The sequence below is a fragment of the Budorcas taxicolor genome, chromosome 23 (genome assembly GCF_023091745.1).
Source record: "Budorcas taxicolor isolate Tak-1 chromosome 23, Takin1.1, whole genome shotgun sequence".
In the NCBI taxonomy this organism is placed as follows: Eukaryota; Metazoa; Chordata; class Mammalia; order Artiodactyla; family Bovidae; genus Budorcas; species Budorcas taxicolor.
In genome coordinates, this window is record NC_068932.1 from 32,230,151 (window position 1) to 32,806,866 (window position 576,716).

A 576,716-nucleotide genomic window follows, 5' to 3' on the forward strand; every position below is an offset into this window, starting at 1 on the left:
TGGCTGCAGTCACCACCTGCAGTGATTTTGGAGCCCCCCAAAATAGTCTGTCATTGTTTCCATAAAGAATTCAAATACGACTAAAATGGATTTTCTTTTGGACCCTGGCAGGGTAGGCGCTGGCATCTCCCACTCATCTCAGGATCATGTATTTTAACACAGAAGACTCGCTATAAATCTCAAGGCTTGATCTGAGGACCTCTTACATCAGCCTCTTATTAAAAAGACAGATTCCAGGCCTCCACTCCAGACCCTATGAACCAGATGCCTTGAGTTTACTCTAGGAATCTGCATTCAACAGATGCTCATATACTCCTAAATACACTAGTGTGAGAAGCTCTGAGACAGTCTAAAATGAGAGAGATCAAGAATCGCCATTAACTATCCACTACTTAATTTCCTTCGGTAGCAAATTCCTAGCATGGGATTACTGAGCTTTAGCTCTGACCTGCTTCAGAGGGCATTTCAAAACCCCTGGGTTATGGAGGGTTGCTTTTCTCCAAACCAAATTCATCGTTGCTGCTTCTGCACTGAACTTGAGATTCTCTCTCTTCTCTGCTAGGACAACTTGGTGTCAACTTGCTACATCTTAAAGATTAAAGTCTAAATTCTTTAAAGTCTGAGTCTATGGACTCCCTTGCTCTAATCACAGGCAGAATTCCATGAATCTTTTTGGCTCAAATGCTTACCAGATGTAAGTAGGCTTGGGTAAGTCAGTTAAATCTGTGCCTGAGTTTTGTCAACTTCAGAAAGAGTTGAACAATATCCCTCTCAGAAGGATGTTGTAAAAGTGTTGTGTGATGACATAACTACTTGGCACAGCGCCCCACACGTAGTAGGAGCTCTGTAAAGAAGTACTGGTAAAGGGCATGTCATTGCATAAGGCAGGGTCTCGAGACCAGGATTCTGGGAACAATATTATATGATATACTCTGTGTCCCCCCTCTCTCCCACTATCACATACAAACTTCTTAAAATGGGTATTCCCACTCTGGATAATTTGAGATTCTCTGGGATTATAGATTGCCTTTCCATAAGAAACCTTCAGGCAGATGACTGCTTGTGTTCCTCTTTGGATCCTCAGATCCAGTACAGTGTTGCACCGGTAAGCATGCAAATTATTATTAATCATAATAAGTATTTTTGTGTTAAGTATGGTCAAAACTAGGAGAAAATGCCAATGATGTTCAGTGTTGGTGAGAATTTAAGAAACAGACATATACTCCTCATAGGAATGTTGATTGATAGCAGTTCTCATATACATCTTTGACTCAGAAATTCCAATTTGGGGGATTTATCCTACAGAAACAAGAGCATATGAGAGCATATGATAAGCTATAACCACAACATTTTTTTAAAGATTTTAAGAATTATTTTTGATGTGGACCATTTTTAAAGTCTCTATTGAGTTTGTTACAAAATTGCTTTATGTTTTGGTTTTTTGGCTGCGAGGCATGTGAGATCTTAGCTCCCAGACCAGGGATTGAACCCGCATCCCCTGCACTAGAAAGTGAAGTCTTAACCACTGGACCACCAGGGAAGTCCCCATAATGCTTTTTTTCTTTTTTTGACAGTCAAAAATTAGATACATCCTCCATGTTCAACAGTAGAGGCCTGGAAGAGTAACATGAAGTGAATCCATATGACTGAGGAGAGAGCAGTCGTTACAAATGATGTTTTAAATGTTCATTTATTGACTCAGAAGGATAGTCACAACTAAGAGAGGAAGCATACTTTAAAACAACATGAACAGTATTCCATCTTTTGTTGTCTTTTTTAAAAGCACATAAAGTTGCATAATAAAGATTATATGCATAAACCAATAAAAACTCCAGGTGATAGGAATTATGGGGTGTCTTTTCTTCTCTTTGCATAATTTTCATATTTTTTTATCTTCATGTCTTTGCAATAAGGAAGACAAGGGAAAGTTTTAATTAAAACAAACCTACAGACTTGTATTTGCAGAGTGACATCACAGTGGATTAAACCGTCTGGATTTCTGCATCAGCAGAACTTCACATTGGTCTGGGCCTACATGTCTCTGCTCTTGGCTTATGCTGTGCTGAGCTCAGTCCCTTCTGTGTCTCCATTGCCCTCAGAGGGAGAGAGAGAGACAGAGATGTGAAGGTCGGGTAATGGTGAGCATCATCTGGAAACCGTTGTCATGGTAACAGCCCTCCCCTGTTTGTCCCAAGTGCTTGATTGGCAAGAGTGGCAAGGCCTGAGGTTAAAACCAGCCTAAGGAGATTTGTAGGGACTGTGGCTGCTGGAGAGGGCACACTGTTGTCCACTTTGCTTCTTCAGCCCTGCCCCTTTCTAGGAGATTCTTAGGCTTGTAAGTTACCAGTGCTGCGGCGGTACATAGGGGAGGTCACATTGTTTCATCCCATGATGCTTTGGAATAGAAGTAATCTGTGCTTGGCTCCTGGAGGTGCAGAGCTTGGTTCCCTATATTAGCACTTTGATTCCCAGATACTTTATCTTATCTCTCTTTCCTGAAAAGATTGTTGAGGGAGGATTCTTTCTTCCTAATATATAGTTTCCTCACTGCTGACCAGCTAGGCCATAAACCAGATATAGGGCCAGCTGTTCACATGCAAGATCAGATATGATTAGCTGTTTCCAGGGTGATGGGGCTGGCTTTTTTCTACCTGCCCTTCCTCCCCTCCCACTTGCCCCTCCCTCCCTTCAGTCTATAAATCTGTGGCCTGATCCTATTTAGAAAAAAAAAAAAATGAAAGGCTGGATTGTAACTTCTACAGGAGGTGAGAAATAGAAAAAGGTGTCTGGCCCACTCAGAATACAATAGAGTGAGCCTGGAGTTTCCCACCTTGAGGGAAAGAGAAAGGAGAGGCAGGCATCCCTGGAGGCTTTCCGGAGTGAGTAAGACTGGATCTGAGCCTCCGTTTCCGTTTTCTTTTTCAATGTTTTATTTGTAGAGGCCTTATAGCATATTTTAAAGTTTTTTTCTTTTTTTTCTTTTAAGCTACGCTAAGTCTTCAGGCTTTTCTCTAGTTGCTGCAAGCGGGGGTGGGGAGGGGGGAGGCCCACTGTCTAGTTGTGATGCGTGGACTTCTCATTGTGGTATCTTCTCTTGTAAAGGCTTTAGAGCACAGGCTCAATAGTTGTGGTGCTCGGGCTTTGTTGAATGTGGGATCTTCCCAGATCGGGGATGGAACCCACATCTCCTGCATTGGCAGGCAGAGACTCCTCATTTTACCAGCTTCTTGTCCTGAAAGTCCAGGAGTCTGATGGATTTGTAATTAACCCAGTACTCCATGCTAGTGGAGCAACAGTTCTTTGGGTCTTGCTTAGAGGTTCCTATCTTGAAGGTCTAGTCCACCAAGTGCCAACCATCCTACAAGTAAGTGTAAGTCAAAATTGTTCTCACCTGCTGGGGTGTGAGCTTCAAACTTTCCTATTATGTTCTCAGTGTATGTAAATAGTTGTGATGAAGTCAAGTAAAAAGAATCTCCAGGTAAGTAAATATTTAAAGAGCTGTAGGGCAGTAGAGTAAAGGTTGACTTTATATAAAGGGGAGATATGTTTCTTAGGTTGCAACAAAAGGCAATTCCTGAATCCAAAGCCTCTCCTTTAGGTAATCACGCACATACTACTCCCCAGAGGCCAAGGATGGGGCACTGGCCTTGGTTTTCTGATGAGAACATGCTGCTTGTTTCTGAAAATGTTTGGGTTGTCCCAAGTGGCGCTAGTGGTAAAGAACCTGCCTGTCAATGCAGGGGACGTAAGAGGCACAGGTTCGATCCCTGGGTTGGGAAGTTCCCCTGGAAAAGGGCAACCCACTCCAGTATTCGTGGCTGGAGAACCCCATGGGCAGAGGAGCCTAGTGGGGTACAGTCCATAGGGGCACAAAGAGTTGGACACGACTAAAGCAACTTAGCAGGCACACATAGCTGATTCACGTTGGTGTACAGCAGATACTGACACTATTTTGTGATGTAATTATCCTCCAATTAAAAATTAATTTGTTAATTTTTTTAAAATGAATGTGTCCTTGCCTTAATTCATCTTTCTCTGGGGATTATACCCACCTTTGACCCATAAGAATGACATGCTCCACTATCTGAGCCAACTGGGGGCTTGGGCAGCACCTGGCTTTTCATCTGGGCACCAGCTCTCTGGTGCACAGCCATCTAAACCCAGCAGGATGTCCCTCTGGCTCCCCACCCTCTTCAGCTTCTGGTCTGGAGAGACCAGAACCCCTCCCACTTCCTGGCATTCCTGCTCTGCTTATGTTAAAACCTCCCAAACAGCTCCCTAGCCACACACTCAGTGTTGTCCTCCCACACTGTGATCCCAGGGAACCAAGGCTGCAAAGCAGAGGACACTGTCCTTAAAGCCTTGGCGAGGGGACAACTGTAAGATGCCCCACCCAGAGTAATGATACTCTTGTCTGAGATTTCTCCACACCCCCCTGTAAGAGGCAGTGTAACAGAAATGTTGAGAGCACAAGTTTTTGGAATAAGACTTAGGCTGGTTGCGATGTTTTGTACTATATGAACCTTCAGTTCAGTCACTCAGTCATGTCCAACTCTTTGTGACCCCATGAACCACAGCATGCCAGGCCTCCCTGTCCATCACCAACTCCCGGAGCTTACCCAAACTCATGTCCATTGAGTCAGTGATGCCATCCAACCATCTCATCCTCTGTCACCTCCTCCTCCTGCCCTCAATCTTTCCCAGCATTAGGGTCTTTTCAAATGAGTCAGCTCTTCGCATTAGGTGGCCAAAGTATTGGAGTTTCAGCTTCAACATCAGTCCTTCCAATGAACACCCAGGACTGATCTTTAGGATGGACTGGTTGGATCTCCTTGCAGTCCAAGGGACTCTCAAGAGTCTTCTCCAACACCACAGTTCAAAAGCATCAATTTTTCAGCACTCAGCTTTCTTTATAGTCCAACTCTCACATCCGTACATGACCACTGGAAAAACCATAGCCTTGACTAGACAGACCTTTATGGACAAAGTAATGTCTCTGCTTTTGAATATGCTATCTAGGTTGGTCATAACTTTCCTTCCAAGGAGTAAGTGGTTTTAATTTCATGGCTGCAATCACCATCTGCAGTGATTTTGGAGCCCCCAAAAATAAAGTCTGACACTGTTTCCCCATCTATTTGCCATGAAGTGATGGGACCAGATGCCATGATCTTAGTTTTCTGAATATTGAGCTTTAAGCCAACTTTCTCACTCTCCTCTTTCACTTTCATCAAGAGGCTCTTTAGTTCTTCTTCACTTTCTGACATAAGGGTGGTGTCATCTGCATATCTGAGATTACTGATATTTCTCCTAGCAATCTTGATTCCAGCTTGTGCTTCATCCAGCCCAGCATTTCTCATGAATATAAGTTAAATAAGCAGGGTGACAATATACAGCCTTGACATTATTCCTTTTCTTATTTGGAACCAGTCTGTTGTTCCATGTCCAGTTCTAACTGTTGCTTCCTGACCTGCATATAGGTGAAGCAATAGATCTTTTTTAAACTTTTTATTTTATATTAGAGCACAATTGATTAACCATGTTGTAATAGTTTCAAGTGTACAGCAAAGTGATTCAGTTAGACATATATAAGTATCTTTTTTTTTCAAAGTTTTTTTCCCCATTTAGGTTGTACATAATATTGAATAGAGTTACCTGTGCTATGGACTTCCCTGGTGGCTCAGCTGGTAAAGAGTCTGCCTACAACGCTTGAGACCTGGGTCCGATCCCTGGGTTGGGAAGATCCCCTGGAGGAGGGAAAGGCTACCCACTCCAGTATTCTAGCCTGGAGAATTCCATGGACTGTATAGTCCATGGGGTCACAAAGTGCCAGACATGACTGAGCGACTTTCACACACACACACAGACACACAGACACACACACACACACACACACACACCTGTGCTATACAGTAGGTCCTTATCGGTTATCCATTTTACACAGAGCAGTGTGTAATAATAGCAGTTTTGTAATAAGGAACTATTGTGTCAGTCAAGAAGATCATGACTTCTGTTGAATGTTATGTAAACTAAAAGAAACACACTAATGCTGCTATAGAACCCAGAGGAACAAATAAAAGATTTCATTGTCTTCAAGAACACCCAGAGCAGGTATAACGTGTTCACTGCTAACATCAGGTAATACCTCTTTTCACTTATATCCTATGGGTATTAAGCCAGAGGATCTTGGGTCTAAATTAGTGTCCAAGAAAAATAGAGCATGAGCCACTTATGTAGTGTTAAAATTCCCAGCAGAAATATTTAAAAATTAAAAGCAAATAAGATTGATTACTTAGTTTATTCAAAATGTTATCAATTCAACACATACTCCATATTTTAAAATTTGAGATTTTATGTTATTTGCTTCATACTAAGTCTCCAAAATTTGGTTGTTTTGTACTTAAGTACATCTTAATGCAGACTTTCTTCATTACAAGTTCTCAGCCGCCACCCGGAGTACTGCTTACAGTGTTGGACAGTTCACGTCTGAACCTTCACTCTGAGCTACCCGTCTAATCAGCTGGGAAATAGAGATGTTTTCTATGGGGCTGTTGGTTCTGGGAATTCAGAGCCGGAGCCTCTCTGAGGACCTTCTCACTGTTCATCTGACTCTTAATTGCTCTTGCCTATAAAGGAGCAAGTTGTCTGTGTCACTGTGTTCCAACCTTGTTGACATGACCCTGAGAATGATAGTTTTATATCATGCAATGAATCCCCTACGTGGGGCCATACAGTCTGTACTGGTGTGCTATGGTTTGCCAGTTGGGAAGCTCTCAAACTTGCAAGGCAATCTGCAGAAAGAGCTGGTGATTGCACAGCTGAAAGACGTGACCTGCTGACAGCCCCCCACCCCCACCCCCCCAGCGCCAGCCCAGCCCGCCTTCAGCTGAGTGAAGCAAGGCTCTGTGTGGGAAGTGAACTCAGCCTCAGGAAGCATGTCCAGGCATGTGGGAAGCCCTTCAGAGGAGGGGGAAGGGAGCCGTTGTTCCACCCTGGGCATCAGGTTCTCCTTCCTGATGGTGGCCATTGAGCTCTCGTTCCTCTAGGCCAGTGGTTCTTGATTCTGTTTGAAACACCAATCAGAGTTCCCAAGACGAATCCATGTATAAACAAACGAGACTGCACAGGGTACATGGAATCAGTTCAGTTCAGTTCAGTCGCTCAGTCGTGTCCGGCTCTTTGCAACCCCATGGACTGCAGCACGCCAGGCCTCCCTGTCCATAACCAACTCCCGGAGCTTACCCAAACTCATGTCCATTGAGTCAGTGATGCCATCCAACCATCTCATCCTCTATCATCCCCTTCCCTTCCTGTCTTCAATTTTTCCCAGCATCAGGGTCTTTTCAAATGAGTCAGCTCTTCGCATCAGGTGGCCAAAGTAGGGTTAGGGTTAGGGTTAGGGTTAGAGTTTCAGCTTCAACATTAGTCCTTCCAATGAACATTCAGGACTGATTTCCTTTAGGATGGACTGGTTGGATCTCCTTGCAGTCCAAGGGACTCCTGAGAGTCTTCTCCAACACCATGGGATGAATACATGGAATGAGTCATCCTTAATCAATGTTCTTGGGCTAAGGACTCAGGACTACCTGAACTCAAAATCTGCCTTTAAGACTCTGCCAGCTCTTAGCCACATGCCTTGAGTGAGTTAACTTGACCTCCCTTAGCCTTCCCTCTTCTGCAAAATGATAATAACTTCTTCATCGGACTGCTGTAAGATGAAATGAGGTATTGCAGATAGTTCAGCCCAGCAGGGCCCCATGGGAAGTGCTCAACAATATTCACAATCATTTCAAAGGCCTTCAGAACGGAGCTGACCTGGGAACCTAAGAGTGCTCCCCTGAAGGTGTACCCTTAGCCTTTTGAAACATCAGATAACCAAGGAAAAGGTAGGTTGGGATTCTGATAATCAGAATAGTCAATTAAGACAACTCTGTCAAGCTGAGGGAACTTTGTCCCTTCCTTTTCACATCTCAGTGGAAGGGAAAACTTTGAAGTCAGCTCTGCCATGTGGGAAGCTAAAGGTCGATCCATCACAGCTTACATTTCACCCAGTTTGTACCATTGCACCCTCTGCTCTGCTGTCCAACTGACTCTTGGGAGGGACATGACATCTCTTTCCTGTCTGATTCATTAGACAGGAGTCAACATGAATAGGTTTAGCCTATAGCTCTAGGGTTCTTCCCACTCCAGTATTCTTGCCTAGAGAATTCCATGGACAGAGGAGCGTGGTGGGCTACAGTCCACAGGGTTGCAAGAGTTGAACATGACTGAGCAACTAAACCACCACCATAGCTCTAGCACTCTGCTTCTCTTTTTTCTTGGGTCATGTTGCCTGACTTCTAAAGTCTTGGATTAGCGGTCGAAACAGCCTCAGATCCTTCCTTTATAAGTGTTTGCCAGGCACCACACGTCTCAGCTACTCCACCCATCCTGTGCTGCCCCTTCTCATCTCCAGCTTCCTTCTTTGCCCTCCCTCGGAATGCCGATGGTAAGCATTGTTGAGCAGCTATTCCGGAATCTGAACCCAGTGAAGTCTTCTAAAGCAGAGGAGCCAGAAATGCAAGATGAGTCATCTATATTCTGAGGGCAGAGGCTTTATTCAAAGGAGAAGTTCCACTTTCCTCTAGAGGGACTTCTTAAAGGTTCGGTGATGTCTGAAATCTGGAAACACCCCAAAGACCTTTAAATAATATTTGGTTCCCTGACTGATTCATGCCTCCCAACCTGCTCTAAAATCTGCCTTGCCACCAAACCTGCTCTCAAAACAAGGTCTCTTTTTCAGGAACAAGCTGTGAACCACCCAGCTTTGCAAAATAGCCTGAAAATATTTTTAAAAAACATGCTTGGCCCCGTCATCATCATCATCTTCTTAGGAAGGTAATGCACCTGCTCTGAGCCTTCTTCTTTTCATCCGTACAAATAACGACCTGGCAGATTTACTGTGAGGGCCAAATGAACTTGTCATGGAGCTTGGCTCCTGGTGGCCCCTGAAGGTGTTGTCCCTCCTTATCCTTCACAGGTTTGCTAAGAGTTAGTCTGCAGGTGTTTTATAAATTGAGAGGAGCTATATAAATGCAGAGTGTAAAGTTGGCCAGCTTAGAAGGTCTGGCTTTCCCCACTTTAAAAATATAGGAAACCTGGTTTCTACTTCCAACGGCCTGCCAGCCCTATCACATGAGGTATCTTGGCTGTTTCCAGACTATGTTACAAAACTCTGGAATGTTGGCTTCTGGTCTTCTCAAACTATTGTAAATGAGATGTGTGGTTCCTTTGTCCCTACAAAAGGGGGAAGAGTGTATACCACTCCCCTCCTGCAGACCAGAGCAGCGAGCGTATCAGAAATACAGCTATTGCGTCAGACTCCTTACCTCGGACACCTCACCCATGAAAGACATAAAACAATGAAGATCTGCACTTTTTAGAGGCAATGGGATGCCTGGATTGGCAAGGGGCTTGGTTTTTATTGACTTCTCAATGCAAATGACTATGTGAAGGGAGGGACATGTGGAGGGTGTTGCAAAGCATTGTTGAACACGTGGGTTTTTGAAGAGAGAGACTGTAGGAAACCAGAGTTGAGCTGGAGACAGTGTGGCCTGCTAGGCAGTGGAAGCCTGGGTTCGGGACTCCCCTCTCCTACTAAACTGATGACTCACCGTAGCTGGCTGCTTCATCTTTTGGGGTCTCAGCTGCCCTGGAGAATAAAGTTATGGTTGTTAGATCAGGGGGTGCCCCTTCCACACCCACACTCATACCCACATGGGTCATCCAGCTAGGATGCCAGCGCTGATTTACATAAAGAAGAGTGAGAGGCAATACTTCCTGCTGGTGTCAAAGCACCCTCCAGGTCTTGGCCCCTTGCTGGTCTTGAGCATCACCTCTCTTCTAGGGCACATCATGAGTTCCACTCTGCGTCAAGTTGTCCTTCCAATTATAGGGTCACCAGAGCCAAAATGACCCTATGCAGAGTTCTTGTTAACAGTCCAGTAGTTGAGCACATGGAAGATGGGGTGGCTGCTTGGAGCAGTGGTGGTCCAAGTGTGTCCCCAAATCAGCAGCCTCCACATCACCTGGAGTTGTTAGTAATGCAGATTCTAGGGCCCTGACCCAGGCCTACTGAGTCAGAAATGCCAGCATGGGCCCAGCGTCAGCATAACATGCTCTCCAGGGAAATATATGGCTCCCTGGAGTTTGGGAACCACCCAGAGCATCGTGCTCTCAGGCAAGTGTGATGTCAGCCAGGGGTTCAGTGGGTTGCTACTTAACACAGGTTTACTTTACCCCAATCAAGTGAGAATCCAGCCCCCAGTTCCCATTGAACTGTATCTTTGTCTAAGCTACCTCTTAGAAGACTTTTTGTTTCAGGTCCTAGCACAGACTTAGGGCTGCGGGGCAAGAAGTGAGTCTGTGGAGTTAATATGCCGACAACCTAGATGAGATTCTGGCTACCTAAGACCTCTTACTGTTAATGAGGACTTGACGACTCCTCCAGGCCGAGTCAGCAGGAAGTGGTGTTGCCTTCTGATTTAGATATTGGCCGCCTGACCAAATTCAGTGAGCAGAAACCTAATGCAGCATTTCCACGAATTTCTGCAGGCCTGATACTCAGAAAGTGTTCAAGTATTTGAGATCTGCTAGTGGTGAAATGAACATTTAGCAACAAAGCAACCCCATGCAAAGGTTCTGCGGTGGTGGTCTGTGGCTCTGGGTCAGGTCTGGCCTTGACTGCTAACTGACTGCATGATGCTGGGTGACTTTTTTCACCTGAAAAGGTCTCATTGGCCTCACCTACAAAATAGAGATTGCTCCCCAGAGTTGCTTGCATGCCCACCCAGCATTTTTGCTTAGTGAAGATGCCTTGCAGTCTCGAAGATTTTGGACTGGAGACTGATGACTAGTGACTCTAAAATGGAAAGAGAGAGGAGGATAGGCTGAACTGTGATGCCTTAGCAACCCTGCTTCTTCAGTGCTCGCCCAGCTGTGGGTGGTGCAGGCTGTACCCATCATTCTGGGTTCTAAATCTGACCCAGCTATGCCTATCTAGATTCTGTCTAGCTTCTAGAGTGACTTGAAAACATTGTAATTCTAGAAGGGTCACCAGCCCATTCCAGAAGAAGGCTTATCTTTAAAAGACAGACCTCTGCTTATCCGAATCTTAAACTGTATCCACTTAGAGTGGTGTCTCAATTTTCTCTCCCCCTAAAATCAAGGAGCATTTCTCCCCTCTTAGAGGAAACTAAGGTTTCCCTCTAAGGTTACTTAGACCTTCCTCTTCCTATCACAATCTCAGGGATTCTGCCCAAAATGAACGTGCAAAGCTTTGTTTACCTCCTCCCCTTCCCCAAGGTATGGGCTTTATAAAAGGTTTTGCTTGTTAAAAGTTAGCTTTCTGAGCTGAGGACTCTCTCTCTCCCTTCCATTCTCTCTCTCTCCTTTTTTTTCTTCCTCTAAAGCCCATTGCATAACAATCTCCTGTTTTAACCTTTTGCCAAATCCTACACTTCTCACTGCCAGAGGTTACTGTGCAAATGTTTAAATAGGTAATGTCTACCTTTGAACCTCTATTGCAATAGGTTCAAAGGTTCCAGGAAAGCTGGTTAGCTACTGTCAGTACGATACACGCTGGCTTCATGTGTGGTCCCAACTCCAGCGCTGAGGAAAAGGCAGAGGCTTTTGAATGTGGTGCTGAACCAGTACAGACAGCTGCGAGGGGCACATTTCTTGGAACCCGGAAGTGAGCAGACTCTTACAAGGTAAACTGCAATAATGCTACCCGCTCTATAGCTTATATGATATGGGATAATAGAGATGGGGGTGATCGGGGAGAAGAAAGTTGGACGTGTGCCTATTCTCAGCCTAAGGCTCTTTTACAAGATGAAACAGCATTTGTTTGCACAGTGATCTTAGTTGACCTGCATGGGAGGCAAAAAAAATCAGCTGCAAAAGGGGAGTGGAGACATGGAAGGAATCTGAACTGCTAGCAGGAGATGGCCTTGGAAGAGAGAGTGGTTGATTTCACTAAGTGTAAATAAAACAGACTTAAAAGCTTTAAGGGTTATAGCCAAAGCAAGATGTAGGTCTCCTTCATCTTCCATTTTGAAATGTCTGTATGATTGGAAAGGCCATCCGACAGCTGCAGCCCCTCCCATTTGGAAGGAAGCAGGGAAAGGAACCCTTAGCAGACTTGCTATCTGATGCTGGGGTCTGTACTAGATGTGTGATATACATTGGCTCATTACTTCCTGTAAGGTAAGGGGGTATCATTCCCATATCACAGGTGAATAACATGCCTCTGGGCTCTTAAAGAGCATGACCTGGGCTGCATAGCTAAGAGGAAGTGGGGCGAGAATCTGAGTCCTGATCAGTAAGCTGCCTGATGCAGAATTCTTAAGTGCTGTGAAAACTGTCCATCGTTCCCTCAAAAATTGGCAGTGTTCCTGGTGTGTGTAGGATTGAATAAGAATGCACCTCCAGGTGCTAGAGCTTTAGAACCACCCAGACTCTTCCAAACTTGAGCGTTTGATCCTGGAGGAAACCATCTTCTCCTGGTTCTAAGCTCTTCATCTGGTTGGTAAAAGAAGAAAGCACCCAGGGAAAAGCCCAGCAGCATTAGAATGGCTGAGACTCAACACCCACTCTGCCATCATCTGCTCTTTGCTGGAGGGAGCTGCCCCTGGGGAGATGAGCTTGGAAACTTAGCAAAGACAAGTGTTCCTCCAGCCAAGAGATGAACCCAAAGATGGAAAGGCGGGGTGCAGGGACACCCTCATCCTAACCTACTTCAGCTTTCTTCCATGTCTAAAGTGGGATCCCATGAGGTCAAGGGACCAGCTCTTATGTTCTCTGAGATTGGGGCACAGATCACTCTGGTTCTTATGGTTGGAAGCTTTGAGGAACTCCTCTGTGTAGAGAGGGAATCCTAATACATCTCTAGTGAAGACTGGAGCTCTTGTTGGATTTACTTTGAGCCTTCTTAAAGGGACTGAGGCTGGGGAAAGTGCTGCTTAATTCTGGGGTGTCTGAGAGGTGGTGGGGAGAGGTGGGGTTGGGAAGGGGTAGGAGAATTCATTTTTTTCTGCCTTCAAATCTGAGAATAGAAACTCCCATGCCCTTCTGCAGCCACAGCCATAGGTGAATCTGATGAGACTACTATGGGTCCTGATGCCCTGAAGACCAGTCCTCAAGACGCTTTCAAGGTGTCTTCACGTTCAAAGCAATTCTTATAATAATTGTTATTGTTTAGTCACTAAGTTATGTCCAACTCATTTGCAACCCCATGGACTATAGCCCACCAGTACCTTCTGTCCATGGGATTTCCCAGGCAAGAATACTAGAGGGAGTTGCCATTTCCTCCTCCAGGGGATCTTCCTAACCTAGGAATCCAACCTGTGTCTCCTGAATTGCAGGCAGATTCTTTACCAGCGAGCCACCAGGGAAGCCCCTTTTACAATAATATCAAGAAGTAGCTTGCCTTTTCACTGTTGTTGTCTCACGAGTGTACAGCGAAGTTTTTCAGAGATGCAGAATCAGTCTGACAGCTAATGGCATATGTGCTTGTGGATTCCTGATTTTACAATTTCTCAGATTTTATCTGGGAGGTGAGGGTGCGGGCGGCAAACATTTTTAATTAAACATTGGAGGTCTGAAGAGGATGTGTCAGAGGAAACAGACTCTCCATGCTGTCCCTGTGGTTCTTGATGTGCTTGTTTGGCTGGCTTTTTCAGCACGGCTCCAGGATCTGAGGCAGGCAAGCGGGGACTGGGCAGAGGCGACAACATGCACGGCAGGCCAGCAGAACTGGCCTCCAGGTGTCCCCATGGTCCTGGGAAGGATGTGGGGGCCGAGGTGCCCTGTGGTTGGACCCCATTGTCCTGGGAATCCAGCAGGGACCCCACTTCTCTGACAGGGGTGGTCTGCGAGGGGCACCTCCATCATCTCCGTCTGGTTCTCCGTCATCAGGTAGGCAGAGCGTGAGTTCTGTGAATGCAGGCTGGCTGCTGTATCAGCCCTCAGGGATTGCCAGTAAAGGCTCTGAAACCCAGCCAGAGGAGCTTTGGCGGCTTTTCTCCTTCTGGTCAGAACACTTCCACTTTCTGTTGTGAAAGAAAAACCAGGAAGTGAAGTCCCCGAGCACGTTAGAAGCCCGCTGTGGCCTGACTCCTGACTCAGGGCAGCTCAGACTCAGGGCTGACCACTTGGAACCAGAGATCCTCAGCCTGCAGGGATGCTCTGAAGCCCTCCTGACCCTGGAGGAGCTGAGGTGAGGGGTGAGGACTTACAGCGATTCATGTGCCAGGACTCACCGGCACTCAGAGCCAGGAGGTTCCATTCGCTGGGAGCACCAAGAGATGTGGTCCCCTCACAGGGTAAGGGGGCAGCTGGAGGTGTATTTGGCAAGGGGTCTTGTGGGTGTGGGGCAGAAGCCTGGGGGAGCATCCTGACCCCCAGCTCTGGGGAGCTTGGAACTTCCTGTGTCCCAAGCACGTGTCGGCACTTGCTTTCTCCCCGGTCTCTGAAGGACTTTTTTAAACCCTTCTCATTAAGAAGGTCAAGGGGGAGGAGGAATGTGGAGCAGGAATTGGTTTTCTTTTCTCCTGCCTCTCTTGGGGAAGGGAACCACAACCCAGACCCTTTTTTGAGGACCTGAGGCTCTGCCTATAGCTCCCCTGGGCTGCGCTGGGAGGGAAGAGAAGGTTGCTACGAGTCATGTTTGACTCTTTGTGACCCCAGGGCATGCTAGGCCCCCTGTCTGTGGAATTTCCCAGGTAAGAATGCTGGAGTCGTTGTCATTTCCTTCTTCAGGGGATCTTCCTGACTCAGGGATCTGGGCTGGAGGGTGCCCTTGATTTTCCTTATGGATTTTGAGACCTTCCAAGGGGAAGAGCTGCTGGATGTGTGACGGATGGAATGAATGCTTTCTGGATGAAGCTGGGTCTATTTTAAAGGGTAGGGCCACAAGTTGGCCTTCAAGGAGTGAGTGTTGGGAAGGGATTTTATGACTGGGGCTTACTCCCTTCTGTGGGTATCTGTCTTTTTGGTGATTTGAAAAGCAGGATTGAATCCAAACTCCGATTTGTAGGTAATTGGTAGTCTTCAAAAGTAATAAAATTAAGCTAAATTTAATTTAATTTAAAAACAAAAGATTGATTCAGTTAAAAATTTTAAAAGGGAGTCATTGGTTTGGGGGATACTGCCCTCTATATTCCAGCATGGGAGTTACTTTATGGTTTTTCCCTCCAACTGATAAATATTTGAGGTTGAACACTGAATAGTCTTGGAAGAGACGTCATACAACATCTTGTAAGTATCACTTATGCAGTTGGCACAAAAAAAGGAACAGAACCAGAAATAAAACAAGAGTCACAAATAATTATAGAACAGACAGACAATAGAGCTAAGTAAAGTAGATTATATGAAATAAGATGCATGTCGGGGTGGCAAAGTCTGACAGAATGCAAGGCAGGCACACCCCAGATAAACATAGTCCAATTCAGTCCCTAGGTCGGGAAGATCTCCTGGAGAAGGAAATGGCAAACCATTCCAGTATTCTTGCATGTAAAATCCCATGGATGGAGGAGCCTCGTAGGCTACAGTCCATGGGGTCACAAAGAGTCAGACACGGCTAAGCAACTTCATTCATTCAATGTAATTTTTTTTTTTTTCCTAAATATTATCCAGACCAAACAGGATGCTTCAGCCAAGTATATTTGTTGAGGTCCTGACCTAAAATAATCTTTTCTTCAAGTCATATTCTAACTCTCTGGGGGCAATGACACCTAAAATAATATCAGTATATCATTGATGCCTAAATGTTAAACGTGCAGTGGGGGCTCCAGATAAAAGAAGTAGGCTGGGGGTTAGGGGAGGAGAAAGTATATAGAAATGAAGCGGGAGAGGGAAGAGGAAGCCAGTTAAGCACCAGATCATCATGGGTACTCTGACATTAACCAAGACAATATTAGGAGATAGGTGGTGAAGAGAGCAGGCTCAGAGAGGTGAAGCCAGTTGTCAGCTGGAATTGAAGCTACAGTCCATGCGATGCTAAAAGACATGTTCCATCCACCTCTGTGTAGAGTTAGCCTTTCTTTGGATTTCCTAAATATTCTCACTTGTAAAAAGATTCTTATATATGGTGACGTAGGTGGTAGGTAGGTAGGTAGGTAGGTAGGTAGATATTGACTTCATGTATCTATTGGAGACTATTTAGGTTGACATTTTTCTAGAATGCAAATAATACAGCTATCATTCATTGACTATTTACTGGGGGGGGGGGGGCAGTGCTGTGTTTACTGTTTTATGGGGCTTTCATCTCTTGATCTTCAAAAACAGTCCTATGAGGTAGGTATGTTTTTTTGTAGATGGGGAAACCAAGATGGAACAAACTGGATACAGTATGAAAAGACTGGAGTGGAATCTGGCTCATTTAGTTCTGAAAGCAAACTCTGCCTCCACCTCTGATGAGTCTAGTTTAGTGCAAGGGCCTAACAGTAAGAAACTAGGAGAAATTTCTTTCTTGAAAATCCTCCCACTTCATGTCCATGGCAGTGGAAAGCAGATCCATCGGTGGTTGCCAGGGATGGGGAGGAAAGAAGAGTAACTGCTTAATGGGGAGAGGATTTCCTTTGGGGATGGCAAAAGTGTTTTGAACCTAGATAGCGGTGGTTGTACAACATTATAAATGTACTAAGTGCCCACTGAATTGTTCACTTTTAAGTGGTTCATTTTATAAAGTTACATGATTGAACCCCACCCCCCTCAAAAAAACAACTCCCACTTCTTGGCAGGTGAATTCCTAAACCAGGATTTGGAGATTTCTCAGAAGTCAGGAATGTGATTTCTGTTTCTGTCTGTCTCATATGCCTGGCCAGCAGATGAAATTACTCCCATTTGAGATATGACCTCAGGTGACCCATGTCTGGAACCATCCTGCCTGGGTGACGTGTTTGCAGCAGCCCTGAGGTCAGCCTTTGCTTTTACTCTCACCGCGCCCTGTTGTAGACATATCCTGGTCTGTTTCCTCCCACGTGTAACTGTGCATCCTGAGATCAGACATGCACGTCTCATTCCTCCCCTGGCACAGGGCCTGGTATTTCCCAGGCTCTTAATTCATGTCATGAAAATAAATAAGAGCTTTGGAGCTCAGAAGGTTAGGCAGCCCTTGGACTGCTGTTGCCAGGCCATGGTACCCACCCTCTGTTGGGGAGCTGGTTGTAGATCTCTGGGTTTCTCCATGGGTCATTCTACTCTAAGAGGTGGAGGTGGCTGTGGGAGGGTGCGGGAGTTTCACAAGGTTGAGGGAGACCACCTGGTCTCCAATTAGAAATCCTCTGTTTGAATGCAAATGAGGGGATTGTAATACATTTGCATATAAATCGAAGGGCAGTTACAGTACAAAGTCCATGATCAACTCTTCACTTTGGGGACATCTCAAAATAGAACATCTGATATTGACAAGGAGTTGGAAGTCGAGTTAAGTGGAAGAGGCAAAAAGGAAGCTTGTCTTCACTGAGGGCATCCTATGTCCCAGACAGTGTACTGGAAGATTTATCCAAAGCAAGGATACTAACCTGCCCCTTCTGGAGTGCAATGGAGGGAAACTGATGCTCAGTGGCATTAAGTAACTGTCAAACTAGGAGAAATCAAACAGGGCCACCTATCTGGTAGATGGTAGTGCTGATACTCAGGTACCTGGAAAGGATAGGGCCTTTACCCCTGGAGCTGAGACTTTGGGGAATAAAGCTTGCTGTTTACACATTGCCTTTTCATACTGTTCATGGAGTTCTCAAAGCAAGAATGCTGAAGTGGTTTCCCATTCCATTCACCAGCAGACCATGTTTTGTCAGAACTCTCCACCATGACCTGTCTGTCTTGGGTGGCGCTACCTGACATGGCTCATAATCTCATTGAGTTAGCCAGGCTGTGGTCCATGTGATCAGTTTGCTTAGTTTCTTGTGATTGTGATTTTCTGTCTGCCCTCTAATGGATGAGGATAAGAGGCTTGTGCAAGCTTCTTGATGGGAGGGATTGGCTGTGGGGAAACTGAGTCCTGTTCTGGTGGGCAAGGACATGTTCAGTTCAGTTCAGTCACTCAGTCATGTCCGACTCTTTGCGACTCCATGAATTGCAGCACACCAGGCCTCCCTGTCCATCACCAACTCCCGGAGTTTACTCAGATTCATGTCCATCGAGTCAGTGATGCCATTCAGCCATCTCATCCTCTGTCATCCTCTTCACCCCCTGCCCCCAATCCCTCCCAGCATCAGAGTCTTTTCCAATGAGTCAACTCTTCGCATGAGGTGGCCAAAGTACTGGAGTTTCAGCTTTAGCATCATTCCTTCCAAAGAATACCCAGGGTTGATCTCCTTTAGGCTGGACTAGTTGGATCTCCCTGAAGTCCAAGGGACTCTCAAGAGTCTTCTCCAACACCACACTTCAAAAGCATCAATTCTTCAGCGCTCAGCTTTCTTCACAGTCCAACTCTCACATCCATACATGACCACTGGAAAAACCATAGCCTTGACTAGACGGACCTTTGGTGGCAATGTAATGTCTCTGCTTTTCAATATGCTATCTAGCTTGGTCATAACTTTTCTTCCAAGGAGTAAGCATCTTTTAATTTCATGGCTGCAATCACCATTTGCAGTGATTTTGGAGCCCCCCAATAATAAAGTCTGACCCTGTTTCCACTGTTTCCCCATCTATTTCCCATGAAGTGATGGGACCAGATGCCATGATCTTTGTTTTCTGAATGTTGAGTTTTAAGCCAACTTTTTCACTCTCCTCTTTCACTTTCATCAAGAGGCTCTTTAGTTCCTCTTCACTTTCTGCCATAAGGGTGATGTCATCTGCATATCTGAGGTTATTGATATTTCTCCAGGCAATCTTAATTCCAGCTTGTGCTTCTTGCAGCCCAGCGTTTCTCATGATGTATTCTGCATAGAAGTTAAATAAGCAGGGGGACAATATACAGCCTTGATGTACTCCTTTTCCTATTTGGAACCAGTCTGTTGTTCCATGTCCAGTTCTAACTGTTGCTTCTTGACCTGCATATAGGTTTCTCAAGAGGCAGGTCAGGTGGTCTGGTATTCCCATCTCTTTCAGAATTTTCCACAGTTTCCTGTGATCCACACAGTCAAAGGCTTTGGCATAGTCAATAAAGCAGAAATAGATGACTTTCTGGAACTCTCTTGCTTTTTCCATGATCCAGCGGATGTTGGCAATTTGATCTCTGGTTCCTCTGCCTTTTCTAAATCCAGCTTGAACATCTGGAAGTTCACAGTTCATGTATTGCTGAAGCCTGGCTTGGAGAATGTTGAGCATTACTTTACTAGTGTCTGAGATAAGTGCAATTATGCGGTAGTTTGAGCATTCTTTGGCATTGCCTTTCTTTGGGATTGAAATGAAAACGGACATTTTCCAGTCCTGTGGCCACTGCTGAGTTTTCCAAATTTGCTGGCAGATTGAGTGCAGCACTTTCACAGCATCTTTCAGGATTTGAAATAGCTCCACTGGAATTCCATCACCTCTACTAGCTTTGTTCTTAGTGATGCTTTCCAAGGCCCAGTTGACTTCACATTCCAGGATGTCTGGCTCTAGGTGCGTGATCACGCAATCATGATTATCTGGGTCATGAAGATCTTTTTTGTACAGTTCTTCTGTGTATTCTTGCCACCTCTTCTTAATATCTTCTGCTTCTGTTAGGTCCATACCATTTCTGTCCTTTATCAAGCCCATCTTTGCATGAAATGTTCCCTTGGTATCTCTAATTTTCTTGAAGACATCTCTAGTCTTTCCCATTCTGTTGTTTTCCCCTATTTCTTTGCATTGATCACTGAGGAAGGCTTTCTTATCTCTTCTTGCTCTTCTTTGGAACTCTGCATTCAGATGCTTATATCTTTCCTTTTCTCCTTTGCTTTTTGCTTCTCTTTTCACATCTATTTGTAAGGGCTCCCCAGACAGCCATTTTGCTTTCTTGTATTTCTTTTCCATGGGGATGGTCTTGATCCCTGTCTCCTGTCAGGAACCTCTGTCCTTATACAGCCTCAGTAAGTCTTTAATCCAATTATCTGCTGCTGGGTGGAGTTGTGTTCCCTCCCTGTGGTGTGGCCTGAGGCCACTTGCACATAGAGTCTGGTGAGCCCTGACCATTGGCCCAACCAGTAGTGCAAAGAGTAATTCTGCAAAGAGGCCTCTTTCCCAACCTCTTGCATCAGCCTGTCTTTATCCTAGCCTGCAGTGACTTAGTCCTAGCACTTTGTCCAGCCTATCTTTGAACAGGCTCTTATCAACTCCAGTAGATTGTACTGGCTCTGCTGACCTCCATGCTCTCATAATTCACTTGGTCAGCAATAAGCTTGGGAGGCCTTTGGAAATGTTTACTGAAACAAGGCTTTCTTTGGGGTTGGGCAGCTGGACTGTGACTTGTAGTAAATCAAAGCTGACTGAGTTGATCTGAAATCCAGTGGGATTTGTCACCGCCTGTCACCAGGTTATGAGTGGCTCAGCAACACTTCTGTACTATTCTCATGGACTGAGGTAAGATGATTTTGGAATTTGACTTAATGAGGGCTTTCCTGGTAAATTCTACCCAACCCAACTGGCCAAGGTTGGCACCCCAGGGCTCTCTGGCGCTCGGGAACTGAATGACTCCTGTGCTGCCGTGTCTATACAAGGCCCCACTGTCTTATTCAGTCACGTGGAAGCCTTTTCTTTTTCCCTCTCAACTAAAGGCAGATTCTCTGGTGCCTCTTCACCATTCCCCTTCATTCACCCTTTCCCTTCATGCTTGTCCTGCTCTTGTGTCTCCAACCATGCCCCATCTCTCACCCAACATCTGGGTATTCCTCCTTCTCTCTTCCCTGGAGGTTTATCCTGCCTAGTGTGGTGACCACTCTTGCCATGGAAGAGTGGATGGAGAGACACAACAGTGGAGAAAGATGGTTTGGTGACAGTTACCCTGGTGGGAATCTTAGTTGGGATCTTAGCAGCCATTGTCTTCCTTTGTGGGGTGGTCATCCTTGATTGACCCTGGACAAAAGGCTATTGGCAATAAAGCCAAGGGATCAAGGACCACACATCCTTGAGGAGCTAGTGCTCCTTGGAGGTAGCTCACCGTCTCCAGTCTACACTGGCTTCTCCTTCAAATTCATTAGCTCATCTTCCACACTGCATCCTTCTATAAGTGCTTTTATTGTTTGATGGACCCATAAGTCCCCAGAGGGCAGGAGCTGTGTCTTCTAAGTGTTTGGCCCCCTGCACATGGCACAGTGCTGAATACACATGGTACATTGCTGGGCATACACCAATGTATACAAACAAGATCTTGGTTTGCCTTATTCAAAGAAAATGATATGTAAATTTAAAGTACAGAGGATAAATCTATCTCTTGCCACACACACACTTTGTCCAGTTCAGCAGATGCTCCCAGAGCCAGGATACATTTCACAGAACATTTGTTTACCACCTGGGGAAGTGGCTTTATCCCCTGATGGACTAGGAACTCTGAATGTACTTTCCCCATTGCTGAACCCACTGCCTGGCATGCAGTAAGTATTTGAATACTTGCAGGATGAGGGAAGCTTGACCTCACTCAGGTCAGGCTGTTGAGTGTTGCCCTTGCTATGGCAGGAAGTCCCAGATGTGACATTTCTGAAGAGGGCTAACTGACTCTGCCCCATCCCTACCTGCACTCCCTGCCCCACTGGGCATAGGCGACCGTCATGTTCAATGCAGAGTTGAATTTTGCAAACTGTTTCCTCCCCTAGACCACCCCCTCAACCCTGCCCTTCTCTGAACTTGTGACAATGATGAGCAAAAGAGGAGGGTGACTCTCTGGCACTCTGGGCTGAGACAGTCTCTGCCTAAGGGTGCTTGCAGCCCAAGTTGTCTGCTGAACCCCAGGAAACATGCAAAACCCAAACCCAAGGACAGAGCAGATTCAACTCCAATACAATAGCTTTTCTTGTGCCATTTGGCAGCAGAGACATCTCATGTGTGTATACATCACAACCCTGAGGATTTGTTTACAGTTAGTGGGCCAGGGGACCTGTCCCAAGGCCAGCCATCCCCTTCTCTCTGCCAGCTGCCCAACAAACTGGAACTGTTGGGTATGGCCTGGGAACGGGGCTAGGAAAAGCAAGGTCTGGGAGACTGGTATATCTGTCCTGTTTTAATTATTTAAGTGCTCACAGAATATTTCCATGGCTGGAAATGACTTCTTCACTGTCCTTGGGGATTTAACAGGGACCCCATTTGGTATTGGTGTCTTCCTGCTTGGCCCCACATGAATAATCCTGTGGAAGGTAAAAAGAGGCCCTTTCCCGTCTGCCTGGGGACATCCCTCCCCACCCAGCCCTGTGCGGTGGAAAAGCCTAGACGCTAGAGCGAGGCAGTGGCCTGAGCACCTGGGCGCTGGTGAGTGGCTGGGAAGTTATCTGAAGTCTTGTAGTCAGGATGTCACGCCAGCCTCTGTTCTCAGCAACTGCTGAGAATGATGCAAGACGCAATTTCGGGTACCCTTTGGCCCCGTGACTCAAACTTCACCTTTGGTTTCTTATCTGCTAAGGGCATTGATCTGGTTACTCTTGGAGCTGCTGTCCAGACTGGTGGGTGATGGGAGCGTGGGGAAGAGGCTGCTAATGGAATGTGGCTTTAGTGATGAGGGAGGTTTAGTTCTAGAAATGAGGATGAGGCTGTCTTCTCAGGCGTAGTCCTGTGAGAGGTCTCCAGCCAAGGTGGTGGAACTTTCTAAGTCAGCTGCCTGAGTTGGAGGAGGGATAATACAGAGTAGTTCACATGTAAGTTGCTTTTTTCTTTAAGCATGACTGTTACAGATTAAATATCTCCTCAAGTGCTATGTTCCCAGTGAGACCTACACTAACCTCCTCAATTAAAACTCACCCCACTGCTGTCCCCTCAATCCTCTTTCCCTACTATCAGTTCACTTCAGTTCAGTTACTCAGTCGTGTCCGACTCTTTGCGACCCCATGAATCCCAGCACGCCAGGCCTCCCTGTCGATCACCATCTCCTGGAGTTCACTCAAACTCACATCCATTGAGTTGGTGATGTCATCCAGCCATCTCATCCTCTGTTGTCCTCTTCTCCTCTTGCCCCCAATCCCTCCCAGCATCAGACTCTTTCCCAATGAGTCAACTCTTTGCATGAGGTGGCCAAAGTACTGGAGTTTCAGCTTTAGCATCATTCCTTCCAAAGAACGCCCTGGGCTGATCTCCTTTAGAATGGACTGGTTGGATCTCCTTGCAGTCAAAGGGACGCACAAGAGTCTTCTCCAACACCACACTTCAAAAGCATAATTCTTCAGCGCTCAGCTTTCTTCACAGTCCAACTCTCACATCCATACATGACCACTGGAAAAACCATAGCCTTGACTAGACGGACCTTTGGTGGCAAAGTAATGTCTCTGCTTTTCAATATGCTATCTAGGTTGGTCATAACTTTTCTTCCAAGGAGTAAGCATCTTTTAATTTCATGGCTGCAATCACCATCTGCAGTGATTTTGGAGCCCCCCAATAATAAAGTCTGACCCTGTTTCCACTGTTTCCCCATCTATTTCCCATGAAGTGATGGGACCAGAGGCCATGATCTTTGTTTTCTGAATGTTGAGCTTTAAGCCAACTTTTTCACTCTCCTCTTTCACTTTCATCAAGAGGCTCTTTAGTTCCTCTTCACTTTCTGTCATAAGGGTGGTGTCATCTGCATATCTGAGGTTATTGATATTTCTCCTGGAAATCTTGATTCCAGCTTGTGCTTCTTCCAGCCCAGCGTTTCTCATGATGTACTCTGCATAGAAGTTAAATAAGCAGGGGGACAATATACAGCCTTGATGTACTCCTTTTCCTATTTGGAACCAGTCTGTTGTTCCATGTCCAGTTCTAACTGTTGCTTCTTGACCTGCATATAGGTTTCTCAAGAGGCAGGTCAGGTGGTCTGGTATTCCCATCTCTTTCAGAATTTTCCACAGTTTCCTGTGATCCACACAGTCAAAGGCTTTGGCATAGTCAATAAGGCAGAAATAGATGTTTTTCTGGAACTCTCTTGCTTTTTCCATGATCCAGCGGATGTTGGCAATTTGATCTCTGGTTCCTCTGCCTTTTCTAAATCCAGCTTGAACATCTGGAAGTTCATGGTTCACGTATTGCTGAAGCCTGGCTTGGAGAAATTCGAGCATTACTTTACTAGCGTGTGAGATGAGTGCAATTGTGCGGTAGTCTGAGCATTCTTTGGCATTGCCTTTCTTTGGGATTGGAATGAAAATGGACCTTTTCCAGTCCTGTGGCAATTGCTGAGTATTCCAAATTTGCTGGCATATTGGATGCAGCACTTTCACAGCATCATCTTTCAGGATTTGAAATCGCTCAACTGGACTTCCATCACCTCCACTAGCTTTGTTCGTAGTGATGCTTTCTAAGGCCCACTTGACTTCACATTCCAAGATGTCTGGCTCTAGGTGAGTGATCACACCATTGTGATTATCTTGGTCTTGAAGATATTTTTTGTACAGTTCTTCTGTGTGTTCTTGCCACCTCTTCTTAATATCTTCTGCTTCTGTTAGGTCCATACCATTTCTGTCCTTTATCAAGCCCATCTTTGCATGAAATGTTCCCTTGGTATCTCTAATTTTCTTGAAGACATCTCTAGTCTTTCCCATTCTGTTGTTTTCCCCTATTTCTTTGCATTGATCACTGAAGAAGGCTTTCTTATCTCTTCTTGCTCTTCTTTGGAACTCTGCATTCAGATGCTTTTATCTTTCCTTTTCTCCTTTGCTTTTTGCTTCTCTTGTTTTCACAGCTATTTGTAAGGGCTCCCCAGACAGCCATTTTGCTTTCTTGCATTTCTTTTCCATGGGGATGGTCTTGATCCCTGTCTCCTGTACAATGTCACGAACCTCTGTCCATAGTTCATCACGCGCTCTATCAGATCTAGGCCCTTAAATCTATTTCTCACTTCCACTGTATAATCATAAGGGATTTGATTTAGGTCATACCTGAATGGTCTAGTGGTTTTCCCTACTTTCTTCAATTTAAGTCTGAGTTTGGCAATTAAGGAGTTCATGATCTGAGCCACAGTCAGCTCCTGGTCTTGTTTTTGTTGACTGTATAGAGCTTCTCCATCTTTGGCTGCAAAGAATATAATCAATCTGATTTCGGTGTTGACCATCTGGTGATGTCCATGTGTAGAGTCTTCTCTTGTGTTGTTGGAAGAGGGTGTTTGCTATGACCAGTGCATTCTCTTGGCAAAACTCTATTAGCCTTTGCCCTGCTTCATTCCATATCCCAAGGCCAAATTTGCCTGTTTCATCAGGTGTTTCTTGACTTCCTACTTTTGCATTCCAGTCCCCTATAGTGAAAAGGACATCTTTTGTGTGTGTTAGTTCTAAAAGGTCTTGTAGGTCTTCATAGAACCGTTCGACTTCAGCTTCTTCAGCGTTACTGGTTGGGGCATAGACTTGGATTACTGTGATATTGCATGGTTTGCCTTGGAAACTAACAGAGATCATTCTGTCGTTTTTGAGACTGCATCCAAGTACTGCATTTCAGACTCTTGTTGGCCATGATGGCTACTCCATTTCTTCTAAGGGATTCCTGCCCACAGTAGTAGATATAATGGTCATCTGAGTTAAATTCACCCATTCCAGTCCATTTTAGTTTGCTGATTCCTAGAATGTCGACGTTCACCCTTGCCATCTCCTGTTTGACCACTTCCAATTTGCCTTGATTCATGGACTTAACATTCTAGGTTCCTATGGAATATTGCTCTTACAGTATCGGACATTGCTTCTATCACCAGTCACATCCACAACTGGGTATTGTTTTTGCTTTGTCTCCATCCCTTCATTCTTTCTAGAGTTATTTCTCCACTGACCTCCAGTAGCATCTTGGGCACCTACAGACCTGGAGAGCTCCTCTTTCAGTATCCTATCATTTTGCCTTTTCATACTGTTCATGGGGTTCTCAAGAACTGACAGAATTTGGTCCACTGGAGAAGGGAATGGCAAACCACTTCCCTACTGTAGTTTTAACTTTTCATTTTATATTTGGGGTATAGCCACTTAACAGTGTTGTGATAGTTTTGGGTGAACAGCAGAGGGACTCTGCCATACATATGCATGCATCTGTTTTCTCCCAGACTACCCTCCCATCCAGGCTGCAATATAACACTGAGGAGAGTTCCATGACCTACTGGGGTTGTATTTTACTGGGGAGTTCAACAGCAAACCTGAACAAGAACTAGATTATAGAATACTGTGGAAGGAAAACTATCTCCCCAGCACCTGGAATGATGCTAATGATATGTGAGCCACCAAGGAGGCCAATGATATGGAGACAAGCCCTTAAATATTTTAGGCTGAATGATTGAATACTCAAACGTTTCTAGAAAATCCATTCATAAAAACTCCTCTTCAGTCTGTCTTTTCCTATGAGGATTATTCTTTCAGGAACACAAAAGCATATACCACGTTGCCCAAGCAGTTTTTCCCTCTGTTGTTGTTCAGTTGCTCCGTCGTGTCCGACTCTTTGTGATCCTATGGATGGCAGCACACCAGGCTTCCCTGTCCTTCACTATCTCCTGGAGCTTGCTCAAACTCATGTCCATTGAGTCAGTGATGCCATCCAACCATCTCATCCTCTGTCATCCCCTTCTCCTCCTGCCTTCAGTCTTTCCCAGCATCAGGGTTTTTTCCCAATGAGTCGACTCTTCTCAGTACTTGGTGATATTTCGTGTGTGTGTGTGTGTGTGTGTGACATCGCTTCAGTTGTGTCTGACTCTTTGTGACCCTATGGACTATAACCCACCAGGCTCCTCTGTCCATGGAATTCTCCAGGCAAGAATACTGGAGTGGATTGCCATGCCCTCCTTTAGGAGATCTTCCCGACCCAGGGATCGAACCCACGTCTCTTATGTCTCCTGCATTGGCAGGCAGGAGTTCTTTACCACTAGTGCCCCCTGGGAAGCCTGGTATTTCACACAGTTCTTTCCTTATCAATATATACAGATCTGCTTTATTTTTCTTAATGTGCTCAGTTGCTTAGTCGTGTCCAACTCTTTGTGACCCCACAGAGTATAGCCCACCAGGCTCCTCTGTCCATGGGATTTTTCCAACAAGAATACCAGAGTGGGTTGCCATTTCCTCCTCCAGAATTCTCTCTAATACCTGCCAATAATTCTGTTGTATGTAAGTGGTATAATTTATCTGGTTATTCTCCTATCAAGGAAGGCTTTTCTGGTGTCTGATATTATCAACAATCCTATAAATTTAATGATGATGACCATAATAGCTAATACCTGAGCCTGTGGGTGAGGCATTGTTCTAGGCACAACACAGGTACATTAACTTCTTTAATCATAAGGATAGTCTTATGAGGGAGACATTAGTAATGCCATTTTATAGACGCAGAGGTACACAGAAGTTATTTACCCTAGGTCACAAAGGTGATCACAAAGATTGGGTGCAACCTGACTCAGAATCCACATTCCTAACCCATGACTCAGCCACTTAAAGTGATGCGCTTTATTGAATTTAGGTCTTTTCTACAAGATAAATTACTAGTCATGTCCTTAGGTCAAAAGGCACATAATTTAAATCATGGTTTCAGACAATAGACACATCCTTAAGGAGACTGCCCCAATTTACATCTCCATGATTGATCCTGCATTTAATACTGCTTCATCACTGCTAATCTGAAGGATGGGGAAATGGGATTTCATTTAGATTTGCATTTTAAAAAACTGTAAGTGAAGTTGAATATCTTTCCCCATTTTAAGTAGCCTGTTTGTTTTGCTTTGAACTTTCTGGTCATTCCCTCTACTCTTTGTTTTACTGGGGTATGTGCTGTTTTTCTTTGACTTCTAAGCATTTCTACTGAGGAAATGAGCTCTTTGCCTACCTGGAATATTTGATACTATTCCCAGTTGCTCTTTGACTTTGTCTTTGATATATTTTCTGCAGGGCAAGTATCTTTTAAAGTTTTGTATAAGCCAACATTTTCCTTGCACAGCTTCTAGGTTTTATGTCTGTCTTGAGTCTTCTCCATGTCAGGATTATAAAAAACAGTTCTCTCATATTTTTTATCCTCCGGTTCTCTCATAGCTTTCAATGTTTTCTATCTCGTCTTTGGTCCATCTTCAATGTATTTTCTAAAATAACTTATTTTTGGTTGTGCTGGGTCTTTGCTGCTGCTCACATGCTTTCTCTAGTTGCAGCCACGGAGGGCTACTCTCTTGTTGAGGTCCGCAAGCTTCTCACTGCGGTGGCATCTCTCGTTCCAGATCGCAGGCTGGGATCGGCAGCGGATAGGCTGAGTAGTTGCCACCCTCGGGCTCAGTAGTTGTAGCACATGGGCTTAGTTGCTTTGCAGCACGTGGAATCCTTCTGTCACGCGAGTGTTCATTCCTCGATTCTTTGTCTCGTCACAACAAAGATTTGGAGTGACGGACATTAAAGCCCCCTCGGCGTGCCACAGCTCTCAGGTCTTGGATAGACCGTGTTATAGCTCTGGGGTCTCGAATGGACTATGTCGTAGCTCTTAGACAAATCAGTGTTACAACTCAGTGTTACAGCTCTGTTTTATTTAGAAGATAGCAGGAAAATCCAACTTCGAGGCGTGAGGGCACGTCGATCTAAAGACACGAGAAGAGCGCCCCAGCGCGTGGAGGAGAGAGAGAGGGAGCTGGCTCTGGCTCTGGCTCTTCTATTTGTATGTTTATCTTTCCCTGGGCCTTTCTTATGTAAACTGGGCCAGCCAGGAGTGTTGTCTGTTTTACCTGAGGTCCTCACTCCGGTCCTGGGACCTTCTTTTGTTTCATTTTTGCGGGCTTTTCCCTTCCTTGACTTGTAGCCGCTGCCATTTTGGACTCCTTTTCCCTGTTCTGCCTACCTGACACTTCCAACCCAGGGATCGAACCCGTGTCCCTGCATTTGCAGGTGGATTCTTATCCACTGTACTACCAGGGAAGTCCTTCCAATGTATTTTTGTTTTAGGGGTAAGACAGAAATCAGCTTTAGGTATTCTGTTTGAATGGCTAGTCAGTTGTTTCAACACATTGACTAGAAGTGAAAAAAAAAAATCTATCTAAATTTGGACTGCAATTTAGTATATGATGATAGCATCCACTGAGGTTATTTCAGGATTATCTTGTTACATAGACTTGTCTATTGATAACCAAGAGAAAATTTCCATAGTAAACAAGTTTGGTAATGTTTACTTCACTGCTACCCACCCAATTCCGGTGATTTTTCAAAAATTTTCTATTTTCTGTAAGTTTTATTTTTTGGGGTGAGCTTTAACTTCTTAGTTTCCCATGAAAATCTTGTTAGTCTTTATTAGGGTTGCATTAAATGTATAGATGTATTTAGGAAGATAGGACCTCTTGACTATTTCAAGTATATCTTTCCATTTTTTTCAAGGTTTCACTTTTTAAATATGGATTTTACACATTTATTCTTTTATACACTATTGGGAATGGCACCTTTTCCATTATTTTCAAAATATAGGAAAGCTATTGATTTTCTGACTAGTGGTTTGGTAACTGGCCACCTTACCGAAGCCTTCCCTGATGGCTCAGCAGACAACAAATCTGCCTGCAATGCAGGAGATGCAAGAGACATGAGTTTGACCCCTGGGTTGGGAAGATCCTTTAGAGGTAGAAATAGCTATCCACTCCAGTATCTTGCCTGGAAAATCCCATGGACAGAGGAACCTGGTGGGCTTATAGTCCAAAGAGTTGGATAAGAATGACTGCGATGAGATGACACCTTATTGACATATCTCATAATTGCCTCTTATTTCTTTAGAGGAATTTTAGGATTCCCCTCTCAGCTACTTTTTTTTAAATTGGGAAATATGACAACAAATTTTATCTTGGATATAACTGATTATTGGTCCTTTTAATTTTTGAATGATTTAAAATAGCATGGGTACCTGGATCCTGGATGAAAGATGAGCAAGAAATATTGATTGTCATAAAATAAAAATAAAAATAATAACAGCATGGTTAGTTGAGGTTTACCCTCTTTAAGAACCAATGCTTTTCTGTATCTGCCTTTAAAAAATTATTATTATTTAAAATATTATTGAAATATAGTTGGTTTACAATGTTGTGTTAGTTTCAGGTATACAGCAAAGTGATTCAGTTATTCCTATGTATGTAAATATATATATTCTTTAATTTACATTCTCTTTCATTATAAGTTATTATAAGATGCTGAGTATAGTTCCCTGTCCTTATTATCAGCTTTTCCTCTGGCTAGATTTGCAAAACAAGTTTGTTGTCTCAAATCATATTATCTTTTATTTTTTAGTAGAAGAAAACTCTATTTGCTACATAAGAGTAAAGGTATAAGAGAAGGTGAAAACTCCTTAGTTCTTGAGGAAAGTAGGTGAAGGATCTTTCAATAGAACACTTATGTGGTTCACATTCATTGCATATTAAGGAAAAGTTTATCACTTCCTCCCAAGTGTACTCATGAGGCTATTGGTTTATAATGTCCTATTGATCTTTTGCCCTTATTTTGAAATTTGTCTATACATATTAACTATTCAGTTAAGGAATGAAATGTTGTTGCTGTTGTTGTTGCTAAATCATGTCTGACGCTTTTGTAACCCTATGGACTGTATCCTACTAGGCTCTTCTGTCCATGAGATTTTCCCAGCAAGAATACTGGAGTGGGTTGCCATTTCCTTCTCCAGGGGATCTTCCCCACCCAGGGGTCAAACCCACATCTCCTGCATTGGCAGGCAGATTCTTTACTGCTGAGCCAGCAGGAAAGACTTTGAGGAATGAAATGAAGCCCTCCTGAACTGAAGGTGGCAGAAAGTTAAGGGAAATAACAGTGAAGGCTGGGTTAGAACTTAAAGCCCAACCAAGAAAGCAGAACTTTCATATACAGCCTGCTAAATAACACACAGGCCCCTCTGGAGTCATTATGAGTTGTGAAGACTTGTGACATAGTCTCTAGGAGACAGTAGGTAATTCAGGATGGAAGAATGTTGATTAATTGGGTATAAGAACTTGGGGACCCTGGACTCTCTTTTAATGAGCTTTCTATCAGCACAGAATGAGCCCATACATACAGGAGAACACAAAAACCAGTTAAACCCAAATGAGTGGGCCACTTTCTAGAAGGCAACTTTTTTTTGTAAATAGCTTATAATTGCAATATATATTCATTACTGCATAGAAAAATAATTAGTTCTTCAAGCTTAAAAGCAAAGATAATTTGTCTTATTGTCCTTTGAATTCCAGAAATCCAGAGTAACAGAATTACATATTTCTAGGCTGGATTTTTTTCCCACTGGACACTGTAGATGACCTCATCTGATAAGATCCATCCTGTAGCTTCCTCTAAACCTGGAGGAATAGCCTGATCCTGACCAGCTTTTGATGTGTTAGAAATATATCCTTTTACCATCCGTTATCCCAAAACCAATATTGTCAAAATATTGATTGGGAATGCATGGCTCAAGATTGTCCAGAGTGATTTTTGATGATCTAAGATTAGAGAGCTTGTGGGTGGGGGAATTTTACTAAGGGAAAAATGAGTCAACTGAGAGTATGTAGAACAGATAATTCTGAACTAGAAAACTGATCATTTATTCAGTAACCAGTTGCTCATTGAAAGTTTCCTCTGTGCCAAGCATGATGCAGGCATTGGAAGCACCACAATGAACAAAACAAAAATCCCCATTCCAGTGAAAGCATCAGTTTAATAGAGGCAATGGACCAAAATGGACCAGGACTGTTTAAGAAAGCTGACAGTGACGTGAAGAAGAGAAACCAGGGTCTATGATAGCGTTTGAGGTCCAATAGGGTGATCCTAGAGAGCCTCTGAGGAAATGACATTGGAGTTGAGATCCTACCTAGAAGCAATACATGACCATTTCAAATTTGTGGGATAGCGTTTCAGGCAAAAAAGAAGAGCAAATGCAGAGACCCTAGGACTGGAGTAGACTTATGCTTGAAAAGCAGAATACATGGCAGAAAAATAAAATATTTTAAATGGAAGGAATAATGAGAAGAAAAATTATTTGTAGACTATAGGGGTAATCTGAAAGACTCATAGCAATAAACATCGTTGACCAAAAACATGAATTTAGAGTAGAAGGGGTCATTTAGGGACTTTATCCAAAGAAAACAAGACTTGAGACATGCTGCCCCAAATCTTCAAAGGAGCAAAACCCAAAGGTGAGTATGGGGTGGTTACAACTTAGGTACCAAGGCTGGTCCTGGGAGCTTGCAAGCAAGTATGAAGGCAGAAGGTGTCCTTCTGCCAGCTTGAAAAGTCAGTATGTCAGGAGCCAGATAAATAATGTTGGCTCTGGCCATCCAAACCACAGAGGAAAGGAGGGCCCTGGAGAGAATCAGGGGAAGGGCTGAGGACAGATGGGCATCAGAGGGGATGGGGCTTAGGCGTGTCAGTGTTACCACATCAAAAAGCAAAGGAAGCTTTCCACTTGGGGGAAGCCTGTGGCTTGTTCGACCATCTGTAGATAACTTCAAACAGGAACTCCTAGCTACAGCATAACACAGCTCTCCTTCCTCTTTTTTTTTTTTTTTTTTTTTTAACTGCTATTGCGCTTCTCCCTATTCCATTCTTTCCCAACTGGGAGTGACGTTAGGGAAGAAGAAATGCTTGCAGGGGTTTCCGTGGAGTGACAGGTCCAGAACTGTAATTCAAGTGACACAGGACACATGACGAGAGAGAGGGTGGCTTTCCCCCTTGTCATTTGAGTACCTCTGGAAGTGTTAGTAGATTCTAAAGTTTAGAATGGCAACCAGTCCAGTACTGGTGTAACCTGAAGGTCTTGCCTTCTTTCAAGCTCTTCAGTTTCTCCCATTTAAGCAGTGAGAGAGTTACATGATATGGTTGCAAATTCTCTCTAGTGCCAGAATCCTCAGTTTCAAAACGTGTCTGTGTTGTACATCAGAGAGGAGACTATCAAGATAGTGAAATGACAACCTATACATTGGGAGAAAATATTTGCAAATTATTTATCTGAAAAGAATCTAGTATCTGTAATATATAAAGAAAGCTTACAACTCAACAACTAAAGGACAAATAATAGCTCAATTTAAAAATAGGCAAATGGCTGAAACAGACATTTCTTCATAGAAGAAATGCAAATGACAAAAAGCAGATGAAAAGTTGCTCAACATCATTAGTCATAAGGGAAGTGCAGATCAAAACCAAAGTGAGATGCCATTTCAGGCCCATTAAAATGGCTATGATTAAAAAGAGAGAGAATAGCAGAAGTTGGTAAGGATGTAAAAAGCTGGAATCCTTTACGTTGCTGGTTGGAATATAAAAATGATACAGCTACTATGGGAAACAGTTTGGTGATTCTTCAAAAAGTAAACAGAAGATTACCATGTGAACCAGCAATTCCACTATTACATATTTACCCCCAAATAATTGAAAATAGATATTCAAACAAGACTTATATACACGTCATAGCACTATTCACCGTATCCAAATGGTGGAAACAACCCAAATATCCACCAGCTGATGAATGGGGCAGCAAAACGTGGTCTATCCATACACTGAAATTTTATTCAGCCATAAGAAGGGATGAAATGTAATACCAATACATGCTAAACTGTAAACATGGATAAACCTTAAAAATATTAAGTGAAAGAAATTGGACACAAAGGTCACATATTATCTGACTCCACTTATATGAAATATTCAAAATCGGTACATGCTGAGTTGGCAAAAAAGTTTATTTGGGTTTTTCCATAACACCTTACTGGAAAACCCAAAGGAACTTCTTGGCCAACCCAATACACAGAAACAGAAAGTACATTAGTGGTTGCCAAGGGTGTGGGGAGGAGAGAACAAGAGTGACAGTTTAATGGGTGCATGGTTTCCGCTGTTTGCTGTGATGAAAATGTATTGGAAATAGCTAGAGATGGTGGTTACACAACCCTGTGAACGTACTGAATGTTACTAAATTGTCCATTTTAAAAGTGGTTTATTCTACGTTATGTGAATTTTACCTCTATTTTAAAAAATATGGGAGCCATAGAGAAAGGAACTGAAATTCTGTGTATAGCCTGTGTGGATACCTGATCGGCAATAGCAAACAAAAGTGAGTAAGCTATTTCAGCTGACGAAATAGATTCATCCTTCAGTGTTTACTGCAAACAAAGCCACTTGCCAGTTGTAGGCAAGGTAGTGAAGTGGTCGAACTCATCCCATTTATGGTCAATAGGACAGGAGTATGTATAAAATGGACGTGAGGTAGCTCCTCTTGGCTGTTCCTGCGCCATCGCAGCCTGGCACTCTCGGCCACTGTCCCTGACCTCGGACGTGGGGTAACTCCTCTTGGCCACCACCCTTCGGGCATGGGGTCCTCCCGGCTTCTGCCCCTGACCTCGGACGTGGGGTAGCTCCTCTCGGCTGTGCTATGTGCGCCGGTGGCAACTGCCCGAGGCCAGGGGCGGCGGCCAGGAGGAGCAACCCCACGTCCAAAGAGCAGTGGCTGCGCGGGCACAGGAGGGCCTAGAGGAGTGATTCCACGTTCAAGGTCAGAAGGGGCGGCGATGAGGAGATGCCCCTCGTCCAAGGTAAGGAACAGTGGCTGTGCTTTGCTGGAGCAGCCATGAAGAGATATTCTACCTCTAAGGTAAGAGAAACTCAAGTAAGACAGTAGGTGTTGCCAGAGGACATCAGAGGGCAGACACACTGAAACCGTACTCACAGAAAACTAGTCAATCTAATCACACTAAGACCACAGCCTCGTCTAACTTAATGAAACTAAGCCATGCCCGTGGGGCCACCCAAATCGGGCAGGTCATGGTGGAGAGGTCTGACAGAATGTGGTCCACTGGTGAAGGGAATGGCAAACCACTTCAGTATTCTTGCCTTGAGAAGCCCATTAACAGTATGAAAAGGCAAAATGATAGGATACTGAAAGAGGAACTCTCCAGGTCAGTAGGTGCCCAGTATGCTACTGGAGATCAGTGGAGAAATAACTCCAGAAAGGATGAAGGGATGCAGCCAAAGTGAAAACAATACCCAGTTGTGGATGTGACTGGTGATAGAAGCTGTAAAGAGCAATATTGCATAGGAACCTAGAATGTTAAGTCCATGAATCCAGGCAAATTGGAAGTGGTCAAACAGGAGATGGCAAGGGTGAACGTCGACATTCTAGGAATCAGCAAACTAAAATGGACTGGAATGGGTGAATTTAACTCAGATGACCATTATATCTACTACTGTGGGCAGGAATCCCTTAGAAGAAATGGAGTAGCCATCATGGCCAACAAAAGAGTCCAAAATGCAGTACTTGGATGCAGTCTCAAAAACGACAGAATGATCTCTGTTCGTTTCCAAGGCAAATCATTCAGTATCACAGTTATCCAAGTCTATGCCCCAACCAGTAACGCTGAAGAAGCTGAAGTCGAACGGTTCTATGAAGACCTACAAGACCTTTTAGAACTAACACCCACAAAAGATGTCCTTTTCATTATAGGGGACTGGAATGCAAAAGTAGGAAGTCAAGAAACACCTGATGAAACAGGCAAATTTGGCCTTGGGATATGGAATGAAGCAGGGCAAAGGCTAATAGAGTTTTGCCAAAAGAACACACTGGTCATAGCAAACACCCTCTTCCAACAACACAAGAGAAGACTCTACACATGGACGTCACCAGATAGTCAACACCGAAATCAGAATTCTTTGCAGCCAAAGATGGAGAAGCTCTATACAGTCAACAAAAACAAGACCAGGAGCTGACTGTGGCTCAGATCATGAACTCCTTAATTGCCAAACTCAGACTTAAATTGAAGAAAGTAGGGAAAACCACTAGACCATTCAGGTATGACCTTAGGATTATACAGTGGAAGTGAGAAATAGATTTAAGGGCCTAGATCTGATAGATAGAGTGCATGATGAACTATGGACTGAGGTTCGTGACATTGTACAGGAGACAGGGATCAAGACCATCCCCATGGAAAAGAATTGCAAGAAAGCAAAATGGCTGTCTGGGGAGCCCTTACAAATAGCTGTGAAAACAAGAGAAGCAAAAAGCAAAGGAGAAAAGGAAAGATAAAAGCATCTGAATGCAGAGTTCCAAAGAAGAGCAAGAAGAGATAAGAAAGCCTTCCTCAGTGATCAATGCAAAGAAATAGGGGAAAACAACAGAATGGGAAAGACTAGAGATGTCTTCAAGAAAATTAGAGATACCAAGGGAACATTTCATGCAAAGATGGGCTTGATAAAGGACAGAAATGGTATGGAACAGAAGCAGAAGATATTAAGAAGAGGTGGCAAGAATACACAGAAGAACTGTACAAAAAAGATCTTCATGACCCAGATAATCACGATTGTGTGATCACTCACCTAGAGCCAGACATCTTGGAATGTGAAGTCAAGTGGGCCTTAGAAAGCATCACTACGAACAAAGCTAGTGGAGGTGATGGAAGTCCAGTTGAGCGATTTCAAATCCTGAAAGATGATGCTGTGAAAGTGCTGCATCCAATATGCCAGCAAATTTGGAAAACTCAGCAGTGGCCACAGGACTGGAAAAGGTCCATTTTCATTCCAATCCCAAAGAAAGGCAATGCCAAAGAATGCTCAAACTGCCGCACAATTGCACTCATCTCACACGCTAGTAAAGTAATGCTCAAATTTCTCCAAGCCAGGCTTCAGCAATACGTGAACCATGAACTTCCAGATGTTCAAGCTGGATTTAGAAAAGGCAGAGGAACCAGAGATCAAATTGCCAACATCCGCTGGATCATGGAAAAAGCAAGAGAGTTCCAGAAAAACATCTATTTCTGCTTTATTGACTATGCCAAAGCCTTTGACTATGTGGATCACAATAAACTGTGGAAAATTCTGAAAGAGATGGGAATACCAGACCACCTGACCTGCCTCTTGAGAAACCTATATGCAGGCCAGGAAGCAACAGTTAGAACTGGACATGGAACAACAGACTGGTTCCAAATAGGAAAAGGAGTACGTCAAGGCTGTATATTGTCACCCTGCTTATTTAACTTCTATGCAGAGTACATCATGAGAAACGCTGGGCTGGAAGAAGCACAAGCTGGAATCAAGATTTCCGGGAGAAATATCAATAATCTCAGATATGCAGATGACACCACCCTTATGGCAGAAAGTGAAGAGGAACTAAAGAGCCTCTTGATGAAAGTGAAAGAGGAGAGTAAAAAAGTTGGCTTAAAGCTCAACATTCAGAAAACGAAGATCATGGCATCCGGTCCCATCACTTCATGGGAAATGGGGAAACAGTGGAAACAGGGTCAGACTTTATTATTGGGGGGCTCCAAAATCACTGCAGATGGTGATTGCAGCCATGAAATTAAAAGATGCTTACTCCTTGGAAGAAAAGTTATGACCAACCTAGATAGCATATTCAAAAGCAGAGACATTACATTGCCAACAAAGTTCCGTCTAGTCAAGGCTATGGTTTTTCCTGTGGTCATGTATGGATGTGAGAGTTGGACTGTGAAGACGGCTGAGCGCCCAAGAATTGATGCTTTTGAAGTGTGGTGTTGGAGAAGACTCTTGAGAGTCCCTTGGACTGCAAGGAGATCCAACCAGTCCATTCTAAAGGAGATCAGCCCAGGGTGTTCTTTGGATGCAATGATTCTAAAGCTGAGACTCCAGTACTTTGGCCACCTCATGCGAAGAGTTGACTCATTGGTAAAGACTCTGATGCTGGGAGGGATTAGGGGCAGAAGAAGAAGGGGACAACAGAGGATGAGATGGCTGGATGGCATTACTGACTCGATGGAAGTGAGTCTGAGTGAACTCTGGAAGTTGGTGATGGACAGGGAGGCCTGGTGTCCTGCGATTCATGCGGTTGCAAAGAGTCAGACACGTTTGAGTGACTGAACTGAACTGAACTGATGTATAAAATGAAGGCTCAAGAATTGGTAGAGCATGATCCAGATTAATTAAACCTAATGTGTATGTATTTCCCCTCCCATACATATACATATGTCCATTCTTCCCTCAACCCCCCCTTTTTAAAAAATATTTATTCATTTATTTAATTTGGCTGTGTTGGGTCTTAGCTGCGTCATTGGGCTTCTCTAGTTCTGGTGAATGGGCTTCAGAGCACTCATTCTCAGTAGTTGCCCTGCAGCATGTGGGATCTTAGTTCCCCCACCAGGGATCAAATCCACGTCCTCTACATTGGAAGGCAGATTCTTATCCACTGGACCACCAGGGAAGTCCCCAGTTACTATGTTTTCATTTATACCATGCCAGACCTGTATTCATTTAACCAGAAGTTAAAATTTAGCTTTCATAAAGATCCAGTGTTCCGGGTTTTCTAGAGAAACAAAAATCTGACCTTCCGATGACCCTGGGTTCACATTACTACACTGTAATCAGCCGGTGTGGACAGCGAGTGCCACTGTTAGACAGGCCAAGGGCTCTTTCTCTCCTCCCTTCATGTTACCTGCCAGGAAGTTCACCCCCCCTCTTCCCCATCCTGCTGCTGCTGCTAAGTCGCGTCAGTCGTGTCCGACTCTGTGCGACCCCAGAGACAGCAGCCCACAAGGCTCCTCTGTCCCTGGGATCCTCCAGGCAAGAACACTGGAGTGGGTTGCCATTTCCTTCTCCAATGCATGAAAGTGAAAAGTGAAAGTGAAGTCGCTCAGTCGTGTCTGACTCTTAGCGACCCCATGGACTGCCCCCCACCAGGCTCCTCCGTCCATGGGACTCTCCAGGCAAGAGTACTGGAGCGGGGTGCCATTGCCTTCTCCTCCCCATCCTACCCTGGCACATTTAACCTTTAATCCTCTTTCAAAATTTTTGTTTACAAAGTCTCCCATTAAATCTCCCATTAAGACATAAATCTGCCTTGCGTAAGATGAGAGCAAATGTCTGAAGGGCAACAACTTGTTCTTGAGGCCAAAAAGGGGGTGCAGGTAAAAATCTCTTCTTTGAGGGTGGGATGAGAGCAGAAGGCAGAACCCCAGATCCTAAGATACCACCAGACTGGTGGCAGAATCCAGGCTGAGGCCGGAGAGGTTGCCAGTGGGCAGAGGTGGGTGAGCACAAAGCAGGTTGCTCCTCACTGCTGCCTTTCTATGCATTTTGCACCTTTTTCTGGGGCGGCCCCCCTTATCAGGCTGGCTTGGATGGCCAGCCTCTGGAGAGACAATGTCCCGCATGGCTGGCTCTTGAATGAGTTTTGCCTCCTGGACTGCCCCTTCATACAAGCCTGGGTAAAGCCAGACTCCAAAAACTCCAGCTCTCAGAATCCTGGCAGACTGTGACAACAGCACCTGTTGTTAGGTAACCTACCACCTGGGGATCTGGCTTTTATTTTTAAGCTTCTTTCTTTTTTTTTCCACCTTAACACAACATGGAAGAAACCAGAGTTGGGACAGTCATCTCAGGCTCTGGAAGTTCCATTTTCCTCCAAACAATGTCAAGAGACTACTCCGAATTCAGATAATAACCAATTAGAGGCAGAAAAAAATGATGAAAAGTGACTCACGGTTTCTTGTGACTGTTCCTGCTCCCGCACAAAATTTCTAGGCTTTATAAAAGCCTCTGTGAGAGTGAGCTGAACTGTTTTTCTTAATGGAGAAGTTTCCAGATGCCTGCTAGTGGCAGCTGCCTCAAAGCTCGAATGGTGACTCTGAGTTTGATCTGATAAAGTTCTTTGTTGGACTTTATTCACTCTCTTGATTTTGAGTCAGAATGTTTGCTCTTGTCTCTTGAGATATTGTTCTGTAGAGCATTATAGTAAATTTTTGTTGTTGTTCAGTCGCTCAGTTGTGTCCAGCTCTTTGCGACGCCATGCACTGCAGCACCCTAGGCTTCCCTGTTCTTCCCTATATCCCAGAGTTTGCTCAAACTCATGTCCATCAAGTTGGCGATGCCATCCAGCCATCTCATCCTCTGTCGTCCCCTTCTCCTCCTGCCCCCAATCCGTCCCAGCATCAGAGTCTTTTCCAATGAGTCAACTCTTCGCATGAGGTGGCCAAAGTACTGGAGTTTCAGCTTCAGCATCAGTCCTTCCAGTGAATATTCAGGATTGATTTCCTTTAGGATTGACTGGTTTGATCTTGCTGTCCAAGGGACTCTCGAGAGTCTTCTCCAGTACCACAGTTCGAGAACATCAGTTCTTCAGTGTTCAACCTTCTTTATGATCCAACTCTCCCATCCACCCATGACTACTGGAGAAACACATACAACATCTGAACATCCTTTGCTGTGACTCATAAACTGCTGGATGAATTCAGCCTCCTTGAACTCTATGGCTAGACTCTGTAAGGAGGAAATGAGTTGTGGTTTTGTCGATTTTAATGGGGAGGCAGCAGTGGGAAATGGTGAATGACCTTGGACAAGAAGTCACTTTACTTTTGGGAGTTTCTATTTTCTTATCTGTAAAATGTGACTTTGTGATATTGGTTGAAATAAATTAGATAATCCATGCAAACAACCCAGCTTGGTGCCTGGCATACAGTTGGTGCTCATATGTTTGCTGCTGTTATTGCCCTAATCAAGTCTGAAAGTTTTGAGGCAAGACCTGGAAGAGATAATGTCAGTGAGAATAAGGTCCTAGGATCTACCCAAATGTTAATGCCTCGTTATAGAGTAGTTTGAAGCTAAAGCTGGCTGGAAGCTACAAGTAAAGTTGAGTTGTGAAGGGAAGATTTTGTTTCTTTTGATTCCTAGAGATCTCTTCCTGGCTTAAATCTTCAATGCCTCCCGGCTACCATGTTTCGGGCCCATTCTCCAGCCACCTTTCTGCAGACCTGGCTAAAGTTGTCTCTGATAAAAATTATTCCTCCAGGTTCCCTGGAGAAAGAGGACTTTGGACCCAGCAAGTTTTCATGCTTTTGATCTCTGAGACTCTCCTGATGGCTCAGAAAATAAAGCGATGAGCAAGGCATATCTGGGCCAGCAGGAAATGTTCTTCACAGGAGAACACATAATTTCTAAGATGGGTGGTATTACCTCTCCAGAGGTTCCGTCTTCTATTTGGCTGATACCAGGGAGAAGCAGTCGTAAGAGTCCTTCATGACCCTCCGTCTGCCTGGAGGGAAAGCTCTCTGGAGCCCCCTCCTTTGACTACCAGCTTATGTTGGATCCAGAGGGCTTCTTCTAGGGTTTGTGAACCAAAAAATAAAGCAGTAGTCATTTCTCAAAATTGTCTGGGAAATGATTAACCTCTTTCCTTTGATCCTTTCCCACTTGTGGGAGGACAGTCAAGTAGCCAGGGTGGAGAACGTATTCTAGTATTTCCGACATTGCTAAGGTAAACAGTGGGAGGAATTCAGCTGCTAGAGTGGTTAACCATCGCTATTTGGAGGGTTAGAAGCTGTGTATGTGTGTGTAACTTCTGTAAGCATAGAGAGCTGTTTGAGCAAAAAAAAAGTACAGCAATTTCCTCTTTTTCTTTCCTTTTTTTTTTACAGGCTTGAATTTCCTGCTGCTTTTCATAAAGATGCTTTTTATCTTTAACTTCTTGTTTTCCCCACTTCCAACCCCGGCACTGATCTGCGTCCTGACCTTCGGAGCTGCCATCTTCCTGTGGTTGGTTAACAGACCTCAGCCCACCTTGCCTCATGTTGATCTGAACAAGCAGTCGGTGGGAATTGAGGTAACATGCCAATTACCTTTGCAGTTTGTCAGCCTTCATGGAACACAAACTGTAACTCAAGACCTTAGGAGAGGTGGTAAAGGAGACTGGGAGTAGTGTGGGAAAGTAAGCCTTTTTGATTAGCAAAAAGAAATAGAAAATCTACAAGTTGAAAGTTCTAGTAATGGTACATTTTTGTTTGTAATGAAATCACAGATTTTACTGGTTTTATGATGCCAAAAATCTAGATGTGGGACTGGCAAACTATAGCATGCAGCAAAAATCCACCTTTATCCATGTGAGCAAGCTAAGAAGATTCTTTATATTTTTCAAAGGATGTGTAAAAAGAATAAAAGAAAGGGCTAGACAGTATGTGTTCCACAAAGCTTAAAGTATTTACTATCTAGCCTGTTGCAGGAACACGTTGCTGACCCACAGTCTAGATGATAGAGTTAGGACTCTGCAGACAAAGAACATTTTCATTGAGAAACACCATGTCTAAGAATGGTTAAAAAAAAAAAAAGTTATTGAAATCAATTCCAGCTTTGAGTTAATAGTCTCTCTTAAAACTGACAGACATTGAACTGGGCTTCTCCCCTCAATTCCTTGACATTTTAGCAAATCGTACCATTTCCTATATCTCTGAACTCTGAGGGATAGCGCTGTGAATTATCTCTCATGATTTTTCATCTTCAACACTTCTCAGAGAAGAAAGCATTAAAGCTAACCCTTTCTGATTTTGTTACAAACTCTGTGCTCCTAGTTGGGAATCTGACTCCAAGTTGCCTCCATTCTCCACCACCCTCCCTTTTATTTGGAAGATTTTCATCAGCATCTTACTGTCCCTATAATCCCGATACTTCAGGCTGCCATGTCTTTTCAATCATCCCTTTCCCCTGAGTCTTTAAGAGCAGACTGTTGATTTCCCCTCGTGAACTTCAACCCACTGAGGTCTGACCTTTATCACTATCATCCCCTCAGACTTCTCTACATCACTCATAATCTAACTTCTAAATTCAGTGATTCACAACAACGTACTACTGTACAGTACAGGGAACTATATTCAGTATTCTGGCATAAACCATAGTGGAAAAGAATATAAAAAAGAATGTATATATGTGCATAACTGAATCATTTTGCTGTGCATCAGAAATTAACACTACATTGTAAATCAAGTATACTTCAATAAAGAATAAATTTTAAAAATAAATTCAATGATTCTTCCTCTCAATTGACTTGACACTTCCTTCTTAAAACTTCTTCCTTTGCATTTCATCATATCCTTCAGTGGGATTTCTTCCTAATTCCAAGATAGTCTTTCTTTGTCACTTAGATTCTTTCCTCTCTTTATCCTAGAGTTTCAGTCTCACCAACTTTTGATTCCTTTGAAGCAAGGATTGGCAAACTTGTTCCATGAAGGCCAGATAGTGAAGAGTTTAGGCTTTGCAGACTACATGGGTTGTGTTGCAACTATTCAACTCTGCTGTTACAGTGAGAAAGCACCAAGAGATATGTAAATGAGGTCAGGGCTGTGTTCCAATAAAACTTTATTTAAAAGTTGGCTAGCCATGTTTGGCCCCAATTATAGTCTGCCAATCCCTGCTTTCAATCCTCACAGCTTTTGAGAAAACCTCCCTCTAATATGATATGAATATGTACCTGAAAGGCTCTGACACCCAAATCTGACCTCTCTTTTGAGTTCCAGTTCATCTCAGTGACACTTGAGTACCTCAGGCTCCACTCATCTTTCTATTGCATGTTTTCTCCCTTACATATCAATGTGCGCACACACACACACACACACACACACACACATACCACTCTTGCATACACACCTACACCGTTTCCTGCTTCGCCTCCTGGTCTATCTCAGTTAAATGCATCTCTTCTTACCCAGTTGCCAAAAGTTGAATCATCTTTCATTCTTCCTCAATGCTGTCTATGTAAGTAGAGAGCAAGATCCCATCTTTCTTTCCTAGAAACAGAACTTTGTTTTTGATGTCTTGACTTAATGTGACATCTGATGGAAATCTTCCCTGATGCTCCAGATTAAGTCAGGTCTTTTGTTAGGGTCTCATGGGTTCTCTTGGACTCTCATAGCCGCTATCTTGGTAGTAACTTGCAGTTTTGAATGCCTGCTTAATTGATGGCAAGGCTTCTCTAACTTCCATGAGGGTTGAATCATACCTCTAGCTCCTATGGCAGCTCCAGGATATCTAGATCAGGACTGGATCCTAAAGTTCCAGAGGACATTTCTAGACACATCCCTAGCTATGCCCTCATTCTCAAATACCCTGTTCTTGAGCTGCCCATCAGAATCTGCAATGTGTTTTCTTGCCTTCTTTTTTTTAAGTTGAAGAGTAGTTGATTTACAATTATTCATTTCAGGTGAACCACATAGTGATTTTTTTTTTTTGCAGATGATATTCCATTATAGGTTATTACACGATACTGGGTGTACTACCCTGGGCTATACAGTAAATCCTTGTTACTTCCTCTGCATCTTTATTCAGGCTATTCCTTCACTCTGTTCTCCTTTCCCTCCATTCTATGAAACCACACGTTTTTGGTAAATGCTTACTGTCTTCAGAGTCTCTATTGAAATATTATTTCTTCTCTGTAGGCTTTCTGTTTGATTCAGGATTGGTTACTTCATTCATCTCCCAAAACATATGTTGTTATTACAGTGTGTACATCCCAGTATTATATTTGCATGTTTCCCCCTTCTCGCCCTACCCCAACTCCCAAAACTCTCATTTATGTGGCAGTCATGGGCAGATCCCATGGGGAAGGGAAAGTGTATCCACTCCAGTATTCTGGGCTGGAGAATTCCATGAACAGTATAGTCCATGGGGTTGCAAAGAGTCAGACAAGACTGAGCGCTTTCACTTTCACTTTCACTTCACTTTCACGGGTGGTACTTTTGTCTTAACCCACTTTGCATCTACAGTATTTGCACAGTGCCTTGAACATAGTATACATTTGATAGATGTTTAAACTTAATACGATTTTTTATAAAAGGGCTTCCCTGGTGGCTCAAATAGTAAAGAATCTGCCTGCAATTTAGGAGACCTGAGTTCAATCCCTGGGTTGGGAAGATCCCCTAGGGGAGAGCATGGCAACCCACTTCAGTATTCTTGCCTGGAGAATTCCGAATTCTGTGTCTTAGGGAGGAGCATGGACAGAGGAGCCTGGCGGGCATGGGGTCACAAAGAATCGGACACAACTTAGCAATTAAGCCCAGCACAGCACATAACTATAATATTGTCTCTCCTGTGTGTGTGTGTGTGTGTATGTGTGTGTGTGTGTATGCGTGTGTGATTGAGTGCATATGCATATACCTAGGGAGGTGGAGGGAAATTACTAAAAATATAACTGCGACAATCTCTGGGTTTCTCTGATATGAAGATACCACAATTTTGAGACTTAAAAAAACTGATTGATTGAATACTAAAAGAGACATCAGTGTGACCTCAATAGTCAGTATTTATGTTCTTTTCAGTTCAATCCATACAGGTTTGGAAAGGGTGGGGAAAGACTCAGGCTTGACCTAAACTCGATCTTGTGTCTTAGGGAGGAGCACGGAGAAGTATTTTCCAGAAGGACAATGACCTACTACACTACTACTTCTCAGATGCCAAGACGCTATATGAAATCTTCCAAAGAGGACTTGCTGTGTCTGGTAAGCCTGGATGTTTCCCCTGGCCTGTAAGACCAAGGTGGGCTCTTGTTCCCTACCTCTCCTTCCCTGTCTCACTTCTAAAACTTCGTTTAAATATGGTGGTCTGAGAAGAATTAAAAATACAGCATGGCAGGGACATTAGCAGAGGATCTGGGTGGGTGCTGGAAGCTGTGTAGCAGGACAGATTGGGCTTGAAATCCAATTTTTCTATTGCTAGCTGTGTGACTGCACAAACCACTTTGCCTGTCTGAATCTGGTTCTCATTTAATACAAGGAGAACTTCCTGGCCAAGTTGTTGTTGAAGAGTTAACAGTAGGAAAATATTTTGGGTGATTCACTAGTACATTTGTTTAGGAGGATGTGTTTCATAAATGTAGCTCCCTGCATTATAGAATCTGAGCTAGAATTAGCATTCAGGCCTCCTGACTTTTTACCTTGACCTTGCCCCTAGTATTGTACTGCTGGCCCTTGCTGCTCTTAGTATCACAGAAGGTAATTGTCTCTTGGACTTTCCTAGAAGCATTATCCCATGACCTTTGGTAGGTTCATTTTCAGTGAATGAAACAAGTACATCAAGGTTCAGTACTTGTATCCGATATCATTGAACACAATGCTGGGTATACTAACTTCCTTTCAAAATCAACAGGCTTATAACTCTCCCTATATTTTAAAAAAATGTTTAATTTATCTATTTGGCTGCATCAGGTCTTAGTTATGGCATATGGCATCTAGTTCCCTGACCAGGAATCAAACCCAGGCCCCCTGCTTTGGAAGGTCGGTATTTAGCCACTGGACCACCAGGGAAGTCCCACTCTCCCTATAACTTTTTTTCTTTAGGGTGATATTCTGTCCAGGTAGAGGTTTACCTATGTGACTTTTTGTCCTCCACTTCCCTTCTGCCTTTTAACTCCGTGAGTCGGTGATGGACAGGGAGGCCTGGCGTGCTGCAGTTCACGGGGTCGCAAAGAGTCGGACACGACTGAGCAACTGAACTGAACTGACGACAATATTTAACAGCCAATTCCTGTTGAGTACTAACTACAGTACTGCATGGATAGCATCTACTTATTTTCTTACACCTCAGGGATTAGTTGTTGCACTGCTGCTGCTACGTTGCTTCAGTCGTGTCCGACTCTGTGCGACCCCATAGATGGCAGCCCACCGGGCTCCCCCATCCCTGGGATTCTCCAGACAAGAGTCCTGGAGTGGGGTGCCATTGCCTTCTCCGATTAGTTGTTATACACCCCCATTTAAATTTTTTATTTGTTGATGACTGTATCAGTCATCAATAAATCAGTCATCAGTGTCATCAGTGTCATCAGTCATCAATGTGCTCGGTCTTCACTGATGCTCACGGGCTTTCTCTAGTTGCAGCGAGAGGGCTTTCTCTTGTTGTGGTGTGCAGGCTTCTCATTGCAGTGGCTCCTCCCGTTGTGCAGCAGGGACTTTAGAGCATATGCAGGCTCAGTAGTTGTGGTGCCCCGGCTTAGTTGTCATGAGGCATGTGGTATCTTCCTGGACCGGGGATCAAACCCCTGTTCCCTGCATTGACAGGTGGATTTTTAACTACTGGACCAACAGGGCAGTCCAACCTCATTTTTTTAAATGAGGAAATAGAGACTCCGAGGTTCAGGAATATTTTGAAAGTGATAGAGCTAGAAAGTGTTGATGCTGATACTGAAATCTAAGTCTCTGTCTAGACTATTTTATTTTACATCAACTCTTAGGTGTTTTGTAAAAGTTGTTGCTCCTCAAGACAGTGAAGTGAAGTCGCTCAGTCGTGTCCGACTCTTTGCGATCCCATAGACTGTAGCCTACCAGGCTCCTCTGACCATGGGATTTTCCAGGCAACCCCTGAGTGGATTGCCATTTCCTTCTCCGGGGATCTTCCCAACCCAGGGCTCGAACCCGGGTCTCCCGCATTGTAGACAGACGCTTTACCGTCTGAGCCACCAGCAGTCAAGACAATGAAAATTTATTGTAAAGAAAGCTTCTATCTGAAGGTTCTAGAGTGGACTGTACTTAGTATTTCTGGCTCCACGTCAGTACTGGTTTAGATTTCCATCCATATAACAAACAAAAACAAACCAACCGCTAGTTTGTTTACTTATTTGACAACTTAAGATAGTATATAGCTAATACAATAGACTTTCCTTTGAGACTTTCCACTTTTTGAAGTTTTCTTCACTGAGCATAGATTGTTATTGGAACTAGATACAAGTCATTCAGCACACAGCATGTGGCACATAGGATACCTTCATTTAGAATTTTTTTTCAATGTTAAAGCTAAACAGATAAATTGGCTTCTCAAGTAAGTAGGCATGAAAAATCCAGCCTATTTCCATAGAAAAAAATGACACATCTGTTTACAACTGGGATGGAATACATCAGCCCTAACCTCTATCTTTATAGGGTTCCCAGATGGCTCTAGTGGCCAAGAACACACCTGTCAGTGCAAGAGACTTAAGAGACATGGGTTTGATCCCTGGGTTAGGAAGATCCCCTGGAGGAGGGCATGGCAACCCACTCCAATATTCTTGCCTGGAAAATGTCCATGGACAGAGAAGCCTGGCAGGCTATGGTCCACAGGGTTGTAAAGAATTGGAAACAACTGAAGCGACTTAACACAAACACACACAACCTCTATCTTTAATCCCTACCCAGTAGATGGTCCATGTTGAGAATCACCTGCACGCATGTGTGCTAAGTTCCTTCAGGCGTGTCTGATTCTGTGTGACCCTATGGACTGTAGCCCACCAGGCTCCTCTCTTCAGGGATTCTTCAGGCGAGAATACTGGAGTGGGTTGCCATGCCCTTCTCTGGGGAGAATTACCTGCAGGTAGTGTTTAAAATATAGATCCTCTGCTCCACTGTATTTTACTGAACTGGAATTCCAGATAGTTGCTGTTCAGTCGCTAAGTCCTGCTCAACTTTTTGCAGCGCCACAGACTGCTTCTCTGTCCTTCTCTATTTCCATGAGTTGGCTCAAATTCATGTACACTGAGTCGGTGATGCCATCCAACCATCTCATCCTCTGTCATCCCCTTCTCCTCCAAATATGAATTTTAAACAGAGCTTTCCAAGGGCTTTGTGTGCTGAAGGTTCAACTCTACCTAGCTTAGGGCCCCAATTTTGCTGAGAAGTTGTTAATGGGTGGATTCTTTATAGATGGCCATGTCTTAGAACAGAAGATCTAAGTTGATTAAATAAATCAAAGGCTAGGCTATTGCCTAGTCAGAACTTTGGCTAATCAAAGTGAAGCTGATTAGGGCACAGAGTTTAAGGAAACCCTAGTTGGTACCCCCTTGGGCCAATTATTTGACTTATTCCTTGACCATGGGCCTCTGCTAGTATTTTTATCCATAGGGAAGTGATAAGGAGATGCAGTAGAGTTTTTCTCTCCCTTATCAGCTCTGCCACTTAATGAGTGAGCTTGAAGTTGTTCAAGTTCATGATTCTTGGTTCCGTGGGGATAATGATAGTTATTGGGAGGACCCAATGAGTTAATGTGACAGCACAGAGTAAGCTAGGGACCATGAGAGGTACGTATCGCTGGGGGTTAATGTTAGTACAAACCAGTCCATCGGTAGAGTGGCACACACTGAAGGCTGGAGCAGTGGCTGTGAGCCCCTAAAGCAGGACTTGCCGGGCTTCAAGGAACATCTCAGTCTGAGACTTGACTTCTTGAGCATTCCATGCAGCTGTTTCAACAGAAAGAAAAAGCACTAATGTTTCCTGTGAATAGTCTCCATGTTCATTAAAAAAAAAAAAATCTCTTTAGTCAATGTGGCTGTCTCTTTCCTGCTTTCTTTCCTTTCTGCTCTGTCAGTTAGTCTGGAAGTTCACTTATTTGCCTCTGAATTCCTAATAACCTTCTCTTTGAATGCTTCCTTTTGGCTAGAACTGAAATCCCCTCAGCAATGTGGCTAGATCCTCTATGTAAAACTTCCTTCCTTTCTGCGCTCCTATTTATAACTCAGTTTCATTCTGGCTTAGATATGGGGGTTTCTCAGCCAGTTAGGGCATTTCCGTAGCCTCATAAGTACCGTAACTTCTGTGACTTCTGTGGCTGAAATGACTATTTCCTCTAGTAAGTGGATGTTCCCAAACTTACTCTAACTTTAAATAAGGCAGAATAGTTTCGATTTTCAGAAGTTTGATTCTTCTATTGTCAAATGTGAGACACAGTTGTAAAAATATTCAAGGCTAATGTACATGTGTGTGTACCCAAGTGCTCCTGTGTATTTCCTTATGAGTCTCAGTGTCTCAGAAGACACTCGCATATAAAGTACGTTACCAACTGATTCATGAAAGTCAATGAAGCTTAACAAATACGGGAAAAGGTCCCATTTTAATAGCTGTGAAAGAAGCTTAGACTAAAGTAATAACTTTTAAAATCTGTTAAACCAGAAAGACATATTAAAAAGTGACTATTTAGTGTCTATGACTTGATATTTGCTGGTGGGAGAAAAGGCAAATTGTCCCAACTGATTCCCCAAGCAATGTGGTGCTGGGTATCAAAAACCTGAGCTGTATAACATGGAACTCTGCTCAATGTCATGTGGCAGCTTGGATGAGAGGCGAGTTTGGGGGAGGATTGGATAGGTGTATATATACATGTGGCTGAGTCCCTTCGCTGTTCACCTAAAGAGTCACAACATCGTTAATCGGCTGTACCCCACTACAAAATAAAAAGTTAAAAAAAAAAACCCTGGGCTTTCTAACCAACTGTCCTCACCCCCAGCTCCTGCCACCCTTCCCAACCCAGTTATTTCATTTAAAATACTCTATTCTAAGGAAATGTTCTAACTTTGAAATGATCAATTTGAAAATATATATTGTAGCATTATTTGAGGTGTCAATTTTGGAAATAATCTCCATGCCCAAAATGAGATCAATTCAGCTATACACTAGAATCCTTCACTACTTGGCCATAATAAGGTCATTAAAATCTCTATAGAGAAGAAATAATAATGGGAATATTTGTATAAAATGGGGAAAGAAATCAGGATACCAAAAATATATGTGGAATGAAAATAACCTTGAAACAATCAAAGGAAGTATCAAAGAAAACACTTAATATCAGTCTTGATAATGGTGTTTATGTGATGAGATTATTGATGACTTGTATTTTTGTCTAAATTTTTATGAGCATTTTTTTTTACTGTGCACGTAGCTAAGTCGCTTCAATCATGTCTGACTCTTTGTGACCCTGTGGACGGTAGCCCACCAGTCTTCTCTGTCCAAGGAATTCTCCAGGCAAGAATACTGGAGTGGGTGGCCAAGCCCCTTTTTATTGTAGGGAAACTCAATCCAAGATTACCCAATACGGCTATTTGTGATCACTTGTAGGTTTTTGCTTGTTCACGTCATGTGGGCTAGTCCGTATTCATGGCTTTCCCCAGATGCCTGTCACCATGGAGGTCACATATTCCAAGATGGAAGCACCCCTGCTTTTCAGCATTTCCTAAACATTGCAGATGCAGTTTTCAGGGCTCTCTCTGTCTTTGAGAACTGAGTACTTATCACTTCTGCATTTCCTTGGCACGTAAGAGAAGCCTGCGTCCTTACTGGATTTATCCTTTGTGTCTTGTCTCTTCCTAACCTCCTTTTACTTTCTCTGGTCCAAAGAATTTGCAACTGGAGCTGATTTTCTCTTAATATTATGTTTTTAGACAATGGGCCTTGCTTGGGATATAGAAAACCAAACCAGCCCTACAGATGGCTGTCCTACAAACAGGTAAGTCAGGCCCATGATTTTGGATACATTCTTTTGCTTATGTGGTATCCTGAGCTAATTTGTTCTCTCTGGAGTCTTGATTGCTCTTTTTTTCTCTCTCTCTCTCTCTACCTCTCTCTTTTGTAGGTGTCTGATCGAGCAGAGTACCTGGGCTCCTGTCTCTTGCATAAAGGACATACACCATCACAAGACAGCTTTGTTGGCATCTTTGCTCAGAATAGGCCAGAGGTAACTGTGTTGAAATTAACTGAAAGAAATGAGTCGGGGCCAAGTCTAAAGACTTTAAGTGAAAGTGAAGTTGCTCAGTTGTGTCCGACTCTTTGCGACCCGTGGACTGTAGCCCACCAAGCTCCTCTGTCCATGGGATTCTTCAGGCAAGAATACTGGAGTGGGTTGCCATTTCCTTCTCCAGGGGATCTTCCCAACCCAGGGATCAAACCCAGGTCTCCCGCATTGCAGGCAGACGCTTTATCCTCTGAGCCATCAGGGACTTTAAACCCTACCCCAAATCCAGCACTCTGACTCTTGATGAAGACTTATGAAAGCAGTTTAAAGACCCAGACTCTTTAAATATTGTCCCAGTTGAAAGGGTTGTAGTGCTGGGCCTCCTTAATCTTGGCTGAATGTCTGGCACTATTTGCAGGTGACTGGGCTTCGCTCGTGTGTTCCCAGTTATGTGTCATTTTAAGCCAGTCTGTCATATGAGGAAAATAAGGAAGCTGTGAGGGGACTGGCAATTAAGAGCTTGAGGATGACGTGGAAAGGGATGAATTGGTATTAGAAATGGAACTTGCACATTGTCCCTGAACTAGTAACCAAGGCATCCACTTCTCCTGAGACCAGCTGCAGCCATCTTTCCACAGTGAGTTGAAAGCAGATTGTAGACATTAAAATGATTGGAATTAAGCTTATCTCCAAGTTTAGGTGAAGTCATTAGACCCAATATCCTCAGAGAAAAACCTTGGTGTGTTTTGGAATAGTTGCATGACATATGCTTACCCAAGCCAGTTGTTTGAAAATCCAAGGTGGGGGCAGGCCTGGCTGCACTTCTGGGTGCATCCATATATTCATCTTCCCTTAACCCAGCCTCAGAGATATCCTTGACTCTAGTTCGGGAACTTAACATCAAACCTGGTATCTTAGTCTATTAGGGCTGCCATGAAAATAATACCGCAGACTGGTGGCTTAAATAGCAGAAATTAATTTTCTCGCAGTCCTGGAGTCTATTCAAGATCTCCAGTTCAAGATCAAGGTGTCAGCAGGTGTGGTGTCTCCTGAGGCCTCCCTTCTTGGCTGTGGACAGCTGCCTTCTTGCTGTGCCCTCACTTGACTTTTTCTCTGCCATCCCCAGTGTGTCTTCCTCTTCTTATAAGGACAGTAGTTATACTGGATGAGGGTCGCATCCTCATGAGCTCTGTGCTGTGCTGTGCTTAGTCTCTCAATCATGTCTGACTCTTTGGGACTCCCTGGACTGTAGCCCGCCAGGCTCCTCTGTTCATGGAATTCTCCAGGCAAGAATACTGGAGTGGGTTGCCATGTCTTCCTCCAGGGGATCTCCCCAAGCCAGGGATCAAACCCAGGTCTCCCACATTGCAAGCGGATTCTTTACCATCTGAGCCACCAGGGAAGCCTAAGAATACTGGAGTGGGTAGCCTATCCCTTCTCCAGGGAATCTTAACCAATCCAGGAATCGAACCAGGGTCTCCTGTATTGCAAGCAGATTCTTTACCAGCTGAGCTTTATGATCTCATTTCGCCTTAATTCTTTTTAAAAGGTGCTATCAATAAAAACAATTGCCTTGGTGTTAGGCCTTTGACATGAATTTAAGGGGGAACATAATTCAGTTCATATTGACATTTAAGACCCACCATTATCAGGTTCTGACCCATCAGCCCAATTCACTTCCTGTCACTCTTTATGCTCTCTGATGTATATGTAGTCATGTCATGCAATCCTGCTTTGTTCATTCACTTCCTTCATCCTTCTCTGTCTCTATTTCCATACCCAAATCCTACCTGTCCTTCAGAGCCCTGCCCAATTTCTGTCACTTTTCCCAAAGTAGTTCCAGATAGCCATACTCCACCCCTGAGAGTGACTCTGTTTCCTTAAGACTCCCTAATGCTTTCCGTAACTTTTATGGATAGAACTTATTACACTCTACCTTTGTTTTTATAGTTGTCTCAGTACCCACCTTATCTCCTTTATTTAATTATATTTTATAGCATCAGCAATGGCAGTCCCTAAAGCATCACACACACAAAAAGAGATTAGAGGGGACTTCCCTGATGGTCCTGTGGTTAAAACTCTGTGCTTCAAATGCTGGGAGTCTGGGTTCCATCCCTGGTCAAGGAACTAGATTTCACATACCACTACTAAAGATTCTTTCTTTTAACACAGAGCCACCAAATAAGCATTTGTTGACTAAATGACTGAATTAACACACTTTGTCGTCAAAGCGTCTGCTAGTCCTTAATTGAACATCTCTCCATACAGTGGGTCATCTCTGAGTTCGCCTGTTACACGTACTCCATGGTAGCTGTGCCCCTGTATGACACCTTGGGAGCAGAGGCTGTCATACACATCATCAACAAGGGTAAACCTTTGCTCTTACATTTTAACTTGATTCTTTCTTGATGCTGAGTAGTTCCTCATTATTGGTTTTTGTTAACAGACCTAGAATGCTGTGATCAGAAAAATGCTCAAGTCTCTCTTGTCCTGTAGCACCTAGGATATAATTTAGAGGGAAGTTACAAAAAGCCCATGAATCAGGGATATACTCAGAAGTGTCAATGAAATGAAAGCATAATTCCAGCTGGCATAATATGACAATATAGTTTGGCAGTGAGCTATTTTCACTGGCCACCCTGGATGAAAGGCCATAGAGTGAGTGAATAAATCACTTAACTGACTGTATCACTATGAAACCACTGGTTTAATTTCCTACTCTTGTAAACTGAAATGAGTATAGTTCACCAGCATGTACCAATGTCCATGGTGAGTCTGTAGACAAAATGACTATTGCTAGAGAAACAAGTCCAAGTTCAATGGGCAAATAAGAGATATACTGGATGTTACCTTCCATCACAGAACTGGTAGATTAAGTGAGTAGATCCATTGGAACTATAGAATTAATCAGAAAGTTTTGATTTATGTAAACAAGTATCAAGGCAATTGCTACCATTAAAAGTCATAAAATGCTTGTCTGCTAAAATCCTACTTGCCCTCTCCTTCCCCTTTTAATCCCTCCTCCCCATGCCTCCAAACAAAACAAATGGACAGGACCACATATATGACCAAGCATGTTGTCTATATTCTTAACCTGAAGGAATATTGTGGCTCCTCTAGAAAATATAAACACTTGGCAGTGTGCAAGGAAACTAAGTGCTTCTGTTTCAATTAAGTTTATTTTATTATCAATGGAATGTTTCAGATTTTATACATTATAAATCTGATTTACAAACATAGTCTCCTTTAGGGATCCAGTAGTTTTGACATTTTCAAAAGTCTTTTCCTCTTTGCGAGAAGATCGGATGCACAGCAACACAAGAGGCTAACCTCTCTCTCTCTTTCTGCTTTCAGCTGACATCACCACGGTAATCTGTGATACACCCCAAAAGGCATTAGTCCTGATCAGTAATGTGGAAAAGGGCCTCACCCCAGGCCTGAAATTGGTCATCCTCATGGATCCCTTTGAGGAAGACCTGAAGAAGAGAGGGGAGAAGTGTGGAGTTGAAATCTTATCCCTGTTTGATGCTGAGGTAGGGGACTGAAGCTCAACTGCCAGCCAGAAGGCTGGTCTCACACTGTGGGCAACTTGCAGGACTTCCATACAAGAAAGCAAGTTGATGTCCTCCAGAGGTGGCAGGGGAGGAGTCAATTACACTCATGCTATTAAGCTATGGGAATCATTTCCCCAAGACAACTCAGAAAGCCTGCCAGTGGGGGAGGAAGGTCTGTGGCCAGCAGACAGACTTCCAAGTAGAGAATTTATAAATACAGAAGTAGTTAGGGGGGTGATCCTGGAACCAGGCTTCCTAGGTTCACCTTCTGGCTCTACATCCATTAGTTATGTGGCCTGGGGCCAGTTGCACCACATCTTCCCTTCCCCCTCCGTCATATGAAGATGAAACCATCCCTACTTCACAGAGATTTCAAGAATTAAATAGAGAGAACATAAAGTGCTCAGGACAGTGATATAATGTGCAGTAAGCCTTGAAATGTCAACTATTCATTTTATTTAAAATGATTTAGCAACGGTCCTGGAAGACTGAACCTTGAGAGTCTGATGGGAAGTTTGGACATTTGGGATCTGCCCTCATAAGCTGGTATTCTAGAGAGAACTTATACTCTACCCTGAGGCTTCCATTGTGCCTGAATGTTGGCTTTGGGGCCTGACCTGGGTTGGAATTTGGGTTGTATTCCCACAGAGGTGTTCACCTGCAAAAGGCAAAGAGGACTGTATTGGTCCTAAGACTGTCTATCTCAACTAAAGTCTTTCTTGCTTTTCTGTTCATGCAGAATTTAGGCAAAGAGAACTTCAGAAAACCCGTGGTAAGTTTTCTTCTGCCTGATCTTGAATCTTGCCATCTTCAACTCTCAAAGCTCACAGTGGACTAAGCTCGTATGCTTCCCCCTTCAGCCTCCTGCACCAGAAGATCTGAGCATCATTTGCTTTACCAGCGGGACCACAGGTCAGTGCCCAGGAAGTTGCCCCAGATGCCCCTAGTTAGCCAAAAACATGGCTTGAGTCACTAACGTCTGGTGGGCTGGTAAATATACTTTACAAGCAGCCCTATCCTGAGGGACTTATAATCTAAGACTTCTGAATATAGTTGCCCACTTAGAAAAACCCAAGCATAAGCAAACACATTTCAATGAACAACCGGGAGCAGTTGACATGCTATGGAATGGAGGGGCCTTAAAGATGGCTTCATAAAGTCAACTTCCTCCCCCAGCCTACCACTCTCTCAATTTAACTCTCTCAATTGAGAGAGCCTACCACTGTCTCAATCACTGGAATGGCTTCACTCAATCAAGATAGCCCAGTGGTAGATCTAAACAGATCAGTCTTTGTCCTCTTTCTCCCCCTCTATGTAGCTACCTAGCTATTAGAACTCTTAATAACTTTTAATTTGAACCATAATAATCTAGAAGTTATAGCCATTCCACTGTGCCCTGTTTATAAAGTGATGGCTAGGTAATCTTGTTACATCTGAAGTCTTCACCATGAAGACAGCACAAGGCAGGGTGGGGGTCACTTGGGGTCTTCTTTTTGTTGCTATCTGTGACTGCGGCTGCGCCCTGTGTGGTAGCACAAGGCTAATAATGCAGAGTAGAGTTTCTGGGGGAACCAGTCATTCATAAGCATAGGCATATACACCATTCATACAAAGACTCAGGGACAGAAGTTCCTGGCTCCATGGAACAGAACCAAACGGGTGTGGCTTCTCATTTCAATGCCAGAGACAACCTATTAGTCACTAACTGGATCTTTCCACCTCTTGTCTCCTACAGGTGATCCCAAAGGAGCCATGTTAACCCATGCAAATGTTGTTTCCAATGCTGCTGGTTTTCTCAAATGTATGGAGGTCAGTGGTCAATTGAAAATGAGGCCCTCATTAAAATGTCAATCTGTTGTAAGATTTTAATCTTAAAGTGAGAGGAGGCAGAGAGGGAAAAAACAGATTGAAGGCCTGAGTGTGGATGAATACCGGTACATCTTTGTCTGGAGTTTTGCCCTTTTATTTATTAAGCTATATATATATGTATATTTTTTTTAATCTGGACCATTTTTAAAGTTTTTATCGAATGTGTTATAGTATTGGCTCTGTTTTATGTTTTGATTTTGGGGGGCTACAAGGTACGTGGGATCTCAGCTCCCTGACCAGGGATAGAACTCACACCCTCTGCACTGGAAGGTAAAGTCTTAAAGTCTGGACCTCTGGGGAAGTCCCATAGAGTTTTGCTCTGTCAGAGTCACTGCAGATCTCCACACTCAGTGCAGTTAGAGCAGCCGTTAGTTACACAGGTCACGTCTGCACAAGTGTATGCGGCAGTCCTAGAAAGAAGAGGTGTTTGGAAGAGCAAATTGACATTAACCCACTGTTGTCTGCTTTCCATTTCCTGATCTCTAGGGTGTTTTTGAGCCCAATCCTGAGGACGTGACTATCTCCTACCTCCCCTTGGCTCATATGTTTGATAGGGTTGTACAGGTAAGATCCTGTATTCCTAGCAGGTGTGTGAAAAGAGGGTCCTGGCTTGCTAGTCCCACATTTATCCAAAGGGCAGCTCTGCAACATTTGCCAGCTACTGTCTAATGTGAGGGCATGGGCAGCAGGGAGTGGTCACGGCTGAGTCCTAATCGTGGCATCACCCCTAACCTGCTGCAGAGTCTTCCTGTGTTGAGTCTGTCTGTATCCCATGGGGTGAATGCTTGCTCCTGCCTTCACACAGGGTGCCTGCAAATCCTTGGAGCTCATAGCCTGGAGTTTACTATCTATCCTGTGCAGGGAGAGGAGGCACTGTTTTTTCTTTTCTTTGGGCTAGAGGTTTTGAAAAGATCTAGGCTTAAAGAAAAGGAAGTTCCCCACCGCGGGGCAAAGAAGGAACCTTTGATCCAGATAAGGTGTCCAGAGTGTGTCAGGGGGAGCTGCTGGCGATGGCACAGGCACTGGGGAAGAGCTGGCCTTCTGTGTGTGGTCACCAAGCTTTTCAGGCTATTCTGAGGCTGGCTTGAGAACCAAAAGCAAAAACACAGATGTCATTAGGGATGGAAAATCCCCTCTCTGATCCCTGCTTAAAAACCTCTTCAACCAGCTTATCTGTTGGTACATGAAATGCTAAAATGGAAGATTCAGTTCCTTGGGTTAAAGTGCTGATATCTGATTAATATAATATTCATTCTAATCAGCGTGTTTTTCACATTTTCAGTCAGTTCAGTTGCTCAGTTGTGTCCGACTCTTTGTGACCCCATGGACTGCAGCACTCCAGGCTTCCCTGTCCATCACTAACTCCTGGAGCTTGCTCAAACTCATGTCCATCGAGTCCATTCATGTCCATCAAACTCATGATACCATCCAACCATCTCATCCTCTGTCAACCTCTTCTCCTCCTGTCTTCAATCTTTCCCAGCATCAGGGTCTTTTCCAAGGAGTCAGTTCTTACATCAGGTGGCCAAAGTATTGGAGCTTCAGTTTCAGCATCAGTCCTTCCAATGAATATTCAGGACTGATTTCTCTTAGGATTGACTGGTTGGATCTCCTTGCAGTCCAAGGTACTCTCAAGAGTCTTCTCCAACACCACAGTTCAAAAGCATCAGTTTGTCAGCTCTCAGCTTTCTTTATAGTCCAACTCTCACATCCACACATGGCTACTGGAAAAATCATAGCTTTGACTAGACGGACCTTTGTTGGCAAAGTAATATCTCTGCTTTTAAATTTGCTGTCTAGGTTGGTCATAGCTTTTCTTCCAAGGAGCAAGCATCTTTTAATTTCATGGCTGCAGTCACCATCTGCAGTGATTTTGGAGCCCCCCAAAATAAACTCTCTCACTCTTTCCATTGTTTCCCCATCTATTTGTCATGAAGTGATGGGACCGGATGCCATAATCTTAGTTTTCTGAATGTTGAGTTTTAAGCCAACTTTTTCACTCTCTTCCTTCACTTTCATCAAGAGGCTCTTTCGTTCTTCTTCACTTTCAGCCGTAAGGGTGGCATCATCTGTGTATCTGAGGCTATTGATATTTCTCCTGGTAATCTTGATTCCAGCTTGTGCTCCATCCAGCTGGCATTTCACAGGGTGTACTCTGCATATAAGTTAAATAAGCAGGGTGACAATATACAGCCATGATGTATGTTCCGTGAATATACATGAAAACTTCCAGAGTTTTCACATTCTATCACTTCTGAAATTGAGATGGTCTTAACCACTGTAGGTGTGTTCTAGTTTGAGTGGCAGTGCTTTTTTCTTAGTGCTATGTGATGAATGGGCTCTTAGAAATGATGCATGCCTTAGACACTCACCCAGAGCTGTGGGTGGAGTAGGGATGGGCCTGCAGCCTCACAATCTGACTTACCTGTCCTGCCACCTCAGCAGAGGTGAGTGTCGTCCTGTCTAGGGAGTAGGGTCTCAGAGTTCTGGGTACATGAAGTGTCAGGGGTGAGGGGATCCAGAGAAAAGTGCCCATTTTTGTTGCTGTTCAGTCACTAAGTAGTGTCTGACTCTTTGAGACCCCATGGACTGCAGCACGCCAGGCCTCCCTGTCCTTCACTCTCTCCCAGAGTTTGCTCAAAATCAAGTCCATTGAGTCGGTGATGCTATCTAGCCATCTCATCCTCTGCCACCCCCTTCTCCTTTTACCTTCAGTCTTTCCAGCACCAGGGTATTTTCCAGTGAGTCAACTCTTCACATCAAAGTGCCCATTGGATGTCCTTAATTTTGTCCCAAACAGACCCGACTCAAAGAGGTTCTTTGGCTCTGATCCCCGTCCTCTGGTTCTGCCTTTAGGCTGTTGTATACTCTTGTGGAGCCAAAGTCGGATTCTTCCAAGGAGACATTCGACTGCTGCCTGATGACATGAAGACCCTGAAGCCCACATTGTTCCCTACAGTGCCTCGACTCCTTAACAAGATCTATGATAAGGTACTTACCTTGCTTCTGCTGGGCTGGCCCTGAACTGTGTGGGGCTTAGGCCTGACTACAGCCCCTAGAGACTCTATGTTGCTAAGAACTGTGCTCCATCTCCACCCTTACCCCCCACCCCCACCAGCATCCTTGTACAGCCACGCTTCCCAATGCAGCCACGAAAAATTGTACAAATGAAACCCCCTTTCCTCTGGATGAGATTACTTGGATGTGATATGGAGAAACAGACTAATTCAGAGACTGGAGGAACCTCTCAAAATTCAGCTGACTTGGAAATTGTTACTCTGATTTCATAACACCTGCTGGTTAGGGTGCTTCTTGCTGAGGTGCTAAGCCCATGGTAAATATTTCACATACATTCCATTATTTCATGCCTACAAAAACCCAGGAAATCACACCAACATTTATTAGCCCTAATTTACAGATGATGAGACTGAACCTTGGAGGTTAAATAACTTGTCCAGAGTCAGGTCTAATAAGGAGATGAGCCAAAATTTCATGGCCTCATGACAGATTTAGCTGTTATTGATCTCTGCTCTATTTTTCACTAAGGTTAGGAAAATGGTGATTTTTCTAATCCAAGCATTTCTCTTGCCTTCATTAGCTGAGAGTCTTCCATGAAGGCACAAATATTTGATTTTTTTCCCCTTTATTTATCAGTCTTGAAAAAAATGAACTGGTACCCCAGTGACCTTCAAAGCTGGTCAGTGAGAAATTTTCTTTGTAATATTATGATACTATATAACATACATACATATGATCCTAAATCAAAAGCCCTAACAGTGGTACACAATCAGCTGTTTCATCAGTACTCCCAGGTAAATTTGTAGATAAATGCTACCTTTTGGGGACATGCTGCGTCAATTGTCAAGGTTGTTGGCTAAGGACAAGGAATTTGGGGGAGCTGGAGCTTTGTCTGTGTGTACAAAGTTCAATTCTTTGTTAGCATGAACTTCCATCAATATTCAGCATACCAGGGCATGAATAAGAGTCACTTTCTTTTGATGTTAAGAGGCACTATCTCTTATTTGTTGATGAATGGCTTTGGTGAGTATCCAATAGGTTTCCCACTAAGAGGAGCTCTCACTCTGCAGGTGCAAAACGAAGCCAAGACACCCTTGAAGAAGTTCTTGTTGAACTTGGCTGTTGCCAGTAAATTCAGTGAAGTGAAAAAGGGTATCATCAGACGTGACAGTCTGTGGGACAAGCTCATCTTTGGAAAGATCCAGGTATGTTGGGCAGATCCTGATGGAGCCAGGTATGTGTCTGGGCTGCCCTCTGCCTCAGCATACTTTGCTTTTCCTTTGATGGTCAAGCGTCTCTTTAACTGCAGACCCTTTGGCACTTTCTGTGTTCACTCAGCCTTTTGAGATCTCTCTCAGACAACTCTGTCACTAAAGGTATTTGGCCGGAATGCAGAAAGTGGATTTTTCCTAGGTTCTAGCTCTTTCATTCTCTTGGGTGGTCTGTTGAGAGTCCTAAGTAAGTTGAAAGGTCCAACAATACAAATTACCTGAGGAAATGTAAAAAAAAAAAAAAAAAAAAAAAAAATTGCAGGTCTGGTTCCCCATGTGGATGGTGGTGACCGTAACAGCCAGCATTTTAAGTTCTTTTCACAATGATGGACCCTAAGTGCTTTGTGAATTAATGAGTTTAATCCTTATGACAGCACTGGGTAAGCAGGCTGTTCTGCCCATTTTGCAGTGCAGGAGACTAAAGCCAAGGGAAGAGTTTTAAACAGGTCTTTTTGTTTCTATTAAACAGGAAAGCCTGGGTGGGAAGGTTCGGTTCCTGATCACCGGAGCTGCCCCCATCTCACCTCCCGTCTTGACATTCCTCCGGGCAGCAATGGGATGTCTGGTAAGCCAAGCACCTTTTTTTTAAAAAATTTTTTATTGGGGTGTAGGTGCTTTACAATGTTGTGTTAGTTTATGCTGTATAGCAAAGTGAATTAATTGTATATATCCATACATCACCTCTTCTTTCCTTCCCATTCAGGTAACAGGCCCCTTTTTTGGATGATAGCTAATTTCACTTTTGCACAAGTAACACTCACTATTCAAATAAAAATGAAAACACAAATGAAAAGTGCCAAAGAGAAAGTCAGCCAGAAACTCAAAGTCAAGAGAAAATATCCTTCCAGTCACTGCTTAATGCATCTGTATACAGAAACCTTGACACAAATAGCATCAGTGTTAACAAAACTTTGCCATTCGAAGCAGTGTGAATGGACTTGGAGGGCATTATGCCAAGTGAAATAAATCAGACAAAGACAAATTCCATGTGACATCACTTATATGTGGAATCTAAAAAATGTAACAGACCAATGAATGTAATAAGAAAGAATCAGGCTCACAGGTACAGAGAACAAACTTCTAGTGGTGGGTAGAGGGCAATTTAGGGGTAGGAGGGTAAGAGGTACAAACGGTTAGGTGCAAAATGAGTTACAAGGATATTATTATATGGGAATATATCTGATGTTTTATAATAACTATAAATAAAGTATAATTTTTAAAAATGGCATCAGTGTTCCAATATACTTGTTAAGCAGTGCTCGCCCTATCCATATTGATCCTAGCCAAATAAACATCATTTTAGTGGTTTTGTAATAGTTTATTGAATGTACCTAAATAACTGGTCTCCTGTTGATGCATATTAAGTTGTTTCAGTCATGTCCAACTCTTGACTCTTAAAGACCCTATGAACTGTAGCCAACCAGCCTCCTCTGTCCATGGGATTCTTTAGGCAAGAATACTGGACTGGACTGTCATGCCCTCCTCCAGGGGATCTTCCCAACCCAGGGACTGAACCTGTGTTTCTTACATTTCCTGCATTGGCAGGTGGATTCTTTACACTTGTGCTACCTAGGAAACCCAGTCTCCTATTGATAGACATCATTTTTTTTTTTGCTGTTATAATCAATGAGGTGATAAGGATATTTGTGCATATTTCTGCAACTATCAATTTAGGATAAATCTTTGCAAGTGGGAATTATTGGGCCAAAGTATATGAGTTTTTCTTACATGTTAATACTCACACTTCATCAGGAGGGTCTTGTCTTTCTTATACATTCCCGCAAATAATGCGCAAGTCTTGAGACCCCACCTTCTTGCTAGTGATGGATGTTTTCAGTCATTTAAATCTTAGCCAAATAGATACTTGAAAAATCTTATTACAACTTTCTTTTATTAACACCAAACATCTTTTGGGGGGCTCTTTTTTTCCCTTGCCTTCATCACACTGAGCATTCACAGATTTATTTAATAATATTTGTGAGGCTTTGTTTGTTTGTCTGCACTATGAGGCATGCAGGATCTTAGTTCCCCAACCAGGGCCTGAACCCAAGACCTCTGCATTGGAAGTGCAGTCTATTCTTTACTGGCACTTGTATTGCTTGTATCTACTTCCTTATAGAAAAAAGAGCAAAGGAGAGTTTGGTTCTCTTTCACCTTGCTTTCTAAGAATTCCTATAGTAATAAAATCAATCTTTGTTGTGTTAGACATGTATTTCCTAGTCTCATCTTTTGCACTGTGTATTGCTAGATAAAAGTTTTCAATGTTTATGCACTAAGTCACCTTTTTTATGTGGTTTTATAAGAGCTTAGACCTTAGGCTTCCTGACCCAACCCTCAATATTGCATAAAACTGTTTTCATCCAGATTTTCTGGTAACCTTGTGGTTTTACCTTTTATCAATGAAGTCTCTGCTCCATCTGGAATTAGATAAAAGGGCTTGAGTACAGATAGTCTCATATTTTCCCCCTAGATGGCTAACTAGTTCATTCTCTTGGCCAACTAGCACAGCATGAATGAAACAAACAACCTTGTCCTCATCAAGTGCCACCTATGTGTATAACTGCCTTCACAATAGATTCTGAACTGACGCCAAGGCCAGAGTTCCTCTTTCTTCCTTTCCTTCCTTTCCCTCAGCTCCTGAAACCCATAGATCAGAAGGCCCTATGCCATATCCCTCCCAGAAATGCCTGCCTCTCTTCCAGCAGCTCTGCCTGGGACAGATCCCACCCCCACTTCAGACTCCACATGTGTTTCCTCCACACCCCCTGTCCAGTCAAGGTTATCCTTTATACCACCAGTCGGTCTGTGCTACAGACCAAATCTGGCCTGTTTCCTCTATTTATAGATAAAGTCTTGGTGGAACACAGCCATACTTATTTATTCATGCTTATTATTGATGCTGTATTGGCAGAGTTAAGTCATTGACATAGAGACCAAATGGCTCATACAGTCAAAAATATTCACTCTCTGGTCCTATATACAGATGTTTGCCAACCCCTGTTCTATACCTTAGCTATTTCCCTTAAAAGATACTTCTCACTTTCTTTAGCTCCTTCAGTAGCATGCCCTTGCCTAGGTTCAAGTCCAGCTGCCATTGGATCGCATGTCACTTAATGAATAACTCTCTTTTCCCCGTCAGCTTGAAATGCCACATTTCCCAAAGTATAGTATGTTTCCATACTTTGGTCAATTTCTGGACCCTTTTGGTTTTTTAGTGACTCCACAGTTGCAAAGACCTAGCAGCTCAGGTTCTCATGAATTCAAGGTTTTAAGACACTAAGTGTGCTCCAGCGCTCAGACACCTTGCTTTCCTCATGTCTGGCCATAGGGCACAGCCAGCTCCTGCTTTATCTTGAGTAACTCTCAAAGCCCTTCTTTGGTTCACACAGGTGTTTGAAGCTTATGGTCAGACAGAATGCACTGCTGGCTGTACAGTTACATTACCTGGGGACTGGAAATCAGGTAGGTTCTGTGTTTACCGGACAGCAGGTGCAATGGCGGGCGAAGAGTTCTAGATAAACTAGGATTTGGGTGTTTAGATAGCCTCAATACTCTGGATGAATGTGGCGGATACTAAATCTAAGGGTTGGTCCAGGCTTTTCTATCTTGACTGTCTGGCGCTGGCGCCAGATGACCTTTCAGTTTTATTCTTCTAGAGTCAATCCATAAATATCCCTCAAACATGGCTGGAGTTATCACCATTTCCCAGTATCCTGGCTGATTCAGTGTGGTGTGTTCTAGGCCACGTTGGAGTCCCCATGGCTTGCAATCATGTGAAGCTGGAAGATGTACCTGATATGAACTACTTTGCCGTGAACAATGAAGGAGAGGTGAGTAGGCTGTGCCCAGCAGTCGTTTTTACATAATCGTGGTGGGGATGTGTGTATCAGAAAAAGCACACAGTTGTGAGCAGGTTTGTGTTTGGTTCTTTTGAGAATTTTTGCAAGGACTTCAATGTCTTGGAGCCTAACTTTGTCCCCCACGATAGAAATTAAAATCTGGTGCTCTTCATTAGTGTCATTGGTATTAGTCAATCAGTTCTGTCTGACTCTTTGCAACCCCATGGACTGTAGCTCGCCAGTCTCCTCTGTCCATGGCATTCTCCAGGCAAGAACACTAGAGTAGGTAGCCATTCCCTGCTCCAGGAGATCTTCAGTCCTGACTCAGGGATTGAACTCGTGTTTCCCACATTGCAGGCAGATTCCCTACCATCTGACCCAGTAGGGAAGCCCAGTGTTCCTCATACTATAGTGGAAAGCATCAGATGAATCAAGGTGGTGGGGGAAAAAAAAGATGACAGGCAGGAGTCGGTGTTTGTAGCAGCCTTCTCTGTTGTCACCATCTCGTCCCAACTTCTGTACAGATCTGCATCAGGGGCCCCAATGTGTTCAAAGGATACCTGAACGACCCCGAGAAGACACAGGAGGCCTTGGACAAGGATGGCTGGCTTCACACAGGAGACATTGGTCGCTGGCTCCCGGTGGGTGTTTCTTCAAAACTTCTGAGTGTCCCTTAACAATGGAATAGACGTGCTCAAAATGAAAGTCGCTCAGTCATGTCCGACTCTTTGCGACCCCATAGACTGTAGCCTGCCAGGCTCCTCTGTCCATGGAATTCTCCAGGCAAGAATACTGGAGTGGGTTGCCATTCCTTTCTCCAGGGGATCATCCCAACCCAGGGATTGAACCCAGGTCTCCTGCATTGCAGGCAGATTCTCTACCACCATCTGTGCTACCAGGAAAGCCCGAGAATACTGGAGTGGGTGCCTTTCTTTCCCTTCTCCAGGGGGTCTTCCTGACCCAGGATTCAAACCAGCGTCTCCTGCATCGCAGGCAGATTCTTTACCAACTGAGAAACCAGAGAAGCCTGGATACCAGGAATGACTTGCTCAAAGACAAAGGAAAATTTGGTGACTTTTCCAAAGAAGTGTAAAAGTGTATTTTGTTGTTGTTTATGTGATTTTTACTTTTCTCGTGGCAGAAACAACTCAAGATAACTCCATGGACCTGTAGTGTTTGCCTTTTATAGGGATACATATTTTTTTCCCCACTTAATATGTAGACACACCAAAATGAGGGTGCAGGATTTCTAAGCTAGGTGTATGCAGAGACTCATACACCTCTCAGTGACCTTTTTTTGCCTCTCAGTGACCTTCACAGCCCCTCTTGGTTCAACCACACTGAGACTTTCTTTAAAGCAGAGCTTGCTGACAAAAAATCAGCAGTAAGTAGTCTCTGCAAACCCCCTCTGTTTTCCTAAGAAGAGAGGAAATTCCTGCATAGTAATGACGGTGCCTTAGAACCCCTGAAGGGAATTTTCAAGAGCTTTCCTCTCTGGAAAGTTTTTGCCTACTATGTGCTGGGGGAGTGGGAACGTAACCAGATTTAAAATCCCCTTCTTGCTCAATATTCTCAAGATTTAAGTGATATTCAAGGAATGTTTGACAACAAAATCTCTAAGAACACTGGTCCTAATGATGTATTTTATAGATTTGGGTATTATGGTAACATGTCTGTGTCTGTACGGTAAGAGTTCTCAGGTCTAATAAGCCCGAAGCATAGGCAATAGATGTGTGTTCACACTAGAATTATCAAGGGCTGAGCTTTATTCATCACTTTCAGATAATGTCTGTTAGGCTGAGCTGGTGGTTAATTTCCGGAGTTGGCCTGTTGACGGTTCCAGGATTGGTTCAGTCTATTGCCCTGTTTTGGATATGATCATGTGGACCGTATTTGCCACTTGTCCCAGTTCTACAATTCAAATTCCTAAAAACCTAAGCTCCTCAAATCAACTAGCCCAGAGATAGAACCTGCAAATGACCTCCAGTGGCTGGTCAGAGAGCTCTCTCTGGCTGTTTCTGTCCTAACAAGTGCAATTACTGACTTGTTTGATTAGCAGTGGCACAGTGGAGCTGTATAGACTGCTCCTGGATTTAAAAGGAATAGAGAAAAAGGAGACAAGGAGGGGAAGATCTAACTCTAAAGTCTTAATAAAAGATAACACCTTCTCTGTTCCCAAGAGTGCTGGAATGAAGTAATTGGAAATTAAGTTACTAGAAATTAAGAGCTGCAAAATTTCTTTATTGGATGAGGCAGCCATGTGCATAATCCCAGCCGGTCCAGGGGACTTATTCTGAGGCTGCCCACTGACTCTTCACAGACACATGCAGTATAGACAGGTTTTGTGAAAGGCTGCATCCCTCCCTTTCCCCAAAGCCAAAAAGAGAAATGAAAGATGGTCCAAAAGTCAATGGAGAGGTCAAGTTTAAAAGGGAAGATTAACAACACAGAAAGGAAGATTACCTCTCATTTCACCTCGCTCTTCACTGACATCACTCAGTAGGCTCAGAAACACTGATGCTGTTGTCTTTCTGTCTGCTACAGAACGGAGCTCTGAAGGTCATCGACCGAAAAAAGAACATTTTCAAGCTGGCCCAAGGGGAATACATTGCTCCAGAGAAGATAGAAACTATCTACATCAGGAGTAGTCTGGTGTCGCAGATTTTTGTACATGGGGAAAGCTTACGGGTAACATTTCTTAACAATAGCCAGTTTTATAAACACTGTGCTTAAACTTGACTTCTCCGAAATACAGGAGGATTGATATGCAGAGGTCAGAGTTGCTTTAAGCTTAATATTGAGCACCATTTCTTTTTGAACAATCACATTTAAATGGAACATTTTTGTAGAGATGTTAAGTGGGAAAATGAGATTAAAGTTCCATGAGGGTTTGAAATATATTTTAAGAAAATAGTAGGATTCAGTTCAGTTCAGTTGCTCAGTCGTGTCCAACTCTTTGTGACTCCATGGACTGCAGCACACCAGGCTTCCCTGTCCTTCACCAGCTTCCAGGGCTTGCTCAAACTCATGTCCATCGAGTCGGTGATGCCATCTAACCATCTCATTCTCTGTCGTCCCCTTCTCCTCCTGCCTTCAATCTTTCCCAGCATCAGGGTCTTTTCCAAGGAGTCAGATCTTCACATCAGGGAGCTTCAGCTTCAGCATCAGTCCTTGCAATGAATATTCAGGACTGATTTCCTTTAGGATGGACTGGTTTGATCTTGCTATCCAAGGGATGCCAGCCCTGAATGTCAGGCTTGGGGAACCATCGCGTATTAGGAAGATGTAACGCTGCCTTCTTTGCCCCGCTAGGGGGCAGTGCTGCGCTAGTTCACATGCCTTTATTTCCTTTCCAGTCATTCCTAGTGGGAGTGGTGGTTCCTGACCCGGATGCACTTCCCTCATTTGCAGCCAAGATTGGGGTAAAAGGCTCTATTGAAGAACTGTGTCAAAACCAAGTAAGTCTCACTCAGGAAAGCCTATGTACACCCATGGGCCTATTGTGGGAGGGGGATTCCCTGTTCTCCCCATCCTTCAACTTGGGCACCCAGGGTTTCTCAGAACCTCCTCGCTGGAAGAACAGACTCTTGCTGTGTCTGTACTGGCTGGTTTTATTAGACTGGAAGATGGGATGTAGAGTTTAAAAACAACTACCAAAATCCTTATTCTTTTTATAGTAAGATGTGCATTGTGAAAAAATTAACTGGAAAATGAGGAATTAAATAATGCCACCCAGAGAAAACCCCTGTTACCATTTAGGGTTCCTTTTTCTTCTCATTATTGTCTTTGAGCAACATTTAGATATCACGTGTTCTTGCTCATACCCCCACATCCTGCTTTTATCCTGATGAATTTAGTTGGTGTTTTGAATTGGTTCCTGCTCAGCCTTTTCTTTAGGCTCTTTTTCAACAGCCAGTCTCTAAGTTATGTTTTATATTCCTAGACTATAAAGAAAGCCATATTAGAAGACATACAGAAAACTGGGACGGAAGGTGGCCTTAAATCCTTTGAACAGGTATGTACTACTCATGTTATCCTGTCCTCTTCAGGCACACTCAGTTCAGTTCAGCTCAGTTCAGTCGCTCAGTCGTGTCCGACTCTCTGCGACCCCATGAATCGCAGCACGCCAAGCCTCCCTGTCCATCACCAACTCCCGGAGTTCACTCAGATTCGCGTTCATAGAGTCAGTGATGCCATCCAGCCATCTCATCCTCTGTTGTCCCCTTCTTCTTCTGCCCCCAATCCCTTCCAGCATCAGAGTCTTTTCCAATGAGTCAACTCTTCGCATGAGGTGGCCAAAGTACTGGAGTTTCAACTTCAGCATCGTTCCTTCCAAAGAAATCCCAGAGTTGATCTCCTTCAGAATGGACTGGTTGGATCTCCTTGCACTAGATAGTGTTAAAGTTTGCATTTATAATTGGGTTAGGAAGTTTGGTTTCCAAGGAACTGACTTCAGTGGTAGTTAACCCATTGACGCCAAATGGCAGTGACCTTTGCGTTCATTTGTGTAGTCCCTCCATGCTGTTCATTATTCATTCTCCTTCTCCACTCAGGTCTTTCCCAAACTATTAGTGTGAGAATGGGTGTATGTTACTGTCCTCCTAACCCTCCCATGTCATCATGCCACTTCTATAAGAGAAAAGATTAAGTTTCCTCGCATAGCATTTATTTTTTATTTGGTTTTGACCAAGCTGGGTCTCTGTTGCTGTGTGTGGGCTTTCTCTAGTTGCGGTAAGTGGGGGCTACTCTCTAGTCATGGTGTATAGACTTTCCATTGTGGAGGTGGCTTCTCTTGTTGTGTGGCACTGGCTTTCGGACACACAGGCTTCGGGAGATGTGGCATGTGGGTTCAGCAGTTGCGGCAAACCGGCTTAGTTGCTGCACCGCATATGGAATCTTCCTAGACCAGGGATGGAACCTGCGTCCTCTGCATTGGCAGGCAGATTCTTAACCACAGGACCACCAGGGAAGTCCCACATAGCATTTAGGAGGGCTCCGCAGAACAGTCCCGATCACTAGTAAGTGTGTGTACGTGTGCATCTCTTCCAGGTCAAATGCATCCATCTACATCCAGAACCATTTTCCATCGAAAATGGACTCTTGACACCAACCTTGAAAGCAAAGCGGGGAGACCTTGCCAAGCACTTTGGAACTCAAATCAAGAGTCTGTATGAGAACAGCCAGGAGTAGGTTAAGGTACTTATAGCTGCAAGGGGCCCGTAAGTATCCTGCCTTGTAGGAATGTGGATTTAAAACTAATCTTACGTTCATTTTCTTTTTGTCTTTCCTTCTGTTGTTTTACCTACTAAATTATAAAACCATAATTTTAGGGCTTTTAAAAAATAGTGAGAGATTTAGCACGTGGAAGTTTAGCCTCGAACTAAATAACTCTTGTCGTTCCCATCTTAAATGTTGCTTAAATGACATCTTAGGTGTTAGGACTGCTTTTTATCAAGATACCTTCCTTCAAGGTCCATCTGTACAGTATCTTTGTTCCTGCCTTGTGAAATCCAGCCTTTATAAGTGATAACTAGTTCAGGGGCCAAAGTGAGCCTTTGGGACTTCTTCCTTGTTTTATAGTTAACCTAACTCATTGGTGGTCTCAATATGGAGTTTCCAATGTTCAAATTAAGAGACTAAGTTCTGAGGAACTTAACATATTTTCTAACTATTCCATAAAACCCCTAAAATTAAGTAGAGTTTTAAGCTATAGCAGTATTAATCGTGTTTATGAGACAGATTTTTTCTGTGTCCTTTGTTCACTGAAGTCTGTGTCCAGAAGGGAAGAATTTGATCCCACTGAGCATTTCCTAAAGTCTCTAGTTTGGGAGAATGTAAAACTGGGCCTGTAACACTGCCCAAAAAGAATGTTCTGAGAGTGTTTTCCACAGTATACCTGGTGACCGAATCTATTCCCAACAGTTTGCTGCTGAGCTGGAAGCTGTCGGTAAAGGAGCTGAAACTCACGTCAAGTGTAGCTTTCCAGTGAATGAAGCAAGCACTGAGTAGCAGCCTCCCGGACTGGGAATGAAGGCATGAAGCCTGCACAGCAGCCATATCTCCTGGGAAGGAATCGACTGATCTTTCCTCCTGACTCCACTTCCTGCTGTACCTTACCCGCCTTCAACACTGATATCGCCTGAAAATATAAGGTGTTAAGAATAAACTATTGCAGACAACTGAATCTGCGGTGTGTATCCTCGTGAATCGTGGAGAATAGTCAGCCTTAGACAAGGGTTCCTTCACAATCATGGAAGCTAGTGGCTCTCAAACTTGGCTATGCACTAGAATTACCTGGGAGTTTAAAAAGATACCAATGCCTGTGTGACACTTATGGATTCTGGTTAACCTGGCCAGAGGTACAGCGTGGGCACTGGGATTTTAAAAGGTCCCTAGGTGATTCTAGAATGCCACCATGTTTGATAGCTACCGAAGGAAATGACCTTGAGGATCAGGCCTGCTATCCCACAGCTGTGAATAGAAAGTAGCAGTCGAAGACTGACTCCAGCTGAGCACAGTTCGTGCTCTTTCTCCTTTGTCATCCATGTAGTCTTGAAGAGTGTTCCTTTCTGGTCTTTCTAGACCCTGAGCCCAGAAGAGCTATCCTGGGATATTGAGATAGAAGAGAAGACAGGAATGAGCTTCCCTGCATGTCCTAGCTCCTGCTGTCTCCTTGACCTCGTTTCCCACTACCCCCTCACTCATTCCAGCTGAACCTACACTGCCTTCCTGTCCTCAGACATGCCAGGCACATTCTAGCCTGTTCTTCTGCCTAAAGTGCAGATGCTCCCAGAGACACGACTTGTCCCCTCATATACTTTAAATGTCACCTCCATCAGATTGTCCCACCCGCTTTCTTCATAATACACGATTCCAACTGACATATGTTTTACTATCCGTCTACCTCCCTAGTCCTCACTGGAGTGGGACAGAGTCCTTTCATTCATTGCTAAATCTCCAAGTGCCCTTCCATCAGTGTTCACAAGCCAGATCCCCATCTGAAGTTCTCTGCCTTGGAAAGAATTACTCTTTGAACAGGTGACTACTGTAATTCTACTCTTGTGTTTAGAAGAGCCTGACTTTAAGCCTCCAAGTCCACCAGCCTAGAACCTACTACTCACATCAGCTTCAGGCTTGGAGAGATTCAAGCGAACATGAGCAGACATGACTAGCTTGAAAGTCTCCTAGTCAGCGGCCAAGATGGTATAATATAGAAAGACCCTGAGTTCACCTCCCATGGGCACACCAAAATCACAACTATCTGCAGAACAACCATTGATGAAAAAAACTGGAACCTACCAAAAAAGATCTTCTACAACTAAAGACACAAAGAAGGAGCCACAGTGAGAATGGGCTGTAAGGGCAGATATGATCAAAGCCCATACCCCTTGGCTGGGCGATCCTCAAACTGGATAATAATTATATAGCAGAGGTTCTCCCACAGGAGAGATAGTCCTGAGCCCCATGTCAGGCTCCCCAGCCCAGGGATCTGGCATCAGAAAGACAAGCCCCAGAAAACTGGGGGAAATACGGGCTTCACTTTTCAAGAGTACACACAAAATTTCATGTACACTGGGACCCAGGGCGAAAGCAGTAATTTGATAGGAGCCTGGGCTACATCTACCTGCTGGTCTTGGAGAGTCTCTCGGAGGGGCAAAAGGCAGCTGCAGCTCACCCTGGGGACACAGACACTGGAGGCAGACGGAATAGGGAACACTCGACCACATGAACACTCCTGCTGGCTGCCATACTGGCTCATCTGCACCAAGCCCCCGCAACCTGAAGGCTCCAGTGCTGGGGTGCCTCAAGCCAAACCACTAACTGGGGAGATACAGCCATACCCATCAGGAGACAGGCTTGGGCCCACAGTCATGTCCTGACATGCCCCTAGGCACAGCCTAGTCCACCATGGGGTCAAAGTCCATCTCCACCCACCAGTGAGGAGATAATAGCTAAAAACTTCCCTAATCTGAGAAAAGAAACAGCCAAGTCCAGAGAGTACATAGAGTCCCATACAGGATTAACTCAAAGAAGAACACACCAAGACACAGTGCCATCAAAATGACAAAAATTCAAGATAAAAAGACAATACTAAAAGCAGCAAGGGAAAAGCAACAAATAATACACAAGGGAACTCCCATACTACAAAGCTACAGTAATCAAAACAGTATGGTACTGCTTCGCAGACAGAGATTAACAGAGCAGGACAGAAAGTCCAGAAATAAACTCATACACAACTATGATCAATTAATCTATGACAAAGGAGGCAAGAATATACAGTGGAGAAAAGACAGTCTTTTCAGTAAGTGGTGATGGGAAAACTGAACAACTTACATGTAAAAGAATAAAATTAGAACATTCTCAATTACCATATACAAAATTAAAGTCAAAATGGATGAAAGACCTAAATGTAGGACTGGATACTATAAAACTCCTTGAGGAAAACATAGAGCAGTCATTGATATAAATCACAGCAATACTGTTTTGAATCCATCTTCTAGAGTAATGGAAAGAAGAACAAAAATAAACAAGTGGGATCGAATTACACTTAAAACCTTTGGCACAGCAAAGGAAACCATAAACAAAACAAAAAGACCATTTGAAAAATGGGAGGAAATATTTGCAAAGGATACAACCTACAAGGGATTAATTTCCAAAATACAGAAACAGCTTAAAATTAACCCAATCAGAAAAAGGGGCAGAAGACCTGAACAGACATTTCTCCATACAGATGGCCAACAGGCACATGAAAAGATGCTCAACATTGCTAATTATCAGAGAAATGGAAATCAAAACTACAATGAGGTATTTCCTCACACAGATCAGAATGGCCACCATCAAAAAGTCTACAAATAATAAATGCTGGAGGTGTGGCAAAAAGGAACCCTCCTACATTGCTGGTGGAAATTGGTATAGCTACAGAAAACACTATGGAGCGTTCTTAAAAAACCAAGTTACCATATGATCCAGCAATCTCACTCCTGGACATGCACCCACACATGTTGAACACTTTAATTTGAAAAGATACATGCATCCCCACGCTCTCAGCACCACTATTTACAACAGCCAAGACAGAGAAGCAACCTAAATGTCCACAAACAGATGAATGGGTACAGATGTGGAATAAACAGTGGAGTATTACCCAGCCATAAGAATGAAATAATGCCATCTGCAGCAACACGGAGGGACCTAGAGATTGTCACACGAAGTGAACTAAGTCAGACAGAGAATGATAAACATTATAGGATATTACTTACATGTGGAATCTAAAAAATGATACAAATGAACTTATTTGCAAAACAGAAATAGACTCACGCACACAGAAAACAAACTTATGGTGACCAAAGAGGAAAAGAGGCAGGGAGGGATAAATGAGAGATACGGGAGATGTTATAGACATACACTAGGGCGTCCCTGCTGGTTCAGCAGTAAAGAATCCACCTATAATGCAAGAGACATAGGTTGGATTCCTGGGTCAGGGAGATCCCCTGGAGAAGGGCATGGCAACCCACTCTAATATTCTGGCATGGAGAATCCCAGACAGTAGAGCCTGGTGGGCTACACTACATAGGGTCACAAGAGTTGGACACAGCACACACAGATACACACTACTGTGTATAAAACAGATAAGTGAGAGCCTACTGTTTGTACACCACAGAGAGCTATATTCAAGATCTTGTCATAACCTATAACGGAAAAGAATCTGAAAAAGAATATATGTGTGAGTGTATATATACCTGGATCATTGCTATACACCTGTAACACTATCAACTATACTTCAATTAAAAAAAAAGTCTACTAGAATACTATGATCTCAATATGCCACTAATTATTTATTTGAGGCAAATATATATGTCTTAAGACTTATGATTAAAGATGTCAATTTTCCAAGAGGCAGTAAAGCAGCAGTTTTTCCATAGGAAATAACACTCCTTTTTAGTCAGCAAAAAGAAAGATGACTGGAGTAAAAACTATGATTTATACAGAACAGCCATTGATCTTTATTTGATTTGACAAAATCATCATTATTAAAAGACGGGTAATAAAATCTGAGCTTACACTGAATCTGACAAGTTAAGTTCTGTAGTATCTGGAATATCAGAAGTTCGGCCGAGGGGGACAGAGGATAAAAGCATCGCATGCAGATGCTCCGGGTAGAGGGGGACCTCTATCTGCACGTCAGGTCCACTGTGTGCAGCGCACACAAAACTCTAGAGAAAATGCAATTGACTCGCTTGGGTGAAGTGTTTTTCCTTTCGGGGAGGGGGAGAGGTGGCAGAGAGGTGCAGGAATTCAAAGGCAAGTGCAGAATGGCTTCTCCATTTCAAAGTGGTAATAAAAATATCTAGATCATGGCACTAGGGCACCTTTGAGGAAAAGAACACCTTAACCAGAGTAGGCTCATTGCATAATTCTTTAGTAATATGTAACAGTTTTCAAGTAATGGAGCAGACTGAGAGGAATTTTACTTCAAAAGCAGCTATCTGTTTTTCTTCTCGCCCTCTGGGGCTTGATCTGTTTCAGCGTCACAGGGGCACTTTTCTACACAGTTTCTAGGGAACCATCCTCTTATTCTTGAAACACCTGAGGGAGAAAATGAAATTGATATGAAATAGACATACCAAAATGACAACTGTGAGACTTGTAAATCCTATTACTTCAAACTGATAAGCTTTTAATCCCCCCCCCCCCCCCCCGATTTTGATAAGCACAACTTGAGGCTAAAATGAACCAACTAAATAAATAAAAATTCAAAATATATACATTCCCAACAAGCTAGAAAATAGGTATTTCCCAAGTTCCATCATCTGGGAAAGGACCTGTATGTTCAGGAGCGCTCCAGTGGAGTTGGAGGGGAACCTGGTGTCCAAGCACACGTGTGCGCCTGGGAGGGAGTCTGACATACCGTGACACTTCATCTGTTCTAGGGGACTATCTCCCTGGAGGTGTGCTTCTTAGATTTGTTTTTTAACAGGTGCACTTCTATATCAAGCTTGCATAACCTATCACATGGGCTAATTTATGATTAACCCAGTGTTTTCAAAAGAGCATCCTAGGTTAATTTTTAAAGAAATAATTCTTAAAAGTAAATTTAAAAAAAAAATCAAAGACAGGGAATGTTTCAATTCACTAGTTTTTATCATAATAGAATGATTCACTCAATGGGTGCATGTATAAGCATAGCAGCTTAGTCACAGGCTCTGAGCCAGACTGCGTGGGCTAGAGTCTTGGCTCTTCCTGCATTTAGTGTGGCCTTGGGCACGCTGCTAAGCCTCCCCACATTTCAGTTCCCTCACCAACAAAATGTCAATGACAGCATGGACCTCAGAGGGCTGCTGGGGATTGAATACCACAAATGAAGCATTTCCACAAGTGTGTGCTGCCTATTTAAGTATGGGATCCAACGTACAGTAATCATTGCAAAGACCCGATAAATACAAGTGCTATGGAGAATACATGGAGCTTCTTTTTGCTGCTTAATGAGTACCTTCCTATAGTTCCCCCAATGCATGTGACTGTTTATAAAAGGTTTTCTTGTAAAATTTGCAGTTACTGCTGGCAGTCTTATCCTTTAAACACTCGCTTTCATGTTCATACCTTCTAAAACAGAATCATCAAGAATTTTGTCTCCATACAACCAGTATCTGAAATATTTAAAAGATTAAAATTAATTTTTCTTTTTAGGCTAGATGCCAATTTCACTATTCAAGAAGAAATTCAGTATTTTCTGTTACTTACCGTAACCCTCTTGTAGCTAAGATGAATTCCCCTTTCTGTAGCCTTATCCGAGGTTCTTCAGTGCAGGGGCTTGTGAAGAATGTTTTGATTCCTCTATTCAAAGGACAGCAGGTACCACTATAATCTTCTATCACTTTATACCGGACCTGTCGTCAGTGAGTAGAACAGTTTAACATTAACTCATGTATGAAGTTTTTTAAGCTTGAATGTAAACCGTTAAAAGTAGACCCAGAATATCAGGCAACAAGTCTTTCCCTTCTGGTTTGCTATCTACCCAGCTCCCTTATAGAAGGTAATTAACTGATGCTTCTAATTCTCAGGCTTTTCTTGCCCTTCATTTGAAGCACATGGCTAATAATAAAATTTTAGAAGCAGTGTTGCCCAATGGAACTTTCTGCAATGGTGGAGATGTTTTATACTTGTGGTATACAGTGTGGTATCCCCTAGCCACAAGTAGATACTGAACACTTTTAATGTGGCTGGTGCAACCAAGGAATTTAAATTTAAATTTTATTTAATTTAAATTTAAATAACCACATGTAGCTTGTGGCCACTGAATTAATTGTTCAGCATCACTTTAAGGACATGTTTCCCACTAGGGAACTACATTGAGGATAATTATCTTTTGACAATATAAATTGACTAAATTCCCTCCAAACCTCCAGTCCAAACTATCTGAATGAAAACAAAAGTAAAATGCATCAAAGTTCAACAAATGTATTAAGAAATATTATTTAATAAAAGCCAACAGTTGGTTTTTTACTTAGAGGCAATTTAAAAAGCTACTTAGAAGTGCTGAGCCTGACAAAGGAAAAGAAATTAGTATCACTGCAAAAGAATTACTTACACTTCTGACTCTTTTATCTGCTTTTTGTTTCAACTGTTCTATCTGTTTGGAAGATATAAAAAGAAAAAATGAAATCTTGTATCTCAACACTGAAACACAGGCTCTCCTCATTTACTGTATCAGAGTGACATGACAAACTCCCAATTTTCCGACATTTCAAATTGCTGTAATTTAAAGGCTACACTTTTTTTTTTTTTTTAAAGCATGGAAAGAAGGCTCTTTGACTAAAAATTGGCACTGAAGTGGGACTTTCTTCTCAATGTTCCCTCTCCAATGTCTTTATCTGTGTATAATCACAGAGCATTCCCTGTGGCCCAGCAATCAAGGAGATGTGCTCTCTGCCCTCTGGGGGCTTCCAGGCTAGTCCCTTAAGATGAAGCAGTCTAGAGACTCACTGAGTCCTCAATAAGACTGCAAAGTTCATCAACAATGAATTTTGATTAAAAGTCGTCATTTTGACTCCTCTTTTCCACTTATTCAGCTACAACTTGCTAAATGACACTACACTAGATATAAGGGGAAATAATCTCTGCTTAGAATCTTGCCAAGTTAAAGACACAAGGATTAAAATTGAGACCTCATGTGCTCATATAACTAGTATATGAGTAGGTACCAAATCCAGATGAGTCTAGATGGGGGCGGGGGGGCTGGAGCTGATCTGAGTAATTTCTGATAAAGAGGAGGTCACATGGCGTAGAAAAAACTGTGGGGGGAGAGTTGTATCAGGGATTTGCTGAGTGGACTAGGCTGATTGGAAAGGCTGATTCCCTCCAGGATATAGGTGGTCTGACAAAACGGGGTCCAGTGAAGGGAAAGGCAAACCACTTCAGCATTCCTGCCTGCCTCAAGAACCCCATGAACAGTATGAAAAGGATATAAGTGAAAGGTAGCTTTTGGCTGGGTTTTATAAATTCAAGGTATGGAATCAGGACTTTATCTCACAGGTATGGTGAGATAAGAGATTTAAATTGAAGGAGGTCGGACACGACTGAGCGACTTCTTCATGATACAAGGAGTGCTTGGGAATTCACTTAGATTCATTTTGACATGCTGAAACAATTCTTATGACTTATTTTACTACAAAATGCCATCGGAGTTAAGGAGAAGTTAAGAGGAAGAAGGTGGGGTGAAAAGAAGACTGTTTGAACAAAACACTCACTGTTAAGCTGTACTGGTGACAGTCTTCTCTAACCGGCCAATCCAGCCCATCTCCTTCAGGGACCCCTGACCATGTGAATACCTGTTTGAAGTTCTTCCATCTACTTCCCATATCATAAGGAAAAACAAAGTCGTCATCTAGTTGATAATATTGAATTCGATCTTTAGCCTGTGGATAACACAGAGGTAAGATGGCAGATACATCTGCCTTAAATGGCTTTTGGCAATAGATAATTGAGAACAGTTATTCCTCAAATTTGCCTCACTTCTAAAAATACTTCCTCCTTGTTATAACATTAGAATACACAGGAGTAATAAACATGTATCACAGTATAGGAAGAACTTGACAAACACCAAACTTGTATAAGATCATCCACAAAATGTGTGACAGGGCTTTTTTAGGAATAAGTCTAAATAAGACTGAATTTAAGCATTCAAAAATGCTTATTAAAAGTTAGTAACTTTATTTCATATACAAAAAATCCTCAATGTTCCTACTTGTTCAGTAGAACAAAAGGATCCAGGTGTAAAGAACAGATGTTAATAAAGAGATTTAAGAGAAAACAAGGGTTTATTCAGGCTGGAAGGAACTTGTAGGAATGGCCAGGAAAGGCGTGACAGGTGAGTCATTTTATGAAAATTGTTGTTTTTTTTAAAGTTAGCAGGTTAAGTGTAAGAGATCTTTCAGTTTTACATACCATTACGTATGTCTGCATACTTATATAGGCATTTATATGCATTTTATGCATATATATATCCAAGTTTCATAAATTATATTCTAGGCATTTAAATTGTCATCTTTTACCTAAGGGGATAAACTGGTTTAGGATTTCTGAATTTCTACTGACACCTAGTGGTATAAAGATACATTGTTTATTCCTACAATGAGTATACAAACCCAGTTGATATTTATTGTGTAATAAAATATGGTAATTTTGACCCATTTTCTTTAACTTAAAGAATCATTCATTTGATTTTTATTGAGCAACATAGTGCCAGGTTTAAAATAACTTCTAGATTTAGTGTGGCACTTTACAGATAGCCTTGGTCATCGGCAAAAGCAGTTAATCTAATGTCAATGTTATGCTAACTAGAGATTATACCTTGAAATATTTTATTATCATCGCATAGTATTTTAGAGAAAAGCTTCTTGCAGTTACTTATAAAGTATACTGATAATAACTCAATTACAAGAATTGTCCAGCTGTAACATGAAAACATGTAAGTCCAGCCCCACCCTGAAAATGAGTAACTTCTTTTCCCTTCTTATAAACAAAAACTTCAGCGTCTTAAAATAGATTAAGAGCCTCAGAGAACAGAGACCTAGAATATTAAAAAAGACAAAGTGCTAAGGATGAGAGCAGTTTACAGAAACAACAGAGGCATGGAGTCTGCCTGAGAGAAGCACACAGTAAAGAGGGAACTCCGTGTACAGTGTGTGTTAAAAATTGACAGAGATGTGCAACAGGCGCCACGGGAAAGGGGAAGAAAAGTACTTCACTCAGTCTAGGGAGAATCAAGGAAGGTTCCTGGGAGGAACTGACAGCTGACCCAAGTCTCGAGGGGCAAGAAATAAGGAGAAAAGAGCTAGAAGATTATTCTAGGCAGAGGGAGCAACATGTGGAAAAACACAGAAGCATAAGATGTGTAAACTATTCGGTATTAGCTGGTATGGAGTAGGAATGGGGTGGAGAGGGGTGGAAATGAACTGGAGAAGCAGGTAAGGGGAAGACATGAAAGGCTTTACTACGCAGAAGCTAAGGAGCTTGGACTTAAACTTGTATATCTGTGGTTCTCAAAGAATGCTTTGTGCATCTCCTTCAGTCCCCAAGACCTTTTCTTGAGGTTGAACAAAGTCAGACAACTTTGATAATAATACTAAGACATTCTTGCCTTCTTTCATGGTGTTGACATTTGCAACAGTGGGTGAAATTGCTGGCACCTTATGTTGGCGTCAAGACAGTGGCACCAAGCTGTTATATTCTTCATTGCTACACACTAAATTCCAACCAAACCAAACCAACAAAAAGCCCAGTTTTACATAAAAATGTCTTGATGAATAAAAATTATTTTTATTAAATCTCAGCCCTCAAGTAGACATCTTTTTAATATTCTGCGTGATGAAACAGGAAATACACATAAAGCATGACAAAATGCTTATCTCAAGGAAAACACCTGTCTGAGTTGTGAGCCAACTAAAGCTGTGCAGCCAGCTTTTTTCATGAAATGCTATTTTTTTGAAAGAATGAGTAATATAACAGACAAACCAAAGTTAGTCAGATTTCAGTATTTAGTGGATGTCTTCTTGAAAATGAACAAAAGTCAGGCTATTACTTCGTATAAACAACTATTTGTTGCTAGTGAAAAATGTAAGGCTTTCTAATGAAAATTAGAATTTGGAAAATTTACATCACCACTATGAGCTTGACAGCTTTCCAATATTTAAAATTTTCCCCATAAAACTGGTAGTGATACAAATGGGTTTACATCTTGAATAATGAACTGTATCAACATTCCAAAAATCTGTGAATCTGTAAACCAGTATGTTCCAGAAGACCAATGCCTGATGCCCTATATAGGTAAAGGATCCGTTCAAAGAGCAAGACAGACTGATGGATTTGAATACAAAAGAATGCAAAAAATTGACTGAATTTTAGATCTTACATGCAACTAACCTCTCAACAACTAGCACTTGTCAAGTTATAATGTATTGTTATTATCAAAGAATGTCCACTGTTATCTAAAAGGCATGGTAAAATACCCTCTTCTACCTACTTATCTGTTTGAGACTGAATTTTCTTCACATACTTCAATCAAAGCAACATATCTCAACAGACTGAACGCAGAACTAGATCTGATAATCCAACTGTCTTCTGTTGAGTCAGATATTAAAGAAATTTGTAAAAACATAAAACCAATGCCACTCTCCCTATTCTGTTTATTTTGGAAATTTTAATTATTTTTCCAGAAATGTTATTTTATTAACATATAGTGGATTTATTATTGCTATTTTTAAATGAAATAATATTCAAAGGTTTTCTCAGTTAGAAAATATGGCAAATGTCAATAGATATAATACCCAATAGTATAATTAACAAAAGCTCTTTGGTGTACTTAACAATTTTTGAGAATGTAAAAGGTCCCGAGGGGCTTCCCTGATGGTTCAGTGGCAGAGAATCTGCCTATCAATGCAGAAGATATGGGTTCCAACCCAGGGTCAGGAAGATCCCCTGGAGAAGGAAATGGCAACCTACTCCAGTATTCTTGCCTGAGAAATCCCACAGACACAGAAGTCTAGAGGGCTACAGTCCATGAGGTCGCAAAGAGCTGGGCACGAATTAGTCGCTAAACAACAAACAACAGAAGGTCCCAAGACCGAAGTTTGAGAGCTGCTGCTAAGTTAAAACTCACCAACTGGCTGCTAGGGGGCTAAATATGTCCTATAGGTGTGTTTTCTTTGGCCCATGAAGATTTTCTGTTTATTTTGCTCTTAATTTGAATTGCTTCTCAATGCTTAAAAACAAAGAAGGTAACATAAAAATCCAGATCTCTGGTTTTTCTTGGAAAAAACAATTACATGATCTCACAATACTAGGTGAGGATTTCTCTGCGGCAACGATGAGCTTGCTCTGCTGGACAGCTCTGGAGCACAGGCTGGCTCCACTCCTCTAGCTTATCTGCCTGGGCCGCAGTGCACTGGGTTTACAACCCCAATAAGCTACAGGGACGGAAAGGCTCTGAGAAGTTTTAAATAGGGAGTGGGGCACACTTTAACATCAGAATCACAATGGACAGTGTGAAGTATGTATTGGAGGTTGTGAGGTTTGTGACAAGCTAAATGTTCTAAGCTCTATCTGATGTATAAAGCGTACATGGCACCTTGGTAGGACAGAAGCTCCCATCTCAATGGACTGCCTTCTCCTCCAGTCTGAGAGAGTACGGCCAAATAGCTTCATGTGTGACTTAGAACAATTCAGTGTGAGATGGTTCTGTGGGAGTTTTATTGAAACAGGAATAAATCAAACGGTTCCTATAATCACCCTTCACGTGGCATGCAAATGACATAAGGAAGCCATTTGGTAGTCAAGCTTTCTTTTGGGGGCATTTACTAGTTAATCTGATCTATTAGTTAATCAGCACTTTATCAAAATTAAGAAAATAATTCTAAAATTTACCTTCTCTTCAATCCATGACTCAATAGAAGTTTTGTTTCTGAGAATTATTTTCATCTAGAAATAGTAAAATTTAAAATGTTACTGGTTCATTTAAGATTATCATCTTAAAAAAAAAAGATTATCATCTTTATACTACCCCTATGAGACAGTTTTTATTGCTCCATTCCATAGATGAAGGTATCAGGACAATAGCGATTAAATAAAAGAGCACGTGATTCATCTGACTCTAAACCATTGGACTATATCTTCACATGACTACATCAATCCACAATCAAATCTGAATCTATGGCTTAAATGAAAGTCATACTTTAAGTACTACCTTCTGAATAAGTTTTCCAGAGTATTAATAAAATATGACATAATACATTCAATAAGCATTAACATATTTTGCCATTAAAATTTTACCACTATTTTTAATAAATCTCAAATGCATGATTAGTCTATTTATTACAAGTAACAGTGACTCATTACAGTCAACCTAGACATTCTGTTTGCCTTAAAAACTTGAGTATATTCAGTCTTGATTCTACTTTTGATTTTCCTAGAAATGACAATTTCATTCATGTAGGTTTTTACACCACATGACTTTAGTTTATTTCTAATATGATTCTTAATTACATGCATCGGGAAAAATCTGTCAAAGAATTTGATTCTAGGCTAGTAAAAAATATGAAATATAACCCAGACCAGGTTATTTTAAAACTAAGAGTTCAAAAAGGGTTGGGTAAGGCATCAGGGCCTGCTAGTGCAGCGTCTCTGATTCTACGAGTTGTGCAGTTCTCTGCCGTCTGGCTGTGCCTTCATGGAGACAGTGTACCACAGTAAGTGACGCTGGACTAGGAGTCCTCACCGTATCCCGAGGACCTAGCACAGTGTCTGGCTCATGGTGGGCCTTCAGTGAATGAATATACGGATGAAACAAATGCCGTGAGTCACAAGAACTATTTTTTGATCCTTTCAGGGTCACATCCTCCTTCTCTGGGCTCTCATAGAACTTTGTACATAAATCTATGATATACACATGGCCCTGATTTAATGGCAGGATCCTCTTCATTCTCATTATTGTAGACTCAGAAATTAGCAGAGTGGTTCATCATAGAGCAGATGTTAAGTGGCACCAATATCAGGGCTGTTATGGAGATTAAATGAGCTAACATATGTAAAAGGCCTAAAATAGTGCTCCATAAATGTCAGCTATGTTAGTATGCTTTTGATGAATATATGCCATTATAAAGTAACATTAATAATTATGTTTACTGAATGCACGAATGGATGATATCGGGTATGTCACTTAACCTTCTTGTGACTCAATGACTCATCTGCAAGGAAGGGAAAATAATACTCCTCTTCAACTTCTTTTGGGGTTGATGTGAACATCAAGAGAGACTGTGAGAAGAGCTTTCTCAAGGATAAAATGCTGTGTAACTCTAACTTAGGATTTTTTATATTAAATCATTACCAAGAAATGCTGGCAAAGTCACTTCGAAATTATCTGACCAGCAGAAGATAAAATTCATCACCTAGGTGGAGAAAGTAACAACAATCTTCATTTCACACGGCATACTTAAATGACGCTTTTTTCTCCTTCTCATTACAAGCAGCCCCAATTACTCGACAGTGTTAGCTTGAGGTAATGGAGGAGCTTACCTGGATAAAAAACAACATCCCAACAGCTATGGTTGTTCCTAAAGCTAATCCCAAGGCAAACAAGGTGGCAGCAAACGCAGCTAATCCAAAAGGAATAATCGGAAGAGGATCTCTCCGGGCTGCACTCATATCAATCTTGACCGTGTTCCACCCAAAGGAGAGCTGCGAACAACAACACCACCCACAAGAAATACTTGGTTGTCGTAATTGGTTAGACTCGACTCTACCACTTAAAACCACTTGATCAAGAAGATCAGCAGATGACAACGTGCTACTGTGGCCAAAGCAAAAGTAACTGTTTTCTGATTCATTCTGTGGCTTGAACTCATAGTGACATGCATGATACCCTCTTTGGTATTGTCCAATGTTTTTTGTTTGTCATCGTTTCCTCAGAAAGCATCAGGCAGACTGCACGTGCACTACTGGGGATGGATGACAGTGGACACAAATCTAAGTTGCAAGCGTGTCTCCCAGCGTCTCCTCACTTTCCTACGTTTACAGTGCTCTTCCATAGTGACAAACATAGCCTAAGATTCAGTGGTTTCTTCCCTCTTGTTCCACAACCAGAGGTTTAAGAACTAGTAACATGTAGGTCAAAACACGTCCAGCTGATGTGTACTGCCTGGCCTGCAAAATGTTTTAAAGTATTCAGAGTTAGGTACCAACATTTAGAAATCTAGTGGTTTAGAAATCAGATTGCACATAGAAAGAAAGTCTGGGTTTTCAGATTTTTCTTGAAAAACCAGATGATCTGGCATTGCCAGGCTGGATTTCCAAACATCAATAAATAGGTGAAGTAAAATACAGGTTGTCCTCTGTGTGAAGGGCATGTGTTTTCCAGGTTCCTATTAGGCCTGGGTCCCTCATTTATCCTCCAGGCATGCTTAAGGACCTGAATTTGTGACCACCAAACTTTATCTCATAACCACGTGCTCACAAATCAACTCAATCAGTTGTACGATATTTAAGAACGTGCACTTGCTTTGTGAGCCATGTTCAGAGCACTGGATTTTAGAAATGAACGAAAGAACTGCAAGTGGCCACAGGATCGAAGGCAAACAGAGGGCACCTGAGTTGTCTTTTACTTCCTACTCTTCTGCTTTTTCCTCTAACTATTCTCTACCATAGTTTATTGAAGTCCAGTAAGTTATACCTAGTGAAACTTCAACTATAGCATATACGGTGAGTTTCCAGATAGCATATACAAATAATCTTTCTTCATCTTAAAAACTGTTTTAAAGCTTTTCAAAAAAGGAATCCCTGTAAAGGTACAACAAAGTTCTATTTCCCCACCTAAACTGCAGAACATCTATTTCCAAAAGGGACTTCTTAAAGAATCTTGATAACTACTATTTATTTAATCTCTCATGATTTGATAACAAACGTTTTCACTTACCCGATTATAAAGCTGCGTATACATTGTCATGACAAAAATAAAGGCAGCGTGAATACAGCCCAGTGGTGCTAAAAGGAGGAACAGCGTGAAGGAAGCGTGATTCTGATAGCCGCAGCAGTTGTTGATCCAAGGGCAGTGATGGTCCATCTTCATCACACATCTAACAGGAAAAATTTATAGAAAACATGAGGCAGAAAATCCTGTCTACTTGAAATAACTTTGGTCTTCAAAAGATCAAGCACACAGGAATCTAGCATTTCCATGCATGAGTCACAGAGGAATAATACTTGATAGGACAGAAAGAAAAATCTTCATGAGTTTTTAAACAACTTTGAACAGTGATGACTTTTAAATTTTAAACAGCCAAAGAAAGGGCAGGCTTTGTAATGGCTTCTGAGGAAAAAAACGTCTGCTACAAGTTTGTTTGTTTAAAGAAATCAGGAGGCCCACTGAAAGGTTCATTATAAAGAAATAAGCATGGTTCCTGATTTTCCTCTTGCTCTTAAATGCAGTGACTGGAGTGGAAAACAAGAGAGACCGAACAAAATTACTTCTAAATCTCCACTGGGGCTGATGGGGCCTGGCAGACGCTTATAACTTCCTTCCTTCATGTTCTTATCTTTTCCATGTGGAGTCTCTGAGCTAAGCAAGCTAACTCTGGAATGTAAGATGTGGTTTAGGAAGTCTTACTGTGTTTCCTTTCCTTGAGGTTGTTAGAAGAAAATTTTCTGGCCTCAAACTAAACTTTATTTGCCCTTCCAATGGTCCCCCTAAACCTCAGAATTAGCATCATAAATTTCTTACTTATCAGTGGATACAGATGTTCATTTACAAAGGTTCTATCAATAGCTTAATTCACATTTTTTACAGTGATTTTGTTTTCTTTCAATTAAGGCTTTTATGTTAAATAATTGTGATAACAGGCACCTGGATTCACTTATTAGATTTTTATAAGTGTAAATGTGACTCAACTAAATAATGGAAAAAGCAGGTCTCCTTTATAATTTAGACTCAGAACAATTCTAAGGCTAGTTAATATGACAGTTGACAATTGACACTGATTTACAAAAACAACTTAAAGTATAATGTTTTATCCTGTTCCTGTCATGGCAAGAAGAAAGAGTGAGATGTTCATTATCAGAATTGACAATTTAAAAGTAAGATTATGGACACATATTTTAACAACACTGTTTATAAAGTAGTCACCTTGCAGGGAATAAAACTAGGATTGATGTGCTAGAAAGAATAACAAAAGGCCAGTAATCAAGTTGATCAGTCTTCAATAAATAGCAAAGACACAGTACCTGTTACACTTTCTGCAGTGATGTGACCGTGGTGCCTTGTATGCTTGGCAGACTTTACAATACTGGAGGTACACGCTATCCTGAGAATTTTTCTTGGCAGTGAAATATAAACAAAATATAAATTTCTGGGTAATTGGAAAAGTGCTATTGCTGTTATCAGAAATTCATTATTTAAACAAATTTTAGCTCAAAAAGAAGGGCTGGAAATGCAAGCTAAAATTCAAATTCTATCTTTTCCCCATCTCCCATAAATGAAAATCAAACTACAGTATTTATTCATAAGGGTTGGCTTGTTATAAGCTGTCCATTGTTTATGAATACTTTATAAACTAGTCAGGGAGGCCTGGCGTGCTGCGATTCATGGGGTCGCAGAGTCAGACACAACTGAGCAACTGAACTGAACTGAACTGAGCATCATAAAGAATCAGACATGACTGAGCGACTGAACTGAACTGAACTGAGCTTCTAAAGTTTTTTTTTCAGTTATGAGGGATGTTAACAGGTTACATGAAAAAAAAAAATCCCAGTGCCAAACCACATTGTGGAATTATGAGGTACACGATATACAGTGCTTCCTAGAAACTTATGACTATGTACTCATTACTACCACTCCTTTTTTTTTTTTTTCATTGAAATTGCTTTGGGAAATACTTTCAAGCAGGTATGAAAAAAATTCTTTGAGCTCTAAATGGCCAGTGATTAGAATAATATGCTTAGTCTCCACCAAAGTAAAAAGTAGGCTATGTTTGATATTATTGGTTGGCAGGTAAGGAAAAAACTAAATATATGATTATCATGAGGGTTCACCATTTTAAGGAACCTTTTTCTTACCGGTTTCCACCCCAGAGGGACGAAGCCAGGACCAACAAACATGGCATTGAAGTAATTATAAAGAATCATGACAGTCCAGTTTATCAACATAATGAAATTCACACTTCCTCCAGTGGTATGTAAGGGCCAATACCACAACACAGAGTCAATCATGGCCATGCTAGAACATATTGCTATAACACCAAGGGCTATAATGGGACCCCAGTGACAAAGTCTCTTTAATTCTTGGAGATTTTCAAACTTGACAACTGAGCAGAATGTACCCATTTTGGTGAGGAAGAATGTCTTCCAGTTTTTAAAGAATTACAGATTTCCTTTTTCTGTGCACACATTTCCTCGTGCCACAAGTCCGTGTGTGTTCCTTAATTGTCATGTCTTCACGCTGTGGGATGTTAACGCAGATTATGACATTTTCACTGACACTTTTTAATCTAGGAGAATCCAGTACCTTGGTTTGAAACTTAATCTAAAGAAAACAAAATGAGAAGGTTGGGTAAGACATTTTACTATCTACTGTATTTGTTAATTTCAATAATCGCCTAAATAGAAGCAGCTCACAAGTACATTACTATGAATGAGTATCTCACCAAATATCAAAGAGAACCATTTTCATCTTATCCAAACTTTAGTCAGTTCTGAATGGCAGGTAAACTGGATCCATGATTCTTAAGTGGTTGTTTTTTTCCCTTTGTTCCCAACTTGTCAGAGGATTATGTCTGTGCAAGCGTTTAGTGAAAGGCTGCAGTTAACAAAAAAATTTAGAGCTGGGATGGAGGGCCTTATAGTTGACCTAATCCAGTTTCCTTCTTCATATAAAAGAAAACGGCTCAGAGAGGCTGAGCGATTAAACCACTTGGGTGAGTGACAGCTGAACCCGACAGAAGCCAAATCATCAAACTTCCTTTACAGAGTTCTGAACTGTCTCCTACCCACTCTTGAATTAAATCCAGTTTGATCCAGACAAGGTCTACAGCATTTGCCTGCGGTTGCCCCTCAAAGGCTAACGTAAGGTCTATTTGTGTTAGAAGTAAAGAAATCGGAGGATGAAAGCTCAAGGAGGGGAGGGGAGGAGCGGGGAGAGGAGGTGAGGAGAGAGATGTGTGTGTGAACTCAGGACCGGAGGCGTAGATGAAAATAAGCACGAATGAGACTATTGGGGGGGCGGGGAGGGAGGGAGCGGGGGGAAGGCGAGGGACCGGGAAGGCAGGACGGCGAGCGCGGGGAAGATCTGTAGAAGGCTATTTAGGACTGGACTGGAATGAGTCAAGCGAAGAAGATCTGAGAACCAGAGCAACAAAGATTTCCACACAAGAGATGCCGCGCTGCCTCGTGCCTCAGTTTCCCTCCCGTGTTATGGAGCAGAGCACTGAGAAATCCTCACGCAGGGGACGAACATCTTGGTAAGGGTGGTTGGTCTCGACTTTCAGGAGATGCTGGCTTCATTCGGGTGGGGCGATGACCGCAAAATCATGTCCCCTCCTTTGACTCCCACCTCGGTCCGGTCCTCAGTGCCCGCTCCTCGGCCATCGCATTTCTGGGGCGGCTCGGGCTCACTCGGAGCAGACTCTCTCCCTCTCGGATAACTCCGTCCTGGGTACCCCAGCCCAACGCAAGTAGAAAGTAAATTCTGTGCGCTAGAAGCTGGTGTGTGTGACCAGCCACGACCCGCGCGTCGCTCCGCCAGCGCCCTCGCAGCTGCTCTCCTGCTCGAGCTCAGTGCGCAGTCTCCGTGACAGCCACTTCCGGGAGGTTCGCCGCATCAACCTTCCGTCGGGAAGCAAGTTCCTCTGGCTTCTAGTTTGGGGAACCGGAACCGCTTTCCAAAACGCGGAGGAAGGAAAAAAATGCTTTTAAATGATTCCTGAGAACACGAATTTTTTTAGGCTTTTAGGGACACTGATTGAAGGGGTTTTCCTTAGAGAACTTCTTAATCTTGGAGCCTAAACGGAAACTGAAACACGCACCCAGCCCAACTTCCGGAGGACGAAGATCGCGACGAACAACCAGGAAGCGGTCGGCCTGGGAGCTGTCCCCGGTTCTCTGCTCCACTCTCTAGGGAACTTTGCGGGTCCTTACACTCTGTTTTTCTTGCCCCGCGTGACCTCAGCTCCGTTCTAGGCTCCGACCCGGGCCGGCCATTCCGGAACCCGCCATGTCGTCCGACTTTGAAGGCTACGAGCAGGACTTCGCGGTGCTCACAGCAGAGATCACCAACAAGATTGCAAGGGTCCCCCGACTCCCACCTGGTAAGGGCGCTTCTTAGGCTGGGCGGGGGTGTCCTGGAAAGTGGGGAGGCTCCGGTGTGGACGATGGAACTCTGCCTGAATGCCTCTTAGGCGCGAGCCTGGAGGATGAAGTAGTGTCGGGGCCTCCGGGGGGAATGGTTGAGTGGGTTGAGGGTAAGGGAAGGATCCAAGCTGGGTTGCGGGGTGCAGAGCCTTTGGAATCTGAAGCTTTTTTGGAGTTCTTATCTGGACTCCACCACCTTTTTACTCGTATAACCGTGGGAACATTTCTCTGAGTCTTCGTTTTGGTTGAGTTTTCTGTTACTTTTGTTTGTGAAATACAGAGATGTGAGAGTATTCAACGAGAATGAATTAACGTACCAAGGTCATGGGTCTACACCATACAGCAACGTTGTTTTGTTAGTAACGATGTTATTACTATAGGCAGAAAAGCAGGGTTGAGAGCGCGTGGTGCCTGGATTCAAATCCCAGCCCTGCCACTTAGAAGTTGTATTTAGGCAAGTTTCTTAACTTCCCGCAACTTTTATTTCTTGGTAAAATGGAAAGAATTGTGCATCTCTCATGTGAAGATTAAATGACTTAACATATGTAAAATCCTTTTTTTTTAATGTTAGCTGCTATAATCATTAATATTTTTCATACTACCAAGCTCATTTTTTTTCTCATCCTTCTTGAGAAACGATGTGTAAAAATTGGTACAGAATAATTTTTCTCACTTTTAAAATCCCACAGCTGTCATTCAGAAGAGGTTTTTTGTTTTAGCACATCTTATCTTAAATGCTGGACTGTCAACTATGTGAAGGTGGGAGCTATCTTTGCTTTCCTTGACATTTACTTAGAAGGAGCTCAGGAAAATGTTTAAGGAAATGAACAGATACATAAATATGATATCATGTAATTTTCATCTGTAGGATATTGTTTTAGGATTTGTTTTCTCTCAATACAGATTTAATTTGAGTATTTAGTTGCAAATAAGATTGCTATTCGGGAACTTAGCTGTGGTAGGGAAATTGAACCATATGCCTTCACTCTGTGGTGTAAAGTTTATCTGTGAACCGGTGGTCAACTTCATTGTTCCACCTTGTCAGTCAGTCCTTGATGCCAGCAATAATTTCTCCTATACCGAAGTTATGATTCCTCTTTTCCTTACCCCACCTCTCCCCAAACTTATGTGTTTATAAATAATTTTCTTCCTTTATTTCTTTATTTTTCTCCTCCCCCTCCCACACCTGTTTTCTATTAATAGGGACATTTGCTTGAAGCCAGGATCTCTGAACTTACACCCCATTCATCTCCTGAAGTCCCAGTTAGTTCTGGAGGAGGTGGAGGATGATGTCTTAAAGAGGTGTATGAGTCCAAGTGAGGGAACAAGAGGAAAGAACCAAGGTAGCATCTACCACGGAGCTCTGCTGCCTGGGAGATTGTTGTGGCAAAAGTGGCCAGTGGCCTCATCACTTCATGATACATCACCTCGCCTCTTCTCTTCAGTTCTGCTTTCCTCCACCGCCCAAGATCATCTTGATTTTTGTTGTCATTATCGTTGGAGCCTACCTTTGACTTCAGGCCCAGAACCTCAGAATATCAGGATTTGTGGTTTTGTGGGATTTTTTTGCTCTGTTTTAATTGTCAGAATTATAGCTTAGCAAACATTTTTTTGTTTGGGCTAATAGCTTTGGTATTGAGAAGCTATGCTATAAAGTAACAAAGTCATTCCTGGGTGCAAAATTGTAACAGCCAATTCCAAGAAAACAGATTTGTTACAATTGTTGTTGTTGTTTTTTTTTCTTACGTTTATATTTTAATGTGACCATTCTTACCACATAGAAACCTTTGAATTAAGTAACTTAAAGACCTTGAATTTCTACAGCTACAATGTAATGTAAGGTCCAAAGAAGCAGCTTCATGGGAATTGAAAGGAGACTATAGCTGGCATTGGAAAAATGCTTACTAACTTGAATAATTAAATGCTAGTAATTCTTAAAAATACTGTGGTTTCCCTCTCAATAATTATTTGTACTTGCTCATTTTATAATCTGTTTCTAGTTGATAAATAGGGAAAGATAAAAAATATTATCTTTGTAGTTATGCATTTCAGATGTATATCTGTGGACAACAGGAATTATGTGCAATCATGCAAAACTAGTATGATTAAAAGTAATTATAATCTCTTCCTGGCATCATTGGTGATTGACCCAGAATTACCCAAGTAAAGGTTAAAAATTGCAGCAAAATTTTCAGCCAAAGCAGTTTAGTCCCTGAAAAATTAACTTACTGAAATGGGATTAGAATAAATTGGATTGATTGCAACTAACTTCATTCTCTGCTGTGCCTGTACAATGTGTTAAAGTGTTACTTCCAAGAGAATAGAAAAGATTAAATATTTTAAAACTTCAAAAAGAAATTTGATTACTCTGTGGACCAAAAGATAGATCAGTCTCTTCTTAAGTAATATTCTTATTGCACTATATTTGAGCTTTGATTTTAATGATTTGTATTCTGGAGTAAAGTCAGGAAAATGGATGAGTGGAAACCATCACTAACACTAATTGTAACATTCCTCTTTCTCTGATGATGAGTTGTAAGTGGGGGAGATACTTTATAGAGGCGGGAATTCCATGCCAACAAGCAGGCTTCCTGAAGGATCTTAAGCAAAAGGTTCCTTTGCAGTTAGTTGCTTATCTCACCGTGTACAGGGAGAAAAATGGTCTGTTGTGAAGCCTATCATTTGGTAGCTGTAGTCAGAAATACTGAGAAAGGCGTTTATGATAACTTGGTGACAGTTCACACGTGGCATCAGATCTGTTTAGAATCCCAGCTCTGCTGCTTATTAGATGTGCAACTTGGGCATGTTGCCTTGCCTGTCTAAGTCTGCCTCCGCCACCTGGAAAATTCAGTGTGTGTGTGTGTGTGTTGGAGGCAGGGTGTGTGTATAATAGTTTCACCCTTCAGTTCAGTCGCTCAGTCATGTCCGACTCTTTGCGACCCCATGAATTGCAGCACGCCAGGCCTCCCTGTCCATCACCAACTCCTGGAGTTCACTCAGATTCACGTCCATCGAGTCAGTGATGCCATCCAGCCATCTCATCCTCGGTCGTCCCCTTCTCCTCCCGCCCCTTATCCCTCCCAGCATCAAAGTCTTTCAGTGAGTCAACTCTTCGCATGGACTGGAGTTTCAGTTTTAGCATCATTACTTCCAAAGAAATCCCAGGACTGATCTCCTTCAGAATGGACTGGTTAGATCTCCTTGCAGTCCAAGGGACTCTCAAGAGTCTTCTCTAACACCACAGTTCAAACGCATCAATTCTTTAGTGCTCAGCTTTCTTCACAGACCAACTCTCATATCCATACATGACCACAGGAAAAACCATAGCCTTGACTAGACGGACCTTAGTCGGCAAAGTAATGTCTCTGCTTTTGAATATGCTATCTAGGTTGGTCGTAACTTTTCTTCCAAGGAGTAAGTGTCATTTAATTTCATGGCTGCAGTCACCATCTGCAGTGATTTTGGAGCCCCCCAAAATAAAGTCTCCCACTGTTTCCATTGTTTCCCCATCTATTTCCCATGAAGTGATGGGACCAGATGCCATGATCTTCGTTTTCTGAATGTTGAGCTTTAAGCCAACTTTTTCACTCTGCTCTTTCACTTTCATCGAGAGACTTTTTAGCTCCTCTTCACTTTCTGCCATAAGGGTGGTGTCATCTGCATATCTGAGGTTATTGATATTTCTCCTGGCAATCTTGATTCCAGCTTGTGCTTCTTCCAGCCCAGCGTTTCTCATGATGTACTCTGCATAGAAGTTAAATAAGCAGGGGGACAATATACAGCCTTGACGTACTCCTTTTCCTATTTGGAACCAGTCTGTTGTTCCATGTCCAGTTCTAACTGTTGCTTGCTGACCTGCATATAGGTTTCTCAAGAGGCAGGTCAGGTGGTCTGGTATTCCCATCTCTTTCAGAATTTTCCTCAGTTTATTGTGATCCACACAGTCAAAGGCTTTGGCATAGTTTCACCCTTACAGTGTTGAAATAAAGCATATGATTTTGTTGTTCAGTTGCTGAGTTGCTACTCTCTGCAACCCATGAAGTGCAGCACACCAGGCTCTTCTGTTCTCCACTATCAACCAGAGTTTGGTCATTGAGTTGGTAATGCTGTCTAACCATCTCATAACTATTAGTAGTTGCCCTTCAGTCTTCCCTGGTAACATGTTGAATCTTCCAACCTGGAGGGCTTGTTTTCCAGTGTCATATCTTTTTGCCTTTTCATACTGTTCAGGGGATTCTTGAGGCAAGAATACTGGAATGGCTTGCTGTTTCCTCCTCCAGTGGACCATGTTTTGTCACAGCTGTTCGCTATGACCCATCCGTCTTGTGTGGCTCTGCATGGCATGGCTCATACCTTCATTGAGTTACACAAGCCCCATTGCCACAACGTAGTTGTGATCCTTGAAGGGGAAAGCATATAATACCTAGCACAATTTTTCCTCCCTTAAGAGAGTGCATGATAAATTAGCAGCTACTGATCCTGCAGTGGTGAAGACAGCAGCTGTAGGGTTAGTCAGCACCTAGCTTCTCAGACTCTGTGATATCAGTTGAACTCTTAAAGAAACATTGACCCTCAATTTTGTTTCCTTTCTGTGCTAGAGTGAATGTCTCTTGATGAGCACCTGCATTTGAAGGGAGATGTGTGATGGGCGCTTTGGGATACAAACTTGGAATTGGACTCTGAACTCAGGATAACAGGGAGGAAGTCAGGGAGAGAAGTGGAAGTGGTGGGGTGAGATGGGTGTCTTTTCTGGAAGGAAATGCTTCAGTCTAGCTAATTGATTATGTCTCATCCCTGGAGGCTTTTGGACACTGTCTAGACATGGCCATGTGTGGAAGAAGCTGTGACATTCATCCATGATTCTCTCTTGCCTTTGCAAAGTGATTGTAATAAGAGAATTCAGAAAAGTCTGCTTTTATTAATGAATACTGTGGTTTGCTTTACATACATGTGGTTCTGGAGCTGTAATATTGATGTGTAACTGTTGAGCACTTGAAATGTAGCTGATGCCCTGTAGTGAAATGACAATGTTTTTAGTATTAATAAATTAAAAAATATTAAAATGAATTTCTCCTTTTTTTTGTTTTTTTTTTACTTTTTGAAATGTGGCTACTAGAAAATTTAAAATTCTGTTATGTGACTTGCATACGTTATATTTTTGTTCTATAAAATTAGAGTTGAAAAGATGGTTCCAGACCTAATTCAGGAACTCAGGTGCAGAGTGAGTTGAAGTAGGGTAAATAGGACTTGAGTTAGGCACACTCACATACCCACATTCTAATCCCTTAAATAATTTAGTTAACCTGAGTAATAGCCTTGGGCTACCCAGGTCCGTCTAGTCAAGGCTATGGTTTTTCCGGTAGTCATGTATGGATGTGAGAGTTGGACTGTGAAGAAGGCTGAGCGCTGAAGAATTGATGCTTTTGAAGTGTGGTGTTGGAGAAGACTCTTGAGGGTCCCTTGGACTGCAAGGAGATCCAACCAGTCCATTCTGAAGGAGATCAGCCCTGGGATTTCTTTGGAAGGAATGATGCTAAAGCTGAAACTCCAGTACTTTGGCCACCTCATGTGAAGAGTTGACTCACTGGAAAAGAGTCTGATGCTGGGAGGGATTGGGGGCAGGAGAAGAAGGGGACGACCAAGGATGAGATGGCTGGATGGCATCAGCGACTCGATGGACGTGAGTCTGAGTGAACTCCGGGAGTTGGTGTTGGACAGGGAGGCCTGGCGTGCTGTGATTCACGGGGTTGCAAAGAGTCGGACACGACTGAGTGACTGAACTGAACTGAACCCAGGTGGCTCAGTGGGTAAAGAATCCACCTGCCTTGCAGGAGATACAGGAGACGCAGGTTCCATCCCTGGTTGGGAAGGTCTCCTGGAGGAGCAGATGGTAATGCACTCCAGTATTCTTGCCAGGAGAATCCCATGGACAGAGGGCCCTGGTGGGCTACAGGCCATGGGGTCACAAAGAGTTGAACATGGCTGAAGCAACTGAGCACGCATGCAGACATGCATGGCAAGTAATAGCTTCATTGATTTTTTAAAAAAATGTTTAATTTTAAAACAGGTTTAGATTTACAGAGAAATCACAAAAATAATACAGAGAATTCCTGTGTAGTCCATGTCCAGTTTCCTCTATTGTTAACTTCTTATATTAATATGATACATTTCTTGCAGCAAGTGAACCTGTGCTGCTACTTATTATTAACTGAAGTCCATACTTTATTCAGATTTCCTTCTTCTTCTTCTTTTTTTTTAATCTAGTGTCTTTTCACTATTCTAGGGTCCAGTCCAGAGTACTACAAATCAATTGTAGTAATCATGACTCCTCAGGTTCCTCTTGGTTGTGACAGTTTCACAGCCCTTTCTTTGTTTTTGAAGACGTTACAGTTTAGAGGAATACTGACCAACTGTTTTATAGAATGTTCCTCAGTTGGGATTTGCCAGATGTTTTTCTCATCATCAGACTAAGGTTATAAGTTTTTGAGAGGAAGACTACAGAGGGAAACCACCGTTTTCATCATATCATGTGAAGAATTCACACTGTAAGGTAACTTAGCAGTCTTGATATTAACTTCGACCACCTGGCTAAGGTAGTATTTGTCAGGTTTCTCTCCTGTAAAGTTACTCTTTTCCCTCTTTTCCTTATTCTTAGAAGGAAATCATATGCATAGCCCACACCTAAGGAGTAGGGGATCATGCTTCATCCCCTTGAAGGCTGAGGATTTATGTAAATTATTTGGAATTCTTCTATATGTTTCTTCTAGAGAGATTTCTCTGTTCTCCTCCACTTGTTAATCCAGTCATTTATATGCACAGACTCATTTATACTTTGTGTTGTATTCCAATACCACTTTATTTTGCTGCTCAGATTATTGCAGCTTTGACCATTGGAATTCCTTCCAGCTGCCTTTTGTGTCATTTTGATATATGCCCATCAGTGGGGTTCTTTTTTCTCTCCTTATTAGCATTTCCTTACTTTCTGATATTATAAGATACTCCAGAATCATCCTGTATTTTTCGTATACCAGTCCTTGAATCAGCAGCAGAGTCCTCTTTCCTGTTATTGAAAAATGGTGTTAGAAACCAAGATCTGGACATTAGGTGCACACATTGGTACTGAGGTTTTATTACTTCTGGACCCATTTAGCTGACACAGCAAAGAAAAATGTGTGTAGGCTAACTCATGTATACATACATACTGATAAAGTTTTGTGTATGAGGCCATCTATATTTATAATAAGCTAAACATGAGTTATATTAATGTCTCCAACTCCAGTCCTTTATTCACACAAATCATTCTAGAATGGGTTTGTCTTAATTATTTTTTTCATAAAGAGAAACTTGCATTCTGATTGGGAGATTTGCCCCAGTCCTCACCGATACAATTTTTCTTTCTCTCGTTTTGTGTGTGTATGTGTGAGAGAGAGAGAAATTTGAATGGAATCTGTACTTTAGTTAATAATTCTATATTGCGTGTCAGTTTCCTATTTGTTTGATGTTTTTTACAACATAACATTTTTTTATATTCTCAGAATTGGATTGGAAGTTTCAAGCCTCATTCAAAAACAACTTTTTAAATCACTGAGATAATAAACTTTCTAGACTTTTAGGAGTAATACTAGATGCCAAAATAAATGGAACTATATCAAAGTTTTGGGTGCATTTAAATTAGAAATCTAGCATCCTATTCATACTTGGTCAAACAAGTAGAACCAAAATGTTAGAAATATTTTAGCTAGACAAACATTCATAAGGTTTCTAAAATATATATAGATTATGTGTACTATATATATATATGTATGTATACAAAAGCTTTTCTACTACGTTTGATAAAGGCTTGAGAAAGAACAACAAAAAATGAGATGGAGAAGTTGGAAAACATAAACTAAATTAAATGGGAGCACTGAATATGAAATAGAGCAGCCATGTTTAAAAACAACTGGACTATGTGATGACCTTTTACAATTTTTCTTCTCTGTGAGTAACAAATATGGTGCTGAATTATAAGACTCGTGGATTCATTCAGTAAACACACAGTGCACACCTACCATGTACAACTGTCTGTGCTAAATAAATACAGAATTAGGACAAAGATGTGTCGAGAGTCGTCCCTGCCTTCAAGGAGCTGGAAATGAGGCTGAAGGGAACCAATTACTAATGACCATCAGGGATGCTAGGGCAGAGCACGGAGGTCTAGGAATTCAGAGGAGATAAGATCATGTCCTGGGAGGTCACCTGGAAGGGTAGTGGGATTCAGCAGATGGAAAAGGGGAAAGACTAAATGAGTTGCAGTGAGTGGATACAGTGGGCACCTGCTGCTTCCGAAGGCCCAGAACCCTCTGTTCTATCTTCTGAGAGCATCTTCTCCATTTTCCTTTGAGAAATTCTCTAAACTCAGTGTTGGTGGAACTGACAGGCTGCCATGCCCTGTCCAGGTCAAGAAGAAAATACCTTACTCAAGGGAGGACAGTCAGTGAATTTTTGCCAGAAATTGAAATTTGGACTCTGCTTCTGCAGAGACTGTCAGTAAATTCCTGCTCCCTTGGTTCCCTGAGCCACCAGGGTACTGTCCTCCCTGAGCTTGGGAACACCTTTTCCATTGATTCTTTGTTCTTTTTCATCAGTTGCTATTTCGAGTCTGTTTGCAGCCCAAAGGACTGCAACATGCCATGCTCTTCTATCCTCCACTGTCTCCTGGAGTTTGCTCAAATGCGTGTCCACTGACTCGGTGATGCTATCTAACCATCTCATCTTCTGCTGCTCCCTTCTCCTTTTGCCTTCAATCTTTCTCAATATCAGGGTCTTTTCTGATGAGTCGGCTTTTTGCATCAGGTGGCCAAAGTATTGGAGCTTCAGCTTTAGCATTAGTCTTTCCAATGACTATTCAGAGTTGGTTTCCTTTAGGATTGACTGGTTTGATCTCCTTGCAGTCCAAGGGACTCTCAAGAGTCTTCTCCAGCACCACAATTCAAAAGCATCAGCTCTTTGGTGCTCTGTCTTCTTTGTGGTCCAACTCTCACGTCCATACAGGACTGCTGGAAAAACCATAGCTTTAACTACATGGTCCTTTGTCGACAAAGTGATGTCTCTGCTTTTTAATATGCTAAGTTTGTTATAGCTTTTCTTCTGAAAAGCAAGCATCTTTTAATTACATGACTGCAGCCACCATCTGCGGTGATTTGGTGCCCAAGAAAAGAAAATATGTCACTGCTTCCACTTTTTCCCCCTCTGTTTGCCATGATGTGATGAGACCCTGTGAGCCACCCTGAATTATTCTAATAAATTCTGTTCTTGGCTTAGGTTAGCCAGAATCAGTTCTGTTGTATTCAGCCAAAGAACCTAAATAGTACCTTGAACAAAGGCTTAGGTCAGGGAATAAAATTGCGCTTGGATAGTAATGGATAGCATGCAGAGCACGTACTAGAGAGCTAGTAGTTGGAAATTCAGTTGGAAAAGTTGCTTGGGTCTGGAATGTGGAGGGCCTTGACTTCCAGGGTCAAACGATTCAACCAGAGCCACATTTCTGGAAGATCAAATGGGGGAAGAGGGATTAAATGGTGAAAGTAAAACCATTGTGGTTGGTAGCATAGCTTCTTTCATAAATTCTTGTACTCACTGCACTATTTATTCATTTTACTACCATGATTTGAGAACTGATTATACATCAGGCTCAGGGCTAGACTGTAGAACTAGGACATGGCTCCTGTCTTCCCAGAGCCTCCAAGGCAGAAGATAAATCAGCCCTGTGAGTGTGAGAGAGAAATCATGAGGATTAGGTAAGAGATCTAGGAACTTTCTATAAGAGCAAGGAGATAATTCTTCTGTTGGGTTAGATAAAACTTCAAAGAGCTGGTGATTTCCGGGGAGAAATAAACGGGCTGATAGACTTGGAATGAGGGTAAGGATAATTTTTCCAAAACTATCTGCTAGAACATGTCTCTCCTAGAATGGAGAGTTGTGGTTGGGTTATAGCTTGATTGTGGTACAGTTTGAAGAAATCACATGTAGGTATTTAGCATTTCACAAATTAGAAGTAATTCCTCTTGCATCAACTTATTTGAGCTAAAAAGAGTCCAAGTAGATGTATTTAGTTTCCAGTTTAGAGAGTATATACCAAGTCTCAGCTAAAAACTCTTTCTTACCCAAGATCCCATAACCATGAGTAGATAATGGTTTGGGGTTTAGAATCAGTAGTTCTGACTTCAAATCTTTCTTCCATTACATTCAGCTCTTAAGGAGAGCACAGTTTTTTAAAGGATGGTAAGATCTTGCTCAGTTTTAGTAATTATTATATGTTACTTTTGGTTTTTTAGTTTGTGGGTTTTTTGTTTTGTTATATATGACCTTTTTTTTAATATGTAATTTTTAAGTTGTCCTCATGAGTACATTATTCCCAATTTATTAAATTAATGAGTTTGCAGATTCCTCATGCCACCTCTAAATCTGTTGTTGACACAGTCTCTTGTAAAGAGCAAAATAATTTTTGTTTTTTCTTAAAAATGTTACAGCATCTCTTCAGTACTCTACAGGATTATGTATTTCCAGATTGCCTAGAATCAGTGTCTTACACTATTTCCTAACCCACCAAAGAAGGATATGGCCATTTGCCTGATATGCTAATTCTTTACTCTGGTTAATCAGAATGGAAAAAAAGATATATAAAAATAGAAGTTTTTAAATATTAAGTATATCTGTAACCTTAGCAATTCCTTGATGTTATTGTTTGTTTCAGATGAGAAGAAGCAGATGGTTGCAAATGTGGAGAAACAGCTCGAAGAAGCGAAAGAACTGGTATGTACAGACTTAGTAACATATTTAAAACACTACCAGAGCCATTTATTCTGATGCCTTCCTCTAAGCCTCATTTATTCATTGTAGAAATGTGAAGCATACCTGCCTAAGTGCTCATGATTAAGAATTCATCAGTGTCTACATTGGAGAGAATTTAATAACTTCTTGGGATTTTATTCCTCTTAATAAAGGTGATTGATTAAATGCCCACTCGAATTTTTATCACTTCATAATACCTGTCATAATAGCTATAAATAGCTAACCCTGGTTAAAGGTCTATTAGGTACCACACATGGGTTAAGCATGTTATTTGCTTTATATTATTTAATGTTCACAAAATCTCTATGAGACAGGAACTGTTTGTCAAAAACTGTTAAGGATTGAGCTTTTCCCTACTTGTTCGCTTACAAGTGACCTTGCCACAATCTCAAGGATGCTGATAGAGACATTAGATTCCTACATCAGAGAAAAAAGGCACTTATTACTCACAGCAAAAGCTGCTGCCAGAATTTCTGCGGGCTTGAGTCAGTTCCCTGAGCCCTAATTGCCAAGGGGTTGTGCCGGGGTCCAGCCCCAGTGGATCCAGGGTAATTTGAAGGGGAGACGGATAGGCAAGGGAAAAACTTATTTAGATAGAAATATAAAAAGAGATTAGTAAGAAATAGTATAGTAGAAAAATTTAGTGGAGAAAGAAGGCTGAATAACGTGGCTTACGGGGAAGGCCAACAAAGTTCCAGACAAGGAGCTTGCACCATCTACGTTGGGCCACCAGCGCCCACTTGAATATCAAAGGGTGCCCCGCCTTAGGCTCCCTTTCGCGCAGGTCTTAGAAGCCAGGGCAAGTAAGTAGATGTGGTGAGCCGCCCCGCTCCAGATGGGAATTCAGCCTGAAATTAGAGTAAAGAGGAGACACGGGGGAAACCAGTCCAGCGACTGGCCCCGGCCTCTATTGTCTAGAAAGGCCTTTTATACCTTTTTGATTGTACATAGAGATCAATGGGTAATACAAAATTATGCAGTGTTAGCAGCCCAGACTCTTATCAAAACCAGGCTTTTCTCTCTGCATACCTAGTTGTATACCCAAGTCTTAGGTAATTTACATCATCTTCCGGCAGAAAGGGCCAATTAACATTTTACAGCCTTTTTTCTGATAAGGGTTTGTCAACCTGAAGACTTATTTCTGTTGATCTTCCCAAAGTCTGGTGCCACTCTCAGAAAGCACTAAATAAAGTTACATTCTTACATAGCAAAGATGCAGCAGTTTATAACAAGTAAAAGGAGTACAGTGATTTATAACAAAAGAAAAGTAATTAACTCAAAAGTCTAGTGTTGCTAACATCAAAACTATTATATATCTTTTCCCATATCCCATTTACATTGATTAACATCCTCCCAGGTGCCTAAAAGATAAAGAATATGGAGGCCTGGCAGTAGTCATTGAGTCAACAGTGAAAACCCTCTACCAATATAATTTTTAACTCTTTAGAAAAGGCTCTGTATCTTTAAGATGCTTTTAAGCTTTGTGCTTCTCGCGGTTGGGGGGCTGTAAGCAATTCACAAGCTGTAAGAGGTCCAGGGGAACCTGTTAGGCAACCTAGAGAGTTATCAGAGGGGGTTTGAGCTGAAACATCCCTTTCAAATGCAGAAGACTAAAGCCCTGAGTTGACTTTTTCCACAGAATATTAGAAAAGTGAAAAAGCAGAGTACAAAGGCCAGCAGATTTTTGGTTTTTGGGGGTACATGCCTGGGAAATACCAGGGGGAACCCCTGAAGCCTGATCACGTCCTTGCGTTTTGTCAGGCTTCCTTCCTCATGACCTTGTCACGGGCGAGATTCCTCACGCTGTCCCCTGGCAGGGCTGATGCATGTTTGCCTAGAAAAATGCCTACACGTCAGTGGATTATCTTATAGGAGAGAAATGCGGGGCCTGGAAAGGATACTGCTTTATAGCAGCCTGTAAGCAAGCCTGGTCTTTGCCCCAAGGCACACATTGTTTCCGACCCCCAGATTGCTCCCTGCCTGGGAAAAGAGTGGTCAGGGCCTTGCATTCTTGGTGTTGCAGCAAGACATGTAGAAGTGTGAGAGATACACAGAGGAACATCATTACTCCCATTTTGTAGATGGGAAAACTGAGGCTTAGAAAGATTGTTTGTGGTCCCACACCCGGTTAGTGCTTCTTTAAGGATTTGGACTTAGGTATGCTAAACCCAGAGCTTTAACTTTTTGATACTAACAAATTCTCAAATCAAGGAACAAAAAGTATTGAAATATATTGTGTCCTAATTTCGGGTTTCAAAGACTGGTATTGCAAATATGATTCGACTTGTTCCTGCATTGTGGTCCTAAATGAGGGTGTTGCTTTTCTCCATACTGGCGGTTACCACTTGGTGTTCCTTCAGTATTGATAAAGTTACTACAGTTTCCCAGAGTGTGTTTCGGTTAACTGGTGTTGCCTGTTCAAACAAGTTTGGAAACTGTAGCTTAAACAGAATTCTCCAATTATAGGTCTTTTTTTGGGTTACTATTGCTTTGGCCAAAAAATTCATTCACGTATTTTCATAAGATGTTATAGAAAAACCTGAATGAATGTTTTAGGCCAACCCAATATTTTTCCAAGCTTCTCTGGTGGCTCAGCTGTAAAGAATCCGCCTGTAATACAATGCAATGTATGAGACGCGGTCCCTGGGTTGGGAAGATCCTCTGGAGAAGGAAATGGCAACCCACTCCAGTATTCTTGCCTGGAGAATCTCATGGACAGAGGAGCCTGGCAGGCTACAGTCCATGGGGTTGCAAAAGAGTTGGACATGACTGAGCAACTAAACATTGACAACAGTGATATTTTTCCATAGAACTTTCTTAGACTCTTCAGTTGCCTTGAGGCACGATGACTGTCTCCAAAGAACTCGAAGGGGTGGCACTCCAAGCTAATTTGCCTGAGTAGCAGGGCCATGCACGGCAGGTCTGCTGCTCAAGACGGGTGGGGGGTTCTGAGGAGTAGGTGGTTATAGCTCCCCATTACACCACATCAATTCTTCGGTGCTCAGCCTTCTTCACAGTCCAACTCTCACATCCATACATGACCACAGGAAAAACCATAGCCTTGACTAGCCGGACCTTAGTCGGCCAAGTAATGTCTCTGCTTTTGAATATACTATCTAGGTTGGTCATTTTCTTCCAAGGAGTAAGCATCTTTTAATTTCATGGCTACAATCACCATCTGCTGTGAAGAAGGCTGAGTGCTGAAGAATTGATGCTTTTGAAGTGTGGTGTTGGAGAAGACTCTTGAGAGTCCCTTGGACTGCAGGGAGATCCAACCAGTCCATTCTGAAGGAGATCAACCCTGGGATTTCTTTGGAAGGAATGACGCTAAAATTGAAACTCCAGTACTTTGGCCACCTCATGAGAAGAGTTGACTCATTGGAAAAGACTCTGATGCTGGGAGGGATTGGGGGCAGGAGGAGAAGGGTACGACTGAGGATGAGATGGCTGGATGGCATCATCGACTCGATGGACGTGAGTCTGAGTGAACTCCGGGAGATGGTGATGAACAGGGAGGCCTGGCGTGCTGCGATTCATGGGGTCGCGAAGAGTCAGACACGACTGAGTGACTGAACTGAACTGATTACACCGCAGACACTTCCTTCCATGTCTGTGAGTGCTCAGGCAGCAAGTTGCAGAGCTGCTGATCCGTCTTGCGTATCTTCAGTTCTTTTCTAGCTGTCAGAACGCCTGTGCATTCCATACCCTCTAACAGTGAAAGTGAAAGTCACTCAGTAGTGTCCGACTCTTTGTGGCCCCACAGACTATACATTCCCTGGAATTGTCCAAGCCAGGATACTGAAGTGGGTAGCCTTGACCTTCTCCAGGGGATCATCCCAACCCAGGGATCAAACCCAGGTCTCCTGCATTGCAGGCGGATTCTTTACCAGCTGAGCCACCAGGGAAGCTGAAGAATACAGAATCTTCCTGACCCAGGAATCTGAGGTCTCCTGCATTGCAGTTAGATTCTTTACCAACTGAGCTATCTGGGAAGCCCACACTCTGTAAGACTTACTTCTAATCTCACTGTCTCTGCAGGAGCAGCTTTATTCTAATCCTCAGCCTCTCATGTTTGCTTCTGTTTTGAAAGTTGTTTTTTGTTTGTGTTTTTCCAAATTCTTTTCTCTTTCCTTTCTTTTTTACAATCAACTGTTTTCCTCCTGCTTCTTGCCCTTCATGTACGAAGACTGAACTTTTACATGCCATAGCTGCCAACCAAGACGCTTCTTCCTTCTGGTTGCTATGCTTACCATACATAGTGCATGCTTAGTCACTCAGTCATGTCCGACTCCTTGCAATCCCTTGGACTGTAGCCTATCAGTCTCCCCTGCCCATGGGATTCTCCAGGCAAGAATACTGGAGTAGGGTGTCATGTCCTTCTCCAGGGGATCTTCCCAATCTTCCCGGGGATCGAACCTAGGTCTCCTGCGTTGCAAGCAGATTCTTTACCACTGAGCCACCAGGGAAGTACAACTGGTCAATTCTTTGGATCGTGGGTTAACTTCTTAGCTTGTTGTTAAGTTCTCAGCAGCAGGGTTTTTGTTTGTCTTTGCCATCAAAATCTGTGTTTCGGTTCATTGGTTTGGCTCTTTTGGAGACATTGATTTACATGATAATGTGAGAAAGCTTCTTCCCTAATAACCAACGTTTCACTGTACCAAGAACTGTAAAACATGGTTATACCCCTGTGGAGCTTATGGTCATCTCCAGTTGTTACTAATATGAAGAGTTTTGTCTTAGATATGTGTTTCTGTTTGTTTAAAATGTCTATGCAGCTGACTTAATTCTGATGGCATCCTTATTAAGGACACACATCATTATATACTGTGTTTTTGATGAGGACCCTAAGAAAAGAACTTCATTATGATTTTATTTGTTAGGATTAGTTGTATTTCTGTTGAACAATTGGCATTAATCTCTTGGACACTGCATGTCTCGTAATCACCATGTATTCCGCTTGACATTGGCCATGTGAATGTTGTGATAATATAAAAACTAGTAGTATTACTCTTGTTTCTGGTTTCAAGTGTTTGTTGTGTGTTTCCCTTTTCTTTGTCTTACCAACTTTTAATTAGTATGTCCTTATAAAATGCCTGAAACAAAACTGTAGTTAACACTCAGATTTTCTCTTACATGTGTTTTTGCAGTTATTTGTCTGGATGCTCCTGCTCGACCTTTCTAAAATTCAGTTCTTAATGATGATTTCAGAGAAGTGTTCTAAATAATTGCATTGCTGAGTAACTGATTTGTTGGTGCTTCATAGTTATGCTGAGACATGGCAATAATTTAAATGGTTACTGCTTAAATCAAGGCTAATGAAAACTTTTTTTTTTATAAAAATTAAAGATTGTGAATTGAAACATTTTTTAAAATTTTGTTTATCTGAATTTTACTATTTTTACTCAGACTCTTAACACCAGAGAAGTAAGAGTTGTATTAGTGCCAAGTGTGTAGTGTTTATGGAAATAATTTATTAGGGCTACTGCTTTAAGAGGCAAAATATCTGACATTTTGGATGTGAGTTTATTAGACATCACCTGAGGCAATTTGTAGTTGGTGGTTTTTATTTTTTAATGCCAAGTGTAAATAAGCTATCTTTGATACCTTACATCATGCTTGCTGTCTTTCTATTTCATCATCAGTAATCACCACTCCTATTATTCACATTAGTTGAGTAATTACCAAGTAAAAGATACTGTTCTAAGCACATTATAGGACTTACCCTGTTTAATCTTTATAGTTGTCTTACAAAAGACATACTATTTTTTAGAAATGAGACATGTGAGACCCAGAGAAGTTAAGAAGCCTGTCCAAGCTTGCATGACTAGTGAGCAGTGGAGCCTGTGATGTGAATGCAGGTGTCTGACTTGAAAGCCTGTTTCCTTAATCATCATACTGTTTCAGTATCGCCTCCCATGAAATGCTCATGTGCTGTATCCAGGTTGTTATAAAGTGCCCTGCTGTGATTTCACTGAGCCTTGTGTAATTTAATATGTTACTATATCCATTTAGCTCCATATCCGCCTGGTTATAAAGTATGAGGTTGGAGGTCACAATCACATATTGGCTGTATCCTAATCAGAAAAGACTTTCCAGGAGAATTTTCACCAAATAACTGAGACTGGGCTGATATTTCATAGAGTAACTGTAGAAATCATGGTTTGGTGTATCTTCTCATAGTCCTAGTGGTTTGAAGTCAGAAGACCAGACCAGTTTGGGTTGGATGATAGGATGCTTCACAGATAGTAAAATCATTATCACGGAGGGTGTTTGGCTTAATGCACATGGTTTTAAAAATTCTTGACAGAGTAAACACTTTGGCACTCCGTGTGTCACTTGGCAAGCCCTCAGTAACTGTTTATTGACCTTAACAAAAATGGAGCACAAAAGTGGTCCCAGTGTTCACTTGACCACAGGCAGTTTGCTCCCTGGGCTTGATTCCTCAAGTTGTAAAATGAGGACTTGGAATTAAATCCTTTCAGCTCTCAACATCAAGTCATGTGAAGAGTAAGCAGATGGTTTAAACCATGGTTTTCTCTCACCCTTCCAGCTGGAACAGATGGATTTGGAAGTCCGAGAGATACCTCCCCAAAGTCGAGGAATGTACAGCAACAGGATGAGAAGCTACAAGCAAGAAATGGGAAAACTCGAGACAGATTTTGTGAGTCAAATTCGATCCTGTATTATTCTTGCCAGTCTTTACAGTGATTGTCACATCTTTTTTTTTTTTAATTGCTTCCCCCACACACCTTCATCAGCATTAAGTGCGTCGTCTTTAGGAGCTTGTGCCAAAGACATGCCACAGCTGCCATTGTTTTGCTTGTAGGGCTTGCTGATGATGGACTTAAAGGTATGTTGGATTCCTGACTCACAAAATAGAGTCAAGTCATATGGTTTTTGAGTTTGGATGGTATTTATTGATATTTAGCATTTATCAGAATTTTGAAATCTAATTTGGGGCCTTTCAGAGTTTGCAGGTTTTAAGCTGCATTGTTCATGGATGAACTTCAGGGACTTGTGAATATCCTGAAATTATATCAGTATATTTGGATGTGTGTTTCTATATGTATGTTTTTCTGAGATAGGCTTCATAGCCTTTATTTCCAGAGTTTTGAAAGGATATATTACACTTCTCCCCTCTAGGAGCTCAATTAATAATTTATATAAGGGGTCCTTTGTATTGAGTGTCTTATAAGAATATTTAGCTTTCTCTTCCTATAAATCTGACTTTCAACTCCACCCACCATTAGCAAATTTAAGAATATAAATTTAAAGATATTGGCATTAAAATTGTTAGTAATTAGAAGGTAATAGGAGCAGAAAGATACAGATGAGCAATTCCACTTCTGGGTATATACTCCAGAAAATTGAAAGCAGGATCTTGAAGAGATAGGTGTTATTGTGGCAATACCCAAAGATGGAAGCAACCTAGATAGAAAGAAAGAAATTAAGTCGCTCAGTCGTGTCCGATGTCCGACTCTTTGTGACCCCATGGACTGTAGCCTACCAGGCTCCTCTGTCCATGGGATTCTCCAGGCAAGAATACTGGAGTGGGTTGCCATTTCCTTCTCCAGGGGATCTTCCTGACCCAGGGATCGAACCCCGTCTCCTGCATTGCAGGCAGACGCTTTACGCTCTGAGCCACCAGGGAAGCCCTGTAGTGTGCATTCACAGGTGAGTGGATGAACACAGCGTGGTGCGTGCATACAGTGGACTATTAAGGCAGCTTAAACATGCAGGACATTCTGACATACGGCAAGGATGAACACTGAGAACATCGTGCTAAGCGAAATAAGCCAGTCACAAAGGACAAATAGATGAGCCACTTAGGGCCACGTGGAGCCACGTTTCCGCTTAGATGAGCCACTTAAAGTAGGAAGTAGATTGCTGGTTACCAAGCGCTGAGGGGAGGGGAACTGGGCAGCTACTGTTTTGTGGCTGTAGAATTTCAGTTTTGTGCATAAAAAGCTGTAGAAATTGGTTGCTCAGCCATGTGAATATATTTCACCGCCTTGAACTATACACTTAACATTGGTGAAGATGGTAAATTTTATATTATATGTATTTTACCACAATTAAAAATTAAAATTAAAAAAAGTGTAGATGAAGAAAGATCTGAGCTTACCATTTTGTGAGTGACAAGAGTCAGGTGTGGGCATGTAAACTGACTGTATTTCTGACCCTGGGGTCCAGATTTATAAAGAAAGTTGAGAATTTATAAGGGCCCTTCTGCCTCTGTTTCCTCCATAGCTGTTTCACTTGTGGAAGCCACATCTCCTAGACCACAGTGTACCTACCCTCCCACTACAAGACCAGTGGTACTGAGTGTCATAAGGATTTTACCTGGAGTCTGGAAGTAGGGTGACTTGCAGTTTTGCATATTTATTTTACATTATCATGGGTAGTTGCCTGAGAAGCTGAGTCGGGGTATGTCAATGACTCTGATGCAATTACTTTTTAAGTTGCATGCCTGTTAATTAAAAAGAAAAATCAGAATCCACAATAGGCCTAAATTCAGGAAAGAAATGCAACTGCCTCGCTTCTATACTTTGTACTAGATAAAACTTTCCCTGCTTGTAAAAGATAGGTTCCCTTAGCAAGAATGTGAGAGATGATGAGAAAATTGGACTGATTTAAGAATCTGATAACTTAAAATTGTACTTAGTTCTAATTAGAGTTAATGTTTTAATATAAGTGATTAAAGTAAAATAAATATGTGTAAGGATTATTTTAGTTTGTTTACCTCATCTTTATTTCCAAAGATTTTCTTCTCTTGGTTTGTAAAACAACTAAGCATATTAGTCTGCTAGCATTGCCATACAGTGTACCCCAAACTGGGTGCCTTAAACAACGAAAATGTATCTTCTTGAGGTTCTGGAGTCTAGAAGTCCAAAATCAAGGTGTCGTAAGGGTTTGTTTCTTATGAGGCCTCTCTCTGTAGCTTGTGGATGGCCTCTTCTCCATGTGTCTTCACAGTCCGTATGTGTTTATGTTCTAATTTCTTCTTCTCATACAGAAACCAGTTGTATTAGATTAAGGCTTGCCCCAATGGCCTCATTTTATTTCATTTAACTCTTTACAGACCCCCATCTCCATGTACAGTCACATTCTGAAGTGTTCAGGGTTAGACCTCAACACATGAAACGGGGCGACACGATTCAACCCATAACAGTAAATTTGGAGAAGGAAATGGCAGCCCACTTCAGTATTCTCGCCTGGAAAATCCCATGAATGGAGGGGCCTGGCGGGCTACAGCCCATGGGGTCGAAAAGAGTCCGGCGCGACTGAGCAACTTCACTGCGCTGCAACACTAAATTTAGTTTTAATCTTTTCTTCTTAATTTTTTTTTCAAAAGTTAAGTTGCTTTTATGGCTTCTAAGTCAGCTAACTCAGTGTTCAGAATTTCTTTCCTAACGACTGTAATCTTGAGTAGAGTCCTTCAGATATTTGGATATCACATAGGTAAACGTTTCTCAGGGGTATTTTCTGTTATAAAGGAAAATGGAATGAGCAACTATGAACTAAACACTTACTCTCTGGGCGATCATTAAGGTTCTTGTGTTTATTTGTATATTTGCCGCACAGTTCCCTTCTACTGCGTCAGGAGACATCCTTCACCACCATCACCACCATCACCGCCTTGTATGTGATTCGGTTTATAAAGTGTTTCACCACGCATTATTCATTTCATTGTATGAAGAGCAGACAGAACAGCTGTGGATTACTATCCCCAGTTTACACACGATAGAACAAAGAGGCTCGACTTGACTGTGGATTTCCTTCCACAAGTCTCTTTTCCGTCCCTTTACTCTTGGCGGTGCTGGGTCTTGTGGGTGCGCACGGGCTTTCTAGCTGCCGCGCGCGAGGGCCCCTCTAGTTGTGGCACGTGGGCGGCTCGCTGCAGTGGCTTCTCATGTCGCGGAGCACAGCCTCTGGATGCGCAGGCTCCGTGGTTGCGGTTTGCAGGCTCTAGAGCACAAGCTCGGTAATTGTGGCACACGGGCTTCGTTGCCCCACTGCATGCGGTGGAATCTTCTTAGACCAGGGATCGAACCCACATCCCCTGCATTGGCAGGCAGGTTCTTAACCCACTGGACCACCAGGGAAGCGCTCAAGAGATCTTTCTCGAGCTCTGTAGTAATCAGGCAGTGTCCTGGGTGCTGGGGAAAAAGCCATGATTAAGAGATCAAGTTCTTGCTCTTATGGAATTTATATTGTAGTGGGGATGATGAGAAGCAAGTAAATACATGTATCTTAGTTTCAGATAGTGTTAAATTCAATAAATAAGGTGAGTTGATAGTGACTGCCAGGGCTGTTGTGACTGTCTTTGCTTGGGTGTTCTCTGCTTGAGTCGGGGAGAGAGAGGCGCGTGTGGTTATAGAGGGAGACAGGGGAATGATCAGCAAGGGCATTGGAGGAGGAGTCAAGACCTTGGCTTTTCCTCTGGCTCGATTGGAAGTGATTCTAGGGCTTTGAGAAGTAAGAGGTCCTTTGCCTCCTGTTTTACAGTTTTGTCCACTTTACCATATTTTGTCACATGAGGTATTTGAATAGAATGTAGAAAATATTTACATAATTCCCTTTTGACTCTTATTTTCTTCTTACATTTAATTCTTTTATTTTTTAATGGAATGAAAAATATCTTCTTAAAGATGTTGGATTACTTTGTTATACTGATATGTCTAGAAGTATTGAACCCCAAGAAAAAGTAGTAGAGATGGTCCTTCCTCTTTTATTTGCAATGTTTATTGCAAATGAAGACGTTCTGTCATGGCCCTTGTAATATCAAGACCTTGGGGGAACATCTATGCCAGTGGGGAAAGGCAGAGGACAACTCAACACTTTTTTCTTCCACCCCATTGCCTGCTTATTTTCTTTTTTCTGGCCCTTCTTCCTCTGCCCATCCTTCAGCTGCCTGGACTCTTCAGGCTTCTTTTCCACTTACCCCACTGTCTCACTACTGTGTTATCACTCCTGTGACTTCAATGACCACAGCTATATTCTCTTGCATTTCTCACTGAGACGTCCCTCCAGCTCTAAATTCATATTCCTTACTATTTACTGGGCACTTCTAATCCGGGGTCCTTTAAACCTTAAATTTGACAATGCTAGTCATTTCAGCATGAGCTTTAATTTTTCCCTCTTTATCTTCTTGCACATCCAGTTGGTCACTGAGAGTTAACAATCCTCCCACTTAAATATTTCCTGCTTTCATCACCACCACTGGAAGCCTTCATGTTTCTCAATCTGGATGGTTGTAGTAGCCTTTTCTTCTTCTATTCTTCTCCCAACCTAAACCGTCCTTCTCTCCACTCTGGAATGATCTTTCTAACACCTTGATCTGAATATGTTACCCTGTTCCACAAAATTCTACAGAGTTCTCATTCCATGCTGAATCAAATTCAGGTCAACTTCTAGGCTTTCTGTTCTGTTCCATTGTTTCTTTGCATGTCTAGTAATTTTATTAGTATGTACTTGATATTGTGGATCTTTGTTAAAAAGCCTGCAATTTGTTGTTTTCCTGTGGAGTAGTGCCTCTCAATTTTTTGTTGTTGTTGTTCTCACCCCACTAAGGAACTTTTTAAGACTTTTTCCTAATCGCTCCTCTCTCCCCAAGGAAATTTTAATACCATGAATATACTGTGTATCTGAATATCTGTTCATGTAATGTGGTCCTTTGTAAGGCCATAAAGTTTTGTAATGTTTAAAATTCTTCATCTTCCCAAGTGGGCTTCCTTAGTAGTTCAGTGGTAAAGAATCCGCTTGCCAATACTGGAGACATGGGTTTGATTTCAGGGTCAGTAAGATCCCCTGGAGAAGGCAATGGCAACCCACTCCGGTATTCTTGCCTGAAAAATTCCATGGACAGAGGACCCTGGAGGGGCTACAGTCCATGGGGTCACAAAAGAGTCAGACGAGACTGACGGACTAAACCATATCTTCCCAAGTACCAGTTTTAGCCTCTGGGCATAATATCACCCCTGTTGACAGTGCGTGTTGTAGAGAATGTTGTCCTTTATTTGGGCAGGCAGATGATTTGCTGATATACCCTTTCAAGGCTTATCGTTAACTTTGTTAGGACGTGTCTAGAGTAGCCTGACTTTGGGGGTATGCCTTTCTTGCATTCCGTTTGAACGACTGGCGTGTTCAGTGCATGTTCCACCCTCTGTTGTTTAGAATTCTGTCCCCTGCTTTGCGTGACCTCCAGAATGTCCATTCTACCCATGTTTCCCTGATACATGTCCTCCTTAAGTCCTCTTGCCTCTACTTATGCAAGTTCATTTTCAGCCAAAGACTTACAGGACACCTTTATAGATCTCTGGAGCGCCTTCTCTCCAACACTCTGCTGAGTTTCACCCATCTCAGCAGTCCCCGCCTCCAGCGCGTGCCTCCTAAGCTCAGAGACACGGCGTGCTCCGCTTGGGCTCCATCTGCCATGCTGTGGGGCTTCTCAGGTGGCTCAGTGGTAAAGAGCCCGCCTGCCAACATGGGAGCTGCAGGAGGCGCAGGTTCGGTCCCTGAGTCGGGAAGACCCCCTGGAGTAGGAAATGGCAACTCACTCCGGTATTCTTGTCTGGGGAATCCCGTGGACAGAGGGGTCTGGTGGGCTACAGTCCACGGGGTCACAAAGAGTCTAATACGACTTAGTGACTGAGCACACACACATATATATTTGCTGCTGCTGCTGCGAAGTCGCTTCAGTCGTGTCCGACTCTGTGCGACCCTGTAGATGGCAGCCCACCAGGCTCCCCCGTCCCTGGGATTCTCCAGGCAAGAACACTGGAGTGGGTTGCCATTTCCTTCTCCAACGCATGAAAGTGAAAAGGGAAAGGGAAGTCGCTCAGCCGTGTCCAACTCTTCGCGACCTCATGGACTGCAGCCCACCAGGCTCCTCTGTCCATGGGATTTTCCAGGCAAGAGTACTGGAATGGGGTGCCATCGCCTTCTCCGAATATATTTGAAAACGACTTAAAAAATTAGAATTCATGTACTTAAGCCATCTTGTAATTTCTCCCTTCATTATTGGTGTGAGGTTAGCTAGGGCACGGTCATATCCAGGAAAATGAACCAGCTGAAAGGAGGAAAAATAGAGTTGAGGATTTTTTCCAAGTTTAAGATTATTGTTTGCTTCTTCAGAAAATAAAATAAAGTGAACAGCAACAAAATCCTTAAGCTTGTACAAACAACAATAAAAAAACTAACATTGTGTAAAATATTTGACCAAGTCTCAGTAAATAGAAAGAGAAAGGAGCAAGTAAGAGATGTACCAGGATGAGAACGCGGAGTGTCCAGTGATGATGAACGCCTTTTCACATCTGATGATGTACTATGATGCTGGCGCCATCTTGTGGTGGCTATGTATAGTTGCATATTTCTTTTTTCTTGTAACAAAGCTAAGTTTCTTTAAGACGTTACACAGAGACTACAGGATTTGGGGTGGAGGATTAGATAGTAAAAGAATGTTAGAAGTAGAGCCTTTCAGCCCCAGCATCAAGTTCACTTCTGTCCCAGGTCAGTGGCGCCCGAGTGCCGTCCTTTTCCTGTTTGGCAGGCTATGTGATGTGATTGTTAGCCCAGCTCCAGGCGCAGTGCTGTCTACATCAGAGAATGGCACTTCTATTGACAGTCTCAGCAGTGAGGCTGAATGGTCCTGGAAACCCAGCTACCTGCAGACTATCGGAGTTGGTCCCTTAGGTCAGGGTTCAAAGGATGTTGTGGAACAGCTTGAAGCTTTTACTGCTACTACCTGTACTCACTCTTTTAACAGGTGACTGGACAACTTGAGTATCTGAGTTTATGAGTGAAGCCAGTAGCCGTATTCTTTTTTTTTTTTTTTTTCAGTCTAAGATAGACTAAAGAAGTATAAACGACAGAGATGAACTTTTAAAAAATTCTGACTTTAGTTGAAAGGTCAAAAACTTGACGCTTCTGTTTCTGTTGTTATGACTATGACTTCCTGAGATATTTTGGGTTTTTTCTGTGGAAGCTGTAAAAAGCCATGAAAGAATGTTTTAGAAATTCAGATCATATCAGTGGTAATATGTTGTAATTCGGATATCAGCTATCCTTCTTGCAGGAATATAAGGGCATTCTGGATAGACATAACAAAGCCAAACTGCACAGAACGATCTCAAGAAAATTTCCTCCACTATGTGTACTTAATAAATAGGATTTCCATTTTAAAATTACATTTTTATTAGATTCTCTATAAAAATAATATCTGTTTATTATGGAGTATTCTGGAAATAATTGAGAGTAGAAAGAAGCAAAAAAAAATCTTAGCCCTATTACCTCAAAAGATTCGTATTTTGCATTTTTATTTGTTTCCTTCTTATCTTCCCCTCTCCTTTGATAATTCATTGCTTTATTTTACATAATGATGATCCTAATATTTAATTCATATTTTCTCATATTTTTTAAAAACACAAGATGCTGACAGTGATAATTTCTGTTTCTCTAAATTCTTAATCATTTTAATGGGTGCATAGTATTTCAGAGTTTCCCTGGTGGCTCAGACAGTAAAGAATCTGCCTGCAATGCAGGAGTTCAGTTCAGTTCAGTCGCTCAGTCGTGTCTGACTCTTTGTGATCCCATGAATCGCAGCACACCAGGCCTCCCTTTCTATTACCAACTCCCGGAGTTCACTCAGACTCACGTCCATTGAGTTGCCGATGCCATCCAGCCATCTCATCTTCTGTCGTCCCCTTCTCCTCCTGCCCCCAATCCCTCCCAGCATCAGAGTCTTTTCCAATGAGTCAGCTCTTCACATGAGGTGGCCAAAGTACTGGATTTCAGCTTTAGCATCATTCCTTCCAGAGAAATCCCAGGGCTGATCTCCTTTAGAATGGACTGGTTGGATCGATCTCCTTACAGTCCAAGGGACTCTCAAGAGTTTTCTCCAACACCACAGTTCAAAAGCATCAATTCTTCAGCACTCAGCCAGACCCGAGTTCAGTTTCTGGGTCGGGAAGATCCCCTGGAGGAGGGCATGGCAGCCCACTCCAGGATTCTTACCTGGGGAATCCCCTAGACAGAGGAGCCTCGTGGGCCACAGTCCACAGAGTCAGACATGACTGAGTGACTTAACACACACACGCATAATATTTCAGTCAGTGATATTAGTTCATCTTTCGTTCAGTCCTTACATTTTTCATTCATTCCCTCCATAATTTATTGTGCTGCAGTGAACAGAACAGGATTATTTCATCAGGGTCATTTCTCAGAAGGCAGATTACTGTGTAAAAGGGTAACAAAAATATTATAGCTCTAATAAAATATTCCTTGGAAATTCATTTTACTGTGACTTGTCAGATCATTTTTCTTGCTGTAATCGTCTCTGTGTTTGAAGGTAAAGAACTAAAACTCACAGGCAGACCAGAGGTAAGTACTTTATGTATATCACTCATTTAAGCCACAATTATATGAAAAATATACTGTTGTGATCTGTTATTACAGGAATTTTACAACTCTAGAATTAAATATAACTGAGATTTCTTTTTCTAAGATACTTTTCCATGGAAGGTATATTCATGCTGGTAAGGCTAACTTAGCATTACTCTCTATATCTGGTCTAAACCTGATCTCATTTTATATTTTCAAAATTTCATGATCAAAAGCTGAAGAATATTTTAGTCCTCTGGATATGACTATGACCCTTTTAAGATAAAAAGTAATGCTGTATTTGTATGTTGTTATTATTTAATTGGTAAGTTGTGTCCGACTCCTGCGACCCCCATGGACTTCATGCAGCCTGCCAGGTTCCTCCACCCATGGGATTTCCTAGTCAAGAATACTGGAGTGGGTTGCCATTTCCTTCTCCAGGGAATCTTCCCAACCAAGGGATCGAACCCACGTCTTCTGCATTGCCGGCCGATTCTTTACTGCTGAGCCTCTGAGGAAGCCCGTGTTTGTGTATACATAGATGAGTTTTCTTGTTTGATGCTATTTTCTGAGAACACTAATTCCTAAAGCCTTGATAGGTGAAGCTGTTAGAAAATCGTCATGCCATTGGCCTTCTTTGTAGGATTCTCGGTCCAGGCTTTGACCTTGGAAATCTGTTCACAGCGTCTCCAATAATTTCAAAGCTGACACAGGAAATGGATCCAAAAGTCTGTTTTTAGCTGTGGTGATGCCTTCTGGGGGCTGCTCTGTGCTTGCCTGTCACCTTGGTCTCCTAATTCAGGATGCTGTAAAGGTTCATGTTCTTGACCCTTCTCCCCATCATGTAAACTTTAATGGAACAGTAGTATGTTTTCAATATTTTATGATTCGTCCTATGTACTGAATTTGAGCTTGGCCTTAATAGGTTTTTCTTCTCTTTGGCAGCCCTGACACATTCTTCCAAAGTGACTGTTTTTAGGATGACTGCCTTGGGCCTCAGACCATTGTCTTTAGCTCCTATAGAGCTTTATGACCTGCAAAAATCACTTCCATATCCACTGTAGTCACTGGCAAAGTTGAAGTGTGTCATGGTATGAACATATCCTGTGTGTGCACTTACACATTCTTGTGTATGTATACATATATTTTAAATTGTTGTCAGATTCCTGAGAAGCTATTACAGTTTTATTGGAAGATTTCTTTTACTATCTACTCATTTTTTAAATCATTGAAATCAAAGTTTTAATGTCATTTTATGGTGGAGGAGCAAGTTTCTGTTATGACTTTTATGTTATTTCTAGTGGTTTGAGTTTTTTAAGCAGATGAAGTGTGTATTTTCTGGATATGGTGTTAAATGTTTTAAAACAGATAAATAATTATAAAGTTTATTGGTTTTAATGCCGTTGTCTCTGCTTATAATCCTTCTTAAAAGACTTAACAAATTATTATCGGCTTTCCTGTTGTTTATTTGTTTTGCCTAGCCACTTTGATATTATCTAGGAAATAAAGAGGAATGATAAAAATAGGTAAGATTTTTGAAAGATGAACTATAAGCTGGTAATAAATTTGGCTTCGTTGTTAGTCACTAGATGGCACTCTTTATTTGCAGAGTGCCTTTTTTTTTTTTAAGTACTGGTAGTAACTGAAATTACTGCCTCATGAATAAAATATTTCTGATGGGATTTGCATTTCTATATTGGCTGAAGACACTGTTGAATGTTTTATTAACCAGCCCAGTGCAACTGTCAGCCTATTAAAGAGATCCAATGGTCCCTGTTTAGATAAATAAACTAAATAAATCCAATTCGTCAAATTGTGTTCCTGGCTGTTTATTTTCCATTCTTTTGATGTACAGTTTATTTTAAGTTAAAGCCACATTGGTTTAAAAATTAATGGGAAAATGTTATTTGGTGTTTGGAACACGAAGAAACTAATTGCCATCGTCAAAAAGCCAGCTCTGTTTTAATCTTAAATTGTTTGCTCATACATAGTAAACTTTTTACTGGTTGCTGGTAAACTGTCCCATGCTCAAAAATAGCCTGATATTCTTCAGATATGTGGTCAGAGACTGTTATCAAGGTTTGTGGAAACCCTCTTGAGTTCCCCTGGGACAAGTGCTATGTAGCTTAAAAGATAAGGCTTTTGCCTGTCTTTGCCTTGGGGTCATGCTCCTTTTTCACATGGGGTATACTGCATTCTTTGGGGCTTCCCTGGTGGCTTAGTGGTAAAGACTCTGCCTGCCAGTGCAGCAGCCACGGATGCCATCCCTGGGCCAGGAAGATCCCGTGGAGACGGAAAGGGCAACCCATTCCAGTAGTCTTGCCTGGAAAATCCCATGGACAGAGGAGAGCCTGGCAGTCCATAGGGTTGCAAAAGAGGCGGACATGACTTATTGACTAAAACAACAACAACAACATGCTATTCCTTGGAAAGAAGAGTAGTTAATTGAGTTTTAAATAGGATATCTTTTATCAGAGCACTAGCCAGACAGTGTCCCAATAAGTGCCAAACTTTGAAGGGGGTGACAGTGATGCCATGATGTTGCTAGGGCAACCAAAGGCCTCAAGGCTGTTGCTCCATACAGATGCCCACACACCTTCAGTGCCCTCTTAAAGCTTATGTTCTAAGGGATCTTGAAGCTCAAAATGTAACTATTGAATTCGACTGACTGAGCTAGAGATTTCAGGCCTGAGGGTTAAAACATATTCAAATAGAGCATGTCATTTTTGTGCTTTGCTACGCTGAAGTTAGTGAGCAGCTGGAAATGACACATCATGATTCCAACTTTGCTTTCTCATTTCTTTTTTCATGAATCTTCAGCTTCTTTTTATGCCATTCTTATTGTCTTTTATCCAGTTCCACATTTGTGAGGTTCAGAACAAAGCTTAAAACAGAATAGGCACTTCTGACTTAACTCATAGCTTTTAGGAGCATGGAGCTGCTTATGATGAAGACAGAACCCGATCTGGTCTCTAGGGTGAAGGTTTTTCAACTGTGTAATAGTGGTTGAGGAGTTTTGCTATGTTACCTAGTTTAAGCTTTCCTGAACAAGAACTTAAAAGGGGGCTAGAAGAGATTTCTTTGCCAGGACTCTTCCTCTTGATTTCAGACCCTTGGAAATCTGCCAGGACATGGACCATGCACATAGACAGTCGCTTTTTGACTTGTTTTGTTTAATGTCCTGTCCTTCATTCCCCCAAATGGAAGATTCATTTTTAAGAATAAAAAACAAGAACAAATGTGGAGTCAAATTGGTCTGACTTTTGTTTTAAGAAGTTCATCAGATTGTGGATTAAAAAGCCTTTGCTAGAAATGCCTCTGAAGTGCTGAAGTGTGGTCAGATTGGGAAACATCATCCAAAAAATGGGACTTTATCTTCAGTGCTTTTTATTAGTTCTTGAGGCAGCTTGTGCCTTCGCAAATTCACAGAAGCTTCCGTAGGTACGAACACGATCACAGAAGATTCAGAAGAAGTGTACAAATTTTCTCCATTTGGTTCTGTTAAATATTGTTTAATTCAAGATATCACTGTCTTAGACTTGAAAATCTACTTTGAAAATGGAGATTTCTGTTAATGGTTGTAAAGAATTTGACCTGTAATTGCATTCTTAAAATGGAGAGAGAGAGTCAGATTTTATGGTTCAGAAAGTCATACGGCCTGGCATTGGTCTTGGTGTGAAATGTTCAATTATAGAAATGAAATGAGTTTCTTAAAAATGTATTCTGTACTTTAAAAAAACAGGGGTGCCCTTAGTTAATTTTGTCTGAGTATTTTCCATGACACCCCTTGATTTTCATAATGAAGCATAGCATATTTGCATATTAAATGATGGATATTTTTTGTTTCATTGTTTTCTTATTTTGATTTTTTCATATAAACCTAGTCTACAAATACATTTCAACTGAAATAATACTAGAGTTGTCTATATATGAACTGTCTAAATATGACAGACTAGAACTGCCATAAATATGGCCATATATAATAATAATTTTTGGAGAGGGCAGTGGCACCCCACTCCAGTACTCTTCCCTGGAGGATCCCATGGATGGAGGAGCCTGGTGGGCTGCAGTCCATGGGGTCATGAAGAGTCGGACATGACTGAGCCACTTCACTTTCACTTTATAGTGAAGCAATCACCATTTTTAGAACCTTGCAGATTTCTTTTTAGCTTCAACGAAATTTAAGTTTTTCTTTTTCTACTCTTTTTTTTTTTTTTTAAGGGCATGGTTCAGCACTATTCATTTCAAATGCTGTCTGATCCAGGGTTCTTATTTGATGGCTTTATTTACCCTTAAAAAATATCATACATGTATTATTGGACATTGGTTAGAAAGGTCCATCTCATAGTTTTCTAACATTGTACGAAGCTGAATTTGGTCACAGACTACTTTGCCAAGAGAGGAAGTGTGATTTAGTGAGAAAAGCCCAAGGAATGCCGACCCAAGGCTTGAGACTTGGCATATTCCTTCTGCGCTTCAGTTTCTGGACCTGCAAGTTTGGGTTGTCATGTCAAGTCTGCTTACCTGATGGGGAAGGGTGGGGGTCAAATAAGATAATAAATGTGCAAATACTTTGAGAACTTCACTGATTTGCAGTCAATGGCTTTGCTGTGCACAGTAGTAATCCTAGAATTAAAGAGTTTAGAGGTTGAAGTAACTCCAAGTCAGAAGAGTCTCTCAGTATCCTAAACCTTCCTTCTCAGTGCTTCAAGACGGACTGCGGGAGCTTACACAAAGGATTGAAACATGAAATCTTCCTTCTTATTCTCAGATATGACCTTGTATGTTGAATTGCTTTTGTATTCTAGCACATTTTGTTCCATGAAAGATGTTTTAGAAATTAATCTATGCAAGCAAGGTTTCTCCTTGACCTTGTGGTCAAGAAGAGTCAGAAGTAGAAGAGTTATGGTATGCTATACTATTTTACACCATTTTATTATATGTATCATATTGCTAGTTAGAGTTATATTTGTACTGAGTTTTTCATCTAGAGTTCAAACTACATGTTGAAGTATTAACTTTAAATTTTCTTCCCATTTCTTCCTTAATTTCTAACAACTGACATTTCCCAGAAACTGTTAGAAGTTACTGTTTTGGCATTGTTATGTCACTGGCCTAATATACCAATACAAAGAAGGAGAAGGGCGAAGGTTCTGTAATATTCGTTAAAGTAGAAGTGTTAGTCACTCAGTCGTATCTAACTCTTTGCAACCCCATGGACTATAGGCCACCAGGCTACTCTGTCCATGAAATTCTTCAGGCAGGAAGACGAGTAGATTGCCATTCCCTTCTCCAGGGGATCTTCACCACCCAGGGACTGAACCACCCAAGTCTCCTGCATTTCAGGTGGATCCTTAACCATCTGAGTCACCCGGGAAGCCCCAGTAGTTAAATACGGTATTAATATCAACAAAGAATTGACTTTAGCATATCTAAAGACAACATAGCTTTATAATTAAATGGCCACATAGCTTTTATACTTTAAAAGTTTCAAATGTTGTCATACACTGAGAATTTGGTTTATAATATGTCCCTAATATACAGTAATACCCAGCTGGAAATAATATGGTGGAAATTGAAATTATTTAAATCAAATTTTTACTAGTAAAACATACTATTAAAATTAACTTCAAACTGAAGAACAAGCAAGGAATCTGAGGAAGAGAACTTTGCAACTTCTTTCTGTTCACTTCATTAGTTTTAATGTTGAAAACTGGTTTTCAACAGTTTGCTGTTGTTTTGGTATAGATTACTAAAAACATATATATTTAGAACTTATCAAGCATTGTTCAAGAGAGTACAAAGAAGGAATACGACATACTCGTCAAGGGGCTCATAGGTGATAATTTTCTTACTTGGGTAAGTGAAATGTTGGAGGTTCTGATGGGAGAGTATGTGAAAGCACGCTTCCAGGGAGAGGCTTCCAACCCAGGTGTCTGTGCAGGAATGAAGTGGGTTTGTGGGGGAAGGCACCCAGGAGGGATACCCACACTGAGACTTGAAGGGAGAAGAGGAATTTGGGAGAAGCAGGGTCTCCTCAGCTTGGAAGAATAACAAACAAAGTGGGGAGGGGGGAGTGTAATGTGGTCGAAGGGAGGAAGGGGAGACCTTGAGGGTTTGATATCCTTCAGGCGTAGCATGTGGGACTAGGGCCTTAGTTACCAAACCTTGCTCCACATTAAAAACAACTGGGGGTCTTTAAGAACTCCTCCCGCCTAGCACCCACTCCTGGACAATTGCAGCTTAATTGGTCTGGGTCCCCACTTGGGCATTAGCCCTTGATAAGCTTGAATGCTTGGCAAAGCCTTGCAGGTTAAGTTGAGGAGCTTGGCCCTTATTCATTTGTGATTAGATGCGATTGAAAGATGACTTTTGCTGGTTAATGCACTTGCTTTATATTTACTGAAGCATTTAAAACAATGATGCTGTTTCTTTAATGGGAGTTGCAGTGCCATTTAACTTGCTTTCATTTTTTTCTCTCAAATCTTCAGTGCTATCTTTTTTAATAATAAAAAAAAAAACTTGGCAAAATTCAGTATCTTACAGTGACAGTTACTCTCATGTCTTTTGCATCAAAAGGCTTTAGTTAATTTCCTCTTGGTTTAAAGTTAGGTACCCCGATAGCCACTATTTGGGGGAAACAAGTGCAATAGCATGAATAATTTTTCTCCCTCAGTGGTAAAACAAATCTTTTAACTTCTCACTTGAGCCTAAAACAACACAGAACCCTCAGCCTTTAATTTCATACTACTAAATAGACTGTGCCTCTGACCTTTTACTTTGGGTCAATGCCAGTAGAACATCTTCATGTGAATTTTTTGTTTATAAGTATGCACTTTGCTTTGGAAATGGGTATAGTCTCTTATAAGAATAGAAATGGTTATGTTCATGAAAGTTATATATATATATATTGTGTGTGTGTGTGTGTGTGTGTGTGTGTGTGTGTAGTTTCTGGATTTAGTAGGAAAAAACTATATATTTTTCCTTTCCTCTGTGATGTTTTACAAGACTGACTATAACTTAATTCTGTACAAGAATTGTCAAGAAATTGCTAGTAATCTCTAATGAGAGAAAAAGAAGTATGGATGTGATGGATAAATAGGGTTCTGTTATGGCCAACATCTTCATTGATCTTAACAGAATTGCTCTTTGCCTCCCCTGTGTCTGTATTTTCTCTTGGCAGTAAGCCGAGTGAATTTGGAACAGAAAGAAAGAGAAAATCTACTTGGTTCCAAATGATGATAGCTGGGCATTGGTGTAGGGAAAATCACTTACAACTTGATAGTAGAATTACTGGAGGATTTCTCTTGTTTAGGGGAGAAAATTGAACTTCCTTTTGTGGCCAGGTTGGACAGTTTCTAATTTAATATAACCCATAGCTTATGATATCAATTTAAACCTTATAATCATCATCTCAATGGTATTTAGAGTTTTTAATTATGAAATAACTTTTATACTATTTCTAAATTGCAGTCAAAAAGGACTCAGAAAAAAAAATACTATGCAGTGCCTTAATTGGTATTTTAAGATCTGTTTTGTTAAAGTAAAATAGATCTTAGGTTTTTCTTTTTTTAAAACATTGTGAATTGATTGAAGAGTCTGGTTTATGGTTATATTATTTTACTATAGACTCTGCAGTCAGAGAGATTGTCTTCATGAAATTTCAAGATGTTTTCATTACAGTATTCACAAATTTACATCTTGTTAGCTAACTATTTTCTCAGGTAGGTTCTAAAGCAATCCATGTGTCAAGAAATATAGATTTGGGTAAGATTTTTGTCAGTGCATTTTATAGCTGAGAGGGCTTTCTGTTTTCCTAGTCTGTTCAGAGACTGTCAAAGTAGCAAAATTACAATTTCTGATTCAAACAGAAGGTGGCCATAGATGGCACTGTGACTCTCACTGATGTTTAAAATATACCATATTGTGGCACTTTTGGAGAGAAATTTCCAAGATCAAATTCAGCTGCAGCAGCCCCTTTGTATTGAGTTTACTTTTCGGTCTGAGGATGAACGATTTTGAACCCAGCAGAACTAGAAATGCTAACTCTATTTTTTACCATTAGTGAGTAGATTACAGGCAGGTGTATTTCTTGAGCCCTCAGTAATGTTTTCCAAAATGGTGTCTCTTAATACTGTCTCTGCAACATGTTTTAACGTAGGTGCAGTGACTAGAGATGCCAATTAAGTACACCCAGGACTCATTCTCATCTCTCAGAAAGGGTTATTGACCCTTGCCACTAAATCAAGGCATTTTGTCTTTTGAATTCTGTCATGGCTGGGGCTAAACAACTGTCACTGGCAAGTGACAAGAGGCATAGACAGCAGGGAAAAGGAAAAGAGAGAAAGTAGGAGTAGGGGGAAATAAAAGTATAAGGAGAGAGGGAGGGAAAGTGCTAGGCATGTACCAGAGGGTGAGGGTGCTGGCGGCAACTGCCTCAGGGGCCAGTCTGTTGAGACTCATGCAGTGATCTGCCTCCCCCCGCCACATCCTGATGCTTTTAGTGTCTTGGAATCTAGGTAGTACTAAGAAATAATCTCAAAGGGCACACCAGGGTCATTAGGTTCACATTTGCCTAAAGTCTTTTCCAGTCCTCCAATTAAAAAATAATAATAATAAGTATTTTACAAATTTATGTTTTGTGTGTGTGTGTGGTGTTTTTTGTTTTTTTGTTTTTTTTGCTAATTATTACTTCCTCAGGTAGATTCTAGGGAAATAAACTTTCCATAGGTCTGGAAATACAGATTTGCATGCAAATCATCACATGCAAATTCCACCCAGCAAGGAATGTTAACTATATTCGTGAACTCCATGTTATATACTTGGGGATCTGATGTATTTCTATCTTGATACTGATATTTTAGTACAGTCAGGATGCTTGCTTTTGGGAACAGAAAATATAAGATCTTGTTTTTTTTTTTTTTTTTTTCATTGAATGCTAGTTTTAATGGCAGTTTTTCTCTTTGGTGTAGAACAGAGGTTCCTACCCTCAGAGCTATGGAAATTTTGGGCTGGATGGTTCTTCGTTGTAGGTGTGAAGAAGGTATCCTGTGCCTTGTAGGATGTTTAGCAACATGTCTGGCCTTTACCCACTCATGATGATCAAAAAAATGTCTCCAGATATTCCAGATGTTCCCACTGAAGCAACATTATCCCTAATTGAGAAGCCCTCAGTCTCGAAAGATCACCAATAGAGATTTTGAGGAAAGGGAAAGAAAGTTAACTGTTGAGAGCCTCTAATAGGCTACATGGACTTCGCTGGGGGCTCAGACTGTAAAGAATCTGCCTGCAATGCAGCAGACCTGGTTTGATCCCCAGGTTGGGAAGCTCCCCTGGAGAAGGGATTGGCTGTAACCTCCAGTATATTCCATGGACAGAGGAGCCTGGCAGGCTACAGTCCATGGAGTCGCAAAGAGTCCTGAGCGACTAAGACTTTCAGTTTCAATAGACTAGAGTTTATAATTCAAGCATTTGAAATTACAAAAACCTAAGACATTTTCCTAAGGTCTTATAATTTGGATCTGGGAATTGAAATCAAATCTGTCTCACTCTAAAGCTGCTAAATCATACAGCTTTATACATTTCTCTTGAAAGAGTCACTAAAGTCTCTGTTAGTTCCAGTGTGTCCAGTTTAAAGAAAACTTGTTTCAACAAGTAACCTACATTTATTTAAAATAGACTGTAAACCAAGAGAATCAGGTGATGTAGTAGGAGTTCACTGGATTAAGCATCAAAGTTCTGGCTTTGGGTGTCAGCTCTGATACTGACTAGCTGGTGCCATTGGGCAAGTCATCATGCCCCGACTTCTTCACCTCTGAAAGCCGGGGGTCAACCTCCACATTCTCTAAGATCTGTGAGCTGTGTCATTTAACGATATTGAAAGTGGGAGTGCTTGGTATTTTAAGACCAGCAAAGGTTTTCACATTCCTTCAGAACTATTCTATATGCAGTTTAGGACAATCGGTTTACTTTGGGACTTTGGGCTCATTTTATCTATTAGTCTCATGTTGATGTGTCTCTCATTTCTACAGTCCCTAGCTGGTTATTCACTGCATTTGGGAAGCCTTTTCTAATTATCTTTGTGTCATAACACATTTTCTTTACTTCCCACTTGCCCTGGCACTTATGTTATTCACCTGTATCAAAGTACACACTTTTTCCATGTCAGAGCTGAAATGGTTTATTGATTTTCACTTACTTATGTTTTATTACTCCAGCCAAATTATAAAATCTTCAAGAGAAAAGACTGGGTCTTCCCACTTTTAAGTTTTCTGAAGTAGTTAATAAATGCTATGCATATAGCATATTCAGTAAGTGGCTACTGAATTAAGTTTAAGAATTGGCAATTTTAAAGCAAAGTTTTCTTAGATAAAACATCTATGATACATAGTGAGTGTGCAAAACATTTAAGTATTCCAACCAGACATCTAGTGTGAATTGTTCTTTAAGCACAATATCTGTTTAACTTTAGTGGAGCAAAATAATAATGTCATGTGTTGCACTATGTTTTTTCTCTGTTCTGATTCCTTTTAAATTTCTCAAACCTGGGAATTAACATGCTTTAAGAATGAAGTTTCTGAAATGCTCCATTGAGTACATCTTTTCAGAAATAGCCATCTGTAGGAAAATATGACATATTCATTGGCAGAGAAGAGCTGATAAATACAATTTGATGTAGTATTTTGGCAAACATTTCAATAACTTTCTGACATTTTCCTGTAGTTCTTATTTGCCTTATCAATAGTTGTAGTGACATATGATTGTCAACTTTGTATATTAAGACCAAACTAATAAATTAAACATGTTATGTTTATATCTGATGAAAGCTGACGTTTTGGAAGGGTGTTAGAATATCCTGACAGGTCCTGTTCATAAGCTTCTTTGGCATAAATATGCAGATGACATCTTTAGATATTGTTTGTACACATGCTGATAGAAAGCCTTGACAACCTAACAAATGCAGATGTCAACCTCACAATTTAACCTTTCTGTGTAGAGAAAGATGTTAGTTTTAAGTTACATGTATCTTTTAACTTTATTTCAAAGTTTTTATTATTTTTTAGCCTGTTATCACTACTGTTTCATGTACAGCTGAAAGCAGCCATTGCAAGAAGGTTTATACTTGCAAGCTTTTCTCCATTATGTTCCTGCTTAAACAATTGCAACTGCATAGACATATTTATTTTTCTAATTCTTCAGGTTATTTTCTGCATTTGTTTCCTATCTCCAGAGTCTTTTTGTAGCATCCTTCTATTTATGGTTACAAAATATTTGGGGTTAATAAGAAAGCCTAAGGAAAACATTATTAATGCCCCTGCCTGCCCCACCCCCACATGCTTTATGTTAAAGCATTTCTTATAAAACTTTGCCTGTCCTAAGATCTAACAGTTTAGAGTGTCATGTAGCACTTTTTAAAAAATTTTGGCTTATAGAGGCTCAAATGGGGACAGCAGTGGCTGGGCTGGAAAGAACATTGAGCATTCTAGTTAGGAGGCCTGGATTTAAATCCAGCCTTAGCCATCAACTTCCTTTGGGAATTTTTGCAGGTCACCTATCGTTTGGAGGCATTCCTTCCTCATCTATAAAATGAGAATAACAATACCCATTTTTACCTGTGTGTGCAAGAATACATCATGAAAATGCTTTGGAAGCTGTATCTTGGAAAACACATGGGAAAGGCATGTTATGAAATCCTTATTAAAGGACTTATATACAGCATCCTTGATTTCTTGTTTACTCTCTCTTTGAAAGAATACTCTTCTGTTAATGTATGGCAAAACCAATACAGTATTATAAAGTAAAATAAAAAATTAATTAATTAAAAAAAAAGAATACTCTTCTGCTTAAATGCTATCTAAAACTAGTTGTGGACACCTTTAAATCCAGGATTGTATAGTCATTGAATGCAGAAACCACTAGCAATACTATCACAGGTCCACATCCACCACACCCCCCCACCCCAATACGTAATCGTTTGTTGTTCAATTTCTAAGTTGTGTCCAACTCCTTGTAACCCCATGGATTGCAGCATGCCAGGTTCCTCTGTCCTTCACTTTCTCCTGGAATTTGCTCAAATTCATGTCTATTGAGTTGGTGATGCTAATCTAACATCTCATGCTCTGCTACCCTCTTCACCTTTCATTTTAAGCTTTCCCAGCATCAGAGCCTTTTCCAGTGAGTTGGCTCTTTGTATCAAGTGGCCAAAGTATTGGAGTTTCAGCTTCAGCATCAGTCCTTCCAGTAAATATTCAGGATTGGTTTCCTTTAGGATTGACTAGTTTGATCTCCTTTCTGTGCTCTCAAGAGTCTTCTCTAGCACCACAATTCATAAAGCATCAATTCTTTTGCACTCAGCCTTCTTTCTGGTCCAACTCTTACATCAGCACATGACTACTGGAAAAACCATCACTTTGGCAATATGGACCTTTGTTGACAAAGTGATATCTCTGCTTAATTATGCTGTTTGGGTTTGTCATAGCTTTCCTTCCAAGGAGCAAGCATCTTTTAGTTCAAGGCTGAAGTCACCATCTGCAGTGATTTTGGAGCCCAAGAAAAAGTAATCTGTCACTGCTCCCACTTTTTCCCCTTTTATTGCCATGAAGTGATGAGACTGGATGCTGTGATCTTAGTTTTTTGAATGTTGAGTTTTAAGCTGGCTTTTCCACTCTCTTTTTTCACCTTCATCAAGAGGCTCTTTAGTTCCTCTTCACTTTCTGCCATTAGAGTGGTATCATCTCCATATCTGAGGTTGTTGATATTTATCTCAGCAATCTGATTCCAGCTTGTGACTCACTCAGCCTGGCATTTTGCACGATGTGTATAAGTTAAATAAGCAGGGTGACAATGTACAGCTTTGAGGTACTCCTTTCCCAATTTTGAAGCAGTCTGTTATTCCATGTTCAGTTCTAACCATTGGTTCTTGACCTGCATACAGGTTTCTCAGAAGACAGGTAAGGTGGTCTGGTATTCCCATCTCTTTAAGAATTTTCCACAGTTTGTTATGATCCACACAAAAACTTTAGTCAATGAAGCAGAAGTAGATATTTTTTGGAATTCCCTTGCTCTCTCCATGCTTCAGTGAATGTTGACAGTTTGATCTCTGGTTCCTCTGCCTTTTGCAAACCCAGCTTGTACATCTGGAATTTCTCAGTTCACATACTGTGAAGCCTAGCTGGAAGGATTTTGAGCATACTACCATGTGAAACGAGCGCGATTGTACAGTAGTTCGACTGCACTCAATAGCTTGGGTCAACTTCAGCTAAATGATCCTTAATGTTCCCTAACATATCACATTAGATTAAAGACTCAGATCTATTATGTCTTAACCTACACACAAGCCTTTCAGTCATATCCTTGATTGTACCACATATTGGTAAATGGACACAATTCAGTGCACTGTTAAAACAGTAATATATCAGAGATAGTATCACTTTTTTTAGGAGATAAAGTAAGCTCAGGATTTGGGAAGTTGTGTAGGCATATATGTCTTTTTTTTAAAAAAGGTTTATTTATTTTATTTTTTGGCTGTGGTGGGTCTTTGTTGTGGTGCGTGGGCTTCTCATTTCAGATGCTTCTCGTGGTGGAGCACGGGCTCCATACGTGCTGGCTTCAGCTGGTGCAGTGTGTAGGCTCAGTAGTTGTGGTACATGGGGAAGTTGTTCTGCAGCATGTGGGATCTCCCCGGACCAGGAATCAAAGCAGTGTCCTTTGCATTGCAAGGCAGATTCTCAATCACTAGACCCCCAGGGAAGTTCAGGCATATATATCTTATAAATGCTCTGCACCTGGGTTGAGAAATACTATGATAGAGTTAAGAAAATTTTTAAGAGGGAGTGTTTCTACAATGTATTATTTCTTTGAGAAGTATAGTAATACAGTTTTCCAAGCTAGTGATTATTTTTTTAATCTGCATTTGAAAGCTATAGTAGTTTATTTATTTTTTGGCCACATTGCAGCTTGTGGGATCTTAGTTCCCCAACCAGGGATCGAACGCATGGCCCTGGAGTTGGAAGTGCAGAATCCTAACCACTAAACTGCCAGTGAATTCCCTAGAGATTCTTTAGAAAGGTAGAATTGGCTGCCTATGAGTATTATTGGTCAGAGTCCTATTGTTAGAGTTAGTGAAAGTGCTGATAGAAAATCAGAGAAGATGAGTGAAAAACTAACGTTGTTGTCATTAAAATGCTTAGAAAGGGAAAGATGAATAAAACTAATTAGTGAGCTATGTGCTCACTCACTCAGTTGTGTCTGACTCTTTGCCACCCCATGGACTATTGCCCGCCAGGCTCCACTGTCCACGGGGATTCTCCAGGCAAGAATCCTGGAGTGGGTTGCCATGCCCTCCTCCAGGGGATCTTCACAACCCAGGGATTGAACCCAGGTCTTCTGCATTGCAGGTGGATTCTTCACTGTCTGAGCCATCATGGAAGCCCAGGAAGCTATAGGTTGTGGTATTAATTCAAGTTATATTATTTTTTATAATTGTGTTAGTGGTTTAAGGTAATAGAATAATAATTTAACATTGGAGAAGGTTGAGATTTTGTATGTAGTCAATGCTGTGTTTGATAGTATTACTAACAGAGATAAACCTAGTGCAAAGTTTATCTTTGCTTATGGATCAAATCCAGATTTCACATCCTAGCATTCATTGTGCTCCTAATTCTCCCCCAGTCTCCAAGCCTTATCATTTTATAAGCTTAAATTGCCTTTGTTTGCTTCCCATAGTCAAATTAACCTGCTATTGTTATGTGCAGTTGATTTCACTTATGCTCACCTAATTGCCTTTATAGATGCTATTCTGTTTGAAATTCTTTTCTCCTGCTAATAACCTGTGCCTTTCAGTGTCTGATTGGAAAATCACTTCAGCTCGTCTTTCTGACTTGATGCCATCTCCTCTACTCCACATATTTTTTGTAATGAATTTACCTAAAAAGAAGAAAAGACTTTTCTCTTTTGTCCAGGTTGTTTAACTTAAAAGTTGGTCTTCATCTCAAAATTTAACTGAAGCCTGTACAAATATTTTGGTAGTGACTAATAGGTGGAGTCCTTTTATTTCCTGCCTATATAGATTTCTTTGGAAGACAAGGTGGTAATTATACAAAGAAATGTTCAAAGAACTATTTGGATGGTAATTTGGTTTATTGGGTCACATTTCATCACGTTATGATAAATAAACAAAGAATACTGTCAAAACACATATTTCCAGTGTAATTCTAACCTGTTTCTGATTGCTCTCTCCTCCATCTCTGTATTATTGTCCTTTTATCTGTACTGCTGCTGCTGCTAAGTCGCTTCAGTTGTGTCCGACTCTGTGCAACCCCAGAGACGGCAGCCCACGAGGCTCCGCTGTCCCTGGGATTCTCCAGGCAAGAACACTGGAGTGGGTTGCCATTTCCTTCTCCATGCATGAAAGTGAAAAGTGAAAGTGAAGTCGCTCAGTTGTGTCCGACTCTTAGCGACCCCATGGACCAGGCTCCTCTGTCCATGGGATTTTCCAGGCAAGAGTACTGGAGTGGGGTGCCATTGCCTTCTCCTGTTGGGTCCTAAATCTTATACTGCCTTATGGTATGCTTTTCTTCTACGTGTAATTAGTCTTGTTTCTCCAGCTACATTGTATACTGTTTTAGAATAAGAAATGTAATCTCTTATGCTGCATGAGAGCCTATAAATTCTAAATAAATTTTTGTGAATTAATGGCCACCCACTCCAGTATTCTTGCCTGGAGAATCCCCATAGACAGAGGAACTTGGTGGGCTACAGTCCATGGGGTCGCAAAGAGTCAGGCGCCACTGAGGGACTAAACAATAGATGAAAATGCATATCATGTCAGATATTCTAAGACAAAATAAGAATAGTTTTCCAGTTAGCTGCTCTTTGTGGTAAGTGAAGAGAGTCAAGTTGGACTTAAACGTACATTACAATGTATTGCTTTCCTATGTTTGGGTAAAATGCCTGTATTCTTCTTATTTAAAATACAGGACTTGGCTATCCCATATCAACCAGAACCAGACCCAAAGACATTAGTTAATAGGAGTCTGAAAGTGTAGTGTTAGTCACTCGTGTGTGCATGCTCCGTCGCTTCAGTTGTGTCCGACTCTTTGTGACCCCATGGACTGTAGGCCACCAGGTTGCTCTGTCCATGGGATTCTCCAGGCAAGAATACTGGAGTGGGTTACCATGCTCTTCTCCACAGGATCTTCCTGACCCAGGGATCAAACCTGGGTCTCTGAGCACTGCAGACAGTTTTTACCATTTGAGCTACCAGGGAAGCCCAATAAGAGTCTTAATCACGTCCTAAAAAAGGTTTCTAGAAAAGGTTAATTTGTTTCTTTAAAATAGTACTTTTTTTATGTTTAATATATCATACCCCAAGCAAAGGTGCTTCCCTGGTAGCTCAGCTGGTAAAGAATCCACCTGCAATGTATGAGACCCTGGTTTGATTCCTGGGTCGAGAAGATCCCCTAGAGAAGGGATAGGCTACCCTCTCCAGTATTCTTGGGCTTTCCTGGTGGCTCATACTGTAAAGAATCTGCCTGCAATGCCGGAGACCTGGGTTCTATCCCTGGGTCGGAAAGATTTCCTGGAGGAGGACATGGCAGCCCACTCCAGGATTCCTGCCTGGAGAATCCCCATGGACAGGGGAGTCTGGTGGGCTGCAGTCCACGGGGCTGCAAAGAGTCGGGCACGACTAAGAGACTAAACACGGCACAGCACCCCAAGTAAACAATATTCTACATTTAAAGTATGAATCGAGGTAATCACAACACAAACTGTAGTTTTATAACCTAAGCAGCTGTATGTGTTTAAAATACCCTGTGGGGTTTTGTTTTTTCCATCTTTCTAAGTTGTTGGAAATTTTCTGAGTTCTTCCTTTGTTTCCGAAAATGTATAACGTTCTCACTACTGAGTGCAAAAGGACCTTTCTGTTCACAAATTGGCACCCATGATTTTAAATTCACAGCATGCATTTTTCAACCTCAACTGCTATTGCCTTCATCCTGTCCATTCAGGCAGCTGGCAGTCACATTCAGAAGTCAGGATTATGGCTCCTCTCTTTCCAATATTGAAGATATTAACTACAGATTAGTAGTAGTTATTGCCTTCTCGAAATTTTCCTCTAAGGATTCTCAAAAGCTTGGAACAGAGGGAAAATTGGAAAATTCGGAAAAGGCAATGACACCCCACTCTAGTACTCTTGCCTGGAGAATCCCATGGATGGAGGAGCCTGGTAGGCTACAGTCTATGGGATTGCTAAGAGTCGGACATGACTGAGTGACCTCACTTTCACTTTTCACTTTCATACATTGGAGAAGGAAATGGCAACCCACTCCAGTGTTCTTGCCTGGAGAATCCCACGGACGGGGGAGCCTGGTGGGCTGCCGTCTATGGGATCGCACAGAGTTGGACACGACTGACGCGACTTAGCAGCAGCAGTAGTTAAAACCAGGAGTGCTCAGTCAAATTCTCTGTGGTATTTAAAACAAAAACAAAAGCAAAACTCAAGTCAAGAACTACCCCTGGGAGACAGTTTCTATAGACCTGAATTGGGCCCCAGGTGATTCCACCGTACATCTTTAAAACAAGAACCATTAGGCTAATATTTCCCAGTCTTCACCACCAGGGAAACCAAATAAAAAACATTTATTAAAGAAGCATTGGTTTCCATATTTTTAAAATTAGCATAGGTAGGGAGATAGAATTTTTAAATATGTGACTGAAGTCAAGGTTTGTTAAATCAGTGTGAGGGAACTGAGTTCATATAATTTTAGCTTAAACAAAGGAACAACCAAACAAAATTCCTGATGTTTTAATCAGGCTGTGTAGTCTTGTACTGGCTAAATATATGATCACCATTAATTTTTCTGAAATATTGAAGGCAGCTCATGAGCCCTTCAATACCTGTCTGGATATCTGGTAGAGAAGGAGAGAAACATGAGTGAGAGATAATGGAGAGTGTGCTGATGCCTAGACACACACAGCCGCACAGCTTAAGAGCGAAGCTAGAGAGTGCCTCTTGGGACACAAAGGAAGCTGGGATTTTTGACTTTCCAGTGGCATCCTCTCTAAATGGAAAAGGAAGAGGAAGAAGGGGCTAATGCTTATTGAGTGCTCATTATGAACCAAAAACTATATTAAGGACAGTTTGTTTTTTATCTCTTCAGAAGCCCTACAAAGTTAGATGTTAAGACTGATTCGGGGATGAAGAGACACACCCTCAGTTAGATATGAGATGGCTTGCCCAAGGTCATTGAGCTGGTCAGTGACTGAGCAAGAATGAAAAACCAAGATTCTTTGATTCTGTATCCGATGTTCTTTTCAGTATACCACTCTGTCTTCTAAATGCACTTCCTGCCATGGTCCCGTTTTTTAGAAGTCATGTGGGACCCTGGCTCATCTCTCTGGTCTTCGTTTATTGTTGGTTCATTATTTGTGAAGTATTAGGGAACCTTATAAACAATACTCTACGAATGCTTGCCAGTTTTAGTTCTTCAGAGCCTCAGATCTGAGTATACTGTAAAAGGAAAGAGCTATTGGGATCCTAAGGCTCAGTGTGTGTGTACTTAGTTGCTCAGTCGTATCTGACTCTTTGTGACCCTGTGTAGCGCGCCAGGCTCCTCTGTCCATAGGGATTCACCAGGCAAGAATACTAGAATGGGTTGCCATGCCCTCCTCCCGGGGATCTTCCTAACCCAGGGATTGAACCCAGCTCTCCTACATTGCAGGCGGATTCTTTACCAACTGAGCCACGAGGGAAGCCCAAATATACTGGAGTGGGTAGCCTATCTCTTCTCCAGCAGATCTTCCCGGCCCAGAAATCGAACTGGGGTCTCCTGCATTGCAGGTGGATTCTTTACCCACTGAGCTATCAGGGAAGCCCAAGTCCCCCAAGGTTATTCTTTAACTTTATTCTTGCATGTAGAACTTTTGCCTCTCTCACAGCTCTGTTTCCTCCTTTGTATGATGAAGTGATTAGACTAGACCAGAAGTTCTTCAAATAGACCAATAGATCAGTAAGTGGGAATCACTTGAGGGCTGGTTGCTGGGCCCACCTGAGAGTTTCTGATTCGGAACACCCAGCAAGAGGCCTGGGGATTTGCATTTCTCTGAGTCCCATGTTGCTGCTGAAGCACCATCATGGGACCACACTTTGAGAGTCACTGGGGGAGATGATCCATAAAGACTCTTCCAGCTCTAAACTTTGTGACTCAGCTCATCAATTTCCTGGACTTCTTGGAAGATAGCTGTATCTTCCACTTTGAAGAGGTATGCCTTGAATCTCTGCTTCATTTAATTGTGTGTGATGCCCTTTCTAGTAATACTGCAGGTCCTTTTCCCTTGGAAATTATTTCTTTCTGCCTCCCCTATTCTTTGTGTACTGCCAAATAGAATGTTTGTTTAACTAGTGTTAGTGCAGAGAATTTCCAGAGCTACCCTTTGGGGAAATTTAAATGAAATTTTAAAGTATCATTAAGAATGCAAACAATAAATTCTCTGATTAGCTGTAGGCATCTTTACATTGGGATGACTAAAAAAGGTTCTAGTTAATTAGAAGTAATTTGTTAGAAACCGGAATCCTCTTTTTTTCTTTCTCAGATTAAAACTCAGTTCCCAGCTGGATGCTTATAAGTGCAGGAAATGTAATTGTCAGATGATTAATTGCAAAAGATAGATAATTAGAGTTCATATGATGTGTCAAATATGGGTAACCTAGAGATTGACTACACGTTGAAAGAGAACAGCTAAAATCTATTGTGCATTGTGCCTGTCTATGGGTGATTAACCTTTACCACCAGAGCTTGAAGAAAGGATTAGGTAAAAAGGGTAGTCGCCTAAACCTTTCCTTTTATTTTATTTTTTCCCCCCATTTTGGGTAAATTCTTTATAATGAAAATTACTAGCAAAGAATTCCCATTATCTGAAATCAGGCTTAGATGATTGAGCTGTTGCTGAATTACCTTTTCTAATGTCAGATAAAGGATTTGGGATTTGTAGCTGTGTTTTAGTACCATATGTATTTTTCAACTCCATTAAACCTATCTTAAATATTTCTTTCCCTAGTTGTAATGAATAGTTTTTATTTTCTAAAAATAGTGACCTTGTCTTATCTCCTTTGAAGTTAGTATCTCTTGTTCCTGGAAATTCAGTGTTTTCACTGTAAGCCAGTGGATTCTAAGATGGAGCAGTTTTGCATTAAAAAAAAAAACAAAACTGTACTTACGATATTTCTTTTAAAAACATCCATCAAAAAAATTAGCGAGTTGGAAAAAAGGTCTTACAGCCTGTCAGTAATTAAGTTAGCCATCTCTATTTTGGCTCACCTGTTGGTTTATTTGAAATTACAATGAAATTAATAAAGACTAGATTTTTCTCCTGTATTTGTAACTGGAACTCTCTCCATCTTCTAAACTTTCTATTTCTACTGAAGAGTTTTTCAGCTCTCAGAAATACTGCTTTACAGATTCAGCTAATGACCCAAATCCAGCTTGTTTGTTGTGTAGGAGTTGTATTAAAATAACTCACTGTATGAGTATTGTCATTAATGATATGCTCATTTTGATAATGGGGCTGCAGATTCTTAGTCTATAGTCCTTGGGGAGATGCTACAATTTTTTTTAACTAAGTATTGTTCTGGCTCCTTTCCTTGATTGGCCCAGAAATAGCAATCAGCTGGGGAGCAGGATGACATGCCTCTTAGCGATCCCTTTGATCTTTGAGATGAGTATCAACATTGTATGCTTCCTAATGGAAGTGTAATTTAATGAAATCTATTGGGTAAACATACTTCAGATGTTCAAAGGAGGTGACAAAATTTTTGCTGGCAGCCAGGACCTGGCGGCTTTCCAGCTTGCCTCTAGCTGCTATGCATATAGCATTGAGAAAGGCACTTAAAATAGGAACATAAAGTATTACTTTCATTGTGTTTCAACCCCCCCTGCCTGCCCTCCCCTACCAATTTCTTTCCCTCAGGATTATTTTTGTGGTATTTCTGGGAGGACCCTTTGACATATAACCTTTCCTAGTATAAAGTAGAATGTGAGATTTGATCTTTTTATATGTTTTTGTTTGTTTGTTTGTTTTATTTTATGACACCAAGAGTAGTATATTAGGTGTATGGCACCAGAGTCAGGAGAAGTTGTAGGCATGAGACTTTAACATAGAACATCCTAGAGGGAAAAAGGCACATATTTCAGTACTGGTTGATTAAATTAAACATCTATTTTTGGGAGGAGATGAGAGAGCACTTTTAACAATCCTTGAGGAAGTGATGGAAATAGACCCAGACATCAGGAGTCAGGGGACCTGACTGATCTCAGCTCTGTCACTTTCTAGCTGTGTCGTTCAGGGACAGTCACTTTCTCTGGGCCTCAGTTTTTGTAGCTGTAAAATGAATAGATTGAGTTAGGTAATTCCAAAGATCATTTTCAACCCTGAGGTTTTATAATTCTTTTTAAAACTGAATATCAGTACCATCCAATAAAAATATTATGGCAGCCACATGTATAATTTTAAATTTCCTAGTAACCACATCTTTTTTAAGAAAGCAGAATGAAAGAGGCAAAATTAATTTTAGTAATGTATTCTATTTAACCCAGTAGATCCAAACAAAATATTATCATTTCAGTATGTAATGTTTTAAAAATTATTAATGGGCTATTTTACTTTCTTTTTTTCTTTCTAAGTCTTCAAAAGCCAGTACATATTTTACGTTAGTGTATTTCAGCTCTGACGGTCCATATTTCAAGTGTTCAGTAATTACATATGGCTGGCTGCTACCGAATTAGACAGCAGCTCTAGATGTTACAATCCAACTATTCCAAACCACATTCCCAGGAGACAGTTGGGCATGAAAGTAAAGGTTCTGAGTCCTCTACCTCATCCACTAAACCAGTGTTTCTCAACTTTGGCTATACCACCCAGGGAACTTGAGAAAGCTGGATCATCTGGATCCATCAGCTTTAGAAAGCTGCTGCCTGGATCATCTTGCCCTAGGTGCAACCAAGGTATAGGGTTTTTTGTTTTAAAGCTTCCCAAATGATTCCAATGTTCAGTCCAGGTTGAGAACTTCTGCACTAGCCATAATGCCCTTAAATTCAGCTGTGTTGTATTTCATAGACTCTCCACCATCAAGGAAGCCTCTGTAACCTCCAGCTTCACCTTCTCTACCCCACTTTCTTGATAATAAGGAGAATATAGGATCCTTAGATAAGACCCAAAATATTGACACTCAGTATTCCATGTCAGGCTGAATGAAACCCAAGCTGGAATCAAGATTGCTGAGAGAAATATCAGTTATCTCAGACATGCAGATGACACACCCTTATGACAGAAAAAGAAGAGAAACTAAAGAGCCTCTTGATGAAGGTAAAAGGGGAGAGTGAAAAAGCTGGCTTAAGACTCATCATACAGAACACTAAGATCATGGCATCTCATCCCGTCAGTTCAGTTCAGTCGCTCAGTCATGTCTGACTCCTGCCGACCCCATTAACTGCAGCACGCCAGGCTTCCCTGTCCATCACCAACTCGCGGAGTTTACTCAAACTTATGTCCATTGAGTTGGTGATGCCATCTAACTATCTCATCCTCTGTCGTCCCCTTCTCCTCCTGCTTTCAGTCTTTCCCAGCAGCAAGGTATTTTCAAATGAGTCAGTTATTCGCGTCAGGTGGCCAAATTATTGGAGTTTCAGCTTCAACATCAGTTGTTCCAATGAACACCCAGGACTGATCTCCTTTAGGATGGACTGGTTGGATCTCCTTGCAGTCCAAGGGACTCTCAAGAGTCTTCTCCAACACCACAGTTCAAAAGCATCAATTCTTTAGCACTCAGCTTTCTTTATAGTCCAACTGTCACATCCATACATGACCACTGGACAAACCATAGCCTTGACTAGACAGACCTTTGTTGACAAAGTAATGTCTCTGCTTTTTAATATGCTGTCTAAGTTGGTCTTAACTTTCCTTCCAAGGAGTAAGTGTTCCATCACTTCATGGCTAATAGATGGGGAAACAATGACAGACTTTATTTCCTTGGGCTCCAAAATCACTGCAGATGGTGACTGCAGCCATGAAATTAAAAGACACTTGCTCCTTGGAAGAAAAGCTATGCAAACTTAGACAGCATACTGGAAAGCAGAGACATTACTTTGCCAACAAAGGTCAGCCTAGTCAAAGCTATGGTTTTTCCAGTAGTTATGTATGGACATGAGTTGGACTATAAAGAAAACAGCACCAAAAAATTGATGCTTTTGAACTGTTGTGTTGGAGAAGACTCTTGAGAGTCCCTTGGACTGCAAAGATATCAAACTAGTCAATCCTAAAGGAAATCAACCCTGAATATTCACTGGAAGGACTGATGCTGAGGCTGAAGCTCCAATACTTTGGCCACCTGATGTGAAGAGCCGATTCATTGGAAAAGACGCTGATGCTGGGAAAGATTGACGGCAGGAGGAGACGGGGACGACAGAGGACAAGATGTTTGAATGGCATCACTGACTCAACAGAAATGAGTTTGAGGAAGCTCCAGGAGATGGTGAAGGACAGGGAAGCCTGATGTGCTGCAGTTCACAGGGTCATAAAGAGTCGTACATGACTGAGCAACTGAACAGCAACAATATATACCATAAATTAAGGGACTAATAGATTTTATTTCTGACATTAAAATGCATTAAAGAGTATGGACATTGAAGGATTTTCAGAACAATAACAAGAACGAAAAATCATGTCAGTTTTAAGAGTAGCATTTGACTATATAAAGACTAAATCTTTGATGAATCCACCTAGTGGGTATGTAATGACATCTCATTGTACTTCTAATATGCATTTCCCTAATGACTATTGGTGTCAAGCATCTCTTTACATGCTTATTAGACACATATATCTTTGGTGAATTGTCTGTTCTTTAACCCATTTTCTAATTAGATTGTCTTCTTATGATTGAGATTTCGTGTATTCTGGATGCTAGTCCTTTATCAGATATGTGGTTTGCAAATGTTTTCTCCAAGTGTGTGGCTTGTCTTTTCATTTTCTTAATGATGTCATTTGAAGTACAAAAGTTTTACATTTTGAGAGTTTAATCTATTAATTTTTTTTAATGGATTGTGCTTTCTGTAATGTATCTCACAAATTTCTTCCCAACAACCCAATGATACAAAACTTTTCTTCTAGAAATTTTAGAGTTTGGTTGTTTCTAGGTCTATGATTATTTTGTTTTATTTTTTCAAAGAAAACACATGTATCTAATGAGCACTAAACTTAGGACTTCTGCTAGGACACTAGAGAATAAGGAACTTATTTATTTATTTATTTTTATACTTTTATTTAAGTTTTTATTTTTACTTTATTTTACTTTACAGTACTGTATTGGTTTTGCCATACATTGACACGAATCCGCCACGGGTGTACATGAGTTCCCGAACATGAACCCCCCTCCCACCTCCCACCCCATATCATCTTTCTGGATTATCCCCGTGTACCAGCCCCAAGCATCCTGTATCCTGCATCGAACATAGACTGGCGATTCGTTTCTTACATGATAGTATACATGTTCCAGTGCCATTCTCCCACATCATCCCACCCTCTCCCTCTCCCTCAGAGTCCAAAAGTCCGCTCTGCACACCTGTGTCTCTTCTGCTGTCTCACATACAGGGTGACCCTGTATGATTATTTTAAATTAGTTTTTTTCATATGGCATGAAGTGAAGTACCTATCTATTTATTCATTTTTATGTATGGATATCCAATTGTTCCAGCACTATTGAAAAGACCTATCTTTTCCCCAATTGAATTCCCTTGCCACTTTTGTGAAAATCAGATAACCATAATGTAAGAGTTTATTTTTAGGTTCTCAATTCTGTTTTAGTGATTTATATGTCTATGTTTATGCTGGTAGCACACTGTTCTGATTACTGTAGTTTTACAGTAAGTTTTGGGGCTTCCCTGATATCTCAGTTTGTAAAGAATCCACCTGCAATGCAGGAGACCCAGGTTTGATTCCTGGGTCAGGAAGATCTGCTGGAGAAGGGACGACAGGCTACCCACTCCAGTATTCTTGGGCTTCCCTTGTGGCTCAGCTGGTAAAGCATCTGCATGCAATACAGGAGACCTGGGTTTGATCCCTGGGTTGGGAAGATCTCCTGAAGAGGGGAAAAGCTACCCAATTTAGTATTCTGGCCTGGAGAATTCCATGGACTGTATAGTCCATGGGGGTCACAAAGAGTCAGACAGTACTGAGCGACTTTCACTTTCACTGTAAGCTTTAAAATCATAGCGTAAATTCTCCAACTTTGGTCTTTTTTTTAAAAAAAACTCTAGGTTCTTGGCATTTCCATTTAACTTTAAGAAAGAGCTTGTCAATTTCTATGAAAAAAATATGCTGAGATTTTTGATGGGGATTCATTGAATAGAATCAGTGTGGATCTGTATGAGGGAAATTGCCATCTTAACAATATTAAGTCTTCCAATCCATTTATTTGTTTGTCCTTTAATTTCTCTCTCCAGCGTTTTATAGTTTTTAGTGTGTGGTTCTTGTACTTCTTTTATGAAGTTTATTTCTAAATATTTTATTATTTCTGATATTGTTGTGAATGAATATTTTTCTTAATTTTATTTTTGGTTTGTTTGTTGTTAGTACAGAGAAATATGTTAGATTTTGGAATATTGATTTTATATCGTGCAACCATACTAAACTTGCCTACTAATTCAAGTAGTTTTCTTTGTAGTTCTTTTGAATTTAATACATAAAAGATATCAACTGTGAATAAAGACAGTTTTGCTTCTTTGCAGTATGTATACCTTTAATGTTAATTGTTTATTTTCCTTTTTGTGCTGTCTAAAACCTGTACTTCTGTATTGACCGGAAGTAGTGAGATTGGATTTCCTTGCTTGTTCACTTTTTGAGGGGACGCATTCATATCTTTTACCATTAGATTGACGTTCAGTCAGTTCAGTTCAGTCACTCAGTCTTGTCTGACTCTGCGACCCCATGGACTGCAGCAGGTCAGGTCTCCCTGTCCATCACCAACTCCCAGAGTTTACTCAAACTTCCAATGAATATTCAGGACTGATTTCCTTTAGGATGGACTGGTTTGATCTCCTTGCAGTCCAAGGGACTTTCAAGAGTCTTCTCCAATACCACAGTTCAAAAGTATCGATTCTTCGGCACTCAACTTTCTTTATAGTCCGTCTCTCACGTCCATACATGACTACTGGAAAAAACCATAGCTTTGACTAGACAGACCTTTGTTGGCAAAGTAATGTCTCTGCTTTTTAATATGTTGTCTAGTTCTAACTGTTGCTTCCTGACCTGCATACAGATTGACGTTAGCTGAGATGTTTTATAAATGTCCTTTATCAGGTAGAGGATTTTTCCTTTTGATCCTAGTTTGTTTTCAGTCTATATGATGGGTGATGGATTTTGTCAAATGCTATTTCTGTGTTTCACACCACCCTTATGGCAGAAAGCAAAGAGAAACTAAAGAGCCTCTTGGTTAAAGTGAAAGAGGAGAGTGAAAAAGCTGACTTAAAACTCGGCATTTAAAAAACTAAGATCATGGCATCTCATCCTACCACTTCATGGCAAATAAATGGGGAAACAATGGAAACAGTGACAGACTTTATTTTCTTGGGCTCCAAAAACATTGCAGATGGTGACTGCAGCCATGAAATTAAGAGATGCTTGCTCCTTGGAAGCAAAGCTTTGACCGACATAGACAGCATATTAAAAAGCAGAGACATTGCTTTGCCGACAAAGGTCCATCTAGTCAAGGCTTTGGTTTTTCCAGTAGTCATGTATGGACGCAAGAGTTGGACTATAAAGAAAGTTGAGCGCCAAACAATTGATGCTTTTGAACTGTGGTGTTGAAGAAGACTCTTGAGAGTCCCTTGGACTGCAAGGAGATCTAACCAGTCCATCCTAAAGGAAACCAGTTCTGAATATTCATTGGACTGATGCTGAAACTTAATAGGTTGGCCACCTAATGCGAAGAACTGACTCATTTGAAAAGACCCTGATGCTGGGAAAGATTGAGGGCAAGAGGAGAAGGGGACGAGAGAGGATGAGATGATTGGATGGCATCACTGACTTGATAGACATAAGTTTGAGCAAGCTCTGGGAGTTGGTGATGGACAGGGAAGCCCGACGTGCTGCAGTTCATGGGGTCACAAAGACTCGGACACGACTGATCAACTGAACTGAACTGATTTCTGTGTGTATTGAGATGATCATGTAATTTTTGTCCTTTATTGTATTGATGTGATTAGTTATTTTAATTGATTTTAGATGTTAAGCCAGTCTTATATTCCTGTTATAAATCCCACTTTATTATATTATATAATCTATTGTATGTGTTGCTAGATTTGGTTTACTAAAATATTGTGTTAAGGATTTTTTCATTTATATTTATGAACAATACCAGTCTATTGTTTTCTGATCAAGTCTTTGTCTAGTTTACATCATAGTAGTACTGGTCTCATAGAATAAGTTGGGAACTGTTTCTTCCTATATTTTCTAAATGTCTTAGTGTAGGTTGTTTATTTCTCCTTAAAATGGTTTTTAAAGTTAATTTTTATTGGAATATAATTGCTTTACAATGTTGTGTTAGTTTCTTGCTGTACAGCAAAGTGAATCAGTTATACATATACATATAGCCACTCTTTTTTACATTTCCTTTCCATATAGGTCACTACAGAGCACTGAGTTGACTTCCCTGTGCTATATAGTTGATTCTTGTTAGTTACCTATTTTATAAATAATAGTGTACATATTGTCAGTCCCAGTCTCCCAGTTCATCTCACCCTTGTTCCTCACCTTGGTAACCTTTTCTTTCTACATCTGTGAATCTATTTCTCCTTTGCAAATAAGTTAATCTCTACGATTTTTCTAGATTCTACATATAAGCCCTGTTATATTTATTCTTCTCTTTCTGACTTACTTAGCTCTGTATGACAGTCCGCAGGTCCATTCACATCTCTGCAAATGGCACTGTTCCATTCTCTTTTATGGGTGAATAATATTCCAGTTGTATGGGTGTACCACATCTTCTTTATCCATTTCTGTTGATGGACATTTAGGTTGCTTCTACACTTCCAGGCTTCCCTGGTGGCTCAGTGGTAAAGAATCTGCCTGCCAGTGTAGGAGATTTGGCTTTGATTCCTGGGTCAGGAAGATGCCCTGGAGAAGCAAATGGCAGTCCACTCCAGTATTCTTACCTGGGAAATCCCATGGACAGAGGATCCTGGTCCATGAAGTCACAAATGAGTCAGAGGACTTAGCGACTAAATAACAGCAATGCCTTGGCTGTTGTAACCAGTGCTGCAATGAATATCAGGGGGCGCACATCTTTTCAAACTGTGGTTTTCTTTGGATATATGTCTGGGAGTGGGATTTCTGCACCATATGGTAGCTCTAGTTTTAGGTTTATTTTGTCTTTTTTTTTTTTGGATCTCCCTTAAGTGTTTGATAGAATTCATCTGGCAGTGAGGGACTAGGCTGCTTTTCCTTGTAAAAAGATTGTTTTACTAATTTAATTATTTTACTTGTCATCAGTCTATTCTAGTTCCATTTCTTTTTGATTCAGCTTTTATAAGTTATGTCTAGCAATTTTCCTATTTCTTTGAAATCCTCTAATTTGTTAGTATAAATTCTTCATAATATTTCCTTATAATCCTTTCAGTTTCTGTAGGGTTTGTGACAGTGTCTCATCTTTCATTTTGGAATTTTATGTCTTCTTCTTTCTTAACCAGTCTAACTAAAAGTTTGTCAAATTTTTTAGACTTCTTTTAAAAAACAAACTTTGGCTTTTTTGATTTTCTTAATTATTTTTCTGTTTTTTTATTTCATTGATTTCTGTTCTGACCTTAATTATTTCCTTTCTTTTACTTTAGGTATCATTTGCTTCTTTCTTTCCAGTTTCTTTAAGTGGCAGGTTAGATAATTGATTTTAGGCCCCTCTTCCTTTTTAAGGAAAATAGTTAAAGCTCTAAATTTCCTTCTACCAGCTTTTTTAAAAAAATGTAAACTCTTGACATTTTCTATATTATATTCCAGATTAATATTGGTAAACTAAAATAAAATTTGAAAATAGACCTGAAAAGCGAATAATGAGAGCCTTTTCACCCCTAATACTGGGTCAAATGCTCTTAAGAACCTAATAATTTTTCAAGATATATGAAATGAACAAACTGGTAGAGGGGTTTCTTTCTCGGTGCAGGGAAGAGGCCTGTTTGTTCTGCCACAGTGCTTTTGCCTTAAAAACATTAGCCAAATAATAGCGATCACCTGCTAATAGTCCATTTCACTGAAGGGAATAATTCAGCAAAGTCTTTTTTCTTTTTCCTTTAACCCCAAAAAAGTTCCTCTTCAACTCTTAATTTTGAAAGTTTTCAAGCATACAGAAGAGTTGGAAGAAGAGTACAGTAATCACCTGTACACGGGTGTGTGCACTGTCACTTCAGTTGTGTCTGACTCTTTGTGACCCTATGGACTGTAGTCCTCCAGGCTCCTCTGCCCATGGGATTCTCCAGGCAAGAATACTGAAGTGGGTCACCATTCCCTCCCCCAGGGGATCTTCCCGATCCAGGTACTGAACCTTCATCTTGAGTCTCCTGCAGTAGCAGACAGGTTCTTTACCACCAGTGCCACCTGGGAAGCCCAGTTACCTCTATACCTTTACTTAAATTTAGGAATAACTGCTAGTACTTTCCTTCATTTGCTTCTCTGTCTCTTTCAAACATACTTTAACTTGTGTGTATTTCTGAAGGAATCAACCATGAACTCCCAAGTTTGTAGCTTGAATAACTTAAGTTTTTCAGTGGAAAAACTGAGTTGGGGAAGATTTGTGAGGAACATACTTTTTATTTCTTTGTTTTGTGGGAGAGTGGCAGTTGTAGGATCAATAATTTAGTCTCAGATGTTTAAAATTTGGGATAGCTATCCCAGTGAAGAACATCCCAGTGGGGAAATTAAGTAGCCAGTTGGATATATCAAGTTTGAGTTCTGAGGTGAAATTGAGTTAGATCTATTTTAAAATTAGCATACAGATATATTTAAACCTTTAGAAATTAATGAAAAGACATAGAAGAGAGTGTCAGAAGAGGATTCTTGACCAAGTTGACATGAATTCTAGCAAGAAGAGAATGGTTTTGGAGAAGGAAATGGCAACCCACTCCAGTTTTCTTGCCTGGAGAATCCCAGGGATGGGGGAGCCTGGTGGGCTGCTGTTTATGGGGTCACACAGAGTCAGACACGACTGAAGCAACTTAGCAGCAGAGAATGGTTTGAATTGAATTAGAAAAAGAGAGCTACTAGTGAGTTAGAAGCAAAGCCAGATCATTTCTACATAAGATACTATTTAAAGGAAGAGGGTCTTTGAGCAAAGTTGATTGAATACTGTTAAGAAGTAACATAAAATGAAGACATAGAATAGTGTCCATTGGACTGTCTGTGTGACACTGTTGACAACTTGACTAGAACCTATATAGGTTGAGAGGCAGGAACTAGGATTCAGCAAGTTATCTTTAAATCTTGGCTTGGTTACTTGCAACCATTGTTATTTAATTATTTATATATGAAGGTCGGGAAGATCCCCTAGAGAAGGGCACAGGAACCCACTGCAGTATTCTTGCCTGGAGAATCCTACGGACAGCGTCCCAAAGAGTCAGACATGACTGAATCGACTTAGCACATAGCCCGCATCATTAAAGTAAAATTGTTACTCCATTAAACAAATTCAGTGTTAAATTCATTTCACTTAAACAGATATTTATTAACTGCCATTTTTCAGTCATTTAAATGATAATGCTGGTTGTGTTCTGGTAAACTGAACAGTACAATTTTTTGGTCACTGAGGTCCTGGCTGTTCTGCTGACAGAGAACTATTTCAGCTAAGAACTTTAGTTTATTCTGAATATTTGGGTAGAGCACTTAAATGTGATCCTGACCACTTACAAATTTTTTTCAGTATTTACATTTCTTTTATTTCCAACCAATACAGCTGCCAGTTGGACCAATGTTTAAAATAAGTTGCCTTAGAATAATAGTAGTAAACTTGTTGGTTATTCTTTCTTCAGCAATAGAAGGAGAGGGGTAGTAAAAGAAAGGAAACATTTGAGTAATGCAGTTGGATTGGTTATATAAAATGATTTATTTTAGAAGCTTTGCCTGGTTTTAAGTTCTGACTCTGATTTTCATTAGCTATTTGAACTTGGGCAAGTTACTTATTTATATATATAGATGTAAGTTTAATATATATACATAAATTGAAAATATATGTGTATACACACAGAGAGCTCTTAGAATAATACCTGATACATAGTAACCTCAAAAAATATATTAACCATTATTTTTTAACACAAATTAGGTTGATTTTTAACTAACTTCTTCTCAGTTCCGAAGTAAAGCATTATTTAATTCAGGCCAAAATCCCCAAAAGAGAATTTCTTTGACATAATACCGTTCTCAGTTGTATAACCACAAGTCTAATGAGTGACATGATCTAATTATTGATCCACTAGAGTGTAGCAGAATTATATTTGCCAGCTTTAGAAAGTAGATCTACATGAATATGTAAATAACTTAAAGTTTATCTCTAATATGGAATGTCATATAAACTAGTGCCAGTTTTATATGTGAAAAAAGGTGAAAGATAATTGATTACCCTCTCCTAAAATTTATGGTTCTTAAAGCAAATCATACTGTCATTTTCAATCTCTTACTGTTTATATTAAGGGATGTGAAATAACGTAATAGATCATACCTCAGTAATTTCCATTATGATAGAGAATAGTCCCTCTTCTTTGGTATGTCCTTCCTCCACTGGCTTATACACTATATATGAATGCTTTTTGTCCAAGCATTCAGAGTAAACTCAAGTTCTTAGCTGTACCCAGTGTTTTTCACTAGCATAGTCAGGTTTAAACTGACCAGAGAATTGCTCTTCCAATTTCATTAGACCATAATTTGCCTTTCCCTCAGGAGGCTGGGTTAAGTTTTTCTTAAAGAACCTTCTAATTCTGAAGTGCTATTATTGTATAATTTATAAAATATTGATGATGTTGAGATTTTTACCCTGCAAAACCGTTAAAGGTGGTTTATTTTGCTTCAAAATGGGTACTTTCCCTCTTACTGGATCTACCCATACAGTTTCCAAGCACACGATAAACTAACCTGCCCACTAACAACTGCAAAAACTACAAATAGATGCAATACTTTTGTAAAATCATTATGGAATATACTGTGGCTATTTAGAGAAGCAAAATGACAGTAATTTACAAATATATTTAAACTAGACAGAAAAGAATAAATAAAGTTTGTGGGATACATTCATCCCAGTTGCCTAATTTTTGAGTTATTCATATGGGACTCAAGTTAAATAAAGATTGAGTAGACCTTGGTTTGCAGTTGGAATTTTAACCACCACGTTTTTTCTCTCATGTGACTTCCAAAGGTACCTTACTATATATTCAGATGAACAATTTTTTTAGAAATGCTGTTGCTTCAAGTCTTAGGTGTTTTATTCAGGTAACCTGTCACTTTAATAAATGTCTTTCCCAAGTGTCTCTATGTGAATTATTCTATTTTCACCATAGGGACTAAAATGTTATCTAGTAGAGTTTTGTCCAAAGAGAATGGGGTGAAGATGGTGGTACAATCAATCATTCATCTGATAGATGTCGGCAAAGGTTTCAAGTAAATGAAGAAATTACCAGGCTTTGGAAAAACTGGCTTTATCTTGTCTCTATACTGTACAGATATTCTAACATTTAGATAAAGGGCGATATTGCATTTTTAAAAAAACATATAAGGAAGAATTCAGGTGTTTTAACTGTTTAATGTTGCTCCCATCAGTGCTAGATAGCATACCTAACTTTATAAAGTCACACATGCTTTTGTTTCTGGGGCTCTTTCCTGTGTTTCTCTTGTCCTTTTTTTTTTTTTTAATATCTATTTTCTTCTTACAAAATATTTTTTGGGCAGCATCAGGTCTTAGTTGCCCATGTGGGATCTTCCATCTTCATTGCAGCGTGCAGGATTTTTTTTTTTTTTTAGTTGTAAGTATGTGGGATCTAGTTCCCTGACCAGAAATCGAACCCATGCACCCTACATTGGGATCTTACGAGTCTTAGCCACTGGACCACCAGGGAAGTCCCTTACTTGCCTTTTTGTAGTACTTGATTCATTCCCATCTTCTTGAAACTAGCTTTCTTGACACCATACCACCTTTGTCTCTTCTTGGCTCTTTCAGTAGATTTTCAGTAAATTTCAGTAGATCTGTCTCCTTCAGTAAATTCTCTTTTTCTGTCTTCGCCTTAATTTCTGTGTTTTTAGGTCATTGTTGTTTTGACTTGTCATCCCAGTATTCTCTCTGGTTAATTTTATGAATTAACCAGAGAGAAGGAAAAGCTATGACAAACCTAGACAGCATATTAAGAAAAGGTATGACAAACTTAAACAGCATATTTAAAAGCAGAGACATCACTTTGCCGACAAAGGTCTGTCTAGTCAAAGCTATGGTTTTTCCGGTAGTCATGTATGGATGTTAACTGGACCATAAAGAAAGCTGAGCACCAAAGAATTGATGCTTTTGATTGTGGTGTTGAAGACTCTTGAGAGTCTCTTGGACTGCAAGATCAAACCAGTCAATCCTAAAGGAAATCAGTCCTGAATATTCATTGGAAGGACTGATGCTAAAGCTGAAGCTCCAGTACTTTGGCCACCTGATGCAGGGAACTGACTTGTTGGAAAAGACCCTGATGCTGGGAAAGATTCAGGGCAGGAGGAGAAGGGAACAACAGACGATGAGATGATTGGATGGCCATCACTGACTTGATGAAAATGAGTTTGAGCAATCTCTGGGAGTTGGTGATGGACAGGGAAGCCTGATGGGCTGCAGTCCATGGGGTCACAAAGAGTTGGACATGACTGAATGACTGAACTGAACTGAATTTTGTGAATGCTCACAGCTTCCACTAATGCCTATATCCTGACGACTTCAAAATCATATCTCTAGCCCAAACTTTCACATTGCACACTGTACCCTTTTTTCAGTTGTCCATTGCACATATCCCAGTCTTATGGATATTCAAATACAGTGTTCTAACCTGAATTCATTAAACTTACTATCTTTTATTCAAAATTGATTTCTTTTCCTGCATTCATTACACTGGCTGATTCATATGTTGGTTATGCTGGTCAATATACCATCTACTCAGTTACACATATGGGAAACCTGGGAGACATTTCAGACTTGTTTCTTTGCCTTAACCTCACATCTAATTGTCACGAGTCCCAGGGATTCTACCTCCAGAATATCTCTCCCCTCCATTCTCACATGCTCTACTAACTGAGGACCACCTGATTTCTCCCTTGATTTCTAATAACAAGCCTGATTTCTGCCTTCTGACCAGTCCTCCTTCCATCTATTTTCCACTTGAAGTCTAGAGGAAACTTCCTACTAAAAAAAACAAAAAAGTAAATCTCATTAGGTTAGACTGATTTTTTGAGACTTTCCAGTACCTGTGGGAAGTCAAATGTTTGTCAGCCAATCAGATCCAGCTAAAAGATTTCTTTTCCTATTCAGAGTTTTTGATGTATTGAAATTGGTTGCCAACATATAAACTAATAATACATAGAGTGATAATAATGTAATAATATCTACTTTAGGTATCATTGTTTATTATAGATTTGTTGTTTGGTCTGAGTACGAGAGGGTCAGTAAAACTTTATGACTGTATTAATAGAATTTCTTCCAAAAACTAGACTTATTTTGTGTCATCATGACTTTCAGTTTTATAACTAATTCAAATGTTTCTGGTCTTTAATGGTAAACCATTTAAATGATTTTAAATCTTTATATTCTCTTTTAAGACAGATTGTAGGTTAAGGCATTTACAAAAAAAAAAAAAAAAACAAAGAAAAATGAAAGAAGTAATAAATGAGATACCACTTCCCAAATTCTTTTCTCTTCTGACCAGTATTTTGACATGGTTTGAGTACTATATTAATAGTGTATTTTTTCAGGAACTGTGTGATTTCATTACTAATTGAAAAAAAGCTTTTCTTTTGGCTAGCTATCCTTTATTTCCCCTGAAATTGAAAATTTTGACATCAAAGTTTACTTTTAAATTGAATAGTAAGATTGTTTTTGTTGGTTGGGAATTATGAGCATCTAATTTTCTGAAATAATGCCTTAAGCAAAAATGTAGGTATTTCTTAAAAGGGATAATGCAGAAGTTTAAAGTAGTGTTGAGAAATTAGTATGGAGGACCTTTAAGGTAGATATTACTTCAGTTTCTGTAATCTATATCCTCCAATTTCTACCAAATTTTCAGTGTCATTTTACAAATAAGAATAATGTAATTAGCCATCTGTGAAGTGGCAAAATATGTATCGGTACATGTTTCCTAAAATTCTTACTTAAAAAAAAATCTACTATATATTTTTTTACTTGTCTTAGATAAATCAGAGATTAGTATTTGCAGTTATATCTGTGACCATCTACTCAACAATTCCTACTAACAAAGAAAGCTTAGTAGATCAGATGGAATTGAATGGTTAACCTTTGTGATAAATGTGCTACAGTAGAAGGATGCCTGCTTACGATTTCTACATGTGATGAATTTCTTATGAATATGACTGTCATCAGGTCATGCATTTTTAATCATTTTTCTAAAAGTAGGACATTATTTGTATACATTTCTTCATTTTCTTCCCAACTCCTGCTTGTGAACAGCATGGTCTTGTCTTTATTAGCATTGGCTTCAGTCCCTGGAATCAAGTGTCCACAGCTGGTCCGAAGAGTGGCTGGTTTCTTCCTATCCATATCTGCGGAGGCCTCCTCTGTGTTGTGTGCCAAGTCGCTTCAGTTGTGACCAACTCTTAGCAACCCTATGGACTGTAGCCCTCCAAACTCCTCTGTCCATGGGGTTCTCTGGGCAAGAATACTGGAGTGGGTTGCCATCCCCTCCTCCAGGTATCAAACCCTTGTCTCTTACATCTCCTGAATTGGTAGGCCGGTTCTTTACGAACAGTGCCACCTGGGACACCCTGGAGGCTTCCTCCATTCCCCCCATAATGAGAACAGCCACGGGTCTCTTTTCTATGATAAAAGGCTTATGGTTTTCTGGACTGTATTTTACTTAGATGTCTGTTTCATCAGCTCTCTGATAGGTTTTTAAAAATTGTGATTTTTGTAGCTTCTCCAGCTTGTTTTGTTTGTTACGGTGAAAGCAACAGTCTCTTGTGATTTTCTGCATTCTCTGGGGAGCAGAATTCTTTATGTAGCAGCACCTTCTCTGCTTCTCTGAACAAACTGTGTCCAGTAGTCTTTCTGCCAGAAGCCAGCTTACACCTTCTCACAGCCACTGTCTCAAATGAGACATACAGATCTTGTGTTTCACAGTGAGTCCCTCGCCTCTATAAAGTGTATTTTAGCGGTGCTTTTTGAGCTCAGCTATGGGTGCATCCTCATGTCATCCTTCAGGCATTCTGTCATCAAGTGGCTCTGCATGATCTCATCTGCTTTGGGACACCTCACCTCGTATTTTGGGATCTATGAATAATATCTGTTTTCTAGTTTTGCTGAGAATGGAAAATGCAGAATATATTTGTTCCTGTTATTCACCCACCTACCCACACCCAGAGTGGGAGGAGAGGGAGAAGTTATGACTTAGAGGGAACCCGTTTCCTTGTGCAGCTCTGTCCTTATTGCAAGGCCCATTTAATCATGCCAGCTAAGTGTTTGTTGTTTCTTTTATGCAGCTATAGAGAAAGAGACTCATAAAGGTTAGATATATTCTCTTCAGTCACACAAAAAATAAATAGTAAAACTAGGATTTGGATCGTAGTTTAACTCATACTGTAAAGTGCTGATAATGAAGCACATTACCTTTGGAGCTTCTTCGTTATAGTACTGTCTGAATTCTTTTCGGAGTTTGGGATGACATCTATAAATATTTTCTCTGATATCACATATATAAGTATTTGCTCTTCTAGAGACAGAGGAAATGGGTGAATGAGAGCCTAAAACCTCAGAGAACACTGAGGGTCAAAGCACAGAAAATCAAGTTCAAATATAAGTATAAAGAGTCAAAGGAAAGAAGACTGAAAAATGAAAGTCAAAATTGAGTCCCAAGGGTAAAGAAGAACTGGAATGGAATGGCAATCTGGTCTTGACAGTCAGAAGTTTGGGTGATAACGGGAGCAGAACTGAAGTGGCTATGTTGGGCATACGTGTGTGGGACCATCATAGAATAAAGAGCTGAGGTAGATAAACCCAGAGTTTTATATGCCAAAAGAATAGACTTGCTGGCATTCTCAATAATTATTGTATTTTCTCAATAGTAATTATTATTATGATCAGAGCAATTATTGTTCTTTAATTCCCAGTATGTGTTTAGCACTCTACTAGTTATTTTGTAAACTTTACCTTGGCCGCTTCACAGGGGCTCAAAAGCTTGCTAGTTAATCATAACTAGAAAAGGACAAACCTGGGATTCAAACTTAGGCTCATCTGATGCCCAAATTGGAGGGCTTTCTAATTTATCATATTGTTTCTTCAAAGGACAAGAAAACAAATTTAAGAGAGTAACAGTAACTAGTCCTAAAACTCAAATAAAAGTTAGTGTATGTACAGAGTGAAGTAAGTCAGAAAAGCAAATATCATGTATTAACACATGTATATGGAATCTAGAAAGATGGTACTGATGAAACTGTTTGCAGGGCAGCAGTAGAAACACAGATATAGAGAACAGACTTGTGGGCACAGTTGGGGAAAGAGAGGGCGGGATGAATTGAGAGAGCGGTATGGAATCATATATATACTACTATGGCCAGTGGGACTTTGGTGCATGATGCAGGGAACTCAAACTGGTGCTCTGTGATGGCCTAGTGAGGTGGGATGGGGTGGGAGGTAGAGGGAAGTCCAAGAGGGAGGGGACATATGTATACCTATGGCTGACTCATGTTGATGTATGGCAGAAACCAACACAATATTATAAAGCAATTATTCTCCAATTAAAAATAAATTTAAAAAATAGTGTGTGTGTGTGTGTGTATATATATATATAATTTAACGTTAAATGTATTCAGAGCAGAAGTAAGAAAGAACAGTAAAAAGAGGGGCCTTCTCAGCTTTACAGATCATAAGATTGGGTACATTTTGGTTCATGGTAGAATCTGGGAGAATCTACTAATGACCATCTCTGAGTATTGTTGAGGTTACCGTTGTTCAATTGCTCAGTCATGTCCAACTCTTTGCAACCCCATGGATTGCAACACACCAGGCTTCCTTGTCCTTCACTATCTCCCAGAGTTTGCTCAAACTCATGTCCATTGAGTTGGTGAGGCCATTCAACCATTTCATCCTCTGTTATCTGCTTCTCCTACCCTCAGTTTTTCCCAGCATCACAGTCTTTTCCAAAGAGTTGACTCTCTGCATTATTTGGCCAAAGTATTGGAGCTTCAGCTTCAGTCCTTCCAATGAATGTTCAGGGTTGATTTCCTTTAAGATTGGCTGGTTTGATCTTCTTGCTGTCCAAGAGACTCTCAAAGTGCTCCAGCACCATGCCTAAAGATAATTCAGGAAAAAATTCTCTGGTGAGCCCCTCAGATGATGAAAGGATTGAAAAACTAGACAGATGAAAAACGGTCCTGGGATCATTTTCTCTGGACAGAAAGTTGTGAAGTTGTGTCTTCCAGTCTGTGAACAACTGTTATGCCAAATATGGTCTGCCCTTGCTTTTGGGATCTACACTATGTGTAAAGAGTAGTGCCATAGATTTAAGTTTAATTTATGGAGCTACTTTCTGACAGTAATCCTTGACTGTTGGTAAATCTCCTTTGTGAAGGTTAAGAAACCTCCTTCCCCAGGTCTTTATCAGATATATTCAGTGTGCGATGACATCAGGGAACATGGCACTAGAGGATCTCTCAAGGTCCCTTTTAGCCCTAAGGTCCTATCATTATCGCATATTTATAGAGTGCCAGAATGGGCTGTGTTCTTTTCAGAGGTGGAATTACATCCTGTCCCTGTCCATGGCTATCACAGTCAAAATTAGACAGATCAGCAATATCTTGGTTGCCAAATCAAGTCAAAGTTTAGTGGGCATGTGTCTTAACTATGTGAGGGTGTGTTCTCTTCAGGAACATTAGAGCATGACTTAAGAGCACGTTAAAAGATCTTTAGTTAGTGCAAAACACCCCAATGAGATTTATATTAGATTCCTCTAGACATTTTTGTAAAATCATAATAATAAATCATTGATTACTGTCTGTTAAGCAATCTAATTTAGAAATATTGTCCTCAAAAATTTATTCAGAATAAAATGAAGGGAAAAAGAGAATTGTTTTAAATGGTAGATAATTTTCCATTATTTTGAGCTGATAACTTTGAGTTTCTCTGACTAGGGATAGTTTAAAGTCCATTCTCATAGCTGAACTATATAAAAGAAGATTATGTTGCTAATTTAAAACTAGCAAAAGTAATCTTGTGTCATTGTAGAAAAAAGCTTAAAGAGAACACCACTGTATATAATAAAAATTAACAGTTTAAATTGTCTAAATTTGAGTAATGATCTCATACTTTTGTTTAACATGAACTATTATCCCTCTGATCAAGGATTTATTCTGGACATTTAGATAATCTCAGACATTAGCTAGTTGTAGAAAACTAGCTCTGTCTCCTTAGCCCACTAATCTTTTCATATTTTTAAATCACTTTAAGCTTTTTATTTGAAACTAATTTCAAACTTTCGGAAAAGTTTAAAGAATAACACAAAGAACATACATACATCCCTTACCTAGATTTGCCTATTAATATTTTGTGTCAATCACTTTATCATTTTTGTATGCTTTCTCTATTGATCTTATCCACTCTACATATGTCTAGTTTTTTCCGAACTGTTTGAAAGTAAGTTGACTACATCTGTTCATGTTTTTAAATTAATGTAATATTATAACTTTCTTCAAAGTAAAAATAATTTTTCTCAGATAGTCTGTCATTTACCAAAATGTGGAGGCAACTTGGAACATTATATTTTACCTTGCTTTTAACCAGTTTTCTATTTTAGCTACCATTCTTGAAGTCCTTTTCATGTCTTGTATCTGGATTCTGCTATTTTTTCAGATTGTCTTTTTATAAAATCTGAAGTCTTGCCATAAGTACCTGTTGATACAACATAAAAAGTTACAGCTTTGTCGTGTAACATATTACAAAATTTTGTAAAGTGTGAAGTTCTTGTTACATAATTTCAGTTGAAGAAAAATCATTTGCAAATATAAATATCTGCATTTGAGTAAGTTGAGCTAATTAGATTTCTACTTAGTAAAATGACGCGGGTTCAGTTGAAGTGTTTGGCCTGTGATTTGTTCATTCTCTCCGTCCGCTCTCTGTGGACTCACAGAACTGCATTTGCATGTTCACTCACTTGCTTCACAACCGTGTCTGACGCCACAAGTCTAAGCCTGAATTTTCCTGAGAGGGTAACTCCAGCAGAAGCTCCAGAATGAAGGTGCAGCTTATAGAAAAGGAAATGAGATTGAACTCAAAAATATTAAGGGAGGGGATTAAATTATTTCTATACTGATGGGCAAACTGATGCCATTTTTAAGTTGTGAAAATTTTATTACTTTACTTTTACTGATATAGTTTATCATCTTTGATGTCTAAGATTAGCCAATTTAGAATAGATCAACTCTGAATATTTTCCCAAATAGTCTGAGATCTGGAAGAGATTGAGTGTAACAGTGATGAGGTCAGTTCTCTAGTTTTCAATTACTCTTTATGAATGTTGAAGACACAGAGCCAGAATGAATTTAGGCTCAGGGAGAATGATGGTTTTACTACTCAGATTGACTGTTCTGTGGGCAGAGGCATCATCTACATTCCCCAGAGGATTACAGAGCAGAGAATAAACTAAAAAATGCAACACGATGTCAACTTTTTCATGTAGCCGATGAATTTTGACTTGGAATTTTGTTAGAAAACCCTGTTCTCCTCTGATAACTTGTAATTCCTGTCTGTTAGTATTTTTTTCTTGTATGTTTATTAGTATTAAGTATACTTCATGCTTGCCTCATGTTAAACCACCTTCTGAAACCAGATAGAATTAGTTCTAAGAATATTTTTCTTTCTGTAGCACCCACACACAGGATATGTGATCTATAGTAATTCTTATTCATTTGAAATACGGAGATTTGTTTGTGTCAGTAGAGAATAGGTTTGTTGTTTTAAATTGCCGGATTTTGTTTTTGTTGACATGTTCCCCAATACAAGTTGTATGGCTGACAAAAAATCTATTTGTATGACAGTTCAATCTAGATAAGTGTCCTCTGTTGTCTAATGGTACAATTTGGGGGTCTCAGAGATAAAAGCATACTGAATGCCCGGCTTGTAGCAGAGCTTCTTCATGCAGAAAGCAGAAATAATCCATATTCCTCAGGTCCACAAATCAGACAAACAAAGGAGAAATATGTGTGTACATCATCTCATTTGAAAGGGTGGTCTTTTAGCTTCTACATAATGAGAAATGGGAATACCTAACTTAGGAGAACAATACAATAGCCAATATGAGATGTGCCTACATTTGAAATGAAAGAGAAATGTGATCTTGACTTATACAGTTGGAGAGAGTTCTAATACTTAGACTTTTCCCATAGTTATTGGCTTTTGTTGAATGAATTAGCTTTCTGTTTTAACATGCCTACTCTGAAATAAGTTATATCTTTAGACAATGATTCTTTTATAGCTTTGATACTCTGCTATAGATAGGGTTGGGTTGAAAAGGTCTCTTTTACTCCCCAAGATGAGGCACTGAGAATTTGTACCTGTTGACTTACCTTTGCCCAAAACCCTGTCACTCTTTCCATACAAGTATCTGTCAGCTATAATTCATATATAAAGAGAATGGTGAAATACGTGGTAACAACAGTTTCGGGGAAAGAATTGTGACCAGTGCATAAGGTAACAGACATCTTGGAAATATGGCTAAGACATCTTGGAAATGTGGATATTCTGAAAAATAAGAGTTTAATTCAAGGAGCCTGGTGATTGGATTTGGAGAGTAATGGAGAGAGTAGGCAATTTTTTAGGATTTTTATCTGGGTTGACAATGTACATGGTAACACCATACACCAAATTAGGGAAAACAGGAAGAGAAGTATATAGGAGAGAGAATATGCCCTGCTTTGTCTGTGTTAAGTCTGAGATGGCTTTTGATTGTCTATGGCACCAAGTAGAAATTAAATTTATGCAGAAAACATGTCTTTGCCAGCCTCTAGTTTGTGATTAGAACAATGGATGTAGATGAGATCAAACAGATGAATGAGAATAGGGCGAAGGCTGGAAACCCAGAGCAGACTGAGAGTAGTTATGATGAAGGAGGCTGAGAAGGAGAGACCAGGGCAGGAGGAATTTCAAGGGCGCGTGGTGGTGTAACTGCTAATGGGAAAGTGGGCAGCCATGTCGGATGCTATCCAGAGGGCTAATAAAAAAAGAACTGAAAAGTGGCCATTGAAGCCAAAGTTGGCAACAAAGTGACTTACGGTGCTCACTTACTTGTGCAACACAGTAAGTGAAGTGTAGTATTGGCTCATGAGCCAAAGTATAAAATAAATATCCACGAATACTGATATCAACTAATGATTAGATAGACAGATCTCATGCAGGAGAATGCCAGATAACTTACGTAGATACTCCTTCCTCAAGGAGGTGGAGCATAGCTCCCCACTCCTCAAATGTCGACTGTGCAGAGTGCATACTGTACAAGAAGGGGTGGAAGAGTAGCTTTACAGTGGAGAAACATAATGCTTCCTTACCAGCTGATCAAGACGAACCTCAACAGTGATGCCATGCTGATAATCTGGACCCTTGATATGATGTTGAGGAAAAGAACATTTTGCCTCTGTGGTTTTCCACCCCAAAACTTAAAACCCCAGTCTGGTCGTAAGAAAAAAGCTCAGAGTAACGCCATTTGAGGGACATTCTGTGAAAGTCCAGTGCTCTTCAAAAATGTCAAGGCCATCAAAAACTAGGAAAGCCCAAGAAATGGTCATAGCCAAGAGGAGCCTAAGGAGACATGACACCTAAACGTAATATAGGATATTAGATGGTGTCCTGGAACAGAAAAAGAACATTAGCTACGAAGGAGGTTGATAAAAGTATAGACCTCAGTTTGTAATAATGAATAATAATGAACGGATGAGTCATTCATTGTGGCAAATGTGCCACACTAATGGAATATGTTATGTTACTAGTAAGGGGAACCAGGTGTAGGTTGTATGGGAACTCTCTGCACTGTCTTTGCAACTTTTCTAGAAATCTATATGCTAAACGAGTTATTTTAAAATGGTTTTGTCAACTAGAAAGTGATTGGTGTTCACAGGAACTCCCGCAGTGTGATAGGAAAACATCAGTTTGTTGGAAGTAAGTGGCTGCACCTTGAATAACTATAGGTAGTGTTTGTAGAGAATACTCTTTCAAAAAGCTTAGCTAGGAAAGGCAGGATGAAGAGCAATTAGGCATTAGCTGGGGAGAGTAGCGCAGGTTGAAATGACATTTTAAAATATTTAAAGTTGGCTATATATTACTGTATGTGAAATAGATGACCAGTGCAAATTCAGTGCTTGAAGCAGGGCACCCAAAGCTGGTGCTCTGGGACAACTCAGACGGATGTGGGGGGGGGAGGTAAGAGGGGGTTCAGGATGGTGGGACACATGTCTGATTCATGTCAGTGTATGGCAAAAACCACCACCATATTGTAAAGTAATTAGCCTCCAATTAAAATAAATAAATAACATTTTTTTAAAAGGCAGAATAACAAACTCTTACCTTAAAAAAAAATTTACAGTTGGGATACACTTAAAAATGTTTGCATTCTTAAAATTACAAGAATAGGGAAGAACCAGTAAAGAGTGACACACTGAAGATAGAGGAGAAAGAATATTACTTGATAAAGTAAAGCCCCTCAGTATGCAGAATTACTATTTGACTGAAAATGGAGAATCTTTTAGATTCACAACATGTTTATGAATCAGATATGAATATTTATATTTACTTAGACACTACTGAGCAACTGAACTGAACTGAACTGAATCCTATTTTATATGTTTGGGTCACCTTGGTATAGAAGTAATCTTCAAAATATTTCCATGGAGAATTTGGGCTAGAAGAGTTTTACTGCCTACATATCACAGCTATATTGGCTATATTTATAAAGCATTAAAAGATATATCATACACCTTTGAATTGTGAGCACTATAAAGTCACTATAACATGGTAGATTCTTTGGTAGATTCTTCACATCAGGTGGCCAAAGGATTGGAGTTTCAGCTTCAGCATCAGTCTTTCCAATGAATATTTAGGACTGATTTCCTTTAAGATTGATTGGTTTTATCTCCTTGCAGTCCAAGGGACTCTCAAGAGTCTTCTCCAGCACCACAATTTGAAAGCATCAGTTCTTCAGTGCTCAGCCTTCTTTATGGTCCAACTCTCACATCCATACATGACTACTGGAAAACCCATAGCTTTGACTATGGTGTCAGCAAAGTGATGTCTCTGCTTTTGAATACACTGTCTAGGTTTGTCATAGATTTTCTTCCAAAGAGCAAGCATCTTTTGATTTCATGGCTGCAGTCACCATCTGCAGTGATTTTGGAACCCAAGAAGAGAAAATCTGCCACTATTTCCACTGTTTCTCCATCTATTTGCCATGAAGTGATGGGACCAGATGCCATTATCTTAGATTTTTGGATGTTGAGCTTTTAAGCCAGCTTTTTCACTCTCCTCTTTCACCATCATCAAGAAGCTCATTAGTTCCTCTGCACTTTCTGCCATTAGGATGGTGGCATCAGAAGATTCTTAACACATCTTAATAACTGGTGTGGCTCCTCTCCTGCCATGTGGGTAGATTATTGCTGTTTTATGGTGTAGCCTTTGAAGATTAATCCTGAAACATGTCTAAGTTACACTCATAGGTATGGTTGTGACTCACTGTCTGAGATCAAACACTTTGTTCTGTCAAATAAAACAGTCTGCATTAAGCATGTGTCACCCTTGGACTTTTGAATTTATTGATGTCAATATTCCAGGTGTTGACACAAAGTATAAGTAAAGATGTGCTTGTCTGTCTGTTTTGGAGGAGCGTGACAAGAAACAAAATCTACAGACTAATCAGCTTTGTAGTTGATGATACATTCATAGAACTAGGTGAATGGAACAGCCAACCTTGCGCTGGGGAATGGGTGATAAGACACCCACAGCCTATCTTGGTGGTCTGGTAAAGTGAAAGGAGGGTGGGCAGTGGGAAATGAATTCTGTCATTGTTCTGCCTGTTTTCTCACAGGTTTGTGGCCTTGAGTAGATCGCTCATCTGGCTTCAGTCAGTCAGTCAGTTTAGTCACCCTGTAGTGTCTGACTCTTTGCAACCCCATGGACTGCAGCACACCAAGCCTCCCTGTCCATCGCCAACTCTTGGAGTTTACTCAAACTCATGTCCGTTGGTCAGTGATGCCATCCAACCATCTCATCCTCTGTCGTCCGCTTCTCCTCCTGCCTTGAATCTTTCCCAGCATCAGGGTCTTTTCAGATGACTCAGTTCTTCTCATCAGGTGGCCCAAGTATTGGAGTTTCAGCTTCAGCATCATTCCTTCCAGTGAATATTCAGGACTGATTTCCTTCAGGATGGACTGGTTGGATCTCCTTGCAGTTCAAGGGACTCTCAAGAGTCTTCTCCAACACCACAGTTCAAAAGCATCAATTCTTCAGCACTCAGCTTTCTTTATAGTCCAGCTTTCACATCCATACATGACTACTGGAAAAACCATATCTTTGACTAGACGGACTTTTGTTGGCAAAGTAATGTCTCTGCTTTTTAATATGCTGTCTAGATTGGTTATAACTTTTCTTCCAAGGAGAAAGCATCTTTTAATTTCATGGCTTGCAGTTACCATCTGCAGTGATTTTGGAGCCCCCCCCAAAATAGTCTGTCACTGTTTCCACTGTTTCTCCATCTATTTGCCATGAAGTGATGGGATGAGATGCCATGATCTTAGTTTTCAGAATGTTGAGTTTTAAGCCAACTTTTTTTACTCTCCTCTTTCACTTTTGTCAAGAGGCTCTTTAGTTCTTCGCTTTCTGCCATAAGGGTGGTGTTATCTGCATATCTGAGGTTATTGATATTTCTCCTGGCAATCTTCTTTCCAGCTTGTGCTTCATCCAGGTCAGCATTTGTCATAATGTACTCTGCATACATATAAGTTAAATAAGCAGGTGACAACATACAGCCTTGATGCACTGCTTTCCCTATTAGGAACCAGTCTGTTGTTTCATGTCCAGTTCTGACTGCTGCTTCCTGACCTGTATACAGATTTCTCAAGAGACAGGTCAGGTGGTCTGGTATTCCCATCTCTTTAAGGACTTTCCACAGTTTGTTGTTATAGTCAAAGGCTTTGGCATAGTCAATAAAGCAGAAGTAGATATTTTTCTGGAACTCTCTTGCTTTTTTGATGATCCAGCAGATGTTGGCAATTTGATCTCTGGTTCCTCTGCCTTTTCTAAAACCAGCTTGAACATCTAGAAGTTCATGGTTCATGTTTTGTTGAAGCCTGGCTTGGAGAATTTTGAGCATTACTCTACTAGCGTGTGCCCTGGAGAAGGAAATGGCAACCCACTCCAGTATTCTTGCCTGGAGAATCCCATGGATGGAGGAACCTGATGGGCTACAGTCCACGGGGTCGCAAAGAGTCGGACACGACTGAGCGACTTCACTTTCACTTTCACTTACTAGCGTGTGAGATGAGTGCAGTTGTGCAGTAGTTTGAGCATTTTTGGCATTGCCTTTCTTTGGGATTGAAATAAAAACCCTTTTCCAGTCCTGTGGCCACTGCTGAGTTTTCCAGATTTGCTGGCATATTGGGTGCAGCATTTTCACAGCATCATCTTTGAGGATTTAAAATAGCTCAACTGGAATTCCATCACCTCCACTAGCTTTGTTCATAGTGATGCTCCTAAGGCCCACTTGACTTCACATTCCAGAGTATCTGGTCTAGGTTGGTGATCACACCACTGTGATTATCTGGGTCGTGAAGATCTTTTTTGTACAGTTCATCTGACTTAGAACCCCTCATCTCTACATTTGCAGGCCGATCTAGTTGATGCGCCGTGTCACTGGTCAACTATCACACTCTGCCATTTATGTGATAACCTCTGTGTCAGTTACACAGACTCCTCAAGATCATTTGTTCCTGCATGTCCGATCACTTGGCATAATGCCTGTGGATGGATCTGTAACGAATGGATCCCTTTTGTTTACTAATGCTTGGCAGATTACGTGTGTGCATGTGCACGCTCAGTTGCTCAATCGTGTCTGCCTTTGCGATCCATGAGCTGTAGCCCACCAGGCTCCTCATGCATGGTATTTTCCAGGCATAAATACTCAAGTGGGTTGCCATTTCCTCTTCCAGGGGATCTGCTTGACACAAGGATCAGACCTGCGTCTCCTGCATTGGCAGGCGGATTCTTTATCATTGTGCCCCCTGGTAGATTACATAGGAAGCCTAGATTCAAATTAATTATAAATGTCTTCATATTTTATTTCAGTAGTTCTTTTAAAACTGCAAATAAAAGCACCTGTTACATAGCATTCATTTATCAGAATATCATTTTCCAGTGGGAGTATATTGGATATTTATTTGATTATTTCAAGTATAGTCTGCATAGTTATTTTATATTCAGAAAGACTTTAAGGAGCTAGACTTCCTCTACTGCATACCTACACTATTCCAGATGTTGACAACAGCATCTGGGCATTCTATCATGAGCGGATTTTCTGAATGAAGTAACTTAATTATTGATTGACAGACTAACATGATAGAAGACACAGACACACTGTGTTCAATAGCAGTGTCAACGCTGTAAACTATAAACATATGCCAGCAAGTGGGGCCATGATTCTAACTAACTCAAGTTGCATTTTGAAACACTAGTGTGAAACTTAAATTTCAGACATAAGTTTAGAAATGCTGGAGGAGGAAATGAAGAAGTGCAGTTACATGATTTCTGGGCTCTCTGTTTTGCAGATCCTTAAATGATGTAGCAGCAATATGGTCAGAGTTCCTAGTGTAAATAAAAGTCTCTTCTAGAACTGTGAAACATAAATAGAGTCGCTCCATCTGGATTGCATATGGGTTTGTGTGAGTCTATAAGTGTATATATATAGATATAACTTCATCATATGCAAATAAATACTCATGATAACAAAGCTAAATTTTAAAAATAATTAAGAGAAAATATGATATGATTTATCTTATTTGCAGTCAAAACACAAATGTCAATTTCAAATATGTAAAGTGTTTTGAAAGTACAAGCAAAAATAGTAAATGAGGATGATTATAATAGGAAGACATTTTTTAATCTTGGAAATATTTTTTTTCTCTTATTACATACTCAAGAACAATGAGTCATTTCCGTGTTCACACGGTAACCTGCCTTTCCAACTGCTGGAAGCAGAGTGTGTTAGTATTTTCTCCCTGGTGGCTTGCATATGGTCCGTTGGCCATGAGTTTATGATAGACAGAAAGTGTGCTTCCCCTTTATTAACACTACAGTATTGGTGACGTGTAGCATGTGCACTTTCCAGCAAATGAGCTTGACCTTTAACTCTAAACAGTCCCTTGAGCAAGAGCAAGCCATGTCTAGTGGCATGATTACTTAGAAGAGACAGATTGGAAGTTAGTTTCTCTGATAACATTAAAGAAATGCAATAAAGTTTTTATTACTGGAAGTTTTCCAACAATTGTGGCACCATAAAATAGATAGTTGGGCAAAATAATGCAGTAGTAGAATTATAATTACCGGATTAAATAATATGACTTTTTTAAAGCAAATTTTGGTATATATTGGCAAATCACTTTTAAGGAAGATTGCACTGATCTAGACCTTCAGTCATGTATGTGTGTTGGTTTTATTGCATCCTTTCCAATATTATGAACATATATTTAGTTAAATGTCCTTTGTAATGTTATCACATTCAAGGTATTATGGTAGGTTTCCATTTGTTTATAATATTTAAATCCTCCCAGAAGCCCTGGGAAATAAATATTGTTAACAGTTTTTTAGAGATTGAGGAAACTGATGCTCAGAAAACTTCATTTGGCCAAGATCACATACTGAAATATCATTTCTGTTCTTTTCATTCACTGCCCCGTGCTTTGTCATCTTAACAATTTTCCAAGGATGAAACATTTGCCTAACAGTTGACTTTACCTTTATCTGTATCACTTAGTATGGTATCTTTAAGAGCATTATTATTATAATTTATTTTCGTTATTTTTTATTTTTGGCCACACTGTGTAGTTTGTGGGATCTTAGTTCCCTGATCAGGGGTTGAACCTGCACACTCGTTAGTGAAAGCACTGGACAAGGGAATCCCCAGTATCGTATGTTTTAATCTTAAATTAATTTTTTTTTTTTTGGCTAAAAATTAGTACCGAATGGAGAACTGTGTAATAAACAGAATTTCACAAATTTCTTTCTATTGTTTCCTCCAAAATTTAAGTTTCCTGCCCTGGATTGATGAGCCTTTTTAAGTCCTGAGTGGAGTGAGGATGAAAGGCTGAAATTGCCAGTGGAGAAATAGAAGGGAGGTTAAAAATGCAATGCCTTGTGCCAAAGATAGATGCATTTTAGAAAATGCCATCTGGGCATTATGGAAGTATGATGTTATTTAATTAGAACCAGATAAAATTAGGTAAGAAATGAGTGCCAGCAATTATATGACTAGCTAATAAATATAATTTCATGTTATTCTATATCTATCCCAAAGTGTTAATTGTAACAGGAGCAGTTAAATTCTTTAGAGCAGTTAAATTCTTTGGCTATGAAAGCATAACAATTTTTAATAGGTGTATCACCTGGTAACCTGGGGCATTATTAAACATAGGGAAACTGAAAGACATGGTAGAAGCAATGGAAAAGTCTGGCCAGACTGGGTAATTTGTTTTAGACCTATGCAGAAATCTATTAACCGGTTCTTCTATAGACCAATTTGATTAGGAAGTAGGACAAGCTGTTCTTTCATTACTTACCAAATCCATAGTACACTTTGTATCAATTATTTGGCTGTCTGCAGCACATAGATTAGAATAAAGGGCTTTCTTAGTGTTTGTGAATGTTGTGGATTGCTGATTAGTAATTAAAGTACTGAATGAAGAAAATCAGGCCAAAATTGAATGGAACTGAGAAAGTCTTAATTCCCTAATACAGATGTTAGAAACAGATTGTCTTGAGCGGCCCGTTCAACTCAGTAACATTTTACATAACCATGGAGTGTTTACCTCCCATGTTAAACTCACGTCCAATGCCTTAGAGATTGTTTCCTCTCCCATGCCTTGTGATGTAGCTGTTTGGGTATTAATTTAGTGAAATATCCTGTCTGCCAGGTGTGGGAACTAGCTGATTTTATTGTAATACCAGATCATTACTTAATTCATATGCAACAGAGCACAGCACATGGAAAGCATTATAAATCTATTTACAATGTGGCTGGTCTGATGATAACATTGTATTAAATTCCCAGGTGAGGCAATTTAAGCAATTGCTTTGCCATGTGCACGCCATGGAAATTAAATTCTCATATACGCTCTAGTAATAAACCAACTTCATTGTTATGCTTATGCTAGTGGTGAGTGCTAGAAATCCTCATTCTGGTTACGTATACCCTGTTTCTAGTGTAGATTCATCCAGGAGGCGGTACCACAGATCACAGTTCTTAATTAGTTTAAGCTAAGTTAATTCATTTTGTTTCTAGTTTAGCAGTGCCTGTCCAGGAACACATTCAGTTCAGTTGGGAAATGTTAAGGTCAAGTAGATAGATTGTTTCAAGCCAAATTTCCAGAGAGAACTGAGCAAGTGTATCTGTTTGAACTTGGCTTTAAGAAAATCAGCCAATCAGTATGCAAACGTTGTGTTCATCAAGTAAAAAAAAACTGCTTGGCATCTGAAATTCTTGCTTTAACCGAAGACTCACTTTTGTCATCAGTTTAAAATAACCCATTAACATTTTGTGCATCTAATATCTTAGGGATAGCAATCAGTTGTTGATTTGTTGTATTTTTTAGGGTTCACATATGGTCTGTAGATATCTCTGTCCACCCAACTATATAAGTTAGAAGGAATAAACTTTACACAAACACTATAAGTGAGGTATGCCCTTGTATTTAACACACTGTGTGTGTGTGTGTGTGTGTGTGTGTGTGTGTGTGTGGCACATATTGTCAATTGAAGCTTTTCAACCCTTACGGTACAGACCTGAAATTGCAGTAGATTACAAACTGCAGAGAGCTTCTGTCTTCTCCAGAAGCCACATATAAAGCACCAGCAGACAGTAGTAACTGACAACTAAGACTAAAAATGTTGACAATTTCTTGATTTGCCTGGTTAGCTTATGTATAGAAGTCATTAACTATTTATAAAATGCATTATGAATTGGGTTCCTTCAAACTGTAGCTGAATGTGTGACATTTCCAGCTCAAATTCTCATGCTTGCATTTGGCTAAAGTACAGATTTTATACAGTTGATAATAAAGTAAAAAATAGTTGATCAAGATACAGTAGGTGTTTCAGTTTCATTAACTTTGAATCTTCCAATTTAAAGTATGGCATAGTACTTAGTAATGTAAAATACTAACAAAAAAATTCCACAAAAGGTAAAACAATTTATTGATATTTAGGAGGAAAATTTCATAAAATAAGGATTTTCTCATTCAGACGAATTGGCCTTTTTGGGTGTTCAGTTATTTTAGTGATGATCCTGCAGGCTAAATTACAGTTTATTAAATTAAGCTTACTTAAAATTTCAAACCACAAAAAATTAGGAGAAAAGACCAATGGCAGGAATTTAAAAACAATTCTTAATAAAGCAAAGTGAATTTAAAAACGTTTTGTTCAAAGTGATACTTAAGTGTAAAGAATTCAGTTTTCAGCATCAGCTGTGTCATTTTCATGAGGAACTATTTCTGATATTTGAAATAAGTTGTCTTTTCATTCTGTAACAGCAGTCAGTCCTATCAGAGAACATTTTATAAACTCAGCATATCATGTGCTTAATTACATCCAGAGAGTCATCCCAATGACCAGTTTGTACTATCCCAGCGGAAAAGAGTGCCATTTACAGGGCCCTCCCTTCAACTATGGATAAATCTTGAGTGCTCCTCTGTTGCTGAGCCTGTGCACTCTTAATTGCTGGTTTTTAAAAGCAATGGATGCTAACCGAAACAAGATTAATTATTTAGGCAACCATGTTTGTAATTTTCTTCTTTTGAAGTACAGAAAATCAAAATAAAAATATAGTGTAATTGAACAATCTATGCCGATTTGTTGGTATTTTGGTAAAAAAGGGAAAAACAAAAACAATCTCCATATAATATTTTTGCATAGTGTGGAATGTTTTAGTCCCCCATAGTGATGAAATTAATAATTAAAAAGGCAGCTCTGATACCACAGCCTGTTAAAAGGTTCTCATTTCCTTTATAAAAGTACAAAATACTTTGACTAGATAGTTTGAAACTATTGTAGCAAGGAGCCCCAAATAGGCAAAAGGAAAGGTTTGGCTTGAATGAAATATTGTGCTAGGGCCACATAGCGTACTGTCCTTATAATTTAGCATTTTTCAATACTTTACAGAGTGAGTAGAAATAGCTAATTAATAGTAGCTTCAGTAAATACAATAAGGGAAGCCAACCGAATATCCGCTGTTTGTGGCAGTGAGAAGCCTGCCATATTCAAAAAGGAATGAGTCGGGTCACTCCTGAATTGTTAAGACAGCTGATATAGATGTCATTACTGACCCCAGGCTAATGACCTACCTTTCCTGTTTTGTCCTTTCTGCAGCATTGTTGGTTTCATTTATCTACTTACAGACTTAATACATTTGCCAAGGTATGATACACACATTTGTAGCAAGGAAGTGAGGCTTGGGGCAGAGACCTAGAATAGGAGGGGATACCACCATCTCCTTTGTAACATTTTGCAACTTTTATATATTTCTATTTCCTGTGTGTGTCTATTCAGAGGGTAGTAAAATGAGGAAATTTTGTGCAGTAGAATGACTACTGAGCTATAGTTAGGACCACAAGGTTCTAGTCTCAATTTAACCAAAGCTACCTTTAGAATTCCACAAGACTAGATTTTGTTTTCCCTAAAAAATAAAGGGATGTCTAGGTTAATTTATTTTTATTTACACTCTATTCAGTCATTTTTTAACAGGATTCTGCCAGAGAGTTAAGCCTTAATGCCCTGAGACTTATATGTAATGAACTAAACTCTCTCTCATGCCCCATCTTTGGGAGAATTGAGAATAGTCACAAATAATTTTCTGTGTTTTGGGGTTAAGATAGGGACCCCCAGTGAAAAAGGCAAACTTTAAAATGATTTAAAATCTATTAGTTTTCCTTGTCGAAAGTTCTTTTAAGTTCCAATATAGTAGGATTTTATGTTTAAAATACTATGATCTCTATGTGGCAAAGCTCTGCTACTCATTCACTGGTTTAAAAATCTAATTAAAAATCTTGTTGACTTCTGCTCACAGATTATGGATAGTCCTTTTAAACTACAGTAATTTTTCATATCACAGTTGAACAGGTAAGAAATTCTAGGTCCTACACTGTAGACCCCAAATAGGAAAAGATTACTATTTCCCAGCTGCCATTTTTTAATTGACTGATTTTGCTCAGTTAGTTCAGATGCAGAAAAGGCAATAAAGTGAGTTGTACATCCATATTTGGGTCTGAAATAGTGATGCTGAAGTAGGATCTGAGGATGGCACTCTAGCTTCACAACTAATTTTCAGAGCTTTTTAGCTTTTCCAAATTGTGCACGTTTAGATAATTCATGAATTGCTTGCAGACATGTCCCTCTGACTTTACTGGTAAAGGTAGACTTCTTGTAAAACAAAATTTCAGTGTGTGAAAAATCAATTCATAGCTCACTTGTCTTTATTTACTGGAATTGTTAAAAGTTGACTCATAGCCTACCTGCCTTTGTTTACTGGGATTGGGAAATTTAAGTTGTTTTACCAGATACACGTACACACACTATGTTTCCTTAGGCCATTTTTATATAGGACTAGGAGACATTTAAATTATAGTTTGGAAATAGGATGGGCTTTTAAATTCCATCTCTTTCTGATGAGTAACATCACAATAATGAAGGAAATGGGGATATGCTCTTTTCCAGGCATCCCAGTATATAGCTGGAGATATAATATTATCCTAGAATTAGAGATTTTAAAAGACCTATATTGTAGAGTCCATTTCCTGCCACAGTGTTAAAGACCCAATATACTCTTGTTTTAACTGCATCTGGTGAGAGTAGCAGATATACAGCAAAATAGCTGTATTTCTTTCATCTTCGTGGTCTGATCTGAATGACTGCGTGGAATAACATATCAGTTCTGATCCGTTTGTCAGTATTAATAGAGGCCTCCACAATGCCGAGTTTTCATCCATTACTGGCATTTGAAAAAACTTATAATTTACATTAAACTCCTCAAGTTCAAGAACTTTGCACAACTTTGGTTTGCAGATTTGAGCAAATAGGTTTCCATTAGGGGGCTCTCGAGGTTTGAGATGATCAGTCTTGATACCAATAATGCTTGGAAGCCTTTACTTTCTAACGTTCATCTTGCTCTCTCCCTTTCTGTTTTGTTTTATAGAAAAGGTCACGGATCGCCTACAGTGACGAAGTACGGAATGAGCTCCTAGGGGATGATGGGAATTCCTCAGAGAACCAGGTAGAATGCTAATCAGGAAGGCCCGGTGGGTGGCTGGAGGGTGAAGGAGGTCACTGGCACACTGGGCTCTCAAGCTGCTCTGTAACGGTATTAGCAACAACTCATGTGGAAGCGATACTGTTTAATGCAAAGCTGGAGTCTTAATCAACTTCAAAATGTTTCTTGGAGATCTTACATTTAACCCTTTACCTTGTGATCACTGTCTGCTATCTTTTAAAAAAATCTTTTCTTCTCTTTTCTTTATTATTTAGTACTTAAGGAATAACTTGAAACACACTGTTTGTGGACAAAGCCAAGGTCCTCACCTCCAACACATGTGAAAGGAATAAAAAAAGTACATAATGCAGCTTTGATAATAATGCAGTATAATTAAATCAACACTTGCAGCAAAACAAATGAAAGTAAGCTTTCAAAATTCGACTGGGCAGCTCAGGCTCCTATTGTGTACCTTCTTAAAAATACATTCACCAGAATGCAAATTGGAAGCACCAGTGTGGAGCTTGGATACTCACATAGAGGTTCTGCCCTTGTCAGGTAATGATAATGATGATGATAATAGTTCTAGGAGTAGTAATGGGAAAAGTATTTTTGCAGTTTAAGATCTGCATAGGCAAAAAAATAAGACACGGTTTCTTCTTCAAGAGGCCTTGCAACTTGGCTGTCAGCTCTCATTGCATCACACAGTAGTGTCATGAGTCTAATTAGTGTCCCACTTCTTTCTTTGAATTAATACTGCCGATTTCATTAATTCATGTAGATAATATATATGACTTTAAAAAATGTTTCAAGAACCTCAGAGTAGAGATGATGTTAAAAAAAAGTCTCAAACAGCCCCAGTGACTGATTCTCTTTGACACTTTTAAAGAAAATAAATGATAGGGAACTTCAGAAGCAAGACCTGAACATGTTTATTAACGTTACTTTGGCAAGTCTAGTAGAAGCCTCTATTCTAAATAAAAATGAACATAAATCATTCATTGGGCAAACCAACATTTTAATAAGCTGCTAAAACATAATATATTGATATGCATTATAAAAATTGCATAATAGTGTTTACCCCTGCAAATAGCGTGTAAATCTATATATGCTGAAACTATAATACTATCCACTAAATGTGAATATTGTAAACAGGGTTGTTGCTCATGTGATGAAAAGGCACCCATCTGCCCACCCCTAGAAAGGAAGAAGAATCACTGAGCAGTCCTCTGTTTGTTTTTGGAAAGATCTCAGTCCCTCCACTAGTTGGATGTTATCAGCTTCAGTTCAGACATGTAAACATGTTAAGATTTGACCTGGGATTTCAGCTTCCCTGATTGAAATGTGAGAATAGCTAAGGGAAAAAAAAAAAAAAAGGAGCACATCAAACACAAAAGCATGATGTGATAAAGGAGTTTTACTCGAAATAGATTAAATAATGTGAGGGTGAGAGCAAAAAATTTTTTTCCCTATTTTAAGTGAGATTTAGATTGCTCATACCTCTTGAGTGAATTAATCATAGTTTTATTTTCTATCTTTACTGCAAAAAAAAGCAGTCTTTAAAAAAAAAAAGTGAATGTGTTAAAAAAAAAAAGTGAATCTCCATGTCAGTTCTTTAAAGAGTTCTTTAAACAGTTCTTTACCTCATTTGAAACTACTGCCTAATATAGAGGAAATAGAAGAGAAGAGGGTGTTTCTGTCTAACTCAAACTCCTTTATTGTAATGGATGCTGTAGTACTGTGACAGGGATCTTTTTTTTTTTAAAGCATGTTCTCTTAATGGACATTTTATGTGCCTAGAACATTTGCCTTACGAACATATAAGGAGGACTTTTTTTTTTAACGCCTAAAGAAAAATATTCCACAAAAATAGATTGAGTTCATATTCTCTGAATTTTTCAAATTATATTCCTGTCACTATAAAGTGATAACTCAGAGATTTCCCCTGGACTTGTATAAATCAAGCTTACAAATTCTGAAAGTGCTTGGAAAGCCTGAAGTTTAGTTGTAAGGAGCTGTCACTTCAATAAATAGAATGTGATGAATTATAGTCATGAGACTGTGGAACTGTTAGATTATTACTTATGTGAACTTTTCAGTCTAAAATTTGAATCAGATCTGAAAGTTCAAAGAGACGACATGTAACTTTTAGGATATTTTGTTACCAGCGTAGCACAATTTCCATATCATAATGAAGCCTTTATGTTTTGTTTTGAGGCTCTTTGTCATAATATAGGAATTAAAAACCCTAAAACTATATAACACATCCTTAACTTGGAATGGTCACTTGAGAATAACTATCCTGCCACAGTATTCATTCAGACTATGAAATCAAAACAGAAACTTTAAAGGAAGAAAAGATTTGGCTTTTCATTTTAATTTTTGCAGCTCCGTGGCTGAGAAGACAGCTTTTTCTGGCTAGGATCACCTCGCCAGTAAATTAGAGAAGCTCACCTAGTAAATTAGAGAAGAAAATATTTTCTGCACACGGATATGTTTATTTTCAGCCTAATTATTGAGAAATTGATTTTTCAGAACTTCATGGCCATGTCGTAGTTATGGTAAATTTTTAACAATACAGGGAAAACTGAGAGGTTAAAAAATGAAACCAAAGGTGGCAAGATTTGTTTAACTAAAATTGGGAAATCTCAGTTTTTTTAAAGTATAGGTCAGAAAAAAGGATAAATAATAGCAAAGGTTGTAAATAGACAAATGAACTAAGTGCTGTCTATTTAGTTATTTTCAGTGTAATATCCACATCTTCCCTATAGGGACTTCTTTGTAGATTTAGACAAACATGAATACCTTAGTTCTTATTTCTCAGTCTGCCAGTTTATAATGCATTTTTTAAGCATCTCAAACTTGGCCGTTGATACACATAATTATGATCTTCCAATTAACTGTACAGTATATTAATTTACTCTTATACATGTAAACATTTTGCCATGATTAGAATTGTTATAATTTCAAAAATTAAGAATTTTCAAATGTACACATTTTTATTAATTTTAAATTAATTGCTTTGTATAAATTCATTTCTGTTACATCCATTTCATTCAATCAAGTATAGCTCATCCTTGATTTACAGAGAAGAGGCAGAATTACCTGTTTGGCACATTCAAATATTGTTGGGTCTTTCCATGAACTGTTAGTTGTCTTGGGCATTATCATTCTGTTCTTTTAACAAATCAAATTTTCCATTGCATATGACAGCATCTTAATATTTTCAAAGAGCTTGTTCTTGAAATGTAGTGATGCTATATTTAGAGTGGAAACTTTAATAATTGTTAACTCGATTTCGTTTCATGAAAACGATTCTTTAGGAAAGGAAAAAAAAAATTCATACAGAAATAAATCCCCTTCACAGTAGAGTATGATAATGGGACAAATGTTCCAAGCTCTACTTCTGAAACCCAATAGTGTCTCAGTTTCCATATGCAAAATTATATTGATCAGTGAATAAACCTGAGTAAATGAAATTTGAGTAAGTCCCAGATAGAAGGTTCAAAATATATATATATAAAGAGTAGGGTATGTCTAAACGTGAGGAAATTTTTGTGGTAAAGCAATATTCAGCAGATATGATTTGCTTAATTTTTTAATGCGATGTTCTCTTAAGTTCTGATTTGGGCTTGCTGTGTATAAAGTGTGTCAAACTTCAGCTACAGACCAGGGGGTGAAGTCGGTCAATTTAATTCCCCAAGATCTAAAGAAGGTCGGTATCATTTCATATAGCCCTGGCAGAGCAGATCATTACCAGGCACAAATCTGTTCGTTACGTGCTGAGGGTTTATAGCAAAATAAATAGACTGTCATCATAAGTTCAGAAAATTGTGTGTTCGACCCACGATAATGTGTAAAGGGCGTTTAATAGAGTTCAGCATTTATTCGTTATCTGTATGCGGACAGAGACGGCAGTCGCGTTATCAGCTTAAAAAAAAAAATTCGGTAGTTCTGGTGGTCACGTGATGCCCCTCACACACACACACACACACACACACACACACACACACACACACACACATACACACACACACACACAGGCGCGCACGCACGAACCCTCACATGCTCTGCAGTGCAGTTTTGATTTTAGTCACAGCAGAAGGCTTAACCACAAGAGATTCCACTGGTTCAAACCAGCGTAAACCAGATTTTTTCAGCCCACAAAGGAACAGATTACCTCTTGTATCAAATTCTGCGGGGGCGGGGGGGTGGGCAGAAATCTTTGTTTCAAAAAAGATGTTGATTATCATAACTCAACATGGTGGCATGGAACACTTTCATGTCGCCTATGACGGAGCTAGAAACTCGATAAAATGCGAATCGAAAAAATACGAAATCAGTACTTTCAGCCTAGTCTAAGCATTGTTAATTTTCAAAAATAGGCCATCTTTTGTTTACTTGAGTGAAAACTCTCAGGCTAACTTAAAAAAAAAGAAGAAGGAAAAAAAGATAAAGATTAAAACCCCTCCCATTACCTAGCTTAGCTACAAATCCGGTGTAAAGCTTGGGTGCAGCCATGCAGCACAAACAAGATAGAACGTTTTTTGTTTGGAATCTATTGAAAAAACAAATGGGTAGCATTTTTAAACACTCATTGATTATGGCAGGGTGGCATGCCCAAATGGTCTCCATTGCTGAAGAGTAGTTTTAAACTTTGGCCCTTTAAGTATCATAGTCAACTGAAGAATGGTGCCCCCAGAAAGAAAAAAAAAAATAGACGTTCGATCAATCCCAGATCAGCTTTTTCTGAGAATTAATGTTTGCCCTTTTTCTCCCATGATGTTCCGATAGCAAAGAGAAAGATTCCGATATATGATAGGCCAGGTATTTTAGTTTAGAATTTTGCTTCTTCTAGGGAAGCATTGTAACTTTTCCCGTGAAATGATGAGATGATTGACTTATACACTCAGTGGTTGCTGAGATAATGATTGTGTTAATCACAAGTAATAACTTCATATGTATTTTTGAAAGCTAGAAAAAGTTTCTTTTTCACTAAATGCAGTGTGAGACCTTATGTAATCGATTCTGTACCCTTTTTCTAAGATTCATAACTGGTTTGAAATCTTATTCATTTGTACTTGAGATATTTTTCAAATAACAAATGAAATAACAGGCTAAGCTGGAATGCATATGGTTTTCCTTGAATTGGAGACAAAAATAGCTTTAAGCTTTGAGAAATCTGGGCTATGGTAAACATGATACTTTTAGAAAGACTTATAGTGAGCAGTTCATGGCACATTTCTCCCAAAGCAATAGTTTAATTTATTGGCCTGCTTATGTCAAGTGTTATAACAGATGTTACAGATATTTGGATGCTTAAAAATTATCAGTTGTAGACCTGAATTGCTGATGATGCAAGTTTCAGACCTAGAATATCGTTTATAGTCTCATACAACATTGGTTTCGTTCTATTCATTGTAGAAACTGGAAAACACCTCAACTCTCCAATATTTGTGGGTTAGAATACAATACTATCACATACACACAGGGAACCAGACATATGGTTATATCCATTTTCTAGTTTCTAAGGAGTAAAACAACTTGTTTTATCTGTAAAATTTAAGACAATTAAATATTCTACAGAGAAGAATCAAAGTGTTATCACAAGAGAGTTTACTAACAGGTAAAGAGTGGCTTGAGGTATGACTTTGGTGAAAACAAATTGCAGTACAAATGAAGTTAGAGAGTTCATTGCTTTGAAATGACCTGGTTTACAAGATGAAGAAACTGATAAGTGAAGAAACTTCCAAAATTAAAATTAAAACTCCTTATGGTTACAGTAGCCTCTTCAGCAAAACGAAACCTTGGAAATCAACTCTGATATACACAGTATTGCTAAGGATGGTGAAAGATTTTCTGATTTTATGTCCTAAATATTATCTCTCCTGGCATGCTTTATTCCCAATTAAAATAATCTTACTTCCAAAGGTGATCCTGTTACTAGAATGGGTACAAGTATGACATTAACATACCAGTTTGTTGTTTTAAAATACTTACTGGGACAAAAGCATGAGCTATTAATCATTTTCATTTGGAGGTAAAAATCTGAAAGCAGTTGTCAAGATTCAAAATAGAGAAACATCCTGAAAACTTGTATATACAAAACCTCTTCAGTGGTACATTCTTAGAAGAGAGGAACAGTAAACTTGTTTTCTTTCTTTATAATATAGACTTCTATGAAGTCGTTCCCCTTTATTTCATGATGGTGTCTTAGATGTACTTTAAAAGAGAATTTCACACTATTCTCTTTGTTTAATGTGACAGTGTGAGAAAGTGATCTTTATTCGTTCAAAAAACTCTGCATGTAGTCTATGTTTAGGTTCTTTTAATGTGTTTGTCTGTGATTTTTAAATGCTAAACATGTAAACAGATAAATTGTCAATGTTAATTCTGTATCCTGTCACACAACTGATCTTTCTTTCCTGCCATTTCTTTCCTTTTTATCTTTTTTTTTTTTTTTGCATTCATGTTGCAGTTGATAAAATTACGTGAAGAGGTGAGTACTTCCTAGCTTGCTTCTTTTTTTTTTTTTAATTCTGCTTTTCCCTATAAAATTGAGTATCTCAATCTGAAGGAAAACCATTGGGTTCATTTTTCCAGGAAAATCTGCACATATTAAAAGCCTTGATTATATTGCTAGAAATGTTCTCTGCTATCTTTAAAAAAAAAAAAAAACAAGCATACCCTAATCGTGCTTATCACAGTGATCATTGTTGTTTTCTAGCTTTGGAAGAAAATTCATATTTTAAAGACCAAAAAAGGGAGGAAAAAGAAAGGAATAGCTTGAAGCTATACCCAAGTGTAGTTTTCATGTAGACTGACTTCAGTTTTGTTTTGTTTGCATTGGTTTCTCAAAGAAGTCAACAGGATTAATTTTTTTTATGACATTCTGAATTTACTGAAAACTGTTTTTAAACTAACTCCTTTCCTTCAACCAAAATTCTTAGTTCAACATTAGATACCATGAGGCTATTATCCTTTTGGGGAAACACACGTATGTTATAAATACTCTACTAGTCTATGTACACAGATACCTAAGAATAGCCAAGCCTCTTCTCATTGTTAAACACTTTCTTTTTTGTAGGAAATAGCACCCAAGTGAGTTCTTATTTTTCTGAGTTTGCTAGCCTGCTTCATAATACAGCTCCAGACTTTTTGTGTGTGTGGCCCAGCAGATGTTTATAACAATGTTGATAATTTTATCCCTGTATGCATGAGGGATGCCAAATGATTCTAAATATTTTTTAAAATTAGACCATACTTATCAAATATGCGCTGCTACTCTTTTCAGAAATAGTCATAGTTTTTACTTAGTGAGATTGAATTTAGTTACTTTTACATTAGGACGTAAAATAATGACCTGTATTACAATTTAAAAATTGTCTAATTGCTTATAATAAGCAGAGTACTATGAATTATTTTCAACTTTAGGTTGGCCATGTTGTTTGAGATTTTTCCTGGAAGTTTTTGGTTTTTTTTTAATTGGTATGTCATCATTCTCTAGGTGATACGAATGCTAATTTAGATGTTTGTAGAGAGTGGTTTTCAACAAGTCTTCTGATTTAAGATGCATTTATGATGTCTTCTTAGTAAAAGTAATAATGATATATAAAATGAAGGGTGAAAATACACAAAACCCTCACCCTCCAACCTTTTTGTGTTTTTTAAAATCTTCCTTGCATGGAAGCAGATGTATATATTAAATGAATATTATAAATCATAGTTTTGATGTATAAGATTATTCTTGAGGTGAGTGATATGTCAACATTATTCTTCTGCAAGACAGTCTTCATGTATGTATTTGCATATGCTCAGGCTTAGGTGAAGAATTTGAATTTTCAAATATTAATGCAACCAACTATAGACTATGAAGAAACGACATGAAGCTCTTGGCCTTGAATTTAGTAATGAATATAATTAATAAACCCTTGTGCCTTAGTACCATCAGCATCGTTGACAGATTTAGTTTTAAGCTGAATTGTGTGGACTTAGAAATCTTAATTCTGTAAGCTGAACACATCACATCTGCATTTCTTTTAAAATACCTTTCATCATCATTTTATGGCTTTTAATTCCTTTGCTGTGCCTATAGCAACAGTTTTATCAGTTATGCTTCTGGAATGCATGTTACCAACACTATAACCGGAAATGGAATTGTACTTGGAAGAATTAGATCACTCAGCTAACAGAATAATATACTCTGAAATATTCTCTTAACAGTCTTTGATATATATGCAGCATTGATATTTATAGAATAGGTTACAGTGATGACACTATTGGTATATGGTCTGCTTCAAAGTCATTGTTTCTCAGGCAGGATGCTCAGAGTGATTAAACACTGATTTCCTCCTTGTATCTGTCCTAAGAGGACAAACACTCCTCTGCTTCAAAATAGAATGTTTCATCCTATTTGGAAACAAAGTGTGCCCCATCCAGACCTCAAGATGCTCTTTTTGGGGGCTCTCTTTTTGGGATCCGTTCTGGAAAGAGAACATGCTTGGAATCGGGCTGATAATGCACAGGGAGCTGAACCGGTGTTGGCTGTGCCGAGCTCTCTGTTTGAATCCTGCGTCTCCAGCTCTCCACGTTGCACAGCTCCTCACACAAGTTGAGCTGTGTCTGAAGCTCCAGCACAGCTTCACTTACCTGCTTTGAAAAGGGCTGAGAAGAGGGTGAGAGAATGAGTTTGGGATGGAGTGTGGGGGCAAGTTGAAAGCATCAGCTGCTACTGTACTGTATTTCCTTTCATTTTCAGAGACCAGGGCAATGTACAACTAAGGGAACAATGTAAATAGCACAGCTGTTACAAGAACTTGATTTTAGCTTGACTTAAGTGAAGAGGTTCCAAAATACAAAGTGAGATCCTGCTGGAAAGCTGCTGGTAAACTGATAGTCCTCTTGTGTGCAGATTTGCTCTGATAAAATTGAACTGTCCTGCAGAAGAGTTACTGACATTATTTAGGAATAGACTTTTTTTTTTAATAAAAAAGTTCTCTTAGCAGTTTTGCTTTCCATTACAAAGCCATATACTGGATAAACTAATTTGGCTCCCATTCATGGAATCTCAGAAATCATTCTATGTTTAAATACTCTGTTTCCTACGTTTTTATTATTGTATAATTAAACTCTCCATTTTCAGTATTGAACTTTGATTTCTCTAAATCTGCAATAGCTAAATATTTTCTTTTAGTTTAGGGATTTCACCCAATATGAAAATGAACCAAAATCTTTGATCTGAATTCTTGACTAAAATTCACATTTATTCTTGATGCCACAATGCTGATATCTTTCTAGAGAATCACCGATTTAAAAAATCAAGTCCTTTGTTAAGTTGGAAAACAATATTCAAAGAAGGGAAGAGCAATTCCCCCTCCCAAAACCTTTATGTAGTGAAAATTAGGAATAAGAAAGCTTTTCTTATTCCTAATTTTTGACAAGCTGAGTAAAGTGTTAAATTTGTTTAAAAATAGTCATTAATGCCAAACACATAAAGCTCCCCTTGCTTTTCCTTTTCTCAATTACAGACTTTACTGATTTTACATTTTTATGATATATGCTTTCCTTCCTCCCTTTTATTTATTTAGTGCTTTTTTTTTTTTTTGGCAGAGGGAGGGGCAGTTTTTCTCTTAATTTCTCCACTGTGTAGTAGGCGACTCTATTAATTACTATAGACTGTTGTTGCAGCTTTCCTGACCTTCACATCAGGTCCTATCTCTCTGTTCTAAATGCATTGTTTTAATGATTCTTCCCCCCACTCTCTCCAGCACTCCCCCCAAAAAATTTTTTTCAAGGAAAGCTTTGATGTGGCTTTAGCTGCCTCCAACGTCTGGCCGCATCTCAGATGTGTCACCTATGCCGGGAGGGAATAAGGAAATCACGTTTTGAATGGTAATGATAACATACTAATCACTTCCTTTCTTTGAAGATGGAAGCGAGATATTCTGTCAGCATCCCTGGCTGCTAGAGCTTGGAGGCACTGGTCTAGGTGTATTAGCTTAAGTGTGCATGTCAATACAGCTTGCATCTCCAAGATCCATGGGGGCTCATTAGAGCAAGGTGGATCGTTTCGCTCGACAGCCACTCAGATAATATGTGTGGCACCTCCTTTTTTTTTTATGGTTAGAAAGCATTTCTTCAATTTTAAATGACATCTGTCAACAACACAAACTTGGAGTTATGGTTGCATTTTTTTTCTTTCTTTTTGACCAGATACCAAAACTGATTTGAGGGGGTAAAGTACTAATTCATACAAATACATGCATGCACGTACACAAACCCAAATATATAGTTACACGTATTTTGGTGTTTTAAAGTATCCAGACATACATGCATCAGTATACACATATGGACACACACACACACACACGGACACACACTCCCAAGGGCATGCACATACTGCTATCCATTCACAGCCATGATTAGCTTATAAATGTATTTGTCAGTCTGAATATGATCTAGTGTATGATTGTTATGCTAAAAAGATCAGCCTCAATGTAGAAAAGAAAGTTTAGAAGCTGAGGATTTGGGGAAAATCTTCCAATTTCCTCCATCAGACAGAATATAGAATAATGTATATTATTATTATCATTTTAGTTCTTAGTCTAAAACACTGTTGGAAATTCACTTACAGTATAGTGCCATATATCTGCGAATAAATCCACAATTTTGTACATCTGTGTGCATAGGGAAACATGTGTCTCTTGTTTCTTAGTGGTTGCCCTGAGTGGTCTTAGAACTAGAATTGCTGTTTAGTATTCTGTTTTAGTAGCATATGTTGTTCTATATGGCATCTTGCTGCACATCAAAAATTAAAGGACATTCTTTAAGAATAAAATTTTCGTTTGAAAATTCTTTAGGAATCAAAGGAACTAGTGAGTTATTTTTTTTTCATGATTGCATTTTATAAAAAATAAATACAAAATAGGGATCATCGATCCATGCAAATAACTCATAAAGCTACTTCTGCTGCAACAGGAGAGATCCAGTTGGTTCTGGTCTTCGTATATTTCTCAGTGTTTTGGAGTAAGATTCACTGTGGCCACGTACAACGTGAGTCTGCCTTCTAAAACAAAACAAAACAAAAACTGGATGGTCCATACAGAATTGACTGATTGAAAATCGGTTCATTGTAGTGGTTTGTATAAAGGAAGATTTGCTAAAAATTATCTATAATGGATTGTGATCCGCCCTCCCCCCCAAAATGTTAGGGCATACAACAGCATTATTTTTTTTAAGGCAAAAAAAAGAACATTGTAGACGGTCGTCTGATTTTTTTCCCTTTTTCTTTTTCAGAGGGCACATCTGCTCGATAACACAGAGAGGCTGGAAAGGTCATCTCGGAGACTAGAGGCTGGATACCAAATAGCAGTGGAAACCGGTAAGAATTCTGAGAGTGAGCAAATTGTCTTGCTTATGCACAGCAGTCTTCACAACACATGACATTTCAGGGAAACTTCAAAGGAGTAGCAGAGACAGCAGCCCGAGATGTGGTTTACATATTGGGGAGACAATTGGGAGCTTATTTGCGCTTATCTTTTTTCAAGTTAAAAGGCATGACATCTACTGAAAACAGTTCCTGAGGTTTAAAAGTATACATCTGAAAAGAGATGGAATACTTTGTCTAAATTCTACATTTGTCTTAATATGCGGTTACATGTTGTCAGTTTACCCACCCGCAATGATTGCTAGCACACAGTGCTGTCTCCAGTTGTTTGCTTCTTTGCGATTATTCACATATGTAAAAATTAGCATTTTAATCAGTCTAAATGATGTGAACTAGGGGCAAAGAATTACCAACACCAAGTTTACTGTACTTGTTTGTCCTGGTGGAAATGATTAGGAAGTCATTAGGAAATGATTCCTAATGGCCCTGTTTTGTTTTCATTGTTGTTTCAAATCATGAGCAGTGCCTGTAATCAGATATGGAGAAAAAGAAAGTCATGATAATGGTACTATAAGTGTTAGTTAATACTGTCAAAACTTTTGGTTTGAATTAACACTAGTTATTAATTTCAGAAAACAGCTCTAATTTGGCTTCTAGGATGAGTTTACTTATAATAGACATGCTTTTACATTATTAATGTTTCACGTAATGAATGTTTATTTTTACCTACTAAGTAAATATCCATTAACCTCTTTATACTTAGCAATCTCTTATTATTCAGCTATTTTGCAAAGTATAGGACCTATTTTATGTATTTTTGGGTAGCTCTTGCCCAGTATATGAACAACAAAAATAGGTGGTTGACATTTCCATTAATTTTTTTTAAAGTTTAGTGTTACCAAAAAAATATTCATTTTGTAAAAGCATGTATAGTGAAGATGATTCCAAATGATTTCTTTTATGAATGACCAGTGTTCTCTCTTGCCCCTAATTCATGGCTATGTTATATTGGCTTACTTACATGATGAATTCTAAGAAATCAGATAGAATGAACACAAATGACATTGGTATTGTAGTAACGGCGAGAAAACTGAAGAAAACCATCAACCCTACCAGATTTTTGAATAGTATGGGCAGCCCTTCTTTCTGAGGTTCCTGATAGATTGGCTCTCTGCCCTGATTGGAATAAAAGCCAGTTTTTGTTTATTCTTTTAGTCCTTGGGCTTACTTTAAGAAGTGACTGGACTGTCTTTGCAAAGAATGCTAATAATGAGAAGTGCCCTGAACATGCAGTCAAAGGGCCAGCCTTGGGTTCAAGCTCTTGTTTGTGTGACCTTAAGCAAGTCATGGGCTTCCCAGGTGGCTCAGTGGCAGAGAATCTGCCTGCCAAGGCAGGAGAGCCAGGGGATGTGATTACAATTCCTGGGTTGGGAAGATCTCCTGGAGGAGGAAATGGCGATCCCAACCAGTATTCTTGCTTCAAATATCCCACGGACAGAGGAGCCTGGCGCACTACAGTCCATGGGGTTGCAAAGGGTCATACACGACTGAGCAGCTAAGCACAAGCAAATCACATAACTTCTCTGAGTCTGTTTCTTCTTCAATAAAAGGGAAATTATATTGCCTGTCTCAGAATATTCCTAAGAAATGATGGCATAAGTTAAAATGTGTTATAACAGTAAAACACTATATAAATATAACTATTATTAGTAATGTGTGGTCATTTGATGATATATAGGCATTTACCTTTCATAGAAAAAAAGTTATTTGATCAAAATTTGTATTAAAGGGGTTTCTAAAAAGGAGAATGTGTCGCTATACCTGTTGAACATTAAAGGACCTTCTTTGTCAAAGCATCCTATTGGTGAGCCTCTTTCCAGATGGGACTGGGTTGGGTTGGGGATGTTCTTGCTATGACACTGATCACAGGGCTTGATTTGGCTGATTGGACTGCCTTTTCTCTCCCACAACACCTTTCATGTAGCTCCCCCCCAAAGCTGAAGAATGTTGTCAAAGAAGTCATAGATACTGGAGGGTCATGCATTGATCAAGGTTAAAAGATTGAAATTTGACAGTTAACTCCTTTTGGTGAGTGCTGTAACATTAAAATATCAATATAGCCACCATGGAAAATGCCACTTTAAGATTGTCCTACAAACCAACCTCAGTGCCCTTGGATTTTTTAGTAGAATACAGTGGTAAATTAACTGTTTGTGTCTGTGTGTGTGTGTGTGTGTGTGTGTGTGTAAAAGTTGCTTAGTTGTATCTGACTCTTTGTGACTGCCATGGACTGTAGCCCACCAGGCTCCTCTGTCCATGGTATTCTCTAGGCAAGAATACTGGAATGGGTAGCCAATTCCCTACTCCAGGACTGCCTGACCCAGATTCTTTGTTGTCTGAGGGTTCCCTTCATTATAGGCAGATTCCTAATTGTCTAAGCCACCAGGGAAGTCCCAAATTAACTATAAACTTTTATAAAAGTAGACATTTACATGTTATATAATATATATATATAAACTTGGGAACTTCTTACAGACTGTAAAACCAAGTCTAGGAGGAGGGATAAGGGTGGGCTTTGTGGAGTTAAACATATATGTGGCACACACCTAGACAGAAGTCATCATGATAATTCATTTCCTTGGATGAATGTGAAAGTGGATGAAGAAATGAGAAAGGAGGCACAAAACATTTTTCCTCCCCTTCTTACTGTCTTGTGGGAAGTGGGGAAAGTAATTATGGTGGTTTCCATGATGCTTCTACATTTGTTGCTTCACTGCCAACCCTCAGCTTGGTCATGTCCAGTCAGTCAGCAGCTCTGTGTTTTGATTGTTTTGTAAATTTACTATGCTGATCATTTTACAGAATGAGTTGAAGAATAGTGTCTTTCAAAAGGGAAAACTTTTAGCATTTATTGGTTTCTTCTTCTAAAAGACTATGAAATGCAACAAGGCATAGTTATGGAAGAGCTATGATGACTTTAAAACAGTACAGAAGAGCTTAGTGATCTGCAAGTATTGGTCTGAGAATTGGTCCTAGACCACAAGAGTTTTCATCAGTCCACAGTAAAATGAGGGGGGAAAAGTAAAAATTAGTGATTTTCTTACAAACAAATGTTATTAAATTACTACATATTTTCTCAGATCATGTTTTTCCTATTTGGGGTGATAAAGGATAGTTTTATGATGTGATAGAAATAGTAGGTAGAAGTTATATATATCTATATATATATTTTTTTTTCTCTACCTGGAAAATGAACAAAATTGGCAACTCCGTTGGGCCCTTTGAAATTTTTAGAATCAAGGTTAGGATTCTTTAGCAGCTGAGCTATCAGGGAAGCCCTGCTTAATCACAACATCTAGGAATTATTGTCTAATGTACTGTATTGGAAAAAGTGACAACAATCCCATTCTCTGGCCCCGTTGTTAATCAGCTGTGTGACTTTGAAGAATTCTTAGCTTCTATGTACATGTTCTTTTACTTGCCAAATGGAAACCTGATATCAGATTCGATATATCCTATATGTATATCTTATATTCCATAAGGTTATTATAAAGTTGAAATGAGGTCATATATGTTCAAGTGCTTAGAAAGCAAATGGGGCTCTGGAAAAGTCATTTTTATGTTATCATCAGCATAAGTGGTTATCTCTGAAAATTGTTGGCAGAAGATTTCAGCAAAAATCTATAAACTTTTCTTGAAAACCTTTATTGGCAAATATCATTTTGTATATATGTGTGTGTGTGGAATAGAATAGAAAGCGTATTATTTTGACCTCTAGAAACTTCCTAGTAAATAATAAAATCCATCTCCTAAAATTCTTGAGTCATTTGTGACATTTTTAAAAATTATTTTGTCAAATTGGCAGTTACTACTTCTTTAATAATAGCTTCTGAACAGAGGACTCATGTCCTGAATGTACTTGGTCTGAGCAAAAGTACATGATTATATCTAAGTACCATTTACACCTTGATATTTATTGAGTTTAGTACCAAACAAGTTTCTTTCATGGCTTTCTTTCTATTTGAGAAAATTGGTGAGGTAACAAGTTACTTGAACAGAAATGAAAGAGAAGAAGAAATGAAGAAACAGAGGAAATGAGAGAGAGGAGAGAATGTATGACCCTGAACTAAAGAGCGGATGCTTGGACATCTGAAGCTCAGACTGACATCAACAGGGACAATTATCAGATTCATTAGAAAACTTCCTCAGGAGTGACTGTCAAAGACCAAACACTATGGTGGTTGTATGAGCCATTGGCATGATCCAGTTTAACATTTCTTATAAGTTCTTGTCCCAGCATCTGAATAAAAAGTGGCTCTTCCTTTTTTCATCTACTATTAATAGTTAAGTATGACTCTTAGTTATAAAGATACCTATTTTATTTGAGGTCAGGGCATTAGTATTTAAAACTATAGGTCACCTGCCATTAATGGTGAAATTATGATTATTTTTTCTTTAAATTAAATTAAGTACCCTAGAATTACAATAGACACACCATTCATGGAAGCTGTAGAATTAAGAAGTAGGCTGAAAGAGAAATTATACAAGGGCAGAAATGCAAGGTTCACTCTCTTCTTTCAATATGTAAACACATAGTTTAACACATTTTCCCAGCCTGTACCCTAAATGGCAGTGCATCTCTGGAACCAGGTATACTCTTCATATCTTTGAAGACTGATCTGCACCATTTACCAGCCTTGCTCCTGCCGTCCAGTACCCAGGCCTAAAGGTCTGCACCCCTTCTCTCAGTAGACACTTCAAGCCACCTGGCTCTGATGTCGCATTTGGTCAGTGATCTCTCTATAACAGGATGCTGTTCTTCCAGCCTTCCTGCTTTGAAGGTGGTCCATCCTTCCCCAAGGGCCCTGCAGGTTCCCCACCCTGGACTAGTAACTGGGCATATGTAGAAATAATACATTTGTTTATTGAACACTCAATATGAGCCACATGCTTTTCTCAGTACTGTGTATTTATTAGCTCTTTAATCATTACCGCAACTCTATGCAGTAAATAGAGTTTCCTCACTTTACAGATGAGGAAACAAGATCCAGAGAGATTAAGTTATTTGCCCACACTTCCTAATCAAGTTAGGAAATAGTACAACCAGGCTATCTGATTCCATGTCTTCACCAGTAAACCACACTGAAAAATGAATGGGTCCCACAGACCTAAATTTTCAATGTGACCTATTGTGGTCAGAATATGTCATGTTCTCACATCTGTTAAGTTCCTTTTTACATAATCCATTCAAAAACTTAACTATTGAGTACTGTGTAGTATGCGCTTGGATACAGTAGTAAATAAGACTGCAGTGTCCTGTTCCCAGGTCGCTAAACAGGAAGGCGCAGGGAGCAGGATGGAACAGACATTTTTAAAAATTAATAACTAAATGGACAAGATCATTTCTGATGGTGGCAAAGTGAAAAGCAGGGTGTGAAAGAATAGCTAGTGAAGTCTATCTTAGGTTAGCTAGTCATGAAAGACCTCCCAGAGAAGTGCCTTCTTAGCTGAGTCTTGGACTGCACAAAGATGCCACCAGCAAGCAGATTTGGAGCCAGTGATTCCAAGAAGACAATGTCAGCACAATGGCTCTGAAATGAGAAGGTGTTTGAGATATTCAGGCAACAGAAAGAAGAGTAGTATGGCTGGAGCAAAGTGAGCGTTGGGTGAGGTAAGTTAGAGCCGCATAGGGTGCAGATTCTTTGGGGCTCCAAGGCCTGGAAAGGTGTCTGAATTTGCCTTATAGAGTGTGATGCCATTGGAGAGCTCTCAGCGGGCAAATGGCCTGATCAGAATTAGAGAGGACAAGGATTGTAAGGGTGCAGTGGCAGGGGAATGGGTACAAGGAGGCATTTCAGAGGCGTATTATAATAATCCAAGATTTGGCCCTTTTACTAGTTTAAATGAATGGAGAGATGGTGAAGATGCAGGAGAAATTATAAGCCTTATTAAAGGGCATTCAGGAGCAAGGAGCTTGGAAATTGTCATTTATTTCCAGGTTCTTCCTTAAGGATATCCCCCAAACAAATGGGAACTTATTAGTCCGTGTACCTGGTAGGGCTTTACACAATGCCAGTCCAACAGACTGGTGGTAATGGACACTTGTGATTATAAGTCTGAGCTTAAAACCAAGTTTATGATAATATTTTATCTGAGGAATAAAAATTATGATACCTATTTTCTAGAGTTTGTAAGAGGCATAAATGTAGAGAGATTTTGTGAATTGCCTCACAAAAGTGTGCTTTTTTATTTTCCTAGAAATCTTCAGTTCAGGTAGGTTTTGAGTATAAACATATGTCGTCACTTTGCTTCATTTTGTGTCAGTCTAACGAGGAAATGGGTTCGTTTCAAAAGAGGGCCTTGGGACTGGCAGCATCCATATCCTCTGGGTGTTAGTTGATAATGTAGCATCTTGAGTCTGCTCAGATCTACTGGATCAGAATCTGCATTTAAACACAGTCAGCAGTGATACCTGTACACATTAAAGTTGAGTTAGAAGTCCAGTTTTCAGTGTTAGTTTTTAGTCTGTGTCTGTTTAAACTGGGTAGGTCACCTCATTGAATCTCATTTCCTTGTGTATATATGTATTACTACACTCATGTTCAAAAATTCAGGCAAGTAGCTTGTATTGTTAATACCTATACTCATGAAATACAGGTAATAAATATGATTGTATCTGTTAATATTGTTGATATTAGATGTGAAGGTTGATTGTCTTATAGAGGAGCTGTAATAATTATATATCTTACTTTAGTTAGAAAAATGTGCATAGGCAATACTTGGCAATTAGAATAGCCAGTAACCTATCCAGTAACATAAAAGGGACTACATTATACCACTTTGTTTTTCTCAAAGTACATTTTCCCCTATATTGAACACCACTTAACATTCTTTTTTTTAAATGGCATATTTATCACAACTTCTTGTGTATCTTGTTTTATTAGGGAAGTGCAAAGGTGAATTTTCTGAGGAAGGATAATACCAATTTTATGTACTTATAAGTTAGGTTCATAAAGGAAATGTCTACCCAAGTCTTGTATGTTGTAGGATTAATACAGAAAATTCCTCCATTTCTATCTAAGAATTTCCTTAGCAGTCCCATTTCCTTCCTATAAAGATTTTCTCTCTCTCTCATTTGTGTGTGTGTGTGTGTGATTGTGTGTGCACGCATGATTGTGTGTGCACACGTGTGATTGTGTGTGCGTGTGTGTGTATGTGTATAAAAGGAGTCCTGTCATCTAGTTAAGGAATATATTCATCACCTCACACATTTATCTTTGTTTTTTCCCCTCTTTGGTGAAAACATTTAAGTTCTACTCTGTTAGCAAATTTCCATTATACAATACAGTGTTATCAACTCTGGTCATTGTGTTTTACAGTAGATCCTCAGACCTTATTCATCTGGAAGTTTGTACGCTTTTACCAAAGTTTTTACCCTGATGTGTACTTTTTTGATTAAAAAATACGGACTTTACTTCAATTTTACTATTTCAATACTGTGTTGCTGCTGCTGCTGCTAAGTCGCTTCAGTCGTGTCCGACTCTGTGCGACCCCATAGACGGCAGCCCACTAGGCTCCCTCGTCCCTGGGATTCTCTAGGCAAGAATACTAGAGTGGGTTGCCATTTGCTTCTCCAATGCATGAAAGTGAAAAGTGAAAGTGAAGTTGCTCAGTAGTGCCGAACTGTTAGCGACCCCATGGACTGCAGCCTACCTAGCTCCTCTGTCCATGGGATTTTCCAGGCAAGAGTACTGGAGTGGGTTGCCATTGCCTTCTCCAAATACTGTGTTATAGTTACCTAATTTTAAACTGCAGATACTCTTCATTTTAGGAATGTAACTCCACAGGCCTATTTTACATATGTTCAGGTTATTTTTGCCTTAAATGATTACCTCATCAAAATCTTCATTCATTTGACCAAATAGAGTTAATCAGAGAAACATACAGAATACTTTTTCTTTTGAAAAACAAATCTTAAAATAACAGCATTTTTATGACAGTTAGATAATTTATGTACACGACCGTTTATTTTTCTACTTTGTGTCTTTTTTCAAGAGTTCATACAGGAAAAACAATCAATAGTGGTATCAGCTTACATTAAAAAAAAATCAAACATGTTTCATGTTCGGTACTTATTTAAGGAATCTGAACAAATAAATGCATTTAAGATATGAAGTGCCTTCCTTTATATCTTTAATTGTCTCAAAATCTTGGCTGAACTATTGACAGAATTTACCGGAGCCTTTCATGAAGTTATATGAGGATTATAGAGCATGATACTCTAACGTATGGCTCTTGATAAAATATTATTTTAATCAACTCACTAAAGCAGAGGTACTACTTTGCCAACAAAGGTTCATCTAGTCAAGGCTATGGTTTTTCCAGGGGTCATGTATGGATGTGAGAGTTGGACTGTGAAGAAAGCTGAGCCTCAAAGAATTGATGCTTTTGAACTGTGGTGTTGGAGAAGACTCTTGAGAGTCCCTTGGACTGCAAGAAGATCCAACCAGTCCATCCTAAAGGAGATCAGTCCTGGGTGTTCATTGGAAGGACTGATGCTGAGGCTGAAACTCCAATACTTTGGCCACCTCATGCGAAGAGTTGACTCATTGGAAAAGACCCTGATGCTGGGAGGGATTGGGAGCAGGAGGAGAAGGGGACGACAGAGGATGAGATGGCTGGATGGCATCACTGACATGATGCACATGAGTTTGGGTGAACTCTGGGAGTTGGTGATGGACAGGGAGGCCTGGCGTGCTGCGATTCATGGGGTTGCAAAGAGTTGGACACGATTGAGCAACTGAACTGAACTGAACTGATGGAACTACTTAGAAATTTTCGTCAGGTTGGGAGTATATATTGAGACCAGGTTTTTATCAAACCAAAAATCAGTCATTTTCTTTATTTTTTCAAGAGTTTCTTCCATATCTACTGACATTTTCTTATTCTTCTACCTCCTCCTCTTCATTATTATTAATCATTTTTTCTCCTCATCTTCTCTTTTCTCCTGTTTCCCCCTCATCTTCTTCAAGAAGTATTTTGAGTGTTTACTATGCTGCTGCTGCTGCTAAGTCGCTTCAGTCGTGTCCGACTCTGTGCGACCCCATAGATGGCAGCTATGGGGATCCCCGTCCCTGGGATTCTCCAGGCAAGAACACTGAAGTGGGTTGCCATTTCCTTCTCCAACACATGAAAGTGAAAAGTGAAAGTGAAGTCGCTCAGTCATGTCCGACTCTTAGCGACCCCATGGACTGCAGCCTACCAGGCTCCTCCGTCCATGGGATTTTCCAGGCAAGAGTACTGGAGTGGGTTGCCATTGCCTTCTCCGGTTTGCTGTGCTAGGTACAGTGTAATAATTTGATTCAGGAATATCAATCCTTGAATGTATTATGATCTGCAGAATAGGTTAAAACAATGCATGATAGTAAAATATAATGCCTAAAACTGCTTTCAAAATTAGAAGCCAGCTTGGAACTGAGCTAACATCTCAAGAAACAAAAAAACGTTGTTGGTTCACTCCCACACTTATTTGCTGATAAGTCATTTATAAGATTTCTTGGGACATAGACACAAAATGTGTTAACTGTTTATTTCTTGCTCTTAGAACTGTTGTGAGTCAGTACAAAAACAAATTTCTGATTCTGTACTGTTAGTGAGAGTGGTGCAATATTATATGAAAGAAGGCAAATGTTGTATTTCATTTTATTCAACAAGCTTTCATTGAATTCTACTGAATGTCAAGCACTTCAGAGATGCCAAGCTAGAAAGACAAGATAGCCCCGTCTTAGTTCATCTGAGTCGAGAATGTTCTGTCTTTAAACACCAATACAGATTTCTAAGGTTAAGCAATTTTGTTCAACACAGATTGGAATTCAGAAAGGCACTATCATGTCCAAACCAGTGCAGAAATAACAAGTTAACATTTGGTGTTGTTCTCTAACATAGGAAGAGAAAACGGGATTATTAGCAAACGTGGGATTATACAGTTGGCTTGATATTAACCATCTCTTTTATCCAGCCATATATATTTTAGAGAAAAGATTTTTCTTTAGAAATATTAAACTTTCTGACAGAAAAAGTTATCTCTAGAAAATGTTTTTCTGTTCATCATTTTGAGTGATAGACTAAGTGGTTGTACTTTCAGAACCTTAAAGCTATCTCTGCTAGAATAGGTATTTTTTTAAATGCTGAGAAGAACTACTTGACCACATCCAATGGTTATTTTTAAAGTCTACCCAGTGGTAAAAGAATCATTTTAATGTGTAGTTATCACTTACTTTATAATTACAACCCTATTAAAGTCTTACCTCTCAGAAAGCTGTAGTTCTGCTCTGAAAAGAACAGAGGAGGTTGTCATTTGGGGTGAAGCTCTTAAAGTGTATTTTCAAGTTGTGCTTAAATTTACTTTGTGAGATTCCCTAAGATACTGGTGTGCTCCATAGTGGTAAGAAAAGGATGTCATTTAAACCCTATTTGGAGAACCTTCTCCTTAGGTGGTCCAAGGGCATTCATAGGGTTCATTTTTAATCCATTAAAAAGTATTATACTCATTTTTAAAGGTTTCTTACCCCATAAAGCCTATCACTTTTCCAGTTGGTTTGTAAGATACACGTGAAGCCATTCTTATTCTGTTGCATCTCTGTGAGTTGAGAAAAGAATGACGACCAAAGCAGGTCGCTAAAACGCCAATTTACTTTCAAATATTACAGTGAAGGATGGTTAAGCTTATGACCTTGTTGCACTGTGCTTATATAACTTTCCTTGGGATTTTTTTTTTTTAATCAGGTTTATTTTCCCTTTGAGTCTGACTTCTAGTGCCCAGAAGTTTTCTTTTCAGCGGTGTTTATATATTTAACAGAATTTTCTGAGGTGGGTGCTACAGAAATTTCACAGCATGGGTTCACATTGGACTAAGACTTTGTATACGACTTATATCAAGTGGAAAACTTGATGGGCATAAGCTTTAAAAATGGCTTTTTTTGTGTGCTCTGTATTTGAAGCTTTCGTCTGTATTTCCTGTTGGGCTACAGTGTTTTCCAACGTTGCCATAAGAGAACAAAGTCAACATTAAAAAATAATTTTTTTATTGAAGAATATGTTTTTCCAAGTAAAGTCGTTATCAAAGAGACTGTCATGGTGGGTCATCATTCATGTGTGGCACTGTGTTGCCCTTTTGCATCTTGAGATATAAATTCTAAGTCATAGTTAAATAAATATCTATTTATTTAGAGATAGAAATAAACCACCCTAAAGCCAGACAAGGAAAAAAAAAACTTTTTGAAGACTATTCCTTTTGGAGGAAAAATAAGCTTCTTGTTGGCTAATCCTAACATTGTCCTCCACGTGTGGTAATCACATCACAATCAATTATCTAATGTCTTGTACTGCATTAAAAGGTTATTTTTATCTACATAAAATACACCTTTTAAGTTGAGGTCTTTGTCTTGATTTCCATTTTCAGTGCTATTAGTGACACATGGCACTTGAAGCGATCACGGTGGAACCCTCACAAATGTTCCTTCCAAAAATATTAAGCCCTAAGAAATTAGTTAGCGTTCGTTAGACCTGGACTGGGCTAAGGTGATCTCTGAAATAGCAAGGAAAATGCTGCCTTAAATTAATAGTATTAGTAAGATATGCATTTGGGAGTCAGGTAGGGAAGGTAATCAACCCACCTTAAAGGAAAAATAGATTTTATATAATTCAAGAAGGAATTTAGATCCTGACCCAATCCTTGGCATTTAGAATATAAAGTTCCTTTATAAGCTGGCATATGTTGGCAAAATATCTGTCTGGAAAATACATAGTTATAAATCCCCATAATAAACATAATTAGTGTTTTCAAAGCAGGGTGGAGGAAGGAAATAAGTCTATTTCATAGTATCAGGCAAAGTCTCAGAATAGATGAGCCGTATAGAATAAAGACAAGGTGAGCTATGGAAGTGGGTAAGCCATGAGCAAAGTAGGAAAGTCATTGGGATGAGTACGTGGCTTATGAGAATACTAGAGTGTGTCATATGGCATATCTAACATTCATCTTAGTTATTAAGTATACTTGAAAGTGATAACATTTATTTTAAAAACATTTCCCTCAAATTTTTTCATTATTTCAGAATAACCTCTTTAATTCATCTGTCCATTTTCATAGTTAAATGTGTAATTATTTTACACAACACATTGTAGAGGTTTTTAATGCTTTCACCCTTGCATTATGTGCTGAAAATAATAATACTAATATCAGGAATAATGTATAAGCTGCTTTGAAATTTTTAAACAACTTTTGTACGTCTTTTTACATCCATTACATCATTGTATCGATCAATACATTAACTTATCCAAAATGGGATTGCTTGTTTAAATTAAGTAGACTGATCCCCTGAACACCACCCTAAATGCCATCAATTTTCATGAACCAGAATGGCTATTAAATTTTATTTGATTTAGCATTTTCCTCTTCCTCATTAGTACGTCTGTGAATTAGGTATAATGTTCACTGCTCTGTGCAAACCTGTTGGTGATTAGAATGTGTTATTTAAACAAACAAAACTCTGTCATAACTGGGCTATACAAATTTAAAGGATTTACCAATTTTTCTCACCGGTGAAATGAGTAGGACTTCTACAGTATCATCCAAATTTTTCATGTAGCTGAGTTAAAGAGATTGACTGGAGTGACTTTGTTAATATAAAAAGAAAACATTTTGTTTTTTCCAACACTGTGACTCTAAAAGGTAAGCATGAAGATGGACTAGATATTTTCTTGCCTCACTGGTATTGCCAGCTGTGAATTTTCTTACTGTAATGAATCCCCTCATTTTTATTGCTGTGTGCAGGGTACAGTGCTTCATTTTTCTTCCTACTTGGATTTTGTGTAGAATGCACACCCCATATAGTTCTTTAAATTCACACTGTTGTGCAAACAAGTCAGTCTTTCTATTCTCTCCTTTGTTAACTGTCAGTGTTGTGGAGCCACAGTTCTTTCATGCCCTCCGTGAGTTGCTGAACTCTACTTAAATTAGACACCATAAGATTATCAGCAGGTTACAAAGGTGGAGTGGCTCTTTCTCTTTGGCTTTTTTGTGTAACATTGTCTTGATCTGGAAGATACTAACAAATTTGAAATAGTGAAATAATCATCTCACACCCACCCCTTGTAAATTGGAACTTTGTGTCTACCATGTAAAGAGTAGGAGGAACAGGTGTATAATTTTTGCTGTCCTTTGAGGATTCAAAAAAAGTTACCTGTGTAAAATGCATAGGGATTATATTTTTAATCCAAGCACCGAGTTGGATCACCTGTCTTCCTCCTGCAGTGAAACAAAATGAAATGTTCATGGAGCTTTGTAACTAGAGAGACCCAGGTTCAAGCCTTAGTTCTACCACTTAATAACTGGGAAACCTTGGGCAAGTTCCTTGGCCTTTCCATGTCTTCATTTTCTAACATATAAAAGTGTTTGCAGGTCTTCTCTGTGGAGGTTGTTTTAAGATTTACATAAAGTAAACTGTATAAAAGATTCAACACATGTTTTCTATCATAGGTGCTCAATAAAAGTTAGTTTCCATTATTATACTACTTTACATAGTAACAGTAGCTGCTATTGACACATAAACCTCAAATTCCCCAGTGGCTTTATGTACGTGCATGCTAACTTGCTTCATGTCCAACTCCTTGTGACCCTATGTACTGTAGCCCACCAAGTTCCTCTGTCCATGGGATTTTCTCACAATACTGGAGTGGGTTGTCATTTCCTTCTCCAGGGGATCTCCCTGGCCCAGGGATCGAACCTGCATCTCCTGTGGCTCCCACACTGCAGGTGGATTCTTTACTGCTGAGCCATAGGGGGAACTTGATGTGGTGGAGATTATCTCCACTCTGGGAATAGTCTGGGGCAGTTGCTCCTCATGAGCAGGCGACCTCCCATGTGGCAAGTCAGAATTCCAGTTCTCTTCCACTTGGCAGCTTTGTCCTGCACCCAGCCTTAGAGGCCTTTACATTTTGCCAGTGGCCAAGGCAAAGAGAATAGAGAAGGCATACCTACTTTAAAACACCATAGGAGGGAGGTGACATACTTTGATGCTGCATATATTCCACTGGCAAGAACTAGTAGAATGATGTTACCAAATACAAGAGGGCTAAGAAATAGACTTCCAACCAGACAACCACTTTCTCATCACAACATATAATAAAGAAGTGTGCTAAGTCACTTCAGTCATGTCCAACTCTGTGACCCTATGGACTGTAGCCCCATCAGGCTCCTCTGTCCATGGGATTCTCCAAGCAAGAATATTGGAGTGGGTTGCTGTTTCCTTCTGTAGGGGATCTTTCTGACCCAATGATCAAACCCACACCTCATATCTCCATTGGCAGGTGGGTTCTTTACCACTAGCACCACCTGGGAATCCAACCGGACAACTACTTTGTCATCACAGTTTATAGTAAAGAAGAGAAAAAACAAATATTCATGGGTAATTTATCCTCCTCTGCCATGCAGTTTATTCTTTGCCCACTTCACTGCCCCATAATCAGTTAAAACCCTGAGTTGTAACAGTATAATGGGATGAGATGGAAGAATAGCTGGCTTTTGGGTCAGGTCAATACTATAATCTAGTATTTGTGTCAAATGAAACTTTCTTATTTATATAGACACAGTAAAGAGTCAATATTGTTTGCTTTCTTTTCTACCAAGCATTTATCTTCGTTCACTTCTCAAATTTATATTCCTTAGATCTGTAACAAAAGATAATTCTGCTGTGTGTGTTGTCATCTAAGTGTTGACAATAGATATAAGTCAGCAAATTTATTTATCCCATTTCTCAAGTATGTGCTTAAAGAGCATTGCAAACTGTCGCAACCCAGAGAAACCTAGAGACAGGATAACTATATATAATGTGATATTCTGGATGGGGTCCTGAAACATTTGATAAAATGCCTAAGGGTGTTATACAAAAACTAAGGAAATATGAACCAAGTATGGACTTTAGTAAATAGTAATCGTCAGTATTGGTTCATTAACTGTGACAAATGTACCACAGTAATATAAGATGTTAATTATGGGGGAAACTGGGTATTAAGTATGTAAGAGCTCTAAATTTTCTGTAATCTAAAACTGTTCTAAAAGAAAGGTTTTTTTAAACAAGTACACTGAAGTCACAGTGGTCTTCATGTTTATTGACTACCCATAGTGTAATATGTCATTGTTGCAGACCTGGCCTCAGCCTAACTTTTATATGACTGCTGCCAGTAATTTGGCCTTTGCAGTAACTGTTAATAATAGGACCTGTGTCTAATCATCTTGCCCAGGTTTTGGCACTAGTCAATGCTTTAGAAATGTTTCTTCTCTCTTCCTGCCTTGATGTTTCTAGTAAGTCTGGAGAGGAAAGTATGAATTTCTTTTAGGCTACTGCAAAGGTCAGGTTACTGAATTACTCAGTTTCATGACTCTTAAGAAACACTAGGTATATATGAGGACATGGTCTCAATGTCCATGTGATTTACCCTCCTTGTGCCATCTTCAAGATGTGTAAGAATGCAGAAACCATTTTACTTATTAGGACAATAGCCAATATATTTTTTCGTTGTGTAGTCTAAGAAAATACAACAGGCTGCACCATGATAATGAAAATGGTTCCTATTTTTTCCTCTTCTGAAGTTTCTAAAACGTTGTTTAGTTGCTAAGTCATGTCCAACTCTTTGCAACCCCATGGCCTGTAGGCCACGGGGAATGTTGCTGTTTAATTAAACAATTAAATATATTTATAAATATAAAACATATATGTTTTATACATAAACATATATATGTTATAAACATATATAAAACATAAATATAAAACAATATGTTTAAAAGTGACTAAAATCTATTCTTGAAAAATTATGTCACATTATAGTCTCTCAAATATTATACATTTACAGAGAGAAAAAGATTCCTTATATCAATAGCATGAAGAGGTGAAACACTTGTAAAAACAGTTTTTGCTTATTTTTATTTCTTCTTATTTAACTGCCCAAATTGTGTAATACTAGGATTTATATCTAAAGGTCACGGTCTCTGAAAATTCTGTAGTAACAGACTTTTAAATCTCTACATATGTATTTTTGGTCTATTTCTTAGGATTATTCTGGTGTCATAACGATGATTTTTTTGATTTATCCAAACACAATTGTACCCATTTCAGCAATATTTATATGTGAAAGGAAGTGGAAGTTCGAATCCAGATTCGTTGACCCTTGAGATAGTATATTGACCTTAGTAGGTATTAACTTTTCAGATCAATAAGAGCTGTTATTGACCTCAAAGAAAAGTCAATATCTGCTTGTTAATTTTCAGCTTGAAAATGTTATACATTTTGTTCTTCATTATTACCCTACTTATATCAGGTTTTTGTTTTTGTTTTTTTTTAAAAAAAGGTCTTTTTCTGCCAAGAAAGCATCATGTCAAAATATTTCTGTTTTAGTATTTAAGGAGATAATCACTGGATATGGTCATCATTTTAGGGTTTTTTTTGTTTTGTTTTGTTTTTTGTTTTTTAATGGTTAATTTTAATTTTTTGTAAAATTACAACTGTCTGAGAGTCATGCTGTTCAGAATAGTGATTGTGTTTTATTTAATATAGTTTTTAACACTTGAGAAACAAGTTCAAATAGTCTATAGCTCATGGCAAGAATATTCTGACATGTATATATGAGAAATGAAAAGAAAGTTAAATTGGAAATAAGTGCTCTGAAAAACAATTAATTAATAATGTTTTTTACCTTTCCATGTATAAATGTAAAAGATCAGTGGAGGTGAATGTTCAGTATGTACTTTTTATGTGGATAAACATTAAAAGCTTTCAGGTAAGGACTTGTGTGGGTTTGAATTTTAAAGGCCTGAACTTCTAAAGTTTTATTAAGTGTTTAGGTTATAAGTATTGGTATAGAAGTGGCTTTTCACATCATCATTGTTTTGTATATTAACATGGAAATGTCAAGTTTTGCATAACTTGAAATGTCTTAGGATTGCCTACTGCTGAAATTCAAATGTCAGAACAATACGTCTGCACATATATGACTCTGATATTTCAGCTCTAAAAACCTCATAAATGATTCAGCATCACTTTGGCCTTGTTACGATATAACTTTAAAAACAGGTAGAACGATTTAAATCTGGTTTAGAAGGTGCTAGTCTCATTCAGTCCAGGCCTAAAGCACTAAGTTCTCAATCCATTAATGGTCATTAGTCCTTTTTAAAAACTACGTTACCATTTTGGTTAAGAATTTGAATTTTAATAAGGATTCTTTCTGTATTTTGCACAGTTGCAAAAATGCTAAAATATTTTTTAGCTTATATTTTAAGCTAAAGATTGGCTTATATCTTACCCCAATTTGTGATATTAGTTAATTGTCATGGAGTCCTCAATATGAAAAAGTAAATAAAAACCTCTCTTTTTTTTCAGGAGGTGAATGGTTTCTAGGTCATAAATGATAAATAAAGACTAAATGATCTGTAGAAATTGACCCTGTACTATTAATTTACTCTTCCAAAGTTTATATGACATCTGTACATTTAAAATTGTAAACTTTAGAGCTGGAATGAGCCTTAGATGACAAACCTGATTCTGCCATTCTAGGCAGAAAACTGTATTTTGATGTCCAGTTCCTATGTATTGCTACTTGGTTTAATATTTTTTATTTAAACATCTCAAATATTGTTGACTACTACTGGTATACTAATAATTTGGGATAAAATTCCTTTACTACCCCTGTATTTTTACATTATTTCCTTTCTAATGGAAAGAAAGTCTTTCCCCAGGGGAACTTTATCACTTGAAGATGCTTGTTTTCATACATGTTCCTAATCGATCTACTTCCTTTCCTAGGATATTAAGTTATGACAATTAAAATAGGCCAGTATTTTAATATGATAAAATTGATATGTTTGGTATCTTACCATTCTAGAAATAAAAAACACCATTAGAGTCATAACATGGAGTGTGTACCTTGGCATGTTTCATTTTTTCTCTGCTAGGAGATTAGTGGAAAATAAGCTCTGTAAATTAAATTTTATTGCAAAATTATCTTCCGATGTTCAGCAGTGAAGATAATATAGAGTGATAAGGCTGGAGTGGATTTTGCATAAGGCAATTACAGCATGAAGGCTACAAATCTGAATGAAAATTTGCTCAAGTTTTCCTATAACCTGTAGAAAACTTCATTTTGAAATGTTTAAAATTGTCTCATTTTATGCAGGTAATATTATACTTAAGGTATATTGCAGTTTGAAAGCAGCATTACTGAATGGTTTTAGTGACCATTATCAGTGAGAGGTACAAAAAAAATACATATTTTCTCATACTTGGAAAATTATCACTTCAAAAAGTCTCTCTGCTACTGGACTTTCTTCTCTAAAGCTTGCTTTATCCAGTGAAACCATTTCTCTTTTTAAATAACTATTTCCCAAAATTAGGATTAAAGTGTCTACTTGTGTATTTCACTCTCACCTTGGCACATGTAAGGAGGGACTTCTATTCCACATCTTCATTGTATAATTATATAGCTGGCCCTCGTAGCTTTATTTACACCTCAGTTCCTGAGTTTGGCCTTTACAGAGTAATTACAAACAGATAAGAACAAAGACATTGTTCTTGAATTGTGTAGACAATTGGTTTGAAAGGGCCTTCTACAAGTAAACTTGAAGAAGAAAATGTGAGTGTCTGCATATGCACAAACATATATGTGCCCCCACCCACCCTGCAAACTCCAGTTCATATGTGTCTTCTGGCCTTGTGTTCTCCTTCTCCACAAATCCATCAGGGCTCATTTGGTGGGTGTCTGATACGAACAAATTAGTGTCACAAGGTACCAGAGTGATGGAGACAGATTACAGTTGTGTCAGCACTGAGACTCCATCCCAAGGAATTGAACATCCAATAGCATTATACATCAGAAATTATTAAAGGGATATTCATTATGTGATGTATATAGAGAATCCTGTCATCCTTAAGAAAGAAAGCAATCCCTTTAATAAATAGTAGCCTAAAAAGGAAAAAAAAACAAAACACAGTTTTCCAGAAGAAGTTACTTTTTACTTCATCCAGGGAGCTTGGAAAAGATAATGTTATTGATTGGGCACACAAAAATACTTATCAAATACTTATCATAGACTTACCATTTAACCATTACTGTAGGCATTTCATCCAGCTAAACTGACTCTAATGCCATCATGAATGAAGACTGTGGAGGTTTCTCAAGATGAAAACAGCCCGTTAAGAAGTGATCTGAACCAGTTTTGAGAAGCAGAGCCTGAGACCTGGTCTGTGAAACTTTGGCTAGGAAAAAGTTCCCTCAGCGCTGGGCATATACCAGCTCCACAGGCCCCAACTTTATTAGTGTGGAGATAAGCTGATTAGGTCTTGTCAATCAAAGGTGCCCATATCTCAATTGAGAGACACACACTCTCTCAATTTTTCTCTAAGCATTGAAGCAGGCAACAAAGAGAGAGATGTGTGGTATGCATCCCTACGGTTGTCGCCATGCAGGGTGCAAGGGTCCTGTGATGATGTGATGACTGTATTAAAGAGTACATCAATTTGTTTTAAAGTGTTTTGATTTTTTATGGTGGCATTAAGAGAGAGAACATTGTGGTTGCAGCTTTACTAGAAAGCAAAGAGTTCTAGAAGAAGAAAAAAAAAAGTGTCTCTTTGAAGCCTACCAGGGCTTTGAATCTTGCTGTGCCAATGGGCGCTTAAGTGCTCCTGTAACTGGCAACCTCAGATCCACCATCAGCTTAGGAACTACCTTCCTCTCCAAATTATTCATTTAGAGGAATAGGAGGAAATGTTTAAATTGACCTAAGTGATATTAATGTTTATCAACCCCAAGGTTTTATTTATTTTTTTCTAGAGGATTTAAGATTTTGGGTGAACACACGACCTGTAATGATGATAGTGACGTACCTTGATTTGGTTGTAAAGGAAGAAATGCTGTTAAATGTTCCCCAAGCACAGATTGGGAGCATTGCTCCATTGACTTGTTTTAAACACAGTAATGAATCCCTTGCTTTACATACCTGGAAGATAAATCGGACTAATGAATATAAGCCTGTCAAAATCGAATTTGGTAGAGCTTCAGCTTGAGACCTCATCTAGTCAGTATTAAGAAAAAGGTAGAGCGATGGTGTAGGGGGAAAACCTGGCCTTTTGTTCTTCACATCTAAAGTTTGTTCACGGCAGGCCCCTTTCGCACTTCAAATGCAACAACAGAAATAAGCCCTTCCTGTTCTTCCCTCATCCTACACACACACACACACACACACACACACACACACACACACACACACTCTCACCCAGTGCTGCTCTCCTGCATGGCCACACACACACACACACACACACGCACGCACACACTCACCCAGTGCTGCTCTCCTGCATGGCCACGTTGCCACCGAGGATTATCTCTTCATCAGCTATTCTTCCCATCACTCCATCCATCTCCCACTGACCAATCAGGCAGCCCTCTTATGAAAGACCAGTGCTTGTTTCAATAAAAAAAAAAAAAAAAATGTGAATTCCATACACACAGACCCACAGCCATTCTAGATGTTGCTTGTCACAGAACAGAAAGGCATTTGTGCTCCCCAGACTTGAATATCTTTACTTGGATATCTTTACTAGGCGTCCTATGAGAAAAACAAATATTTTAGGAGATGAAGGCAGGGCTACTAATAGTATCTGAAATGGAGAAGGTATTTCATTCTATACAGCTCTGATTAGACAGAGTGCACTCAGTGATAAGTGTGAGTACCACACACGTGAGTGTGAACAAGCTTGTAGGTACTTAGAAAGATGTGTTTAGCTTTTAAGACATGTGAGATAGGAAAAACTGGTTTGTCACAGGTTCTCTACTGACCCAGATAAGAGTAATTGCGGTGATGATTCTGTTCCAAAGACTGTGATCAAGACGTATCTTCTCAGTTGGTTAGACCAAGGTCAGTGATGCTTAGAAATAGGTGTACTTTAACATATACAGATTTTCATATACTCATATGTATATATTCATACATATACTCAGAATATTTTCAGGAAGACATTGTATTAACTAGATTTAATAGCAATAAGGTCTCTGGAATACTCACTGTTTGTTTTTTTTTTTCCCCTAAGAAAAAGTTTACATGCAACTTTCCAGAAATATCTTTTTTAAAAAAATACATATTGATGCATTCACCTATTGGCTATGTGTATCTTTCTCTTGTGGGAGGAACCTGGTTAAGCATTTTCTTATTGCTCAGCTTTGTAGCTTAATGTTACTTTTTCAGAGAAGACTCTCCTGACCTCTCCATTGAAAGATTTACCTTCCTTTTGTTTGAGGCCCTCCTTCATAGCACTGACCCTAATTTACAAGGATTATCCATAACTCATTTTTCACTTGTCTTCTCCAGAAGAATATAAGCTTCTTGAGGGGCATTTTGTTACATGATTGAAAGAAAATGAGCATCTCTATTCTTTTATTACAAAGGAAAGTGCTTATTTCTGGAAGTTTCCCACTAACCTTTAGCAGTATAAGAACTATAGCCTTTTCCCAGACCACTCTTAAGGAGATAGATTGTGGCTATGTGACATTTAAGGATTTGCCTTTGTCTCTCACTGGGCTGAAATTCTTAATACATTCAGGTAGTTCTGCCAAAAATGCCATTGTGTTTGTGGGTTTTTTTCTTTACTAATATTACATTTTCTCAGCAAAGTGATAGTTAAGAAAAGTCTACTCCACTTAAGCTAGTCTACCATGCAGCAGTATACTCATTAATAAGCATTTGGTGGTAGCATTTTAAGCCAATAATGAGTATGGATTCGCTTTTAACTTATTTGCATACTTTAGTGTTGAGCTTTGTTTTTCTCCACTATTTACCAAGAATGATTTCATAAGTTTACTTTGGTAGTTGTTTTTAGGCTGTGAAATTGATGGTGGAAATTAGGTTGCAGTGTAATAATGTTGCCTTACAATGAATTCAGGTATAATGTTTCACCGAAATCCATGGGAAGAAATGGTTGAATTTAAGGGCATTTGCTTTAGTAGCTTTGACTTGTGTAAACCTCAGTTTTCCACTTAATTATATGCTGAGTAAAGCATATAACCATTTCTCTTTTGCTGCTTTTAAGGCTATAACAAATATTTAAATTAGCCAACATTGAACTGTCAGCCTCTTCAGTTCAGAGCAATGATTTCAGAAAATTAATTTTTTTTTATTTAGAAGTTTAACTCAAAAGAGAATAAGATATTTTGGCATGATTCTCTGATCACTGATAACTGAAAAATGTTATTTGAATAACATTGGTAATTCCACTCTGAAATAGGTCATGCTTAGAATCAGCATTTGAAAAAGCCTCCTCCAAAAAACAGTCCTCAAAGCGAGAATTTAGGGATCCCTTAGAAATATATAGAAGAAGAGTACAGGCTAGAGACTGCTGGCTCTTATTCCCCTATCAGAAATATTGTCCACCAATAAAGAAATAATTTTTTTGAGTTGCTTCAGTGTTTCACCTCCTCACAAATTAAAAAAAAAAAACAAAACTATTATCAATCTCTTTATGACATATCAGAATTTACCAATGCCACTAGACACCCTTAGCCCCAGAAACACTACTTTTTTATCTCATCAATGTAGAAGGAGTATTTTGAGTCACTTGATGAACTCTTCTCAGGGAAAAAAAAATTTTTTTAAATAAGCAATGTCAGATGCTTCTACTTCTCAAATGACCTTTCAAGTAATTGTCATACAGAATATTCCTGAATTACAGCTAGTTTATCACAAGTAAACAGACATAACTTCTGACACTGGAGGTTTAAAGAATCATCATTAAACTACCAGAATTCAAAAGCAATGATGTTTTATTATTTAAAAATAATCCTTTTTTTTTGTATTCTTTCTTTAGGCATTAATACTTGTTCAAGAATTAGAGAACCATGATCTTCTGTTTCTTTATGTTTTCCTTTCAGTTCTGTTTTGCAAGTGTGTATTTTCAGAGACAAATATGAAATATATTTAGGATAATTCAGTAAATACTACCTCCGTTTGATTTTCTTTTAGCTTGTTACATTTTGTTAAGTAACAAATACTAGATAATTTCCAGAAATGGAAGGATTTAGAAGGCAGTTTTATCTTTGTGTATGTGTATGTATGTGTGTGCGTGTGTATATATAACTATATAAAATAGACTTTCTTTTATAGCAACATCTAAGTATCTCTTGATTCAGATAGTTTTATCATAGCAATCGCATGTTGTAGGGAGCTCTTTTGTACCATTAATAACAACTAAAACAAATCATCTTTTTAAGGGAGAGAAAAAGAGAGAAGAGGGAAAAGGTGGAATTTGAAAGGGGGGGGGGGGGTGGAAATCTGTTCCTATTCCTTCCCTGAGGCTGAACTGTTTATCAGTCTATCCTCATTCGATAAAAGTGAATTTTATAATAAAATTTTCCCTAATCGGGCACTGTCACTGGAGGTGTCTTATCGCTGAGAGGAAAATGACACCGATCCTATCGGAAAACAGAAACGATGTCACCATGTTCCCAATCACGGCTCTTCAGCCCCCATATCTACCTTCTCCACAAACACCAAGCAGTGCTTTTTTCATAAGAACATCAAAACCCAGCAAAGTCATTAAAATTGCACCCGCGTAGAGTTGCAGGGACCAGCCGCACTAGCGCAAAATGGGATGTGGGAAAACAGACTCTCTAAATGTGCTAATTCCATTGTCACGTGTTTACGGCTTAATTTTAATCAGTTAAAAAAGCCACGCATTGCAATAAATTGGCATTATCTTCTGTGACACCAGAAGACACAGTTGGTTCAAGGATTTAGAGGGTCACTGGCAACAGTATATAGTATTACAGACAAAGTATTTTTACGCTTGAACTACGGTAGCTAAGGTACAATCCCCAGTTAAGGCTGCAGACAAAGACTATAACCGACATTGCACTAGGTTCAGCTCACAGACCACCTTCGTCCTTGGATGGACTTTGTATGCAAAACAAAGAATTTCAAGAATTTTTAACAGAGTAATTTATTCATCATATAAAGAAATTTTAAAATAGCCTTTCAGTGCTGTAGCTTCATTGCATTCTTGGCAGCCGACCAATTGGTCTTTCCTTAGGTCCTCTCAGTAGACTTGTTTTCCAGTCCTGATGTTTCATTGACTGTGTTTACATTGACCGTTCGACTTGGGAGCCTAAACAAAGATACATTAACACGCTTGAGGAAATGCAAACAGAAAATAGTGTCATTGACCACTGTTGAAGGCCAACAATGAAAGACTGTCTCTAATGGTCTTAATTTATTAACGTCAAATTAGCACCCATGTATTTTTACACAGTTACGTTCAGAAATTACTGAAGTAGAAACTACTGGCAAACTTAATTTTAATTTGTTCCAGGGCGTTGTTCTTTGGATATACATATCTCTATTTCAAAGCAGAAAAATCCCTTGGACATGGACTGACTATTCTGCATAAGAATATCTGGGAGTAATTTTTAGACAAAAAGATTTTGTTTTCCATGGCAAAGTATAAGATATCACTTCAGTTCTCTGATATTTCAGCTTTGTAAATTGCCAATACATTTATTAATACAACATGGTTTTAAAACATTAGGCATCATCAAGTTTATTTTAAACAGTGATTAAAATGTCTACAGAAATGTTGGGAATTGTCAAACCTCTATGGTTTGTGAAATAATTGTGGGTGAAAAAAAATCTCAATTTCACCTTGAAACTAGTTTTTTTTTTTTAATTGACATATCTGACCTTGAGGGAGGAAAAAATAAATCAAGTGCAGGCACAACTTTTATGGAGTGAAAGAGCTTTGGAATTAAATCATTTGGCAGTGACTGCAAAAAATAAACATTTGTGTGGCTTTTGTTTTAATTTTGTTTAGCACTTTATTGATTTCTTTATACCAGAAGCAATAGAAATAAAAGATGAAGTAATAGTGAACCAAACAAATAATTTTTCAGTGCATTGTGCTTATCTTCACTGTTTAGTTTTCTATAGTCAGTGTCAAATTGATCAGACCTCTGCTGTGTGATTGAAGTTCATTTTTAAAAAAACAAAAAACAAACCTCACATTGTGCGTTAAAATGGTTAAGTTGTAGTGTCACTGAAACAGTTTTTCTGATTGTACTCACTTTGCCACAGAGGCTGGCTGAGTTACTCTACTTCTTCCATGTTTAAACAGCTTGAGTAAATTTACAGGGTCACTTTTTTTTTTCTTTTTAATAATAGAGAAAAGGAATGAGTGCAAATTTTGAGCACAGTTCTTTTCTCTGCTGGGATTAGCAGCCTGCCTTGCGTGAAGGGAGGGAAAAGTTGGGAGTATGTGTAAAGAATTTTCCTGTAGGATAGCTCTTGGTTTTTTAAAGGAGACACTCACAAAAAGTAACAGGGAGATGATTTAGGTACAGTGGAATGCTGGGTTTTGTCACATCTAAAAAAATAGTTTTATTGATTTTGCTCAGACTTTATGAGTAAAGACTGTGCGTCTTTTGTCAAAATTTTTTTCTTTCCTTGTCTTTTTTATTTATTTTTTTCTTTTGAGAAGAATTAATTTACATTTTTGAATATGTATGTGTGTGTGTGTGTATATATATATATATATGATATGTATTTTCCTTATTGTGCATTAATGTTAAAAAGGTTGAAGGAGATGATTGTTATGTGCTGCCTTGAAGGGAACAGCACCTTCTCTGTAGCTGCTGGAAATCCATAGGATGTGTTGATTAAAGATTTATGGATGGCAATGTATTTATCAAGTTCATTCATGATGTAGCAGAACAGAGTTTATTCAGCCTCCCATCACCTGTACCGTAAAATAATAGGCCTCTGTTTAATTAGCCTAATACAATTGTTAAATTGAAATAATGTTTCTGATTTAAAACATGTAATGCATGTACTTAGGGTCCTTTTAGGGAAAGATTATTTTAAAAGAGATTACAAATCACAGTGTCGTATGCTATGCTGATAGGAAGCAACTATTGAAATATTAACTCAGCCACAAAACACCATGTTTCTTTAGATTTTTGGCAGTGGAGCAAATAGAAAAATTTCAGACTTGTTTAAAAAAATGTAATGCTTCATGTTGAATGAAAAAATTTTTTTATCTGTATGTTTAACTTATTTTCAGCTTAGTTTCACAAATAACAGTGAACATCATGATGTAATAGAAACAGAATTCTTTTATGTGTAGCTCTCATTTTTAAAACCATATTATATTTTTTAACTCTACTTACAACTACAAAATTGAGTACTTTCCCACATCAGTTAACGTTGTATTATACTTTTCTACACATAGGCTGCGCCATTGAGCCACTAGTCAAAGAAATATTTCTTGAACTGCCTGTAGTGCGTGGACATGGAACATAGAGCAAATGGTAATGAAAAAGACCAGCTATTAGCTTTTTAAATGTTTGTTACTATAATTAATATAGGAAAAAGGCATATTTTGATATAACTAACATTTTTGGAATAAGATATTTTCTAATAATTTTAGATTTAATGCTTTTAAAAAATAGTTATTCTTTCAAGTTTTAATTACTCAGTATTTTCTACAGATATTAGTAAGTATATAAGAAAAACATAAATCTAGAAGAAATACAATTTTTAATTTAGATGCATGATATCATTTTAGTGTTTTTTAATTGACTGAGGACTATCTCAGATTTATTGTAATTTAAAAGGTAAACACTTTTAAATAACTTTGAAGTGTCAGGTAATAATTAACATAAATATGTCCCTGGAAATTTTACATTGAAATCTAACTAAGTTTCGTATCTATATAAGAAATGTGTGAAGTCCACACATGTGGTGTTTCTCTTCTAATGGAAGAGAAATTGTTCAGTAAATCTAAGTAAGAACAGTTAACAAACTGTTATGCATTATGAATAAATACTGCCTTTTCCTTTTAATTTTCATTCATATTGAGACTAACTGGCATATGAAAAACTGTAGTAATATCTCTATTGATTTTTGTTCTTTGATTCTAAAATATATTAAAATAATAGATTTCAAATAGTATTTGAAACTATACTACATTTCAACCTCAATGTTTCTAAAATTTTAAGTATAACCTAATATTTTTGTTACAAATATGAGAAAACTAACTTTTATATATAGTTTACATATATATAACTAAATCTGATGTCATCTTTTGATCTTTAAGTTTTGTGGCTCTGCAGATTCTGAAAGCAGAGTGCTCAGGGACGATTTCTTTGCATAAATTCATTCACTTTGTGTAAATCTTCGTTTTCTTAATGACCTTGAGAAAAGTAAGCTATTGTTCTCTGTTAATGCAGAAATCTGGGATTGAAAATTGAAGCAATTAATATTATAATTAATTGATGGCAAAAGTTCTGGAAATGTCATTGTGGTTGGCAAATGCAACTCCTACTTGCATCCCGAGTTCCCAAGGCTTTGCATGGTCCTACTCATAAACACTTCCCTAGATACCCTGTTAATTCATATGTGAATCTTCAAGGGAAAGTTTCTGGAAAGTATGTTCAGCAGCCAGTTACTTGTTCGGGAAGTCTTTGTTTATAAATTGTTTATAAACAATTTTTGTTTACACTGAGGCTGACTCGCTGCCAGTTTGGCCACAGTATCTCGGTTTATCATAAAAAAAAACCTTACTTGGATCAAATAAAAATCCTTTCTATGTAGTACAACATATGTTTGTAAAACACCATATTTATAGCTTATAATATGATTTATTTTATAAAATGTGGTTTTCTTAGGAATATAACTTTTTACCAGTTCATGAATTCATAAATGAATGTCAGCTCTATTTTTCATTACCAAGAATAATATGATGTGAAAATGTATTATTGCTTCCATTTATATCATCTTAATTTTACTAAGAAAAGTAAGTCTGATATTAACCACATTAGAATTAACAGCATGATTTGAAATTTACAGCATCAGATTAACATGTATTTCATTTCTTAGTTTATTTTTTGTAGTTAAATGTTGTTTTCTGATGGTGAATAGAGTAAAATACCCTGATGCTGGGAGAGATTTGAAGGCAGGAGGAGAAGGGAGTGGTAGAGGATGAGATGACTGGATGGCATCACCGACTCAATGAACATGAGTTTGAGCAAGCTCTGGGAGATAGTGAAGGACAGGGAAGCCTGGCGTGCTGAAGTCCATGGGGTTACAAAGAGTCAGATACAACTCAGTGACTGAACAAAAACCACAACAGTAGGTATGAAAGCAAAAGTAGTATAATTGTGGAAAGATGATTCTTCTTGTAACTCAGACTGTGTTCTGGGAATCCGCCAAATTGGATAATTGATATTGTTAATCTGTTACTTGTCAAATACCTCTATGGTATGATTTGAGATACCCAGTAAGTGCTGTATTGGTGATTTGTCCAAATCCAGGACTAACACAGTTATTCCAAAGTGTATAGTATTGTATTATAGAACATGTCTCTCTGTTAATGACTAGATTACCTGGGTCTTTCTGGAAAAGAGGGCTGTTTTATTAATAAATGAAGATGAGTACTAAGGATTAGCACTTAGATAGGCACACATCTATGCCCCCAGAACTAGATTGACCTTTATTTAGGTATTACTGCATTTTAAAATGGCTAGATTGACTTTCACTATCTGGCGGTTATGTTTGTTACCATCTCACTTAAAATAAGGCTGTGTTGTGTACCCAAAATTCATCATGGAGCCCAAGGTGGTATTTCATAGCTATTTTAGAGCAGCTGAAACTGAAGTATCAAGGGAAATATGCTATACACATTAAGCTGCTATGGCAGAAGGGGAGGAGAGGTATGTGGTCTCAAATATAAGCACCATATTACAAGTCTCAGAAGGAATTACACAGACCAGGGTGTGGTGGAGATTTTCATATTAGCAGCTCTGTACTCCAGGTATGGAGCCAAGAGAGTTGTTTACTAAACAATGGGAGATAATTCTCCTTTGAGAGGTTGGAGATTTCTAAATAACATCCCTTGTATGTGCTTGGTGGCTGAAGTCATGTCCGACTCTTTGCGACCCCATGAGCTGTAGCCTACCAGGCTCCTCCGTCCATGGGATTTTCTAGGCAAGAGTGCTGGAGTGGGTTGCCATTTCCTTCAGGGGATCTTCCCAACCTGGTCTTCTGCATTGTAGGCAGACGCTTCACTGTCTGAGCCACCAGGGACGTCGATCCTGTAGCATTACCCAACAGCTAAAAATTACCAGGTACGTAAATGGCAACCCACTCCAGTACTCTTGCCTGGAGAATCCCATGGATGGAGGAGCCTGGTGGGCTATAGTCCATGGGGTCGCAAAGAGTGGGACACGACTGAGCGACGTCACTTCACTTCACTTTAAATGCCATATTTTACTTACTTATATTGTTTATTCAGTTTAGGGATTATCAAGGCTTCATGCTTTCCCTCCTGCTTCCTATAACTCTCCTTTGACCACCTCTTCTCTGTGCTTCTCTTCCATGGAGCAGGCGTACTCAAGAGTGGAAACTCACGTAGATTCATTAGATGCCTTCTAGAAATGAGAAGGGAAGCAACCATTTGTTGAATGCCTTTTCTGACCCGAGCACACGCTTCATTCAGTCTTCACAATAATCTTAGAAGGTTTTGTTACAAACAAGAAAACTGAGGTCCAGAGGAGTTAAGCTCCCAGCCTAAGTGAAGGACCATCTGAAGTCTTTACCTTTTTTTTCATCTTCCTATGCTAAAGATAGTGTTTCATTCTCCTAGCTGACTTCTAGTATAGAAAACAGACTTGAAAGGTAGGCTGGAACATCTCTTGGGTTCATGATTTGAAGGCAGAGGTTAGCATTTTGCCCTCTCCACAGAGCTAACCCCCATAGCAGTGTTATCTATAATGCTGCTGGCTAATATCTGTACCTTGGTGAGTATGAGCGCTGACTAGCCAAGAGGGTATCCAGGGAAAACTTCGGAAGGTGGTGGTAATGTGATGTTGCTATGAGTGCACTTCTGAATGTGGGTAAAAAACCAAATCAGTACCACCTGGGTGCTTACTAACAGCACAGCTTCCTGCATCTGGATGTTAATTGACTGGATCAGAATCTCTGGAGGTGTGGCCCAGGCATCTTCACTTCTGAGAAGTAACTTCTGGTGTTTCTGAAGCATCGTAACTTCTGAGGCTTATTGCTTTCTTGTATGAAGCATGTATGAACCTGAGAGAGCCTATGCTTTGAAACTCCATGAGCTTCTCTGCAAAGTCTGCTTTTCTCTGGAGAATTGTCTTTTCTCTGCAAAGTGTCCATGTAGTACCACCAATTGCCTGCATTTTGGTGCTGAAACACTCAAAGACATAATTAAGGGAATTTCTTCTTTAAAAGCTTGCTTTAAAGGCTTACTGCCCAGTATCTCGTACCATTATATGGCTTGTTTATTTGTTGGTCCTTCTTCAAATATGAAGTGAAATGTTGCCCTGGACAGCATCATAGTAAAATATAAAAATTATCTTCTGTGAAAAATGAAGTCAGGGCATACATCTGGGAATCCAGCAGACTCTCAACTGCCTGTGTACAAAAATGTTTTTTAAGTTTGAAAACAGATAGCTGCCTGAAGGTCGCATATTTAAGGTCAGTTTCCCTGTTTCCTTCATTTTTGCCCTGTGGCAAAGCAAGGAAAGACTTCCAATGGAAGAAAAAGAAAAGAAAACCCAATACTGGCACTCCCAATAGTAAGGGGACAATAAAGAGTGAGCCTGGAATTTCTAATCATTTGGATATTGGAATATTCTAATTTTCAGTTGGATAAATTAGCATGCAATATATTTCAGGTTGAAAGTTCCATGAACGTTGACCATATTTTGGGACATAAGCCAAAAAGTGTAGTACCTTTAATGAAAGAAAATATTTAAAGTGTTTAAAATTCAAAGTGAAGCATTGTTTGCATAACAACCCGGGTGTCTCTGTGCAGGTTATTTCTCTGAAGAGGGTAAAATGCCAGCTGAATTTTTATCTATTTTCTCACCAACTTCTGGTGTCAATAAAGGAAGTCAGCACATTTTGTCTCTTTGAAGTTATTGTCTGCCTTTGAATTTTTTCATGTTCCTCCTTCCTGGTTTCTGCTGAAAGAACCAAGGTATAAGAATTAATAAATAATAGACTAATAATAACAGTTCTGGTAAACATTTATTGAGCAGTTATTATGTGCCAGGTGCCATGTTAAAGAGTTTACGTAGATTATTTCCTTCAATTCTGAAACAGCCCTATAAGTAGTATTATCCTTCCTTTACAAATGAGAAAATCAGCAACCAATGCAGCTAATATCAATATTTATCAAGCATTTTCTGTGTGCTAGGTACTGCCCTGCGCTATTCCCTGTTATCTTAATCTTCAAAACATTCTGTCGGTGATAGATGGGCATTTATTTTTATTTCACACATGAGGAGACTGAAGTTGAAAGATGAAGCGGCTTATTCAAAATGACATTAACTGGCAGATATTAGAGTTTGCATGGCCTCTTGATTACTCATTCTACTTGATATTTGTCCTAAGCTACATGTAAACTATCTTCCCATCTTATTTATTCTTTCCATGTTTATACTCCGAAGAAAATACTAGTAATGTCTCATGTATCCAGTGACCCATGTCAAGGAAATGTACTCTTTTCTAGGGGACAACACTAACCTTGGAAAGATATCTCAGGATGCCTTAAAAAGAAAAAAAACCCACAACAAAAATGCATTATTTGGTAATGGTTGAGAACATGTGTTTGAATCAGGCTTTGGTTTAAGTCCTGCTTTACTAGCTGTGTAACTTTGGAAAACTGATCTCTCTGGCTCAGTTTCATCATCAGTAAGATGAAAATAACGATAGCATTTTGTGTACCTAGTTAGTGCTCAGTGAAAGGTATCAGGGGTGGGTGGTGTTGATGTTATTCCTCCATTTAAGTCGTTTTAAAAGTTCATTTTTGCAGTTCTTTAGTTGTTTGCTTATTTTATTTCTCAACCCTCAGCAGAAGGGTTAAATGAAAGAAAGAAGGCTAGACACCATAAAATAAGAGAATTACTGTTAAAGAAAGAGTCATAAAACTGTCTTTAAACAATCGAATAATGGTTGCTTGTAATAATAAGTTTAAGTCAATTTAGAAAATGGAAATATTCTCTATTCTTTGTTCAAGGAGACAATGAAGTGTATTTTAGAAATTTCTCATTAATTAATCAAATAAATGTTTGTTGCTTGAAGTTAAATCAGTTTTAATTATCTGGAAAGTTTTCTTTCCTCAAATACCCTGTTTCACTACAGTGCTAGATAAATTAGTTGTTACCCAAAGTCTGTGGTGCTTTAAGTTTATTAGGGGTGACAGACCCAAAATGCTACAGGGTTCACACATGCAAACCACGTAACATAGTGAGTTGAGCTTGTCACAACTGATCTTGAGGGAGCATGTCCCCACCTAAAACCATTTGGTGTTTAAAAACATCGTGCTGGCCAAAGAGATGTGCCTGGAGCCAGCATTCAGCTCAAAGTTCATGACCCCCTGGAACAGATTGCGTTCATGGCCACTCAACTGGCTGTGTGTATGTTCACCTTGGAATCTGCTCCACTACCTGAAAAGTCTGAGTACCTTAGGAGTCAAGACTAAGCCTAAGACCTCTTTATGTCCCGCTTTCTTTCCTGCCCAGTACCTGCATTTGGTGGCTATGCAACTCTTGCTGATGACACCGGGAGTGTTTACTAGGGGTGGGGGTGGTGGTGGAGGGGGGGTTACATATGCATGAGCTCCACCAAACAACGTCCATGAAGTTGTTTCATTGGTACACATAAAAAGACAATGATGTTCATATGTTTAGTGAAGATTTTTCAAGAAACAAAAAGGTAACACTAGAGCCCAAAGGAGATTGTGTCTCCTGTGCTGTTTCCTCCTAACTGGGAGGCAGCACAATAAAAGTGAAAGACCATGGAATCAAAAAGAGATCCAGATTTTCATTCCCGCTTCATCATGTGCTGTCCTTGAGGACAGATTTGGGATAATTATTCATTCTCTGCTTCCTCCTGCTTCTAAAGATCTTGGTATTTTCCAGCAAGCTCGGTAAGAAGTGCATTAAAAATGTATGTTAGTTGAGGTGGATCCAAGATCTAGTTGTGAAACGACCTTCAGAACATACCTGTCATATTGCCTAAACGAGTGAAGCAGTAATTCTTATTCCAGTAAACCCTACAACTCCTTCACTGTTTTCCCCCTTATTTTAAATGAAGTAGAACTAATGCCAGCATCTACCTTACTTTTGGTTTTGTACTTAAACAATGTTCCCCCAGAGCTTCAGGATATGATAAATTGTTGAAGTGTTGAATTTGTGTGTGTGTGTGTCTGTGTGTCTGTGTGTGTGTAACCTTTCATTTTCATCAATCTCTTCAGGTTCCTAGGGAATACTAGAGTTGTTTTTTTTAATACTAAAGTTTTAATTCCACTTTATATGAGTTACTTAAATTACAGTACTCATTGTATTCTCTGAATCATCGGTTCCCAGGTATCTGAGTTTAAAAAATCAAATAAATCAAGTGACGAGTACTGTTTTAGGCACTGGAAAGAGCATGAATCTAATAGGCAAGACAGAAAATAAAATTGGTGAGCATAGTGTAGAAAGATGCATTGGGTGAAGGAAGGCTTCAGTGTCCTGGTCTAATTTTGGAGATTCCCAGGTGAGCAAAGGAAAACACCAGATGAATTTGACTTGGCTGGCAGTAAACTGTCTTGCTAAATTATTTGTGTGGCGTTCCCCAGTCTTAAACCCCAATATTTGCATTTTCTCCTTGAAAAGATTTTGCTCAACCGTTTCATTTTAAGAGATAAAATAATCACGTACCTGATGCGTCAGGTGGCTGTTCCATGTTTACCCAGCCAGTTAGGGGCAGAGGAAAGATCTAGATTCCATAGCACTGTTGTACTTTGCTTCACTAACATGCAGTTTCCATGACCACAGGGACCTTGTATGGTTTGCGCACCACTGTATATCTCTTTGGTGCTAATAGTAGGCACTAAATAAATATCTGTAGAATGAATGATTGATTTCTCTCGAGATTTCACAGCCTAAAAATCTTTTTGCTTTCCTTCACCTAATGATGTCTTTCCCTTGGCACAGAAAACTGATGAAAGTTGGGTCGTGTTCCTGTGGCTTATTTTCACTTTCCGGTTTACTGATAGATCTAACTTATGGATCTTTTCATTATAATCTTTGTAGATGTTTTCATAAATGTACAAATCAAGACATTCTTCATGTGCATTTAAATATCACTGATGCTTGCCTTCTCTTTACAAGAGTGCATTTTGACAACAGACAGAGGTACAGCAGTTTTCTGCTTCCTGCAATAAACGATTGTTTGTATCCATCATGTTTTCAAGACTGTTTGGTTCATCTTTGTCCATGATGTGTGTGCCCTCCAGGGAAACATACTGGCTTCATTTTATAGTTCAGTTGAATTAATGCCATCTTCATTTAAATTAGAAAATTTTAAAGTAATTACAGAACTAAATTACCTTTCCGTTTATGAAATTAATGTTTAAGATATAACTTGAAGGATAGCACTCTGTTAGTCTCATGATTATTTATGAAGATACAGTCATAAAATCATTTCATTGCTTTGTTTACTTTCTAGGCAGCCCTGGAACTATTTAAGGCCATTCTGCTTGATAAACTTCACAGTTTTACCACTTAGATTGTTCTGTTCAATTAATACTGTTACATAATTTTCAATGATGTCTTCTTTAAGTGAATTTTTACACTTACCTGTTTATTGTACAGCAAAGGTTAAACCTCTCAGAGTATTCATGATGATTTTCCTCTGTTCATTCTATATATTTATCTTTTGCCTGTCCCCATCCTGTTTCCTCTGAAAAGACCAGAACTTCCCATTTCTACTCATTAACAGCTCTTTCTTACCTGTATTATATATGCATATTATTTTAGCATACATTTAATTTCCCAACCATTTCTGAGTAGCTAGTAGGTATGGTGCACTGACCTGACATTCAGGTGACACTCATATTTAATAGGCTCAGAACTGTGCCATTTTCAAAATATAAACTTTGGGATGTAAAGAAAATAAAATCTATTTCAAAGTGGGACTTTGGAATAAATATCAAACTCTCAAGAGTATTTTGAGGTGGGGTGTTGATTATTGTTACCTGTAATAGTAAAAATTTAATAATGCATTACGTTCATAATCAGAAGACTTAATAAGATGTTTCCTGGTAACTACATATAGAAATCCCTTGTCCTATCAGATCAATTCAGTTCAGTCACTCAGTCGTGTCTGACTCTTTGCAACCCCATCGACTGCAGCACGCCAGGCCTCCCTGTCCATCACCGACTCCTGGAGTTCACTCAGACTCATATCCATTGAGTCGGTGATGTCACCCAAACATCTCATCCTCTGTCGTCCCCTTGTCCTCCAGCCTTCAATCTTTCCCAGCATCAGGGTCTTTTCAAATGAGTCAGCTCTTCACATGAGATGGCCAAAGGATTGGAGTTTCAGCTTCAACATCAGTCCTTCCAATGAATATTTAGGACTGATTTCCTTCAGGATGGACAGGTTGGATCTCCTTGCAGTCCAAGGGACGCTCAGGAGTCTTCTCCAACACCACACTTAAAAAGCATCAATTCTTTGGCGCTCAGCTTTTTTCACAGTCCAACTCTCACATCCATACATGACTACTGGAAAAGCCATAGCTTTGACTAGATGGACCTTTGTTGACAAAGTAATGTCTCTGCTTTTTAATATGCTGTCTAGGTTGGTCATAACTTTTCTTCCAAGGAGTATGCGTCTTTTAATTTCATGGCTGCAGTCACCATCTGCAGTCATTTTGGAGCTCCCCAAAATAGAGTCAGCCACTGTTTCCACTGTTTCCCCATCTATTTCCCATGAAGTGATGGGACCAGATGTCATGATCTTCATTTTCTGAATGTTGAGCTTTAAGCCAACTTTTTCACTCTCCTCTTTCACTTTCATCAAGAGGCTCTTTAGTTCTTCTTCGCTTTCTGCCATAAGGGTGGTGTCATCTGCATATCTGAGGTTATTGCTATTTCTCCCAGCTATCTTGGTTCCAGCTTATGCATCATCCAGCCCAGCATTTCTCATGATGTACTCTGCATATAAGTTAAATAAGCAGGGTGACAATATACAGCCTTGACATACTCCTTTTGCTATTTGGAACCAGTCTGTTGTTCCATGTCCAGTTCTAACTGTTGCTTCCTGACCTGCATACAGATTCCTCAGGAGGCAGGTCAGGTGGTCTGGTATTCCCATCTCTTTAAGGATTTTCCAGAGTTTGTTGTGATCCACACAGTCAAAGGCTTTGGCATAGTCAATAAAGCAGAAGTAGATGTTTTTCTGGAACTCTCTTGCCTTTTCGATGATCCAACAGATGTTAGCAATTTGATCTCTGGTTCCTCTGCCTTTTCTAAAACCAGCTTGAACATCTGGAAGTTCATGGTTCACGTTGTGCTAAAGCCTAGCTTGGAGAATGTTGAGTATTACTTTACTAGCATGTGAGATGAATGCAATCATGTGGTAGTTTGAGCATTCTTTGGCATTGCCTTTCTTTGGTATTGGAATGAAAACTGACCTTTTCCTGTGGCCCATGGCCACTGCTGAGTTTTCCAAATTTGCTGGTGTGTTGAGTGCAGCACTTTCACAGCATCATCTTTTAGGATTTGAAATAGCTCAACTGGAATTGCATCACCTCTACTGGCTGTGTTCATAGTGATGCTTCCTAAGGCCGATTTGACTTCACATTCCAGGATGTCTGGCTGTAGGTGAGTGATCATACCATTGTGATTATCTGGGTTGTGAAAATCTTTCTTGTATAGTTCTTCTGTGTATTCTTGTCCTCTATCTTAGTGCATAATATGTATAGGGAATGAACTGTACATATCTGGGAGGTATTTTTCAAATATTTTAGATCACGACATAGTAAGAAATACCTTTCACATCACCACACATATTACACACATATACACATAACATAGCTGAAATGAATATTTCATAAAAAGATACTTATCTTTTTAAGTATGAGTAATGTACACTCTTAACTCTGTATAGACAGAGAAGCCTGGTGAGCTGTAGTCCATGGGGTCGCAAGAGTTGGACACAACGTAACAACTAAGCCACCACCAATGCGCACTAATATTTTCTTAATCTTTTTTTTTTTTTAAAGAAATTTCAGTCTTGATTTCTAAATTGATTTTATAGTCCATCTACAAAGTCACAGTCCACAGTTTGTGTTGGGGGTACACAGATAAATCTTCTTTAGTCCTAATTTACAGCTTGTATATTCTAATAAGAAACATAATGCATGTAGACAAAGAAACTCTTATTGAGGTATATAACATGTAAGTGCTATAAGATAATATTTCCTGAATATCCAACATTTATGAACCGCAGCCACAACATTCATCTCATCTATGTACCGCCATACAGTTTTATTTATTTAACATTTTTCTATCGATCAACTTTAAGAAGATGGAAGTTTTTTTATTACCTAGCCTTGTCCTATGTGAAATCATGAGATAGATGCTCCAGTTTCTTGTAATACCTAAATACGTAAGTAATTGTATAAATACTAAAGTAAAAAAAGATTTTATGTACCACTGGCAGACCCCCCCACTCTTTGGTAAATGGTTAAAAACAAAGCATGTTACAGGGGTTTGGGAAGTTAAGTCTGGATTTACAGAGAGGGTAGCACTTGGGGGTGGGCCTTGAAGATGGGAGAGGTCACAAAGGAGAACATCTGCTGTGGATGGAGCACTGTGAACAAATGCACAGTGAATACAATGTTGTCTGGGGAATAACAAAGTAGAAAGTTTAGCTACAGGCATTGAACACAGGTGGGGATTTGCAGGAGGTAAGGAAGGAAAGGCAGTGAGAACTTATGGGACCATGAATGCCAAAGAGGTGGGTCTTAATGTCATGGGCAGTTAAAAGCTATTAAAGGTATTTGAACAATGGGGTGATATAATGAAACCTATACTTAGGGAACATTATCCCAGCAATAGTGTGGGAAAGAAACTGAAAAGAAAGGACTGATTTGAATTATAATTTAATTTAAAAAATTGTATTTTTAAGTCAGACATAGATCTTATGTCTTTGATTAGATTAAATAAACACCCTTCCAGCCAGTCAAGAATTGCAGGAGGGTACAAGACAGGGAAGAAAACACCACCAGACCACCAGACCCACTCACTGTTTGACTTTCAGCAAATCATTTACTCATTCTCTATTTCTATTCTTTTTTTTCAAATGGTATGAATAATGCCTATCCTTTCTCATAGATCTGCTGAGAAAAGCAAATGAAGAAAGTGTGAAAACCTTATGCAAATAAATGTAAATTAGCTTTCTTATTGTATTTGAAGTTTTTGAGCCAAACAGGTGAGCTGATAATGATTATGGTTTAGGATAATTATGATTTAGGAGATGAGTCTGACCAGTGGCACATCACGCAACTCAGAAGAGAAAGAATGGTGAGGAAGAGCATTTAGGACAGTGTGGCAGCAGGCCATAGAAGTCTTAATTAAGCTTGAACTAGAGTTGTAGAATTAGGAATGAAGAAAAGAGGGCAGATGCAAGAGGCATCACTGAGGAAGACTGAACCAAGGCTCAGCCATTGGGCTGTAAGGACAGGCAGTGGGGAGCATGGAGTGAAGAGGGGGGAGGGGAGAGAAATTCTTGGTGGTTCCAGGTTTCCTTCTGAGTAAAAGGTGTGCCACTAACAGTAAAGGAACATTGAAAGAAGGAATAGGTTTGGTGGGGGTGGGGGGTGGGGGAAGACCCGAGTTTCAGGTATCAACAAGATGCTCAAGTTATACTGTTGAGCAGGCAGTTGGAATTTGAAGATTAAAGCTTGAGAATGAGGTTATAGCTGGATATATAGAATATAGACATAAATTGTCCTTGAAGTGATGATAATTTAAGCCTGTGTATTTCAAACTTTTAGCCTTTTAAGTGCTACTTAAAAGCTTTTTGCCATTCTTGGGACCAATACTTGTAATCTTACTTGATATTTCAAAATCTATTTAAAATTAACTCACTTTTTAAAAGCATAGCCCATTCTAATTTATAATAATATCTATGAAATCTCTGAGTTTGATGTGATAAATATAGGTTTTTAAAATACCAATTAAAATACACAATTAACTATATTTAATGATTATAAGATGCACATCTTTTCACAGTTTAACATTTCTGAAAGTAGGATGTTTTACCATTGATGGCATCATGCAATCCCTTGGCCAGCCAGTGGTGGGGATATACTTCTCAGTGTCAGCATATAAATCAACTTGGTTGTTATTCCTAGTGGTGTGAGTCAAAAACTGCAGTCCCTCAATATTTCAGTCAGCAAACCACTTAAAAATCTTTAGAGAAATGAATATGGGCTTTAACTATTGTCTGAAAACCTCACTCTCTGGTACAAATAAGAAAGCACTAACATGGAGACTGGCAGAATGCGTATCAAGCACTGTGGAAGAGAGTTCCATTCGAAGTAGTTGAAGACACATGAGAAATGTCTCAGCCCCCATGCTCCTGATGGCCCCTAGGATATCCATGACTCTGAGCTGAAAAGTGGTTCGGAAGAGTTAAACATGATTGTGAGAAAACTTTAGGAAAATCTTCACCTGTTTGTTTTGCTTATATTGCCTCAGTGTGCGCACAAGAGTAATGTATTTTTTAAAAAAATCTCTCCATGTGAGAAATCTAAAAGATCCTTTTGGATGAGTATAAGATTAAAATGTTAAGTGATAAGAAAGCATTGTATTGTAATTTAATTGGCGGCCATTTTCAAAGTCATATATTTTAAATGGTGCATCTTACAGTGGACGCTGTCCAAGGTTAGATTAAACAAAGTATCCAAATAAAAAAAGTGGCAGCTCATGTTCCACTTAAAGTCATCTCATAAATACTGCTTTATAGAAGCACATTTAAGCCAGGGGGATACAGAAGATCACCAAGATAATATTTATACAGAAGAAAAGAGCCTTAGAATACTGAGGAAAGTCTGCATTCCCTGGGAGAAAGAGGAGTCTGGGTGTGGAACTAGAGAGGGTTAGTGGATGACTCTAGGCAGTGCAGCGTCATGGAAGCCTGAGGAGAGTTGTTTTTTGTTGTTCAAAAAAGAGAACTAGCTTAGAATAATTCAGTACCTCAGAAGACCTGGAGAGTATTCTGAAAGATAGAAAATGGTGGCTTTGAGGAGTAAGAGAACATGAATAGTGGAAAGTTGATCCTAGACTTCTCTTTTTAAGAAAGAGTAAGTAGAGAAATAAAAAGGTGATGATGGTAAAGGATCAGAATTAAAAATTTCCCCCCTTATACTCTAGAGCCCTGAGCATGTTTTGGGAACAAGAGGTAGGAACTTATAGAGTCAGAGTGATACCAACATGAAGCCAAGTAACTGCCCATCTCAGGACCTAGAAGATGTGCAAGGAGATGGAATCAATAGTGCATATTGAAGATATAACCTTAGAAAACAGAAATGCTTCCTCAGAAGCAGGAATGAAGGAAGAGGGAGGTAGAGTGGATTTTGAATAACATCAATTTTGAAAGGAGAAAACTTCAGAAGGAGTGCCATGATTCCAAACAAGAACCCCATTAACTCCCTGAAGGTGAAGAACAGGGTCAAGGGCTTAGAAGGAGGTGGAAAAGGCTCAAAACAGTTGTTGTAGGAAATGTCAAGAGGACTCAGCACGAGCTGAGTCAGAAGTAGCTGAATTGCCGTGAGCACCCAGCTGAGGTCTGGAGGCATGCATTTGTATTGGGTTCACCAGTGTGGTTTCACAGGTCTCCCCAGGATTGCTTGGCAGAGCAGGAGTAGGAGCCAAGAAAGCAAACAGTGGAAAGTCAATGCCTGTTGAGAACTGGCCGAGTAGGAATGACAGGAGAACAAAGAGTAGCGATTGTAGGGGAGTAGCGGGTACAAAGTTGAAATGGCTCACCGTGGGAGGTAGGCCAGACGGGGAGGCAATGGGAGGCCAAGTCAGGGTGATGGACAGAAGGAAAGGGGGGCCCTTGGGTGATTGACACTCCCAGTGTACACAGAGAACCAGGAGGCAAGAGGAGGAAGGTGTGAATCCAGCTGGCTGAATGGAGATTTTGAGAACTTCAAGAGACTTTAAAAATACAGGACTTAGGATAATTATGCCCCAGAATTATAGATGTATATGTCTTCTTAAAGGGCAGTATATAGCCTAGTGCTTAATAGCAGTAGATTTCTGTTTAAATCCAAGCCCAACTAGCATTTACGCACTCATTGTGTGACTGCTTTTTCCTTCCCCACGTCCACTCTGCTTTGTTGCTTGGATGACAGACTCTGTGTGGACCACACCAGTAAGCTCCCTTGCCCTCTGGGTTCCAATTAGGTTCACCCAGTGGGAAGCACTGGCAGGACACAGAACACAGGTTGGCGTATGGATTCTCCCAGCTCTCTTCCTGTGATTACACTGAACTGGTTGTGTCTGTCTGCAAGGCTGTTTCTTTCACAGTCCCTGCCCTCCCATCTTCAAGCCTAGCGGTGGCAACTTGCTCACTGTTAGCTTGCCCCAGGCTAATGTGCCCAGCCTTGTGGGTTTCCACACATTTTAAATAGTTTCTTTCTTAAAGATTTCTTAAATTACCCAATTTGATGATGTGGTCTATTTTTCTATTGGGACTCTGATAAAATCACCTTGGGCAAGTTACTTAGGCGTTCGGCCTCACTTTTCTAATCTGCAAGGTTGACATAATAATAGTACCTATGTCGTAGGTTTAGTAGAAGGATTAGACATGATACTGTAAAATCCTTACACAAAGCAAGGTGTATAATAAGCCCTTAATAAATGATGATGATGATGCAGGAGAGACTCTGGAATTTCCATTTATCCAGGTATAGATTTATGGAGATCTATAGATCAGGGAAAGAATGTTTATATTAGCAAGTCACATTTTCTGATGTGTCCCTGTCAGTGGCAGAATTGAAGAGACAAATTGGATGGAGAAGGAGAAACTAGCCATCTAATAGTGCCTTAGTCCCTCTTAGTCCCTCCTCCCAAAGTCATTTTAAATTCAATGGTTATTGTTTAGGTCAGTTGCGTTCGACTCTTTTGTGATCCTCTGGACTGTAACCAACCAGACACCTCTGTTCATGGAATTTCCCAGGCAAGAATACTGGAGTGGGTTGCCATTTCCTTCTCCAGGGGATCTTCCCAAGCCAGAGATTGAACTCATGTTCTCCTGCATTGGCAGGTAGATTCTTTACCACTGAGCCACCAGGGAAGCCCCTTCAGTTGATGATATCACATCTTAGTTGGTAGGAAGAAGAAATAGGCAAAATACTCACCATTACAATGGGAATATCTTTAACATACAATCTAAGTAAAAAATAGTGTGCTTGCTGCAAGTGCAACTTCAAGGCAGTTTCCCTGACCGTTTCCTCATTGACACACCTCTCACCCCTGTTAAGTGTGGAAATTGTGGAGCCATCACTGGTCCTCTTGATGGTGGAGCCTTCTTTGGTTTTCTTGATTATATGGCTGATTGAAACCTTTGAATACATGGCTGTGCCTTTTAGGTAGCACAGAAGTGTAGTGGTTTTTAAAACTCTGGGTTTCAGAACGACTTTGGTGGAGGAGCAGCTCTGAAACTCTTACCTTCTTTCACTTGTTAGGACTTAACCAGGCAGTGCTTAGAGTTGGTTAAGTGTTCTGAATCATTAATTCATGATAGCAGTGCTAGCTCATAGTTGATTAGAGCCTCATAATTTGAAAACGTTTTTAGTCACTTTTCAAAAGTGGAGACATTGTCGTTTTGGAAATATAAATCCACCGTGAGGCAAACCACCAGGAGGCCACCATTGTGCTCCAGACATTGATGGACATCAGTGAGTATATCTTATCTGTAAGAACTTCCGGGAAAATAAAGTCTTCAAACCTCCAGCAGTGACTCACTCAAGTTAACCACTGACCATGATACTCAGGAAGGGAGGCATTTTTGCTGAATGTACTCGGACATATACACCTGTATTCACTGGAGCACTTCTGTAAACTTCACAGATCACTTAAGTAGTCACATGTCGTGTCCTGTATACATGTAGGCACCTTATAGAGATAAAGCTGAAAAGGGGGCACAGTAAAAGAGTAAGCCGTGATCAAGAGCAGGCTTCCCAGGCTCAGCTGGTGCTTTTGTGATTCTCTTGTGCCCTTTTGACCCTGGGTGCTCCTGAGGACAGAGAGGATACCTGTGGCCATGCTCACCTGGGCGCCATGTGGAGTTTTAAACCAGGGGAAACAACTTCAGTTTGCTTACGTCTTGTTATTCATTCTCCCGGGCCCCTAAATTTTGCTTTTTGAAAACTCAAATCCGGAGGCTGCTTCTGCATGGGATGTATTTATGTGTCTGTCTGCTTTATCAGGAATGTGGTTGCATTCAGGTCTGTTGTCCCGAGCGCCTTTGTTGGTAACTGCATTCCATGCAGTTTGGTCTTTCAGCCTCACGTATTTACTGACTATTCAAATGCCTTGTGGTATTCACACACAGATTATGTAAACTAAAAAAAAAAACATTATTAAGGCGGTGGCTGCTGTGAATGGATTATTACAATTTGCCTATCATGGTAATGGCACCTGTTAGAGGTGTGATACAAAAGGCAGTGACAGGCAGTGTAATTTAGTAATTGTGGCCATTGTACTGTATGGCTGATCAGTTCACCAGGCAAGTACAAAGGAAGCAGTGTTATAGCAGAGCAGGGGTGGGTACGCTTAATAGAGAGAGCTAGTTGTGTGCTGAAAGAGACTTTTGGTGGAGGGCTAACTCCCAGGGGGCAACTTCGAATGAGTTGAAAAGAATGAACAAAAGTACAAAAATGGTACAGGTTTTCCTATTTCAGCTCTTAAAGTGACAGACGAGTCATGTTGGTGCACGTTGCCAGCACTTTCTCCTACTGCTGAAGTAGCTTTTTTTCCCCCAATACTCCAAGTTGCCTGGTTCATATGGCAGTCACATATAATATACCCTTTTCTTCTCTTATGTGTAAAACATTCTGTGTCAAAGTTCAGATCAAACTAGCATAGGGGGCAAACGCACTGATGTTTGAGAAAACTGTTTACAGTCTGCAGAAGAGTGTATAACTGCAGATTCAGAAAAGATATAAACTCGTATATCCTCTTCCTGTTAATTTTCCTGTTCTCCTTAGTATTATTGTAATATCATGGGTGATTTTGGTACTAATCTGTAAATTCTAGTATGCTGCCAGTCAGTGTGAATTCAGGCTGAACTTAGGCATCTGAATGGGTTACAGAAATTAAGAGGAAGAATTTATAAAGCATATTTTCCCCCTTACCTCAAGAACTCATGAAGTCAAGCCATTTCTTGAGGCTCTACTGAGAAATACTTGAGAAGGGAGTGAGGGGAAGCACAATAAAAGGGACCAAATATACCAAAGATGATTTTTGTATACGTGTGATGTCAGGAGGGTATACCTGTGATGTCAGGCAGAGTATAGAATGTGCCTCGAAAACAGCAATTTTCTGCACCTGTCTCTTGTTTACTGTTCCCATTCAAATTGTGGCTATCAACAAACTGAGCTTTTTTTTCAGACTGGATATTGAATACTCTTTATGGGTCAGGCAATGTACCAAACTCTTTATAAGCATTTCTTCATTTCATCTTTGCACTGCTCTATGAAGTATGGGTAGCATTACTGTCCCTACTCAACAGATAAGGAAATAGAGCCTCGGCAGGTTCCATAACCTCCTTCTATGCAGTGAGTTGGGATGATGTATTCACATTGTCTCCATGTTTATATGTGTTTTTATATTTCTTTAGAGGGAGAGTGATGTATGTAGAAAAATAGTACACTTAGTTCTGAGTATCTGTGTTATATTTGTAATGATGTTTGACAGGGTTTTGAAAATATAATTTTGAAAAATTAGTCATAAGATTCCAGAATCTTATCAAGGAATAAAGTTTCAGCATTTTGTCTCACAAATCATTTTAATAGCACAAGCTATATGAACTAGGTCCTTTATTTAAAGTGAATCAACTTGTAGAATATATAATGCTACTGGGAGCCAGCCCGGTTTTAATAAAGGGCCACACAGAAGAAAATGTAGGCTGCAAAATGTCCAGTCACATCTCTTAACTTGTGTAAATACTGTTGCAGACAGTGCTAGACATGTGTGAACGGGTGAGGTATGCCCCTGTTCTGAATGCCTCGTGCAGGGCTTTGGCCATCAGCCCGATGAAACGGGCTTGCCACTGAAGTGGGTGCCAACCGAATAGATGCAGCTGCATGATATTTAAAACATGATTTTGTCCTTCTGCTGCGTAGAGCAGCTGTTACAGCTTGTTACTTTTCTTTGTACCAGTTTTGACATCTGAACAGTTTTAGCTGGAGAAGAATGTCATTTTCATGAAAGAACTTCCTGTACAATAAAGTTAGCATTTATAGTCATCCTAACATGCGATGATTTGATAGGCTTGAATATTCTAATAGACAGAAGTTTCCTTTTTCCGCTTCCTAGAAATCATTCCCAAGTTTGCAGAGCCAGGGGGGAATGATAGAGGAGGCTTATTTCTGGCATCACGTCATACAAAGAAGCAGCAAAGTTATGGATTTGGGGGAGGAGAGGGACTGTGTCACTCTTGCTTCTGCCCTTCTCGGCTTCTGCGTCATAATTCAGTAACTATGGAAAGCATTAGCATATTGACACAGTGCATGTAAATAGTATTCCACAACGGTAATCTCAAGCAGAGAAAGCCTTGAAGGTTTTGGACAGAAAGAAGTGGAATCAGAGATCAATATCCTCTAGTTTAAAGATTGTACTTAGGTCTGATAAAACCACCTGGGTTTCCTCAGCTGCTGAGGTCAAGGATGTGGCCGCAAACCCGTGTGCTCATCAGACTATTGGAGTCAAGTCCTCTGTTTGTATACAGGGTATAAATGGGGATGTGGATAAACACTGCCCTCTCCAACCACATAATTACGTCGATTGCTGAAGAAACCCAAAAATGTACCAAAATATCACAGGGAAGCTATTTCTAACACGACTTTGCTCTTTATGGCTAAGTGGCCGCCACTGTTTTGTTTTGTTTTGTTTTTTTCCTTCTAAATTATGTGTTCTTGTTTCAAGCATTTAGATGATGCAAAACAGATTTTTGTGGCAGCCTTCTTTTTCACAGCCAAAAAAGCATTCAAGGAAGTGCTATACTCCTCCAAAGTTGCTATTTATTCTGGACCTTTTGTGTTATCGGTGTAAACCCATTTCATTTTAAAAGGAAAAATCACCTACTTTGGCTTTTTTTTTTTTTTTTAGAACTGTTAATAATGCCGATAAAACATCTAACAATGATGGGGAGTGGAAGTCTTTAAATGATTAGTTAGAAAGAAATACAAATAAATGAACATAATAGGTGCAAAAAGTAATAACTTTTCTCTTTATGGTTTTCCAGCAATGCTCAGAATAAGCAGATTCCTTCCAACAGAGACTTACTAATTCTTCATCCATAAAATAAATGATAGCTTTGTGATTGCTTGTGACCGGTAATCTCAAAAACAAGTAATAGTTTTATTATCAGTCTTTTAACATCCACTTCCTTATCTCTGTCCCCTTCTCCATTTTTTTTTTTCTTTTCTCTGTCTCTGCTTGTCTTCTCTGGATCCCTCCTCCTCACTCCTCCGCTCACCAACCTCCTTAGAAACAACTGTGGTTAGCAGAGTCGGAAGTCAAAACAGTCACTCTCATAGCCATGGTAAAAAAGACCAAAGTAAACAAATTCACAATTTCTCATTTCCAACATCTCCATTTTGCACATCCTACTATTATGGCACTTAGTTTTAGGGTAACCACTGGTGATTTAGTTCTCTAAAAATGGCCAGTGGTTTTTTAGCAGCAAACATGTTTTATTCTTTCATGAACCTTGAAATTTAAACTCAGAAATTCCACATCCATAAACTTGTTCTGGCACCATCCATTTATATATGTAGGTTCCTATTTCCATTTGTTTGTCTGACTTTCTTAGGCATCAGAGTTAGGATCTGAATAGGGTATCATTGTTTCAGTGGGCCCTTATGCCCACTGATAATATCCATTTTAATAGGTATTAAAATCAGTTGTTGTAAGAATGCTTCAATTACACATAATTTGTCAGAAATGATTACTTTTCTGTTTCTAGTGTTTTTAAAAGCATATTCAAAGTTCCTTAGCAGATCCCCTGGAGAAGGAAATGTCAGTCCACTGCAGTACTCTTGCCTGGATAATCCCATGGACAGAGGAGCCTTATAGGCTACAGTCCATGGGGTCACAAAGAGTCAGACACAACTGATCGAATTCACTTTCACTTTAGCTCTATAAATGTTCTGAGTGAATACCCTTTTCTCCAAAATTCATGTACCTATCATCACAATAGTCTTGTGAAAACCTCAGTTAAGTTCAGTTCAGTTCAGTTGCTCAGTCGTGTCCAACTCTTCGCAACCCTGTGAACCTCAGCACTCCAGGCCTCCTTGTCCATCACCAACTCCTGGAGTTCACCCAAAACCATGTCCATTAAGTCGGTGATGCCATCCAACTATCTCATCCTCTGTCGTCCCCTTCTCCTCCTGCCCTCAATCTTTCCCAGCATCAGGGTCTCTTCACATCAGGTGGCCAAAGTACTGGAGCTTCAGCTTCAACATCAGTCTTTCCAATGAATACCCAGGACTGATCTTCAGAATGGACTGGTTGGATCTCCTTGCAGTCCAAGGGACTCTCAAGAGTCTTCTCCAACACCACAGTTCAAAAGCATCATTCTGCAGCGCTCAGCTTTCTTTATAGTCCAACTCTCACATCCATACATCACCACTGGAAAAACCATAACCTTGACTAAACGAACCTTTGTTGACAAAGTAATGTCTCTGCATTTTAATATGCTGTCTAGGTTGCTCATAGCTTTCCTTCCAAGGAGTAAGCCTCTTTTAATTTCGTGGCTGCAGTCACCATCTGCAGTGATTTTGGAGTCCAGAAAAATAAAGTCAGCCACTGTTGCCCCATCTATTTGCCAGGAAGGGATGAGACCAGTTGCCATGATCTTAGTTTTCTGAATGTTGAGGTTTAAGCCAACTTTTTCACTCTCTTCTTTGACTTTCTCAGGGGAGTATAACATATGTTCTCAAGAATCTGTAACGTAGGAGAAAGAAGTTAAACAATATGAGACTAGAAACTGAAATGGAGACTGGCACAGAGAATGAATAAGAGTGTGACTAAGGAAAAGGAATTGGAAAGAGTATCAAGGGAAAAGGACCTAGTTCTGTTTGTTACACATTAATGACGAAAAAGAAAGAAAGCTAATAAACTTTGATGAAGGAGAACAGTCAAGTGGTATGTTAAATGGAATTCTCTGAAATCCGATATCAAAAGACACTTCTGCAGAAAATGTTGAAAATTTAATACTATTAAGTTACACTTCTTAAGGAACTGAATGTAATGAGCACTATCTAGGCCTAGTCCCGTAATTTGGATGGATTAATTAGTAAATACACAAATACAGCTGTTCTCAGAATTAGATTCCAGCTGGCAGAACTGAAATTTTAAAAGTGTACTACAAAAAAAGTAGTAGGATTTTTTGAAGGTTATATTTCCCTCAATGTCAGGGAGGAAAGTGATTTTTAGATTTGCCTTACTCCCCTCCCTCCAAATTCCTAAACTGTTTTAAGTGCCTCTGATGCTTTCTTACATTCTTAATGCACTGTTTTAAGAAGGGTGGCTGTGTGTATGTGTGTTTTTCCCCTTAAATTGCCCTTTATTGGTTTTAGTAAAATAAGGTTTAGAAGTCACGTCTTTCCCACTGAAATTAAATTAAAAACTACTGCAGCTCTGATGTCATGAAAGAAAAATGAGGTGGATTTAGACAGGAAAATTGTGTAAAGAAAATGTTACGGGGCTTTTAAAGGAGCTTGTACAGTGTCTTCTAACTTCAACTAAGCTGTGATTGTGTGTTCAGTGTGTGTGTCTGCATTGAACTTTTTTTTATGTAAAGAAAAAGTAGACAAGCAACAGAAACATATATATATATATATATATATATGGCCTGGAGCAAAAAGCAATAAATATAGTTTGTTTTCTCAGCTCCTCTAAAAACGTTGTAATTTCAAGTATATCATTATGAAGTTTTTTTTTCCTTTTGAAAAAAATGACTAATTTCTCTAGCAAATATGTATTAAAAGTAGCACATGTAATAAGCTGCAGAGTATTACTTCAGGTTAGTGTATACATAGGATGTACTATTTGTTGAATGTTTGAAGTCATTCAGTGAAAGACTGAAATTGTTATGTTGTAACATGTTTGATAATTGTTTATTAAATTCTGAGCTACTTTGATGTTTTCCTTTGAAAAAAAAAATGAAAATACCCTTTTATAAACTGAAAGAAGAAAGAAGGATGAAGTGACGTTTCACTTAACTTCATCCATCTTAAAGGCAGGCTCTTTCCTGAGTCTTAGAACTGTGGGTAGGAAGTAGTGGTGAGTAGTAATGCATGAACGGTAAGTTTTATGAGCTCTGCCAGTCCATATGCCTCACACAGGCTGTCATTTGTGTAGGGCTTTAATGCATTGTAATACGTATTCAGCACGTCCTCTTAACTGACAGCATTAACTTCCATGCACGTCATCACTGTGTAATGAATTTGTTCAATCACATTGCGCCTTTATTTCAGGCTTTGTCCAGCTTTCTTACCTCCCCTAACACCTTCAATCATGCTCAGAACCCAGTTCCTGGCAGAGTGGGAGGTATTTATTTCAGTCAGAAGCATCCAGGTAGCTTTCTATAATCACTTTGCCTATAGATTTCAATTCTTTCCTTCCTCATCTTTTCTTTTCTTCAAAGTTTTATATTGCAAAGGCAAATGTCAAAGATTTCTGCTTCTCAGAAAACTGTTTCATATGCTTAATTGTGTCTGAGAACTGATTTGCCATCATAAAATTATAAACTGTTTCTTCTCAAGAAGTGCGGGGTGGGGGGAGGAGGAGAAATGAATTGCAGAGAATAGCATCCAACTTATCTGAAAATAACAGTAGAGACTTGCTAATGTTTGTCGAGCACTCACAAGATGTAGACACCATTCTTAGTGCTTTACATGTTGTCAGGTCCTCATAACAACCCTCTAAAGTTGGTTTCGTTTTTGTGCCTGTTAAATGGCAGCCCACTCCAGCACTCTTGCCTGGAAAATCCCATGGACGGAGGAGCCTAGTAGGCTGCAGTCCATGGGGTCTCGAAGAGTCGGACATGACTGGGCGACTTCACTTTCACTTTTCACTTTCATGCCTTGGAGAAGGAAATGGCAACCCACTCCAGTGTTCTTGCCTGGAGAATCCCAGGGATGGGGGAGCCTGGTGGGCTGCCATCTCTGGGGTCACAGAGAGTTGGACACGACTGAAGTGACTTAGCTGCAGGAGCGGCATAGTCAGAGACTATAGGTAACTTGGGCTTCCAACGTGGCTCAGTGAGCAAAGAATCCACCTGCTATACAGAAGGCACAAGTTCGATTGCTGGGTTGGGAAGATCCCTGGAGGAGAAAATGGCAACCCACTCCAGTATTCTTGCCTGGGCAATTACATGGACAGAAGAGCCTTGTGGGCTACAGTCCACGTGGTCTCAAGGAGTCAGACGTGACTGAGCACGCACACGTGGGTAACCTACTGAAAGTTCGCTACTGGATAACAGTAGAGCGGAGATTTCAACCAATATTCTGACATCAAAATTCTTGATCCTGAAAGAATCTGAATTCTTGACCAGGAAATTATTACCACACACACAAGTATTAAGTCAGAAGAGGAAAAAAATTATATTGTGAAAGCCTGCATTTATTTCATGAGAATTGCAATGTTCATTTCCTTAAAGATGCTGATTTATAGCTTTCTTCCTTTTTATAGATTTAATGTGTATAGGGATTTAAGGGCCAAACCTTAATGTTAGGGTGCTATTTAAGTGTAGATTTCTAGTTTTCATGACACAATATTTTTGTACTCAGAATAGGAGCTCAGTTACTGAACATAGCCCACTTTTCCACCCAGTTGTTTTTCTCCTAATCTCTATTAGGGGTATCTGAGTCCTACCCTTGTTTCTTGATATTTAGCAAGAGACTAAAGTTGTTGACCACTCAAAAGGTTATACATAAGAGATTTGATGTCAATATTTTGTTACTCAGGGATGATAATGAAAATGTATGTTTAGTGAGTCAGAGAAAATTATAAAGAGGAAAGTAGAGTATTGGATGCATACATTCACACACACACATATAGAGTGGGAATCTATTTCTCTCTCTATGTGTTTATATGAAATACACATTTTTATATGTATATATAAAATTTATTTCATCAGATTATTTTTTATTTATTTCATTAGACCAGAGATTGGGAATAAGAACAGAAGTTCTTATTCCGGGATAATTAGTATACAGAAAGGTAGCCAATTCTAGAAGGAATTATCTTCAAGGACTTCCCTGGTGGTCCAGTGACTCAGACTTTACATTCCCAATGCAGGGGGCTCTCATTCAGCCCCTAGTCAGGGAACTGGATCCCACATGTCACAACTAACAGTTTGCATGCCCCAACTAAAGATCCCACATGCCGCAACTAAGACGTGACACAGCCAGATATAAATAAATAATTTTTTTTAAAAAGAATTAGCTTCACCTAAGGTATCTCTTGGCAGAAAGTGAAGAGGAACTAAAAAGCCTCTTGATGAAAGTAAAAGAGGAGAGTGAAAAGGTTGGCTTAAAGCTCAACATTCAGAAAACGAAGATCATGGCATCCGGTCCCATCACTCCATGGGAAATAGATGGGGAAACAGTGGAAACAGTGTCAGACTTTGTTTTTCTGGGCTCCAAAATCACTGCAGATGGTGATTGCAGCCATGAAATTAAAAGATGCTTACTCCTTGGAAGAAAAGTTATGACCAACCTAGACAGCATATTCAAAAGCAGAGACATTACTTTGCCGACTAAGGTCCATCTAGTCAAGGCTATGGTTTTTCCAGTGGTCATGTATGGATGTGAGAGTTGGACTGTGAAGAAGGCTGAGCGCCGAAGAATTGATTCTTTTGAACTGTGGTGTTGGAGAAGACTCTTGAGAGTCTCTTGGACTGCAAGGAGATCCAAGCAGTCCATTCTGAAGGAGATCAACCCTGGGATTTCTTTGGAAGGAATGATGCTAAAGCTGAAACTCCAGTACTTTGGCCACCTCATGAGAAGAGTTGACTCATTGGAAAAGACTCTGATGCTGGGAGGGATTGGGGGCAGGAGGAGAAGGGGACAACAGAGGATGAGATGGCTGGATGGCATCACTGACCCGATAGACGTGAGTCTGAGTGAACTCCGGGAGTTGGTGATGGACAGGGAGGCCTGGCGTGCTGCGATTCATGGGGTCGCAAAGAGTCGGACACAACTGAGCGACTGAACTGAACTAAATTGAACTGAAGGTATCTCTGTTCTGGGCTGTAATGGTAGAAGCTGAGCATGTAAAGCATAGGCATTCAGCTTCCTATTTGCTCTCAGAATTAACTTATAAGAGATATTGTCTAAAGCAATATATTTCTTAGGATATGAAATGTACCCTCTCAGAGCTTTAACCAACTCTTGCTGGCAAGGTAAAATCCAGAAATCTCAGTCTGGTCTTTAACACCCTCTAGCTCATTCTGCCATGGAGAAGGCAGTGGCCCCCCACTCCAGTACACTTGCCTGGAAAATCCCATGGACGGAGGAGCCTGGAAGGCTGCCGTCCACGGGGTCGCTAAGTGTCGGACATGACTGAGCAACTTCACTTTCACTTTTCACTTTCATGCATTGGAGAAGGAAATGGAAACCCGCTCTAGTGTTCTTGCCTGGAGAATCCCAGGGACGGGGGAGCCTGGTGGGCTGCTGTCTATGGGGTCATACAGAGTCAGACACGACTGAAGTGACTTAGCAGCAGCTCATTCTGCCATATCTTTCATCATCTATGCCCCAAGTGTACCTGATTATCTGATTATCCTGCAAATTACTTGGCATGGTGGGCAGAATGGACTCCTAAAGATGTCCGTGACCGAATCCCTAGAACCTGAGACTAGTTTACAATACATGGTAAAAGAGATTTTGCAGATGTAATTAAGGTTATATAGCTTAAGATATAAGAGCACCAAAGAACTGATGCTTTGGAACTGTGGTGTTGGAAAAGACTCCTGAGGGTCACTTGGACTGCAAGGAGATCAAACCAGTCAATCCTAAAGGAAATCAATCCTGAATGTTCATTGGAAGCACTGATGCTGAAGCTGAAGCTTGAATACTTTGGCCACTTGATGTGAAGAACTGACTCATTGGAAAAAAACTCTAATACTGGGAAAGATTGAAGGCAGGAGGAGAAGGGGACAACAGAGGATGAGATGGTTGGATGGTATCACCGACTCAATGGACATGAATTTGAGCAAGCTCTGGGAGTTGTTGATGGACAGGGAAGCCTGGCATGCTGCAGTCCATGGGGTCACAAAGAATCAGACATGACTGAGCAACTGAACTGAACTGAACTGACTGAGCTTAAGATAGGGAGAGTTTCCTAAACTTGGTGAACCCAGTCTAACCACATCAGCTCTTTTAAGCAAAGAATGTATTCTGGCTGGAGAAAAAGATTCAGCCAGAGGAGAAGTTGGAGAGATTTGAAATGTAAGAACTCAGTGTACCTTTTCTGGTTTAAAGGCAGAAGAGGCAATGTGATGAAGAATACAGACAGTGTAAGGGGCTAAGAGGGGTCTGTGTCTGACAGCCAATAGAATAATAGGGACCTCAGTCCTACAACCACGGGGAACTGAGTTTGGTCAACAAACTGAAAGAGTTTGGAGATGGGTTCATCTCCAGAACCTCCAGAAATAGCTGCAGCCTTGGCAACACCTTGATTTTGACCTTGTAGGACCCAGAGCCAAGGAAGCAGTCATGCCTGCCTGAACTTCTCACCTTTGGAACTGTGACATAATAATTTGTGTTGTTTTAAGCCATAAGTTTGAGGTCATCTGTTCCAGCAGCAAATGCACTTTCTCCATCCTTTCTAATTATCAACAGCTGCTCATCTTCCAAGGCTTAAACTCGAATGACATTTCTTCCATTAACACTTCCGTGAAAGTTTCAGTGAGAAAAATCACTTCTCTCTCCATCTGTTGACACCATTGAGTTTCTGCCTTTGCAGTGGCAATCCTTCATTAGGCTTTTGTGATGCATTGAGCTGTTTGTATTCATCTCTCTCCTACTAAATCATAGCCCTTGGAATCTCTCTATGCTTTTGTTTATATCCACTCATGATTTGACATAATACTTTGAACACAGTAGGTACCCAATTCCATAAATTCTGAATGTCATCCTCAGAAAACCTGTAAGTGATTATACATGATGCCCATATTAATGTGCTCAATCTGCATATTATAGAAAAATGTAGGGGAAAAAAACAGATACTGTTCTTACCTTCATGGAGTTTAGAGTCCGGTGGAGGAAAGGAAGATATTAATGATAGAATCTTTCTAAGAAAGCTAAAATTAAGCTCATGTTAAGTGCCATGAAGTAAAAGGATATAGTGCTGTGATACAGTGACTTTATAATCAAGTGTTTATCAAATGAAAGACTATTCAGTTTTAAGGACAAAGTTCATTGTAGTCATTTCACATAGGTTAGAATAGAGACAGCCATCTTATACCATGAGAGAGGATGATCTTCTTTCTCATTTTCTTTTATCTATCTATCTATGTTATTTATTTATTTATTTTGGGCTGTGCTGGGTCTTGGTTGCTTTGCATGGGCTTTCTTTGGTTGCAGCGAGCAGGGGCTACTGTCTAGCTGTGGTGCATGGGCTTGTCATTGCGGTGGCTTCTCTTGTTGCGGAGTACAGGCTCTAGGGCATGAGGGCTTCCGTTGTTGAAGCCTGTGGGCTCAGGAGTTGCAGCTCCTGGGCTCTAGAGCACAGGCGCGATAGCTGTGGCGCATGGGCTTAGTTGCTCCATGGCAACTGGCATCTTCCCAGATCAGAGATCAAGCCTGTGTCTCCTGCATTGGCAGGTGAATTCTTTACCACTGAGCCACCAGGGAAGCCCCTTCCTCATGTTCTTAAAGGATGCTTTTATGAAGTGAAATTAAGCTGCCCTCTTAAGAGCTTAGGTCAGACCAGGAGTTTTCAACCCTGGCTCAGCATTACAATCAGCTGAGGAGCCTTTAAAATTACTGATTAAAAAAAAAAAAACAATTACTAATGCTTGTCCCATCCCCCACCAGGCCAATTGAATCAGAATCTCTAAGCTGGGGGATAAGTGACAATATTTTTAAAGCTCCACAGATACTTCAGAAGCCAGTGAGGACTGAGAATCACTGTTTTAGTATTTTTGATGCATTTTCAGATGTCCTGGTCAAAGATAGACAGGTTGTGCAGTGGAGGCAATGACGTTGCCTTCCTTAGAGAGGGTTCTGCAGTCAGGGTAGGGGAAGCCTCCTCCAGGTGGATTGGTGTCAATATATATGTATATATATATTATGTATGGATATATACACACACACCTACCTATATGTTTGTGTATGTATATGTGTATATATATGTGTATACACACATACATATATACTGATATCAACCCATATAGAAAATTTAAGAAAAATGGAAAAGCACACAGAGGAAAATAAAAATAACTCATAATCCCACCAACCACTCTAAATGTTTTTTGGCAAATATTCAAGAATCACAGGCTGGTGAATGCCTGTATGTGTGAACATGTTTATGTAGGATCTGTGATCAGCCTTTTATAAACCTGGTCACATCCCACCGTGCATTGTTATCATCCTCTGTAAGCAATTAAGTTTGTAGACCATGAAATAAATAAATATATATATATAACCCTTAAAAAAATTAATACAGTACAAAAAAATTTCCATACCATCAAATACTCTGCTGAGAAAAAAAAATTAATGGCTGTCTACTACTTCATACTTATCACTCATTTATTTATCCAGATTCTTACTGGTTACTATGTCTTGAATTTTTTTTAACTATTCTAAAAATTGCAATAGATATACTTGTTCATGATTCTTTCCATAAGTTTCTGGCTGTTTCTTAGTGATAAATTCCTAAGAGTGGAATTGCTGTGCCAAAGAACATAAATATATTCAAGATTTTTTTTATATGTAATACCAAATTGTTCACCAATAAACTGTACATAATAGGTTAATAATTTGCCCTTCCCAAAACCATCAGTTATACTGAGCAAAAAGATGCACTTGTGGTCTTCTTTGCATTTATTTATCACTATTATATGATCAACATTTTCTCTTATGTTTATTAATCTTTATAATTCTTTTGCTTAGTTTTGCTTTGAAAGTTAATTTTTTCTCTTGATAATGTTTGTGTTTTTCATCTTCATTTATAGAAGAACTCTTCTAGTAACTGTTCTGTGTGTGTCTTATTTGTGGCACACTTTTTTCAAGCTTTCGAGTAGGTTTTTTTCCTACTGTTCTTGAAGTACTGAATTTTTAAATTTGATGTGGTAATATTTATCATTTTTTATTTTTTCCTTTTGAATTTATGTTCAGAAAAGCCTTCCCTGCTGTAAGACTCAAAACAAACTCATACTTTCCTTCTATTAATGATTCCTTTATGGTTCATTTATTTTATTTATTGGCTTGCTATCCAGTTCTCATTCTTTGAAGCTAACTTGAATTGGAAGTTCAAGAATGAGTCATTTGGAAGATCTGGACTCTACCACTTACTGTCTGTTATCTGTGAGATTTGATCGAGCCTCTGTGGGCCTGTTTCTTTGTCTGTAAATATTAGAAGTAAAACCCAGTGCATGAGGACTAAATGAGGTGACATATAAAATTTTAAGCACAGGGCCTGGCACATGGCACATACCACATGCTAAAAACATACCCAACACACATACACAAACAGAAAACCCCACCAATTTCCTCTAGTTGCTTTCTGCAGGGAAACATCATCAGACTAGCATTTGGAGATTCAAGACTCAGTCGGGTTTCCCGCAGTGCATTGAGACCTCTTGATTTGGGGCTCTCTCCAGTTTAACCCTTTTCTCTTAGATTTCTCAAATTATCTGAAGTGTTATGGTCCTATTGTCATTATGCAACTAGCGTAGGTACTGTTTATTGAGAGACCTCTTCTTAATCATTGTTTTCTTTTTGTTTAGTCTTCAAATGTATCTTTCTATCCTCTTTAGCCTTTGACTGACATTTCTGTGAAGCATTTTGTGATGTGCATTTAGAACACCATGTAAAAATAAACCGCATTGTGTTATTTAAATATTTAGAGGCCTTTGTAGCCTTGCAGGCTATTTTTACAATGACCTTTAAAGCCATCTGCAAAGAAGACAAAAGTAATGGGGGCGGGAAAGTATAACCTTTCAACATTTCCTTCATTAGCAGTGTTCTCTACCTTGGATGTAGTGCCTTGCTTTGATAGCTCATAAGGTTGGATACATCAAAGACCCAAATAATGGAGAACAATGGAGAACAATTTCTAAAAGCTTATTTTGTATTATTGCTGCCACCATTAGGTGTCAGATGGAAAAGATCCCTTTCTTTTAATAACTTGGACTTATGATTGACTTTCTATGTACCATAGACCCTCTGGATAATGCTGGTATGTGAAGAAAGACCCGCTACGTAGTCCAACATGATTTGGCCTCATCCAGTTTGCTCAGACTTTGCTTTTATGAAATATTATTTTTGAGAGAAGAGAATCAATCTACATTATATCTGCTTTAGTCATAACAAGAAGACAGATTATAGTAAGATTCCGCCCAATCCTTCATTCACTGCTCCATTTACCATTTCTTCAGAACACATGAGTTACTCTTTGACACTTCTAGGTCTGGACCTAAGGAAAGAGCCTCTCTTCCAGAGAAAAGTTTCTTGAGAAACCAGAGTGAGCAAGATAAGACGGCTTTGGAAACCCAAGGTTTGAATGCCTGGAAAGGCCTAAAGCAAGAAGCACCTAGTAGGGTGGACTTTAGGGGTAAGAGAGGCCGGAGCAAAAGGAGAAGCAGACCCCCAAGGAAGGGTCTGATTGGGCTGGGACCATATTCGGCTGGAGAAAGCAGGCAGCCAGAGTGTACATCTCAGTGGACTGGCAGGTTAGACTGACTTGCTTTATCTTAAAATGGAATCAGGTCTTAGAGAAGATACTACACTTGGATCTTATAGTTCTGCTAGGGTATATATATAAAATATTAGTTTCATATTAGGGAAAGCAGGATATGATGAATGCCAGTGAATGGACGGCCAGTAAACATTGGAGGAGAAGGCCTTGGTGGGGGTCTTTCAGTATCAGAGACTTAGATCTCTGCTCAGAAAGAGTAACATCCCAGCACAGGGCCTGGTACCTAGAGGGCAGCTCAATAAGTATTTTAAAAATAAATTGTGCTGTGTGTTATGCATTCATTATCTCATTATGATAGGGAAGTAGATACTGTTATTACCTTATTTTATAGAATCAAAAATTAAGGTTTAGAGAAATTAAGAATCATGTCTGAGGTCACACAGCTGGTGTATGGTGAAGGAGATTTTAAATCCAGGGCTATCTGATTCAGAGCCCTAGTTTTTAACCACAACAACTGCAAAACATTTCTGAGAAAGAAAATGCTTTGAAAACAATATGTGATAGAGAGATGAATGGCCCTCTCTCCCTTAAGATGTCCTTCAAATATGTTATTGTGATGGCAGAAGGAACTTGGCAGGCATGATGGTTAGTCATTTTGAGATGGGAAGATAATTTTTGATTATCTAGGTTGTCCCAGTGGAATCATTAGGGTCCTTTTCAAAGGAGCAAGAGTGTCAGAGTTGGAGAAGGAAATGTGATGATAGAAGCAGAGGTCAAACAAAGATTTGAAGATACTATGCTGCTCACTTTGAGGGTGGAGGAAGGGACCACAAGCCAAGGAATGTTCGTACCTATAGGAGCTGGAAAAAACAAGGAAACACATTTTCCCCTAGATGCTCTAGAAGGAGCACAGCTCTGTCAACACCCCAATTTCAGTACAGTAAGATCCATTTCAGACTTCTGACCTCTAAATTCTGAGAAAAAGTATTATATCCTTTTAAACCATTGAAAAGTGAAAAAGCAGTGTTAGTCACTCAGTCGTGTCTGAATCTGTGACCTCATGGACTGTAGCCTGCCAGGCTCCTCTGTCCATTGGATTCTCCAGGCAAGAATAATGGAGTGGGTAGCCATTCCCATCTCCAGGGGATCCTCCTGACCCAGGGATCAAACCCGAGTCTCCTGCATTGCAGACAGATTCTTTACCATCTGAGCCACCAGGGAAGCCATTTAAGTTTTAGCTAACTTGTTATAGCAGCAATAGGAAGCTAATACTAATTGCTTCCAAAGGAGGATTCGTTTAGCAATGAAATAACACAATGAATCAACAGAGAAATTGAAAACAAATCCAATGGGGAGGATGTTGCAACAATTCAACCCTCAGGTGACCTGAGACCGTGTCCTTTCTTCCTCTTTTATCTCCTTCTTAAAACAGATTGTATCTTTTGGGTTGACCAGTCACAGTTGGGACTGGTGATTTTTCCACTCATTTTTTTCTTATTTTATTAGCAGCCTCACTTGAAAACAAATGAGGGGAATTTTTCTTTGGGGAATTGTGGAGTTGGGGGATTAATTAATTTTATTATTAAGAGGGGGAAATGATGATTTGCTTTATCTCTTTATTGTCATTCTCAGCCAGAGTGATGCTTTGCAACCTTAGAGCACGTCATCCTCTGATCAGAACATCCAGTAGCTTGTTGCACATTTGACATAAAATCCACTCTTCGTTGTATATGGTCCACACAGCCTCCCATTATTTGGCAGCTTATCCCTCCAACCATAATTCCTACCACCCTTCTTTATCCATTCCTCTGAAATGTCTAGCATTTTCTTGCCACAGTCTTTGTTCTTGCTATTTCTTTTACTGAGAAGCCCTGCTCCCGGATTTTACCCGTGGCTCACACTTGCTTTGCTCATGTGTGTCGTCCCCAGAAAGCTCTTTTCTGAGCACCCTGTCCAAAATACTGTCTCTTTCATTCTCACCTTACCTTGCACTTATCACTACCTGACTTTGTAGCCTGTGTTTATTCGTTTATTATGTTGTTGTTGTTGTTTACCATCAGAAGGTAAAGTTCATGAGACCAGGTCTGTTTTGTTCTCTGCTGTGTCCCTAGGTCCTAGATCAGGTTCAAAGGTGAATGTTCAAACAATCAAGAATGAATGAGTGAATCTTTACTACTATGTAAAATGAATACTGGGTATGCATTACCTTAAGACACTTAGACGCAGTCATTCATTGAGAGCATGGGATGTGTATGCACAGATACTTCAGCTGCTGTGTGCAGTTCCTTGGGCTAAGTCTTCTGAATAGTTACGAATGAATCAAGTGCAGTTCTTTGCTTGTCCTCAAGGCATTTACAGTGTAAGAAAGGTGACAAATTTCAATAAATATTTGGCTGACAAGTCTAACTTGTGGGACTCTGAGTACTTTCATCATGTCGCAAGGATAGTTCTGGGGAGTGTCAAAGAAGGAAGCATTAATCTCCAGTTGCTGGGATCAGGGAAGCCTTCCCAGGGAAGAGGTGAAGTTTGGCCTCACTTTTGGGCAGTGGGTAGTATTTGGAAAGGGGAACTTAAGGAAAAAGGCATTCTGGGTGAAGGAAACTGCTTAAACAAAGATACAGAGTCAGGAAAGTCTACGCTGCTTTTCTAAAGGAAAATATTGACCAACAAGAAGTCAGAGTCAATAATACCCCAATGACAGTAAATATTGATGTTCAGTAAAACCAGTTGGCATGTCTGCCATGCATAAACAATCTTGCTTATACTCAGAACATTCTGTACTAAAATTCTCAGTCAAAAATTATTTACTGTAGTTTTCTTTTTTTAAAAATTGAAGTATAGTTGATTTACAATGTTATCTTAATTTCTTCTGTACAGCAAAGTGTCTCTAATTTTTTTATGTTTCAATATTTGTTTCTATAGGGGAACTTAGATAAATGTGTCTGGTCTAATTTATTTGGTACCAATCAGGTGCTCCAGGCTTTGTTGGCACTCTTTATTTCTTATTTCTCTGATATTTGGACATTCTCAGCCCTCATTCCATGCCTCATCCTAGGAGGTAGGTCTGTCCTGTTTGTGTTCATAAGCTTGACTGACCAGCGTGACCCTTGACCTTTGAGCTGATGAGCAGTAGGAATTCACCAGTTATTCTGTCATGAAACAAGGATTCTCTGTATCAAATATCATCAGTAAGGCGAGAAAAGAGAAGTGGCATGTGCTGTTAGGTATCATTATCAGTTAATGAGAACGGGCCACATTTTAGCGTTCTTAGGAGTAATTTTTCTCAAGGGCTTTGGGAAATTGAATAAGTAAATACATTTGAAATTGAACTTAGATTTTGATAGAGCATGAGTGAACATTACTAGAGCCCTTTGGTGGTCTGGATCTATTCACATAGAGGCATAGAAACAAAGACAATGCATTTCCATAAATCCTTAAGTAAACCACATTCTTCTGACTGCTGGAGTTAAAGGCCATGAAGAAATTTGAAGAGCTGAAAAATGCAGGCATTGTCTCATGTGACAATCACTCTAACTAGACAACTTCATGTACTGTATTTTTTTAATATGAGCATTTATAAAGGTAGCATGAGCAATGGCATGTCAAAAATGAAAATTAAATGATTAACTCTAACATATTCTTTTCCTAATTAAAAGTCATTATACTGGGGACTGGGTCTTATTCACCCTTCAACCTCACCCTTGCCCAGTCTAGGACTGTTCATTGAATGCATGAAACTTTTTTTTGCTCAAATCTTTTGCTTTAGGCAGGTCCACAAATGGCAAGAGGCATACCATGAATAGTGCTGAAAATGAGCAACTGATATGCAAAAGTTTGGCAAAATTCAACTATAGTAACACAAGACTTAAAGAATAACAGTTCAGAAGCAGTTCAAAAAAAATTAAGGAAGATGGAGACTTACCAAAACTTTCTCCCAGATAGATCCTTAATCCAGAAATGTTTATCTTTAATTTTAAACCTTTTAAACCTTCAAATAGTCTTGCTATCTTTGGATAACAAATTTTGAAATGCCTGAAATAAATATGAAACTAATTGATTTTATCTTTAATATAGAAATATTGAGGCTAATGGATTTGTAAGACATTCTGATGGACTTAAAATTAAAAGTCTTTATTATCAGGTGGCCTTTAGGAAGTAGCTATACTGTCTGTTTATAAGGGATACATGTGCTGGAAATTGTGGTCAGGATGTCAAACAGTAAAACCGCAGAGTTCAAGCTAGTTCACATCAATGTTTATGTGAATTTTATAAACATTTATTTGGGTGATTTTTTCCTGATAGACTAAGCTTTAGAGGAGCACCTTTATGGAACCATATCAACGGTCAATATTTTTAAAAATCATTGGTCCCATAGATCTGCTTGACAGTATTGTCCATATAGTCTGCTAAACACATGTGCTGCTTAAATTTTTAAAAACCTATTACATGACTGAAACATTCTTTATGTCAACCAAATAGTTATTACAAGTCAGGAGTGTATATTGTTAATAGTATTTTATTCTTAATTGGTTAAATAAAATGTGGAGACTCAAGGAGTGGATTCTCTTTGGGCTTCTGGTAATTAATTATGATATATTTTTCCCAAGTTGCATTCCCTTGCTGGTGGTGCTACTCAGTCACACCAGGGGGAAAAGTGACTTGTTTAAGCTGATTTGGACCTTGTGGTATTTAATTGCGAGCAAAAGTGTAATAGGCTAAACGCAAATGAATGTAGACACTGATTAACTGGGACCTTGTTGACAACATAATGAGATTAAGAGCCCTTTTCCTAATATCACAAAGGCTTTGAAGGAACAGTTTTCTCTCTGAGGTCTTGGGATCCTAAAGGTATGGAGCTGCTCTTGCCCTTGATGTATAGCAGAGGTGTGGAGGGTCTTCTGTAATTTTTCAGTAACATTCATTGTCTTTTTTTTTCCTCAGTATAAATAATCCTTATTTTATTTTGTTTTGATTTTTATTCAGTTTGGTTTGGTTTTTTAACAGCAACAGTACTTTTCTTAACTGTCAAGATTTGTCTCTTTCAGATTTTTTTCCCCTAGGAACTCAGTGCTATTTTACTTGAACTGACTTTATTCATACTTTAGCTCTCAAAATATATTCTAGGAATTTCCAAAATCCCTTCTTCTTACATGAAATGCTCATAGATTTCTTAGACAGTCAAAAGGGACATTACATGTTCAGACCAGCTCAGTAAATACCAAAGAAGAATGGCTTCCTATCACACACTACCTCCACCTCCTCCCCCACCTCCAACCACACCCCCGCATGCCCAGCTGTGGCTTCCAGTTACGTACGTGTAAGGGAGAAAAACAGATACTGTTGGCATTTAGCAATACCCGATACCAACGGCAAAACCTTGAGCTGATCCTCCTTGAGAAACAATTTAGTCAAGTCCTTCTGGCTCACAATTTGCTGGTAGCATTTCCTGTTGCCCATTGAGCTGCACATTTTGGATTGGGGGCTGTCAGTGCCAGATAAAGATGCTTTAGAAATAAACTCTTTTGGGGGGTTCTGGGAGCTAACCAAGGGTTCAAGGATAAGAGTAAACTAGTATAGAGTGGAGGTCAGACCCTTTCATCTCTTTATGCATAGTGGGTGCTCTAGGACCAGACTGTCTAGGTTTGAATTCCAGCATTGCCTCTACCAACTAACTGTGTTGTTTGGCTAAGTTATCCAATCTCTTTATGCCTCATTTTCATCACCTGTAAAATGAGGCTCTTAACAACTTCATGAGTTATTTATTAATAGAAGATACATCTAAACAGTTGTACATGTAAAGGGTTAAAACTAATACTGGTAAAGAGTACAACACCTAACCCAATTTCAGTAAACTGTGATTAAGTCTTTGTTTTTCTATCCCATTCTGTCTCTCCCTCTCCTCACTTTATCTTCCTCTCCTATTTTTGCTTTCTCGTGTTTCTAGAAAGATTCTAAGGTACTGCTGCTGCTGCTGCTCAGTTGCTTCAGTCGTGTCTGACTCTGTGCGACCCCCTAGACGGCAGCCCATCAGGCTGCTCCGTCCCTGGGATTCTCCAGGCAAGAACATGGAGTGGGTTGCCATTTCCTTCTCCAATGCATGAAAATGAAAAGTGAAAGTGAGGTCGCTCAGTCGTGTCTGACTGTTAGCAACCCCATGGACTGCAGCCCACCAGGCTCCTCCATCCATGGGATTTTCCAGGCAAGAGTACTGGAGTGGGATGCCATAGCCTTTTCCACTAAGGTGTACTAGGATGAAAGAAAAACGGGACAGAGAAAATAATAACAACTAGCTTAAAGTTAGTCAGAAATGCATACTGTAGGCCCTGTTCACTAATTGGAAATGGTTATAAGTTAACCTCTGAACTTCCTATTGACGAAAGAGAAGTCTGGTCAGTTGTAAAAGTCAAAGTAACCAAAAGATTAAAACATACTGATGGGTTTGGAAGCACACAGGTTTCCTTAGCCCCTAGTTTTTCATGTCATTCTTATGGATACTCACAGCAGGGATGCTGTGCAATGTGGTGGACAACGTCTTCAACATCATCTTTCATATTTGTTTCTCAAGTTCAAACAATTATGGGACTTGGGCAGGATTCCTTGAATTATTTCATCACAAGCCCTTTCTTTACAGAGCATCTTGCTCAACTAGCATTCCACCAGATGCAGTATTTCTACAAGTAGGAATTGCTTGTGATTATTAACATGGTAAATTGAAAGATTCGATTAGAGAGAAAATTCAGCATTCTGGTTAAAAGGGCTGCATGGTGTGTATATATGTTTGCCTGATCACAGTCCATGAACATGCTGTTGAGAGTTCTTTGAAACTTTCAAATCATTTGAGACTCCTATACACTACTGATTATTTTTACATTTCAGTCTAGTTCTATATGTCACCTCTTTCTTATGGACTTACTTGGGGATATTCCTGTATACCAGGCTATTTCTAGAACACCAAGGAGTGAACTTGAAAATAAATACTGTATGAAAGTTAAAGACTGAATAAAGAGCTTATAAAATATCAAATTTCTGATTCTTGCTATTTAATTTATGATCTGATGACCTTGCCTAATTAATGGTACATTTTTTTAGTATACACTGGTGATCACCAAGTACAGTTTTACCCTTTTAGATAAATGAGGTATTCCTCTCAATTAAAATAGGGTAGTATATAATGTGTCAAAATGGACACTGTTCTCAAGTAAAGTGAGTTCACCATATAGGAGTTGAGGTTATCTGTTAAATATATAACTGTGTACATCAGTTTGTCTGGATATTATACCTCTCTTGTGATGAGCCTCTTCTGAATATTTGTGCAGAGGATAATGGTCCAAAAATCAACAAAAATTCCTTTTGGTGTCCATTATAACTTTTCTCCCCTAGAGCTGGGTTATTTTTGATTTCGGTTGTATTTCTGACCCCTGCAAATTTGCCCAACTGCCTTTCCAAGCTGGCTTTCCACCATACTCAGGTGCCACCCTCCAAGGTCGTTGTTCCACCCCTCCCAGTCTGCCCAGGAGGGTGACAAACCCAGACCCCGCTCGTGGGGGTGACAGAGACAGAACAATTGGTACAGTGTCTCCTTCCCCTGCTTCGCCCCCTGACATGTTTATCCAGGGGAGGCTGGGCCATAGTGTACGCTAGGAACTGTATGAAAAAGGAAAGAAATAGGCAGGAGGGTAAACAAGTAAGCTGAGAGGTAGAAGAAGGAAGATTTGGTTCCTCCACTTTTCCAGGCAGAAGAAAAAGGACAAGATCACAGCTTTCCTTACTCTTTTTTCCACTACCACCTGCTTCTGAGCCAGTAGCCACACATGCTGCTTTTAGCTGAGAGGATTTGCCTGCCTCCAGAGACAGCCTATGGGCTTCTTCAGTGGCTCAGTGGTAAAGAATCCACCTGCCAATGCAGGAGATGTAAGAGACACAGTTTCAATCCCTGGGTTGGGAAGATCCTCTGGAGGAGAACATGGCAACTCACTCCAGTATCTTGCCAGGAAAAGCCCATGGACAGAGGAGCCTGGTCTACAGTCCATGGGGTCACAAAGAATCAGACATGACTGAGCATCTGAGCACAGAGACAGTCTGTAGATAGTAGATGCTGGCCCTTCCATCTTTCTGCATTAGGAATCTTTAACTCAAATATCTGGGGCCATTGAGAAGGGGGTAAAGACAGATGAGGTAAAAACAATCGGTTTTCTCATTGCAACTGAGGGTGATACCTACTTAGTTTTGTCCAGCCTGTGTTTGCAGTCCCACCCAATTCTTTTTTCTACAATAGTGTTTATTTAGAAGGGCCTGACAGGTAAAGGAGAGGAGTGAAGTAAGTCAGGCGTAGGACAAAGGGACACATGGTGGAGTCTGGCGTATAGCCTGTCCCTCAAAGGGGTAGCTGGGATGGAGAGTGAATCTGAAGTTACTAGATGCTCCAACTTTTCGAGCAAAGCTAGATATTCAGATGTCCTCATGGAAGTTCCTAATTTTTAAAACACTGTGGGGCAAACAAAACCTGTCCATGGGCCATATACAATCTTCAGCTCATTGTGTGCTGCTCTGATCTAAATCTTACCTACTGGCTTGAGTTTCTCCTCCTTCACCAAGTCTTTCTGCTTGCATCACCCCATAGGGGCTGCAGTGATCAGAAAGCTTGGCTGGGGCTGGAAGATACACTTCTAAGCTCACTCAGATAACTATTGGTTTATAAACTAATCTTGGAATTGACATATCATCCCTTCTGCAGTAGTCTGCCAGTCTCATAGAGCAACCGGGATACAGTGTGGGAGGGACTACGTGGGGTGTGTATGCCAAGGAAGGGAAATCTCTGGGGGCCATCTTGGAGACTGGCTCCCCCAGCACTCTACTGTAAAATCTTTCTGTAACACAAATACTCACCCCATACCATCCTCTGAACAGTTTCAGTTTAACCCCTGTTAGAATTTCTTATAGAAGCCATCCTGCCTATAGAATTAGCCAAGTCTTTCATATCATTATTATTCAGTTACATATCTATTTAACCAACTGTTTAGTTTTTTATAAGAAAGTACACCCAGTCCTCCAGATGTAATCAGTAAAGCATCATGTGTATAAATAAAACACTTAAAGGGTTCTTGAGGAAGCAGTGTAAGTGATTTGCCAAAGAAAAGTGATACACACAGCTATGGGCTACTTGGATCGTAGTTTTTAAGTTTGTTGGTATTTGTTCTTTTCTATATGTAGGTCATTGAAATAACCACTTAAAACCACATATAGACGTGCTGGCAAATATATTGAATCAATGGTATAATTATTTATTTCAAGAAGGGGAAATGGGCCTTTTATATAATGACCTTACAGTAAGTGTCATTTTTATATGTGCCTGTCATTTTCTTCTTATTCTGGGGTCAGAGCCTACCACAGAGATTTTAATATTTGAAAACTATTCTATTCACTGGAATCTCAGCATTTAAAATAATGATTTTCTTAAGATGCCTCATTCTGATGCACTATATCTGACCTTTCTTGGTCAGAAAAACAAAATCTTCAACACTTCTTGTTCCTTATTATACTCTTTCCATATTCCTCAAAATTGATGTTCAGTAATTAGGATGTATTTTTACTCCTTTAGCATTTTAATTAGCATTTGCCTGTGAGTGTAGCTATCATGAGACTTAGCAGATTTTTCAGTCACTATACCTTCAGTCAAGTACTTGGACTTTTGAAATCATTTTAACTAGGTTAACCAGTAAAAATGAGATTAGTAGTAAAAATCTATAGAAAGAATTCTCATCAAGAAAAAAAAAATCGGTGAAATATATGAAGGAATGATGCTAAAGCTGAAACTCCAGTACTTTGGCCTCCTCATGCGAAGAGCTGACTCATTGGAAAAGACTCTGATGCTGAGGGGGATTGGGTGCAGGAGGAGAAGGGGACGACAGAGGATGAGATGGCTGGATGGCATCACGGACTCGATGGACGTGAGTCTGAGTGAACTCCGGGAGTTGCTGATGGACAGGGAGGCCTGGCGTGCTGTGATTCATGGGGTCGCAAAGAGTCGGACACAACTGAGTGACTGAACTGAACTGAACTGAACTGAACTCTGCTTAAAATCATCTTCAGTGTTCTAGGGGAGTCAGAAAAAGTGCATACATTTTTTTCAAGTTTTTTCAAGATCGTCCTCTTAGGACTGCTCTGTGGCTAAGCCTGTAGAAAACAGAGGCAGCCCCAGGAGAGTCCTTAAGCACTTCGAAGAGGCCAGGGTTTAATGATTACTGTTGATGCTCTGAGTAAAAGCCCCAAATCAATCATCTTTTCAGCCTCACAGTCTCATTCTCCTTTTGGAAGCATCTTCCAGACCAAGACACCAAGCAAAACATGACACAAAGTCAAAGAATCTTTGACATCTTTGACTTGGAAAGGATCTTTGAAGTTGTCCAATCAATTTTTATCTTCTACCCAAATTTCTTAGATAATTGACTCTAATATTACAACCTATGCACAAAGTAGTTTTGATTAAAAGGAATCATTAAATTTGTGTTTACATTTCCTTTGCTTTGCTAGCTTCTTTCCTAGCACTTACACAAAATGCCTATTTTAAAAAGTTTTCTCTCTAAAGTTTAGGATGTATGTGGACTGTCTGGACTGTCCAATCAGGAAAATGAATTGGAAGAGACTGTGAGGTGTTGTCAGGCTGGCTGTGCTACTTTCTCAATGTGACTGACTCTCACCTCCTCCTAGATTTGCTTATGCTAACTGTAAAGAAATCTATAACTGCTTCTCACCCCAGCCATTTGTAATAAAAGTTGTCCCAGCATGGTGACATTGACAGCTATCACTTTCAACAAGAAACAATACTGGAATAGTATTACTTGTTTTGGCTAAAGTCCAGTAGTTCAAGGAATGACTTATAGAAGAAATTTCTTACCAGATACAAGTAGAACAGAAAAAAAAAATGTGTATCACCTGAGCTTTATAGTCCACTGTCTATTGCCATTGGTTTTCACTGTTTTATTATCATACGATAGAGGAAATGGCAACCCACTCCAGTATTCTTGTCTGGAAAATTCCATGGACAGAGGAGCCTGGTAGGTTACAGTCCTTAGGGTCACGAAGACACAACTGAGGGACTAATTTTTTCTTTTATAGAGCAAATAAACTGTTATTTGAGTTTGCTCTTACAGGGCAAGCAAACTTGTCAAAGGGTTAGCAATTCTGATTGACTGACCATGCTTCCATTGTGTAAATTCCCTGGAAATTATATTTTTTCATAATTATTATAATTATAATAGCAAATTTTCTTGGTCATTTATATACATTCTACATGCATATGACCTTTTTTGGTCCATGTTGTAAAAAAGTGAGTATGAGATTTTATGGAAAACTTTTTGAGTTACTTAAAGGTAATCAAGGTCACGTGATTAGAAAATATTTAAATTTTAATGTCAGTACCCTAAACTGATATCCTAAGAGTATAAAAATCAAATCTAGAAAGCAAAGAAAAAAAGAGTTATGCTTATTTTAAAATCTGACAAAATGGTCATCTTTGGTTAAGTCTATATACAGAAAAAGGTAAATATCATTAAAGAGTTATTCTTGAGGAGTACAAACCTCTGGATTCACAAATTCCATTTTTTTTAAAAGCCATTTTATGAAGTTTGAAAACTGAGATCAGATTTTTATGTAATTCTAAATGTGTCCCCTGGAGCAGGAAATGGCAACCCACTCCAGTGTTCTTGCCTGGGAAATTCCGTGGACAGAGGAGCCTGGAGGGCTACAGGCTATGGGGTCGCAAAGAGTTTGTGACAGCTGAGCGACTGAGCGCTAAATGTGTCTATTTTCATATTCTGTTACTAGGACCTGAGCTGGTTAGAGAGAAATGTGTTTCTAGATAAGCCTAGAGAGGTACACCTGGTTTTATTGAGGATTAATAGAAAAGGAGACAATAGGTCTTCAGTCTAAGTTAAACTGTGGTTGTCATTAAATAAATTTGATCTTATAACCCGAAATGATTTTTCCCTCCTTTTCACTAGTTATACTAAGATGGCAAGTGCCTTTTTAAAGAGATATTTTGTAGATAATAATCTATAAAATGTGGATTACATATGTGTGATTTTGTTACCTAGAATATATAAATAAAATAGTCAATTAAGCATTTTCTTGTACTAACAATAGGATAAACAAAACCAATAATAGAAACATAGGCTTGCATGTCTGGGCTCTTAGTCAGTTCATATTTTTTGTCATTTATTTTGCATCTAACCTGCATATTTCACAGATGTGGCTATGACATAGGAAACATCTTGTTTTCTTTTTTCTGTTTTACATATAATGGTCATATTTAAAACTGGTGATAATTTTTCTTAATATTTATTCAATAGAATGTATAAACATGACTGTATCTTTCTGTTAAAGGACACAGTCAGTCATTTTGGAAGATTTCCCACATGGGGCAGTGAAGAAAATATTTTAATAGTGGGATATACAGTAGTCTTGTGATGGTTGAAAAAAGTTGGTCTTTTTGTTTTGTTTTGTTTTTATATATATTAAAAGTTTCTTTTTGCATTTGTTTTTTTCTACACTTTGGTTCCTAGACTTTTTATTGGGAGAATACACAAAGAATGTGTCCTATTTCCTCCTTACTTCTTATGTTGTATGCCTGTCTTTACAAAATTCATTTTACAAAGATGTCTGAAAACACACAAGTACTTCTTATGGTATATTTCTCGTGCCTCCTACCTTTTCAGTGTCCGTAGGTAGCATTTATTCTCTCTTGTTCTATTTTTCTCTACTCCTTCTGCCTTTTTCTCTTCTTGTCTCCCTTGTTTTGCAGACTCTTCACTGTCTAACTTGAAATTGATTAGAATGCATTAATTTTTAAATAAGTGTCACATATCCTTAACTGAGCACTAAAAGGTTGAGAAGGCTTCATGGTGTAGAATCTGATCCAAAACTAAGTGAGAAGAATTTTAAAAACAAGGGCTGCCCTTCATTAGCCCTCGTGCCATCTCCTGACAGGCTCAGCGCACCACGATGCCACACCAGGCCAGGGCGAGCCCCATTGCTGTGCACCATTTACCCTCTGTCAGCAGCTTCAGTCGGAGCTGGGGCGGTACTGTGCACGCAAGTCTGTCATGCGTCAGCCTCAATTAAGCTCATATTGCTTGCTTGGGAAACGCCGCAGCCTCCTGTTAACCATCTTTTTTGTTGTTTCATTTTCTTCTTCCATTTTTTCCCCCTTTCCACTCTCTCTAGAAGCCCACGTTGCTCCATTTTTTTTTTTTCTTCCTTTTATATTCCCCCTTCAACTCTCTCTAGAAGCCCATGCTTTATTTGGTGAAAGTGCATTCATAGTCTTCCCATTTCTTACAAAGAGAAATCATTTTTAGAACAGTAACTCCTCTCTGTAGGTCCCAGAAAGTTGATTTTACTCACAGAAATGTGCTCAGTTCATACCTGAGTACGGGTAACTTTTTAAACAAGAAGATACTGTTTAAAGGAGGGAATTGTACTGACACTTTGTACTTGTGCCAAGCTTGGTCTCAAGTCCTATGCAGCGGTTTTTTTCTTTAGATTTTTTAAAGAGTACAGGAGCACTAGGCATGCAGCTTTATCAAATGTTAAAGTCCTTCTCTTCTTTCTCCAACCAATTGTTTACCTGTATCCTTGTCATCTAAGGGGGTGGTGGTTTTCTTGTTTTGAGAGTAGAATGAAACCTTACTACACTTGAAGGGGAAAAAAAATGTTGACAGCAGCAGTTTATATTTGGTTCACTATTTTGTGGTTTACCATGAGTTTATGGGAAAAACAAAGGACCACCCAGGGCTTCATCATGCTGGGTAGTTGGCTGCCCAAGCTAGTCTCTTATGAGAAATTATCATCAAGAAGACATTTTTAGAAAATAAAAGAAGTCTTTGCAGGGAATTTTCTTTTCCTTCTCTGAATAACTACAGAGAACTCAAAAGAGCTTCTTTAGTGTGCTTTAGTGGACAGATAGACATTGAGGTACTTGGGCATCTTGAGGATTCGTGGAGGTTTTATGGGCTCGTTCAGATTGTAAAGTCAGGTTAACCCAAGTTGTTGTTGCCAGCTGTTGGTCATGAGGCCCAGTGTGAAAGAAATCACAACAATATAAAATCCCCTGTGGTCTGTGACATCAGAAGAAGTTCACAGTGAGTGGAGAGCAAGGTGAGTTTCTCAGATGGGAATGGAGACAAAAAATAGTATGTGAATGTGTTGTTCTTCTTTCACAGGCACATGACCAGTATGGGCAAGTGGCTTTTAAATGGAATCATATTGATGGGTCAATCCAAGAAAACAGATGGAGTATACAGATAATGGAATTCAGATTTCCAAAATATGTGGCACATGGATCCTTATTAAAATTGTTAACTGAAAAACTTATAAAAATCCATCTAAAATTATCTAAAATTCATATTGGCAATAGGTTAAGAATTTCCAATAAGACTATGTGGCAGTCCCATGATATTGGCTTTCTGGAAGATTTATATAAGCATTAAATGCAAAGTTATTGAACATCTTGAATGAAAAATTGAAAGACTCAATTGTCACAGTAGTTTAGCAAGGAAAAGTTTTTTTTTTTTTTTCTGAGATACTCTAGATTGAGAGATTTCCATTTGTAGAACAGATGGCAGCAGAAAGGCTTTGTAAATTAATATTTAGGAATTCTTTTGCACCCCAGGTCCTGATGGATATTGTCAAGGGAGTCTTCACTTTAACTTTTCCATCCTTCTTTGGATGGGTCACACATTTGTGACCTTTAAGGTTGCTTCTTTATTTAGCAAATATTCTTGAGCCCCTCTTATGTGACAGGTATTTGGTAAGTAGGTGAATTGGTGGTGAACAAAACAGACATCATGGACTTCACAGCCTACTGGTGGAAATAGTTGTTATATCCCTTTTAAATCATATTAAATGGGTTGACAGAAATCCAGAGGCCTATTAAAGCATGTAACTGGAGATCTTGACCCTAGTCTGAGGGTCAGAGAAAATTTTCGTAAATAAGTGACATTTGAAATGTAACCTGAAAGATGAGTAAGAAAAGGCAGAGGGAGCAGAGAAGGGTGGAAGACAGAAGAAAGAAACAAATTTCCACTAGGCAGAAGAAACAAACAAATTCAAAGGTCCCTCGGCAGAAAGGAATAAAGCATACCAAGAGAGACAACCCAGCCAGAGCACAGAGAATGAGGTAGAACGTGGTCAGATGAGCCCAGAGGCAGAGAGGAGAGCTGGATCACATTTAGCCTCTTCAGGGTCATCTCTGATGTTGACCCTTTACCTTAAAAAATACATTTTCCATCTGTAAAATGAGAGGATTAAACATCAAAGTTCTTAACCTAGGAGATTATTGGAAATGCATATTTTTAATAGATGCAGTCACATGTCTTCAGCTACCTGATATTGGGGATGTAAAATGTCTTGTTGTTCAGTCGCTCCAGTCATGTCTGACTTTGTGACCCCATGGGCTGCAACATGCCAGGCTTCTCTGCCCTTCACTATCTCCCAGAGTTTGTTCAAACTCATGTCCATTACGTTGACGATGCCATCCAACCATCTCATCCTCTTGTCCCCTTCTCCTCCTGCCGTCAATCTTTCCCAGCATCAGGGCCCTTTCCAATGAGTCGGCTGTTCACGTTAGTTGGCCAGAGTATTTGGGAAAGGCTTACAGAATAAACATTCTGCCCAAAATACCCATAGTGTCTCCAGTAAGAAACACTGCTGAATAATCACTTGGATGCCTTTCCATTCTAATAGTCTATTATTCTGTAAATAAAGGTAAAATGCATGCCTCTAGAAAACAGTGAAACTAACGGTAGTGATTTTATTGAATGCTCAAACTTTAGAACTTCTGTGCTTAACCACATAAAAATTAAAGGTACCTTAGTTGAGACAGAGGCAGTTTCTCTACCTATGATAAAACTGGACATTAGATAAGTTAAAATATATTATTTGAAGAATTTTAAAGAAAGTAAGGGCAATCTCCAAGGAGGGAAAGAGAGAAACAGTTAGTTGAAACCAGAATAGAGAGCAGTGAACTGTAAGTAAATAAGAAAGCCTAAGATGTCTGGGGACCAGATGCAACCAGCAGCACCACAACTGGGAACTTAAAATGGAGTGCCCATACACACTTGCAAATGCATGTGTATGCACACACATGCACACACAACGTCAAAGAGCTGACACTGAAATTCTTCTATTTAAGCAGGACACTTGAAAGGGTTAAAATAGTCCTGAGTAAGTCATATCTGCTGGCTTCTAACTAAACAATTTTTTTTTTCCTGGAAAAAAGGCATCCCTAAATTAGGTTCTCTGGATTCCTACAGATTAAATTTAACAAAATATGAGCTTATAATTTAAAAAATTACCAAACACACAAAGAAAAAAGACACTACCACAAATAAAAGTCAAAGCGAACAACGTATTTTGACTTCCCAGCGTTTTCAGATATTGACATTCTCAACAGAGAATACAAAATAAGTGTGTGTGTGTGTGTATTTTTACAGAAAGTAACAACAGAGTATTTGAATGATCAAGGAATATGAAACTATTAAAAGGACTCTAAAAAACCATGTAGAACTTTTTGGAATTAAAATCTAGACGAATGAGTTTAAAAGCAGATTAAATGAAGCTAAAGAGACAACAAGTGAATTGGAAAATATATCCAAAGAAATTATGAAGAATTTAGCATAAAGAAAATGAGACAAAGAGCATGAGAGAGATGTTGAGACATGTAGGATCTAATGAGATCTAGAAGCATCAAATCAGAGTTCCAGAAGGAGAAATTAGAGGGGCAATCTTTGAAAAGATAATAGCTGAGAATTTTCAAAGCTGCCTAAAGGTGTAAATCCACAAATAACACAACATATGCCAATTATATAGGACAAATTTCACATTTAGGCACATTCTAGTGAGGCTACAGAACACCAGAGCCAATAAGAAGTAAAAGACATCAGAGATAAAAAGGCACATCACATAAAAACAAATGATAAACGAGATTGAAAGTAGAATCAATATTGTGAAAATGACTATAACTATACTACCAAATGCAATCTACAGATTCAACGCAATCCCTATCAAATTACCAATGGCATTTTTCACAGAACTAGAACAAAAAATTTCACAGTTCATATGGAAACAGAAAGACCCTAAATAGCCAAAGCAGTCTTGAGAAAGAAGAATGGAGCTGGAGGAATCAACCTTCCTGACCTCAGATTATATTACAGAGCTACAGTCATCAAGACAGTATGGTACTGGCACAAAACCAGAAATATAGACCAATGGAACAAGATAGAAAGCCCAGAAATAAACCCATGCACGAATATACCATGGGACAAAGACAGCCTCTTCAATAAATGGTGCTGGGAAAACTGGACAACTACATGTAAAATAATGAAATTAGAACAATTCCTAACACTTCCTAATGATAAACTCAAAATGGATTAAAGACCTAAATGTAAGACCAGAAACTGTAAAACTCTTAGAGGAAAACATAGGCAGAACACTCGATGACATAAATCAAAGCAAGGTCCTCTATGACCCACCTACTAGAGTAATGGAAATAAAAACAAAAGTAAACAGTATTCTTGCCTTGAGAACCCTATGAACAGTATGAAAAGGCAAAAAGATAGGACACTGAAAGATGAACTCCGTAGCTGGGTAAGTGCCCAATATGCTACTGGAGATCAATGGAGAAATAACTACAGAAAGAATGAAGGGATGAAGCCAAAGCAAAAACAACACCCAGTTGTGAATGGGACTGGTGATAGAGGCAAGGTTCGATGCTGTAAAGAGCAATATTGCATAGGAACCTGGAATGTCAGGTCCATGACTCAAGGCAAATTGGAAGTGGTCAAACTGGAAATGAGAAGAGTGAACATCGACATTCTAGGAATCAGCGAACTAAAATGGACTGGAATGGGTGAATTTAACTCAGATGACCATTATATCTACTACTGTGGACAGGAATCCCTTAGAAGAAATGGAGTAGCAATCGTAGTCAACAAAAGAGTCCGAAATGCAGTACTTGGATGCAATCTCAAAAACGACAGAATGATCTCTGTTTGTTTCCAAGGCAAACCATTCAATATCATGGTAATCCAAGTCTATGCCCCAACCAGTAACACTGAAGAAGCTGAAGTTGAACGGTTCTATGAAGACCTACGAGACCTTTTAGAACTAACACCCCAAAAAGATGTCCTTTTCATTATAGGGGACTGGAATGCAAAAGTAGGAAGTCAAGAACTACCTGGAGTAACAGGCAAATTTGGCCTTGGAGTACAGAATTAAGCAGGGCAAAGGCTCATAGAGTTCTGCCAAGAGAATGCACTGGTCATAGCAAACATCCTCTTCCAACAACACAAGAGAAGACTCTACACATGGACATCACCAGATGATTGACACCAAAATCAGATTGATTATATTCTTTGTAGCCAAAGATGGAGAAACTCTATACAGTCAGCTAAAACAAGACCAGGAGCTGACTGTGGCTCAGATCATGAACTCCTTATTGCCAAATTTAGACTGAAATTGAAGAAAGTGGAGAAAACCATTAGACCATTCAGATATGACTTAAATCAAATCCCTTATGACTATACACTGGAAGTGAGAAATAGATTTAAGAGACTAGATCTGATAAGAGTGCCTGATGAACTATGGATGGAGGTTCTTGACATTGTACAGGAGACAGGAATCAAGACCATCCCCAAGAAAAATGCAAAAAAGCAAAATGGCTGTCTGAGGAGGCCATACAAATAGCTGTGAAAAGAAGGGAGGCAAAAAGCAAAGGAAAAATGGAAAGATATAAGCATCTGAATGCAGAGTTCCAAAGAATAGCATGGAGAGATAGGAGGGCCTTCCTCAGCAGTCAATGCAAGGAAGTGGAGAACAATAGAATGGAAAAGACTAGGGATTTCTTCAAAATTAGAGATACCAAGGGAGCATTTCATGCAAAGATGGGCTCAATAAAGGACAGAAATGGTAAGGACCTAACAGAAGCAGAAGATATTAAGAAGAGGAGACAAGAATACACAGAAGATTGTACAGAAAAGATCTTCACGACCAAGATAATCACGATGGTGTGATCACTCACCTAGAGCCAGACATCCTGGAATGTGAAGTCAAGTGGCCCTTAGGAAGCATCACTATGAACAAAGCTAGTGGAGATGATGGAATTTTAGTTGAGCTATTTCAAATCCTGAAAGATAATGCTGTGAAAGTGCTGCACTCAATATGCCAGCAAATTTGGAAAACTCAGCAATGGCCACAGGACTGGAAAAGGTCAGTTTTCATTCCAATACCAAAGAAAGGCAGTGCCAAAGAATGCTCAAACTACCTCACAGTTGCACTCATTTCACACACTAATAAAGTAATGCTTAAAATTCTCCAAGCCAGGCTTCAGCAATACATGAACTGTGAAATTCCAGATGTTCAAGCTGGTTTAAGAAAAGGCAGAGGAACCAGAGATCAAATTGCCAACATCCACTGGATCATCAAAAAAACAAGAGAGTTCCAGAAAAACATCTATTTCTGCTTTATTGACTACACCAAAACCTTTGATTGTGTGGATCACAATAAACTGTGGAAAATTCTTCAAGAGATGGGAATACCAGACCACCTAACCTCTTGAGAAATCTGTATGCAGGCCAGGAAGCAACAGTTAGAACTGGACATGGAACAACAGACTGGTTCCAAGTAGGAAAAGGAGTACATCAAGGCTGCATATTGGCACCCTGCTTATTTAACTTACATGCAGAGTACATCATGAGAAACACTATGCTGGAAGAAGCACAAGCTGGAATCAAGATTGCTGGGAGAAATATCAATAACCTCAGATATGCAGATGACACCACCCTTATGGCAGAAAGTGAAGAACTAAAGAGCCTCTTGATGAAAGTGAAAGAGGAGAGTGAAAAAGTTGGCTTAAAACTCAACATTCAGAAAACTAAGATTATGGCATCCTGTCCCATCACTTCATGGCAAATAGATGGGGAAACAGTGGCTGACTTTATTTTTCTGGACTCCAAAATCACTGCAGATGGTGACTGCAGCCATGAAATTAAAAGACGCTTACTCCTTGGAAGAAAAGTTATGACCAACCTAGATAGCATATTCAAAAGCAGAGACATTACTTTGTCAACAAAGGTTCGTTTAGTCAAGGCTATGGTTTTTCCAGTGGTCATGTATGGATGTGAGAGTTGGACTATCAAGAGGGCTGAGCACCAAAGAATTGATGCTTTTAACGTGTGGTGTTGGAGAAGACTCTTGAGAGTCCCTTTGACTGCAAGGAGATCCAACCAGTCCATCCTAAAGGAGATCAGTCCTGGGTATTCATTGGAAGGACTGATGCTGAAGCTGAAACTCAAGTACTTTGGCCACCTGATGTGAAGAGCTGACTCATTTGAAACAATCCTGATGCTAGGAAAGATTGAGGGCAGGAGGAGAAGGGGACGACAGAGGATGAGATGGTTGGATGGCATCACTGACTCGATGGATATGGGTTTGGGTGGACTCTGGCAGTTGGTGATGGACAGAGAAGCCTGGCATGCTGCAGTTTATGAGGTCACAAAGAGTCGGATATGACTGAGTGACTGAACTGAACTGAAACAGTGCAACCTGATTAAATTTAAAAGCTTTTGCACAGCCAAGGAAACTATAAGCAAGGTGAAAATATAACCCTCAGAATATGAGAAAATAATAGGAAATGAAACAACTGACAAAGGATTAATTTCCAAAATATAAAAGCAGCTCATACAACTCAATGCCAGAAAGACAAACATCCCAATCAAAAAGTGGAAAAAAGACATAAACATACATTGCTCCAAAGAAGACATACAGATGGCTAACAAACACATGAAAAGATGCTCAACATTGCTCACTATTCAGTTCAGTTCAGTACAGTCGCTCAGTCATGTCCGACTCTTTGCGACCCCATGAATCACAGCATGCCAGGACTCCCTGTCCGTCGCCAACCCCCAGAGTTCGCTCAAACTCACGTCTGTCAAGTCGGTGATGCCTTCCAGCCATCTCATCCTCTGTTGTCCACTTCTCCTGCCCCCAGTCCCTCCCAACATCAGAGTCTTTTCCAATGAGTCAACTCTTCGCATGAGGTGGCCAAAGTACTGGAGTTTCAGCTTTAGCATCATTCCTTCTAAAGAGCACCCAGGACTGATTTCCTTTAAATGGACTGGTTTGATCTTATTAGAGAAATGCAAATCAAAACTACAATGAGATATCACCTCACACTGGTCAGAATGGCCATCTTCAAAAAGTCTACAAATGATAAATGCTGGAGAGGATGTGGAGAAAAGGGAACGCTCTTGCCTTGTTAGTGGGAATGTAAATTGATAAAGCCACTATCGAAGATGGTATGGAGATTTCTTAAAAAACTAGGAATAAAACCAACATATGACCCAGTAATCCCACTGCGAGGCATATACCCTGAGGAAACCAAAATTGAAAAATACACATGTATCCCATTGTTCATTGCAGCACTATTTACAATAGCTGCTACAATAGTTAGGACATGGAAGCAACCTAGATGTCCAGTGACAGATGAATGGATGAAGAAGTGTGGTACATATACAATGGAATATTACTCAGCCATAAAAAGGAATGCATTTGAGTCAGTTCTGACGAGGTAGATGGAGCTAGAACCTCTTATACCGAGTGAAGTGAGTCAGAAAGAGAAAGAGAAATATCATATTCTAACACACATATAAGGAATCTACAAAAATGATACTGAAGAATTTATTTACAGGGCAGCAATGGAGAAAGAGACATAGAGAATAGACTTATGGACATGGGGAGAGTGGAGGAAGGGGTGGGATATATGGGAAGAGTAACATGGAAACTTACATTATCATATGTAAAATAGATAGCCAACGCGAATTTGCTGTATGGCTCAGGAAATTCAGACAGGGGCTCTGTATCAACCTAGAGGGTTGGGATGGGAGGGAGTTTCAAAAGGGAGGAGATGTATGTATACCGAGGATGAGATGGCTGGATGGCATCACTGACTCAATGGACGCAACTCTGAGTGAACTCCAAGAGTTGGTGATGGACAGGAGGCCTGATGTGCTGCGATTCATGGGGTTGCAAAGAGTCGGACACGACTGAGCGACTGAACTGAACTGAACTGATGGCTGATTCATGTTCAGGTTTGACAGAAAACAACAAAATTCTGTAAAGCCATTATCCTTTCATAAATAAATAAACAACAAAAAAAAATTCTTTCAGAAAGCAGGAAAATGACTGCAGAAGAAAGATGTAAGGTTTAAGATGGAAAAACAAGGAATCATTAAATCTAAATGTGAATCTAAACAAGTCTTGTAAGATTTACACTTACAATTTAAATCTAAAAAATAGTAACTGTTTAATCGGCCGCGGAAGGTCATTTAGGAAAAAAAAAGAGTAAAATCTTGCTATTTTACCTGTTTTACCATTTGGAAAGTTAGGAGGGGTGTGATCAGATTTAAAGTTATCTGAGAGCTTGTAATTATCAAGAAAGGAATGAAAAAATACTCATTACCTTTAGAATTTGTTACATACAAATGATAAAATTTCAAATATATCCATTAAAAGACTAAAGAGAGAATTGTCTGGATTCCAAAAAGTGTACTAAAACCACTTGTATTTCTATATAACAGCAAAAAAGAGAGAGAATAAAACAAATAAAAAGTCAAGATACCATTTACAATTAGATGTGTCTGAGGATAAATATAACAAAACATATATAAGACTTAACTGTTCTATATACCAGCTGTGATCCTAAGCAAGGTAACTGCTCTGAAGTTCAGTTTATTATCTATAATATGGCAGTAACAGTTGTACTTCCTTAGTAGAATGATGAAAATTGAATGGTAAAAGTTGCATTTAACAGTGTGCCTAGCTTGCAGTACAACTCCCAGTAAGTATTAGGCAGTCCCTTGTGGCTCAGCTGGTACGGAATCTGCCTGCAGTGCAGGAGACCTGGGTTTGATCCCTGGGTTAAGAAGATCCCCTGGAGAAGGGAACAGCTACCCACTCCAGTATTCTGACCTGGAGAATTCCATGGACTGTATAGTCCGTAAGGTCACAAAGAGTTGGACACGACTGAGGAACTTTGACTTTGACTTTCATTATCACCATCATTATTGTTAGGCACAGGCTAAAAGTCATGGTGAAGCAATGGTCCAAACACTCAAAGAGTCTAATAAGAATGCTACTGTAATAGACAAATAATCATTACATGATATATAAATTGTAAGTGTCAAAAGGTGATATCAGCAAACTCTTAAGAAAGAGCGAGAAGTTTGGTCTATGGACAGGAGGATGGGTCCTCGGAGTCTTTCTGAAGATGGTTTTTGAGCTGCACCTAAAAATATGAGTAATTAGAATGTTTACCATGGGTACGGCATGGGGGCCAAAGGCACATTGTATATACATTCTTGAGTCTGCCTTGACTGAATATTATTGGGGCCTCCAAGGAGAACAGCACAGAGATGGCAAAGCATGTTGGGTAATGGGTACTAGATCAGGTTTACTGGAAAGACAGGTTAGTGGAAGTATGCTGAAATTACAGAAGTGAGTTTTGTTAGCACAGCCCATTGTGACACTGACCCCAATATTAATTAGCTGCCAGATACCAAATAATTGTCTGGGAGAATCTCTAAGGAAAGATAAATACATCCTCTGGAATAATGTCTGGCAAATTAAGAAACAGGGTTTGGTTTTTGTTTTTAAAGCAGTAATATATATAGCGTAGGGAGTTTAGAAAATTGTCATGTTGCTAATTTCAGGTTTTGTGTTTTTTTTTTTTTAATCTACCTGATTGAATGGATACGTGTATGCACAGTCTGAGCCAATTCATTGCATCTGGAGTAAAATTGTTCTTTTGGGAGAAACAGTGGAGGGGGGCTTACCGAGAGGAAATATGTGGAAATAGGGCAGCTATGCTAATGACAATTGTTCCTCTAACCCGCGTGCCTGTACAAGCCCAGAGAGCTCAACACTTCAGCTTGGAAAGTGGGGGGCGCCTCCCAGTGTGTCAGAAAACGTGGGCCCCTGTGCTCACGGAACTCACAGGCTCATTTTAGGAACTGTCCTGACACTCCAGTAGCTCTTTTTTGAATCATTTTCTGCTTTCACCTGAGAGGCTCCCAAGCTGCAGACCTAGCCTGTTGCTGCTTTAATGTTGTTTCTACAGAATATGCATACCGTGTTGGTGTCTTATTTCTAAGCCATACCTGATTTTTACAGAGGTTTCCTCTTTAATGTTTTGCTCAGATGCACATAATCCTCATTCTGCTCGTGACTAGACACAGCTGGGGGAAGGATGTCCGCTAGATGAGATTTTAATTTGCTTCCTTCCTCCTGAATAAGACTCGGGATAAAATGTACGAGGATCATTCTTACCTTTTTCCTGACAGTAGAAATGGTTTGTTTGCCAACTAATGAGTGGTGGGATCAGGTAGGAAGGGTGGGAGTCAGAAGTGAAAGAAGAGACGCCACCCAGGGAAGGACATAGTCAAAAGGACCTTCTGCAGAGGGAATAGGGATGTCCAGGTGTTTGGGAAGGTCTCGACACCCTGGGTTGTAGTGTTCGTTTTAAAACCAGTCAGCAACAACCTGGAAGTGTTCCCAGGGCTCTGAAGACTCCCCACTAAAGTATTTCTGGCAAGAGTATGAAGTCCAAGCACACTGTGTTTTTAGGCCTGTTACGTAGCTGCATGTAATATTAACAGCGTTGTGTTGTTCCGTTCACTTAATTATTATTGGAATTGAATAGAATTTGTATTTCGTTATTGGAATATTATCTTAGCCTTTGAGCTCTTACTATGACTTTTCAGAGGTGAAGCCACTTGACCCAGTAAGCATTTTATTTTTCACTTATGTGCAATACATTGTACCAGCCCCTGTGTGCTCAGTGATATCCAGCTTCTATGGCCTCATGGACTACAGCCACCAGGCCCCCCTACCTATTGAATTTTCCAGGCAAGAATCCTGGAGTACGGTTCCATTTCCTACTCCAGAGGATCTTCGCAACCCAGGGATTGAAGCTGTGTCTCTTGAGTCCCTTGCATTGGCAAGTAGATTCTTTGTCACTAGCACCACCTGGGAAGCCCATAGCTCCAACAAGCATTTTCTTCTTCATTTATGTGCAGTACATTGTACCAGGTGCTGTGGAGACAGAAAGAAGAGAGACACAGCCCTGCTCTGGGGGAGTTTATAGTCTAGTGAAGACTCTGTTTAAAGAGTAGCTCAGGGGAAAGCTTGCTTACCAGGCTGACAGCTACAGCAGAGATGCAAACTACTGATGGCTGGCCTCTGAGGAGGAAGAAATGGATTCAGTTCGGGAAACTTCTGGGTTGGGGGTCAGTTTTAAACTAGGCTTTAAGGAAGAAGAGGATTCTGATAGGTTGAGAAGAGTGAGGGAACGCTTTGTAAATGGAATTTTGAGCCATGCCCACGAGCTAGGAGGATCCAGAAATACTTAGGAAGAGATCATGTCCTGGGCATGAAGTCCCTTGAAAGTGAGATTAGCAACATACGTAGGCAGTGCAGTGTAATGGGCCAGGGACGATGGCAGAAGCCTTTGATTGTAGGCCAGAACTTGATTCCATGTAGGGCACTGTGCTTTTGCCCCCTTCTTCGGACAGAGAATTCAGAGACCTCGTTGGCTGCTGTTTTCTGGCCGAAGCTGAAATTTGTTGGAAAATGACCTATTCTTTTCCATCCTCTTGTTTTGGCAGTTTCCAATAACTGCCATCTCTTCCAAAACTCACTTACAATGTCTAAATAGATACTACATTTAATACATGCTTATATATATATAAGGACTTGCGGCACTATTTTCCAAGTGTGTTTGCCTGTGGAAGGGGGTATTCCACTAGCCGAGGGCTTTGTGGCCAAGTGTCTGTGTGCACTGCCGTGTTCTACACCCCTGTCTAGAAGACTCAGATTATACCTTAGCATCTGCATGGTTCTGAGAAGTAAAAACGCCTTGTAACTTTGCATAGCAAAGATCCTCTTCATCTTATTGACATCTCTCTAAACAAGACTGGAGAAATACTGAGTTAAGGTACCTGTCATAAACAGTTTTTATGTTTCTCATAGACCCCACAACATCCTTAAGAAATAGCCATTGTTGTCTCCATTTTTTCCAGGGAGAACTGAAGGTTAAGTATTTTTTCCATTTTTCACAGACCAAGGAAAGAGCCAAAACATGAATCCACATTCTTGTAATCTGGGAACTGTCCCCTCTCGTGCAGCCTCTAGACTCATGTATCCTAACCTAATGGCTTGAGCCCATCTTTAAGGGCTTTTTGTTAAAGATGTGTTTCTTTCTGCTGGACTGTTTCAGTGATGGCTTATAGCCGTAAATCCTTAATCATCTACTGTGTATAATCTGTCATGACTCACACTCTTTTGGATGGAACTGACCACTCCAGGCTTCCTGGTAACATTATACTTTTTTGCTCGCTTGTCTCCATCACTGACTCTACGCTCCTAAATTTTTGGTGCACTTAGTGGGTCCAGCATTGAGCACAGTTCTTGGCCTGTAGTACAGCACAGTGCTTGTTAACTGGATGAGGGCCTGAAGAACGTTTCTCAGGTATGGGAGTCAAGAGAGGAACCTCGATGCTCATTCTGACTCTGGTTCTGATCATGAATCAGATGAGATCAGAAATCCGCAGCATCAGCTCGCTAAGAAACACACAAGGTGATATTTTCTGTATGTAAGTAGTCAGTCATCTAGTAGAGAAGTATACAGTTGTCCTAGGAACGTGTGAGCACAAAAGGGGACAACACTGTGTAGTCACACAGTCTGTCTACCTGAAAGCCCAGCCGGAACCTGGACCCTGTGCTGCCCAAGGGACCTCAGAATATAGTTGTTTCTATAGGTTTTAACAGTAGTGAGAGTGAAGCACCCCTAGTGAAGCAAGGTCTGACCTTGGCTTCAGGCCTTCTCTGCCTTTTCCTTACTCCTACAGTTTTTAGCTTTGGCTTGGGCAGGTTTTAATGCAGACCAAGAGTGCTATTTTTAATGTATGAAATCTTGTATTTATAGAACAAAAAGAACCTTTTTTTTAAAAAAAAGAAAGAGTTGTAATGAAGTCAGGTGTAGGAGCCAAGGCTATAAACAGTCACATACATATTTCTTTATAATGGATTAAGGGAAAATCAGGAAATAAATGCAGACTGGCAGTGTTTTAGAAGAAAATAAGATTTGAATGATAAAGTTATAAATTCATATAATTTAGATTTCTACCCAAAGTCAATTGTTCATGTAATCTTTGTCCTTTTTAGCATTTGGTGTAGCAAATCTATTTGAAACATCCTAAAACTTTTTGGTCAAAATAGCTCTAATTCCTAATGCTAATTGGAAAATATGAATTTAAAAATCTGAAATACAAGTGAGGCGGTAGATTAGTAGAAAGTTTAAACTATAAATAAGAATAGTCTGTAAGTAAGTTTTCAAAATTCCAATTATGGGTATTCAAGTGCATTTACACAAGCTGGGTTTGTTATTTCTGGAGTTAATAAGCAATTTCACAATGTACTATATATCACTTTTAAAGACATGATAAATTGTCCCTAATGGTATTGTGTGTATAAACTAGAGCTATTTCTGCCTTGTATATAATTCTTAGGATTGGGTGGTACACCTGAAAAGGCTTGGATTTTAATGGGGCCTTTTTAGCACTTTTGCACCTCGTATGTTCAGGATTATGTTTGATTGATGACTTTAAATGTGCTGGCATGAGAGATATGTAGATCTTAATGCTCTTAAACCATTTGTTTTCCAATCTCTGTAAAAGGCTCCTCTGTTTTGGGGTAACACTTTATCCTTCTTAAGTAAACAGAAATAGGTTTCTGGGATTTTGCTTTTTAGCATTGTAAATCCAGCAGGAAAGAGACAGGCTAGAGGCTTTTAAGAGAGATCTAAAAACACCATGTTCCCATTTTATTAGAGGAGTCCGAAAAAGTCAAAGAGTGTGTGTGTGTGTGTGTGTGTGTGTGTGTGTAGATACATTTTTCTTTCTCCTAAACAATTTTAAAATAACTCCCTTCCTCCCTTTCTTTTTTCTTACCCCCTCCCTCTCTCTCCCTGTCTCTCCCTGTCTCTCTCTCTCTCTAACTGTCTTTCTATACCAGAACTCCCTGAATCATTTCTTTCCTTTGGACTGCTTGATGCCCCATGCATTATCCTTAGACCCCTAGCTAAAAACTCTCTTTGGATCCCATCATCTGAAACAGCTACAGGGTTGGCTACCGTGTGGTCAAGGGGATGTTCTTCCCAATAGGTCTTAGAATAAGAGACCAGAGCTATCCACTGAATCCTGCTTCCCAAAAGGCACTGGAAATTAGTCCCCAAGCCTGAAGGGTGTCTTATAATCCACTCCTGCAGGATTCTTCTGACTGGGACATCTTCAGTGCTTCAGGAGGGCCTCAAAAAAAAAAAAAAAAAAAAGGCTCGTGAAGTTTCCCTGTTTCTGATTAACAGTCTAGGCACTGTTCAGGGAAAGGGGGAAAATTGCTTCTGCTGAAAGAACAGATTGTTTTAAGATTTTAAGAACCGATTATAAACAAGTTGCTCAGGGAGGAGTGAACTGAGCTGGTCAGAGGCAGTCTCTGCTGCCAGGCAGCGGCCCCCATCGCAACAGCAGATCTCTGCACCGGCCTTCAGCCCCGGCTCCCAGCTGTCCGTCATCTTTCAAGAAAAGAGACCAGCATGGTACTGACAAACACATTTTCACTTCCATCTAAGATATGAACTTAGGGGCTCCAGAGTTGAAAGACTAGTGCATTTACCCATACTTATAATATGTTGCTAATTAGCAGTCAGTGTCCTTGTGATCTTTTCCTTTGTCGTCCTCTTGAGGCATCCCATTTCTTTCATTTCCTTCCTCTCCATCATCAGCAGCACTAAATGGAATATGGATTATTTTGGCAGCAGGGCATTTTGAGCCCCCTGATTAGTCTAGAATGAAATGTGAAGGGAAAAAAAATGTATGAAATGAGCCATTGTGTCTCCTTGTTCTCAAGATGTTATTTTGAAATCTTCATGGTTGGTGATGTATTTGCCGATGATTCGTTTCACCTAGAGACATCTAGGATTCCTATGAAGGTTTCTTTTTTCCCCCTTCAGTATACTTACTCCTTTTTATATTTTTAGAAATAAAACAGTTCTTATTAGGGTCAATCTTTGTAAATGAAGCATGAATATGATAGCAGAAAAGGTAAAAATTCCAGACATAATCTTAGGGTAATAAAGTGACTCAGAGTCTTCTAGCCTTTTTTGCTTTTGCTTTTTTGACTGCGCATGGCAGCGTGTGGGATCTTAGTTCCCGTACCAAGGATTGAACCCTAGCCCTCTGCAACAGAAGCACAGAGTCTTAACCACTGGACCGCCAGGGAAATCCCCACTCCTAGCCTTTTGTCACAAGTTTGCTGCTGTTGCTTTAAGTCTTTGAGTAAGCAAATAATCCCAAAGTTATTTTTCACTTAAATTCTTGAAATTGTTTATTGTAATGGGTATTTTATACTAAAATAAGAACTAAATGCATATGTTTGACTTGGGTGTATGAATAACCTTGGTATAAGAAAGAAAGTCGCTAAGTCGTGTCTGACTCTTTGTGACCCCATAGACTGTAGCCCGCCAGGCTCCTCTGTCCATGGGATTCTCCAGGCAAGAATACTGGAGTGGGTTGCCATTTCCTTCAGACACCCATATTTGTATGTGTGCAAGTATGAGTATAAAAGATGGTTGAAAGCATGTCAGCAGCAGCTGCCTTTACACAGGGAAGTGCCATTGGTGGAAGTATCATGTGTGATACAAAGGAAATGCCTGTGTGTGTTTGTATGAGAAACATAGATTGATAGAGCCAGAAAAGATCTTCTAGGCACCTGGTTCAACTCTAGCAACTTACTAATATAAGTGAGAAAATTGAGTCCTGGTGAAGGGACATACACATGTGATAGTCAAAAGGAGCTTGGACTAAGGTGTTCTAGCTGGTGGTCCACTACTCTTAATGTGCATTGGAGATATATTGTGGCCTTTGTTTTTAGTACCATGCATTGCCACTGGTAAAGAATCCACCTGCAATGTGGGAGACCTGGGTTCCATCCCTGGGTTGGGAAGGTCCCCTGGAGGGGGACATGGCAACTCACTCCAGTATTCTTGCCTAGAAAATCCCCATGGACAGAGGAGCCTGGCGGGCTACGGTCCATGGGGTTGCAAGGAGTCAGACACGATTGAATGACAAAGAACAATACCCCCATATAAAGAGATGAAGGCATAATGCTTTTTGGCCTACCCAATAATGATATTATTAACTGTAATAATATTTAAAAATGTACACAAGTAGAACCACAAAATCTTCATCATAACTTTTCCTTTCCAAGGTATTTTGTCTATTGAGACAGTTACAGCGTGTGTATGCATAGTGCTAAGTGGCTTCAGTTGTGTTTGATTCTTTGCAACCCTATGGACTGTAGCCCTCCAGAAGCCTCTGTCCATGAGATTCTGGGGTGGGTTGCCATTTCCTCCAGGGGATCTTCCCGATTCAGGAATTGAACCCTCTTCTCTTATGTCTCCTGCATTTGCAAGTGGGTTCTTTACCACTAGTGCCACCTGGGAAGTGATAGTGTGTAAGCACTTACAAATTTGTTGCAAATGCAGCTAGCTGAAATACTCATCCACTAATAACCAATTAATTAAAATTATCTAATGTTAATTACTCAGGCTTCCCTGGTGGCTCAGCAGTAAAGAATCTGCCTGAAATGCAAGAGACACAGGAGATTAGGGCTCCATCCCTGGGTCGGGAAGATCCCCTGAAGAAGGGCATGACAACCCACTCCAGTAATCCTGCCTGGAAAATCCCATGGACAGAAGAGCCTGGTGGGCTACAGTCCCTGGGTTGCAAAGAGTTGAACATGACTGAAGTGGCTGACAACAATGTTAATTACTCAATATTGCCTGGCAGATAATTGGTTCTCATTAAATATATGTTGATTCACTCTTTCCTGTTCAGTTCTATCTTGAACCAGTTTCTCAAACAGTAAGCGTTGAGTCAGTCATCTGGGGTGATATTTTTTAAAAAGAAATTCCTGCTACCTAGTCCCTATTCAGAATCTCTGGGGTTAGGCCTTGACATTTTTTATTTTTAACAAACTGAGCAGATAATTCTATGCACACAAGAGTCTGAGAACCATTGCCTAAAGTTAAGATACTGAAATCATAATTGGTTATAATATCTTCAGTTGATCAGCCTAATTGAGAAACTAGAGATATAGGAATGTAATCACCAGACCTTTTTAAAGCAATTATGTAAGTTCTATAAGCCCTAATCCTTATAAAACAATTGTTTTGGGTATTTTTAAATTATAGCACAATTTCATCATTATTACAAGTTATTCAAGCAAGATCGAAGTGTATAATGTAAAAAGTTAAAAGGCCCCCCTTTTCTCCTTACCATCCATCTTTCCCATTCCAATGCCCCAAGAATAACCATTATGAACAGTTAGTACAGATGCTTTGAGTTTTTTCACTGTATTTATCTATATGTAAGTTTTTATTTGTGTGTGTGTATATATATATATATACACACACATATACATATACATGTAATACATGCTTATTTATATCCTGGAGAAGGGACAGGCTGCCTACTCCAGTACTCATGGGCTCATCTGGTGGCTCAGACAGTAAAGAATACACCTGCAATGTGGGAGACCTGGGTTCAATCCCTAGGTTAGGAAGATCCCTTGGAGGAGGACATGGCAACCTACTCCATTATTCTTGCCTCGAGAATCCTCATGGACAGGGGAGCCTGGCAGGCTACAGTCTACGGGGTCGCAGAGTCGAACACAACTGAGCAACTAAGCACAGTACACATTTATATTTGTTTATTCATGCATTAAACAGATATTTGAACATCTGTTGTGTTCTAGGAACTAGGACTGAAAAAGCAACAGTGACCAAACAGATGAAGTCCCCTTTCCCGTGAAATCCATATTCTAATGGAACCCAGATTCTAACAGGGAGACAGTCAATAAATTAAAATGTATGTAAAATGTAATATATGCATGCCATGAAGAAAAATAAAGTAATCTAAAGGGATAGAGAATTCCAGGTGGTTCTACTTTAGGTATGATGGTCAGGACAAGCGTCTCTGAGATGACTTTTAAGCAGAGACTGGAATGAGGTGAAAGAATGAGCTCTGTTCATATCTTAGAGAAGAGGAGGTGAAGTTCTTCCTAGATTACGTGTGTAAACTCACACTTTTTTCTTTTAACAAAAGTATATTATTCATAGTGTCCTGTACCTTGCTTTTTCCATTCAATAATGATTTATGTGCACACTTCCAATGTCTATATTATGAATTTAGATTATTCTTTTTAGTGACTGCTTATTATTCCATAATACATATCTGCCATATTTCAACCATGCAAGTATTGTTGGACATTTTCTCTTTACATTTTACCTTTGCAAACTATACTGCATGAAATTCTGTGGCTCATCATCTTAATATTTAGGTATTAAAGGATTAATATTATAGTTCTATTGCAGAGTGAGATTATTTTAAGTATTCGGATCATATCAGACAAATACAAAATGACTCTTCTAGGATAAAGGAGCCAGACCTTGGGGTACAAAAGTACATAATATTCCTTTCACATGTAGAGGTAAGAGTCACTTAATCATTTTTAGTTTTAAATTGGACCATCAAAGAATCCTAAATCATGTCTTTATCATAAAAGACCATATTTTTTACTCCTAGCCATTTTTTTAAAAGTTGTTCAGCCAGCTGCCCAGGCAGCTGGCTCTCATTCCTAGGATTGCGGTCCATTTGGGTTGGTTTCTTTTTACAGTGTCTGTTTCCTTAGTACCTGTTCATACATTTATTCTTCAGTGCTGCTGCCTTTATGTTGTTCATTGATTGTATTTGGTCTAAACTGTATTTTGTCTTTTAAATGTAAGATTTTCATATTAAAATGTTTTTCTTAATTATAAAATAAAATTATATCACCCAAAATACCTGTTTAATATTTTGAGGTGTATCCTTTCAGGTTTTTTTTTTTTTTCCCAATGCACATATATTTTTAGATCCAAGTTTTCATTTTGGGTTACTGAATTCCAAAACTCTCTTTAATACACATGACTGTCTCAAAACTCACACTGAGAAGAAACCTATTAACTCTCTCCTGTCACCTTTCTATTGCTGGTTACCCACTTTATTGCCAATAACCCGGAAGATTGTTTTCTACATTTTCAGTTGAATAGACTTATGCTCTGCAGATTGATTACGAAGTAAATGGCTTCTGGGCTGATAGGTGATGTCACCACAACACTCAAAACCCCTGTATACTTGCCCAGTGACTATTGTCACAGCTTCATGTCAGTCCTACCTGTGGGGAGCATTGGAACCCATGATTCACATTAGTTTTCAAGGACAGGGTGCCAGAAAGTTCTCATATGCCCCTCCTTCTTACTACCAGGCCCTGAAGGAGCTTGCTTTATATTTTCATGAAAAAAAAAAAGATTTCTTCCCACACTACTTCTTTAATCTCCTTCATTCTTCCCATCCCTGTTTCACCACCATTAAGCTTTGGGGAGGAGAGCTGGCTTTTAACTGGCTTATATGTGTTTTCTCCCCTACCTTGGAATTAAGAAGAAACAGAATCTCTGAAAAGTAAGAGCTAACTCATCTTCTCACCGGTTAGGCTTCTTTCAGAAGAAGCATCTTGTCTTTGGGCTCCTCTATAGCCCATGATGGACCAATGTAACAGGGGAATGAATGTTTCTTTCATGCAGACGTTGTTTGAATATGAGCTTGTCTTGTTTAGTCACTTAAGTCGTGTCTGACTGTTTGCGACCCCATGGACTGCAGCATGCCAAGCTTCCCTGCCCTCCTCTATCTCCTGGAGTTTGTTCAAGTTCATGTCCATTGAGTCAGTGATGCTATCTAACCATCTCATCCTCTGCCACCTTCTTCTTCTTTTGCTTTCAATCTTTCCCTGCTAGAGGCTCTCTAGCAGCAGTTTAGTGATTAAAATGTCTTTGTTTGCTCCTTAGTTTTCAAGCATGACTTAAGTAGCATTGAATTAAGCTTTCTGAGTTCCAAATGACTAGAATTAGTACCTTTGCTGTGTTTTTTGTTTGTTTGTTTAGCAAACTGGTTAATTCACCAAACAATTTGGTGGTTTAGATGCAGATAAATCTATTCAGTGTGCTCCATCCTCATATGATCCAAATATCCCAAATTTACTATATGCAATTCATGTGTTCTTCTGTGTAGTACAGTGTACAGCTATGTGACCACTGGGTTTTTTTAATGAAGATAAATTTTTCCAATGTTTTTTCTAAAATACTGTCTTATACTATTAAAACTGAGTGTAGGGGTGAAAGGACCACAGTACATTAAAGAAGCATGCTAATTGTGCCTAAAGGTGTTTGTTTTTTCTTGAAATGCCCATTTAGTTCCCAATTGATCAAAAGATAAAGGTTCCAGAGAGTCTTTCTTCTGACAGCCTTGATTATGTAAGGGTTCCCTTCTAGAGATTCTTGTTGTTTTATAAACACATGCATATGTATAATATATTCTGCCCAATACTCCCACTTTCTGATCTGCACAGTACAACAGAGCCTCCCATGGAGTCAGAGAACAAAGAAAATCTTCACTCTGAAATTTTTTCCTGAAGCCAAATATGTCCTCAGCTTCAGAAAGAAAATTCCTAGCAAGAATTGAGGCACCTCTGTGGCCCTCTGAGGGAAATTTTAGGCACCATTGGTGTGCTCCCTAGGAAAATAGTATGCTTGGGGATGCTGGAAGTTGGGTTGATTTCCTATTATGGATTCAGGTTTTGTTCCAGACATTTTGCCTACGTCATTGCAATTAATTCTCCCAGTGACCCTGTATTGTAGGTATTACTGCTCCATATCACACGAGGAAATTGAAGCTCAGAGAATCTGAATAACTTGCTATCACTTTATAGCTATCAAGTGATGGAGTCAGGATTTGAACCTCTGTTCATCTGACTCCAGTGCCCTGATATTTCTATTCTGCAGAACACAGACTAGCTTTAGTAGCTGGTGGATAGAAAACCACTCTACCCCATTCAAAGTAGCTGAATTATCTTTTTCATCCTATAATCAATCCCTATGAAATTCTGTTCACTGTAGGTTTATGGCATCCACTTCCTCACATAATAACCAGAAAACAAAAGGTAATGCAAATATTTGTAACTGCAGTGTGAGGAAGCATATGGAAAAGATCATACTGCTGTGCTACTTTCTAGTAAATTAGAGAACTCAAATTCATAAGAGCATCGTATAGAGAAAAGTGTACTGTTTTTTCACCTTGTTGTTCGTTTTTAATGAGATAAAATTCACACAACGTAATTAACCATTTTAAAGTGTAGAAATCTGAAGCATTTAGTACATTCCCAGTGTTAGGCAGCCACCACCTCTGTCTAGTTCCAAAACTTCCTCATCACCCCAGAAGGAAACCCCATATTATTAAGCAGTCGTTTCCCTTCCCATGTTCCACCTGGCCTCCAGCAACCAACAGTCTTCTTCCACTCTCCATGGATTCATTTGTTCTGGCAATTTCATATAAATGGAATATAGTATGTCAGCCTTTCATGGTTGGCTTCTTTTACTTAGTATGTTTATGAGTTTCCTCTACACTGGAGCATATATCTCACTTAATTTTATTTTATAGCTGAGAATATTGATGTTTGAGTGAGGGTTCTGGGTCTTGCTCTGCTACTAACTCTCTGAAAACTTTACACAAGCCTCTTCTTTTGTCTAGCCTTATTGTGCTCATGTCTTAAGATGGAGATGGCATCCTCTATGGAACATGAGTTTTGCACAAGCTCTGGAACAAAAGGCCTTCCTGCTCAAAAGAAACGTGGGGAAGAGTGCATGCTGCTTCTCCCTTGTGGAGGGTATGATGCACATGTCCTAAAGATTCTGGAATGTGCTTTATACTCTTTAGCCCAGCGGTTACCAACCTGTGACCAGAGAACCTTTTATCTTGCTTACTGTATGTTTATTTATATCTTCTGGAAGCCAGTCTAGTTTCTAAGACACTGTAACCTATGAACCACTCATTGATGCCACCTTGCAGTGTGCCACTTGGCCAGTCAAGTCCATGTTGATCTTGCCTCTAGGTTACTGGCCTAGAGGTATTCTTCTGTCGTGGGAGGTTTGAGCCTCTGTTGAGGCATTTGGTTGTTTCAGTATAAGAGTCAATGATAAGAAACCTTCTGCCATGCATTGCACATTCGTTCACAACACCGACATCCTGATCTGCACAAACTCTCCAAGTCCTGCTGGTCATTTATATAGGTGCAAACACTGTCTGTATTTCTCTAAACCTAATTTTCTGTATAAACACAAAATACTTTCTGCATGGTTTTAGCATCCACTAATTTTTCCCCGTATACAACAGTTATGTAAAATCTGACTATGTTTTAAAAGAGCCATTCACCATTGAGGGGCAGGTAGAGTTATAGGACAGAAACAAATTAACCTAGAGGTCCTGGTGGCTTAATACAACAAAGGGTCCATCAAGCATTGGCAGGGAGCACTGTTCACAGCTAATCAGAGGTCCAGTCTGACTCCACCACTGGTGGTGTCACCAGCCACCTCAGCCTGGGGTGAACGGGGTTTGCTCGCCAGCTCTTCAATGCTATGGCCCAAAAGGGAGGCACATTCCTTCTGATTATAGCACAGTGGCCAGAACTAGGACACAGTCTCCCCTAAACACAAGAAGGCTAGGGAACAAGGACCAGATGGATACTTTGGCAATACGGTGTCCATGGTAATGCCACTTGTAGCTTTGAGTCAGCATTAGAATGCTCATGTATTGGTTTGCCTATCTAGCTGTCACATTTTTGTTAATTTTACACGTAGGTACAAGCATATGCCTACATCCACATCTGCTAGTTTAGCAATGCCTGCACATTGACGTGGAGAAACATATCTTATTATAAGCTACTTTCCTGTACCTATTCTTTATATTACAGTTAGGGTGTTATATTCTTTTTTTGTTTTGTTTTGTTATGTGTGTCCATAGATTATATTAGCTCTGAATTTCATCTCCAGATGGGAAAGGGGCATTGGAAAATATATTTGTTATGAAAAGGAGGTCTGGGACTCTCCTGGTGGTCCAGTGGTTAAAACTTTCTCCTTTCAGTGCAGGGGGTGCAGGTTCAATCCCCGGATGGGGAACTGAGATCTCACATGCTGCACGGTGCAGACAAAAAATGGGAAAAAAGAGAAAGAGTTCTGATGGAGATAAGAGCTACTTTTCTAGGTGTTGAGGATCATCCAGAGCATAGAGTAGGTCATGAAGAATTATAGGGCCTTACATCACAGTAGTAAGAAGCGTGTAATGCTCGTGGGGTCATGCTCAGTCACTCAGTAATGTCCTACTCTTTGCAATCCCACGGATTGCAGGCTCCTCTATCCATGGGATTTTCCAGGCAAGAATATTAGAGTGGGTTGCCATTTCCTCCTCCAAGGGATCTTCCCAACCCAGGGAATCAAGCCTGTATCTCCTGCATCACAGGCAGGTTCTTTACCGCTGATCCACCGGGGAAGCCTTAAGAAGCATGTGAGCTAACATTTACTGTGCCCTCTCTGTGCCGGAGACTTTGCCAAGCGCTATGAGTAAATTCCCTGCTTTGAGTCCCACCAGAAGCCTATGAGGATCCTCTGAGTTGCTTCTTTAACAGACGAGATTTACTTTCCTCATTTAGGCATATGAGGAAGGTTGTGGGTCCCTTGCTTTCTATTCACCCCATGTCAGTGTGGGTGACATGTCAGAAGTGGGACCCCACATAGCTACTAAGAAAGGATAATTGCTCTTAAAACACTGTAAAGAGATAGCAGGCAAAGCTCAAGGGTTGGGACAGCACAACAGGACACCTGAATGGCCCAGAGGAAAGTCAGAGAACAGAGAGAAGGAAAACAGTCCTAAGAAAAAGGCTGTTGCCCCAGAAAGCAATATCCCCCCTTTCAGAGAGGACTGGGATCCTGTAAATGTGTCAGTGAGAGAGTACCCCAGGTTCTTTAGCCAACTTTAGTCCACGCCTCTCCTATCTTATCCCTGTTTCTGTGGCTCCCATTGTTTTTATGATTGCATGGGCATAATAGCTTACCACTAGCAGTTCAATCAGCTAATTTGTTTGAATAGCATTATCAAGATGGTTCTAGGCCAAAATAAAAATTGAAATGTCAAGACCCATCTGGGAGTGATACCATCAGTTAACAAAAGAGAAAAAGAACCATAATTAACTTACAATTAGAAAGTAAAGGCTCTTGCAGGCTTCCTTTCATCAGTATTATATCCAGATACCTTTTTTTTTTTTCACCCAGTGATGGGGTTTTCTTCCCTTTCACCCCTAAGTATGTATGTAGGAAGGGCTAAATTAAAATTTTAGCTACACCTTTACTTTCACTACTCAGCCTTTATTTTCTTCTGTCTTTATTCTATAAGAAATATTCTTCGGTGGTTTACACATTCGGAATTGATTTTCTGGAGTAGTGTAACGTTTTCCTTGCCCATGGCAAGACCACATTGGTTCAAGGCTAAGAAAGCAGGCTGGTCCTACAGAGACCCTCTGGGTGACTCCTCTTTTGAGATCCCGATCGTCCATTTTTTTGGTCAGTGTTTCTAGCAGCAGTGTGTGTTGCCCTGAAGGCACCTCTCATGTGGTGTTGACTACACTACGCTGTGCTGTTTAATTCCTGCTCTGGACTGTGCCTCGAGTTTTAAGTCACTTGACAGTACAGACGGTTTCTTTCTTTCCCCAAAGTTTATCAATAGCGTACCATTCCCTCCCAATAACTCCACACACAAACAGACATACACACACACATACATACAACTACAAACAAATTTCATGTTTTACGTCTTTTAAAAACAAGATGTGATCTGCCTGACCAGCTGGAGAATCTCCTGCTTTTTCAGATTTATGTTCCTGTGACCAGATAGCTTGTCAAGCTACTGTCTTAATCATTCAACTTCTCCATTAGACAGCTATTTAAAGACCTTTCATGTAATTAACTTTTTTGACCCTCCATCTTCCACATTCTTTTCTTTATTGTAAACTTTCGTATGACTTTTTTATATGCTATGTGTTCCAAAAGGTATTTAAGCCTTCTTCCTCTGTTTTGTCTGCTTTTCATTAAGTTTGCCATCAGCTTGCCCTCCGTGCCCATTGCCTCCCTCCCAGTCTGACTGCTTGTTTCTCTGAAAGGGGTGAACCCTGTATTGAGTGGTCCAGATCTTCTCTGTGTCTTCTTTGCCCTTTGAAATAGGAAAGCAGAGAAGCTCTTAAGGACATTCACCAGGGTTCTTCCTGCCTTGTCATTATCTTCTAACTGCAAGGTTTAGAAAGCTGGGGCTGGAGGTGTCTTCATTCGTCATATGAGCTAGACACTGTGATAACCATTTGGGGGAATAAAAGATGACACAGATCCTACTTTCAAGCAGCTCTCACTCTGGTAGAGAGGGTAATTTTAGCAAGATAGAGTGCTTAGAAGTTTGAGAAGAATGAGATCTCTTTTGATAGGGGCAAATGCAGAAGGATTCAGGGCAGAATGAGTGGGGCTATAAACACTAAAGATGATTCGGCATATCCCAGGCAGTGAACCCACATGGGTGGAAACTCACAGGTGCCCAGGTTCTATCTGACTAGAGCAGCTGGTTTTGACTCCCTGGGGACATTTGGCTATCACATCAGGGGGAGAAGGGCTGCTCCTGGCATCTCATCAGTAGAGACCAGCCCTGTGGTTCACCATCCTGCAGTGCACAGAACAGAGCCTCCCATCCAAAAGAGAGTTACCTGCTTCAAATGTCAGTAGATGGCAAGGTTGAAAAGCCCTGGAATAGAGCCTAGACTCTTTTTATGCCAGAGGGAACCAGGAAAGAGTATTTAGGCTGCAGTTTTGAAGGGTTCTACATGCTAGCTGAGGGTTTGGCTTTTACTTGGTAAGCACTGAAAGGGTTCTGACTAGACTAGTGGTTTAAGAAGATCAGACGATCAAGATGATTGATGCTTGGAGACAGGGAGACCAGTTTGGGAGGAGGCACTGGTCTGTGTGAGAGGTTATAATGATAACAAGGAAGAGAAGAAACAAATATGAGAGATATTTCAAAGGAAGATTTGAAAAGACCAGATTGAGAAGCCAAATAAAGGAAGATACCAAATGAATTGTTATGTGCCAGTTCTGGGAGGCCCCCTTGATTTGCCTACCCTTCACTGATGGGGAGAGCCGCATAGCAAGAAGATAGGATTTTTATACCTAGTAAGTTTAAGGAGCTGGTGGGACAATCAAGATGAATCTGCAGCATAATGGGAAATAGGGAATAAAAATTGAAATAGTTTAAGGGACAAATTAAACATAGAAATTGGATGATAAAAAAAAATCCTATGGCAGTGAATGAGGATCTCAAAGGAGAGTGAAGAATTTAAGGAGGGCATATGAGATAAGAATCTGCCTGCAATACAGGAGACCCCAGTTCGATTCCTGGGTCGGGAAGATCTGCTGGAAAAGGGAAAGGCCAGCTGGCCTGAAGTATTCCAGGCCAGTATTCTGGCCTGGAGAATTCCATGGACTGTATAGTCCATGGGGTCGCAAAGAGTTGGAGACGACTGAGCGACTTTCACTTTCACTTTTATGAGATACGAACTTGAACAGCCAACACTTATGACCTAAAATAAGAAAGCAGCCCCTAGAAGGGAGAAAGACCTGAAGGCTGGAGAAGCTCACAGTAGGCAGATGGCACAGACTCACTCGTGGATGGTTAACTGTCGAAGTCACGGGTGAGTCTTTCACTGTTTGCTTACTTTTAAATACGATAAATCTTTATGTGGTGGTATTTTGTAGACCAAGAATCTTGAGCTAACCAATTTGTGTATTTGATTTTTTTTTTCAGTATCAGGATTTTGTATGGGGTACACAGTTGTACTTAATATTACTTAATATTCTTATTTGTATATATTGTAATCACTCATTAACTTTTTTCTTCCATTGGACAGTGTGTTGGGGTCAAGGGAGAGCCCCATCTCTTCCAACAGATTATAAACTCCATCAAGGGCAGAGACTATCTTTTTCCTTTGGCAAATAACTGCAGGACACAGTAGGTATAAATTAAATGCTGCTGCTGCTGCTGCTGCTGCTGCTGCTAAGTTGCTTCAGTCATGTCCGACTCTGTGCGACCCCATAGATGGCAGCCCACCAGGCTCCACTGTCCCTGGGATTCTCCAGGCAAGAACACTGGAGTGGGTTGCCATTTCCTTCTCCAATGCATGAAGGTGAAAAGAGAAAGTGAAGTCGCTCAGTCGTGTCTGACTCTTAGCGACCCCATGGACTGCAGCTTACCAGGCTCCTCCGACCATAGGATTTCCCCGGCAAGAGTACTGGAGTGGGGTGCCATTGCCTTCTCCAAATTTAATGCTAGACACCAATTTTTCTCTCTTAAAATAAAGAGAAAACAAACAACCATCACAAAATTAAACAGATCATCAACAACAACAATTAAAAAAAAAAAAAAACCCAGGTCATTCTGATTTACTTTCATGGATATGGTATTTGTGGTGAGTTGTAAACTAAAAGAAACATTTCAGATTTCTTATTTATCAGAAGACTGGTCTATTCTTCCAGAACCTAGAAGCCTCTGTCTGCTTACTACATCTCAGAATAGCTTTAACCAGACAAATACGTTTAATTTAACTTAAATAACAACCTGAAAGCCTTTCGAATAGTTTCAGTAGAAACATTAAGAATTGTTTATACCTCACTTTTATTTGGTTTTGTTTTCTTTTTCTAAAAGCAAAACAATTGTGGGGGCTCAAGAGTTTATAGGTACCGTCTATTTTGGAATGCTATTTACTTTTATGATGTTTATTCTTCACCCACTGAAGGGTGTGAACATTATGGGTTTCACTGAATGGCTACCTAATGCTATTTTTACATTATAGTTTATATATAGTGTCCATTTTTTCGGTGCTTCTTTTAAGGTTCCCTTGTTGCATGTCAGCAGGAAATCCTAATTAGGAGTGCTATGTGAAAGTCTCTTTTTCTTTAGCATTTAACTCTTATGGAAAGAGGAAATTAAAAAGTAATGTAAAATTCTAAATAAGTAATTGCATTTTTATTACTTTGCTGTACATTACATAAAGGTAGATAATATAATTGACCTAAAAAATGTAAGTGAATAAACTTAAATCTGAATGCAAGGATTATGGAGTAAAATGGTAATTGCTTTTTTGCACTGTAAAAATGGTTTACTCAACACACTTGCTTTTGAATTCATCAAATATGCAAGCATGTGGGCAGGGGGGGACCCCTTATAGTTTCTATATATTTGAATCAAAGATGGGATTTGTTTGAATTACCCTTTAGCCTCCATTGTTAAAATCAGAATTAAGTTCTTTGCAATTTTGAGACTGCGAAGTAGAGCTGGTTGCTAGAGAGAGTCTCTCAGTGTATTATGCTGTTTACCTAAGGGTTATATTCAAGAAGCTCTCTGAACAGCTGGGCTGATTATTGAAAATGCCTCATAGTAACTTCCAGCCTAGACTGATCGATATCGGTGCAAAGCTTTACATGGGAGGGAGCTATTTAAACATTGAGAGCCCCGGGGATAAAAGAGAATGAAAAAATAATGCTGGACAAATATGCTGAAATGTTCAAAGGAAGAAAGGAGTATCTTGTCTTGCTATAGAGGGAAAATTCCTAAACAAACAAACTAGAAAATTTGAAAGTTTGTCTTATAATGACATCCTAAAATTTATTTTTCCTTATAACAACATCCTAAATATTTATTTTATCTTATAAAAGTTCCCCCAAATATTTAGTAAGAGATGGAATGTCTTATCAAGTATACAAAGACAATTTTAATTCCTTTATTTCAAAATGTAACCTGTTTTAATAAATTCCATAAGTCACTGTCAGTGATACTATAGGGAAATACTTAACTTTATTATTTAGTAGACTGAGATATCCATATTTTAAACCTTTCTCTTTCTCAGGACCATTGAAAAATCTTATTACTATTGTACTCCAACACCCAAATGTAGGTAGAAAATTCCTGTTTCTTTAATATTTTCTGCTGTAGTGATCTAGAACAGATATAGAAACATTTCCGTTTGTCTTAGTCCTAGCAAAACTAGCTTATTTGTATATCTCCAATTCTGTTTTTAATAGTTTAATATGTTAAATAAAAACTATATTAGATATAGGAGATCTAATCTCCCAAAAACATTTGGCAGAATTATGACAGGATAGAAAAATATCAGTGTTTAAAAGCCTGTCTCTTTCTACAAAATGGGATAACAGAGTAATACTCCCCAAAAGAGGAGGGAACACCACCCAATTTATCTAAGTGTGAATCTGTGTCGAGAAATCCTACATCTTGTTACAGCCATGATTTCTTACTTCTACCCTGCACATAACCAACAGACAGGAAGTTCAGAAACACAAAGGCAATCAATATGAAAACTGTGAAAGTCTCTTAATTAATCAACTCACACAAACTCTCCAAGTAAGAGGATTTTACAAGCATTTCAATTAAGGCTTTCCCTTTCTATTACTAAATTTCATTGACAATTAAAAATGCATAATCAAAGTTGACATGATTATAAAAAGCAAAATATTGTTTAAGTACTGAGCTTTTGGACTTACAGGAGACTTTGATTTTCTGATGCTTATTCTCTTGATGAATCACATAGACAATTGCTAATTGGATAGTTACTCTGTAACAGTGATGTTTTTTAAAATTTCAAAATGAACAGGTCTTTGAACATGTTTATATTTCCCTCACTTGTGCATGCTAAGTCGCTTCAGTCATGTCCGACTCTTTGTGACCCTATGGACTGTAGCCTGCTAGGTTCCTCTGTCCATGGGATTCTCCAGGCAGGAATACTGGAGTGGGTTGCCATGCCCTCCTCCGGGGACCTTCCCAACCCAGGGATCGAACCTGCATCTCCTGTGGCTCCTGCATTGCAGGCGGATTCTTTACTACTGAGCCACCAGGGAAGCCCCCTCCATAAATGAACGTCATCATTTTGGCATATTCATAGCTAAAAGCTACATGACCAACTAATTAATGAAGTTTAACATAATACACATGCAAAAAATACTTCCTTATTCAGAGAAATGTTTAAGAGCTAACATTCTGTGATATTTTAGACTTGAGATCCCTAGAATAGCCCAAAAATATTCCAGAGGCCTGACGGCAATGCTGTTTACCTCTGAATTGACATTGGAATATAAGAAACTTTTTGACATTGAAAATGGATGTACAAAATAAGAGAATTTTTGTGAAAAACAAAGGTGAGTTTAGTTTAATATTTTGTTTTTGCTATTAAAAGAAAGGTTTATTTGAACTCCTCTTTGACTCTCAGCTCTCAGGCCAAAGCCTGAGAAGTTTCCAGAAACTGCACATATTCCCAGTAATGGTTTATGCTACTTTTCTGCTTTGAAGATTAAAACATAGACCAGGAGACAAAGTATCGTCTCCTGATTCTGTGCCTCACTTAGGACAGTAGAAAGGTAATTTAAGTCCTTGGTTCAACTTTTCTCCACCACGAAATCAAATATAACCATTGCCTTCCACCTTCAGCTGACAGTTCTGAAGAGTAACAGTCGAAGGGCCATTTGCAGTTAAAATTGAAAGATGAAATTACTTTTTTACGTGAAGAATTAAATTTATGGAACATGAGACTATCTTTTAAATAGTTTTTATTTTTAAATTCTCATTAAAAAGTTATTATATTAAAAAATCTATTTCTTTTGTGTTTATATTGTAAAAATATTATGGAGATGCTAACGATGTCATTTTAGAATATCTTTTAAGTAGCAATTTCTACCAATGCCATGAAAATATTATCTACCTATGAAGCATGAAATCCTACTGTTTCAGGAATGAAACATGGGAGTTTAAAAAAAATAAGCAGACACTTTCCTGTTTATCAGGAATCATAGCAGTCAGCCTTTGAGTCTGACTGAAATCTTATTTTGCCTGTAGCTTGCTCCTATTGCCACACCACCCCTCCCCCACCACTACCACCTCTGATGGGTAACCAGTGGACGAGCTCCTTTGGGGATCAGGCCTTGCAAAGCCTGGAGGGGGGTAAGGAGGATCTCAGCACTCCGAGAATACACCCACACACACAGAGAAGCTTCTATAGATAAATGTTTTAAGTGGACCAGATTGTTCCACTTCGTGAATGATTTGTTCGCCTCTATTAGTGTGCTGTTAAGGGCTCCAGTGTTGAGTCCCCATAGAAAAATATAGCTAAAGCATTTTAATATTGGCCCATCATTTGGCAACAATTGAATTAGGCAGTCCTTGTTATATTTAAAGAGAATCAGTATTCTTTTGTATCTAAGAGAGTAGCAGCCCTGAGGGTAGTCTGAATACAAAATACAGGGCTCAGTCCGGAAACAGATCTTGGTGTCATTTATTATCTGGGCTCCAGGAGGATGTTGATGAATGCTGTGGTTTAGCATCCAAATTCCTCAGTGCAAAGACCCAAGTCTCAGCCTCTAGTCAACAGTGGATAGTCAGGCACATTCTCATTGGCTGTTTTTGTATAACTTCAAAAGGATAGTAAATATTGCTTTGTTGTCTTGTGACTGTTACAGAAAAAGCAATAGCTTGTTTTCAACGTAATCATTCTAAAAGGATGGGGGGTGGTGGGAAGCAAAAATCACAGATTTTGTCCTGTCTAAAAGCAGTAGCTGAGCAGCCTTGTCGTGCTGTCAGTTGGGCACTTCAGGCTCTCTCTCTGATCATGCTATTCGAAAGTCTTTGCTGCTCTCTTTCTAGTCCTCTTGCTGTCTCTCATGACCCCCCATGTCCCACGTTACCTCCCTACTACCCCATGCCTCCAACACACCAAGCTGGCTGTCAATAAGAGAAAAACCAGAATAGCCACATTCAGTTCTGAAAGGTTGAGGACTCCCACCAGGACTTATGAACTCAGAAACTGGCAGATTTGGAAGAACTTGCAGAAGTCATAGCAAGTGATATCCGTGACCATGTGGACTCAAGAGGGGAGATGCCCTTAGCAAGAAGTAGAGATGGCAGTCCTTGTGGTGTGGACACTGTCCCAGGCAGACTTCCTGATCCTTGCTTGTAATTGCCAAGGGTTCCAACGTTGGTGTCAAAACCCCACCTGCAGAGGGTCTCCCTTAAATGATCTTCTCTGTCTGTTACCTCTAGTATCCCTGTCTCCTCCAGAGGTTCCTTCCTCATTTCCTAATGTCCCTTTTCAGTGGAAACCCTCAATTCCCCAGACTGCCTGCTATATGTTGTGTGCTGTCTAAAGTGCTCACTTTTACAAACCACATTTTGACACATCCCTATGTCAGTTCATTGTGTGAACCACATAGAGTTTTTGGACTATAAGCTAACTCCTGTTCTGGCATCCCTCTGAACACAAATTGACAACATAAAGACAAGTACTATGTTAGCCTTTGTGAATGATAGAGACAGGGTGCCGAGAAGCAGAAATTGATAGTATGGTGTTAAGACACAATAATTCTCCAGTGAGCAAAATCACTCTTTGAGTACCAAGTTAATGTGTATTGCATTTAAAAGATAATGAATGCAGTATTCATAAACTTATATGTGCCTTGTGATTCTTGTGTCAGCAGGGTTTCTGTAGACCTCTATTTATATCAAATCAACTTCAAATATTCCAGAATGTAGATCACATCTGGCCTCATTTTTTGAAGTGTCCCTCTAGGACCATTTCTAAAATAGTAGATTGTTCCAGTTCTTTTTCCTAATGAGAAAAAAAATCCATGTGTTCTGTGATTATTAATAATAATGGCTTTAAATAAATTATTGACGGGTGGCAGTGGAAAGTATTTTCTAGTAGCTGAGGAACTTTTGGGAAAAGAATTCTGATTCCTACTGCAAAATGTCTAAGCAGTGTTCCTCCTGCCTCTCTACTTCATCAGTTCCATCAATTATCTGCCTCCCAAGCAGAATTGTTGTTGTTCAGTCACTAGGTCATGTCCGACTCTCTGCAGCCCCATGAACTGTAGGCTGCCAGGCTCCTCTTCCCCCAGAGTTTGCTCAGATTCACATCCAAGTAGTTACTGAAGGTTAACAAGGGAGAGAGGAGCAAATGTGAAGGATTCATGGTTCAAGATTATAGTAACATTTAATAAAAACTTAAAAGGAGTTGATGCTTCTTGTATTTTTTGACATATGAATCTTAGAGCTTTTTTTATAAATTTGGTATTCAACGTAATTCCAAATATTGGCTCATACACACACACTCATAAGCATACTATCTGTATGCCTATCTCTGTCATTGTATAACTATATAGATATGTAGGCATAGAGGTAGATGTGCCAAATGACTGCCATTCATGAGGCACTGTATGGAGGAGAAGTGAATTGTATGTAAGATTTATTCCCTGCCATAGGGGAGTTGCCTGCAATCTGGTAGGAGAGATGGGCATGAATATAGTCAGTTATTCTTAGTGGCCATACATTGTGAGCACTCCAGGCATAGAGAGAAGACCAAAACCTCCAGCCTTGGGATACATGCCCTCATTGTGGTTCAGATAATGAATTGATCCGAGTCCAGAGGAGGGGAAGACATTGCCAGCAAAGTTGATCATGAAAGGCTTCCAGGCGGTAGTGACGTGGGAACTGCATTTAAATGCATTTTCCCTATGTGTAATTCTCCAAGCATGTTTTCTGTTTAGTTATATTGCATTTTGAGACATATAAGTCAGTGATCATTTATAATTTTTTTAATGTCTTACAATTTTTGTAAGTAAATCTTTAAAAGTTCGGCTTTACTCAAAATAATCCAAGACCATTTACTGTGATTTAAAGTATTCATAAAGCAAGGTGATTATTACTCCTGAGACCATCGTACAAAGCCCTAAAGTGTGTTAGACATAGGCCAGAAACCGCTCTCCTTTGTTATATCTTATGAGCCTGTTAAGTTAAAAAAGGGAAAAAAAAAAACAAAGGCCTATCCTTTTTTGCGATTCCTGTTCTATCTTAGACACTTGGAAAGTAGAATTTTATATACTACAGTCTAAAGGGAGGACCATAGAGAAATTCTGTCTCTCTATTGCATATGCTACTAAAGACTTAGAAAGTCAAGAGAAAAACAGACCAAAATGCTTTGCTTATTAGAGTACATGCATCCATTTTCCCGAAGTTGCGTAACTAACTGAATTAGGAAAGTGCTATAAACATCGCATCGCTGTTGACATTGAACGTTGCATAGCTGGAAAGAAAGGCATGTATATATATTTTTTTCCATTTGCTATTTCAATAATCTAAATCGCAGTGGCAAATGAAAATACAATTGAATCTCAAGTGAATGACCAGAAACACCGTATATTTTATAAAATATGGCAGCATAATGAATAGGAGGTAAAAAAAAAAAAAAGAAAAAAGTCCTGGCTTTCAAGTCCTGATGGTTGTGATGTGATTGAATCATCGTGCATTCTGTTTGATGTCTCGGCTTTGCTATTCAGATACACTGCAAAGCATGTGCATCACCCTCTGCAAAGTGCACCTGGCAACCCAGCGTGGATGTAGTTGGTTTTTCCTGCACCTGCAAGAAACATAGATATTCAGAGTAGAATTTAAGTTGGGGTATTTTAATTCTCCTAATTGTAATAGATTACCCATCCAGGGAAAACGATCAGTCAGGTACAAAAGAAACTGCTTAGGATTTGAAGGAATTTGACAATTTCGTTGTAGTTCCTAGCCTGGCAGGTGGTAATAATGCCTATGCCAGCACTGTCAAAATATGAAAATTAAAGTGACGATGGGTTTTAATGAAATCCATTTGACAAATATAATTAAGGTGTTTTAATATGAAGTCCTGTAATAAAGACTACCGGTGGACTCCCTGAGGTCCTGACTAATTGTGTAGATTGCTTTTAAGCTTTGAATAGTTTTATTGGATAATGAACTGTTAAGAAGTGTTAGATCTTTCTTAAGCAGAATTTGGTTTGAAAAAGAAGAGGAGAGACAGGCCTGAGGTGTGGCATTTTAAACATAATTAGAAGAGAGATTTAAGTTAACATCTTTGATCTTGCTGTCAGTTTTTGATTAGAGCTGTAAATGCTTTAATCAAGTGTAGTGTAGTCATTACATTTCTAACTGTTTTTTAAACTGTGAAATTACTGAGACATTGACATCAATTTTAACACATTCTGAAAATTTGCTGTAGAATTGGGTTTCTCCATCAAATGTTTGCAATTAGAATATCTGATTATACTGACTTACCAACCTTACACACAATGGCAAAATTATACTGGGGCGGGGACGAGTTTCCTTTCTGTAGTAGTTAAACACAGCAACAAAACAATATGATTACTTGATATTTATTTTGCTTTCTAGGAATGTGTTTGCAAGTACTCATCATGTGAAAGTAGTCCATTAAAATACGTGGATGAGGAAGTAACCTCAAACTGTTCATCAAGTGAATTTTATAATATTAAATGTTCTTAACTTCCACTCTCAAAGAACTTTTATTTGCCTAATAGTTCATTATGATCGTCTAATGCCATATTTGGGTTTTTATTCCCGTGCCTGGCACATATAGTAAGCACTTAGTAACTATTTGTTGGAAGAATGAGTGATCAGTTTACAATAGCTGAGTATGTAACCTATTTGAATTATTTTCCCCAAATTAAATAAGGTCTAAAAAAAGTCAACTATAAGGGAAAAGTGAAATCTTCTCCCCCCTTTGCCCACTGTTTTGACCCAGTTACTCATTATAGAGTATAAATGGGTATATCTTTGGTATTTCTGACTAGTATCACTGAAATGATGAGTTAGACCAGTGCTGTGTGGGATTCTCCTTGGTGGAAATCTGACTCCCTAGCATTTCACCCATGATTGCAGGAGTGATAAGGCTATTTTAAGGAGCCATGCCCTAGGGCCATTCATTGACTCTTAATAAGAAGGAGTCTACACTGATTTCATGGTCTTGAACATTCTGCTTGTGTATTAGTGTTACATCGCATATGAAATGAAGAGTTAAGAAGTCTGGATTCTCACCCATGCTCTTCGTGATACACCCTTTAGAAAAATTGCTTTTCTCTAGAGGATCTAATCCAACCCGAGTGGAATAAACGACTTCCACACCTCTGCTGACTCTAGAGTTCCACCGATCAGGGTCTTGTTGTTGTTCAGTTGTCACCGACTCTTTGCAGCCCCTCGGACTACAGCTCGCCAGGCCTCCCTGTCCTTCACCATCTCTGGGAGTTTGCTCAAACTCATGTCCATTGAGTCGGAGATGCTATCCCACCATCTCATCCTCTGTTGCCCCCTTCTCCTCCTGCCTTCAGTCTTTCCCAGCATCAGGGTCTTTTCCTCTCAGTGCCTAACTCTCTAAATAAGTCTCTTCATCACTTTTACCCTTTAGCCTTTTTTGTTTTTCATGTTCTTCCCTTTTACTTTTCTTTACATTCTCCCCCCCCCCCCCCACCACCTTCCCGGATATTCCCACCATTCATTTATACAACCAACCATCCATCCATCCATCCATCCAGGAAGTATTACTATTAAAGATCTATTATGTGCCAGATGCTGTGTAAGGAAAGAAACAACCCCAAGATGCAATAGATGGCCTCTTGGTTGCCTGAGGCCAGATATGGGGAGTGGTTAGACAGGAGAGAATTCTATCTTCTTATCATCCAATCTGATTTATGCCACTGGATGATAATACCTTTATAATATCACCTACTGTGAATACATTAAGGAGTAGCTGGACCAGGTACCTTTCAACATTTTTACCTGCAAATACTGCTAGAAATAAAACCTTTTTCGTAGATTATTTGATGACTCATCATCCCACTGTTTTAAGTACTTATTCATTACAGTTAGTTTCGGGTTAGCATTATGCCCATTGCAAAGCTACTGTGAATAAAACTAGCATCATATTCCCATAGATCTTCAGATTTATCTTCTAAGATTTGAAAAGAGATGTGAGTTCCACGGTAGAGTGTCTGTTACACTTAGGTTGTCGGTGGGCACTCAGTTTTTAAAGCATATCAAAAGGTATCCACGTCACTGTGTGGCAGATGATCAGGTTGGGGACCAGAGGCCTGGGGTGGAAGGCGTGGCATGTGAACTCTTGGAGACCTGTTAAGATGATGAATAGATCGATGGAGAGTATCATGTTTGTATGCTCGTTGATCCAAATCATTTGGCACATTTCTCTGTTTAGAACCTGTACAATGTGTTATGCTTTGTTGAAGTAGTGGTGATTTTCACTTCATTCTGCCCCACTTCAGCATGAGCTGCTATGTGTTGGGAACATGCTTTATTCTTTGTGTTCTTACAGTGCCTGCCATATAATTGGCTCTGAATAATGTTTATTGAATTGAATTCTGATTTTACCTCTGATGTAAAATTTGTCTTCACGGGCAAATTGTTCTAGAAAAGTTGATTTTCATCAGGATTTTCAAGAAAAAAAAAAAGGGTAGAAAAATCCATGAACAAGTAAAAATGACTACAAAACTTTTCATTTACTTCTGTGGGCCTATTGTAAACTACTTAACTCTCCATCCCACCCCCAACTGAAATAAAGGTTCTCCAAAAGGCTGATGGCAATTTTCACTTTTGGAATATTTGTTCAGTGCTTTGAGATCATGATGAAAGACCTGTAGCATGGGGAGGAATTGTTTAGGTGTGATCCCTTCTGAATCCATAGATATAATCAGAGTCAGTCTGCTTATAAAATCATCAACACACTATTTCCCACTGCACGAGGTGTTCTTTTGAAGTCTCTCGTACCAAGCTCTGACCTTATTTCTCAAGATGTATCCACATTTTCTAAATGGGAGTTTTAGGGAAATACAAGACAGCCTCAACGTGCAAAATGTTTTTGAATGTTACTTTCCATTTAACACTTAAGGACATCAATAAAATAAAATATGATATGTGTACTATGTAGTGTTAACTGGCTTCTCATTAAAGTCAAGAGAAAAAGTAGATCCCCCCCCCCCATACATTCTGTACAGATTTGTTTATCATTAGTGCAGAACGTTTAGGATCTTGCATCAACTTTTTGTCACAGAATTCCTATATTACACATCGTCTCTGCTTTGTTTTTAAAGGGAACAATGATATAATCTATGTAGAAATTACTTATCAATTATACACTGGATTGATGTCCTAGCTTCTTATGAAAAAAGTAGAAAGATTTTCCTCCACCATTGGAATCAAGGTTTAAGAGTAAAAATGTGGGAAATGAAAATCAGCTCAAACCATGTTTTCTTCTCATTCTGATTTACTATCTCTCTCTCACTCTCACTAAGAAAGAGAGCTAATGGTTTGTGCCAACTTCTACCTCCATGAAACCAGAGACTTTTTTAAAATTGTCAGAAAGTGAAGGTGAAGTCGCTCAGTTGTGTCCGACTCTTTGCGACCCCATGGACTGTAGCCTATCAGGCTCCTCCGCCCATGGGATTTTCCAGGCAAGAGTGCTGGAGTGGATTGCTATTTGACTGTTTGCGACCCCATGGACTGTAGCCTATCAGGCTCCTCCGCCCATGGGATTTTCCAGGCAAGAGTGCTGGAGTGGATTGCTATTTCCATCTCCAGGGGATCTTCCTGGAAACGAACCCGGGTCTCCCACGTTGCAGGCAGATGCTTTACCATCTGAGCCACCAGGGAAGCCCAAAATTGTCAGAAGATGCTGTTTATTCTAGTCAGTGGCAAGCCCAGGACACAGCATGCTTCTTTGTTGCTGATGACCTCATCTTCAGGTTTCTGAGAACAGTTCTGGTCCCAGGCTCAGTGCATCAGACTCTACAATGAATACCACCCACTATAAATAAATTAAATCATCTTTAAGGTACAACATTGCAGTTCATGAAAATACTGCAGACCAAAAAGAGATACATTTTCCAAGGTACTAAAGAATCAAGAATAATTTTTAATTCATTCTGCCTTATTCTGTTTCAGTTTTAGAAGATCTGTTGTTGTTATTCTTTTGGTAGGAACCTTAAACATTCTCTCTACTCAGCAATCTTTTTTTTTCCTTCAGTATTTTGAACCTCCAACTTAGTAATACAGTTTTTAAATATGACATTTTGTTTTCAAACAGGAGTTAAGGAGTAGATTAAAAATTCCTAATGAACCATTCCTCAGTCTGGGTGAGATGTGTAGTGGGTTTGAGTTTGTCAGTGGGTATAATGTATACCTATTAAATAATTTGTTTAATCATCTCTTAAAACCCTGAGCCTTCTGGTATTACTTGCTGTGTATAACACATCTTTTATTTGTATTTAGATGTTTGGGTACGTGTTTTTGTTAAGGTTTCAGTCACTTTTCCTGCACCTAAAGAGGAGAATGGGATTTGCCAGTGATAAATGGGGAAGTTGACTAGCTAACTAATAAAGATTTGTCTTAATCAAGTATGATTTGTCAGAACAGGAGCGCACTGGGGTCAGGGCGCACGCAATGAATTATACAGCATTCACAGGAGGAAAGGACCCGGCAAGAGACCTCATAAATATGCTGCCATTACCCACTGCTAATTCGTATTCAAAGAGTGCTCTGCACAGCTAGTTTCTAGGTTGCAGAGCTGTTCACTAGCTTCCCGAGCTTTCTGTTTGTGTGAAAAAAGAAGTTTCATTATGTGTTGGCATCATCTGGGTTCTCAAGGTATACCAGTCCCCAAAACTGAGCTGATATCTATAATTTGAAGCATGGCTCATTACATTACATCATATTGCATGTGTGATATTTATTAAGTACCTACTGTGGGCTCTGCAACATGCTGGACATGGAGGGTAGGATGCAGATGCACAAAACAGTCTCTTTTAGAAGATGTTTTGCATGCTTTCTTATGATCCTTTTCACGACTTGTCTCTGTTGATTCAGTACAGCTATAAACATTTGTTCATATGACTGATTGCTGTGATAGGGTAAATAAGTCTCTTTCCTCGTCTTTAATTTGTAAATCTTTTCCGTGATTTGAGAAGGTGGTTATTTTTGTTCTTCACATGGAACATAATTTTCAGTACTGCTCTGTGGCTGGAGCAACATTGAAAGCCAGCTGATTGGTGGTGTTCAGCTGTAGTTGGGAAATGATAGCTTCTTTGGCTCTGAGAAGTCAACATCAGGGACCAGCCCTGTCCTCAGAGTTTCTTTTATGCATAAGTGGTCTATTGCATGTTTTTTAGATCAGATTATAATGATGACGAAATAGCTTGTAGTATCTCAATGTCTAAATTGGGTAGAAAAGATCTTGGCATCATCCTTTTTTATTGGAATAACCACTCTCGTAGTTGATGATCCCAGTCCCTCTTTGATGAAACTGATGTCCCTTTTAAAATAATAATTTAGTAACAGTAATTTTTCAAATTGTTTGAGAGTACACTTTTGTTATATCAAGGGAGGGGAAATGAATAGACTTTGGACTTCCCACGTCCAACGATGGTCCCTCCGAGGAAGGAAGGGTTGAAATAGAAAGTTGGGAAAGCCCACTGTATCCATTCCTACTCTATCGAATGAAAATTGTTAGCAGTTGAGCTATTACTTTGAATATTTCTGGAAGCTTCCTTAGAACACTGGCCTCAGCCAGGAATGGAAAAAGAGCACAGTCCTCTGATTACTGAGCCTTTAGAAATTCCATGTCTCCTAATAGGATGTTTACAGTGGAATGTAGTAGAACATCAAGAATTCTTTAGTAACAGGAATTTCTTTGCTTCAGGTGAGAAAGAACCCCACCAGTTCTGTGAATTATAGATGATATGAAGGAACTTCCCCTGCAGTCCAGTGGTTAAGACTCTGTGCTTCCAATGCAAGGGGCACGGGTTTGATCGCTGGTCAGGAAACCAGGATCCCGCATGCTGTGAGGCATGGCCAAGAAAATGTTAAAATAAGCTTTTTTTAAAAAGATGATATGAAGGGAATCGGTAGTGTGGTCAAGCCAAGGTTTACTTAGAATGATGCCTGAACTTTAGAATAGACAAGTCCTCCGTGAAATCAAAACCTGCCACCTCTGTAAGAAACACCGTAAAGATACAAGGCAATTTAGACAGATGGATGGTGACAAAAAGCCAGAGAGTGAGTTCACTTCTCAGAATGAGTGGTCCTTACACTGACAGTCAGCACTGTCTCAGCAAGTGTGCCGTCACTGCATGTCTCACAAACAACAAAGTGCCCGAAATTCTGGAGAGGAACTGGGAACTCTAGAATTGAGGGTAGAAGAAAGAGTGGGACAGACAGGCCAGATGGCTGGGAAATAGACCCCAGAATGTGAGGCTCTTGGACCCTAGAAGACTCTTCTTGCTTTTCTTTCAAGAGGAAGAAGTCATTTTTTAATTTTTTGAAGTTTGCCTTGTACCTTCATCCTTGTATTTGATTTATGACATTGGAAAATTCATAAAAGTAGGTGCCTTTTTTGTTATGTGTTTATCCAAAGTGTTGCTCCAAATTGCTTGCCCAGAATGCCTGTGATTTTGGCCATTTATGGACTGGTGAAAGCACAGTATATGCCAGTGGCCATAACTATTGGCTTGGGGATCAATCAGATGTGGGTTTTGAATACTAGCCAACCTTGGGCAAATTACCTAACCTCTCTGAGCCTCACATTATCTTTAGGAAGGGTTAGTAATAGTCTGCTTCGTTTGAAGATACAGTGTAGTATCTGTCAAGTGCTTAGCACAGTAGCTGGCATACAGTGAAGCAGTCAGTAAATAATGGCCCAAAATAAAAAAGAAACCTTTCCTGGAGGGAAACATTCATTTCAGTATTTTATACACAGCCTGTAGGCAATAAACTTTTGTTGGATATATATTAAATGAATGAAGTCATTTTTTTTTTTCTAATGGCTTAGAGTTTAAGCCTACCTACATGCCTTTTCCCTCAAAAGAAGTCCCATCTCAACTTGTTAATACTCTACACAGAAGTTTGGTAAAAGACTCAATTTTAGTGGTTCCCTATTGGAGCCTATTGAGATGTAATTAAAAATTCTTCTTAGAATTATGCTAATAAGTTTAGTATACAGCCTTGCCGATGAAGTCTAGTAAATTCTCTGTTGTATTGGAAACAATAGTAGCTTTGTTTTATTCTGCATTTTAGAAACTCCCGATGTCATAGTGCTTGCTAAGAAAGGCAAACAGTAGTAAACTATATTTATAAGAGTTTTACTAAAAGAAGTCTCTAAGTGCACATTTGATTATCTACTATCCTTCTAAGATCAGACTGATATTTCACTTTGCAAAACTGAATAATTCTTTACTGTCCTTCACCTGACATTGACCAGCACTTGACATCTGATGAGCTAGATTATCAAAATCCATATTATTTAGCCTTTTCTTTAATGTCAGAAGAGCAGCATAAATATTAGAAAATCTTTAGCTCCTTCGTACCTTTTATTTATTTATTTATTTTTTAGGAAAACAATAATTTGGGCTCAGTTTGGATCTTTTGTCACCTATACATCTCAAGTTAAAAAAAATACTAAGGTGACTGCCGCAGCTGCTGCTGCTAAGTCGCTTCAGTCATGTCCGACTCTGTGCAACCGCATAGACAGCAGCCCACCAGGCTCCCCCGTCCCTGGGATTCTCCAGGCAAGAACACTGGAGTGGGTTGCCATTTCCTTCTCCAGTGCATGAAAGTGAAAAGTGAAAGTGAAGTTGCTCAGTCGTGTCTGCCTCTTAGCGACCCCGTGGACTGCAGCCCACCAGGCTCCTCCGTCCATGGGATTCTCCAGGCAAGAGTACTGGAGTGGGGTGCCACTGAGGTCACATCACCTTAAAACTCTGCTAGAATATACAATGAAACTATTCATCCTTTTTTGTTATGCTTTTCTCCACCTGTTCACTAACTCCCTTGTTTGAGTTTCATTAATTTCTACCTCTCAAAATGTCAGTGTCTAAAATGCAGAGCCCTCTGCTTTATTCAGGAAATAAACTGTCTCCATCTTTCTGTCTGCTTCATGATACAGTATAAATTCTCCCCCTTAGCTTTTAGAGTTCTCTGTAGATTACTCTGGTGTGTACAATTTGTGTGTGTTTGTGTATGTTTCAGTTAAACTTTATCTACAGAAACAAGCCACAGGCTGGCTGTATTGGCTCCAGGGCCCTAGTTTGCCCATTCCTACTCTAGAATAGTGGTTCTCAAAGTGTAGTCCTCAGGAACCAGCAACATCAGCATCATTCAGGAACTTGTTGGAAATGCAACTTCTTGGGCCCCAGCCCAGACCTGCTGAATTAGAAACTCTCGTTGTGGGGCCCAGGAATCTGTATTTAACAATCTGAATTATTTTTGTTTATTGATTGATCCAAAATCACTGTGGATGATGACAGCAGCCATGAAATTAAAGATGCTTGCTCTTTGGAAGAAAAGCTGTGGCCAACCTAGATAGCATATTAAAAAGCAGAGAATAACTTTGCTGACAAAGATCCATATAGTGAAATCTATGGTTTTTCCAGTAGTCATGTTTGGATGTATGGATGTGAGAGTTGGACAGTAAACAAAGCTGAGCACCAAAGAATTGATGTTTTCGAACTGTGGTGCTGAAGAAGACTCTTGAGAGTCCCTTGGACAACAAGGAGATCAGACCAGTCAATCCTAAAGGAAATCAACCCTGAATATTCATTGGAAGGACTGATGCTGAAGTTGAAACTCGAACGCTTTAGCTACTTGATGTGAAGAGCCGACTTATTGAAAAAGATACTAATGCTAGAAAAGGATGAAGGCAGGAGGAGAAGGGGGTGACAGAGGATGAAATGGTTGGATGGCATCACTGACTCAATGGACATGAGTTTGAGCAAACTCTGGGAGATAGTGAAGGACAGGGAGCCTAGCCTGCTGCAGTCCATGGGGTTGCAAAGAGTCAGACACAACTGAACGACTGAACAACAAATTGATTGATCTGGGCTTCCCAGGTGGCTCAATGGTAAAAAAATCCATCTGCCAAGCAGGAGACATGGGTTTGATCCCTGGGTCGGGAAGATCCACTGGAGAAGGAAATGGCAACCCATTCCAGTAGTCTTCCCTGGAAAATCACATGGACAGAGAAGTCTGGGAGGCTACAGTCCCTGGGGTTGCAAAAGAGTCGGACACAACTTAGTGACTAAACAACAGTAATTGATCTATGTCCCATCTACTTCCACAAAAAGAAGTACTTTACAATAAAAGGTCAGGTAAGTGTATCAAGAGTAAAAAACCTAACCCAGGACAGAGCCAGAAACCAGGAAGTAGAAGGAAGAATTGGGTGGGGGTGGAGGTGGGGGTTGATGTGTAAAGAAATCCTAAAGCAGTGCTGTAATAACTAAGGATTAAACTCACCCAGAGCTTCCTAGGATTCAGGCCAAAAAAGAAAACACATTGAATTACATAGCTTGCATTGTTCAATAGTACAAAATGAATTATTTCCTGAACTGTCACAAAAATTTTTTTTAGTCAGGAAGAGGAGGAAGTGTGTGGTGGTCTTTAAATAAAACAAAGGAATGTGATCAGTCCTGTTCTTAAAATTAGCTTGACTGAAGCAGTGTAGAAATATTCTTTATATTATAATTTCTTAAAGAAATCTTATGAGTACCAAAGTCCCACTGTTAAAGGCGTAAAGTTCTGTATCGGAGCCAGACATATGGTACTAAAGAGTGCTGAAGAATGAAAGCCAGGTCTTAACAAAGAGACCAACTAGAAAATTATTTATGACTTCTAAAAAGTTTCTAGTGTGACTTCTAGAAAATTTTAAGAACATGCATGTCTAGACCTCGCTCCCAGAAATTCTAGTTTAGTCAGCCTAGAATGAGGTCTCTACAGCCCCATTTGTTAAAAGTGCCATGAATGTGTCTAGCCCAGAACCGAAGAAGCACACCCCCTGATGAGAGTCTTGGCCATTGCCCGTCTCCCTCACATTTCAGTCATTTCCCTTGGACTTTAGAAGGAAAGAGTTGGCAGAAAACCCAAGAATGATAGCACTGGCTGAAAGCTGAAAAGTGGGTGTTTTGTGTTGTCAGCTGAAAAAAGACCCCATTGCTGTGGATCCCGGATAGCAGATAGGTCTTCTCGCTTGTGCCAAGCCTGATCAATTGCAGCAATTGCCTGGAGCATTGCAAGGAGAGGGTTACTTGCAAGGCATGTTCAGGGCAATGTGATAGATTGATGACATCTGCCAGGTGTTTGGGATTAAGAGTGGCAGCCAGTATCGCGTATATTTGTTGACTTTGCTCTCAGACTAGATATATGAATAGCAAGAGTGACAGTTTGTTGAAAAATTAAAGACACTGACTTACTCTATCACACTGAATTTTTATTTCTAAACTATTTCTTTTTTAAAAAAAAAAATTTATTGGGATATGGTTGATGTACAAAATCATTTGAGTTTTAGTTGTAAAACATCATGAGTCATAGTTTTTAAAGGTTATGTTCCATTTATAATTATTACAGAATATTCACTATATTCCCTGTGTTGTACAGTATATCCTTGTAACTTACCTACTTTGTACCTCTTAATCCCCTACTCTGTCTTGTCCCTGGCCCTTCCCTCTCCCCACTGATAATCACTAGTTTTTATCTGTGAGTCTGTCTTTTCTGTTATATTCACTAGCTTGTTTTTATCATGTCTTTAATATCTAAGCCACCTTTAAGGATCCTCTTTTCACTTTCTCAATCTTCCCCTCTAAATTTTCAACATGCTTTGCTGCCTGATATTTCTTGAATGATGATCATCCTTTAAGTCAAAGTTTTGTGTTTCTTAATGCTTAAATTCAGCAGCATTAATATTCAGTGTTCCCTGCTCATACTCATTGTCCTGTGTTTCTTCAGACTCAGTGACTCAGTAACTTTCCGTTTTGCATTTATTCAGTATATCCATGCTTCATTCTCCTACTTAAACCTACCTGTCTGCTTTCAGTGTGCTCAGAAGGGTCAAAATATGAAAAAATACTGCAGAAAACATAAAATTTTAATTTATAAATCAGTGAAAACATTGGTCAAGCTCTTGAGTAAGAGTATAAATTAGATTGTTGTTGTTGTTGTTAACATGTATAAGATGTATAAGACGATAACCCCTTCCAGAGGAATTCTAAATGTTTTATGTGATACAAAAATATTCCTTCCTTACACCATAAAGAAAAATTAAATCAAAATGGGCAGAAGGCCTATATATGAAATTCCCTGGTGGTCCAGTGATTAGAAGTCCACACTTCCCCGACAGGGACCACAGATTCCATCCCTAGTTAGGAAACTAAGATCCTGCAAGCTGTAGGGTACAGCCAAAAAAAAAAAAAAAAGACCTATGTGTAAGAATTAAAACTATAAAACTCTTAGAAGAAAGCATAAGGATAAATCTTCATGGTCTGGATTTGGCGATGGAATTTTAAATATGACACTTAAAAACACAACAAAAGAAAAGATAGATATATTGGACTTATTAACATTGAAAACTTCTGTACGTCAAAATACACTATCAAGAGACTGAGAACACAATCCACAAAATGAAAGAATATATTTATACAGTACATACCTGATAAGGGTCTAGCATCCAGAATATATAAAGAACTCTCACAACTCAACAACAAAAAGACAAACCAATTTTAAAAAGGATAAGAAACTTAAATAGACATTTCTCTGAAAAGATATACAAATGAGCCACAGACACATGAAAGATGCACAGCATCATTAGACGTTCAGTTCAGCTCAGTTCAGTCGCTCAGCCGTGTCCGACTCTGCGACCCCATGAATCACAGCACGCCAGGCCTCCCTGTCCATCACCAACTCCCGGAGTTCACTCAGATTCACGTCCATCGAGTCAGTGATGCCATCCAGCCATCTCATCCTCTGTCGTCCCCTTCTCCTCTTGCCCCCAATCCCTCCCAGCATCAGAGCCTTTTCCAATGAGTCAACTCTTCGCATGAGGTGGCCAAAGTACTGGAGTTTCAGCTTCAGCATCATTCCTTCCAAAGAAATCCCAGGGCTGATCTCCTTCATAGTGGACTGGTTGGATCTCCTTGCAGTCCAAGGAACTCTCAAGAGTCTTCTCCAACACCACAGTTTAAAAGCATCATTTCTTCGGCACTCAGCCTTCTTCACAGTCCAACTCTCCCATCCATACATGACCACAGGAAAAACCATAGCCTTGACTAGACGGACCTTAGTCAGCAAAGTAACGTCTCTGCTTTTGAATATGCTCTCTAGGTTGGTCATAACTTTTCTTCCAAGGAGTAAGCATCTTTTAATTTCATGGCTGCAGTCACCATCTGCAGTGATTTTGGAGCCCAGAAAAATAAAGTCTAACACTGTTTCCACTGTTTCCCCATCTATTTTCCATGAAGTGATGGGACCAGATGCCATGATCTTCGTTTTCTGAATGTTGAGATTTAAGCCAACTTTTTCACACTCCTTTCACTTTCATCAAGAGGCTTTTTAGTTCCTCTTCACTTTCTGCCATAAGGGTGGTGTCATCTGCATATCTGAGGTTATGGATATTTTTCCCGGCAATCTTGATTCCAGCTTGTGCTTCTTCCAGCATAGCGTTTCTCATGATGTACTCTGCATATAAGTTAAATAGGCAGGGGGACAATATACAGCCTTGACGTACTCCTTTTCCTATTTGGAACCAGTCTGTTGTTCCATGTCCAGTTCTAACTGTTGCTTCCTGACCTGCATATAGGTTTCTCAAGAGGCAGGTCAGGTGGTCTGGTATTCCCATCTCTTGAAGAATTTTCCACAGTTTATTGTGATCCACACAGTCATTAGGGAAATGCAAATCAAAACCACAGTAAGATATTACTTCACAGCTACTAGGATGGCTATAAATTTTTTAAATGGAAAATAACAAGGTGGCTAAGGAGAAATGAGAATCTTCCTGCATTGCTGGTAGGAGTGTAAAGTGGATAACCACTGTGAAAAATGAGTTTTGCAGTTCCTCAAAAGGTTAAACACAGAATTACCATATGATCCAGTAATTCCACTCCTAGGCACATACCCAAAAGAACTGATATTTAAATAAGTATTTTTACATGGTTGTTCATAGAAGCACTAATCACAGTAGCCAAGGAGTAGAAACCAAAATATCCGTCAGTGCATGAATGGATAAACAAAATGTAGTGTATCCATATAATGGAACATTAAATTTAAAAAATATTTTTAATACTTCATGAAGGAACTCTACTCCATAAATCTCCAGTACTTTGACCACCTGATGTGAAGAGCTGACTCACTGGAAAAGACCCTGATGCTGGGAAGGATCGAGGGCAGGAGGAGAAGGGGATGACAGAGCATGAGATGGTTGGATGGCATCATTGACTCAGTGGACATGGGTTTGAGCAAACTCTGGGAGATAGTGAAGGACAGGGAGGCCTGGCGTGCTGCAGTCCATGGGGTCACAAAGAGTCAGATACGACTGAGCGACTGAACAGCAACAAAGGCACTACACCTGCCACAACATGAGTGAACTCTGAAAACATTAAGTTTAGTGAAAGAAGCCAGTGCATATTTTCAACTTGGTGTGATTTCAGTAATTTTTAGTACTTAAACCTGAAGATTGCAAGCAATGTGAGTTTTATTTGTCATGTATTTATGTCTGGACATGTACTATTGCCGCATGGCCACATCAGAAGGAGAGAAGTGATTCTATCCTTCAGGCCTTCTTTCCCTTCCAGCTTCAGTTCAAACCAAGAAGAGAGTTAAGACTAAGAAAAAAGACAATGTCAAGAAAAGGGATTCAAGGAAAATAATCCTACTATTCTAGTATTAGCTTGTATTTATGACAGTTGCATTTTTATGATTTTAGCTGTCCCCGTTTCCATTCCAAAACACGTCGGTTTTTAAAGTGTTATCCTATAAATCTCTGTGCATGGGTCTCAAGCCAAGAAAATAGGTTTTACCACATACATGCATTTGTGTGCATGTGAGAGAGACAGAGAGAGAGTGGGGGGTAGGATGGAATGTCAGCTCCTCATCACTTGCTTTTCACAGCATTAACTATCAATTCAAATATATTAAATTTCCCACCTCACCTGATTCATTTGTTAAGCATAACAACTTTCCTTGCCATTGTGGCAAGTGGGGAAAGGGGGTCAGTAAGATGGGCATTTTACCATTCTACCAGAGAATTGGCCTCTTGTTTTTTGAGAACAAAAATAGACTGAAGTCAAAGGTTTGACAAAATGAACACTTCCAGGACGTTTTTGACTCTCTGCATAATTTGTGAACAACAGAAAGCCATTCCAGTCAAGACCATGAGATGACAGCATATTCCTCTGTAACAGCTGGGATTGCTATATGGGAAGAATGTCCAGGAAATGTGGAGACTGTCTCTTGTCCCACTCTTGCCCAAATAATTACAAAGGCCTTTTTCGGGCACTGACATTTTAAATGTGTATTAAAGTATTAAAGTGCTTTATCACCCACATTGTAATGCATTTTGGAAGACACTTTCATTTCATTAAAATTTTTTGACTGCAAAGATCACTGACATAGGAGTTCGGAAAGTTGGTTCACGGTTGCAGCTCTGTCAGTCATTAGCAGTGTGACCTGGATGATCTCCACCCTCGAACTCCTCGCCCTTGTTTGCTCATCTGTGCAATTAATTACTCCCAAGGCTCAATTTCTTCTAAAACTCTGGACTCCTGTTGTGATAAATTTACAGAAGACAACTGTGTTTTCAAGCTCAGTGGCTCCTGTGGACACACATTTTCTGAGCACCTGCATATGTAATCCATTGCCTCTTAAAATGCTGCATACACTGAGAGGTATAAGAAATGACCTCCTCTTGAAAGAAGTTTGGGCTTCCTGGTGGTTTAGACAGTAAAGAATCCCCCTGCAATGTGGGAGACCCAGGTTCAATACCTGGGTTGGGAAGATACCCTGGAGAAGGGCATGGCAACCCACTCCAGTATTCTTGCCTGGAGAATTCCATGGATAGAGGAGCCTGGCAAGCCGCAGTCCAGGGGATCACAAACAGCCGGACACAACTGAGCAACTAATGCTAAAAGAAGTTTACAGTCTCACAGGAAGAAAGAACATACACGTAAGGAATCACTGGCAGATCCTATAGCAGCAAAGCAGGAATAAATGAGGGGATAAACATAAATGAGGGGAAAGGGTCAGGAAGGTAGGTGGCAGCCTCCATATGACCTGGCTCTTACGATGAGCCTGTGCTTATCATTTGATTTGACTCAGTATTGCTCTATATTCCAAATTTCAAAAAAAAACTTGAGGTCCAATTTTTTATATGAAATATACTTGTTTAAAAAAATTTTGTTGTTGTTTTTGTTGCAGACCAGTTCAGAAATGCTTAAAACAGTGTTTCAGAAAAGGAAAACATGTTTGCCAGCCACATAGATCCCGCGGTTCTCCCAATAGTGACTTTTGAATAAGCAGATAATTATCAATAGAATGTTATACATTCAGGGATAGAAATGTGTATAGCTCACAGAAGAATACAGAGAGTGATTAACTCTACCCATAATGATTTCAGAAAGGCTTTCTAATTACTTTCTAGTCACTTGTCAATAGTTTACAGCCCTTTTTGTTTTTTTTAAGAATGATCCATTCATTCACCCCAGAGATCTGGACACTGCTGACCCCGGCTCCCTTGTCTGTTAAGTAAATACATGTTTGGTAAATTCCACAAGTGAGCCTTTGGAATGTGTTTTGACGGTTTTGCCCATTCAGATTTTCTGCTGCTTCATCTCCTGGCTTTAACATTCTTTATTGAATTGTGAAAATGGGATGTCCTCCCTGCTGCTCTGGTCTTATTTCATAGAATAGAACAGATTCAGTCTCATTTCTGAATGGAGCTGTAATTAACATGGTTCCTTTTGTTTAACAACCTCGATTTACATAGTACCTGCTCATTCCAGAGCATCATTATTGGAGACACAGCTTCATTGACTGATGTCTGAGGGCTCTGGGAATAGCATTTGCTAATTATCTGCAGCAAACCAGGTAACTAAGGGGAGGTTCTGCTATGACTTTGATGAAAGTAGTGCTGATGAATTTTTAAATTGCTTAATGATAGATTTGATCATCGTAAAACAAAATAGAATACATACTTATCTGCCAAGTAGATAATGTTAAGTCATCATTGCTGAAATAAAGAAAGAAAGAAAAGAAGGAAAGAAACCTGGGGCCCTGTACATTCTTTTGCTGTGTTCGCTCCTAAGAATGCATAAGTTTACTTTCAGGTTATATAAATATTTAAGTATTTCTGTAGTAATATCATCATCAAAGTGCTTGTAAATATTTTATACTACAGTAAATGCAGGTGTCCTCAGAGGCCAAGTAGGCTACTGCATGAACCAGTGCAGTGGTAGACTTGGGCATTCTGAATATATGATACCACTTAAAATCATTTCAATTTGAATTATTTGTTATTTTTCAACATTGTCTTGGGGGGAGGAGGGTGGAATACTTTTGTGGGTCTGAGTTGTCCCTTATGCTCTAGTTTGCTGAAATGCTCCACAGAGAAAAAGAGGCATTAAGATTTTATAGTCATTGAGTCCTAATATTTTAAAGCTAGAAGGGGCACTAAAGATTATCTATTCCAAGACTGTCATTTGACATTTAAGGAAACTGAGGCCTAGAGAAGGGAAGTGTTTTACCTAAATGAAACTACAAATAAGTGTGTCTGTATTTCTTTCGAGTGGATCGTAAAGACAGGGGAATTTACAGATCCTTCCAAGATGTTATTTCTGTATTCTGTAATATAGTGACATTAGCCACTTGTGGTTAGTGAGCCATTGAAATGTGACTGGTTCTACCAACAAACTGAATTTTAAATTTTATGTAATTTTATGTAATTTTAAAACCCCTATGGGGCCAGCAAGTACCATATTGGACAGAGAAGCTCTAGAATTACAGTTTTCATCCCTGACTTATCACAGTCTACCTTGAATAAATATTCTACTACTTCTCATAAAATTTAAAAGACTGTCAACCATATACTTCTATTTACTTCCTCTCTATCTTTTGTGCTATGGTTTTCTTATATTTTACTTCCTATATATGTTGTTATTATTTTGCTTTACATGTATCTAAATTTTGTGGATGCAAATTTCCATCTAATATCATCTCCCTTCAGCCTGAAGAATTTCCTTGACATTTCTTGTAACTAAATTTTGCTCGATAATATTCTCTTTTTTCAATATGTAAAATTATCATTATTTTACTTTTATGTTTAAGATATTTTTTACTAGATATGGAGTACCAGGATGACTTTGTATCCCCCTAGCACTTTGGGATATTTTTTCACTGTCCTCCCGTTTTGTTTCTGATGAAAATTCAATCCTCCTTCTTCTTAATGCTTTCCAGCATGTTTGGACTCGACTCTCAGAGGGCAAGCACCACAAGAATATGTGGGAATATGAGGTTTCGCTTTCCTAACCAGCCCCTTCTCCACTGCCTCTTTCATGGCAAGATTTGGAGATTGAGCGAGAATTATCAAACCAAGCAATTTGCTTTTGTGTTTAGAACTCTTCCAGATCCCATTTTGTTCTGTAAGCCTACATTTTTCACAGGACGTTTGACTGATTTCCCTTTATTCCTGAAAAGCCTCCCAGCGGGAGGCCTGAACTCAGACCAGGTACTCACTGTAGGTGTGAACGTTGCCACAACCCTTTGCTCACAAATGAGATGCTTCTTTCTCTCTAGAATTCATCACAACTTCTTCGTATATACCAGATATCACCCAGAAAGAATGATAATTATTTTGTGTGAATTTTTCTTATTGCGCTGAGCATGAATATTTGTTATCTTTCTACATCTGAATTGGAAGCAGTTCTTTATATGCCTTAATTGTGAAATAATGAAAGATAATAAAAGACCTGCCTTTTCCACATCCCCACCACCTATCCAGGGATCAAGAATTCAAGAAACTCTTCATGTCTGAGTAACATCGATACTGAGGATAACCCCTTCAGGGCATGATGCCAGAGTCAGTGTCCAGGCAGATATGCTAAATGCCAAAGGATGGTTCATCCAGTCACTCTGTGAGCAGCTCCCTCCCAAGAAAGCTATATGTCAGCTCTCCCAAAGCAATACGTTTTTGCTTTTATTAAACTCAGTAGCTAGAATTTCTTGAGCCATGGCCAAAATTCAGTACTCCAGATTGTTAGGAAAATATTACTTTGTGTTTTGCGTCTGTCAGGTTGGCATTCTGCAATATACATAAGAAAGCACCTGCTTCAAAAATAGCTCTTTAAGGGACTTCTTTGGTGGTCCAGTGGTTAAGACTTCGCCTTCCAGTGCAGAGGGTGCTGGTTCGATCCCTGGTCACAGAGCTGATATCCCACATGCCTCATGGCCAAGAAACCAAACATAAAACAGAAGCAATGTTGTAACAAACTCAATAAAGACTTTAAAATGGTCCACGTTAAAAAAAATTTTTTTTTCATATATCTCTTTTAAGTCTTTCTATTCACTCCACACTCCACAGAAGTCTCCATATACAAAGAACAGCTGGATAGTTGTGAATGCCTTTTACCTGTTGCTAAAATTACTAATGAAGTTTTTGAGTACCAGAAAATCATCTTACCTTCTGAGTTCTTCCAAGAAGTCTTAACTGGCTGTCTTCAAATTTTAAATACTTGGTTGGAAAGTGAAAGGGAAAGTGAAAGTTGCTCAGTCATGTCTGACTCTTTGCAACCCCATGGACTATACGGTCCATGGAATTCTCCAGGCCAGATTACTGGAGTGGGCAGCCTTTTCCTTCTCCAGAGGATCTTCCCAACCCAGGGCTCAAACCCAGGTCTCCTGCATTGCAGGCTGATTCTTTACCAGCCGAGCCACAAGGAAAGCCCAAGAATACTGGAGTGGGTAGCCTATTCCTTCTCCAGGGGATCTTCCCGACCCAGGGGTCGAACTGGGGTCTCCTGCATTGCAGGCGGATTCTTTACCAACTGAGCTATGAGGGAAGCTTTGTTGGAAACCATATCCTTAATAAAGTTTGTAAAAAGAAAGTTATAAATAAGTATACAAAGGAATGATTATTTTCTGCTTTATATAGTTTATAGCATAATGGCTAACATCTTTATTTAATATTTTGTATTTATCAAATAGAACATTTTTGGTGAATTATATTGAATAATGTAATTATATATATTCCATGTTTATATTATAACATGATGTGAACTTCTGTCAGTCCTGCCTTCTGACTGAAAATATTTCATCTCCAAAATACAAATTCAATACGTTTAAAAAATTAAGTTCATTCACATGTCATGATTGTTCAGGTGACATTATTATTTTATGAATGAAGGGAAGTGATTCAGTGGTACAAGCTCCTCAAAATAAGTCTTGCCTTTTGTGATGCCAGTCCAGTCCTTCAGGAAATATTTTGCCAGATTTATAGTTCTCTGGTTCTTCTCCATTCCTTTATGGGGCAACAGAATGTTGAATACCTATGACCCCCATCCCCTGTAAAATGTATTGAAACAGAGAGGAAATGTTAGCCAAAACCTGTTTTGTAGTTTGTGACCCAGTAGATCAAGGATATGATGATTCATTCTGGGTAATTTTGAAAACAAAAGCTCACTTTATAAGTTTGAATGCTATACTCCCACAATGATTCCCAACCCCCTTGTGAAAAGGACAGAAGAAGTGCAGGAAGAAACTTTTCTCTCCAGGAATTCATTCATCATGTTCATACTGACATGCAGAATTCCAGCATGTATTGATAGCATCAGTTTTTATTTTCTTTTATGCTTCCCATTGTTTCTTAATCTCCAGAACATCTTCACAGTCAATAAGTACAGTACTTATAAAATTTATGATTTCTCAAATTATTTCAATAATGGCAGTATGGCAGTTCTCATTCTAAAGGTACTGTACTGCAAAAGTTTAAAGAACTGAAAGCTCTAGACTCAGTATGTCACATCTGCATTGATTTATAGTCTTTCTTGTATTTCTTATTGATATTTTATGTGAGTGCTTTTTTTTTAAGTTATTCAAGAATAAATCTAACAATGTTTTTTTTTTTTTAGTGAAGTAATCCCTCAGTGTCTATTTTGTGCAAGCTAAGTCTATTTTTAAAGTAATTTCCTCTTAATTTATTGTTTTGTTTTGATTGAGGTAGGAGAGCAGATAAGTATGCATAACTTACTTTGCTTGAGCTTTATTTTTCATTGTATAAATACCAGCATTTCTAATATATTTGGCCTAGAATTTTCTTTAGTGGGTCATTCAAATGGAAGGTTGTTGCTGTTCAGACGCCAAGTCGTGTCTGACTCTTCGCCGCCCCACAAACTGCAGCACACCAGACTCCCCTGTCCTTCACTATCTCCTGGATTTTGCTCAGATTCATGTCCACTGAGTCAGTGATGCCATCTAACCATCTTATTCTCTGCCACCTCCTTCTCCTCTTGCCTTCAATCTTTCCCAACATCAGGGCCTTTTCCATTGTATTGCCAGAGTACTGGAGATTCAGCTTCAGCATCAGTCCTTCCAAATGAATATTCATGGTTGATTTCCTTTAGGATTGACTGGTTTAGCAAGTAAGAAATTAAAGAATTCTGTTTTTAACAAATGCATGGTATTTGCCTGTTAAGACCAGAACATATGCACTTTTGCCAATATCTCATCTTTTGTCATATGGGGTTAGTACTTTGGATACTGACATATTTCCCAGGAGGCAAAGAGACTGAGGGAATGACTTGAACATCTCAAAAGACCGGAGTTCTTCACCTCTTGTTCCATTGATTCCTTCAGTAGCAGACTGCAGATCCATTCAGAAGAGTTTTTCCTGCAGTGAACCTGATAGAAACATGGATCTGTCACCTGCATTCCAGTGCTGCCTTCTCTAGTGCCACACAGGATATGCTTTAAGAGCAGGAATAAACCCCAAAACCTTTCATATACTCCAGTTTTCATTTTATCCTCACATTGCTTTATTCCTTCCATGCATTTTTGCTGGAAACATTATCCTGGTGATGAGACACAACAGTAATAAATTATTTCATATTTGTTTGAGATTATATACCTTAAATCACCCCCCCCTTTTTTTTTTTTGCCACACCACACAGAATGCAGGATCTTCGTTCCCCCACCAGGGACCAAACTTGTGCTCTTTGCAATGGCAGTACAGATTCTTTACCACTGGATTGCCAGGGAAGTCCCAATACCTTCCTCTTGAATGAGAGAATATTATATAAATAGTATTTTGCTGAACTAATTATAGTATTGATGGTGTTCATAGATATTAGAGATTTTTAAGTTAAAAGTATATTGAAATTGTTATGTTGATTAAAGAAATTTAATGTAATAGTAATGCCAAATAGTATGACAAAATTGAATAGTATAATCATTTTTGCAAAAAAGAAAAATGCAACTCTAGTTGTTTCCTACTTCTCCATTTTTGGTGTCAACTTCCACTTTTATGATGTCTCCACTGGGACCATATATCCAATTTTACCTTAAGGATACATTGTCTGGAGTCAGTAATAAAAAGCTATTATCAATCTGAGAGGAGAAATACTAGAAATGTAGTAACCTGTGAAGAATTTTCAGTTTTGTATAGGTGTCAAAAATATAATTGAGGTTATTGTATTTAAGCAATTCTTATTTATTTGAGCTTTCTATCATGAACGGAATATGCAGTCCTTTTTTTGATGTGCCGTGAAATATGAACTCTAATGTAACTTTTGTCCTTTAACTGCTAAATCATCACTATTAGCACAGGAGTTCATGAGTTAAAGGGCTTGATCTTGGTTACTGGTCACATCCCAGCATCTGTACCCAGCACGGAGTATATTGAGTGGATTGATTCTCATGTACTATACAATTACATACATTTGTGTGGTACACTATAAATTTCAAAAGATTTTTGGTTATCTCATTTGACTCTTAACAACAATTTTCTGAAGAAAAAAAAAAAAAAACACATTTTTCTTTCCCGATGAATAAAATTACAGTTCAAGTGGATTATGGAAGACCTAGTTTTTAGGAGGATGTCGGAGTCATAATAGTCCATTGTTTTTTGTTTGTTTTTACAGAAACTGCTCACTGAGCTTTATTTTGTGTGTGTGTTTAATTTTTATTGGAGTTGCTTAACAATGTTGTGTTAGTTTCTACTGTACAGCAAAGTGAATCATATATATATATATATATATATATATCCCCCCTCTCTTTTTTGGTTTTCCTTCCCAGTTGGGTCACCACAGAGCACTGAGTAGGGTTCCCTGAGCTGTACAGTAGGTTCTTGTCATTGGGTTTTTATATAACTAATCCTGAGCATTCAATAAATTCAGCACCTGTTATCCTTTTGGTATTTCTGAAGGTTTTTTTTCATTTACAGCCAAAGTCATCTTTCCTAACTCAGGTTTTCTTGTCCATAGAACAAATTGGCCAGGAGATGTTGGAAAACCTCAGTCACGACAGAGAAAAGATACAGAGAGCACGTGAAAGGGTAAGTAGAATTGGGATAATCTTTTCACAAATTCAGTAAAAGAAAAAAACATAAGCCAAAAATACATATAAAAGGTCTTGGGCAGATGCATAGACTATAGCAATTACACTGATGTAAGATCTCCTAGAGAAGGGACTGGCAGCCCACTCCAGTAGTCTTGCCTGGAGAATTCCATGGACAGAGGAGCTTAGCAGGCTTCGGTCCTTGGAGTTGCAGAGCTGGATACCACTGAGCCACTTTCACTTTCAAGCATGTGTAAAAAATGGCTAGGGTGAAGGAGGGTGTAGAGCCTGGGGTAGGGGGCGGGGTAGTGTGTGATGCAGAAAGATTAAGCTGACTGTATGCCTCCATACCGGAATTCCCCCAAGTAGATATTTTATTTAGTGCTGTAGCTAAGAAGAGGCTTCCCTGATGGCTCAGCTAGTAAAGAATCCTCCTGCAATGCAGAAGACACAGGAGACTCAGGTTTAATTCCTAGGTCGGTAAGATCCCCTGGAGGAAGAAAATGGCAACCCATTCCAGTATTCTTGCCTGAAAAACCCCATGGGCAGAGGAGCCTGACTAGGGCTACAGTCCAAAGAGTCACAAAGAGCTGGACAAGACTGAGCGACTAAGCACACGTACACATAGCTAAGAGGATCGTTGATGGAGATTTTAGAGCAGGTCAGCAGGGCTTTCAGAGTGAAAGCAAACATACGATTCTCATCTTCCCTCAGCTCATTTTGTTTCCGTTTTTATCTCTAGGACTGTGTGCATTCTTAAGGTGGTGATATTAATTTATGACCAGGTATCAAACTTTGTCAGCCTGTGAGACATTTGCTTTTATATCCAGTTCAAGTATCCAGTTTAGATCTCCTGGGATTATCTATTACATGTAATTTTCTAAATTCAAGAATTTTTTGAGATTGTGTAGGCATCAAAAATGTATTTTAAAGTATTTAACCTTTTTTTAATGAATTGGATTTTCCATCATGAAGGAAAACCATTGCTTGCTAGTGCACTTTAAAAATAATCTAATTGCCTTAAGTTTCTTTTTATTCTGTGTTAATGCTGCTTTTCTCCTCCTAGCTTCGGGAAACAGATGCTAACTTGGGGAAAAGCTCCAGGGTTCTGACAGGGATGTTGCGAAGGTAAGAGTCAGGTAGGGTCTTCCTTTCTCTCTCCTCCTTTTTTTACAGTATATTTTTCATCTCGTTGCAACCGGGCATTTTCCAGACATGCAAGCTTCTGCTCTTAGTACCTGTGTCAAGACCCTTTTGAAATGACAGATCACTGGTATTAACTCTTGTTTGGACAGGGACACACACACTCTGAGTAACTTGGATTAGATGGTTTGAGCTCAGGGGGTTACCTCAAGCTATGGAAAAAATTAGGGTTGGACATGAAGTATTTTTTCATAGCCTGAGGAAGACCCCATGGCAGCAACAGACTGATTTTATTTTCTGTTTTGATAACCTTCTTGCTGTCGATGCAATGATAGCCTTTGGTTTCAGGAGCATACTTAGTATTAGCTTTGCCCTCTGTTGCTTTATTTAGATTTCTTTTTAAAGCAACTCTCTTTGGGGAAACATTGCTATTTTATGTATACTTAAAAATGACTTTTGAAGCCTGAAGAATATCAGAATAATCTGAATTTACTCATGTGCAAGCAAACAAATGTTTATGTTTTATATGTGTAACTATCCTTTGACTGATAGAAAATACTTGGGAGAGTATGTGAAAATGAATGAATGAATGTGGTTAACAGTCTAGATTCTATATTTTTGGAAGGGAGTGAGAAATGTTTTCATTGTTCTGAAAATTGGAGTCATTTTTGATTTAGGTGTATTCAGCACGAAATTACTACATTTAAAATCTACCAAATAAGAGTATCTTCTAGCATAATCTTCAGTTTGGAACTGTGGATAAAAATGTGAATGAGGAATATTGAGAATCACCTTGGAATAGCTGACTTGGAAATTTAAAGAAGAGGATCTTGTTTATCACTGATGCTTTAGCGGCAGCTATTTGAATATAAGTAAAGTTCTCTCTAATCACATGTCCATAGATAATATGTTGTGTCCAAGCATACTGCTAAAAGTATGTTTGCTGAGTGAGAGATTGATTACATAAAAATCAACCAAAGATATGTCCGCTTAGTCTTCTATTGGCCAGTGTGGTCAATGTAATTTCTCTTATCAGTCTGATCAGGAGCAAGGTTAAGTTCCTGGGGCACTTCTAACCCACAGTGACACAACTCCACACACCCCTCCTTTTCCTCCATCCACAGTCTCAATTCACCATAAACCACCAAGTTCTCTGATTAAAGGTGATACGTAAACGACCTAGAAAAATGCAAAATCCACAGAGAAGTGGCGATTGAAAGGAATGCTTCAATGCCTATAAACAATAAAAAAGGAAAACAAGGGAAAAATTCTCTATTGCTTCCCTGGGAGGGCCCCTGCGATGTGAGCTGTAACGAATATTCTGCATATGTCTCCATTTTGTCAAATCTCATTAAAGAGTCCTCCCGCTTTATGTCAATTGAGCTGTCCAGAAATCATTCATCATTTTTAGTGTAAAAAAAAAAAATCATGTGGTTATTTAAATAATATCATATTAATGTTAAAGTTCAGCTGTCATTTAATGGTATGGCTTAATCAGATGTAGCATTTAGGAAAAATAGTTTATCCGGGCTCTACATAGCTTTCAGGTTGGCAGATTCAAATCAGGATTTATGGGTTTCTAAACCAATGTATTTCTATCCACGTTTCTGCTTGATGTACCTCACCCTTTTGTGCAGGACACTGCAGACAGTTATTTCAACAAATAAAGCATCTCCTCATATTGTGTTTGAATAAATTTGCAAGTCATTTAGAGAGGGTGAAGCACAAACAACTTCTGTAACCTTCGACGGGGCTTTCTTTAGAAAAATCATACTAACAGGGTTACTTCATAAGCCCACAGAAGAAAATTACTCTGCTGAAATCTACTTTGGGTTCTCTTTGTACACAAAGTCAATCACTGACTCATCCCCTTTTGGACTCTGTCTAGAGTGTGAACAGAAATAAAAATCCCCAGATGGACATCACCTTGCTACGTCTGAGCCAAGGAATCTCTAAAGTCCACCTACACATTGGTGACCATGTTTTTCACTAAGCGCAACTGGGATGCTGTTATCAGCCAAGGCATCCAGATACTTTTAATCAATGCTATAACCTGACTGGAGCTTCCCAGTTGGCTTAATAGTAAAGAACCTGCCTGCCAGTGCAGGAGACGTAGGAGACATGGGTTCGGACCATGGGTCAGGAAGATTCCCTGGAGTAGGAAATGGCAACCAGCTCCAGTATTCTTGCCTGGAAAATTCCATGGACAGAGGAGCTTGATGGGCGACATTCCGTGGGGTCGCAAAGAATCAGACATGACTGAGCGACTGACCATGCACGCACAAACTGAGTCCTCAGGAACTAAATGCAGATACTAGTTTTGGTTTAATTTCTAATTACTATCCCACTTGATATACAATTTATATACTTTGGACTTGGGAAAGGGCAAAAATATTTACCAACTTCTTCACTTCATTGTTTTTTATTATTTCCCTGGAAAAGCAGTCTCTAGAGAAATGGAACAAGAGTTTATGTTTCTAATAGAAAATCTTCTATGGACTTCTCTGATTTTGCTCTTCTGTTGTATCCCTCCTATTCAAATGGCATTCATTCCCAGCCCTGGTGAGGTCTTATTTCAGAAACAGAAGTCACAGTCTCTTACCAAAACTACACAGCTACATTGTGTGTCAACAGTTGCTTCTGACTTAAGAAAAGTTATAATATTGAACAATGTGCTCATCTTATGTATAAATGTATACCAGAAATGAATGTCATTGTCCAGGGCAGGTGTTTACCTGCATATAACATTCTACAGGATACCAGACCGCCAACTCAGTGGTCAAAAGTCTGAGCAGACTCTGGGACATCCTGAAGGGACAGGGAAGCCTGGTGTGCTGCAGTCCATGGGGTTGTGAAGAGTCAGACAGACTGAGCAACTGAACAACAAAAATAGGAAACCAAGGAGTTTTTTATCTAAAAGAAAGGTTGTTGATTGTTTTTAATTTTTTTTAACTTTGTTTTTTGTCAGATGAACAGAAATATCATGGCTCCTCATTTGAGTCACTTTGCTAATATTGATTAGTCTATTGTGAGGACAGGTAAAACCAGTGTTTAATCAATGCCAAAGTTTGTATATAAACCCACCTCATTTTCTGTAAGAGTGACCAAAGGTAGATAGGGAAATAAAAATGAGTAAGTGGCGGCAACTACCATTTAATCTTTTATTAACTTCAAATGAGGTTTAAAAAAAAGATGCATCTTCTCCCTCTCTCATACCCTCCCTTCCTTCCCTCTTCCTTTCTTTTTTTCTCTTTATTTACTTCTTCACTAAATATTTCATGCCTGAATACAAGGACTTGTGGCTCCTCAAATGAAACCAGTTCAGTCCTTGCCTTCAGAGTCCTTCAGCCAAGCAGAGAATATGTGCATATAAAGAGATGTAAGAATTCATAAAATTGACTGATTCTCAAGGAAGCTATGGAAGATTCTGTAACTTAATTAATTCTTACTGGGTATTAAAGAGAGTGCAAGGAAAACAAATAACCAATAGAAAATATGTTTTAAATAGCTATACCGCCAGTAAGTTTGAAAAAATAAACAGAAGATGACTCATGGAATCATAACATAGATTTTGAAAGAAACTGAAGTATGTAGAAAACATTGAGACATATCTAGTGGAAAAGCAGCTGATTCAACCTAAATAAATATTCTTCGTGTAACTATGCTGTATCACCAAAAGAAAGAAAGCAAAGGGGAAAAAATGGTCCACTCAAAATTGTATTAGTAAAACTTGATATCAGAATGCAGATATAACTGATTTCCTGGAAAGTAATTTTTCTTCTGTCTTGACATAAGATGAAGAGCTACCTGGGGACAAACTGTTCATTTCCTGACTCTGTAGCCAGAGCTTTAAATAACGTGGTGTTCAGATAATAATGAAAATGGCCATGAAACAAATGACCATTCATGCAGTGACGGGGGTCAAAAAAAAGTGAATTTTTCATTGACTTCTGCAAAATTAGACTATCATAATTGGCTGTCTTAAAGTGCTTCAAGGAACACTGAGAGGCTTAAATGTTGTTCTGCATATATTTGCATGTGTGTGCATGTTTGTGTGTATATTTTTTCCTATATATTTGACTGGAAGGTCTTATTAGATCAAATAGTACCAGCAGTCAGTGAAAACGAAAGTAGACATTTTCAAGATTTTCAGCCAGAAAACAAAGCACATCATGATTCTATTTCTTTTTGCCTCTGAATAGTGAATAATTTATCAGTAATTGTATGTTTATTTCTAAAAGTATCTACAGGATTCATTAGAAATGTTTAAGAGTTGTAATTTGAGATCATTGTTGACATGAGTTAGGAAAATATGTTTTAAGTTTATGTTGGCGCATCGACTGCATATACATGAGGTCGCGAAGAGTCGAACACGACTGAGCCGCTAAGCGCATATGCTGGCAAAAGGCTTATAAAAGGAAATGACATATCTAATATTTTGTAAAGAACCTTTTTATGTATGATATCTTAATATCAAATAATTTTCTCTCTTGCACACTACCAATCTTTGCCACTAGTATTTACACACACATATATACACCATCAGAATGTTTCCTTGAAAAAGTGAATTCTGTTTATCCTTCCATCATGTCTGTAGTAACTTTCTTGAGTATGTAGTTATTGAGAGGTATCTTGTAACTAATCTATTTAAACCAAGCAGATGGGATTAAATGCAGTTGAGATAGCTATCATTATACATTTTTAATTGCAATATAATTGATTTATTATATTAAAGGTATACTACATAGTGATTCAGTATTTTATACATTACAAAATGATCACCACAGATATAGTTACCATGTGTTACCAAACGAAATTATTATATTATTCACTGTATTCTCCATGCTGTATATTACACTTATATGACTTAATTGATTTTATGACTGGAATAACTTAATCCCCTTACTATTTCATATATTTATTTTTGTTAGAACTACTTCTGAGCCCATCTGGGGAATAGTTGTCACCTATCATTGTTATCACATTTTACATTTAGACATGGTCTTGTTTCTTTGGTAGAATGACAGGTAAAAACATCTGGAAAACTTAAATGTATTGTCAGAATGATTCCTAAGGGTAAATATATCAGAAACACCAATGCAGTTTCTATAAGCACTAGAAATACAGTTTTTTATTAAATAAATTTATTCTTAAAGAAATACGCTAAGATTAAATGTTTTTAATCTTCTTTAAAAATTCATACCCACACCCCATTTTGCCCAGGAAACACTTTGTTATGTTTTAATTATTCTTATTATAATGTCTGAATAGTCAACAGTTGAGAGTTTTTAAGTCTTGTTGTCCTTGAGAATTTACTCTCAATTTTTATACACTGAAAAATGCCTTACATTTATATTTTTTACTTTTTCTGGTTTTTGCTTTTCTCTGTTTATGTCATTTCATTTCTTTCTTGGCCTATTTCTACTAGTGATGAACATGGGCCCTGACCTGAAATTAGTATAGCAAAATCTTAACCGCTAAGATATTCTTCAGCTTTTAATCAAGTGCTTATTCTTTCAGAACAAAATGATTCAGATTGCTGCAGATTCTTTAGACTTAACAGATAGAAGTTCTTGCTTAGAATAATGCTACAAAGAGCAAAAAAATTTTTTTAATCGTAGTCACTTTTTGTGTGAGTAAATTTATCACCATACACTTGTCTCACTGCTGTCATCCTCCGACCCCTTCAAGGCTGACGTGAGTGATGCTTTTACCAAACTAAAGAACAGCTTTGGATTTCTTTATATATATATATATATATATATTTTTTTTTTTTCTCTTTAATAACGTTCTTGTAGCTTTAAACATAGAATTTTGGTCCTGTGTTAGACATTTGAATACAGCATCTATCAATGATAACTGTACCAGCAGCTTTAGGTGTATGTCTGACCCTAACCATACTTTACACAAATCAGATTTCATCCTTAAAAACCCTGTGAAGGAAGCATCATATCTCCATTTTACAGATGAGAATAACAATGCTTAGTGAAGAAGACTATCCATAGTCACATACAGAACAAGAATATGAACTTAGCTCTCTCTTTTGAATGCACTACACAAAAGGTTCTTAGAGCCAGTTTTCACTAGTTAGTCATGAAAGTGAAGTCATTCAGTCGTATCTGACTGAGCTGTGGCCTACCAGGCTCCTCCGTCCATGGAATTTTCCAGACAAGAATACTGGAGTGGGTTGCCATTTCCTTCTCTAGGAGATCTTCCTGACCCAGGAATTGAACCCGGGTCTCCCACATTGTAGGCGGATGCTTAACCGTCTGAGCAACCAGGGAAGTGAAATGAAGACTTAAAACAAACTGGTTTTCATTATGCAGATGGTTACTCTTATCTGCTGTCTGTGTCATGATTCCATTTCTCCTGTAAAATAATGGTGGTAGTAAACAATTTCCTTAAAATAGTTGATTGTTACAGCAAATGGAAAAAGAAATCCTTGGCAATCATATGTCAGTTTTCCCACCTTCCCCTCTCACCCCACACTTTACTGGTCTGGAATACTTAGAATTTTAAGAGCCCGTATCCTATACCACACTGCATCTTTTAATAACAAAAACCACTACTACTTATGTGCTCACTGATAGCTTCTAGACTCTTGCTATACATTATCTTATTTCATCTTTGTGACAACTCTGTAAGGCATTACTCCCATTTTAAGAAATAAGTAACTTTGGTTCAGTGTTGTCCAGTTTTATAGAAGTGCTCTGCCTCCAGACCCTGTTTTTCCTACTGTGCTGGACTGTTAACCCTTCTATGGAGAACTAGTAGCCTCACAGAGAGTCAGACAACCATTCTGGGTGGTTCTTGACAACAATCAACAAACCCTTACTAGATCCCCACTCTCTCATACAGACTGAAGGTACTGAGTCTGGGCTGTGTAGACACAGAATCTGCTGTGTACCAGTGAAGTCCTTAGTGAGCTTGTTTTTATAGAGTCCTTTAGAATAGCTTTATTTTTAAGACTAGACTATGTGACATTCATCAGAACCAACAAAAGTATGTGGGGGTGAGCCTAGCATCTTCCTTCAGTTCAGTTCAGTTCAGTCACTCAGTCGTGTCCGACTCTTTGCGACCCCATGAATCGCAGCACGCCAGGCCTCCCTGTCCATCACCAACTCCCAGAGTTCACTCGGACTCACGTCCATCGGGTCAGTGATGCCATCCAGCCATGTCATCCTCTGTCGTCCCCTTCTCGTCCTGCCCCCAATCCCTCCCAGCATCAGAGTCTTTTTCAATGAGTCAACTCTTCGCATGAAGTGGCCAGAGTACTGGAGTTTCAGCTGTAGTATCATTCCTTCCAAAGATTACCCAGGACTGACCTCCTTTAGAAAGGACTGGTTGGATCTCCTTGCAGTCCATGGGACTCTCAAGAGTCTTCTCCAACACCACAGTTCAAAAGCATCAATTCTTCAGCGCTCAGCTTTCTTCACAGTCCAACTCTCACATTCATACATGACCACCGGAAAAACCATAGCCTTGACTAGACGGACCTTTGTTGGCAATGTAATGTCTCTGCTTTTGAATTATGCTATCTAGGTTGGTCATAACTTTCCTTCCAAGGAGCAAATGTCTTTTAATTTCATGGCTGCAATCACTATCTGCAGTGATTTTGGAGCCCAGAAAAATAAAGTCTGACCCTGTTTCCACTGTTTCCGCATCTATTTCCCATGAAATGATGGGACTGGATGCCATGATCTTAGTTGTCTGCATGTTGAGCTTTAAGCCAACTTTTTCACTCTCCTCTTTCACTTTCATTAAGAGGCTTTTTAGTTCCTCTTCACTTTCTGCCATAAGGGTGGTGTCATCTGCATATCTGAGGTCATTGATAATTCTCCCGTCAATCTCGATTCCAGCTTGTGCTTCTTCCAGCCCAGCCATTTCTCATGATGTACTCTGCATATAAGTTAGCATCTTCCTTACCTTTGGTATTAGTAAATTTAAATTTTATTTTTATGTATGATTTTGTATCACCTGGAGCCTTCTCCTCATTGGAGAAAACAATTGCAGTTTTGTTTAATTATTCACAATGACCTTTCTGTGTATTTATCAAGAGGCATATGGTTTAGTGAATAAGAGGTAGGCTCTGGGGTAACAATGTCTCTGCCACTTTCTAGCTATTAACTTTGGGCAAGAATCTCACTCTCTGTACCTCAGGTTCCCTTAATGTAAAATGGCAACGACAATAGTCCATACATGCGAAGTACACACAACAGTGTTTGGTACATAGTAAAGTTTAAATAAATGTTGAAATACTGACGATGATCATCATTGTTGCTTAAAAAAAAAAAAAAAAAGCCTGGGAGCAAAGACTAAAATCAAAATGTCAATTAATAATTTCTTGAGGTTGATGAATTTTAAATGAATGTTTTTAAATTTTCATTTTTTGTTTTCACTCCCAGATTTCCCTAGTAATTTTTAGAAAATTTAAAATGAGTAATAAAAATAAAGCCTCATACTTGCCTTATGTCCCTGTTCTGGTACCACCACCCTCCCCCTCTGCTCAGCAATGCTGCTTGAACTGCCCACAGTAATCAAACACTGCCCAGTGCAGAGCAAGCCTTCCGGCTCCCACACGTGTGCCTAGTTGCTCAGTCAAGTGGGTTGCCATTTCCCTCTCCAGGGGATCTTCCCGACACAGGGATGGAATCCGCGTCTCCTGTGTCTCTTGCATTGCAGGCAGATTCTTTAGCCACTGAGCCCTTGGGGAAGCCCCGTTCAAGCTCAGTCCTTCTCTCTCACTGGACAGTTTAGGGAGGGGAGCCTCCAGGTTGGTCTCTGACTCTTCATCCCCCTGTATGCTCTTCTAGATGCTATCGACCAGTTCATCTTCCAAAGTGCAAACCTAGTACTGTTTTCTTTCCTGCTTAGAAACCTCCCGAGGTTCCCCATTGCCTGCTGACACATGTCCTCCTCAGTCTTACCCCCAGGGTCTTCCAGTGAATGTGTTCTAGTCTTATTTGCTGCTACTCCCTCTGGATATACCTTCTGTCCCTGCTAAAATGAACTATTTCCCATCTCCACAGCCCACCTTAGATTTTCATTAGATTTCATTTCATACTTCCATCTGGCATATTCTCCCTTTGTCACCTGTATTAGTCAGGGATCTGAATGCAACTGAGAGAAGTCCAGATCTAACTGCCTATGAACAAAAGAGGGACATAATTTTGGGGGGGGGGGGCTCCAAAATCACTGCAGATGGTGACTGCAGCCATGAAATTAAAAGATGCTTACTCCTTGAAAGAAAAGCTGTGACCAACCTAGACAGCATATTAAAAAGCAGAGATATTACTTTGCCAACCAGGGTCTGTCTAGTCAAAGCTGTGGGTTTTCCAGTAGTCATGTATGGATGTGAGAGTTGGCCCATAAAGAAAGCTTTTATTTTTATTCTTTTGAACTGTAGTGTTGGAGAAGACTCTTGAGAGTCTCTTGGACTACAAGGAGATCAAACCACTCAACCCTAAAGGAAATCAGTCCTGAATATTCATTGGAAGGACTGATGCTGAAGCTGAAACTCCAATACTTGGGCCACCTGATGCGAAGAACTGACTCATTGGAAAAGACCCTGATGCTGGGAAAGATTGAAGGCAGGAGGAGAAGGGGACAGCAGAGGATGAGATGGCTGGATGGCATCACTGATTCAATGAACATGAATTTGAGTAGGCTCCAGGAGTTGGTGATGACAGGGAAACCTGGTATGTTGCAGTTTATGGGGTCGCAAAGAACTGGACACAATTGAGTGAGTGAACTGAACTGAGTTGTCACATGTAACTAAATAGTTCAAGGGCAGAAGTGACTACAAACAGTGGAATCTAAGGGTTCAACAATCAAAGGGTCATTGCAATCAGGTGTTGCTGTTTCCATCTCTCCTCTCGGCTCCCTTGTGTGTGGTTCCATCCTTCATCAGAGTGCCTCCTCATGAGACAAGGCTTTTGCCACCCCTTTCAGTGACACCTGTTTCATCTAGCTGTTTTTGTTCTCCCTAAAAGTCATAGCATCGAGTTTTACTGGTTCTGGGTGGCTCTGGTTGTGTAAAATCTCATTAATCTGTGATGGGATATTTTAGACCTGGAACCTCAAGCAGGGGATGGGTGCACAAACTGAGAGCATTTCCCTCAGAAAAATCCAGAGCTTTTACTAAAAAGGATAATAGATACTAGGTGGGCAGAAACAACAGATGTCATCTTCAGAATGTTTCAGCTGAACTTTTGTCTATACTCTGGATCTCAGGTGAAAAACCGTTATCTTCATCAAGCCCTGATCAGTTTCCTAGCAAGAAATGATCTCTGTTCTGATTCTTCAGGGTAGTTTTTCCTCTCTCATGAGGTCACAAAATCAGACACGACTTAACGACTAAAAAAACAGCAAGGCGCTAACATCATCTACTTTGCTTTGTGTATATTGTAGTTATTAAGGGCCATGTCTTCATTTTCTTGTAGATCTTTTTTATCCCCTCCCTCATCCCCCAAGGAGTTTTATATGTTTCCCCACGATATTGTGCAGCCAGCTGAAATGAATAGCAGAGGGTATCCAAATAAAAAAAGAAAGCCAGGAATCACTTTAGTACCCCCAAAGCATGGACTTTCAACAAATGCCTGTATAGATACCAGATAGGTAGAAAATGTCCTACCTGAAGGCAAAGCAGGAGACACAATCAGAGGGTCCACAGTGTTGGATAAAATGAGAATAGCCTTTAGTTGAGGTCAACCATAGCTTTCCAGGATGCTGAGACAGGTCCGGATAGACCAGTTTCTGGTGGGAGGCGTGGGGGTGGCAGGGTGAGGCCACAGTTCTTGTGTCAAATCCCTACCCGGAGGAGAATGAGGAGTTTCTATGTGACCAGTTGTCTTCAGGGGTCTCAGTCTAGACTGTAAGCTGCTGGTGGTCACGACCCCCATTGCATTTACATGGGGCCATGCTCCCCCAGCCTGGGCCTGGTCAGTGAATATAGTCTTTGGAAGAATGGTCAAGAATAGTTTCAAAGTTGACATCTAGGTTCTTGGATGTCATTTAGTTGAAACCCTGCAGGTTTTTATCCATTGCACTCTGGCTACCATGTAAACATGTTCTTTCAAAGATAAGATAAGTAACTTCACAATAACAGAATATTTTTGTCCATTATTTAATCACAGTGGAAAAGCATCTTATATTGATATTTTCCTTGGATGTGAGTCACAATTTGACCTAATTCACGAATTACCTTTCTTTTATGATTTTTTTCTTTTTATCCCCAGGAAGCATGCCATTCTTTAATGCAACGTAGAATATGAAGAGTGCATGTCACCTTCACCATCAACGCTTTCTTTGAATGCAGCCTTGAGCTGTTAACTGGAAGCAGGGAGCCCTGGGCCTTCCTTGTAAACAAGTAATGGAGCCCTCAGCTTGCCGCCCCCCCGACCTTGTAAATAGCTATTTATTAACATATACCATCACCAAACAACATTTTTCCAATTCCAGGCCCCCACAACATTACACCACTGTCTGCTCCATTGTAAGCTGAGGGAGGCCTTTGGCCATCTGTTTCATTAGACGCCAGAGGCAGTGAACAATATCTGAACTTTCCCGAAGCGAGTGCCTGGGCTTCCCACTTCACACATCTCCCCCTTCCTCTTCTGCCACCGCCACCACTGCCACCGCCACCACCATATTTTTTTGTTTAAACGCTCACATTGTAAATTAGTGTATTCACACATCACTTTTAAAAGGCTCGCTGTGTTATAAGATGGGACAAAGCGAGCTCAGTAACAGCCCATGCACAGTGCAGGTGGTCGAGCTAGCTGCTCCCCAGATCAAAAGTCAAACAACTGTGAATCTTCTTTTGAAAGTCCAGTTAGGGAGACAAGGCGAGGCTTATCTGCACAAACAAGAACGAGTTATAGATATACATCGCAAATGCAAGAGGACAGAAAGGGGTTTCAGAATCTTGAAGGAGAAGAAAATCTTCTAATGCTGACAATTCTGAGGGTATCTCTAAAATACATAGCTCTTTTTTTTTCCTTTTTTTGTAAAATTAGTCTTTTATTGTGTGGTGATTGGTAATTATTATTTATGCTTTGGTACTGTTCCTAAAGTAGCTAAGATTTTTTTTTTTTCAAGCCACCTTGGGGGCAGGAAATAGCTCCTTTTCATGGTTGTATTTTATTTTTCAGCAGCATTTAAGGACAGACTCCTATTTATACCACACAAGCAGTTTTGTCTGTTGTAAACAAAGTAAGTGGCTGGGAATTGTGCTTTCCCAGAAATGTTTTCCAGGGAAGCCATAATAAGAAACAACTGTGTACATCTTGAGATTTTTTGTCATCTAGGTATTAAGAAAGAATTCTTTGCATTCATGGAAAAAAAAGAAAAAGCACTGTTTATAAAGAAAGATATTCAATATCCAAAAGTGTAATTAAAATATTTCTTAAACTACAAAAGTTGGTCACCTTGCTTGTATTAATTAAGGTAGTTTTCTTTTTCTTCTTTTAAATTATTTCCAACATATTTTGACAAGATAGTAGCTGAAATGATAGGAGGCATTTTCTTTTTTTAACCTCAGTAGCCTACTTAGAAAGTTAGTGGCTTCTTTTGTAAAATTATGTGAAGGACTTTGAAACTAAAGTATGACTATCAATCAATGGGGAAAATGCAAAAATGGTAAATTTTATGAAAAAATTTAAAAGAGGGTTAAACAGGCTTGGAATTATGAAAGAATAGCATAGTTTCTTATAGTTTACATAGCCACTCTATTGTCTATCTTCTGATATCTTAATGATTTTGTGATTTTAAAAAAACCCTCTCAACTTTCTAATTCTCAAATCAGTTAACAGTGTCTGAATCAGGAGAGTCCCCAAGTACTTTCAGAAAAACCATGCTCTTTATCTCAGGGCGTACAAAAGTGGTCCCTATCCTAGGGACGGTTTCACAGGGTCTCTGAACCACTGGAACTTTCTGAAAATTTTTGGATATGTGTGTGTATGCATAATGCTGAGAATTTTCCATAAGATTTTCTGAAGAGTCCCCAACCAACTCCAAACAAGTTGAGAAATGAGACATAGTTACAGAACTGTGTACAAATGTCTTAGCTAAACACTACTTACAGGCTTTGATATTCTGGCTTATTTGAAATGTATTGGTCTACAAGAAACACTTATTTTGAATTTCCCACAAAGTTTAACAAGGAACTTTTCAGGGGTGCTTCCTTTGGGAAATCAGACCATTTATCAAAATTAAATCCTGAAGATAATCTTAACAATTAAAATCTCTATAAGGCCTTATAGTTTGTAAGGCACGTTCATGTACATTATGATTTAATGTAAATTTCAGAGGAAGTCTGTGATTTGGCATCATCATTATTATCCTATGTCATAAATAATTGAGCCCTACAAAAGTGAGTCTTGCCCAAAGTCATTCCATCAAGATGGGGCAGATTTGGACCAATACCCTGGTATTAGCCTCAGAAACCATGTTCTTAGCAGCAACAGCCAGAGCAGCATCTTCTTCAACAGCAGATGTTTACACCGTGTTTACTGTGTCAAAGGGAATCTGGCAGTCATCAGAGATTCAACAAACTCAGAACTCTACTCCTAGGTACCTTAATATTTTTAAGAAATAACAATGTATAGTCACTCATGCTTCATGGTCAGTGAGCGATAAAGGCTGTAGGCTGCAACAAGAAGAAGAAATCCTGGTGTCCACAGTCAGTTAAGATTTTATAGGGGAGATGGCAGGTACCCAGCGTAAAAGTTGCTGCCTAATTCTTAACCCACCCGTGGGGTACGCTGCTTCCCTTTTTATGGCAGCCTCAAAGTAATAACTTCCAGCAGCAGAAATTGAATCAAGGGTAGGAAGGATGGTGTTAGAGAGGTCTTATTTGTCCACAATTGTGTTGAGGGTATATAGGAAGTTAACAACTTGTAACTGCATCTGCTCATAAAATAAATATGACCCAAATCCTTCTTGAGAATTTGTTTTAATTGCAGTAGAGTTTAAGATTTTCTTCAAGTAAATAAGAAAGGCTTGAAGTCACCTCAATAGAAAAAATAATTTCATAATTGCAAACAATTATGAAAAATCTTTTCACATTTTATTTACCCCAATTTTAGAAAGAGACTAAGAACTTTCATACCCATGACTAAAATAATGTGTTTATAAAATTCTATGGTCTTTGGAATTATACTACATATTTACTATAGCTTCTATACTTGCGATTCATGAATAGATGTGAAGAATGTTGGTAGAGTACATGGATTGTTTTATTGTGATCCATTAATTAGTTGATAAGTATATCACTTTAAAACATTGAATTTTTTTTCATATATTCCTGTGAAATCTTTCTCATCAAATGGGTTTATAGAAATCTAGTTAGTAGCAAACTTGCCCAGCCAATGAAGAAAAGCATTCATTTTCTGTTCTGTATATGTGATCTGAAGCCATAGCCTTTAGGTCTTTTAATCTGTCTGTTCAAGGCCAAGCTATTTATATGGATAATTTTTAAAGCTTCTGTATAAAGAAAACAAGAACATTTTATTTATTCACTGGGGTTTTTATGTGCCTTGAAATTGCATAGATAAAGTATTTTCTGGCTCATGGATCTGGAGGAGATAAAAGGTCTCTTATTTTATAAGGCTTTATGTAAGCTTTTCAAATGTACAGTATTCTCATGGCTGGAATTTTTTAAATGAAACATTATTTCACCATTATAATTGGAGTTTAACGTGGGCATCTTTTTCCTTCCCTGAATTGCATGTTAAATTATGTGTTTAAGATTGGTTTTATTGCGTTTTTACCTTCTGGATTTTCAGTAGCTCTCATGTTGGAGGAGAAATGAATTTACCAATCCTCATTTTTAGTAAGGGGCAACTATTTAATGTGCCTCTGAGTGGAAAACCCAAAAATCAGATTTAAGAGGCAAAATGAAAAGTATAACTTGCTTTTGCAGCATGTTGGTCAGGAGGATAAAAAGTTATTTACCTCCACCCTCCTTAAGAATTTTTTCTGAGACTGATAAACTGAAAAGGAAAAGGAGGTATTTTTGAACTCCAGAGTTAACTGGATTCAGACCAGATTCTGGGTGAACATTAGCTGCTGTTAGCTCTGCCATGTCAGGGCCAAGCAACAGCTTTCCCTGGCTGGAGCGTTCCCAAGCTATCACGGCCATCAGACAGGTGGGGAATAAATATTGTAGAATGGTGGGACATTTGAAGAGCAAGCTCCTGATCCCCAGGACTCAATTTGGACAAGCTTCAGTTGGAGCAAACAGGTGTTCCTGGGAGGAACTGTCCTCAGGTGGCTGAGGGGGTGCCATTCTTTCACACACATGAAAAGTTCCCTTTCCCTCTGCCCGCAGGAAAATTAGAATTAACTACAGCTTTTTCTTTTGAAATGGAAAAAGAGAAATAAAAATATGGCACCAGGTTTTGGCTCTGACTGGATTTCCATGGAGCATGTAATCTATGATAAATGATGAGAATTCTAGAAGCAAAGCATCCTTGCAGTTTTCAACATTGGAGATGCTGTAAAAACTGAATGAATTCACCAGTTATTTCATGAGCTCTTGCGATTTTCTCAACACTAAGCTAAGTGCTAGGCATAGAATGTAAGACAAAAACAAAAGGCCCTCTCCTCCAGAGATTTAGCCTAAATTATAGTAGTAGTAATTGGTTTGAACATGAAAGTGAAGCTGATAGTCTCAGGGACACTGTGGACTGAAGGTAGGTGCTGGCATCAGAAGGATTTCTTTTTCTGTAGTGCCATCGCACTGAGGATATGACTAATGATTTGTTTGAGGGGTCATTCTAAGTCAATTTTTTACTATAAAACATAAAATAGATACATTAAAGCAAAAAATTGTTTTAATGCTTCTTCCTTAAAACAAGGTACTCTGTTGATATAAGTGTTTCCTTTTATTCTTTCAGTCATGATCCTTGTATGATGTTAGAATGCTCCTCTAAGGTAATATTGTATCATAAATGTGTTGCTAAAATACATCTTCATAATTATACTTTTCCTAATTGAAAACTTTTTCTAGTGAAAGATTTTAGAAAACCTTTTATTTTGTTAAAAAATAATAATAAGTATCAAGAAACAGGGAGAAAGTAATCCATAGTCACAATCCATATGGACTAGTAATCCATAATCGCACTAATGCAATTTTCAGAATTACATTTTCCCTCTGACACTTTGGGATGTCATTTTCTTTCCCTTGTTCTATAGAATCTTGTTTTCCATTGTCTTCATGTTGTTGCACATTTTTATTTGGTTTGGTTAGTTTTTAAATCCTCTTCTTGGGTCTGCAAATGGTTGGCAGTGTTATGTGATCAGTTCTGTCGAGAGAGAGCCCTCCGTCTCCAGACTGTCTTCATGGGAATGAAATGGGACTTCTTCCTTCCCCTACTCCTTGACTCTGGCATAAAAAGTGTCCAACTGTTGGCTGTACACCTGTTATCTCCTTCCCATCTTTACCCTCTACCACTGCATACAAACACACTTTCCTCATGAAGACCGTGCTTCCCAGGGTTCACCATACCTTGCTTGTCACTACCCAGTATTGATTTATTTATTGTTTACCTAGGACCTGTAGTTTCTTATTGGCTATAGAAAAGAAAGAAGGTGAGGAGTGTGGAAAAGGAGGAATGCCTGCAGTAGTTCACGTGTCTCCTAAGTGGCAGCATCCACTATAAGAAAGACAGATGCTTGGTTTCTAGTTGTAACAGAACTCACATTTTTTATCTAGCAGCAGACTTCGTGGGAGGTGGACTACTGCTTACATTTTTCAATTCATTTTTTACAGCAGTAGAAAATCCTTGCCGATTCTGGCAACTTGTGGAGACAGTCTAGGTGTCATAAATTATCATCATTTTTTTTTCATTCCAGTTTAATGGGCACTTTGATAGGTGCAGCATCCAGAGCCATCAAGCAGGTACCATTTTAAACCAGAACTATGGATGATCTTTAAAATCACCCTAAATAAGAGGGCCATGCAAACCATTTCTATAGCTCAACCCTTGGGTGGTCTTGTTTTAACTGTTACTGTTTAATTATTGATGACTTACTGACATAAGGCATGGAAGCCTTAGGGGGAATGAAATCCCATGAGCCATTTTCCTTAGATGAATCTTCTTTGAGGTTTAAGTGTCCCTCTAAGTAATATAGTGAGGCTGGATTTAGGGGGTCATTCCAAATACTGCCTGGCAAAGCCAGCTGTGGCATCTGTATTCATTGATGGAGTCTGCTGATACATCTGGAAAAAGAGGCATGTCTGCCCCGTGCTTCATCATGACAGCCTCATACAAGCCCACCTACTGTAGGCCAGGCATCCTTATAGCATTCCATACTTCCCGTTTCTCTCCTCTCTCTCTCCAGGGAAAAAGTCTAATCTCCAGCAATAAAAAATGACTTACCTTTAGGAATTGATTTTCCCTCTTAATGCTCCTATCCTGGAAGCTTTTATTAAGAAAATGGAATTCGCTCCATGGGCTTCCCTGTTGGCTCAGCAATAAAGGATCCACTTGCTGATGCAGGAGATAGCGGTTCTATCCCTGGGTCAGGAAGATCCCCTGGAGAAGGAAATGGCAACCCATTCCAGTATTCTTGCCTAGGAAATCCCATGGACAGAGAAGCCTAATGGGCTACAGTCCATGGGGTTACAAAGAGTCAGACATAACTTAGCAACTAAGCAACAATTTACTCCACACTTTGAAAGTTCCTTTGCAAGGAACTTTGCTGAGTTTGTAGGGATGGAGAGTGGCTCTTGCCCTCAGAAAACTCACATCCTAACCGAAGAGGGCTGAGTGTAGAGGAAACACGACTTCCAGATGGATGCTGAGCAGAAACCCCATGTGCAGTTCTGAGTGGAGATCATTGCCAACTTGGAGGAATTAGGATGAGTTTCATGGATGGCAGGGCATTTATAATGGCCCTTGAAGGAAGGGTGAGATTTAGCCAGGCAAAGTTAAGAGATTCCAGACTAAGAAAACAAACAAGAGAGAAGTAGCATCTTGCAAGGCAGACATGGCAGATAATGCAGATCAGCTTTGTTGTCAATTCTGTGATTTTTGCCTTTTGTTTTCTGGGGCTCCTGTTTTAACAATTAGTAGATTACCTTTCAGCATGCTTGTGCAGAAGTGTCATCTCCCTCCCAGCCCACCCTGCCCCCACCACACCCTAGGAAATAAAAGCTTGACTGATTAGAGGCCTGAAAATCCAGACTCCATTTGTTGTCCTCATTATTATTCTCTTATTGAGCACCTACTGTGTCCTCTGGGCAGCATGAGCCTTAAAAGATCAAATTCTTTCATTGTTTTTATGTAGCGCATTGCTGTTTCATTTTTGCAAGTTCTAATTTCCTCTTGAAGATCGTGGGTTTCGTGGGGTTTCTCTAAGCATTCTGAAAGGTGTTACAAATGTTGGTGATTATGTGTGTAGGCAGGATAGACTTCCACCAAAAGGTGGGATTTTCCTTTTGGAACACTGTGCCGTCGAAAGTACCATCCAGAGCCAGTGCTCAGAGCAATTCCTTTAGAGCTTTGCTGTGTCTTCAGTGTTGTGTGAGCTTCCTATAACCTGTTTGTTGTCTCGGCTCTGCTGCCTGTGACATAATCTGAGAATAGGCTGGCCTGGGGGCAGAGGGGAGCTAGAACCTGGAGGATTTTAGGAGGCCACAAATCAGAGAGGCTGGGTGGCCTGGATTCAAATTTCACAACACGGACTGAAACTGGCCTGGGCCTGCTACTATCTCTGCGCCCCGCCCCTACCCTCTTTTTCTTTTTTTCCTGGCAACCATTTTGCTTTAATAGGACTTGAAATTTTTAAGCTAGTTTTACTTTGGGGAAAAAAATGTATTAACCATGTGGCTTGTCAAGGCATCACTTTCTAAAAATTTCTTGATTGAAAGTTCCCTCTCAGCACTGGAGTTCTTTCTAGGTGCACACCTGCCTTGTTAATCACGTTCTCTGGCTTTTAGTATTTCTATTTACAAATGGAAACGCTTAGCAGACAGCCTGGGAAGGAGTGGCTGTCCTCTTCAGCATGACTAAAGCGCTGATGAAATACTTGCAGGTACCTGGCTGCTGCTGCTGCTAAGTCGCTTCAGTCGTTTCCGACTCTTAGCGACCCCATGGACTGCAGCCCACCAGGCTCCTCCGTCCATGGGATTTTCCAGGCAAGAGTACTGGGGTAGGGTGCCATTGCCTTCTCCAGCAGGTACCTGGCAGGGTACTGCAAAATCCCATGGCCTTTCAAATCTATAAGCAGAAGGAAGTATGAGCAGTCAACAAAAATGGTAACTGGTCGGTAGGTGACAGGTAAGCACAGTGTCCTGGCTGGGGACCCAGTCTGTGGATTTACGATTTGTATTTATTACACAAATAGTGTTGCCAGAGCAAAAGAGAACAGTTTTTAAAAGAAAGTGCTCATAACACACCTACAGTGATCTTGTCCTCATTATTTTTTGTCTTTATTTAAACGTTGGTATTTTCCTTTGTGTGACTTCAGTACAATTTTAAGTTCTGCCTTTTCCTTTAACTTAACATGATAGCTTTCACTACTCTACGCAGTGAATTTGGTTTTGTAGTTGATCTTTTCTAATCAAGTTATTACGGCGTTGATAGAGGTTCAGGAAAGCCGAGCAGCATGTGGTTGGCACGCGTTAGTTTTCCAGAAAATTGAAGAGCTGACTCTCATGTGGCTCAGGCTTCCACCGCCTAATGGTTAAGAGCCCTGAACTTTGATAATTGGGTGCTGAGATCTTTGTGTACTGTGCTATGCTATCCACACAGATCACTTGCATATATTAATTTTAAGGTGTTCCATGATAATATTGGTGATAAAGTATATCTATAAACAAAGCAGTCAGGTCACCGTGTGGAGGAGATAAATATGGTGGATTCTAGAAATAGCTCCATTTCCTGCCCAAGTATTCCCTAACAAACAGACTGAAAGGCAATGATTGAAGCTGGGTTAAGAACTCACGCATTGTCTTTGTCAGCTGTTGGTACTTGATAATTTAATCAGCATCAATCCTGACCCCTGCTCAGTGGGGTGTTAACCAGGTGAAGCTTGTCTCTGCCTTGCACAGAGCACTGAGGGATGGCCTGGAATACAGGAGGCCAAGAGGAGGGCTGACAGCAAGGGTGGTTTTGGAGGCGCCTTATTAGCAAAAGAATGAGATGTGAGCTGGGTGCCGTGACAGGAGGTGCTGAACAGCCAGGGGGCAGCATGGGAGCATTTTGCACCTGATGGAGGAGAAATGGAAGAAAGAGGATGAACGCGAGCTTCCCCATCTTTCCTGAGCTCAGGATGATGGATGACTTGTCATCTTTTGTGTTTCCGCTGGGGCAGCTAAATCGGAATCTCTCTACTGAGACCAGGGAGTGAAAACTGGAACTCTATGGGCCATAAGCAGCTTGCAGAGTTGTTGTTTTGTTTTTTTGTTTTTTTTCCCCAGTCTGCACGGTTTTGGTTTGTTTTTAAAATTGAAATATTATCTACATATAATAAAATTCACACATTTCAAGTGTAGATTTGATTAATTTTGGTCACGGGATGCAATTAGGTAACCACCACAATACATCTGGACAGAGACCAGTTCTCGCTCTAAAAAGTCTCCTTCAGGCCCTTTGCACTCAGTTCACTTCCTCCATCCCTGTCCCAAGCAGACCCTGATCTGCTCTCTGCTGTTAGTTTTGCCCTTTCTAGAATTTCACATAAATGGAATTATACAGCACATGATCATTTGTGTAAGACTTCTTTCAGTCAATATAGAGATCTTGAAATTCATCCATGTTGTTGTGTGTATTAGTATTTCATTCCTTTTAATGGCCAAGTAATATTCCATAGTAGAAATGTGCTACAATTTGTTTCTCACTCACCAGTTTATGAACCTGTAGGTTGCTTCCAGTTCAGAGCTATTATAAATAATGGTGCCGTGAACATTTGTGCACACATCGTTTTTTAGGTTTTCATTTTTGTTGAGTAAATACCTAGGGGTGGGACTGCCAGCTCATAAGGTATGTATATATTTTAATTTCATAAATTAAAATGGGGTTTAATTTGGACCTGCCAAACTGGTTCCTAAGTGCCTGAACCTTTTTGTATTCCCATCGCAATGTATGGGAGTTCCAGTTGCTCTGCAGAGTTACTCTTAAAACTTTCAAAATAGCTGCCTGCAATTAAAAGTCAAAACCTTTTAGAGGAGCACATGGTCTCCAGCACACTCTGGTTCCTGTAAACAGTCTCAATTGTTTACATCATCCACCTCTCTCTGGTGATTCGTGACCCCTGCTTTAGAAACTCCTGAGCAGCACCCTGTCCCATCGTATGCGGCAGGTATCATAGCTGAGAACATGTCCATAGAGGAGGTGAATCTGGATTCTCAGGCTTGCCATTTGTAAACTATCTCTTTGAACAAGTTACTTAACTTCTCTCTGCGTGAGTTTCTTCATCTATAAAATGCAGATACCTCTTTTAATGGTTTGTGGTAAAAATGAAATAATACAGAGCATGTCAAGCACAGGGCCAAGCCAAGAGAAAATGTTCAGTAGATGGTACTTAATTTTTTTATAAATTGTTATTTTTTTTTTTACTACACTGTGTCTTCATTGCTGTGTGAGGACTTTCTCTAGTTACAGTGAGCAGGGGCTGCTCTTCTTTGAGATATGTGGGCTTTTCATTGCAGTGGCTTTTCTCGCTGCGGACCACAGGCTCTAGGCTCACGGCTCAGTAGCTGTGGCTTAAAGGCTTCAGAGTTCCAGCTCAGTAGTTGCTCTGAAGCATGTGGATCTTCCCGGACCAGGGGTCAAGCCTATGTCCCCTGCATTGGCAGGTGAATTCTTAACCACTAGGCCATAAGGGAAGTCCCTAGATGATACTTATTAGTACCATGGTCTAATCTAGTGATTCTCAACTGTATGTGTACTGTGCAAAATTTTAAAAAGCACGGACACGTGGGTCCCTCCCATAGCTCTCCTCAAGAATGACCATCTCCTGGGCTGAACTTGACCCTGTGCATTGTTTAAAAGTTCTGTACATAATCAAGTTGAGTAAACCTGGTCTTCAACCCTTGGTTGCCTGAGAAGGCAGTAACAAGAAGCACAGCATTCTAAACTGTTCTATTACCAACTAGCTGTGTGATCTTGGGCAAATCACTTAACCTCTCTGCAGGAGGTTTAGCTAAGATCTGCCCAGCACATTTAGCCTGAAAGAATTATCAGTTTCTTCCTGGTAGATCACAGCTGCAGTTGGAGACAGACAGTTTGATGGTGGTGGAGGTCTGTACCTGCTTCTCGAGTAATATATCAAAGGCAAATCTCAGACAGAACTCTCCCACACCTAGAAACATGTTTTGGTAACTAAGCACAGAAAAGGCCCGCCACCTCTTCTGTGGGCCCACCAAGCTTCTGTCCTCTGTTCTGATAGCAGGGTGCATTGACAGCCGACAAGTTGCCGGATAAGTTCCCTCAAGTTTGACGTGAGAATATTCTAGCAATAGGAGTTGGCTAACCTTCTAGTCAAAGTCAGGTGATAGACTCCTCCTTTAAGTGGATGTGGTTGTTCTTTTAGTCGCTAAGTCATGTCTGACTCTTTGCAACCCCATGGACTGTAGCCCCTCAGGCTTCTCTGTCTGTGGGATTTCCCAGGCAAGAATACTGGAGTGGGTTGCCATTTCCTCCTCCAGGGGATCTTCCCAACCCAGGAATCAAACCATGTCTCCTGCACTGGCAGGTGGATTCTTTACCGCTGAGCCACCTGGGAAGCCCTTACGTGGATGGACCAGGACTAAGTCAGAATCCTGAGTGGAGGACTCCAATCCAGGGGAAGTAGGCAACTGGGGTCACTAGGAGCAGATCCCCTTCCCATGCATGCTGTGCGTGCTGATGGTAATGTTTCTAACCAGTCCATGTAACTTCAAGACCATTTCTAATGTCCTCATTAATAATTATTAGTTATGCTAATTGAGAGTATAAGATGAAGATAGCTGCTATACTTTAAGAGCTGCTTCTGGAATATGGTATTTCATTAGTCTCATAGCTGAGCTAAACAGTGTATTCCCATTAGGCCACTTCAGTCATAAATCCAGTGAGTGTGGATTAAAACCAATGCATGCACATACATCACACTACACACACACACACACACACACACACACACACACACACACACACACATATGTGGAAATATTTTAAAGTTGGGCTTTCCCTGGTGGCTTAATGGTAAAGAATCCGCCTGCTAATGCAGGAAACGCTGGTTCAATCCCTGGCTTGGAAAGATACCCTAGAGGAGGAAATGGCAACCCACTCCAGTATTCTTGCCTGGGAGAATCCTATGGACAGAGGAACCTGGCGGGCTACAGACCGCGGAGCCGCACAGAGTTGCACATGACTTCGTGACTAAACAACAACACATTTTAAAGTTAATTACAGATAACGTGAATTCTCACGTCCCATCCAAGCAGAAGATTCAACAGTTCTGCAAATGATTGGTCCTAATAGCTACTCTGCTTTCCAGCACAACTTGTCATTTTTAAGCCTCCTCTTTCTGGAAACCCCTCTGAATCCCCCAGGCCCCGTTAGTGCCCTTCCCTGACCTGTATCCTCCTAGAACATAAATTGCCTCACAGCAACTTATTTCAGCCCAGGGAACATACATTAAGGATTCCAAACTTTATAAAGTATCATCCTTTTTGACTTACCTGCATTCAACAGCATTATTTCCCAAACTTCAGTGATCAGAGTAGCACATCACAATTTTTTTTGTCTTTCTGTCTAATATCTCCACTGCTATTTTTCTTTAAATTGACACACTTGTTTTTTCAACTTAAATATATTCTTTAGCATTATCCCACAGAGTATTATCCATGGATTAATGGCTCAAGTGTGTTAGTTATGCATTTTTTCACATGTTAAAGTAAATGCATTATTAAATGTTTTAAATAAAATGTTGAGTGTTCAAAAATATTTAAAATTTAAAGTGATCCTCTCTGTGTTGACTAACATCAGCTCCCGCCCCTGTGGTGGTCTGCGCAGTGTACCATGGGACCCCTCACTGTGCTGTATTTGTGCGGTTCCTTCCCATCTCCCCACTTAGACCATAAGCACTCAGACATGGTCTCAAAACATAACAAAGCACCAAAATATGTAGAAGTAAAGTGATGCCTGTTTCTCTACCTCCTAAAACTTTTTTAAATGATTGTTTTCATGTCATTCTAAAGGTGGAGCAAGGTGGAGTTGGGTTATAAAATGATTTTAAATTTACCTGACCTGAGACTCATGGAAAATAAAAAAGAACTTGAAGAGTTTCCAAGTAGAAAAAAGCAAAAAGAAGCTATCAAATTATCATCTCAGTTTCCCAGAGGAAGTACAAAGAGTGAATTCAAAATCCCTGTTGCTCTCTTCCTGAGTCACACCCGTGGAGATGCAGGAGGTCCTTTGGGCCAAGACTCTGTGCACATGCAGCATTTTCTTGGGATCATGTGTGGCCTTCAGTCTCTGCCCCACTGAGGAATTGGGAACCCCTGATTCCAAACACAAAAATGCTTTATCCATTTTAATGTAGGCTATCCCCTGCCTCCCCAATCCCAAGCTACTAGTCCTATGTCGTAGTTGCCCGCTTTATTCTGTCGCACCCAAAAGCGTTTATGCCCCTTGAGGGCAAGGACTGAATCTTTCTGCTTTAGACTTCCTGTGCCTTACTAGTTCCTTGGACAGAAGGGACACTGAAGAAGTATTTGAATGAATGAATGAATGAATGAACAAACAAATGATGAAAGAACAGGTGAGCTGCAACGTTTTGGTTTATGATGAACTTTGCCCATGTAACTCTTTGCATTTTAATAAAGATCTGGAAGCGTTAGTTGCTCAGTCATGTCTGACTCATTATGACCCCATGGACTGTAGCCCACTAGGCTCCTCTGTCCATGGGATTTTCCAGGCAGGAATACTGGAGTGGGTTGCCATTTCTCTTCTCCAAAAGACCTGGAAGGAAACATTTAAGAGAAAACTTTCTAATGTCTGGAAGCATGCTTGTAGATATGAGGGTTAATCTCATTATTTTGAGTAAGTTTTTACTTCTTTAAACAAAGTTTGATGATTCAACCTTAAGAAGTAATGTCTTAATCTCAGCGAACAAATGTTCCAAAATAAATCAGTTGACTTATAAGTTATAAATTAATCTTCCACTGATTTCAGTTACATAGGAAATGTAACACATGAAATGTTTTTGAGGTTTGTCTCTCCATTGGTTTCCAGAAATGAAAAGTTGGGACTTAGAGAAATATTTATCTTAGCATAGTACCTACCTTGAACTTTCCTATATGGTATTTGCTGATATAATTTCAGATTGAAGCATTAGCATTTAATTATGTATTTTGAAAGTTCAAGATTTCTGGTTTGGGGGTTGATGAATTCCTTAAACATTGGTTAGATCCAGATTGAGTAGAAGAAAAGGGACATAAGTACTTATATTAACAACATCTAATTTTCTTAAGCCCTTTAAAAATATACTTTTCAAATGTTTAAGATGAAAAAGATAAGTGATCTTGTTGGTTTATTTGCATTGGTTTTGCTTATTTCCCACAATTGGTGAGGTTGTTTGTTTATAAAAAAGAAAGTGCTGCAACCTCGATCACCCAGTCTCAATTTGGGACATTGCAAACACTCTCTATACATTAAACACACGTTTGCAAGTATGGCGCCAATTTGTTATAGACAGTTCCTCCCTACACTGTTTAGAATTTTTGGCAGGCTTATCCAAGAAAAGCACAGAGCTCAAAGCGGAGGGAAAGACTGTTGAGGGTGCGTTGTGTGCCCACCAAGCAGGCATGTCTCTTCACCCATAGCTCTGGAGTGAACGCCCATGATTGTGAAGCTGGGGAAACTTACTCCTTCAGTAGCCCTTTTATTCCACACATGACACATCCCACTGAGGTTAATGATGGTTACTCAGAAAGCAGAAGAGGCTAAAATTCTGTTTCTAATCATATTTGCTGTCTTCTGAAAAGTTTGATTAAAGTACAAAGTGTTATGCAAGATTCGTTAAGGACCATGTTACTCCACCTAACATTGTACAAAGTGCTCTGTTTGTTCAGAAAGAGCCTCTTTCTACTTGCCTCCAGTGAGTTCTGTTTATTGAGTATTTCATGTCTAGAGAAAAGTGTAAGTTCAGGTAAGTGATTGTGTGTATTCACATGGGCACATTGAGAGAAATTCAGAAGTGTGATCTCAAGATCAATATCTCCATCAGAGCTGTTTATTTTCTTCTATTTTCTGTAAAGTTGGGTATGTTCTTTGCTTATTTGGCTGAAGACTAGGGGCCTCCAATTAACTCCAATTAAATAGACCGAACAATCCTAGCTGGTTCTGAGTACTGCTTTCCATAGTCTTTTTATCAAGCCCATGAGATTTAGGGATGTTTTATAAGTTTTGTAGTATAGACATTTTTCCTGAGCCTGATTTATTAGCATTTGAAGACTAACTTCAGTGAAATAGCTTCGGATATCAGTGTATACTCAGTATTGACAGAAAATAAATAGTTTGCCTATTGAAAATAAGCCACCATAATAATAAAGAAGTGTGAGATTGCTGAAATGTATTTGCTCATCAGTATATTTGTTTTGGTCAAAAATAAAACTATTGGGACTTCTCTGACAGTCCACTGGCTAAAGAGTCTGACCAGGAAAGCCTCTGCACAACCTTCTTCCATTATTTCCTTGGTCAGATACTGTTTCCTTAGTTTTCTTAATTTGGGCCGAGTCTCCAAGAAGGAAAAATAATCATCATTGCTTTGTCTGTATGCAATCTGGAATTTGTTTAAGCAGAGGTCACAGCACCCAGAGACAGTGCTTTTTTCTGCTGAGGAATTGTGTTTTCTTGAGTTTTTACTGAACCGCATGAACAAATCATTAAGTGACACAAGTGAAGGGGAAGAGAAGAGTATTCAAAAATTCTTTGACCTCTGCTACAAGGGTGGCTGACAGAAGACACTAGCTTTAATTGTTTGTTTCTCTGTTGCCAGTTTTTGTTTCAGTGAAACATCCGTGATCTTGAGGCAAAAGGTGATTGGGAAGGCAATATTTTGATTCTAATGGCTATATCTATTTTTCTTTATTCAGAATGATCAAAAATATTTTCACAGGCATAATCAAATAGCATTTACACACAAATCATTCCACAGTTTAGCAGAAAGAGTCATTTTAATTAATACTGCTTAGGAAATGTAATTTAAACCCAAACCTGCAGATCTTTTGCTTGTCTTTTGTTCTTAAATAAAAAAAAGAAGAAGAATATATGATGATATATCCACTTCCAAAAGATATATGAATGAGTTTAAACTGGTTTGCTGGTTTAATTTGTTTATCGCTTTGTTTCCTAACAAGAAGATAAAACAGCCACCTGAAATTGTTTTTATCTGTATTAGTGTATGTGTATCTGTTTTTAACTTTTTCTTTGCCCTGCCAGCATTGATAGCAAACTCTGATTTTTGTCTACTTTCATTCTTTTTAAAATTACATTCAGGGTTGTGTGTATTCCCATTTTACCATAAGATGATTCATTTGCTTTAGAAAGGAAACTTCCAGCAGCATCGTAGATACTTAAGCTGATATATTTAGCAAATAATGTCAGAGAAATTTGAAAGCTGTTCTCTATCACATTGTACTGTCAGTATCTGAGTCCTGGTCCTCTAGAGCAGTGTTCTAGATATTTAAAAATTGAAAATAAAAAAAAAAAAAAAACCAGAAGCCTAGTAAAGACGCAGATGTAGAGAACAAATGTATGGAACCCAGGGCAAAAGGCGGGGAGGAATTGGGAAACTGGGATTGACACATATACACTACTGATACTGTGTATAAAGTAGATAACTAATGAGAACCTACTGTAGAGCACAGGGAACTCTGCTCCATGCTCTGTGGTGACCTACACGGGAGGGAAATCCAAAGAAGGCTGGTATATATATGCGTAGAGCTGTACAGCTGTATCATTTTGCTATACAGTAGAAACTAAAGCGACATTGTAAAGTAACTGTACTCCAATAAAAATTAATCATTAAAACAGAACCCTAGCTATAGCACGATGCCCTAGATGGAGTAGTCACCCCAAGTCAGTGGCCATGTGGTTTATCAAGCCTCGGGATTAGTCTCATATGCTGGTGACTCTTCCAACACTGAACACTGCCTCAGCACACCAGGCATGTCTTCTCCAAGTCCTCTTGTTGCCTTCCTGCTCAAGGAGCATTGTGCCAGTTTTTGCTTACTGTAGCAGGACACCACTAAGTTTATTGAAAACGACAGATATAAATTCTTCATAATGAAACCAAGACAGGAAAAAATAAGTCTAACTTCAGTTTGGTTTTTTTTCCCCCTAAGTTTAATCATTTATTGTGTTCAGTTAGAACAACACAGAACTATTGCTTAGCAACACTGGATTAGGCAGAAAATAATTTAAGCTCCCAAATGAGAAACATTTGTAATCGAATATGCTCTAACACTTGCTTTACCACATGGCTTAACACCCTTTTGCTCACACATGGTTAAACACATGTTTGAACTGGTGTTTTAACACCCGTCTCACACATCTTTACGCCCTTTGTTCACATATGCTTAAACACATGCTCTGACACTCTGTGCTCTCACTGTTGAACACAGGCAGAGTATTGTCTTGGATCGCATTTTCTAAAGTTTCATTGGTTCGGAGCGTTCAGCCAAAGACGCATGTCCAGTAAAGTCACAGCTCTTTCTACAAGATGACGTCTGCTATTGCGTGCCTTCAGTCTGTCTGGAGAAGAGAATCCTCCCAGAGGTGACCGTGGCTACGGCCCTTCATATCTACCACACCCCCAAGTGATGGCCTTTTCGAGTATTTCAGCCCGTGTGTGACCTGTCACAAAAGTGTTGTTTTTCACCCTGGCCTGTCTACTTGTATTTTTCCTAAACTACTATACTCTAAAGTCTTATTCAGAGCCAAATGTAGAATTGAGCTGTTTTTTTTTTTTTTTTTTTTCTCTCTCTCTCTTACATCTTACTTGGCAACTTCAGCAAAGCTGAAAATATATGTACAGAAGTATGGTATTTCTGTTACAGAAATCTGAATATAATTGGGAAAAGTGTGGCCTCACCTTGCTCACATGAGTCTGATTTCTGGGATCCTCTCTCTTCTTTTTGTTTCTGTGACGTCTGCCACCCTCTTAGGCAAGGTGACTGCCTCCTCTTCACTTGGACCTGCTCCACGATGCCATTAGTGGATTCACCAAAGGTCGGCTCTTCTCCGAGAGAGTAGGAGTCTATGTGTGACAGTGGCTTAGAGTGTGGGTTTCTGAGCCAGACTGCTAGAGTTCAAATCAGCTTGTTTCCACATCTGAAAGATGGGAATAACAATACCTACTTTACTCAGTTGTTGTAAGGATTAAATGATACAGTTTTTATAAATCACTCAGTGTCCAGCATGTAGGAAGTGCCCCCAAATTACTATTTAATTACTCTTAATTCAAGTAAAATAATGACAATAACCTAAGTCTAAACAGTGCTCTGAGCTTCTCTGGTGGCTCACTGGTAAAGAATACACCTGCCAATGAAGGAGAAGCAGGTTCAATTTCAGGGTCGGGAAGATCGCCTTGAGAAGAAGGAAATGAGAAGCCACCTCAGTATTCTTGCCTGGAAATTCCATGGACAGAGGAGCTTGGCGGACTATAGTCAATAGGGTTGCAAAAAGTCTGACACAGCTTGGCAAGTAAACAATAACAGCAACAACAAGCCTTGCCTACAGGTTATAAACTCTGTTTTATCCATATCTTTCCACATCCCTATTGAGATGGATGTAAGCATATCCCCCTTCCACAGAGAGGCAAACTAAGAACAAATTCCTTAAGAACTCTGCCAGAAATTGCATAGCCAGCAAGTAGTAAGCTTGGCTGTTGACTCCTAGTCCCTTGACATCTAAAAGCAGTGTTTTCCCTACAATGTTACTAAACCACATCCGGTTAGATGTACACAGAATTACCAGAAATATCTCTTCCCATCCCAGAGCTTACAGAGGAGGAAAGATACTGACAAATGAAAAGTAACTTCCATTTATTGAGAAGTAGTTATGAGTCAGCATGTACTAGGCACTTTTTAGTAAATTGTCTCTCTTCATCTTTAGAGCAACCAATATGACAGCTAAGGAAACTAAGGTCTAAGAAGTATAATGAACATACCCAGAGTCAAGAACTAATAAGTAACAGAACTAGAATTTCAGCACAAGCCTAATTCCAAGTAAAACCAATCCTTTTTAGTCATTACTCGTATTGGCTTTCAACCAACAACAATAAATGAGTTCACAGACAAATAACAGCTATAGTATAAGTCAGTTTTGAATGAAGTATGTTCTTCCCCTAATAATTCCTAATTATGCTGCTGTGTGATTGTTTCTTTCTTTTTTAACATTGTAGAATGGATAAACATAGCAAGAAATAAAAGTTACGGCTGTTGTATGAAAGCATCTGTAAATTAAATCCACATTTAGTCTGCACCCCCCACTTTGATGAAATGCAGGCCTATAAAATGGGCTGCCTGTCTAATCTTCATGGAAATGTTCCTTTATAGGTGGATGCTAACTCGCTTTCAGTTCAGTTCCAGTCACTCAGTCACGTCCAACTCTTTGCGACCCCATGAATCACAACACGCCAGGCCTCCCTGTCCATCACCAACTCCCAGAGTTCACTCAAACTCATGTCTATCAAGTCGGTGATGCCGTACAGCCATCTCATCCTCTGTCATCCCCTTCTCTTCCTGCCCCCAATCCCTCCCAGCATCAGAGTCTTTTCCAGTGAGTCAACTCTTCGCATGAGGTGGCCAAAGTATTGGAGTTTCAGCTTTAGCATCATTCCTTCCAGTGAACACCCAGGACTGATCTCCTTTAGAATGGACTGGTTGGATCTCCTTTCAGTCCAAGGGGCTCTCAAGAGTCTTCTCCAACACCACAGTTCAAAAGCATCAATTCTTCGGCGCTCAGCTTTCTTCACAGTCCAACTCTCACATCCATGCATGACCACTGGAAAAACCATAGCCTTGACTAGACAGACCTTTGTCGGCAAAGTAATTTCTCTGCTTTTTAATATGCTATCTAGGTTGGTCATAACTTTCCTTCCAAGGAGTAAGCGTCCTTTAATTTCATGGCTGCAGTCACCATCTGCAGTGATTTTGGAGCCCCAAAAAATAAAGTCTGACCCTGTTTCCACTGTTTCCCCATCTATTTTCCATGAAGTGATGGGACCAGATGCCATGATCTTCGTTTTCTGAATGTTGAGCTTTAAGCCAACTTTTTCATTCTCCTCTTTCAGTTTCATCAAGAGGCTTTTTAGTTCCTCTTCACCTTCTGCCGTAAGGGTGGTGTCATCTGCATATCTGAGGTTATTGATATTTATCCCAGCAATCTTGATTCCAGCTTGTGTTTCTTTCAGTCCAGCGTTTCTCTTGATGTACTCTACATACAAGTTAAATAAGCAGGGTGACAATATACAGCCTTGATGTACTCCTTTTCCTATTTGGAACCAATCTGTTGTTCCATGTCCAGTTGTAACTATTGTTTCCTGACCTACATATAGATTTCTCAAGAGCTTTAGTTGTGTCCAACTCTTTGTGACCCTATGGACTGTAGCCTGCCAGGCTCCTCTGTCCAAGGGATTCTCCAGGCAAGAGCACTGGAACAGGTTACATTTCCTTCTCCAGGGGATTTTCCTGACCTAGGGATCGAACCCACCTCTCTCTCTTTATGTCTTCTGCATTTGCAGGTGGGTTCTTTACCACTGGTGCAACCTGGGAAGCTCTTTACAGGTAAACTGTGCTAACAGTTATCTGAACATAAGAATCATTTAAATGCTATGGATTTCAGGTCTAAAGGAATTTCAGTGGATGGTAAATTATTTGAAAATAAACTCTATTTCATTAACTGGATTCTTGTTGTTGTTGTTCAGTTGCTAAGTCATGTCTGACTCTTTCCAACCCCATGGACTGCAGCATGCCAGGTTTCCCTGTCCTTCACTATTTCCCAGGGTTTGCTCAAATTCATGTCCATTGAGTCAGTGATGCTATCTAACCATCTTCTCCTCTGATGCCCCCTTCTCCTTTTGCCTTCAATCTTTCCAAGCATCAGGGTCTTTTTCCAGTGAGTCAGTTCTTCACATCAGGGGGCCAGAGTATTGGAGTTTCAGCTTCAGTGTTAGTCCTTCCAATGACTGGATCCTAGAAGGTCAGTGTTTAGGCATAAGGAATGTCAGTGTTGGCATAAAGAATGCCAACCTTGAGTTTGGTGAATTGGAAGGGCAGTTTTCATAGTCACATGTTAATAAACTCAAGGTATCACTTTAAAGATAACTTAAAGGTGACTGCAATCCTTGAGCTAACTTTCCACGTTAAACTAGTTTGGACCCAGATGCAGAGACTAACGATCAGATCATTTAAGCACAGAATAAGACCAGCCGTGAATAGTAACACTTGGATGCCTAACTCATAGATGTGAGCAAGAATTAGTAATTACTTTGAATGGTTTGAAGATCCCAGAGGAAAATTTGGGAAACTCTTCATTCCCTTTTGCCCTGTATACAGAATTCTTAGTACAAATACCTGGCAACATCAAAATACAGGTGCAGATTTGGAATATCTAAAGCCTCACTTTGGTTTCTTTGTTTTTCAACTGAATCTCATTCTATTGAGGTTCAAGATCAAATACTTGCATTTTAGTGTAACATTTGCCAAATTTCCAAACCTCTAAGCACAAAATCTTCAACCCTCCTTTCTTTGCTTGCCTGGAAATCTAGGTAGCACTGAGCCAAGAGTAGGAGTTATGAAGTGAGATTATACTTGATTAGGAACAAAAAAAGTCCTATGTCCAGAAATGCAGATGTGCACAGCAGTCCTAGGGGAATGTTGGTATTTGATCTCCTCGTCTTAAAGGTTCATGTTCCCAAGGTTAAGAGATGCAGAGAGCCAACTTTTATTTGTAACTAATGCTGAAATTACTCTGGAGATTCTAGAAGTATTACGTTACAAATCACTCAGCTTTGGAAATCCTACAACTCGTGAGTTACAAATATCACTGTGTGAGAGAAAGGGGCAATAAGTGAAGGACAGCATTCATAAGCTTAATTTATACCATAGCAGCATGATCATGAATATGCTGTATGAGAGTTTTCTTCTCAGTGAGAAAAAGAAAAGAGCGCCTAGGAAGTCCATGAGTCAAGACCCCAGCTAAAAGAACCAGGAAGTAAAGGCCTCCTTGTCTAGGGGAATCTGAGTGGGGGAGGGGGAGCCACAGTCAACTTGGGCAGCAATATCCTCCTTTTTCTAATATCTAACTTCATGACCTGGATCAGGTTGCTTATTTATTGAGTAAGGCTTCCGTTTGGGTAAAAGGTAAAGTGTAGGTATTTACAAAATAATATCTTTTAACAAGCTTGGCACCAAAGGCCATCTATGAAAGAGATAACATATAACAGTTCACCTCAAGAGGGGAACTTCAGTGGAACCAAATTCAGTATTTAAATCAAGAATAGTTAGAGACATTCATATATCACCCTGTTGCCTGGGTGTTTTCTTTTAACCTTAATGAACTGTTTTCCTGTAATAGGCACTTGGCATTATCTGGTGTTAACTAATTGGGCTTCCTTTTTGGCTTGACCTTTCTTACTTTAAACTGGATGGTGATCTAGTTCTTTGGATTTTCAATGACTTTAAGCCCAATGACAAAGAAAAGATAGATAAATCTGTATCTTGGTTACAGGAGTAAATTATTATAGGCAAAATTATGCCTGTCGCACTTTTCACCATTAGAATCTACTACTGGGTGGGCGTGTGTGTGTGTGTGTGTCACTGTGAGGTTAATCTGCCCTTGCCATGAACATTTTCTTTAATAATTAAATCCACTTAAATCATCACACTTTGAGAAACATTTTTAGAGTGATTCTAAGGCATGACCTTAAAAAGAGAGCCAGAATTTGGAGTACAGTGCATAATTTATATAATTATACGGCTTTCCAGGTGGCACTAGTGGTAAAGAACCCGCCTGCCAGTGCAGGAGACACAAGAGACGTGGGTTCGGTCCCTGAGTCAGGGAGATCCCCTGGAGGAGAGAATGGCAACCCACTCCAGCGTTCTCACCTGCAGAATACCATGGACAGAGGATCCTGGCAGGCTACGGTCTATGGAGGCACAAAGTGTCAGACACGGCTGAGCAACTGAGCACATACATACACGTATATAATTGATGTACAGCATGTAAATGTATGATATATTTTAAGTGAACAGTATATGCATAATATTTCAGAAATAAAACACCCCACACATACCACCTACCTTACACTAATAAATGCAAATTCAGGTTGTACCATTTGAACAGCTACTACTTCACTCATCCTCACTAGTGATATTTTTCAGATCTTGGATTTTGAGAGATGCACTGTAGAATGTAGGAATAATCATCATTTAGGTAACTGAAAAGTAGCTTGCCAAAACTGATACAATGAATGTTGTTCAAGATGTTCTGTCAAAATCCTTTCCAATTAGTGTTGAGGTCTTGAAGGGCCAGACTTGGCTTTTTATTAATCTGTTCAGTTTATTAATGCATTTTTGATATATGCATTGCGTGACTATCTAAAACATCTCATGATATTGCACAATTATGGTGCTTTTAATTTGTTGTACCCAAGTTTATCCTCCAGTCTCATTTAAAATTCAAAATTACTTCATAGTTTCATAACTAATAACTCATTAGGAAGCTGTGCCAGGTACTTAAGGTTACCTCTAAGGCAATGCATATTTAACAATAAACTAGAGAAGTTCTTGACTACTTGACTGTCATTGACCAGTTTAAATATTTAAAGTTATCATCTGACCCTTTGTCTAACCACTTTTAGAAAATGAAACAGTTTGTGTATAAAACATAGGAAAGGGAAGTCCTTTCACATAGTCTTTTCTAAAATGAAAACTAGCTATCCATAATCAAAAACTTGGATAACACTTACATATGTGTGTGTGTATGTATATATATATATATATGATACCATGCTGACCATGTATTATTAGAGATTAAAGGACCCATTTTTTCTTTTTTCTTGTTATTTTTTTGAAAAGACATAGAAATTTAAACATGTCGTTCTACTGTGATCAGATTCAGAGTCGTTGTCAGTCACCTTAATAATTTTACGTTCCTATCTGTCTCTCTGTTATATATTAAAAAAGACAGCATTTGACTTGTTTCAGTTCCTCTCCAAATGATGAGAAATTGAGCATAGTTAAAAATTATAACGGTTCAACTCCTTGCTTATTGAGGTGTGTCCTACCTGCATTATTTAGACCTTGTCTCGAAATCTAATAAGTAGCTAAATGATAATTTAAAATAATCCAGCATAATGCTCTGCTTATAGTGGTGTGATTTAACTAATGTTTATTCAGTATCTGTGTGATAAAAATAGTTCTAGGTTCAGTAGGGATGCAAACCTGGGTGATGTGTAAGATACTTCATATAAGTCAGTGAGATAATTAAGGTCTCTTTTCTGATGCTGTCTTGTTTAGCATTCTTAGATTCAGGAGGATAGCACTTCTATCTAATTTAAAAGAAAAGAGATTTTTTAGAGTGTGTATAGAATCCTTGGGGAAAATGGTAAAATTCTGTTGAATGCTACAGGCCAGCAGAAGAGACCAATCAGACTCTCCTGGGACTGCTCACTGCTGCAGTCCTACACTAAGTGGCACCCAGGATACAGGAACCCCATTCCATAGTCCCTTCCAGAACTTTCTCAGAAGAGCCAAATGCAAGCCCCTTCCCTACACACACACACTCTTAGAGAACTGCCTGTTACCTCCCATGCAAGTTCCTCATTGTTCCCATCCCATTGCCAAGTCTTGCACAGGCATCTGCCTTCCAGAACCTAGGCAATGTCTGAAAACTGGTTGCAAGAGAATCTCAAAAATGTAGTTCTTAGGTTTCTAGCCTTCACAGTCAAAGAAAGCTGTTAGAAGAGATTGGAAAGTGTGTGGAATGAGCCAGTGCTCAGAACCCCTCAGGCACATTCTGAAATAGTGATTCTTCAGCTGTATTCCAAGGAATCCTAAAATTTTGCTTATGTACCTGAAGGTTGCCAGGGAGGAAGAGAAGACCAGACAGGCAGGACTCCTATCTGGAGCAGCTCCACAGTGATCTGGTCATCTGTTGGGGATGTCTATAGTCCTTTGAAAAAATTTTCTCTGAAAAAATAAGGTTTTCCCCCCACCCAAGTTTTGAAACTACTGCTGCCCCCAAATACAGGCAGACCTCAGAGATAATGTAGGTTTGGTTCTAGACCACCACAATAAAGAGACTCACGTGAATTTTTTGGTTTCCCAGTGCATATAAAAATTACGTTTACACTATTCTGCAGTCTCTTCAGTGCGCATTAGCATCAAGTCTTTAAAGAAATGTACATACTTAATTTAAAAATGCTTTATTGCTTGACCTTGCTAACCATCATCGGAGCCTTCAGCAAGTCATAATGGTAACCGCAAAGATCACTAATCACAGTTTTCCTTAACAAATATAAAAATAATGAGAAAGCTTGAAATATCATAGGAATTGCCAAAATGGGACACAGACATGAATGAAGTGAGTAAATGCTGTTGGAAAATGGTACCAATAGACTTTTTTGCCACAAATCTTCAAATTGTAAAAAAAAAAAGACAATATCTGAGAAGCCCCCAAATGAGGTCTACCTGTATGCCTCAGCCTTCTGTCTACTGCTTTTCTTGTTAGGCAGGGCATCACAAATATAGTCTAGCATTTCTTTGCATCACAGTTCTATTTAACAGACCATCCGCACTTTCTTAAACAGTGAAAGTGAAATTGAAAGCCGCTCAGTTGTGTCCGACTCTTTGTGACCCCCATGGTCTAGACAGTCCATGGAATTCTCCAGGCCAGAATACTGGAGTGGGTAGCCTTTTCCTTCTCCAGGGATCTTCCCAACCCAGGGATCAAACCCAGGTCTCCCACATTGCAGGCAGATTCTTTACCAGCTGAGCCACCGGGGAAGCCCTTCTTAGACAATATTTGAAAATAATTACAAATTATACTCTTTTCTCCCGTGTCTCATTAGAAGGGCTGCTCACAGGCCCATTCATATTAGGGTTTTTAATGTAAATTCACCACCGCCTGAGAACATCTCAGAACATCTCAGCAGTGAAGGGCTATTCAGTCCACGTAGCCATAGGGATGAAGAGAATGGACACTTTTAATTACTCCTCGGCTACTTTGTCTCATTGACTTCAAAAACAAAATTAGCAGTAACAGGAGACAGTGGTTCCATGGGTTAAATTAATCAATGTGTGCTAATTAAAGAACCGTTGAGCCTCTGCCATCCTGCCTGTTTTAGTTGGTAGAGAGCTCTTAGTCAGTCTTACCGACTTTGGTCTCTGTACTTTGAATATTTTGTCATTCAAATTGAAGGGAGACAATCTCTGGCTTAAATGGAAGAGAGACAGAGCTATTCGCATAGATTGGCCTTCATGAACGGATTTTTTAAATCATCTTTTTCTTAACAGTACATTCTTGTTGGTTATCTCTTTTAAATATAGCAGTATGTGCACGTCAGACTCAAACCTGGAAGTGTTTCTCTCTCTTCTTTCCCTCCAGGATATCCTCCCTCACCCCCCACCACCCCATACTACTGATACATTTTGCTTTTTTCACTCTAAACTATAATCGTTTGCTTTACAACTGATAAACCCTAAAGAAACCTGGACTTTTGATACCAAGCCACTGCTTCTCCACCTCTCATGGGTTTTCAGAATAGCCTCACTTCACCTCTGCTTTTGTGCAGCATCCATACCCAAACCCTCTCTGCTGCCCCAGAAGCATAAGCTGCCTGCTGCTGCTGCTGCTAAGTCACCTCAGTCGTGGCCAACTCTGTGCGACCCCATAGATGGCAGCCCACCAGGCTCCCCCGTCCCTGGGATTCTCCAGGCAAGAACACTGGAGTGGGTTGCCATTTCCTTCTCCAATAGACCAGCCGCCTAGCATTTCTTTAAAGCGTCAGAAATTTTTATCCTGTACACAAGGCACTGTTTGCTCTGTTGTTCCCACTTGCTTAAAATAGACTTCAGAAGATTTTTGTTTTGCTATCTTTCCTATATTTTCTTATATTTAAAAAATGGTCGGTTTATTGAAGTGTTTGTAATACAAAAAACAGAGAAGAACCTACATATTTTTAAAATATTAATTTTAAAATATTAATTTCATACTTATTGTTGCATATCCTGACGCTTCCAAAAGGTATAAAGGACATATAAAATAAAACTCATTGTCTACTGTACCATTGCTAACATTTGAGAGTGGATTCTCCCTGCCTTTTTTGTGGATATTTTTGGTGGTATTGTTTAGTCACTCAATTGTGTCCAACTCTTTACAACCCAGTGGACAATAGCCCACCAGGCTCCTCTGTCCATGGGATTTTCCCAGGCAGGAATACTGGAGTGGGTTGCCATTTCCTTCTCCAGGGGAAGATCCTGAGGACTATTTTCCTGAAAGTGATAAAAGATCTTCCCAACCCAGGGATTGAACCCGCGTATCTTACATTAGCAGAGAGGTTCTTTACACTGAGCCACCTGGGAAGCCCATACATATTTTACCTACAAACAATTGAATATATTATTGGCATTTTAAGTTTTTGAAACCCATCTGTGGTTTACTGTTACTCCAAATAAAAAAATGTTAAGTTGTCATCCTCATTTGGAAGATGCTGTATTTTAACATAAAGAATATAAAATCTGCCAGAATTATTTGTCTCAGATTTAGCTTATAAAAGTGTGTTTGGTTCACATTTCTGCCTTTTCATTTTTTCTACTGTCAGCTGTAAAACATCAGATTAGAATTAGCTGCTGTAGTACTGGCTGCACTTTATTAAGTGTATGATGGAATTTTTCTACTCTGTTCCCAGCGAAGTTTATTTAGGTAAAAGGTTGATAAAATTCTTTGCCCAAAAGAAAGGTTTTTTTTTCTTTCTTGCCCATGAAGACAATTCTTTCTTCAAGAGGTTAAACATGAAGAGCCATTCTTTCTCATATAAACAGATCTATCCTTCCACTGTGTTAAGCTGGGTTTATAAAATACGTAATCTCACATACAAATTAAAATAGTTCTGTAGTGTGTGAGTAGGGTATGTGTCTTACTTTGGGTTTGCCGACATACAAAAGAATCTAGAAACATTTGTATTTTTTGAAAGACTGGGCCTCTGCCCTACTCTGATATGCAAAATCCATAGTTTATGCTTGGATCTATTTAAATAAGTTGAGTAACAGGTCTAGGTAATCAAGTTACATTGATTATGAGAGTGAATGTGAGCTTGAGAATGTTTGTGTTAATGCCTCATTTTTTTTCAAGTAAGACCCTGTGCATTCCTTACAGAGAGGACTATTTTCCTGAAAGTGATAAAAATGCAAACACTCATCTCTAATGTTTTATGTCATGTCAACTGCCTCTTTGATAGGATTCTTTGTTTTGGTTATTTTCCTTACCGGTGATAAGATAAGATCTAAAGGATATATTCTGCATACTGATCGAAGCATTCCACAGTACTTTTGCCAAAAAAGTCCCTGAATATTCCAAGTAAGAATTAAAGAAAATTTTGCATGACATAGAGTATTTAAAATATTTCCACTATTCAGTGGCCTAGTTTTTGATGGTCGAATGCACCAATAAGTGCTGTTCATCATATTTATACAAAAATTATGTTGTGTGTGTATATATACATATACATTTTGTAGCCTTTCCCAGTTAGCAGTTTAATGTTTCTTACACAGTTTCTCTCATGGAAATGCAAAGGGCAATTCTGAGTTTGTGGGTAGAAATCCAGAGCTAGCAAGTTTGTGCTGTCCCCACGGGTGTCCCTGGTGGCTCAGATGGTAAAAAAAAAAATCTGCTGGCAATCCAGGAGACCTGGGTTCAATCCCTGGGTCAGGAAGATCCCCTGGAGGAAGGAATGAATACCCACTCCAGTATTCTTGCCTGGAGAATCCCATGGACAGAGGAACCTGGCAGGCTATAGTCCATGGGGTCACAAAAAGTTGGACACGACTGAACGATAACAGCTTTCACTTTCATGGTTTCTAAACCATGGGCTTGTTGGCCCTCAAATTTCTCTAGTAAGTTTTATTTGAAATTAACCTTGGAGGAGGGGAACAGGCAGGTAGATGAGAGGATCCCCCATCATTCCTGATCAGACCATATACATCTCATATATGACTCTTGAAAACACTGGACACAGATACCAACACGTAGAAAGTGCTCGGTAACTATAGGCCCATGAGAATGTTCAACCCCTGACTTCAAGCTACCAATTCTCCCACAGTTAACCTCCTTAAGTTTTATTTATTTAGTATTGTGAAGTAAGTTTGGAAATCGCTGGTGGCTTATATAAAAGCATGGAATGACCTATCTTAGTTAGGTCATTAAGCAATACGTGAAGAGAGAGGTCAGTTCCAAGTTGAGGTTCACTCTCAGCTCATGCCATTGCCTGTTGGTTATTTTTTCCAGATCATTGCTTCCCTGGTGGCTCAGACAGTAAAGCGTCTGCTTGCAATGCGAGAGACCCAGGTTTGATTCCTGGGTTGGGGAGATCCCCTGGAGAAGGAAATGGCAATCCACTCCAGCACTCTTGCCTGGAAAATCCCATGGATGGAGGAGCCTGATAGGCTATAGTCCATGGGGTCACAGAGAGTCAGACACGACTGAGCGACTTCACTTTCACTTTCTATGTAACTTCGGAGAAGGCGATGGCACCCCACTCCAGTACTCTTGCCTGGAAAACCCCATGGATGGAGGAGCCAGGTAGGCTGCAGTCCATAGAGTCGAGAAAGTCAGACACAACTGAGCAACTTCACTTTCACTTTTCACTTTCCTGCATTGGAGAAGGAAATGGCAACCCACTCCAGTGTTCTTGCCTGGAGAAACCCAGGGACAGGGGAGCCTGGTGGGCTGCCATCTGTGGGGTCGCACAGAGTTGGCCATGACTAAAGCGACTTAGCAGCAATGTAACTTACCTTGAAGAGTCTTGAGCGCTGCACCTGAGCTCTGTTTCCAGGACTTTCCTCAGCTTTGTTACTCTGTCCTCGTTGTTGTTCTTCTGTGTGTATGAAAACGGGGACCTTGGTTTGGGAATAATATTATACTGTAAATCAAATTCTGCCTCAACAGAACTCTTCCACAATTTTCTGCATTCTTGAACAGGTTACAAAATGTCACAATTCAGTAAGGCCAATTATTAGATTTTCATTTAATGGGCAGTTTTTATGTTCTCAGAGAATCTGAATAGTAATAGCATTTTAAACTACTGCATTCCATTTAAAGACTCACAACGAGTTCTTCTCTCTTTGAGTGTACCTTGTTATATTTTTGGGTATCATTTAAATTCAGGCTCCCAATCTGTAAGAAAAATCAACGAGTTAATGAATAACCTCATTTTTAAAACTTTTCAAATATTTTATCCTAATTAGAAGGCATATCTAGTGACATTAATTTGATGAAATCCCAAATCATCAGATTGTGCAGAATAGCCCTTACCAAGGAGTAATTTAGAACATTTTCAGTTTAACAAATGTACTGGTTTTTAGGACCAGATCATGGCTTTGCTTACTGTGAAAAAAACTTCCTACTGTTAAGGTTTGAGGTCCATGTCAGTATAGGTCAAACTTTGTGCTTTTTTTAATCTCATAGTTATGTTTCTTTACCATGTTTTATTTAACCTATTAAATGAAAAGCTTTCCTGCTATAAATAAGAATCACCCCTGATTTCTAGAGCAAATTCTTGGTAAATCACTCCCACATGCACTGTCCACCAGTTTGGTGAGCTTCAAGGTTACTCCCGGGCCCTACAGTGAGTAAACGGCCAAGCCAAGTCCAAGACCAGTGACCTTCCACACGCAGCTGGTGTGGTTTGTGTAAACCACCTCATATCCTGTGGGGAATAAGCCAGCAAAGTGATGACCGTCTAAGTCAGTTATTCTCTGCCATGTTGTTCGCGGCTCATAGGCTGTCCTCTGGGACAGCAACAGAAAATGCATTCTCCGTAGAGATCATGCCTCCAGTTCGTGAGAAACCCACACAGTAGGCGTCATCTCAGTCCTTACTATCCAGACGCCTATGTGGTTCTCTGTTTTAATCCTTGTCCCTCTTTATCCTCATCAATTCTGGGTCCATTCTCCAGCTGAAGATATTTCTGATGTTTACTCTCATGGAAGTAAAAATCACTCATAAGCCTCGGTTGATCAATCCTCCCAGCTGCCCAGTAAGATAAGTCTAGAGTAGGTAACACAAGCCCCTCACTACTCCTTCAACATTTTAATGAGTCACCGAATTAGTAACCAAACCTAAATCTCCTGGTTCTCAGGCTGCTTCTCTGTTCTTGACCTACCACCAGCCAGAAAGTGGTGGGTATTATGTTATATTCAGCTGGCCAGTCAGTAACTTAAATGTATTTTTGCATATTTCCTTTGATGGGACCAATACAGAAGCAACATGTATCTTTGGTAAAAGCTCACGGACTGTGGAGTTACAAAAATCAAAGTCTTCCTGGAAACGTTCATCTTCTTAATAATTCATCTGCTAGACCCACAACAGGACTCGATATCTGTGGACTAAATTATATAAATCCAACCAAAGGTATAATCCAAAGGGGAAGAAAGAAAAACGAATAAATGAGGGGAGAGGAGAAACTGAGTAGAGAGGCACTTCCCCTCCTAAAGACGCTGTGCTTCATGCAGCACTTGGCTGGTAAAGAAAATCTGGCATCAGGACAGACGTGCCTCACCCCAATTTTCTACTCATCTCACTTCCACCCCTCTACCGCCCCAAACATGAACCAGTTAGCTTCTGCTGCTAACGGAGGCTAGTGTCGGGTCAGGGCATTGTGACCGCACAGCATCTTATTGCGCTCCAAGCAGATGTAACGGATTCAGACCATCAGGATGTGCTCTCCTGTGGTGGTTTTTAAATTTGGAGTGACAGGCATTGAGCACCTGTAAACTTCAGTGGAGCAAAAGGTGCATCTAAGATGAAGAGGCCTCTACAACCAGGCCCAGATTGTGAGGTTCACCTTCTAGTCAACTCAGGAGTTCCAGTGAACACCTATCTCCTGTTCCTGATACAGGACCCATGTCCTACCTCCAGGAGCCTCTTTCCATGTTTCCCTGTCTACCTGACTTCACCTGGAATGGCCCCCACTGCCCATCCCATTCTGAACCTCTGGGTTCGGAGGCTGGGCTCCTGGTCCGCATGGATGACCCCTTCCTCTCAGGCCCCTTTCTCTCTCTGACCGCTGTGCGGCCCTGGCCAGCCCAGGACAGCATTAGTACTCACTCACTACTTAAGCCTCTTAGGAATCCAGAAACCAGGACTTTACTCCTCAGCCTCAGAGCTGACGAACCTTGCGTATGATTTCTTCATCATTATTGTCATGATTGCTGTTGTCATCTTAATTGCCATTTTTTTGAAGAGCACTGAAATGCTAAGTGCTGTATAATCATTATCTCATTTCATTTCACCCTCAGAGCAAACCTGTAAGGGAGGCATTATTATTTTCTTTTACAGATGAGGAAACTGAGGCTTAGCAAAGTTCAGTCACTTGCTCAAAGTCATACAACTATCAAGTCTCAGCCAGGATTGCAGCCAGTCACGTCCATCAGCCTTAAGAGCTCAGCTCTCCTTGTCCGAAACCTGATACCAGCTGGGTTCTCATCCTGCAGTCAGCCTCCAAGGAACCTAAGTAACTACATGTGGTCAAAGTGAAACATCTGTTTTCAGATCAGACTATGCTTCTGTTAGTATGTTTCATTTACAGTATCAGTGATGTTTTCAGTGATAAGCTGAGAGTTTTAAGAAAATATCTAAACCTATTTACCAGCTCCTTTCACCTTAAATGGGGCGGAGGGGGGGGGGGGGGGTGGAAATGCTACAGTAGCCCTGAACAACTCATGTTCATATGCCAAAGTTGGCATATGAAGTGATTTCCCAAGAGGTTACTACCATAAGACCAGAGGCAAAAATGGCAGAAAAAGTCTTTGGCACTCTCCATGTCCCCTGGTGCCCAACTCTTTCCCTCCATTCCTCCCACCCCAGCACTTTTGGTCACTTCTGATGGTCTGATTCTCCTCATTGTGAGCCCATCTGGTTCAATCTGTCCCATAAATGTAATCCCCAGTGCAAACGGCCCATGAGAGACAGTCTCCTGGAAGAGCACTCTGAGGAAGGGAAATCACACAAGACTTCATCTTGGGACATTACCAAGTTTTATAGGAGTAGAAATGGAAACTGTTAATACTGTGATTTGATTTTTTTTTCTTTTTTTTGGTCACACCGGGTGGCATGTGGACTCCCAGATCCCTGACCAGGGATCAAACCTATACCCTCTGCATTGGGATCATGAAGTTTTAACCACTAGACCACTAGTAACAGTTAATATTATTACTATTAATAATAATAGTTATTACTCTGAACTTTTACCTCTGCTTTGGACAGCCCACTGTTTTTCATGCTGTGTTGGATCTCTGACCAAATTCCTCATCATTCTGTGTCTTTCCCCTGCTTCACTTGTCTTCATAGTACATATCACTCCCTGGATTTGCATTATATACTTCTTGGTTTATTAACATCTCTTTACAGTATCTATAGAAAGTAAGCTCCATGAGAGCAGGAATTCTGCTTTGCTTGCTGCTGTAACCCTAGCATCTGCAAGAAGGTTTGGCACATAGTAGCTGCTGAATAAATATTTATCACAGGAAAGGATCAGCCACTTTTCATGTGTCTTCTGAGCAGGGCAGCTTTTACTTTTTAGCCCAGTTTCTGTCCAAAAGAACAAATTGAAGTAGCCATGAAACTTGTGATTTTACTGTAATTATTGCTTGAGAGGAGGTGATTTTTTTTTCTTTAAAAGGCCAATTTCAACTTGACATACAGATAACAGTTAAGTAAAATACTAGCTTAGGTGGTGCTCAGGTGCAGTAAAGTCAGGAAAGTGGTTATCTGAGTGTCAGGCAAACACTGTAAGATCAGAAAACACTGATCTAACAAAATTCACCATTATGTTAGTGGATATCCTTCACGTGAGTAAAAAATTGTATTGATCCACACAATTCATTTGAGCCAGTTTCTTCAACCTCACGTCATGTGCACTGTGTACACGGTTCTCTTAGAATTATCTTTGATGTTGGGAATTCTAAGTAATGTGCATAAAATTAAATCCAAAACACATCCCCATTTGCGTCTAAATGTTTACTCTTTTAAAATGTGCCCATGACTTTAAAGTTTTAAAGATTTACCTGTGATTTTAAAGGATCAAACCCCAGGCATGTATTTTTTTTTGTAATTTTTTTTAACCTTTTGGGTTCCATGATACCTGGTAATTTAGCATGTAATGATGGGGTAGGATCCAGAATATTCAAGAATAAATTGTACCATATTGTTGCTGCTGCAGCTGCTAAGTTGCTTCAGTCGTGTCCAACTCTGTGCGACCCCATAGATGGAAGCCCACCAGGCTCCCCCGTGCCTGGGATTCTCCAGGCAAGAACACTGGAGTGGGTTGCCATTTCCTTCTCCAATGCATGAAAGTGAAAAGTGAAAGGGAAGTCACTCAGTCGTGTCCGACTCTTAGCGACCCCATGGACTGCAGCCCACCAGACTTCTCCATCCATGGGATTTTCCAGGAAAGTGTACTGGAGTGGGGTGCCATTGCCTTCTCCAACCATATTGTTAGTTCTCCCTAATCTTACAAAAATGAACAACTGCAAATTACTGAATTTTTAATTTCCCTTGAAAGTGTAAAGTGAAAGTCACCCAGTCCTGTCCAACTCTTTGCAACCCCATGGACTATACAGTTCATGGAATTCTCCAGGCGCCAGAATACTAGAGTGGGTAGTCTTTCCCTTCTCCAGGGGAACTTTCAAACCCAGGGATCAAACCCAGGTCTCCTACATTGCAGGTGGATTCTTTACCAGCTGAGCCACAATATCTCTTGAATCTCCCAACAAAAAGAAGGAAAATATATACTAATGGCTAATTTAAATGCTAAAAGGGCAGGGAGGGCTTGGCAGATACTTCCCAAGTAAACCAAATTAGCCTACCTATCATTATGATTCTTTTTTAAAACACAGCATTTTATGGAAGATGTTTTCCATGTTTTCGTGGTGCCAGGTTTCAGGGAGCTTCTGTGTGAAAATCTTTGCAAATAAAATTATAAAATTAGAACTAATGAGGGGGTAGATGATTGGACAGGGGGACATAAATAGTGGGGCTGAAACCCTCTTGTTAATAAAAAAATATTGATTTCCATATTTTAAGAAAAAAAGTATCATGCTCTCCATCTAGACCCCTAGACCTATAGTCAGTGAGTCTATGAACTTCTGTTTCCCTGCCAGATACTTGTTCCTGGCTGGAAGACACTTTGTGATATTTGTTTGATGACACACACCTGCTGGGTAGATGAAAAGCTCCTGCTCCTGAGGATGACCTACTTCAAGGGCACAGTAAGCTTCTGAGAACTTTGGCAGGTTGTCCTTAAATCATTTGAGCGCATCTTGATATCACCTGTTGAACCTATCTAAGACGAGTGCTTTTGCAGGCTTGTTGGAGGCAGAGTCGCTAACCCCAGGGAAGAGATTTCAGAGTCAATAATGGCTTTGTGAGTGTCCTGAGACAGGAAAGACACTGTTTGACCCAGCCCACTTCTGGCATGTGAAGTGCCGCCCTCGGCACTCAGGATGGGAATTGGCCCAGGCACCTGGCTCCATGGAGTGGACCATCCGGAAGTGGGGATCTTAGAGGAATCCATGTCAGTGTGGTCCAAGGTACAGAGATGGGAGAAGGAGGGAGAATGAGGGTCCAAGGTGAGGGAAAGGACCGTGAGAGAAATTTGGTTGAAGTGTTTCCCTGGGAGTTCACAGCACAGAGAGAGATTTCTGGCTGAGATTAGGGAAGAGTATGGGATGTTTCAAAACCATGGCGACATTGTCACCAAATACATTCTTTGAAGCCAGCTTGTCTTTACACATTCATCTCCGCAAACATTAATTGAGCACCAGCTACTGTGACGAGGCAGGCCTTAGGCAGTACAAGATACAAATCTAAGTTGTTAATATCTATCTCTTAGCGTGGTGAGAAAACATACCTACACAGGAGTATAATTATAAATTTAAATAGGACATTAGAGGTACACAAGGAGTTCTTTGCTCTGTCGGGCTTCCTGGAGTTGGCGATGCCCAGCCTGAATTCTGCAGAGTGAGAGCAAGTTAACCAAAGAAAACAGAGATTTGGAGGAATTAAAACGATACGTTGTGCTCAGAAACAACAAGCTTTCTCGTTTTACTGAATAGTGAAAAAGGCACAGCAGGATCAGTGGGTACCTTGGAGGGCCTAGAACTTCCTTACCATCTCACCAGCCCCTTGCCACCACTGCCTGAGTAAGTAGACAGCCCTTGCCACACAAATGCAGCTTCAGAGCGAGTTCCCTCCTGCCCCTTGCTGCCCTAAGCACCTCTGTGTGGAAAATCCAGAGATTCCATGAAAGGGGGCCATGGCCCTACTTCTGAGAAGCTTAAGCTGTGAATCATGAGTGAGTTGGGCTATTTTACTTGATTTAGAGTGAGAAGGAATCTTTCTCCATTACTTTTATCTGCATTGTCAAGAGGTGATGATTTGAAATCCTTGGCTCCAAATGCCCGATGCTCTCAGTATTATTTGTGATACGAGTCTCCTTTCAGATCTCTTGCCCTCCTCTTCTGGTTGTATTGCTGTGTAATAAACCAAAATGGAACGGCTTAGAGTAACAGTCATCATCTCTCAAGATTTCTGTGGGTCAGGATTTGAGGAGCAGCCTGGCTGGTTGTTCTGGCTCAGCATCTCCTATGAGGTTGTCTTCAGATGGAGCCCGTAGCTGAAATAGTTGGAAAGAGAGGGTGGAGGAGTAGCTAGAGACTGGCTAGGACTTTCTCCTGTTATCTCTTTTTCAATCTGGAGGTTTCTCCACGTAGACTGTCTTCATGAGCTAGTCTGGGCTTCTTTACTGCATGGCAGCCTCAGGCTTGCCACCTCAGACCCCCAAAGATGAGTTTAAGAGCAAGGCTGCATGACCCTTATTGCCCTGGTCTAGGAAGGTGGCTCAGTGGTAAGGAATCTCCCTGCCAGTTCAGGAGACACAAGAGACATGGATTTGATCCCTGGTTTGGGAAATCCCCTGGAGGAAGCTATGACAACCCACTCCAGTATCTTTGCCTGGAAAATTCCATGGACCAAGGAGCCTGGCGGGCTACAGGCCAGGGGGTCTCAAAGAGTTGGACACGGCTGAATGATTGAGCACGCACTCACTCAGGAAGTCACACAGTGTCACCCCTGCTGCGTTTTATTCCTCAAGACAGTCACAAGGGCCCACCACGTTTCCATGGGAAGGGACGTAGACCCCCACCTCTTGATGCAGGAGTGGCGTGGTTGGGGAAAATCAGTGAGATGGAGATATTTTGTAGCCAATGTTAGAAAATATAATGTGCCACACACCCTTCAAAACATTTCCTTCTGCTCATGCAATCCTTTAAATTACTTAAATATTACCAATAATTTACTTGTCATGCTGTTGCCCAAAAGCTTTCTTGTTCCCTTTCCACACCAAGATCGAAGGCTTCAATGCACACACACGAACCAAAATACTTCCATTGTCTACATGAGAGTCGGTCACTGTAGTGTATGGCACTCCTCTCAAAATGATAACACTTTATAAGCATGTGTCCTGTTGCCCCATCTTCAAAGACACTATACTTCAATTGGGCACTGTTTTTTTTATTTAATTGAAGGATAGTTTATTTACAATGTTGTGTTGGTTTCTTGGGTACAGTGAAGCAATTCAATTATTCTTATATATTTTTATATTATTTTCCATTATGGTTTATTATATCATGTTGAACATAGTTCCTTGTGGTATATAGTAGGACCTTGTTGTTAATCCACTGTATATATAATAGTTTGCATCTGCTAATCCCAAGCTCCCAATCCATCCCTCCCCACCTCCCCCCCCAACCTCGGCACCCGCAAGTTTGCTCTCTGTGTCTGCGTGTCTGTTTCATAAACAGTTCATTTGTGTCGTGGTCTAGATTCCACATATAAGTGATAGCAAACGGCATTTGTCTTTCTCTTTCTGACTTCCCTTAGTATGATAATCTCCAGGACTATCCATGTTGCTGCGAATGGCATCATGTCATTCTTTCTAATCAGGGACAGTTAAATCCAAATATTGTTCGTATCTTTCTCTGAGAGGCTCCTTTTTATGTTACTACAGCAAACTAGAGCCTCAGGAGTGAAGGATTACCAATCTCTCCTTATTTGCCATTCACTGGGTGGACTGATGGCGCTCATGACAGGGTGGGTCAGTAGCATTTTGTGAAGTAACATTAGCCTGTTCTTGGTAGGAAATCTTCTGATGTAAAGTTAAACTATTGATGTAAATTTTACATTTTTAAATAAGTACTATTGCAAGTATGCTATTTTAATGAGGACTTTTAGTTTTTACACATACATAGTGAACAGAAGTTGAGTTCTTCAAATGTTTTCTGTTAAAAATATATGATATATGAGCACTGGGTTAGAAGGGATTTTTCACCCTTGGATAACCTAGAAAAGAATATAGCTCTATTTTAAAATCCCTTCTAGTTCAAGAGTTATCCAAGTAAATAGTGTTGACCAAGGTGTTGAATACACCAGTAATAATCATACTAGCCTTCCATAAAGCGAAGTAATCAGGAATAATGCTAAAAATAAGAAGACAGTCATTTATTTACTCTGTTTGGCATTGTTAGTACTAATAATGCATTTCAACACAGTGGAATTGCTAGATAATGCTTTTGTGACTTTTATGCAGGTTATTGTTATTTAAATGAACAGTCACTGCACTGTAATGAAGAAATGCAAGCTTTCCCAACTCAGTTATCAACCAGGATTCTAGGAAAATGAGAATTTGTGTCTGCCTTCATTCACAGAGCAAACTGGAGGTCACTGTTTTCAATATGAACCTTTTTTTAGTGTTTCAACAGTGAATAATTAGGAGCTGCTGCTTCTGAAATTACCTGTATTCACTGTAGAGAAGGGAAGACTTTTATCTTCCACGATGAAATACATTTTCTCATTCAGATTGCATCATTCTTTTTTTAAATGGCATTTTACACCGCTGAGTCAATCCTGGGTAGCATAAAATAAAAGAAATACATTTTGTGTGCTGCTATAGCCTTGTTTATTCAATTTACTTCCTTAAATTTCAGCTCTGCCTTGCAAAATGATCCAAATGCAAAAATGGGCTTAAAGCAGTTGAACATATAAAGCAATTATCCACGTGGAATACTATTATACAAACACATGTGTTCTTTGCACTTTAATTTAAATTGAATTGATCTTTGATCCTTATAATTTTAAGATCATGGGCGTCTACTGAGTTTTTAACAGCCTTAAGATACAGTTTACATAGTCTACAATTTACATTTGTAGTGTGCGATTCCCATTTAAAGTGTACGATTGAATGGTTTTTAGTATATTCACCAAGTTGTGCAACCATCACTGCAGTCAATTTTAGAACATTTTCATCACCCTAAATCGAAATCTGGTACCCATTAGCAGTCACTCCCCAATTCCCACTAGCCCCTCACAACCACTAATCAACTTTCTGTCTCTATGAATTTGCCTATTCTGGACATTTCATATAAATGAAATCATGTAACATGTGATCTTTTGTTCCTGGCTTCTTTCACTTAGCAGAAGGTTTTCAAGTTTCATCTGTTGTAGCCTGTATTAGTCCTTCGTATCTTTTTGTTGCCTTCTAATATTCTCCTGTATGGATGTTACAGACTTTATTTATCCATTTATTAGTTGGTGAACTTTTAGATTGTTTCTACTTCTTTTGGCTGTTGTAACTAACACTGCTGTAAACAATCACATCAAGTTTTTGTTTGGACATATGTTTTCATTTCTGCTGGCTGCGTACTTACGAGTAGAACTGCTGGGTCATATGGTAACTCTATGTTTAACTTTTGAAAAAGTGCCAAACTGTTCTCTAAAGTAACTGGACCATTTTATATTTCCACCAGCAATGTATCGGGGTTCCAATTTCTTCACATCCTCGCCAACACTTGTTATTGTCTGTCTTTTTTATTATAATTATCCCAGTGGATGTGAGATACTGTCTCTTTGTGGTTTTGATTTGCATTTCCCAGTGTGGCTAAGATGTTGAGCATTTTTTAAAATGTGTTTATTGGCCATTTGTATTTCTTCTTTGGAGAAATACCTGTTTCAATTGAGTACTTTAAAATTCTGTTACCTCACCGTAGAAATGTGGCTAGCAGAAATAAGTTGGAAACAAATAGATCTTTCTAAAGCGAGTAATTTTCAAAACAGATTTAAAATTGAAGACATTGTTTTTACAGTTGTAGTATCTTTGGATTATACAAGGATTGAACTGCTTTCAGGAATCAGTTTACTTCTGAAACTGTTTTCAATTTAATTAGCAATATGTCAGATCTTCATGGTCCCAGAGTTATACCTAGAAAATAGCTTAAAGATCTGTTTGTCCAATTAACTCATTTTACAAGTTAGGTAACTGAGAGCCTAAAAAATGAAATATGTGGGTCATACAGAATTAATGATAGACTTAGAGCTCTACTCAGGTGGGATCCAGAGAACTGAATGTCTCTACTTAATGTAGAGAAAATAATGCATTTTTCAAATGGGTTCTCAGTGATCAATAATAAAAAATAATGATGAAGTGCTCTGCAATTAGAATCCACAGTATTTATTGTTGGGTACTTAACACATACTATTTTATTTTAACCTCATAGTAGCATATGTAAGATTGATATTATTTTTCTGTTCCATTGTGTGTAAGGGAACAGGTTAGCTAACTTGTTGAATGGTGCCTACATAGTAAGTGGCAAACTCTAACCCAGACCTTCTGATTCCAAGTTCATAGTTTCGTTTCCTCCAGTCTTTACAAAAAGACAGCATTGGCACATTGTTACCCATGCCATATTGCAAGCCTTTTGCTGACACAAGTAATTTTGAATCACTGACACAAGTAACCGATAGGTGGCATCATGGAGCATAATTTACCGTCATTGATGTAGTTATTTAGCAGCACTAATATACCTAACTTTGGAAATAAAATCTAAGTTTCAGGTCACAGAAGAATTATTTGAATATATAAATATTATGTATATATAATATATATAGTACATTAAAAGATCTACTAATATAATAACATATTTCTAGAGTTCAATTTCAAAGAACTCCCAGATGGTAAAGAATCCACCTGCCAATGCAGGAGATACAGGTTCAGTCTCTGGATTGGGAAGATCCCCTGAAGAAGGAAATGGTAACCCACTCCAGCATTCTTGCCTGGGAAATCCCATGGACAGAGAAACCTGGCAGGCTACAGTCCATGGGGTCGCAAAGAGTCAGACATAACTGAGCACACACACACAATTCAATTACAAAGCATTTGACTTACACTTTTGATTTGATGTTTACAACTATGCAGTCAAGTTTTTCATTGTCCTTGTTTTTATGGATTTGTCATATTTATGATGGCACTAAGGCCTGAAGGACTTGCATTGGTTGCTGTAGTCATAATGTCTCCGTGAGAGCTACGTATCAGATGCAAGTCTCGTGGCTCCTGTGTAGGCCTGTGTTCCCTCCAGTGCACCATGCTGCGCCTTAATGATGTGCTGAAGGACACTCATCTGAAAGAAGAGGAGACTTTATGCCATTATTCCAGACAACAACAGAGCTCTGAACAAGTAGAAGTTACAGGGAGGCAATTTTGAGGCCATATAAAGAAGACTTGATCTGCCCAACAATGAAATGTGTTGTCTTGTGAAGGAGTGAGGTCTCTTGTCATTGAACTGTTCAAGCTAGAGCTGGATGACCATCTGGGAGGATGCTCTAAGAGGGATTTCTGCAGTGTGTGTGTGTGTGTGTGTGTGTGTGTGTGTGTGTGTGTGATTGTTAAGAGAAATGAGGAGACACTCACGGTCCCTTCCAACTATGAGGTTGCGGATCTTTGTTGTTGCTTAAGAGAATAAGCTGGTTTAAGGAGTCCTTTGTATCCTTACTGAAGAAAGAGACTGACTGAAAAACTCCTGTCTGTACAGAGTTTTCTGTTTAGCAGAGAGTAACCAAATTTATCAGCTTGAATTACTAGTTTCCAAACAGAACAGCACTTCCCATCTGTTTGTAGACACTCTGCACAACAAAGGTCCCAAATTCAAAGAAGTTTAAATATGAGCCTTTAGTATGATACTGTCCTTTGTGACTATCAGAGAGGAAGAAAATGTGCAGCAGTGTCAATTGCATTTTTTATTTTGGCAAAGCTGTTCAGAAGCGCGTTTGTTGGTCTCACCCAGGGATTCCTAGCCCTGGTTGCACATGAGAATCACCTGGGGAGTGTTCTAAACACACCAATGACCAGGCTCCACCCCAGACCACATGAATCTAAATCTCTAAGGATGGGTTCCCAGCGTCAGTGTTTTTTAACAGCTGTCCAGATGATTCTTCTGTGAAACCAGGGTTAAGATGAACTACTCCAATGTAAGCATAAACTCAGCAAACTCTGGACATTTACTTTGTCATTTTGGCTACTCTTTGGAACTCAGATTGTCCGTTCAGAACCAAAGCTCGTAAGTTTTAGCTAATATGGCTGAATTAGTCAAAACTAACGTGGCTAATGTGGCTAGAGGCAGCATCTCACAATAGTTCACACCACTGCTCTAGAGCCAGAAAGCCTGACTTTCCACTTACTAGTTCTGTGACTTTGGGCAGGTTATTTTCATGTCTCTGTACCTCAGTTTCTTAATTTGTAAATGGAGATTACAGTGCCGCTCATATGATAAAAACTAAGATAAAGACCTGAAAGAAAATAAAGGTTTGACATATTATGACGTTACAATCGTCATCATCATCGTTGTTTTGCTGCTGTTACTAGTAGTAGCTGTAGCAGTAATGCTCCTGGCATAGGAGCTCAGCTCCTATTGAGAAAACAGTCTGTTCTGTACAAGGCTGCAAACAGGACTGACCTTACTTGAAAACTAAAGACTCTTTTCAGCTACTCTAGCAAGAGTGTACTCCCTCAGATTCAGAACTTTCCAATGAAGTGGAATGTTTTGCGTCAAGTTTTTTGCAAGAAGCTGAAGCTTGAGCCAGGCAACCTCCCACAGCTCTCTCCAACTCTTTATTCTGCATGAAGAATAGGCCAGAGCTCTGCCAGCCAGGAGCCTGGACTGAAGGGTGATATTGGGTCCCTGCTGGATAACTGGGAAGGCCACAAAGCACTGTGTATGGCAGGCTGACCTCCCGAATCCTCTGGGTAATCTCCAGTTTCCAACCGCCACCCTGCTGAACCGTGGGACCTACGGTCCAAAAAGCATGGTTGCTATTCAATAGAGCAGCAGCTCCAAACTCCAGCATCCGTGGCTAATCGTGCAAAAAAGTAAATAAAATTAGGGTGTGTGGGACAGCCTCAGAGAAAAATTAAAGTGCACTATTAGGCCTAGTTTCTGCTTAATTTTCAGTTGAAGAAATAACTGAGGCAGCTCTAGTCATTGAGGGTACAGTAGCAAGAGTCCCTGACTCTCTCAGTTGAGGACAAGTGTAGGCATTTCAGGGATATTACAGGTTCTCGAGCACAGTTTCCATGAGACAGCCTCCAGCTGCAATTGTGGAGACTGGTGGAATATTCCTAGGAGGAGCTCAAAGGATTGTACAGCTGAATAACATCTTTGTCTCGAGAACTTATGTGAGAAACTGTTTTTTTTTTTTTTCTCCCTTTTCTCCTATAAGCATTTTGTGGCTCACCATTGCAGACACTGCATATCTTTGTAGCCCACAAAGTCCCCATGTTAATAGTTGTTTGCTAGTTGTGGTCACTTAATTGAAAAAAGCTGGCATGGAGATATTACAGGCCCCAATAGGTCATTTTTGTATCAAGTATGGTGTTATTACCTTTAACTAAACCCCCTCCAAATCCAAATTTATTACAGTTCTTTAAATGCATTAATAACATACAAGAGGATAGACAGAGAGCTGGAGAAAAGATGTGTGTGGCCTCAAATATGTCAGTCATCCACAGTTCTGAGGGTTGCTTGCCATGGCATATTGCCAGTGGTGCATTATAGAATCCCAGATGGCATGGTTCCGTGGGTACTCATTTTGGATTTGCTCTGGGAATGAGGTTAAAGAGGATGCTAGGCAATGGCTGGAGTTCTCTTCCTTGCCTCTCCCAGAGTAGATCCTGAAAGCCTCCATCCCCTCCCACCAATCAGACAGCTGCCCCAACCTCTCTCAGGGATTGTGGACTCAGCGCAATTGCTGCCACCCATGAGTTCCCAGGCATCTAGTTACCAGTTCTGCAGAGGCCAGGAAGACTGAACTCCCTTGTGTGACCTGTGCTTGGCCTCCTCAGGCCCTAGGGCTTGGGCAAGTGTGGTGGCATGAATTCAAAGACTCGATAGATAAGGGTTGTGTTTTTCATCAGCTTGTCTGTCATAACTTGCTTTATTTTCTGGGAGAGTCTCTCTCTTAAAAAAAAAAAAAACTTTTCTCACAGAAATTTAGCTAACACGTACAGAAAAAAACAAAAACTACTGTAGTGGACCCCCGTCTCCCAACACCCATCTTTCACAATTACCAACATTTAGCCATTCTTGTTTTCTTTTTCTTCCCTTTCTCTTTTGTTTTCCCAGAGTATTTTAAAGCAAATTTGAAATAATCTGATTTTAACTATACATATTTTATTAATAGTATGTAGCTCTAGTACACACAGAACAACTTTTCAAAAACTACCCTTATCACAACTGACAACTTTAATGATTGCATGCCCTGGCCAGCTTAAGTTTTCCCTAATTATTTTACAAACGTCCACAAATAATGGGGCAGTTTGAATCAGGATCCAAACAAGAAGCATCTGTTGCATTTGACCGACCTAGCCTTAAACCTCTTTCAATCTATTACAGACATTGCTCCTGTTTTTATAGTATTTATTTGTTGAAGAAACCAGACCGTTGTCCTGTAAAAATGTCCACATTATATATTTGACCTATTGCATCTTCATTGTACTGTTTGATGTGTTCCTCTCTCCTCTGTACTTATGTAAATTAGTGGTTAACTCTGAAGACTTGAAATTCAGGTTCAACTGTATCACATCAGGAAGCATAACAACTTTTATTGATGTCAAGATTGATAGTGAGTTCAGATATGGCCAGCCTGATTCATCCATTATGAAGTTGTCTATCTACCTGTTAACAGTTACAGTTACTTAATAATCACCATCGACATCCATTAGAGGTTACAAATGGAGATTCTCAATTCTGCCATTCTTTCTGCACTTATTAGCTATTATTCTATATAATAATAGAACTTACCATTATCAACTATTGGCTCACTCTGAAATACAGTTCATACGAGAGAAGCAGGCATAATAGCCTCTTTCCATTGGTTTATCAGTTTTCAGAATATTGAATTGCTGAGGTTGGTTTGTTGTTGAATACTGTTTAAACACTTAAGGCTTTGTCTGTTTCATATGCATCAGTCCACTGTAGTCATACTCTTTTTGATATTCAGAGAGCCCATCTTTCATCAGTGGGAACCCCTTCTAGATGCCTCCGGTCACCTTTGAATGTAATTCCTTTAGTATTTTCTGGCAGGATAAGGTACTCCAGGCTCCTGGCCTGAATCTGGAATCAGCTGTTTCTACAAAGAATCCTGCTGCCTTTCTATGCGTGTAAAGGCCACAATCCGGGCACTAGGGGTAGATTCGTTCTTCAGATGGTTGTATTTGTGTTGGAATGGCAACTCCATCTTCCTGGATATCTCATTATTCCAGCACCTTGTGGTCATCTAGTTCCACCTGGATGCTCCCTGCCTCCCACACACTTACAGCAGCCACTGTTCACCTCTCATCTTCCCAGACCCAACCTTCTCTCTCAGTCTGTCCATCCTTCCCTTCTAAGTCAGATGCTTCACTCATCTGTGAGCTTCTAAGATGCCAGTGTGAAGAACACCTTTCTACTGCTGAAGAATAGTTGTATCCTTTTCACGGACTAATTTTTATTTAATTTGTGAAGAAAGTTAACCTCCTGTTGCTATCCAAGACTTTGTTAGACGAATCTAGTCTCTTTCTTAACCTAGAAGAGCAGTGCTTTGAAACACCTTGGAAATGGTCAGCCCAGTCATCAGGTCAGGGGAGGCTTCATGAAAACAAACACCCCTCAGGTATGTATGTTTCCCTGGGAATCACAGGTGGGTGCATGTTGAAATTTTTAACTAGAGTTGCTGGGTAATAAAAAAAAGTGTTGAGAAGTTAGTTTATCGGGAGCATTTTTCCGCATACCACCGTGTATGCCCATATACCCATTTGAACATAAGATGAAAACTAGGGTCCTTCTCACTAGAAAAATGCACATACACATAAACTTTTATAGACAATGGTCTTCAAGGACTTCAGACTATCTTGGGGTTGAATTTATTTTCACAGACTAGGTCCTGCTTTGACTGGCTTGTTGGAGGCTGCAGGATATGGAGGTGGGGCACGAGTCTAGACAGAAAAGCACAAAGCAGGAACCAGGGTGCAGGCTTTCAGTGGCTTCACTGGACATTTTTCATTCTTTGGTCTCTTAGAGCTACTCCTGGTGCTAGTCCGTGAACTGTATGCTGTTATCCTATGATGTCGTAAGCGGAAAAATCGAGAGTAAGCATTTAAAAATACAGTGGTTTCCCCTTGCCACAACATCCAAACACACGGTCGGTCGACCGGTCTCATTGAATAGGGCGTAAACCATTTTGGGTGCTGTTGAGCACTTTAGATAAGTTGCATGCGGCTTGTCGTGTTAATAGGACTCCGTAAGGAAACGGCAACCCACTCCAGTGTTCTTGCCTGGAGAATTCCCATGGGCAGAGGAGCCTGGTAGCCTATATAGTTCATGGGGTCACAAAGAGTTGGAGACAACTAAATGACTAAGTACCTGTTAGTCCTCAAAAGTTTGGAAATGAAACATCCAAGCAAAAATTGTCCTTCATCTAAGCTAGTGAGAAGCATCAGCAGTAAAACCCAAAATGGCTTTGCTCAGCTTGCTCTTGTGTTGTTTGAACCTGTCTTCCTCTTGTGTTGTTTGAACCTGCCTCCATCAAGCTTACCTAGAACAAGGCACACAGTAGGCCCTCATTAAATGTTGCTGAAAGAAGACAGAGCAGAGCCAAACTGCTCTTCCAAGAGAGAAGCTGCATTCTTTCCCTAATGATACCCTGCATAAAAGAATTCTCATGATCCCTAAGGAGTCAAAGTTGGATACATGAAGAAAACATGATAGGAAATAAATTATAAGCAGCCATTCTTCATGAATACCTCCTAGAACATGGGCTGAGGAGAGGAGCTTTACGTAGCTGATCCTCACTGTGGAAGTCATGAGCTTTTGGATGGTTTGTATTTCAGTGTATAGACTGTATGAATCAACAAGTCAGTGCAGCAGGTGTTGTCCGTTCTCAAGGCAGAAGAACCAGTGTGCAGTAGAGTGGGCTCAAGCTTAATAATGCCAACAGCAAAAAGAAAATTCATCTTCATAAGAAGATTTTATAAGTGAAAGGAAAAATGATACAGTAATATCTCTTTTTACCCTCCTTTCATATCTTTCTACCTTCCCTGAGGATCCAGGGTTATTAAAAGTCCACTTTTTGAAGGAATCCAAAATCTTGGTTTTAAAAAGTGGGCTTCTGAAAGCTCACCTTCAGCTCTCAAGACTCCTGGAAGCCCGAGGACCGACCGACCTCAATAGGACCCTGCCCTCCCTAACTTCCGCCTTACCCCCCATCCTCAGGCCCAGTAAAGCCCACCCCATACTCCCAGGATGCCTTGCAGCTGCCCTGACACTGTGCAGCACATCTGCAACACGAACAGACTGCTGAGGGGACAGTGTGGCTCCAGGTCACCAGTTGTCTCACTTACCAGAGAACGGGATTTAACTCAGGACAACAACTCAGATTCTCAGAGCCAGTCCATACTTAAGCCTTTCTTCCTCCCTCTCCTCCTCCCTCCCTTCATTCCTTCTTTGTTTCTTTCTCCCTCTCTCTTTCTTTCGTCTGTTTTAAATAGAGTAGAATCAGAAATATTATCTACCAATAGCAAAAGAAGAAGAAATATTGAGAATGCCTCACACAGCTGATGAAATCAGCAGTAGATGGTGTAGGGGGGGGTCCATGTGGCAGAATGACACCTGCTTTGTGCTTATCCACACCTGTTAAGTAAACTAGAAATTTCTGAGAATAATTTTGCTTTTTAACATCCTTTCAGAATAACACAGGCTGTTTGCTCCATCTCATGAAAAGAAAGACTGAAATAAAATAAATTGCTTTCTTTACCATGCACGGGGCACTAAGGGGATAAAGGAGCCTTCCATAGTATGTGGGCCCAGAAAATACACAATTGCTAAAGTCTGATATGACCTTTGTCTCCACAAATAAAAAGACTGATAACCCCAGGTGTCACCACCACATTTTTTAAACACATATTTCACAAAGGGCTCAGCTTAGTGACTATTTTCAAGTACAAATTAATTTCCTGAAATGGAAAAAAAGAAATAGAATCACGCCATGTACGTGCAAAGAGAGGGAGAGTTGGGGGTGAGTGGGGCCTTGGTTACCCCTAGTGTTCTCCATCAATATCTATCAATAACCATTCCCTGCACCAATGCCCTGACTCTTCCATGGGAGTTTTATGGTTACTGATAGTAGCGTGATTATGGTAACCAATTGTAGAGCACTTCTATGTACCAGACGTGGGCCAAGCCCTTTATATTAGTGGATTTTTAAAAACCTTCCACAATAGCCCTAAGAGATAAGTGTTTTTATTATCCCACCTTATGAGTAAGGAAACAACTTACTCAGATCATGTCTCTCCAAAGTGGCCAAGCTAGTCTGGGAGCTGGCTCTAACCTATCAGCTTTACTGGCCTTTAAAGGTTGTTTGTTTGTTTGTTTTTGCTTTTGTCTTGAAAGTTTAAAAGGAGAGGCCCTTTGGCTTCTTGGCTAGAAGGGTTCGAAACCACTTTTTAATCCTCAAACTCACATAGGCCATCAGAGAGAAAAGAAACTGGCCCCAGGACTATCACTGAAAGGTAATAATTAATGAAAAAGGTGTCATTTAAAGAGGTCAGTGACTTGAAGCGTATGTTTCTCTTGGATTAACTTTTCTGACAGTCTTTAAATAATGTGTTGATATCAGCACAAACCAAAAAGAATGCAAACAGACCTGAACAGTTTAAATCTCTGGGAAGAAAAATATGAAAATAAAGCTGTTCTCGTAGCCTTAAACAACTGCTTACACTTCTTTCTCTGCGATAATAATTGTGATAATTACCACTTATTGTGGGGCTTTTTTTTTTTTTTTATGCCAAGCAATGTGCTTATCTTTAATCCTCAAAGACTGGAATTGTCTTAGTTTTACAACTGAAGAGGTTCTATCGCTATATAGAATCGTAGGAAGACTTGCCCTGCATGAAACTGAGCATATTCAAAATACACAACAGGGAAATTCCCTGGCAGTCCAGTGGTTAGGACTCCAAACTTTCACCGCTGGGAGTCCACCGCTTGGAGTCCAGGGTTCGATCCCTGGTTGGGGAACTAAGATCCAGCAAGCTACGGGGTACAGCCCAAAATGAAAAAACAAAATATGCAACAGGCATTTCAGGAAAAACAGCACAAACTGATGCACACTTCCAAGGGATCTATACAAAAACACCTTCTAACAAGGCACATACAACGGAGGAACGGAACCCCTGTGGTGTGGTAGGTTGTCATTGATGGGGATGCCATCAATTAAGCAGATGAGACACAGTCAATTCACACCCCATTTGAAAATTGGCTAATTGTGGGCTGGACACCCTTGGTGTAACCTGTAAAATATTCTGTCAAACACTTGGAGAGGGGACTTATAGATTCTCAGTGCTGCAAAGGTACTGCCAAGGGTCATTCCTGGCTGTGATTCTGGAGAGTTCTTCCAACCCTCTTTGTGGGTAGCAAACCTGATATTCCCCAGAAACTTCAAAGGCCAAAGGTTGGGCACACTGGCCTCTAACTCAGGAACCCCACCATCTGGACGTCTCTCCCCAGCAGCGTTGCCTGGGATGAATTATGTAACTTCTCTGGACCTGGGTCTCATCACCATAGTTCTCAGCAACAGGGCATGGAAATAACGCTAGCCATTTGTATAAATGGCACCGAGCTCCTTAGAAGTAAATTGTTAGCACTCAGTCATGTCCAGCTCTTTGTGATTCCATGAATTGTAGCTCAACCAGGGTCCTCTGTCCATAGAATTCTCCAGGCAAGAACGCTGGAGTGGGTTCTCATTTCCTTTTCTAAAGAAGATCCCATGAGCTAGCTCAGTTATTTTGAAGGTGGAAATGGACTTGGTACAGGAGAGAGAGTACAGCTGCAGGTAAACCATAGGGTTTTTTGTTTTTTGTTTTCTGTTTTTCCATTCTATGACCCTCTTTTCCCTGCAAAGACTTTGCTAAGAACTTAAGTTTTTTATTTCTACTTCTGAGAAGGCTTCTCTTGGAGTTTATTGATAATTCCTCCCTCACACCTTTGTAAAACACAGATTGGGCCCTGCCAATTGATAGCCACCTTGCGGCTTGAACCATCTGTCCAAAGAGAAACTATAAGAGGTACCTTTAAATTCATTTAGAGTCAGGGCTGGTGCAGAGCCGGCATGCCTGGGTGTCACTTCCTGCCAGTCCACCAACACGGCGGAGCCCCTGTGGCAGGTGACCTGTTGACATTGGCAGTTCATTTCTTATCAGTCTCTCAGGCTAAGCATTTCTCCTTCCCATTGATCACACCCTGTACCTTTAGGATTTTCTTAAACATCTCCCTCTCTTTCCTCTATATCTCTCTTCCCTCTTTTTCCTGCTTTCTTTTTCTCTCCTCTTTTCTCTCTTTCCCTTCCCACTTTTCGCCTCAGCATTTTCTCAACCACTATGTCAATAAATCCAGCAAGTGCCCATGAAAAGACCAATTCCAACTGCAAAATGGCAGCTCCACCTCAGCTTGGAAAACACCAGGGAAAACAAACTTAAGTCATCAAAGACTTCAGAAGAGATACTAGGAAGATGAGATTTCACATGAGATGTATTTTACCATGAAAATTCTGCTATAAAAAAGAATCTTTTTTTTAATTGTTTTCCCTAATATAGTCTGAATAATGTATACCAAATGCCAAGAAATTATATGTAATTAGTCTGGGTAATATATAATTTCCATTTGATTACATATATTAAAGTGATTAAGCAACTTCAGTTTTTCACTAGTAAATATCTGCCTTCTTTGTTCCACTCTGGGTCTGTAATAACTGTTTGCATCAAGTGTAGGACTTGTTCAGAACCCATGCGAGCAAACATTTGAACGTTAACCCAACTTGGTTGACTGATATCTATGAATCTGGGAGACAACATGAAGTTAGCTCTTAGGAGGAAAAAACTGAAGAGAGATTTACATCCTGTCTGAAACCATTATGTAATTTTTGTATGGCTTCCAGTAAGAAAATTGAGTAAAACAGCATGGATGGAAAGCTATATTTCAGAGAAGTTTTTCAACAAAGTATGTGACATCATCAATACTTTTAATTTTGCTTAGAATAAAATAAAATTTTTAACATTTCAGTTTTTAATTAATGACTGCTATTTACTTCTTGTACAGCCCTTCTATATGTTTATTACCACATATTTATAGCAGTTTTTCTTTTTCCAATTAGAGGATAGATTTCATCCTTTATCTTTGCAGGTAGCTGATCCAAGACATTTTTATGTAAATGGATTAATTAATTGGTAGCCTTCATTTGAAACTTAAAAAGAATGTAATCCTTTTTTGAGAGGCATTAACTTTTTTTCATAAACAATTCTTAAGCACTTTGTCACACAATTAGAAATTGGTTGACAGCGGTAATCATAATATAATGCATTACCCCTTACCACATCACCTTTTTTTTCAAGGTGATTAAAAGAACCCATTCATTAAAAGGCTGTGTAGCAACTTTGCTTATAAAAATCATGTTTGGGGGAAACTTAAGGGAATGTATTGACGAAACTTTTGAACAAATGACATCACAAGTGAAATTTCCTATACAGCCTTTGTGAGCAGGAATCTAGCTACAAAAATGTACTGAATTTCGGAGAAGGCAGCTACACCTGGCTTTCTTTGAGAGCCCTTAAGCCCCGCTGCCTTCCAGCCCTATGATTTATGCAAATCAGAAAGCTCTGGCGGTCTCCACTTCCTGGCGGGGCTAGCATAATCCACTTCCTTTGGGTTCATGTGACCATGCAAATTTGAGCCCTCCTGAATAGTCCCAGAGGGGCTGTGCCTCTCATTATTCCTGCCCCATTCTCTGAGCAGTGCAAGCATTCAGACGATGAATGGACAAGGGTTTAATTACTCACCACATCTGTCAGATCAGATTCAACTTGAGAATGAAGAGAATCCCAGACAAGCCCGGTCATTTCTTTGCAGTGTTCTTCATGGCCGAGGTCATCCAGCTTGTCTTCTAGGGAATATTTTCCACTCCTGGTTTCATGACCCTTCTGGAAAACAGGGACTGCAGCTTTTGGAGATCCATTACTGGGCCTTTCACATTGTGTGTGGCCTTTACAAATGTTAATTAATCTTCCCGGTGATGCACTGAGCCCCAGGGAGCCCTTTATTCCCCCGGGGCTACTGATGACCAATATGAATGCCAGAAAGTTTTCCTTACTGTTTCCTGACCTACATGCTCCTCTCTCTGTGTGCTCTGCTTCCTCCCCCTCCCCCCAAATATGTCTCCCACATGACAGATTGACTCCTCACATTACCAGGTCAGCCAGAGTTTGACATAGTAAAGGCAGATGGTCCGAGTAGAGGATATACCTAAGGAATAAGGTTCTTGCAAATTAAACACCCTCAGAGTCAGCAGCCCAGGCCTTCCGAGGAAAATGCATGATCACAGGTGGGAAGGAGGGTGTCCACTGGGAGCCAAAGCAACAACTGCCCTCAATGAATGGGCACTAGCATTTCCTCCTCCTCTGTGCTCCTACTCTTTGGATTTAAGAGGAGGCTCTAAGCATGTACAACTCTGAAATATAAGGTTCCATGGATTGCCAGGATGTTTGGCGAATTTTGTTTTCATTTTTCCTTCTATCTTTTTTTTTCAATTGAAGTAGAATTCACAGAAGATAAAATTAACCATTTTCAAGAGCATCATTCAGCACATTGGACACTGTGCAACCCTCACCTCTTGTAGTCCTGAACATTTTCATCAAAACCAAATCCCTGTACCCATTAAGTAGTCACTCCCCATTCCCCCTAGCCTCTGTCTCTGTGGATTTACCTACTCTGGACATCTCATAGAAATAGGAACATACAATATGTGACCTTTTATGGCTGACCTCTTTGATTTCTCATAACGTTTTTGAGGTTTGCCATAATGTTCTACTGTGGCACTTTCTGAGTGTGCGTGTTTATCCTTCTCACCCCATCAGAATTATGCTTTACGTGATCTCTGTCTTGGATCAGAGGGTGAGCACCTAAGGAAGTCTGTGAGTCAGCTTGGACCCAGGCTCTTCTCTCACTCCCGTAGTCTTTAGGAATGCCGCTTCGGTTCTGTGGATCACAGCTCTGAAACGCCTCAGATCACTTGTCGTTTATGCCCTTACTGCTCCTGCCCCTCTTCACAGACCATTCACTCCCCAGCTGGTCTTTCTCAGCACAGATCCTCCTGATCCTGTCACTGCCCAGTGTTCTTCGTGGGCTCCTCCCCACCTTCAGAACAGGGATCAAGCTCCTTCCCGTGCTGTCTGTCCCAGGCTGTCTGCAATCTGTTCTCCCCTCCCTCTGCTCTCATCCCCACCCCTTCTTGATTCACCACATCTACCCAGCCACATGAGACTGCCTCAGGTCTCTGACCAGGGTGCACACTCCCTCTTCCGTGCCTTTCTGTGTCCCAGTCCCCCTCCCTAAAATGTCTTCCTTCCCACCCCCCACCCCCCCCCACTGCAGAAATCCATCCCTCCTTGCTTTATTGCATTTTACCTTCTCACCTTCCCTGATCTTCGAGTCAGAATGAATTCCTCCTTCCTAATCCCATGGCTTTTTACTTATCATAATACTTGCCACAGCCAGTCTTTAATAAGGGTTCCTTCTTCTTAAACGTCTGTCTTTTTTCACTAAACTCTGATCTTTGTGAGGGCAGAAATCGTCTCTTATTTGGTAGTAATTCTAGCACCAACTGGGCTTCCCTTGTCCTGCAGCTGGTAAAGAATCTGCCTGCAATGTAGGAGACACGGGTTCCATCCCTGGGCCGGGAAGATCCCCTGGAGAAGGGAATGCCAACCCACTCTAGTATTCTTACCTGAAAATTTCCATGGACAGAGGAACCTGGCAGGCTGCAGTCCAGGGGGTCTCAGAGTCAGACATGACGGAGCAACTAACATTAGCACCAACTACTGTGTAGGTCCTCAATCAATATTTCATTGAATGACTTGAATTTTCTTCTCCACAGAAAAAAGTATGGGCCTATAAGGAGCCCCGAGTCATGGAGAGAACCAGTCTGATACAAAGTAACAAGGACTAACATTTAAAATTATTTAAATCTTCTATTGAATTCAGAGTTACAATAGTTTACCAGTTTCAATTAGCAGAAAATGCAACTTTGCTTTTTTTTTTCCTCCTCAGTTTATGTTCTTCATTACAAATCTCATGAGTTTTATATGTAGTTGCCAAAAATCTTTTTGACAAATTGCACAGGATGCATTTTGGGATTGTGTGATAGAATTGATTGAATTTAGGCCAAGTTCTGTACCTTGATATCTCTCAAAACAAAAATACAGATGTAGGGCTACTCAAAAATGTATCCATTTATTTTCATCCCAGCCCTCCAAATTCATTGTCTTTAAGAATAATCAATTGGATTCTTTTAAAATTAAATGCCAAGTAAATGATGCAAATAAAACAATTTTGTTTGCTGAGAAGTAATTGAAAATCTGCAACTAATTACAAATTGGCAAGCTCTGAACCCCAAATAGCTGAAACCCTTGCTGATACATTGTTTACAGCTGGGTTCAAAACTGGCTTCCCTACACCAGCCATCCACAAGTTATTAATCAATACGTTGCCAAGTTCTATACCTCACCTTCAAAAAATGGTCATAAACATTTAATTTTCAATATGGGCTTCATAAACAAAGCTTTTAAAAACTAGCAGAGGAGGTATAATTGGTTAGAACACACAAAGCCTGTTCTTGAGTTAATGTGAGTTGGCTTTGGGTTTACATACCCTTGTTCTTCCTTGACTGTTCAGGAATCCTGCAACTAAGTTGAAATTAATATTCTGCCAGTCTGGTCATTGAGTCCCCTGTAGCACTCCACTGATACATTACAAGATCTTTTTAATTGACATTGTGGAGAAAAGCAACATATTTATGGGTGACGGAGAAACAGGGATCAACTAATTTGAATTGCTATTTCTGCAAGCAGGTAAAGCTGAATTTACAAGTGACTCCATTCTGAGTGGTGGTTTAAATACACACACACACACACACACACTCTCTCACACACACTCTCTCTCTCTTTCTCTCTCTGGTGCTTCCATACCTCAGACTCCATCTCCTACTGTTCCTTCTCTCTCACCTGACCTACATTCACTCTTGTGCCATCTCTGCCCTTGCTGTTCGGTTCTGGAATGTTTTTCCTCTAAATAGTCATCTGGATGGCCCCTCCTTTTTCTTTTCAGGTTAATGTCAGTCCTCAAAAAGGCTTTCCCTATCCACCTTACCTAGTATCTTGTACTTTATTCTCTTTCTTCATTTATGTAATTGATGATTGTGAGTTGTCTGTATTAGATTGTAAGCTATGCAAAAACAGACACCTTGTTTATCTAGTTCACTACCCTAACCTTGGTCCCTGGAATAGTGCCTCACACGTGATAAGTTCTCTTTAAGTATTGGATGGATGGATGGGTGTGTGGAGAGTTTAGGTGAATGGATACATGAGTGGGTGGGTCGATGGATGGATGGCTAGATGAGAGGGGGAATGAAAGAATAGTTATGTTGGTTGGAACAAGCAGCAGAGTTACGACAGAAATTGAATGCTAGGAAGATCATGACTCTAAAAGCTTCATCAAAACCTCTTCTAAATTCCAAGCTTAGAAACTTCTTTCCAAACTGGGGTGCATTCAGAGGTTAGAGATGGTAAGAAATACTACATAACAGATTATCTTCAACTTTCACAGGGGCTGTTCTATAGAAAAATCATTAGACCTATCTCTGTGGCCCCAAAAGCTTGATCCAGGACGTGTAGGAGGAGACTACCAGGAGTATATTGTGGATTAAAATGAGAGAGCTTTCTCACTGAGAGAGTTGCCCTGAATGCCAAATGAGTAGTAAGATGATGTTGGTGAAAGGATTGATACATACAGTGCCTGACTACTTAGTAGGGATGCTTATCACAGAGGCTTCGGATGTGCTGTGGTTCTGGACAACTCATCTGGGCTCTTATTACTCTGAAGCTCTATGGTTCTATAATGATCAAAGGAGAAGCCTGGTCAATAGTTGACAGTTAATTTTTAAAAGGAGAAATTCCAGTGAGATTTGGATTTTTCATTTTGTCTCATAAGGAGATAACTTTAAAAATGATTTATAAATGAACCAAAAGAAAATGTTCCTAGCAAAATAATAAGGCTGAATTCTGAAAGTCTATTCAGCATCTTCCGTTCCCTGGGATGCCCAGGACAGCGCATGCAGTATTTTCGGTACATTGAGAGCGAGGAGCCTGCATTCTCAGGGGGCAGCAGGGGCGGCCTGTAAGGTCTTAATCCAGGTCTGTGATCTTGAGGCAAAGCCTCCATGTGTGAAGCGCAGGGGTGCCTCCAAAATAGAACAAGAGCACTCCATCATGTGAAGATGACTGTCAAGGTCACTGAGACCTACAGTGATCTGGCAATTAAAGCTGTCTGTGACTGTCTTACCTTTCAGGACATACTTCCGGAGATTCAAAAAGAAACATTTTTTTTTTCATAAATTGATGATTTTCTGTTGCTGAGTCATTCTTCTTGCAGTTCCTTTTGCTTTTCCTATTTATTGTTGGTTTGATACCTAAGCCGTAGCATTGTTGCCTTCTAGGGAGTGTAAGGAGAAGGCAATGGCACCCCACTCCAGTACTCTTGCCTGGAGAATCCCATGGATGGAGGAGCCTGGTAGGCTGCAGTCCATGGGGTTGCGAAGAGTCGGACACAACTGAGCGACTTCACTTTCACTTTTCACTTTCATGCATTGGAGAAGAAATGGCAACCCACTCCAGTGTTCTTGCCTGGAGAATCCCAGGGACGGGAGAGCCTGGTGGGCTGCCGTCTCTGGGGTCGCACAGAGTCGGACACGACTGAAGTGACTTAGCAGCAGCAGCAGCAGCAGCAGCAGCAGGGGGTGTAAGGGAGAGAGCTGAAGTTGCAGGTCTGTGCCGCAGTGGGCAGATCTAGGCATGGCCATGAGGCCCCCTCCTGCAAATCCACAGATGTCCAGAGATCAAGAGGAATGTTCTCTCTGGTTAATGAAGTTTGGGTTCGTCACCACCATCCAGTTGTTTGCCTTGCCAATTCCTGGGGTGCATGGGATACTGAGAATGGAGTAACGGGGAGGAGTTTAGATTTCTCACTTGGTTGCTAGCCAGGCTGATTCACTGTCCTACACTGGAGGCTTAGTCAGGCCACGTGTAAAACAGTGGCCACTGGCAGAGCATCTGGAATGTTCTAAAGGTGGGGTTCACTCACTTTCTCTGGGGAGCTCTCCCAAGCCCTCAGGCAGAATAGTCCTTCTTCCCTGTGGGCCTCCTCACTGTCCTCCATCTCCCCTTCGTCAGTTCGTGAGCTAAGGCCGTGAGAACTTTGAGGGCAGGCATTGTGATTCCTTTTCCCTTTATATCTCCAGAGTGCAGTGCCCTTCCTGGCACATAATAGATCCTCAATGAATGCCTGATATATTGGGGGGGAAAAATGACTAGCTACCTGAAATATTAAAGGTATTCATATATTGTGGGTGGAGAGTAATAAAGATGTGAAGTTCAATGTGAAACTCATCTTGCCTCCTCAATGCAACCTGATTAAACAGTGATAGTTTCTTCCTCTCTTGAGTCACCTGAACCTTACTGACTATTTTCTTACAAGGTTGTTGAGTTTACCCTGGACTTGGGGCTGTCCTCTATTAAGAAGCTTTCAGCAGAGCCTAGGAATCAAGTTATGGTGTCACAGGCACAAAGCCAGTGGGGCAACCCTGGGGGTGGGGGTGGGGAACCCTCCTGGATAAGAAATGCTTTGTCATCTGGTCGCTGAGTCTTATGGACTTGACCTAGTGGCCTTGAGCTCTTGACCTAGCTGAGTGATCCCCCAGTGAGGCCTCAACATATGCCAAGACCTGGACATGCTCTGAACAGGCTCTGGACTCCCAGTGATGCACACAGCCCTTCAGGGTCAGGGGTCACCGTGCTGCCAGGCCAGCAGGACAGGTGGAATGTTGCACAGCTGCTCCTCTGGTTGCATTTCCCAACACCTCCCTGTCCCACAATGATCAGTCGTTGGCATGCTATTTCCGCCACCTTGTCATCTCAATGGCTTGTCTGGGGTCTCAGTGGCTCTGAGTGTGGAGAGCCTCTCCCCAGCCCTTTTTTCTCAGGACAAGTTCGACTTCGCTTCCTCTGGCCTTATCAGACTCCTTGTTTCCAAAACTGTTACTCAGCTACTTGGGAAGTTGAACTCAACTTCTCCCTCCCGACATCCTCCCAGCTGAGAGTAATAAGAAAAGCAGTTGATCGTGGTGAGGTGTCCATCTTTTCCATTCTCTCCCATCTACCATGCCTTACAGGGATAAACCCGGGAAATTTTGTCAGCTGCATTTCATACTGCTTAGTGGTCATCTGGCCATCTCTGCTTTGAGCCTAGCTTAAAGAAACATATGGCCCCAGATTCTTCCACGCTACAGATATGGAACTTTCCCATGTTAAGAGAGCTAAAGATGAAATATGGTTTTCTGTACCTCTTTTCATTGATCGTCAAAATAACAAGTGATGTCTTGTCTTTCAACAGAGACGCTCTTTTTACTCAGTTATTCAATGAAGAATGTGCCGTTGTCTTTGCTGTAGATTTTTATTTTATTTGTAAATTGTGCGTGCTGCGTGCTACGGAATACTGAGAAGCCATACACCCTGGCTTGTTAGCTGACACACAGTATGTGTGATTACAAATTGTTTGAATAACAGTGGACTATTGAACTGCCATCCAGATGTGTGTGGAGTTAACTGTGGGAATGTCCACAAAGGAGGATTATCTTTCTGGTTGCTGGGTCCAAGCCCCCTAGAAAGTGGAAACATAAGTGTGGAAGCTACTCACATAGAACATTAGCTACAAATGGCTCTTCAGAGGCAAAATTAATCATTTTTTTAAAATTACACATTGCAGCTAAGGCCGAATTTGTTCTCCGAAAGTAAATCAGGCAAAGAAAGTGCCAAACAACAACAAAAGAAGTTGTGGCTTAGAAGGGCCTTTGTGAGTGGTTTAGTCACTTTCTGTTTCTCCATATCTACAAAATTCAGAACGTTGTAGTCTCAGAATAAACCATGACTGTCCCAAGTCTCTGAGCTGATGTCTTGTCTGCTCTGTCTGTGTTTCTGCACTTCCTTCCATCTTGTCTGCTGCAGAGGACACCACATTACACAGTGGCTGGCATTCGTAGTACTGGCCAGGGGAAAACAGGACAGAAATCCCACATGCACATTTCCTTTAAAATATCTGAACCACAATGAGATACCACTTCACACACATAGGATGGCTAAAATAGGAAAGACAGTAACAAGTGTCGATGAAGATGTGGAGACATCAAAACCCTTACCCACTGCTTATGAGAAAGTAAAAAGGCATAGCCACTTTGTCAAACAGTTGGATATTTCATTAAAATGTTCAACATGGAGCTGCCGTAGCACCCAACATTTCCATTCCTAGGTGTATGTATCCAAGAGGAATGACAATGCACGTTCGCATAAAAACTTGTATGTGAATATTCAGAGCAGCATTGTTCAGAATAGCCAAACAGCAGAAACAACCCAATGTCCGTCAACTGATGAATGGATAAATAAAATGCAGTATATTCAGTTCAGCTCAGTCGCTCAGCTGTGTCCGACTCTTTGCGACCCCGTGAACCACAGCACACCAGGCCTCCCTGTCCATCACCAACTCCCGGAGTCCACCCAAACCCATGTCCATTGAGTCGGTGATGCCATCCAGCCATCTCATCCTCTGTCGTCCCCTTCTCCTCCTGCCCTCAATCCCTCCCAGCATCAGGGTCTTTTCCAATGAGTCAGCTCTTCGCATCAGGTGGCCAAAGTATTGGAGTTTCCGCTTCAACATCAGTTGTTCCAATGAACACCCAGGACTGATCTCCTTTAGGATGGACTGGTTGGATCTCCCTGCAGTCCAAGGGACTCTCAAGAGTCTTTGGCCATAAAAAGGAATGAAATACTAATACTAATACAACCCGGATGAACCTTGAAAACATGCTCAGTGAAAGAAGCCAGACATAAAAGACTGTATTATATGAATCCATTTGTATAAAATGTCCAAAGCAGGCAGATTATCTGTAGAGACAGAAGGTAGATTAGTGGTTTCCTAGAGCTGGAGAGGTTGAAGAGAAATGGAGGGTGACTACTAATGGGTATGGGGTTCCTTTTTGGAGTGATGGAAATTTTCTAAAATTGATTGTGATGATGATTCTACAATGTGATAAGTATACTAAAACACCATTGAATTTTATGCTTTAAATGGGTAAATTGCACAGTATATGAATTATACCTCAATTATGCTGTTTAAAAATGAAGGCAAAGTAAAAATAGTTTCAACTTAAAATTTTTTAAGGTATTTCAAGGGGATTTTTTTTTTTCTTAAGTGAATCATGCCTCAAATTAGGATGTCTTCAAAAACCACATATCTGGACTTTTTTGGCAGTATGAAAAGAAGAGGAAATGGTTTTAAATTTAGTAGCTTATGTCCTTTTTCCCCCCCTGGAATGAAAGATCTGTTACTTGTTCAGCAGTGTCAATGCTTTCTATCTCTACTTGGAATCTACAGCAGTAAGCTGGCTCCCAGCCATCAAATACCTAGATCTAGCTTTGTGCGATAAAACTCCCTTTAGCAATGCATATTGAAATATATCATTCTGAATCTATTTTAAATTCTGTAGCGAGCAAGTCAAAAAAATTTTTTAAATCATGAAACATCATCCAAGTCAGGAGACAAAGAAACGAATAGGAAGTCCTCTCTAGATTCTGTTCACACTCCACTTTCTATAGTTTAAAGAAAAATGTGGAATTTCCTGCAGAGTGATTAATAGGCCAGTGTGGTGACATACAGGAACTCTGAGCTTGACCTTGCAGGTAAAGGCTAACTGGTATGTTAAGTTGATTACACAATTTCCTCTAAATAAGTTGACAAGTGGTTTGCAGTTGCCTTGACTTTTGCCCTTATAAATGCACACTTATAAATGACTTGCTTTTTCAGCTAAAGCAATCCTTATTTTAGATGTGACATGTGTTAAGTAAACACCATGATAGGGAACCCCAGCTTCCTAGCCTTTATAGCCAGGTCAGATTAGCAGAGTTGCTAGGGGACATGAGTTGGGGCAGCCTGAAACTTGGCTTTGAGATATGGCTGTATTCATAGGGCATGAGAAACCCAGAACTAGTTTCTTCCTTCTAATATGCTGAGATAGACTGGTGGATTTGATAAGATGATTCCACATATGGCTTGAAATATTCCAGGAGTAGAGGCTGCTAAATGGTTTGCAGTAAATGACAGTAGGTTTATCTCTAGTGTTTTGTACAGGTCCCCTTTGCAGGATCTCAAGTCTGTAAGAAAATATAGCCTCTGGTGTTTTGTCAAAAAATATCATGGAGAAAAGGTTCCTGGTCAGCATTTCTGTTCTATAGTCATTTTCACAGGAAGAAAATATGGTCTTTGTGCAGTCAAGAGGATATAATTTATTGAGATATTTTTATTTACAGATACACTACTTTCTACTTAAAGGGATAGTTACAAAAAGCTACTATAAGAGAACAGGAAATGTTGCTTCAGATGAGAAATCAAAATGCTGCTTAGGAAAATGATTGGTTATTTGTAGATTTATAAGTCAAGCACCTTTATTGAACTTAATATATCCTGATTTGATAAGCGAAAAGAGCTTTGCTAACATTGTTGATTTAGCTGGAATCTATTTGTGTGTGCGTGTGTGTGTGTGTGTGTGTGTGTGTGTGTGTCTTTCTGAATGAGTTAAACATTTGGAAAATGAATTGATTTTTATTTGAATATACAAAGATAATACCATTTAAGCTTTCCAGGTCTAGAATATGACAAGCCTTGAGCTCATCTGGAAAACAGAACGTTATTAGGACTCAGAGGTTAAATTTACCATCCCACCATTAAATCCATGAATGTTCCTCTAAAACAATGTGCAGACCTGTTACAAATCATCTTCCCTCACATTAACTCTTACATAAGATGAAACTCGCCAGCCTGAAATGTTTACTACTTGCCACAGATGACTAACTTAGAAATCTTTTATTTGCTTATTTGATCCAGTCATCCATAAGTATTTGTAAAAAGGATTGCCATCCACCTTCCGGCTGGTTGTGTGCTTGTGCAAAGGACTGGAGCCAATCTGACCTGCCACGTGGCTTCTCCTTGAAAGCTGTCACTACTCAGTAACAGCATGTTAATAACAGCATCCTCAGTGCATGTTTCTAAGCCGTGCCACTTCCGCCTAAGCTGGCCAGTGCCCTGTTGATGTACCCATGAGGCAAGATGAGGTTTTCCACACGCAACCGTCTCTGCTTGTGGAAAGTTAGGATCTCCTGAGGTACGGCTTTCAACTCTGCATGGCAAACACAAGAGTCATGAATTTCCCACCACAGTGGATGAGTCAAAGAAGTTTCTGCTGCGTCTCAGTTTTGTCTCTCAAGAGAGTATCCTTTAGGGACTTCCCTGGCGATCCAGTGGTTGGGACTTTGACTCCCAACGCAGGAGGTACGGGTTTGATCCCTGGGCAGGGAGTTACGATCCCACGAAACTTTTCTTAAGTTTGGTCAAAAAGCCAAAACTTAAGGAAAAAAAAAAAAAAAAGCAGAAGCAATATTATAACAAATTCAATAATGATTTTAAAATAGTCCACATCAAAAAAAATCTTAGAAAAAGAGAGTATCCTTTAAAAATAAAGGATAAATACTTCTGTTGAATACATTTTAAAATATTTTAAATTTTATCTCAAATATTTCATAAAAAAATAAGACATAATAAATGCTCACCCTTCATGATAAATGAGCATCCTTGTTCCCATCCTTGTTCCCAGCACAAGCTTAAGAATTAATATTTAACAAACACAGATGAAGCCCCTGTTCCAGGCCTCCCTGGAACTCAGAAGTTTAGAAGACCAAGTATGCAGTGCCTTGAAGAAGCCCAGTTGAAATATTGGGAGCTGTTCTATGATAGCAAGAGAGAGAACATGCTTCTGGAGGGGGAAAAAAATGCACTTTTCTCTTCTTGGTTTGAATTTTTTATATTCCAAATACTTAAACCATAAGAAATTGCCAATATTCCATTATTTTCAAACCTCAAAGGTGACAGTTTTATATGGTTAGCCTTAGTCCATTCTGAAGGAGATCAGCCCTGGGTCATCTTTGGAAGGAATGATGCTGAAGCTGAAACTCCAGTACTTTGGCCACCTCATGCGAAGAGTTGACTCATTGGAAAAGACTCTGATGCTGGGAGGGATTGGGGGCAGGGGGAGAAGGGGACAACAGAGGATGAGATGGCTGGATGGCATCACTGACTCGATGGACGTGAGTCTGAGTGAACTCCGGGAGTTGGTGATGGACAGGGAGGCTTGGCGTGCTGCGATTCATGGGGTCGCAAAGAGTCGGACACGACTGAGTGACTGAACCAAACTGAACTGGAGCAGAGAGACAGATATCCATTGCACATTACAAGAAGAAACCAAAATCCAGGTCACATCTCCTCTTGCCTAGATCATTAGCTTGGATCCAGAAATGGCTTCCTTGCTTTTATTCTCATATGTACATGCTCAATCGCTTCAGCTGTGTCTGATTCTTTGTGACCCCATGGACTATAGCCCACCAGGCTCCTCTGTCCATGGGATTCTCCAGGCAAGAACAGTGGAGTGGGTTGCCATGCCCTCCTCCAGGGAATCTTCCCAACCCAGCAGTCGAACCCACATCTCCCGTGTCTCCTGCGTTATAGGTGGATTCTTTACCACTGAGCCACTGGGGAAGCCCACCCCTTCCATTTCAACTTCCATGCTCTTGCCACAAGCGTACGTATATCATGTTAAGATTCAAGACAGGAAAACTGTCTTGATTATATAGATAGTGTAATTCTTACTACTAGCCAGCTACCTTGCAGAGGCTGCACTTTACATTACTCATCTCATTTTATCCTCACAGGGAACTTTGAGACCTCCAGAGGCTGACCCAAGTTTTGTGGGATCCAAGTTTTGGGATACCCTGATGAGAGGAAATTAATTTCAAAATGAGTTATGAAAGTTAATATCTGTTTAGGTTAAGAAAAAGTGCAACAAAATTTGAGAGGCAAGTAAATACTTCAGATACCACAAAGTCCAGAAAAATCACATAGTTTTATTAATTAACCACTTGACATCCATTTATAATACTTTATTCCCCTACATTTTTGACTGCATATTCTTTCATCTAACAAGTCTTTCATAATATCATTTTCTAGGAGAAAATGCTCAGTCTTTCCTCTAAAATGGTTGAGCAAGCTTTTTAAAAAATCATGGAGAGTACTTTTATCATTTCTTTTCACTTCATAGTTCAATATTAGTAATATGTTAAGTTTTTAAAGAAAGGGAAAATGAAAACATTAGTTGCTCAGTCATGTCCAACTCTTTGCAATCCCGTGGACTGTAACTTACCAGGCTCCTCCGTTTGTGGCATTTTCCAGGCAAGAGTACTAGAGTGGGTTGCTATTTCCTTCTCCAGGGGAATCTTCCCGACCCATAAATCAAACTCAGGTCTCCCACATTGCAGGCAAACGCTTTACCCTCTGAGCCACCAGGGAAGCCCAAAGAAAGTGAAAGTGAAAGCATTAGTTGATCAGTCACATCCAACTCTTTGCAGTCACATGGACTGTAGCTTACCAGGCTCCTCTGTCCATGGAATTCTCCAGGCAAGAATATTGAAGTGGGTTCCCTTCTCCAGGAGATCTTCCCAACCCAGGGATCGAACCCAGGTCTCCTGCATTGCAGGCAGATTCTTTACCAGCTGACCTACGAGGGACACCCCAAGATCATCATCAGATGGAAACACTTGTCATTTTTCCCCTAGATATGAAGCAGTGAGATTTGGAATATTTCCAACAGAATTTGCTCCTGGCTCCACACAGTTCTGTCTCAACCTCCCATGGACCTCCGGTGCTGGGTGCTCTAAGGCATGTTCATATCACAGGATGACCTCTGGCCCTGCCCCTTTATGTCCCAATACTAGATGAGCTGGCTATTTCCAGCCCCAAAGTGCTAGCAATAACTTACTCAAAAATGGCAATGACTGTTTAACATGTAAGCATATCCCACTACATCCAAAATACATTACCCCTAACTCAACTTTTCCCCATGGCCAATGGTAGATCAAACCAGTCAATCCTAAAGGAAATCAACCCTGAATATGCATGGGAAGGGGTGATGCTGAAGCTGAAGCTTCAATACTTTGGCCAACTGATGCAAAGAACCAAATCATTGTAAAAGACTCTGATGCTGGGAAAGATTGAAGGCAAAAGGAGAAGGCAGCGGCAGAGGATGAGATGGTATGATAGTATCACTGACTCAATGGACATGAATTTGAGCAAACTCCAGGAGATCATGGAGGACCAGGAAGTCTGGCGTGCTGCGTGCAGTCTATGGGATCACGAAGAGTTGGACATGATTGAGCGACTGAACAATAACGAAATGCTACCCAACACAAGGGAAGGTCAGAGAAGAAAAAGACAGTAGTCCTAATGGATTGCAGTTAATATGTCTTATGCTTACAAGTTGTATAAGATACTTGACCAAGTGAACATATTGCTAGGGCCTCTCCCTGGGCCTTGGAAGGAGCCCAAACAAGTGAGGCACTGACCCTGAAGGCTGGAAGGGAGCTGAGAAGTTCCATTCCCTTCTGGAAGGTTGCTCAAGGTCACTGGGGTAGCAAGTGACAGAGCTAGGATTTGAACCCAGTCTGTGGAGTCCAAGCTCTTATCTACTAAATTATGTTAACTCACATTTTTTTCACATAATCTTTCCCTTCCTTTCATACCCCATCTTAGCACCCAGCATTTCACCATTGGTCAACATCTGCTACACCAAAACATGGGCATTCGAATCGTGAAACAGGTTCGCTATATTCCTGCGCACCCCTGGGCCAACTTCCTTTAAGACTCTGGAATTCAACCGCTATTTGAAACAAATTTTATCACAACGTAGGATTTCCAATAGCTCCATATTAAAATTCACTGCCTTCCTCCACCCATGTTCTAAAATTCATGTTGCTGCTCATCCAGCTTAGGGAGATTTCTCAGGCTGCCCCAAGGGTTGATAAATATAGTCCTGTCCTCTGACGTTTATTCTGGTGTCCCTAAGAGCCACGTTTCGGAAGTGATGAGACAGTCTTCATTAGAAGGGGGACAGCCAGCAGGGGCCCTGCTCCCAATGGCCTGGCACCTGCAGAAGAAAGGGTTTTCCTGATAAACCTTCCAATGTCTGGACCCGCGGTTTGTGCACATGGGCGGAACTCTCTCTCCCAGAACAAGTGTGTTTGCCAAATCGGGGCCTGAAGTATCTTGCAAGTCCACTTGTTTCAGAAGAAAGACAGGATAAGGGAAGTGGCAGAAGCAGTGATAGGGAAGGAGTTTTTCACGCTAACAAGTGTGAACTGATAAGCCCGACCTGTAAGGCAAATGTTGAGGGGTCCTGAGTACACTTCTCAGGCCAAAATTAGCTGAGCAAATTTGCTTTGGCTTTTCCATTTTATAGTGGGAAAAAAATTCTGCAGAAGAAAGAAAACTCAGAGTGTATTGCTGTCACGAATGACAGATTTGACTGCTTATCTGCTAGATGTTTTCCTACCAAAGAAGTCAATGAAGTCACTTTCTAATATGTCTGAATTGTAGGGTGACATGACAAAAAAATACAGTAATAATAATATGTGAGTCCTTATTACGTTCCCAGTCCCTGGACTGAGTGTGTTTACATTGTTTATTTCATTTGATCCTCACAAGAACCCTCTGAGGCTGTTTCAAATTACAGATGAAGAAAATGAGGCTTAGAGAGATTTAATAATTTACCCAACTCAGCCACACAGCCAGCAGGCAGTGGAGGCCAGATCTGAACCAAAGCAGCCAGTCTTGGGACCCTGCACACTTAATCCATTCTCATACATGGAGGGTCCATTTATATCCTGTTCCTGTCCCCCTGCTCCGGGATCACACTCCCTCTCTGAACAGTTCCCATAATGTGAAGAACTGTCTGAATGTTACTCGAAACATGTACAAAGCAAGGATTATTTTTATTATCTGCCACAAGTACCCCATTAGCTTTTTTTTTCCCCTCCTATGGTGACTAGAAGAAAATGTAAGATTAGTAAGAGGGCAAAATAAATATTTTCTGAGCTCTGAAAGGCCTGATGGTGCTACCCAGGTGGTGCTAGTGGTAAAGAACCCCCCACATACACACCCCCGTCAATCCAGGAGACATAGGAGACACAGGTTCGATCCCTGAGTCGGGAAGATCCCCTGGAGGAGGGCATGGCAACCCACTCCACTGTCGTTGCCTGGAGAGTCTCCATGGACAGAAGAGCCTGGCGGGCTACAGTCCATAGGGCCGCACAGAGTCAGACACAGACTAAAAGACTTAGCGTGCACATGCGAAAGGGTTGATACTACGCTTAGTTTTTCTCCACCCTTGCTTGGAAGCCCAGCCTGTGTAAAAGGAAGTCCCCAGCAAGGCTTAAGGAGAGTGTGACTGCTTCCTTCTGAAAAATTCAGGTTCCTGTGAAGCGTCTAAGGTCACGGTGTTGCTCCTTGGGGGCGGAGCTGGGTTCCCTGTGTCTTACCCATTTGTACCTAAAAACTCCACCAGGAAGTTTTGAAAAGTTCTCCAGAGGGGCAGTCATGTTCACCTGGTCCAAGTGTAGAGTACAGTGTCGATTCAATGCCAGACCAAGGGTCCCTGGGGAAGTACCAGCCCAGGCCTTGTGGTCACACTGGAGAGGAAGTGATGAGTCAAGGCCAAGATGATAAGAGGGAACCTCAGGAAAATGTGTGCTCCAAAGCACTCATCTCACAGGAGAAACCAAAGCCCAGGGAAAGGAAGTGACCCCTGCTGGTCACGGTGGAACCAGCACCCGTCTTCCTGTTGAAGACACTCCTTCCACCATAGGCTGCTGACGTGCTTGCCCCAGGGCACACCTCCCAAGTACACAGGGACGTCCTGAATACTTTGTGGCAGTTTTGCCATTCAGCGATGCCTTTTGAGGTTCCATTTCAGAATTATCATGCTGAGGAGACCGACTTCTAAGAGAGGGTATACCCTTTTTTCTCAGATGGTTAGATTCTCCATCTATAGCAATAAAAGAGCTATTTAAATAAACTCTGTTTTATTCCTACAGTTGGTGACTCATCTACAGTAATATGTGTTATCATAGTACCTGAGCCAGTCACGTTTTCTCCAGACTCATATTCCTCAGCAGAGATGCAGGGAGATTGCCTGACAAGTTCATTATTGCTTGTTCCAAAAGCAGGAAGTGCCCTGACCGTACACACATACAAGTATTTCACACAGATGACACTTCCTTTTCTCTTTGAGGAGCCTTATTTAACCAAATATACTTGAAGAGTTGAGGAAAGTGAAACTGTTGTTCACATTGATCTAGCTTTGCCAATTGACTATTTTGGAAGGAAACAATTCTACCTTGTACACTTTATTCTTCTCCAAACCTTGAGTTCATTCAAATTATGGAAACATCCCCTGCATAGCCCAGTTAGCAAAGCCAGTCTTCACTGTCCAACAAACCAACCCAAGTGGACTGGTTTTCTGATAGAACAAGTCTGACTTCATTGTTTCCATTTAAATGGATATGTTAGTACACGTCCCTGGGACAAGCCTGTCACTCTGAACTCTTACTTCTAAAGTAGGTGGGAAGTTTAGGAGAGAAGTGGATATACAGAGCAGAGAGCTTCAAGCCTCTCTGTGAATTTGTCACAAGGGGGGCCATGAGGCACTGCCACCGTCAGTACATTCTACTGACACTCTGTCCGCACAAGACTCTCAGGGAAGCTGGATTCTTGAAAAATAACTTAGGAGATGGAAGAGGTGAAGTCACTACACTTTCAGTGAACAAAAACTGTCAAAAGTCACACCACTCCACTGTACGATATGTCTGAATTCAGACCATCCTAATACTCGCTGAGCACTGGTCATCACCCTTAACAGGAATATATATATGTAAAGCAGGGAGAAACTCAAAGCTCCAGCTTGGACCTATGGTCCTTGATTAAAGGAGCAGCTACTCACAGCAGTCACTCACATTGTCTCTTGTCTCTTTCCTTGGCACTGTAGAGGTTTCTACACCCTAGATCAAGCAACTTGGTGAGATACGGGAGAGAAGAATTGAGGAAACACAGTGGTGAAAGAACGCTAGAATGATGGTTGGATCACAGGCATAGTCTTGGAAGCTTGGCCTCAACAAATGAGACAACTGGAAGTTGGGGACCTGGAATTTGCTGCTTTCAAATTTGCATGCATCCATGCTTAGTCGCTTCGGTCGTGTATGACTCTTTGCAACCTCATGGACTATAGCCCGCTAGGGTCCTCTGTCCATGGGATTCTCCAGGCAAGAGTACTGGAGTGGGTTGCCATTTCCCCCTCCAGGGGATCTTCCCAACCTAGGGACCGAATCCACATCACTTATGTCTCCTGCATTGGCAGTCTGTTTCTTTACCACTAGCACCAGCTGGGAAGCGCAAATTTACCTATACTGCAGTTTAAAGATTTTAAAGATACTAACAGAGCGCCTTGTATCAGGATGTTCATTGCAATGTTGAAACAGCAGAAATTTAGAAGCAGCAGAAATTTAGATTCATCAGTGTGGGGAGGTCAATACAACAGAGTACAGTTATTAAATTGCATAAATGAATTATACGCACACGTGCTCACATATGCATCCATGAACTATTATGTTGAGTCAAAAGATGATTTTCAAAGTGCTGCTTAGAGAGTCTTATGTAAAGAAAATAGCATACTGGTTTATAGATACATAAATATGTAGTAAAATAATGAAAATATGGATGGAAGCATGAGCTACTGGGGGAAGGTACATCAACTTTGTAACGTGTTATCTTTTCAAAAGAGCAGCTCAGCCTTCCATGCTGTTTAAATTGATTATTGTATTTCCAGAGGAAATAAAGAGACTGATTTTTAAATATGTATCCTGTGCATCAGTCCAGTCGGAAAAGGGGCTTGAGAATTTCAACTTAGGCTTTTGTGGGAGAACAAAGGAAGTGAGGTGACCTTTCACCTCAGCCACTCCAGCAGCCCCAAATACAGGTTTAAGAGAATTTCCATCTTGGAAGGGGCTGAGTCTGGTTGGACTCCTTATCCCAAAGTCATTCCTAATTTTTGTTTTTAATGAAATTTGACAAATAATGTATGTGCAAGAAGGCTCCTGTAGAATGGCCTTAATTTGAGTTTAGGAATGCATAATTTTATCAAGATCTCTGTAATTAGATATTGTGCAATAGAATATAAAGCAAATACGGCTCGTTCCATGGCAACAGCAGCCTTTAGTGCCTCACAATCTTTGAGATAACGAAGGTTTCCATACACACGCATCGCATGGGATTTTTTAAATAGACATCCAAGAAGAAAATGAAAGTTTCCCAATTGGTTTTCCCCTGGTTTTAAGGGCGAGTATATGAACGTGTGTTCTGTTCTCTTCTTTTTCTGTTGTCTCCTAGATGTGAGTCGTTCTTCCCCACTCCTTGATCCGTCTGAACTGTAAACGTGGATGCTGCAGGTTTCGTAGCCCTATACAATGATGTCAGTGCTTCAGCTAGCGTTTGGGGTAAAGTGCTTATCTTTGGAAGAGAGAGAAAAGAATTAAGATGGTGTGGTCACTTTCTTTGTGGACTGAGGAAGGGTTTCATGGGACGGTGGTCTGTGTTTTAGCAGAAAGAGTGCCGACAGCCCAGGGCTTGGACTTCAGAGCAAACTTCTAGAAGGCAGGGGTAACTTCCGTGACTGCAGCATCTAGCATTGCAGGCACACAGTAGGTACTCAATAATTAACTCCCTCCTGGTTAACTGGTCATTCAGAGGGAAGACAGCAGTGTTGAATAATTACTAAGGAAAGCCCCCACAAGGTGCCCTTTTGCTTGTAAACTGGAGGTCGGATACCTGAGTGAGCAGGTGGGTCATATAAGCATGTTAGGCGGGCCTGGCTGAACATGACACAGCAGGAAGTGAAAGGCCTGGGGTGAACCAAGGTGTGCATGGCTGATCTTAAAGCATTCAGGTTTTTTCAAACATCAACTAAGCCAAACAAAACAGTCTAATTTGCATTTCTGCCTAGGCTTTGAGGAAAGCGAATTCTATTAATAGCATAGGGATGTTTCCACTGAGAGATAGCCAAGTCCCAAACAGCTTAAGAACAGTTTCCACCAAGTGCCAGGATTAAGCAGGTGACTGTGCAAGGGTGTTGCTCTCTCCTCAGTAGTAAGACTCTGTATAAGATCTGCTCTGTGCAGGGCCGGTTCTGAAAGCACCAGGCTCTCTTTTTCTTGCTTTGGAATCTGGTTGAAATCCACTTGTAATGTTCACCAAGGTCAACTTAGAAAAAGAGAATAGCCAGCCACATATCCTGTACCTGAAGAGGAAGCGTCTGTGGAAGGCAAGAGAAACAGCCTGTGCATGCATGTCTGCTGGCACACACGTGTGTGTGTTAGTCGTTCAGTGGTGTCCAACTCTCTGTGACACCATGGGCCGTAGCTTGCCAGCCTCCTCTGTCCATGGAATTCTCCAGGCAAGAATACTGGAGTGGGTTTTCATTCCCTTCTCTAGGGGATCTTCCCAACCCAGGGATCAAACCCAGGTCTCCCTCTTTGCAGGCGATTGTTTACCATCTGAGTCACCAGGGAAACTAGCACACATGTAACCTTCAAATCATCATTTTAAACACCAGCTGGTCAACAACTGCCTTCTGCTCAGCCTGCTGCCTCTCTGGGGTGATCTCCTAGAGTCTGATTAATCGTACCCCCCAATAAAGGCTGGTAGGTTGTACATAAACATTTCCAGTACAGAGCCTCTTGGCCACAGTTTTTCCTTTAAGAAATACTAGCCCAAGTCCCTCATGTTGGAACACATGACTTTAAGTATCTGTAGATGTCTGCCCAAGATACACCTAGGCTAAATTCATTTCATTCGCTGCATTTAATAGTGCAATTGGAGTTATTAGGGTAAAGCTCTTTTCAGTTTAATGGCATTAAGCAGTTTTATACGTAGCAGTGAGGTGTGCACCTTGAGAGTATACTGAGCACATCTTAAGAGAGAGATTGCTGTATAGTGAGGGGGTAGAGAAACACATGCTAATTATCCGTGTGAATCTTATCAGTGTTTTGGAGAATCATAGAAATCAAACCATTCTTTGGATGCAGAGAGCAGTCTCTTTCCAATGACTGAAGGGGCAGTTGGAGGTGTTTTCTTGTCTTCACATGATCCTGAGAGATAGCTAGGAACAGATGTACAACAAACGATTCAGACCCATTAGGCATCATGGCGTAGCATTTGAAGCATCATTTCAAGTTGTTCATTTCTTCTAAAATGTATGGTCTCAGTAAAGGCAGTTGTAGTCTCTTTTGTAAAAAGGATCAGTGAAAGGACTAAAATTGTCCATCTGTCCAATAAGCAAAGAACTGGAATGTAAGACCCACCTCCCAAAGTGGCTTCCTAGAGACTATGCATTTTACTTTATTTTATTTTATTTTATTTATTTGGCTGTGTTGGGTCTTAGTTGCAGCACGTGGAATCTTCGCTTTTGCACTGCATTATGCAAACTCTTGGTTGCAGCGTATGGGATCTAGTTCCCTGACCAGGGATCGAAGCCTGGCCCCCTGCTTTAGGAGTGCAGAGTCTTAGCCACTGTACCACCAGGGGAATCCTGAGGCTGTGTATTTTAGAATGATGCAAAAAGCAAAGCCACGCAAAGGGCGAATTTAATACCATGTACCTGCAAAGGTAGGGAGTTGATCTCTATCCTCATTGGTTAGACAGTCACTTTGAAGTATTTCAGTATTTGCAGGTGGCAGCTCGTGCTTCCTTTGCTCAATGATTTTTCGTAACAGTAGAGTAGGCAGAGGTCAGACAGCATTCTCTAATGGCTACAATATGCCTGGTCTTTCCCAATCAGGTGCCAGGTACTCTCCTTAACTACAACTAAAGAATGCCTTTAACTCAGAATTCAGAGAAAAGACAAGTCTCTCTTCGGTAGCAAAGAACCAAAGTTATATGTAGGCATGACTATGCATAGGTCACGTAAAGAACTGGAAACAGGTATCGAGAAGCCGTAATGTGCAGTGATGAGGAGCTTGCAGGTGTTAATTACCAATTCCTCCCCTCACTGAGCTGTGGTGAAACCCATGGTCAGAAGCTCCCAGGACTGAGCCCAGTCTGGCTCCAACCAGAGCCTCCTCTTTCATTGTGACACTGATTCCCTTTTGTCCTCTTATCCCTGCATCCCTTCCTGGTTTGTGCTCTTTGAATTGCACTGTCAATTACTCTAAGACAGAGTTAATATCCTAATTACAAAGGAGTCTGCACTTCACCAGCCTCAGTTCCCGAAAGAATCACGCCCAGATGTCACCCACTGCATTTCTGTTGCTCTAGCACTTTCTGACCTTTGTGCTCACTTGAGAAATCTCTGAAAATGCTGAAGGTATCACTCTCCCTCAGTGGAAATATTCTTTGGGAAAATTCCCAGTAACACTGTATTTCCTTCCCTGCTATGGCAACCAGGGTTTATAAGGCCTGCTTGCTTTAGGGGAAGAACAGCTTTCAGACTAAATGTCTCCTTCACATAGTAAATCATGGATGGTTTTCTGCATCAAACTATCCAACTCCAGTATCAGTCTATTGGAGAGAAAGAACTGTGGTGCCTGGTTGATGTCTCCTATTTACCTCCTTAAATTTCATGTCATGGGGGGTCTGGTGCTTTGGCAGTCTCTCCTTCAGGTCCAGGACAGTCTTAGTTTGTCCTTCATTTCACTTATGTGGACTTTCTCTCCCCCCGCCTCCACTGTTTTGTTTTGTTTTGTTGGTGTAATACAGATTTCTGGTTTGTGAACTCTGAAACCATATTTTACAAATCAGTAAGACATGTGACATGAAAAAAAGATTTTTTTTTTTCTGATTGGTACATGTACTTTACAGAAAGTTTCTTAAAATGAAATCAGATTAGCTATACATTGGGGGAAAATCAACTTTTAAAAATATAAGATTATATAATATAGACACTGCCCTATAAGATGCAGATATGAAGAGTCTCCCTCTAACATACCCAGAGTGAAATGTATTATCAGCTGTTAGACTTACAACTTATTTTTGCAAAAATAATAATAATAATTCCTTTCCTGAGCTTATATACATGAGAGAAATAACCAAGACGCTTCACCTTTCAAAATATACTGATACGGCTTCCCTGGTGGCCCAGTGGTTAAGAATCTTCCTTCCAATACAGGGGACACAGGTGTGATCCTTGGTGAAGGATTTGATTCTTAGCAAACTACGACCTCACATGCCATGGGACAGCTAAACCTGTGTACCACAAATTAGAAGGGCCCACGTACTGCAGGGAAGACCCCGGGCAGCATTACATACAAAATATACTGATAGTACACCCTCAGTCCTATAACCAGAAAGAACTAGCATCTTCAGGCCACTTTTTTCCACTGTGGAAGGAGAATGGGTTAGATTTTTTTTTTTTTTCCAGAGTTACTATTCCCAGAATGGTAGACAGTATGCAAATCCTAGAAAGAGTTTATTTTGCTTAAAATGTGAGCATTTTCCCTCCAGATTAACTGTGCTGTTGAAACCAAACCTGTAATTACTGTTATCTAATAGGTTTATAGCGTGCCATGCACTATTTGCAAGGAATTTTTTCACTGCTCATTCAGAAATACAATTCAGTGTTGAAAAGGAGCTCTTTTCCCTTGATATGGGAAAAGAGGCTATGCAAGGGCAAAAAGTCTTTTCCCTCCAGATTTATGTTCTGTCTACCCAGAGCTGAAGTATGTTCCTACCCAGGAACAGAGTATGATCGTTCTCTGTGAATTTATTACATGAAAAGAATTTGACTTTTTTTTAATGGGTGGGAACGCCTTATTTTCAGCTTATGTCCATGACCTCATGGGAATTGTAAAAGTGGAAGAAAACCCTCCCAGGGAAAAGCCCTGTAGGTCAGAGTGAATTAAATCATCAAGGAATTTTCATCCATCGTTTCCAGGGTCAAGTCTAAATCTGTAACAAGAAGTCTGCACGCAGCACAGGTAGGGACCTAGGAGCCAGGGAGAGGGGCCGCATCCTCCTGGGACTTGATGTAGCCCCTGTTGTCACAATAAAAAATCCACTTGCCAAGCAGGCGATTTGGGTGCGAGCCCTGGGTCGGGGAGATCCCCTGGAGAAGGAAATGGCAACCCACTCTGGTATTCTTCCCTGGGAAATCTCATGGACAGAGGAGCCTGGTGGGCTACAGTCTATGGGTTCACAAAGAGTGGGACCCCACTTAACGACTAAACCGTCACCACCACCTGTTGCTGTATAAATCTGCAAGCTGGGCCACCAGACCAAATACGGTTGGCATTCTGTTTGGGCCACTGTGCTTCTGTGTAGATAAAGAAAACTTAGGGGGAAAGCTGAGCCAAAAGCAAGAAGGTAGACATTCCTTAGGAGGAGGCAACCAATGGGGGCGGGCCTATTTCCTTCTCAGGAAGTTATGAAATCTCATCTGTAAAACACAGTCATATTTTTGTTATTACTTGATTTAACACTTGAGGAAGTTAGCCCAAGCCAGCTGTGACTCTCAGGCTGCCCAGCTCATTAAAATCCCCCTTCACCCCCTTGAATTCAAACCCCCTTTCACCATTACTGGATGTCCCCTGACCTGTTGTCCCTGAGTTGACTCCATGTGATTCAGGGATGTGCCTGTGCAGTGCTCCCAAGAAGTTTCTTTTTAAGGGCGTGTTTTATACCTACAAAAGTAAAAATTCACTATAGAAATTTTGGGAAATTCTGAGAAGTACAAAATAAAAATACAAGGCACAGTAATTCTATTATCTGTACACTGTGCCATTGTTAACACATTAGCACTAAAAAAAAAAAAAAAAAAAGTTTTTTTAAGCATTCAAAGTGATCCTGAAGATAGCAGGTGTGGAAGATAGCAGGTGTCCAGAACCTTACCTTGAGGGCAAAGGTCATATCTTCTCTGTCTCAGGGCCCTGCTAGCTGGCCCAGCACCCAGCATGCAGGAGACACACTGTTTTTTTGTAAGAAGACTCTAGAATTGAGTCCAGGAAAGAAATGTGTTGGTGCTTTTTCTTAAGTAGCAACTATAAAATATATTTCTCAATTATGACCTTTTTCTGGAATTGTTTAGAGATGCCAAACACGTGTTCATAAGTGATTTGGGGTGTAAGGGTTGATGAGAATGTGAGACGTTTCTAGGGCTCCGCTCGGAAGATAAGTTTACCTAAATTTTTGTAACATTTCTTTGGCACGCAGGGCAGGAAGATACCTACTTGGGGCCGTGGACTCTCAGTGGGTGAGCTGAGCCCAGGGCTGCTTGAGAAGGGACAGGCGGGGGTCTCCCCAGGCTGGGGCCTCCCCACCCACCTGCAGTATTTGATTCGAAGGAGGTGCACTTTGAAGGGGGTAGGGGAGGGGCCAGATTGGTTAGTATCCAGGTCTCATAACCCATCAGGGCCTGTACATGGACCATGTATCCCTGCACAGAGCAGCTCCCGTAAACAGATTACAGAACTGCCATTTGTTAATCCCAAAACAGTTTTCTGTCATTTAATTAGAAAATTCATCTTATTTTGCCTCCAGGCCTTGTAGCCTTATTGCATTTGCACATATTTCAAAATGTTTCAAGTACTGACCAGATAACATTAATGAATATATTAGATAGGCAAACGCTTTTAAGCAAAAAGTAATAAACATGCTTCTGTGTGTGTGTGTGTGTGTGTGTGTGTGTGTGTGTGTATAAATTGTTAATTCCGTCTGGAGCCAAACAGGTAATTTTCCCTTCAGCATTTTTTTTCAGTCAGCTAAGACAGGTTGGCCTAAGAGTGCAGTCAGCCTGTCTGCAGACTCCGGCTCGACTTGCATACCAGGGTCAGAGTTTTTTCAGAAACAGACAGCGAGATGATCTGATTGGCTCTGGTCCAAAGCATGGTCACAAGGGCCTCTTTGATGAAAGGGTCCTTGGTAAGGCCTGTACCAAAAGCAGCCTGCCACCCTCCTTTCAAAGATATCTATTTAAAGTAATTCCAAGAAAGGGGAAAAAAAACAGTGAGAAAAAGAAAGAGGGAAGGGAGAGAGAGAGAGAGAGAGGAGTTACCACAAGAATAATTATGCTCCCTGGCATAGAGAAAGGGGGAAAAGTTATTACAAGTGAACTGCTGGATGTTGAAGTAGCTGGTTGGCAACTCTGCAAAAACATAAGGAATGTGCAATTAAACTCATTAAAACATCATCATTATGCTTATCAATCTTTTTCCAAAAGGGGTGGGGTGGAGCCATGTGTTAAGGCATGACTGCTTTTGCAGATAAAGAGCCAAGACTACCTAGCTGCTTCTCTCAGCAAACAGCATCAGCTCCTCTGTTCCCCGAGGCACCTCTAGGCACATGCACGTGGCAGTGGTGGGTGCCTTCCGGGACAAGTATCCGGGAGACTGGCTCCTCTCGGCCAGCAGGCTTCCTTGTGATAGGATCCCCATCAGACAGGCAAGTCTTGATGAGCACCTGCTATATGCCCAACACTGGTGGTCAGGGAAATTCAGAAATATTATACAGGATGTGAGCCTGGCCCTCCAGGCACCACTCATGTAGCTGGGGAGGTTAGACCGAAGTGATTCATTCATTAAGCAGAGAAGATATATTGAGAGGCAGCCCTGGGTGGGCGCTCCTCTGGGTGCTGCGGGTGCCAAGATGACCCAAGGTGGACACGGCCCCCACCCTCACCATTCAACAGAGAGTCAGTCCGTCAGGCCCAAGTTCAGTGACGTAGAATTGCTACACGACCAGTGCTGGGAGGGGAAGGTCAGGGTTCAGTGGGAGGACAGGTAGGGGCACAGCTTGCTCATTTTCCACGTTCAGTGTTAAGCTCCTTGAGGAGCGCTTTTGTCTCTCTTTTATGGTCACTTTTTCTCTTTCTTTGCTGCTATCATTTTGTAATGGCATTTTTAATATGAAAACGGTTTATAGTGAAGATCACATACAGTGAAGTATAAAAAGAAAATTTTAAATTATCCATAATCTGAACACCCAAAGAGACCCTTTTGGCCTTTAGATATATCCTCTTCCAATCTTTTATTTCTATTTTTGCTTTTTTTACAAAATCAAAGAAATAGAATTATTTTTCCACTTGACATAATGTGAGCATTTTCCATATCATTGACCATGCTTCAGATCACTGTTTTAGAATATCTGCAGTTTAACTGATATTATACTACTGGATGTTTTATTTGTTTACGGTTCTTCACCGTTATACATAATACTGCCCTGAGCATCTCTGTGTATAACAATTGTCATTTATTTCATATCCAAACAGTTATTTTCAAATAGTGTTTATACAGTAACCACCTGTAAAATCAAGGAAAGTTGTATAAAACAAAACAAAGTGTGGGCCCCACACTGGAGCTGAGTAAATCTGGAAAACAGGTTATTCGCTGGGGATTAGCACAAGCAGGAAGGCTCGTAGAGAAGGTGTGACTTGAACTAGGATGGTCTCTTTTTTTTTTTTTAACAACTTTATTAATTTGCTTATTTTGGGCTGTGTACGTCTCTGTTGCTACAGGGGGTTTTTTCTAGTTGTGGTGAGTGGGAACGACACCCCGGTTACTGTGCGTGGGCTTCTCATCCCAGTGGCTCCCCTTGTTGTGGAGCACAGGCTGTAGGTCACGCGGGCTTCACCAGCCGTGGCTCCAGGACTCGAGAGCACTAGCTGTATCATTGTGGCACACGGGGCTTAGTTGCCCCGCAGCATGTGGTATCCTCCCAGACCAGGCACTGAGCCTCTGTCCCTTGCATTGGCAAGCGGATTCTTTTCCACCGAGCCACTGAAGCCCGGATGGTCTCATTTTTAAAGTCTTATATAATACTGTGGATTGTCTCAAAACCCCTTGTACTTTCTTCTGAGCATCTGGAAGGAGCACCCCTTTTTCTCCTCGAGCTCAGTCCTGGCAGACTGGTCACCCATGTCTCCACTATATTCCTAGTTCCAGAGTCCACAAACATTTCTCTGCCTCAGAATCACCCCAGGGTGTGGGTTGGAAAGCCAGATTCCTGGGCCCCATCCCACACCTGTGAAATCAAAGCCTGTGGAGGGGGATCTGGGAATCTGCGGTTTTTAAATGCACATCAAGGTAATTCCAGTGCAAGGGGCTCAGTGACCCAACGAGGCAGGAGGACGTACTGGCAGCACCCGTGATGCTGGACACACAGTGGCCAAGAGGGAGGGTTCCTGTCAGGAATGTATGGGCCCGGCCCCTGGGCGTGCCTTCACCACTTTTGTGTCCTATGCCAGTCTCCCCCTCTTCTGTAAAAGGAAAATAATGATAGGAGATCCCTCCAAGAGTAGTTGTGGGGGTGAAATGAAGTGCTTAAGACTGAACTCAGAGCCAGTACCCCATGGACATTGGTAGCTGTGGGCTTCCCAGGTGGCACTAGTGGTGTAGAACCCGCCTGCCACTGCAGGAGACATAAGAGTCACGGGTTCAGTCCCTGGGTCGGGAAGATCCCCTGGAGGAGGGCATGGCAACCCACTCCAGTATTCTTGCCTGGAGAATCCCATGGACAGAGGATTCTGGCAGGCTCTGGGGTCCATGGGGTCACAAAGAATCAGACACAACTGGAGCGACTTAGCACGCACGCATGCACATTTTTCATATATATCCTTTCTTTTTAAAACCTGAGCAGTCCATAGGCCTCCTGGCTTAGCCTTTAGTCTTTCTTGGCTGGAGCTGAGCTCACCAGTGAGACCTTGTTTGTACGAGTGGCCTCAGAGATCAGTGACCCTCCCGAGAGAGGCTCCCGCGGAAGCGCTGTTGCCCGCTCCACTTCCCTGGGCCTCCTGGCTATGGCAGGGGATCTGGGGCATCTGATTGGTAGAAATGCATCCTTGGTTGGAAGCCAAGTTAAGCTAAGGTGGGAGGGAAAGATAAGCCTAAGGAAATGCTGATGCAGAGAGGTGTGACTGGAGAAACACCAGCCCCCTTCAGGACTGGAGAGCCAGCTTGAACTTTAATTCCTGGTTTGATCAAGGTAGCGTAAAAATGGACCCCAAAGGTCTTTAGATGGAAAACTAGGTTTTAGGTTTCACATATTAGCTGTAGTTAAAGCCAAATGTTCATTCCACTCAAATTGTGTGGGTGGATCACTTTCCTCCCACTGTTGAAGTATCGTGTTTTTAGCTGCTAATAAACTTAATAGAATCCATTTCTTATTTCCCCTAGTGTATTAAGTCCATTCACATGCACTGCTGAACCAACGCTTAGTGACACTGTTAGAAAGTATTTTTGTTGGAAACAGACAACGGACACAGTTCAGCTGCAAAACACGTCTCAAAAAGGCTTCTTTTCTCCAGTCTCCAGCTCGCAGAGAGTCATTTGAATTCAGGGAATCCTCCCAGTCAACCAGAACACCTACACAAAGTAGGAAAGAATTTTGTTTTATTGATTCAAGAAGCAGATTCAAAGAAACTGCATGCTTCTCTACACCCACAGAAGCTCCCACCTGTCCATCTCCCACCCCTACCCCCAAATTCTCATTGCAACGAATGGCGCCAAATTTCCTCACTGTCCCAGCACTCCAAGGCCACCCAGATTGGAAGAGTCAGGGTGCATTTCCAGGGTCCAGGCAACCCCGTCTCTTCTCAGTGAAAGTCGCTCAGTCGTGTCCAACTCTTTGCAACCCCATGGACTATACAGTCCATGGAATTCTCAAGACCAGAATACTGAAGTGGGTAGCCTTTCCTTTCTCCAGGGGATCTTTCCAACCCAGGGATCGAACCCAGGTCTCCAGCATTGCAGGTGGATTCTTTACCAGCTGAGCCACAAGGGAAGCCCAAGAATACTGGAGTGGGTAGCCTATCCCTCCTCCAGAGGATCTTCCCAACCCAGGAATCGAACCAGGGTCTCCTGCATTGCAGGCGTATTCTTTGCCAGCTGAGCTATGAGGGAAGCACTCTCTTCTCAGAGTGCTTGGTGATTGAAGGTGAGTGCTGTAAGCTAACAAATCAGAGAAATGGACGTGGAGAGCAGTGTAGGGAATACTGGAGTCTTCAAAGCCTAAATTGAAAAAAATAAAAAAATAAAAATGGGGACTCAAGAACCTATAGATACAGACAAGAAAAATATGCAGAAGTTCTCAGGGAGACATGGAATTCAAGGAGGTAGGCATAGACATTTGACAGTGTCAATCATTCTATTCTAAAATTTCAAAACGTGAAATCAAGACCACCAGGATGCGTTATGTTTGTGGTGTATTGGTTATCAGTAAGTGTGTGCTGGGACCTGGATCGAGGTGAGCTTTTAAGAAAATGCATAAAGTTGGGAACAATCCAGATGTTTGTCAATCCATGATATTGATTAAGTTCCCATTTGATTTAAGAATGCAAAAGTAGGACACCACGCCCTCCCTTGTCAGTCCTGCTCTGTTTTGATAACTGGTAAACCCACATCCTGAATTGGGCTTCCCTGGTGGTTCGGCAGTAAAGAGTCCACCTGCAGTGAAGGAGACCCAGGTTCGATCCCTGGGTTAGGAAAATCCCCTGGAGAAGGAAAGAGCAACCCACTCCAGTGTTCTTGCCTGGAGAGTAACGTGAACAGAGGAGCCAGGTGGGCTACAGTTAACAGGGTCACAAAGAGCCGGACATGACTTAGTGACTAAGCAACAACAAAAACCCATTTCACTTGTGAGCATAAGATTTTCTTTCTTACTTTTAAGTTTAAAAAAAGGTAAAGCCAACCTCATACCCAGGTTGATGTATACCAGGACTGTAAGTCTTGAGGAATCTGCTGCTTTTTCACTAAGTGATTGTGGGATCTTTGCTCTGCTATAAGGTGAGAACTAGAAAATTATAATGCCATGCCCATGTTTGCTGAAGTGATCACCCTTGATTGTGTGGGCCTTCTCTCCTGGGATAATCAGCATGGCCCTCTTAAACAGAGCTGTCTTAAAAACCCAGATCTGCCAGTAAGATCTGTTTTAATTTTGGTCTAACAGCTTTCAGATTACTCCTCAAGACTATATTGTCAGGCTTTCGTACAAACAAGGAGCTTACACAAAACTCCCATTATAGTGGTGGCTTGAGGGTGAAGGGGGGCAGCCTTGTTTGGTTGATTGAGTTATGATTGTGTAGGGAACAAATAAAGGCTTTCTTTCCTTAAACATAACGGTTATGTCTTACCCTCCCTAATAATGCCACATATTCTTTGGAAAAATATTTACACAGCCTGACATTATTCTTAATGTCAGTGCAATGTGTTAACCTCTAGGTTGAAATCCAGTTTTAATCCTATAAGCTAGAAAAATAAGTTAGATTCTGCACAATTGAGTTTTGAAACTGTTGATTCTGTTGCTGTATTTATTACCATTGATGGTTGGTTGGTCTCTCCCTTCTCCTTCCCCCTTTTTCTCTCCTCCTCCCCCTGCCTCGTCCCTCCTCCTTCCTTCCTCTTCATCCTTCGTCTTTGCTCTCTCTCTTTCTCTCCATATGTATATGTGAATTAAATTGATTACATATATACACATATATAGTTCTCTACAAGTGTGTATCTACACATGTAACAGTTTCATCCATGCTACAAGGAACTATCTTACTTCTTTCTCTGGGAATCTACTCTGTTATCTCAATAAACCCTTTTACAATGACCTGATTTACTGCAGGCCTGGACAGTATTTATACTTTTTCCTGCCTTCCTCCCCAAAGAAGTTAAATGGCTTTTCTTTGACAGTCATTACCCTAGGTGCATCACAGTTTTACTGACCAGATTTCCTTTCAAGTCTCTCATACAGAAAAAGGGTTGAAAAGTTTGGATAGGGTAGGTTATGCGATTTCAGCTGAGGGGTAGCCCACCACTGCTCGTGTGGATGCGGCAGGGCTCATTTCACGTGGCCTTAAGGGCTTCAGGCACGTTCCCTGTAGTCACGCTCTCGAGGGCAGTAGAGCCTGGCACGCCACAGTCAGTGATCCGGATGCACTCAGCAGCAAGGTGTAATGGCAGTAGCCAGAAAAGAACCAAAAAGTGAAATCAGGCATGAAGTTAGACAAAGCTAGGCTGAGAACTCCCCCCCACCCCTTGGAAACAGAAAGCAGATAGCGATCCAGAAACAGGAAGCAGAAAGATGCCTACGAATTGGGATAGGAGCCCTAGTGAAAGCTTTTAAAAGTGAGTTTGCAATGACTTTGGCACTGGGTCAGGCACCAACCACTGTTTGTCTGCTCTAAATCCATCTTTAAACATAATTCTGCGACTGCATTTGGGTAGGAGATTTGAACTGGGATATTATAACTTCCACAGGCTAATTTTAATCAGCTAATTTGGCATTTTGAAAGCACTTCAGGTCATTGCAATTATGCAAAGGATATGCAGTCATTAGCACTCAATATACCAATTTCTCATTAATATCTACCTGGAATCAAGCTGATGAATACAAGGCTATCATTGCCTGAAAATGAACATTTTCACTTGACAGCGTGGCTGCTTTTCTCTCCCGGCTGCTCCCAGAATTGATGTAAGTGCTGGGCCTGGAGAGCAGGGCCGTTTAGAGTTCAGAATCAGGTCTCACACACATGAAGTGGATCGAGATATTTAAATGTTACTGATCCAGCTTATCACAGCCAAGCGATCTAGGGGAAGGCTAGTTTAAAATTTTTTGTTTAAAAAGAGTCACAGCTGGAGGGCACTTTGCATAACCTCCACCCTTGGGCACCTCAAACTCAGACCCAGAAGCCGCTACCACTTGGCACCAAGCTCAAAAACCCATTAGCGGTGCCACTTTGGTTACTAGAGGGTGAATGACTAAGCTTGTGACCTCCTGGTAGACTTTAAATGTACCACTGGCCTTTGCTACAAGCCTCATGTCAGAGCATGATTTTATACCTCCCACCTGCACTAAAGTGATGAGGTCGAATTGAGTTCTTGCTTCTTTCCCACCTGTTTGTATTGATACTAAGAGCATGTTGCCCCGATTTGTATCTAAGAAGTGAATTGAATGGCCTGCTGGCAGGTAGGATACTGCTTCACTGAGTTATGGAACTTCAGAGCCCTGTGACTGGGAATTTTGCACCTTATGTTGATGTAAATTGTCTTTGTTTAGAAACTATCTTATGCTTAAAGCTCATCTCAATTTCAGCTCTCAGGCTTTGTTTCATGAAAATATGCCACAAAGTCATTATGTTTCTGCTTTTAATCTCTAGCCTGATGCTTTTACTCTCAATGCGTGTGTGCATCCTAAATCACTTCAGGCGTATCCAACTCTTTGTGACCCTGTGGACTGTAGTCCTCCAAGCTCTTCTGTCCATGGGATTCTCTAGGCAAGAATACTGGAGTGGGTTGCCATGCCTTCCTCCAGGGGATCTTCCCTGCCCAGGAATCGAACCGACGTCTCCTACATCCCCTGCATTGGCAGATGGGTTCTTTACCACTGGTGCCAACTGGTAGGCCCTTTACTCTCACTACCTCCTGCCATATTACACCAAGAACATGTAATGAACTGGATGCCAATCAGACGCATGTGCAGTGGTCTTGACACTCCCCTCAATGGTTTATTCTTCTGACACACCGTAGCACCCTTTTTGGGAAACAGCATGCTAAGAATGTGTATGGTTCCAGGGAGAGATGAAGGGAAAGATGGAAGGGAAGGTTGTTTTTTTTTTTTTAAGCTGCAGTTATACCTGCCAATAAGCATGTCTGCAGCATCCCTGGGAGTTACTGAATCATTCCCAGTAGACGAATGCCCAGCCTGCAGCACTGGGGATACACACGGCACCCTCAGGAATTCTTAGTTAAGATTAGAGATTTTTCTCTTCTGTGCCAGAAATTCTTGGATGCAGTTTGCATGCATGCTATCAGTCACCAGCTACTTAAACCCAATCAGTGCCTGTAGAACTTGACGTGTCGGTCATCGTAGCCAGCTGCAGGCAATTCTTGATTGTCTGTGGGAATGGAGAAGACTTGAGGCATGGTTGATCCAAAACGGTGAATAATGCAAAATAATCCTATTTCGAGAATTATCTTTTGTTGGTTTTGTTTTTATAAAACTGCTTCACCTTCCCAGCTATACTTTGCTTAAGCTAAACTTGGTGTTTAAAATGTTATATTCTACGTTTTTATAGTATATGGAGTAATGTAGTAGAAAAGGTTAGAAAATTATAGGAGGCTTAAAAATCACACCATGAGTAACCTTTTGCCAAACATATGCCTTGGCGATTTTCTCCTGCTACAAACACATATAGATAATTTTTAAATAAGTTGAACTTTTTTTACCTTTACTGCAAATGGTGATCATTGTTCCGTACCAGTTAATTCATCAGCATCACCATTTTTATGGGTTGTATGGTACCTGCTGTTATGAGTGTAGCACAGTTTGTTTATATACATGCCCACTGACGAATTTTTGCATTTTGAAATTACAGTTACTAACAGCGTTCGTAAGTATTGTTATTGTCGTTTAGTTGCTAAGCCGTGTTTGACTCTCTACGGACGCATGGAGTGTAGCTCTTCCCTCCATGGGAATTCCCAGGCGAGAATACTAGAGTAGGTTGCCATCTCCTTCTCCAGGGGATCTTCCTGACCTAGGGACTGAACCCACATCTCCTGCATTGGCAGGCAGATGCTTTGCCACTGAGCCACTAGGGAAGCCAATATGTATTATATTAATGTATTTAATGTTTGCGGGTGTTCACTCCCATTGTTCCGGCAGAATCCACACTGTTATGATTTATGCCTCCCTGTCTTCAGGACTAGGACAACACGTTAGAATAGTTTCTCTATTGTGCTTTTCTCTCTGACAGCTTTTGCTCTGTACTCAGCACTGAGGAGGCATTTATTTTCTTTTAGGAATCGAGTGTGCAGTTAGGGTTTGCCACCCTCAAATTAAAGTTTGTCAGTTAGGACTGGGGGAGGCAGGATAGCCCAATGGTCAAGAGTAGGAACACTGTGCCCAGACCATCTGGATTCAAATCCCCAGTTTGTTTAAGGGCACTCAACTCAGGAGGCCTGCCTTTCTTCCTGCCTTCTTCCCTTTCTGTTTCTCTGTACCCTCCCATTATGAAAAAATTATAAGTAAAAAAAATCTGAAGATGAATGGGACTTTTAACCAGCTTGTTTTAAACCCTAACTCCATGCAAGACATGTTGAGATAGTGTAAAGCCCAGAACATTCTAGGCACCAAGGACCCGTCTTGTCATCAGGCACCTGAGGGGAGGGTGACTCGAGCTGTCTGGTGATGGCTTCTCCTCGGGGGCTGCATCCAGCACAGCAGTGGTGCGCAGGGCAGCTGGGGAGTGTCTCGTAGGATGAGGGTGTGGTAGCTTTTGGTGTGCTGCTCCCGAGTGGCCCGTGCTTCGTGCCATGAACCATGAGGCCCTGGTGTCTCAAGAGCGTGACCCCTGTCACTTCCCCCCTTGCATCCTGGTCCCTTTCCTGGGACTTCTGTGCCCCAGCCTCCTCCTCCACCCCAAACTCCTGTGACAGGTGACCTCCAAGACAAGCCAGGCCTCCCTCAGCATCTCTCTGTCCCTACCCAAGGGCTTCCACATCCTATTTTGACCTGCAGCGGCTCGCAGCTCCCTGCAGATATTTGAAAAGAGAATGAAGTGATTTCCATAATTAAAACAAATTGCTTGACGAGTGTGAGACTCCATTGTTGTGCTATAATGGAATGATTTAGATGCTTTGTGAGACACGGGGCAGGGGGGAAGCTGTTCTCCCACCCTGGAAATGTAATTACAGCTCCACAAAGCTCTTTCTGGAGAGACTTAGGGTGGTTAGAACAGGACGCGGTCGTTGTCTCTGGGAGAAAAAAACAAAACAGAAGACCCTTAACTTTGCAAGTCTAGCCTGCTCAACTTTAAGCATATGATGTAATTCATGGAGCCACTACTGAAGCCGGAGGGGGCATTTGTTATTCACGCACTGACCAGCTCCCAGCTTACCCCCTCAGTGGGGGATTTTTTGCCCCCTTTTTTTTTTTTTTTTTTTGCATGTTTTTACCCTCTACCTCTGTCTCTTCAGGTTCTCTGGTGCCACCGAGCAAGCCTCTTTAAAACCACACTAGGATTTCAGGTTTGTTTTGTGCTCAGTCGTGTCTGACTCTTTGTGCACCTTTGGACTGTAGCTCACCAGTCTCCTCCGTCCGTGGGATTTCCAAGGCAAAAATACTGGGGTGGGTTTCCATTTCCTCCTACAGGGGATATTTCTCACCCAGGGGTGGAACCCTTGTCTCCTGCATTGAAGACAGATTCTTTACCTACTGAGCCATCAGGGAAGCCCCTTTAGGATTTCAGATTAAAGGAGACCGAGGACGACTAGGAAGCTAGATGACAGTGCCATGTGTGAGCCTTGACTGAATTTGGGAACGGATGGGGGTGGAGTGGGGGGAATCCGTAAAGAACATTATTAGGACAAGTGGCAGAATTGACGTGCAGACTGTGAATTTGATGTTAGTATTATATCATTGCTAAACTTCTGATTTGGGTCAGTGTGTTATGGTAATAAAGTGGCATCATGTTTGCACCTGATTCCCAGGTGGTTTCCAGTGAACGAGGCATTTATGCCGAGAGAAAGAGAATGGGAAAACATATGGAGCAAAATAATAACAACCAGTAAATCTAGGTAAAGGTTGTATTATTCTTGCAACTTTTCTGTTAAGTTTGGAAGTATTTCCAAATAAGAAGTTGAAAACAAAAAAGCCAGTCACATTAAGAAGTAATTCTGGCCTGACAGAATTGTCAGGGCCGACAATTACTCATTTCTTAAAAGAAAAACTGGGAGGAGTAGAAAAGAAAAGAAAAGAAATGCATGGTCCAAATTGCTGTGTGAATTAGGGAGAGCTAAAATTTGCAATTAATCATATCCACAAGTTAGATGGAAATCCAGCTCACCACTGCAGCTCTGCTGACTTTAGAACACGGAACCCAAGCCTTACCTGTGCCCCATACAAAGTGCTGCCATCTGGTGGGGGTGGATGGCGCTCATTATAAAGTGATCACTAACCAGGAAGTGAACCCTTCGTGTGCATTCGAGGACTTGTACTTCTTCTGATGGTGTCAGAGAGGTTTTGTCATTTAATTTGCAAAGTCTCATAAGGAAGAAAACCAGTTGACTTGGAGTCCAGGTTCATTTGGGATGTTAGGTGAAATCATGGAATTTCTCCATCTTCAAGTCTTTAACAAGCTAGACTTGCCAACAGTAGCCTCCTAGTTTATATCCATCAGTGCCCCGCACCCCATCCATGAATTGCTGGTCTTGGGCAAGCTAGAGCAGTGGTAAAAGTTAAACGCCCTCCAGGTATCTCATGTGGATTCTGGTGTAGCTATGGTGTCAAGCAGAAGAACCCAAGTGGTATTCACGGGGGGTTTTCTTGCCTAGTGACGTTGGCACCCATCTCCCCATCCTGTAGCCCTGCGTGGCATTTGGAAAGGTATCCGGGCAGGTCCAGGTGGCTCCCCGCTCTTTTACTTTTCCATTGGAACATGACAAAGCTTAGGTCATGCCTGTGAGAGCAAGTAGGAAAACCTGGGAAACAATCCAGTTCAAAGGTGTCAGATTCAGAGCCCACGGGACCAGTTAGATACCACAGCTGAGTGGAATAAGCCAGATGTATGCGTGCTAAGTCACTTCAGTCGTGTCTGACTCTTTGCAAACCCGTGGACTGTAGCCCACCAGGCTCCTCTGTCCATGGGATTCTCCAGGCAAAAAGAGTGGAGCAGGTTGCCATGCCCTCCTCTGGGGGAACTTCCTTACACCAGGATCGAACCCATATCCCTTATGGCTTCTGCATTGGCAGGTGGGTTCGTCCCCGCTAGCGCCACCTGGGAAGCCCAAAACAAGCCAGGTGGTGATAAAAACTGGAGCATGAGTGCCCTATTGCAGGAGCTCCTCAGAACCCACTGCATTGCTTTTTGGGGGGAGTGTGGGCCTGCTGGCGCTTCTCAGGTGGCACTAGTGGTTAAAAACCTGCCTGCCAATGCAGGAGACATAAGAGACGTGGGTTTGATCTCTGGGTCTGGAAGATCCCCTGGAGGAGGGCACGCAACCCACTCCAGGATTCTTGCCTAGAGAATCCCATGGATAGAGGAGCCTGGAGGGCTACATTCCACGGGTTCAAAAAGAGTCAGACATGACTGAAGCAACTTAGCATGCATGGGCCTGCTGACGTCAGCCCTTCCAACTTTTCCAGAATGCCTGATTTCTGGATTAAACATCTCTGTGTTCATTAATATTGGCAAGAAATTGTGTTGAAAAATAAAAAACTAACACATCTGGCAGGTGGTATCTGGCCCTAGACTGCCAGTTGGCAACTCTGATCTGGTCCAGCCCACCTCTATTACGTGTTGAATAATTATATTCCACAAACAGTTATTGGAAGCTGACAGGGTGCTGGACCCAGAGAGGGCAAGTGACGGGCCTGCAGTCACACGGCCAGTTCATGGCAGAGGTAAGCATTGCCTCAGGGCGTTCAAGTTGTTTAGCAAGTGCTCTGGTTTGATGTAAAAACAAAAATTTGGCTAAAAGATGCAGCCTCATGAACAAGAGTAATTAATTCCAAACTTTAAAAAAAATAAAATTAATTCCATCATTAAATGTCATAACATCCTACTTCTGTCGCAAGTGTATAGAAATACCTCCTTAAAATCCACTGTGTTTCTTCCTAACCACAAATAAACTGGTTTTCAGAAACAAATAGGTGTAAAGATGGGGTTCAAAGTGTCAGCTACCACAGCTATGGGGGAAAAAAGTAACCTCTACCCACCCCCCACCCCCTGCACACATACACACCCCATTTAAAATATTTGTTTTAGAAATAAACAGGTTGGATAGGATAGTTTCTGGCTTTCCCAGGGAACACTTTGAAATGGAGAATGGAGAAGCCTTCCAGATGCTCCAGGCCCCAGGGGTGGGGTGGGGTGGGGTGTGGGGTAGAGCCTCCATGAACACACTGGCCCCCTTTTCCAGTGCCATGTCCCACATTCTGATGTAACTCAGGCTCACATGTGCCTGGAGTCTGGAATCAGAGAACCTTGACTTCAGAAATTCACAACCTGCCACGTATTAGCTGTGTGACCTTGGATGACTTACCTAAACTCCTTCTGTTTCTTCATGTTTTTTGGGTTTGGGTCGTGCTATGCAGCATGTGGTATCTTAGTTCCTCAACCAAGGGTGGAACCTTCGCCCCTGCAGTGGTAGCCTGGAGTCCTTTGGACCGCCAGGAAGTCCCTCTTTAAGTTTCAGTGGAGATAAGAATGGTGCCTGGGCTTCCCTGCTGGCTCAGTGGTAAAGAATCTGCCTGCTGATGCAGGAGACGCAGGTTCAGTCCCTGGGTTGAGAGGTTCCCCTGGAGAAAGGAATGGAAGTCCACCCCAGGACTCTTGTTTGGAGAATCCCTATGGACAGAGGAGCCTGGTGGGCTACATACAGTTCAGGGAGGGGGTCACAAAATTGTCGGACACGACTTAGCGGCTAAATATAGACAACATATAGAATGGTCCGTATCTTGGAGAGCAGGTAAAGAACTGAATGGGGGAAATTCTGCCCAGCACTTAACAGTGGAGCTGGGCATGCTCAGTTCCCATCACTGTTGCTCGTCCTGTGATGAATGGAGGAGGCAGACTGTGAAGTGGGCAGCTGAGATGGGAGTGGGGGGGGGGAGTTTGCCCACCACACAGCAAAGCAGCCATGCCACAGGAGCAGCTCCTAAAACAGTCGTGGTTTGGGTTGCTTCAGGGGGGTTGGGTAGAGTTTTATATAGATATAATTCACGTGCCCTTCAGTTCACCCATTTAAAGTACGTAATTTAATGGTTTTTAGACTCTTCACAGATTTGTGCAAACATCGTAGATTTCAGACCATCATCGTCAACTCAGAAAGAAACTCCAGAATGTGTAGCCAATCCTCCCAGCCCCAGGCCACCACTAATCCACTTTCTCTATAGGTTTACCTATTCTGGACATTTCATATAAATGGAATCATATAATATGTGAGTCTTTGTGGCTGGCTTCTTTCACTTAGCGTAATGTTCTCAAGGTTTATCCAGCTTGTAGTACGTATCAGAGCTCCATTCCTTTTTATGGACAAATAGCATACCACATTTTATTTAGCCATGCATCGGTTGATGGGCATTTGGGTTGTTTCCACATTTTAGCTACAGCGAATCATGCTGCCATGAACATTCATGTTCAAGTTTGTGTGTGGACATATGTTTTCATTTCTCTTGGGTATAAACCTAGGAGCAGAATTATTGAGTCAAATGGCAACTCTGTGTTTAACTTAACTGTCAAACTGTTTTCCAAAGCAGCTGTACCATGTCATGTTCCCACCAGCAGTGTATAAGGGTTTTGATTTCGCCACATTCTCATCAACACTTGTTTTTATCTGCCTGTTAGCTTCTAGCCATACTCATGAGTGTGAAGTGGTATCTTACTATGGTTTTGATTTGCCTTTCCCTGATGACTAATGATGTTGAGCATCTTTTTCTGTACTTATTAGCTTATATCTTCTTAGGAGAAATGTCTACTCAGATTCTTTGCCCATTTTTCAATTGTATTGTCTTTTTCTTATAGAGTTGTAAGCATTCTTTATAAGGTCTAGATACAAGTTTCCTATCAACTATATGATTTGCATCTTTTTGCGCTCAGTGGATTGTCTTTTCGCTTTCTGAATCATGTCCTTTGAAGCACGAAGGTTTTAATTTTGATAACGTACGATTTATCTATTTTCTTTTGTTATGTGTGCTTTCAGTGTCGTATTCTAAATCCAAGGTCACAAAGATTAATTCCTGTGTTTTCTTCTAAGAATTTTATAGTTTGGGCTGTGGCATTTAGGTTTCTGATGCACTTCAAGTTAATCCTTATATATAGTGTGAGGTAAGGACCCAACTCTCTCTTTTTTTTGCATGTGGATATTCAGTTATACAAACATGTTTAGAGGAAGAGAAAGAACTATGAAGTGATGTGGTCATCCACTAAGACATACTTCAACCCAGTCCACCTTGGAAGCCCTCTAGCCAATAGGAGCAGGATGGGAAGAATCAACTTTCACAATGGGAGAGTCACCTCAGCTACGTAGAGGCTCTAGTCTGCAAGCCATGAACTGTAACTCCAAAGCTCATAAAGTGTGCCCGTTAAGTTAATGAAATAATGACCAATAGGGCAGTGAGTTAACCACCATAACTTGTACTTGTCTCTTACCTACCTGCCATCTCTGAGCCTTTGGGGCAGAAGTAGGGTATAATAGAAACAGAATTGACCTCTTTGTCAAAAGACTAGAAGCTGATTCTTGGTCACCCTTGTGACTTTAGATGAGTCATTAACATCTCTGGCCTTAGTTTTCTCATCTCTACAGTGGGCTATTGATACCAAGTTCCCAGTGTTAGTGAATGAGTTCAAGAAAGCATTCCCAGATATGGGAAAGCACTTAGTACCTACTATCCAGTTGACACACAAAGCACGTGTGTTCACTCTCATCGCGCATCTAACCCCCCTTCCACTACTGATCTTACTACGTGTGTTCACTCTCATCGCACGTCTAACCCCCCTTCCACTACTGATCTTACTACGTGTGTTCACTCTCATCGCACGTCTAACCCCCCTTCCACTACTGATCTTACTACATGTGTTCACTCTCATCGCACGTCTAACCCCTCTTCCACTACTGATCTTACTATGTGTTAAACTATGTGTCTCCTATTGCTGTTTAGTCACTAAGTCATGTCTGACTCTTTTGTGACCCCATGACTATAGCCCTCCAGGCTTCTCTGTCCAGGGATTTCCCAAGCAAGAATACTGGCGTGGATTGCCATCACCTTCTCCAGGGGATCTCCCTGACCAGGGATCGAGCCTGCATCTCCTGGTTGGCAGGCATATTCTTTACCACTGAGTCACCAGGGAAGCCCATTGTCTGCTACTCCAGATCATACAGGTCAAAATACTAGAATCCCATACAATAGCCAATTCCAGAGGCACAAACCTGCCCACAAACCATGCTGTTCTACCCCTGATGCTCTTCTAAGGCACTAACCCCAGGAAGTCTTAGAAAAAGAGGACAGTTGGACACACCTCAGGTGAGCTGAGGGTGTACCTGGGAGGTGCTCAGGCTCAGCCCATCTTAGTGTTGTGAGTAGCACCCCTGGTGCCCAGCTGATTGGAAAGAAAACTTGCAGCCACAGGACTGAGCGCCCACCCAGCAGAGCCTAAATATTGGGAAAGAGGGCCAAGAGGGATCTTCAGAGTGTGAATTCTGAAGCTTTTCCCCCCGAGCCTGAAATTTCTTCTAGTGGTGCCCTACCCTTGGGCTAAGGCACAGTATCATGGCCAGTATCTCACATCTTACCTGGCATGGGCAGCAGAGAGCTAGTGGATGTGAAGACTCTGGGAGCAGTAAGAAGAGCTGTGCCAACGTGAAGAGGTGCCATAACCCACAAGGAGACACTGGCGTAGGTCATAGGATGTTAGGGCTGAGAGGAAGGGCCCTTAGATCTTCTGTCCAGTGCCCTCCCTTGGCTCAAAGAGACAGCTGTCTCAGAGACACAGAGTGATGTGGCCAAGGGGCAGCAGTGTATGGTAGGGGCAGAGCTCAGGTACCTGCCGTTGGGTCCTGAAGCCATGGAGCCTGGAACTCCATTTGGATATGGAGGGTGTTGGAGAAGGTGTCTCAAAAAAAGGCTGAGTGTTCAGGTCTGGAGTTGAGAGCATCAGAGGAGCAGCTCAGGAGCTATTTGATGGTAGTGGTGGCAGGGGGTCAGAAGCATAAATAGAATTTGAGGCAGAGGCGCAAAAGCTAGAAGTTCTCTGCTTCTCCATTTTGACAAAGGTCCTTCCCATAGGCATGTTCTATTTCAGCTGAAACTTCAAGTGCCAGAAAAAGATGCTGGGACATCTGTGACCCTGGCCTGCTTCTGCCACTGACTATGGCGGGGGTTGGAGGGGTGCTTCCTGGGACCACCATTCCCCACTTTGTGCCTCTGTCTGCTCATGGCATGTGAGATGGGAGTGAAGTAGGTGAACCCTGGAGGCCTGTGCTTCTGACAACCTCCACGTTTAAGGCCAAGTCATGCTCGGGGTGGCAAATTAATGAACAACTTTATGGGAGCATGTTTAGAAATAAGTTTGGGGTGATGATTTTAAGTTCAACCATTTTTGTATGCACTTATTCAAGTGATACATTTGACCTGATTAATAGAAAGTACACCAGCCTAATGTACAATATTAGGAGATAATTGCGATGGATGAAAGTCTCTTGAGTCAATTAACTCTTATTACCTGGAAACCATTTATAAGAGGCAATAAATTATTGGGACAACACAATTAGCAGTCCCACAATAAAACGGGTTTCACGTGTGTGCCTGTAGGCGCCCCACTCCTGAGGGCCTGTCAAGTTAAAGAGTGCGTGTTGGGGGGGATGGCCGTGCCCTTTTATGTTCGCAGGAGTGTGTTAACAGGCAGCAGGGCTGACATATCCCAGGCTAGGCCGGGGCAATGAAATAAGCTTTCCACGCCTGGGAACAATGACGCCTGTGTCACAGCCAGTCAATGCCTGTTTCAGTGCCTTGTGCCTGATAGACTCTCACCAAGCATTGGCCAATCTGCTGAGTGATATTTGAGGTTGGATCTTGTGATTCTGTTTAAAGACTGTTTCTAACACTCCCAACCTGGAATTGAAAAACTGAAATTGCTTAACATTTAGAAAGAGTTGTTTTTCTCCTCTCTCTTCTCTCATCAAGCTACCAGTTCTATGTAGCATGGACAGAGTTAGAATCAAAGGAAGGTTCTATATAAGGATGCTAGAAAGTACCACTTATACAGTAGCAAATAAGCTTCTAAAAGCCACATTCTCTCTTACCCAAGCTGGCCCAAGCTTAGTTCAAAGTGTCTCAGAACAGTAGAATCCAGGATTCCTTTCCACTGAGCCTTCGCACTATTTGCTTATTAAGTGAAAAGAACTACTCTAGAATTCTTTCACAATGATCTGAAATAACCTGACATTCACTTTGACCAACCTAGTGTTTCTATCACCTGCAGAATTTTTTCCCTCCACTGTTGCGTTACAAGCAGGATTCAAATTCCTAACAGCAGGGACCAGGGTGGGGGAGGGAAGTCAACCAATCCCAGATTACAACAATGTTAATGATCAACGTTTTATTTTTACCATGTTGACTGTTTCAACCACAAGCTTAAAGAATTATCAAGGCCAACTGCATTAGTCCAAATAAGCTGGAAATAATAGACTGACCAGAACCAGTGCTTAGAAGGCAAATTTATAAGTCGAGTAATTGGAAATGTAATAAAGAGGGAAGCAAGTCACCCTAGAATGTAGGTCTCTCTCCTTGTGTACATCCAGATTTGTGGGTTTTTTTTTTAATATCACCAGATCACTTTATGATAGTCTATCTGTGACTTCTTCAACGATGATAAATGTGCAATCTGATCTTTCAGAAGAATAAACAGTTCCTTGTTAATTAATTTATACAGCTGTCAGTGAAGCTTTTTCTCTCTTTGCACTCTAAGTGTTTCCCTACCATAGATTTTCTTGCCGTTCCTGGCAAATCTCCAGTGAGCGCCTGGGATTTATTAGGCTGACTTGGTGCAAAGTCTATTGATTGTGGCCCCGAGGGTAATAACTAAATAGAGCCAGAGCAACAAGTCAATAAGAGCATTGTTGCTGCAGCCGGCATTCGCTCGAGGAGTAAGATTGTTTTACAGCAGCCGAGGGTAATCACGGACAGATCAGCGTGTTCAGCACGCGCCGCGTGCACCGTGTTAGAGCCAAGGACTGTTTGAGAGCTTTCAGCGAGATCGCTGGAGAATCAGGGTGGGGTCCTGGGATTCTGAACCCTGTGAACTCCTTCATTACAGCTTAAAGGTCTCAACTTTAGCTTTTAACATCTGCTACAACCTCAGGGAGCCCAGGGGCAGGACTGGGGCGAGAGAGTGCAAGCATGGGCCCTGGACCTCAGTGCCTCAGCCCTAAATGCTCTCTGTTCTGGGCTGGGTCCCAGAAGCAGGATGGTTAGGAGCCAAGAGATGCTGAAACAGCTGCTGTCTGCTGTCCATCCATCCATCAGGCCGCCCATCTGATGAGGTGCTAGCCAGTGGCACCATCCCCAGCTTCGCATGACCCAGAATGTGTTCACCATCCACCATCCAAACGGGAGCTGTGATTGCCCCAGAGGAAGTCATATTTTTGTCATTTTCTCGCTTCCAGATCTTGAGTTGCAGTGACTTAATTTTCAGAACCGTTTTCTTAAGACCATTCGTATCTTTCAAAGCCTCTTTTCTCTCTGGTAGAAGTTCAAAACTCCAACATTCACATATCTGGTGACTGGTATTTTTTAATTACAGAAAGCAAAATCAAAGTCCACATCAATATCAGTCTCTCCTCTACCTTTTGAAAAATCTTTGCCATGTCTCATGGTGGAAACCCGTTTCTGTGCAGAGGACTAGAAAGTCAGAAGCCAGCTTCCCGACGTGGCTGGTGCTAACCAGCCTCTCATTCCCCCAGACCCACCATGTCCCAGTGGTGTAGGAGTCACTAGGTGGGGTGGATTTCTCAGGCCTACCGGGGAAAGCTCCGGGACCCTGGCCCACAATCCAGGTACTGAACTGATGGCTGACAAATAAGTGCCTTCTCTTCCCATGAGATGGGCAGCCCTTTCTTACACAGAAGTCTGTCCTTTGAGTCTCTGACATGGAGTAGTGTGGAGAGAAAGGCCGTCTCTAGGGCTGTCTGGTTAAAAAATAAGACTTCACCAAAAGGACTTTATTCCAAATGTAAAATACACATGGTCAGACACTTTCCCTGGTAGTCCTCGGGAACTATCACATTTCAGTTCCATGTCTGATATTCATCCACTAGAGACAAAAATCTCCTGTGGGGAAAGGGACCATCCTGGCCCCCAGGTTATGAGCGCACTGGCATTTGCATGCAGTCCCCACAGGTCTCAGTTTTCTGGACATTCTGGCATTTGTCTTCTGGCCCTTTCCCAGGAAGTGCTGAAGTTACATTAGATATATCCTGTGTTGCCATTTAACTTACAGAAAGAATGCTGATAGAAACAGATAGGAAGTATCTTCCCAACCCAGGGGTCAAACCCAGGTCTCCCGCATTTCAGGCAGATTCTTTACCAGCTGAGCCAAAAGGGAAGCCCAAGAATACTGGAGTGGGTCGCCTATCCCTTCTCTAGGGGATCTTCCCGACCCAGGAATTGAACCGGGTTCTCCTTCATTGCAGGTGACTTCTTTACCAACTGAGCCAGCAGGGAATCCCATTGATGATAACAGGTCCCATAACAGTCTTGTTACTCACATTATGCTGGGAAAGTGACCTTTGAGATCCATGACTTAGAAGTACCAGTACTTGGATAAGTACCACCTCATTTTTATCTAAGGTACCAAGGCCATCATTTCCAAGTTGTTGAACTGAAGAGCCATGGGGCTCCATGAAGACGGGCGCTCGTGAGGGGTTGTTTATGTTGTTCTGCTGAAGCCAAGAGCCGTTCTTAGCCTCAGTCAGCCGTTCGATGAAGGACAGTATCCAGTATGAGTGATGCCCAGACGTGCCAGCGTGAACCAGCGACCCGCAAATAACTCCAGACCCTCACATCACCCAATCCAGATCAAAGACAGATCTTCCACAGAATCTTTTTTTTTTTTAACAAATTTCATTTTTCTGTACAGAACCGAGGTGTTTTGTTTTTTTTTTTTTTTTCTGTTCATTCCTATTTTACTGAAAGAATCCTTGGCAAATCTATGGCATGAACTAAAACTTGGGACAGTCTTTAAAAATTACCTGTGGGATGAGTCACATTAATGAAAAGTTCAGAAGCAGAAGCAATTCCAGCAGGTAGCAGTCTTTCTGAAAAAAAAAAAAAAAAACTTTTGTTGAGAGTTTAGTCAATATTAACATACAACTTCTGAGCAAAGGTGAACCCCTGCTTCCTTCGCTGGGAGACCCAAGTGACTTGTTCATTGAACTTATTTTGGTCCAAATGAAGAAATTTCTGTCTGATCTGCTAAAGTTCAGTCCTGAGATACAGGCATTTTTTGACAAATCAAGATGACCTAAGAGTTGAGGAGACCTGGCACAGGAAAGAAATATGCTAAGGGGAAAAGGACCTAATGATAATCTAAGTTGATTTTTAGAATGCTTTCAGATTCTCAAAGAAGATGTTTTTGTTTGGGCAGCTGTAGAAACCTCACATTTGCCTTATCACAGCTTAAAAGGGAAAAAGAGGGAACACACCAAAGAGTACACACATTTGAGCTGGTTTGGATGATTCTACCCATAGCTCATCTCAAGGTTTTCAAGGATGGAGGCCAGATATTCTTGGTATTATGTGCTCTTCTCAGTATCAGGGCGAGTCAGAATCATCTCAGATTCATAAACGACTGAAAGTAATAGATTCATATATTTTCAAATGCTGAGAAGTCAAGAGGAGTCGTGTGGGAGCTTGTAAAACTGTGGCTGTGGGGTTTATCTTTCTAAGGGAGGCTGGACTTTGACACAGAGAAGAGCATGGCAGGAACACTACCCTTGTGAAAGGACCAGTGATTTTCCTGTTACCAATAAAACAAGTCTATTGTGAATGTATGTTCACTCAGCTGTGTTCCACTCTTTGCGATCCCATGGACGATAGCCCACCAGACTCCTCTGTCCATGGCATTTTCCAGGCAAGAATACTAGAGTGGGTTGCCATTTCCTCCTCCAAAGGGATCTTCCTGACCCAGGGACTGAACCCTTGTATCTTGAGTTTCCTGCGTTGGCAGACGGATTCTTTACCAGCTGAACCACAGGGAAGCCCCTATTGTGAATACATCTTCATAAGGGAGAGTGTTCTCTTTTTGCCTCATGGGGCAGGTTATTCCAAACTCATATACACTCACAAGGCCAATCATATAGGACTGGCCTATATGCTATCATATAAGATAGACCCAATTTTCAGCCATTTCAGATAAGCTGGGCTTGATTTTAAAGAATATCCCTTAGTCTCTTAGCATGTGCTCACCTACTTTAAAAAAAAATTTTGACCATCTAGGAAAATATTTTAACAATCAAATCTTCTTCAGCAACTACAGCCAGCATCCTTTTTGCATCAGTTTATGCTTTTGTTTTTCCTGCATTTTATGATTTGGAATAATCTGAAAATAGGTGTCTGAAGGGTTACTCACCTAACAGGTAAGATTGGAAAGAGAAAAATCCCTGTATCTTCAACATGACTATGATATAGAAGCTGTCAGGCTTTATAGGCACATTCCCCACTTACAGTGTGCTATGTTGCCAAGGGCTTCTCTTCCTTCAGGTTTCTCGTGGACTATTTTTCTGTTAAAGCAATTTATTACTTTTTTGGCTCTGAATTGCTGATACTAATTATTTAACTCTAAACTCAACTGAAACTTACTTGTATGCCTGGCATTTCGATCATTGAGGATCTGGATAATATCGTGATCTTGATGGAAGATGAATTTAACAATTTCACCTATAGTTTGTTCAAATGCAGGCACTTTATTTCAGAATAAACATTCAAACTTTTGAAAACACAATGTCAAGGTAAGTCCATATTTCTCCTTTATTCCCAGCTGAGGTTTTCTATAATAGCCAACATTTACTACATGTCACTCATGTCCCAGATATTAGCGGAAGAACTCCATACATAGTCTCAGTTAATTTTCATGTTAACCATATAAAGTATATATTGTTGTTCCCATTTTATAGATTCAGTTCAGTTCAGTTGCTCAGTCATCTCCAACTCTTTGTGACCCCATGGACTGCAGCACGCCAGGCTTCTTTGTCCTGCACCACCTCCCAGAGCTTGCTCAAACTCATGTCCATTGAGTCGGCGATGCCATCCAACCATCTCATCCTCTGTCATCCCCTTCTCCTCCTGCCTTCAATCTTTCCCAGCGACAGGGTCTTTTCTAATGAGTCAGCTCTTCGCATCAGGTAGCCAAAGTATTGGAGCTTCAGCCTTAGAATCAGTCCTTCCAATGAATATTCAGGATTGATTTTCTTTAGGATTCACTGGTGGGGATCTTAGGGCCAAGCTATTTCTGCCCAATGCATGATTCTCTCCCCAGAGCCACTTACCAGGTTGGCCACAGTTTGGTCACATCTTCAGTGTGATCTGAGGCTTTACTTGTCCTTTCCTGCCTCATCCCCACTTTGTTGTCATGTCAGATCTGTGTGACAGCCTGAAGCCTTTCCCTCCCCAGCCCTGCCTCCTCCCTTTGTATTTTTCACAGGTGGCACCCTCCACTAAACTTCTTTCACTCCTAACTCAGTTTAGCATCTGCTTTTCTGAAAGTCCCAACTCACGCAAGTTCCCCCTTCTAGACTCTCCTGCTTTCGTACCTGCCCCTTTTCTAGCACTTCGCAGTCTTGTGGCCCTTACTGTTTGAAACTGTATACTGTGAGCACAGGATTGTTCAAGTCTGGAAGCTCCATGAGGAGAGGCACCTGTCTGATTGCCCATCTTTGCATCCCCAGACCCAGGTCTCTTGCCTTTTACCCCAGAATAGAGAGACTTGGCAGAGAAGGCAATGGCATCCCACTCCAGTACTCTTGCCTGGAAAGTCTCATGGATGGAGGAGTCTGGTAGGCTGTGGTCCGTGGGGTCGCTAAGAGTCAGACACAACTGAGTGACTTCACTTTCGCTTTTCACTTTCATGCATTGGAGAAGGAAATGGCAACCTACTCCAGTGTTCTTGCCTGGAGAATCCCAGGGGCAGGGGAGCCTGGTGGACTGCGGTCTCTGGGGTCGCACAGAGTCAGATACGACTGAAGCGACTTAGCAGCAGCAGCAGAGAGACTTGGGGCTTCCCTGGTGGTTCAGTGGTAAAGAATCTGCCTGACAATGCAGGAGATGCAGGTTTGATCCCTGGATTAGGAAGATCCCTGAAGAAGGAAATGGCTACCCACTCCTGTATTCTTGCCTGAGAAATCCCATGGACAGAGGAGCCTGGAGGGCTACAGTCCATAGGGTCTCACAGAGTTGGACATGATTTAGCAACTAAACCACCACTACCACCAGAGAGACTTGTGCTCTGGATTGCAGCCAAATCACTTTCCACCCTGCTCTGGGCTTGCTGGGCCCTGGATGTCCAGGGCGGCTTTACTGACCGCAGCCAATTGAGTGTTGAGACTGTCACAGCTGCTCTGGGATTGGGATGGGGAGACCTGACACTGGCTTGGAAAGCTCACCAAAAGAGGATATAGCAATGCGGTCTGCATCGGGCCAGTCCCTGTGTGAAAGCCCTTTGGCATCTTTTTTCTTCATGGAAGTGTGTGTGTGTCCTTTCTCCTTGAGGAGAAGATAAGGACTTTAGTGCTTGCAAGGCCTTCTGAGTAAAAACATCTGTATCCGATTTTCCCCATCGCAGGGTGTTAGTGAAGGCCTGCTAAAGAGCAGCGTGTAGTTGACAAGAGTCTCATCAGAAGGTGTCACTGCCATCAGCTGGAATTACAGTGGGGCTGTTAGAGCCGCTGCCCTAGCCAGATGCTGGGCCAGGTAATTACATTTGGTCTCCCTAAATTCCCTCCGGACTTCTCCTCAGACACGTATCCTTCATCTCTGCCCTGACCTGCTAGGCAGTGTTTGCTAAGAGCCTTTCAGCTGCTGCCATAGTTCATTCCAAAAATGGATGCATTCCTGAAGGACCACTTGTCAGGGGGTTTTGTCAGGGAGATTCCTGTTTGGGAGAGGGGCTGGCCTGGCTAGATGGCCCCTCAGGCCCCTTCCCCTTCCATCTCTTTTTTTTTTTTCCTACTGTTTATTTTATTATTGTTATTGGAGTCCCCTTCCATTTCTGATTCTGTGGTTCGGGGATTGTCACCCTCAAAATATAGCATGTACAGAACTACTGAGAGCCTTGTAAATGGATATACTGCCAGATCAAAAGGGTAGAACATAGTAGGAAAGATGTTTAAATACACACACACCAAACAAATCTGGGTATCCCTAGGACCCAGAAAAACTCATGCTTCTATTTTCTCTCTCTAGTATTTTTTGAAGCCATAATTAAGTGAAGACAAAAACGTGTATACATTGAATGGAAGGCGTGTAATCTTTGGGATAATTCTGATGTAATTAACACAGCAGAGCTGCATTAAGGCCAATAGGCAATGAGTGGAATTTTCCAACATTGATTAAGCTGGACTCGAAGAGAAGTGAGTCTTTGTCTGCCAAATGAAAACAACTTTCGGATATTTAAATTCAGGTTGGAAATTGGTTTGAGTAAGGGATATTTAAAGCACAGCTGTTCAGGGGCTAAAAACATACGAGCATATATGTGCATGCTTTCGTGAGCGCGCACGCACACGCACACACACACACACACACACACACACACCCTCTGCCGCCTCTAAAAACAAGTTAGCCAAAGGTGTACATTCCTTCTAAGTTCTCATGATCAACAGATGTAAATGTTCACTGTGTTCGGATGAATTATGGACCCTAATGAGATTTCAATACTAGGCAAACAATAAAAATTTATGCATTGCATAGTTGCTGTGGCCTTTGGCTCCGTGGCTAGTGTTCCACCCTTTCAACAGCTTCAGTAATATAATATCCAGCTGGCTCTGGAGGTAAGGAAAATTCGAGGGGTGAATTACAATTGTGAGAAATTATTTGATGGATTACTTTGTCAGAGTAATGCATGGCCTTGGCATAATTACCGTGGCCACCTTAACCCTTGAGGCAGGTGGTGACAGAGGCCCACAGGGCCTAGGTACCGAGCCGGTCCCCGCACGTGCGTCTTGCTCTTCTCGTCCCCAGTGTTCATGCGGTCCAGGATCTCACGAACGAATGCCAAACAAGCACATTCCTGTCCTAACACGGCGAGCGATCGGGACAGTTCTTTTTCCAAGAACTGTTGTCCATGTCAGGGTGAGAAGAGTCAAACAGAAGGCGGACCGACCTTGAAATAAAATGGGGCGAAGACGGAGAAAGATGCTGGCTATCTTTAAAGCCATGCTTAGTTTAAACACAACGGCAGACACAGGCACATTTTCTCTGTCTCTCTCTTTATCAATTCAGACCTTGAATCTAATGGCTGTCAGCCTTGTCCTTTATAATGTTCAAGTCTTAAGATGTGATTAATAGCAGAATCCCCGGGTGTACGTGTCAGAGACCACATCTGTAGAAGATCTTCCAGCTTATTTCTTAACGCTAGTCGTAGTTTGGAGCCAGAAAGTAATTCCCGTTTTGTGAATGAGAATAACCTCTTATGCACTAATATAGCTACACCCAGCATCCGCTCTGGGGCAAAGAAGTTGGCCTATAGGCTAGGGCAGCTCGCATTTCAGCATTCTGAAGTTCTCCTCGGCGTGGCCTTAACAAGCGAGAAACCACACCCGCCCATTTCATGGTTTTATTATGATAACAGAAATATATTTGTAGCATGTTGACAAACTCACTTGGAGTAAACAGAGTCGTCTTAATTGTAAGTTCTAATGTTTTAATGCTAAATTGGGCGATAAGTCAATGTTTCAATTTGGCACCGCCAACCACATGTTCTCCAAAAATAGCCTTTGACACTTTTTAAAGCAAGTCGGTGGTGTACTTAGCCTGTTCACAAAAGGCTTCATTCTTGTCTACAAATGGCAAACCTCCGCTTCTTCCCTAGCAGGCCCAACTCCAGTGAGGCTGGAGAAAAATAGGCACTTCCCCCGTGTCAAGGCGTTTTTCCAGCTCTTACTCTTGTCAAAAAGGAACGATTTTGAAGGACATGGAGAAAGTCGGCCTAGGAAAAGCTATCTTGATTTTCAGTTAACACTCCCGCCCCCTGAGTTTTTTTTTTAAAAGGTCCGTATTTCTGCATAGCTGAAAACATAGATTCCACCCTGGAGAGATCGCTGGGCCGTTCATGTTACACTCTGAAGCCATGTGTTTTCATATCGTGGCAAAACCCAAGATGTAGGCAGATCCCTTGGCCCCTGTTGGCTTTGGATTTTAGTCTTTTCATTGTTCTCCACTGTAAACTTATACAGAAAAAGACCTCTGAGTCCCAGAATATAAGCACAGCCAGTAATGTTTTCCCACAGATGCCTACGATGTAGCTAGGCAAGACCTAGGAGTGGTGGGAAAGGGGGCAGAGGTCCATGAGTGCAGCGGCTGGGAATGAAGGGCTCGCCAGGTGCCCCAAGGGCCCTCCTGGAGTCGCCACTTCCCTCAGGGGCTTTGTCAGCGTGATGACCACGGTGGCCGAAGCGGAGAAGCCCCTCCACAACACAGGCAGCCTCAGAGCTTCTAAGACCCTGCTCAGCCATACAAAGGGGTGGTCACAAAAATAATAATACCAGCCCTTTACTTTTATATGGACTGATGGCTCAGTCGGTAAAAAAAAAAACCCTTCTATGCTGGAGACCCAGGTTCTATCCCTGGGTCAAGAAGATCCCCTGGAGAAGGGAATGGCAACCCACTCCAGTGTTCTTGCCTGGAGAATCCCATGGACAGAGGAGCCTGGTGGGCTACAGGCCACGGGGTTGCAAAGAGTCTGACTCAACAGAGCAACTAACATGTCCCCTAGAACTTTTAGTTTTATGTTGGCTGTGTGCTCATCACTTCAGATGCTTCGTCTCATTTAATCCTTCCTACAACCCTGTAGGACTTCCCTGGTGGCTCAGTGGTAAAGAGTCCACCTGGAATCCAGAAGATGCAGGACACCTAGTTCGATCCCTGGCTTGGGAAGATCATCTGGAGGGGGTCATGGCAACCCCACACCAGTATTTTTGCCTGGAGAATCCCATGGACAGAGGAGCCTGGCAGGCTGCAGTCCATAGGGTCGCAAAAGAGTCAGATACAACTTAGCAACTAAGCAACAACAAGAGTGTACAAAGGCACAGTGATCTGAATTGAGGAGGAACAAGTTCTTATGCAGGAGGCACGTTGTACCCTGGGCTGCCAATCCGCTTACCTTTCAACAAGGCCTCCTGTGCTCTTCTGGGCTCACAGGCTCTTGGTTCTCTGTTCCTTTCCTCCAGATTTGTAGGCCCCGCCCTGCCACTTATACGCATTAAATGTCAGAATACTGGGTCTTGTTTTCCGCTAGACTGCAAGCTTCTTGAGGACAATGAACCAGGTCTGTTTCGTCTCATTCTCTAGTATCAAGCACATGATGCCTGGCATGTGACAGGTGAAATTTGCAGAACTGAATAAGGGTCCATGACAAAGATATTTGCAAATAATCAAGGCTCGGGAATATGTTGATTTTTAAATGAAAACCCAGATATTTCTCTTCTTCCTCTACATCATTCATCTGTTTATCAAATATTTATTGACACCTATCATCTGCCAATATATAATATGCTGCAGTCCATGGGGTCACAAAGAGTTGGATGCAACTGAGCGACTGAACTGAACTGAAATAATATGCCAAACACTTGAATGGGTAATGGGGACGACAAAGACCAAGACAGACTTTAGCCTTGCTTGCTCTTACACAATTCCACTTCACAGAGGAAACAGTCAAGAAGCAAATAATTACAGATTGAAAGAAAGAAAGAGGTTGCTGTTACCAAGAAAGGAGGCAAGAGGTTGGGCTCCTTCAATCTAGAAGACTTACTTTCCTTACTTTAGGGGAGATAGTATGCCATCTCCCTTAAAACCAAAATAGCTATTTGTTAGTCTATGGACTGTTTAACAGCTTTATTGAGATATCATTTGTATACTGTGAAATCTACCCATTGTAAGCATACAGTTCAGTTCAGTTCAGTTCAGTTGCTCAGTCATGTCCGACTCTTTGCGACCCCATGAATCGCAGCACGCCAGGCCTCCCTGTCCATCACCATCTCCCAGAGTTCACTCAGACTCACGTCCATCGAGTCCATGATGCCATCCAGCCATCTCATCCTCGGTCATCCCCTTCTCCTCCTGCCCCCAATCCCTCCCAGCATCAGAGTCTTTTCCAATGAGTCAACTCTTCGCATGAGGTGGCCAAAGTACTGGAGCTTCAGCTTTAGCATCATTCCTTCCAAAGAAATCCCAGGGCTGATCTCCTTCAGAGCATACAGTTCAATGATTTATAGTAAGTTTATAGAGCTATGTAACCATCACCATGATCTACTTTTAAAATATTTCTATCACACCAGGTGTTGTGTCATGCCTGTTTGCACTGAGTCAATCCCAGTTCCTACTCCCAAGCCCCAAGCAACCACTGATCTGATTCCTAGAAATTTCATATAAATAGAATCATATACCATAGTCTTTTTTTTTTTTTCAGTTTTTCAAATTGGATTGTAATTGTTTGACAGTGTATTCATTTCTGCTGTACAGCAGTGTGAATCAGCCATGTGTATACATACAGCCTCTCCCTCTCAAGTCTCCCTCCCACCACCCCCATCCCACCCCTCTAAGTCATCACAGAGCACTGAGCTGAACTTCTTCCAGCTGAGCTTCTTCCCTAGACATAATATTTTTGAGGTTGAGCCATACTGTCACATGTACTAGTAGATTGTTACTTTTTATTGCTGAGTATTCCATTGTAAGGCTGTACCATGTTTTGTTTACCCATTCCCCAGTTGGTGGGCACCTAGATGGTTGAATTTTTGGCTATTATGAATATGCTGCTGTGAACATTTGCACAAAGGTTTAAATAGGCATATGTTTTCATTTCTCTTGAGTAGATGCATAGGGATAGAATTGTTGAGTCATGTGGTATGTATGTTTGTGATATGTATATGTTTGACTTTTTTTCTTTTAACTGCCAAACTGTTTTCCAAAGTACATTGTACATTCCCACCAGCAATGTATGAGGACTCTGTGTCCTTGGTATTGTTGGTCTTTTTGATTAGAGACATTTAGTGGGTATGCTGTGCTATCTCATTTTAATTGGCATTTTCCTAATGACTAATGAGATTGATCATTTTTTTCATATGCTTATTAGTCATATGTAGTCTGGTAAAATGTATATTCAGCTCTTTTTTAATTTTATAATTTTTTAATTGGATTATTTGTCTTCTCTGTGTTGAATTTTGAGTTTTTATTTTTATGCTCTTGAATAATAGCCTTTTATTAGATATATGATTTGCAAATATCTTCCCACAGGTTGTGGCTTGTCTTTTTACTTTCTTAATGGTGACTTTTGAAAAGTAAAAGCTTGTTAATTTATCCATTTTTTATTTTATGGATTGTACTTTTAGTGTCTTACCTCAGAAATCTTTGCCTATGCCAAGGTCACAAAGATTTTCTTCCAGAAATTTTATAGTTTTAGTTTCTATATTCAAGTCTATGTTCTGTTTTGAATTTTTACACATAGTGTGAGATAATGATTTAAGTTTATGTTGTGCTGTGATTCATGGGGTTGCGAAGAGTCAGACACGACTGAGCAACTGAACTGAACTGAACTGATATTTTTTAATATGGATATTTAATTCTAACAGCATTGAATGACCTTGGATCTTTTGTCAAAATGAGTTGGTCATAAATGTAAATGTTTAATTTTGGAAATTTGTATTTTGTCCCATTGATCTATATATCCTTTTACCCATACTACACTATCTTGATTACTGTGGCTTTATAGTAAGTTCGAAATCAGGTGATGTAAGTCCTCCAACTTGTTCTTTTTCAAAATTGTTTTGGCCACTCTAGTTCTTCCCATTTACACATACATTTAAGGATTCATTTTTCAATTCCTGCCCAAAAAACCCTACTAATATTTTGATATGAATTGCTTTGAATTACCATCTAAACAATATTGATTTTTCCAATTCATGAACATGGACTTATTCTCCATTTATTTAGATCTTTAATTTTTCTCAGGAATTTTGGTAGATTTCACTATACAGTCTTATTAAAGTTACTCCTAAGCGTTGTACTCTTTTTGATATTACTTGAATTAAGTTTTCTTAATTTTATTTGCATATTGTTCATTGTTAGCATGTAGAAACACAGTTGATTTTTGTATGTCCATATGGTATCTCGCAAACATGCTAAACTCATTTGTTAGTCCAGTAGCTTTTTTGTAGATCTCTTAGGATTTCCTACTGATAGAACCATGTCATCCAACGAATAGGAATAGTAAGAACAGATCTTCTTGCCTCCTTCCCAGTCTTACAGGAAATCATTCAGTCTTTCATCATTAAGTATTCTGTTAGCCATAGGTTATGAATGCCCTTTATCAGGTTGAAGAAGTTCTCTTCTGTTCCAGTCTATTCAGAGTTCCTATCTTGAATAGGTATTGGATTTTGCCAAATGTTTTTTCTGTGTCTGATAAGATGATCTTGTGTTTTTGTCCTTTATGCTATTAATGCAGTATATTATGTTAATTGATTTTCATACGTTAAACCATCACTTCATGGGAAATAGATGGGGAAACAGTGGAAACAGTGTCAGACTTTATTTTGGGGGGCTCCAAAATCACTGCAGATGGTGATTGCAGCCATGAAATTAAAAGACACTTATACTCCTTGGAAGGAAAGTTACGACCAACCTAGATAGCATACTGAAAAGCAGAGACATTACTTTGCCAACAAAGGTCCATCTAGTCAAGGCTATGGTTTTTCCAGTGGTCATGTATGGATGCAAGAGTTGGACTGTGAAGAAAGCTGAGCGCTGAAGAATTGATGCTTTTGAACTGTGGTGTTGGAGAAGACTCTTGCGAGTCCCTTGGACTGCAAGGAGATCCAACCAGTCCATTTTAAAGGAGATCAGCCCTGGGATTTCTTTGGAAGGAATGATGCTAAAGCTGAAGCTCCAGTACTTTGGCCACCTCATGCAAAGAGTTGACTCATTGGAAAAGACTCTGATGCTGGGAGGGATTGGGGGCAGGAGGAAAAGTGGACGATGAAGGATGAGATGGCTGGATGGCATCACGGACTTGATGGATGTGAGTCTGAGGGAACTCCGGAAGTTGGTGATGGACAGGGAGGCCTGGCGTGCTGCTATTCATGGGGTCGCAAAGAGTCGGACACGACTGAGCGACTGAACTGAACTGAAACTAACCTTGCATTACAGGCATAAATCCCTCTTGGTCATGGTTTTAATCGTTTTTAGTATGTTCCTGGATTTGATAGTAGTTGTAAAGGATGTTGGTGTCATATATTCATGTTGGGTATTTCTCGTCTTTGTATAGCTTTTGTAACAGGTTAATGCTGACCTTGTAGATGAGTTGGGAAGTGTTCTCTACTCCTTTATTTTTTAAGAGAGTTTATGTAAGATAAGTGTTTTTTCTTTAAATATGTGATGGAATTTATTATTTAAGTCAGAGCAGTACTCGGATTTTCTTTGTGAGAAGATTTTAAATTACTAATCCACTTTATTTACTTGTCATAGGTCTAATCAGATTTTCTGTGTCTTTTTAAGTCAGTTTTCTAATGCGTTTATTTCTGGGAATTTGTCCATTTCACCTAAAGTGTCTAATTTTTTGGTATAAAGTTGTTCAGAATATTTCCTTATAAGCTTTTTAATTCTTATTAAATCAGTAGTGATGTTCCTCTTTCATTCTTGATGTTGGTAATCATGTCTTCTTCCTTTTTTTGGTCTTTCTAGCTAAAAGTTTGTCAATTTTGTTGATCTTTCCAAAGAGTCAACTTTTGGTTTCATTTATTTTCTGTTTCCTGTCTCGTTGATTTCTACTCTAACCCTTTTTGTTATTCAGGCCTTAAGTCATTTTCTCCTCTTTGCGACCCCATGGACTTCAGCACTCCAGGCTCCTCTGTCCTTCACTGTCTCCCGGAGTTTGCTCAAACTCATGTCCATTGAGTCAGTGAGACTATCCAACCATCTCATTCTCTGTCATCCCCTTCTCCTTTTGCCCTCAATCTTTCCCACCATCAGAGTCTTTTCCAATGAGTCAGCTCTTCGCATCAGGTGGCCAAAGTATTGGATCTTCAGCTTTAGCATCCAGTGGACATTCAGGGTTGATTTCCTTTAGGATGGACTGGTTTGATCTCCTTGCAGTCCAGGGGACTCTGAAGAGTCTTCTCCAGCACCACAGTTCAAAAGCATCAATTCTTCGGCACTCAGCCTTCTTATGGTCTAACTCTCACATCCTTACTTGTATGCATGCTAAGTCGCTACATGCATACGTGACTACTGGAAGAAACATTGCTTTGACGATACGGATCTTTGTCGGCAAAGTGATATCCCTGCTTTTTAATATGCTGTAGACTGGTCAGAGCTTTCCTTCCAAGAAGTAAGCGTCTTTTAATTTTGTGGCTGCAGTCTCTGTCCACACCCTTGATCCTTTTTTTTTCTGTTTGTATTGGGCTGTTTGTTCTTTTTCTAATTTCTTAATGTGATAGCTTAGATAAGTAATTTGAAACTTTTTTTTTCCAAATTAGGCAAATAAATTTTCCACTAAGTTCTGCTTTGTTATATCCCACAAATATTGTTATTATTTCATTTTGATTTGCTTCGAAGCACTTTATAATTCCCATTTTAATTTGTCATTTGACTCATGGATTCATTAGAAGTCATTTGACTCATGGATTCATTAGAAGTATGTTACTTAATTTTCTAACATTTGGGGGTTTCCCAAATTACTTTCTCTTGTTGTGGATTTCTAATTTAGTCCTGTTGTGATTGGAGAACATACTCTTTATTATTTAAGTTCTTTTAAATTCATTGAGGCTTGTTTTATCGCATATATGTGGTCTCTGTTGGGGGATTTTCCATGTAATTTTTAAAAGAATGTGTATTCCACTGTCATGAGGTGAGGTGTTCTATAAATGTTAATTAAGGTCAACTTGGCATAAAATTGTTGAAGTCTGCTGTATCTTTACTGATTTTCTGTCTGGTTATTCTGTCAGTTTTCTTAGACCAGAGTACTGAAAGCTCCAAGTATAATTATTAAACTTTCTGTTTATCTTTTCTTCAATTAGTTTTTGCTTCATGTATTTTGAGACTTGGTTGTTAGGTATTTATACGTTTATAATTGCCATATCTTCTTAATGCATTGATCTCACTATATTTATGAAATATCCCTCTTTGTCTCTGGGAATGTTTCTTGTCCTAAAGTCCATTTGTCTGATATTAATATAGACATTCCAACGCTCTTAGTTTTCCTATTTACGTGGTGTGTATATTTCCTTCTTTTAACTTTCAACCTATGTGTGCTTTTGAATCTAAAGTGTGTCTCTTTAGATAGCATATGTTCTCACAGACAGCATAAAGCTGGATCTTTTTTTATCAGTCTGACAGTCTGCTGTGGATTGAATTATTTAGTCCGGTAACATTTGTGTGATTTTTTAATCTTGTTGGATTTATGCCTGCCATTTTGTTGTTTGTTTTCTATATGGCTCATATCTTTTTTGTTCCTCTCTCTCCTCTTTTCTGCTTTCTTTTTTAAAATAGGTATTTTTTTGTATACCATTTTCATTTATCTGCTGATTTCTTGACTATATATTTGTTGTTATTTCCTTAGTCTTTGCTCTGGAAATTACAATATATATTCTACCTTTCCACTGTCTATTTTACTACTGACTTCATTCTAATAAAATAGAGCAAATTTATTCCAATATGGCCATTTTTCCCCTCTTCCTTTGTGCTGTGATTGGGAAGTCTATATATATTATAAGCCAAACAATACTGATTGTTGTAATTATGATTATTGTTTATGCAATCTTTATATTCTTTAAAGAAATTAAGGGAAGGAAAGAGAAGATACATATTTATACAGTCTTCTATATTTACCACATATTTACCATTTCCAATGTTCTTTATTTCTTTCTCTGGATGTGAGTTACCATCTGGTGTCATTTCCTTTCAGCCTAAAGAACCTCATTTAGTATATCTTATAAGGCTAAAAAAAAAAATCTCTCATTCTTTCTCTAGCAATGTCTTTATGTTGCCTTCATTCATGATTAATGCTATTGCTAGATATATAAATATATATATAAATTTATATATATATAAATATGGCTTCTTGGTAGACAGGTTACTCCCACACTCACCTTTTTACCACTCTGAATATGTTGTTTATCTGTCTTCTCCCTCCATTGTTTCCGATGAGAAGTCAGCTATCAAACATAATCTTGTTTGCTTGTACATAATGAGTTATTTTGTCTTGCTGCTTTCAAGATTTCCTCTTGCAGCCATTACTTCTTCAAATATATTTTTCTGCCAACTGCCCTCTCCTTTCTTTCTCTCTCCCTCTCTCATTGTACATGTGATGATATGCTTGCTATTGTTACACAGATCTCTGAGGCTCTGTTCAGTTTTCTTTAATGTTTTTGGTCTTTCCCCTCTTCAGATTGGATGATTTCTATTGGCAAATGTCCAAGTTTACGGATTCCTGTTCATTTAACTGATTGTACTTTTCAACTGTAAAATTTTTGTAATTCTTCTTTCTCTATTGAGAGTCTGTATCTATTGAAGCATGGTCATCATAGTTTCTCTTAATTCTTTAAATATAGTTTCCTTTAACTGTTTGACTATGTTACACTAACTGCTTTGAGGCCCTTGTTTGCTAAATCCAACATCAGAGTCACCCAGAAGCAGTTGGTATTGACTGCTTTTCTCCCTAAATATAGATCATCTTTTTCATTTTTTTCCTCATGTCATATAATTTTTTGTTGACAACTAAATATTTTAGATGGCATATTGTAACAACTCAGGGTTCTGATAGTTTTAATTAGCTTGCCTAAACATAATCTGCAGAATCTATCTCCCCTGCAATCTGCTCAGTTGTCACTTTGTTTTTTTAATTCTTATTTTTGTTTCATGAACCTGGCTTCCTAGGAGTTGCCCCTTTGTGCACATAGCTTAGTGACCAGCCAGTGATTGAGCAGAGGTTGTGCTCAAAGACCTTGAACCCATAAGACTTACATCCTCTGCCGAGCAATCTGTATGTGGGTTGAAGAGAACATTCAAAGTTCAGGCAGTTCTCAAGCCTGCTTTGACTTTTCCCTGGGGTCTCCTAGGTCTCCCCAGCATGTACCATATTTTCCCAATCAGCACAAGATGTATGGAGAGCTTATCTGGCACATCTATAACTCTCTCATTTCCAGATCTCCCCATCACAGTTTTGGTTTGAATCTCAACCAGGACAGCAGCCTCAGGCTAGCAAAACTGCGCTGTTCCACCCTCCCCCCATTCATTTTCCTACAGCGTGCTACTTTTATTGGCAATGCTACTGGGTTTTCCCTTATGCTCCAAATCAAGTCAGGCTTCCCTGGCAGCCCCGCCCTGATAAAACCACCATTCTAGCCAACTAAGCTAGGGGGTGAGGCGGAGATCTTCTTACCCAACGTTCTGCCAGCTTTCTATGAATAAACACGTCTCAGTTTGTACTTTGCCTTCAGTCATTATCCAGAGCCCTGAAAGGATTGTTTTAAGGACCGTTCAGTTTTAAACTTGTTTTTTGGGGGTAGTGAATTTGTTGACCTCTTGACTCAGAGCTGGAAGTCCCCTGGCAGAAGAATCTTGCTAGTCTGTATTAAGTATTTAGGAGGTGGTTGTAATGAAAGGCCTTATCCTTGACTCCTTGTGGATTTTGGCCCCTGACTTCCCGGAATTCCCAGTTTCCTCCTCCTTAAGAAACTTCCAGAGACTGAGGTTTCCTGAGACGGGTAATGACCAGCTGCACAAACTTTCACTCCACTCATTTCCCCATCAGCAAATGTGACTGTCAAAATCGTATCTGCGTGTGCTTACATCGGCTTCAAATCCAAGGCAGCTCTTTGCCCATTAACTGACCCAAAGGCAACAGGTGGGACCCGTTTTTGGCAGAACTGTTGAAGAAAAATGGCCTCGTCATCAGCCTGTTTCACTTTCATTTATCTCTGTCATCTGGGAATACAATATAGATAGTATCAGGCTCAACAAAAGGTACATTCTGATATTATTTTCAGTTTTTTGTCTAGACAGAGAAGACTAAGCACTTGAATATCAGAAATGCCTGCCACGAAAAATAAGAGAGATGGGCTCAGTGGAAGGCCAGAGGGGTAGCACTGCTTGCTCGCTTTCTCTCCCTATATTCTTGTTGTTGTTGTTTTTTTTTTAAAGAAAAAAGTTCAACTCCACCACCCACTCATCAGGTGATTGGAGACTGTAGTTGTAAAAATGTGCTGCAGGCAGAAGTTCTGAAAAATCCCAGAAAGTGTTGAAAACATCTCTAAACAAGGTATTTTTCTCCTGCACCTTTCTTGCTAAAGGTCCCAATTGCTGCCAAGAAAACTAGTGAGAATGTTAGCTGCCAAATAAAAAATTTATGACAGTGTTTGGCAAAGGACTATCTCACTGCTTGTTTTATACATTTCCACAAGGCACTTGAAGGCAACCTCTTTCTCTTCCCCTCCTACCTCCCCCCACACTTTGGGTACGTATACCTTACAGATCACTGTTCTGGGTCTGTTCTTTAATAAAAGAGCAAACTCCTATAAAGTAGGATTAAACAATATAACTTTTTCCCCCTTCAGTCACCTCAGAAAATGTGAGGAAAATGTTTTCAAATACGATGTGTTGCATAGAAGGAGAAAGAGAGATGCTGGGTTTGCTTGCTTAGAATAGGCGCATGTAGAAGAAAAACAAAAAAAAATTAAAAAGAACCTTTCAGTGAACATAGACTGTAGACTCTTAGAGGCAGAAGGAATCTTAGAAATCCTACAGCCCTTGCACCCCACCCATCCCCCACACACAGCATTTTGCAGACAAGGAAATGGGGGCCCGGAAGAAGACAGTGTCCTGCCTAAGGTCACACAACTGAGCCCACCTGGGAGGAGAACCTGGCTCCCACCTGACTACCACGCTCTACCCTCCACATCACAACAGAGCTCACATCACTTTTGCTTGTTGGGAACCCCCCAAAGCCTATGCACTTGCCGTGGGTTTTATGAGCATTCGAATTCTAGGCTTTTCTACTTTATGAAAATTAAAACATTTCCTTCCCAAAATCTCTTTTTAAAAAAATCAAATGCACTAAAAATGAGTCAAGATGCGGCAGTTATGCTACTGAAATGGCACTGCCCACCCATATCAATTAACCTCCAGGCTGTGTCATTAAATTAAACCTTTTCAAAAGGGTAGCGGAAGGAAGGTTGGTGGGGGAGATGTTTTAGAAAAAAGTTATGAAGCGATTTCGGATGTTGATAGTGATAATTACGTAGGCTGGCGATCACCCTGAAATAGTTTGCCTGCCTGTCTAAGAAAGCAAAATCATCTCAGTCTTTTCAAAGCAGTTATCAGATGATGCTCTTAGCTGTTGATTAGTGCTGCTTAGCACCCATTTCATCATTCGTACACATTCGGAAGCCTGGCTGCACCCATGTGCCTTGCCTGGCGTCTGCTGTAGCTGTTGCATGCCCGCCCAGCGATGCTGAAGCACGGGGCTGGGGCTGCGGCTGCCTTTTGCTGTGGCTGAGTTAAGGAAGTGAGTGTTATTTGATATAAACTGCTGTGGACAGAGCAGGAGTAAGCGGATTATTTCAGACAGCGTTAGGAGGTAACTGGAGGAAGATTAGCGCTCCACGAGGCAGATATCACAAGCAAATTAGAAAACCTCCCCAATTAGTACGAGAAACCCAGATTTGTGCTGTTTGTGATCTTCTGCTGAAAGGCAAAGTGTCGACATTATGGGCTCGAGTCTTGATTTAAGTTGAAATGTTGGCATTTCCTATCAGGGCATGTTAGCATCTGAGGCTGTGTACTGGCCTAATAAATGAAATAAACCCCTGTTCTCCCCGGCTGCCAAGTCTTCCCCGTTCTGACGTTCTATACGTTGGGTAATGTTTTCTTTGGCCCTGGAATAATCTCTAGGGCACATTATAATATTTCGATACTGGGACTATTTGACATGACTCCAGTATCCCGCTCTTAATCTCTCCTTTGTTTGCTTGTCCTGTGGCACATGTATTGTGCTGAAGTCATAAAAATGGAGTGTGCAAAATGCCAGATGCTACAAATGCAATTAGATACTTAAAAATAGCTTCCTTGGTGGCACTGCTTGAAATCTGAACTGGGCCCTATTTTTTCAAGCAAGGTGGCACTTTTCTGCTAAGCTACTGAATGTGTGCTCTGACAGGACGCACAGGTCCCCCTTCTAAGGCCGCTGGGCAAGTGCCCAGGTCATTCTAGAAGTCAGACCAGGCACCTGTCATCCTGGCAACGTTGCGGCGGTCTTAGGTGTGCTTCTGTTCTCATTCTCCAAGTGCCCTGTGTGGTCTCCAGCATCTCGGCCTCTGACGTTTTACCGTCAAATTGTACGTGGTAGAAGCCCCCTGCAGACTGAGGCTGACTTATATAAAGAAAGTGGGGTAGCTATATCCCTTGTTTGAAGATTGGACATGCATTTCAAATAAACTTTTATTTCACCAGAATTCAAACAACTGCAAAGCCCAGAATTTATTTTGCAATCTTATCCAAGGAAGAAGGTAACACTTTTGTATATGTGTATGCTGAGTCGCTCAGTCATGTCCGACCCCTACTGACCCTTTGGACTATAGCCCGCCAGGCTCCTCTGTCCGTGGGATTTTTCAAGCTGGAATACTGGTGTGGGTTACCGTTTTCCTCCTCCAGAGGATCTCCCCAACCCAGGAATCAAGCCTGCGTCACATTGCAGCTAGATTCTTTACGGGCTGAGCCATCAGGGAAGCCGTGCCTGTGTGTATGGAAGCTGATAAATGGTGCACATTCTTCTGACTCTAACCATAGTACATATTCATTACAGCAATTTTTGGAAAATGTGGTGAGTCATAGAAGATTTTTTTTCTTTAATCACCATGATCTCAATACCTAAGCACAATTACTTTCTTTTCAATGTATGGCTTTCCAATTTTTCTTCAAGTTTATACAGGCAAACTTTTGCTCAAGTTTACCCTTTTGCAGAATTAGGATCATAATATGCACAGTATGTATAGTCTTTGCTTTTTACCTAATATATTATAGACAAGAAAATGTGTCATCTTAATGACAAGTAGGATAAAACAAGACGCCCTCAAACCTTCTGAATGATTGAGAACAAATTTATTCAGTGTTGTTTTAGTATTAATCCTATTTCAGTATTTTTTTCTTTGAAAATTATAGGGTTTATAGCCACTCTCAACTCACCAGTGTTATAGGAAATAGTATCATATCATTACGTGTTTTTGAGGAGAACTTTGCATTTTCTCTGTTTTTACATGCATGATCTAATCTGAACATCACAAAAACCTTTAACATAGGTGGAAAAAAGAACAGATGTTGTTATCCCTGATTTGATTCATAAATGCAAAATGAGCTACAATGTAAGATACACCATGATGCCAGTCCTTATTCTTCCCACAATGCACTGCATGTCGTCTTTGAAACCGGAACTCATTTTATTTTTTTAATTTTTAAAACTTTATTTGGCTGTGCTAGGTCTTTATTGCGGCATGTGAAATCTTTAGTTGTGGCATGTGGGATCTAGTTCCCTGACCAGGGACTGAACCCGGGTCCTGTGCATTGGGAGGGTAGAGTCTTAGCCACTGGACCACCAGGAAAGTCCCTGGACGTCATTTTAAATACCAACTTTGCCACTGACTAGCTGTGTGATCTTGGGCAAATTCATCCCCCCCTAAGCCTCAGTTTTCTTCTCTGGAAAATGGTAACATTGATATTTTTGTCATAGACTTGTTAATAAGGATTAAATAAAAGAATTGGTGTGAAGTACATGATGATGCATGGTCAGTCGCTCAGTCCTGTTTGACTCTTTGTGACCCCATGGACTGTAGCCCACCAGGCTCCTCTGTCCATGGAATTTTCCAAGCAAGAATACTGGAGGGGTTGCCATTTCCTTCTTCGGGGGATCTTCCCCACCCAGGGATCAAACCCGCATCTCCTACATTGGCAGGCAGATTCTTTACCACTACACCACCTGGGAAGACTTAGGATAGTATAAGGGACTGAAAAAGATAAATAAATCTTACTATTGTTTTTTTTTCTCCCATATTTTCTCTTTCTTATAACATTGTGAATAAAGTATTATGTTTCCTTTTCCAATTCACTCAATTCTTAGTTTAGCATTATTTAAAATAATAATTATTAATATTTATGTAATAATACACAATTTAAGAAAATGCAGAAATACATAAAAATAGAAAGCAAAAAGTACTCACCACCCAAATACAAACACCATTACCACTTGGCTACATTTCCTTTCAGTCCTTTTTTAATTTTTTCTATACAAAGGCCTGCCATTTTTAGACATGTCAGCTAGTGTCTTGCACTAAGGAATATCAGTGGCAATTAAGGTATGTGCTTTATAGACCGCGGTCTGTAGCTACCATGTCTTGCTCTTGCTTCCAGATCTTAAAAGAGATCCCTGGGACGTCCTTGGTGGTCCAGTGGTTAAGACTCTGTTCTTCCACTGCAGGGGGCATGGGTTCAATCCCTAGTCCGGAAACTAAGATCCCACGTGCCATGGAGCTCAGGCAGCCAAAAGAGAGAGAAAACAAAGAAGTGTCTCTTTGGAATCCTACTTCCATTGGCAGGAAGCCAAAATGGGGAGTTGGATGGGTGGTCATAGCAGGAGTGCAATGAAGATGTTTCCAGAACATGAGGTCTCTAAATGCATTGATGAGTCCCTCACCCAGTGGTCCTGTGGCCTTGGAGTAAATTGTATAAAATATCAGTCCCCAACCTTTCTGGCATCAGGCACCAGGTTTTGTGGAAGACAGTTTTCCCACAAACCAGGGGCAGAGGGGATGGTTTGGGGATGATTCAAGTGCAATAAGATTTGAGCTTCTCTGAGAATCTAATGCCACAGTTGATCTGATCAGATGGTAATGCAAGCAGTGGGGAGCAGCTGTAAATACAGATGAAGCTTCACTGGCTCACCAGCCACTCACCTCCTGTTCAGCCTGGTTCCTAACAGGCCGCAGACCAGTACTGGTCCCTGACCCAGGGGTTGGGGACCCCTGGTGTAAAACCCAGGGCATCCCTTCACAAAACCAGCTTCTCTGACATAGAAAGAGGGACTGAACTTCAGCAGAGGTCACCACCATTGTCAGGCCCAAATTCAACCTCATTATCATCCAGGGCATGGGCAACTCAGAGTTACTGCACCCAGATATCTTCAGCCCCTGGGAAGAAAAGCCCCTCCCGGCCCTTAAAAGGTATTCTGTTCAAGCCAAAAGGAAAATTCCTACAGCCAAGCATCTCCTGTCAGCTAATTTGATAGTTCTCTATCAGTCAACCATTAGTGAATACATTGATTCTTCTTTTTTTTCTTTTCTCCTTTTTTGCGGTTCTGCCTTGGCTATTCCCAAGATTTCTCTGAACCAGTTGGGCAAAATTGATTTTTGTTAGTTCCACTGGCCTTGTGGAAAATTATCTCATGAACTGGTTTTTATAGGAAGACTCAAAGCACAGCACAGGGTGAAAAATAAGCCTATAGCAGTCAAAATTGTTGTCTGAAATGTCTTCAGACTGGAAGGCTGAATTTATTGCACAAAACAAGTACTAGCGAGGCAGAGGTGTGCAGTCCTGCTCATTATCACTGGAAAGGAGAACCAAAAAGCTGAGTAAAAAATTAAATTTTAATAATGCCACTGATATTTTCTAAATCTTTCCTGACAGAAAGATTCTCATTATTTTTATCTGTCTCTGAGTAGGTTCTTTTAGTGCCATCGCAGACATGGCCTCAGCTATGATTGTTTTCTAGGCTTTAAAGCTTCTGAAAAACCAAATATATACAGAGAGAAAGATGCTTTAGATTGTTCAAGGAAGGGCCGTGACCGTGGTAACATTTTGGCTCACATATCTGCAGCCAACATTTGCTGGGAACGCCTTCTGCTTCCACAAAAGAGGTCCGTGTTATTAAGACAATTGAAGTAAATCCCCCAAAACAAAGAGAACCCGCGATCCACTGTGTTTGGCTACAGGGGATCCCAGGGGCCCCCAAGTCCCAAATTTGGGTTTGTTCTGGAAACCACCCCATGCTAGCCATGAAAAGAGATTCAAGGGGGAAAAAAAGAAATTATCTTATTGTTTCAGTGAACATGTAAACTCACCTTCCAAGTATCACAATAGTACAGAATTGTTTGGGGGATAAGAGAGAAAATAAAGCCAGAATCATTAAAGTAGCCAACCCACAAAAATGTGAATTCTTTTTGTTTTCTTAGTTCTTTAGTGCCTGCATATAAACCTGTCTTGGTCCCAAAAGGATTTATAGCAATTTGCAAAAATGTATACAATACAATAAATTTTCTATATAGTAAATGACATCCAGAGGGAGGTTAGTACACAAACAGTGGAACAGCTCATGAGTTTGTGAGAAGCGGGCTACAGATTTATCTCTAGGCATCTGGCAGGCCACTTGAAGAGGAAGATGGTTTCTGTTGTTATTTAGTCACTAAGTTGTGTCTGACTCTTTTATGACCCCATGGACTGTAGCCAGACTTCTCTGTCCATGGGATTTCCCAGGCAAGAGTACTGGAGTGGGCTGCCATTTCCTCCTCCAGGGGATCCCAACCCAGGGATCGCACCCATCTCTCCTTCACTGCAGGCAGATTCTTTACCACTGACCCACCAGGGAAGTCCTATGGTTTCAGTTAGATGAGTCAACGTCCATGAGATGAAAACACAGCCCCAGAAAGAACACCTTCCCATGGGACCTCATTGCAGGTGCACATGCCGTACAGAGTAGTGAACATGTTCAAGAGCATCCTTACAGGAAATACAAGTTCCGTCCCAAGGTTGTCTTGTACTGCCCCTCAGCATAAGCAGGAGGTGTGGAGCTAAGCACAGCCAAGTGCGCATACGCAAACCTAAGCCTAGCAGGTGGTAGAGACCCCCCGGGGCCTCCGCTGCTCCAGGGGAGACTCCTGTGCCTCCAGGAGAGGTGGACCCCATTCATTGGGCCCCTCGATCAACACTGTTTCCCTCAGCTGGACTTCTGACAAGTGTTCAGCAGGGAAGTTTGGAAAAAAGTGAAAGTGAAGTTGCTCAGTCATGTCTGACTCTGCAACCCCACGGACTGCAGCCTACCAGGCTCCTCCATCCATGGGATTTTCCAGGCACAAGTACTGGAGTGGGTTGCCATTTCCGTCTCCAAGAGATCTTCCCAACCCAGGAATTGAACCTGTGTCTCTCGCATTGTAGGCAGATGCTTTACCATCTGCGCCACCAGGGAAGTCCCTATTTTGAAGCTGTACCCAATTCAGTTAGGAACCTCCTATGGTACCACCTTATATTGATAATTAGGGCACTCCTGTTGTCTAGTAGCCAGTTATAGGGCTGGATTTCACCATCCATGTGTGAAGATTAAGGCCAGGGAGCTTGAAGGCAGTACCTCCAAAGAATGGCAGAGGAAAGAATGGCTTCTTCTTTCTAAGATTCAGGCTGCTCCATGGCTCAGTTTCTTTAAAGATCACTCTTGACTTCTAGTTTTTGGTTTTCTGACTTTTGGTTTTTCTGTTTATTACAGCCAAACAATGAGCCTGAGAAAGAGTGCAAAGGCCACTTGGGTCACATGTATTTACTACCATTTTAGGAAAGGGAAAATGAAGTCACATTATTTTTCACCAGATGACTCAATAGACTGAGCATAGGGGCCATCCTCCAAACCTCTCTGCCACTCATCCTCCAATGAGGAGGGCACTGGCTTATAAGGTGTTGCGCATCAGATGTACACCCTCCTCCTTGAGTCACCAGCCAGACTCTCCAGCGCCTTCTCCAGGCTGTGAGGATCAAGGGGGCTGCAGATGTGTGGTCCAGTCCTGACCTCTGCCTGTGCATTTCATCGCCTCGTGAGAGGTCCAGAAGGCACACACAAGCTGGTTTCTGGCTTCTGTTGACCTCTCTCTCTAGCCCTCGACCCTGCGGTTAGGAATCAGTTATGGGCTAAGTTGGGTGCACTCAGTGTAGACCCTGGTTATTGATGCTCACACCAAGGCTGAACTTCAGACTTCCACAGGGTCAGGAGGGCTGGGCTCTTCCTGCCTCTGTGAGAATCTCCAGCAATGTAGGGCAAGGAGACGCTCCCTGACCCACCCCATTCCTTTTAACTCACCCCTTAATAACTAGCCGGAGGTCACAGGCTAAAGATCAGGACCGCTCTGACCCATAGACACATGTGCTTTGTTTGGCTGCCCAGTGTTTTGGAAAACTTTTTCTTAGTTGCCAATATTTAAAACTTGAGAGATTTTGCAGAAAGAGCACAATTTCTGGCTTCTCTTGGCAAAAAAGAAGATCCAGCTGTACTGAGCCAACTTTCCATCCCCAGAGCGACTAGGAGCAGTGCCCTGATTTAGAAAAAGGGCAGGCACGCCCAGTTCTCTGGTCCCCTCTCCTGATGCCTGCAGCCCTCAGACTGGAGATACCTGCTCCTTGCCGCCAGACTTCCTTCCTTGGTTAGAGAAGAGAATTACATGTGTTCCCAGGCCAGCAGGTGACCGCCAGCAGGGGACGTGGCTTCACCTGCGCAAACATGGGGCTCCTGCTAGCTGATTGTCACCCTGTCCCAGCCTCCTCCCTCCCAAAGGAGTGTGAGTCAGCCATTGTGCTTATCTTAAATAAGCCTTCAGAGGAGGTCTTCTTCACCTGGGGCTCACCTGCTCAGAAATGATAATGCTGCTATGGGGAGCCCAGAGGGATAGGGAGGGAGGTAGGAGGGGGGTTTGGGATGGGGGACACATGTACACCTGTGGCTGATTGATGTAAGTGTACGGCAAAAACCACTACAATATTGTAATTAGCCTCCAATTAAAATAATTTTTTTTTAACTTTAAAAAAATCAGTTTAGAGTGAAAGATGGTGAAGGAGAGTCAAGTTTGAGCAGACAGTGCACACCCTGCTGGGTGTCTCCCGCAGAGCAGCCCAGGATTCGTGTCAGCAGAAGATCCCTCCCCCGGGTCAGGAGCGGCGTGCCCGGAGCCCAGAGCGAAGGTCACCTGATGGGAGCTGGCAGCAGAGAGGGCCTGTGAGGAGCCGCTGTGGAGATGGAACTGGTGGGAAGGCAGAGAAAGAAAGGGAGAAACACCCTGACTTCTCACTCCCTCCCCCCTCACTGCTCTGCCAACACCTCCCATTGGCTGAACGCAGTGAGCAGCCGGCCTACAGGGGTTAGGGTGGTGGTGGAGGTAGTTTCTTTATGATAAAGAGCAAAGCAGTGACGGCATAAGAGAAGGATCTGAAGACACATGGCCCCAGAATTGGCACAGTGAGGATATGAGTTAAGACATATCCCATTCAGTCACATAATCAAATCTGGATGAAAGAGAGCAGTTCTTATATTATGATCTAGAAAACATAACCACATCCCTCAGGAGCTGACAGAGATGCAGATGGCTGATAAACCTTTGCCAAAATGTTTTATTCCCCCAACATCAGGAAAGAAAAAAGGTGTAAATCCGTGACTCTTAGGAGACACGTATCTAATGTCAGATCTTGCAGGAAATATTGTGAAAGCCCATCACAAAAGCCAAGGCAGCCGTGTCTCCACCCGTGTGACCTCAACCAGCCCCGATCCAGAAGAGGCATCTTGGCTGTCAAGGCGTGTCTCTAGGGAAACTGACAGCTGGGGAGGGCAGCCTCCGACTTCCTGGGTAACTGAGGAGCTGCTGAAGGTGGGGCTTCCAGGAGAAGGGCTGAGCCTGGACCCCGTAAGGCAACCTAATCAAGGCCAGCAATGGGATGTGCCCTCCTGGAATCACTAGAGGAATGTGAAGGCCTTCCAGGCTAAGGCACCTGATGGGGCGTGTCTACGGGAGGGGAGGGAGCAGCCAAACAAGGAGGAATTTCAGGACTCACTGCTGGGAGACAATAGATAATAGGAATGAATGGACTGTTGCTCACCAGGCTCCTCTGTCCATGGGATTCTCCAGGCAAGAATACTGGAGTGGGTAGCCATTCCCTTCTCCAGAGTATCTTCCCCACCCAGGGATGGAACCTGGGGATGTGGGCAGATTCTTTACCGTCTGAGCCACCAGGGAAGCCCCAATAAAATAATAGCTATTATAGTTCAGTTCTAAGCAGTTACTATTGCCAAGCACTGGTCCAAGCACTTGATGTTGACTTAACTCACTTATTTATTCATGTAATTAATTGACTAAGGTACTGCTATTATTAACCCTATTTTTCTGATGAGGCTGAAGCATTGGTTCTTTGGACCTTTCAGATTCTTTGTATTGGTACTTTCATCTTTTTTTTTTTAAACAGAGGGACTGATGGAGGATTTTCCACTTTTTATTTTGCCAAGTAAGAGGGACTAGTTTTCCAAAGAGAGTGTATATTTCCAATGTCCAAGTTGGGACCCTGGAAGAAAACAGTGACATCTACTATCCCCATCACTCCACAAAATAAAGAATATTTCACACTAAAAGAGCCAAGGACATAATCTTGGAGAAGTAATGAAGTAATTTGCCCTACTGGTTTGTGGCAGATTCGAGTCCCAGAAGTTGGCTCCAGAAATGAAGGCGACTGATTAACTTCTGCCCAAACGTAGCTCATGGCTTCTCTAGAGAGTAAGGGAGGTGGGGGACTCTCGGCCAGGGAGGGGTTGGGGAGTGGCTCATTCAGGAGGGCAGTGAGGTTGCTTCACAGTATAGGGCAGGACCCGGCAGAGTGAGGAATCTCCCTCAGGACACCCAGCAGGAGAAGCAGAGGGGAGCATGAGTAGCCTTCCTCTTTCCCTGATTCTGTTGAGGGATTGGGTCTTCAGGCATTTACCTAGAAGAGAGGGGCTGAAAGGGCACAACCAGTCTGCCAGTGACCCAAAAAAGCTGATGAACTATGCTCCTGAGTAGCAATGACTATTATCTGAGTAGCTCACAGTGCGTTGACGCCAGGCACTAAGTAAAGAGTTGGCTTCGGTTAATCAGTGTTCTGTGCTAGCAGCAGAAGTTAACTTGCGCGCCCACTTTCTGTGTGCATGGAGAAGAGTGTAAGGATGAAGATGTCCAAGAGTTGCCTTCAGATGACCAAGGCGAGTCTGACAGAGAATGTGAGACACGCCAGTTACGTAAATAACCACCGTATTATGTGTGTGTCCAGCAGGGGTGGAAGATAAGACTGGAGAGGTGGGCTGGGGCTTCAGGGAACTCCTTTGCCCAAAGAGGCATGATATAATCTCCACCTCATGGGATTGTAGTAAGGGTTCAACAAAGTGTAGAAAATGCCAGAACAGCACCTGGCTGGGAGTCCACATCCCACTCAGATGAGCTTGTGGGTATGGTATGGCTGCAGCTCTCGTCGCCGTCACTGATGTTGCTGTTGGCATCACCATGGCAACCACACTGTGACAGTGTGAGGAGGACTCTCCAGAGGGTAGAGCTGGGTGGGATTTTCCAGCTCTGGGGTTCACAAACTTTGACATTTCTTGGATTTGGGACTTTTTAAACAGAGGACTGAAGGACGATTGTCCACTTTTGATTTTGCCAAGTAAGAGAGAATAGTTTCCAAGGAGAGAGCACATTTCCAATGTCCAAACAAGGACATTGGAGGGAAAAAAATGTACCATCTGCTATCACCGACACTCCATAAAATAAAGGGCATTTGCACACAGAAACAGTAGGAAGGACAATCTCAGAGGAAAGGGCAGCCCTTGAAATCAAGTAATCTGGTTTTAGGCCTTCCCTGGTGGCTCAGATGGTAAAGAATCTGCCTGCAATGCGGGAGACCTGGGTTCTAGCCCCGGGTCAGAAAGATCCCCTGGAGAAGGAGATGGCAACCCATTCTAGTATTCTTGTCTGGAGAATTCCATGGACAAAGGAGCCTGGTGGGCTACAGTCTGTGGGGGTCTCAAAGAGTCAGACACAACTAAGGGACTAACACTTAATCTGTCCTTTTTTAAAAAAAAAAAAAAAAAAAAAAAAAACAGAGGCTCCTAGGTCGTTCTTTTTTCATCTTCAGCTTCACCCTGGCGTTTGGGAATCACTGTTATCCATCCTTCCATGCCTCTCTTCAGTGGGTTGTACATAAAGTCCCTTCAAGTTTTTCCGTAAGATGTTACTGAAAACCTGAACGAACATTTTAGCCAACCCAGTATATAGACATGGCACTGGGTTGGGCTCAGTAAGAGACTGATAGGTTCTGAGCTGCGTTCCCGGATTTTGGTGAACATTCCCTGTTGGCAGAAGACGTATTTCGAGTCGCCGTGATGTGCAGTTGCCATGGTGGCCCCGGCCACTCTCGTGAGAAGGAGGATCACAGTGAACCCAGAATGGGCCTGGGGGTCTGAAGACGTGGCTGGGCCCCACAGGGTTGACCTTGGGCATGTCCCTCCACCTCTCAAGGCCTCCGGAGGCCACACTCCAGTTTTAGAGTCACGGAGACCTTCTCCAGCTCTGGGAGTCTGCAAACCTGGGAGAGATTACGTGTAACTTACCTAGCTACAGCATCATTTCATTTTCTTCAACTGTTTTCCAAGCCCTTTGATTGAAGCAAGCTGCCCTGATCTTCTCTGAAAGCCTGGTAGCCAGCAAAGCTCTCCAGGCCCCCTGCCGTCATCAAGTCCATATTTAAGAGTGGCAGCAGGCCGCACTGCCTGGGCTGAAATGTGCTGTGTGTTTGGCCCCGCAGAGTGCAGTGTAACTACACACCACTGATTAGACCCGGGCAGACTTATCAATGGGCTCTGACAGGTACTTGCTGGCTGCCTTCCCGGGCTGGGAAGGTCTCCTCAAGCCAGCCAATGGGATGCCCTCCCTTTGCCTTTGATGTTCATGAGGCCACCTCAGAGGGAAGGCTCGCCCTGCCAGGGACAGTGTTACCGTGAGACCCAGATGTACCAGCTTGTGGGATCCAGAAGTCTGGTGGGCTTGGGGTGGGGGTGGGGGGAGCACCACCTCCTGCACCCTATCCAGCCCCTGGAGTCTCCACAGGCAGCTCCTCCAGCTTCTGACCACTTTCCTCCTGCCTGTCCCCTCTCCTGAAAGTGCATTTCCTTTCAGAAAATGACTTGCCAACTGCACGCATATAAAGGCTTTACCTTTTCAAAATGCTGTATAATCTTTAATGAGCTAATCCTCTTCTCCCTGGGGTGGTTGGTGAATAGGATGCTTTTGCTCCGGAAGAAACTGGAGTGACTTGCTCCGGGTCGCCTCAGGCCAACCCAGGATTGTGGGTGCACAACAAATTGTCCCCAGCCCCTAATGACGGCCTTTGTTGTGAGGCTTCTGTAATTGATTGCTCTTTGTGACACTGTCGGCTCCCACGGGGCAGGGACTCCGGGTTTCTTTTCTTCTGCTGAGGGACTTGGCCAGACCTGCTGTCCCCATCTGCACAGCGTGCAAGGACCACAGTCTCCAGCGGAGGAGAACGTGCCCTCGATAGCTTTTAGCTTTGAGTCCAGGAGTGCGCAAACCACCGATAGCGTGCAAAACCTAGCCCCCTGTCTGCTTTTGGATGGCCCATGGGATAAAAATGGTTTTGGCACTTTGAAATGGCTGGAAACCAATCAAAAGGAGAATATTTTTTGATATGGGAAAATTACATGAACTTCAAATCCCAGGGTCTGTAAAGAAAGTTTTATTAGAACACAACCATACTCCCTGGTCCACACATGGCCTGGGTCTCCTTTTGCACCTCACAGGCAGAGTCGAGTAGTTGCAACAGACGCAGTATGGCCCACAAAGCCTAAAACATTGACCATCGTGGGTTGTATTGTGTGTTCACTGCTTCCTCCCATGCCCTTCCCCCAAATCCATATATTGAAGTACCTCAGAATGTGACCCTGTTTGGAAATAAGATCTTTGCAAAAACAGTTGCTTAAGATGAGACATTGCTGGAGCAAGGTAGTCCCCTGGTCCGATACGACTGGTGTCCTTAGGAAAGAGGAAATTTGGATGCAGATATACACACAGGAAAAAACACCATGTGAAGATGAAAGCAGAGATCTCAGTGATGCTTCTCCAAGCCAAGGAACTTCAGATATTGCCAGCAAACCACCAGGAGCTGGGGGAGAGGCATGGAACAGATTCACTCTCCCAGCTCTCGGGAGGCTTCAACCTGCCAACACCTTGATCTAGGACGCCCAGCCTCCAGGAAGTGTGGCAACACATTTCAGCCACCCAGTCTGTGGTGCTTGGTTACTGCGGCTCCAGCAAACTCGTATGTTTATTATCTGACCCTTTACAGAAAAGGTTTGTGGATCCCTGTAAAATTAAGTAGAAACTTGAAAACAAGCTACTCGTCCTCACTCAGGACCTAGCCTCTGTGTGCCACATACTGGTTCCTGTCACTCCTGGGACATCCCTGGTGGTCCAGTGGCTAAGTCTCCAAACTCCCAATGCAGGGGGCCTGGGTTTGATCCCTGGTCAGGGAACTAGATCCCACATGCTGCAACTAAGACCCATCACAGCCTAAATAAATAATTATTTAAAAAAAAAACAAAAAAACTATCCCTCCTGTGTCCTCTTCCCTCAGGACTCATGTATAACTGACCACTTCTAAAAGCAGGTCAGTAAATATGGACCTAGAATGGCAGATGATGGCTTAGTAAGCCAGAGATAGCATCTGGCCTTCTTCTTGTTTTAAATGTCTTATCCCAGAGGCAGGAGTCTCTGTGGGAGGAACCCCCTCAGGTCCCTCATCTCACATGGCTTTGAGCCACTGCCCACTCTGTTTGTGAATGGAAAGCTCATTCTGAGATGAAAGAACCAACTGCTCCTGAAGCTTGTAAGCCCCACAGCTGTATGCAGAGCTTCCAGCGAACCAGACAGGAGCTGTCCTGACCTCAGAGGAGGACAGGGGTGTGGAGCAATGGAGAACGATTGGTCATTGTGAAGGCTGAGACTGGACGGCCAAGTTCACATCCTGGTGTGGATGTGAGAACTCTGAATATTCATGTCCCAGGGCCGCCATAACACAGCACCAAAAAAAAAAAAAAAAAAAAAGCTGGGTGGCTTGAAACAACAGAAATGTGGGCCATGCTCCCTCCAAAGCCTCTTGGGGAGAGCTCTTCTCTGCCTCTTCCAGCTTCCAGTGGCCACACACACTCCTTGGCTTGTGGCAGCCTCTCTCCCGTCTTCACCTGACTTCACAAGGCCTTCTGCCCTGTGTTTGTGTCCTCTCTTCTCTTAAGGACACCCGTCATTGGCTTAGGGCCTACCCTACACCCAAGATGACTTGAACTCAAGATCCTCCACAAATTACATCTGAGAAGACCCTGTTTCCAGATGAGATCAGGTTCTGAGGTGGACTTGGATTTGGGGTGGGTGAGACGGGTGCAGGGGTGGCTCTTCAACTCAGTACAGTATGGCTGAAAGAGAGAATCCCCAGCCAAACTTACTGTAATCAAAAGAGAATCGTTTGGCTCCTATAACTAGGAGGTTTAAATGTGACTCTTCAGGCACACAGCAGGGGTTCAAGTAATGCCCTCACAGTCCATCTTTTTCTCATCTCCTGGCTCCGTGTTCCTCTGTGTTGGCATCGTTCAGGCAGGTTCCCCTGCTGCGTGGTGATAAGAACGCCTTCCACCCTCCGTGTGTGGGTGGTGCATGCATGCTGATGCATGCTCAGTCCATACAGTCATGTCCCATCCTTTGCGACCCTATGGACTGTAGCCTGACAGTCTCCTCTGTCCATGAGATTCTCCAGGCAAGAATACTGCAGTGGGTTGCCATTTCCTCCTCCAGAGGATCTTCCCAACCCAGGGATTGAACCTGCATCTCTTATGTCTCCTGCATTGTCAGGTGGGTCTTTACCACTAGCGCCGCATGTCCACCCCCCCATATCTTCCTCCAGCCTCTCTGTGCTAGGCTTCCATTGTCTGTCCAGCCACTCCCAGTAAAAACAGTACCTTTTTCTTGAGTTTTTAGGAAAAGTCCTCATGGGACTACATCTGGATTGGTTGGTATGCCAATTCCTAAATAAGTGCTCTGCAGGGGGCCAGAGAACTAATTAGCTGGGGCTGCCTGGATCACGTGTCCACTTGTGGAATCAGAGAATGGGGGGCGGGGTGCCCCACCTGAATCCCTGGGGTAAAGCTGGAGACTCCTCCTAAAGACACAGGACCTGGAAGACCCTGGGTGGATGTTATCAGAGGCCATAACAAACACACAGCTCTAGTTCAGAGGCAGCTAGGTACAGTTAAAGTTAGTGTTAGAGGCTGATTCCCAACGAACCATTTCTGCTGCTCCTATTTTCATCTCTTTTTGGTGAAGACTAACGTGGAATTGGATGCAGAACTGGGAGAGACTTCCCTTGGCCCTTATTTTTTAAAAGTTCCTTCCCCCACTGTTCTCCTGGTTGCTGACTATCCTGCCAATTGTTACTGTTCTGTCAGAACCCAAAGATGGGGTGTCATTATTCAGGCCTGGTGGGCCAGGCAGGAAAGCATGTGCTGGACAGGACCCTAAACCTGTGGCATGTCTTGCTGTCTCCAGCTAGTGAATGCAGGCTTGTAAAGAGGCTTAGACGCAGCTGGCATGCTTCATGGTTGCGGGGAAGGGGGAGGCGGTGGTTAAGAACTAACTCCTAAAGCTGTGCGTGTCTACAAGCAGCCCTTAAAAACCAGGAAGACAACCACATCAACCTCCAGGGGAGCTTCATTCATTCATACACTCAGCAAGCCTTTTTTTTTCTGAGAATGTCTGTGCTGAGCTCTGTTTTGGCCACTGGGAATACAAAAGACAAAGGAGATTCAGATCGTCGAAGGGTCACTTTTTTTTTCCACTGGGGAAACATGCACAGAAACAGAAAATTCATAAAACTGTGTGGTTAGTGGTGAGAGAGGGGCCCAGGGAAATCCAAGCGTGAACAAGGGGTGTGGTTGGGAAATTCTCCTGGAAGAGGTGAGGAAAATATGCCTCCTGTAGGTCAAGGACTTGGTTTTGGAATCAGGGTGAATTAACCTAAAACTACTTTTTGGTTTCAAATAGCAGAAAATGCAGCTTAAACTGAATTCAGGAATAGTTAATTTATTTTCTCTTGTAACTGAAAGTCCATAAGAAAGATGTTTGATAGAGAGGTTCACCATGTCTTCAGGACTGGGGTTCCATTTCTCTGCCTTTCCTTCAACTCTGCTATCCTCCATGGGTCAGCTTCTTTCTTAGAAGCTGGCTTCACTCATGGAAATAAAAGGGTTGCAGCAGATCCAGACCTGACATCCACACACCACACAGTGCAGGTGACTTCATATTCTAAGCAAACTCTCTGCCATTCACTCAGTTGCACAGGCCTCATTCACGTGCCTGCTTCTGGTGCAGTAACTGTGGTCAGGAGCGTGGAACACGGTGACCTCTTATCGTAGGTCACAGCTCTGCCCCTGGAGCTAGGGGTAGTGTCAGATGTTTGGAATGGAGAAATGAATGCAGCCAACATGTATCTGCTCTTCATGGGAAGCAGAATGCCCACCTGAGCTTGCTGAAACTTTCATCAGCATACACTAGCATTGGTTATAGCTGAGTCTTCAGTGAAGTCTTATAACCAAGAAGGGAGCAAAGGGGCTCTCAGCTTCTGAAAACCAAGAGACAAAAAACCTGTTCTTCAAACAAAGAAGTTGTATCATGCTAAGTCACGTCAGTCGTGCCTTACTCTTTGTGACCCCCATGGACTGCAGCCTGCCAGCCTCCTCTGTCCACGGGATTCTCCAGGCAAGAATACTGGGGTGGGTTGTTGCCATGTCCTCTTCCAGGGGTCCTCCTGGCCCAGGGATCGAACCCTCATCTGTTACATCTCCTACATTGGCAGGCAGCTTGTTTACCACTAGTGCCACCTGGGAAGCTCATATGAGCCTTCATCATACCCTGGCATCTGTGATGCTTTAAACCAAAGCCTCATCTGGCTTGGCCAGTCACCCTATCTTGGAGAACTGGGGCAGGAGTGCATCACCCAGTATAACTGATGCTGCAGTTTCAGTGACCACCCCCCCCCCCCAATCTCACTGGCTTCATACTGGTCCACCAGGGGTCATGCTGAGCCCCCAGGGCAATGGTCTTCCTTGGGGTGACTTAGGGATCCAGGCAGAAGGAGTGAGTCTCCATCATCCTGAACCTCCACTCCTGGAACACTGTTATAGTTCAGTCACTCAGCCATGTCTGACTCTGCGCCCCCGTGGACTGCAGCACGCTGGGCTTCCCTGTCCTTCACCATCTCCCAGAGCTTGCTCAAACTCATGTCCATTGAGTCAGTGATGCCATCCAACCATCTCACCCTCTGTCGTCCCCTTTCCCTCCTGCCTTCTATCTTTCCCAGCATCTGAGTCTTTTCCAATGAGTCGTCTGGCTGTTAGAATCAGGTGGTCAAAGTATTGGAGCTTCAGCATCAGTCCTTCCAATAAATCAGTTCAGTTCAGTTCAGTCACTCAGTCGTGTCCGACTCTTTGCGACCCCATGAATCGCAGCACACCAGGCCTCCCTGTCCATCACCAACTCCCGGAGTTCACTCAAACTCAACGTCCATCGAGTCAGTGATGCTATCCAGCCATCTCATCCTGTCGTCCCCTTTTCCTCTTGCCCCCAATCCCTCCCAGCATCAGAGTCTTTTCCAATGAGTCAACTCTTTGCATGAGGTGGCCAGAGTACTGGAGTTTCAGCTTTAGCATCATTCCTTCCAAAGAAATCCCAGGGCTGATCTCCTTTAGGATGTACTGGTTGGATCTCCTTGCAGTCCAAGGGACTCTCAAGAGTCTTCTCCAACACCACAGTTCAAAAGCATCAATTCTTCAGCGCTCAGCTTTCTTCACAGTCCAACTCTCACATCCACACATGACTACTGGAAAAACCATAGTCTTGACTGGACAGACCTTTGTTGGCAAAGTAATGTCTCTGCTTTTCAATATGCTGTCTAGGTTGGTCATAACTTTTCTTCCAAGGAGTAAGCGTCTTTTAATTTCATGGCTGCAGTCACCATCTGCACTGATTTTGGAACCCCCCAAAACAAAGTCTGCCACTGTTTCCACTGTTTCCCCATCTATTTCCCGTGAAGTGATGGGACCAGATGCCATGATCTTCGTTTTCTGAATGTTGAGCTTTAAGCCAACTTTTTCACTCTCCTCTTTCACTTTCATCAACAGGCTTTTTAGCTCCTCTTCACTTTCTGTCACAAGAGTGGTGTCATCTGCATATCTAAGGTTATTGATATTTCTCCCGGCAATCTTGATTCCAGCTTGTGCTTCTTCCAGCCCAGCGTTTCTCATGATGTACTCTGCATATAAGTTAAATGAGCCGGGTGACAATATACAGCCTTGATGTACTCCTTTTCCTATTTGGAACCAGTCTGTTGTTCCATGTTCAGTTCTAACTCTTGCTTCCTGACTTGCATATAGGTTTCTCAAGAGGCAGGTCAGGTGGTCTGGTATTCCTATCTCTTGCAGAATTCTCCACAGTTAATTGAATATTCAGGGCTAATTTCCTTTAGGATCGACTGGTTTGATCTTCTTGCTGTCCAAGGGACTGTCAAGTGTCTTCTCCAGCACCACAGTCGCTCAATCGTGTTCGTCCCTTTCCAACCACACGAACTGTAACCTCTGTCCATGAAATTCTCCAGGCAAGCATACTGGAGTAGGTAGCCATTCCCTTTTCCAGGGAATCCTCCCAACCCAGGGATCAAGCCCAGGTCTCCTGCACTGCAGGCCGATTCTTCACCATCTGAGCCAGTAGGGAAGCCCCTCCCAGAATGTACACCCTCCTAAAACAGAACAACGAGGCAAGAGCCAGCTGGAGAGTCAAACCCTGGAAGTTAAATGCCTCCACCCAGAAGTGACACCCAACTCTTTTGCTCACACTCCACTGACTAAGATAGGTCACATGGTCACATCTAACATCAAGGGGCAGGCGAGTGTCAGCACCCAGAAAACAGACGCCTGAGACGGTGGAATTCCTGGGTTCCTCCGGTGAGAGAGCGGAGAGCTGTACCGGGTGCCTGCCTGCCTCCTTCCCTTCAACCAGTCTTCTGTGATTCCAGCTGCCACACGCTGGAGCTTGTTTCCAGAGGGGGAGGAGACTGGCAATGGAAAGATTAGCCGCTCCCTGGGTTCCACACAGGGATCAGTATTTTCAATAGTACTTTGTGAGTTCAGCCTCAAAGTAAATGGTTAATTCATCTTGTATCAACAGCACTGTGATTCAGAATGTAAACTTGGAGAATCCTTGATGTTCCGGGCCCACATTCCTGTTAATTTGGCTCTGCATTCTTTTAAAGCCGCAGCGTGCTCGCTTAATGGAAGGCAGCATGCAAATGTGCAGGCTTTGCCTGGAGGCAGTTTAGCCTGGCTGTTTCAATGGACGTCTTCTTTCAAGTGTATATTCTTTCTTAAATTATTTACTGGGTAAACACACTTTGCATTTTCAAAAGGGAGATTAAGACTGCTTGCTGCAGACCTAGTGGAACATAAAGCCCCCACCCCCCCATCCCCAACCCTGTCCAAAGTTAGAAAGTAGTTTGGGCTTCCCCCAAAGTTCGTTCTCTGCCTCTCAAGCTGGGAACCCCACTTCCTGGCTTGTGGTTCTGACTCTCTCTGGACTCTGCATTCCTTTCTGCTTCGCCTGCAGCCATACCTGCCAGCAGCCCCTGGCCGGGACTGTACTCCAGGCCTCCTCACAGATGGGGCCCTCCGATGCCAGCCCATGTTTCCCCGTCCAGGCTGGCTCGGCCTTTTTCACTTTTCTGGTCCTTAGAGGTGCTGTATCCAATACCTTTGAGGCCCAAAGCTGGGTTGGTGGCCGGGCCCGGGTCAGTCTCACTTCCAACTCCGTGAACACCAATTCTCTTTATTTACTTATTTATTTGCCCCTCTGCGCCATTCATCCCAAATATTTGCCACCCTTTGGTTGAAAGCAAACCTCTCCTGCTGGCCTCTTCCACTGCCAGCACCCGGTTCCATGAGGTTCCCTTCTCCCCGCTTCAGGGAAAGGGCCTAGCAGTGCAGTGTTCCATCTGAGGGGGACTTTTTTGTTTATTCTCTTAGTTGCTCAGTCGTGTATAACTCGTTGTGACCCCATGGGCGGTAGCCTGCCAGGCTCCTCTGTCCGTGGGATTTCCCAGGCAAGAATACTGGAGAGGGTTGCCATTTCCTTCTCCAGGGGGTCTTCCCAACCCAGGGATCAAACCTACATCTCTTGGCATTGGCAGGGGTGTTCTTTACCACTGAGCCACCAGAGAAGCCCTTTGGGGGATTTACCTCAGCTTTTAACTTCAGGTTTTTCTGTGTAAATGCCCTGAGATTTCCCTGCAAAGGAAATTTGCGCAGATTTCTTCTCCATTCTCCTTGGAATGGAACGATTACAGTTGCAGTTCTTTCATCGCCATCCTTTGGATGGCTCTCCTGGGGACCTACTTGCCAGTCACCATGACTTGTGCTGGGGCTGCAGAGGTGACGGCACCAGGAACTGAGGATGCATCAAGGTCTTTCTGAACCTCTGTGAGCCTGTGGCACCCTTCTTGGGATCAGGTGTGTGTGTGCTGAGTGAATTAAAGATACGACCCATTAGGAAAGATCATGAGTGAAGCCCACTCCTCCTTGCCTAGAGATGAGGAAAACCCAATTAGGAAGACCTGGAAAGAGCTGAGGATTTAGGGATCCCCGTGTCTTCATTTTTCTAACCATGCCTCAGATTAAACAAGTAACACTCACAGTTAATCCTTTATAAATTAGCATCATGGATGCCTTGGGGCCCTCAACCCACAAATAAAATGGTTGTCAACCGAGAGACACACTACCGTATATTACTTAAGGCAGAATTTTAAAGAGTTTTCATGCTTTTAATCTGTTTCACTGCTGAGTTTCAATTTTGCTGATTTCCTTTGCAAGTCTGATGCGGGTAACGGTGGTAAATAAGAGATTTTGACAGTGACTCGGGCAAACGGGATGGGTACGGACGGTTCTGAAGACTTCTGCCCCTTCCCAAAAGAAGGGGGGCAAAATCCATTTAGGTTTTAAATCAAGCTATCACGTCGCTGTGATTAGTGTTTGTAATTAGCCTCGCTTTTAACAAGCCATGAAGTCCCGTTTTTATTTCTTTATTTTGGGGACAGAGGATCTTCCTGGCTCCTGAGTAAATATGGCCTGTTAAGTCTGAATTAGCTGTCATCACAGAAGAATTAATGTCAGGGTGCAGCCTTTCTAGTGGAGAAGGGAAGAAGCAAACGAGACAGATCTTAGCTGAGCCTTACGTGATAAATGAGGACCCGGCGAATCATTCATCTCCTTCGAGGAAAGTGGACACAGGCACTAAAGCAGTTTTGCGGAAGACGTGTCAGCAAATGTGATCATTTTGTAACCTGTCAGGAGGAGAGAGCTGGTCCTTCAAGGGGGGCCACAAGGGAGTGGGTTTGTCTGATGTGACTGTCTCTGTCCATCCATTTAGGCTTTGGGAAGAAGGGGGTGGGCGAGGGAGAATCCAGCTGAAACCACAAGAATGCTATCATCCTTCTGAGAAAGAAACTCATCCAGAAGCTAGAAGAGACTGTGAACACCTTGTAAAGATTTCTTCTCGAAGATATGAGGTTAGGAGGGTAGGGTCTCTGTTAAACTGGGGTCTGCGTGGTCCCACCTAGCTCCTTCTATGGGAGTCCCCATCCAGTGTTCTGTGTCTAGACAAGCAGCCGAATTTTTTCTTCTTCTTCTTCTTCTTCTTTTCAATATTTATTTATCTGGCTACGCCGTGTCTTTGTTGTGACATGCAGGATCTTCCATTTTAATTGTGGCATGGGAGACCTGTAGCTGCAACATGAGAACTCTTAAGTTCGGGCATGTGGGGTCTAGCTCCCTGACTAGGGATCAAACCCCAGGCCCCCTGTATTGAGAGCCTGGAGTCTTAGCCACTGGTCCACCAGGGAAGTCCCCAGCAGACCTTTTTCTTCTTGATATTTGGAGGATGGACAGATTGGGGTTTGCTATGAGGTCTTGATGGGATGGACAGCCACCTGGAGGGCCCACCAGTCCACCTCTATTTCTGCCTGCTTGGTTTGGTGGGAGCAAGTGTGGGCGAGGCTGTTTGACCCAGCTTCCCTTGGAAAACCTCAACCAGGGATTGTGACGTTTGACCTCTTTTCTCAGAATGAGGTATCAGATTATGAAACAACTTCATCAGAAGCCCTCTGCAGGCATTCTCGGAGCATACATCTTCACTCTAGTTCTTCTTCCAGCTCCCAGTTCCCCATCTGCATTTGGCAGAGCCAGGGCTGATGGGGTGGGAGTCCCGAGAGGTGAGGCCCCCCCAACCAAAGCACACCAGGCACCTGGGCCATATTTTGTATGAACCCGCATTTCTTTTTTTGTGTGTGCCACAGAGCACATGTAATGTTTCCTCCTGGCCTCACAGAGCGTGAGCCCCAATGACAGATGACGGTTTCGTAGCCTGAGCTGCAAGCTTGACACTTGCTTCTTAATCTTGTCCTTTTCTTCCTAAGTCTCTCTTTTACTTTTCCCCGGGTATTTCTGTACAGGTAAGTACCTTACTGTGACATGTTTCCTTAGTCTTTCACTTTCACGGGAAACACTGAGGAAAAAAAAAAAAACGAGGCTTGTCTCACATGTTAAATTGAAAAGAGAAGCTTGCATGGGGCCCTTGATCCCTGAAAGATTACTACATGGGACTTGGAACCCAGAAAGCCATTTGAATCACTGTAGCTTCGCTGTAAGCATTTCTCCCAGTGCTGCGTGACAGTCGCGGTAGAGTCGTTCATTTGCTGGTGGATCGTTTGGAAGCACAGAGCTGCGTATTCACACACACACACATACTTACACACCTCATACCAGGCTCCCAGCGCACACCCATGAAGCCTCCCTTTGATTAGCCAACTTGGTCTTATATGATCTTTGTTCTCTGTTATCTGTGTGAATTGTTTTTCCTCCATTGCTCTCTCCTAGAATCATCCAGAACCGGATCCTGATCGTCATCCTGGGCATCGTCCTGGTTATCACCATCCTGACGGCGATCACTTTTTCTGTCAGAGGACACTGATGTATCTGCTCTTCCTTGATAAACAGCGACCACGGCTCGTTCTGAGTAATTAAGACAAAATGGTCACATGAATCATTTTCTTGCGCTGACAGGCTCTGAATGACCCTCCCCCTCTCTCTCGCCACTGTTCAGCTGAAGTGCAAAGACTGTAAAAATATTTTGTATTCCTGTTTGCATGTGGGTTGGTTTCCTTTTCTAGGTTTGTCTTCACCCAGATTTGTTCTTTATAGGGGAAGGCGAGTGTTTATTTGCCTTTTGGTAATTTCATCTCGTGACCAGAGTAGCCTGGGTGACCTTCTTGCTTGCCTTGTGGGCGTGGCAGGGGTCACGGTTGGGGAGAGGGCACAGATGAGTCAGTCACGGCGGCTTCTGATGGGCTGTGCTGTTTGTCACACACCTTGTGTCACCGATCAGCCCTTCTGTGATGTCTGAGGATAAAAAATGCAGAGACCAGCAGGGCCAGAGCCACTGACAGGCCCTGCAAAGCAGTCCTGTTCCTCCCCAGATGTAGTGAATATAGTCCACCTGCCTGAGCGTTTTCATTGTAAAGGTGGGTGTTTAAAAGCAATTGTGCGGGAAATTGACTTAGCCCTTTCCCCATTTTTCTATGTGTTTTTTTTTTTTTTCTTTTTTTAAACCCAAGAATATTTTTTGCTGAGTCTGCCCAATATCCACTTTTCACAACTTTGATTACTGGCTGCAGGAAAGATTTCCTTGCCTTCCAAAAATCCCATTCTCCCCAGAATCTGGTGGCAGAGAGTGCCCCAGCTCGGTGCTTCCTGGTAGCCTCCTCTCCCCTGACCTGTGTAGCCGTCTCTGTATCCTTTCCATCTTAATGTTTGTACTGTCGAAAGGAGCCATCATACATGCAGAGGGTCTGTCAAGGTTCTCTCCACATCCATTCCAGTACGTAAAGAGAACATGAATATCTCAGGAAGAGCAGGAACCTGATTCCATCGGTGCGAAATTTCAGATGTGATTATCAATATGGTATAGTCCTATAGGCTGAGCCACTGGAAATAAATTTGATGGAAAACGTCCGCTAACCTCCTTTCAAAGAATAAGGGGTCGCAGTGCATTACAATAGGACAGCTTGGGTTTTTCACTAACAAATGCGAGCACAGCCTTCCTGAATCCACAAGGTACTCAAACCTCTAACGTGCTTTGTGATTTTCTCTGGTTTCTTCCTGTCCAAGGAAACCAGGAATTGTGTTCAAAATTAGTTCATTTATGATCAGGTTGGTTCCAAGTTGCCTGAACTGAGGTCATTCTCCCCCTAGTCATAACGCAAAATGTGTTTTTCTTAAGACTTCATAGGCACTTCCAGGGTCCTTTCTATCTTTTGGATATAATTGGGAGCTTTGAATCCTTGAAAAGCAAACCTGTTCCCTTCATAAAAAATGCTAACTACCTGTGCCCATGGGCTGAGATCACCTGGATGCAGCACTTGATTTTTTCTTCCCCCAACTCAGAAGAGAACCATTATGGTTTAGAGAGGAAACACACAATGGCAAAATCCACCCGAGAAATTGCAGTTATTGAAACAGGCTAGGGCCTGCATGTGTTCAGATAAATCATTTAGTATTGTGTAAATAAAGCCGCAGCCTTTACTTCTCGAGCATGGTGTGGGATTTTGGCAGAGCGCAGTAGCCCAGCAAAAGAGTGGGAAGCCTGTACTAATTTTCCTATCAGCCTTAGGGCTCTATCCTGGCAAGAAAATCTTTTATTCTGATAACGGAATGAGTATGTGTGAAACACATCAAAGAAATGATGAAAAAGCAAGGCAACAAGTCATCTCCTTCTCGTTTGGAAACTCTAATGGTGGGGAAGTATTCTACCAACCTTTCTGGTGGCTTCCCTCAAAACAGTTGGTCTTAGCTGAAGTGTATAATCAGTTGCCCAGGCACACCTCACGCCTCTAGACTTCCTGAGGCCACCTAGCAAGCCAGGTTGATCTGATCATCTAAACTTGCTGGCTTCTAAATATTTCACCTGATGTTCATGTTGAAAGTAGAGGTAGTGCAGAAAGAGGGCGTGGCTCACCCCACAGTGGCAGCTTCTTTGGGGTCGATCTCTTTATCAGCCCTTGCCTGAGACTTTGCCCCAGTTCAACCTCAAGAGTGGGAAGAAGGTGAACAGATAACCCTTGGCCTAACAGCCCCATCACATCCACCTCGAGAACAACCTCCTAGACCAAGATAGTGAGCACTTTGTAGGAAGCTGGTCCGAAGGCCCCTGTATCCCCGGCTGGCCCTCTCAGATGCTGCAGACAGACTCAAAGGAGCCCCCTTTGAGGGGGAGGAACACTGTTCACCCTGCTTCCCTGGGGAAGGGGGAAAGCCCACCGATTCAAAGCCATTCATAGAACTGTGAAAGGTCCTAGGAACTTAGTACGTAGACCTTGATTGATGAATATATCTAAAGTCAGAAGCCTTTGTTAAAAAATTGTGTTCAGCGGAAGGGTTGGGGGGTTGCTGGGGAGGAGGAAGAGGAAGGAGGAAGCCCTTGCCATATAAAATTCATGCAGACTAAACAGTTTCCCTGACAGAATAAATAAAGCGGATGCTGCCCTGCTCCAGAATCAAAAGCAATTTAATTAAAGTCTCTTAAGTTGTAAAGAGTTTTAAATGTTCCATGTTGAAGACGAATGCCGGCAAATGCAGCGGGCCTGACGTCAGCTGCCAGGCCTGGACTGGGAGGCCATTTGCTATTCTGTTTAAGGCAGGCTGGATTGTCTTATTTTGGAACCAGCTTGGTGGGGGGTTTGCTTTGCTACTGCTTCTGAGCCCTGAGCTTCAAAGGCTGAAATTAATGGTGAACAAAATTGTGCGGCTCTGGCCGTCCCATGCGGGGCAAGCCCATTGAGGGTTATCATTAAGTAAAGAAATAAAGAGGGGAAAAAAAGCCTGCCTGTTCCAAAAACCTCATCAGATAATGACCTCAGTGATTGGATTTTCATTACCAAACAGCATCCAGAGATTATCTACTCCATAGAAGAAGGGGGGGGGGGAGGGGAAAAAAAGAAAGAAAGGAAAGCAACTGTCTTTCTCTTCCTCTCTCTCTCCCTTTTTTTTTTTTTTTTTGCACATCTTTTCTTTAAAACTGTCAGATCATTTCAGTATTTCAAATCCGAGGAAAACAGCCTGCCTGCTGCTGTATTTGAAGTTGTAATGGTGTCAAAAAGTCACGACTGACTGACAGCCGTCAGTCCCAGAGGGGCTCATTAAATCATAAAAACTTGACAAGGAAATAATTGCGCATCGCCAGCAACTTGGCGCCTGTTTAGACGTTTTTATTTTCTTTCATTATTAGTCTCCACCATTACGTTCATTAACAAATTGCATTAAACAACTGTTAAGGGCTAATGATTTGTTTATCGCTTTTTTTTATTATTATTATTTAAACATTAGCCGTGTCATGTGGTACCCCAGCAGCCTCTTGCCATCATCCAACTGAATATTTTTCCACTCCGAGCTCCGGGTACTGTTGGAATATGAAATAGATTATTCATTACTCTCCTCTTTGCCACTGATTTGGTTTCATGTAGCGTCTTCCACAGAGAAAGATGAAAACTTGTCAAAAATAGGTTATATCTTATTCGAAGGGGCAACAATAGCAGCAGGTACAGGCACACTTTAATATTTAATTAAGGTGGATGTTAACCCCTTTAAATGACTTTAGCTGTAAGTTCTATTCAAATGCAGAAGAGAAAAATAATTGTTCTTAATTTGCAACCTGTTTGGCAGGCACTCTTCATGGAGTTAGCTGGAAATTTAGAGCAGCATTTTTAAATAATGAAATTTCCCATCATAAATATGTATAGCCATTTGTCTACGTAGATGAGAATTAACTACCAGCCATGATTTCCTCATCTCTTTGGTCTGAACTGCTAGCCTAGTGGGGCACCCAGTGCTCAGGAGTGGAGATGACGTTCCTGGGAGAACGGTGTATCCAGAGCCAAGGACCGTTGCCTGGTTGTGGCTGGGGCTGGTTTCCAAGGAACCTGTGAGTCCCCCGTCTCTGGCCCACTTGCCTCCTGCCTTTACCTGAGTGTGTGGTTGGAGGACTGTGGTCTGGAGTGAAAGTGAGTAGAGACCTCTCAAAGGAACACTTGTGTGTTCAGCCGGCTGGTGCTGGGAGGGTGTGATGGGGTGTGTCTGGGCCATCTCTCTGTGGTCAGTGAGCTCACTGCAAACAGTGCTTCCCTCTTAGACAACAGAAGCAGTGCTTTCCTGGGACTGACCTTTCGCCTCTTTTTCCTTTCTGTGACTTGGCGTTGGTGACGTGTTCAGCTTTTCCACAGGTTATGAGATTGAGGGAAAATGTTCCAATATCATTATCATTTTCCTAAGTCAGAAGTCAGAGGCATCTTCCAGGTTGTAACTGCTGGCTGCGTCTGGTCACCCCATTTGATTCCATGAGTTCACATAACCATGCTGCCACTCTCAGAGGCCTGGTTCATTGGCAGAGCGGGGATGTTCTGGTCCATGTCAGGGAATGGGGGGAACTTTTCTCCCAGGCTCTTTCTACTCCCACCTACCCAGCCCCTGAGAGCCCAGACCCCTTGGGCGACTTCTCCATGGATGTGAAGAGGAGAGATGGTACATGTTCCTTGCCCAGCACCTCTCAACATCACCGAAGCAAAGACAGATGGCCCTCCAGGAGCCATGGCACAGGAGGGCCCAGCAGGTGTGAGCCAGGTGAGGCCTGGCCTCAAGCCTCATGAATCACTGTGGGCTTAGAAACAGCAGACACCCCAGGGTTTGGGGGATTTTAAGCCTCCATTTCAGTCCACTCTAAATTAGTCACACGTCAACTTACCATCTTTGTTTGGAATGGACTCCATGTACCACAGCAAAAAGCTTGCTCCGAGTTGTTTTTCCAGAAAGAAGGAAGGAAGGCTCTGTGGTGAGCCATCCCCAGTCCGCCTCCCCGAGACACTGGTCAAGGTTACTGCCTGAGAGGAGACGCTGGCCCAGACACTTGGCCTCACCCTATGCTCTGCCTCACAAATCTGAAACAAAAACTCAGGAAGCTCTCTTGTTTATATGGCTTTTCTCTGCCTGCAGCACATCAGACTTAAACCAATGGTACCTGCAAGAGGCTGCCCACATTACGTGAATAGTCAGGTCGCTCTTACACACCCCTTTTTAAAATGGGGCAGGTGAATGTGTACACAGAAGAAAGTTCTTCAAGCCATAGGCACTGCACCCAAGAAGGGAGTCCTTGTAGGAGAACCAAGAGCAGCCAGGCACAGGCAGGATAGCCCAGGAGAATGGTGTGTGTGATTGGAGCCAAAGCTGGATACAGGGTCCTGAAATGCGTGATGGAGCCAAGGTCAGTGTCCCCTCCTCTTGTGGAGGAGAGAAGACATATTGAGTGCTGAGAGAGACTGCCCATGTCCATTAGGCTTTCAGGTCAGTAACAAGGTAAATGTCCCTAAGCCAGCTTAGCAGAGGCAAGTAGGACAAAACCAAGATGGCGGAGCAACCAAGATGGCGGAGCAACCAGGATGGCGGAGCAACCAGGATGGCAGGACAGGAATGGGAGCATATGAGGTTGGGAGTGTATGAGGACGTAAGGAACAGTGTGCAAGTTGAGGATGAAGACGATTAGAGGGGCTCATCCCAGGAAACAGCCAAGGAGGAGGGGCATAGGCTAGTAGGCCCCACCTCCTGCCACCCTGGGCCTATCATCGCCCTCCTTCACAAACAGCCAAAGGAGAGGAAAGGCAGGGCGCCTATTACCCAGAACCCTGACCCAAATCTCCCTGCCACCTCTGTTGCCATTCCTCATGGGGCTCCCACCAAGCTGTGGAAAAAGCACTTCCTCAGCCTGAATCACCTGCTACTCACGCTCCATAAATAACGAAGGCATCACAGAGAGAGGGGAAGCGTCAGGAAGCAGAACCGGGCCTGTGAGTCTATGAACCCACGCACCCCTCCTCCCCTACATCCAAACAAGGCCCTTTGGCGTGAATAATAGCTCAGCGGCCCCGAAGCCTGTATTGATCGGCCGCGTTCGCTGCTCCGCTGAGAGCTGCCTGGACTTTTCCTGGGGGCAGGACGGACACCGCTGAGTGCAGCCCACCCCCGCCTCCCCCGGCCTCCCCCAGGTGTGCTCAGGAGGGGACAGGACCAGGGGGAGCCAAGGCCCTGCTCCAGCTCAGCGGCGCTTTGTTGCCTCAACTTTTTAGTTTTTAACTTATATTGCCAGGGAAAGTACCTGAGTTGGAGAGAAGTGGTTTTGTTGTGTTTTCTTTCTTTTTTTTTTTTTCCACATGACGAGGCTCCACGGAGTTGAGAACGAATACAACCTCAGGCTTCAACTTCTCTCCAGAAAGTTCTGCTCCTCAGAGGAGCCCTCCACTGACACGCAGGCCTCCTGTATGCCCACCACAGGGCTCTGCATGGTGGCAGGCTGTGTTGCATTCTCCTCTTAATTTCCCCCATCTTCCATCACAAGGGAGGGGAGCTGAGACTGTGACCAGAATCCATCGCCTCCTTTGAGGACAGGAACTGTTGCCAAGTTCAGTGGAGAAGCGTCAGCTGGAGGCTGGTAGAGGTGGGACCGAAGCCTGCCAGCCCTGCTCCCCGAGGCCCCAACCACACCACCCCATCCCCTTGTTCTGGACAAAGGAAGTGGCCAAGGCAAAGCCTGGGCCCTCTAAAGGGCGTACAGTTGTAAGGTCAGCCAGGGCCCCTCGTGGTGACAGCCTACGCGCTGGGAGACACCTGAAACCCCACCTTTGAAAACTCTACTCGTTTGGGTTCTGACCTTGGACCCTAGGACGATTTATGATTTATGATCCCGTAGGCAGCGTCCTCAGCCACCAATACCCCTGGTGAAATGTTGGACCTGAGGGAGACAGGGTATCGGGGAGAAGAGACCCACCACTGGAGGGAGCAGTTTGCAGCCTCTGAGAAAGAGGAGAAGGGACGGGGGTCTGGGTTCCCTGGGACCAGCTCCCTGAAGGTTTTTCTTGGCATCAGCTGCCCTTCTGGTAAGAGATGCATTACTGGGGGCACAGCCTTGCCCCTAAAGTCCACACACACCTGGCCGGGGCCCACAGCTGCACAGACAGACACAGGGGTTCTGAGAACACATGGGCTTTGCCGGGCAGAGGGAACTGGTCGAGGTCCCCCAAGAACCTCCCACAGCACTGCCGTGGTGGGGAAGGAGGACAGAACAGGGAAGCAGGTGGTACCATCAGCATGGCTGACCTTGGGGTCCAGCAGACTGCGTTCCTCCAAGAGCTGCTCCAGCCTCCCAGCCGAGTCCTGCTGAGGATGACGGGAGGCCCAGGCTGTTGTGATATACAATTTGACATTTGGGGGAAGCACCCAAACGGCTCACATACACCTTGAGAAGACCCTCCCCACACTGCCCCTCCCTGGGGTCTTGACACAGCAGGGCATGGTGACCCTCAGGAGCCTCTCTCTGCCTCGTTTCCATCTCTTCATCCATGCCCATCCCTCCCAAGAAGTCATGGAGAGAACAAGAGTTGGATGGCTTCAGTGAGCTCCTTATTGTCCCCAGCGAGACTTCTAAATAGTCTCTCCATATGAAACATGAGGGGTATAATCAGATTTGTTTATCTAGTCAATAAATATTCATTGAGCATCTACTATGTTCCAAGCCCCAAAGATACAAGGTCAAGAAGATGGAAAAGAAAACAGGTAAAATAGTTCCCCAGCCCTGGGGCTGGAGGTCAGAAAGCTGTTTTCAGGCCCAGTGAACTGACTTGCTCTCTGATCCCAGACAAGTGACTCTCAGGGTGGGACATCACCTGGCGATGCCTTCACCTCTGCCACCTCCCACTGCTGACCCTGAGATAAGGTGCACATCCATGAATCACTTGGCAAAGTCCTTTCTAGACAGCAGCGCTGTGTATCCGTCCCTCCTTGCAATATCCCCGCCTACATTTGCACAGTTGCCCTATCTGAACAGGACTAAGACTGACACTTTCCTGCCAGTGGCTGGGTCCGCATGAGCACTGGCCCCTTGTACATCAAGAGCTGCCCAGGAGAGGCCAGGAACGGGAATAGGGACCATTTTGACTAAGATTGACTTGGAGGATTTTTTTTATTCCTGCTTATTAAATGACAAAGGTTTGACTTAGCAGGCAATCGGAAACCCAAAATATCATAAAAGGAAAAAAGTTGCCGAGCGGCTAAGAGGTGCGCCACGGGAGTGGGGTCGGGCTGAACAGATGGAGCAGGAGACGTTTTTTCAAAGGCTTCTTTCCCCTTCTTCTCCCCTCTGTCCCCCACATGGAAAGGGGGAAATAGAAGCAGAATCCAGATTTGGGCACGGGGGTGAGCTGTTCACCCTCCCTCGCAAGCACCCCCAGACTCTGGAGACACTTTGATGTCTGGGCGCATGGCACTCGGGGCTGGGAGACGCCTGGGCATTCCAGCCTCTGGACCGGCCTCCCTGAGCTCCTTTGTGAGGGCAGATGAAACACATGGAGTCCAAGAGCAGGGTATTGAAATGAGCAAATGTGGATCAGCGTCCCTTGAACTCCGGGCTGGCCACCTTGAAACAGCTTGGGCGGCAAAAGCCAAGCAGATGAATGAGCTTGTATTCACAGAGCCCTCGAGCTGTCTGAGCTGTCGGGACCATTTAGCCCTACCTGCTTGTTTTCAGATGGGGAAATGGAGCTCAGAGAGGGATCGAGACTTCTTCAAGATCACCCAGCAAGTCCGTGGTGCAGCTAGGGTGGAGGCCAAGTCTTCGGCCTCCAGCCAGGCTTCTCTCTTCTGCACAAGGAACTTCGGCTTCAACGAGCACCACATTCTAGAGGCCACAGCCCGGCCACGGGGACACTGGCCTCCTTGATAGTGTTGACCTTTGCACCACAGGAACCGACATTCCTTAGCTGAACTTTTAAAACCATCGTGCACAGAAAAACTCGATTCCATCCATGTTGGCTATGGTCACTCTTTTCTCCTGAATGTCATATCTTCTGAGGAATCGGCAGGGGACACCCTGGTTCTCTTTCCTGGACAGGGAAGCCTGGCGTGCTACAGCCCATGGGCTCACAAAGAATCAGGCATGACTTAGTGACTGAACAACAACGAACACCGCTGGTTCACTCCTCAACTGAGCCACAAACATCACCTGGGGAAAGCGCTGAGATTCCTGCAATCTCTCCTCCCCCTTCCACCATCACTAGCCACCCCGCTCCACACAAGAATTTTGTGAGAAACAATGATTAGAGCCCCACCCTGATGCTGAGCCCGCAGGAGAGGTCCGGATGCTGAGAGGATGCTGCTAGATCTGGGGGAGCCCTAGAGAGGCTCCTGCTCCTGCAGAGCTGCTGCAGTGCATTCACACCCAGGAACAGCCTGGCAGCGCGACCACCCAGGGCTCCCGTGTCCTCCCCAAGTCTGGCATCTTCCATGTGGGCTGGGCTGCTGGTGTCCCGAGCACTGGGCCCTGCTGTGCCTTTTGCAAGTCATACCCTGTTCCTGGCTTTGGCTCCTCACCCAGCAAATGGGAAAGCCAGGCTGGAAGGTCCCAGGAAAGCCGGTCTCTGCCGACTCCGGTCATCTATGGCAATGAAAAGGGAATGCTCCTGACAAAGCAAGGGTAAAGGGCCCAGGGTTAAGATGTCAGCCTTGGTATGTAGAACCTTCTAGAAGGCCAGGAGATGTGGCCTACTGAGCTTCTGAGAGGTCTTGAATGCAGGGTTGGTGTCATGGGATCTGCACTCAGAGGGTCCCCAGGCTGAGGGTTTCAAGCTCTGTATCACTGTCTTGAGATTCTTAAAGAGTTTTATCTTGGTAAAAGCTGCGGTTTGTAAATGAAGTCTGATGGGACAATGGACCAGGAAGTGGGGGGGGTTGCGCCTTGGCTCATGTGGTCTTGCGTCCCACTGCCTGCCTGTTCCTGGGGTCTGGTTCTCAACTGCTCTGCCTTCTGTCCCCTGCAGCCCTAGCTACACTCAGCCATCCCCTCCTCACCTCCACTCAGCAACCACTGCCCGCCTGCCCCCAACCTGGGGCCAGGCATGGAGGGGGTGGGGTCAGCATGCCCACCCCACGGTGCCTTGGGATGGGACATGGTGGCTGCAGCCCCTACCTTACTCTGGCAGAATTGGGGTGCATTCACGGGGTACTCTACAGGGACAAGCCTCTGGTCCCCCTGTTCTGGGGATCTAGTGTATACAGTGCATCCTAGGGGTTGCCTGTCTGCTGAAGTTTGGGGCAGGGAGCCTGTGCAAGGAGAGGCCTGACCCCACTTCCTGCCCCAGGCTTGGGGCAATGCATGTCCAGCTAGCCACTGGGAAGGAAAGGAACCTGACCTTCAGGCTCCAGGGTAAGTATGGGTCCCAAGTCACCAGGCAGGACTCAGGCCCCTGAGGGCCTGCACTCCCTGGAGAGAATCCCCATTGTCCCGCTCCGTGCCTGGGGGAGCCCTGTCCTCCTTCTTCCTGCTTACCTGAATCTGGTTTGCCTCTTCTGGCCAGTTTGAGGCACCCTCTTAAGAGCCACAAAATACAGTGTACAATGGCCGAATCTACACATGTTAAATATGCCAACATTTGTGTGTAAAACTGGCGCTGTACAATATAGAAGTGAATGGTACCATTTGTGCTAGTAATTTAAAATTTTGATTTAATGTAGAAGATTAGAAATTTTTAAACACCGTGAGAAATCGAAAGAGAGAGAGAGACCAGGGAAGAAAGGAAACAGCATTTTTTTCTTGCTTTTTGAACCAGAGCCTCCACATTTTTGCCTTGCTCTGGATCTCACCAATCACAGAGCCAGTCCCGCCTGGATGAGTCACTTTCCCTCTCAGGCACCCATTTTCCTATCAGGAAACCAGACCATTAGCAGCATGTTTCCCCGCCCTTGCTCATGGGCACATTATGAATGTGCACTTGGATCAAGTCCCTGGAAGAGATTTAGAAACCGGTATGTGGTGTCAATCCCCAGCCTGGGAGCCACAGCCAGCCCTTCATTCTAGAACAGGAGTTCAGCCCCACTCATGTGGGTTTCCCCACCATTGATAAGTCAGGCTCCCCCCAGGTGTTGTGTCCTAGACCTGAAGGCCCAGTCTGACCACCCACCACCTCCCATACATGGATGGTGGAGGTGTAAGTGCCCAGAGAGCTTGAACCTGGAATCCAAGCAAGTTGTGAAGTGGAAAGACAGCAGTCGGCCCCATAGCTGAGCCTAAAGTGTGCAAAGACCACTATTGATCTCTGCACTCATCCATTCTGTTTGCTGGCAAGAGCCAGGATTTCAGAGCCTAGTATGAGGCTCAGCATCAGCACCAGGGAGGCTGGGTACCAACCAGGTTTGGCTTTCAGGATCATCTTCTTGAGAATGCTAACAATCTTGATTACAGTTACACTGCTGGGGTGGGGGCGGGGGTGGGAAGAGATCTCCATTTCAGAATTGTTTCCAAGCCTCCCATCATGGGGTATGGGGGGTGTGGGGGGGGGGGCGGGTTCAAGTCCAGAGTTCAATCTGCCTTGCCTGTGGACAAGTAGAGTCCAATCGACCTTGAGGACTCACTATCCAAGGGTCGAATGGGCCCAAAGCAGCAGCCTGGCATATCCTACAAAAGTCCTGTCCCTTTAAAATAATGTGTAGGGAGTGAAGGAATGAATCCATTTAGATCCACTTGCCTCAGTGGAGTCCAAAGGCTAAATTGCATACTCAACAACATCATTTTAGGAGAAAGCAAAAATTAGATGACCCCTCCTTTGACTTCTTTTATAGCTTTACTTCTATAGGGGAATGTCTTGCTATCATTTTAAAGTTTTGGATTTTTGTCTTGTTTTACTCATTTTCACATTTTGAGTGATGTGTTCTGGCATCAGCTCAACTTCCTCCAGATAATTCATTAGGCCTGTGAGCTGCTCGAGAGTGGGATTAGAACCCGTGTAGTACATGGTCGCTTTAAACTGAGATCTGCTAATTAATCACTCTTCTCTGTGTAACTGAGCAATAGCTCTCCTTCCCTAAGGAACTGCAATTTCATGGTTCCTAATGATGCTGCGATAACATTATCTGGATCACTTAGACGGTGGGTGGCAGGAGCGATGCTCGAAGCCCGTCTCGAGGCTGGGGAGAAATCACTCCTAAAACCAAGAGATGAAGAGGAGTTCAAATGTCTGTTGCTAATTTTTATTAATGTGTTGCTGTTTCTTATATCTCATGCAGACATTAGTTTCAAGTTCCAGTTCCACCGAACCTCACATTGTTTCTAATATTCACAGGGTTATTTTTTTTAATCTATTTATTTGCTGTATTCCACAAAATAATTTATTTCTAGCATTTATTTTCATTAGATTTCTTGGAAATGTGCTTCTGCATATCGTTAGTACAAGTAATACATTTTGATTGTTGTTTCCTGAACTAACTTGTACTATCTGATGAGTTAAATAAAACGGTTAATTCCAAAGTCTGTTATTCCCATCTTTTGCATTTAGGTTATTTATCTTGCCTCCCATCCCCTTTCTAAGTGAAGGTATGTTATAAATCTTCAGTCAGTTTCTTGTTACAATTTCTGGGCTGTGAATATAGACACTGTCTTTTTTTTTTTTTTTAAATGATGAAACTTGGACCAAGTTCAAGGTTGCTTTTGAACACAGGTTTTCTTCTTCTTTAATTGCCCTAAGTCATGGTTTTGAAGAGATGACATCACAAACCTGATGTGAGTTCTGGTCCCTTATTGGTGCACTGGGATGATCTATTGAGCCTGTTTCCTTGACTGTAAAGTAGGGAAAAGATCAGCCACCCCAAGGACCGACATGAAGATTCAACTAGGTAACCCATGGAAAACCCCACCAGGCATATGCTAAACCGTCACCGCCCCGTTCATCTTGATTAAATAAGCTGATCTGTGACATCATGGTAGAGACATATGATTGGGGTTGGGGGACTTTTGGATGTCTTGCTTTATTTCTTATAAAGATCCTTCATGATTATGGCCTTAAAATACTTCAGACATGCCTTAGATTCAAAAAAGAGAGAGATTCATTTTTAAAATTCATTAAAAAGATATTCATTTTAAGAAACGTTTTAAAATATATTTTAACACTAAATGTCAGGCATGGCACCAGGGACTGGAAAACAGCATCTACCCACAGAAGAGAGTTTCTGCCTTGCCCAGAGCCCATAGGCTGGTGAGGGAGACCCACCAGACAGTTTCCTGGCAATTACCTGCCGTAGGAATTGAGTCACAGAGAAACCTTGGAGAGGCACAGCAGTCTTGGTTGGGCTGATTTGAGCCTATTCAGATGCCAAGGCTATAGCATTCAGAAGGAAATCTGAAGACACGTTTGAAACACTGAGAAAAAAAAATGTTTGTTGATACGAACTGAGTGAAAGACAGCTTCTATCATTCTAGGTGACCTGCTCAGCCAAAATTTCACTGACAGGAAGTTCCCCATTAAATGACCATTTTTTTTCCTATCTGAGAGCAGAGGCGCTGTGAACTGTGTGGGCAGGAAGACATGTGGATCCATCCTCCCCCCGGGACAGGAGGCAGTGCCAACAAGGGGCACTGAGCCACTGGCCACGCCCCTCCCAGAGCAGCAGGTGCTTCTCAGTGTTGGTTGCATGGACCGCCTGTCTCCTTCCCCCCCCATCTAGTCTGGTCACCAAGACGCTCCCCCATCTTCCGAGGAAGCCGAGCAGCTTCACAAGACTTGCCTCGTTTGGATGCACAGCACAGTGAATTTGTACCCACCGAGCCTCCAGCGCTGATATTTCAAAACCTACAGTACTCTAAACGTGAAACTTTTGTTCAAATTTCAAGGATTTTGATAGCCCAAGTGAATAGACACTGCCTATTGATTTTTCCCTTACAATGACTCTTGGATAACCTATTTTCTCATTTATTTTTAAAGACAGCTCATGAGATTTCATAGCAATTCTGCCCAACCTCCTAATATCAAAATCCCTCCTTGACCCTGAAAATTGTAATTCTGCTATAGATCACAGCTGCTGAATATTACCTTTTACTAAGCTGGTTAAATAAAATATGTCCAAATCACTAGATCCCACAAGCCGTGGCCTGCAATTGTAATGATCCAAGGGTTGAGGTTCTCACCGCCATGTGCCCGCCAGCCCCGAGCTCTGCCGTCCGGCTGACACCAAAGTGTGGGAATCGAGCACATCGGCTGGGGCTTGGAATTTAAGGAGGAGAGGGAAAGCGTAGCTCGGCTAGTCTTCAATGATTTTCTTGTAAAACTTTTACAAGGGAAACTTGGGCTGTTTGATGTGTTCTAGACAATCAAATGCCCTTAGAGTCTGCTGCAGAGTGGCTGGGTTTCCCCCTAAGTGGAGGAGGAGGTGTATTTGATGTAGGGCAAATTCAAAACCCCCAAAGCCTTCCACGCTGGTAGGTCAGATTTCACTCACGAGGTGGGGAAATACAACATGTGAAAGGTGAAAAGGACCACCAACCCAGGAAGTCTTGTTCTGCCGCGGGCCAGCCTGAACTCTTGCTTTGACCAAAGAGGGGCCACAGGGAATTTAGACCAAGGGGGCTTGCACCCCACCTGAACCCCCTTAGCCTCTATGCCTTCTGGCTCTCACCGCACTGCGTCCCCTTTAGCCAAAGGGCCCCATGACTCTCCTGGCCCCCACACAGCCCAACTTACTGTTCCAACTTACTTCTCCTTTTTCTCAAAAGAATGAAGGACAGCACCTACCTAGGTGGGTTCCACGGGAACTGAATATTTCAAAGCAAACGCTTAGATCAAAAGTCATAACCTCTGGCTTTCAGATTGTCTTCTTGCCTTACCTGGGCAGCCCCCACATCCAGTATGGTAATGTTTCCCCGAGAACCTCACTCATTACAGGGGAACGGAGTCTGACTCAGCAGAAATACGGCATTTCCGGGCAGTGGTCGCTGGAGCCCATTTGAAATGCAGAACACACCTGGCTCTTCCGAGGGCCTGTAGAGCGCTATAGCTGCCTCTCCCCCTGCCCAGGCCCTCCTACAGCAGCTGGACCCACTGCCTCCCCTGCAGGGCTGGCAGCCTGTCTTTGGCAGGTGACTGGTCCCATGGAACAGGTGTGGGGAATTTGCTGACATCAGCTCCAGGTGAGTCAGAGTGAACAGGAAACTGTCCACAAAAGAGAAATTAATAAATAGCAGCAAGTCCCCTCCCTCCAACCCTCAATCAGGATCTGTCGGGGGTCAAAAGGGCTAACACAGGTTAGTGTCTTTCAACACAGCATATGCCAGGGATGACAAGCACGTGGCAGGATCATCTCGGCTCCCCAACCCCACCTCCCCATCCCTAAGTTCCCAGCCCACACTGCTAATTGATCCTGGCTGTCTTTCATCCTCAGAACCTTCTTGAACCCGGCCCTCCCTGCAGTCTCTACTCATCAGAGATGGTGAACTGGGGAAAGCAATCTATTTGCCTCCAGCCCACCACATTCCCATGCCCACATCATGTGCATGCCACTCCTCTACCAGGGGGGTCCCCACACCCCTTCCCCTCGCCACCTGCATCTACCCCTGCAGGGACCCACTCAAGTCCCTTTTCCCTCCAAGAGTTTTGCCAGCCACCATCATCTTGCCTGCCTGGCCAGCCGCTAGACAGTGAGTAAGATGCTGGATGTGTGGAGACCTCTGAGTTCTGGCCCAGCTTTGTTCTAAAATAACTGAATGACTCTGGACAAATCAGTTTCCTTCTTTATCCATTTCCCCATCTGTAGATTAATTATTAAGACCCTAGGATCTGAAGGTGGCTCGCAGCTCCTCCATCCTGTGACGCAGAATTCCTTGGCAATCATCTTCCTCTTTGAACCATTTTGTACAGCCCTTTGTTACTTTCTTTCTCCACCCATGTGAGTTCCAGGAGAGGAGGAATTGCAACCCCCCACCCCCCACCCCCACCCCGCCACCGGCCCCACACCTTCGACAGCAAGGAGATCAAACTAGTCAATCCTAAAGGAAATCAACACTGAATATTCATTGGAAGGACTGATGCTGAAGCTGAAGCTGAAGCTCGAATACTTTGGCCTCCTGATGTGAAGAGCTGACTCATTGGCAAAGACCCTGATGTTGGAAAAAATTGAAGGCAGGAGGAGAAGGGGATGACAGGACAAGATGGTTGGATGGTATCATCGACTCAATGGACATGAGTTTGAGTAAGCTCTGGGAGATGGCAAAGGACAGGGAAGCCCGGCGTGCTGCAGTTTACAGGGTCAAAAAGAGTCAGACACAACTTAGCAACTGAACAACAACCCCCTACCCCTACCTGTATTTCTCCTTGGAGAATCAAAGTCCTGGGAGGAAAATACTCAGTACCTCTTGCTGCGTGTTCAATTCCTGTGATGCTGATCATCTTCCATGGAAGGAGAGTCCCTAGAAAGTTGCAGCGACACCAAGTCAAACCTTGTTCCAAGGGGATTGGCCCCATCTTCTACCCTCCCAGAAGCCTTGGAGACACTGTTGGGAGCTCAGGACAGTGAGCTGATGAAAGATGAGGGAGACAGAGGCGATTCCATTCAGTATAGTGGTCAAGGCTCAGATATGGGAGTCAGGCTGTTGCTCATCCACTAGCTGTGTGAACTTGAGCAAGTGAATCAACCTCCCCACACCCTGCAAGTCAGGCATGGCCAGATGACCTTCGGATTGAATGAGAGAACCCTGGGGTGCACTAGGCTCTGGCCCCAGGCTGTGGTAAGTGCTCAGTGAAGGGAAGCAGTCATCGCGACTTCAGGATTGGCCAGGCCACCAGGCGCCCACCAGGCCGCTGAGACTGTTACCCATCTGGGCTTGTTATCTCAGTTCAAGTGAACTGACTGGGAGTGCAAATGGGAATGAGCAATTCTTGGCCTAAAGGAGGAATTTAGAGCCTCAAGAGCAGTAAGGAGAGGAGGCCAGATGGTGAGGTCCAAATTCTGACATCAGATGGAATATATCCCAAAACGGAAGTCAAGACATCACCCCACCCGCAGACCATCTTGTAATTGGCTCCGCTCAAGGAACACCACCACCACCCCCCACCCCCGCCACCCCATGGAAGAGGCAGTGCCGGGTACGGAAGAGCCCTCGGCCCAGTGGGCAGTGCTCTCTCCTCCCGGGAGAACACAAGCTTCGGGGCAATAAATATTAGCTCTTGTTACCACCTCTCCATTCTCTCCCATCACTGCCTCTTGATCTTCCCCTCTCTGCTGACAACCAGATATGGTTGGCATTCAGTTGGGGATTTAAAACTAGGAGCGCATCGCCCTCCCTTCAGGCTGGAAGCTTGCTCCCTGGCTCTCGGAAGCCTCTCGAAGCGGGGCGCTTGATGAGTGCCAGGAGACCAGCTCCTGAAACCGGAAGGGGCCTGCATTGTTGGACCAAAATAGCAGACGTGCAACATGAGTCCCTTGAGGGGCCCTCAGCAGGCTGGTGGCTTCCGGTGGGTGCTCGTCACTGGCCAGTCCCTGGACGCAGACTGCAGCTGCCCTGCCTGCCACTGGAGAGCGCCCCACTGTGTGCACCCCTGCTCTGCCCTTAGCTGGGTTAATGCATCCAACTGAAAGTGGACTCGACGAGCTATCCTCTAGCAAAAAAGAAAATAAAATTCATATTTGAGTCAAATAAACCAAGCTTCTGCATAGCACTCATGGGCTTCCTGAATAATTTCAAATTTCCCAGTTAGAGTTTGCCACCCCTGAATCTCCCACAACCCCAAATCTAAAAGCACCCCTTCCCCGTGGATGACAGCCACGTGGATCCCTCCCGCTCATGAAGTCAGAAGGCAGAGATCTCGGATGTCACCTGTCTTCCTGCGTGGTGCCCAACTGACTACTTGTCAGCTTCCAAAATGTTTTCATCTCTAGAAGAAACAATGCACAAAAGAAGCAGTTCTGAAAGAGGCCCATGAGACACAGCTCCTGGGCCAGGGCAGGTGACCTATTTGGGGGCCTTGGAGGAGGCGTAGCAGGGGGTTTAAACCAGATTTTTTTCCTCTGCAGTTCCCATCCCATGAAGCTGTTCTGCTAGCCCCTTGGAGGGCCCATATGCTCCAAAGTAGTAGCAAGTGTCCCATTACTGTAAACGGCCTTTTATTTTTAAACTAATGCTATATTTGGAAAGCAGTAATCCTGGGGAAATGATACTGGGACTAATGGGGAACATATTACCTTTCATGTGTTTTTTTCATGTTTAAGGTTTCTTTGCTATTATCTAAGTAACAAGGCTCTGCATACACTCTTGGGCAAAAAATCAAAATAAGCCTTTAAGCAATAATATTTTAATAAGCATCAAATGCCTTCAATGAGATAAAAGTATTATATAGTGTTTTGATATTGGGCTTTAGTTAAAACCTCATTTAAAAAAAAAAAGAAAATTCCTCAGATGTACTAGGGTGGGAGAGCAGTCATGTACTTTGAAATTCAGGTGGAGGAAAAGTTTCAATCCAGGTCAATTATGCTAATTAAATGCCACAAACGATGGAAATTGCCAGCAAATGGATGTTCTTGTTTGTTGCTATCACTGTTTCCCATTGATCAAAAACAGCAGCTAATGACACTTGAGCCTCTAAAAACTGAGCTCCAGTCTGAATACACATTGATGCCTCCATGCCAGTCATAACCCTTGGGCGGCAGGACTAAGCTCCCGTCCAGCCCACATCCGCCCCTCCCTTCTTCTTGGGTGAAGTTTCCAGCAGCCAAGGCTGCTAGCCACCTCCCTGAAACTCAGATTAGCTTGGTCATTGAGCGCCTGTTTCTGTTCCCAGACCCAACTAGGAAGTGTTCACAGACCCAAGTTATGAAATGAAACCCAGTCTTCTGATTTCTTCAACTCATGCCCAGGGACCGAGCTAGAACCATGAGCTCTTTAGAAGTGAAAGGAGGACACTCATAGATCCTCCACCTGGTTTTATAAAATGAGGAAACTGAGGCTCAGAGAGAGGAAGTGACCTGCCCAAAGGCACACAGCAAACTAATGGCAGAGCCAAGAATAGAACAATGTCCTGATTTCCGGTCCCGTGCCCCACGTGCTCGCCTCTCAGATATCACAATACAGAACTTTAGCTTTCCTGTCCTCCGCCCTCATGGCAAGTTCCTCCTCCCTCACCCCAACCCCCCCAGCTTTCTGTAGTTTCTTGTCAAAGCTTGGTTGGGTGACCTCAACGCAAACCAATGAGAGTTCAAGTTTGGAATCAGGCCATGTGTAGCATGACTTGAATGTTTCTCCCCATGGCTGACCTAGCATGGGAGTCAATTTTCAGTTACAAGGTAGAATGTACTTAACTTTGGATGGGTGGGACATCAAAGTGAGGGTGGGAGATGAGTGATTTCAGGCTGATCCGGGGATGCCACCATCCTCTCTTAACCCCGAGTTACAATAGACACCATCCTCTGAGCTATGGCTATTGGCCATTCCTACCTCCCGCTGAAGAGTCTCAGAAGTTGGCTGCAGGAGATGGGATGGAAGGAGATCAAGAACTGGTGGGAGAAGGTGGAAGGTTTCAGACAGGAATGGTCAAGGATGTCACAAGACACTCTCTCATTTCCCATCTTACTGAGATGGGTCCCAAAGGTCACAACCCCCATAGTCTCCCTGGTTTCCAGGTACTGGGTGGGGGTAGGACCCTGCCATTCCTTTGTAACCCAGAGCCACTGGTCATCATGGAGTGAGCACACCCCAGGCCTCAGGAACCCTGGGCTCAGCTCCCAGCTCTGCCCCAGCCATTTGCCCTTGAGCAAGTCACTTTCCCTCCTGGGTCTCAGTTTGCTGATCTGCAAAATGGGAGGGCTTGGCCTGGAAGGTCGTAAGAAGAACGGCCCCTCAGGAGCAATTACTGTCCTGGGGTCACGGGACACCCAGCTCTGTTATAGCTATATCCCTGGAGACATGTAGATAATTCCCAGCATAGATATTCCTCAAGTCATATATCTGGGGACTTCATGGGGACTTGGGTTTTGTCTTTGAAGCAGTGGGGTCAGATCCACCATCTGAATTTGGCTCGCCTCAGGGTCATCAGGAAAGGAGAGCATCTGGGGTGGCTGGTGGGGAAGGACAGGGAGAGGGCCGGGGGATGGCAGCTGTGGGAGTGCTCGGCCTGGTCCAGGGCCAGGCCCAACGGCTAGAGGCTGAGCTCCTGTCACTCACTCTCAGCCCTGCACTTAAGCGACTTGGCCGTGGGCACTGGGTGCTTCTCCGCCTGCCCAGAACCCTTCAGGTGTGCTCACAGGGCCTGGTCCAGCCCTGCCCTGCACAAGGACAGACCCCAGAGGGCGGGAACCGGGCCTCCAAGGCCAGAATCGCCCTTTACCTGCTCATTCTGCCCCTTCATCCGGGGGCTCCCAATCCCCAAGGAGGCCCCGGGATAGGCCTCTTCCTGGGGTCGGAGCCAGAGCCAGGGGCCCTCAGAGAGCTGTGCCTTCTGCCCAGACAGGCTCAACGGACACCAGGACATTGGGACCTGCAGGGAAGCACATCTTAGTGACTGAAAATTTTAAAAAGTGCTTATAAATGGTATGAGGTCAGGCCATGTATGTTATGGAGATCAGGGCTGGGAATGATCTCATAGCATAGATTTTTTTTCCCCTCAACTAATCTGTATTTAGTGTGTCCACTGTTTTATTGAAACCACATAGAGACCCCCGCCTCATAATCACATAGGAAAGGTGGTGGGCAGGAGGGGGAGGAACTGCCGTTACCCCCACCAGGTGAGCTTCAAGGGTGAGGATGAGGGCGTGGGGTGCGGGCAGTGGGTCAGAGGGCAGACGCTCTCTGGCCAACAGAAGCACGTTGCTCCAAAGGCCATCGGATCTGAGTTAAACCCTGACTTGCCCTCACTAGCTGGGGGCTTCAGACGACCTCCTTGGCCTCCCAGAGCCTCACTTCCTGACTGCGACGTGGGGGTGATGGTGAAGCTGACTTGGAAGGTCGTCACCAGTATTTGACACGATCCAGTAAATCACCAAGCCCGTCCACGGTGCCTGTGGCCCTCGCTTCCTCTGGGCACCTGCTGTTGGGAGCACCCCGCTGTCTCCCCTGAGGGCTGCTTGCTGAGTCATTGCCCAGCTCACCCCAAAGAGAGGGGTCATGGCAGCCCCTGGGGCCACAGCCTGAGGCTGGCTCTGTGGGTCGCCCTCTCGCTCAGTCGCAGGCCGGGAGGAAGTTGGCAGGCCGTCTCAGGAACACGAAGAGCAGCCACGGAGAGAGGAGTCGAAGACCCACTCGCTCGTTCCCTCACGAGATACTTACTGAGCACCTGCTGTGGGCCGGACACGGAGAACACAGCAGAGGCAGGGAGGCCAGAGCCCGGAGGCAGACCGACTGTTGATAAACCACAGAAAGCCAGAAGCGTGCGGCTGTGAGCAATGCTATGGAGGGAAGGAGCGGGTGGTGGTCCTAGGCTGTGGGAGCAGCCGCTTAGGCGAGAGGAGGTAGCACCCGAGCGTGCCTGGAGGATGCTGAGCGCCAGGAAAGGCGTTCGGGGCAGCGGAGGGCAAGAGGAAAGGCCCTGGTGAGAGGAAGCAAGGTCTCACGAGGCTTGGCCGGGAGCTGCCCTGGGGCCGGGAACAAACTGGAGGAGCCCAGCGGCCCCCAAACTGAGGTCCCAAATGTGGGCAGGGCTGAGTCTCCAGGCCTGTGGGTCTCAGATGGAGGCTGGATCTTATTCTAAAGAAACGGGAAGCAACACTGGGGAGGAGGGCTTAAGCTAGGTCTTTAAGGACCCTGGCTGGTGTGTGGGATGGATTATAAAGGGGAACAAACATGGAAGCATGGAGATCAAACCAGTCAGTCCTAAAGGAAATCAGCCCTGAATATTCACTGCAAGGATTGATGCTGAAACTGAAGCTCCAATACATTGGCCCCCTGATGTGAAAACCCGACCCATTAGAAAATTTCCCTGATGCTGGGGAAGAGTGAGGACAGGAGGAGAAGGGGATGACAGAGGATGAGATGGTTGGATGGCATCTTTGACTCAATGAACATGAGTTTGAGCAAATTCCAGGAGATGGTGAAGGACAGGGAAGCCTGTTGTGCTGTAGGCCCTGGGGTCGCAAAGAGTCAGACACAACCGAGCGACTGAACAACAGCAACAAGCATGGAATCAGGGATCAGGCAGGCCTGGCCTCACGTACACATCCCAGGTGAGGGAGTTCGGCCCCGTTATTTGACTTCTTTGGGCCTCAGTTTCCTCATCTGTAAGATAAGAGGATAATCTCTCATCCTGTAGAGATTAAGTGCTAAGTGACTGTAAGAACAAATGGCCAAGAGCCGGACCACACATACAAGCAGAACTTTGACTTATAACCCACAGCAACCCCTTATGTATACTGACCAACCTGGTAGCCAGCCTGCAGTGAGTCAGCCTGGCAGAAACCAACCTGCTATCTCCAGTGACAATCGAGTAAGCTAAACAATAACTTCTGAAACAATGGACCCCAGACGACCACAAGTCAATCTGTAACTGATGGCTTCCCTAATTTTTGCCCCTGCTTCCAATTTAGGATTAACCGGAAAAAGTCAAATATGCACCCCTCACCCATCACATAGGATAGGCTGCCCCTCAACCTTCTGTTTAGCTGCCTCCAGCCTCCCCAGATCAACAGTTTTCCACCAGGGCACACACAAAGCTTCTTTCTTTCCACTCTAAACCTTGCCCACCTTTGAGGCTCTGCCAAGACACAAGTGATGGTGGCTGACTCCCTTGCTATAGCAAGCTCTGGATAAATCACCTTTCTTTTCTGACTTGGTTGGTTCATTTATTTCCAGGATGCCAGTGTAAGACAAGCACCGGGTGCCTTCCTAGCATGCGATGGGCACCCGGTGAGGTTCTGTCCCTCCCTATCTTCTGAGAGACCCCAGAGCAGCTGACCTTGGGCCTGTCCACCAGAAGTGTCAGAACCCTGAGTGGTCAGGCAGGCCAGGTGCCCTAAGAACTAGCTGGTTCTCAGTACGTCTTTCTCCGGAGGAAGGCCAGCAGGAGATGATTTTATATTTTCTTGTGTACGATGCGGGGAGGAGTTGAGTGGAGAGCTATATTTTAGGGAAAGAGCCTAAGACTGGGTTTTCCCTGGGTTCAAATCACAGTTCCATGCTGGCTGTGTAGCTCAGGCCCCAGTTGTCTTCTTTGTTAAGTGGAGAAGATTAAATGAGCTAATTTGGGTTAGATGCTTAGCGCAATGCCTGGCACCTAGGAAATGTGTGTAAACAGAAACTGGCAGCCATCAGGAGTGGCGACAATGAGGCTGTGAGGACGCCAAACTGAGCTGCCAAAGGTTCAGAGAACTGTGTGCAGGAAGACACATGGAAGCACGTCCTCCTCAGCTCAGTGGCTCCTCCATGGGGCAGTCTTCACCCAGGACTTTCTTGGGGAATGCAAAGGCAGCCTGCGCCCTCCAGGGACCCACTGCTATGAGGCTCTCCCCACCTCAAGGGAAGCAAGGGTAGTTTTCCCAAGGGTGTGGGACATTCCACCGTAAGGCGTGGCTCACAAAATTGTTAGTGGAACATCAGAGCTAGGCTGGGGTGTCCTGGGAAATAACCTAACCGCTGTTCATTCACAGTGAGGAGAAAGTGATGGAAAGATTTGGTCTTTATATTTTAACAGGGGGCAAAGCCCTAAGTTGGAGAAGGAAATGGCAACCCACTCCAAGATTCTTGCCTGAAGAATCCCACGGACAGAGGAACCTGGTGGGCTACGGGGTCACAAAGAGTCAGACACAACTGAGTGACTGAGCCCAAAGCCCTAAGTCCAGAGAACCCCATTAATGTGGGCTTTCGGGCATTTGGGTTAAAGGAAGTAGGTGCTAGATGGAGAGAAGAGGGGCCTCTGAAGCACCCCACCACCACTACCACCAAGAAAGAACCTGCAGCAGTCACTGGTCACGTCACTGCTCAGCATTAGAGCCCATCAGAGGACCCCTCTCTCTGCCAAGGGTCAGGGAGGAGTGGGCATCTGGCCTCTCCAGACGTGCCAAGCAGAAATGACCCTGGAACTGGCAGCTTCAACCAGGGGAAGAATTCATCCTGAGAGCATGCTGGCAACCACAACCACTTTCAGAGGCATCACCACCGAAAGGAGCTGAGGCATCCATGGGCCAGGCAGTGGAGGGCGCTCACACACCCAGGGCTTGGCAGCATCCCTGGGGGCATCCACTGTCTGTGCGTGCCAAGTCACTTAAGTCATGTCTGACTCTTTGTGACCCCATGGACTGTAGCCCACGAGGCTCCTCTGTCCATGGGATTCTCCAGGCAAGAATACTGGAGTGGGTTGCCATTTCCTTCACCAGGGGATCTTTCCGACCCAGGGATCGAAACTGTGTCTCTTACATCTCCAGTATTGGCAGGCAGGTTCTTTACCACTAGCACCACCTGCAAAGCCCAAGCCACTGTCTAGGGTATACTTTCTAAACTTAGTTCTCCTGCCTTCCTGGTATTCCAGTCACTTTCCAACAGCTCTCCAAAATATTCTTTTTCAATTAAATCAGTGGTTGGTGACCAGGAATCTGATCTGCTGCAGCCCACAACCCTAAGGCCAGTGGAGGAGGCAAAAGGGTGATTACAATTAACACAATTAATTTTAATTCCCTGATGTTTTCTAATAACTGCATACAGAAAAAAGGATTTCTTTAAGGTGAGTTGCCTGTGAATGGGCAGAAACCTGTAAGGACTCCATGGTAGGGTGAGCTTTAGGGCAATGTGGTTTTCGTATTCTTGTGTTGTCATGAGACCTGCCCCTAGCTGCTTTCCCCTTCCCTAAGCAGAGAAAGGAACTCACATCTCATCACTGCACTCACCTCGGCTTCCCTCTGTGGCCAGGTGTTTACTACCTTACATCAAAGCAGCCAGCCTGTTATGGGAGACATTTCAGCTTGGCTGTGACTTACTTCCAGGTTCATATGAATCCCTTTGTTTGAGACCCCGGGGGCCAAGGAAGAAAACCAGTCCAGGTGAGCAGGCTTGGCTTCCAGCCCCAGCTCTGGGATGAACTGGATGTAACCTCTCTCTGGGCCTCAGTTTTTCCCATCACTATCATGAAAAAAAAAAAAAATCCATTTGTTCCTGTACAAAGGTCTTCTGGCTCCAAATTCTGTGATGCCATTATTCTGATTCTTTGGAACTCACCATTCCATTGCCTCCCACATTCTGTGTAGGTGGCCCACAGAAATGGCATAGAAAACAGGAAGGCTAAACTCAACAAGAATCAAATTTTTCATGTTTAGCAAGGTAGGGACGGTCCAGGATGCCAAGTTTTGTTCCCTGCCTTCAAGGTGTTAATGTTATTGTAGCTAGGGTGGGTGGTGGGTGGAGGGCGGGGGGAGGCAAGCAGTTGGATAGGAAAACAGAAGCCACTCTAAGTATCATAAGTTGGAAGGGTTCTAATTCAGGGAACTGGAGACTTCCTGGAAGAGCTGAGAGAGGAAAGGTCAGGCCAGCAGCTGACAGAGACAGATGATCTACCTAAAAGTAGCTCACCTAGAAGCTGCAAAGGACCCAGGAATCTCAGCAGTGGCCACCACCTCCACCCCCAGCAGCCTGAATCACACAGAGCATATAATTCTCAAGAGTCTGAATTCTGCTCAGGCATCTAGCTGCAGCTTCTGCCAAAGAATGGCATCTTCCTTCTCCCCTGCCTTCCAGTTCTTGCAGGAGTGTCTCTCATTGGAAGACTCTAACCAGTGCACAACTGAAGCAACTTAGCAGCAGCAGCAGTAGCAACCAGTGCTTTACAAAGAAAGGGATTCTGGGAAATGTAGTTCCAGGCTTCTCCTCTGAGGTCTAGCGTGTCAAAGAACATGACCACAATGTCAGGCAACAAAAGAAAATGAGTTTGGTTTCATAGCCACAAACCAGGAAGAGGAAAGAGAATTCATCCTGCTGCTGCTGCTGCTGCTGCTAAGTTGCTTCAGTCGTGTCCGACTCTGTGCGACCCCATAGATGGCAGCCCACCAGGCTCCGCTGTCCCTGGGATTCTCCAGGCAAGAACACTGGAGTGGGTCGCCATTTCCTTCTCCAATGCATGAAAGTGAGAAGTGAAAGTGAAGTCGCTCCATCATGTCCGACTCTTAGCGACCCCATGGACTGCAGCCCACCAGGATCCTTCTAAGGGCCATTGATTGACTGGTGATGACTCCCTGGAGTAATGAGTTGAAAACAACTTTGAGCTTGTATGTAGGGTCACCAGGAAAAGGTGCTACATTGGATTAGAAATGCCCGAGATGGGCATAGAATGAGAGTGGGGGATTGGATGCAAAAAATTTGCTCTAATGATTGGAAGGCTTCCTAAGGTGACTGACCTTTTTCTTTAAGTCAAATATGTGACTTGTAACCATCCACATGTGAATTCATCCCCAGTAAGCCGTGAACTCAAGAGGAGTTGATAAGGAGCAGGAAAGGTACATGGAGAACCTGTGGGGTCTCCAGCCTCCTGGAATCAAGCTCTGCACAATCCACACCATCACACTCCTCAAGGTCATCTCAGGGTCAGTTCTTTCATCACCACCTTCACTACCCCCTTCATTTTCAAGTTTCTAGGTCTGTCTCTGCTAGGCCTTTATCACATGGCCTTGGAGAAACCTTCCAACTCTTCTCCAGTGAATTACTTCCTCTCTCTGTATCTCGGTTCCCTCATGGGCAAATTCAGGAGTTGGGTTAGATGTGTGGTTTGCTGATGGTGGATTGAGGAGTGTAGGGTATTTAAGAGGAAGAGGAGGGTTGGAGAAATGCCAAGGTATGGGTCTCTGGGAGGTAGCATTTTTATCTATTTTAGATACTGTGCTTTGGACTAAGATGTCACTTGGGGGAGAAAGTAAGGGGCTTATTCTACGGCTTAAAATAAATAAATTAAAGGCTTGAGATCATCTGGACAAGCCACACACTTCCAGATGTAACATTCCCTAGTGCTGGTTGGCTTGTCCACCTCTGCAAACACCAGCCTCTTTTCTCTCCTCCTCCCTTCCTCCTCTCTTTCTCCATCCCCTCTCCTCCAAAGATGTGAATCGCCAAGTCTCCATCTGATCTTCCAAACATGAGTTGAACTTGAGAACCAAACTTGAAGGCTGGGTTTTGTCATTATGAGATGTTGTGAGGTCAGGTAAAGGAAAAGAGGCAAATAAAATCAACATGGCATTTCAAAACCCCATTTTCCAAAAAGCTGATGTAATTCTTTTTATCATTAAAAAACACACTGAACCACAGAAAACTTAAAACTTGACATCCTGGAGTCAAGAGGTCATCTCACTTTTCCCCACCTCACTGAGAACTGCAAAATCACAAAACATGAGAACATGCTGCTTTGAGTTGTTGTTGTTGTTAATGATACCACAATGACTGTATGGTTTTTATCCTCGTGTTTGTTTTTTTTTAAGCAGGAGGAACCATTCAAATAGGTTTTTCTGCTCAAAATGTACTTTGGAGTTCCATTTTGGGGAATAAGAACACTTTTGTTCCTCTTCCGGCTGCAGTTTCACTTAGTTCCCATTAATACTAGCTCTAGAAGAGTCTGAGTCAGCAATAAAATATGTCCATTAGGAAATATTCTCATTATTCCCTGCAAGAGGGAAAGGGCAGATTCGAAGGGAGCGCTGGCAAAAGTGTATTTGAGGAACGCAGAGCATAGAGCCCACCATTCTTCCCTTGCTCCGGGGTTCCTCTTGGGCCATGGGCTGCGGCTTGAGGAGGAAGTGACTGGAATCACACCCACCCTAGCAGAGGCCCCTGCCACGTGGAAGTTCATGCACTAGTGAGATCAAGACCAGCCTAACGTCAGACCCTCCATTGAGGCCCTCCTGTCCTGGCTCTACACACAGAGGGCCCAGCCAAGCCAGATGGAGCATGTGCACACCCTGTCTGCTGATTGGTTGGAGCCTGAGAAGTGGGGCTTTCCCCCATTGGCTGGTCCTCGTCGGCAAAGGTAGCAGGAGAGTGCAGCGCTTCCGGTCGGCAAAAGCCACTTGCCTCATCTGTTCTCTGGGTCCCAAATTCCCCCACTGAAGAAGAGAGCTTGCCTGAACATCACCAATGCCTGGCTCTAGGAAATGGCTGTCAGAATTAAGATGTGCTTTGGCACCCCTCAGGACTTCCCTGGTGGCTCAGTCGGTAAAGCGTCTGTCTACAATGCGGGAGACCCGAGTTCGAGTCCTGGGTTGGGAAGATCCCCTAGAGAAGGAAATGGCAATCCACTCCAGTACTATTGCCTGGAAAATCCCATGGACAGAGGAGCCTGGCAGGCTGCAGTCTATGGGGTCACAAAGAGTCAGATACGACTGAGCGACTTCACTTCCGCACCCCTCAACCCAGAAGGCACAATGACCGCCACACAGGACATGGAATGACCTCACCTTTCTGAGACAGTTTTGGAGACAGAGCTGTCTTCAGGGCACTGAGGACGTGCTGGGGGGAGGGACCATAAGAGGGTGCCTCAGTTTTCAAGGGGGAGGGAAGTCAGAGCTATTTCCCTCAGGTTCACCCAGGGTGGAGCTGTTCCCCAGAGGACAGGAGTGGGGATCCTGGTGTCTGTACAAGAGAAGAGGGCCCCAGGCAGAGTCTAGTGTGATGGGAATTTACCTCAAAGGCAGGAGAGCTTACTTACCCCTCACATAAGCAAATAATCTTTCATCTTGTTTTCCATTTCCTTTGGGGTGGTGGGGCTGGGGAGGTGGGTCTTTCCCCAAGTACTGAGGACTGAATCCTATTATCAGAGCTTTCCTGTTCAACTGAGTCTCCTGTTAAAATTCAATTCCTTGGAAGAGTTATAGTAACTTTTAAACAGATGCCTTATTGGTCTGGGGATTGGGTAGGTACTGTATATACACAAGCAGGAAGGAAGGGGGTGTGGACACAAGCACATAGCGTTGATACTAGAACAAAACTCTCCAAAAGAACTTCCCAGGATGATGTTAAGTAGAACGAATCCATGCTGTGTAATACTGTATGGCAGCTGAGCTTGAAATGTGGCTAGTGTAACTGAGAACCAAATATTTCACTTAAGTTTAAATAGCCACGTTGGCTGGTGGCTGCCATTTTGAACAGTGCAGTTCCAGAAAATCTAATTTGAAATGAGACCCTAGATATCCTTACCAGCTGACATATCTTACTGAGCTCTCTGAGAGGTATAATTTGCAAAACCATCTGCCTTATCATTTTATATTTGAAAAACAAATCCTTGGTTTTGCATAATACAAACCTTAGGAAAGTTAGAGTTTTGTGTTTAGCAAGAGGTAACAAAACTTTGCAGCATAGTCCTACACTTTCATATGACAGGCTGAGCCCCTAGAGAGAGGCAGTGACTGTCCAAGGTCTCGTGGGGACACTGATTTCTCTGGGATGGCCCACTCTTATTCTAGAAGACCAGAAAGAGTGGAGCCTATTAGGTAACAGGGTCCTGAATATAGTACTGGTTTCCTCATGTCACAGTAGAACATGGAAATGTGTAGATGATGATGATAAAGGTACTTACTTGTTCTCAGTCTCCAACCAGTGTTAAGCCTACATCTTAGAGCCCCAGCCCAAGTCTTTACAGGTCCTGGGTGTCTCACAATCTTCTCTAGTGGCTTTCTTGCCTTTTTCTAGACTGGAGCAGTCGCCCCACTTTTACGTTACTGGAGTGGACAGAATTATGGCCTTCCAATAAAGTTGACTCATTGGAAAAGACTCTGATGCTGGGAGGGATTGGGGGCAGGAGGAGAAGGGGACGGCAGAGGATGAGATGGCTGGATGGCATCGCTGACTCGATGGACGTGAGTCTGAGTGAACTCTGGGAGTTGGTGATGGACAGGGAGGCCTGGCGTGCTGCGATTCATGGGGTTGCAAAGAGTCGGACGTGGCTGAGCAACTGAACTGAACTGAACTGAACTGAATAATATCTACATCCAAATCCCCAAAACCTGTGAATACATAACCTTTTATGATAAAAGAGATTCTGCAGGTATGAGTAAGTTAAGGATCTTGAGATGGAAAAATTATCTTGGCTGACCTGGGAGGACTCATTGTCATCACAAGGGTCGTTATAAGAGGGAGGCAGGAGGATCAGGGTCAGTAGTAGGAGATGTGATGATTGAAGCAAGAGGTTGGAGTGATGCAAGGAAGGGGCCGTTTGACAAGAAATGCTAGCAGGCTCTAGAAGCTAAACAATGCAAAGAAACAAGATTCTCTCCTGAAACCTCCAGAGGGAACACAGCCAATGCCTTAATTCCAGACTTCTGACCTCCAAAACTATGAGAATAAATCTATGTTGCACAAAGCCACTATGTTTGTAGTAATTTGTAATAACAAAAGTCAGAAACTTAGGCCTTTTCCATTGCAGAGGATGGTGGCTGCTGTCACCAGGATGCGCAGAATTGAAAAAAAATGGATGGCAGAAACTTATTTCCTTCAGATCTACTTTGCTTCTTCTGATTTACTGTTTCCTGTGGCTGAGGGGTCTCTACGCCCTTGGAGTAGGTTATTGACTATTGTGTGGATCCCCCTTCAGTAGCTGGAGCACTGTCTATCTCCCTTGGAACTCTAGCAAGTTCCCTTGAATCCCCTTTGCTTTATTCCAAGAGGCCTTGGGCTGCTCAACAGATCAGCTTTCCCAGGTTTTGTCTTAAAACCCCTTTAATCTCTAAATTTCTCATTCTCTTTCTTCCACTCCTTCAAAAATTCAATAAGAAAGCCATAAACTCAAGCAAGAATGGGAATCAAATTCCTGTTTCCAATCAGGAAGCAGGAGCAAGGAGGTTCTCCCTCTGGTGCCTGTGATGACAAGAGCCACTGGACACTCCACCTGTTTCTGTCCTAATAGTCTGAGCAAACCCCAGAGGCTGCATCCTGCAGGCAGCTCCTCACTGCTGCCAGGAAAGAGGTCCGGGTCCCAGGTCCTCTCTCAATGTTTTCAGTGTCCTCTCTCTCCTAATTCTCCTGGAATCTTGCTCACCAAGTCCAATTCCCACCACTCACCTGGCCAGGGACCCACAACTTCCAATGGGATAACTTAGATATTCTCTCTAATAAACCCCAGGCTTTTATGTGTACTAACTGATTCATTCTACCATTGAGTATTTCCCTGGAATTCCCTGGGTGCCAAATTCAGTGCTTAGTTGCTGAACAGATGTATCTCCCAGCTGAAGTCCGATGAATAAAGAAACCATTATGGATGTTACAGCAGATAAAAAGTAGAGCAGAAGAACCACCCAGATGAGCCCAGTCCAAATTGCTGAGTCAGAAGAAAATATGAACTGTTATTGCTTTAGGCAAATAAGTTTTAGAAGTTTTTTATGTAGCAATAGATCATTGAAATATTTCCAAACCCAGCCCCCGTTACAAGATGGAGGACTTGTCTCTCTCCTTCAACTGGCTATTTCTGACTTTTTGGCCTAGCTCTCCCGATCCTTCACCTCTCAGCTGCCAATAGTGCTGTAACAGGCAATGGTACTGGGAACACCCGCCCAGCCAGTTTTTTATGTGGCCAGGTATAATTAATTAATTAGCCATCTGTGAGCCCCAGACAAGGAGTGCCTTTGGTGGGGAGACTTTGGTGGTGGAACCACTAAGGGTTGGGCAAGGATGACTCTAGGGCAATCCCAGACACAGAGTTCCACCTCATGCTGTCAGTTACAGGAGTTGCTCTGATGACAAGGCCACTCATCTCTGAACTGTATGGGCCAAAGGATCTTTTCATGCCCTTTATGCTCTGAGGAACGAAGACCTCAACTTTGCAAAGTGTGGGTGAGGCATGGGAAAGCATAAAGGACTGATGCTTCCATTTTATCCAATCTCTCCCACATGAAAGTGACAACTGTTTAAGGGCAGAAATCAAACTCACTTGTTTTGGATGAATGATGTGGAGGAAGTTAAGAATGTCACCAGCCACTAGTATGACTACAGATGGACACAATCAGCCATGTTGAGGCATGACTATTCATGGATGAATCTCTTGAGACACGTATGTAAGTCAAGCAGGCAGCACTTCCCCACGGGGAGGAAAACAGATATTGTATGGCACCCAAAAGCTACTACTCCCCATACCATGCCTCTTGGTATGCAGGGCTGATTTCTGGGGGTGGGGGAAGTAGGCAAATTTATAGAAGAACCAAAGATCCTCTTGAAAAGAAAGAAACTAGACCCTGACCTCTTCCCTCTTGAAAACCACAGTTTCTTGGATCCCTCTTATGTGACTGGAGGGTCCCAGGTAAGCTCATGGGCAGGAAGGAGAGCAAATCACGAGGACCCTGGAAAAGTCAAAGTGAAGGTAGAGGGGGTTTTTGCAAATGATCGTGATCAGACCCTGGAGAAAGAGGAGACCTCCAGGGAGACTTTCAGCATGTGGGGAGTGTCTTGAGAACTAACTGAGAGACAAAAGAGGCGTGGCCGTGTTTGGTACCACAAGTTGGAGAAGTAATTCATGGCAGTTATAGGAAATCACATTTATTGTGAATAAGGTCACCCAGACTGTTCCTTTATTCAATAAGCAATTTAATTATTCAATTTAGTCAGCATTTATTAAGGCTTGGTGATCAGAGCTAGGAAGGGGAATCAGAGAACCAAACTGTGATTATGATGCTATGTGATTAGTGCAAAAAGAGAAGTATATACAGAGCCCAGAGAATGAAGATTTCTAGGGGTGTGTAGGAGGGCTCCCAGAAGGAGGCGGACCAATGAGATATGGATTTTGAAGGATCAACAAGAGTTTATTTGTTACAGCAAAAGGTAGGGATTCATCTTTAATGGTTGGCAGCCTGTGATTTGTGGGCAAGTCTACCTAGCTTAAAGACTGAGAAACCAAGCCAGTTCCACATTCTATTTCCAACAGATATGTAGATTTGATGGTGGGTGGAAGGAAGCTACTGGTTCATCATCCCCTTTGGAGATAGCACCCATTGGGGCCGTGGCATGAAAAAACCTTAGATGTTACAACTGCCAGTGCCACCAACCAGTCACAAGGTTGTAGTTTTCATCAAGTTTCTGTACATAGAAGAAACCAAGGAAGAACAAATAGAAAACAGAAGGCTGAAACTGCTCATCAGTGACTGATGAAACCCCAGGTGGTGCCAGTGCTGGCTCAGGGCCCTCCACCTGCTGGAGAAGTTTCTACATTGTCCTCAATGTGGGCGTTCATCCCACCCCTTGGCTCTTTCTGCCTGAGCTCTCAGGCAGGGCTATCAGGTCTGAGACCCTTTTGTGGAAGTGTCCTCTGTAGAAAGCTGGTACCCCTTTCCTTACTCAACAAAATGAAACAGATTGATCCTCCAGTGCACTGACCAACAGCGGTCTTGAATGGTGACTCAAGTCTTCTGGTCTACAGCTGGTCCAACCTTAGAAAACCCTCCTTTGACTCTAGAGCACTCTGTCAGTGTATCCATTGGAGGGGGCAGCCCTGAAGTAGGTATTACCCCCTTTGAAAAGAGCAGATGTCATTCTTGTCACTTTAAATTAACTTTAGCTGAGAAAGACCGACAGAAACACGATGCTGGGTGAACTATATTTGACTGATATTCTGTCAAATATTGCATGGGGTTGTGATCCACAAATTCTCCCATCTGCTGCTGCTGTCTGAGTAGCTGAATGCACAATGGCGTAATTACCATATTTTGTTCAGATTTCCCTCCGTCGGATCAGAGCCTGTGAATGTGAAATGTGCCCACAGAGAAAGGAACCCTGATAGGGTGGGTGCAAGGGCATCCCTCAGCTCTTCCCTGGGGGGAACTGGGGAGGGAGGAGGGCTTCCGGAAGGTGTCTGGGCTCTCACCCAGGAAGGTGCTCATCCTGGAGACAAAGGAGGAAGGTGGAGGATCAGGAGTAAGGAGCCGGATTAAGATCACACAAACCTGCAGCCCTTAGAAACTGGCTTAATCCATTTTATAAAGAGTTGGGAGGGTTTTTCTGTCCATGAATATAATACCTTGCACATCTGATCAGCTTTTTTTCCCAGAACATTTCAAAGCTCTCTGCAAATACAGCAGAGTCTCCTTAGATTAGAGCCCGGCCTATTATTACCCGGTTTTGGAGACACCCCAGGTCAGCGGGTCACCTGGGGCCCTCTGAAATAAGACAATTCCCTGCAACAAAAAGCCTGATGTGATGTGGTTTGTCTAACGAGTGGTTTTCAAACTGTGTGAGTCATGGGACCCTTGAAAAAAAAAGAGAAAACAGCCTGAAGCTCAATTCGTAATTCAGAACAAAGTGGATCTATTCTGGTTAAACCAAAGCTACGACGTGAAGGGGAACAAAGATGGGTCCACCTGACACTCCAGCTCATGACTGGAAGACTATTCTGGAAATCACAGTGTCCCCACCCCCCAAGCAGAGGTAAATATTCTATGACGTTAGCGGATGTTAAGTTTCTTTAATATACCTTCCAAGTCTTGGTACTTAATTTTATTTCTTTCATTTTGTGCTATTTTGATAACAAGGGACCCCCAAAGATACATTTCATGTAGAACCAACTGCATAATTTGCACAGCCAAGTACAAAATAAAAACTTGGGCCCTTTGTTCAAATGATTAAGATATATCAAGATGGCAGCAACAGAGCATTAAGCTCAGCCCAGGACATTTCTCAGCCTGGGGCCCTTTGAGAATGTGCAACTGGCATACCCAAAAGACAGTCTTGGTTTCTACAGGGCCCATAGAACCTGGATCTGCCCCTTTCTCCAACTTTCCAGAGAAATACCAATAGGATCAAAGGAATCTCCATGTTTCCTGAGAAGTTTCTTCCATTCTAGTGAGTCAAGCTGGTCCACCTCACAGCCCCAGGAGATTTCAAAGCTTCCAATGGAGTGCATGCATATTGCACTCTCACTTTTATATGGAACGATGGCCTTAAGGTGAATGACTCCATTTGCAAACAAACTGCAACAGAACAAAGAATCCACTGTGTGTTCGAGGATTGGGACTGGAGTGGCACTTGGGGGAAGCTACGGGTCAATCCCCAAACCTCAGAGGATTGGGCAGGGTGATTTTGGGGTGCTCCTTGAGGGCCTGGGCTTCATATGCTCCTTTTCTAGGTTCCCTGTGATCCACGGCTGGGGTGTGTCTGACAACGTGTCTGTTGAATAAATGCAGCCTGTGTTCCAATCAAAGTCGTGGTTCTTTGACTTTGCCATATGCACTACAAATGACAAATCTTTGTCATTATCCCCCTACCCAGAAAGCTCTTCTTTTCCCTTCTTGAATCCAGATCCTATCTACATACTAAACTCCTGCTCACGTGTTCCCTGCCCTCATGGTGACATAGGCCACCTTGACTGGGGATGTTTGGGTTGAGGCTAGAAAACTGATTAGTGAGCATACCAGGCACAGTCTACCCAGAAAATAGAAACCACCTAAGTAGTGAAATAAAGGGGCCTGAATGGAGGAATTGCCTTTGTCAGAGATGGAAAAGCTGAGAAGTCAAACAGGGGGCGTTGAGTCAACCTAGTGATGAAAAGCGTAGGAGGCCACCGCTACCCTTGGCCAGAAAGACAGGAGGTTGGATGTGTGATATACCAGGGTGAGCCAGAGCTCCCAGCAAAGTTGTCACAAGAATCGGTCCCGAAGAGGTGGAGCTGTGGAGGAAACGAGATGCTAGAGGGTCTGTCCGTAGCAGAATGGGACAGGCAGGAATCCTCTACAGCCCCTCCTTCCGTCATTCCTTCTCCCGCAGTCCCTCCCAATGGCCTCACCCAGAAGGAAGCCTGAGAGATGCAGGGGCCAGCCCACTCTGCGATGGAGCAGTGTGTGGGTAGGATCTAGGGGCCAGCAAGGCCGGGACTACATGCAGGGCTATGGCAGGAGTGATGCTCCACTGCAGGCAGAGAGAGGTAGTTGAACTTGATCATATTTGGGGAACGTTCCGGCCCCAAGAGAGACACTTGATAGGAATATTCTTTCTTTTCCATAACAATTCACATGATAATGGCCTTAAAAATAATGTTTCCCCTGCTCAGTGAAACAACAGAGAAAAGTCTTTCCCTTGGATATGTAACACCTCACCAGGTTGGTATCTTTTTATAATTTAGGAGAGATATGTTTTCTGACTTGCAGATTCACTTCCTTTTATGAGACGATGAAAATTATATAACCCATCATGTTTCCCTTTTGGCCTTAGCTGCCAGGAAGCTCTGAACTAAATTCAAACTTCCCAGATACAAGTTTTTAATTATATACTCTCCCCTCCTACATTTCTTTAAACCCACAATTCCTAGTTCAACCGTCTCACTGATTAAATGTTTTATAAGACACTACAAATTCTTTGAAATAGCAGATCAAGTATACCTTGGCTTCCTTTCCATTTAAGATGCTTCCAACAGTTCCTACCACTCGGATTCTTCTTCCCATTTGCTCCCGGTCTGTTCCCCTTCCCCCACAAAACTTCCTAGTGACTTGTCATTTTCCCACGTTAAGAAAGCCACAGGCCCTTCCCACTTCTCCATGGCACTCTCTTACTCCTAAATTATCGCTGTATCTCTTTCACTTCCTCTTCCACTGCCCTCTTCAGAGATTTCCTCTCCAGCAGGGCATGAACCCTTCCCAAGCAGTGCCAGCATCACGGGGCCCACTTAAAGAGGAAGCCGAAAGTCTGGACAGAGAAGTGATGGCTGCTGGAGGTGGAAGGCCAGCCAGTGCTCGTGAATGGTGGCCCTTGGGGGCTTTGAGTCGCTGCCCTGGTTTGAATCCGGCTCTGCCACTCACCTGCTGTGACCAATGGACATCGCATGTGCCCACCAGCTGCCCCACACAATGTCCCTCCCCATGCTGTTGGTAAGGTCACTCAAGCTTTTCTCTGGGGATTATCCCTCTTCCAATGCATCCAGTTTGGATGGGACTGACTTTCAAATGCCACATCCTCCCTGCCCAAGGTGTAGTCAAGTGACTGAGCCAAACCCACAATTCTCTTTCAAGTGGGCCCATTTCGAGTGGGGTGACAAGTTGGAGATCATTCATCTTGCCCACAATCCCCAGTGAGCTCATCTCTTAAGTCCCAAAGCAGACTGCATGCTTGTCTTTACAAGGCCCGCAGACTCAGATTTTCCCTGGATTTTTAACAATGAGTTTCTGTTACTGCAACCATCACCCCCAAGTGATGCGGAGCCTGATCCTGGGCAAGTTACCTAACCTCTTGGAGTCCCAGATTCTACATCGCTTCCATGGAGATGCCAACACACATGTCTCGGGGCAAGGGGTCATGCACTTAGCCCTTTCTGAGTGTTTCACAAGTATTTCATCCCTCCTTCCCTGCTCTGCTCAACAAGTGACCTGCAAAAGGTGAAGGACCCTGAGCCCATTCCACAGCTGACCAGTGGCAAGCATCAATGGTCAGGTCTCCTGAGAACTCATGTTTCTCTTTAGGACCTCTCAGTGCTTCAAGGAACCCCTTGGGATCTCACCAAAGGGTGAGCAATGATTTACCCATTTCAATGGGGGAGAAGTAAAATTTCTAGAGATCTCATCCTAAGGAATGAAGGCATCAGATTCTCCAGCTCTGGCCATTTGCCGAAAGCCCTGGTCCAGGCTCCTCCATGGCGGAGCTGCTGTGTTCGGTGGACTCCTCTCTCCATAAAACTGCAACCAAGTCTGTTTTAGAAGCATGTGCACGAGCAGACTCAGCCTTGAGAGGCCTCCTGTGTCCTGAGCACTGACAATCTTCCAATCCTCCAAGAAGACTTGGCAAGCATCCTCCAATGCCCTGGGCCATGTGAATCTATGGCTGAATGTGGCTGGACATGCCTGGCTGGCTCCCTAGGTCCCTGGGGTCCACGGAGCTGGTCTCCAGACTGTACCACTCTCACTGAGTAGAAGTGGAAGTGTTAGTCACTCAGTCATGTCTGACTCTGCAACCCCATGGATTGTAGCCCGCCAGGCTCCTCTGTCCTTGGAATTCTCCAGGCAAGAATACTGGAGTGGGTTGAGAGAGACCCAGAGATCGAACCTGGGTCTCCTGCATTGCAGGCAGATTCTTTACTGTCTGAGCCACCAGGGAAACCCTATTCTCACTTAGAGTGGGTACTAAATAGTGATGTCCCTAAGCCCACAGTGGGCTCCATGGGGAATCCTCACTGGCTATCCCAACAGGCTGGGCACAAAGTCTTTTTAAATAATAACTACTAGCAGGATCACTGCTGTTTGTGTCTTCACATCAGTATAAATTAAGTTCATTAGTTTTATTTTACAAAAGCAGTTATCAGGCTTAAGCAATTGAGAAACGTGATCAAGGTGACAGGGCTATTAAGGGATGGAGGGATTCTCAAGGATCTCACTGGCGGCCCAGTGGTTACCACTCCACACTCCCAATGCAGGTGGCGCGGGTTTGATCCCTGGTCAAGGAATTAAGATCCCATATTCCACACTGCATGGCCAAAAACAATCTCACCCTGGTCTGCCTGCATGCCTGCTCAGTTGTTCAGTTGTGGCTGACTTTTTGTGACCCTAAGGACTGTAGACCCCAGGCTCCTCTGTCCATGGGATTCTCCAGGCAAGAATACTGGAGTGGGTTGCCGCGCCCTCCTCGAAGGGATCTTCCCGACCCAGGGGTCAAACCCAGGTCTCCTGCATGGCAGGTGCATCCTTTGCCACTGAGCCACCGCGGAAGCCCCTCCCCCAGGTCTACCTGACCGCAAAGGCTGTGCTCTTCACCGCTGTGTTATACAGTATCTCTCATGCTTATGGAAGGAGGCCCCCTGGGACCCCCCCACTCACAGCCCCTGGGTGAGCAGCAGCACCTGCAGACCACAGAGGGTGAGTAGACCTGATTTCCTACTGCTACTGCTGGGCGACTCAGTGGTTTGGGAAAGTCACAGCTCCTCTCGGATTCTCAATCCCCTGCTTTGTAGGGTGGAGGACACCGTACCACCTCTGTCTGCGTGGGACGGTATTATCTACAACATTCTGCACAGCAGCTTCGTGATGGGCATTAGCAGCTGGGAGAAGATAAGCGTACGGAACAAGGAGACAGCGGCAGGAAAGGGAGAGCAAGTGAAGAGGAATAGATGGGAAGGAAATGATTCTTTGGGAATCTGCTGGGATCCTGAGACAGCATGCCCTCCTGCCTCCTGCCCCTCCATGCTGGCACATTCAGCAACCACACCAGGCAGGATGCTTCCTCCAGGCTTCCTTGGGGGAGGAGCAGGGGCCAAGAATGCATCAGAAACAACACGATTCTGCGAGATCACAGAGAGCCTTCGTGCGGTGGGCCTCCAAAGGATTCCGCCAGTTCCTTAAGTCTGCTTGGGCTTCGAGATCTTCTTGCAGCCTCCGGAAGTGAGTTGGAGAAGCTTGAGGTGGGATGAGAAGACCAGGCCTTGAGCTTCCTCCTCTGTCCCTGCCCACAGACCCAGTGACCACAGGATTTGCTCTGTCCTGTTCTGGCAAGCTGACCGGCTTCCCCTCACCCACCACCACCATCTCCTCATTACAGAACAAAGGAAGCTGGCTCCTTCCCTCCAGTCCAGAGAGGGTTCCTAATTGGCTTTCCATTAAAGGGAAAATAGACTACTGTTTCCACCTCGTTATTTATGAGCCTTTCTGGAAGTGCATTTCCATGCACTCTGGGATTACTCACGCCCATTTTGCTTGGCCATATTTTATGATCTGTTTTATTTATTCAGGGCCTCTATTGGGTACTCACATCTGAAACCAATTAAAAACCAAGAAATAGGAAAAACCAAATAAACACCTGGAGATGTCCAAACCCAGTCTTTCTGAAGCCTGTGACTGGGGGACTGGCATGGCCGGGCTGATAGTCTAGGCCACAGGAAATGGGGGGTCTCTCTCCTGGAGACACCAGGGGACGAGGCCACACAGATGGCGGCACATCGATTCCAGGACCTGTAGACAGAGCTGGGGCCGAGACCGCCTGGGTCCTGAGTCTGAGCTCCCCCTGTGCAGGGCAAAGGCACTGCTTGTGCATGTTGGGGTCCCTCTTTCCGCCTGGCATGTCGGAGGAACTGGGCAACCCTTGGCTCGGCCTGTGGGCATCCCCACCGTGACTCTGTGAACATAGGCCTGTGCACACTGTTGCAGAAATTTGGAACAAAACTGTGAAGAACCATCTGTATGAATTTGGGACTGGTTTGCCCTCTATAAACACTGTCTCCAGCTTCACTCTAGAAGGACTCTTAGGGGCAAATGTGCTCGCCTTTAGTCCCAGAAAAGCACCTACCAAGCTTAGCATTCCCACAGACTGCTAGTCTCATTGAGCCTTAATCCAGGTGGGGGTAGGGTGTCTCAGAGAGAAGAAAACAAGCCCTCGTCTTTTTCAGGGGAGTCTGAAAGTGTTTCACACAGCTTTATACAACGTGCTTTGGAGTCTATGCCCATGGACAAGCCACTCTGCAGCTTATTGTCTGTGTAAGAGGCATGTGATGCGCTCCAGGCTTCTCTGTCCATGGGATTCTCCAGGCGAGAATACTTGAGTGGGTAGCCATTTCCTCCTCCAGGGGATCTTCCTGACCCAGGGATTAAACCCCTGTCTCCTGCATTGGCAGGTGGATTCTTTACCACTGAGCCACCTAGAAAGTCCAATGCATCGAAGCCCCATTTTCATTTTGCCTGCCCTTCCCACAGCTTCAATCTCTGCCGCAACGGGAGGTCTCTCTCTCCCTCACCTCCCACCTCCACCCAGGGAGAGTCAGTACATTGGTGCGTGGTCTCTGTCCTGAACCCAAATCCCCCCTTCCTCCTTTTCAGCTGAGCTGGGTGTGTGGACAGTAGGGAGGGGTCCCCTGCCCCTGCTGGGTGGTAAGGGCACCCAGCAGCCTCCTATTGGGCAGGCAGATAGATGGTGTAAATGCCAGCGCATCATGAAACTTTGGAGAGTTTCAGTTGGGATTAAAAGAAATGATGCTTATCACATCTCTGATGATGTTTCCTCTCCAGGATATTTGTGTTTATTGTAACACATGCACGTGCGTGCACACACACACATAAATTGAGGAATGGGACTGGCTCCCTGGATTCTTAGGAATAGTGCTACTTAGAGATTTACCCCTGACTTCCCTTAGTAATTTATAGAAGTCCTCCCTCCATTCATTTGTTGGTTCATTAATTCAACAGACATTGTGTTGGGGGCATCTATGTGGCAGGCACTGGCCACACACCTCATAGATGCGAAATAAACTCTCCCTCCTGTGCTGACATTCCAGCCTGAGCTTCTCCTGGGACAACACACTTCAGAGGTTTACTCCCCACGATGAATGTGGGAACTAGAAAAGCCATCGGCTCTTGAGGCAGGAGGGGAACCAGGAAGCTGACACAATCCTACTTGTCCACAAACCACTGCTTTCAAATTTGAGGTCTGCTCTTCTAGATCTTGGCCACATTCTGGTGAACATGGTGATTTCTTGCTTCTACTACACGACTGGTGCCTGACACTTCTGAATAGGAGAAGCCACGTTTCCCAATGTCTCTGCTTACTTCAGCAGCACGTGGGGACTGAGAATGGTGAGGATTCGGGGAGCAGATGGGCATGTGAAGGTGGGCGGGCATGAGGAGGAGGTTGCCAACACAACCACAGACCGGCTCCTACCCAGAGAAACGTTCAGACTTTGCTAATGTCAAGGTGGGCTGAGTGAAGCCGAATTGCTCTTCATGACACTGAGAGAAACTTTTGCAATTTCTGTACCATTGGCCACTGAGGGAAAGCTAGAAACCTCTTCTTAGATTAATATTTACAATGTATAAAATGAAATATATAGGATGAAAAGGAAGCCAAAATATTAAAATATTATCAAAATTTTAAAAATTGTGGTAGAGTAATTCTTGGGCTACTTTATGTTGTCGTTCAGTCGTTGAGTCGTGTCCAGCTCTCCGCGATCCCGTGGACTGCAGCACACCAGGCTCCCCTGTCCTTCACCATCTCCTGGAGTTTGCTCAAGTTCATGTCCATTTTATACTTTACAGATACCTTTCTAAATACATTTAAATATTTATAAATACATGTAGTTTATAAATACATTTAAATAACAAGGCAGTGCACTGAAAACAGGCAACTTTATCTTGAATTTTATTTTGCAAAGACACAGGCACATGAAGACTGTTTCTCGGTTTGATCCTGGCCAGTGCGACATGTTTGTTTGATAAGGAGAATGCGCATGGCCTGTTGGACACTTGATTTTGTTTTTTAGTTTGATAGTTCCAAGGGTCAAAAGTCCTGTTTCTTAAAGATAAAGGGTTGCAAGTGTATTTGAAAATTCCACAGCTGACTTTACAAGGACCACACGAAGCCTCTAAAGTTTACGGAGTTAAACTCCATTTGTGGAAACATACAACTTCACCATTTGGTGGCTGAACTACCAAGCCCAGTGTTACTTAAGCCCTGACAAGTTTTGTCATATAAGGATCTACACAGAGAAACACCGTGATGTTCTGCAGTCTAGGAGCAAATAATGGGCTTCCTGTCAAAGGAGAGCATAAATGACGTTTCAGTAACTGTAATGCAATATCCAAATATCTGGACTTCTCAGTGACAAAGTCACAGGCACTATAATATCTATAGGTTGTCTCCGCATGCACAAGAGAAGGAAATACTAAAGTTCAGTTGGAGGCTATCAAAGAGATGCCATTTCCTCCCATCCCAGTCCACAGACCCACAGAATGCCTTGGAAGTTCATGGGTGCCCAACTAATAACCGGTCTTCTAGCGGGAGGAGATGAGAGTTAGACACAAAAGTCAGACAGCACAGAATCAGAAAATTCCAAATGTAGGGCAGCCCACAGAACCATCTCATCACAGGAAGCATGGGGGAGGCCTTTCATGAACAAGATAGTCCTTGTCCTGTTTGACCTGCGGCAAATGTGGACCCTGGCTGCTGCCGACAAAATCTTCATCCCAGTCTCCCCGACTCTCATACAGGCCTTGAGTGGTTTGTGATGGAAATCAGGCAAGGGGCAGCATCTTCTGTTTGGGTCAATCCAGTATGATTGCAAATCCATTGACCAATGAAACAGATTCAGCTGGAGTGAGAACCTGGGCCAGAGAGGTAAGGCTCGCCTGGGAAATGGGCAGACCCTCAGGGAAGACTTTGGCCCTCCATTGGTCCTGGAGTACAGGTCCAAGGGGATCTCATCTAAATCTCAGGGCCCCTGCAGACGCAGGTGGTATCAAGAAAGCTCACAGGATTTATCCTATAGGAGGAGGTCAGTAGCTCATAGCTCTGATATTTGGGAAGATGGAGGAGGTTGAGGAATGGACCATCCTGGTTACCCAGCCCCCAGTCCCCCGCCTTCTCAATTGCTTTTTTCATGGCACACAAGCCTTGCCAGTGGCTCAAGCATCCACAAGAGACGTGAAGCCCTATTTGGTTTGTAGTGCTCCCTCCACCATTACTAAGCATCTGGTTCTTTCAGAGTCTGAGCAAGATGCTCCTGACCATCACCAGCCGAGGCAGTGGTTGCTGAAGAAGCTCTAATGAGAAGCCGACAGATGAATCCCCGCTGCCCTGCTCTGCCTTCAGCAAGCCTGCCGCTTCCCCACATTGTCCCCCCACACTGCTTTGTAAGTTTTCCTCCTAATCTCAACCTCCTTCCTCTTTCCCATTCTTCTGAATGTTAAAGTCACGACCTTTGCGGTTTACGGGCCACCAGAGACTGAACTAAATGTGTTAGCTCTGAGTCCAAACAAGTAATAGCCGACCAATTAAATTAATAATCCATATTGTTACAATGTTTAACCACGGCTGTTTCCTCAGCGGTCTGTTTAAATCACAGCCAAGGCCTGACCTATTAAAATGAATAACTGGAATTATGAGAAACACCATTTAATAAACACAGCGAGGAACTCAGCACAATTGAGCATGAAATATTTATTACCACTTGAAGCAGAGGGCTGTTTGGGACTTTAAGATGGGATTAATGAATGCATTTTAATTTTTAACTCACAAGGTGGGAGGTGGAGCTGGAACCGGAACCGGAACTGAAGGCCCTCCGGAAGTTTCTTGGAAAAATCTGCTCGTGTTGTGTTTGTCACATTGTGCTGGACTATTTCTTTATGTGAGGGCTTCCACCAATGCAGTAAGAGCAGGAATGTGGGCATCTGATCTGTGGCTTCTCGGAGACCTAGTACTTGCTTAGTAAATATTTCCTGGATGGATGGATAATGGCTGAGTGGATAGATGGGTGGGTGTATGGATGGATGGGTGAGTGAGTGGACAGATAGACTGATTGGTGGGTGGATGGATAGACTGGTGTGGGTGGATGGGTGAATGGATAGACTGATGATAGATGAAACATTTTGACACCTTAGTATGTACATCTCAATGATATAGGAAAGATAAAACTCTTAGCACAACACGTGACACATCCTAAATCCTCAGTACATGATAATTGTAACTGTGAATATAGTTAGGAGAGCAAAATCTGCTTAATTTACTAGAAAACCAGTGCTCACATTTGGCAGCTCCTCAGGAGCTTCAGGGCAGTCCGAGGACCCAACTTCAACCCTGACTGCCCCACTTATCTTTAAGTGAGCCTGAGAGCCTGTTTGGGGATTACATATTTTTGTTTTACTATTGTTGGCTTTTCCCAGAAAGAATTGCTCCATTCCCTGTTTTCCCAAAGCTCTCTTATTCCTGCGTTTGCTCTGACATGTCCTTGTTTTCCCAGCTATGACCATGTTTCACATTATTCCCTCTTCCCAGGTGTCAGCTCTCAAGTTTTGATCATGGGTTTCAAAAATGCAGTTCCTGTAATGATAACCCTTAGCAAGGGAGGTAAGTAGGGAAGTGATCAAGGATTTATGAAGGCTCAAATGCTAAAGAGTCTGCCTGCAGTGCTGGAGATCTGGGTTCGATCCCTGGGTCAGGAAGGAAATGGCCACCCACTCCAGTGTTCTTGCCTGGGAAACCCCATGGACAGAGGAGCCTAGCAGGCTACAGACTATGGTGTCACAAAGAGTCGGACACAACTGAGTGACTAACACACAGACGTGAACAAGATAACCGGGGCTTCCCTACAGGGGTGACCCAGTGGGAAGAGTCCCTGCCAGAACTTGCTTTTCAGAGAAAGCGGAAAGCAGGCAGACCAGGCTGTGTGTGCTAAAGGGGCACCTGTGACATGGTGAGGACTGGGGGGCCACCCGGGCACACCTGGCTGTGGTCTCCCCTTTGAGAATCTGAGCGCATCTCCCAGAGACCACAAAACCACCCTCAGGTCCAGTCACCGTCTCCCCACGTCTGAAATTAAATGTGCTATAAAGGCACAACAGGCAAAGGCTAGTCTCATCATGAACAGGAAGAATCTTGAAACTGAAAGTAGAAAAAAGAGGAATGCGTTGTATGAAGAGGGTAGATCTCTTACTTTGGGGATGACGTGGAGTATCTTTCCTTTCAGTGAAGAAAAGATGGTTTGGGTTAACCTTATGAAAGATTGACGGGATCTCCCCACTGCCCCACTACATTAAAAAAAAAAAAAAAAAACAAGAATGGTCCCAAACAGAAGTGTCCTAAGTGGCCAATATAGTCGCATGGATGTGACATGGGAAGCTTGCCTGACCCCAAGTGGCCTTCAAGAGACTGAGGCTTCAGAGGGCTCTGTCGGCCTGCACTCTGCGGATCTCATGTTGTCAATGGCACTGTCTGTTACTTTGGTCTCTTTAATCCTTAAGGATGCTTGCAGAGTAATGGATAGCATGGCTGTGCTGGAATCCTGTTTTCCTGTATGGTGGAGGAGACTTCTGTCAAACTAGGCAGAGCTGCTTCTTTATCACCCATCCCTCCCCTACCAGACTGTGGGTTCCTACAGAGTAAGACTGTATGCTATTCATCTCTTTGTCCCACAGCATGACTTGCTCAGTAGATAACATCTTTCTGGTCCTCAGCAGAAGTTCGTGGATAACAGAAGCCATCCTTTATGAGCCCATATAATATCCAAGCCTCGTGCTCAGTTCTTTGCATGTGCCCTTCTGTGTGGTATTCCCAGCCACACGATGACTCACTATTACGATGCCCTATTTTACAGAGGAGGCACCTGAGATGTAAAGAAGCTGGGCACTTGTCCAGGATCACCCAGATGACAAGCAGCAGCCCTGGAACTTGAATCTTGTCTGTATAATTTCGGGGCCTTAGCTTTCGTTGCCAGGCTGTTTTATCTCCCAGTGGTGAATGCACACGCCACTTAACTCAGCCACGGAGACGACCGTGTAGGAACAAGATCGCGAGGCTGAGGCTGAGGGAGAGGATGTGGAGACTCTTTCAGAGCGGACTTGCCTCTCGATTTATGGTTTTTTCCGGTCTGGAGGATGCACCGATTTGTTACTCATCTCCTACCCAAGGCATTGTTGCATTTCCCTGTCCTCAAGGTGTGCTGAGCATGTTGCTAAGCAGCAGCCAGTGCCCACCCTCCCATCAGACCTCTTAATGAATCTGTGAGCAATGATGGGAAGGCCTGGAGCGAAAGGCAAGAGATGTGGGTCCTTGGCCTGGCTCTGCAGTATGCACTTGGGTAAGCCCCCAGGTCTGCTTTACCTGAATCCAGGAAAGGCTGGATTCACAGGTCTTCCTCTCCCTTCAGATTCTATAATTCCTCAGATAGCCCACCATCAGATTAAACACCCTCCTTCTAACCAGTCTGAATTATTCAAGATAGTGACTGAATGGCTTTTGAGAGTCTGTGTCTGCTGCCTCTAGGATTCCAGAAGCCTTGGTCTAGAAGCCTAAGCAAGAGACCCAATGATCTTAGAGTATGAACACTGCATGAGGTCAGGGCTCTCGAGTTTTTCTGAGGTCCTCCCTGAGCAGTAGCTGACCAATCTCCCATGTGCTTCACACAGCTCTGACCAAGCGTGGTGTGTGTGTGAATGCTAAGTCACTTCAGTGGTGTCCAACTCTTTGCGACCCTATGGACTGTAGCCCACGGAGCTCCTCTGCCCATGGGGATTTTCCAGGCAAGAATACTGGAGTGGGTTGTCATGCCCTCCTCCAGGGGATCTTCCCAACCCAGGGATTGAACCCACCTCTCTTACGTCTCTGCATTAGCAGGTGGGTTTAAATCAGACCTCATGGGAAGAAAGCAGCCCTGAAGCGATTGTTTTCATGGTGAAAATCCGCCTTCCTAAGAGCACTAACATAATTACTTAGTTGATTGCTCATAATTACTTATATATGAACTAGTTTCAAAATAACAATATCAACATTAACACTAACCATATTTTTAAGGTGCAAAATGAGAGTGGTACATTTGTTATATCAGAAAGCAAAACTACCAAAGATTTCTATAATTGTGTCAAACGGACGTAAGACCAACCAGAGGGACTTCCCTGGTGATCCAGTGGTTAAGAGTACACCTTCCAATGCAGGGGATATGCGTTCAGCCCCTGGTCGGGGAACTAAGATCCCGCATGCCACAGGGCAACTAAGCCCTGAGACCTGATGCAACCAAAAATAAGTAAATAAGTTTTTTTAAAAATTAAAAAAAAAAAACAACCAGAACTGGCCAAAGGCATGGAAAGGAGATTAAGTATAAAAGTAATAATAACTATATCGAATCAAAACACATCACATCCATGCATTCGGGAGGAACTGGGAGTAATTGCTTAAAGAGTACAGGGTATTCTTCTGAGGTGATGACAAAGTCGTAAAACTAGAGGGAAGTGGCAGCTGTACAACATGGGGGATGCACTAAATGCTGCAGAATTATACACTTTAAAATGGTTAGTTGTATGTTACGTGAATTCCCACTGCAATTAAAAGGGAGAGACTTAAGGGACATGTCAACCACATGTAAAATGTGTAGATGTTGTATAGGTCCTCACTATTGCTCTTTTTTTGCTTTATTTTTTCATTTTTCCAAGCGAATTTTGAGTAGTTTTGGAATTCTACATAATTAATTCCTAAGCAGTTAAAATAGCTTTTGCCTTATGAAATACTGTGATATCTGGAATTTACCCTTAAGTCCTCTAGGATTGGATGTGGATGAAACAACTTTGGCTGTAAGTTGAAGCTAGATACCTGGGTACATAAGGGTTCTTTCTATTTTGTTCTCTACTTCTGTATCTGTTTGGACCTTTTCATCTAAATGTTTTGTGTTTTTTCAAATAGTCTTTCTCATTCAAAATATCTTATCATCTTTTGTCCCTGCCCCTCCCGCTATTCCCCGTGGCTCAGTGGTAAAGAATCTGCCTGTAAAGCAGGAGCCCCAGGAGATGCGAGTTCAGTCCTTGGGTCAGGAAGATCCCCTGGATGGCAACTGGCTCCAGTATTCTTGCTTGGAGAACCCTAGGCACAGAGGAACCTGGTGGGCTACAGTCCATAGCGTCGCAAAGAGTCTGACACAACTGAAGTGACTTAGCCCGCACACACCTCCCACAATATACCTCCAGAGGTCAAAGTGGGCCAGAATCACACCCAGAGAAATTAACAACTGTCTGATATTTTGATTACTAAAATGGCTTGTCCATCCTGCAATCACAAAGGCATTAGGTTGGAAATGGTCCTCCTCTGAAGGCCTACTTTTCTGCCTACACAAGAGTAGCTGTCTGGGGCCAGGGGTACAGACGCCAGCCAAGAGCTAATTGGCCCATGCAAGGAACAAACCCACAGCTTTTCCTTCCCTAACTCCCTGTCAGTCTGATTCCTATGTCACCCTGTCTGCGCAGACCTCCCAATGCTCCCCCCTGCTGGGGGCCAGCTCTTTCTCTGAGGGAGGAAGAAGGAAGTGGTTAGTGGATTTGGCATTCCCAGCCTGAGGACTGGTTCTTCTCCGTTGGCTACTGCCTGCTGCCTTCTCATCCAGACATACTGGCTATAAAACTGCCTAGAAGGCAGAAATGGCTATGAATATTCATGAAGTCATTATGAATAAAACTGCTTTAAAAAACGAATCGTCTTCCAGCTATTCACCCTGGAAATTGAATTCTTCTCTCATACTTTGAGTCACTAGGAAATTGTTAACAGCAGTGGGCAGCAAACTTCAGTCCAGAAGCCAAATCTGGTCCACTACATTTATTTTATATGATCTGCAAGGCAACAATGGTTTTTACATCTTTAAATAATTAGGGGAAAAGGCACGAAAGAATAATATTTTGTGTCATGCACAATTAAATGAAATTCAACGTTCAGAGTCTGTAAATATAGTTCTCTTGGAACATAAGCTTCACCCGTTGTATTACATATTGCCTATGGTTGATTTCATGCTAAAATGACAGAGTTGAGTAGTTGGATTAGAGATGATATGGCCCAGGCAGCTTAAAATATTTACTATCCAGCCCTTTAGAGAAAAAGTTCATTCATTTCTGGTCTGTAAGCTTGAGATTCTCCTATCAACTCTTAACGATTCACTCTTGTCTAATAGAGCTGTACTGCAATGACATCCATTGCCAGTAGAGGCCACTGTCTTCCACACATCAGGCTGAAATTGCTCAGATTGGAGGTTTTGGGTTTTAGAGAATGTATTGACTGGAGATAGAAGCAAGGTCTGATACTGTAAAGAGCAATATTGCATAGGAACCTGGAATGTTAGGTCCATGAATCAAGGCAAATTGGAAGTGACCAAACAGGAGATGGCAAGAGTGAATGTCGACATTTTAGGAATCAGCAAACTAAGATGGACTGGAATGGGTGAATTTAACTCAGATGACCATTATATTTACTACTGTGGGCAGCAATCCCTTAGAAGAAATGGAGTAGCCATCATAGTCAACAAAAGAGTCCAAAATGCAGTACTTGGATACAGTCTCAAAAACGACAGAATGATCTCTGTTTGTTTCCAAGGCAAATCATTCAATATGGTAATCCAAGTCTATGCCCCAATCAGTAACACTGAAGAAGCTGAACGGTTCTGTGAAGACCTACAAGACCTTGGAGAACTAACACTGCCAAATGATGTCATTTTCATTATAGGGGACTGCAAAGCAAAAGTAGGAAGTCAAGAAACACCTGGATTAACAGGCAAATTTGGCCTTGGAGGACAGAATGAAGCAAGGCAAAGGCTAATAGAGTTTTGCCAAGAGAATGTACTGGTCATAGCAAACACCCTCTTTCAACAACATAAGAGAAGACTCTACACATGGACATCACCAGATGGTCAATACTGAAATCAGATTGATTATATTCTTTGTAGCCAAAGATGGAGAAGCTCTATACAGTTAGCAAAAACAAGACCAGGAGCTGACTGTGGCTCAGATCATGAACTCTTTATTGCCAAATTCAGACTTAAATTCAAGAAAGTGGGGAAATCACTAGACCATGCAGGTATGACCTAAATCAAATCCCTTATGATTATACAGTGGAAGTGACAAATAGATTTAAGGGACTAGATCTGATAAACAGAGTGCCTGAAGAACTATGGACAGAGGTTCGTGACATTGTACAGGAGACAGGGATCAAGACCATCTCCATGGAAAAGAAATGCAAAAAGCAAAATGGCTGTCTAAGGAGGCCTAACAAATGGCTGTGAAAAGAAGAGAAGCAAAGACAAAGGAGAAAAGGAAAGATACATCCATTTGAATGCAGAGTTCCAAAGAATAGCAAGGAGACATAAGAAAGCCTTCCTCAGCCATCAATGCAAAGAAATAGAGGAAAACAACAGAATGGGAAAGACTAGAGATCTCTTCAAGAAAATTAGAGATACCAAGGGAACATTTCAGGAAAAGATGGGCTCAATAAAGGACAGAAATGGTATGGACCTAACAGAAACAGAAGATATTGAAAAGAGGTGGCAAGAATACACAGAAGCACTGTACAAAAAAGATCTTCATGACCCAGATAATCACAATGGTGTGATCACTCACCTAGAGCCAGACATCCTGGAAAGTGAAGTCAAGTGGACCTCAGGAAGCATCACTATGAACAAAGCTAATGGAGGTGATGGAATTCTAGTTGAGCTATTTCAAATCCTGAAAGATGATGCTGTGAAAGTGCTGCACTCAATATGTCAGCAAATTTGGAAAATTCAGCAGTGGCCACAGAACTAGAAAAGATCAGTTTTCATTCCAATTCCAACGAAAGGCAATGCCAAAGAATGCTCAAACTACCGCACAACTGCTCTCATCTCACACATCTCAGTAATGCTGAAAGTTCTCCAAGCCAGGCTTCAGTAGTGCGTGAACTGTGAACATCCAGATGTTCAAGCTGGATTTAGAAAAGACAGAGGAACCTGAGATCAAATTGCCAGCATCCGCTGGATCATGGAAAAAGCAAGAGAGTTCCAGAAAAACATCTATTTCTGCTTTATTGACTATGCCAAAGCCTTTGACTGTGTGGATCACAATAAACTGTGGAAAATTCTGAAAGCAATGGGAATACCAGACCATTTGATCTGCCTCTTGAGAAACCTGTATGCAGGTCAGGAAGCAACAGTTAGAACTGGACATGGACCAACAGACTGGTTCCAAATAGGAAAAGGAGTACATCAAGGCTGTATATTGTCACCCTGCTTATTTAACTTCTATGCAGAGTACATCATGAGAAATGCTGGACTGGAAGAAACACAAGCTGGAATCATGATTGCTGGGAGAAATGTCAATAACCTCAGATATGCAGATGATACCACCCTTATGGCAGAAAGTGAAGAAGAACTAAAGAGCCTCTTGATGAAAGTGAAAGAGGAGAGTGAAAAAGTTGTCAAAAGCTCAACATTCAGAAAACGAAGATCATGGCATCTGGTCCCATCACTTCATGGGAAATAGATGGGGAAACAGTGGAAACAGTGTCAGACTTTATTTTTTTGGGCTCCAAAATCACTGCAGATGGTGATTGCAGCCAAAAAATTAAAAGATGCTTACTCCTTGGAAGGAAAGTTATGACCAACCTAGACAGCATATTAAAAAGCAGAGACATTACTTTGTCAGCAAAGGTCTATCTAGTCAAGGCTATTTCCAGTAGTCATATATGGATGTGAGAGTTGGACTGTGAAGAAAGCTGAGCGCCAAACAATTGATGCTTTTGAACTGTGGTGTTGGAGAAGACTCTTGAGAGTCCCTTGGACAGCAAGGAGAGCCAATCAGTCTATCCTAAAGATCAGTCCTGGGTGTTCTTTGGAAGGACTGATATTGAAGCTAAAACTCTAATACTTTGGCCACCTGATGCGAGGAGCTGACTCATTTGAAAAGACCCTGATGCTGGGAAAGATTGAGGGCAGGAAGAGAAGGGGACGACAGAGGATGAGATGGTTGGATGGCATCACCAACTCAATGGACATGAGTTTGGGTAGACTCCGGGAGTTGGTGATGGACAGGGAGGCCTGGCATGCTGCGCTTCATGGAGTCGCAAAGAGTTGGACATGACTGAGCAAATGAACTGAACTGAACTGAACTGCTTCAACAAGGTTAAATGAATGACCACTTCGTGCCACACACAGTTTTAAGTTCTGGATTTACTGCAAGTATCAGCAACATAAGCAAAAATCTCAGTTTTCGTGGAGCTGAGGTTCTCCTGAGATGATTATTTCCCGTGATTCTGTGGGTTGAATAGGATCAGCTGGCCTGTTCTGCTTTCTGTGGGCTTCAGTTGAGGTCACTCATAGAGCTGAACTGGCCTGGAAGCTCCACCGTGTTGCTCATCTACCCAGAACGTCATTGATTCTCCATTGATCCTCCCCTCTGGGCCAGGTGCATGGTAGATTCAGGGCCGTTCATAGCACAGTGGTCTCAGGGTGTCAGAGTTTCCAGGACTTCTTTTCTGAAAGCTGGCTCTGAGAGGGAAAGCAGAAGTTGCAGGTCTCTTAAAGGCTGGATCCAGAATTAGAATAGCATCACTTCTGCCACATTTCGTTGGTCGAAGCAAGTCAAAAACCCAACCCAGGGACTTCCCTGGTGGTTCAGCAGTTAAGAATCTGCAGGGGACATACCTCAACAACTGAGTCTGCAACTAAGAAACCCCTGAGCTGCAACCAAAGATCCTACATGACACAACTAAGACCTGATACAGCCAAATAAATAGATGTTAAAAAATAAAGATTCAAAGGTAGGAGAAAGAGATTCCATCTAAGAGTTAAGCTATCTGTATGTACTTGGAGAGAGGAAATTGATGTTGACCATCTTAGGAAACTTGAAAATGGACTAGCCATGCTGATCTTTGTCCCTGCTGCTGCTGCTAAGTTGCTTCAGTCATGTCCGACTCTGTGCAACCCCATAGACGGTAGCCCACCAGGCTCCCCCGTCCCTGGGATTCTCCAGGCAAGAACACTGGAGTGGGTTGCCATTTCCTTCTCCAATGCATGAAAGTGAAAAGTGAAAGTGAAATCGCTCAGTTGTGTCCGACCCTCAGCGACCCCATGGACTGCAGCCTTCCAGGCTCCTCCATCCATGGGATTTTCCAGGCAAGAGTACTGGAGTGGGGTGTCATTGCCTTCTCCGGATCTTTGTCCCTATACATCCCCAAGGGTCTCCTCCTCTCCTTTAGGTGATTGTGTGTGCATAACATTGTAATAATTTCATGCAAAGATGGGCTTGATAAAGGACAGAAATGGTATGGACCTAACAGAAGCAGAAGATATTAAGAAGAGGTGGCAAGAATACACGGAAGAACTGTACAAAAAAGATCTTCACAACCCAGATAATCATGATGATGTGATCACTAATCTAGAGCCAGACATCTTGGAATGTGAAGTCAAGTGGGCCTTAGAAAGCATCACTAGGAACAAAGCTACTGGAGGTGATGGAATTCCAGTTGAGCTGTTTCAAATCCTGAAAGATGATGCTGTGACAGTGCTGCACTCAATATGCCAGCAAATTTGGAAAACTCAGCAGTGGCCACAGGACTGGAAAAGGTCAGTTTTCATTCCAATTCCAAAGAAAGGCAATGCCAAAGAATGCTCAAACTACCGCACAATTGCACTCATCTCACATGCTAGTAAAGTAATGCTCAAAATTCTCCAAGCCAGGCTTCAGCAATACGTGAACCGTGAACTCCCTGATGTTCAAGCTGGTTTTAGAAAAGGCAGAGGAACCAGAGATCAAATTGCCAACATCCACTGGATCATGGAAAAAGCAAGAGAGCTCTAGAAAACACCTATTTCTGCTTTATTGACTATGCCAAAGCCTTTGACTGTGTGGATCACAATAAACTGTGGAAAATTCTGAAAGAGATGGGAATACCAGACCACCTGACCTGCCTCTTGAGAAATCTGTATGTAGGTCAGGAAGCAACAGTTAGAACTGGACATGGAACAACAGACTGGCTCCAAATAGGAAAAGGAGTACGTCAAGGCTATATATTGTCACCCTGCTGATTTAACTTACATGCAGAGCACATCATGAGAAATGCTGGACTGGAAGAAACACAAGCTGGAATCAAGATTGCTGGGAGAAATATCCATAACCTCAGATATGCAGATGACACCACCCTTATGGCAGAAAGTGAAGAGGAACTAAAGAGCCTCTTGATGAAAGTGAAAGAGGAGAGTGAAAACGTTGGGTTAAAGCTCAACATTCAGAAAACGAAGATCATGGCATCTGGTCCCATCACTTCATGGGAAATAGATGGGGAAACAGTGGAAACAGTGTCAGACTTTAGTTTTTTGGGCTCCAAAATCACTGCAGATGGTGACTGCAGCCATGAAATTAAAAGATGCTTACTCCTTGGAAGGAAAGTTATGACCAACCTAGACAGCATATTCAAAAGCAGAGACATTACTTTGCCGACTAAGGCCGTCTAGTCAAGGCTATGGCTTTTCCTGTGGTCATGTATGGATGTGAGAGTTGGACTGTGAAGAAGGCTGAGTGCCGAAGAATTGATGCTTTTGAACTGTGGTGTTGGAGAAGACTCTTGAGGGTCCCTTGGACTGCAAGGAGATCCAACCAGTCCATTCTGAAGGAGATCAACCCTGGGATTTCTTTGGAAGGAATGATGCTAAAGCTGAAGCTCCAGTACTTTGGCCACCTCATGCGAAGAGTTGACTCATTGGAAAAGACTCTGATGCTGGGAGGGATTGGGGGCAGGAGGAGAAGGGGACGACCGAGGATGAGATGGCTGGACGGCATCACAGACTCGATGGACGAGTCTGAGTGAACTCCGGGAGTTGGTGATGGACAGGGAGGCCTGGTGTGCTGCGATTCATGGGGTCGCAAAGAGTCGGACACGACTGAGTGACTGAACTGAACTGAATATTGTTAGGTTCGATTGGTAGACAGTTTTTGAACTTTTATATTCTTGAATCATGAGATTCCTAAATCAGGAAAATCACTGTGGAAAGCATCTTGAGCCCTGAGTCTGTAAAACCTGTGTACATTTCCCTCCCTAGCTCTGCGGGCACAGCTGTCTGGCTGAGCCCCCTGTCATGTCCTGAGCACGTTCACACTCAGATGGGCAGCTGAGCTCATCTCAGAAGATGGGGCAGGCAGACTGACATCCAACAGAATTTAGGGAATGTGATGCAGCTCTTTCCCCAGAAGAAGCCAAAGCCGCCCAGACTGGCCAAATGTGCCACCTGGCCTCGATCCTGCCCCATCACCCCAGGAGGAAAGACACAGAGGAAGGGGCATTTAAATTACCCCAGGCTTGAGAAACAAAAATTTTCAGGGGAAATGATTTTAGATTTACAGAAGAGTTACAAAGATGATACAGAGAGTTCCCATACACATTTCACCAGCTTCCCCCAACACCAACTCCTTGCATAAGCATGGTATCTTTATCAAAACTAAGACACTAACATCAGTAAAACATTATTAACTAAACGGCAGACTCATTCCGAATGCCCCTGTTTTCCACTAATGTCTTTCTTCTGTTCCAGGAGCCCATCTGGGACTCCACATTCATTTAGCCATCGTGTCCCCTTAGTTCTTTCCCGTCTATGACAATTTCTGTTTCTCCTTGGTTTCCTTGATTTTCATGACCTTGACACTTTTAAAGAGAGTGGTCAGGTTTGGGGCTTTTTTTTGTAAAGCATCCCTCAATTTGGGGTTGACTAGTGTTTTTTCATGATGAAACTGAGATTCTAGGGTTTCGGAAGACTATTACAGAGAAAATATGCCTTTGTCCTTGCGTCGTGAGGAACGCATGCCATCAGTTGTCTTTTTACTGGCGATGTTAACTTTGATGAGGTATTTGTGCGGTTTCTTCACTGTGAAGTTGCTAAATGGCCCTTTCCACTGCCTATTACTTAGAGTGGAGCCTGCGCTCAAGGGAAGGAGAATGCAGTTTCTGGAGGGAGAAGCATTTGAGTTTTAAAAACGCACAGCACACTAGGGCAGAGCTGCCAGAAGTGGGGAGGGCCCCAGACCTGCCCACTGACTTGCTGGTGACCTTGGGTGAGTCCCTCAGTCTCTCAGAGCTGGGATTTCCCTCCCTCTTGTGAAATCTAAGATGGCATCCCAGCGACGCAGCTGTCTCCCAGGGGCCTCGGGAGGTTTCGGCTGGTAACACTTCGAGTTGCTGGAGCATAGATCTGATGAGGAAAGAGGTCCTTGTTATAACAGCTGAAGTCTTGTTCCTGGTTTGTAAACATTTCCCAATCCTGATGTCCATCAGCCCCACAACAGGAGTGTCCCCTACGAGTGATGAGGCCATCACTATTTTTATAAAATGGTCTCATGTTATTCACATGCCAACAAGGGCTTAGTGTAGAGGAAAATGCTGCAGGGAACTATTTTTTGTAAAGTGAATAATTCCCCTGAACTAGCCTTTTTGTATAAAATAATTTTCTTACTCATTGGATTTGTTAAACCAAAGGGCTCTAGGAATTCCTTCCAAAGTACACACCATCTTTGTGGAAATGCTTTTAAACAGACAGAATGTTTTCTACATTGAAGGGGATGAATTACCCTAGAATTAGCCATTAGAGTAATTATTTCATGTCCTTAAAGACTCTTCTCTGGCGGAGAATCCTGGCCAAACTGTCTTTCTGACACTTGGTGCTAAGGAGAACTGAACCCCCAAGGAGGTTTTTGTTTTGTGATTTTAGCGAAGATGTGGCTGGTGAGCTATGTTTTTCTTGGTGTGTGTGTGGGGCTGGGGGGGTGGTTAAGTATATCTACTGTGACTGGAGGTTTTCCTCCAGTTCTTTAGAAATCACATGGCTTAGCATGTCTTTACAACTCAAAGGTATCATGCACATGGGCTCTGATGTGAGTGGTGCTCCTTGGAGCTCAGCAACATGGAAACCCCATCTCCCATTGTGTGCAGAGCGCTGATGAGCTCACCCAGTCACGACCCCCCTTGCTCAGCCCCCACCCCACCCCCGCCTCCTCCCCTGCAGCCCGTCCTTCGATGAGCCTAGACCAGGGCTACTGTAGGGCAGGAATACCTTTCAGCTAAGACCCCAGTGTCCAGTGTCCTTTCCAAATTCAGCTCCACATACAATCACTGTGGTTCTGTGATAAGATCAAAGAAGATGCTGATCCTACATCTTTCCCTTATGGCCTTGGCTGGACCACATAGCCCAGGTGATATGCAAAAAGTATACATTATAAATCCTCTAATTGTCATGAGAATGGGACAGTTGCCTGCGTTGTGTTGGGGGGCGGGGGAAGTGTTTCTCTGTTAAATGTAAAGAGTTAAAATAGAAAAGAATTTTTAGCACTCTTTGGCATTTCTTCATTTTATCTACAAACAGCCTCAAAGCTGGAAGTGATCCAGCATATCTCTCGTTCTTGGAAAAGCTCAGGCCCAGAAAACCACCCTCACTGTTCCAGTCTTCTCGCTCATCACAGCCAACATTGCTCCACTCTCTGTTCCTAAGGGCTGCCCTGGTGGCTCAGGTGATAAAGAATTTGCCTTCAATGCAGGAGACCTGGGTTCAATCCCTGGGTGGGGAAGATCCCCTGGAGGCGGAAATGGTGACCCAGTCCAACATTCTTGCCTGGAGAATCCCATGGACAGAGGAGCCTGGTGGGCTACCCTGTCCATGGGGTTGCAAAGAGTCAGGCACGACTTAGTGACACACTTTCACTTTCTGTTCCTAAATCCCTCCAATCCTTTACCTCTATACAACTAGAAGCCTCTCCCTCTTTCCTCTCTGTTTATCCAATTCAGTACTTTTCAAGATACAGTTCAGCTATGTGGTCTCTAGGAGGCCCTTTCTAACTGCCTCAGCCCCCAATACTTTAGGACTGTCTCTTTGAACAGGACACATCATCTTCTTATCCTGACACATTTCTTTTACCCTGCTTTTTCCTGTTTGTTTTTTATTAAATTTTTTAAACTGGAGGATAGTTGATTTACAATGTGTTAGTTTCAGGTGTACAGCAAAGTGATTCAGTTTGTATATATATATATATTCTTGTTCAGACTCTTTTCTGTTATAGGTTATTACAAGATATTGCAAGATACTGAATACAATTCCCTGTGCTATAGGGTATGACCTTGTTGTTTATCCATCCTGTATGTAATAGTTTATCCACCCTATGTATAATCCCAAACTCCCATTCCTTCCCTCCGCTACCCCCTCTCCACCTTGGCAACCACGAGTCATTTTCTATATCTGTGAGTCTGTTTTTGTTTCATAGCTATATTGATTTGTATATTATTTTAGATCCCACATATAAGTGATATCATATGTATTTGTCTTTTTTTTCTGATGGATGTTTTTTGCTAAAATAATCTTGGTCTTGTTGTTGTTCAGTCACTGAGTCATGTCCAACTCTTTACGACCCAATGGACTGTAGCCTGTCAGGCTCCTCTGTCCATTGGGGTTCTCCAGGAAAGAATACTGGAGTGGGTTGCCATTTCCTTCTCCAGAGGATCTTCCTGGACCAGGGATTGAACACTCATTCCTGCATTGGCAGAAGGATTCTTTCCCCAAGCTACCAGGGAAACCCAAAATAATCTTGTGTTCCGCCCAGATTGCTACAAATGACATTATTTTACTCTTCTGATGGCTGAGTAATATTCCAGTGTGTGTGTGTGTGTGTGTGTGTGTCTACTACATCAGCTTTATCCATTTATCTATTGATGGACATCTTGTTAACTGGAGTGCAATGATGGCCACCCATTGTTCCTGCAAGTCTGCTCCTTCTCCTTCTCCTGATAAAGGTTCTGATTTTCCTTTAGGGAAACACCTCTCTCTGTGCTCTCTTGTGCCACTCCAGTCCAGAAGAGCATGCGTGACCCAGTCCAATCAGCGTATTCTGTTCCCCTACTCAGATGTTTGACTCTGGAGCTGTCAGGCCATCATATGAAAATAGTCTACCTCAGAGTGGAGTCCAGAGGAAAGAAAGAGTGATAGTCAAAAACAGAGCAGAAACTGATAATAGCAATGTTTGAGCCTGTAGATTTGGCTGTACCTGAAGTCAGAATTATTCTTTGGACTTTTCTGGAACTATTCTTTGGACTTATTCCTTGTTTTAGCCATTCTGGTTTATGCTATGTGCAATGTAAATTTCTCTGTGGGCAGGAATAATGTCTTATTTATTTTGACATTCCGCTTATGGCAGGTGCAGTGTTTTGTGTATATAAGAGCTTCATAAATGGGTACTGCTAATATAGGTGGAAATATGCTAAATAAGTCAACTCAAAGGGGGAAATTTTTATTTTATGAAAACCAAGCAAGTCACAGTAGCTTTTCCCCTCTCACCTGGCAATACAGAGGTCAAGGAGGAAGCTTGTATTTTATTTCCCCACCCTCTACTCCTGCTTCTCTGAGTTAAGACAGTGTGGCTTCTTAATTAAGACAGTGTCCTCTGAGCTCAGGTGGCCTGGCTTCAAACCCACATTTTGCTGCTTCAAACTCTGCCTCCTTAGACAAGGTATTCAAAGGTATTTAGTCTTTCTAATCCTCAGTTTCTTCAAATGTAAAATGGGAAAAATAATAGTTCCTATCTCTTGGATTATCACGGTGATTAAATGAGCTATGCCTCAGATATGAAAAGGGCTAAGTCAATGCCATTATTATAATTCTTAAAACACCAGCATTCTCCTTCCAGCTGAGCCCTTTAGCTTTCCCCTGGTAAGGACTTTGGGGCCAGGCCATGCTGCGACAAACAGGCACGGGAACAATGTAAGAGCTGGGAGAGAGCTGGTCAGAAGACAAGGTGACATCTCAAGCAGATCAAAACCTCATATTCCCATAAATGCAGCCAGTCTCTACCAGGAATAGGGACACCACACCCTCAGTCTTTACAGACCCTTTGTTCTCCTTTATGGCCAGGGCAGTGGCAGAAAGAATGTGAGCTGTGGACCAAGGTTGATCGTTCAAATTCCAGCTCTAGTCCTCAAGCACTCTGGTCCCTTCGAGCCTCAGTGTCCTCATGTACGAAATGGGGATTATATTGCCAACTTCACTTAGAACAGCAGGTACTCAGGTCCTTGTTTGGCACAGATGCTTAGAGCCTGGTCGATGCTGCATACCTTCCGATACATGACTGCGTGACCAGCACACACATGCACTCGCGGACTTTAGACTGATGAGGAAGAGGGTTATCAGTCGACGAATTATAATAAAACATGATGAGTAATTTGATAGAGGAAGTACAAGGAGCTGAAGAGCTTATAATGGGAGGGTCAACATAGGTTAGGCATTTAGGAGATGAGTAGAATAAGAGGAAGTGTTGGACTAATAATGAGTAGAGAGTGGAATAAAGGAAGACAAGGAGGGTCATTGAGTGTGGGGTATTATGACCATGTCTCCAACATCCATTCTGTTCCTCAGCCTTGTGTTTTGGACGAGATCCCCTTCATCCTAGCTTCTGGGGTAATTTCAGCCCCTTGTCATGTCCCAGACTTAAGCCAAGTAGCCCATGACATTCCCCTGCCCATAGTAATTGGTTACAGGTGGTCCAGTTAGAGTGAAGATAAGATTCTTTCTCCTCCTTAGAGATGATCTACACAGCTTTATTTATTATTGGAAGCCATCTTACAACCATCAGGGAAATCAGACTGAGGAGAGGAGCTAAGAGGGCGGAGCTAAGAGGATTGCAGAACCAGAGGACTGATCAAACTGTACCTGAAGCCCACTTACCACTGGTGTGTTGAATGATACAGGAGCCCCCCAGAAATCCCCCTTGTTGTTTAAAAGTCAGCTTGGGTTGAACTTTCTGTTATTTTCAGTTGGAATTATTCTAGCCAATACACAAGAAAAAGAGCAGTTTGAAAAGTTGGGAACAACTATTAGTACCTGATGGTACTAATATTTTAAGCGAGACAAGAATGAAATGTGTCCGGTAGGTTTAGCATCATGGAGATCATTTTGAGCTAGTTCAGTTTCAGTGGGGGGCGGGGGGCAGGGAGGCAGGGAGAAGGCTATGCTGGCTTCTGCTAGACTGCAGAGTGGGCAGAGGACCCCCTGAAGCCATGAACCTTTGACTGTGCATTGAAGAACATAGGCAATGCTACTGTCTGTCACCACAGAGAGATCACATTTCTAATATTTTAGGTATTGTGGCCTCTACTGTTGCCCCTACTATCCATCAAAACATTCCACACCCTCAATTTTTTAACTATTTGAGTTCTATGCTATCCTGTAGGTTTAACTATAGAAAGAACAGAATTTAGAGCAAACTGTGTAAGAAGCTTCCATCACAGCTGACCAGTTGGGTTAGGTTTTTGCTTTCTCCCGCTAAGGTGGTTTACCTCGTCTTGACTCTTTTGGAATGGGAGTCAAACATCCCTTGAAAAATTTGATTAAAAATTATGGATCCATAGGAGAAAAAAATGCCCCTAACTCTGCATACATTTGTAGGGCTTTGTGATTTCTATGAAAGTGGCTTTGCAGATTATGTGGAACACTGCCCAAGCACTCCATCATTTACAAGCTCTAATAAATCAGTATTTCCTTAACTGGGATCGTGTTCCAATAAGTAGAGGGTTCCAACCCATCAAGTTAGTTCCCTCTTCCTGCCAATAGCTCTGGAAACCCCAGCTTTCTCTTCCAACCTTCAGGAGCTGATCAAGAAAAGGCTTACAGCTTTCTCACCCTTTGGATACTCACTCACACTAGCCTTGCTTCTCACTGGTTCCCCTCCCAAGCTCTCCTTCCCCAAACATCAATCTCCAGTCATGGCTTCGATAAAAGGTTAAGACTGGGAAGGTGTATGTGGTTATCATTCTCATTCATTCATGTCTTTTTCTGAGGACAATGAGTCCCAGCTCTCAGCCATCGGTCTACACAGTCCTTGGAAACCACAGTCAGCGATCAGGTGGTGGTGAAGACATCCCAGTCCTAAATGTGACCTGCTACTAACATATTCCCTACCGGTCGCTTCAGTTTTTCTTATCGTGGTGACCTGTCAGCATTAAAGAATTTACTTGCCCCAAAGCGCTGGCTTCCGGGTGTCTCAGGGACTCACTGGTGAGGGCTGAGGGTTGTCTAATCTGAGGGCAGCTCTTGCCGTCTGGCCTGAAGCAAACGCTTTGGCCCTAATGGTGTGCACTTTCCACCTGTACCAAAGAAAGTGGCCTAAAATGTTTTATGTTGACCTCTCTTAGTGCTTATAATTATGCCCTGGTTGTTTGCATGCCTGCCAGTCTTCCTGAGTCGCTCCTTGAGGGTGCAGCCATGAATAATTCACCCTCATGCCTGCAGAGTTCCAACAGATGATAATATTAATAAGAGCGAATGTGGACTCAGCTCTCCCTGCTCTGAGAATGGAGCGAAGCACTGTCTGTGGTCATCTCCCTTACAAAACTACACAGGACCCTTGATTACAAACCCCCCTACTTATTTTTTCTTTTAACTTTTCATTTGGAAATAAATTCAGACTTAAAGGAAAAGTTGCAAAATTAGTATTAAGAATCCTCCTCCATCCTTCACACAATCCCCTCAACGTTAACATCTTGCATAACCACAATAAAATAGTCAAAACCAAGAAGTTAACACTGATGTGATACCTTTAACCAGACCTTCTTCAAGTTTCACCAATTATACCACTGCTGGACTTTTTCTAGTACCAAACCCAGGATCTCGGGCTGCGTTTGGTTGCCATGTTTCCTGGTTTCCTTCCATCTGAGACAGGGCCTCATTTTTTTTCTTTGTCTTTTATAGCTTTCACACCTTTTAAAGAGTGTTGGCCAGTCTGTTACTTGTAGAATATCCTTCCATTTAGATTCATCTGTTGTTCCCTCAAGATCAGATTAAACATTTGGGGCGAGAATACCACCAAAACAATGCTATGCCTGTTTCAGTGCATCATAACAGGTGATACCTGATGTCAATATATCTCATTCCTGGGAATGTCAACTTTGGTCACTTGGTACACTACAGTTACTATTTTCTCCTTTGTAATTACTAAATATCATGTAGGGAAATGCTTTGAGACTCTATAAATATCCGTTTTTCACCATACTTTGGCCCACTAATTTTAGTATCTCTTGATGATGCTTGCTTAAAAACAATTACTACTATGATGTTTGCCAAGTACTGATTCTCTATTTTCCTATTTCCTTCTACACTGAGAACTGGAATTCTACCATAAAAGATTTTTCCTTTTCTCTTTTTCAGGTGAGAAAAGTGGGACTAAGAACTATTAGATGAGGGACCCAGGGCCACAAAACTAAGATGGAAATGAACCAGGATTTAGTCTTTGGCTCCCTGAATTCTTAACTGATACATTCTTCTTCCTGATAACCTAAGTTTGGTAACTTAGCATAGTCACTTTTTTCCTTGGTTATGAAGAAATTCAAATTTAAAAACATCTTTAGTAATATTGCCAGAACTTATAATGTGCAAACTTTGCCTCTGACATCTCCTTTTTACAGTATGCTCTTTCTGTCTCACTCTCACGTCTTTATCTGTTTTTATTTTGATAACCCTTTTTGAGTGGTCTTTAGTTTGGTTAGTAAATCACCTTACATCCCCCTTTGGGAGAAAATTAGTAATAAATAAACACGTATCTGAGACTAGAACGTGATAGGTTTTTGGTGTTGTTTTTTTTTTTTTATTGTTTGAAGTAAATCAGTTTGATAGTTGAAAAAAGTGTTTCCTGATAATAGTGTCCATGGAGTGTCCTTGAGATTTGTCCAAGTAGACAAAGTCCCCAAATATGCAAAATACATACCTTCTCACAACAAATGAGAATGTCCAGATAGGGTTATCAGAGGACAAAACGGTGATAGTCAGATACAAATGCTAATTCCCCAAAGTTACCTTATGAAGGAGCCATTTTTAACGATGCCCCATGCATCTTTTTAAGAAATATTTATTTATTATTTTGGTTACTCTGGATCTTAGTTGCGGCAAGTGAACTCTTAGTTGAGGCAAGTGGGATCTAGTTCCCCATCCAGGAATTGAACCCGGGCTTCCTGCAGTGGAAGCATGGAGTCTTAGCCACTGGACCACCAGGGAAGTCCCGACCCCCCCAAGCATCTTTAAGGTGATTCTAGGGCATTGCTTGAAGATTAAAGAGGCTGGAGGGGCAAGCAGTGAGCTCTCTGACCCCGCAAGTGTTCAAGCAGAGGCTTCCAGAAGACAAAATGCAAGGGTGATCACAGGACTGGCAGATGTGGTTGGCAGACCTCAGCACTTTGCTTGCCAGGATCCATTTTCTCTCCTTGTGGAAAGCAGAAAGCGTATCTGAAGTTCCTTTGGAAATGAGTCTCTCCTCGACACTCAGCCGTGTGATTAGGGCTCACTCCGAGCTGAATTCACTCTGAGCTGAGGTGTTTAAGCTGATGAACCTAACCCACCACTGGCCATACTGAGAGGTTCAGATATGAGGTAAGAAACTCAGAGCTGGAGATGTGATGGCCAGTCCCTGGAGCGAGAAAAAAGCCCATCTCTTCTATGGAACTTTACGGCAGAGATGCTCTGTCTTCCTCCCATGGTGGAGTGAGAGGGTGTGAGGTCAGGAACCAGCAGCCATCTTGCAATCTGGTGCCTGACTCTTTGGGAGCCCATGGACTGTAGCCCACCAGGCTCCTCTGTCTATAGGATTTTCCAGGCAAGAAGACTGGAATGGATGGTCATTCCGTTATTCAGGGGGATCTTCCCCACCCAGGGATGGAACTCGCATTTCTCACATCTCCTGCCTTGGCAGGCGGGTTCTTTACCACTGACGCCACCTGGGAAGCATGTGCCTGAGCAGAGGACTTATCAGAGAACTGGAGCTGAGGCACAGAAATGTGCTTTGAACTATCTCTGGCTCCATCAGAAGCCAGATTATTTCCTGACTGTTACAAGAGCCAGGGAACTGCCACTTTTTCAATGAAAACAGTTTGGGTAGAGTTTTCTATCATTTGCAAGTGAAAGAATCATAAATGGTAAAACCAGATGGACTAAACATCTGATTTAGCTCCAGAATTATTGGTGGAGTTTATTAAACACACAGATGCCCAGGGGTTCTGAATGTTTAATAAACACCCCAGTGATTCTTCCACACCCAAGCCTGGGAATCATGGATCCCTGCTCATACACGCTAAGGCTGGCCATTAGGAAGACCTCAGTGTGTCTCTCTTGCTTCCTCCCCTCCTGCCTCTCCTCTGCCAGGTGAGAGACCCCCAGGGAAGGAGCCCTGGCTCTAGCACCCAACCTTCAGCACTTTCTATTTATATGTGTTCTCCTGGTTAGTGGCAAGTCTGCAAATTTGATGTTAATGAGTTTGTGAGCCCAACCAAAACATTAAAGATGAGGCTCTTCCAAGGAGAGAAAATAGAAAATAAAGCACCATCCAAAATGGGACGGGCTTGAAATCCACCTTGAATCTCATAGTCGCTTTCTCTGTCTTCCTAACTGGGCCCCTTTCATCCAACTGAAGAAATCAAGATAAAATGGCATTCTGGTGAATATCCTGCAAAACCAAATTAATCAGATTTGTCTGGACAAAGACAATGAAAAATCTGGCTGATCAAAATGGGCACAGTTCCCCCTTAAACTTCTCTTACAATTAGGGAGACAAGAGACATGAATTTCTCACACATTAGTGATGCTCCCATACTCATTTTCCGATAGTCCCTTGCATCCTGGTGCAAAACTCTGAGCTCTTAATAACCCACTTTAGGACATGAATGTTCTGATCTGATATTATGAAATGGAAAGTGGCCGCTTTCTAATCAAGAGAGAGGCTGGGGCATTTGTAACAGCTAGAATCAAAGGCCTGGGCTCTTCTGTTCCTAATTATCAATAGTGTTTTATAATCTTATTAATATTGATACACAGTATACTGAAGATCTGTTAAAGCATAATGTATGTGGAAGATAATTAACAAGATCCGAGTCAGATCAATCGCCTATTTGACAGCCAACGGTGTGTGGCTTATAAATTATACATATTCTAGGTATTGCTCAAAATGTTTAAAGTTTCAGTCCAACCCTTCGGATCCAGCGCTGGGGGAAGGCCTGAACCTAAAGGTACCGTCCCCAGCCTATTGCAGCCTCCTCTGCACACGCAAGACTCACTCTTCCTTGAAAATCAAAGGGTTCCATTAACCGCCGAGATCCACACACAGCATAAAAACACACCTTCTCCTTGTAAAGTGCAGGAAAACAAAAGGTGAAATCTTGTAAGAAAAGAGATGATTAATAAAAGGAAGGTAATTCGCCTTTTGATTTCTGAAAAAAGGTAACAGGTGGATGTTTCAAATGATGGAGCTGGTCTTTCCTGTGGGCGCCGGTCTGGAACAGGCTGAAATATTTGATTGCAGCAAATACAACGGGGATAGGTTTAGGAGCTTAAAATCTCTTGATCAAGTGGAGTGGGTGAGTGTATGTGTGAGTGTGTGTGTGTGTAATGTACTCACATGTATTCTGAGGGCAGTGGCTATATTTTTTCTCTCACACAGCATCCCTTTAGGGACAACCCTTCCCCCACACTGTAATCCATTCCGTCCATGGGGTTCAGATGGGGCTGATGCTACCCTTGCCCCAGAGGCCGGCACATAACCCAAATTCACCAACCAGAGCCCTTCTTACGATTTATTTTTCAGAGCCATTGGAAAAGACAGCACAATGTCCCCCTGGGGTTTCGAGCAGGAAAGGTAGAAGCCTGTTACAGCTGGTGGTCACCTTCTCATGAGGTGGAAACAGCCTGTCTGAGAATAAACAGTCCAGAGGACAGTACAATTAAGCCAGAGAAAGGGGTCTTGCTGACATCACTTGAACCCCTGGATCCAGCCGTACCACGCTTGGGCTCCCAATTACCTGAGACCATCATGAATGCTCTTTTCTGCTTAAGGCAACATGGGTTGGGTTTTTATCACTTAACTGAAGAAGTTGTAGCTAACAGGAGAGATTAAGGCAAGATGGCTGGCTTTTCTTTTTTTCATCTCCGCAATGCAGGTGAGAAAGTTAGATGACATTTGGGTTCGGGAGCTGGAAATAAGGATGAGCCACAAAAAAATTGGGTGCAGCAGGTTTATCACGACGACAGTTTTGCAATGAGGAAACTTTGCTACTAAATCTCCCAGAATCTCCTAGTGTCCATCGCGTCACTTTTAACTGGGAAATTAAAACAAGTTAGAAACAGGCATCTACTTCGGGTAGAAAAATTACAAAAAGATGCCTTCACTGGGCAGAAGAATCTGCAGCAGAGCCCAAGGCTTGGAACACGAAGCTTAAGTGGGGTTTTAGCCCTCAGTTGCCCCATTCACTGACACCTTGTTCAGTGCACAAACTGAAGACAGTTTGTGGCGTTTCCCACTAAAGACTCCCCAGTCAGCGTCCTCTGACTGACTCTGATCCACGGGCTGCTCTCTTGCCTTCTGTCAAGCATCCCAGGGCATATGTGCCCGTGGGCCTCTGAATGCTCAGGGTCAGCAGGCACCTCTCCAGTGTGTCCACCCACTCCTGCTCCCCTGGCTGAGTTTAATGCTTATGTGTCCACTAGATTTGCACCCAAATTTGTTTATGCCACTACACTGCAACCATTCAGCTTAATTAAAAACTATCGTAACTGATTAAATAAAAGTAAAGCATTGTGGTTTCTATGAAAGCTAATGAGTGTTTTGCAAAGATAAAGGCAAATTGCTAAAAAAAAGAAAAAGTTCTTAAAATTAGGAAATCTTGGATTTCCCTTGTAGTCCAGTGGTTAAGATGCCATGGTTCCAATGCAGAGGGCACTCTTTTGATCCTGGGTCAGGGAACTAAGATCCCACATACCTCGCAGCACAGCCAAGAAATTTTTTTAAATTAGGAAACCTTTTAAAGGTGATGGAAATGCAGGGTTTTATACAGCTGTATTGAACTGTATGCAACTGTGAAAACTTATTAAATTATATACTATAATAGCTTCAATTTATTATATGCAAATTATCCCTCCATAAAATTGATCAGAAAAATAATAGATGCAGGTGAAATAAAATAAAAATTGGGAGACATAAAGCATAAAAATCCTCAGAGTCTTGCATTCTGATTGTTCTGTGAATGCCCTTCGGACATCACTTCATTTTAAGAAAGCCACAACTGGAAACTCAATGATGTGCAGTGGGCTTAGCCAAGAAAGAGAAGCTGGGACTGTAAAGCATAGACTCAAACTCCAAGAAAAGCCTTGGTTCTACATCAAAAGAATGGCAAAGAAAATGGGTTTATTTTTTTAAGTCTCTCATGTATAAAAATTCCCCATTTTAGCAGATCTTCTTTGTGATCAACTGCCAACTTCTGCCCAGATCCCACCACCCAGCAAGGCTTCCATAGGGGTCGTCACCACCCTGAGAATCCTTAAAATCATCCTGAAAGGGTGCAGTAGTGCTAGATTTCAGTAAATCCAGTGCAATCTATTTTTCTTTCCTTCTTCCAGAGGGGACAGCTGCTGTGTCTTCAGCTGAGCTTGCATATAAGGGCCATGTTACACGAAATCCTGGCTCCCACCCTCCATGTGGTGAGATGCTCACGCTACGGGCAGCCTCTGACCAAGGAAGCACAGGCTCTCCCAGGGAAATGCAATCCTTGGCACCATGTGAGTGGCTCTCTCTCTCACTCTGTGTTGCTCAGTCCTTATCATTTGAACACTGATAGATCTGGAAGCCCCCGCATACCCACTTATGTACAGCAGTTCTGTTCTTTGTTGTATCCACCAACTCCTGAGTTGCGTGGTGGAATGATGGGCCCTCCCACTTAGAATCACTGAACATTAACAATGGGAGTGTTGGTCAATGAGATTATCATGCCCAATTCTTCTCTCCCTCCTATCTATAGAATTATAATCCCCTTCCTACAGCTTCACAGGGAACACACTATTTCTCCGCCCCTGAACACTGGGCTGAGTCATTGATTTGGCCGATGCAGACACGACATGAGTAAGATATAAATGTGCTTGTGCATTTGGCTTGCCATCTTTTGTTCCTGCCACAGGCCATGAGAAGAACTTGCCCTGTGAAGTCACTGGTTCAAGGAGGATAAAGGCCACACGGGGCAAACCGAAATCCAACTCGTTACCTGGAGCCAAACCCAGTCAACCTACAGCCTAAAGTAGAGCTGCCTTGGCCAGCTCATATCACCACGAGCTAGAAATACATGCATTTGTTGTTGTAAGCCACCGAGATTTAAGAGCTATTTGTTATGCAGCACTCCTGAGTAAAAACCTTACTAATAGCACTTCTGGTTTTACAAATGAAATCATTTACTGACTGTGATATCGGATTAGAGAGTTTTTGGTCTCACTTTTTTTCTTCCGTAAAATGTGAATACGATACCTATCTTATCTTACTCTTATGCATGCATGCTCAGTTGCATCGGACACTCTGCGACCCCATGGACTGTAGCCTGGGGTCCTCTGTCCATGGGGATTCTCCAGGCAAAAATACTAGGGTGGGTTGCCATTTTCTCCTCCAGGGGATCTTTCAAACCCAGGGACTGAACCCAGGTCTCCTGCATGGCAGGCGGATTCTTTACCATCTGAGCCACCAAGAAAGCCCATATTTGCTTGCTATTTATTGATAAGGAAAGGAGATACCTTATCCCAGCTCCAGGAGGCTGGAGCGATTTTACTCCACAGTTGGTAAAGGGTGGTGGTGACATGGCCATAAATAAAGACCCAAATAGCTGCTGTGTGTGGAGCACTTGGAGAAGGCAATGGCACCCCACTCCAGGACTCTTCCCTGGAAAATCCCATGAATGGAGGAACCTGGTAGGCTGCAGTCCACGGGGTTGCTAAGAGTCAGACACGACTGAGCAACCTCACTTTCACTTTTCACTTTCATACATTGGAGAAGGAAATGGCAACCCACTCCAGTGTTCTTGCCTGGAAAATCTCAGGGACGAGGGAGCCTGGTGAGCTGCCGTCTCTGGGGTCGCACAGAGTCGGACACGACTGAAGTGACTTAGCAGCAGCAGCAGTGGAGCACTTAATCCCAGGGAAGCCTCTGCACCAAGCACCCTGCACGTATTGTCTTCTTGGACTCTCCCAACAGCCTCCCTAACACTGGCCTCGTTTAGCCATGAGATGTGATGCTCCTTTTCCTCCTGGGTGCCCAGTATGGCCGCATTTCCCAGATTCCCTGAGTCAGGTGCAACCAAATATCTGTGTTCTGCAACAGGGAATACAAGAGGTGGTATTCCACGTGTCCTTCCAGGCCAGGCCCATAAAAACCTCCCCTGCAATGCTCCCTCTTCTCTTCTGACAGTAGACAGAGAGAATCCAGCTGACGATTTTGAAGCCTAAAGGATGCTAGAGGCACAAAACAAAAAGAGCTTGAGAGTATAAACCCTGCTCCACATTAAAGCCTATCCGCTCAATAGAGTTGTCCCTTGGTTCCAGGACCCCCAAGGAGACCAAAATCCCTTTATAAAATGGTATAGTATTTGTATATAAATAGTAGTTGTATATACATATCTATATGTATATTCAAACATATTTTCTTGAGCTCCTGAATCACTGTGGACAGTGACTGCAGCCATGAAATTAAATGACGCTTGTTCCTTGGAAGGAAAGCTATGACAACTCTAGACAGCGTGTTAAAAAACAGAGACTTCACTTTGCCAACAAAGGTCCATATAAAAGCTATGGCCATGTACGGATATGAGAGCTGGACCCTAAAGAATGCTGAGCCCAAAGAATCGATGCTTTCGAATTGTGGTGCTGGAGAAGACTCTTGAGAGTCCCTTGGACTGTAAGGAAATCAAACCAATCAATCCTAAAGGATTGAAAGTCCTTCACTGGAAGGACTGATGCTGAAGCTGAAGCTCCAATACTTTGGCCACCTGATAAAAAAGGGCCGACTCTTTGGAAAAGACCCTTATGTTGGGAAAGATTGAAGGCAAAAGGAGAGGGGGCCTTCAGAGGATGAGATGGTTGGATGGCATCACTGACTCAATGGACATGAATTTGAGCAAGCTCCAGGAAATAGGGAAAGACCGAAAAACCTGGCATGATACAGTCAAAGGAGTCACAAAGAGTCGGACATGATTTGGTGACTGAACAACGACAGTATTTGTGTATATAACCTAGCCTCTTTAAATCGCCCCTGGATTACCTATCATGCCTAATCCAATGCAAATACTGTGTAAATAGCTGCTGGTGCATGGCAAATTCAAGTTTTGCTTTTGGTACTTTCTGGAATACTTTGTGGGGGAGGAATCTTTTTGATCCTCAGTTGGCTGAATCTGCAGATGTGGAAGGAATACAGAAGGCCACTGACACTCCTATTCTAGATTGTATAGATTATTAAATAAATGTCTATTCTGTTAAACCATTGAGATTTTAGGGTTCCTAACTTGCAGCTATTACCTGGGAAAACTGAAGTTCAGATTAAGTGATTCTAGGCAAGTTGCATAAAAATTGGGACTAGGATTCTAACTCAAACCTGGCTCTCCCCAGGTCCTATGATTCTAACTAATAAGCTATATTGTCTCTAGGCTAAGTAATACAAATACAAACAAATGGAAACAAACCTCCAGCTGGTGTAAAATCAGTGTTTTCCACACCATGCTGCCTCTCTTGGCTCTGGGATGCTGATCCACCCAGGGAGTAGTTTTGTGAAATGATAGTTTTCTCCTATTTGGGCTTCCCTGTGGCTCAGACAGTAAAGAATCTGACTGCAATGTAGGAGACCTGGGTTCGATTCCTGGGTGAGAAAGATCCCTTGAGGAAGAAGTGGCAACTCACTCCCGTATTCCTGCCTGGAGAATTCCATGGACAGAGGAGCGCAGCCGGCTAGAGTCCATGGGATCACGAAGAGTCAGACAGGACTGAGAGACCAACACTTGAGGGCAAAGGAAATCAGAGGGCAAGGACAGGTATGCCAGGGCGCTTTGCATAAGTGTCGTCTCATTTACTCTTCACAATAACCCCCTGGGGAGGCATTGTTATCCAGGGGCTCAGAGAAACTAAGCTGCTTGCTCAAGATTCCACAGCTAACAGGTGGCAAAACTGGGGTTCACACCCAAGGCCGCCTGACTCCTAGTCTAGTACTTGTCCTTCCGTCGCCTGCCTAAGGGGTCACCATTTCCTGGTCTCTTTGATCCACTCCTCCGTTCATTCATCCATCCTTCCAGTCGGTATTTGTTGGGTGCTTCCTACGGACCAGGCTCTCTGCTGGTCTCTAAGGAGGAGGACCAGGTCTGGGTGATCCCAGAAGGGCACCTAAGGCTCTAAATTAAAAAAACAAACAAACAAAAAAACAATACACCCGTGGAGGATTCATGTCAATGTATGGCAAAACCAATACAGTATTGTAAAGTAAAATAAAGTAAAAATAAAAATTTAAAAAAAAAAAAAAAAACCAATGGGATTTCCCTGGCAGTCTAGTGGTTAAAATTTTGTGGCTCCACTGCAGGGGTTGGGGGTTCAATCCCTGGTCGGGGAACTAAGATCCTGCATGCCTCAGGGCACAGCCAAAAAGGAATAAAGGAGCACTTACTCTAAAGTGCTCATCCCGCCATCCCAGGACCCTGACATTTTGATTCCTCCTTAAATTAGGTGTCTTAGGGAAATGTTTTCCCTCATCCTAGTCCCAGAGCTGACAGAGTAGTGAGCAAAACTAGAAGTGAATTCTGTCCTCAGAGAACTCACAGCCTAGAGAAGACAGACAAGCGACCAACATCCCAGTTACTATTGCAAGTCACCCCAACCATAGTCGTACCGTTAAACCGTGTCGTTTTATTACGCTATTGGTCTGTGGTCAAGGGTTCAGACAGGCACGGAGGAGATGCTTTGTTTCTGTTCCACAGTGTTTGGAGATTCAGCCTGAAGATCTGCAATTTAGGAATGGCAACAGGTAGAGCAAGAAAGCGTCTGTAGCTTGGTCACTCCCAGCTCTGGCAAGCTGGGACTGTGTGGACCAGAAACTGCGTGTGGCCTCCATGTAAGGCCTGGGCTTCTGGCCAAAGTGGTCATTACTCAGCCCAGATCCACAAGGAAGCACAGAGAACCCCATCTCCCCATGGAAGGAGTACCAAAGTATTGGTGGGTATTTTAAAAACCAGCACAATGACAAAAATGAATGAATAATTCTCCTATAGAGGAAAGAAACATAATTCTATGAAGATGCGTAACAGAGGATTCTTGTGGGGGCATTCAGTGGTAGCAGCAAATATACCTTAGACCATTCATTCATCCAACATGTACTGAGCACCCACAAACCACCAGGCCCTCGGCTGGCCATAGGAAGGAAGAGTCCCCCTGGGAGAGGGGTGCAGGTCAGCCCCTGCTTTGCGTGGCTTATGAAACAGCCCTATAGGTGGTGCTGATCCACCCACAGAACTGGTCCAAATGTATGTGTCCATCCTGTGCTCCTCACACGTACATGCCCTGGGGAAAAGGTTGCGGGTGTGACAGGAGGTGTCACCCTTGACCTTGGAGAAATATTTGTCCTTTGTGCTGCTACCAGAAGCAGCACCATTATTATTATCAGGAACACATGGTGATCAATGTCCTTAATACTCCCTGGCATTTGTAAAGAGATTATGGGTTCCAAAGTTCTTTCACACTCTTTACCTCACCTCAAGCCTACAAGGGCAAGCAACCCCAATGCTCCCATTTCACAGATGAGAAAACTGAGCTCAGCAAGGTTAAACCTAGGGTGTGCCCCACATCAAACAGCTAACGATGGCAGCTCTGCATGGCATGTGCCTGAAGGGTCCCTTTTCCTCCAAATCCATGCCTTTCCCCTGCCATCCCTCCATCCTTATTTGCCTTCAGAGCCAACCACATAGAAATAAATGACTACAGTTCTTATGCACCTCGTGGTCTATAATGCACTCTGTCTGTCTTAGCTTTCTAGCACTCTAGAACAGAGATAGATGTGGTCTCACCTTCACCTTGCAGATCAAGCTCAGGAAGGTAAAGTGATTTTCTCAAGGTCACTCCTCAAGTGAACTCAAGTGCCCATCAGCCTGCCTTGAAGCCAGCTTGGGCATCTCTGCACTGGGAATGATTTCACCACCTTCACCCTCAGCTCCTGTGGTACTAACCTTTGTCCCCAAGATGCTGCACCAAGTTGGATGCTCGGTGACCCAGACTAAGGTGCTCTGCCCTTGCCTGTGACGGGGTGAATATTTACCGTCGTCACCAGCTTGGGGGAAGGCGCCTGGCTGATGTTATCAATTATGCATGGCGCTGCGCTAAGCCCAGTACCCTGGGAATTGAGGAGAGAAAAGGCGATGGGAGAGTGGGAGCAGCCACACCGGGGGGTCACTTGCCTCTTGCTTAACCCTTTCCCTGCTGCCTCCTCCCTGGTGACGAGAGTCTAGGCCTGGAGTTCTGTCCTGCGTGTCTGCCAGGGTGTGTGTTGGGCAAGCAACAGCTGGATTTCCGCTCAGCGGTGTCTCCACGCCCCAGCCGGGTCAGCCAGCCTCCGTGGCATTTCCATTCATTTCAGGCCTCATTAGTGTCCGCAGCTTGGATTTACACAGATGTAAATCAGGTCATTAGCACCTCGTGCCTTGGTGAGGAGGTGTGGCCAAGAGGGAATTTCAGGGCAGAATTTAAGGGGGGGTGGGGATAGGGAGCAAACTTTGAGCCCAACTTTAATGTTTAACCTCTCGGACAATAGGATTGCAAGCCTTCCCCGCCAATATCCCAGGCAGTTTCTTGGGTGAAAGAAACGATAAATACAAGTAGATAACAGATGGGGCTGGGTGGGAGGAAACGGACTGCTAAATTATACATCAGATGCTGGGGTGGGGGGCGGCCAGCCTGCGCCAATAGGAAGCAACTTCTCCAGAGAAAGGCTTTTAGGAGTCCTTGGTTCCCTCCCTCACCACACTTCACCCTGCCTTTGTCTGGGAAGAGGAGACCCAGAATCCTGTTAACACTGTTAAATCATGGAGTGGAGTGGAGGGGGGCCAGGATTGAAGGGAAGGCCATTCAAGGAGGGAGGAAGGAAGAGAGAGAGAGAGAGAAAGAAAGAGAGAGATCCCATTCTGGCAAATTATTAACAACAGCAACAAAAATGTCTCTTTCTCAAAAAAAAAAAAAAAAAAAAAAAATTGCCCAGCAGAACTTTCAAGTTCTCTAATTTGGAAAGTCAAAAGTTTAACTGGGCGCCAGGGCCCAGACTGCCAAGACTGGATTCTGGCCGAGTCATGCTGGCCGTGCATGACCTGCCACCCCAGCCATATCCCTCCTGGGAAGACAGTGGTGGCCGGTGACCGCGGGTGAAGTCCGCGGGATGCAGGACGGCAGGACTCCAGCGCCTCTCACCTTGGGTGCTGACCCTGCACAGGACTTCACAAAACCGCCGAGTGTGTTATCAGGTTGGTCTCAAGTCAAGACAGCAGAAGCATCCATTTTGGAGTCAAAACCGGGTTTTCATGCGGGTGTGGTCATGCCCTGCTGTGTAACCTTGCTCCGAGTCACTGAGCTTCTCTGAGCCAGCTCACTGAGTTATAGAATGGAATCAACAAACTGCTTTTATAGAGCGAATGCCAGGATGGGACACAGGTTATGTCAGAGGTGGGCAAGCTACAGCCAATAGCTAACTGCTGCCTGTTTGTTTTTTAAATAAAGTTTTATCATATCCATATGATTCCTTATTGTCAATGGCTGCTTTTGGGCTATAACAGCAGAACTGAGAAATTGCAGCAGAGACTGTATGGTCCCGAAAGCCTAAAATATTTACTCTCTAGCCTTTCACAGAGAACTGTTGTCAACCTTTAGGATAGGTGAAGGATATACCTGGTTCTTCATGGAAGTGGAACAAGTGCCAGAGGTGGTGGTGAATTTCATTAATAACACCCTGAGCCATTCTGGGCTTTGTCTTTCATTTTTGGAAGACTGGAGCTCATTTCCCACTCAAAGCCCCATATCTGCACATGAGCTATGTGCTGGTAACAACCCTGGGGGTGGGGGCGCGCTTTCCTGATGCTCCTGGGCACACAGCAGGTGCTAAGCACAGCACCCCTCACCCCTGAGAGGACTAGGAGGGGGCCATCTAGTCACTTGACTGAGGGCCGCCCTGGAGCCCAGGAAGAAGAAATTCCAAAGAGAGGAGAGAAGCAGGTGGGAGAAGAAGAGGTCCAGAAGGCAGACCCATGGATGCAGGATCTCCATCCTGAACGCTCCGGTGTCTGTCTGGGGATGAGGAACAGAAGGAAGTGAGCCCCTCTTCTAAATGACAGCTGGAGCCCAGCAGGCTGAGCTGCTTGACTGCAGGACAGTGAAGATTCTCCCCACAGAGGGAGCAGGACAATTTCAGGGCCAGCGCCATTCACTTCGCTCCCACCTCTGGAACTGACCACCCAGTGCGGGAGTTTAGCGGATCTGCACACAGTCAACTAAGGGTTGAATTTGGCCAACCCAGAGCCCCTCTCTGTAAGTGTCGCTTGGCTGGTAAGAACTCCTTCCCCGGGCACAATTTGCCCTTCTCACCATGTGCATCTCGTTCAATTCTCCGGGCACCTCTCCTGGTCAGCGTTGACTATTTTACACTCAAGGAAACTAAGGCTCGTGAGCAGAGATGAAATCTCTGCCCTCCAGGACTGAGCAACAGGACTGGGCGGAAGCCCTCAAGGGCCTGTCCGCTGCCTTTCTTCCTTTCAGCTCACTTTATGTGACGTCTGTGCACTGGCCTGGGTAGCATGAATCACTCTCCCAGAGAAGCAACTTGAAAAGGAGCCTCTCCAGCTCTGCCCACAAATACCTCCAGCGGCTCGCGGGCTGTTTGACCTCCTGCTGGCCTTGCCCTACAGGCCCTGCCTGGAAGAACTGCAAAGAGCCCAGAGAGAGCCTCCTGCCAGGAGCACCAGGGGTTGACGCACCAGCTTCAAGTTCACAAGGACCATTGTTGTTCAGTCACTGAGTCGTGTCCAACTCTTCCTGACCCCACGGACTGCATGCAGCACTCCAGGCTTCCCTATCCTTCACCATCTCCCGGAGTCTGCTCAAACTCATGTCCATTGAGTCAGTGATGGTGCCATCCAACCATTTCATCCTCTGTTGCCCCCTTCTCCTACTGCCTTCAATCTTTCCAGCATCAGGTTCTTTTCCAGTGGGTCAGCTCTTCACATTAGGTGGCCAGAGTATTGGAGCTTCAGCATCAGTCCTTCCAATGAATATTCAACGTTGATTTCCTTTAGGATTGACTGGTTTGATCTCCTTGCTGTCCAAGGCACTCTCAAGAGCCTTCTCCAGCATCACAGTTCAAAAGCATCAATTCTTCGGTGCTCCACCTTCTTTATGGACCAATTCTCACATCCATACATGACTACTGGAAAAACCATATCTCTGACAATAAGGACCTTTGTCAGCAAAGTGATTTCTCTGTTTTTAAATATGCTGTCTAGGTATAGCTTTCTTTCCAAGGACCAAGAGTCTTTTAATTTCATGGTCCATATGCCCGCCAGATTACACAAGCTGCAAGTGCCAAATCCATGGACCCTAAACAGTGGCCTTGGCACCAAGTGTCAAGCACCCACTGTGTTTCAAGCATTCAGTTAAAGACTTTATACACATGAGTATGGCAGTTCTCAAAGTCCCCAGACCTTTTCAAGATGTCTACAAGGTCAAAACTATTTCACAATATCTTTGTAAAATTACTAAGATATTATTTGGTTTTTTACTCCCATTCTCTCTTAAGTATACAACAAAATTTTCCAAGAAGCTCCATGATGTGTGACGGTGTCATCATCTGTTGGACAATGTGATGTGTTTTCTAGAATTTTCTAACGTGAGGCATTGGAGTGGGCAATAATTTTTTAATTGTAATTTTAAATTTATGTATATGCATATATATACGCTGCTGCTGCTGGTTAGTCCCTTCAATTGTGTCAGACTCTGTGTGACCCTACGGACTGCAGCCCACCAGGCTCCTCGGTTCATGAGATTCTCCAGGCAAGTGCATAGGAGTGGGTTGCCATGCCTTTCTCATCAGTTCATTTCAGTTCAGTCACTCAGTTGTGTTCCACTCTTTGCGGCCCCATGGACTGCAGCACGCCAGGCCTCCCTGTCCATCACCAACTCCCGGAGTTTACTCAAACTCAGGTCCATTGAGTCAGTGATGCCATCCAGCCATCTCATCCTCTGCTGTCCCCTTCTCCTCCCGCCTTCAATCTTTCCCAGCATCAGGGTCTTTTCAAATGAATCAGTTCTTCACATGAGGTGGCCAAAGTATTGGAGTTTCAGCTTCAGCATCAGTCCTTCCAAAGAATATTCAGGACAGATTTCCTTTAGGATGGACTGGTTGGCTCTGCTTGCACTCCAAGGGACTCTCAAGAGTCTTCTCCAACACCACAGTTCAAAAGCATCAATTCTTCGGCACTCAGCTTTCTTTATAGTCCAACTCTCACATCCATACACGACCACTGGAAAAACCATAGCTTTCACTAGATGGACCATGTTTGGCAAAGTAATGTCTCTGCTTTAGAATATGCTATCTAGGTTGGTCATAACTTTTTTTCCAAGGATCAAGCATCTTTTAATTTCATGGCTGCAATCACCATCTGCAGTGATTTTGGAGCCCAAAAATACAAAGTCTGTCACTGTTTCCAGTGCTTCCCATCTATTTGCCATGAAGTGATGGGCCCAGATGCCATGATCTTCGTTTTCTGAATGTTGAGTTTTAGGCCAACTTTTTCACTCTCTTCTTTCACTTTCTTCAAGAGGCTCTTTAGTTCTTCTTCACTTTCTGCCATAAGGGTGGTATCATCTGCATATCTGAGGTTGTTGATATTTCTCTCGGCAATCTTGATTCCAGCTTGTGCTTCATCTAGCCTGGCATTTCTCATGATGTACTCTGCTTATAAGTTAAATAAGCAGGGCAACAATATACAGCCTTGACATACTCCTTTTCCTATTTGGAACCAGTCTGTTGTTCCATGACCAGTTCTAACTGTTGCTTCCTGGCCTGCATATAGGTTTCTCAAGAGACAGGTCAGGTAGTCTGGCATTCACATCTCTTGAAGAATTTTCCATAGTTTGTTGTGATCCACACAGTCCAAGGCTTTGGCATAGTCAATAAAGCAGAAGTAGATGTTTTTCTGGACTCTCTTATCCAGCAGATGCTGGCAATTAGATCTCTGGTTCCTCTGCCTTTTCTAAATCTAGCTTGAACACCTGGAAGTTCATGGTTCATGTACTATTGAAGCTTGGCTTGGAGAATTTTGAGTGTTACTTTACTAGTGTGTGAGATGAGTGCAATTGTTTGGTAGTTTGAGCATTCTTTGGCATTGCCTTTCTTTGGGATTGGAATGAAAACTGACCTTTTCCAGTTCTGTGGCCACTGCTGAGTTTTCCAAATTTGCTGGCATATTGAGTGCAGCACTTTCACAACATCATCTTCCAGGATTTGAAATAGCTCAACTAGAATTCCATCACCTCCTTTAGCTTTGTTTGTACTGATGCTTCTTGACTTCACTTGACTTCACTTTCCAGGATGTCTGGCTCTAGGTGAGTGATCACACCATTGTGACTCTCTGGGTCATGAAGATCTTGTTTGTACAGTTCTTCTCTGTATTCTTGACACCTCTTTTTAATATCTTCTGCTTCTATTAGGTCCATACCATTTCTGTCCTTTATTGAGCCCATCTTTTCCTGAAATGTTCCCTTGGTATCTCTAATTTTCTTGAAGAGATCTCTAGTCTTTCCCATTCTGTTGTTTTCCTCTATTTCTTTGCACTGATGGCTGAGGAAGGCTTTCTTATGTCTCCTTGCTATTCTTTGGAACTCTGCATTCAAATGGATGTATCTTTCCTTTTCTCCTTTGCCTTTTGCTTCTCTTCTTTTCACAGCTACTTGTAAGGCCTCCTCAAACAACCATTTAGCCTTTTTGCATTTCTTTTTCTTAGGGATGGTCTTGATCCCTGCCTCCTGTAAAATGTCATGAACCTCTTTCCATAGTTCTTCAGGCACTCTGTCTATCAGATTTAATCCCTTGAATCTATTTCTCACTTCCACTGTATGATCATAAGGGATTTGATTTAGGTCATACCTGAATGGTCTAGTGGTTTTCCCTACTTTCTTCAATTTCAGTCTGAATTTGGCAATAAGGAGTTCATGATCTGAGCCACAGTCAGCTCCCGGTCTTGTTTTTGCTGACTGTATAGAGCTTCTCCATCTTTGGCTACAAAGAACATAATCAATCTGATTTCAGTGTTGACCATCTGGTGATGTCCATGTGTAGGGTGTTCTCTTGTGTTGTTGGAAGAGGATGTTTGCTATGACCAGTACATTCTCTTGGCAAAACTCTATTAGCCTTTGCCCTGCTTCATTTTGTCCTCCAAGGCCAAACGTGCCTGTTTCTCCAGGTGTTTCTTGACTTCCTACTTTGGCATTCCAGTCCTCTATAATGAAAAGGACATCTTTTGGGGGTGTTAGTTCTAGAAGGTCTTGTGGGTCTTCATAGTTCTAGGTTTTGTAGGCCTTCCTTTTTAAGTTTTAATTATTTATCATTGATATTTTGGCTGCACCGGGTCTTCGTTGCTGTGTGTAGGCTTTCTCTAATTGCAGTGCCTGGTCTTTTCTCGTTGCCATGGCTTCCCTTGTTGCGGCATGCTGACTCTAGAGAGTGGGCTGAGAACTTGCGGCTCAGGGGCTTAGTTGCTCCAAGGCCTGGGGAATCTTCCTGAACCTGGGCTCAAACCTGTGTCCTTTGCATTGGCAGGCAGATTCTTAACAACAGGATCACCAAAGAAGTCCTTATATACCGTGTGTGTGTATATGTATATATATATATATATTTTTTTTTTCAGATTCTTTTCCCTTAGGTTATTACAAAATAGTGAGTGTTATTCCCTTAGCTCTAAGGTAGGTCCGTTTGGGTATCTAAATAATTTGTAAGAGTGTAAAGGTGTCGTGAGATCACAAGGTTTGGGACCCACTGTACCAGTATCGTCTTTTTTTTAACCCCTCACGACAGTCCTGTGAGGTGGGTACTAGCATCTCTAGTTTACAGATGAGAAAACAGACTCCCAGAGGTATAGCGATTCACCCTGGGCCACATAGTTGGGAAGGAGCTGAGCAGGTATTGCAGGCTGGCTCTGTCTAGGGCCAGTCATAACATCTTCAGGTCCACGTAGACAGGCCTTCATCCAGCTCTCCTAAAAAGACCACTTTGGTGGTAGGAATCAGGATCTGGGGACCCAAAGTGGTTTTCTTGACTGGTCTCTTTCCTTCTGAGAATTCAGGAAATGCCCGACTCTTTGGGCCTATTTTGTGCTCATTTGAATAAGACAAGGGGAGTGATCTCTAGGGTCAGGTGATCTCTGAGATCATTTCCAGATTTTGAGATGGGCCCCCCAGGCCCAGAGCTCCAAGTGTCAACCTGGCAGGACAGATGAGAGACGGGCCTCCTGGAATGGTCAAGGGAGCCACTGGATATACCACAGCTGCCCCTTGGCCTTCTCTCAGATTTCACTTCTCCCTATTTTTTTTTTTTTTTTGAAGAAAGAGTCTAGTCAGATTTCATCCTCTGGCTATGCCAACAAGAAATTACTTTTTTTAAAAAATGGAAACAAAACAAAATCTTTCAACGTTGAAAGGTTGGCCCAGCCTTCCTTGCCTTCCACTCTCGCACTGCTGAGGGTCGTCTCCAGTGGCCTAGGCCAAGACTGGGCTTTATTTCTGGTGTGACTGCCAGAGGACAGCACCTGCTTGTCCCCTAAATAAACAGCACCCTTTGAGAGGGGACCAGCACCATCGCTGGCTAAGGAGCCCTGAGATATAGAATCCCTGACTTTTGTTGAGTTGTGTGTGTGTGTGTTTCATTTTGTTCTGTTTTGGATATTGTGTTATCCTTGGATATTGTGCTTTGGATTTGGATATTTTGCATGCTTCAAAAGAGACTTGGGTGGCCCCGGGAAGGCCTGTATTCTTAGCTCATTCCCCTCCGGTTGGGCTTTTGTGAACCTGCTTCTTGTGTTGCTTTTATTGTTCTTACAGAGAGATCTGGGCTATAAAATAAAGGGATTGAATTTGTAAAAGGAAACAAATGAGGCCAGAACGAAGGTGCTCTGAAGAGCTAAGTTAGACCTGCCAGCAGCTAGTTTCGGTAGCCCTGGGGAACTGCATCCTCTTTCTCAGCCAATGGCCAAGTCCCATCCACCAAGTCAGACCCTCCTGGGACTCATCTTTGAGCCCCACTTTTCCTCACTAGCTCAGCCAGGCCACCTCTGAGGTCTGTGGATCCTGTCTCCTTGACTGGTCTCACGTGTTTGGTGGCACAGAAGGAAAACGATTTGGGCACTTGGGAACAGGCCTGAGCTTGTACCCCTGTTTGCCTTCTGACCTTGAGCAAGCATGCCCTACGCTGCCCTGGCTCACCATCCACTCCCCCTGCTGACTGTCTCCCCACTCAAGGGCTCTCTCTCTCTCTGTTTGGTGACCGGAGGGCTTTCTCTGGTACCAAGGGAGCTTGTCCAGCCCTGGAGCCAGACGACCAGAGTGCTCTGCCTTTAACCCCACCAGAGAAAGCACCCCCACAAAGAGGGACCATGGCTCATAGACAAACATCTCAGTTCCCTTGTGCCTTTGTGCGGGATGGGTTGATACTGGGCACAAAATCCCCAGCAGGATTAAACCCCAGTTGTTCACAGCAACTCCTGTAACACCTCTTATTTCCCCACTTTTTCACTAATGCTTCCTGGGATCACATCCCAAATAAACTAGCTGCCCCCAAGTCCTTGTCTTGGGATCTGCTTTGGAGAGTGAGATCCAAACTACTACAGCAGCGTATTTAAGCCCCAGGAGGCCTGTTTTCCCTAGTGTTAAATGCGGTGGCAACAGTCCCCTTATAGGGTTGTCAATAAGCAATAATGTGTGGTCATCCTTAGCAAGGGGGTTCCTGTAGCCCAACTGGTAAAGAATCCGGGCAGGAGACCGTGGTTTGATTCCTGGGTCAGGAAGATCCGCTGGAGAAGGGATAGGATACTGTGGCTCAGCTGGTAAAGATACTGGCTGCAATGCAGGAGACCTGGGTGTGGGAAAATCCCCTGGAGAAGAGAACGGCTATCCACTCCAGTATTCTGGCCTGGAGAATTCCATGGATTGTATAGTCCACGGGGTCACAAAGAGTCAGACACGACTGAGTGACTTTCATCCTTACAATGGCAAAATCCACAAGCTTCAGCTCTCTCCCTGCAAGTCTGCTGCAGGCTCTGCAGAACCGAGGTGGGTATTTTATGAAGCCTCACTGTTTCCTCATCATCATGGGTTCATTTCCAGTGCACACACTCCAGAGTTTAGAGAATCCATGTTACACACTTGTCCTGAAACTCTCATTGGGGCCCTGTGACAAATGAAAACTGGCTACTGTAGAAAAGAAGGCACATGGAGGTCTCAGGTGAGAAGAGGAATTCACTATTCATTTGTCAGAAAGATTTCCGATCCTTTCAGAAGCAGCATGAAAGAGCAGAGAGAGTTTGAATCCTGGCCTTTCATTTGGTGGCTGCAAAAGTTGAACAATTTACTTGATCTCCCTGCCATAGTGGAATTATAGTGAGGATTATAAGTAATATCTGGACACCCGTAGACCAGAGTCCAGTCTGTCATGGATGCAGAAATGAATGAGAGAGTGTCTGCTGTCAAAGATCTTGGAATTTCACTGGGAGGTAGGATGGGACAGTGGAGTAGCAGAGCTGTGGGGGAGGAAGTGGGGAGGAGTTGGGGGGACCAGAACCTGGGACGCAATGTTTACTGAGCTTCTGCTGTGCACACGGCACCAGACCGTGCCTCTAGAGCAAACCAAAGACAGTACCACTCCTTTGCCACTTGTCTTATGAATCTACTGTCTTCCCCTTTCGCTTCCTTTGCTCCCTCCCTTCCCTCTTTCTTCCTTTCTTGCTTCTGTCCTTGCCATCGTTTTCTCTTCTTCTCACTCACATTCCTTCTTTCCTTTATCTCTAAATCTGCCTTCCCTGCCAGAATCAGAGGCCTCTAACCAGTAATATCACTTGTCCTCCAGGAAACCAGGGCTTTTCTGGTAGGTCAGATGGTCAAGAGTTTGCCTGCAATGCTGGAAACCCGGGTTCGATTCCTGGGTCAGGAAGATCCCCTGGAGAAGGAAATGGCAACCCACTCCAGTATTTTTGCCTAGAGAATCCCACAGACAGAGGAGCCTGGTGGGCTACAGTCTATGGGGTCGCAAAGAGTCGGACACGATTGAGCAACTAACACACACATCCAGGAAATTACAAATCCAGGAGATTCTAAACCTTATAGATCCCATCAGTGTCAGCTGGGGGCAGGCTTTATCCACCCTGATGGTATTTGGACTTGAATGAATGAAGGAGCATTATGACCTCTGAATTCATCAAATATCTTTTAGTTCCATTTTATATGGAAGGTGCTCTGTAAAAACAGTGGTATGCTGAGGCCAGTTGTACTGTTTAGTAAGAGACAATGGTTAAATTTTCAGGAATTTTGCAAGTCGTTGATATCCCATGGGTAGCCCGAAATGGGCTGTGCTGAAGAGTATTTACACTTCAGCAATTGGCAAATACTGCAAATCCAGGATTTTCTTTTTCCTAGAGAGCTGGTGGTTAAATATTTACCAGGGCACCATTGAATAAAACTCAAGTAACATGAGGGGGATAGATTTGTCTAGACACAAGCCCTGCCTTCAAGGCGCTACATAGCAGGCCTGATGATGACTTATATTCCAGAGATAAATTTCGGTTTCCAGGTCACTCTTCTCCTCCAGCCTCAGTTTCCTGTCTGCTAACTGGGGATCCCAGTAATATCTCCTTTCCTTTCTCACTGGGTTGTTGAGTGACTCACAGGAAATGATGTATGCAAACAAAGCCGCGTTGCCATCTATACAGGGCTGTTCAAATCATCAGAGACACATCTGGAGATTGTGAGACTGTTCTCTCGAGTCTCAACAAGAGGTAATTTACCCCCACACAGGGCCAGCCTGATAATCAACTGGAAACCAAGATGAACTCTAATCAGGTTTTATCTTCCCTGGCTGGACTAGAAGGAGCCTGGCAACACACCCATGTCTGCTGCTTCTCAGCACTCCTCAGAGTACAGCTAAACAGATGAGGCAAGCACTGGGCTTGGGGTGGGGACACCCACAAGAGCTGGGCTCAGGGCTGGGGGCAGAGAAAGTTCTGCACTTCTGATCCGCTGTGGGGAGCCTGGGAGATCAGTCAGCTCTCTGAATGATTACATGAAATGTCTCTGATCGATGAGAAAGAATGATTAGGAGGAACACATGGCTTTGCTGGGAGTGTCCAAAGAAAGACTGGTCTAAAGAGCAAAGCAGAAATGACTTACTTTATAGACTGGGAATTTCTCCCTGGGCCACTGGCCAAGCAGTCATCTTTAAGGTCACCCAGTCGGTGGCTTGCCCCACCCGCCAGAGCCCCAGCACCGAGTTGGTCCATACACCCTTTTTCCTCCCATGGGAGTCCTGGGCCATGGCCTTTACCTTTGGAGCCGCACACTCTGCAGCTTAACGATAGGAACGTCCTCATGAGTTTTTCTCTAATGATTTAATAGTCTGTCCTTCCCACCAAATGGTGAAGCCTGCCAGAGCACGGAACACCATCAATGGCATCTGTTTCTCCGGAGCTTGGTGGTGCCCCGGGAGTGCTCAGTACATCCTAAGAGCCTCTACAGAGTGCGGACCTGCCAGGGCTGAGACCACACTTAGCTCTAGAGGGGCAGCTCCTCTCCAGGGGACTCAGAAGGCAGCCGACCTGAGGTTGCTGGCTGGTTCCTACAAGGACCCCGTGAGAAGGGAGGTGGAGGTAGGTCCTTTCTAACGGAGGTGGAGGGAGGGTAACACCCTTGCCCCAAAGCACCAAATTAAGTGGCAAAGCCAGAGCTCAAACTTGTCTGTCTCACAAGCCCATACTATCATAACATTTGGCAAAATGGAGGGGAAGCGGTGAGTTTCCTGAGTAAGTGGTCCTATGGCGTTTTCCCAACTTAACGAGCTGAGAAACCAAGGGCACAGATGGTGAAGGTGACCTGCCCGCACAGTGGCAGGCAGCCTGTCCCCACCAGGAAGGTCCTGGGCGTTAGAGTGACCCATGGTGAGCCGCAGGGAGCGGGAAGGGAGGCCCGGAAGGAGCGGCAGCACAGCCGTGGGGCACTCAGGCGTGCCCGGGTCGCTAGTGCGGCTCCGCTGGCCTCTTTGTCCTTTCCAGTAGCCTGGCTCTTACACCCAGTGTGACACAGTGGGCCTCTGCTTCTGATCTTTCTTCCTTCTTCCCTCTTGCTCATCTTCTTGAGTCCGGGTTAGTTCTAAGGTTTTGTTTTTTCTGCTTCTCTCCTGTACTATCTGACTGTGCTCGGAGGCTCCTGGAACATGCAGTCAGAGAGCCCCCAGTGTGCTCCAAGGCCTGGGTCTTGTCCACTGACGTGGCGGCAGCACTGGCCTCCGAAGGATTAAGGGGAGCTGGTGGGGACGCCAGGTGGGCCAGGCCAGACACCGGGGATACAACAGAACTAAGATGAAGGCTGAGGGCTCTTGTTTCTCCCCTGGCCTGTCTACACTCTACTTCTTCTTGGCCGCTGAGGTCTACGGCCAGTCCTGGTCCCTTTGGAGTATCTAACCCAATCCTCCTTCCATCTCCCCTTCCTGGCCCCTCCAAACCTTCATGCAGGACCCAGTTCCCAACAGGAACGCCTTTCATATCTCTACATCCCTTTCGGGCCTGATCCTGTGCCAGGCACTTCCTGTGTAGCTGCCTGGTAAAATCCAAAACATAAACAATGAGTCATTTTTCAGTATAAGTATGTCCCAAATATTGCTTGGGACATACTTATGCTTTTTTTTTTAATCCATTCATTGTTTATCTGAAATCCAAATTTAACTGGTATACTGACTTTTTTTTTCTTTTTGGCTGTGTGCCATGTGGGGTCTTAGTTCCCCAACCAGTAATCGAACCTTTGCCCCCTGCATTAGGAGCAGGGAGTCTTAACCACTGGGCCACCAGGGAAGTCTCTGGTATACTGATTTTTTGTTTGTACAAACTCTAGCAGTCCTCGAGTTCGTTGATTAATCTTATTTCCATTAATCCTCACAATAACTGTACCCAACAGTTATAATTAATAGTCTCACTTTACAGAAGAAAAAGCTGAGTACAAAGCTTACAAACAACAGTGTCAAGGTACCAACTCAGGGTTGGCATGGAAGAGTATGTGTTGTGTGTTAGTTGCTCAGTTGCGTCTGACTCATTTCAACCCCATGGACTATAGCCTGCCAGGCTCCTCTGTTCATGGGATTCTCCAGCAAGAATATTGGCGAGGGTAGCCATTCCCTTCTCCAGGGGTTTTCCAGACCCAGGGATCAAACCCAGGTCTCCTGCATTGCAGGCAGATTATTTACCATCTAAGCCACCAGGTCTGAGTCCAGTGCCCAAACTACACTTACTGTGCTGGATGAAGAGATGTGTCCTGACTAAGCCTGAACTCTCTGAGGCCAGCCTGCAGTTACCGAACCTCTCCCTGCCTCAGTTTCCCCATCTGAAAGTAGTCATCATAGCAGTGTCTGCCTCAGAGAGGTGAGAATTGGAGAATTTCCTACACTAAGTCAAGGACTTCGATCAGTGCTTGCCCACGTTAATTGAAACTGCCCCTTTAGATCCAGATATTGGTGACTCATCCATTGGCCCTTTTGTCAGAATCCTCACAGCACCCCAGGGAGGGAGACTAGGCAGGCCTTGCCCTCAGATTCCTTATGCCTGAGGCACAGAAAAGCCGTCGGGTTAGGTCCCCAGAGATTGGGATCAGAACCCCAGTGCACTGTTTCCTGGTCCAGTACTCATTTCCCTGTAAATCCATGAGCCAGTATCTTTATGGAGCCAGAGAAGAAGTTATCCAAAAAATTTTAAAAACTATTGTAGGAGTCCCCGGCCCTTAGTGAGGAGAACCAGGTTTTTATACTTCTATCTCACATTTTCCTCTTGGGAATGGACTGTATGTATTTATGTCTATGAAACTAAAATCCAAAATAGGAAGCAATCTATTGGGTTCAGTCCATCAGAATGGACCCTGACCCAGTGGTGGATCAAGGTTCTGAAGACACCCTTCCCATAAACTAGGCACTAACCCTGAAATGACAAGATATTCAGGAGGTCTAGGAGAGTGGGGTCCTGGGTGAAGGGCAGGGGCAGCTGAGGGCAGTATGCTAAATAGGACAGATATATTTCAATATTTTAACAGCCAGCACAGTCATATCCATCTGTGTTAGTGAACCTCAGACCCATTTATCAGGGTGTTCACCTAACAATCTGTCTCCACCCAGTAAAAAAAGAGAAGGACTGGGGGATGGTATGTTTGAGCCACATTTGGTTGAGTCCCTTGTAAACTCTGGAATAGTATGGGAATTATAACTACTGCAAATTGAACAGTCAGATATGCAGGCGCCAGTTCCTGCCAATCATAATAGGTCCTTGCCACCAAAGTCTCATAAAACATCGTTAGTTCATGTTATTGTCATTTCAACAAGTCTAGAATAACTATGCGATGCTGCCTCAAACAGGAAGATTAACTGTGAAAGGCTTTCAGAAAGAGTCCTAGACTGGACCTCAGGGGGCTTCGATGCTAGACCAGTTCTGCCCTGGCTCTGAAAACTTGGGTAATCCATTCCTTGATTTTAGGTTTGTAGAATGAAAGAACTGGGTGGTGTATTAGCCATGGCTCTTTTGGTTGCAAATGAAAACAACCAACTCAAACAGGTTTAAGCCAAAATCTGGATTTATTAATTCACGTAACTGAGAAGTTCAGAGATTAATTTGGCTTCAGGTAAAGCTGGATCCAGGGGTTCAAACAGAAGTCCTGTGATTTTGTTTTTTCCTTTCAGTTTCATATTCAGTCATGCACACTCTGGTAACTCCAGGAGCTCCAGTCTGAAATTATCCTTACAGGCAATAATTCCATCAGAAATAGAACTTCTTTATCCCAATAGTGAAAAAAAAAAAATCTCATTGAACTAGTGTGAGTCACTTGTGAATCCTAAATGAATCATTAGAATTGGAGGGATTCTAGAATATGCCCATTGGCCAGACCTGGATTATATGTCCAGCCCTTGGAGTCAAGGGTAGATCCAAAGGTCTGAGGGTGCCAGAGTGTGATTTCCCAAAGGGAAGTCAGGGTACTGTAAGCAAACTAAGGGAGTAGGGATTCTGGGGAGGCAGGAATAGCAGGTGTGCCCTCCGGATGGCTCTCAAGTGGCTTTCGGTTCTAATGCCCACCAGGCTCCCCCGTCCCTGGGATTCTCCAGGCAAGAATACTGGAGTGGGTTGCCATTTCCTCCTCCATGAGATCTTCCAGACCCAGGGATCAAACCCGTGTCTCTTACATCTCCTGTATTGTCAGGCAGGTTCTTTACCATTAGCGCCACCTGGGAAGCTCATGCTCCAGATGACTCTCAAGGAACTTCCAGTTCTAAAAGTCTATGATTTTAGGAAATGAACTTTTCTGCTTTCTGTCCTTCAGTAGCTTACAAAGAAGGGTACGTGAAGGAGAGGGTAGTGTTCTCTTTGGGCTCCTTTCTGCTTCTTATTTCACCCATTTTATCATGTCACGTGTCCCCTTGGGAGGAGAGCAAAACAGAGAGTTGACTTTGTGAAAAGTCAAAAAGCCACACTGCAATGGGATCTATGGGAGACATTCTGGGTCATCCTTTGCAAAGAGTATGTCTCCATGAAAGCAATTGCCGTGGCGATTATAAATGGGAGGGGTGCCTGTTGTCAGCGTCCACTGCCATCTGAGAAGCCACATTTTCACTCGGAGAGCAGTATTCTGCTCATCTCCTTCCCTATAGCATTTACCCGGAAGAGCCCTCTGGTCCTTAAATCAAGTCTGGGCTGATTTGCATGCTGTAATGGTGACATGCATCGTCTGGCTCTAGCCAGATCCAAACACCAAATGGTGAACTTGTTTGAGAAAGTGCAGTTTTCCGAGCAACAGTAGAAGGGAAAATGTTAATAAAGGGCAGTTCGCTGAACGGAGGTTAAATACTTTCATACTTCTCAACTAAGCCAGAAACTTCCCCGAATCCTCATTAAAAAACAAAAGTTCTCTGTAATCTGATGTTTTACCTCATTAAATGCTGCAATTTGAGAATCAAGAAAAGGACTGAGTTGAAAAGTGGCACCTGGTTCAAGCCACCGAGCTGTGACTTGATGTCTGGTGTGCCTGGTTTGCCTGCAGGGGAGGGCTCAGGAGAGGCCCAGGGAAGTAACTGGGCAGGGTTCGAGATTCCCTGTGGCAACCAAGAGACCTTTGCCTCTCTGGGTTCCAACCCACAATGCCCACTCAGGTGGCTTCCTGCATAAGCCTCCACAGCTCCTGCCCCTGCCTTTGGCGGGTGTGCCGCCATGGTGAATTCTGCTGCTGCTGCTGCTGCTGCTAAGTCGCTTCAGTCGCACCCGACTCTGTGCGACCCCATAGACTGCAGCCCATCAGGCTCCTCTGTCCATGGGAGTTTCCAGGCAAGAGTACTGGAGTGGGTTGCCATCGCCTTCTCTGGTTGAATTCTGAATCCTGGTTAAAGATTGAGAAATCCAGAAGCAGTTGGCCTCTCTTCTTTGGAAGCGTCTTGTACCCTTTCTTTCTGTCCCTGACTCATTTTCTCTTTCTGTCCAGGATTTCTACTATCTTCTTCTATATATTCCATTTTCTTTCCTTCCTCTGTGGCAGTACTAAAATTTCTAATAAGAAACTAAAGGAACAATTTGAAAAATTAACAGTGTAAGGCACCCAAAAGCATTGAGTTGGACACTTGAAATGAGGGAATTGTATATTTCAACAAAGTCGTGTTTTCAAAAGGGGAAAAAAAAAGAAAAGGGAAATGGATGGACCTAGAGATTATCATAATAAGTGAAGTCAGTCAGAGAAAGAAAGACAAATGCCTTATGACACAAATGCTATATGGAATCTAAAATATAATACAAATCAACAAATCAGAAACAAAAACAGACACACAGATATAGAGAACACACTTGTGGTTGCCAAAGTGGGGAGAGGGGTTAGAAATGAGAGTTTGGGATTAGCAGAGGCAAATTGTTATACAGGATGGATAAACAGCAAAGTCCTACTGTACAGCACAGGGCACTATAGTCAACATCCTGTTACAAACTATACTGGAAAAGATCGTGGAAAAGAATATATATGGGTATAACTGAGTCACTTTGATGTACAGAAGAAATTAACACAACATCATAAGTCCACTATTCTTCAATAAAAATTAGAAAAGAAAAGGTAAGATCTACAAACAACCTGGTCGAATAGAAGGTTGAAGCTGCATTTACATACCAACAACCCACATCCCCAAATGGAGACTGGGTTGTCCACTCACTTGGAGCCAGGACTGTTTGTCCTCCCTTCCGAAGTCCAAAATGACAGCTGAGTATGAGGTTATGGCCAAAACTGGGGAAACAATGTAAATGCTGTATCTATGTCGGGTGACAGTCTTTCCACTGCCATGTAAAGTCCTGTCTCCTAGGTGTTTGGAATCTCAGAGGTTAAATGCAAGTAACAAAAGGTTTCTCTTTCTCAGAACTAGCTGGTTAAAAGGGCTATGATTCATATTTGTCAAGGAAAATTTGCTTTTATCTATCTGCTTTTCCTTGTTGACATCACTTCCTTCTCTCCACTTCTCAGAGGTGGCTCTGGGGTTTGGCAGCCTGAACACTGCAGTTTACAGGGAAGTTGTACAGAGTCTCTTGTTTGGCTGCAGTGGCCACACTGGGAAAGACGTCTCGGAGCACCCCTTTGCTACCCCAGCCTTCGACACACCACCTGCCCCAACTCACACACTCTCAGCTCTATAGGAAATTCACCGCTTTATGGCCTCGCGTAAAAGTGCCATTCTGAATAAACACAAAAGCGATCAAATGCACTTGAGTTGTTGGTCTTAAATATCAGTCATGCTTCATCGCAGGCATGCGGGACCTGTTCCTCACCTGATATCGTCATATAAAAAGCGAGGGCCTTAGGGGCATCTTAATGAGGTGATAATGAGGAAAAAAAGGTTCTGGCTTGAGGGGGCCTGGCATTCACTGTAATGTTCAAAGTAGGTTTAATCTCATATCAGACTCCTTGCTATACAATATTAAGAAAGAAGAGGGGAAGAGAAACGAAGATTGTATTGTGGTAGGTGTGTGTGTGTGTGTGTGTGTGTGTACACTCACTGCTTCGAATCTTGCTTCTTAGTCTACTTTATTGTGTTTGAAGACCTGCCTACAATATCACGAGGATTTTTTTTTTTTCTTTGCAGATTACCCAAATCCTTGAGCAAGGAGCTTCCTTCTCCAACATCTAGAGCTCTTTATGTTCCTTCCTCTGCACTGATGCTGCCTTCCTGGCTCTATTATGCTGTTATTGTTTTTGCTTTGCTTTCTAAGATGCTCTTTGTTACTCTTGAAGACCTACCATTATTTCAAAACCTTTTTTCTTTATGTGATCCATTATGGAGCAATAGGGTGAGGGAGCTTCCTACTTTGCCATACAGATGGTCTTTATTCTCCCTTCCTCCTTTCTTTTCAGACACTTGGAATAACTAGGTCATTGAAGAAGTTCTTTGAAATGGGAAGTGACAAACTCTGTCCTTTCCTGAGTGATTTAACCTCTTTGGTGGAAAAGAAAGATCATCTAGAAACCAAGGTGGCATTGTTGTTACTATTGACCAAGAACAGCATTTGAGAACAGCATTTGAGTTAAATCATTCATTCATTTGTAACCTAAATGTTCCCTGGGGAGCATGAGAAGTCTTATTTATTTTTATACCAAAAATCGTTTGCTCGGAGTCTTCACCCATTTTACTAACAGGATTCCAGAGATTTTAAAAGAAGTGATTCTCCTATTCAAAGAATTCCAAGGTTTGTTAGTTGTACCTATGAGTCAGTCCTCATTTTTGCTCCCTTGCTGCCATTGCCAAATAATTCTGTCCATGGTCGGTCATTCATCTATTCATCTGAACATCCATCCATCCATCCATCAGCCAACCACTCATCCATCCATCTATTCATCCATCTGTCTATCCATCTACCCCTTTGTCCATCCGTCTGTCCATTTGCTCATTTATTCAACAACTATTTATTGAGCACTGAGTATGAGCTAGGTGTTCAGCTAGGTGATGACCTAGGGATATAGTGGTGAGTGTAGACATCTGCCCTCTGGGAGGATACAGTCTTGTGAATGATATAAACAAAGAAATAAACAATTACTATACAGCGTCAGGTCCAATCCAGAGCTTATTGAGAGCACAGGATGGGGAATCCTGGCCAGAGGGACTAAGAGAAAGTCCACTATGGAAATGCTGTGCAAGCCAAGACCTAAAGGATAAGAAGAGGGAGGAAGGGAAGTGGGATATTTTTCAGAAAATGAAACAATCCAAAACAAAAACTATGGGCACCTGTTACTCTAGTGGGCAAAGAAGTTTGCCTTGCTAAATCCTGAGCCTCTTAAATCATGATGGATTTTCATGTAGAAAGAACACGGATTTGGAGACAAACAGACATCAGTGTCTTAGGACAATTTGCTTAAACCCTGCTTGGCCTGGATTGCCTCATTTTTAATAAGAGCAAGATAATAATTCCTAGCGTACAGTATTGTTGGGATGGTTAGATGTGTTTTAGGCAAAACTCCCAACACACGAGAAGCCTTCACAAATGATAGATTTTATTACTATGAAAAGCACAAAAACATATCAAGGTTCTTAAGGGTGGAGGTCGGGGTGAGGGAAAACTTCCTGGGAAGCTTTAAAAAAAAAAAAAAAGGACAAATAAACAAACACACCCAGGCTTCATCCCAGAGGTTCTGAGTCACTATGTCTGGGTGGGTCTCTAGCATCTGGTTTTTTCTAAAAGCTCTATAGGTGATTCTAATATTTGCCATGGTTGTTAATTGCTGCCTATTTCCATGCATGGAGCTGCCCAGGTTAAGTGCATGAAAACCACAACTGAGAACTTAGTAACCATGACTTAAAATAACTATTAAACAGAGTTGGAACAGCGTGCTCATGGTCAGTAACCATCCTTCCTGGGTAATTGTGAAGCAACTTAGGGGTCAGTGAGAGGGGAGCTGCAGAATTTCTCAGGCTCTTAGAAATGATGTCTGTAAAAATGTCTGGCTTGAGTCAGAGTGGAATTTAGCTGTCATATTTCTCTTGACTGACCACCATAACCCTTTGGTAATTGATCTAGTAAATTAGTAACTCATACCATACAGCAGCTTAAACTTTCTAGAGTTCATGATTGCTTGCTGAAAATAGCCATCTGGCAGTTGAATTTCCAGTGTAGCTAGTACAGAAGAATTCAGGGCAGGCATTTGCTTGTGAAAAGTCTCAATATTTCAACCTCCAGCCTGAAATTTTAGTTGTTCAGGGTGAAATTCTTAACGGTATGTTTGTAAATGTTCCCGGCTGGCTCTTTGCCTCTCATTCCCTCCCTCTTTGGACGACAGTACAACACAACATGGCTAATGTCTGGATTTGCCTAGAGCTTAGGGGAAGTCACTACCTACAAACTGCTGGAAAAGTCTCAGGAATGAGTAAGTTTTGAGCTTCAGAGGTGTCCATGTTATTCTGGAGATAGAAGGAAAAACTAAATATTCGTGATCTGGCCTGAACCAATCCAGAAAGAATAAGCCTAATATCTAACCTGCTCCAAATGTGATTCAAGATACCTGCCTGAGAACCACCTGGGGGAGCTGAGCAAACATGCAGATTCCTGGGCATCATCCCAGCCTTACGGAATCTGAATTTCTGGGGATGAGGGCTAAAGCTTGCTAACAATGTTTGTAGTTACAACTGCCTTGTAAGAAGTGAAAAGTTCATTTTAGTACACCTTTATTTTGCCACAAATAGAATTCTATTTCTGCTTTCACACTCAGAAAAGAACTGTACAGATTAAGAACGTGAGACCCAAAGACACTCATTTCTTTCTTTTAATTTTTCATTTATTTTTGGCCAAGCGGCATGTGGGATCTTCTATGACCAGGGATGGAACCTGCGCCCCCTGCAGTGGAAGCTCAGAGTCTTAACCACTGGACCACCAGGGAAGCCCCTGAAGTCACCCATTTCTGCTCCTGCTCCTTTGCTAATTCCCATAGAGAAGTCCCATTGGCCTTTTCGACTTCTGTTTTCTTTTCCATATGGCACACTAATAAGTTTCATAATTTAAAAATGAATGATAATTCCTACCCTCTTTACCTTAAAGACCAAATAAGGAAATGGGCATAAAATACTTTGGAAACTAAAAATACAAAGTTCTATTAGTGCAGTTATTTCATATGTGAAGGATCTGCAGTTCAAGATACCCAGCTAATGATTTTCCTGGCCAAACGCTCATCACTCTAAAAAATTTTGTTGTTGTTGTTTCTTTTATTGAAAAGCAGGAGGATATTTCCTTACATACTCAGTTCAGTACAGTCGCTCAGTCATGTCTGACTCTCTGCGACCCCATGGACTGCAGCACACCAGGCCTCCCTGTCCATCACCAACTCCCGGAGATTGCTCAAACTCATGTCCGTCGAGTTGGTGGTGCCATCCAACCATTTCATCCTCTGTCATCCCCTTATCCTGCCTTCAATCTTTCCCACTATCAGGGTCTTTTCCAGTGAGTCAATTCTTCGCATCAGGTGGCCCAAGGATTGGGACATCAGCTTTAGCATGAGTCCTTCCAATAAATATTCAGGACTGATTTCCTTTAGGATTGACTGGTTTGATCGATCTTGCAGTCCAAGGGTCTCTCAAGGGACTCTCATCTCACCCTAAGCCTGAATATGATGTTTCAGATATTGAAAAAAAAAAACAAACAGGCAGGGATCACTAGAGACTTTCACATATCAATCCAGAATTGTGTGATTCACACCTAGAGCAACTGAGGGTGGGGTTGGAGGGCTCAAATGAGTGTGTTCCCCAAAGCCTATTATGTTATCTACATCCAGGAAGCAGTATAAGCCAGAGATTTCTCAGATCAAAGCAATGTCCACTATCTTTGAGTGCTTGCCTGCTGAGACTTTTTTTTTTCTTTCTGTTTCTGGCAAATAAATATCTAACAAGCCAGCTTGATGCATTTTGTGAAAGATCTTTCCTAATATTCTAATCTCTCAGGCCCCAGACATGAGTCTTCAAATGAGGAGGAAAGATTGTCTAAAATTTAACTGATGTATTGAGAGCCCTCTATTATCTGCCTTCAATTTTCCATCTCAGGCTTCAGTCTAAAAAAAGGAGGCTGTCTCCTCAGCCGGCATTCCTTGGCATTTTCGCAAGTTTACAAGGAGATTGTTGGAGACAGCGTAATGCATGAAATAGTCCTCTCTACAACAGTTCATTTTAGTCACCCGAGATCTCTGCAGCACCACTTCTCTGGCAAAATCCTACAGGTGCCTGTCCAATGTTTCGCTTTGGATAGATCTGTTTTCCAGACCTAGGAGAAATAACCACTGACGCCAGAACTCTTGAAAGTGCCTACCCAACCCTGGGAGGGAATGAGGAAAGGCTGGTGGAAAAGGAAGAGAGCGGGAAGAGGCAAGGGGGTCCTTGGAGTAGACTCTTTGGAGATGAAATGATTACCTGCACTAAAAAGAGCCTCACATTCATTCTGCTTATCCTTTCAGCCATCCATTTCATTCATTTGTTCAAGGCAGGGTGGGAGGATGCTCTATGAAGGTTGCTTATACACTGCCACAACCTGGGTTTGTAGCCATAGTATTTACAAACTGGGGAAGGTTTCCTCTTGCTTTGTTTGGGAGAACAAAGACTATAAGACAAACCTGCTAAAGCAACAGGGGGAGAAAATCCAGTTCCACCTGGCTCCTCCTTGAATGAGTTCCCACCCCTTTTGGGGCAGGTGGGGCAGTCAGAGCCCCTAACCACTGGCTTGGAAAGGAAAACCCTGGGGTCATTTGATCCAGCTCTCAGAACTGTATTCTACCAGGAACTAGAAGGGTGCCTTCCAGGGAGTTAACCCTTTTGTTCTCAAGTTTAGGAAGTAAGACCTTCAAGGTGCTGAGATGACATATTACAAGAACTTGAAAACGATGATGGTGATGATGATGAAAGTGAAAGTCAGTCGTGTCCGACTCTTTGAGACCCCGTGGACCGCAACCCGCCAGGGTCCTCTGCCCATGGGATTCTCCAGACAAGAATACTGGAGTGGGTTGCCATTCCCTTTTCCAGGGGATCTTGCTGACCCAGGGATCAAATCCGGGTCTCCTACACTGTGGGCAGATTCTTTACCTGAGAAGTAATGATGATGGTAAGTAACTCCCTTGAGCTGTTCCCATGTGGCAGGTACTATGCTATAGGCTTTATATATATGTTCTTACTGAATCCTCACAACATCTGAGGTCGATACAATTATTATCTGCATTTTGTAGGTACGGAAACTGAGTCAAAAAAGTTAAGAACTAGGACCCACCTGGTGGCCCAGTGGTTAAGACTCCATGCTTCCAAAGCTAGGGGCGTGGGTTCCATCCCTGACCAGGCAACTAAGATCCCACATGCTGCTCAGTGTGGTTGAAAAAAGAATGTTAAGAATCTTGTTTGAAGGCATACAGCTTGCAGGTGATAGAGCCGGGCCAGTGTCTGTTTATCCTCTTTCTCTGTTTCTCTGGTTGGGGACTTTTAAATATACTCCTTTCTACTTAAAGCATCTGACAAAGGTCAGATGATCTGGGAGTTTTTTGGTGTGGTGTAAACGGTCTCTCTGGTTTGATTAGACTTTCTTCATCCTGGAGGCTCTCTAATATCAGTTACTCACTGGTGAAAGGAGGCATAAATGAAATATGAGCTGGAGGATTCTTTGGCCAGCATCTTGAGGCCACCCAAAGACCAGCTAGTTCTCAGCCCCGAAGACCCCAAAACTCAAGATCCCAGTAGGGTCAGCACAGGCAGTGAGTGATGTGGACAAAAGGAAAGACAAGGACAAAAGAGGAAACACTGACTTAACCTATGAAAACCAAGAAGAAGGCAAAGCTTGTCCTGAATATCAGCACTGCATCTTTTGAGAGTCTTCACTGTGGACTGAGTTTTGCTTTCAGAGCTAAGTCTGGTGAACCACACTGGGAACAGAAGTGAGAAATGCCTCTGCCTCTCTCTCTCTCTCTCTCTCTCTCTCTCTCTATTATATATATATTTAAACCCGCAAAAGAATCCCAAGACACTTGATGCGTTTTTTAGGGAGTAGCAGTTGTAGTATGGCACAACTGCGGAGTCAAATGCCTCTGAAGAGACGCAGGGTCCACCTAGATGTTTCCACCTGGTTGTCTCTGTTAACAAACAAAATGTAAAGATTTCCTGTTTGATGTGGAATGCTGTGTTTGCATTTTAAGTATCTGGAACTGAGCACACACCCACTAAGTGTGGGTGGTTTAAATGAAGAGCACAGCACTCACTTCCGCCAGGGAGCAAGCTTGGGAGATAACAGAGCAGTCCAGGAAAGGATAGGAGTTGGGGGGTGGAGGGAGGCAGCAGTGGGGAGGAGTCCAAGCCTCCTGGAAGGCTGTGATATCTGAGTGAGGTGAACAAAGTCAGGCTACTCTTAGCCAGGAAGATGGAGAGAGTGGCACTGCGTAGGTGACTAAAGCGCCTTCCGCAGTCCACCCCACGGTTTAGCCATCATACCCTTTGCTCTGTACATAGCTCCACCACACTGGTCATTGCTCACTGCTTGACCATGTTCTTGGTGGGCATTGAAGGCCATTCTCTTGGCAATCAGGTGATAGGGAACAGAGAATGAAGGGAAGATGTGAAGGTAAGAACAGAGGTCTAAATCTATTGGGTCATCGAGGTATTGGGTCAACATCAAACCATTAGAATGGAGCTCTTGAAAAGGCAAAGGGATGAGATTTTAGGGTGAACTTCACTTTTAGCCATCCTTTGACTAGCCTGGATTAGGCCAGGACTGGAATTAGTATACTGAGCCCATAAGTGGGAGAAATGATCTCCACCTCCATAGGAGAGAAATATTGAAGAACAGGAAGCCTGACTTTGCTGGCATCATTTCCTCCTTGGACATGGACCTGGAATCTATAGACAGCAGCTCCCCAGTACTTAGTGGTTTAAAATGATGACAATATTTATTTTGCTCACAAATACGCAATCTGGACAGGGTGTTTGGGGGGCAGTTCATCTCTGCTCCACCGTTCATCTCTGGCATCAGGTGCAGCACTCAAAGCCCAAAGCTGGAACCACCCAAAGATTCATTCATTCTTGTGTCTGGTGCGTGATGCCCTTTGCCAGCTGAGTCTTCAGTTGGAACTTTTCACGCGGCTGCATGGCCGCCTCACATCATGGAACCTAGGTCCCGAGAGGACTAGGTGGAAAATTTAGACTTGGAAGTCCTATGGCATCACCCTGCTGTAGCCCAGGCCCACCGAGATTTGAAAGGAGGACACACAGACCCCACGTCATGATGGGTGAGTGTCAGGATCCCATTGTAAGAGCTGTGTGCCATCCCATAGGCATGCAGCCATCGTGGGGAAACACCGCCCGGCACACACACCTGCCTCTCTTGAGCCCACCGGGCCTTCGCAAGTTCGGCTGCTCCTACCTGCAACATTCCTTACCTTGCTCCCCGGGTTAAGGCCCGCTCGTCCCTCCTATCTCAGCAGAGTCAGCATTTCTTCAGGGAAACCCTCCTGAGCTCCCTTGGTTTAGGATTTCTGATTCTTGTCACAGTTATAGTCCTCCAGACGTGCTTACAAATGTTAATGGGTTCATTCCCTTTGTCTCCGCAGAGAGCCTAGGTGGTTCCTGCCTTCCTAAGGGGATCGTAGGAGACTTGGAGTACTGGGCAAAATACAGGGCTAATGCTTTGCCATTCTCACCACGGGTATGTTTTACATGAGAGTGGAAGTGTTAGTCGCTCTGTCGTGCCTCACTCTCCGTGACCCCAAGGACTGTACAGCCTGCCAGGCTCTTCTGTTCATGGAATTCTCCAGGCAAGAGTACTGGAGCGGCTTGCTGTTTTGCTCTCCAGGGGATCTTCCCGACCCAGGGATCAAACCTGTGTCTCCTGCATTGGAGGCAGATTCTTCACCGTCGGAACCCCAAGGGAAGCCATATTTTCCATATGTGTGTATAAATACATGCATACAATTATATACCTGTGTACCTATAAACGTGTATATATATGTATATGTATATATATATATATATATATAGAGAGAGAGAGAGAGAGATGTAGATGTCTGTGTGGACAGACAGACGCATGCCAATGTCTGTCTCTCATTCAGCCTCACATAAAAAGGAACTGCAGAAGTTTTTTTGGCTTTGTTCATCACTCTATGTTCAGTGCCTAGTATAGGGACTGGGATACAGTAGGTGCTCATAAATTTATTTGAATGAAAAAAATGCATGAAGCCACGGCTGGATTTTGGAGTCCTTTGTGCTGGTCTGTGATTTTCTGATGGCCTTGGTACCCTTGGGACATCAACCATGCAAGAGAAGATTCAGAAAAAGATGCTTCTGAGCTTGATGCTCAAGTAGCAGCTTAGCTCAACTTTGGGGGCTAAGTCCGGTGTTAATCTCTAAAGAATGAGTCCCTCCTGTGTCGCTCCCCCAGACCTGCTTACAAATGCTAATGAGTTCATTTCATTTGTCTCCACAGAGCAGCCTAGGTAATTCCTGTCTTCCAAAGGGGATCATGGGAGACTTGGAATACTGGGCAAAATACAGGACTAATGAATAGTCTCCAGGTGGGAGCCAGCCCCACCTCCGGCTTCTTTATCAGTCAGAGGCAGGAGAGACTTCCAACCTGTTCTGACCCTGCACCAGGATTAACAACACATGCTTTGCTAGGGTGCATGTAGATTCTTCACTGGGCAAAGACATTCAGGTTCAGGAAGCTTAAGCCCTAATTATGGAGGGGGGGAATATGGAGACTCCACAGAGTCTGCTGTGGAGATGGGAAAGGTTTCCAGGAGGGACATGAAGGGAAAAAAAACTTAATAACCAGTTTTGTTGTGATATTAAAACTCTAGGACACATTTGTCCACAGCAGGCAGAAGATTAACAACTCTCTGCAAGAAACAAGAGGGACACCACCAACATGTGCCTGCATGGTATGACACAGGCGTGGTGCAGAGTGGCGACCAGGTTCATCCTACAGACTCCAGGGGTAAACCTGGAAACCCAGGCCTTCCAAACACCAAGTCAGGTTCTCATCCATGCTTAGACTCCAGGTTCTGGGGCTCTAAAAACAATACAGGCCTCATCCCATGCATAACATGTCAACTAATGCCTGAGGGACTGAGTGGCAGTTCTTAACATCCTTTTGCATGCTCATCCCCTCTGGCCATGGGGTGACGGCTTCTTAGAATCCTAATTTTTTTTAATGTATTAAATAAAAGATATCAGATTGATTACAGACTTCTACTCCTGACCAAGAGTGTAATAGGGATCAGATTTGCCCTCCTGCCTGAAATGACTAAAAAGTCAAAGTATACGAAACAATAGTTTTCAAAACATTGACTATCAGGCAACAGAAGGCAGTGACCCTTGAGAAACAGGAAAACAAACTAGGTGAGCTTTGCAGTCTTGCCCTGCTCACTTCCTGGAGAGCTTCCAAACTATGTGCAAGGACATAGCTGGTAGCCTCCTTGGGTTGAGGACAAGAAACTGGGAGAAAGGGAAGCCAAAGTGCCTGGGATCTGCAAAGCAGAATATCAAAGAAGAGCAAGCTGCTCAAAGGGAGAACACGAGAGACCTACAGCACAGCAGTCTTCCTTGAGCCTTCAGCTGAGTGCTGATCAGCATGTGCCTGTGAGGAAACTGTACAAGACCCAGAAGAGGAAAGGACGCAAGACCCGGAAAAGAACCACCTGAAAGGGCTGGTGGGAACAAGTCAGAGTTCACACAGGATCAAGGGTAGTTCTTCTCATCAACCAGGGTAGAAAACCTCATAATCCACATGGCACCAAGTAAGCTACTCAGAAGACCTTTGTCTCAGTAGCTGAGAAAATTTAGCTCTAAAATAAATGGTGTTCTGGTCTTACCCAACAAGGCTTAAAAACGAGATAGAAGAAAATCAAACTGATTTCAACTAATTTAATCATGTCCCAGAAGAAACCTGAAGCGTATTTAGAATATTTATAAGAATAGAAAAGAATTTTAAAATATTCAGCACTTCAGGAATTCCATGGAGGTCCAGTGGTTAGGACTCCATACTCTCACTGCCAAGGGCCCAGGTTCAATCCCTGGTCAAGGAACTAGGATCCTGCAAGACAAGTGGTATGGTCCCCTCTCCCTAAAAAATCCAGCATCCAAAAAAAGTAAAATTCAGTGTCTAGCATGTGATAAGAAGTTGCCAGGCATGCAAAGGAGCAGGAAAAGACAGCTCATAAAGAGTATGCAAACCAATTAATCAAAGCTGATTCAGAAATGACATCAATGATAAAGTTAGTAGACACGGACATTAAAGCAAGAAAATGTTATATTCAAAAAGCTATAGAAACGATTGAATGTATTAAGTAGGGACATCAAAGATAAATATTTTTAAAGACCCTATTAGAAATTCTGGAGATGAAAACCATAATGTCTAAGATGAAAAATACAGTGGATGGGATTAATAGCAGATTACACACTGCAGAAGAATGATTAGTGGACTTGCCAACATAGTAATAGAAACTACCCAAAATAAAACACAAAGAGAAAAAATATCTTTAAAAAAAAAGGAGACAAAGCATCATTGAGTTATGGGACTTCAAACAGCCAAAAAATATGTAATTGGGATCCCCAAAGGATAGCATATTTGAAGAAACATGATCAAAAACATTTCAAATTTGATTAAAAAATACAAACCCAAAGATCCAAGAAGGGCAACAAATCCCAAGCACAAGAAATATGAACAATATTACACTACCAAGGCATATCTTAATAAAATTGATTAAAATCAGTGATAAAAAGAAAACTTTTAAAGCAGCCAGAGATAAAAGATACACTGTGCAATAGAAATAAAGACCAAGATGACAGTGGAATTCTTGTCGAGAACAATACAAGGCAGAAGGCAGTAGAACCAAATCTTTAAAAGTACCGAAACTAAAAAACAACAACAAAATTATTCTCCACTGGTAACTTAGTTACTAGTTAATTCTAAGCTGGTAGCTTAGAATTCTATTCTCAGCAAAAATATATTTCAGAAGCAAAAGGGAAATAAAGACCTTTTCTTAGACATACAAATGTTGAATGAATTCATCATCAGCATGTTACAGGAAAAGTTAAAGGAAGCCCTTCAGGAACAAGGAAATTTTATCTACTCAGTGAGGGATATGCAAACTAAAACCACAGTGAGATCTCATCTCATATATAGAACGTCTAAAACGAAGAAGACTAACCATACCAACTGCTGATGAGGAGGTGGGGCAACTGGAACTTTCCTGCACCCCTGGTGGAAATGTCAGTGCTCCAGTGACTTTGGAAAAAAGTTTGGTAGTTTCTTAAGCATCTAAATGCATACCATTCCATTCTCAGGGTAATTACCCAAGAGATATGAAAGCCTGTGTTCACACAGAGACTTATACACTGATGTTCAACACAGCTTTATTTCTAATAACCAGGAACTGGAAACACAAGTCGATCAGCCAGTGAATGGATAAACAATTGGTGTTTTTCCACACAATATAATACCACTCAGGAAAAATAAAAATACCATGAACAAACTATTGATACACTTAGCAGTATAGACGAATTTCAAAATGATTATGCTGATTAACACCCAAAAAAGAAGTCCTTTTCATTATAGGGGACTGGAATTCAAAAGTAGGAAGTCAAGAAAAACCTGGAGTAACAGGCAAATTTGGCCAACTCAATATGCCAGCAAATTTGGAAAACTCAGCAGTGGCCACAGGACTGGAAAAGGTCAGTTTTCATTCCAATCCCTAAGAAAGGCAATGCCAAAGAATGCTCAAACTACCGCACAATTGCACTCATCTCACACGGTAGTAAAGTAATGCTCAAAATTCTCCAAGCCAGGCTAAAGCAATACGTGAACCGTGAACTTCCTGATGTTCAAGCTGGTTTTAGAAAAGACAGAGGAACCAGAGATCAAATTGCCAACATCCACTGGATCATGGAAAAAGCAAGAGAGTTCCAGAAAAACATCTATTTCTGCTTTATTGACTACACCAAAGCCTTTGACTGTGTGGATCACAATAAACTGTGGAAAATTCTGAAAGAGATGGGAATACCAGACCACCTGACCTGCCTCTTGAGAAACCTATATGCAGGCCAGGAAGCAACAGTTAGAACTGGTCATGGAACAACAGACTGGTTCCAAATAGGAAAAGGAGCATGTCAAGGCTGTATATTGTCACCCTGCTTATTTAACTTCTATGCATAGTACATCATGAGAAATGCTGGACTGGAAGAAGCACAAGCTGGAATCAAGATTGCCGGGAGAAATATCAATAACCTCAGATATGCAGATGACACCACCCTTATGGCAGAAAGTGAAGAGGAACTAAAGAGCCTCTTGATGAAAGTGAAAGAAGAGAGTGAAAAAGTTGGCTTAAAGCTCAACATTCAGAAAACGAAGATCATGGCATCTGGTCCCATCACTTCATGGGAAATAGATGGGGAAACAGTGGAAACAGTGTCAGACTTTAGTTTTGGGCTCCAAAATCACTGCAGATGGTGACTGCAGCCATGAAATTAAAAGACGCTTACTCCTTGGAAGGAAAGTTATGACCAACCTAGATAGCATATTGAAAAGCAGAGACATTACTTTGCCAACAAAGGTCCATCTAGTCAAGGCTATGGTTTTTCCTGTGGTCATGTATGGATGTGAGAGTTGGACTGTGAAGAAAGCTGAGCACCCAAGAATTGATGCTTTTGAACTGTGGTGTTGGAGAAGACTCTTGAGAGTCCCTTGGACTGCAAGGAGATCCAACCAGTCCATTCTGAAGGAGATCAGCCCTGGGATTTCTTTGGAAGGAATGATGCTAAAGCTGAAACTCCAGTACTTTGGCCACCTCATGTGAAGAGTTGACTCGTTGGAAAAGACTCTGATGCTGGGAGGGATTGGGGGCAGGAGGAGAAGGGGACGACCGAGGATGAGATGGCTGGACGGCATCACAGACTCGATGGACGTGAGTTTGAGTGAACTCCGGGGGCTGGTGATGGACAGGGAGGCCTGGCGTGCTGTGATTCATGGGGTCACAAAGAGTCGGACACGACTGAGCGACTAAACTGAACTGAACTGACCTGATGCTGATTAAAAGAAAGCGGATTTTTAAAAGTGGACAGAAGACCTAAATAGACATTTCTCCAAAGATGAATACAGATGGCCAATAAGCACATGAAAAGATGCTCAACATCACTAATTGTTAGAGAATGCAAATCAGAACTGCACTGAGGTATCACCTCACACCAGTCAGAATGGCCATCATAAAAAGTCTGCAAATAAAAAATTCTGGAGAGAGTGTAGAGAAAAGGAACCCTCTGCACTGTTAGTGAGAAAGGAAATTGGTACAGCCATTATGGGGAACAGTAATGGAAATTTCTTAAACTATTTTTTAAAAAAAATTTGTGGTATAACTACCTACATGCTATTTTATTAAGGAAAGTTACTAACTGTGTAATTTATAATTAATGAGTATAAATGCTATTTTAAAGTGTCCATAACCATTACATCGTGACATGAAAATATGTATGATTTCTAGTAGCATTAAAGCCACAGTTGCCAACACCAAGTAGCAAAGCCAAGAAATAGAGAATGTGAGTTTTAGTCATATCATCAGACCCTGTTGATCTGAAGTTTTATTTCTATGCCTTGTCATTGTCTAGTTTTGGTTTGGGAATTAAGATTAGCCTCATAAAGTTGGGTTAGGTGGCTCTTCAACTTTTCCTCTATTCTGAAAGTCTATTTACCTAACATGGGTAATTCATCTGGGCCTAGTAGTTGGCTGGAGAATTGTAGATTTTGTTTTTTAATTATACTTTATTATAAATTATTTCTATTACACAAGGAATATATGCTGGTTGTAACACATGAAATAATTAAGGATATTTAAATAGGGAATTCCCTAGCAGTCTAGTGGTTAGGACTTAGTGCTTTCACTGTTGTGGCCTGGGTTCAATCCCTGATTGGGGAAGTAAGATCCTGTAAGCTTAGTGATAAAACTTTTTTTTTTTTTTTTAAAGAAAGTTTAAATATAAAGTTAACCATTTTTAAAAAAGGGTCGCAGTGACTGCTAATAGTCTACAGTCTGTTGCCCACATTTAAAATAAAAGAAAATGCTAAATTTCGGTGAGAGTTCAGTAAAGATAAAAATGTAATGTTTTTTTCTCAAAATTCATAATCCTCTGAATTACGTTCATATCAAGTTGCTCTAGAAAGCCTTTGGGATCAATCCGGGGTAACACGCTCAGTCCAGTGTGCAAAGTTATTTCTCAGAAATAGCATTCACCTGCTTTCCCTTCCTTTCCTCAATGGAACTGACATATAATAGTAACGACAATAACAACAGTAGTAGTTTGCTTCCTCAGAGAGATGAACGGGCTCTGCGCACTCTACCCCCTTACTTACTCTCAGTACAGATCTCAAGCCTTTGGTTCCCTCTGCAGAGTCCTCCCTATGTCTGAGAGGAAAGTGAAAAAGTGTTAGTCCCTCAGTTGTGTCTGACTCATAGCAACCCCATAGACTATATATAGCCCACCATTGTCCCTGTTAATTCTCCAGGCAAAAATACTGAAGTGGATTGCCGTTCCCTTCTCTAGGGGATCTTCCCAACCTAAGGATTGAACCTCCAGTGTCTCCTGCATTAAAGGCATTTTCTTTACTGTCTGAGCCACCAGGGAAGCATTTCCTTCATAAAGGCCACCTTCAGCTGGTTCCAGGGAAAGCAAGCTTGAGTCTGCAGTGGGAGGTGGTCCTCTATCTTGTGGAAATTAAGTAGAACAGAGTTAAATATAACTTGGGCTTGCTAGAGGCCCTTCAGTTCAGTTCAGTTCAGTTCAGTCGCTCAGTCACGTCCGACTCTTTGCGACCCCATGAATCGCAGCACGCCAGGCTTCCCTGTCCATCGCCAACTCCCGGAGCTCACTCAGACTCACGTCCATCGAGTCAGTGATGCCATCCAATCATCTCATCCTCTGTTGTCCCCTTCTCCTCCTGCCCCCAATCCCTCCCAGCGTCAGAGTCTTCCAACGAGTCAACTCTTCACATGAGGTGGCCGAAGTACTGGAGTTTCAGCTTCAGCCCATGGGCTCAAGTAAAGAGAATCTAACAATCTGCTTTGGTTCCAGCACCTTCTATTAAAATGAGCTGTGATCATAGGTGCTGGTGCTCCTGAGTCCCTTGTCTCTGAAGGTCTTCCCTGTAGATTTCCTGGTGGGACCTGCTAGCTTTGGAGCATAGACCACAATTAACTCAGCCTTCTTCCTCCAACATTGCCCTCACAAGCCCTAATTCCTTCTAAATTCTTGTGTTTGGCCTGCAACAGGGATTGAACCTGTCAAGGTCAGTCTGTCCTGGAGGCCTGCCTCCCACCTGTCTCTGGTCTTCATCCAGGCTTTATCCAGACTGCTTTGCTTGCTCTAAGAACACCCTTTGGCCTAGCACCCCTTGGCTTCTCTGCTTACAAGGTCCGGCAAAGGTTCCTTTCTGCTTTTCACTTGGTTATCATAGAAGATTACCGCTCTGCCTCATTATTAAGGCAGAAATAAATATCAATGTTGTTAGAGATTCCTGACAAATTTTTAAGTTTAAAGTGTTCTCAGGAAAATTTCTCAGCCTTTCTTCACTCCTTTAAAATACATTAAGGTAAAACAGATAACTAATAAGAACCTACTGTATAGCAAAGGGAACTCTGCTCAATATTCTATAATGACCTATATGGGAATAGAACCTAAAAAAGAGTAGTAGTGTTAGTCTCTCAGTTGCGTCCAACTCTTTGTGACCCCATAGACTGTAGCCCGCCAGGCTCCTCTGTCATGGGATTCTCCAGGCAAGAATACTGGAATGGGTTGCCATGCCCTTCTCCTTTCCCGACCCAGGGATCAAATCCAGGTCTTCTGCATTGCAGGCAGATTGTTTACCATCTGAGCTACAGGGAAGTCCCTAAAAAAAAAAAAGAGTGGATGTATGTATGTGTATGACGGATTCACTTTGCTCTACAGCAGAAACTAACACAACATTGTAAATCAACTATACTCCAATAAAAATTAATGAAAAAAATAAAATACATTAAGAACCCGCATTTGCATTTCAATTCTGTGGCTCTGACCCCCCACACACACACTTGGAATACCCCATCTATTTCGATAAGAACTGTTTGCCACCGAGGGACAGTTCCTTTGGCTAAGGAAGTATTAGGTAGGAAGGGGTCCTAGGTAGGACGGCATCCTTTGAGCACCTCAGGTTCTCCCCTGGAGGGAGTGACTGGTGCAGATAACCGGAGGGAGACTCTATCAGGAAAATTAGGGAGTAAGTTCCCTTCTTCCACAATGTCTAGACTCCAGCTCTCACAGAAGTTGTGATGGACCTGGGTGAGACAATAGTTCATGTTGATCGAGGTCAATTTTGGAGGCTGGAGCTCCCTGGGAAGGTGGGGTGTTCTAATTAGTCAAAGGCATGAAGAACCAGATAATGAGCCCTAATGCCCCAAGAGGGTCCTGGGCCCAGTGGGAAATCAAAATTATTTGAGGCTTCCCAAGAAAGGGGGCTTGCCTGGGCCAACAGGAGGGACCAGGAACCAGGAGTGCATTCTGGATGACTACTGGGAATAAAGTAGAAGAGTCTTCAAGAGCACCAGGTACAAGGGTAGTGGGCTAGGCCTTATTTTAAGGCCTACATTCTGGACCAACGTTAAGTCTCCAAAGGACACTGGAACTGAGGTTGAGGTTGCGGTCCCTTTATGGCTCCACGCCACCTTCTCCTGCCTCAGAAGCTGGTGTTAGCTGGGTATTAGCTATGTAATTGATGGCTGATGGGGAGAGCTAGTGAGTCCAGCAAAGTAAACAGTTATGATACAATCAGGTACCACAAACATCGTTCATAATTTATTACTTGTCCTGTTATCAACATGTCAGCTGCCCCAGGCTTTTTTGAGCCACTCCAAGTGATCGGACAATCCATCTTTCCTACCACTGACTTGGCTGGAATGTAGGCTCTTCCTTGGCGCAGGGACCTGCAACAGACAAATGATCCAGGTTTCACTCTCTGTCTTTGAACTTCCAATCAGAGGTGCACCAGAGGACAAGCGCTCTCGTGAGCATGCTCACCAGCTCCCTGCACAGACTCTGAAGGACAGGCAGGAAATCCCAGCCACAGAAGCAAGTCCAAGTGGACTTTGCCCCTAAAAGGAACTTGTGGAGACACTGTGGGTGTCTCCATTTGGGCTATATGTGGACCAAGGCAGACCACATGGAGCAAGATGCTACACTGTGAACTAGGAGAAGATGACCATCATGCTGAGTCCAAGTTTTAAATTCTTAGGATCTAGCATGGTTCCTCAGCACATAGAAAGATGCTTATAATGACTGGAGTGAATGAAACTATCTCATGATGATATTAGCAATCATTAATGTAGATTCTGTGGGATTATGAAGTTGAGAAATAATTTAAAATTTAATAGAAATGTACAGGGAATTCTTTGGCGGTCCAGTAGTTAAGACTCTATGCTTTCACTGCCAAGAGCATGGGTTTGATCCCTGCTTGGGAAATTAAAATCTTGCAAGCTGTGGGGTGTGACCCCCCCCCCAAAAAAAAAAGAAAGAGAGAGAAAAGAAATATGTCATACATAATATAGACAAAGAAACAAGGCCAGTAGCTCTAGATGTTAAAAAATAAATGAAAACACTTCTAAAAGGCAACACAGGAGACTATTACTGTGACCTTGGAGTAATTCAAGATTTCTTAACATACACAAAAGCAATAACCATAAAGGTTAAAAACTTCTGTTCATCAAAATGTACCATTATGAGCATGAAAAGGCAAGCCACAGAGAGGGAGAAGCTATCTGCAAAACCTATGTCTGACAAAGAATTTATACCTAGAACATGTAAAGAATTTTTATAAATCATTTGGAAAAAGATAGACAACTCATTTTTTTAATGGGAAAAAGGCTTAAACAGGCACTTTCCTAAAAAGAACATCTAAGTAATCAATAAGCATGTGAAGATGCTCAACAGCATTAGTCATCAGGAAAATGTGAATTTCCCTATATATTCATCATAAAATGGGGGAAACTGACGCAGCAGGTGAAGCAACAGAAATTATTTCCACATTCTGGAATAAACTGGTTCAACAGTTTTGGAGAGATTTGGTTTTATCTACTAATGTTGAACATATATATACCCTGATGTCATAGGAAATTTACATCTAGTAATATACCCAAGGGATGCATGCAGATACTAACGGAAAGGCATATACAAGAACAAAGTTTATAGTAGCTCTGTTTGTCTTGGCTAAAAGCAAGGTTCATCTATAGTAGAGTGGATAAATAAATTCATACTCATTGTATATGTATATATTTATAATATACAATGAGTAAACTTGTACTCATTGTATATTATAAGTGTATATTCCATTGTATACAGTGGGATACTATATAGTAATGAAAATGAACCACTGCTAACATCATTGAATCTCTTGGGTGTAATGTTAAGCAAAAGAACACTGAATGAAAAGAGTGCAATAAGTTCCACTTCTCTGAGAAGACTAGGCAGAACTTCTCTAGTGTCATAGAAATCAGGTCAATGTTTGCTTTTGGGGTAGGAGTGCTAGATAAAATACAGGCCACTTAGTTAAATTTGAATTTCAGATTAGCAGCCAATTTTTTTATTATAAGTATGTCCTAAGCAGTATTTTTTATTTACTAAGTCTGGTAGTCCTACTTTAGGGAGTCGGGATCTTGACTTGGATGGCACACAACGCTTGCTTCTGTTGTTTCAGTAATCAGTTCAGTTTAGTTGCTCAGTCGTGTCCTACTCTTTGTGACCCCATGGACTGCAGCACACCAGGCTTCCCTGTCCATCACCAACTCCTGGAGCTTGCTCAAACTCATGTCCATGGAGTTGGTGATGCCATTCAACCATCTCAGCCTCTGTTGTCCCCTTCTCCTCCCACCTTCGATCTTTCCCAGCATCAGGGTCGTTTCCAGTGACTCAGTTCTTCACAGCAGGTGGCCAAAGGATTGGAGCTTCAGCTTCAGCATCAGTCCTTCCAATGAATATTCAGGACTGATTCCTTTAGGATGGACTGGTTGGATCTCCTTGCAGTCCAAGGGACTCTCAAGAGTCTTCTCCAACACCGCAGTTCAAAAGCATCTATTATCTTGATGTAAATGGGAATTACAAGGGTGTGTCCACGTCTAAACATTTATCAGGGTGAATGTTTAAGATTTTTATACTTTGCTATATGAATATTCCTTAACAAAAAGTTTTAATGGTTTTAATAGAAAGGTAGAGCGATTATGACGAGTCAGGAGTTCTGGGTTCCAATCTGAGCCATTGACTCTAGTGTTTCCCAGTCTCAGTTTTTTTCATCTGTAAAATGGAAATAATTTTAACAAAAGCTACTTCTACTAATTTTATTTTATGCAAAAGGAAACAAAAGCGTAGGGAAGTGAAATACTGTGTTGGAGGCAACCCAGCTGGTGAGTGACACTGACAGGTTCAAGGCAATCATCATTCTAGAACTACACCCTACTGCATGCCTATTGGAAAGAGCTTCCAAAATGTAAAACTCAACCAATAGAAGACTGTAATTATGATTATTTTTTAAAATTTTAATAATTTTTATGTTTAATTGTATTGGAGTATAGTTGATTTACAATATTGTGATAGTTTCAGTGTACCGCAAAGTGATTCAGTTAAACATATACATATATTCATTCTTTTTAGAGTCTTTTCTCACACAGGTTGTCACAGAATATTGACTAGGTTTCCCTGTGCTGTCGAGTAGGTCCTTGCTGGTGATCTATCTTATACATCGTAGTAGTGTGTGTGTTCATCCCAAACTCCTGATTTATTCCTCCCTACTTATGGTTATTTTGGACAGGAAATTTTTAAAATTAAATTTATTTATTTGTAATTAGAGGATAATTGTTTTATAATATTCTGCTGGTTTCTGCCATACATCAACAAGAATCAGCCATGGGTATACTTATGTCCCCTCCCTCCTGAACCTCCCTTCCACCTCCCATTCCATCCTACCCCTCTAGGTTGTTGGACAGGGAATTTTAAATTGAAAGTTTAGAGAGAATTTGTAAAATACATAAGTGTGCGTGCATTTTGGAGATAGACTAAACCTAGCTTCGGATGGGCAAAGTGGTCTCTGACGTCCTCCCTTAAGAAGTGAAAGAGCTAGGAGGGCCCCTCGTCTACCGGAGATGCTCTGACCCGGAGTGGCTGGTGGCTGGTGACACCTTGACTGGACCGAACCGCTGAAGTCCTCAGAGCTGGAATTCTTCTCTTCCCTTTTAACCTAGCTTCTTCCTTTCTTTTTTCTTACCTCCAGGCAAACCACTTCTCCTGGGGCCCAGGGTGGAAGGGTGGCTGGCCTCCCTCACCAGGGAGCTCACTCTTGTTTAATTAGTACTTGCAAAGGGCTGTGTATTATTAAATTACTAGATGATTGAGATGAAGCCTCGAGGGCTTTCAAAATCCGTCCTGCTGCTCTCCCGAAGTGGGTTGGAGGGACTTGCCTGGAGCGACAGGGAAAAGAGGTTGGTTGGGAACTGTCTTGTGGTGGAGCTGCCCCCTTCTCGGTGGGCACCACCACAGAGACCCTAAAGAGCGTCCTGCAACTGCTTGGCTTGTCTTTGGTGCTTGAAAGCCACCATTCCAGATGTGTTTGTTTTGAGTTTAGGAATCTTTCCGTTTTATAATGCAGCAACTCTCAAAAAGAGTAACTAGGAGAGGCAGAAAAACAGTGATAAGAGCTAAAATGTACTGAGTCCTCCCATGGAGGGTGAAAGAGGAGAATGAAAAAGCTGGCTTGAATCTCAACATTCAAAAACCTAAAATCATGGCATCTAGTCCCATCACTTCATGGCAAATAGATGGGGAAAGAGTGAAACAATGACAGATTTTATTTTCTTGGGCTCCAAAATCACTGTGGATGATGACTGCAGGCATGAAATCAAAAGACGCTTGCTCCTTGGAAGAAAAGCTATGACAAACCTAGACAGCATATTAAAAAGCAGAGACATCACTTTGCCGACAAAGGTCCATCTAGTCAAAGCTATGGTTTTTCCAGTAGTCATGTGTAGATCAGAGAACTGGACAAGAAAGAAGGTTGAGCACTGAAGAACAGATGCTTTTGAATTGTGGTGCTGGGGAAGAGTCTTCAGAGTCCCTTGGACAGCAAGGAGATCAAACTAGTCAAATCCTAAAGGAAATCAACCCTGAATATTCATTGGAAGGACTGATGCTGAAGCTCCGATACTTTGACCACCTGATATGAAGAGCCAACTCATTGGAAATAACCCTGATGCCAGGAAAGATTGAGGGCAAGAGGAGAAGGCGGCAATAGAAAATGAGATGCTTGGATGGCATCACCAATTCAATGGACGTGAGTTTGAGCAAACTCTGGGAGATAGTGAAGGACAGGGAAGCCTGGTGCGCTGTACTCCATGGGGTCACAAAGAGTGGTACACGAATGACTGAACAACTCTCATGGTGCCAGGACTGGGCTAAATCCTGGCAATCCATCTCTATCTGAAGAAGGCGGGCAAGAAAGGAAATCTGTCCAATTGAAAGCTTCTGTGATCAAGGTAACTGTACATGCTATTTCATTGAATCCTCACCACTTAGATGTAGATATTATGCCCCCATTTCATAGATGAGTAAATACTGTAAGAATGGTTTATGCAGTTGTCCTAGGTTGCATATTCATATTTGAATACTTCTGGTGAGACCAAGATGCCCCGTTATGCAAGGCACAGGGTCTCACCAGGGAGTGGAGGTGGTACAGTCTGAAGAAACACCCCAGGCCATTCCGATACAGGTCCTGATTAGCTAGCTGGTGGAAGAGGGGATGGCATCCCCCATCAGCAGTTTGAGAACTGACTTACTAAAGTGAGTTTATCATATTCCTTTCAGAGAAGGGGTTCACAGTAAATCAGTGGTTGCCCAGTGGGGATGATTTTGTTTCCCCTTCAACCTGCAAAAGGGGACATATGGCAATTTCTGGAGATTTTTTCTTTTCCTCCACAACCAGGTAGTGGGTTTCCACTGTCAACTTGTGGGCAGAGATCAAGGATGCTGCTCAGTGCCCAGCAGCACACAGGCCTGCTCTGCACAACAAAGATGTATCAGATGTAATGTGAGCAACAGCTACCTTGAAATACTCCCAGTTCGAG

At 41.8% G+C, this 576,716-nt stretch overlaps 3 protein-coding genes across 11 annotated transcripts; 2 read left to right on the plus strand and 1 right to left on the minus strand.

The window, feature by feature from the left end:
• Positions 1 to 14,122: 14,122 nt before the first annotated feature.
• On the plus strand, positions 14,123 to 70,957 carry ACSL5 (acyl-CoA synthetase long chain family member 5). 3 transcript variants are annotated; one of them, XM_052661194.1, is made up of 22 exons: positions 14,123 to 14,360; positions 41,420 to 41,604; positions 45,157 to 45,265; positions 50,941 to 51,005; positions 51,132 to 51,233; positions 53,499 to 53,598; positions 54,585 to 54,763; positions 55,524 to 55,556; positions 55,645 to 55,696; positions 56,520 to 56,593; positions 57,140 to 57,217; positions 59,510 to 59,644; positions 60,742 to 60,876; positions 61,412 to 61,507; positions 64,332 to 64,404; positions 64,684 to 64,772; positions 65,306 to 65,422; positions 67,326 to 67,469; positions 68,138 to 68,239; positions 68,725 to 68,796; positions 69,831 to 70,000; positions 70,704 to 70,957. In XM_052661194.1, exons 1-21 carry the CDS (start codon positions 14,282 to 14,284, stop codon positions 69,969 to 69,971), a joined length of 2,160 nt encoding a protein of 719 aa, XP_052517154.1. In that variant the 5' UTR covers positions 14,123 to 14,281; the 3' UTR covers positions 69,972 to 70,000; positions 70,704 to 70,957. The 3 variants fall into 3 exon arrangements, with proteins under 3 accessions (XP_052517154.1, XP_052517153.1, XP_052517156.1); XM_052661193.1 differs by having other exon boundaries at positions 69,831 to 69,977; XM_052661196.1 differs by lacking the exon at positions 41,420 to 41,604 and having other exon boundaries at positions 69,831 to 69,977.
• A 3,812-nt stretch (positions 70,958 to 74,769) lies between these two features.
• ZDHHC6 (zinc finger DHHC-type palmitoyltransferase 6) lies at positions 74,770 to 89,561 on the minus strand. Of its 3 annotated transcripts, none has more exons than XM_052660868.1 (11): positions 89,371 to 89,561; positions 87,879 to 88,344; positions 87,048 to 87,139; positions 85,744 to 85,903; positions 84,348 to 84,509; positions 82,701 to 82,754; positions 78,527 to 78,694; positions 77,368 to 77,409; positions 76,521 to 76,666; positions 76,380 to 76,426; positions 74,770 to 75,365 (listed from the first exon to the last, which is right to left on the minus strand). In XM_052660868.1, the coding sequence occupies exons 2-11, from the start codon at positions 88,143 to 88,145 to the stop codon at positions 75,262 to 75,264; spliced, it is 1,242 nt and encodes a 413-aa protein (XP_052516828.1). In that variant the 5' UTR covers positions 88,146 to 88,344; positions 89,371 to 89,561; the 3' UTR covers positions 74,770 to 75,261. The 3 variants fall into 3 exon arrangements, with proteins under 3 accessions (XP_052516828.1, XP_052516830.1, XP_052516829.1); XM_052660870.1 differs by having other exon boundaries at positions 89,260 to 89,561; XM_052660869.1 differs by lacking the exon at positions 89,371 to 89,561 and adding an exon at positions 88,466 to 88,743.
• Positions 89,562 to 89,894: 333 nt separating this feature from the next.
• On the plus strand, positions 89,895 to 465,418 carry VTI1A (vesicle transport through interaction with t-SNAREs 1A). 5 transcript variants are annotated; one of them, XM_052660758.1, is made up of 9 exons: positions 89,895 to 90,124; positions 100,903 to 100,961; positions 107,551 to 107,661; positions 171,077 to 171,154; positions 177,609 to 177,629; positions 182,426 to 182,510; positions 311,863 to 311,933; positions 313,002 to 313,063; positions 462,355 to 465,418. In XM_052660758.1, exons 1-9 carry the CDS (start codon positions 90,031 to 90,033, stop codon positions 462,446 to 462,448), a joined length of 675 nt encoding a protein of 224 aa, XP_052516718.1. In that variant the 5' UTR covers positions 89,895 to 90,030; the 3' UTR covers positions 462,449 to 465,418. The 5 variants fall into 5 exon arrangements, with proteins under 5 accessions (XP_052516718.1, XP_052516720.1, XP_052516721.1 ...); XM_052660760.1 differs by having other exon boundaries at positions 313,002 to 313,074; positions 462,355 to 462,466; XM_052660761.1 differs by lacking the exon at positions 462,355 to 465,418 and adding an exon at positions 356,635 to 356,719.
• Positions 465,419 to 576,716: the final 111,298 nt, after the last annotated feature.

Bases quoted from the DNA above. Each gene is read 5' to 3' on its own strand.
- ACSL5 (XM_052661194.1), top strand. From the start codon at position 14,282: ATGTGCCAGGACTCACCGGCACTCAGAGCCAGGAGGTTCCATTCGCTG. The intron at 60,877-61,411 runs GTATGTTGGGCA...TCTATTAAACAG, and splicing joins TCATCTTTGGAAAGATCCAG to GAAAGCCTGGGTGGGAAGGT. The intron at 67,470-68,137 runs GTAACATTTCTT...TTTCCTTTCCAG, and splicing joins TACATGGGGAAAGCTTACGG to TCATTCCTAGTGGGAGTGGT.
- ZDHHC6 (XM_052660868.1), bottom strand. From the start codon at position 88,145: ATGGGTACATTCTGCTCAGTTGTCAAGTTTGAAAATCTCCAAGAATTA. The intron at 84,510-85,743 runs GTAAGTGAAAAC...TGTTGTTCGCAG, and splicing joins ATACGCAGCTTTATAATCGG to CTCTCCTTTGGGTGGAACAC. The intron at 75,366-76,379 runs GTATGAACATGA...TTTCTCCCTCAG, and splicing joins TGATGATTCTGTTTTAGAAG to GTGTTTCAAGAATAAGAGGA.
- VTI1A (XM_052660758.1), top strand. From the start codon at position 90,031: ATGTCGTCCGACTTTGAAGGCTACGAGCAGGACTTCGCGGTGCTCACA. The intron at 100,962-107,550 runs GTATGTACAGAC...TCACCCTTCCAG, and splicing joins TCGAAGAAGCGAAAGAACTG to CTGGAACAGATGGATTTGGA. The intron at 107,662-171,076 runs GTGAGTCAAATT...TTTGTTTTATAG, and splicing joins GAAAACTCGAGACAGATTTT to AAAAGGTCACGGATCGCCTA.